At 43.7% G+C, this 425,991-nt stretch overlaps 15 protein-coding genes, 1 long non-coding RNA gene and 5 pseudogenes across 55 annotated transcripts; 12 read left to right on the forward strand and 9 right to left on the reverse strand.

The window, feature by feature from the left end:
• The first annotated feature begins 256 nt into the window (after positions 1-256).
• Positions 257-4,265, forward strand: LOC147998904 (disks large homolog 5-like). Its single transcript, XM_087595959.1, has 6 exons — positions 257-443; positions 1,478-1,637; positions 2,106-2,249; positions 2,883-2,958; positions 3,768-3,873; positions 3,997-4,265. The coding sequence occupies exons 1-5, from the start codon at positions 317-319 to the stop codon at positions 3,810-3,812; spliced, it is 552 nt and encodes a 183-aa protein (XP_087452085.1). The 5' UTR covers positions 257-316; the 3' UTR covers positions 3,813-3,873; positions 3,997-4,265.
• A 13,551-nt stretch (positions 4,266-17,816) lies between these two features.
• Positions 17,817-21,789, forward strand: LOC147998905 (uncharacterized). The gene is made up of 4 exons (XM_087596004.1): positions 17,817-17,973; positions 19,007-19,166; positions 19,631-21,396; positions 21,522-21,789. Exons 1-3 carry the CDS (start codon positions 17,847-17,849, stop codon positions 19,776-19,778), a joined length of 435 nt encoding a protein of 144 aa, XP_087452130.1. The 5' UTR covers positions 17,817-17,846; the 3' UTR covers positions 19,779-21,396; positions 21,522-21,789.
• A 27,087-nt stretch (positions 21,790-48,876) lies between these two features.
• On the reverse strand, positions 48,877-173,731 carry LOC147998906 (disks large homolog 5-like). 5 transcript variants are annotated; one of them, XM_087595891.1, is made up of 9 exons: positions 173,101-173,179; positions 166,354-166,435; positions 159,027-159,193; positions 157,162-157,329; positions 154,902-155,015; positions 133,231-133,390; positions 131,918-132,061; positions 131,123-131,285; positions 129,913-130,407 (listed from the first exon to the last, which is right to left on the reverse strand). In XM_087595891.1, the coding sequence occupies exons 6-9, from the start codon at positions 133,239-133,241 to the stop codon at positions 130,378-130,380; spliced, it is 348 nt and encodes a 115-aa protein (XP_087452017.1). In that variant the 5' UTR covers positions 133,242-133,390; positions 154,902-155,015; positions 157,162-157,329; positions 159,027-159,193; positions 166,354-166,435; positions 173,101-173,179; the 3' UTR covers positions 129,913-130,377. The 5 variants fall into 5 exon arrangements, with proteins under 5 accessions (XP_087452013.1, XP_087452015.1, XP_087452016.1 ...); XM_087595890.1 differs by lacking the exon at positions 166,354-166,435 and having other exon boundaries at positions 129,908-130,407; positions 159,027-159,139; positions 173,101-173,731; XM_087595887.1 differs by lacking the exons at positions 129,913-130,407; positions 131,123-131,285; positions 131,918-132,061; ... (4 more) ...; positions 166,354-166,435; positions 173,101-173,179 and adding exons at positions 48,877-49,383; positions 49,728-49,890; positions 50,521-50,664; ... (2 more) ...; positions 67,120-67,186; positions 68,412-68,629.
• LOC147998907 (U2 spliceosomal RNA) lies at positions 60,180-60,389 on the forward strand (annotated as a pseudogene).
• On the reverse strand, positions 73,438-95,537 carry LOC147998908 (uncharacterized). Its single transcript, XR_015644298.1, has 3 exons — positions 95,418-95,537; positions 80,425-80,513; positions 73,438-77,889 (listed from the first exon to the last, which is right to left on the reverse strand). It is a non-coding gene; the product is annotated as an uncharacterized LOC147998908 (long non-coding RNA).
• Positions 103,096-107,105, forward strand: LOC134483215 (uncharacterized). The gene is made up of 6 exons (XM_087595710.1): positions 103,096-103,288; positions 104,321-104,480; positions 104,949-105,092; positions 105,726-105,892; positions 106,611-106,716; positions 106,835-107,105. The coding sequence occupies exons 1-5, from the start codon at positions 103,162-103,164 to the stop codon at positions 106,673-106,675; spliced, it is 663 nt and encodes a 220-aa protein (XP_087451836.1). The 5' UTR covers positions 103,096-103,161; the 3' UTR covers positions 106,676-106,716; positions 106,835-107,105.
• Positions 118,173-119,297, reverse strand: LOC147998909 (DNA-directed RNA polymerase II subunit GRINL1A pseudogene; annotated as a pseudogene).
• LOC147998910 (disks large homolog 5-like) lies at positions 118,481-155,869 on the forward strand. 8 transcript variants are annotated; one of them, XM_087595679.1, is made up of 10 exons: positions 118,481-118,525; positions 139,401-139,559; positions 145,743-145,859; positions 148,695-148,795; positions 148,890-148,980; positions 152,361-152,520; positions 153,699-153,842; positions 154,474-154,640; positions 155,361-155,466; positions 155,584-155,869. In XM_087595679.1, exons 4-9 carry the CDS (start codon positions 148,757-148,759, stop codon positions 155,423-155,425), a joined length of 666 nt encoding a protein of 221 aa, XP_087451805.1. In that variant the 5' UTR covers positions 118,481-118,525; positions 139,401-139,559; positions 145,743-145,859; positions 148,695-148,756; the 3' UTR covers positions 155,426-155,466; positions 155,584-155,869. The 8 variants fall into 8 exon arrangements, with proteins under 8 accessions (XP_087451805.1, XP_087451809.1, XP_087451807.1 ...); XM_087595683.1 differs by lacking the exons at positions 148,695-148,795; positions 148,890-148,980; XM_087595678.1 differs by lacking the exons at positions 118,481-118,525; positions 139,401-139,559; positions 145,743-145,859 and adding an exon at positions 142,188-142,524.
• LOC147998911 (zinc finger CCCH-type antiviral protein 1 pseudogene) lies at positions 160,383-161,547 on the reverse strand (annotated as a pseudogene).
• A 6,215-nt stretch (positions 173,732-179,946) lies between the features above and the next one.
• On the forward strand, positions 179,947-184,686 carry LOC147998912 (uncharacterized). Its single transcript, XM_087595766.1, has 6 exons — positions 179,947-180,135; positions 181,173-181,332; positions 182,520-182,663; positions 183,296-183,462; positions 184,179-184,284; positions 184,408-184,686. Exons 1-5 carry the CDS (start codon positions 180,009-180,011, stop codon positions 184,241-184,243), a joined length of 663 nt encoding a protein of 220 aa, XP_087451892.1. The 5' UTR covers positions 179,947-180,008; the 3' UTR covers positions 184,244-184,284; positions 184,408-184,686.
• A 12,338-nt stretch (positions 184,687-197,024) lies between these two features.
• LOC147998913 (disks large homolog 5-like) lies at positions 197,025-330,045 on the forward strand. 5 transcript variants are annotated; one of them, XM_087595752.1, is made up of 6 exons: positions 197,025-197,217; positions 198,244-198,403; positions 327,883-328,026; positions 328,658-328,824; positions 329,545-329,650; positions 329,768-330,045. In XM_087595752.1, exons 1-5 carry the CDS (start codon positions 197,091-197,093, stop codon positions 329,607-329,609), a joined length of 663 nt encoding a protein of 220 aa, XP_087451878.1. In that variant the 5' UTR covers positions 197,025-197,090; the 3' UTR covers positions 329,610-329,650; positions 329,768-330,045. The 5 variants fall into 5 exon arrangements, 4 of the variants coding, with proteins under 4 accessions (XP_087451878.1, XP_087451877.1, XP_087451875.1 ...); XM_087595751.1 differs by lacking the exons at positions 197,025-197,217; positions 198,244-198,403 and adding exons at positions 282,329-282,485; positions 283,519-283,678; XM_087595749.1 differs by lacking the exons at positions 197,025-197,217; positions 198,244-198,403 and adding exons at positions 282,329-282,485; positions 326,543-326,702.
• LOC147998914 (disks large homolog 5-like) lies at positions 199,359-201,746 on the forward strand. The gene is made up of 4 exons (XM_087596050.1): positions 199,359-199,728; positions 200,359-200,525; positions 201,247-201,352; positions 201,470-201,746. The coding sequence occupies exons 1-3, from the start codon at positions 199,628-199,630 to the stop codon at positions 201,309-201,311; spliced, it is 333 nt and encodes a 110-aa protein (XP_087452176.1). The 5' UTR covers positions 199,359-199,627; the 3' UTR covers positions 201,312-201,352; positions 201,470-201,746.
• Positions 206,619-208,406, reverse strand: LOC147998915 (DNA-directed RNA polymerase II subunit GRINL1A pseudogene; annotated as a pseudogene). Its single transcript, XR_015643785.1, has one exon. The product of XR_015643785.1 is annotated as a DNA-directed RNA polymerase II subunit GRINL1A pseudogene (transcript).
• LOC134483566 (uncharacterized) lies at positions 207,845-245,621 on the forward strand. 2 transcript variants are annotated; one of them, XM_087595722.1, is made up of 6 exons: positions 207,845-207,889; positions 242,847-243,006; positions 243,472-243,615; positions 244,249-244,415; positions 245,127-245,232; positions 245,351-245,621. In XM_087595722.1, the coding sequence occupies exons 2-5, from the start codon at positions 242,996-242,998 to the stop codon at positions 245,189-245,191; spliced, it is 387 nt and encodes a 128-aa protein (XP_087451848.1). In that variant the 5' UTR covers positions 207,845-207,889; positions 242,847-242,995; the 3' UTR covers positions 245,192-245,232; positions 245,351-245,621. The 2 variants fall into 2 exon arrangements, with proteins under 2 accessions (XP_087451848.1, XP_087451847.1); XM_087595721.1 differs by lacking the exon at positions 207,845-207,889 and adding an exon at positions 241,624-241,819.
• LOC147998916 (disks large homolog 5-like) lies at positions 218,167-234,053 on the reverse strand. 10 transcript variants are annotated; one of them, XM_087595815.1, is made up of 10 exons: positions 233,857-234,053; positions 233,285-233,352; positions 232,563-232,629; positions 225,608-225,739; positions 225,018-225,077; positions 222,801-222,906; positions 221,574-221,733; positions 220,178-220,321; positions 219,385-219,547; positions 218,168-218,668 (listed from the first exon to the last, which is right to left on the reverse strand). In XM_087595815.1, exons 5-10 carry the CDS (start codon positions 225,027-225,029, stop codon positions 218,639-218,641), a joined length of 615 nt encoding a protein of 204 aa, XP_087451941.1. In that variant the 5' UTR covers positions 225,030-225,077; positions 225,608-225,739; positions 232,563-232,629; positions 233,285-233,352; positions 233,857-234,053; the 3' UTR covers positions 218,168-218,638. The 10 variants fall into 10 exon arrangements, with proteins under 10 accessions (XP_087451947.1, XP_087451941.1, XP_087451942.1 ...); XM_087595816.1 differs by lacking the exon at positions 233,285-233,352 and having other exon boundaries at positions 233,857-233,949; XM_087595819.1 differs by lacking the exons at positions 225,018-225,077; positions 225,608-225,739 and having other exon boundaries at positions 233,857-234,026.
• LOC147998917 (disks large homolog 5-like) lies at positions 253,866-258,590 on the reverse strand. Of its 2 annotated transcripts, none has more exons than XM_087595853.1 (5): positions 258,445-258,590; positions 257,220-257,379; positions 255,881-256,024; positions 255,086-255,248; positions 253,866-254,371 (listed from the first exon to the last, which is right to left on the reverse strand). In XM_087595853.1, exons 1-5 carry the CDS (start codon positions 258,524-258,526, stop codon positions 254,342-254,344), a joined length of 579 nt encoding a protein of 192 aa, XP_087451979.1. In that variant the 5' UTR covers positions 258,527-258,590; the 3' UTR covers positions 253,866-254,341. The 2 variants fall into 2 exon arrangements, with proteins under 2 accessions (XP_087451979.1, XP_087451978.1); XM_087595852.1 differs by having other exon boundaries at positions 258,412-258,539.
• LOC147998918 (disks large homolog 5-like) lies at positions 299,114-380,624 on the reverse strand. Of its 12 annotated transcripts, none has more exons than XR_015643811.1 (7): positions 352,595-353,219; positions 345,852-345,933; positions 334,346-334,512; positions 331,346-331,513; positions 329,086-329,199; positions 319,288-319,508; positions 316,959-317,027 (listed from the first exon to the last, which is right to left on the reverse strand). XR_015643811.1 is itself a non-coding variant. In XM_087595935.1 (5 exons), the coding sequence occupies exons 2-5, from the start codon at positions 302,096-302,098 to the stop codon at positions 299,577-299,579; spliced, it is 348 nt and encodes a 115-aa protein (XP_087452061.1). In that variant the 5' UTR covers positions 302,099-302,247; positions 352,595-353,228; the 3' UTR covers positions 299,114-299,576. The 12 variants fall into 12 exon arrangements, 2 of the variants coding, with proteins under 2 accessions (XP_087452061.1, XP_087452060.1); XR_015643817.1 differs by having other exon boundaries at positions 316,960-317,027; positions 334,346-334,458; positions 352,595-353,227; XR_015643809.1 differs by lacking the exons at positions 316,959-317,027; positions 319,288-319,508 and adding an exon at positions 308,728-309,266 and having other exon boundaries at positions 352,595-353,237.
• Positions 335,580-336,866, reverse strand: LOC134483242 (zinc finger CCCH-type antiviral protein 1-like; annotated as a pseudogene).
• Positions 336,230-364,071, forward strand: LOC147998919 (uncharacterized). Of its 2 annotated transcripts, none has more exons than XM_087595764.1 (6): positions 336,230-337,148; positions 360,557-360,716; positions 361,898-362,041; positions 362,674-362,840; positions 363,558-363,663; positions 363,787-364,071. In XM_087595764.1, the coding sequence occupies exons 2-5, from the start codon at positions 360,706-360,708 to the stop codon at positions 363,620-363,622; spliced, it is 387 nt and encodes a 128-aa protein (XP_087451890.1). In that variant the 5' UTR covers positions 336,230-337,148; positions 360,557-360,705; the 3' UTR covers positions 363,623-363,663; positions 363,787-364,071. The 2 variants fall into 2 exon arrangements, with proteins under 2 accessions (XP_087451890.1, XP_087451889.1); XM_087595763.1 differs by lacking the exon at positions 336,230-337,148 and adding an exon at positions 359,331-359,523.
• Positions 380,625-386,725: 6,101 nt separating the features above from the next.
• On the forward strand, positions 386,726-391,985 carry LOC134483567 (uncharacterized). The gene is made up of 6 exons (XM_087595737.1): positions 386,726-386,897; positions 387,914-388,073; positions 389,260-389,403; positions 390,036-390,202; positions 390,924-391,029; positions 391,153-391,985. The coding sequence occupies exons 1-5, from the start codon at positions 386,771-386,773 to the stop codon at positions 390,986-390,988; spliced, it is 663 nt and encodes a 220-aa protein (XP_087451863.1). The 5' UTR covers positions 386,726-386,770; the 3' UTR covers positions 390,989-391,029; positions 391,153-391,985.
• A 14,663-nt stretch (positions 391,986-406,648) lies between these two features.
• On the forward strand, positions 406,649-410,652 carry LOC147998920 (disks large homolog 5-like). The gene is made up of 6 exons (XM_087595963.1): positions 406,649-406,838; positions 407,872-408,031; positions 408,497-408,640; positions 409,273-409,442; positions 410,153-410,258; positions 410,382-410,652. The coding sequence occupies exons 1-5, from the start codon at positions 406,832-406,834 to the stop codon at positions 410,215-410,217; spliced, it is 546 nt and encodes a 181-aa protein (XP_087452089.1). The 5' UTR covers positions 406,649-406,831; the 3' UTR covers positions 410,218-410,258; positions 410,382-410,652.
• Positions 410,653-425,991: the final 15,339 nt, after the last annotated feature.

Below are 425,991 nucleotides of genomic sequence, written 5' to 3' on the forward strand. Positions count from 1 at the left end.
ACAGGAAACATTCATTTAGGTGCATAGGAATTACTAAGGTTTTTTATAATCAGGAAAATTTGGCTTTGGAAGCAGGAGATGCTCAGTGGCTCTGCCCCAGGAAATTCTCCTGGAAAGGGCACCTCAGCTTATGCTCAGTACAGGGAGAACATTAGCAGGGAGGCAAAGTCTGCTCCCCATGACATCTGCTGTCCCTTCTTGGACATTCTATTGTCTCCTAGAGAGTTCTGGCATCCTCTGTGATGTCACCAGTGTTGTAGTGACAACCAGTGCCCTAGTTTCTCTCAGTCCGAGTCTGGCGGTTACAAGCTAAGACATGTTTTTCTGTCTTCGCAAGCGTTTTGGGAGGGGGAACGTCGATTGTGGAGAGACTAGAGTGAAGGAGTCTGGCCTTTCGTCTCAAAGTAATGATGGACAAAGACAGCACTTCTGGGGAATGTGGAGTAAGTTCTGGGCAGTGTATTTTGAGCTTCCTGTCAGGGGGGCTGCAGGCTTAAGCTGACCTTTCTAGCAATGGGCCACAACAACTGGAGCATCTGAAAAGGAATTGAATTTCCACGAATATCACAATTCCTTAAAGTCAAGGATTTCAGAACTTTAGTTTCCCCATCCCCACTGGGAGGATATGGTAAGGCCAATGCTATTATACTGTGAACTTCTGGTCTTTACTTTTCAGTTCATTTGCTCTGTTACATTGATATAATAACACCATCAGTGGTCATGGAGGGTCCACCTTTTCTGAGTTTAGACAGGGCAGCAATGTATCTCACTATCATTGCTTCTTTAAATACAGTGGGTATCTGACAGTAGTAACAGGGAGAGATTGTGCTCCAGGCAATAACCTTATGTTCTTAGACCTTCTCTGATTTCTTCTAACTGGCAGGGTCATCGTTAGCTTTATATATTAGAGGTTGTATGTTACAAACATTTTTCTACAATACCAAAACTATTTGGAACGTTTAGACCAAGATTCAGCCTGTAACCTATTTGCACTTCTGGGGCATTTGGTATTTCACATAGGGACACTGATAAGTCTATTGAACATATCCTCCCTTGGAAATGCATTTTAAATCCAAAGTTGTTGCCTTAGAGTATCAGGGTAGGACATCTGAGTGTCTCCAATCACTCAAGTTTTGTGGATGGTGAATTTATCATCTGAGTTCTGAAGCCACAGGGGTGAGGGTCCTGAAACCAAGCTGTACCCTGTTCAGCTGACAATAATCCTGGAGAAGCCATCTCCATGGTACATGTAAGCACGTGATGTCCGGAATAGGGAACACCTGGTTGCTTACATCTCTTGGTCTCTATAGAGTAGTGGGAGAACTGAGATCCCCTGAGGAGGCCTCTTAAGCATAGACCAATCGCCTAGCAGTGACACTGGGTTCCTGGCTTGTTCTCCTGTTTAGGCCTCACTGAGGTCTATGAACACTCTATGCATTCTTCCCATGCAGGTTAACTTGTGTTCTTCTACCTACAGACGCTGGGAGAGAAACATCATCCCCTGGCACTGACCTAAGCAAGAATCAGGCCATGAAGGAAAAGGAGAGGCTGATTAAAGAGCTGCAGCTCATTACCGAGGAGAGAAATGACCTGAGAGATCGCCTGAGGTTTCTGACAGAGAGATCCATGAAGAACAGGTATGAATCGCTCCAAATGCTCTTGTTTCATTCCTGGGTCTGCAAGGTCACCTTTTTCTTATCCTGTTAAGGTTTTGGGTTCTAGAAAGCTGTGCCTCCCTAACCACCCTGTGCTAAACCTCACCTCCCATATAGTGGAGATTCAGAACCTGACCCTTCCTGAGGAGTGAGATTGAAAATGGACTCATCTGCTTCCATTTATTGAAAAGCAGAACTTGTGGTCTGAATGAAGAATTCGTGGATAAAGTCAGGGAGAGTGAGTGCCCAGTGTGCATTTGCAAAGCCCTTGACAGCTGGTGGCTTTGCAAGATTGTAATTGCAGTGAGTTTCTGGTGAGTCTCTGTACTTGCTAGGCAGGGGACTGAGTGCTGGAAGATCCAGGCAGCAGCCTGGGGTAATATAGGACCCACCCTGAGTTCATATATTCCTAAATGCCGATGTTCATTGTATTCTATCATTTGGGGCCAGGCCACACTTCAGGCCAAATCCATATTATGAAGACCTGGAGAGAATGGAGGAGGCGGTCATGTCAATTCTGCACAACTTAGAGATGGAGAACACTGAGGTCCATGAGAACAACCATAAGCTGAAGAAGGAGATTACCTTCTCTAGGTAAGTCCTGGTCAGAAAGGCTATCACTTGTGGAATGGCCATTTCTGACTTTCTTTGTTCTGGATTGGACGGTCTTCAGCTCTGGTTCTATCTCTTGTGCTGTTTACCCATCAGTGTTCCAGGGTCATTAGGACTCAGTTTTCAGTTCCATAAAAGACTGTTCCTCATCCCAGGATTGTCTAGGCATCTTCAGAAGGCTCTAGAGAGAACAGTACTGATTGAAGTCAGCAGAAGGTTATTAGGCTGACCTGGACCTATGGTGTCACACCAGGTTTTACAAAATTCAGTGCGTGGACCACATGGTTAGCATGACCTTCTCTTGGTTCTACTGACCTCCTTTGAGGGTGTTGGCCCACTACTAATTGATGTTGCCCCAATGCATTGGGCTTTCATGGATAGTTGTAGATCCATGTTCTTTCTCAGAGGTGTGGACACTAATTGGTGTCAGGCCAAGCAAACAATTTATTCTTCCCTGAATTAACTCTTTATGGTTTGTGCAGCAGCCTTATATGTATCAATATGCACGTTATTAAGTCTTCATGGGTATCTGGGACCTGGTAGAGTTAGTGGGACTTGGGAGTAGGAATGGGAGAAAGAGCCAGCATGATCTTACTATGCATACTGTATTTCCAGAAACCTGCTCAGCCAGCTCCTGATGGAGAACACATGTAGGAAGAAGTTGGTCCCTCTAAAGCAGGAGAGCAAGGAGGTACATCTTGATTGTGCACTGAACCAGAAATATTTGGTTGACTTCAACAAGAAAGATAAAGACCATCAACGGCCAGAACCAGCATTATCAGTTAGGGACGAGCAGATGTGTTAGCTTAACAATATCTGATAAAATTTGCCAATTTGATACATCTTTGCTTCTCTTACCACCTTTCTAATTTACACTCACAACCAGCCAACCACCTCATTTAATGGAATTGTTCATTGCTCTGCCTATGCACAAGTATTCTAGGAAGTTAACCACTTTTCAGAAACTGAATTATTGTGCAAGCATATTTTGCTGCTCTTTTTGAAGCTGCAGTCTAGAAATGGTGACAGATGAATAACATATCTCATTATTGAATATCCATGTGATAGATTGGATCCTATGTAGAGTTTTGAACAATTTCTTGGTTCTTGAACAATTGAAACTCTGTGGTCATGTGACCTCTTGTGTAGGAAGCACCTTTGGGATAAGAACCAAGTGGAAATGTCAAATTAGTACTTGCATTGGCTTTATCCTTGGTGACATATAGACATCTCCTTTCTTCCTGCAACCCGATGAGGTCTCTTCTTATTGCCCTGTTCTTGGTTTGCACTGGTATAAGTCTGGGTCCCAGATTGGCAGCCCACATTACTGTGTGGCTTGCTGGAGATTTTGCCCTGCCCACAGAGTTAGCAACAATGATATCAGTTAAAAGGTCCATGTCGACTGTCCAATAGAACTGAGGTGGTAGAAGGCAGCATTCTGACAGCTGGCTTGCATTTCCCCACCAAATCAGTGTCTGACAAACTGCCTTCCTCTCCCAGGTCTCAGAAAGTGCAAGAGAGCTGGAATTGGACACACCCCAGTAAGAGAGCTTCCTAAAGAATAAGTTGCTTTCTCAGGAGTCCCTGATGACCAACATCCTGAATGGTAACAACATTTTTTGGATGAGTATTCATCCTCTGCATTAATTTGTCATTTCTTAGAGACCCTAAATTTATATACCACTAAGCCATCCTGACTGATTGAGGTCTTACTCACTTTCTTCTTCAGAAAACAGCACCTGAGAGACAACTTGGGCGACTGCCTTTCATTATGTGTGCTAGAGGAGAAACAGCAATACGTCTGTGCTTCTAAATATTCGTTAAGAATATGCTTTTAGAAATATTTTTGTTATGATTTTAATTGAAGTTTTCTTTTTGTTGTTTCATATTTATATGTTCTTGTTACTATTTTTACTTTCAAATATTTTTAAATATTTTTATTCATTTTAATCCTGTTTTGTTGTAAAAATGTATTTGTTATGAATAAAAATTGAATTCTATCTCTTGACTCTTAAGATCATCTTTCTTACTCAAGGGTTCTGTCCCTTCCTGTGGACCTAGAACTGACAGCTACAGATGGATCTCTGCATGTTCCATGGAGCCTGGGCTAATAAGTGAATTCAAAGTCACCAAGGGGTACCCAGTGTGACAGTGTCTTTTGTGTGGATAACGTGGCTGTGTCTCTGTCACACACTTTATGATGTAATCACTGACACAATTTACCCAATTGTTAGGGTCCATGTAGTTTTCTGAGAGAGCAGCAGATGCTCTACCCTGTGAGTCATCACCACAGCTCCTGCAGGTGGCTTTTGTTATTCCACATGAGGTGCTGTATTAGGTGGACAGGATCACCTCCAATTAAATAGAGAGATCTCAGGAGATGTGTGTTCACAGGGAAATTACTGAGGCGTGCGTGCTCAACGTGTTAGGTCGTCAGGCATCCCTACAGGGCTCTGGTGTTCCCACTGCTCATTGTGGGTCAGGATCATCCTCCAGCATCACTTAGTTTTCATATTAGAGCAGATCTTTCACCTATTATCAGTGATGACCATATGTATTATGCACATCTGATAATATACAGAATAGAAACTAGCTTCCTGTAGGCCAGATTGGCATAATGAGTTTTTTGAAAATTATTTTAATCTAAGCACTTTAGGGAGGATCCTCAAGAGCATCCATAATGAATGTAGCCTGCAGCTGTGAACACAGGTTTCTTTAGGAGAGCAGGCCTGTGCAGGCCCAGAACCTAGGTGGGACAGTTCAAGCTACCCTTTTTCCATGGCCAATCTGGGATCATATTGAGAATGTATTTTTTCCAGGTGACTGATTTCCAATTTATGGAATTGATCTAACTTACTGAGAGTGGAGGTGAATCAGAGAGTTAAAGTACAGAAGGAATAATCCAGAATGTCCACAAAAGCTTGCTGTCACCCCAGGGCTTTAAAAGCTCAGCAGCTAGAGAAGCAATGTAGTATTTGGTTATTCTCATGCTTAGGTCTAGTCATTCATTATAAGCTGAACATGACACAAAAAGTGTCATCTGTGTCACAATAGAAACTAGTTGTAACTAGATTCACCACACACTATCACATCGCCACCGTATTTGAGGTTCTCAGTTACTATCTAAGACCCTGGAAGAGGCCTGGGTCTTGCTACACAAACTCATAATTTATGTCTTCATGACACTGTGTGCTTTGTTCTGTTGATGCTACCATTGGCATACAATACCTTGGATACTTTGTGCTGACATCTTTGACATGAGACAATACTTCATGTCATCCTAACCTGAATAAACTGTCCTTAGAGTACAGTGTGGTAGGAGGAGCCTTCTTTTCCTGTGAGATAGCAAAACATTTCCAGTCTTCAGTCAAGTCTGTCAGCCATTGTCCAGTACCTGTCTTGAGATGTCCACCTTTGCAGCTGAGAGTCTTCATCCAGGCTGCTCTGTAATTTTGTAGAAGATTAATAGGTTCCAGCCCTAGGATTTAATTCAATGTGACTGCACTTGCCGAACATGCTCAAAGCCCTGTGATCCACCCTAGCCCTCTGTGCTTTAGAGAAAGAAAATAAAGAACCACATTGCACGTGAAGTTTCTCCTCCAACAAAAGGAGAGCCTGCACAGGGCCTTTAAGTAACTCTAAGCCCCAGCTTCCCCACAGCTCCCTCCATCAATTCCATTATTGGTGTGTTTTCATTACTACTCACTTTCTTCTTTGTGTGGAAAGAATGTGCACCATGTCAGTAAAGTGTGTGTGTGTGTGTGTGTGTGTGTGTGTCTGTGTGTGTGTCTGTGTGTGTGTGTGTGTGTAGTCCCTAACGAAAACTGTCAAGGTACATGCAGACTCATGCTAGTGCTGTCCCATGGCACCTTGCAGGGAACACTGAAATGGTGGCCTGCTTTAATACAGCCTAAAACGTGCTATGCATTGTTTTCAGTAAGGGTTTCACGTCATCACCACTACAGAGAGCAGGAAAAGCTTCAGTAGTTATACGTTGCTCTTACCAAGATGAGGCCAAACCTGATCCCATAGACTGTCAGGTAGGATTTTATGGCAGGAAATTAATTTAGGGCTCAAATCAAATCAGGCAATTACAAACAAAGTGAAAAACACAAAGAGTCAAGGCAACCAAGACCTGTGGTTTGGGTTTTTTTGTTTTTTTGTTTGTTTGTTTGTTTGTTTTGTTGTTTGTTTCTTTTTTTGTATTTTTGTTGAAAAGATCCACCACATAGGCAACTCCTCCACAAACAAACTGCACACCATAGACAATACTTAAGTTGACATAATTAGAAATGGAAAGAGGGATCTAACAATAGAAAATGAACAAATTCAACAAACATTAGGTCTTATCTCAGAGGCCTTTACTCAAGAAAACTGAAAATCTATTTGATATTGGTATTTTCTAGACAGATAACAACTACGAACATAAACACAGATCTGGGAAGGTACATGGATAATTCTCAGAAGAAAATAGATACAGTCAGTATAGTTTGCCCCTCCAAAAATTAAAAAGTGAAATTTCAGGCCATATGGCTTTAATGCAGAATCCTATCAGACTTTTAATGAAGACCTAATAACAATAGTGCTTCAATTATTCCACTATATTGAAAGAGAAGGAACGATGTGAAACTCCTTCTCTGAGGCCATAATCAACCTGGTGTCTAAACCACACAAGGAACTCCCTACAGAGAGTATAAGCAAGCCAGGGTGCCAGGGGGGGGGTGCTCATGGTGGGAGGGACTAGCAGAGGTGCTGTGGCCTTGGTGTGCACAGGCTTAGGGCTGGGGCAGGGTGCGTGGTGAGTGTCTGTGGCCACTTGAGCTGGGTCCCAGTGGATGCCCAGGGAGGTCACAGGCCAGTTGTGCATCTTCTACCTGTCTGCAGGTCTTCTGGCACAGCCAAGCACAGCCTTCAACCTGGATGTCCACAAGGACAATGACATCAGGAAATCGGGGAATCCCCTGAGCCTCTCTGGCTTCTTTGGCCCTGCACTTGCAGTTGCAGCCAGAGGAAAGCAGCTGTGAGTTCCCCAACTCTTCCCAACCTCTCAGGTCTCCATGCTTTCCCACTCCAGAGAGGAGGAGGGCAGGGCGAGCTCTGCTGCTGCTTGTTCCATGCACCCAAAGCCTATCTTGTGGCTGGAGGTCACTGCTTGCCCCTGACCCTGCCCCTGACCATGAACTTGCCCCTCCCCCTACTCCTGACCCTGCCTCTGCCCTAGGCACCTAGGGGAAGTGAGGAGAGCCTAAGGGACAGACTCCAGGCCAGGACCCCCAGAGACTTGTGTCGCCCATTTCCTAGAAGTGTTATCCTCAATTCTCCACACTGGGTTTCCTTTGCAGGAAAATGGCAGGTGGAGGGCTTTGCTGAGCCTGGGATAGTGGTGGGACTTATGATTGAGGGAAGTCTTTCAGGAAGATGGAGGCCTTTCTCAAACTCTCTGAAATCAGGTACCTTCCCTGATTTGAGCGCCCTGGGGAAGTTGGGAAGCCACTTTCCCTGTCCTGTGTGACTTTCCCTGCATAGTGAGCTCTCCTGCAGGAGATGATTTCACATGCTTCTTTAAAAGCATCTGTTCCTCAGATCTAGCTCAGCTGTGAAAACAGACTTCTTCAAGTCAGGGTGAGAGCTGCCCCTCCCAGCTCAGAGCTACAACTCCATAGGATCCTCCAGTCACAATGCTGGGTGGGTCCCATGGACGAGTTAGAGCAAAGTGCCCCTTCTGAGAGTTGACTTCTGAGAAGAACAGTCCTGAGAGAACAAAGTGCATCCCAGGGGAGAAAAGAGGCCTGAATGATTTTAAATTGGAGAAAAACCCCATATCCACCATCTAACAACGTTAGGGTTTGTGCATGTGTGGACTTCAGAACCTTAAGGTCAGATTTTCTGATAACAGCTGCTAGGTGAAGCTGAAGTCTGCAGTGGGTGGGATTGTCCCAGGCAGGGAGGGAATCTGACTCTGCAGGCCTGGCCAGCTTCTTCATTCTCCTGAAACTAAATGTTGGTCAGCTGTAAATCTGAAGTGAGAGTTGGTTTTTGTCAACAAAAAGGATGACATTTCAAGTCTCACACACTATGTGAGACACATATTTACCCACGGGGGATTTGAACTCACTTCTATAGAAGTGACTGGGAGCCAACAGAGGGAAACATTCTCACCTTTAGCATTCTGTCTGTATCAGAGACGACAGGGACTGAATTCCTGGACAGACATGGCCAAGCAGACACACCGTGTAATGGGGGAAAACTGAGGTAAGAAATGTCCTGGGGACAGTGATTTCAGATTGTGCCTTTAGCCAGGAATATCTGTTGCCATTAAGGCAAGTGGCCTTGGGCCTCCTAACTTGTCACTACGTCAGGGTGTCTCTGCTCTCACACCTGCATCAGGATCTTCTTAGATGAAGGCCTCTCTTTAAAAAAAAAAAATAAAAGTGTATATAATGCAATGTTTCTCAAACTCTGGGCCATGACCACTCACAAAGATTGTATATCAGATACCTTGCATATTATGACTTATAAGAGTAGCAATATTACTTATGAAGTAGTAATGAAATAATTTCATGGTGGGAGTCATCACAGCATGAAGCGCTGTATTACAGGTGTGCAGCACTAGGAGTGTTGAGAACCAATGCCATAGAAGCTGACACATGGGAGCAGACCAGAAAATATTCCTCCATTCATATAACAATTAAAACCCTAAATGCACAGATCAAAGAAAGAATATTAAAAGGGGTAAGGTATAAATATGCAGTAACAAATGAATTCATACCTATCTGAATTACACCAGACTTCTCAACAGAGACTCCAAAAGCCAGGAAATCCTGAACAGATGTAATGCAGACCCAGGATCCTATACCCAGCATAATTCTCAATCATCATGAATGGAGAAACCAAGATATTTCATGAGAAATCCAAATTTAAACAATATTTTTCTCTAAGACACCATAACAGATGATAATAGGAGGAAACTCAAAGACAATGAGCTAAACTATACCCCCAAAAAGCAAGAAATTAATCACCTCGAAATAATTTCAAAAAGAAAAAAAGACAAGCACACAAACATAATTTCACCCACAATCAGAAAAAGAAGGGAAAGCAGCAATCATTGGTCTTTAATATCTAACCAGACCCTCTGTCACCAATCCCCCAGCTCCTAGGGACCACTTTTGCCAGCCAAAGTGTATACAAGGATGGGTCTATGGTTCTAGGTCACTGTGTAGAAGAGGATTGATTGACTTCCCTGGCATTAATGCAGTGGTAGGCCCTTGGCTCTTGTGAAACCTGTTGCCCACCAAATAGGGATCCTAGAGGTGTGAGGTGGGAATGGGTATGTGTGGCCAGGGAGCACTGTCACATAGGCAAAGCTGAGCAGAAATGGGAAGTGAGGCTTGATGAGGGGATACTGGAAAGAGGGCCACAGTTAAAATATAAGTAAATAAAATAACAAATTAATAAAATAGCCAAAAATAAAATAAATAGTAAAAAGGTAAAACAAAAATTAAACCAAAACAAAACAAAAGAATCCCCTGTAGTGTATTGGCCTAATTCTGCTTGTATTTTAATTCTAATTTGGAGAACTCAAGACTGGCTAACCCCCCAAAACTGACCCTGCTCCCAGTTAACTGTGATTATAAAGAAGCCAACAGCCAACAGCTGCACAGCAGAGAGATGGGGGAGGGGAGCTTTGAGGGCTTTGCTAGAGAGGATCATGAGGAGGGAAGAAGGAAGAAGAAGCTGCCAGAGAATAAAGGAAGAACTTGTGTGATGGAGAGGGGAGAGGAAGAGGACAGCAGCCATGGTTAAGGGAGAGGAGAGCCTGGTCCTGAGGGCTGTCCAAGGGGAACAAAGAGCAGCCAAGATGCTACACAGTCAGTAAGAGTTGAGAGCTATTGTTTGGAAAGTAGATCTGATACCATGGAGGGCAGCAGCTGCCCAGCTACTGTACTGACTAATGCATACTAAAAATAAATTTAACAAAATATAACCAGTAAGACAGCTCTCTAGAGGATCCTAAAAGGAATACTTTAGTTTAAGGGAAGGATAAAATACCAGAGAACACAGGAGATAAATTAACAAAAGTAGGACAGTTAATCAAAGAAGGTGGTGAAAACCAGAAAAATTAACAAAATGACAAAATTTAATACACAGGTTTAGATAACAATTACATATCACTAAACTCTGTATCTAGGATGGTGGGGCATGAATTCTGACATGGACTGAACTCAGAAAGGTGGGGTTGGGAGAAACATGTCTGGTTAAATAGTCCACCAGGTTCACATTGTGTCAATGTGATTTAATCTAAGGACAAAGAAGTGGAGCATCTCTCATGGCTTTCTTCTAACCCCTTGTAAGGATCACTTGGGTGTGGCCTCAGTACTTCATAATTCTTGCTAGGTCGGCGAAACTCAAGGAAGCTTGAGATTGTCATAGCACAGTATTAGGCTAGATATACTGAGTAGATGATACTAAGTTGTTCAGATGGTGATACCCATTTGCATGTGTTCTTAATGTGGACCTAAGGAAAGAGAGATCAAGGTCATTAGAATTGAAAATCATTCCCAGTCCTTTTCTACCATGCCAGACTGAAAGGCTGGTAGGGAGAAAGTGGTAAATAATAAAGAATTAATAGATGATGCTTTGAATGAAGGGTTGGTTTTTGTGCTGGTTTTAGAGAGGGTCTCAAGTATCACATGTTGCCCTCTCCCTGGCTGGCCCGGTTCACTTTGAACTCAGATAAACCTGCTTCCACATCCCAATAGATAGTCTTACAAGAGGGGCCTCTGAGATCTCTGAGGACAGCATTAGCCTTTGACAGTTGAGGTGTGTAACCCACAACTATAGTTTTCGCCACGTTTTTCCATGTCCACCAGCTATTTCAGATTGTTGCTGTTCTATGCCTGACAATCAAGGACACAGAAAAATAACCTGATACAGAGCAAGGACATGGTGATCACATCCTTTCCTGTTTTCTATGTTCTAGATGAGTTTCGTTAAAATTCCAATATTGCAGAAAGCTTTATATAGGACCCAACATATTAAGGGTCACTATGCACTGTTCTATCTAAAATGGCCTAATCAGAACTGACTACCAGCAACACTTCCTGCGAACTTCCTATGAGAAGCTTAAGTTTTTTGTGTTTTTCTCTTTTTCTTTTCTTTCTTTCTTTCTTTCTTTCTTTCTTTCTTTCTTTAGCTTCATAAGTTTAGAGGAATGTATTTTGGGCAACCGTTCTGCCCCTAATATCTTAGCTATGGATGTGATCAATCAGTGTTAGTGTATGCATTCAATAAAATGTCCATTTTTGACTAAGGTAGATGCTTCTGTGTTTTGTGGGGTGACCCACTGTCAATGTCTAGTGAATTGGGGGCCCTGGGTATGGTCGCATATCACCAGGACACAGGGGGCACAGAGCAAAGGCAGAAGAAACTGCACGCAGTTGTAAGATTTATTAGTCCTTATAATGCTAGGAATATGCAGTAATACAATTTTCATTTTGTCAAGATACCATAAGATCATTATTCCCAGGATACCAGGAACAATTGAGGGAAGACTAAACAAAGAAATACGAATAAACAAAAGCTTCTTCTCAAAATATTCATATAACAAATCACCTCTCTTATTATAATCAAAATATACTCATCATTACCAAGAGAGCGTTAGAACCGCTTCCACAGAAACGGGACACAGCAGAACATAGTTTAAGGCCAAGTGACAGAAACATTTTATTCTCCAGGGTGGCATTCCAGCTCTACTTGAATCTGTCACCAGGCCTTTCTTGACCCTGCCTGGGAGCTGCATCTCTATGTCTTAACAATTCCTTCTTTTTTCTTTTGTTTTAAAAGAAACACTATCCATGACATAGCTACATGTCCTTGTAGGGGTTTAGTCATGTAAAAATAAAGCAACATAATATACAATGTACATAAGATTATACCAAAACTAGCTCCTCCCAAGCTATGGAAAATCCTTTGAAGCCAAGCCTTGGGATCTAATCCTGTCAATTGATCAGCCAATAATTTAGCTATTTCCATAGGGGTAGTATCTTCTAGCTGTTTACCAAAAGACAGCATCGTATCGTATTTCATTGAGCATCATATTTCAAGGCATTAATTACTTTTGTAGCACTTTCATCACCTTCTAAATAGGCTTGAATTAACTTCCAATCATGTTCTGTATCATTATCCATATATTTATTAACACAAAAGTAGTAGGATTTCAATCATATCTTAAATCCTCATATTTTTCCAAAGATAACATCTTTCGACCCAACCATTCTACTGTTTGTTTTGAAATACCTACTTGATGTTGAAGTCTAATATCAATTTTAGTTTGCACTATCCATAACTCATGCGAATCTTTATGCCAGTCTTCAACAAAATGCTTTGTCTCAATAGGTGTTTTTAATGCTATGCTGGAAACCGCTGTAAAAGTAGAAACAGAAATAAGGCTAACTATAGTCGCAACAATGACTCCAAGAATTCTTTTACTTCTCTTCAGCAGAGTATTAAAAAAAAACAATAATGACATGATTAAGGGGCTCTTGAGACCAATGACATCCCAAATTAACAGGCATCAAGAGAAATATTTTTGCTGCATATAATAATAGAATCTTGATTCATACTAAACTGAACAGATGAATTAATACATGAATACAAATGACAGCTAATATAAGCAAATCCATTATTAAAATTAAATATACATATTAAAAATAAATATGGCATAGTGTTAAGCTTTTCTTTCTTAAACATCGTAAAATTATACTGAGAGGCAGATTGAGCAGTCCCAGAAAAGCTTCCATTAGCAAGCACACCTTCTTTTAATGCAGTGACAGTCTTCCACAAATGAGCTTGAAACTCAGTAGGATCTTCCACAGAGGCCAGTCGGTTATCAGCAATGCCTCCATCCCCACATTCCATCAGCAAACATCCATTAAGGCTTTCATTCTCCTCTCAGTTCATCCTGGTAACATTTGACAAATCACAAGTGGTAACATTCCATTCTGAACATGTATTAATGATTGGCCATAAGGACCCCAATTTATTCATTTATCTTCAATAATTTTTCCAAACATGCCAGGGCAATATTTCCAATTGCATGGGAGATATTTTAAGCCTGTATAAGTAAACCGAGCACAAATAGAATATACTGGCTGGCTAACAAATGTAATGTTATTCCAATTTTGGTTATAGACAAAGCTGTCAATCCTGGAGCTTGTAACAATTATTCCTGGTAATAGCCAATTTTAATAACCCATTTGTAGGCCTGGTCTCTTTCCTAAACACAAAGGCATCTTTAAACCAGCATAAGGAAAATTATACAGAGCTCCATCATATCTATTCAAAAAGTCAAATTATTCCGAAGAGATGATAAAATGCTTGGGGTGGTGTATAAAACCACATCTGTTTCCCCCCAATTAGCAGGTTCAAATAAAGGTGGACAAGGAATATAAGCCTGATAACTCGCATTGGCTGCAGCAGAAGAAACCGTGAGTAAAACACACACTGCTAACAATACGTGCTCAGCAGTAAAGGACTTTCCTGTAGGAGACAACATTTTTTCCTTTCAGTGCTTAATCGCTTCACGTGACCCCACACAGGTAATGGGGTTGTCACTGCACGGATCCTTATCCATTGTCATTTCTTGACACTAAGAGAAGCCAGGGCCTCAGTAATGGAGGACACCTCCTTCGTCTCGGGAGAATATCCATTAGGAGAAAATGTAGCTGGTTTAACTGGATTCCTTTGAGGGTAGGGTGCGGTTCTTATCATTCTGGGCTTGGATCCATCTCCCGGGTAACCAGAATTGTCTCCCATCCTGTAATGAGACAAAACCCTCTCCCCTGTATACAATGATGTCCCTTCCTGCCATTCAGCATCTCCGACAATTTTATCCATACTGTCTGTTCGATGCCTTCTGGGGGAAGTTCAACAAAGTGTCTATCGGCTCTTGATATAACTTCACTTTGTGGTAAATTAAGAAAATTAATAACATATAATGCTTGTGCCAATATAGCTCTGGGACTGGTCTGCAAACTCCATTCAGGCTGCATAAGGTCATCTCTTTTCCTCCTTTTTGATTTTATAATTTGTCATTTCAGGGTATGGTGAACCCTTTCAACAAAAGCTTGTCCTGGTGAATTGTGTTCTATATGAGTAATATGTACAATATGATATCGTTGATAAAATTGTTTAAATTGATAAGAAATATATGGTGGTCCATTATCAGTTTTAATTTTAGAGGACAGTCCCATAACAGCAGAAGTTTCCAATAGATGCTGTATAACATGAGCAGTGCGTACTCCTGGCAATGGTGTAGCCAATACAAATATTGAAAAATTATCTATGCTTACATGTATATATGAAAGGCAACCAAACTCAGAAATATGGGTTCCATCCATCTGCCACGATGTATTAGGTTGCATTCTTCTGGGATTAATTTCAGATGGAATACATTTTATAAGTGAAGGCTTACAAATACGAAAATTAGCAATAATTTGTTTGGCTTCAGAAGATGGAATCTTACATTTAATATGGAAATATCCAATATTGGCATAATTATTTCTGTTTTCTTCTGGGGTAGCAAATTCCACTAATTGATCTACCATATGATTGCCAAGTGTTAAAGATCCTGGCAATTTTGAATGTAATCTAATATGTGCAATGAATATTCTAGAGTTTCATAATAACAATAGTCCTTTAATATGTGAGAATAACATTTAATATAGGCTTAGATGTAGAAACAACAGCAGTCGCAATATTCTGTACTACTCCTACAACATAAGCTGACTCGGCTATAATATTTTTACATCATGAGTAAAATCCTGGAATACATTAATTACCGCTAATAATTCATTTTGTTGTACTGACCCAAAAGAAGATTCTTGTACCCAAAATATATCTTTGTTCCAATAAGCCATCTTGGTGTTAGAGCCATCTAAACACAGCAACAGCAGATGGTAATGGATCAACAGAAATTAGTGCATTTATCAAGTTCATGAAGTTTATAGTTGGGGAACTTGTTAAGATTAAGAAACCTCATAACATACAGAACATAACAGGGTATGTGACCAGCACCTCACAGTTCAATGTCAGGTTTTTTTGTTTTTTGTTTGTTTGTTGGCATCCATGATGTGGAGGCATATTACAGAACAATAGGAAAGAGCTGGTTGCTGTGTAACAAATTCGCTGCTGTTAAGGTAGCTATGGGGGCAAGACCTCAGCAGTAGCCCTTAAGATGGGAAGGAGATGATGTGTTTGATAACTGAAAGGAGCTGCCTCAGCTGTGTTTCTCTGCCTGCTCAGTGCCCATTCAACATCACTCTGTCCCTGAAGAGGAACTCAAGGTCTGCCCCCTGCTGCCTGTGAGCCAGGAAGAGGCACAGAAAGGCAAGGCCACAGCACTGGTTTCCAATCCCTCAGTAATGCTGGATTTCCAATAATGTACTTGTATACACAAATACAGTGTGGTAAGTTGCAATAGATACTAATCATTTCTCACATAGGGCAGCAGTTGATTGACTACAACTAATTCTATTAAAAAAAAGAAACCTGGCTCTTGTAGAAATATACAAAGAAATATCTAGGATGGTGGGGGATGAATTCTGCCCTGGACTGAACTCGTGGAAGTGGGGTTGGGAGAAAGATGCTGGTTAAATAGCCCACCAGGTTCACATTGTGTCAACTTGATTTAATCTAAGGACAAAGAAGTGGAGTATCTCTGATGGCTTTCTTCTAGTCCCTTTAAAGCATCACTGGGGTTTGAACTCAGAACTTCACACTTCTTGATGGGGCAACTACACTCAAGGAAGCTTAAGACTGTCATAGGCACAGTATTATGCTACATATACAGAGTAGATAATACTAAGATGTTCAGATAGTGATATCCATTTGTATGCACTCTTAATGTGTATGCAAGAAAATGGAGATCAAGTTCCTTAGAATAGAAAGATCAGTTCCACTTTTTTCCTAACATTCCAAACTGAACGACTGGTAGGGAGAGAATGGCAGATAATCGAGAATTCGTAGATGACGCTTTGAATGAAGTGTGGGTTTCTATGCTGGTTTTAGACAGGGTCTCAAGTATCACAAGTTACCTCTACCTGGCTGGCCAGGTTCTCTTTGAGCTCAGATAAACCTCCTTCCACTTTGCGATACATAGGCTTACAAGAGTGGCCTCCAAGGACTGTGAGGACAGCATTAGTCTTTGACAGTTGAGGTGTGTAACCCACAATTATAGTTTTAGCCACGATTTCCCATGTCTACCAGCTATTTCAGATTGTTGCTGTTCTATGCCTGACAATCAAGGATGCAGAAAAATGACCTGATTCAGAGCAAGGACATGGTGACCACATCCTTGCCTCTTCTGTATGTTCTGGATGAGGTTTGTTAAAATTCCAATATTGCAAAAAGCTTTCTAAAGGCCCATCACATTAAGGGTCACTATGCACTGTTCTATCTAAAATGGCCCAATCAGAACTGACTCCCATAAAACACTTCCTGCAATCTTCATATGAGAAGCTTGAGCTTTTTGTTTTGACTTTTTCTTTTCTCTTTCTTTCCTATTTTTGCTATATAAGTTGAGAGAAAGATAGTTAAGGCCATGAATTTGCCCACAAAATTTGAACTATGGATGTGATCAATCAGTGTTAATGTGTGCATTCTATAAAGTATTCATTATTTACTATGATAGGTGGTTTTGTGTTTGGTGGGTGGCCATTTCCCAGTGTACAGGTGCTGGGACCTTGCTCTATCCACTTAATGGATAAGCACCATTTAGCAGTTTATGTGCATCCCCTATATCTCTTGACTATTTTATTTTTCTGATAAAAGCACATGATGTATCTTACTCAGGCCTGTGATCAGTGCTCCTTTGGCGACATTGGTACAGAGAGGAGAACCCCACAAGCAGCATGAGGTTCCCTTCACTCGTGCTCCCAATATTGCACTTTCCTCTGCCAACTGGTCTCCACACTTTTCCTAGCACCATAAAGACTTCAACTCTTTCAACTAAGGAATTTTCTGGCAATTGTCGATTGCTAAGCACATGACTTCATGAGTGTTCCCCTAATACACGCCCATGTTGTAACCTACCATGCAGACTATTTCTTGATGTGATATAAAGCACATGTACATAATGAGACAGGAGAACTTTTGAGTGCATATTCAAGCTGGTGTGAAATCTCAGGAAGTTTTAATGGCTAACATTGGTGGATGAGGACAATTTGAGTTAGTGAGACATTTTGGGGCAAGATATGGAAGGAAATATTCATTTAGATGCATAGGAATTACTAAGGTTTTTTTATAATCAAGCCTAGAGGAAAATTTGGCTTTGGAAGCAGGAGATGCTCAGTGGCTCTGCCCCAGGAAAGTCTCCTGGAAAGGGCACCTCTGCTTATGCTCAGTACAGGGAGAACATTAGCAGGGAGGCAAAGTCTGCTCCCCATTACATCAGCTGTCCCTTCTAGGACATTCTATTGTCTCCTAGTGAGTTCTAGCATCCTCTGTGATGTCACCAGTGTTGTAGTGACAACCAGTGCCCTAGTTTCTCTCAGTCTGAGTCTGGCGGTTACAAGCTAAGACATGTTTTCCCGTCTTCGCAAGCTTTTTGGGAGGGGGAACGTCGATTCTGAAGAGACTAGAGTGAAGGAGTCTGGCCTTTCGTCTCAAAGTAATGATGGAGAAAGACAGCACTTCTGGGGAATGTGGAGTAAGTTCTGGGCAGTGTATTTTGAGCTTCCTGTCAAGGGGGCTGCAGGCTTAAGCTGACCTTTCTAGCAATGGGCCACAACAACTGGAGCATCTGAAAAGGAATTGAATTTCCATGAATATCACAATTCCTTAAAGTCAAGGATTTCAGAACTTTAGTTTCCCCATCCCCACTGGGAGGATATGGTAAGGCCAATGCTATTATACTGTGAACTTCTGGTCTTTACTTTTCAGTTCATTTGCTCTGTTACATTGATATAATAACACCATCAGTGTTCATGGAGGGTCCACCTTTTCTGAGTTTAGACAGGGCAGCAATGTATTTCACTATCATTGCTTCTTTAAATACAGTGGGTATCTGGCAGTAGTAACAGGGAGAGATTGTGCTCCAGGCAATAACCTTATGTTCTTAGACCTTCTCTAATTTCTTCTAACTGGCAGGGTCATCGTTTGCTTTATATATTAGAGGTTGTATGTTACAAAAATTTTTCTACAGTACCAAAACTATTTGGAACGTGTAGACCAAGATTCAGCCTGTAACCTATTCGCACTTCTGGGGCATTTGGTATTTCACATAGGGACACTGATAAGTCTGTTGAACATATCCTCCCTGGAAATGCGTTTTAAATCCAAAGTTGTTGGCTTAGAGTATCAGGGTAGGACATCTGAGTGTCTCCAATCACTCAAGTTTTGTGGATGGTGAATTTATCATCTGAGTTCTGAAGCCACAGGGGTGAGGGTCCTGAAACCAAGCTGTACCCTGTTCAGCTGATAATAATCCTGGAGAAGCCATCTCCATGGTACATGTAAGCACGTGATGTCCGGAATAGGGAACACCTGGCTGCTTACATCTCTTGGTCTCTATAGAGTAGTGGGAGAACTGAGATCCCCTGAGGAGGTCTCTTAAGCATAGAACAAGCGCCTAGCAGTGACACTGGGTTCCTGACTTGTTCTCCTGTTTAGGCCTCACTGAGGTCTATGAACACTCTATGCATTCTCCCCATGCAGGTTCACTTGTGTTCTTCTACCTACAGACTCTGGGAGAGAAACATCATCCCCTGGCACTGACCTAAGCAAGAATCAGGCCATGAAGGAAAAGGAGAGGCTGATTAAAGAGCTGCAGCTCATTACCGAGGAGAGAAATGACCTGAGAGATCGCCTGAGGTTTCTGACAGAGAGATCCATGAAGAACAGGTATGAATCGCTCCAAATGCTCTTGTTTCATTACTGGGTCTGCAAGGTCACGTTTTTCTTATCCTGTTAAGGTTTTGGGTTCTAGAAAGCTGTACCTCCCTAACCACCCTGTGCTAAACCTCACCTCCCATATAGTGGAGATTCAGAACCTGACCCTGAGGAGTGAGATTGAAAATGGACTCATCTGCTTCCATTTATTTAAAAGCAGAACTTGTGGTCTGAATGAAGAATTCAGGGATAAAGTCAGGGAGAGTGAGTTCCCAGTGTGCATTTGCAAAGCCCTTGACAGCTGGTGGCTTTGCAAGATTGTAATTGCAGTGAGTTTCTGGTGAGTCTCTGTACTTGCTAGGCAGGGGACTGAGTGCTGGAAGATCCAGGCAGCAGCCTGGGGTAATGTAGGACCCACCCTGAGTTCATATATTCCTAAATGCCGATGTTCATTGTATTCTATCCTTTGGGGACAGGCCACACTTCAGGCCAAATCCATATTATGAAGACCTGGAGAGAATGGAGGAGGCGGTCATGTCAATTCTGCACAACTTAGAGATGGAGAACACTGAGATCCATGAGAACAACCATAAGCTGAAGAAGGAGATTACCTTCTCTAGGTAAGTCCTGGTCAGAAAGGCTATCACTTGTGGAATGGCCATTTCTGACTTTCTTTGTTCTGGATTGGACGGTCTTCAGCTCTGGTTCTATCTCTTGTGCTGTTTACATATCAGTGTGCCAGGGTCATTAGGACTCAGTTTTCAGTTCCATAAAAGACTGTTCCTCATCCCAGGATTGTCTAGGCATCTTCAGAAGGCTCTAGAGAGAACAGTACTGATTGAAGTCAGCAGAAGGTTATTAGGCTGACCTGTACCTATGGTGTCACACCAGGTTTTACAAAATTCAGTGCGTGGACCACATGGTTAGCATGACCTTCTCTTGATTCTACTGACCTCCTTTGAGGGTTTTGGCCCAGTACTAATTGATGTTGCCCCCATGCATTGGGCTTTCATGGATAGTTGTAGATCCATGTTCTTTCTCAGAGGTGTGGACTCTAATTGGTGTCAGGCCAAGCAAACAATTTATTCTTCCCCGAATTAACTTTTTATGGTTTGTGCAGCAGCCTTATATGTATCAAGATGCACTTTATTAATTCTTCATGGGTATCTGGGACCTGATAGAGTTAGTCGGACTTGGGAGTAGGAATGGGAGAATGGGCCAGCATGATCTTACTATGCAGACTGTATTTCCAGAAACCTGCTCAGCCAGCTCCTGATGGAGAACACATGTAGGAAGAAGTTGGTCCCACTGAAGCAGGAGAACAAGGAGGTACATCTTGATTGTGCACTGAACCAGAAATATTTGGTTGACTTCAACAAGAAAGATAAAGACCATCAACGGCCAGAACCAGCATTATCAGTTAGGGACGAGCAGATGTGTTAGCTTAACAATATCTGATAAAATTTGCCAATTTGATACATCTTTGCTTCTCTTACCACCTTTCTAATTTACACTCACAACCAGCCAACCACCTCATGTAATGGAATTGTTCATTGCTCTGCCTATGCACAAGTATTCTAGGAAGTTAACCACTTTTCAGAAACTGAATTATTGTGCAAGCATATTTTGCTGCTCTTTTTGAAGCTGCAGTCTAGAAATGGTGACAGATGAATAACATATCCCATTATTGCATATCCATGTGATACATTGGATCCCATGTAGAGTTTTGAACAATTTCTTGGTTCTTTGACAAATGACACTCTGTGGTCATGTGACCTCTTGTGTAGGAAGCACCTTTGGGATAAGAACCAAGTGCAAATGTCAAATTAGTACTTGTCATTGGCTTTAACCTTGGTGACATATGGACATCTCCTTTCTTCCTGCAACCCGATGAGGTCTTTTCCCATTGCCCTGTTCTTGGTTTGCACTGGTATAAGTCTGGGTCCCATATTGTCAGCCCACATTACTGTGAGGCTCCCTGGAGATTTTGCCCTTCCCAAAGAGTTAGCAACAATGATATCAGTTAAAAGGTCCATGTCGACTGTCCAATAGAACTGAGGTGGTAGAAGGCAGCATTCTGACAGGTGGCTTGCATTTCCCCACCAAATCAGTGTCTGAAAAACTGCCTTCCTCCAGGTCTCAGAAAGTGCAAGAGAGCTGGAATTGGACACACAGCAGTAAGAGAGCTTCCTGAAGAATAAGTTGCTTTCTCAGGAGTCCCTGATGACCAACATCCTGAATGGTAACAACATTTTTTGGATGAGTATTCATCCTCTGAGTTAATTTGTCATTTCTTAGAAACGCTAAATTTATATACCATACTAAGCCATCCTGACTGATTGAGGTCTTACTCACTTTCTTCTTCAGAAAACAGCACTTGAGAGACAACTTGGGGGACCGCCTTTCATTATGTGTGCTAGAGGAGAAACAGCAATACGTCTGTGCTTCTAAATGTTCGTTAAGAATATGCTTTTACAAATATTTTTGTTATGATTTTAATTGAAGTTTTCTTTTTGTTGTTTCATATTTATATGTTCTTCTTACTATTTTTACTTTCAAATATTTTTAAATATTTTTATTCATTTTAATCCTGTTTTTTGTAAAAATGTATTTGTTATGAATAAAAATTGAATTCTATCTCTTGACTCTTAAGACCATCATTCTTATTCAAGGGTTCTGTCCCTTCCTGTGGACTTAGAACTGACAGCTACAGATGGATCTCTGCATGTTCCATGGATCCTGGGCTAATAAGTGAAATCAGAGTCACCAAGGAGTACCCAGTGTGATAGTGTCTTTTGTGTGGATAATGTGGCTGTGTCTCGGACACACACTTTGTGATGTAATCACTGACACACTTTACTCAATTGTTAGCGTCCATGTGGTTCTTCTGAGAGAGCAGCAGATGCTCTACCCTGTGAGTCGTCACCACAGCTCCTGCAGGTGGCTTTTGTTACTCCACAAGAGGTGCTGTGTTAGGTGGACAGGATCACCTCCAATTAAATAGAGAGATCTCAGGATATGTGTGTTCACAGGGAACTTACTGAGCCGTGCGTGCTCAACGTGTTAGGTTGTCAGGCATCCCTACAGGGCTCTGGTGTTCCCACTGCTCATTGTGGGTCAGGATCATCCTCCAGTATCACTTAGTTTTCATATTAGAGCAGATCTTTCACCATATATCAGTGATGACCATATGTATTATACACATCTGATAAAATACAGAATAGAAACTAGCTTCTTGTAGGCCAGATTGGCATTATCAGTTTTTTGATTGTTAGCAAGAAAATTATTTTAATCTAAGCAGTTTAGGAAGGAACCTCCAGAGCATCCATAGTGAATGTAGCTTGCAGCTGTGAACACAGGTTTCTTTTGGAGAGCAGGCCTGTGCAAGCCCAACCGAGGTGGGACAGTGCAAGCTATCCTTTTTCCATGGCCAATCTGGGATCGTATTGAGAATGTATTTTTTCCAGGTGACTGATTTCCAATTTGTGGAATTGGTCTAACTTGCTGAGAGTGGAGGTGACTCAGAGAGTTAAAGTACAGAAGGAATAATCCAGAATGTCCACAAAAGCTTGCTGTCACCCCAGGGCTTTTAAAAGCTCAGCAGCTAGAGAAGCAATGTAGTATTTGGTTATTCTCATGCTTAGGTCTAGTCATTCATTATAAGCTGAACATGACACAAAAAGTGTCATCTGTGTCACAATAGAAACTAGTTGTACTAGATTCACCCCACACTAGCACATCACTACCGTGTTTGAGGTTCTCAGTTACTATCTAAGAACCTGGAAGAGGCCTGGGTCTTGCTACACAAACTCATAATTTATGTCTTCATGACACTGTGTGCTTTGTTCTGTTAATGCTACCATTGGCATACAATACCTTGGATACTTTGTGCTGACATCTGTGACCTGAGACAATAGTTCATGTCATCCTAACCTGAATAAACTGTCCTTAGAGTACAGTGTGGTAGGAGGGGCCTTCTTTTCCTATGAGATAGCAAAACATTTCCAGGCTTCAGTCAAGTCTGACAGCCATTGTCCAGTACCTGTCTTGAGATGTCCACATTTTCAGCTAAGAGTCTTCATCCAGGCTGCTCTGTAATTCTGTAGAAGATTAATAGGGTTCCTGTCCTAGGATTTAATTCTGCATGACTGTACTTGCCGAACATGCTCAAAGCCCTGTGATCCACCCTAGCCCTCTGTGCTTTAGAGAAAGAAAATAAAGAGCCACTTTGCACTTGAAGTTTCTCCTCCAACAAAAGGAGAGCCTGCATAGGGCCTTTAAGTAACTCTAAGCCCCAGCTTCCCCACAGCTCCCTCCATCAATTCCATTATTGGTGTGTTTTCACTACTACTCACTTTCTTCCGTGTGCAAAGAATGTGCACCATGTCACATGTGTCACACACGTGTGTGTGTGTGTGTGTGTGTGTGTGTGTGTGTGTGTGTGTGTTTGGTCCCTAGTGAAAACTGTCGAGATACATGCAGACTCATGCTACTACTGTCCCATGGTACCTTGCAGGGAACCCTGAAATGGTGGCTACTTTAATACAGTCTAAACCGGGTGTGCATGGTTTCTGTAAGGTCACCACTACAGAGAGCAGGAAAAGCTTCAGTAGTCACATGGATGTGATCAATCAGTGTTAGTCATGCCCTTCCCGCATGGTAGACTGCAGGTTGTCTGTCCCCATCACTTTGCTCTCTTGTGCCCAAACAATGCCAAGGTCAGGGCCATTGAGCCGTGAGGCAGAGGCTCACCACCCTCAGTCCTGCCTACGACCCCTAAGACTGTCTCTTTCGGGTGTGTGCGTGCTGGACACTCATGGATCCTGAGATCTCCGCAGCTGAGGTGAAACAGTACCGGAGCCATTGAAATGTGGGCACACATTTGGTTTTGGAGCTGGGCCACTCTTTGACCTTTGGTGAGTGGAGAGACAACTGTTGGCTGAGCCTTTGTTGAACCGCATGGCCCCTGGCCACGTCAGCAGTCAGCAGTATCAAAGCTGAGCAACCAGTGTTTTATGTTCCATTTTGTCATCGCTGGTCAGTGTTCTGATGCCACAGCATATGGCTGGCCTCAATCTCCCCATGTGGCCACAATCCCTAATTGATATGGCCTCCACTTCCCAAGTGCCACTGGGATTTCTGTAGAACCCCTAAGGCAGCAGCAAGCAGGAGCTCCTGGCTATTCCCTCCCTGCTCTCTTGATCTGCAAGTCGTTCTGTGTACATATGTCTATTCCCTCATATACTCTTGATGCCATGATACCTTAATAAACACTTGATTCATGCCCTGATGGCCAGTTTTCAACTGCTACCTGACACCATCTATAATCGCCTGGGAAATGAGGGACTATGTGGATCAGACTGGCCTTTGAGCATGACTATGCGTCACTGTCTTCGTTGCTGTGGGAGATGCCAGACAGCCTCTTTTCTGATCCTAGAGTCCCTATACCCAGTCACTTGTCCCCTCTACAGCCAGACCCTACTTCTGCTCCTAGGCACTGTCTTGGACTTCCTTCCCTCAGGTGGCTTCTCTCCTTTGGTTGCTGCAGAAACCTGTTATGAGGAAAGGAACAGGGAGTTAAGAGTTCAAAGCCATCTTCCCATTGATGTTCTTTCTCAGAGGTCAGTGGGACACTTAAAGAGTTTTGTGTATACATTTTATTAAGCAAGGGACAATCATGCATCAGACACAGGAAACGAACAGCACATCTACCGGACCTCCTTCAACACCTGGGCATCTCTTCTGGCCTGTGCTTCTGTGTGCTGAAACCTGGGGACCAACTTCCTGTGGTGTTTCCCAGGATGACTATGCACATTACTACACTGGCGTAAATCCTCAAAACTCACAAACAGCAACGGGACCGCCACAGGAACGGTTCTCCATCAACAGATACCACAGACCAGCAAGCAGAAGCATGGGAGGGTGGTGCTGTGGTTCACACACTTCTCTTTCCTCACTAGGGCAGGTGACCCGCTGAAGAAAACAAGGAGGCAGGATGGAAGAGGAAAACTAAAACCCAGTCCTTGCATTAAACACCCAAGCACATTTAGACTAGAAGAGAGAAGTTTGCCAAGAATGAGGGCCACTTTGGACATCCATCATCAATAGCCCTGGCTGTCTAGGCCAGCATCAGATCCAGCAGTCTCCAGGCAGGTGTCAGCCAGGCCCTCAAGGGCACTAAGAGCATTAACCATGAAGAATAGAACAAGATCTCTGCCTCTTGCCTGCCTGACAGCCAAGCATGTGTATGCCCTGGCTATGCTCACGCTGGGACCCCTGCGAGATATTAAGATATAGAGACCTGATAGTTGATTAGGACCCTGTTCGAAAAGGAAGATACCGGATATTTCCCTCTGGCATCCATATGTGCATGCATGGTTGTACATGCTGGTAGAATCTCTCTCTCTCTCTCTCTCTCTCTCTCTCTCTCTCACACACACACACACACACACACACACACACACACATATTCAAAGTTTTGAAGCACAGCATAAGAATCTCTGGGACTCTAAGCCTGACCAGCCTCATCTGTGAGCCACAGCTTCTGTGTGAGAGCTCCTTTGTGTGAGAGGCATAGGGTGACTGAGGAAGGTTGCTGGTGTCCATCCCTGGCCTGCATGTGCATGCATACAGAGACATGGACACATGCACATGCTGAGTACCCCTCATCCAATCCTGAAATCTGAAAACACTGAATTTCAAATCCAGGCATTCTCCTAACCTACACCTTCCCTCAGGAATTGGAGATGAGGCCTTGCAAGAATCCTCAACCAGTGAGACTGGCCCAGACCTTCTGAGATCCATTCTGCCCCAGGAGAACACAGCAGGTGGTATCAGGACAACACAGAAACTCAAGACTCCAGCCTGATGCAGGGACTGCCTGCTGGGTTAGGAGAAGACTCAGCATCAGGTTCCTAAACAAAAACATCACCTCTGAACACACGGGGTCACTGTGGCTATGCCTTCAAGGCATCTTCAGCAGCAGCTTAAATGGACTAGGGATGATTATGGGAATCTGCCTGCAGGGTGATGTGGGAATCCTTTTGCTAAGGCTTGATCGATAGATGTTGCCACAGAAACCCTTGAACTCTTCTTGGAGTACAGTCCAGGCAGAGGCTGAACACAAAACATCCTGATTATGAACTGAGTTTAACAGATAATCCGGAACCTGAAGGCCACAGGCCCAAAGGTCTGCACTGCAGGGGTGACGCATCACTGCAGGGATGACCACACAGTGCAGGGGTTAGGTGTCACTGCAGGAATGACCACACACTGCAGGGGTGAGGAGTCACTGCAGGGATGACCACACACTGCAGGGGTGAGGAGTCACTGCAGGGATGACCACACAGTGCAGGGGTGAGGTGTCACTGCGGGGATGACCACACACTGCAGGGGTGAGGTGTCACTGCGGGGATGACCACACACTGCAGGGGTGAGGTGTCACTGCGGGGATGACCACACACTGCAGGGGTGAGGCATCACTCAGGGGATGACCACACACTTCAGGGGTGAGATGCCACTGCAGAGGTGACCACACACTGCAGGGGTGAGGTGTCACCGCAGGGATGACCACACAGTGCAGGGGTGAGGCATCACTGCGGGGATGACCACACACTGCAGGGTTGGGGCATCACTGCGGGGATGACCACACACTGCAGGGGTGAGGTGTCACTGCGGGGATGACCACACAGTGCAGGGTTGGGGCATCACTGCGGGGATGACCACACACTGCAGGGGTGAGGTGTCACTGCGGGGATGACCACACAGTGCAGGGGTGAGGTGTCACTGCGGGGATGACCACACAGTGCAGGGGTGGGGCATCACTGTGGGGATGACCACACACTGCAGGGGTGAGGTGTCACTGCGGGGATGACCACACAGTGCAGGGGTGAGGTGTCACTGCGGGGATGACCACACACTGCAGGGGTGAGACATCACTTCGGGGATGACCACACACTGCAGGGGCGAGGAGTCACTTCGGGGATGACCACACACTGCAGGGGTGAGGTGTCACTTCGGGGATGACCACACAGTGCAGGGGTGAGGTGTCACTGCGGGGATGACCACACAGTGCAGGGGTGAGGTGTCACTGCGGGGATGACCACACACTGCAGGGGTGAGGTGTCACTGTGGGGATGACCACACTGCAGGGGTGAGGTGTCCCTGCAGGGATGACCAGGAAGCTGACTGAGCTCCTCAGGGCTCTCCCTGTCCTGAATGTGCTTCCTTCTAGGTGAGCACTGCAGCTTTCAGGGTGCTGGAGGCCTGTGTGGGCAGCAGTAGAAACTGCTAGCCTTGTTATTCACAGCTGAAACTATCACACAGGACATTCCAGAAGTGACCACCACCAAAGTGGGGCCTTTCACAGCATTCTGGGTAGGATGGCAAAAGCCCCATGACAATTTCGCCTGCGAGCCATACCAAATGTCTGCTGTCAGTGCCTGTCTCTTAGGAGCCACCTGGATGATTCAGGGGATGGTCCTGAAGAAAAGGCTTGGCAAAATTGAGGTCTCCAAAGCAAGAGGAGCAGTGAGGAGGTGCAGGGGCCGTAGACCATGGAGACTGATATATGCTGATGCTAGATACCCAGACTCATCCCTGTGTCCAAGTCTGGATGTCACAGAGGCACCTGGCAAAGGTCCCAACAGTTTCCTTCAGGATTCAGCTGTCTCCCTACTTGCCCTCCACCTAACCCACTTCCTGTGGTTCTGGGAGTCAAGGACTTCATCACCTGTTTCGTTTTCTTGTCATATTTCAGGTACTGTGACTCGACCACTCTTCCTCCTGCAGGAGACACATCATTTGTCACAGAACAGGACTGATGCACCAGGAAGACCCATAGCATAACCAGGACGCTACAATGAAAACATGACTGGCCCTTCATGCTGAATGACAGGAAAAGCACCCGGCCTTCTCTTTGTTGCAGACTGGATTCCTCAGCCTTCCTGTTATGAACAGGGCACTAGTACCCTTCACAGGATACTTAGTGTTTATAAGACATTTATAGAATTCATCTTGTATATAGGCCATTGGGCTAGGAGCCAGCATCAAGGCATCAAGTAGGAGGAAATACAGAAACATTCTAGGAAGGGACAGCCAGGGGCCAGTGGGATGGCTCAGTGATTGAGGACCAGAGTTCAGTTTCCAGCACATGGATGTTCACAGTCATCTACAGAATCAGATCTAGGGGGTCCCATGACCTCCCCAGCTCCCAAGCAGCTACATGTGTGCGTCTTAGACACTTCTCACTCACCGTGAAACAACCTAAGCCACAAAACATCCCACACCTTCTTGGATGGGCCCATCCCTGGGGGAGTCTTGTGTGTTCTGGGCTTCAACTCTAGGAAGGCTTGGCCTTGTTTTATAGGATGTCTTATTCCTTATTTCAGCAGAGAGAAAAAAAATCCAGTCCTGGAACCCTAGAGGACACTGCCATGATGTCACTGCTGTGCTGGCATAGGCTTAGAGATATCTCCATGATCCATCCGAGTCACCTAGAGCTCAGGGAATGATGGAAAAGTACACGTGAGTCTACCCAGAGCTTGCAACCATAAGAAAGCTCGGAAAACACAGGACACTTGTGGTATTCTGATCCTGGGTCAATTCAAGCCTCTTGAGCCTGGAGCTAAGACAAACAGTTACACTGGCCTGAGTGCACAGGCCAGATCTCAGAGCCTGTTTGCCAACCACGGAACACTCTAGATCCCTCCTCTCAGCTGGACCTTGTTCCTCTACACATCTTCTGCCCAAGCTTCTCAAGAAATGAAGCTACCAGGTTAATAGGACAACAAACTGAAGGCAGCAAGAGCCTTCAGGTGCCCAGTGTCAGTGACGTCTTTCTTTCTTTCTCTCTTTCTTTCTCTCTTTCTTTCTTTCTCTCCCTCTTTCTCTCTCTCTCTCTTTCTTCCTTTCTTTCTCTCTTTCTTTCTCTCTCTCTCTCTCTCCCTCCCTCCCTCCCTCCTTCCCTCCCTCCCTCCCTTCCTTTCTTTCTTCCTTCCTTTCTTTCTTTCTCTTTCTCTGTTTTAATCTTGGAGACAGGGTTCCTTTGTGTAGCTGATCTGGAACTGGCTCTGTAGAGGAAGCTGGCCTAGAATTCACAGAGATCTGTCTGCCTCTGCCTCCAAAGTGTTAGGATCAAAGGTATGTGCCACCACCACTACTTATCCTTCTGTTTTAAAGGAAGAATGTAGCCCTACATGGCAGCGTGAGTTTAGTCCCAGGATGGACATTCTTTATCACCAGGTCTCAGGGTGGAACTGGATATGTGACCCCGTGCTATAGCACTGTCCAGAGTGGGCAATGCAGCTTCTGAAGAGGAATGCAGGCCTGGCCTCCAGACCTCCACCTTCAAGGCCTCTCTTGAGAGCCTGATGCCCTGGCAAAAGAGACTCCATCTCTCCAGAGGACCTGTGCAGTCAAATGACACCTCAGTGATGAAAAATATCAGTCCCCAAAGGCATGCCGCTAAGCAGAGATAGCCTCAGTCATGCACCTCTGCCCATCCCCAGTTCCTCATGTCAATAACTCAACATTTCATGAACTAGATGTCAATACTTGAGGCAGGAGGATCAGTAGTTTACTGGCCAGTCTGGGCTCTATGAGATGCTCTCCCTGAAATCAGAGCCAGCAGGAAATTCAGTTTGAAAGCTCTTTGTAGCCGAGCTCAACGACCTGGTTCAGAGCCTGGGACCCCGCACGGTAGGATAAAGTAACTCCCATGCTTTTTCCTCCACCTTCAACACTCATGATTTGGAATGCACACCCCTACAATGAGATCAATACACATGGAATAAAAAATTAAACAGAAACATTAATGAAGACAATGCAGACATTTTTTAAAAAGGATCCTGGGAACCCTCACTTTGCACTTTCCTTTCCTTTGTCTTGAGAACAGCACATGCACCAGTGACTGGAGACTTCCTGCAAGAGAGAGAGGAGAGATGCACTGTTCATTCAGCCGGGGAGCTGTGCAAAGACCAGAGCCACCCGCCTTTTTCAGACAGTGGGAGCTGGGCACAAGTGTGGGCTGCTCCTACTAGAGGCACCACAAGAAGAGGACCATCTTCCTCAAACCTTCCTGGAAGTCAGAGCACTGGCTATGGACTTCCCTCAATCCTCAGAGGACTCTCTTTCAGCGATGGCTCAGAGCCTCTTAGGACAGAGAGGGACCAGAGCTTCCCCCCAAAGCAAGATCCCTGTCTTATCTGACAGGTATGAGGGCTTAGGGATGGGACAGAGGATGTGACAAGGTTACATGTAGCACAGGGCTAGGTTAATAAGGAATCAAAGAGGAAAGAAACCTGGAAGATTCCTCATCTGTTCTTTTTTGCTCTGTTCGTAGGGATGAGGTGGCAGTGTGGGGTAGAGGACTAGGACACAGCACAGCCTTCTCTGCTCATGGTGAGCTTTCTAGGCTGCCTGGTCACTGTGACCAGCAACTTTTCAACTGTGCCACTCTACTACCAAGGCTGACACAACTGGTGCACCATGTAGCAATAGGACTTTACTGACTTAGCGACATTTGGAATCACACAATGATCATGTGTCACAGAAGAGTTTTTTTTTTTTTTTAAGAAAAGGATTTTTAAAAAACTATTTATTTTGTCCATATGAGTGAGTACGCTGTCCCTGTTTTCAGACACAACAGTAGAGGGTAGAAGATGAGATTAAAAATGATTATAAGACACAGTGTGGTTGCTGGGAATTGAACTCAGATCCTCTGGAAGAGCAGTCAGTGGTCTTAACCACTGAGCCATCCCTCCAGCCCCAGTATATTGTATTTTCAATGTTGTTTGTTTTTATTTCTTTTCTCACCTATGTCTGTATGGCGTTTCTGTGAGTACAGGTGCTCATGTGCTTGTGTAAAGGTCAGGGACAACCTGAGCACAGGTCCTCACCTTCTACCTCTCGTCCATGGCTGTGATTGCTAGGCTAGCCCTTCCCCCTAATCCTAGAGACTGTCCACTTTAGGCTCCTGTCTCCCTGTGGGAAGGGCTGGATGACAGACACTACTGCATCCAGGTTCATGTGGCTTCTAGGGACCTAAACTGTTGTTGGGCTTGTTCAGATGAAAATAAACACCATTTCACAGCCCTGGCTGGGCCAGGCAGCGCACGGGTCTTTGCTGCTCTTGCAGAAGACTTGAGTTCAGTCTCCAGCACCAGGGTCAGGTGGCTCACAACCACCTGAAACTCCAGGTCCAGGGACTTCCAAGCTCTTCTGGATAAAGCTACATGGCAAAAGCAGGGCTGGGAGCTGGAGGCTTCTGGTGTTGGCTTCTCCCTGCAGTAGGGGGCAAATCATGGGCATGTGAGGTAACATGGAACCCTGTAATTCTACAAAGTGCAGAAGCTCCTGATGTCCCTCATGGTGCCCTAGAGCCTGCTCACCACACATGGAGGCTTCAGTAACATGGCCTTGTCCTGACCTGTGTGCACTCTGCATCCTCACTCTCTACCCCCTGCTTTTCTGGGTTGGAAGTCTCAGGTGTAGGAGGCGCCAACCATAGGCCTCTTCACTTAGCATTTCAGCATTTTACCCACTTGACCTTCACCAGGCATCCTTTGCTCTACACAGTTACCTCAGCCTGTGACCCTCATCCTCCAGACTCTTGTGAAGCAAACACCCATGTGTGTGGAGCTCTCATAGTTAGCCAGGGCTAAAGGGGAAGGCAGCAAATCCTTCATGAACTCTAGAGCTCCTGAGGCCTAGGAAAATGTCTATACCGGTGCTAAACTCATGCTGACCTGTAAGACTACATTTTTCCTTTAAACAGAAGGATGTGTGGTGGTGGTGGTGGCACAGGCCTTTGATCCTAACACTTGGGAGGCAGAGGCAGACAGATTTCTGAATTCAGGGCAGCTTCTTCTACAGAGCTAATTCCAGGTCAGCTACACAAAAAACAACACTGTCTCCAAGAGTAAAACAAAAAGAGAAAGAAAGAAAGAAAGAAAGAAAGAAAGAAAGAAAGAAAGGAAGGAAGGAAGAAAGAAGTGAAAGGAAGGAAGGAAGGAAGGAAGGAAGGCAGGAAGGATTCATATTTTGTATACAATGAGATGCCTGCCTGTCTATACCTGAACCACCATGTTAACTATAACTCTTGTCACATCTGTATTAATTCAAATACTGAAGGCCAAATGGTTAAATCTTAATGACTATACAATTGGGGGGTGGTGCTGAAGAGATGGTTGGTTTAGTGGCTAAGAGCAGAAGACCAAGGTTCAGTTCCCAGTGTCCACATGGTGGCTCCTATTAACCTGTAATTGCAGTTCTAGGGAATCAGTCTGGACTTCACGGGCACCACACATACCACATGGTGCACAAGCATTTATTAGGTGAAACACTCAGGCACATAAAATAAGTAAATAAAATATATGTTTAACAGACACTGTGATTCAGGAAGTTCTTAGTGACTTTGGTTATCATTTCTCTCTCCCAGAGACCTGTCTTCCTCATGGCTCAGCCTCCCTGGCTTCTAGGACATTCCCTAGCTCTGTGGAGCATGAAGTACTCAACACCATAAGCCAAGCATTGCAGAGCAAACTGCACCTTCACTACTACACCTTCACCATGGCTGTGTCTAAAGGGAGAGACTTGGAATCCCACAGAGGCAAGGCCAAACCTGTTGGGCTATGTGAGCCCAGCCACTCAATAGTCAGATCTATTCCTGTCCTTGGCTATGGCATTAGGCTCTTAAGACAAATTAATCTGAAGGATATCAACAGCTATGCTGTTAGACCTCTCATTGCTCTGCCCGACCTCCAAGCTCCGTTTTATTGGCTCAAATTCACACCCGAACTCCTCTCCTGCCTCAGCCACCATCAGCTCTTCTACTCCTCTCCACCTGTGCTCTGAGTAATCCACACTAAGGTGGACGTTAACCTCTTGTGGACCTCCAGACATAGGCTTGTGATTACTCTTCATTGGCTGTTTTGTATGGGTAGGCAGGTTCTTCTAGTCTCATGCAGAACACTGCTCACACATTTTGGATCTTACAACACCCTCTTGATTGAGAATCCTGACTAATGACTGACTGAGCCTTCCATCCCTGAAGCCACCCTCTGTCTACCAGTCCAAGATGAGAATCCCCACCCTAACCCCAGGGTGTCCAGTTTCATCTCAGTAGCTAGACTCTGAACTGCCCAATATCTTTTGGATCTCTGCCTCTAATTCTCTGACAATTCGTTCCTATTTTATTTTTTTGGTTCTTTTTTTTTTTCCGGAGCTGGGGACCGAACCCAGGGCCTTGTGCTTCCTAGGCAAGCGCTCTACCACTGAGCTAAATCCCCAACCCCCCCCCCCGTCCTCTTTTCTTTAAAATAAAAACACATTTTGTTGTTTATTTTTTGAGACAGGGTTTCTCTGTTCGGCCCTGGCAGTTCTGATATGCTCTCTGTAGACCAGACTTGTCAGGAAACCAGATATCTCCCTGCCTTGGCCTCTTAAGCACTGGGATTACTGGATTTTGCCCGAAAGTTTAATTAAAAATCATTTAGTGGCAGTGCATGTTGGCACATGCCTTTAATTCAATCCATTGGGAGGTAGAGGCATTGTGAGTTCCAGGACAGCCAGGGCTATATATTAACACCTTGTCTCAAAGAAAACAAGCCAAAAATGAAACAAAAATGTTGCAATATGGTCTTAGGTATGTAACTGAGTCTGTTCTTGAACTCTGAATCCTCCCACTTTCACTCAGGTGCTAATCAGCAGGCTTCTGTCTTGACTTTCACTGAGCACTCAGGGCTGCCATGACTGTTACCTCTCCCAGTGTTAACTCCTGACTCTCTCATCAGCATCATCACAAAACTCCTGTCAAGAATTAAGGAAACCTGAATTCTAAGGAACTCCAGTATTTCCAAAGCTCACTCTAACACAGATGTATCCTATGCTGAAGTAAAATGGTGACAGCTGGAGGTCTTAATTCCAGGACTTGGGACAGAGGGGTTGAAGGATCTTGAATTCAAGGTTATTTTTATGTTACATTGTTGCTCAAAGCGAGTTGGGCTGCTACAAGATACCCTGTCTAAAACTATACCAAACACACCTAAAATGAGACAGAGGAGTTTGAGTGGGCACAGATGGGAAAGCTGTGCACTTTGTGGCTAAGCCACCTGCTGCCAGCACCAAAGTCCATGCACAACCCCGATTCTGAGCTGCGTCTGGGACCCTGCTCAGGAGAATGCAGCAAAGTAGCTCAGATCCAGGGCTTTTGGTCTAAGAGGAATTCAGGCAGTCACACTTTGGATGCCAGTTCTCCAGCTCAACTGCCTGTCAGCACAGGATCTGGTCTTAGTCATGGCTTGACACCCCTAAATTCCTCCCAGCTGTGCTCTGAACTCACCCTGTGCCCTGTTCTGATGAATCTGCCATTCTCCACGGGAGTAGCCTCAAGAAGTCCCTCTCATTTGAAGCGCCACTCAGAGTGCACTAAACACTGCTGGGGAGGGGCGTGGCCAGCAGAGCACCCACCCCTTTTAGTTGTAGAACATTTAGCTCTAGAGTGAGCACTGCTGTGCATTGTGGAACTTAAGCAGTATCCCAGTCTTGGCCTGGGAAGAGCCATTGACGCCCACACTTTCTGGGGCGACATTGTCTCCTGAGGATAGAGTCAGGCCAGGAGCAGCAACTGATGTTCACGAGAGACAAACTTTCTTCACCTCCTGCCCATGCTGGCCCTAGGATCTGGGCTTTTTTGGTGACATGAGTGCTGAGCCTCCCAGGTAGATGGGTTTTCAGGGGTCAGGTGGTGATTGTCACCAAAGATATCCATAAGGATAAGTCATACTGTACTAATTCCCATATTAAATCCCTTCTCACAAGTCACAGAGGCCATAGTGGGTCCTAAATGTGGAGTCAGGTTCCTGTGCACTTTTGAGGAGACTGGTCAGATGTTTAGGCTTCGTGATATTTTGTTGGCATTATTTTGGGGGGATTTTATTTTTACTGTTGGGGCCAAACCTGGGGCTGCCATGTGGAGGGAAAAGGCTTTGCCATAGCTGTAGATCATCCCTAATTATAAACTCCTGAATTCTCCCAATCCTGGAACTATCTAGGTCCCTCACATGATGCAACCTTTGGGGCATTCCTCACATAGAATCATGGGGTGGACTGCATCCCAAAGAGAGACAGTGGGAAATGTTCCCCAGTGTCTCCCTGTCACTGTGATGATAGGAGTGCTGACCAGTGGAATGCAGGCCCCATGTGAAAGCCTTTTGGTTTCTACTTGAGTGGAATCTTCACCATGCCTTTTTTTTTTTTTCTTGAAACACAGGTTGCCCTGGAACTTACAGTCTTCCATCACCCTGACTCAGTTTCCCATGACTGGGATCATAGGCTTAAATTACTATGCCCATTTTTCTTTTTTGTATTTATAAATCTGCTAAAAAGCCAGAAGGATCCAGAATGTAAAATGGTGCGGTCCAAGGCATTTCCAACAGGGGATTCTTGACCTAGGAGTATCCAGACCAGTGTTTATTGTGTGGCTACTTCATTCCCATAACAGCTTATATTTGACAAAGAATTCCAAGTTGTGATATCACTGGGCAGCAGGTGATATCCCACACAGCAGGACTGACTCAGGTTGTAATTAAGGCTGGAGAAACTTACTAGGACCCTGGTAATCCTACCATCCTGGGGCCTTTAGATAGCCTTAATCTGATCTTCCCCTCTGTGCTATTAATCAATTGCTCTTGAAGGTAGATTTGAATTTACAGTCACTGTGAGGCAGGAGAATTAGGACCCTACGGTCACTCTGGGCTCCATAGGAAGAGCCTGTTTCAATAGTAAAAGGGGTCACCTGTGAGTTCTTACTGTCTTCCCTGAGGCCTTACTGCTGGAGTTAGACTAGCTGTCTCACCAATTGAAGTAGAGGGCAGAATGCTGGTGCCTTCTATAGTGAGGACTAGTGACAGATGGTCTATGGAAATTCTAGAAAGGTCTACAAGTATTTATGTCCTGTGCATGGGAACTGCTGGCTTCCCTGTGTCCTTTGCCTTTATTTTGCAGTCCATGGGGCACCTGGAAATGTCCCCAAACCAGGCTGTACACAGGGCCTGTCCCGTGACTCTCACTTGCACTCAGAGCCTGCCTGATAGTCATAGGTCTGACAGAGTCCTGACACCTGCAGAGACCACTATAAGGGACCCTGCAATCCCCACACTGCCCATCAGTGTCTATAATGTCCCTATACGACACTGAGACGGTCTAAGCTCCTTCCAATATTTATGCTGCATCAGAATCTGACCATTGCTACTTTTGCTCCTCTCATACCCACACTAGAAGCCCTGTACCCACACTAGTCCCAGCTGGCCTGTTGCCTACTGACATCTCATGGACTCTGCCCCAATATTCCCTCTTTGCCTGGGTCCCTGCAACTGTGTCCAGTTCTGGCTGCTTCCCTGCCTCCCCACTTCCATTTTCCAAATGGCCACATTGACACATGGGTTTCTGGGTCTCCCACTCCTCGGATGCTGGGAACAGGTTCATTCTTTGCTGTTTGAATGGTTGTCCTAACACTGGAGGACCTTGCTTCAAGTAGTGGCAGTCAAACCTGGTGCTGATCGTGTCAGATCTGTCCAGGCTGTCTGTGTGACTGTGGAATGCGCCTCTGTTTTGGCTGAGTGTTATTTACCTCCCTCATGGCCATGTGATAACCAGACCATGAGCATGTTCATTGTTTGGAAAGAAGGGTGTGGAGGACATATGCTCCTCACCCTAGCATTAGTGGAAAAAAGACATAGGTAGATGCTGCATTCTAGACCATCCTGGGCTATAGAAACTCTGCCTCGAAGAATGCAGGTGGAGCAGGGCTGGGGTTCAGTTGGTTGCCTAGCAGCCTACCACATTGAGCAGGCACTGCTCAACCACCTGTACATACACATCTCCTGAGATCTCTCTCCTAAATGGGAGGTGATCGTGTCCACCTAGTACAGCACATGCCCTGGAAGGACAAAAGCTACCTACAGGAGCTGTGGTGATGACTCCCAGGTTAGAGCATCTGCTGCTCTCTCAGAAGAACCACATGGACCCTAACAATCATCTACAATGGGGAATGCTATTCCCTCTTTTGGATCATGAGGGAAATGCACTCAGGAGTGGCCCAGACATACATTTGAAAAAAAAAATCCATTGAGTTACATGATAAAAATAAATATAATCAGCAACAATAAAAAACACAGCATATGAATGATCAAGTGAAACAGCACCTATAAAAACCTATTTCCCAAAATGACGTTGATGGTCATTATCTTTGTGGTTTAATACTAATGCTGTATTGTAAGAAAACCTGAGGCACATGGTTCTCCATTAGGATTATTCTATATTCCTTTGTGAAAGTTGTCATTTTTTCTGCAGCACTACAGGCATGAGTGTGAGTTACTCAATATCTGGTGCACACAGTCAATAAGGAATGTGTGTTGTAGACTGATATAGACTAGGATGAGCAGAAGACATGACAGCATGGATACAGTATGTCAGTGATTACATCATAAAGTGTGTGTCCATAAAAAAAGTCACATTATCCACACAAAAGACACTATCACCCTGTGTACCCCTTGGTGGCTTTGAATTCCCTATTTACCCATGCTGCCTGGACCATGTAAAGATCCATATCCAGCTGTCAGTTCTAAGTCTACAGGAGTGGAAAGGACCCTTGAATAAGATGGTCTTAAGAGTCAAGAGTTACAAATCAATTTTTATTCATAAGGAATACAATTTACAAAAAACAGGCATAAAATGAACAACTAAAATGGTATAAAAAATGAAAAACAGTAACAAGAATATATAACTATGAAATAACAAAAAGAAAACTTCAATGAAAATCATAACCAAAAACATTTCTTAACAGCATTTTCTTAACGAACATTTAGAAACACAGTTGCAGTGCTTTTTCTCCTCTAGGACGTGAGATGTCCAGGTAGTCCCCTCAGTTGTCTCTCAAATGGTGTTGTCCGTATGAGAAAGGAGAAAGACCTCAATGAGATAGGCTGGCATATGGATACATAAATTTAGGGTCTCTATACATTGAGGAAATTATCTGAGAAGAAGAATATTCCCCCAAAAAGTCTTTGACTGTGAGGATTGTCGTCACAGGGAACTCCTGAGGAAGAAACTCACTCTTCAGGGGGCTGTCTTCCTGGGATCCGTCCTATGCCATGTCTCCTGCAGTTTCTGAGACCTGGGAGGAGAAGGCAGCTATTAAGACACTGATTTGGTGGGGACATGCATACCAGCTGTCAAGTTGCTGCCTTCTGTCCCCTCAGCTGCATTGGACAGACAGCACTGATCTTTTCACTGAAATCATTGCTGATATCTCTGCAGGCTGGGAACATCACCAGCAACCCTCACAGTACTGTGGGAGAACAAGCTGCTCCTCAGACTCTACCAGTGCAAACCAAGAATGGGGAAATGGGGAGAGACCTAATTGGGGTGCAGGAAGAAAGGAGAAGGCCACATGATACCCAGATCAAAGCCAATGACCAGGACTCATTTGCCATTTGCACTTGGTTCTTATCCCTACAAGGTGCTTCCAACCATAACATGACCCCTGTATGACCTTTGTCACAAGACCAAGAACTCGTTCAAAACTCTTCATAGCATCCAATCTGTGATAGGGAGATGCAGTCATATGATATGTTATTTCTCTGTCACCATTTCTGGACTGCAGTTTCAAAAAGGGCAGAGAAGTATAATTGCCAATAACTCAGTTTCTGAAGAGTGGTTAACATCCCAGAATACTTGTGCATACACAGAGCAATGAATAACTCTATCACATAAGGTGGGTGACTGACTGGGTGTGGGGAGATTAGAAAGGTGATAGGGGAAGCAAAGATGTATCCAATAGGCAAATGGTATCAGACATTGTTAATCTGACTCAGCTGCTTGTTCCTACCACATTTTGCTGGGTCTGGAGGTTGCTGGCCTTCTCCTGTTCTTCTTCATCATTCGGGTTCAACTCAAACAAATATCGCTGTAACTCCTTGCTCTCCTGCTTCAATGTGACCAACTTCTTCTTCATACATGCCTGGTCCATCAGGAGCCGGCTGTGCAGGTTGCTGGAAACACACTCTGCATAGTAAGCTCCTGAAGCCTCTTCCTACCATTCCAACTGCCAAATCCCACAAAGTCCACCAGGACCCAGATACCCATAAAGACTTCATAGAATACATCTCCATACATGTAAGGCTGCTGCACAAACAGCAAATGGCCAATCCAGGGAAGAATAAATTGTTTCTGTGACCCAAGCACCAATAAGAGTCCATGTCTGTCCAAAAGAACAAGGGATCTACAACTACCCATGAGAGCCCAATGCATCGGGACAGCATCAATTAGTAGGCAGCAAATAACCACAAGAGGACAGTATGACCAAGGGAGGTCATGCAAACCATGTGGTCCACACATTGAGCTTTGTTAAACCTGGTAAGACCCCAGAGCCGCAGGTTGGCCTAATAACACTCTGATGCCTGAATCAGTGTAGTTCTATCCAGAGCCTTGTAAAGATGCATAGACACTGTGGTGAGAAGTCACAGTCTCTTAAAGAACTGAAACTGAGTCCAAAAGACCCACAGCACAGTGATATTTAAACAGCAGAAGACATGGACCCAGAGCTGCAGGCTCTCCAGTCCAGAACAAAGAGAGGCAGCAATGGCCATTCCACAAGTGATGGGCCCTTCTGACCAGTACTTACCGATAGAAGTTAATCTCCTTCTTGAGCTCCTGAAATTTCTCACGATGTTCAATGTTCTTTGTGTCTAAATTGTGCAGTAATGACATGACCTCTTTCTCCTTTATCTTCAAGTTTTCATAAAATGGATTTGGCCTGAAGTAGGGGCTGGCCCCAGGAAGATAGAACCCAATGAACATCGAGGTTTAGGATTATATGAACTCAGGCTGTGTCCTGTACTACCCCAGTCCTGGAAGGACACTTTCTGAATTCTACATATTTGAATTCTTCAGCTTCAGAAACTTGGAATTGTGTGCCCAGGACAACAGAAGCTAAGCACCCAGATAAAGGGTTCCCTGGCTCACTTTTTTCAATCAGGAGGGCTGGATCTGCATTCAAACCTGTTATGCTGTCAAGAGCCTAGGCCACAGAGCTTACCAAACCACACACACACACACACACACACACACACACACACACACACACACACATCCAGAAACCTCTGATTTCATTTTTCCTGTTTTGACAAGTGGAATGCTACAAGCCGAATAACTAATATTCTAGAGGCAGACAGTACACATAATTCTGGAGATGAGACCAGATATTGCCACAAACTTATAATCTGCTCAAGGCATACAAATGTATAGACAAATGTGACCACACAGGCAAAGAACTGTACTGTTGAAAGTGGGGCTTCCAAAATAAAGTACTTACACCTCCATGAAACTATTATACAGGTAAATCCTGAGGTCAAAAAACAGACCCCTAAATTCCAAGGGTGGAGGGACACAGAAACATATAAAAGTTGTGCATATGCATGCAGACCTGTGCACACACAGACACACAAACTGGGACACACCCACAAGAAAAGAAAATTAAACAGACTCAGAGAATGAGAAAGAGAGACAAATATGGAAAGAGCACAATGAGAATCATTAGAAATGTATGCACCATTACTGTCTCAGTGTTTAAGGCACACAGACAAGAAGGAACAGGCCAGAGCCTCAGGCCTTCTAGTTAAGCATGGAGATGAACAATGTGGGACCTGTTACCTAAGGGTGCTGCCATGAGATGATAGCGTTCAGTCACATTCCTAGCAAGTACAAACACTGTCCACAAACTCACAGCACCTAGAACCTTGCAAAGCTGCCACTTGTCAAGGGCTTTCCAATTGTACACTGGGAACTCATGCTCCAGTGACTTTATCCCTGAATTCTTCACTCAGATCACAAGTTCAGATTTTCAACAGGCAGAATCAGAGAGTCCATGTCCAAACTCACTCCTCAGTAAGGGTCAGGTTCTGAATCTCCTCTCTATGGGAGATGAGGTTTAGAACAAGGTCCTTTGTTTGGAGCAATGCATACCTCTTGTTCATGGATCCACCTGTCACATAAAGGAGGCGATCAGTCAGCTCATTTCTCTCCTTGGTAGTTAGCTCCAGTTCTCTATTCAGCCTCTCCTCTTCCTCGTTGTCCTGCACCTTGTTTAGGATATTTTCAGGGGATGAGGTCTGTCTGCAGGCCTCTGTAGGTAGAAGAACACAAGTGAACCCGCATGGGGTGAATGCATAGAGCATACACAGACCACAGTGAGGTCTAAACAGGAGAACATGCTTGGAAGCCAGTGTCACTGCAAGAAGTTTGGTCTGTGTAAGAGGCATCCTAAGTGGATCACAGTCCCCCCACTACTATATAGAGACCAAGAGATGTAAGCAGCCAGGTGTTCCCTATACCCGCCCACACAGGCTTACAAGTACCAGAGACATGCCTTCTCCAGGATTATTATCAGGTACGCAGGCTACAACCTGGTTTCAGGACCCTCACCCCTCTGGTTTCAGAAGTCAGATCATCAATTCAGCATCCACAATGACTTGATTGATCAGGGAAACTCAGATATCCTACACTGTTACTCTAGTCCAATAACTTTGCATTAAAAAGTCATGTAGGGGGAGGACATGGTCAACAGACTTATTAATTACCCCTACTGAAATGACAAATGCCCCAGAAGTGCCAATAGGTTACAGGCTCTTTCTCTACCTGCTCCATATAGTTTGGCTAGTGTAGAAAAATATCTGCCACACAGAACCTCTAATATATGAAGGTAAGATTGGCCCCGTCAGCCAGAGGTAGTCAGAGGAGTTCTAAGAATATAAGGTCATGGCCAGGAGCACAGTTCTCTCCCTCTTACTACTGTCAGATAGTCACTGAATTGAAAGAAGCAATGAAAGTGAAGTACATTGATGCCCTGTTTAATTCAGAAAAGTTATACCCTCCATGACTCCTGGTGGTGTTATAATATCAATTTAACATACCAAATGCACTGTAAAAGTAAAGACTAGAAGTTCACCCAATAATAGCATAGGCATTGCCATATCCTCCATGTGGTTATGGAGAAACTAATGATGTGAAAACCTTGACTTTCAGGAATTGTGATAATCATGGAATTCAATATCTGTGGAGATGTTCCAGTGGTTGTGGCCCATTGCTATAAAGGCCATCTGAAGGCCCCCACACTCACCCCTGAGAGGAAGATCAACATACACTGCCCAGAACTTACTCCACATTCCCCATGTGTCCATCATTACCTTTAGGTTTCGTTTGCTTCACTCTAGACTCTTCTCTATCAACATCAACTCTCCCAAAGCACCTACAAAGACGGGAAAACATGTCTGTGGATATATCCTTTGGACACTAAGAGAAAAAGTAGGGAATTGGTTGTCATAACGATACTGGTGACATCACAGGGATTCCAAGGTCTCTCTAGGAGACAATAGAATGTCCACGAAGGGACGGCTGATGTCACGGAGAACAGACTTTGCCTCCTTGCTAATGTTCTCCCTGTACTGAGCAAAAGCTGATGGACCCTTTTCAGGGGACTTCCCTGTGGCATAGCCACTGAGCACCACATGCTTCCAAAGCCAAATTTGGCTCTAGGCTTGATTGGAAAAACCTAAGTCATTGCTATGTATCTAAATGAGTGCTTCCTCCCCAATCCCTGCACAGAAGTGTTTCATCCTACCTCAAATTCTCCTCAGTCAGCAATATTACCCATTAAAGATTACTGAGAAATCACACCAGTTCCTATAAGTAGCCAAAGAGGTCTCCTGTCTCATCATGTGCAGGTGCATGAAATCACACCCAGAAATAGCCTATAGGATAGGTGGCAATGTGGGTGTGTGTTATAGGTACAACCTGAAGCTTTGTGCTTAACATTTGACAGTTGCCACCAGATTCTTTAGGAGAAAGAATTGCATTCATTATGGTCCTGGCAACAATGTGGTGATCTGTTAGGAGAGGAAACTGAAATATTGGATCCACCAGTGAATGCACCCTCAGACTGAGTGTGGGGCTCTCCTCTTTGCACTTAAGTTACCAAAGCAGGATTGCTTACAGGCCTCTCTAAGCTATAACATGTGATTTCATCTGAAAAATAAAATAGTCAGCAGATGTGGGGGGGGGGGGATGCAGCCAAAGGAGTAGGAGAAGCCTAGAGACATAACTCAGTGGACAGAGTAAGAAACAAGCATCTTCACTCCTGTTTCATGGATCACCCCACAAAACACAAAAGCATGTATCGTACTAAAAAAAAAAGCCAGTTATTTTGTTGAATGCATACACTAATACTGTTTACAGTATTAGTAGCAAAGCTCAGATTTTGGGGGCAGATCCATGACTTGAACTATCTTCCTGACAACATATAAATCAATCAATCAATCAATAAATAAATAAATAAATAAGAAAAAAACCACAAAAATAAAAAACACAAAAAGCACAAGCCTCTCATGTGAAGTTACAGAAGAGTGATCCAGTGGTCACTTCTGACCAGGCCATTTTAGCTATGACAGTGCATAGTGACCCTTAATTTGATGGGTCCTATATAAAGCTTTGTGCAATATTGTCATTTTAACAAACCTCATCCAGAACATACATAACGACACAGGATATGATTGCCATGTCCTTGCTGTGTATCAAGTTATTTTTCTGTGTCCTGATTGTCAGGCATATTACACCACCAATCTGAGATGGCTGGTAGACTTGGAAGAAAGTGGATATGAAAGATCCCCGTTTGATATCAGTACAGCCATTTCTTAAGAATGAGAATCCTTTAAGCTGGCCCTCGCTTAGCCCCTAGACGTTAGACAATAGACCAGAAAGTACAGAAAGCACATTCCCACCCACTCTCTAGGAAGCTGCCCGACCATAAGAACAGAGGGTATAGAACATATTTACTGCAGGGCAATTACAAGACAGGAAACATCTCTGGGAAGCTGACTGATCACTATAGAAGTGAGATGTCCTTGGTACTGAATGCAGCTGTGCTATAGGCTGACATCGCTATAGCCTTGTCCTGGGAACCCCAGAACAGAAACACCTGCCAAGACAGATATCCTTGGTCCTTGTCCTGGGAACCCCAGGATAAGAAAACATATATCAAGTCAGACATCCTTCCTACTGAAATAGCTACATTGATGTGGTTACGGCCTTATCCCAGGACGAGAAACATCTGCCTAGTTATCCTTGGCACTGAAATAGCTGAGCTAATGAAACTGTGTGATCATAAATGACTGTTTAAGCTGTACATTTCTGTTGTTTGAGGCTCCTCACATCCCTCCTCGTGAGGACCGTGTCGAGCCCCAGTGCATTGGTATCCCAAAGTAAACCTCTTGTTTTTACATCAAGACTGAGTCCTGTGTGTTCATGGGGTGGTGATTGTCCTCAGGACTGGAGCGAGAGTCTCCTCTGTCTGAGGTTCTTTCAGATAAAGCTATAGTTGTGGGTTACACACCTCAATTCTCATTGGCTAATGCTGTCCTCACAGTCCTTGGAGGCCCCTTTGTAAGACTACCTGTTGGAAAGTAGAAGCAGCTTTATTTGAGCTCAAAGTGAACCTGACGAGCAACGTAGAGAACAAGATGGGGTAATTGAGAACCTGTCTAAAACCAGCACAGAAACCCACCCTTCATTCAAAGCATCATCTACCAATTCTTGAATTTTTACCATTCTCTGCCAACCAGTCTTTCATTCAGGAAAGGTAGAAAAAAAGTGGAAATGATCTTTTTATACTAAGGACCTTGATCTGTCTTTCCTTAGGTCCACGTTAAGAACAAATGAAATGGGTATCACCATCTGAACAACTTAGTATCACCTACTCAGCATTTCTAGCCTAATACTGTGCCTATGGCAATCTCAAGCTTCCCTGAGTGTTGCTGCCCCAGCAAGAAGAATAAAGAACTGAGGTCAAACCCCACTTAACCTTTCAAGGGGTTAGAAGAAAGCCATCAGAGATACTGATTAAATCTCTTGATTAGATTAAATCAAGATGATACAACGTGAATCTATTGGGATATTCAACCATACATCTTCCTCACAACCCCACCTATCTGAGTTCATTGCTTGGCAGAATTCATGCCCCACCATCCTAGATATTTCTTGATTCATTGCTGCCAAGGGCCAGGTTTCCTGAGTTTTGTTTTTTGTAGAATTGGGTGTAGTCAATCATAGTTGCCCTCTGTAAGAAATGACAAATATCTATAATAACTGACCACACTGGACTTGTGTATACAAGTACAGTGGTGGAAAATTCAGCATAACTGAGGAGTGGGAAATCACCACTGTGTCCTGGCCTTTCTCTGCCCATATCACAGCTCACAGGCGGCTGGGGCAAACCTTGAGTTCCTCTGTAGAAACAGAGTGATGTTGAATGGACACTGAGCAGGCAGAGCAACACAGCTGAGGCAACTCAATTCCAGCAACAAATGCATTATGTGTTTCCCATCTTAACAGCTCCTTTTGAGGACTTGTCCCCACACCTAGCTTAAACACAGCAATTTTCATACATGCCTGCCTGCTATTTCATATTGTTGCTGTAATACGCCTCCACATCATAGATTTCAAAAAAGAAAGAAAATAAACCTGACAGTGAGAAGGGTGATGCTTGTCAACATCTAGTGTGTTGGGGGCCCAGGTATGGTCACAAATAACCAGGACACAGGGGATGCAAAGCAAAGGCAGATGCAACTGCATGCAGCTGCAAGTTTATTAACCCTTATACAGGCATGAATATGGATTACCTCACTTTCCCTTTTGGCAAGATATAATAAGATCGTTATTCCCATGATATCAGGAACGACTGAGGCAAGACTAGGCAAAGAAGTGAGACTAAGCAAAGGCTTCTCCTTAAAATATCTGTATAGCAAGTCACCCCTCTTGCTAGTATCACAATCTACTTGTCATACCCCAGAGACCATGAGAGCTGCTTCCACAAAAAACGGACACAGTACAGCATAGTGTAAGGTAAAGTGAGAAAAACATTTTCTTCTCAAGGGCAGCGTTCCAGCCCCTGCTTGCATCTCTCAGCCGTCTTTCCTTGATCCTGTCTGGGAAGTGTATCTCAATGATTCCTCAATTTCTCTCTTTGTCCTTTTGTTTTAAAAGTAACACTTTCTATAACATAGCTAATTGTCCTTGAAGGGGTTTAATCATGCAAAAAGAAAGCAATATAATATATAATGTATGCAACCTTTAATGAGTGTATCTATTTTCTTAGGGGTATTATTCAGATACCTTCCCAGATCTGGATTTAACTTTGATAATTGTTATCTGTCTACAAAATCAACAATATCGAATGAATATTCCAGTTTTCTGGCGTAAAGTCCTCGGGAGTAAGAACTAATGATTTTGGAATTTGCTCGGTGTCTATTGTTATGTCCCTCATTTCATTTCTGATTTTTAATTCATGTATTGTCTCTCTTGTGCATTGTTAGTTTGAGGAAGGGGTTGTCTCTCTTGTGGATCTTCTCAAAAAAAAAAAGAGGAAGAAAAGAAAAAGACAGCTCTTGCATTCCTTGACTTTGTATTTTTCTCTTTGTTTCTAAAGGCTTGATTTCAACCCTGAGTTTATTGCCCTTCATCAGATCCTACCAGACTCTCTATGGGATGAGGCTTTGCCTCCTCTTGGTAACAGCAGCATGTAATAAATGAAGCTTCTGCTGATCTCTGTTGTGGTGTTGCACATCACAATCTCACCGAAAACCATGCATAGCCTGGTTTTAGGCTCTATTAAAGCAGCCCACTATTTCAGTGTTCCCTGCAAGGTGCCATGGAACGGTAGTAACATAATTCTGCATGCACATCGACAGGTTTCTCCACGGTCTTCTGGGTCATTTGATAATAATTTATAGTGAGTTCATGGATGAACACACACTCACACACACACACACACACACACACACACACACACACTTTACTGACATGGTGCATATTCTTTGCACACCAAAAATAAAGTGAGCGTTACTGAAAATGCACCAATAGTGCAATCGATGGAGGGAGCTGTGGGGAAGCTGGGGCTTAGAGTTACTTAAAAGACCGATGCAGATTCTCCTTCTATTGGAGGAGAAACTTGATAGACAATGTGGTTCTTTATTTTCTTTCTCTAGAGCACACAGGACTAGGGTGGCAGCTAGGGCTTTGAGCATGTTTGGCAAGTACTGTAGCACTGAATTAAATCCTAGGGCTGGAACCCTATTAATCGTCTACAACAATTACAGGGCAGGCTGGATGAAGACACTCAGCTGACAATGTGGACATCTCAAGACAGTCACTGGACAATGGCTGACACACTTGTCTGAAGACTGGAAATGTTTCTCGATCTTGGAGAGGAGAGAAGGACCCTCCAACTACACTGTCCGCTAAGGAAGTTTATTCAGGTGAGGGATGACAGGGACTGTTTTGTCTCACGTCACACATGTCAGTAGAAAATATCCTAGGTATTGGATGCCGCTGTTAGCATTAACAGAACAAAGCCCATAGTGTTGGGAAGATTAATAAATTATGAGTAGGATTAGAAAACCCCAAGCCGGATCCCGGCCCGCAGCAGCTCTCTGCTCCCAGACCCGGTGAGAGAGAGACCCAACCGCCTGGTCAGGTGGGCACTCCTGAGGCTGCAGAGCGGAAGAGACCACCAACACTGCTCACCCCTGCCCACATCCCTGGCCCAAGAGGAAACTGTATAAGGCCTCTGGGCTCCCGTGGGGGAGGGCCCAGGAGCGGCAGGACCCCTGCCGGAGACACCGCCGGAACCTGAAAGAAACAGACCGGATAAACAGTTCTCTGCACCCAAATCCCGTGGGAGGGAGAGCTAAACCTTCAGAGAGGCAGACAAGCCTGGGAAACCAGAAGTGACTGCTCCCTGCACACACATCTCGGACGCCAGAGGAAAAAGCCAAAGACCATCTGGAACCCTGGTGCACTGAAGCTCCCGAAAGGGGCGGCACAGGTCTTCCTGGTTGCTGCCGCTGCAGAGAGCCCCTGGGCAGCACCCCACGAGCGAACTTGAGCCTCGGGACCACAGGTAAGACCAAATTTTCTGCTGCAAGAAAGCTGCCTGGTGAACTCAAGACACAGGCCCACAGGAACAGCTGAAGACCTGTAGAGAGGAAAAACTACACGCCAGAAAGCAGAACACTCTGTCCCCATAACTGACTGAAAGAGAGGAAAACAGGTCTACAGCACTCCTGTCACACAGGCTTATAGGACAGTCTAGCCACTGTCAGAAATAGCAGAACAAAGTTACACTAGAGATAATCTGATGGCGAGAGGCAAGCGCAGGAACCCTATTTCCCAAAATGACGTTGATGGTCATTATCTTTCTGGTTTAATACTAATGCTGTATTGTAAGAAAAACTGAGGCACATGGTTCTCCATTAGGATTATTCTATATACCTTTGTGAAAGTTGTCATTTTTTCTGCAGCTCTACAGGCATGAGTGTGTGTTACTCAATATCTGGTGCACACAGTCAATAAGGAATGTGTGTTATAGACTGATATAGACTAGGATGAGCAGAATACATGATAGCATGGATACAGTATGTCAGTGATTACATCATAAAGTGTGTGTCCATAAAAAAAGTCACATTATCCACACAAAGACACTATCACCCTGTGTACCCCTTGGTGGCTTTGAATTCCCTATTTACCCATGCTGCCTGGACCATGCAAAGATCCATATCCAGTTGTCAGATCTAAGTCTACAGGAGTGCAAAGGACCCTTGAATAAGATGGTCTTAAGAGTCAAGAGTTACAAATCAATTTTTATTCATAAGGAATACAATTTACAAAAAACAGGCATAAAATGAACAACTAAAATGGTATAAAAATGAAAAACAGTAACAAGAATATATAACTATGAAATAACAAAAAGAAAACTTCAATGAAAATCATAACCAAAAACATTTCTTAACAGCATTTTCTTAATGAACATTTAGAAACACAGTTGTAGTGCTGTTTCTCCTCTAGGACAAGACGTCAAGGCTGTCTCCTCAGATGTCTCTCAAATGGTGTTGTCCGTATGAGAAAGGAGAAAGACCTCAACCAGACAGGCTGGCATACGGATACATAAATGTAGGGTCTCTAAACATTGAGGAAATTATCTGAGAAGAAGAATATTCACCCACAAAAAGTCTTTGACTGTGAGGATTGTCGTCACAGGGAACTCCTGAGAGAGAAACTCATTCCTCAGGGGGCTGTCTTCCTGGGATCCGTCCTATTCCATGTCTCCTGCAGTTCCTGAGACCTGGGAGAAGAAGGCAGCTATTAAGACACGGATATGGTGGGGACACGCATACCAGCTGTCAAGTTGCTGCCTTCAGTCATGTGATATGTTATTCCTCTGTCACCATTTCTGGACTGCAGTTTCAAAAAGGGCAGAGAAGTATAATTGCCCATAATTCAGTTTCTGAAAAGTGGTTAATATCCCAGAATACTTGTGCATAGACAGAGCAATGAATAACTCTATCACATGAGGAGGGTGACTGATTGGGTGTGGGGACATTAGAAAGATGATAGGGGAAGCAAAGATGTATCCAATAGGCAAATGGTATCAGACATTGTTAATCTGACTCAGCTGCTTGTTCCTACCACATTTTGCTGGGTCTGGAGGTTTCTGGTCTTCTCCTGTTCGTCTTCATCCTTCGGGTTCAACTCAAACAAATATCGCTGTAACTCCTTGCACTCCTGCTTCAATGTGACCAACTTCTTCTTCATACATGCCTGGTCCATCAGGAGCCGGCTGTGCAGGTTGCTGGAAACACACTCTGCATAGTAAGATCCTGTAGCCTCTTCCTCCCATTCCAACTGCCAAATCCCACAAACTCCACCAGGACCCAGATACCCATAAAGACTTCATAGAATACATCTCCATACATGTAAGGCTGCTCCACAAACAGCAAACGGCCAATCCAGGGAAGAATAAATTGTTTCTGTGACCCAAGCACCTAACAGTCCATGTCTCTCCAAAAGAACAAGGGATCTACAACTATCCATGAAAGCCCAATGCATCGGGGCAACATCAATTAGTAGGCAGTAAAAAACCGCAAGAGGACAGTAGAACCAAGGGAGGTCATGCTAACCATGTGGTCCACACATTGAGCTTTGTTAAACCTGATATGACCCCAGAGGCCCAGGTCGGCCTAATAACACTCTGATGCCTGAATCAGTATAGTTCTATCCAGAGCCTTCTAAAGATGCATAGACACTGTGCTGAGAAGTCACAGTCTCTTATGGAACTGAAACTGAGTCCAAAAGACCCACGGCACAGTGATATTTAAACAGCAGAAGACATGGACCCAGAGCTGCAGGCTCTCCAGTCCAGAACAAAGAGAGGCAGCAATGGATATTCCACAAGTGATGGGCCCTTCTGACCAGTACTTACCGATAGAAGTTAATCTCCTTCTTGAGCTCCTGAAATTTCTCACGATGTTCAATGTTCTTTGTGTCTAAGTTGTGCAGTAATGAAATGACCTCTTTCTCCTTTATCTTCAAGTTTTCATAAAATGGATTTGGCCTGAAGTAGGGGCTGGCCCCAGGAAGATAGAACCCAATGAACATCGAGGTTTAGGACTATATGAACTCAGTCTGTGTCCTGTACTACCCCAGCCCTGGAAGGACACTTTCTGAATTCTACATATTTGGATCTTCTTCAGCTTCAGAAACTTGGAATTGTGTGCCCAGGACAACAGAAGCTAAGCACCCAGATAAAGGGTTCCTTGGCTCACTTTTTTGAATCAGGAGGGCTGGATCTGCATTCAAACCTGTTATGCTGTCAAGAGCCTAGGCCACAGAGCTTACCCAACCACACACACACACACACACAAACACACACACACACACATCCAGAAACCTCTGATTTCATTTTTCCTGTTTTGACAAGTGGAATGCTACAAGCCGAATAACTAATATTCTAGAGGCAGACAGTACACATAATTCTGGAGATAAGACCAGATATTGCCACAAACTTATAATCTGCCCAAGGCATACAAGTGTATAGACAAATGTGACCACACAGGCAAAGAACTGTACTGTTGAAAGTGGGGCTTCCAAAATAAAGCACTTACACCTCCATGAAACTATTATACAGGTATATCCTGAGGTCAAAAAACAGACCCCTAAATTCCAAGGGACAGGGGACATAGAAACATATAAAAGTTGTACATATGCATGCAGACCTGTGAACACACAGACACACAAACTGGGACACACCCACAAGAAAAGAAAAGTAAACAGACTCAGAGAATGAGAAAGAGAGACAAATATGGAAAGAACACAATGAGAATCAGTAGAAATGTATGCACCATTACTGTCTCAGTGTTTAAGGCACACAGACAAGAAGGAACAGGCCTGAGCCTCAGGCCTTCTAGTTAAGCATGGAGATGAACAATGTGGGACCTGTTACCTAAGGGTGCTGCCATGAGATGATAGCGTTCAGTCACCTTCCTAGCAAGTACAAACACTGTCCACAAACTCACAGCACCTAGAACCTTGCAAACTGCCACCTGTCAAGGGCTTTCCAATTGTACACTGGGAACTCATGCTCCAGTGACGTTATCCCTGAATTCTTCACTCAGATCACAAGTTCAGATTTTCAACAGGTGGAATCAGAGAGTCCATTTCCAAACTCACTCCTCACTAAGGGTCAGGTTCTGAATCTCCTCTCTATGGGAGATGAGGTTTAGAACAAGGTCGTTTGTTTGGAGCAATGCATACCTCTTGCTCATGGATCCACCTGTCACATAAAGGAGGCGATCTGTCAGCTCATTTCTCTCCTTGGTAGTTAGCTCCAGTTCTCTATTCAGCCTCTCCTCTTCCTCGTTGGCCTGCACCTTGTTTAGGACATTTTCAGGGGATGAGGTCTGTCTGCAGGCCTCTGTAGGTAGAATAACACAAGTGAACCCACATGGGGCGAATGCATAGAGCATACACAGACCACAGTGAGGTCCAAACAGGAGAACATGCTTGGAAGCCAGTGTCACTGCAAGGAGTTTGGTCTATGTGTAAGAGGCATCCTAAGTGGATCACAGTTCCCCCACTACTATATAGAGACCAAGAGATGTAAGCAGCCAGGTGTTCCCTATGCCCGCCCACACAGGCTTACAAGTACCAGAGAGATGCCTTCTCCAGGATTATTATCAGGTACGCAGGCTACAACCTGGTTTCAGGACCCTCACCCCTCTGGTTTCAGAAGTCAGATCATCAATTCAGCATCCACAATGACTTGATTGATCAGGGATACTCAGATATCCTACACTGTTACTCTCGTCCAATAACTTTGCATTAAAAATTCATGTAGGGGGAGGACATGGTCAACAGACTTATTAATTCCCCCTACTGAAATGACAAATGCCCCAGAAGTGCCAGTAGGTTACAGGCTCTTTCTCTACCTGCCCCATATAGTTGGCTACTGTAGAAAAATATCTGCCACACAGAACCTCTAATGTATGAAGGTAAGATTGGCCCCGTCAGCCAGAGGTAGTCACAGGAGTTCTAAGAATATAAGGTCATGGCCAGGAGCACAATTCTCTCCCTCTTACTACTGTCAGATAGTCACTGAATTTAAAGAAGCAATGAAAGTGAAGTACATTGATGCCCTGTTTAATTCAGAAAAGTTATACCCTCCATGACTACTTATGGTGTTATTATATCAATTTAACATACTGAATGCACTGTAAAAGTAAAGACTAGAAGTTCACCCAATAATAGCATAGGCATTGCCATATCCTCCATGTGGTTATGGAGAAACTAATGATGTGAAAACCTTGACTTTCAGGAATTGTGATAATCATGGAATTCAATATCTGTGGAGATGTTCCAGTGGTTGTGGCCCATTGCTATAAAGGCCAGGTGAAGGCCCCCACACTCACTCCTGACAGGAAGCTCAACATACACTGCCCAGAACTTACTCCACATTCCCCATGTCCTGTGTCCATCATTACCTTTAGGTTTCGTTTGCTTCACTCTAGACTCTTCTCTATCAACATCAACTCTCCCAAAGCGCCTGAGAAGACGGGCAAACATGCCTGTGGATATATCCTTTGGACACTAAGAGAAAAAGTAGGGAATTGGTTGTCACAACGATACTGGTGACATCACAGGGATTCCAAGGTCTCTCTAGGAGACAATAGAATGTCCACGAAGGGACGGCTGATGTCATGGATAACAGACTTTACCTCCCTGCTAATGTTCTCCCTGTACTGAGCAAAAGCTGATGGACCCTTTTCAGGGGACTTCCCTGTGGCATAGCCACTGAGCACCACATGCTTCCAAAGCCAAATTTGGCTCTAGGCTTGATTGGAAAAACCTAAGTCATTGCTATGTATCTAAATGAGTGCTTCCTCCCCAATCCCTGCACAGAAATGTTTCATCCTACCTCAAATTCTCCTCAGTCAGCAATATTACCCATTAAAGATTACTGAGAAATCACACCAGTTCCTATAAGTAGCCAAAGAGGTCTCCTGTCTCATGATGTGCAGGTGCATGAAATCACACCCAGAAATAGCCTGTAGGGTAGGTTGCAATGTGGGTGTGTGTTATAGGTACAACCTGAAGCTTTGTGCTTAACATTTGACAGTTGCCACCAGATTCCTTAGGAGAAAGAATTGCATTCATTATGGTCCTGGCAACAATGTGGTGATCTGTTAGCAGAGGAAACTGAAATATTGGAGCCACCAGTGAATGCACCCTCAGGCTGAGTGTGGGGCTCTCCTCTTTGCACTTAAGTTACCAAAGTAGGATTGCTTACAGGCCTCTCTAAGCTATAACGTGTGATTTCATCTGAAAAATAAAATAGTCAGCAAATGTGGGGGGGGGGGAATGCAGCCAAAGGAGTAGGACAAGCCTAGAGATATAACTCAGTGGACAGAGTAAGAAACAAGCATCTTCACTCCTGTTTCATGGATCACCCTACAAAACACAAAAGCATCTATCCTACTAAAAAAAAAAAAACAGTTATTTTAATGAATGCATACACTAATACTGTTTACAGTATTAGTGGCAAAGCTCAGATTTTGGGGGCAGATCCATGACTTGAACTATCTTCCTGACAACATATAAAGCAATAAATAAATAAATAAATAAATAAATAATAAATAAATAAATAAGAAAAAAACACAAAAATAAAAAACACAAAAAGCACAAGCCTCTCATGTGAAGTTACAGAAGAGTGATCCAGTGGTCACTTCTGACCAGGCCATTTTAGCTATGACAGTGCATAGTGACCCTTAATTTGATGGGTCCTGTATAAAGCTTTGTGCAATATTGTCATTTTAACAAACCTCATCCAGAACATACATAACGACACAGGATATGATTGCCATGTCCTTGCTGTGTATCAAGTTATTTTTCTGTGTCCTTGATTGTCAGGCATATTACAGCAACAATCTGAGATGGCTGGTAGACTTGGAAGAAAGTGGATATGAAAGATCTCCGTTAGATATCAGTACAGCCATTTCTTAAGCATGAGAATCTTTTAAGCTGGCCCTCGTTTAGCCCCTAGACGTTAGTCAATAGACCAGAAAGTACAGAAAGCACATTCCCACCCACTCTCTAGGAAGCTGCCCGACCATAAGAACAGAGGGTATAGAACATATTTACTGCAGGGCAATTACAAGACAGGAAACATCTCTGGGAAGCTGACTGACCACTATAGAAGTGAGATATCCTTGGTACTGAATGCAGCTGTGCTATAGGCTGACATCGCTATAGCCTTGTCCTGGGAACTCCAGAAGGGAAACACCTGCCAAGACAGATATCCTTGGTCCTTGTCCTGGGAACCCCAGGATAAGAAAATATATATCAAGTCAGACGTCCTTCCTACTGAAATAGCTACATTGATGTGGTTACGGCCTTATCCCAGGACGAGAAACATCTGCCTAGGTATTCTTGGCACCGAAATAGCTGAGCTAATGAAACTGTGTGATCGTAAATGACTGTTTAAACTGTACATTTCTGTTGTTCGAGGCTCCTCACATCCCTCCTGCGTGTGGACCATGTCGAGCCCCAGTGCATTGGTATCCCAAAGTAAACCTCTTGTTTTTACATCAAGACTGAGTCCTGTGTGTTCATGGGGTGGTGATTGTCCTCAGGACTGGAGCGAGAGTCTCCTCTGTCTGAGGGTCTTTCAGATAAAGCTATAGTTGTGGGTTACACACCTCAATTCTCATTGGCTAATGCTGTCCTCACAGTCCTTGGAGGCCCCTTTGTAAGACTACCTGTTGGAAAGTAGAAGCAGCTTTATTTGAGCTCAAAGTGAACCTGACGAGCAGCGTAGAGAACAAGATGGGGTAATTGAGAACCTGTCTAAAACCAGCACAGAAACCCACCCTTCATTCAAAGCATCATCTACCAATTCTTGAATTTTTACCATTCTCTGCCAAACAGTCTTTCATTCAGGAAAGGTAGAAAAAAAACTGGAAATGATCTTTGTATTCTAAGGACCTTGATCTGTCTTTCCTTAGGTCCACGTTAAGAACAAATGAAATGGGTATCACCATCTGAACAACTTAGTATCACCTACTCAGCATTTCTAGCCTAATACTGTGCCTATGGCAATCTCAAGCTTCCCTGAGTGTTGCTGCCCCAGCAAGAAGAATAAAGAACTGAGGTCAAACCCCAGTGAACCTTTCATGGGTTAGAAGAAAGCCATCAGAGATACTGCACTACTTTGTCCTTAGATTAAATCAAGATGATACAACGTGAATCTATTGGGCTATTCAACTATACATCTTCCTCACAAACCCACCTATCTGAGTTCATTGCTTGGCAGAATTCATGCCCCACCATCCTAGATATTTCTTGATTCATTGCTGCCAAGGGCCAGGTTTCCTGAGTTTTGTTTTTTATAGAATTGGGTGTAGTCAATCATAGTTGCCCTCTGTAAGAAATGACAAATATCTATAATAACTGACCACACTGTACTTGTGTATACAAGTACAGTAGTGGAAAATTCAGCATAACTGAGGAGTGGGAAATCACCACTGTGTCCTGGCCTTTCTCTGCCCATATCACAGCTCACAGGCGGCTGGGGCAAACCTTGAGTTCCTCTGTAGAAACAGAGTGAGGTTGAATGGACACTGAGCAGGCAGAGCAACACAGCGGAGGCAACTCAATTCCAGCAACAAATGCATTATTTGTTTCCCATCTTAACAGCTCCTTTTGAGGACTTGTCCCCACACCTAGCTTAAACACAGCATTTTCATACATGCCCGCCTGCTATTTCATATTGTTGCTGTAATATGCCTCCACATCATAGATTTCAAAAAAATATATACCTAACACTGAGAAGGGTGATGCTTGTCAACAGCTAGTGCGTTGGGGGCCCAGGTACGGTCACAAATAACCAGGACACAGGGGATGCAGAGCAAAGGCAGATGCAACTGCATGCAGCTACAAGCTTATTAACCCTTATATAGGCATGAATATGCATTACCTCACATTCCCTTTTGGCAAGATATAATACGGTCGTTATTCCCATGATACCAGGAACGACTGAGGCAAGACTAGGCAAAGAAGTGAGACTAAGCAAAGGCTTCTCCTTAAAATATCTGTATAGCAAATCACCCCTCTTCCTAGTATCACAATCTACTTGTCATAACCCAGAGAGCATGAGAGCTGCTTCCACAAAAAACAGACACAGTACAGCATAGTGTAAGGTAAAGTGAGAAAAACATTTCCTTCTCAAGGGCAGCGTTCCAGCCCCTGCTTGCATCTCTCAGCCATCTTTCCTTGATCCTGTCTGGGAAGTGTATCTCAGTGACTCCACAATTTCTCTCTTTGTCCTTTTGTTTTAAAAGTAACACTTTCTATAACATAGCTAATTGTCCTTGAAGGGGTTTAATCATGCAAAAAGAAAACAATATAATATATAATGTATGCAACCTTTAATGACTGTATCTATTTTCTTAGGGGTATTATTCAGATACCTTCCCAGATCTGGATTTAACTTTGGTAATTGTTATCTGTCTACAAAATCAACAATATCGAATAAATATTCCAGTTTTCTGGCGTAAAGTCCTCGGGAGTAAGAACTAATGATTTTGGAATTTGCTCGGTGTCTATTGTTATGTCCCTCATTTCATTTCTGATTTTTAATTCATGTATTGTCTCTCTTGTGCATTGTTAGTTTGAGGAAGGGGTTGTCTCTCTTGTGGATCTTCTCAAAAAAAAAAAAAAGAGGAAGAAAAGAAAAAGACAGCTCTTGCTTTCCTTGACTTTGTATTTTTCTCTTTGTTTCTAAAGGCTTGATTTCAACCCTGAGTTTACTCCTTTCATCAGATCCTACCAGACTCTCTATGGGATGAGGCTTTGCCTCACTTGGTAACAGCAGCATGGAAAAAATGAAGCTTCTGCTGATCTCTGTTGTGGTGTTGCACATCACAATCTCACCGAAAACCATGCATAGCCTGGTTTTAGGCTCTATTAAAGCAGCCCAGTATTTCAGTGTTACCTGCAAGGTGCCATGGAACGGTAGTAACATAATTCTGCATGCACATCGACAGGTTTCTCCACGGTCTTCTGGGTCATTTGATAATAATTTATAGTGAGTTCATGGATGAACACACACACACACACACACACACACACACACACACACACTTTACTTACATGGTGCATATTCTTTGCACACCAAAAAGAAAGTGAGAATTACTGAAAATGCACCAATAGTGCAATCGATGCATTGAGCTGTGGGGAAGCTGGGGCTTAGAGTTACTTAAAAGACTGGATGCAGATTCTCCTTCTATTGGAGGAGAAACTTGATAGACAATGTGGTTCTTTATTTTCTTTCTCTAGAGCACACAGGACTAGGGTGGCAGCTAGGGCTTTGAGCATGTTTGGCAAGTACTGTAGCACTGAATTAAATCCTAGGGCTGGAACCCTATTAATCATCTACAACAATTACAGGGCAGGCTGGATGACGACACTCAGCTGACAATGTGGACATCTCAACACAGTCACTGGACAATGGCTGACACACTTGTCTGAAGACTGGAAATGTTTCTCGATCTTGGAGAGGAAAGAAGGACCCTCCAACTACACAGTCCTCTAAGGAAGTTTATTCAGGTGAGGGATGACAGGGACTGTTTTGTCTCATGTCACACATGTCAGTAGAAAATATCCTAGGTATTGGATGCCGCTGTTAGCATTAACAGAACAAAGCCCATAGTGTTGGGAAGGATAATAAATTATGAGTAGGATTAGAAAACACCAAGCCTCTTCCAGGTTCTAGGAGAGCAAAAAAAAAAAAAAAATACCACGAAATACAGCATTAATGTGATAGTTTGGTTAAATCTAGTTACTAGTTTCTATTGTGATACCTATTGTCAGTGCCTGTGCCAACAGTGTGTGAATATCAGGTGTAGGTTTGTGGGGTTGAAAGAAAACACTTACACGGGTCACCCCTTTTTAGCGAGTGCCACCAAGGCTTTACTGAGATCTCCTTATATACCAAAGGCAAAAGCCGTGGAAAATCAACAAGGCAGGTGAAAATCCCCAAACAGGAAAATAGGACAAGTCTGTGTGGTGAAAGTTCCAGCCCAATCAGGGGCATAAACAGCTTCTTAAAAACAAGAAGCAGGAAAGCTCAGTGGGGAGGAAGGGTGCCATGGAAAATCCCAGCCCCAAATCAGGGGCTAAGAGCAGCTGTCAAAGGTGTAAACAATTTCTTCCTATAGCAGGCTGAAAGGCTCAGTGAGGGGGGAGGGAAACACCAAGGTAGGGCCCAACAGGAGCCTTCAATGGTGGCTCTAATGTTTCACTTTCCTCTGCCAACTGGCCTCCACACTGTTTCTAGCACCATAATGATTTCAAGTCTTCCTCCTAAGGAATTTTGTGGCAACCGTTGAATGCTAAGCACAAGGCTTCATGAGTGTTCCCCTAACACACACCCACATTGCAACCTTCCATGCAGGCTATTTCTTGATGTGATTTCAAGCACCTGTACATAATAAGACAGGAGAACATTTTGAGTGCATATTCAAACTGGTATTATTTCTCAGGAATTTTTAATGGCTAATATTGGTGAAGAAGGATAATTTGAGTTAGGATGAGACATTTTTGGGCAGGATTTGGAAGGAAACATTCATTTAGATGCATAGGAATTACTAAGGTTTTTATAATCAAGCCTAGAGGAAAATTTGGCTTTGGAAGAAGGAGATGCTCAGTGGCTCTGCCCCGGGAAAGTCTCCTGGAAAGGCCACCACAGCTTATGCTCAGTACAGGGAGAACATTAGCAGGGAGGCAAAGTCTGCTCCCCATGACATCTGCTGTCCCTTCTTGGACATTCTATTGTCTCCTACAGAGTACTTGGCGTCCTCTGTCACCAATGTTGTAGTGACAACCAGTGCCCTAGTTTCTCTCAGTCCGAGTCTGGCAGATACATCCTAAGACATGTTTTCCAGTCTTAGAAGTGTTTTGGGAGGGGCGAATGTCAATTGTGGAGAGACTAGGGTGAAGGAGTCTGACCTTTCGTCTCACAGAAATGATGGACAAAGAAAGTGGTTCTGGGGAATGTGGAGTAAGTTCTGGGCAGTGTCTTTTGAGCTTTCTGTGGAGGTGGGGTGGGGGGAGGGATGGTGGGGGTCCTGCAAGCTTAAGCTGACCTTTCTAGCAATTGGCCACAACAACTGGAGCATCTGCAAAGGAATTGAATTTCCATGAATATCACAATTCCTGAAAGTCATGGATTTCAGAACATTAATTTTCCCATCCCCAAAGAAAGGATATGGTAAGGCCAATGCTACTATTCTGTGAACTTCTGGCCTTTACTTTTAAAGTTGATTTGTGGCTTGTTTTTTGTTTGTTTATTTATTTATTTAGTGGGTAATATTATTTATTGCCAAAGTCAAACATCTGGGTTACATCCTGGGACCCACATGACAGAAGGAGAGAAATGGCTCCTGAAAGTTGTTTGGTCATGTGCTGCACACACACATACACACACACACACACACACACACACATACACACACACACAGACAGACACTCATACTCATACTCTCACTCATACACACACAAACTTTAAAGCAATAGTAATTTTTCTTAATAGCTTCTCGGCCTTTTGGCTAAGATCAAGTGTAGTAATTTTTCTTAGAGTCTGATATAATTGGTTCTAATACAAAGACAGCCTGAGTGTAGTTACTATATAATTAAATAGTACTCATGCTCTCAGGCAAAGAGTTTAAAGTTTATAGGTACCTAATAAACTCGCACTGGGACATATAAAGAACATTTAAATGTTCAGCAGAAATACAAAGAACAACTAATTTAATTTGTTAAAAGTGAAAGCTTATACAATTCTGAAGGTTTTTATGCTGGTTTTATTATACATGTAACTATGAAAAGAAAACATACATACTTGATCAATGAAATGAGGAAGAGTGATTTAATGAACAGAAAAGTGGATGGTACTTCAAAATTTCCATGATTACATATTATCTATTTAATTCCCTCCACAATAGCAAGAAACGGACATTATTATTTATGCGACATTACAGATACATAAACCGAGAAAATATTGTTTGGCCTGATTTTCTGAGCTTTTTAAAGGTTTAGTTAATTGACAGAGCTGTGCTTTAAAATTAGGGTCCATATTCTTCTGTTTTAAATGTGTGACACTTTTCTCTTTTTTTCTCCATCTTTATTAAATTGGGTATTTCTTATTTACATTTCAATTGTTATTACCTTTCTGGGTTTCCAGGCAAACATCCCCCTAACCCCTCCCCCTCCCCTTCTCTATTGGTGTCCCCTCCCCATCCTCCTCCCATTACCACCCTCCCCCCAACAATCCCTTCACTGGGGGTTCACTCTTGGCAGGACCAAGGGCTTCCCTTTTATTTCTAGTGGGTGCTGCTCTCCCTGCTCCGTGGGAAGTGGATGGGGGGAAGGCCCGGGCCTGAGGTGAGTTGGAACTGGGGTAGAAAGGCATAGGGCCTCCTAGGTGAGAATGCCAAACCACCACTGCTGCTGCAGCCACCATGGAGAAGCCCTTGTTCCTGCTGCAGGGAGGAGAGTCTGGTGCCCACAAGATGGCTGAAGGGGAGCTGAGAGTGGACAGCTTCATCACCCGCCTGCTGGAGGTATGAGGATATCGTCCGGGAAAAATTGTGCAGATGACTGGAGCAGAAGTCCGAGGGCTGTGTATCACGTCTCGTGAAATCTTTCTTAGCCAGCCAACAGCTGTGAACACAGGTTTCTTTTGGAGAGCAGGCCTGTGCAGGCCCAGAACCTAGGTGGGACAGTTCAAGCTACCCTTTTTCCATGGCCAATCTCAGATCATATTCAGAAAGTATTTCTTGGGCTAAAGAGAAGGCTTAGTGGTTAAGAGCACTGACAGCTCTTCCAGAGGTCCTGAGTTCAAATCCCAGCAACCACATGGTGGCTCACAACCATCTGTAATGAGATAGGATGCCCTCTTCTGGTGTGTCTGAAGACAATCACGGTGTACTTGTATATAATAAATAAATAAATAAATAAATCTTTAAAAAAAAAGAGTATTTCTTCCAGGTGATGGATTTCCAATTTATGGAATTGAACTAACTTACTGATGGTGGAAGTGACACAGAGAGTTAAAGTACAGAAGGAATAATCCAGAATATCCACCAACAGTTGCTGTCACACCAGGACTTTTAAAAGCTCAGCTGCTAGAGAAGCAATGTAGTCTTTGGTTATTCTCAAGCTTAGGTCTTCTAGTCATTATAAGCTGACCATGACACAAAAAGAGTCATCTATATCAAAATAGAGAATAGTAACTAGATTCACACCACACTATCACATTACTACTGTATTTGAGGTTCTCAGTTAATATCCAAGAACCTGGAAGAGGCCAGGGCCTTGCTACACATACTCATAATTTATGTCCCCATTGTCAGCTGAGATTCTTCATGCAGCCTGGGGTCAAGGAGGTCATCCCACAAAGCACAAAACACCCATCTCAGGTAAATATGTATGGTTTATTGAATCCAAAACATCCATGAATTTCAGGACACAATTAAATGTTGAAACCTAAGGATAATAGATATAGAAGAGAATTAAGATTTCTAGTTCATAGATCCAGTAAACACATTCAACAAATCATAGCAGCAAACTTCCATAAGGTAAAGAAAGAAAAGGCCATAAAGGTACAACAAGCCTACAGGACATCAAACTAATTGTACCAGAAAAATTCCTCCATTCACATAATAATTAAAACGCTAAATGCACAGATCAAGAAAGAACATTAAAAGGGGTAAGGTATAAATATCTAGTAACAAATAAATTCAGACGTATCTGAATTACACCAGACTTCTCAACAGAGATTCTAAAAGTCAGAAAATCTTGGGCAGATGTAATGCAGACACAGGCTCCTATATCCAGCATAATCCTCAATCACCATAAAAGGAGGAACCAGGATATTTCATGACAAAACCAAATTTAAACAATTCTTTTCTGTAAGAAAGCACAACTGAGGCTAATAGGAGGAAAACTCCAAGACAATGAACTAAACTATACCCAAGAAAAACCAAGAAATTAATCTTCTCTCAATAATTTAAAAAAAGAGAAGCACACAAACATAATTTCACCTATAACCAGAAAAAGAAGAGAAAGCAGCAATCATTGGCTTTAATATCTGACCAGATCCTCTTTCCCTAATCCCCAAGCTCCCAGGGGCCAAACTGCCAGCCAATGTGTATGCAAGGATGCTCTATAGTTCAAGGTGAGGCCTGTTGCCCACCAAAGGCAGATCCTAGAGGTGTGAGGTGGGAATGGATATGTGTGGGTGGGGGAGCACTGTCACATAGGCAAAGCTGAGCAGAAATGGGATGTAAATTTGAAGAGGGGAGTCTGGAAAGCAGGACAACAGTTGAAATGTAAATAAATAAAATAACCGATTAATAATAATAGCCAAAAATAAAATAACAAGTAAAAAGGTAAATGAAAATTAAACCAAACCAACCAAACAAACAAACAAAAATCCCTGTAGTGTATTGGTCTAATTCTGCTTGTATTTTAATGCTAATTTGTGGAACTCAGGACTGGTTAACCCCAAATAACTGACCCTGATCCAGTTAACTGTGATTATAAAGAAGCCAACAGCCAACAGCTACACAGCAGAGAGATGGGGGAGGTGAGCTTTGAGGGCTTTGCTAGAGAAGATCATGAGGAGGGAAGAAGGAAGAAGAAGCTGCCATAGAATAAAGGAAGAACGTGTGATGGAGAGGAGAGAGGAAGAGGACAGCAGCCATGGTTAAGGGAGAGGAGATCCTGGTCCTGAGGGCTGTCCAAGTGGAACAAAGAGCAGCCAAGATGCTACACAGCCTGTAAGAGTTAGCGTTATTGTTTGGAAAGTAGATCTGATACCATGGAGGGCAGGCAGCTGCCCAGCTACTGTGCTGACTAATGCACACTAAAATAAATTTAACACAATATGTATAACCAGTAAGACAGCTCTCTAGAGGATCCTAAAAGGAATACTTTAGTTTGAAGGGAAGGACAAAATACCAGAGAACACTAAACTCAATATCTAGGGTGGTGGGGCATGAATTCTGCCATGGTCTGAACTCAGAAAGGTGGGGTGGGAGAAACATATCTGGTTAAATAGTCCACCCACATTGTGTCAATGTGATTTAATCTAAGGACAAAGAAGTGGAGCATCTCTCACGGCTTTCTTCTAACCCCTTGAAAGGATCACTGGGGTGTGGCCTCAGTACTTCATACTTCTTGCTAGGTCAGGGAAACTCAGGGAAGCTTGAGATTGTCATAGCACAGCATTAGGCTAGATATACTGAGTAGATGATACTAAGTTGTTCAGATGGTGATATCCATTTGCATGTGTTCTTAATGTGGACCTAAGGAAAGAGAGATCAAGGTCCTTAGAATAGAAGGAACATTCCCAGTCCTTTTCTACCATTCCAGACTGAAAGGCTGGTAGGGAGAAAGTGGTAAATAATAAAGAATTAATAGATGATGCTTTGAATGAAGGGTTGGTTTTTGTGCTGGTTTTAGACAGGGTCTCACGTATCCATGTTGCCCTCACCCTGGCTGGCCCGGTTCACTTTGAAGTCAGTGCTTCCATTTCCAATAGACAGTCTTACAAGAGGGGCCTCCGAGGTCTCTGAGGACAGCATTAGCCATTGACAGTTGAGGTGTGCAACCCACAACTATAGTTTTAGCCACTTTGTTCCATGTCTACCAGCTATTTCAGATTGTTGCTGTTCTATGCCTGACAATCAAGGACACAGAAAAATAACCTGATAGAGAGCAAGGACATGGTGATCACATCCTTGCCTCTGCTGTATGTTCTGGATGAGGTTTGTTAAAATTCCAATATTCCAAAAAGCTTTATATAGGGGCCATCACATTAAGGGTCACTATGCACTGTTTCATCTAAAATGGCCTAATCAGAACTGACCGCCAGACAACACTTCCTGCGAAGTTCCTATGAGAAGCTTAAGTTTTTTGTGTTTTTTCTTCTTCCTTCCTTTTTTTCTTTCTTTCCTTCTTTCTTTCTTTCTTTCTTTCTTTCTTTCTTTCTTTCTTTCTTTCTTTCTTTCTTTCTTCTTTCGCTTTATAGGTTTAGAGGAATGTATTTTGGGCCACGGATCTGCCCATAGTATCTTAGCTATGGATGTGATCAATCAGAGTTAGTGTGTGCATTCAATAAAATGTCCATTTTTGACTAAGGTAGATGCTTCTGTGTTTTGTGGGGTGACCCATTGTCAATGTGTAGTGAGTTGGGGCCCTGGGTATGGTCGCATACCCCCAGGACACAGGGGGTGCAGAGCAAAGGCAGAAGAAACTGCACGCAGTTGCAAGCTTTATTAATCCTTATTAAGCTAAGAATATGCATTACTACAATTTTCATTGTGTCAAGATACCATAAGATTATTATTCCCAGGATACCAGGAACAATGAGGGAAGATTAAACAAAGAAAGACGAATAAACGAAAGCTTCTCCTAAAGATATTCATATAACAAATAACCTCTCTTATTATAATCAAAATATACTCACCATTACCAAGAGAGCGTTAGAACCACTTCCACAGAAACGGGACACAGCAGAACATAATTTAAGGCCAAGTGAGAAAAACATTTTCTTTTCCAGGGCGGCATTCCAGACCCTACTTGAATCTGTCACCAGGCCTTTCTTGACCCTGCCTGGGAGCTGCATCTCTATGTCTTAACAATTCCTTCTTTTTTCTTTTGTTTTAAAGTAACACTTTACATAACATAGCTAAAGGTCCTTGTAGGGGTTTAGTCATGTAAAAATAAAGCAACATAATACATAATGTACATAAGATTATGGCAAAACTAGCTCCTCCCATGCTATGGAAAATCCTTTGAAGCCAAGCCTTGGGATCTAATCCTGTCAATTGATCAGCCAATAATTTCGCTATTTCCATAGGGGTAGTATCTTCTAGCTGTTTACCAAAAGACATTCGAACATCATATTTCAAGGCATTAATTACTTTTGAAGCACTTTCATTACCCTCTAAATAGGCTTGAATTAACTTCCAATCATGTTCTGTGTCATTATCCATATATTTACTAACACAAAATTGGTAGGATTTCATCATGATAAGCAATATAAACCCGATAACTGGCATTGGCTGCAGCAGAAGAAACCATGAGTAAAACACACATTGCTGAGAATAAGTGCTCAGCAGTAAAGGACTTTCCTGAAGGAGACAAAATTATTCCTTTCAGTGCTTAATCGCTTCACCTGACCCCACATAGGTAATAGGGTTGTCACTGCACGGATCCTTATCCATTGTTGTTTGTGGACACTAAGAGAAGCCAGGGCCTCAGTAATGGAGGACACCTCCTCATCTCCTGAGAACATCCATCAGGAGAAAATGTAGCTGGTTTAACTGGATTCCTTTGAGGGTAGGGAGCAGTTCTTATTATTCTGTGCTTGGATCCATCTCCCGGGTAACCAGAATAGTCTCCCATCCTGTAATGAGACAAAACCCTCTCCCCTACATACAATGATGTCCCTTCCTGTCATTCAGCATCCCGGGCAATTTTTATCCATACTGTCTGTTCCATGCCTTCTGGGGGGAAGTTCAACAAAGTGTCTATCTCCTCTTGATATAACTTCACCTTGTGGTAAATTAAGAAAATTAATAACGTATAATGCTTGTGCCATATAGCTCTGGGACTGCTCTGCAAACTCCATTCAGGTTGCATAAGGCCATCTCTTTTCCCCCGTTTTAATTTTATAATTTGTCATTTCAGGGTATGGTGAATTCTTTCAACAAAAGCTTGTCCTTGTGTATTGTGTTCTGTACCAGTAATATGTACAATATGATACCGTTGACAAAATTGTTTATATTGATAAGAAATATATGTTGGTCCATTATCAATTTTAATTTTAGAAGGCAGTCCCATAACAGCAGAAGTTTCCAATAGATGCTGTATAACATGAGCAGTGCGTACTCCTGGCAATGGTGTAGCCCACACAAATTTTGAAAAATTATCTATGCTTACATCTATGTGTGAAAGGCGACCAAACTCAGAAATATGGGTTTTATCGATCTGACACGATGTATTAAGTTGCATCCTTCTGGGATTAATTTGAGATGGAACACATTTTATACGTGAAGACTGACACATAGGACAATTAGCAATAATTTGTTTGGCTTGAGAATAGGGAAGCTTATATTTAATATGTAAATATCCTGTATTGGCATGATTATGACTGTGTTCTTCTGGGGTAGCAAATGCCACTAATTGATCTACCATATGATTGCCAAGTGTTAAAGATTCTGGAAATTTTGAATGTGATCTAGTATGTGTAATGAATATTCTAGAGTTTCATAATAACAATAGTCCTTTAATATGTGAGAATAACATTTAATATAGGCTTAGATGTAGAAACAACAGCAGTCGCAATATTCTGTACTACTCCTACAACATAAGCGGACTCAGCTATAATATTTTTACGTCATGAGTAAAATCCTGGAATACATTAATTACCGCTAATAATTCATTTTGTTGTACTGACCCAAAAGAAGATTCTTGTCCCCAAAATTAATCTTTGGTCCAATAAGCCATCTTGGTGTTAGAGCCATCTGTAAACACAGTAAAGGCTGATGGTAATGGATCAACAGAAATTAGTGTATTTATCAATTTTTTTTTTGTTTTTTAAAGCAATCCCACAATTTACTATGGGGAGGATGAAATTCAATATTTCCAGTGTAAGAAATCATGGCTAATTGAAAAACCTCAGACATCTGCATTAAATATTCCACTTTATCTTTGCTTAATGGGAAAACAATAGCAGCACAATCATATCCCCACAGAGTAACAGGTCTGTGTATGCCTTGCTGAATAATTAAAGAAATTTGTTCCTCATAATTTGTTAATGTTTGGTTAAAGTTTTATTTAATATATATCCATTCTAAAGGCAACTCATCCTGAGCGAAAGTGCCTGTAGGATATTCAAGAGTATTTAAACATATAATTTAATAACTCTATCTGGATCAATATGTGCCAACTATCCATCTTTCCATTTTCAGAAAAGATACCCTTGCATGCCTTCATATAAGCATTAATATCCCCAGCCTCCTTTATAAGTAATAACGCTCTCCTGTACTCTTCATTAGCATTTTCAAAAGCAAGCATTTGCAGCAGTTGTCCTCCAGCTTCCTCTCCTACCACTGTTCTTTCCAATATTAATTTTAATATACATAAAAACTTAATATATGGTTCATAGAAAGCTACTACCTTTTTCAACCAACCAGTATCATCCTTTATAATAAGTCGGTTGGGCCACACCTTGAATCGATGCTGGCCTAATTATAGGAAAAGAAAAAGCAGGTGAATTCGTCATTATCATCCTGTGAATCTAATGGTCAAATGCCATCCTCGGGAAAAGACTTAGAAAAACCTGCTTCAGGCAGTGGTGCAGAGGGCAAAACTTTTACTTTCGTTTTGTCTTAATGAAGCTGTAGCTTCTTGTTCTGTATCGTTATTACCCTGTCTGCATTCATGGCCTTGAACACAGTAAAAATTACAGCCCAAAGAGACCAGAAATTGGAATCTTTTTGCCCTGCCTGACAGCCTTTTTCTCCTTAACTTTCACTTTGACCCAGATATCAGAATCCCTGGAACCCTCATAAGGGAACCAAGGAGTGTACTCTTGCTGTCTCTAAACACTTTTCTAAACCAGACTGATAGACATGAATTCCCTGCACTCTTAAAGATGCTTAAGCATAGCGAGATGAAGAGAAGATTTATCTTGTCCCATTTCCTTGTAATAAAATGTACTTACCTTATCTGACTGTCCAGACTTACCTTCAGGGACCCTGTTCCAGTGCCATAGGTCGACGTCTAGGGTGTTGGGAGCCCTGCGTCCGGTCGCATTCCTTTCTGTGTTTCCTGATGCTCAGTGGCCATGCCACTCCAGCATGCTTTGAAATGAACCAGTCCGCAACCACCACCACCACCACCACCACCACCACCACCACCACCAGCACCACCACCACCACCACCACCAGCACCACCACTAATTTGGTTTTGTAAATAAAGTTTTATTGACATCGCTATACTCAGCATTTACATCCTGTTCAGTGCTGCTTCTGGCTGCAGCTGCAGGGCTTAGGAACCACAGAGCCCTTTAAGCTCCCAGAGCTGAGAGCATTGACCTTTTGCCTTGTTTGTGAAAGAGGTGACTGACCCCTGTGCTCGAGGTTGCCTTTCCGTGCCCCTTAACCCATAGCATAGGTCTCTGTGCCATCCTCTCCCTTTGCTATGGTGTGCACTTCCTGGTACATTTCCATTAGCTCTTGACATTTCCAGAGCATTTGGTCTTGCAAATTGAATTTGCATGGCACCAGGAATAGACCTGATGGCAGGGTGTGGGACACTCCCTATGGGGACCCTGCCCAGGGGCATAGGCTTACTTTTCCAGTCAACTCCCTGAACAGTGAGCCTTTGTGGGACAAGGTACTTCACGACATGACTTGACCTCTCTGCAGTGCACCCAATCCCTGCTTGGCTCAGATGTCCCCCAGAGAGGTTGTGTGAGTGTCCCCAGTAGAGGCAGCACTCTGTGTGGTGGCATTGACATGGCATCCAGGAAAGTCAAAACCAGAGGGACATGTCGGGCAGTTGGAAGCAGATGTCAGCGTCCATGGAGAGAAGGATGGACTAGACACTCCTACAGGGGGTGAGCTGAGAAGCACTTCCTTGGCTTTTTCACAGCCGTGTAGGCTGCATGCCATGCTGTGTACCCATGCTGTGCTGAAGCCCCAGACTTTGAGTCTCCCACAGCTGCTGTGTCCTGGGGCCATGGTAGGATTAAGCAGACTTCAGCAGGAGAAAGGTGAAAACCCTGGTTGCAGGGTGGGGATGGCACAGTCATAACACTCCTGCACATGAGGCCCCTGACTTAGAGCCGTATAGCAGCTGTGACAAGCCAGCTCTGGTGACACTCATCTGCAATCTCAGCCCATGGGGGGTAGAGGCAGTAGGATCAGTTGTTTAATTATCCTTGGCTACACGGCAAGTTCGAGGCTAGCCTGGGCAACATTGTCTATGAAAATAAGACAAAACTAGGTCTTGACTCTGAGCATCACTGCCTGTACCTGGCACGGTTGCCCCACCCCAGGTAAGAAACCCCTCTGTCCAGAGGCCATAACTGCAGGAGACTCGCTGTCCAAGTGTCTATACAGCGCCCTGCTTGACTGTTCTGTGCTGAGGCCCAACCACACTCTCCTCAACTGGAAGGACATGGGAGAGGCTGTTTCTGTGAGGTCCCGGGCCCTGAGACGGAAAAGAATAAACCCTGTCCTTGGGAAAGCCATGGAGACTAGGAAGCCACGGGATCTCTGCAAACACCAGGGCTGGCAGGGGACTCTCATCCTCTACAGCAGCTGCTCTCAATCTGTGGGTTCTACATCAGCGCTCCTGCACACCAGACATTTACACTACAGTTCCTCACAGTAACAAAGTGACACTCATGAAGTAGCTCTCCAATAAGTTTATGTTGGGATGACAATGACATGAGGAACTGAAATAAAGTGTCACAATTTTAGGAACGGTAAGAACCGCCATTCTATAGGAACCCAGGCATCTGCACTCGGTGTCTGGAAGTGTGGTAGGCTAGGCTTCACCCTCAGCGATGCCAGCATGTGGGCACCAAGCCTAGGTTCCACCCCAATGCTTCCTGGATATGTGCAGGCCTGGTTCCATCAAGAAGTAACAAAGGAACCCTTGGCAAAAAACACTGGGTACCAAACAGGTCAGGAAAAGACATCCCCTCTTCTGCAACTCCTCTCAGGACGGCTGGTCTTCCCAGGAGGCCCCGGCTATAACCAAACCTTGTCTCCCAGTGCTTGCCCATTGGTGTCTTGGCCATATTCAGATTTGAAGACTTTGAACAGAATAGCTTCCAGCAGATTTGCATCAATGAATCCAACAAGCAGTTGCAGTCGTACTTCACCCAGCACATCTTCAAGCTGGAGCAGGTGAGAGTGGACACCTATTCCCCAGCCCAGCCCAGCCATCACCCTGAATGTCAGCTGTGTCCCTCAGTATCAGCGGGATGGGGCCAGGGCACCCTAAGTTCCCCAGGACCTAAAGCTATGTCCTTGAACTCAGTGCCATGCTCAGCCCTTCCAGCCTCTTTCAACCCTTCTGGAAGCTCAACTGCTCCTGCAGCAAGGCAGCAGTGTGCACATTCTGTCACATCATTTTTGTGTGTCTACAGGAGGTCAGAGCCTGTCCCCTCTGTTCCATTATTTTGCTGTATTTGCCTTTCTGAGGAGGCAGCACCCACAGGTATGGGAGGCAGCCACATGCATATTCTGCAGCCATGTCTGATTCCTCTGAGGCTCAGTCCCACTTACACACCTACCCTCCAACCTCCCCACCCCGTGTCACCCCTGGGGCTCTGTAAACCTTCCTGCTTTCTGTCTTTATATAATTGGTGACACTGCTGCCCTCAGTGGTGTCATACAGTATTAGTTTGTTTTTGCACTGCCTAGAGGTCTGACTTAGGAGAATGGCTACCATTCTCATTCCTGTTCAAGGGTCAGAATCTGAATCCTATGTAAGGCTGAATAATATTCCAGCACATGGCTGGGCCATGTTGAATTCACACAGTCACCTATGGATTTTATGTTTTGGCTTGTAAACACACACGTATAAGACTCAAGTGACACCCAAGTGGAGAATTGCTGGAGTCCTCCATGGCTTTCTGAACCGTCTGAGAGACCATCCTGTCCACAGTGTATAGGGCACCATCTACTCATAGCTCACACAGCATGAGGAGATTAGTGAGGGTTAACCTGGCTTCTCTGTCTCCTACTTTCTGCCACACTAGCCCTAGCATCTTTCTGTATTGCAGTGAATGTTTAGAACCCAGGAGGATGGCAGCTTCCTTGCTCAAATATAGCAAGTTCCTCCTTGCCTGCTTTGAGACTGAGTCTCATGCAGCCCAGGCTGGCTTTGAACTCACCATTAGTTAAGATGGCCATGAACTCCTGGTTCTTGGGCGTCAGACGTCTCTGAGTGCTGGGTGACAGGTATGCACCACTCTTAAGTCCTGCCACTGGGACAAGAGTGAGCAGAGCCAGCTCTGAAGCACACACTTTGCTGGTGTCAGTGATGACTGACTTATGATCCTGTCTTCCTTGCCCATGGCCCTTCTCCTTGGTGCATGCCATCCTTCCTCCCTGTGACTCATGGGGACACCAAGCCTGAGGATGTCAGGAAGAAGTTTACTTACTTCACTGGGTTGGAGGCTGTTAGGTTCCTGCGTCAGTAGGTGAGATTCAAGCTAGAAGGTTTGTGGCATGAGAAACTGGAACAGAACTGGAATGGCAGGAACAATCGTCGCCTGGCTCTGAGAAGACCAGGTGGGCAGAAACTCATTGTTGGGCAGGTAGTGAGCTCAAGTCCAGGCTGGGCATTGCTCAGCGCATGTGAACAGGTGTGCTTACATGGACATGTGTTTCCCCCACATGGTCACCACTTATCCAGGCACGGTGAATACTCCAAGGAGCTTTTTATGTTTTAACATTGTGTGTGTTTGTGTGTCCATACATACATATACACACATACATTCGTACATATACACGAATACACATACCTGAAAACACATGCATATACATGACTATACACATTCATGCTCACACACACATATATACACACCTACATGCATACACACACACATACACACATATACACACATACACACATACATGCATACACTCATACACATATACATACACACATACACACATACAATACATATACACACATACAAATACACCTATACACACATATAGACAGACATATACACACATATACATATACACGTATACAAATACATGCATACACACATTCATATCCACACGTACATACAGACATATACATATATACTCACATACATGTAAGCACATGAGTGGAAGCCAGACGACAGCTTGGCCCTTGGTTCTCTCCTTTTTACCACGTGGGTCCTGGGGATTGAGTCAAGCTCATCAGACTTGACAGCAAGCCCCTTTAACTGTAGAGCCCTCTTGTTGGCTGCCAGTCACCTCTTTCCACAAATTCTATCCATGGTGGGATGTTTAGAGTTGTTATTCTCATGATTCCTTTAGCAATAGCGCAGACATCATTTACACTGCATTAGGAGTTATAATTCATGTAGATGTCAGGAGAGCTGGAGGCGTGGATCAAGAAGAGAGCCCACTTTCAATGTCATTATGTGGTATTGCCTTAGGCCCTTTTATACACTCCCCTGGCTTTGTCTGAGTATATGTTTGAGGGCTCTCTATGACTGTGCAAAGAAGTAAGAGCTAGGGCTGGGCCACAAAATAGGAAAGTACTTGTTCATCCAAAAACAAAAACAAAAAACAAACAAACAAACAAACAAACAAAAATAGCTTAGGGGTGAAATATTGGTGCTAGTGCTGAACTACACAGCCAGAAGGTATTTTTCTAAGTAAATAACACAATATTAGGGATGACAATATGATCAAATATCCTACAACTTAAGTTTGCAATGTTACCTACATTTTATAAATCAAGTCTGACCACCGTTTTGGTTGTTTCCAATCATGTCTGAGTGCATCATCACGGGAATCCCAAGGAAAATCAGAAATGGGTTCTTGAAGCTGTTGCACAGGGCCAGTATAGACCTAAATACCACAGAGGAAACCTTGATTCTTATCACAAGGGATCATTCTCCATCCCTCTTGTCACACAACTTATGACAAGACGTCACCTTTCCTAAACTTAGCCTTTTTCCCACGTGCTGCAGAAGGGAAGATCTGGTGTCAAGGGGTCTGGACTCAAACCACAGGAACACTGAATTCATTTAAATAGGTGTAGTTTATTAATGCAGGGAACCCTGAAATGGTGGCTACTTTAATACAGTCTAAACCGGGTGTGCATGGTTTCTGTAAGGTCACCACTACAGAGAGCGGGAAAAGCTTCAGTAGTCACATGGATGAGATCAATCAGTGTTAGTCATGCCCTTCCAGCATGGTAGACTGCAGGTTGTCTGTCCCCATCACTTTGCTCTCTTGTGCCCAAACAATGCCAAGGTCAGGGCCGTTGAGCCGTGAGGCAGAGGCTCACCACTGTCAGTGCTGCCTACGACCCCTAAGACTGTCTCTTTCGGGTGTGTGCGTGCTGGACACTCATGGATCCTGAGATCTCCGCAGCTGAGGTGAAACAGTACCGGAGTCATTGCAATGTGGGCACACATTTGGTTGTGGAGCTGGGCCACTCTTTGACTTTTGGTGAGTGGAGAGACAACTGTTGGCTGAGCCTTTGGTGAACCGGATGGCCCCTGGCCACGTCAGGAGTCAGCAGTATCAAAGCTGGCCAACCAGTGTTTTATGTTCCATTTTGTCATCGCTGTACAGTGTTCTGATGCCACAGCACATGGCTGGTCTCAATCTCCCCATGTGGCCACAATCCCGAATTGATATGGCCTCCACTTCCCAAGTGCCACTGGGATTTCTGTAGAACCCCTAAGGCAGCAGCAAGCAGGAGCTCCTGACTATTCCCTCCCTGCTCTCTGGATCTGCAAGTCGTTCTGTGTACATATGGCTATGTCCTCATATACTCTTGATGCCATGATACCTTAATAAACACTTGAATCATGCCCTGATGGCATGATGGCAGTTTTCAACTGCTACCTGACACCATCTATAATCGCCTGGGAAATGAGGGGCTGTGTGGATCAGACTGGCCTTTGAGCATGACTATGCGTGACTGTCTTCGTTGCTGTGGGAGATGCCAGGCAACCTCTTTTCTGATCCTAGAGTCCCTATACCCAGCCACTTGTCCCCTCTACAGCCAGACCCTACTTCTGCTCCTAGGCACTGTCTTGGACTTCCTTCCCTCAGGTGGCTTCTCTCCTTTGGTTGCTACAGAAACCTGTTATGAGGAAAGGAACAGGGAGTTAAGAGTTCAAAGCCATCTTCCCACTGATGTTCTTTCTCCGAGGTCAGTGGGACACTTAAAGAGTTTTGTGTATACATTTTATTAAGCAAGGGACAATCATGCATCAGACACAGGAAACTAACAGCACATCTACCGGACCTCCTTCAACACCTGGGCATCTCTTCTGGCCTGTGCTTCTGTGTGCTGAAACCTGGGGACCAACTTCCTGTGGTGTTTCCCAGGATGACTATGCACATTACTACACTGGCGTAAATCCTCAAAACTCACAAACAGCAACAGGACCGCCACAGGAACGGTTCTACATCAACAGATACCACAGACCAGCAAGCAGAAGCATGGGAGGGTGGTGCTGTGGTTCACACACTTCTCTTTCATCACTAGGGCAGGTGACCCGCTGAAGAAACAAGGAGGCAGCAGGATGGAAGAGGAAAACTAAAACCCAGTCCTTGCATTAAACACTCAAGCACATTTAGACTAGAAGAGAGAAGTTTGCCAAGAATGAGGGCCACTTTGGACATCCATCATCAATAGCCCTGGCTGTCTAGGCCAGCATCAGATCCAGCAGTCTCCAGGCAGGTGTCAGCCAGGCCCTCAAGGGCACTAAGAGCATTAACCATGAAAAATAGAACAAGATCTCTGCCTCTTGCCTGCCTGACAGCCAAGCATGTGTATGCCCTGGCTATGCTCACGCTGGGACCCCTGCTACATATTAAGATATAGAGACCTGATAGTTGATTAGGACCCTGTTCCAAAAGGAAGTCACCGGATATTTCCCTCTGGCATCCATATGTGCATGCATGGTTGTACAAGCTGGTAGAATCTCTCTCTCTCTCTCTCTCTCTCTCTCTCTCTCTCTCTCTCTCTCTCACACACACACACACACACACACACACACACACACACACACACACACATTCAAGTTTTGAAGCACAGCAGAAGAATCTCTGGGACTCTAAGCCTGACCAGCCTCATCTGTGAGCCACAGCTTCTGTGTGAGTGCTCCTTTGTGTGAGAGGCATAGGGTGACTGAGGAAGGTTGCTGGTGTCCATCCCTGGCCTGCATGTGCATGCATACAGAGACATGGACACATGCACATGCTGAGTTCCCCTCATCCAATTCTGAAATCTGAAAACACTGAATTTCAAATCCAGGCATTCTCCTAACCTACACCTTCCCTCAGGAATTGGAGATGAGGCCTTGCAAGAATCCTCAACCAGTGAGACTGGCCCAGACCTTCTGAGATCCATTCTGCCCCAGGAGAACACAGCAGGTGGTATCAGGACAACACAGAAACTCAAGACTCCAGCCTGATGCAGGGACCGCCTGCTGGGTTAGGAGAAGACTCAGCATCAGGTTCCTGAACGAAAACATCACCTCTGAACACACGGGGTCGCTGTGGTTATGCCTTCAAGGCATCTTCAGCAGCAGCTTAAATGGACTAGGGATGACTATGGGAATCTGCCTGCAGGGTGATGTGGGAATCCTTTTGCTAAGGCTTGATCACTAGATGTTGCCACAGAAACCCTTGAACTCTTCTTGGAGTACAGTCCAGGCAGAGGCTGATCACAAAACATTCTGATTATGAACGGAGTTTAACAGATAATCTGGAACCTGAAGGCCACAGGCCCAAAGGTCTGCACTGCAGGGGTGAGGCATCACTGCAGGGATGACCACACAGTGCAGGGGTGAGGTGTCACCGCAGGGATGACCACACACTGCAGGGGTGAGGCGTCACTCAGGGGATGACCACCCACTGTAGGGGTGAGGTGTCACTGCAGAGGTGACCACACACTGCAGGGGTGAGGTGTCACTGCGGGGATGACCACACACTGCAGTGGTGAGGTGTCACTGCGGGGATGACCACACTGCAGGGGTGAGGTGTCCCTGCAGGGATGACCAGGAAGCTGACTGAGCTCCTCAGGGCTCTCCCTGTCCTGAATGTGCTTCCCTTCTAGGTGAGCACTGCAGCTTTCAGGGAGCTGGAGGCCTGTGTGGGCAGCAGTAGAAACTGCTAGCCTTGTTATTCACAGCTGAAACTATCACACAGGACATTCCAGAAGTGAACGCCACCAAAGTGGGGCCTTTCACAGCATTCTGGGTAGGATGGCAAAAGCCCCATGACAATTTCGCCTGTGATCCATACCAAATGTCTGCTGTCAGTGCCTGTCTCTTGGGAGCCACTGGATGATTCAGGGGATGGTCCTGAAGAAAAGGCTTGGCAAAATTGAGGTCTCCAAAGCAAGAGGAGCAGTGAAGAGGTGCAGGGGCCGTAGACCATGGAGACTGACATAGGCTGATGCTAGATACCCAGACTCATCCCTGTGTCCAAGACTGGATGTCACAGAGGCACCTGGTAAAGGCCACAACAGTGTCCTCCAGGATTCCACTGTCTCCCTACTTGCCCTTCACCTCACCCACTTCCTGTGGTTCTGGGAGTCAAGGACTTCATCACCTTTTTCGTTTTCTTGTCATATTGCAGGTACTGTGACTCGACCACTCTTCCTCCTGCAGGAGACACATCGTGTGTCATAGGATACGACTGCTGCACCAGGAAGACCCATAGCATAACCAGGACCCTGCAGTGAAAAGCAGGACTGGCCCTTCATGCTGAATGACAGGAAAAGCACCCGGCCTTCTCTTTGTTGCAGACTGGATTCCTCAGCCTTCCTGTTATGAACAGGGCACTAGTACCCTTCACAGGATACTTAGTGTTTATAAGACATTTATAGAATTCATCTTGTATATAGGCCATTGGGCTAGGAGCCAGCATCAAGGCATCAAGTAGGAGGAAATACAGAAACATTCTAGGAAGGGAAAGCCAGGGGCCAGTGGAATGGCTCAGGGATTGAGGACCAGAGTTCAGATCCCAGCACATGGATGTTCACAGTCATCTGCAGAATCAGATCTAGGGGGTCCCATGACCTCCCCAGCTCCCAAGCAGCTACATGTGTGCGTCTTAGACACTTCTCACTCACCGTGAAACAACCTAAGCCACAAAACATCCCACACCTTCTTGGATGGGCCCATCCCTGGGGGAGTCTTGTGTGTTCTGGGCTTCAACTCTAGGAAGGCTTGGCCTTGTTTTATAGGATGTCTTATTCCTTATATCAGCAGAGAAAGAAAAAAAAAGATCCAGTCCTGGAACCCTAGAGGACACTGCCATGATGTCACTGCTGTGCTGGCATAGGCTTAGAGATCTCTCCATGATCCATCCGAGTCACCTAGAGCTCAGGGAATGATGGAAAAGTCCATGTGAGTTCGCCCAGAGCTTGCAACCATGAGAAAGCTTGGAAAACACAGGGCACATGTGGTGTTTGATCCTGGGTCAGTTCAACCCTCTTGAGCCTGCAGCTAAGACAAACAGTTACATGGGCATGAGTGCACAGGCCAGATCTCAGAACCTGTTTGCCAACCATGGAACACTCTGGATCCCTCCTCTCAGCTGGACCTTCTTCCTCTACACCTCATCCACCCAAGCTTCTCAAGAAATGAAGCTACCAAGTTAATACAACAACTAACTGAAGGCAACAAGAGACTTCAGCCGCCCTGTGGCAATGAGGTCAGTCCATAGGTCTCCTGTCCCTGCACCATCAGTACCTGTGAGACCCATGGCCACCTATTCCCTTCCGAGGTGAGAACAATTATACCCACAACCTTGCTTTCAACAAATCCTGCCTTGGCCATTGGTGGGACCCTCATGAGACTCAATCTGATGCAGGCCTCCTCAGACACTTTGGCTTCCTTTCTGGCTGCTGGAGCTTCGGCCCTCTGGCCTGGCCTAATGTAGGATCAGCAACATCCAACTCTGTCGGGCCTCAGCCATCCCACATTGGGGGCCCTGCTTCACTCCTAGGTGCATTCTTTTCCCACATCTCTCCAGTCTCTCCCTCATCCCTAATTCCCCTCTCAGGCCCAGCCCTTCAGTCTCTGATGGAGACTGTCCTGGAGGGACAGGAGCCCCTCCCCGGAGATATTCCCCTACCCCATGCTGCTGGTCTCTGACAACTCCTCCCTTGGGCTGACTCATCTCTACAGGCACAGCCTGCTACTCCCCTGCCCCTGCAACCCATTTCCTAGCTCTGCTTCACACAAACACTCTGAGATCTCTACACTGGCTTCCCATTCTATTTTGCTCCCTCTCTGTCCTCCAGAAGTTCTGCTGCTCTCTCTCACCACAGCAGGACCCACCAAGACACTGCTCCTGACCCCAGCAGCCACCAGCAGCCCAGGTCATGGGGCTACTAACAGCTTTGGCCCAGGACTCAGGGCTCCTTCCTTCTTCAGTATCGAGTCCAGGCTGAGACCATCTGGCCTGCTGCTGGGTCCTTGAAACCCTCAGTCTCACAGCCTCTGGGCACTCTGAGCCCTAGTCCTTATGGCTAACAAGTAGCTGCCCAGTCAAGCAACATGGGCCTCACTGGCTTCCTGGTGTGCCATGATGCTTTCCCTGCATGGCCGGGGATGACTGCATGCTAGGATTATGTCTGGAACTAGACCTGCAGGTAACACCTGATGGGTTGGCCAGGCTGTCCTCCTACTCCTGTTCTCAGGAGATTCTCCTGACTAAGCCTCCCAAGTGTTGGGATGAGAAGTATGTGCCACCATGCCAGCTAGGGGTCTTCAGGTGTGATGAAAGACTGGGATCTGTGGTCCTGGTTACTTCCAACAGTGGGGACACCAGTGTTCTGAGCATTCTGTCATCTAGGACTTATATTCCATGTACTTCACACGAACACTGTGAGACTTCTGCACTGGTTACCTGTTCTCTTTGAAACCTGTCTTCAGGTATCTGACAGTGGGAGTCTCCATGAAGTTTTTGTCACCCTGAGGATGTGGCTATATTAATAAGCTCAGGCAGCATGCAAACACAGCAGAGGTTACAAACAAGACTACCAGGCTGGGGCCACTAAGTCATAGAGTGCTCCTTTGGCATGGTGAGGGCCCAAGTTCTCTTGCAACCAACATCTGCTGGGGATGTAGCTCAGTGATTAGGCACTTGCCTAGCATATGTGAGGTCCTGGGCTCCATCCCTAGGACTAAACCCTCATCCCCTACCCTGAACGCACCAGGTCCAGGCATCACTGTCAATCCTGAGAGCTTGAGTTTGATCCTCAGGCCCTCTCTGATACAAAAAGAGAAAAAACTCCCTTGATTTGTGTTTGACCCCCACATGTGTCATGCCCGCCCCACTTCGAGTGTACAATTAAGGAAAGCATGAGTAAGTGGTTGAGAGGCACTCACTGCCCTTGCAGGAGACCCCAGTTTGCTTCTCAGCACAACCTGCATGTGACTCAGCAGGTCTCAGGGTGGAACTGGATATGTGACCCTGTGCTATAGCACTGTCCAGAGTGGGGACTGCAGCTTCTGAAGAGGAATGCAGGCCTGGCCTCCAGACCTCCACCTTCAAGTCCTGTCTGGAGAACCTGATGCCCTGGCCAAAGAGACTCCATCTCTCCAGAGGAGTACTGCACTCAAATGACACCTCAGTGATGAAAACTATCTGTCCCCAAAGGCATGCCACTGAGCAGAGATAGCCTCAGTCATGCACCTCTGCCCATCCCCAGTTCCTCATGTCAATAACTCAACCTTTCATGAAGTAGATGGCAATGCTTGAGGTAGGATGATCAGTAGTTTACTGGCCAGTCTGGGCTCTATGAGATGCTCTCCCTGAAATCAGAGCCAGCAAGAAATTCAGCATGAAAGCTCTTTGTAAAGAAGCTCAATGACCCAGTTCAGAGCCTGGGACCCCGCATGGTAGGATAAAGTGACTCCCATGCTTTTTCCTCTACCTTCAACACTCATGCTTTGGAATGCACACCCCTACAATGAGATCAATACACATGGAATAAAAAATTAAACAGAAACATTAATGAAGACAATACATACAATGTTTTAAAGGATCCCGGGAACCCTCACTTAGCACTTTCCTTTCCTTTGTCTTGGGAACAGCACCTGCACCAGAGACTGGAGACTTCCTGCAAGAGAGAGAGGAGAGATGCACTGTTCATTCAGCTAGAGAGCTGTGCAAAGACCAGAGCCACCCTCCTTTTTCTGACAGTGGGAGCTGGGCCCAAGTGTGGGCTGCTCCTACTAGAGGCACCACAAGAAGAGGACCACCTTCCTCAAACCTTCCTGGAAGTCAGAGCACTGGCTATGGACATCCCTCAATCCTCAGAGGACTCTCTTTCAGCGATGGCTCAGAGACTGTTAGGACAGAGAGGGACCAGAGCTTCCCCCCAAAGCAAGATCCCTGTCTCATCTGACAGGTATGAGAGCTTAGGGATGGGACAGAGGATGTGACAAGGTTACATGTAGCACAGGGCTAGGTTAGTAAGGCAATCAAAGAGGAAAGAATCCTGGAACATTCCTCATCTGTTCTTTTTGCTCTGTTCGTAGGGATGAGGGGCAGTGTGGGGTAGAGGACTAGGACACAGCACAGCCTTCTCTGCACATGGTGAGCTTTCTAGGCTGCCTGATCACTGTGACCAGCAACTTTTCAACTGTGCCATTCTACAACCAGGCTGACACAACTGGTGGACCATGTAGCAATAGGACTTTACTGACTTAGCGACATTTGGAATCACACAATGATCATGTGTCACAGAAGAGTTTTTTTTTTTTTTAAGAAAAGGATTTTAAAAAACTATTTATTTTGTCCATCTGAGTACGCTGTCCCTGTTTTCAGACACAACAGTAGAGGGTAGTATATGAGAGTAAAAATGGTTAAGAGACACAATGCGTGGTTGCTGGGGATTGAACTCAGATCCTCTGGAAGAGCAGTCAGTGGTCTTAACCACTGAGCCATCCCTCCAGCCCCAGTATATTGTATTTTCAATGTTGTTTGTTTTTATTTCCTTTTTCACGTATGTCTGTATGGCGTTTCTGTGAGTACAGGTGCTCATGTGCCTGTGTAAAGGTCAGGGACAACCTGAGCACAGGTCCTCACCTTCTACCTCTCCTCCATGGCTGTGTATGCTAGGCTAGCCCTTCCCCCTAATCCTAGAGACTGTCCACTTTAGGCTCCTATCTCCCTGTGGGAAGGGCTGGATGACAGACACTACTGCATCCAGGTTTATGTGGCTTCTAGGGACCTAAACTGTTGTTGGGCTTGTTCAGCATGAAAATAAACACCATTTCACAGCCCTGGCTGGGCCAGGCAGCGCACAGGTCTTTGCTGCTCTTGCAGAAGACTTGAGTTCAGTCTCCAGCACCAGGGTCAGGTGGCTCACAACCACCTGAGACTCCAGGTCCAGGGACTTCCAAGCTCTTTCTGGATAAGCCTACATGGCAAAAGCAGGGCTGGGAGCTGGAGGCTTCTGGTGTTGGCTTCTCCCTGCAGTAGGGGGCAAATCATGGGCATGTGAAACATGGAACCCTGTAATTCTACAAAGTGCAGAAGCTCCTGATTTCCCTCATGGTGCCCCAGAGCCTGCTCACCACTCATGGAGGCTTCAGGAACATGGCCTTTTCCTGACCTGTGTGCACTGTGCATCCTCACTCTCTACCCCCTGCTTTTTGGGGTTGGAAGTCTCAGGTGTAGGAGGCGCCTACCATAGGCCTCTTCTCTCAGCATTTCAGCATTTTACCCACTTGACCTTCACCAGGCATCCTTTGCTCTACACAGTTACCTCAGCCTGTGACCCTCATCCTCCAGACTCTTGTGAAGCAAACACCCATGGGTGTGCAGCTCTCATAGTTAGCCAGGCTAAAGGGGAAGGCAGCAAATCCTTCATGAACTCTACAGCTCCTGAGGCCTAGGAAAATGTCTATACCGGGGCTAAACTCATGCTGCCCTGTAAGACTACATTTTTCCTTTAAACAGAAGGATGTGTGGTGGTGGTGGCACAGGCCTTTGATCCTAACACTTGGGAGGCAGAGGCAGACAGATTTCTGAATTCTAGGCCAGCTTCCTCTACAGAGCTAATTCCAGGTCAGCTACACAAAAAACAACACTGTCTCCAAGAATAAAACAAAAAGAGAAAGAAATAAGAAAGAAAGAAAGAAAGAAAGAAAGAAAGGAAAAGGAAAGGAAAGAAAGAAAGAAAGAAAGAAAGAAAGAAAGAAAGAAAGAAAGGAGTGAAAGAAAGAAAGGAAGGAAGGAAGGATTCATATTTTGTATACAATGAGATGCCTGCCTGTCTATACCTGAACCACCATGTTAACTATAACTCTTGTCACATCTGTATTAATTCAAATACTGAAGGCCAAATGGTTAAATCTTAATGACCATACAATTGGGGGGTGGTGCTGAAGAGATGGTTGGTTTAGTGGCTAAGAGCAGAAGACCAAGGTTCAGTTCCCAGTGTCCACATGGTGGCTCCTATTAACCTGTAATTGCAATTCTAGGGAATCACTCTGGACTTCACGGGCACCAGACATACCACATGGTGCACAAGCATTTATTAGGTGAAACACTCAGGCCCATAAAAATAAGTAAATAAAATATATGGTTAACAGACACTGTGATTCAGGAAGTTCTTAGTGACTTTGGTTATCATTTCTCTCTCCCAGAGACCTGTCTTCCTCATGCTCAGCCTCCCTGGCTTCTAGGACATTTCCTAGCTCTGTGGAGCATGAAGTACTCAACACCATAAGCCAAGCGTTGCAAAGCCATCTGCACCTTCACTGCTACACCTTCTCCATGGCTGTGTCTAAAGGGAGACACTTGGAATCTCACAGATGCAAGGCCAAACCTGTTGGGCTATGTGAGCCCAGCCACCCAATAGTCAGATCTATTCCTGTCCTTGGCTATGGCATGAGGATCTTAAGACAAATTAATCTGAAGGATCTCAACAGCTATGCTGTTAGACCTCTCATTGCTCTGCCCAACCTACAAGCTCCTTTACTGGCTCAAATTCACACCTGAACTCCTCTCCTGCCTCAGCCACCATCAGCTCTTCTACTCCTCTCCAGCTGTGCTCTGAATAATCCACACTAAGGTGGACGTTAACCTCTTGTGGACCTCCAGACATATGCTTGTGATTACTCTTCATTGGCTGTTTTGTATAGGTAGGCAGGTTCTTCTAGTCTCATGCAGAACACTGCTCACACATTTTGGATCTTACAACACCCTCTTGATTGAGAATCCTGACTAATGACTGACTGAGCCTTCCATGCCTGAAGTCACCCTCTGTCTCCCAGTCCAAGATGAGAATCCCCACCCTAACCCCATGGTGTCCAGTTTCATCTCAGAAGCTAGACTCTGCACTGCCCATTACCTTTTGGTTCTCTGCCTCTAATTCTGTTAAATAGTTCCTCTCTTCTTTAAAACAAATTCATTTTGTTGTTTATTTTTTGAGACAGGGTTTCTCTGTTTGGCCCTGGCTATTCTGACATGCTCTCTGTAGATCAGACTTGTCAGGAAGCCAGATATCTGCCTGCCTCGGCCTCTTAAGCACTGTGATTACTGGATTGTGCCAGCATGTTTAATTAAAAATTAATTAGTGGCAGTGCATGTTGGCACATGCCTTTAATTCCATCCCTTGGGAGGTAGAGACATTGTGATTTCCAGGACAGCCAGGGCTATAAATTAACATCTTGTCTCAAAGAAAACAAGCCAAAAGTGAAACAAAAGTATTGCAATATTGTCTTAGGTATGTAACTGAGTCTGTTCTTGAACTCTGAATCCTCCCACTTTCACTCAGGTGCTAATCAGCAGGCTTCTGTCTTGACTTTCACTGAGCACTCAGGGCTGCCAGGACTGTTACCTCTCCCAGTGTAACTCCTGACTCTCTCATCAGCATCATCACAAAACTCCTGCTAAGAATTAAGGAAACCTGAATTCTAAGGAACAGTCGGAGCTCCAGTATTTCCAAAGCTCACTCTAATACAGATGGATCCTATGCTACAGTAAAATGGTCACAGCTGGAGGTCTTAATTCCAGGACTTGGGACAGAGGGGTTGGAGGATCTTGAACTCAAGGTTATTTTTATGTTACATTGTTGCTCAAAGCGAGTTGGGCTGCTACAAGATACCCTGTCTCAAAACTATACCAAACACACCTAAAATGAAACAGAGGAGTTTGAGTGGGCACAGATGGGAAAGCTCGGCACTTTATGGCTAAGCCACCTGCTGCCAGCACCAAAGTCCATGCACAGCCCCAATTCTGAGCTGTGTCTGGGACCCCACTTAGGAGCACGCACCAAAGTAGCTCAGATCCAGGGCTTTTGGTCTAAGAGGAATTCAGGCAGTCACACTTTGGATGCCAGTTCTCCAGCTCAAGTGCCTGTCAGCCTAGGATCTGGTCTTAGTCATGGCTTGGCATCCCTAAATTCCTCCCAGCTGTGCTCTGAACTCACCCTGTGCCCCGTTCTGCTGAATCTGCCATTCTCCATGGGAGTAGCCTCAAGAAGTCCCTCACATCTGAAGCACCACTCTGAGTGCACTAAATACTGCAGGGGAGGGGCGTGGCCAGCAGAGCACCCACCCCTTTCAGCTGTAGAACATTTAGCTCTAGAGTGAGCACTGCTGTGCATTGTGGAACTTAAGCAGTATTCCAGCCTTGGCCTGGGAAGAGCCGTTGACACCCACACTTTCTGGAGTGACATTGTCTCCTGAGGATAGAGTCAGATCAGGAGCAGCAACTGATGTTCACGAGAGACAAACTTTCTTCACCACCTGCCCATGCTGACATCTGGGCTTTTTGGGTGACATGAGTGCTGAGCCCCCCAGGTAGATGGGTTTTCAGGGGTCAGGTGGTTATTGTCACCAAAGGTATCCACAAGGATAAGTCATACTGTACTAATTCCCATATTAGATCCCTTCTCACGGGTCACAGAGGCCGTGCTGGGTCCTAAATGTGGACCCAGGTTCCTGCGCACTTTTGAGGAGACTGGTCAGTGCGCAGGCTTCAAGACATTTTGTTTGAATTATTTTGGGGGATTTTATTTTTACTGTTGGGGACAAACCTAGGGCTGCCATGTGCTGGGAAAAGGCTTTGCCACAGCTGTAGATCATCCCTAATCATAAACTCCTAAATTCTCCCAATCCTGGAACTTTCTAGGTCCTTCACATGATGCAACCTTTGGGGGATTCCTCACATAGAATCATGGGGTGGATTGCATCCCAAAGAGAGACAGTGGGAAATGTTCCCCAGTGTCTGCCTGTGGCTGTGGTGATGAGAGTGCTGACCAGTGGATGGCAAGGCCCATGTGAAACCCTTTTGTTTTCTACTTGAGTGGAATCTTCACCATGCCTTTTTTTTTTCTTGAAACACAGGTTGCCCTGGAACTTACAGTCTTCCATCACCCTGACTCAGTTTCCCATGACTGGGATCACTGGCTTAAATTATTATGCCCATCTTTCTTTTTTTGTATTTATAAATCTTCTAAAAGCCAGGAGGATCTAGAATTTAAAAATTTGCGGTCCAAGGCATTTCCAACAGGGGATTCTTGACCTAGGAGTATTCAGTCCAGTTTTTATTGTGTGGGCACTTCATTCCCATAACAGCTTATGCTTGACAAAGAGTTCCAAGGTGTGATGTCACTGGGCATCAGGCGGTGTCCCAAATAGCAGCACCGACTCAGGTTGTAATTTAGGCTGCAGAAACTTACTAGGACCCTGGTAATCCTAGCACCCTGGGGCCTTAGATGTCTTAGTCTGATCTAGCGATGAATCAACTGCTCTTGAGGGTGGATTGGAATTCTAGTCACTGTGAGGCAGGAGCATTAGGACCCTACGGCCACTCTGGGCTCCATAGGAAGATCCTGTTTCAATAGTAAAAGGTGTCACCTGCGACTTCTTACTGTCTTCCCTGAGGCCTTTCTGCTGGAGTTAGAATAGCTGTCTCACCAAGTTGAAGTAGAGGGCAGAATGTTGGTGCCTTCTATAATGAGGACTAGTGACAGATAGTCTATGGAAATTCTAGAAAGATCTACAGGTATTTATGTCCTGTGCTTGGGAATTGCTGGCTTCCCTGTGTCCTTTGCCTTTAATTTGCAGTCCATGGGGCACCTGGGAATGTCCCAAAACCAGGCTGCACACAGGGCTTGTCCCATGATTCTGACTTACACCAGTGCCTGCCTGATTGTCATAAGTCTCACAGAGCCACTGTATGCTCTCCTGACACCTGCAGAGAGCACTATATGGGACCCTACCATCCCCACACTGCCCATCAGGGTCTACAATGTCCCTATATGGCACTGAGATGGTCTAAGCTCCTTCCCGCCTATATGGTACATCAGAATCTGACCATTCCTAATTTCCTCCTCTCACACCCACACAAGAAGCCCTGTACCCACACTAGCCCCAGCTGGCCTGTTGCCTACTGACATCTCATGGACTCTGTCCCAATCCCCTGCCCTGCCCCGCCCCGCCCCGCCCCGCCCCAATGCCCTGCCCCGCCCCAATGCCCTGCCCTGCCCTGCCCTGCCCCACCCCAATGCCCTGCCCCAATGCCCTGCCCTGCCCCGCCCCAATGCTCTGCCCCGCCCCAATGCTCTGCCCCAATGCCCTGCTGTGCCCTGCCCCAAACCCCTGCCCTGCCCCAAACCACTGCCCAGTCCTGCCCTGCCCTCCCCCAATCCCCTGCCCTGCCCTGCCCTGCGCTGCCCTCACTCAGCTGACATTGTGGACATCTCTAGACAGTCACTGGACAATGGCTGACACACTTGTCTGAAGACTGGAAATGTTTCTCGATCTTGGAGAGGAAAGAAGGACCCTCCAACTACACTGTCCGCTAAGGAAGTTTATTCAGGTGAGGGATGACAGGGACTGTTTTGTCTCACGTCACACATGTCAGTAGAAAATATCCTAGGTATTGGATGCCGCTGTTAGCATTAACAGAACAAAGCACATAGTGTTGGGAAGATTAAAAAATTATGAGTAGGATTAGAAAACCCCAAGCCTCTTCCAGGTCCTAAGAGGGCAAAAAATACCACCAAACATAGCATTAATGTGATAGTTTGGTTAAATCTAGTTACTAGTTTCTATTGTGATACCTGTTGTCAGTGCCTGCGCCGACAGTGTGTGAATATTGGGTGTAGGTTTGTGGGGTTGAAAGAAAACACGTACACGGGTCACCCCTTTTTAGCCAGTGCCACCAAGGCTTTACTGAGATCTCCTTATATACCAGAGGCAAAAGCTGTGGAAAAACAACAAGGCAGGTGAAAATCCCCAACCAGGAAAATAGGACAAGTCTGTGTGGTGAAAATTCCAGCCCAATCAGGGGCATAAACAGCTTCTTAAAAATAAGAAGCAGGAAAGCTCAGTGGGGAGGAAGGGTGCCATGGAAAATCCCAGCCCCAAATCAGGGGCTAAGAGCAGCTGTCAAAGGTGTAAACAATTTCTTGCTATAGCAGGCTGAAAGGCTCAGCGAGGCTGGAGGGAAACACCAAGGTAGGGCCCAACAGGAGCCTTCACTGGTGGCTCTAATGTTTCACTTTCCTCTGCCAACTGGCCTCCACACTGTTTCTAGCACCATAATGATTTCAAGTCTTCCTCCTAAGGAATTTTGTGGCAACCGTTGAATGCTAAGCACAAGGCTTCATGAGTGTTCCCCTAACACACACCCATATTGCAACCTTCCATGCAGTCTATTTCTTGATGTGATTTCAAGCACCTGTACATAATAAGACAGGAGAACATTTTGAGTGCATATTCAAACTGGTATTATTTCTCAGGAATTTTTAATGGCTAATATTGGTGAAGGAGGATAATTTGAGTTAGGATGAGACATTTTTGGGCAGGATTTGGAAGGAAACATTCATTTAGATGCATAGGAATTACTAAGGTTTTTATAATCAAGCCTTGAGGAAAATTTGGCTTTGGAAGCAGGAGATGCTCAGTGGCTCTGCCCCGGGAAAGTCTCCTGGAAAGGACACCTCAGCTTATGCTCAGTACAGGGAGAACATTAGCAGGGAGGCAATGTCTGCTCCCCGTGACATCAGCTGTCCCTTCTATGACACTCTATTGTCTCCTAGAGAGTTCTGGCATCCTCTGTGATGTCACCAGTGTTGTAGTGACAACCAGTGCCCTAGTTTGTCTCAGCCCGAGTCTGGCAGATACATCCTAAGACATGTTTTCCAGTCTTAGAAGTGTTTTGGGAGGGGGGATGTCGATTGTGGAGAGACTAGGGTGAAGGAGTCTGACCTTTCATCTCAAAGAAATGATGGACAAAGAAAGTGGTTCTCAGGAATGTGGAGTAAGTTCTGGGCAGTGTCTTTTGAGCTTTCTGTGGAGGCAGGGGGAGGGATGGTGGGGGTCCTGCAAGCTTAAGTTGACCTTTCTAGCAATTGGCCACAACAACTGAAGCATCTGCAAAGGAATTGAATTTCCATGAATATCACAATTCCTGAAAGTCATGGATTTCAGAACATTAATTTTCCCATCCCCAAAGAAATGATATGGTAAGGCCAATGCTACTATTCTGTGAACTTCTGGCCTTTACTTTTAAAGTTGATTGGTGGCTTGTTTTTTGTTTGTTTATTTATTTATTTAGTTGGTAATATTATTTATTGCCAAAGTCAAACATCTGGGTTACATCCTGGGACCCACATGACAGAAGGAGAGAAATGGCTCCTGAAAGTTGTTTGGTCATGTGCTGCACACACACACACACACACACAGACACACACACTCACACACACACAGACACTCACACTCATACACACACAAACTTTTACGCAATAGTAATTTTTCTTAGAGTCTGTTATAATTGGTTCTAATACAAAGACAGCCTGAATGTAGTTACTATATAATTAAATAGTACTCATGCTCTCAGGCAAAGAGTTTAAAGTTTATAGGTACCTAATAAACTCGCATTGGGACATATAAAGAACATTTAAATGTTCAGCAGAAATACAAAGAACAACTAATTTAATTTGTTAAAGTGAAAGCTTATACAATTCTGAAGGTTTTTATGCTGGTTTTATTATACATGTAATTATGAAAAGAAAACATACATACTTGATCAATGAAATGAGGAAGATTGATTTAATGAACAGAAAAATGGATGGTACTTGAAAATTTCCATGATTACATATTAACTATTTAATTCCCCCCACAATAGCAAGAAACGAAGATTATTATTTATGTGACATTACAGATACATAAACCGAGAAAATATTGTTTGGCCTGATTTTCTGAGCTTCCTTAAAGATATAGTTAATTGACAGAGCTGTGCTTTAAAATTAGGGTCCATATTCTTCTGTTTTAAATGTGTGACACTTTTCTCTTTTTTCTCCATCTTTATTAAATGGGTATTTCTTATTTACATTTCAATTGTTATTACCTTTCTGGGTTTCCAGGGAAACATCCCCCTAACCCCCCCTCCCCTTCTCTATGGGTGTTCCCCTCCTCATCCTCCTCCCATTACCGCCCTCCCCCCAACAATCCCTTTCACTGGGGGTTCACTCTTGGCAGGACCAAGGGCTTCCCTTTTATTTCTAGTGGGTGCTTCTCTCCCTGCTCCGTGGGAAGTGGATGGGGGGAAGGCCCGGGCCTGAGGTGAGTTGGAACTGGGGTAGAAAGGCATAGGCTCTCCTAGGTGAGAATGTCAAACCACCACTGCTGCTAATTTGTAAAACCAAGACTGGTTAACCCCAAATAACTGACCCTGCTCCCAGTTAACTGTGATTATAAAGAAGCCAAAGCCAACAGCTGCACAGCAGAGAGATGGGGGAGGTGAGTTTCTGAGGGCTTTGCTAGAGAGGATCATGAGGAGGGAAGAAGGAGGAAGAAGCTACCAGAGAATAAAGGAAGAACGTGTGTGATGGAGAGGAGAGAGGAAGAGGACAGCAGCCATGGTTAAGGGAGAGGAGAGCCTGGTCCTGAGGGCTGTCCAAGGGGAACAAAGAGCAGCCAAGATGCTACACAGCCTGTAAGAGTTAGCGTTATTGTTTGGAAAGTAGATCTGGTACCATGGAGGGCAGGCAGCTGCACAGCTACTGTGCTGACTAATGCACACTAAAAATAAATTTAACAAAATATGAGTAACCAGTAAGACAGCTCTGTAGAGGATCCTAAAAGGAATACTTTAGTTTGAAGGGAAGGACAAAATACCAGAGAACACAGGGGATCAATTAATAAAACTTGGAAAGTTAATCAAAGAAGACTGTGAAAACCACAAAAATTAACAAAATGACAAAATTTAATACATAGGTTTAAATAATAATTACATATCACTAAACTCAATATCTAGGTTGGTGGGGCATGAATTCTGCCATGATCTGAACTCAGAAAGGTGGGGTTGGGAGAAACATGTCTGGTTAAATAGTCCACCCACATTGTGACAATGTGATTTAATCTAAGGACAAAGAAGTGGAGCATCTCTCATGGCTTTCTTCCAACCTCTTGAAAGGATCACTGGGGTTGGCCTCAGTACTTCATACTTCTTGCTAGGTCAGCGAAACTCAAGGAAGCTTGAGATTGTCATAGCACAGTGTTAGGCTAGATATACTGAGTAGATGATACTAAGTTGTTCAGATGGTGATACCCATTTGCATGTGTTCTTAATGTGGACCTAAGGAAAGAGAGATCAAGGTCCTTAGAATAGAAGGAACATTCCCAGTCCTTTTCTACCATTCCAGACTGAAAGGCTGGTAGGGAGAAAGTGGTAAATAATAAAGAATTAATAGATGATGCTTTGAATGAAGGGTTGGTTTTTGTGCTGGTTTTAGACAGGGTCTCACGTATCCATGTTGCCCTCTCCCTGGCTGGCCCGGTTCACTTTGAAGTCAGTGCTTCCATTTCCAATAGACAGTCTTACAAGAGGGGCCTCCGAGGTCTCTGAGGACAGCATTAGCCATTGACAGTTGAGGTGTGCAACCCACAACTATAGTTTTAGCCACTTTGTTCCATGTCTACCAGCTATTTCAGATTGTTGCTGTCTATGCCTGACAATCAAGGACACAGAAAAATAACCTGATAGAGAGCAAGGACATGGTGATCACATCCTTGCCTCTGCTGTATGTTCTGGATGAGGTTTGTTAAAATTCCAATATTGCAAAAAGCTTTATATAGGGCCCATCACATTAAGGGTCACTATGCACTGTTTCATCTAAAATGGCCTAATCAGAACTGACCGCCAGACAACACTTCCTGCGAAGTTCCTATGAGAAGCTTAAGTTTTTTGTGTTTTTTCTTCTTCCTTCCTTCCTTTCTTTCTTTCTTTCTTTCTTTCTTTCTTTCTTTCTTTCTTTCTTTCTTTCTTTCTTTCTTTATAGGTTTAGAGGAATGTATTTTGGGCCACGGATCTGCCCCTAGTACCTTAGCTATTGATGTGATCAATCAGTGTTAGTGTATGCATTCAATAAAATGTCCATTTTTGACTAAGGTAGATGCTTCTGTGTTTTGTGTGGTGACCCATTGTCAATGTCTAGTGAGTTGGGGCCCTGGGTATGGTCGCATACCCCCAGGACAGGGGGTGCAGAGCAAAGGCAGAAGAAACTACACGCAGTTGCAAGCTTTATCAATCCTTATTAAGCTAAGAATATGCATTACTACAATTTTCATTGTGTCAAGATACCATAAGATCATTATTCCCAGGATACCAGGAACAATGAGGGAAGATTAAACAAAGAAAGATGAATAAACAAAAGCTTCTTCTCAAAATATTCATATAACAAATCACCTCTCTAATTATAATCAAAATATACTCACCATTACCAAGAGAGCATTAGAACCACTTCCACAGAAACGGGACACAGCAGAACATAATTTAAGGCCAAGTGAGAAAAACATTTTCTTCTCCAGGGCGGCATTCCAGCCCCTACTTGAATCTGTCACCAGGCCTTTCTTGACCCTGCCTGGGAGCTGCATCTCTATGTCTTAACAATTCCTTCTTTTTTCTTTTGTTTTAAAGTAACACTTTACATAACATAGCTAAAGGTCCTTGTAGGACCTCATGTAAAAATAAAGCAACATAATACATAATGTACATAAGATTATGGCAAAACTAGCTCCTCCCATGCTATGGAAAATCCTTTGAAGCCAAGCCTTGGGATCTAATCCTGTCAATTGATCAGCCAATAATTTCGCTATTTCCATAGGGGTAGTATCTTCTAGCTGTTTACCAAAAGACATTCGAACATCATATTTCAAGGCATTAATTACTTTTGAAGCACTTCATTACCCTCTAAATAGGCTTGAATTAACTCCCAATCATGTTCTGTGTCATTTTCCATATATTTACTAACACAAAAGTAGTAGGATTTCATCATGATAAGCAATATAAGCCCGATAACTGGCATTGGCCGCAGCAGAAGAAACCATGAGTAAAACACACATTGCTAAGAATAAGTGCTCAGCAGTAAAGGACTTTCCTGAAGGGGACAAAATTATTCCTTTCAGTGCTTAATCGCTTCACCTGACCCCACAGGTAATAGGGTTGTCACTGCACAGATCCTTATCCATTGTTGTTTGTGGACACTAAGAGAAGCCAGGGCCTCAGTAATGGAGGACACCTCCTCATCTCCTGAGAACATCCATCAGGAGAAAATGTAACTGGTTTAACTGGATTCCTTTGAGGGTAGGGAGCAGTTCTTATTATTCTGTGCTTGGATCCATCTCCCGGGTAACCAGAATAGTCTCCCATCCTGTAATGAGACAAAACCCTCTCCCCTATATACAATGATGTCCCTTCCTGCCATTCAGCATCCCGGACAATTTTTATCCATACTGTCTGTTCCATGCCTTCTGGGGGGAAGTTCAACAAAGTGTCTATCGGCTATTGATATAACTTCACCTTGTGGTAAATTAAGAAAATTAATAACGTATAATGCTTGTGCCAATATAGCTCTGGGACTGGTCTGCAAACTCCATTCAGGTTGAATAAGGCCATCTCTTTTCCCCCTTTTTAATTTTATAATTTGTCATTTCAGGGTATGGTGAATTCTTTCAACAAAAGCTTGTCCTTGTGTATTGTGTTCTGTACCAGTAATATGTACAATATGATATCATTGACAAAATTGTTTATATTGATAAGAAATATATGTTGGTCCATTATCAATTTTAATTTTAGAAGGCGGTCCCATAACAGCAGACGTTTCCAATAGATGCTGTATAACATGAGCAGTGCGTACTCCTGGCAATGGTGTAGCCCACACAAATTTTGAAAAATTATCTATGCTTACATCTATATGTGAAAGGCGACCAAACTCAGAAATATGGGTTATATCGATCTGACACGATGTATTAAGTTGCATCCTTCTGGGATTAATTTGAGATGGAATACATTTTATACGTGAAGACTGACACATAGGACAATTAGCAATAATTTGTTTGGCTTGAGAATAGGGAAGCTTATATTTAATATGTAAATATCCTGTATTGGCATGATTATGACTGTGTTCTTCTAGGGTAGCAAATGCCACTAATTGATCTACCATATGATTGCCAAGTGTTAAAGATTCTGGAAATTTTGAATGTGATCTAGTATGTGTAATGAATATTCTAGAGTTTCATAATAACAATAGGCCTTTAATATGTGAGAATAACATTTAATATAGGCTTAGATGTAGAAACAATAGCAGTCTCAATATTCTGTACTACTCCTACAACATAAGCGGACTCAGCTATAATATTTTTACATCATGAGTAAAATCCTGGAATACATTAATTACCGCTAATAATTCATTTTGTTGTACTGACCCAAAAGAAGATTCTTGTCCCCAAAATTAATCTTTGGTCCAATAAGCCATCTTGGTCTTAGAGCCGTCTGTAAACACAGTAAAGGCTGATGGTAATGGATCAACAGAAATTAGTGTATTTATCAAAATTTTTTTTGTTTTTTAAAGCAATCCCACAATTTACTATGGGGAGGATGAAATTCAATATTTCCAGTGTAAGAAATCATGGCTAATTGAAAAACCTCAGACATCTGCATTAAATATTCCCCTTTATCTTTGCTTAATGGGAAAACAATAGCAGCACAATCATATCCCCACAGAGTAACAGGTCTTTGTATGCCTTGCTGAATGATTAAAGAAATTTGTTCCTCATAATTTGTTAATGTTTGGTTAAAGTTTTATTTAATATAAACCCATTCTAAAGGCAACTCATCCTGAGCGAAAGTGCCTGTAGGATATTCAAGAGTATTTAAACATAATTTAATAACTCTATCTGGATCAATACATGCCAAATATGCATCTTTCCATTTTCAGAAAAGATACCCTTGCATGCTTTCATATAAGCATTAATATCCCCAGCCTCCTTTATAGGTAATAATGCTCTCCTGTACTCTTCATTAGCATTTTCAAAAGCAAGCATTTGCAGCAGTTGTCCTCCAGCTTCCTCTCCTACCATTGTTCTTTCCAATGTTAATTTTAATATACATAAAAACTTAATACATTGTTCATAGAAAGCTACTACCTTTTTCAACCAACCAGTATCATCCTTTATAATAAGTCGGTTGGGCCACACCTTGAATCGATGCTAGCCTAAGTATAGGAAAAGAAAAAGCAGGTGAATTTGTCATCATCATCGTGTGAATCTAATGGTCAACATGCCATCCTCAGGAAACGACTTAGAAAAACCTGCTTCAGGCAGTGGTGCAGAGGGCAAAACTTTTACTTTCGTTTTGTCTTAATGAAGCTCTAGCTTCTTGTTCTGTGTTCGTTATTACCCTGTGTGCATTCATGGCCTTGAACACAGTAAAAATTAAAGCCCAAAGAGACCAGAAATTGGAATCTTTTTGCCCTGCCTGACAGCCTTTTTCACCTTAACTTTCACTTTGACCCAGATATCAGAATCCCTGGAACCCTCGTCAGGGAACCAAGGAGTGTACTCTTGCTGTCTCTAAACACTTTTCTAAACCAGACTGATAGACATGAATTCCCTGCACTCTTAAAGATGCTTAAGCATAGCAAGATGAAAAGAAGATTTATCTTGTCCCATTTCCTTGTAATAAAATGTACTTACCTTATCTGACTGTCCAGACTTACCTTCAGGGACCCTGTTCCAGTGCCAAAGGTCAACGTCTAGTGTGTTGGGAGCCCTTCGTCCGGTCGCATTCCTTTCTGTGTTTCCCGATGCTCAGTGGCCATGCCACTCCAGCATGCTTTGAAATGAACCAGTCCGCAACCACCACCACCACCACCACCACCACCACCACCACCACCACCAGCACCACCACCAATTTGGTTTTGTAAATAAAGTTTTATTGACATCGCCATCCTCAGCATTTACATCCTGTTCAGTGCTGCTTCTGGCTGCAGCTGCAGGGCTTAGGAGCCACAGAGCCCTTTAGGCTCCCAGAGCTGAGAGCATTGACCTTTTGCCTTGTTTGTGAAAGAGGTGACTGACCCCTGTGCTCGAGGTGGCCTTTCTGTGCCCCTTAACCCATAGCATAGGTCTCTGTGCCATCCTCTCCCTTTGCTATGGTGTGCACTTCCTGGTACATTTCCGTTAGCTCTTGACATTTCCAGAGCATTGGGTCTTGCAAATTGAATTTGCATGGCACCAGGAATAGACCTGATAGCAGGGTGTGGGACACTCCCTATGGGGACCCTGCCCAGGGGCATAAGCTTACTTTTCCAGTCAACTCACTGAACAGTGAGCCTTTGTGGGACAAGGTACTTCACGACATGACTTGACCTCTCTGCAGTGCACCCAATCCCTGCTTGGCTCAGATGTCCCCCAGAGAGGTTGTGTGAGTGTCCCCAGTAGAGGCAGCACTCTGTGTGGTGGCATTGACATGGCATCCAGGAAAGTCAAAACCAGAGAGACATGTCGGGCAGTTGGAAGCAGATGTCTGTGTCCATGGAGAGAAGGATGGACTAGACACTCCTGCAGGGGGTGAGCTGAGAAGCACTTCCTTGGCTTTTTCACAACCATACATCCTGCATGCCATGCTGTGTACCCATGCTGAGCTGAAGCCCCAGGCTTTGAGTCTCCCACAGCTGCTGTGTCCTGGGTCCAGGGTAGGATTAAGCAGACTTCAGCAGGAGAAAGGTGAAAACCCTGGTTGCGGGGTGGGGATAGCACAGTCATAACACACCTGCGCATGAGGCCCCTGACTTAGAGCCGTATAGCAGCTGTGACAAGCCAGCTCTGGTGACACTCATCTGCAATCTCAGCCCATGGTGGGTAGAGGCAGTAGGATCAGTTGTTTAATTATCCTTGGCTACACGGCAAGTTCGAGGCCAGCCTGGGCAACTTTGTCTATGAAAATAAGACAAAATGAGGTCTTGACTCTGAGCATCACAGTCTGTACCTGGCACAGTTGCCCCACCCAGGTAAGAAACCCCTCTGTCCAGAGGCCATAACTGCAGGAGACCCCTGGCCAAGTGTCTATACAGGGCCCTGTTTGACTGGACTGTGCTGAGGACCAACCACGCTCTCCTCAACAGGAAGGACATGGGAGAGGCTGTTTCTGTGAGGTCCCAGGCCCTGAGACGGCCAAGAATAAACCCTGTCCTTGGGAAAGCCATGGAGACTAGGAACCCAGGGGATCTCTGCAAACACCAGGGCTGGCAGAGGACTCTGATCCTCTACAGCAGCTGCTCTCAATCTGTGGGTTCTACATCAGCGCTCCTGCACACCAGACATTTACACTACAGTTCCTCACAGTAACAAAGTTACACTCATGAAGTAGCTCTCCAATAAGTTTATGTTGGGATGACAACGACATGAGGAACTGAAATAAAGAGTCACAGCATTAGGAAGGGTAAGAACCGCCATTCTATAGGAACCCAGGCATCTGCACTCGGTGTCTGGAAGTGTGATAGGCTAGGCTTCACCCTCAGCGATGCCAGCATGTGGGCACCAAGCCCAGGTTCCACCCCAATGCTTACTGGATATGTGCAGGCCTGGTTCCATCAAGAAGTAATAAAGGGACCCTTGGCAAAAAAACACTGGGTACCAAACAGGTCAGGAAAACACACCCCCTCTGCTGCAACTCCTCTCAGGACGGCTGGTCTTCCCAGGAGGCCCCGGCTATAACCAAACCTTGTCTCACAGTGCTTGCCCATTGGTGTCTTGGCCATACTCAGATTTGAGGACTTTGAACAGAATAGCTTCCAGCAGATTTGCATCAATGAATCCAACAAGTAGTTGCAGTCCTACTTCACCCAGCGCATCTTCAAGCTGAGGCAGGTGAGAGTGGACACCTATTCCCCAGCCCAGCCCAGCCATCACCATGTATGTGAGCTGTGTCCCTCAGTATCAGCAGGATGGGACCTGGGCACCATAGGTTCCCCAGGACCTAAAGCTATGTCCTTGAACTCAGTGCCATGCTCAGCCCTTCCAGCCTCTTTCAACCCTTCTGGAAGCTCAACTGCTCCTGCAGCAAGGCAGCAGTGTGCACATTCTGTCACGTCATTTGTGTGTGTCTACAGGAGGTCAGAGCCTGTCCCCTCTGGTCCTTTCTTTTGCTGTATTTGCCTTTCTGAGGAGGCAGCACCCACAGGTATGGGAGGCAGCCACAGGCATATTCTGCAGCCATGTCTGATTCCTCTGAGGCTCAGTCCCACTTACACACCTACCCTCCAACCTCCCAACCCCCTGTCACCCCTGGAGCTCTATAGACCTTCCTGCTTTCTGTTTTTATATAATTGGTGACACGGCAGCCCTCAGTGGTGTCATACAGTGTTAGTTTGTCTTTGCACTGCCTGGAGGTCTGACTTAGGAGAATGGCTACCATTCTCATTCCTGTTCAAGGGTCAGAATCTGAATCCTATGTAAGGCTGAATAATACTCCAGCACATGGCTGGACCATGTTGAATTTACACAGTCACCTATGGATTTTATATTTTGGCTTGTAAACACACATGTATAATACTCAAGTCACACCCAAGTGGAGAATTGCTGGAGGCCACCATTGCTTTCTGAACCGTCTGAGAGACCATCCTGTCCACAGTGTATAGGGCACCTTCTCCTCATTGCTCACACAGCATGAGGAGAATAGTGGGGGTTAACCTGGCTTCTCTGTCTCCTACTTTCTGCCACACTAGCCCTAGCATCTTTCTTTGAGACTGAGTCTCATGCAGCCCAGGCTGGCTTTGAACTCACCATTAGTTAAGATGGCCATGAACTCCTGGTTCTCATGCCTCAGACGTCTCTGAGTGCTGGGTGACAGGTATGCACCACTCTTAAGTCCTGCCACTGGGACAAGAATGAGCAGAGCCAGCTCTGAAGCACACACTTTGCTGGTGTCAGTGATGACTGACTTATGATCCTGTCTTCCTTGCCCATGGCCCTTCTCCTTGGTGCATGCCATCCTTCCTCCCTGTGACTCATGGGGACACCAAGCCTGAGGATGTCAGGAAGAAGTTTACTTACTTCACTGGGTTGGAGGCTGTTAGGTTCCTGCATCAGTAGGTGAGATTCAAGCTAGAAGGTTTGCGGCATGAGAAACTGGAACAGAACTGGAATGGCAGGAACAATCGTCGCCTGGCTCTGAGAAGACCAGGTGGGCAGAAACTCATCGTTGGGCAGGTAGTGAGCTCAAGACCAGGCTGGGCATTGCTCAGCGCATGTGAACAGGTGTGCTTACATGGACATGTGTTTCCCCCACATGGTCACCACTTATCCAGGCACGGTGAATACTCCAAGGAGCTTTTTATGTTTTAACATTGTGTGTGTTTGTGTGTCCATACATACATATACACACATACATTCGTACATATACACGAATACACGTACATGAAAACACATGCATATACATGACTATACATTCATGCTCACATACACATATATACACACCTACATGCATACACACATACACACACATACACACACATACACACATACATGCATACACACATACACATATACATACACACATACACACACATACAATACATATACACACATACAAATACACCTATACACACATATAGACAGACATATACACACATATACATATACACGTATACACATACATGCATACACACATTCATATCCACACGTACATACAGACATATACATATATACTCACATACATGTAAGCACAGGAGTGGAAGCCAGAGGACAGCTTGGCCCTTGTTTCTCTCCTTTTTACTACGTGGGTCCTGGGGATTGAGTCAAGCTCATCAGACTTGACAGCAAGCCCCTTTAACTGTAGAGCCCTCTTGTTGGCTGCCAGTCACCTCTTTCCACAAATTCTATCCATGGTGGAATGTTTACAGTTGTTATTCTCATGATTCCTTCAGCAATAGCGCAGACATCATTTACACTGCATTAGGAGTTATAATTCATGTAGATGTCAGGAGAGCTGGAGGCGTGGATCAAGAAGAGAGCCCACTTTCAATGTCATTATGTGGTATTGCCTTAGGCCCTTTTATACACTCCCCTGGCTTTGTCTGAGTATATGTTTGTGGGCTCTCTATGACTGTGCAAAGAAGTAAGAGCTAGGGCTGGGCCACAAAATAGGAAAGTACTTGTTCATCCAAAAACAAAAACAAAAAACAAACAAACAAACAAAAATAGCTCTAGGGTGAAATATTGGTGCTAGTGCTGAACTACACAGCCAGAAGGTATTTTTTTAAGTAAATAACACAATATTGGGGATGACAATATGATCAAATATCCTACAACATAAGTTTGCAATGTTACCTACATTTTATAAATCAAGTCTGACCACCGTTTTGGTTGTTTCCAATCATGTCTGAGTGCATCATCACGGGAATCCCAAGGAAAATCAGAAATGGGTTCTTGAAGCTGTTGCACAGGGCCAGTATAGACCTAAATACCACAGAGGAAACCTTGATTCTTATCTCAAGGGATCATTCACCATCCCTCTTGTCACATAACTTATGACAAGACGTCACCTTTCCTAAACTTAGCCTTTTTCCCAAGTGCTACAGAAGGGAAGATCTGGTGTCAAGGGATCTAGATTCAAACTACAGGAACACTGAATTCATTTAAATAGGTGTAGTTTATTAACGCACACACCAATACAGTTCAACCAGAGCAACAGCTCACAACTGTGTACTGGACATTGCTAGGCCCAGCTCATTGCAAAATCCACATGGGCTCATGCACAAGTGTTGGAAATGTTTCGGTCTATGGGCCCTGACTCAGGCCATTTTACACATAATTGTTCCTATTTTCCTTGAATCTATTGGGTCCTATGTGAAGAATACACTTGGGGAACTTGTTAAGATTAACAAACCTCATAACATACAGAACATAACAGGGTATGTGACCAGCACCACACAGTTCAACGTCAGAGTTTTTTGTTCTTTGTTAGTGTTTTTCTTGGCATCCATGATGTGGAGGCGTATTACAGAACAATAGGAAAGAGCTGGCTGCTGTGTAACAAATTCGCTGCTATTAAGGTAGGTACAGGGGCAAGACCTCAGCAGTAGCCCTTAAGATGGGAAGGAGATGATGTGTTTGATAACTGAAAGGAGCTGCCTCAGCTGTGTTTCTCTGCCTGCTCAGTGCCCATTCAACATCACTCTGTCCCTTCAGAGGAACTCAAGGTCTGTCCCCTGCTGCCTGTGAGCCAGGAAGAGGCACAGAAAGGCAAGGTCACAGCACTGGTTTCCAATCCCTCAGTAATGCTGGATTTCCAATAATGTACTTGTATACACAAATACACTGTGGTAAGTTGCAATAGATACTAATCATTTCTCACATAGGGCAGCAGTTGATTGACTACAACTAATTCTATTAAAAAAAAAGAAACCTGGCTCTTGTAGAAATATACAAAGAAATATATAGGATGGTGGAGGATGAATTCTGCCATGGACTGAACTCAGAAAAGAGGGGTTGGGAGAAAGATGCATGGTTAAATAGCCCACCAGGTTCACATTGTGTCAACTTGATTTAATCTAAGGACAAAGAAGTGGAGTATCTCTGATGGCTTTCTTCTAGTCCCTTTAAAGCATCACTGGGGTTTGAACTCAGAACTTCACACTTCTTGATGGGGCAACTACACTCAAGGAAGCTTAAGACTGTCATAGGCACAGTATTATGCTATATATACAGAGTAGATAATACTAAGATGTTCAGATGGTGATGTCCATTTGTATGCACTCTTAATGTGCACCTAAAAAAAGAGAGATCAAGGTCCTTAAAATAGAAAGATCAGTTCCAGTTGTTTTCTACCATTCCAAACAGAACGACTGGTAGGGAGAGAATGGTAAATAATCGAGAATTCGTAGATGATGCTTTGAATGAAGTGTGGATTTCTGTGCTCCTTTAAAACAGGGTCTCAAGTATCACATGTTGCCCTCTACCTGGCTGGCCAGGATCACTTTGAGCTCAGATAAACCTCCTTTCACTTTGTAATTAATAGGCTTAAAAGAGTGGCCTCCAAGGACTGTGCAGACAGCATTAGCCTTTCACAGTTGAGGTGTGTAACCCACAACTATAGTTTTAGCCATGTTTTTCCATGTCTACCAGCTATTTCCGATTGTTGCTGTTATATGCCTGACAATCAAGGATGCAGAAAAATAACCTGATACAGAGTAAGGACATGGTGATCACATGCTGATCACATGGTGCCTCTTCCGTACATTCTGGATGAGGTTTGTTAAAATTCCAATATTGCAAAAAGCTTTATATAGGGCCCATCACAGTAAGGGTCACTATGCACTGGTCCATCTAAAATGGCCTAATCAGAACTGACTCCCATATAACACTTCCTGCAATCCTCATATGAGAAGCTTGAGCTTTTAGTTTCGACTTTTTCTTTTCTCGTTCTTTCTTATTTTTTGCTATATAAGTTGAGACAAAGATAGTTAAGGCCATGAATTTGCCCCCAAAATTTGAACTACAGATGTGATCAATCAGTGTTAGTGGGTGCATTCTATAAAGTATTCATTTTTTACTATGATAGATGCTTTTGTGTTTGGTGGGGTGGCCATTTCCCAGTGTACAGGTGCTGGGACCTTGCTCTATACACTTAATGATGTTTATAGCCTCATTTTAGACGTTTCTGTGCCACCCTCTATATCTCTTGTGTATTTTATTTCTCTGATAAAAGCTCATGGTATATATTACTCAGGCCTGTGAGCAGTGCTCCTTTGGCGACATTGGTGCAAAGAGCAGCACCCCACAAGCAGCATGAGGTTCCCTTCACTGGTGTCTCCAATATTGCATTTTCCTCTGCCAACTGGTCTCCACACTTTTCCTAGCACCATAAAGACTTCAACTCTTTCTCCTAAGGAATTTTCTGGCAATTGTCGACTGCTAAGCACACGACTTCATGAGTGTTCCCCTAATACACACGCATGTTGTAACCTACCATGCAGACTATTTCTTGATGTGATATAAAGCACCTGTACATAATGAGACAGGAGAACTTTTGACTGCATATTCAAGCTGGTGTGAAATCTCAGGAAGTTTTAATGGCTTACATTGGTGAATGAGGATAATTTGAGTTAGGATGAGACATTTTTTGGGCAAGATTTGAAAGGAAACATTCATTTAGATGCATAGGAATTACTAAGGTTTTTTATAATCAAGCCTTGAGGAAAATTTGGCTTTGGAAGCAGGAGATGCTCAGTGGCTCTGCCCCAGGAAAGTCTCCTGGAAAGGGCACCTCTGCTTATGCTCAGTACAGGGAGAACATTAGCAGGGATGCAAAGTCTGCTCCCCATGACATCTGCTGTCCCTTCTTGGACATTCTATTGTCTCCTAGAGAGTTCTGGCATCCTCTGTGATGTCACCAGTGTTGTCGTGACAACCAGTGCCCTAGTTTCTCTCAGTCTGAGTCTGGCGGTTACAAGCTAAGACATGTTTTCCCATCTTCGCAAGCGTTTTGGGAGGGGGAACGTCGATTCTGGAGAGACTAGAGTGAAGGAGTCTGGCCTTTCGTCTCAAAGTAATGATGGAGAAAGACAGCACTTCTGGGGAATGTGGAGTAAGTTCTGGGCAGTGTATTTTGAGCTTCCTGCCAGGGTGGCTGAAGGCTTAAGCTGACCTTTCTAGCAATGGGCCACAGCAACTGGAGCATCTGAAAAGGAATTGAATATCCACGAATATCACAATTCCTTAAAGTCAGGATTTCAGAACTTTAGTTTCCCCATCCCCACTGGGAGGATATGGTAAGGCCAATGCTATTATACTGTGAACTTCTGGTCTTTACTTTTCAGTTCATTTGTTCTGTTACATTGATATAATAACACCATCAGTAGTCATGGAGGGTCCAAATTTTCTGAGTTTAGACAGGGCAGCAATGTATTTCACTATCATTGCTTCTTTAAATACAGTGGATATCTGACAGTAGTAACAGGGAGAGATTGTGCTCCAGGCAATAAACTTATGTTCTTAGACCTTCTCCGATTTCTTCTAACTGGCAGGGTCATCGTTTGCTTTATATATTAGAGGTTGTATGTTACAAAAATTTTTCTACAATACCAAAACTATTTGGAAAGTGTAGAACAAGATTCAGCCTGTAACCTATTCGCACTTCTGGGGCATTTGGTATTTCACATAGGGACACTGATAAGTCTGTTGAACATATCCTCCCTGGAAATGCGTTTTAAATCCAAAGTTGTTGGCTTAGAGTATCAGGGTCGGACATCTGAGTGTCTCCAATCACTCAAGTTTTGTGGATGGTGAATTTATCATCTGAGTTCTGAAGCCACAGGGGTGAGGGTCCTGAAACAAAGCTGTACCCTGTTCAGCTGATAATAATCCTGGAGAAGCCATCTCCGTGGTACATGTAAGCACGTGATGTCCGGCATAGGGAACACCTGGCTGCTTACATCTCTTGGTCTCTATAGAGTAGTGGGAGAACTGAGATCCACTGAGGAGGCCTCTTCAGCATAGACCAATCGCCTAGCAATGACACTGGGTTCCTGGCTTGTTCTCCTGTTTAGGCCTCACTGAGGTCTATGAACACTCTATGCATTCTCCCCATGCAGGTTCACTTGTGTTCTTCTACCTACAGACGTTGGGAGAGAAACATCATCCCCTGGCACTGACCTAAGCAAGAATCAGGCCATGAAGGAAAAGGAGAGGCTGATTAAAGAGCTGCAGCTCATTACCGAGGAGAGAAATGACCTGAGAGATCGCCTGAAGTTTCTAACCGAGAGATCCATGAAGAACAGGTATGAATCGCTCCAAATGCTCCTGTTTCATTCCTGGGTCTGCAAAGTCACCTTCTTCTTATCCTATTAAGGTTTTGGGTTCTAGAAAGCTGTGCCTCCCGAACCACCCTGTGCTAAACCTCACCTCCCATATAGTGGAGATTCAGAACCTGACCCTTCCTGAGGAGTGAGATTGAAAATGGACTCATCTGCTTCCATTTATTGAAAAGCAGAACTTGTGGTCTGAATAAAGAATTCAGGGATAAAGTCAGGGAGAGTGAGTTCCCAGTGTGCATTTGCAAAGCCCTTGACAGCTGGTGGCTTTGCAAGATTGTAATTGCAGTGAGTTTATGGTGAGTCTCTGTACTTGCTAGGCAGGGGACTGAGTGCTGGAAGATCCAGGCAGCAGCCTGGGGTAATATAGGACCCACCCTGAGTTCATATATTCCTAAATGCCGATGTTCATTGTATTCTATCATTTGGGGCCAGGCCACACTTCAGGCCAAATCCATATTATGAAGACCTGGAGAGAATGGAGGAGGCGGTCATATCAATTCTGCACAACTTAGAGATGGAGAACACTGAGGTCCATGAGAACAACCATAAGCTGAAGAAGGAGATGACCTTCTCTAGGTAAGTCCTGGTCAGAAAGGCTATCACTTGTGGAATGGCCATTTCTGACTTTCTTTGTTCTGGATTGGACGGTCTTCAGCTCTGGTTCTATCTCTTGTGCTATTTACCCATCAGTGTGCCAGGGTCATTAGGACTCAGTTTTCAGTTCCACAAAAGACTGTTACTCATCCCAGGATTGTCTAGGCATCTTCAGAAGGCTCTAGAGAGAACAGTACTGATTGAAGTCAGCAGAAGGTTATTAGGCTGACCTGGACCTATGGTGTCACACCAGGTTTTACAAAACTCAGTGCGTGGACCACATGGTTAGCATGACCTTCTCTTGGTTCTACTGACCTCCTTTGAGGGTCTTGGCCCACTACTAATTGATGTTGGCCCCATGCATTGGGCTTTCATGGATAGTTGTAGATCCATGTTCTTTCTCAGAGGTGTGGACACTAATTGGTGTCAGGCCAAGCAAACAATTTATTCTTCCCCGAATTAACTCTTTATGGTTTGTGCAGCAGCCTTATATGTATCAAGATGCATTTTATTAAGTCTTCCTGGGTATCTGGGACCTGGTAGAGTTAGTGGGACTTGGGAGTAGGAATGGGAGAAAGGGGCAGCATGATCTTAATATGCAGACTGTATTTCCAGAAACCTGCTCAGCCAGCTCCTGATGGAGAACACATGTAGGAAGAAGTTGTTCCCACTGAAGCAGGAGAGCAAGGAGGTACATCTTGATTGTGCACTGAACCAGAAATATTTGGTTGACTTCAACAAGAAAGATAAAGACCATCAACGGCCAGAACCAGCATTATCAGGTAGGGACGAGCAGATGTGTTAGATTAACAATATCTGATAAAATTTGCCAATTTGATACATCTTTGCTTCTCTTACCACCTTTCTAATTTACACTCACAACCAGCCAACCACCTCATGTAGTGGAATTGTTCATTGCTCTGCCTATGCACAAGTATTCTGGGAAGTTAACCACTTTTCAGAAACTGAATTATTGTGCAAGCATATTTTGCTGCTCTTTTTGAAGCTGCAGTCTAGAAATGGTGACAGATGAATAACATACCTCATTATTGCATATCCATGTGATACATTGGATCCTATGTAGAGTTTTGAACAATTTCTTGGTTCTTTGACAAATGACACTCTGTGGTCATGTGACCTCTTGTGTAGGAAGCACCTTTGGGATAAGAACCAAGTGCAAATGTCAAATTAGTACTTGTCATTGGCTTTATCCTTGTTGACATATGGACATCTCCTTTCTTCCTGCAACCCGATGAGGTCTCTTGCCATTGCCCTGTTCTTGGTTTGCACTGGTATAAGTCTGGTCCCATATTGGCAGCCCACATTACTGTGAGGCTCTCTGGAGATTTTGCCCTGCCCACAGAGTTAGCAAAAATGATATCACTTAAACTGTCCATGTCGACTGTCCAATAGAACTGAGGTGGTAGAAGGCAGCATTCTGACAGCTGGCTTGCATTTCCCCACCAAATCAGTGTCTGAAAAACTCCCTTCCTCTCCCAGGTCTCAGAAAGTGCAAGAGAGCTGGAATTGGACACACCCCAGTAAGAGAGCTTCCTGAAGAATAAGTTGCTTTCTCAGGAGTCCCTGATGACAAATATCCTGAATGGTAACAACATTTTTTGGATGAGTATTCTTCCTCAGAGTTAATTTGTCATTTCTTAGAGACCCTAAGTTTATATACCACTAAGCCAGCCTGACTGATTGAGGTCTTACTTTCTTCTCAGAAAACAGCACTTGAGAGACAACTTGGGGGACCGCCTTTCATTATGTGTGCTAGAGGAGAAACAGCAATATGTCTGTGCTTCTAAATGTTCGTTAAGAATATGCTTTTAGAAATATTTTTGTTATGATTTTAATTGAAGTTTTCTTTTTGTTGTTTCATATTTATATGTTCTTGTTACTATTTTTACTTTCAAATATTTTTAAATATTTTTATTCATTTTAATCCTGTTTTGTTGTAAAAATGTATTTGTTATGAATAAAAATTGAATTCTATCTCTTGACTCTTAAGACCATCATTCTTACACAAGGGTTCTGTCCCTTCCTGTGGACCTAGAACTGACAGCTACAGATGGATCTCTGCATGTTCCATGGAGCCTGGGCTAATAAGTGAATTCAAAGTCACCAAGGGGTACCCAGTGTGATAGTGTCTTTTGTGTGGAGAATGTGGCTGTGTCTCGGACACACAATTTGTGATATAATCACTGACACACTTTACCCAATTATTAGGGTCCATGTGGTTCTTCTGAGAGAGCAGCAGATGCTCTACCCTGTGAGTCATCACCACAGCTCCTGCAGGTGGCTTTTGTTATTCCACATGATGTGCTGTATTAGGTGGACAGGATCACCTCCAATTAAATAGAGAGATCTCAGGAGATGTGTATTCACAGGTAACTTGCTGAGCCGCGCGTGCTCAATGTGTTAGCTTGCCAGGCATCCCTACAGGGCTCTGGTGTTCCCACTGCTCAGTGTGGGTCAGGATCATCCTCCAGCATCACTTAGTGTCCCTATTAGAGCAGAACTTTCACCTAATATCAATGATGACTATATGTATTATACACATCTGATAAAATACAGAATAGAAACTAGCTTCTTGTAGGCCAAATTGGCATAATCAGTTTTTTGATTGCTAGCAAGAAAATTATTTTAATCTAAGCAGTTTAGGAAGGAACCTCCAGAGCATCCATAGTAAATGTACCCTGCAGCTGTGAACACACGTTTCTTTTGGAGAGCAGGCCTGTGCAATCCCAGAACCTAGGTGGGACAGTTCACGCTACCCTTTTTCCATGGCCAATCTGGGATCGTATTGAGAATGTATTTTTTCCAGGTGACTGATTTCCAATTTGTCGAATTGATCTAACCTGCTGAGAGTGGAGGTGACTCAGAGAGTTAAAGTACAGAAGGACCAATCCAGAATGTCCACAAAAGCTTGCTGTCACCCCAGGGCTTTTAAAAGCTTAGCAGCTAGAGAAGCAATGTAGTCTTTGCTTATTCTCAAGCTTAGGTATAGTCATTCATTATAAGCTGACCATGACACAAAAAGTGTCATCTGTGTCACAATAGAAACTAGTTGTAACTAGATTTACACCACACTATCACATCACTACCGCATTTGAGGTTCTCAGTTACTATCTAAGACCCTGGAAGAGGCCTGGGTCTTGCTACACAAACTCATGATTTATGTCTTCATGACACTGTGTGCTTTGTTCTGTTAATGCTACCATTGGCATACAATACCTTGGATACTTTGTGCTGACATCTGTCACATGAGACAATAGTTCATGTCATCCTAACCTGAATAAACTGTCCTTAGAGTACAGTGTTGTAGGAGGGGCCTTCTTTTCCTATGAGATAGCAAAACATTTCCAGCCTTCAGTCAAGTCTGTCAGCCATTGTCAGTGCCTGTCTTGAGATGTCCACCTTTTCAGCTGAGAGTCTTCATCCAGGCTGCTCTATAATTCTGTAGAAGATTAATAGGTTCCAGCCCTAGGATTTAATTCAGTGTGACTGCACTTGCCAAACATGCTCAAAGCCCTATGTTTCACCCTAGCCCTCTGTGCTTTAGAGAAAGAAAATAAAGAACCACATTGCACTTGAAGTTTCTCCTCCAACAAAAGGAGAGCCTGCACAGGGCCTTTAAGTAACTCTAAGCCCCAGCTTCCCCACAACTCCCTCCATCAATTCCATTATTGGTGTGTTTTCATTACTACTCACTTTCTTCTTTGTGTGCAAAGAATGTGCACCATGTCAGTAAAGTGTGTGTGTGTGTGTGTGTGTGTGTGTGTGTGTGTACTCCCTAGTGAAAACTGTCCAGGTGCATGCAGACTCATGCTACTACTGTCCCATAGCACCTTGCGGGGAACACTGAATTGGTGGGCTACTTTATGACAGCCTAAACCAGGCTATGCATGGTTTTCAGTAAGATTTTGATGTCATCACCACTACAGAGAGCAGAAACAGCTCAGCAGTTACATGTTGCTGTTAACAAGATGAGGCCAAACCTCATCCCATAGAATGTCAGGTACGACTTAATGGCAGGAAATTAACTCAGGGCTCAAATCAAATCATTCAATTACAAATAAAATGAAAAATACAAAGAGTCAAGAGAACCAAGTCCTGTGTGTTGGGTTTTTTGTTTGTTTTATTTTTTTTTGTTTCTTTTTTTGTATTTTTGTTCAGAAGATCCACCAGAGAGGCAACCCCTTCCTCAAACAAACTGCACACCAGAGACAATACCTAAATTGACACAACTAGAAATGAATGGGGGAATCTAACATGAGGCAATGAACAAATTCAACAACCATTAGGTCTTACCTCAGAGGCCTTTACTCCAGAAAACTGAAAATCTATTTGATATTGGTATTTTCTAGACAGATAACAATTACCAACATAAACACAGATCTGGGAAGGTACATGGATAATTCTCAGAAGAAAATAGGTACTGTCAGTATAGTTTGCCCCTCCCAAAATTAAAAAGCAAAATTTCTGGGCCATATGGCTTTAACGCAGAATGCTATCAGACTTTTAATGAAGACCTAATAACAATAGTGCTTCAATTATTCCACTATATTGGACGAGATGGAACATTGTTAGACTCCTTCTCTGAGGCCGTAATCAACCTGGTGTCTAAACCACACAAGGAGCTCCCTACAGAGAGTGTAAGCCAGCCAGGGGGCCAGGGTGAGTGCTCATGGTGGGAGGGACTAGCAGAGGTGCTGTGGCCTTGGTGTGCACAGGCTTAGGGCTGGGGCAGGGTGCGTGGTGAGTGTCTGTGGCCACTTGAGCTGGGTCCCAGTGGGTGCCCAGGGAGGTCACAGGCCAGTTGTGCATCTTCTACCTGTCTGCGGGGCTTCTGGCCCAGCCAAGCAGAGCCTTCATCCTGGACATCCACAAGGACAATGAAATCAGGAAATGGGGGGATCCCCTAAGCATCTCTGGCTTCTTTCGCCCTGCACTTGCAGTTGCAGCCAGAGGAAAAGCAGCTGTGAGTTCCCCAACTCTTCCCAACCACTCAGGTCTCCATGCCTTCCCACTCCAGAGAGGAGGAGGGCAGGGCGAGCTCTGCTGCTGCCTGTTCCATGGACCCAAAGCCTATCTTTTGGCTGGAGGTCACAGCTTGCCCCTGACCCTGCCCCTGACCATGAACTTACCCCTCCCCCTTCTCCTGACCCTGCCTCTGCCCTAGGCACCTAGGGGAAGTGAGGAGAGCCTAAGGGACAGATTCCAGGCCAGGACCCCCAGACGCTTGTGTCTCCCTTTTCCTAGAAGTGTTATCCTCAATTCTCCAGACTGGGTTTCATTTGCAGGGAACTGGCAGGTGGAGGGCTTTGCTGAGCCTGGGATAGTGGTGGGACTTATGATTGAGGGAAGTCTTTCAGGGAGATGGAGGCCTTTCTCAAACTCTCTGAAATCAGGTACCCTCCCTGGTTTGAGAGCCCTGGGAAAGTTGGGAAGCCACTTTTCCCTGTCCTGTGTGACTTTCCCTGCAGGGTGGGCTCTCCTGCAGGAGATACTTTCACATGCTTCTTTAAAAGCACCTGTTCCTCAGATCTAGCTCAGCTGCGAAAACAGGCTTCTTCAAGTCAGGGTGAGACCTGCCCCTCCCAGCTCAGAGCTACAACTCCATAGGATCCTCCAGTCACAATGCTGGGTGGGTACCAAGGAGGAGTTAGAGCAAAGTGCCCCTTCTGAGAGGTGACTTTGGAGAAGAACAGACCAGAGAGAACAGGGGGCATCCCAGGGGCGAAAAGAGGCCTGAATGATTTTAAATTGGAGAAAACCCCATATCCACCATCTGACAACGTTAGGGTTTGTGCATGTGTGGACTTCAGAACCTTAAGGTCAGATTTTCTGATAACAGCTGCTAGGTGAAGCTGAAGTCTGCTGTGGGTGGGATTGTCCCAGGCAGGGAGGGGATCTGACTCTGCAGGCCTGGCCAGCTTCTTCATTCTCCTGAAACTAAGTGTTGGTCAGCTGTAAATCTGAAGTGAGAGTTGGTTTTTGTCAACTCAAATGGATAACATTTCAAGTATCACACATTATGTGAGACACACATTTACCCACAGGGGATTTGAACTTACTTCTATAGAAGTGACTGGGAGCCAACAGAGGGAAAACATTCTTGCCTTTAGCATTCTGTCTGTATTAGAGACTACGGGGACTGGCTTCCTGGACAGACATGGCCAAGCAGACACACTGTATAATGGGGAAAACTGAGGTAAGAAATGTCCTGGGGACAGTGATTTCAGATTGTGCCTTTAGCCAGGAATCTCTGTTGCCATTAAGGCAAGTGGCCTTGGGCCTCCTAACTTGTCACTACGTCAGGGTGTCTCTGCTCTTACACCTGCATCAGGACCTTCTTAGATGAAGGCCTCACTTTAAAAAAATAAATAAATAAAAGTGTATATAATGCAATGTTTCTCAAACTCTGGGCCACGACCACTCACAAAGATTGTATATCAGATACCTTGCATATTATGACTTATAAGAGTAGCAATATTAGTTATGAAGTAGTACTGAAATAATTTTATGGTGGGAGTCATCACAGCATGAAGCGCTGTATTACAGGTGTGCAGCAGTAGAAGTGTTGAGAACCACTGCCATAGAATCTGACAGATGGGAGCAGACCAGAAAATATTCCTCCATTCACATAATAATTAAAACCCTAAATGCACAGATCAAAGAAAGAATATTAAAAGGGGTAAGGTATAAATATGCAGTAACAAATGAATTCAGACCTATCTGAATTACACCAGACTTCTCAACAGAGACTCCAAAAGCCAGGAAATCCTGGACAGATGTAATGCAGACCCAGGATCCTATACCCAGCATAATTCTCAATCATCATGAATGGAGAAACCAAGATATTTCATGACAAATCCAAATTTAAACAATATTTTTCTCTAAGACACCATAACAGATGATAATAGGAGGAAAACTCAAAGACAATGAGCTAAACTATACCCCCAAAAAGCAAGAAATTAATCACCTCGAAATAATCTCAAAAAGAAAAAAAGACAAGCACACAAACATAATTTCACCCACAATCAGAAAAAGAAGGGAAAGCAGCAATCATTGGTCTTTAATATTTAACTAGTCTGTCTGTCACCAATCCCCCAGCTCCTAGGGACCACTTTTGCCAGCCAAAGTGTATACAAGGATGGGTCTATGGTTCTAGGTCACTGTGTAGAAGAGGATTGATTGACTTCCCTGGCATTAATGCAGTGGTAGGCCCTTGGCTCTTGTGAAACCTGTTGCCCACCAAATAGGGATCCTAGAGGTGTGAGGTGGGAATGGATATGTGTGGTCGGGGAGCACTGTCACATAGGCAAAGCTGAGCAGAAATGGGAAGTACGGTTTGATGTGGGGATACTGGAAAGGGGGCCACAGTTGAAATATAAGTAAATAAAATAACAAATTAATAAAATAGCCAAAAATAAAATAAATAGTAAAAAGGTAAAAGAAAAATTAAACCAAAACAAAACAAAAGAATCCCCTGTAGTGTATTGGCCTAATTCTTGTATTTTAATTCTAATTTGGAGAACTCACTACTGGCTAACCCCCCAAAACTGACCCTGCTCCCGGTTAACTGTGATTATAAAGAAGCCAACAGCCAACAGCTGCACAGCAGAGATGGGGGAGGTGAGCTTTGAGGGCTTTGCTAGAGAGGATCATGAGGAGGGAAGAAGGAGGAAGAAGCTGCCAGAGAATAAAGGAAGAACGAGTGTGATGGAGAGGAGAGAGGAAGAGGACAGCAGCCATGGTTAAGGGAGAGGAGAGCCTGGTCCTGAGGGCTGTCCAAGGGGAACAAAGAGCAGCCAAGATGCTACAGTCAGTAAGAGTTGAGTGCTATTGTTTGGAAAGTAGATCTGATACCATGGAGGGCAGGCAGCTGCCCAGCTACTGTGCTGACTAATGCATACTAAAAATAAATTTAACAAAATATGTATAACCAGTAAGGCAGCTCTGTAGAGAATCCTAAAAGGAATACTTTAGTTTGAAGGGAAGGATAAAATACCACAGAACACAGGAGATAAATTAATAAAACTAGGAAAGTTAATCAAAGAAGACTGTGAAAACCACAAAAATTAACAAAATTACAAAATTTAATACATAGGTTTAAATAATAATTACATATCACTAAACTCAATATCTAGGGTGGTGTGGCATGAATTCTGCCATGGTGTGAACTCAGAAAGGTGGGGTTGGGAGAAAGATGTCTGGTTAAATAGTCCACCCACATTGTGTCAATGTGATTTAATCTAAGGACAAAGAAGTGGAGCATCTCTCATGGTTTTCTTCTAACCCCTTGAAAGGATCCCTGGGGTGTGACCTCAGTACTTCATACTTCTTGCTAGGTCAGCGAAACTCAAGGAAGCTTGAGATTGTCATAGCACAGTGTTAGGCTAGATATACTGAGTAGATGATACTAAGTTGTTCAGATGGTGATACCCGTTTGCATGCATTCTTAATGTGCACCTAAGGAAAGAGAGATCAAGGTCATTAGAATTGAAAATCATTCCCAGTTCTTTTCTACCATTCCAGACCGAAAGACTGGTAGGGAGAAAGTGGTAAATAATAAAGAATTAATAGATGATGCTTTGAATGAAGGGTTGGTTTTTATGCTGGTTTAAGAGAGGGTCTCAAGTATCCCATGTTGCCCTCTCCCTGGCTGGCCAGGTTCACCTTGAGCTCAGATAAACCTGCTTCCACTTTCCAATAGATAGGCTTATAAGAGGAGCCTCCGAGGACTCTGAGGACAGCATTAGCCATTGTTGAGGTGTGTAACCCACAACTATAATTTTAGTCAATTTTTTCCATGTCTACCAGCTATTTCAGATTGTTGCTGTTCTATGCCGGACAATCATGGACACAGAAAAATAACCTGATAGAGAGGAAGGACATGGTGATCACATCCTTTCCTGTTCTCTGTGTTCTGTATGAGTTTCATTAAAATTCCTATATTGCAGAAAGCTTTCTATAGGACCCAACATATTAAGTGTCACTATGCACTGTTCTATCTAAAATGGCCCAATCAGAACTGATCACCAGACAACACTTCCTGTGAAGTTCCTATGAGAAGCTAAAGTTTTTTGTGTTTTTTCTTTTTCTTTTCTCTTTCTTTCTTCGTTTCTTCCTTTCTTCCTTCCTTTCTTTCTTTCTCTCGCTTTATAAGTTTAGAGGAATGTACTTTGGGCCACAGTTTTGCCCATAATATCTTAGCTATGGATATGATCAATCAGTATTAGTGTATGCATTCAATAAAATGTACATTTTTGACTAAGGTAGATGCTTCTGTGTTTTGTGGGGTGACCCATTGTCAATGTGTAGTGAGTTGGGGCCCTGGGTATGGTCGCATACCCCCAGGACACAGGGGGTGCAGAGCAAAGGCATAAGAAACTGCACGCAGTTGCAAGCTTTATTAATCCTTATAAAGCTAGGAATATGAATAACTACTATTTTCATCTTGCCAAGATACCATAAGATCATTATTCCCAGGATAACAGGAACAACTGAGGGAAGATTAAACAAAGAAATACGAATAAACAAAAGCTTCTTCTCAAAATATTCATATAACAAATCACCTCTCTTATTATAATCAAAATATACTCACCATTACCAAGACAGCGTTAAAACCACTTGCACAGAAACAGGACACAGCAGAACATAGCTTAAGTCCAAGTGAGAGAAACATTTTCTTCTCTAGGGCGGCATTCCAGCCCCTACTTGCACCTGTCTCCAGGCCTTTCTTGACCCTGCCTGGGAGCTGCATCTCTATGTCTTAACAATTCCTTCTTTTTTCTTTTGTTTTAAAGTAACACTTTCCATAACATAGCCAAATGTCCTTGTAGGGGTTTAATCATGTAAAAATAAAGCAACATAATACATAATGTACATAAGATTATGGCAAAACTAGCTCCTCCCAAGCTATGGAAAATCCTTTGAAGCCAAGCCTTGGGATCTAATCCTGTCAATTGATCAGCCAATAATTTAGCTATTTCCATAGGGGTAGTATCTTCTAGCTGTTTACCAAAAGACATTCGCACATCATATTTCAAGGCATTACTTACTTTTGTAGCACTTTCATTACCTTCTATATAGGCTTGAATTCACTTCCAATCATGTTCTGTATCATTATCCATATATTTATTGACACAAAAGTAGTGGAATTTCAATCATATCTTAAATCCTCATATTTTTCAATAGATAACATCATTCGACCCAGCCATTCTACTGTTTGTTTTGAAGCATCTACTTGATGTGGAAGTCTAGTATCAATTTTAGTTTGCTCTATCCATAACTCATGTGAATCTTTAAGCCAGTCTTCAACAAAACGCTTTGTCTCAATAAGTGTTTTTAATGCTATGCTGGAAATCGCTGCCAAAGTAGCAACAGAAATAAGGCTTAAAATAGTCGCTACAATGACTCCAAGAATTCTTTTACTTCTCTTCAGCAGATTATTAAAAAAAAAAACAATAATCACATGATTAAGAGGCTCTTGAGACCAATGACGTCCCAAATTAACAGGCATCCATAGATATATTTTTGTTGCATATATTAATAGAATTTTGTTTCATGTTAAACTGAACAGATGAATTAATACATGAATACAAATGACAGTTAATATAAGGAAATCCATTATTAAAATTAAATCTACCTATTAAAAACAAATATGGCATAGGAATACAAGTAGTAACCTTTTCTTTCTTAAACATCATAAAATTATACTGAGAGGCAGATTGAGCAGTCCCAGAAAAGCTTTCATTAGCAAGCACAACTTCTTTTAATGCAGTGGCAGTCTTCCACAAATGAACTTGAAACGCAGTAGGATCTTCCACAGAGGCCAGTCGGTTATCAGCAATGCCTCCATCTCCACACTCCATCAGCAAGCATCCATTAAGGCGTTCATTCTCCTCTCAGTTCATCCTGGTAACATTTGACAAATCACAAGTGGTAACATTCCATTCTGAACATGTATTAATAATTGGCCATAAGGACCCCAATTTATTCATTTATCTTGAATAATTTTTCGAAATATGCCAGGGCAGTATTTCCAATTGCATGGGAGATATTTTAAGCCTACATAAGTAAACCAAGCACAAATAGGATATACTGGCTCGCTAACAAATGTAATGTTATTCCAATTTTGGTTATAGACCAAGCTGTCAATCCTGGAGCCTGTAACAATTATTCCTGGTAATCGCCAATTTTAATAACCCATTTGTAGGCCTGGTCTCTTTCCTAAACACAAAGGCATCTTTAATCCAGCATAAGGAAAATTATACAAAGCTCCATCACGTCTATTCAAAAGGTCAAATTATTCCAAAGAGATGATAAAATGCTTGGGGTGGTGTATAAAACCACATCTGTTTCCCCGCCAAGTAGCAGGTTCAAATAAAGGTGGACAAGGAATATAAGCCTGAAAACTCGCATTGGCCGCAACAGAAGAAACCGTGAGTAAAGCACACACTGCTAAGAATACGTGCTCAGCAGTAAAGGACTTCCTGTAGGAGACAACATAGTTTTCCTTTCAGTACTTAATTGCCTCACCTAGGTAATGGGGTTGTCACTGCATCGATCCTTCTCCGTTGTCGTAGGTCGACACTAAGAGAAGCCAGGGCCTCAGTAATGGAGGACACCTCCTTCATCTCCGGAGAACATCCATCAGGAGAAAATGTAGCTGGTTTAACTGGATTCCTCTGAGGGTAGGGAGCGGTTCTTATCATTCTGTGCTTGGATCTGTCTCCCGGGTAACCAGAATAGTCTCCCATCCTGTAAGGAGACAAAACCCTCTCCCCTACATACAGTAATGTCCCTTCCTGTCATTCAGCATCTCGGGCAATTTTTATCCATATTGTCTGTTCCATGCCTTCAGAGAGAAGTCCAATAAAGAGTCTATCTGCTCTGCATATAACTTCACCTTGTGGTAAATTAAGAAGATTAATAAAAAATAATGCTTATGCCAATATTACTCTGGGACTGGTATGCCAACTCCATTCAGGCTGTGTAAGGTCATCTCTTTTCCTCCTTTTTAATTTTATAATTTGTCATTTCAGGGTATGGTGAACTCTTTCAACAAAAGCTTGTCCTTGTGCATGGCGTTCTATGCCAGTAATATGTACAGTATGATATCATTGACAAAATGGTTTTTTTTTTTTGCTCTGATTGGTATTTTATTTCTCCTTTACAAGTTCCACATAATAGACAAAGGCTTTTTGATAACATTGTTATCTTTGCTGGAAATGATCATATAATCATTTTAAAAAGCACAAATGTGCACATACAGGACTGAGGTTTCTACAGCCTGTAAACACCTCTGTGGGTTTAACAAGGAAAAAAAGCAATATACTGACAATTCAACTGTAACTCTTAGAAAAACACCGGTTTCCTTACCAAGCACGAGTGTCCTGTACAGGGACCTATCATCCCAGATGGCAATGAGTTCAAGCCTAGGGCAGCCAGGAGCAGTTCCCCACACCAGCTCAGAAGACCCTCCCCACCCAGCACTTCTTCCAAGTGCTCCTTAACCTCATCACAGGTGACAGCAGTCGCCCCAAGAGAGGACAGAGCAGCAGACACAGTGGTGGTGGTTCCCGAGTGTTGTTTGCGGCATTTCACATCCAGCGTCTCAGGAATGTGTCCATGCAAGCATGCGTACCATTCTTTAGACTGCTCCCCTCATTTCTCGAGTGAGGGGACCAGGCCTTCCTAATTCACTTTAGGTGCCTGGGATAACAAAGTATTTCACCAGAAGGGGTGTAAGCAGTACTATCTGATAAGAATACGAAGAAGGAAAAAGCAGATATCTTAAAGAAAACGTGTGTTCTACTCACACTAAAATATCAGACCAATGCACAATATACTGCAAAACTGTAACACAATACGGCCAAACACAATGTTCAAATATTGAACTGTTCAAGCATGTGAAGATCATCTTCTGAAAGACAAACTGGGTTCTTATTTTGTAGCTACCTTTGTGTAACTTGAACTACTGTCCCTCAACAAGGTCTGACACTCTTGGTACTTGTTAGGAAGTTTGATGAGACAATGTAAGCTCAACAGTCAACTCCCGGGATCTCCCAGCGCTCATTTTCAGCATTCGTCCGAGGACTGGGCATCATCTTCATCCCTCACTTCTCGGTATCTCCCTGAAGACTCCCCTTCTGGATTGTAGCTCTGGATTGTAATATTCAGTCTCTCGGATAGTTTCTGTGCTGCGAGCTTTGCCCGCATCTCCTCATAAATCTGCTTCTGCACTTTCTGCAGAGCCAGCTACTCTTCTACGGAGAGCAGCTGTGCAGGCAGGTGGTGGAGCAGAAGAAGGCGAGCTGCTGTGACATCATCAAGATGCTGCCTACCCCTGTGTCGCTGCTCTTCTGAGGAAGCAGGAGACTGAGCCCTCTGACAATGACTTGGTGAGTCACTCTGTTGTGTGGGTAACACATTGGTCTTAAACTTATGAGGAGGGGGCACTGGGTTTCTAGCTCGCATTTCTAGCACTGTCATGTAATGAGGCTTCTTAGGAGTCTCACTCTGCAGTTCTGGAAAGTTCTCAGTGCTGGTGTTTTCTTCTGAGGGTTCAGTCTGGTCTGCAGTTGTGATCTTTTGCAATTTAGTGATAAACAGACTGTTGACGCTGCTGGAAATCTCTTCCGCTTGACTTGAATGCTGGGGGAGATGTTCATTAACTTCAGATGGGGGAGCCTGGGCTGTGATGCGGACAGATGGGCTGGTACTCACTGTGCAGCTAGTCTCCAAAGTCTCTTCATTGCCTTTGTGAGTGAGCTGTGTAGGTTCCTGTGTTTCTGAGGTTGTTTTAGATGATTCAATGTCTACTGACAAACATTCAGGAACTAATGATGAAGTATCAAGCATCAGGTCAGAATTCTGGGCCTTGTCTATGTCGGTATCAACTCTTGTGGATGCTTTATGCCTTAGCTTACAGTCAACACTGACGGGATGAAGTAGTTCCGTTCTCCCTCTGACCTCTTCACTTTCTGAAATGGCAGCTTTCAGTTTGGCAGTGGTGTCTGAGATCTTTTTACCTTTGTCGGGCAATTTGCAAATGAATTTTTCTTTGCCCAAAAGTCTCTCCTGGCGCCTCAACCTCTCCCACAGCTCCGCCAAACTCTGCCGCCCCACGTCCTCAGGAACTGGGGGCTCAAAGCCACGGGGCAGGGAGCACATTGTGCATGGGCTGAGGCTGGCCCCGCAGGCAGGGTTCCCCAGCAGGGCCCATGGAGGTCACAGGCTCCATGGAGGCAGCAACTCTGGAGCACCTGCAGGAGTCGCCATTTTCCCGGAAGAGCCGACAAAATTGTTTAAATTGATAAGAAATATATGTTGGTCCATAATCAGTTTTAATTTTAGAAGGTGGTCCCATAACAGCAGAAGTTTCCAATAGATGCTGTATAACATGAGTAGTGCATACTCCTGGCAATGGTGTAGCCCATACAAATATTGAAAAATTATCTATGCTTACATGTATATATGAAAGGCGACCAAACTCAGAAATATGGGTTCCATCCATCTGCCACGATGTATTAGGTTGCATTCTTCTGGGATTAATTTCAGATGCAATACATTTTATAAGTGAAGGCTTACAAATAAGACAATTAGCAGTAATTTGTTTGGCTTCAGAATAGGGAACCTTATATTTAATATGCAAATATCCTGTATTGGCATGATTATGACTGTTTTCTTCTGGGGTAGCAAATGCCACTAATTGATCTACCATATGATTGCCATGTGTTAAAGATGCTGGCAATCTTGAATGTGATCTAATATGTGTAAAAAATATTCTGGAGTTTCAGAATAACAATAGTCCTTTAATATGTGAGAATAACATTTAATATAGGCTTAGATGTAGAAACAACAGCAGTTGCAATATTCTGTACTACTCCTACAACATAAGCTGACTCGGCTATAATATTTTTACATCATGAGTAAAATCCGGCAATACATTACTTACTGCTAATACTTCATTTTGTTGTACTGACCCAAAAGAAGATTCTTGTCCCCAAAATTAATCTTTGGTCCAATAAGCCATCTGTCTTAGATCTTTGGTCTTGGAGCCATCTGTAAACACAGTAAGGGCAGATGGTAATGGGTCAACAGAAATTAGTGTATTTATCACATTTTTTTTTGTTTTCTTAAGCAATCCCAGAATTTACTATGGGGAAAATGAAATTCAGTATTTCTAGTGTAAGAAATCATGGCTAATTGAAAAACTTCAGACGTCTGCATTAAATATTCCACTTTATTTTTGCTTAATGAGAAAACAAAAGCAGCACAATCATATCCCCACAGTGTAACAGGTCTTTGTATGCCTTGCTGAATAATTAAAGAAATTTGTTCCTCATATGTTGTTAATGTTTTGTTAAAGTTAAATTTAATATATATCCATTCTAAAGGCAGCTCATCTTGAGCTAAAGTGCCTATAGGATATTCAAGAGTATTTCAATATATAATTTAATAACTCTATCTGGATCAATACGTGCCAAAAATGCATCTTTCCATTTTCAGAGAAGATATACTTACATGCCTTCATATAAGCATTAATATCCCCAGTCTCCTTTATAGGTAATTATGCTCTCCTATACTCTTTATTAGCATTTTCCAAAGCAAGCATTTTCAGCAGTTGTCCTCTAGCTTCCACTCCTACCACTGTTCTTTCCATTGTTAATTTTAGTATACATAAAAACTTAATATATGGTTCATAGAAAGTTACTGCCTTTTTCAACCAACCACTATCATCCTTTATAATAAGTTGGTTGGGCCACACCTTGAACCGATGATAGACATTGTCCCAGGATAGACATTCTTTATCAGCAGGTCTCAGGGTAGAACTGGATATGTGACCCTGTGCTATAGCACTGTCCAGAGTGGTAAATGCAGCTTCTGAAGAGGAATGCAGGCCTGGCCTCTAGACCTCCACCTTCCAGGCCTGTCTGGAGAGCCTGATGTCCTGGCAAAAGAGACTCCTTCTCTCCAGAGGAGCACTGCAGTCAAATGACATCTCAGTGATGAAAACTATCAGTCCCCAAAGGCATGCCACTGAGCAGAGATAGCCTCAGTCATGCACCTCGGGCCATCCCCTGTTCCTCATGTCAATAACTCAACCTTTCATGAACTAGATGGCAATGCTTGAGGCAGGATGAACAGTAGTTTACTGGCCAATCTGGTCTCTATGACACACTCTCCCTGAAATCGGAGCCAGTAGGAAATTCAGTATGAAAGCTCTTTGTAGCCAAGCTCAACAACCCGGTTCAGAGCCTGGGACCCCACACGGTAGGATAAAGTGACTCCCATGCTTTTTCCTCTACCTTCAATATTCATGCTTTGGAATGCACACCCCTACAATGAGATCAATACACATGGAATAAAAATTAAACATAAAAATTAATGAAGACAATGCAGACAAGGTTTAAAGGATCCTGGGAGTCCTCACTCTGCACTTCCCTTTCCTTTGCCTTGGGAACAGCACCTGCACCAGAGACTGGAGACTTCCTCCAAGAGAGAGAGGAGAGATGCACTGTTCATTCAGCTGGAGAGCTGTGCAAATACCAGAGCCACCCACCTTTTCCTGACAGTGGGAGCTGGGCCCAAGTGTGGGCTGCTCCTACTAGAGGCACCACAAGAAGAGGACCACCTTCCTCAAACCTTCCTGGAAGTCAGAGCACTGGCTATGGACTTCCCTCAATCCTCAGAGGACTCTCTTTCAGCGATGGCTCAGAGCCTCTTAGGACAGAGAGGGACCAGAGCTTCCCCCCAAAGCAAGATCCCTGTCTTATCTGACAGGTATGAGGGCTTAGGAATGGGACAGAAGATGTGACAAGGTTACATGTAGCACAGGGGCTAGGTTAATAAAGAAATCAAAGAGGAAACAAACCTGGACGATTCCTCATCTGTTCTTTATTGCTCTATTCATAGGGATGAGGTGGCAGTGTGGGGTAGAGGACTTGGACACAGCACAGCCTTCTCTGCTCATTGTTAGCTTTCTAGGCTGCCTGGTCACTGTGACCAGCATATTTTCAACTGTGCCATTCTACTACCAAGACTGACACAACTGGTGACCATGTAGCAATAGTACTGTACTGACTTAGGGACATTTGGAATCACACAATGATCATGTGTCACAGATGGGTTTCTTTTTTTAGAAAAGGATTAAAACAAAAACTATTTATTTTGTCCATATGAGTGAGTACACTGTCCCTGTTTTCAGACACAACAGTAGAGGGTAGAAGATGAGATTAGAAATGGTTATAAGACACAGTGTTGTTGCTGGGAATTGAACTCAGATCCCCTGGAAGAGCAGTGAGTGGTCTTAACCACTGAGCCATCCCTCCAGCCCCAGTATATTGTATTTTCAATATTGTTTGTTTTTATTTCTTTTCTCACCTATGACTGTATGGCGTTTCTGTGAGTACAGGTACTCATGTGCTTGTGTAAAGGTCAGGGACAACCTGAGCACAAGTCCTCACCTTCTACCTCTCATCCATGGCTGTGTATGCTAGGCTAGCCCTTCCCCCTAATCCTAGAGACTGTCCACTTTAGGCTCCTATCTCCCTGTGGGAAGTGCTGGATGACAGACACTACTGTATCCAGGTTTATGTGGCTTCTAGGGACCTAAACTGTTGTTGGGCTTGTTCAGATGAAAATAAACACCATTTCACAGCCCTGGATGGGCCAGGCAGCGCACGGGTCTTTGCTGCTCTTGCAGAAGACTTGAGTTCAGTCTCCAGCACCAGGGTCAGGTGGCTCACAACCACCTGAGACTCCAGGTCCAGGGACTTCCAAGCTGTTCTGGGTAAACCTACATGGCAAAAGCAGGGCTGGGAGCTGGAGGCTTCTGGTGTTGGCTTCTCCCTGCAGTAGGGGGCAAATCATGGGCATGTGAGGTAACATGGAACCCTGTAATTCTACAAAGTGCAGAAGCTCCTGATGTCCCTCATGGTGCCCCAGAGCCTGCTCACCAAACATGGAGGCTTCAGTAACATGGCCTTGTCCTGACCTGTGTGCACTCTGCATCCTCACTCTCTACCCCCTGCTTTTCGTGGTTGGAAGTCTCAGGTGTAGGAGGTGCCTACCATAGGCCTCTTCTCTCAGCATTTCAGCATTTTACATTTTATGTAGTTTGTGGTGTTCCTGTGCCATGATATGCACATGGAGAGCAGAGGACACAATGTGGACTCAGTTCTCTGCTTTCACCCATGATCAAACTGAGGCCATGAGGCTGGGTGGCAGAGCATCTACCTGCTGATCTGTACCCACTTGACCTTCACCAAGCATCCTTTGCTGTACACAGATATATCAGCCTGTGACCCTCATCATCCAGACTCTTATGAAGCAAACCCCAGAGGTGTGGAGCTCTCACAGTTAGCCAGGGCTAAAGGGGAAGGCAGCAAGCCCTTCAGGAACTCTAGAAAAATGTCTATACTGGGACTAAACTCGTGCTGCCATGTAGGGCTACATTTTTCCTTTAAAACAGAAGGATGTGTGATGGTGGTGGCACAGGCCTTTGATCCTAACACTTGGGAGGCAGAGGCAGACAGATCTCTGTGAATTCTAGGCCAGCTCCCTCTACAGAGCTAGTTCCAGGTCAGCTACACAAAAGAAACCCTGTTTCCAAGAGTAAAACAAAGAAAGATAAAGAAAGAAAGAAGGGAAGAAAGAAAGAAAGAATTTATATTTTGTATACAATGAGATGCCTGCCTGTCTATGCCTGAACCATCATGGTAACTATAACTCTTGTCACATCTTCATTAATTCAAATACTGAAGGCCAAATGGTTAAATCTTAATGACAATACAATGAGGTGGGGGTGCTGAAGAGATGGTTGGTTTAGTGGCTAAGAGCAGAAGACCAGGGTTCAGTTCCCAGTGCCCACATGGTGGCTCCTATTAGCCTGTAATTGCAGTTCAATGGAACGTTCTGGACTTCATGGGCACCAGACATACCACATGGTGCACAAGCATGTATTAGGTGAAACACTCAGGCCCATAAAAATAAGTAAATAAAATATATGGTTAACAGACACTGTGATTCAGGAAATTCTTAGTGACTTTCGTTATCATTTCTCTCTCCTGGAGACCTGTCCTAATCATGGCTCAGCCTCCCTGGCTTCTAGGACATTTCCTAGCTCTGTGGAGCATGAAGTACTCAACACCATAAGCCAAGCATTGCAAATTCACTGCTACACCTTCTCCATGGCTGTGTCTAAAGGGAGAGACTTGGAATCCCACAGATGCAAGGCCAAACCTGTTGGGCTATGTGAGCCCAGCCACCCAATAGTCAGATCTACTCCTGTCCTTGGCTATGGCATGAGGATCTTAAGACAAATTAATCTGAAGGATCTCAACAGCTATGCTGTTACACCTCTCATTGCTCTGCCCAACCTACAAGCTCCTTTACTGGCTCAAATTCACACCCGAACTCCTCTCCTGCCTCAGCCACCATCAGCTCTTCTACTCCTCTCCACCTGTGCTCTGAATAATCCACACTAAGGTGGACCATAACCTCTTGTGGACTCCCAGACGTATATTTGTGATTACTCTTCATTTGCTGTTTTGTATGGGTAGGCGGGTTCCTCTAGTCTCATGCAGAAGAACACTGCTCACACATTTTGGATCTTACAACACCCTCTTGATTGAGAATCCTGACTAATGACTGACTGAGCCTTCCATGCCTGAAGTCACCCTCTGTCTCCCAGTCCAAGATGAGAATCCCCACCCTAATCCCATTGTGTCCAGTTTCATCTCAGAAGCTAGGCTCTGCACTACCCAATATCATTTGTATCTTCGTCTCTAATTTTCTGTTAAATCGTTCCTCTCTTCTTTAAAACAAGTTCATTTTGTTGTTTATTTTTTGAGACAGGGTTTCTCTGTTTGGCCCTGGCTATTCTGACATACTCTCTGTAGATCAGACTTGTCAGGAAACCATATATCTGCCTGCCTCGGCCTCTTAAGCACTGGGATTACTGGATTGTGCCAGCATGTTTAATTAAAAATTAATTAGTGGCAGTGCATGTTGGCACATGCCTTTAATTCCATCCGTTGGGAGGTAGAGGCATTGTGAGTTCCAGGACAGCCAGGGCTATAAATTAACACCTTGTCTCAAAGAAAACAAGCCAAAAATGAAACAAAAATGTTGCAATATGGTCTTCAGTATGTAACTGAGTCTGTTCTTGAACTCTGAATCCTCCCACTTTCACTCAGGTGCTAATCAGCAGGCTTCTGTCTTGACTTTCACTGCGCACTCAGGGCTGCCAGGACTGTTACCTCTCCCAGTCTAACTCCTGACTCTCTCATCAGCATCATCACAAAACTCCTGCTAAGAATTAAGGAAACCTGAATTCTAAGGAAGAGTCGGAGCTCCAGTATTTCCAAAGCTCACTCTAATACAGATGGATCCTATGCTGCAGTAAAATGGTCACAGCTGGAGGTCTTAATTCCAGGACTTGGGACAGAGGGGTTGGAGGATCTTGAATTCAAGGTTATTTTTCTGTTACATTGTTGCTCAAAGCGAGTTGGGCTGCTACAAGATAACCTGTCTCAAAACTATACCAAACACACCTAAAATGAAACAGAGGAGTTTGAGTGGGCACAGATGGGAAAGCTCCGCACTTTATGGCTAAGCCACCTGCTGCCAGCACCAAAGTCCATGCACAGCCCCGATTCTGAGCTGCCTCTGGGACCCTGCTCAGGAGAATGCACCAAAGTAGCTCAGATCCAGGGCTTTTGGTCTAAGAGGAATTCAGGCAGTCACTCTTTGGATGCCAGTTCTCCAGCTCAACTGCCTGCCAGCCCAGGATCTGGTCTTAGTCATGGCTTGGCACCCCTAAATTCCTCCCAGCTGTGCTCTGAACTCACCCTGTGCCCCGTTCTGATGAATCTGCCATTCTCCATGGGAGTAGCCTCAAGAAGTCCCTCACATCTGAAGCACCACTCTGAGTGCACTAAATACTGCAGGGGAGGGGTGTGGCCAGCAGAGCACCCAACCCTTTCAGCTGTAGAACATTTAGAGTTCTAGAGTGAGCACTGCTGTGCATTGTGGAACTTAAGCAGTATCCCAGCCTTGGCCTGGGAAGAGCCACTGACACCCACACTTTCTGGGGTGACATTGTCTCCTGAGGATAGAGTCAGATCAGGAGCAGCAACTGATGTTCACCAGAGACAAACTTTCTTCACCACCTGCCCATGCTGGCCCTAGGATCTGGGCTTTTTGGCTGACATGAGTGCTGAGCCCCCCAGGTAGATGGGTTTTCAGGGGTCAGGTGGTTATTGTCACCAAAGGTATCCACAAGGATAAGTCATACTGTACTAATTCCCATATTAGATCCCTTCTCACGGGTCACAGAGGCCGTGCTGGGTCCTAATTGTGGACCCAGGTTCCTGCGCACTTTTGAGGAGACTGGTCAGGGAGCAGGCTTCATGACATTTTGTTTGAATTATTTTGGGGGATTTTATTTTTACTGTTGGGGACAAACCTAGGGCTGCCATGTGCTGGGAAAAGACTTTGCCACAGCTGTAGATCATCCCTAATTATAAACTCCTAAATTCTCCCAATCCTGGAACTTTCTAGGTCCCTCACATGATGTAACCTTTGGGGGATTCCTCACATAGAATCATGGGGTGGATTGCATCCCAAAGAGAGACAGTGGGAAATGTTCCCCAGTGTCTGCCTGTGGCTGTGGTGATGAGAGTGCTGACCAGTGGATGGCAGGGCCCATGTGAAACCCTTTTGGTTTCCACTTGAGTGGAATTTTCACCATGCTTTTTTTTTTTTCTTGAAACACAGGTTGCCCTGGAACTTACAGTCTTCCATCACTCTGACTCAGTTTCCCATGACTGGGCTCACGGGCTTAAATTACTATGCCCATCTTTGTTTTTTTTTTTGGTTTTTTTTTTTGTATTTATAAATCTTCTAAAAGCCAGAAGGATCTAGAATTTAAAATTTTGCGGTCCAAGGCATTTCCAACAGGGGATTCTTGACCTAGGAGTATCCAGACCAGTTTTTATTGTGTGGGTACTTCATTCCCAGAACAGCTTATGTTAGACAAAGAGTTCCAAGGTGTGATGTCAGTGGGCATCAGGCGGTGTACCAAAGAGCAGCACCAACTCAGGTTGTAATTTAGGCTGGAGAAACTTACTAGGACCCTGGTAATCCTAGCACCCTGGGGCCTCACATGTCCTTAATCAGATCTGGCTATGAATCAACTGCTCTTGAGGGTGGATTGGAATTCTAGTCACTGTGAGGCAAGAGCATTAGGATCCTACAGCCACTCTAGGCTCCATAGGAAGACCCTGTTTCAATAGTAAAAGGGGTCACCTGCGAGTTCTTACTGTCTTCCCTGAGGCCTTCCTACTGGAGTTAGAATAGCTGTCTCACCAAGTTGAAGTAGAGGGCAGAATGTTGGTGCCTTCTATAATGAGGACTAGTGACAGATAGTCTATGGAAATTCTAGAAAGGTCTACAGGTATTTATGTCCTGTGCATGGGAATTGCTGGCTTCCCTGTGTCCTTTGCCTTTACTTTGCAGTCCATGGGGCACCTGGGAATGTCCCAAAACCAGGCTGCACACAGGGCTTTTCCCATGATTCTCACTTGCACCCAGTGCCTGCCTGATTGTCATAAGTCTGACAGAGCCACTGTATGCTCTCCTGACACCTGCAGAGAGCAGTATATGGGACCCTACAATCCCCACACTGCCCATCAGTGTCTACAATGTCCCTATATGGCACTGAGATGGTCTAAGCTCCTTCCCGCCTATATGCTGCATCAGAATCTGACCATTCCTAATTTCCTCCTCTCACACCCACACTAGAAGCCCTGTACCCACACTAGCCCCAGCTGGCCTGTTGCCTACTGACATCTCATGGACTCTGTCCCAATCCCCTGCCCAGCCCTGACCTGCCCTGCCCCAGTCCCCTGCCCAGCCCTGCCCTGCCCTCACTCAGCTGACATTGTGGAAATCTCAAGACAGTCACTGGACAATGGCTGACACACTTGTCTGAAGACTGGAAATGTTTCTCGATCTTGGAGAGGAAAGAAGGACCCTCCAACTACACTGAACTCTAAGGAAGTTTATTCAGGTGAGGGATGACAGGGACTGTTTTGTCTCATGTCACACATGACAGTAGAAAATATCCTAGGTATTGGATGCCGCTGTTAGCATTAACAGAACAAAACACATAGTGTTGAGTAGGATAATAAATTATGAGTAGGATTAGAAAACCCCAAGCCTCTTCCAGGTCCTAAGAGGGCAAAAACTACCACCAAACATAGCATTAATGGGATAGGTTGGTTAAATCTAGTTACTAGATTCTAGTGTGATACCTATGACCCTTTTTGTGTCATGCTCAGCTTACAATGACTAGAGGACCTAAGCCTGAGAGTCACCAATGCCTCTCCCTTGCTTCTCCAGCTGCTGAGCATTGAAAAGCCCTAATGGGACAGCATCTGTTTGCAGACATACTGGATTATTCTTCTTCACTTTATCTCTCTGAGTCACCTCCACTCACAGTAAGTATGTTTAATTCCATAAATTGGAAATGAGGCACGTGGAACATATACTTTCTCAATACAATCACAGATTTCCATGTAAAAGGTGAAACTGAACTGTCCCACCTAAGTCCTGGGCTTGCACAGACCTGCTCTGGAAAAGAAACATGTGGTCACAGCTGCAGTCTGCATTCACTATGGATGGTCTTGAGGTCCTCCCTAAGCTGCATAGATTGAGATAATTATCTTGCTTTCTATCAAAAGAATTCATTATGCCAAGTTGGCCTGTAGAAGGATGCTAGTCTCTTCTGTATTTCAAGAGATGTGCTTAATGTATATAATCATCGATAGTAAGTGAAAGATCAGTTTGGAATTGAAACCGAGTGATGCTGGAGGGTGATCCTGAATGCACAATGAGCAGTGGAGGCACCAGAGCCCGGTGTGGATGCCTAGCAGGCTGCCACATTGAGCAGGCACTGCTCAACCACCTGTACATACACATCTCCTGAGATCTCTCTCCTTAATTGAAGGTGATCGTGTCCATCTAGTATAGCACATGCCCTGGACGGACAAAAGCTACCTACAGGAGCTGTGGTGATGAATCACAGGTTAGAGCATCTGCTGCTCTCTCAGAAGAACCACATGGTCCCTAACAATCATCTGCAATGGGGAATGCTATTCCCTCTTTTGGATCATGAGGGATATGCACTCAGGAGTGGCCCAGATACATTTGAAAAAAAAAAAGATCCATTGAGTTAAATGATAAAAATAAATATAATCAGCAACAATAAAAAACACAGCATATGAATGATCAAGTGAAACAGCACCTATAAAAACCTATTTCCCAAAATGACATTGATGGTCATTATCTTTGTGGTTTAATACTAATGCTGTATTGTAAGAAAAACTGAGGCACATGGTTCTCCATTAGGATTATTCTATATTCCTTTGTGAAAGTTGTCATTTTTCTGCAGCTCTACAGGCATGAGTGTGTGTTACTCAATATCTGGTGCACACAGTCAATAAGGAATGTGTGTTGTAGACTGATATAGACTAGGATGAGCAGAACACATGACAGCATGGATACAGTATGTCAGTGATTACATCATAAAGTGTGTGTCCATAAAAAAAGTCACATTATCCACACAAAAGACACTATCACCCTGTGTACCCCTTGGTGGCTTTGAATTCCCTATTTACCCATGCTCCCTGGACCATGCAAAGATCCATATCCAGCTGTCAGTTCTAAGTCTACAGGAGGGGAAAGGACCCTTGAATAAGATGGTCTTAAGAGTCAAGAGTTACAAATCAATTTTTATTCATAAGGAATACATTTAACAAAAAACAGGCATAAAATGAACAACTAAAATGGTATAAAAATGAAAAACAGTAACAAGAATATATAACTATGAAATAACAAAAAGAAAACTTCAATGAAAATCATAACCAAAAACATTTCTTAACAGCATTTTCTTAATGAACATTTAGAAACACAGTTGTAGTGCTGTTTCTCCTCTAGGACGTGAGATGTCAAGGTAGTCCCCTCAGTTGTCTCTCAAATGGTGTTGTCGGTATGAGAAAGGAGAAAGACCTCAAGGAGATAGGCTGGCATACGGATAAATAAATTTAGGGTCTCTATACATTGAGGAAATTATCTGAGAAGAAGAATATTCCCCCAAAAAGTCTTTGACTGTGAGGATTGTCGTCACAGGGAACTCTTGAGAGAGAAACTCATTCCTCAGGGGGCTGTCTTCCTGGGATCCATGCTATGCCATGTCTCCTGCAGTTCCTGAGACCTGGGAGGAGAAGGCAGCTATTAAGACACTGATTTGGTGGGGACATGCATACCAGCTGTCAAGTTGCTGCCTTCTGTCCCCTCAGCTGCATTGGACAGACAGCACTGATCTTTTCACTGAAATCATTGCTGATATCTCTGCAGGCTGAGGAACATCACCAGCAACCCTCACAGCACTGTGGGAGAACAAGCTGCTCCTCAGACTCTACCAGTGCAAACCAAGAATGGGGAAATGGGGAGAGACCTAATTGGGGTGCAGGAAGAAAGGAGATGGCCACATGATACCCAGATCAAAGCCAATGACCAGGACTCATTTGCCATTTGCACTTGGTTCTTATCCCTACAAGGTGCTTCCAACCATCACATGACCCCTGTATGACCTTTGTCACACGACCAAGAACTCGTTCAAAACTCTTCATAGCATCCAATCTGTGATAGGGAGATGCAGTCATGTGATATGTTATTCCTCTGTCACCATTTCTGGACTGCAGTTACAAAAAGGGCAGAGAAGTATAATTGCCAACAATTCAGTTTCTGAAGAGTGGTTAACATCCCAGAATACTTGTGCATAGACAGAGCAATGAATAACTCTATCACATGAGGTGGGTGACTGACTGGGTGTGGGGAGATTAGAAAGGTGATAGGGGAAGCAAAGATGTATCCAATAGGCAAATGGTATCAGACATTGTTAATCTGACTCAGCTGCTTGTTCCTACCACATTTTGCTGGGTCTGGAGGTTGCTGGTCTTCTCCTGTTCGTCTTCATCATTCGGGTTCAACTCAAACAAATATCGCTGTACCTCCTTGCTCTCCTGCTTCAATGTGACCAACTTCTTCTTCATACATGCCTGGTCCATCAGGAGCCGGCTGTGCAGGTTGCTGGAAACACACTCTGCATAGTAAGATCCTGAAGCCTCTTCCTCCCATTCCAACTGCCAAATCCCACAAACTCCACCAGGACCCAGATTCCCATAAAGACTTCATAGAATACATCTCCATACATGTAAGGCTGCTGCACAAACAGCAAACGGCCAATCCAGGGAAGAATAAATTGTTTCTGTGACCCAAGCACGAATAAGAGTCCATGTCTGTCCAAAAGAACAAGGGATCTACAACTACCCATGAGAGCCCAATGCATCGGGACAGCATCAATTAGTAGGCAGTAAACAACCACAAGAGGACAGTAGAACCAAGGGAGGTCATGCTAACCATGTGGTCCACACATTGAGCTTTGTTAAACCTGGTATGACCCCAGAGGCCCAGGTTGGCCTAATAACACTCTGATGCCTGAATCTGTGTAGTTCTATCCAGAGCCTTCTAAAGATGCATAGACACTGTGGTGATAACTGACAGTCTCTTATGGAACTGAAACTGAGTCCAAAAGACCCACGGCACAGTGATATTTAAACAGCAGAAGAGATGGGCCCAGAGCTGCAGACCCCCCGGTCCAGAACAAAGAGAGGCAGACATGGCCATTCCACAAGTGATGGGCCCTTCTGACCAGTACTTACCGATAGAAGTTAATCTCCTTCTTGAGCTCCTGAAATTTCTCACGATGTTCAATATTCTTTGTGTCTAAGTTGTGCAGTAATGACATGACCTCTTTCTCCTTTATCTTCAAGTTTTCATAAAATGGATTTGGCCTGAAGTAGGGGCTGGCCCCAGGAAGATAGAACCCAATGAACATCGAGGTTTAGGATTATATGAACTCAGGCTGTGTCCTGTACTACCCCAGCCCTGGAAGGACACTTTCTGAATTCTACATATTTGGATCTTCTTCAGCTTCAGAAACTTGGAATTGTGTGCCCAGGACAACAGAAGCTAAGCACCCAGATAAAGGGTTCCCTGGCTCACTTTTTTCAATCAGGAGGGCTGGATCTGCATTCAAACCTGTTATGCGGTCAAGAGCCTAGGCCACAGAGCTTACCCAACCACACACACACACACATACATCCAGAAACCTCTGATTTCATTTTTCCTGTTTTGACAAGTGGAATGCTACAAGCCGAATAACTAATATTCTAGAGGCAGACAGTACACATAATTCTGGAGATGAGACCAGATATTGCCACAAACTTATAATCTGCCCAAGGCATACAAATGTATAGACAAATGTGACCACACAGGCAAGGAACTGTGCTGTTGAAAGTGGGGCTTCCAAAATAACGCACTTACACCTCCATGAAACTATTATACAGGTAAATCCTGAGGTCAAAAAACAGACCCCTAAATTCCAAGTGTGCAGGGACATAGAAACATATAAAAGTTGTACATAGGCATGCAGACCTGTGCACACACAGACACACAAACTGGGACACACCCACAAGAAAAGAAAATTAAACAGACTCAGAGAATGAGAAAGAGAGACAAATATGGAAAGAGCACAATGAGAATCATTAGAAATGTATGCACCATTACTGTCTCAGTGTTTAAGGCACACAGACAAGAAGGAACAGGCCTGAGCCTCAGGCCTTCTAGTTAAGCATGGAGATGAACAATGTGGGACCTGTTACCTAAGGGTGCTGCCATGAGATGATAGCGTTCAGTCACCTTCCTAGCAAGTACAAACACTCTCCACAAACTCACAGCACCTAGAACCTTGCAAAGCTACCACCTGTCAAGGGCTATCAAATTGTACACTGGGAACTCATGCTCCAGTGACTTTATCCCTGAATTCTTCACTCAGATCACAAGTTCAGATTTTCAACAGGCGGAATCAGAGAGTCCATTTTCAATCTCACTCCTCAGTAAGGGTCAGGTTCTGAATCTCCTCTCTATGGGAGATGAGGTTTAGAACAAGGTCTTTGTTTGGAGCAATGCATACCTCTTACTCATGGATCCCCCTGTCACATAAAGGAGGCGATCTGTCAGCTCATTTCTCTCCTTGGTAGTTAGCTCCAGTTCTCTATTCAGCCTCTCCTCTTCCTCGTTGGCCTGCACCTTGTTTAGGACATTTTCAGGGGATGACGTCTGTCTGCAGGCCGCTGTAGGTAGAAGAACACAAGTGAACCCGCATGGGGCGAATGCATAGAGCATACACAGACCACAGTGAGGTCCAAACAGGAGAACATGCTTGGAAGCCAGTGTCACTGCAAGGAGTTTGGTCTATGTGTAAGAGGCATCCTAAGTGGATCACAGTTCCCCCACTACTATATAGAGACCAAGAGATGTAAGCAGCCAGGTGTTCCCCATGCCTGTCCACACAGGCTTACAAGTACCAGAGAGATGCCTTCTCCAGGATTATTATCAGGTAAGCAGGCTACAACCTGGTTTCAGGACCCTCACCCCTCTGGTTTCAGAAGTCAGATCATCAATTCAGCATCCACAATGACTTGATTGATCAGGGATACTCAGATATCCTACACTGTTACTCTAGTCCAATAACTTTGCATTAAAAAGTCATGTAGGGGGAGGACATGGTCAACAGACTTATTAATTCCCCCTACTGAAATGACAAATGCCCCAGAAGTGCCAATAGGTTACAGGCTCTTTCTCTACCTGCTCCATATAGTTTGGCTACTGTAGAAAAATATCTGCCACACAGAACCTCTATTATATGAAGGTAAGATTGGCCCCATCACCCGGAGGTATTCAGAGGAGTTCTAAGAATATAAGGTCATGCCAGGAGCACAGTTCTCTCCCTCTTACGACTGTCAGATATTCACTGAATTTAAAGAAGCAATGAAAGTGAAGTACATTGATGCCCTGTTTAATTCAGAAAAGTTATACCCTCCATGCCTCCTGATGGTGTTATTATATCAATTTAACATACCAAATGCACTGTAAAAGTAAAGACTAGAAGTTCACCCAATAATAGCATAGGCATTGCCATATCCTCCATGTGGTTATGGAGAAACTAATGATGTGAAAACCTTGACTTTCAGGAATTGTGATAATCATGGAATTCAATATCTGTGGAGATGTTCCAGTGGTTGTGGCCCATTACTAAGAAGGCCAGCAGAAGACCCCCACACACACCCCTGACAGGAAGCTCAACATACACTGCCCAGAACTTACTCCACATTCCCCATGTCCTGTGTCCATCATTACCTTTAGGTTTCGTTTGCTTCACTCTAGACTCTTCTCTATCAACATCAACTCTCCCAAAGTGCCTACAAAGACGGGCAAACATGTCTGTGGATATATCCTTTGGACACTAAGAGAAAAAGTAGGGAATTGGTTGTCACAACAATACTGGTGACATCACAGGGATTCCAAGAAGTCTCTAGGAGACAATAGAATGTCCACGAAGGGACGGCTGATGTCATGGATAACAGACTTTGCCTTCTTGCTAATGTTCTCCCTGTACTGAGCAAAAGCTGATGTGCCCTTTTCAGGGGACTTCCCTGTGGCATAGCCACTGAGCACCACATGATTCCAAAGCCAAATTTGGCTCTAGGCTTGATTGGAAAAACCTAAGTCATTGCTATGTATCTAAATGAGTGCTTCCTCCCCAATCCCTGCACAGAAATGTTTCATCCTACCTCAAATTCTCCTCAGTCAGCAATATTACCCATTAATGATTACTGAGAAATCACACCAGTTCCTATAAGTAGTCAAAGAGGTCTCCTGTCTCATCATGTGCAGGTGCATGAAATCAAACCCAGAAATAGCCTGTAGGGTAGGTTGTAATGTGGCTGTGTGTTATAGGTACAACCTGAAGCCTTGTGCTTAACATTTGACAGTTGCCACCAGATTCTTTAGGAGAAAGAATTGCATTCATTATGGTCCTGGCAACAATGTGGTGATCTGTTAGGAGAGGAAACTGAAATATTGGATCCACCAGTGAATGCACCCTCAGGCTGAGTGTGGGGCTCTCCTCTTTGCACTTAAGTTACCAAAGTAGGATTGCTTACAGGCCTCTCTAAGCTATAACGTGTGATTTCATCTGAAAAATAAAATAGTCAGCAGATGTGTGGGGGGGGATGCAGCCAAAGGAGTAGGACAAGCCTAGAGACATAACTCAGTGGACAGAGTAAGAAACAAGCATCTTCACTCCTGTTTCATGAATCACCCCACAAAACACAAAAGCATCTATCGTACTAAAAAAAAAAACCAGTTATTTTATTGAATGCATACACTAATACTGTTTACAGTGTTAGTAGCAAAGCTCAGATTTTGGGGGCAGATCCATGACTTGAACTATCTTCCGGAAAACATATAAAGCAATAAATAAATAAATAAATAAATAAATAAGAAAAAACAGAAAAATAAAAAAACACAAAAAGCACAAGCCTCTCATGTGAAGTTACAGAAGAGTGATCCAGTGGTCGCTTCTGACCAGGCCATTTTAGCTATGACAGTGCATAGTGACCCTTAATTTGATGGGTCTTATATAAAGCTTTGTGCAATATTGTCATTTTAACAAACCTCATCCAGAGCATACATAACGACACAGGATATGATTGCCATGTCCTTGCTGTGTATCAAGTTATTTTTCTGTGTCCTTGATTGTCAGGCATATTACAGCAACAATCTGAGATGGCTGGTAGACTTGGAAGAAAGTGGATATGAAAGATCCCCGTTTGATATCAGTACAGCCATTTCTTAAGAATGAGAATCCTTTAAGCTGGCCCTCACTTAGCCCCGTGACATTAGACAATAGACCAGAAAGTACAGAAAGCACATTCCCACCCACTCTCTAGGAAGCTGCCCGACCATAAGAACAGAGGGTATAGAACATATTTACTGCAGGGCAATTACAAGACAGGAAACATCTCTGGGAAGCTGACTGACCACTATAGAAGTAAGATGTCCTTGGTACTGAATGCAGCTGTGCTATAGGCTGACATCGCTATAACCTTGTCCTGGGAACTCCAGAAGAGAAACACCTGCCAAGACAGATATCCTTGATCCTTGTCCTGGGAACCCCAGGATAAGAAAACATATATCAAGTCAGACGTCCTTCCTACAGAAATAGCTACATTGATGTGGTTAAGGCCTTATCCCAGGAATTCCAGTATGAGAAACATCTGCCTAGTTATCCTTGGCACCGAAATAGCTGAGCTAATGAAACTGTGTGATCGTAAATGACTGTTTAAGCTGTACATTTCTGTTGTTCGAGGCTCCTCACATCCCTCCTGCGTGTGGACCGTGTCGAGCCCCAGTGCATTGGTATCCCAAAGTAAACCTCTTGTTTTTACATCAAGACTGAGTCCTGTGTGTTCATGGGGTGGTGATTGTCCTCAGGACTGGAGCGAGAGTCTCGTCTGTCTGAGGGTCTTTCAGATAAAGCTATAGTTGTGGGTTACACACCTCAGCTCTCATTGGCTAATGCTGTCCTCACAGTCCTTGGAGGCCCCTTTGTAAGACTACCTGTTGGAAAGTGGAAGCAGCTTTATTTGAGCTCAAAGTGAACCTGACGAGCAACGTAGAGAACAAGATGGGGTAATTGAGACCCTGTCTAAAACCAGCACTGAAACCCACCCTCCATTCAAAGCATCATCTACCAATTCTTGAATTTTTACCATTCTCTGCCAACCAGTCTTTCATTCAGGAAAGGTAGAAAAGAACTGGAAATGATCTTTGTATTCTAAGGACCTCGATCTGTCTTTCCTTAGGTCCACGTTAAGAACAAATGAAATGGGAATCACCATCTGAACAACTAATTATCACCTACTCAGCATTTCTAGCCTAATACTGTGCCTATGGCAATCTCAAGCTTCCCTGAGTGTTGCTGCCCCAGCAAGAAGAATGAAGAACTGAGGTCAAACCCCAGTGAACCTTTCAAGGGGTTAGAAGAAAGCCATCAGAGATACTGCACTTCTTTGTCCTTAGATTAAATCAAGATGATAAAACGTGAATCTATTGGGCTATTCAACCATACATCTTCCTCACAACCCCACCTATCTGAGTTCATTGCTTGGCAGAATTCATGCCCCACCATCCTAGATATTTCTTGATTCATTGCTGCCAAGGGCCAGGTTTCCTGAGTTTTGTTTTTTATAGAATTGGGTGTAGGCAATCATAGTTGCCCTCTGTAAGAAATGACAAATATCTATAATAACTGACCACACTGGACTTGTGTATACAAGTACAGTAGTGGAAAATTCAGCATAACTGAGGAGTGGGAAATCACCACTGTGTCCTGGCCTTTCTCTGCCCATATCACAGCTCACAGGCAGCTGGGGCAAACCTTGAGTTCCTCTGTAGAAACAGAGTGATGTTGAATGGACACTGAGCAGGCAGAGCAACACAGCTGAGGCAACTCAATTCCAGCAACAAATGCATTATTTGTTTCCCATCTTAACAGCTCCCTTTGAGGACTTGTCCCCACACCTAGCTTAAACACAGCAATTTTCATACATGCCCGCCTGCTATTTCATATTGTTGCTGTAATACGCCTCCACATCATAGATTCCAAAAAAGAAAGAAAATAAACCTGACACTGAGAAGGGTGATGCGTGTCAACATCTAGTGTGTTGGGGGCCCAGGTACGGTCACAAATAACCAGGACACAGGGGATGCAGAGCAAAGGCAGATGCAACTGCATGCAGCTGCAAGCTTATTAACCCTTATATAGGCATGAATATGCATTACCTCACTTTCCCTTTTGGCAAGATATAATAAGATCGTTATTCCCATGATACCAGGAACGACTGAGGCAAGACTAGGCAAAGAAGTGAGACTAAGCAAAGGCTTCTCCTTAAAATATCTGTATAGCAAATCACCCCTCTTCCTAGTATCACAATATACTTGTCATAACCCAGAGAGCATGAGAGCCGCTTCCACAAAAAACGGACACAGTACAGCATAGAGTAAGGTAAAGTGAGAAAAACATTTCCTTCTCAAGGGCAGCATTGCAGCCCCTGCTTGCATCTCTCAGCCGTCTTTCCTTGATCCTGTCTGGGAAGTGTCTCTCAGTGACTCCTCAATTTCACTCTTTGTCCTTTTGTTTTAAAAGTAACACTTTCTATAACATAGCTAAATGTCCTTGAAGGGGTTTAATCATGCAAAAAGAAAGCAATATAATATATAATGTATGCAACCTTTAATGAGTGTATCTATTTTCTTAGGGGTATTTTTCAGATACCTTCCCAGATCTGGATTTAAATTTGGTAATTGTTATCTGGAATATATATTGGTTATATATTCCAGTTTTCTGGCGTAAAGTCCTCGGGAGTAAGAACTAATGATTTTGGAATTTGCTCGGTGTCTATTGTTATGGCCCTCATTTCATTTCTGATTTTTAAGTCATGTATTGTCTCTCTTGTGCATTGTTAGTTTGAGGAAGGGGTTGTCTCTCTTGTGGATCTTCTCAAAAAAAAAAGAGGAAGAAAAGAAAAAGACAGCTCTTGCTTTCCTTGACTTTGTATTTTTCTCTTTGTTTCTAAAGGCTTGATTTCAACCCTGAGTTTATTGCCCTTCATCAGATCCTACCAGACTGTCTATGGGATGAGGCTTTGCCTCCTCTTGGTAACAGCAGCATGGAATAAATGAAGCTTCTGCTGATCTCTGTTGTGGTGTTGCACATCACAATCTCACCGAAAACCATGCATAGCCTGGTTTTAGGCTCTATTAAAGCAGCCAACTAATTCAGTGTTCCCTGCAAGGTGCCATGGAACAGTAGTAACATAATTCTGCATGCACATCGACAGGTTTCTCCACGGTCTTCTGGGTCATCTGATAATAATTTATAGTGAGTTCATGGATGAACACACACACAAACATACACACACACTTTAATGACATGGTGCATATTCTTTGCACACCAAAAATAAAGTGAGCGTTACTGAAAATGCACCAATAATGGAATCGATGGAGGGAGCTGTGGGGAAGCTGGGGCTTAGAGTTACTTAAAAGACCAGATGCAGATTCGCAGATTCTCCTTCTATTGGAGGAGAAACTTGATAGACAATGTGGTTCTTTATTTTCTTTCTCTAGAGCACACAGGACTAGGGTGGCAGCTAGGGCTTTGAGCATGTTTGGCAAGTACTGTAGCACTGAATTAAATCCTAGGGCTGGAACCCTATTAATCATCTACAACAATTACAGGGCAGGCTGGATGACGACACTCAGCTGACATTGTGGACATCTCAAGACAGTCACTGGACAATGGCTGACACACTTGTCTGGAGACTGGAAATGTTTCTCGATCTTGGAGAGGAAAGAAGGACCCTCCAACTACACTGTCCTCTAAGGAAGTTTATTCAGGTGAGGGATGACAGGGACTGTTTTGTCTCACGTCACACATGTCAGTAGAAAATATCCTAGGTATTGGATGCCGCTGTTAGCATTAACAGAACAAAGCCCATAGTGTTGGGAAGGATAATAAATTATGAGTAGGATTAGAAAACCCCAAGCCTCTTCCAGGTTCTAGGAGAGCAAAAAAAAAAAAAAATACCACGAAATACGGCATTAATGTGATAGTTTGGTTAAATCTAGTTACTAGTTTCTATTGTGATACCTATTGTCAGTGCCTGCGCCGACAGTGTGTGAATATCGGGTGTAGGTTTGTGGGGTTGAAAGAAAACACGTACACGGGTCACCCCTTTTTAGCGAGTGCCACCAAGGCTTTACTGAGATCTCCTTATATACCAGAGGCAAAAGCCGTGGAAAAACAACAAGGCAGGTGAAAATCCCCAACCAGGAAATTAGGACAAGTCTGTGAGGTGAAAGTTCCAGCCCAATCAGGGGCATAAACAGCTTCTTAAAAACAAGAAGCAAGAAAGCTCAGTGGGGAGGAAGGGTGCCATGGAAAATCCCAGCCCCAAATCAGGGGCTAAAAGCAGCTGTCAAAGGTGTAAACAATTTCTTGCTATAGCAGGCTGAAAGGCTCAGCGAGGGGGGAGGGAAACACCAAGGTAGAGCCCAACAGGAGCCTTCACTGGTGGCTCTAATGTTTCACTTTCCTCTGCCAACTGGCCTCCACACTGTTTCTAGGACCATAATGATTGCAAGTCTTCCTCCTAAGGAATTTTGTGGCAACCATTGAATGCTAAGCACAAGGCTTCATGGGTGTTCCCCTAACACACACCCATGTTGCAATCTTCCATGCAGGCTATTTCTTGATGTGATTTCAAGCACCTGTACATAATAAGACAGGAGAACATTTTGACTGCATATTCAAACTCGTATTATTTCTCAGGAATTTTTAATGGCTAATATTGGTGAAGAAGGATAATTTGAGTTAGGATGAGACATTTTTTGGGCAGGATTTGGAAGGAAACATTCATTTAGATGCATAGGAATTACTAAGGTTTTTATAATCAACCCTTGAGGAAAATTTGGCTTCGGAAGCAGGAGGTGCTCAGTGGCTCTGCCCCGGGAAAGTCTCCTGGAAAGGCCACCTCAGCTTATGCTCAGTACAGGGAGAACATTAGCAGGGAGGCAAAGTCTGCTCCCCACGACATCAGCTGTCCCTTCTTGGACATTCTATTGTCTCCTAGAGAGTTCTTGGCGTCCTCTGCTATGTCACCAATGTTGTAGTGACAACCAGTGCCCTAGATTGTCTCAGTCCGAGTCTGGCAGATACATCCTAAGACATATTTTCCAGTCTTAGAAGTGTTTTGGGAGGGGGGATGTCGATTGTGGAGAGACTAGGGTGAAGGAGTCTGACCTTTCATCTCAAAGAAATGATGGACATAGAAAGTGGTTCTGGGGAATGTGGAGTAAGTTCTGGGCAGTGTCTTTTGAGCATCTGTGGAGGCGGGGGGGAGGGATGGTTGGGGTCCTGCAAGCTTAAGCTGACCTTTCTAGCAATTGGCCATAACAACTGGAGCATCTGCAAAGGAATTGAATTTCCATGAATATCACAATTCCTGAAAGTCATGGATTTCAGAACATTAATTTTCCCATCCCCAAAGAAAGGATATGGTAAGGCCAATGCTACTATTCTGTGAACTTCTGGCCTTTACTTTTAAAGTGGATTGGTGGCTTGTTTTTTGTTTGTTTATTTATTTATTTAGTTGGTAATATTATTTATTGCCAAAGTCAAACATCTGGGTTACATCCTGGGACCCACATGACAGAAGGAGAGAAATGGCTCCTGAAAGTTGTTTGGTCATGTGCTGCACACACACACACACACACACACAGACACACACACACACACACACTCACACACACACACTCACACACACACAGACACTCACACTCATCACACACAAACTTTTACGCAATAGTAATTTTTCTTAGAGTCTGATATAATTGGTTCTAATACAAAGACAGCCTGAGTGTAGTTACTATATAATTAAATTGTACTCATGCTCTCAGGCAAAGAGTTTAAAGTTTATAGGTACCTAATAAACTCGCATTGGGACATATAAAGAACATTTAAATGTTCAGCAGAAATACAAAGAACAACTAATTTAATTTGTTAAAAGTGAAAGCTTATACAATTCTGAAGGTTTTTATGCTGGTTTTATTATACATGTAATTATGAAAAGAAAACATACATACTTGATCAATGAAATGAGGAAGATTGATTTAAAGAACAGAAAAATGGATGGTACTTCAAAATTTCCATGATTACATATTAACTATTTAATTCCCTCCACAATAGCAAGAAACGGACATTATTATTTATGCGACATTACAGATACATAAACCGAGAAAATATTGTTTGGCCTGATTTTCTGAGTTTTTTAAAGGTTTAGTTAATTGACAGAGCTGTGCTTTAAAATTAGGGTCCATATTCTTCTGTTTTAAATGTGTGACACTTTTCTCTTTTTTTCTCCATCTTTATTAAATGGGTATTTCTTATTTACATTTCAATTGTTATTACCTTTCTGGGTTTCCAGGCAAACATCCCCCTAACCCCCGCTCCCCTTCTCTATTGGTGTTCCCTCCCCATCCTCCTCCCATTACCGTCCTCCCCCCAACAATCCCTTTCACTGGGGGTTCACTCTTGGCAAGACCAAGGGCTTCCCTTTTATTTCTAGTGGGTGCTGCTCTCCCTGCTCCGTGGGAAGTGGATGGGGGGAAGGCCCGGGCCTGAGGTGAGTTGGAACTGGGGTAGAAAGGCATAGGGCCTCCTAGGTGAGAATGCCAAACCACCACTGCTGCTGCAGCCACCATGGAGAAGCCCTTGTTCCTGCTGCAGGGAGGAGAGTCTGGTGGCCACAAGATGGCTGAAGGGGAGCTGAGAGTGGACAGTTTCATCACCCGCCTGCTGGAGGTATGAGGATATCGTCCGGGAAAAATTGTGCAGATGACTGGAGCAGAAGTCCGAGGGCTGTGTATCACGTCTCGTGAAATCTTTCTTAGCCAGCCAACAGCTGTGAACACAGGTTTCTTTTGGAGAGCAGGCCTGTGCAGGCCCAGAACCTAGGTGGGACAGTTCAAGCTACCCTTTTTCCATGGCCAATCTCAGATCATATTCAGAAAGTATTTCTTGGGCTAAAGAGATGGCTTAGTGGTTAAGAGCACTGACAGCTCTTCCAGAGGTCCTGAGTTCAAATCCCAGCAACCACATGGTGGCTCACAACCATCTGTAATGAGATCTGATGCCCTCTTCTGGTGTGTCTGAAGACAGTCACGGTGTACTTGTATATAATAAATGAATAAATAAATCTTTAAAAAAAAAGAGTATTTCTTCCAGGTTTTGGATTTCCAATTTATGGAATTGAACTAACTTAGTGATGGTGGAAGTGACACAGAGAGTTAAAGTACAGAAGGAATAATCCAGAATGTCCACCAACAGTTGCTGTCACACCAGGGCTTTTAAAAGCTCAGTTGCTAGAGAAGCAATGTAGTCTTTGGTTATTCTCAAGCTTAGGTCTTCTAGTCATTATAAGCTGACCATGACACAAAAAGAGTCATCTATATCAAAATAGAGAATAGTAACTAGATTCACACCACACTATCACATTACTACTGTATTTGAGGTTCTCTTTTAATATCTAAGAACCCGGAAGAGGCCTGGGTCTTGCTACACATACTTATAATTTATGTCCCCACTGTCAGCTGAGATTCTTCATGCAGCCTGGGGTCAAGGAGGTCATCCCACAAAGCACAAAACACCCATCTCAGATAAACATGTATGGTTTATTGAATCCAAAACATCCAAGAATTTCAGGACACAATTAAATGTTGAAACCTAAGGATAATAGATAGAGAAGAGAATTAAGATTTCTAGTTCATAGATCCAGTAAACATCTTCAACAAATCATAGCAGCAAACTTCCATAAGGTAAAGAAAGAAAAGGCCATAAAGGTACAACAAGCCTACAGAACATCAAACTAATTGTACCAGAAAAATTCCTCCATTCACGTAATAATTAAAACGCTAAAAGCACAGATCAAGAAAGAACATTAAAAGGGGTAAGGTATAAATATCTAGTAACAAATAAATTCAGACGTATCTGAATTACACCAGACTTCTCAACAGAGATTCTAAAAGTCAGAAAATCTTGGGCAGATGTAATGCAGACACAGGCCCCTATATCCAGCATAATCCTCCATCACCATAAAAGGAAGAACCAGGATATTTCATGAGAAAACCAAATTTAAACAATTCTTTTCTGTAAGAAAGCACAACAGAGGCTAATAGGAGGAAAACTCCAAGACAATGAACTAAACTATAACCAAGAAAAACCAAGACATTAATCTTCTCTCAATAATTTATAAAAAGATAAGCACACAAACATAATTTCACCTATAACCAGAAAAAGAAGAGAAAGCAGCAATCGTTGGATTTAATATCTGACCAGATCTTCTTTCCCTAATCCCAAAGCTCCCAGGGGCCAAACTGCCAGCCAAAGTGTATGCAAGGATGCTCTATGGTTCAAGGTGAGGCCTATTGCCCCACCAAATGCAGATCCTAGAGGTGTGAGGTGGGGATGGATATGTGTGGGTGCAGGAGCACTGTCACATAGGCAAAGCTGAGCAGAAATGGGATGTAAGGTTTGATGAGGGGAGTGTGGAAAGCAGGACAACAGTTGAAACGTAAATAAATAAAATAACCGATTAATAAAAAATAGCGAAAAATAAAATTTCAAGTAAAAAGGTAAATGAAAATTAAACCAAACCAACCAAACAAACAAACAAAAACCCCTGTAGTGTATTGGCCTAATGCTGCTTGTATTTTAATGCTAATTTGTTGAACTCAACACTGGTTAACCCTGAAAAACTGACCCTGCTCCCAGTTAACTGTGATTATAAAGAAGCCAACAGCCAACAGCTGCACAGCAGAGAGATGGGGGAGGGGAGCTTTGAGGGCTTTGCTAGAGAGGATCATGAGGAGGGAAGAAGGAGGAAGAAGCTGCCAGAGAATAAAGGAAGAACATGTGTGATGGAGAGGAGAGAGGAAGAGGACAGCAGCCATGGTTAACGGAGAGGAGCGCCTGGTCCTGAGGGCTGTCCAAGGGGAACAAAGAGCAGCCAAGATGCTACACAGTCAGTAAGAGCAGCTCTCAGGCGAGCAGAGATCAGCAGAGACCCCAGACCAACAAGCTACGCAAGCATAACTCCATCCAAACTCCCTCTCAATATCCCGTGTCCTCCGTGGGCCTGGCCTCAGCGTGTGTCCTGTGTCAGCACATGTGTCTGTCTCAGCTGACATCACTCTGTCCATCAGCACGAGTCCAAGGAAACAGTGAGAAACTACACAGCCCACCAGAAGGGTTTTTGCTGTGGTTCTATGAAGTCCCAACAAATGCAGCTCAACTACAGAATGCAAGGCAGACCAATGCATGTGTGTTCTTAGTGCAGAACCCTTCATCACGTGTCCTTTCACATGTGTGCTTTAGCAGAACATCCTTTTACCTGCGTCTGCCTCAGTGAAACGTTCCTTCACACATCTGCCTTAGCCTTTCACCTGTGTCCACTTCAGAGAACCAATCCTTCAGGTGTAGAATTTCTCTAGATTAGCAAACCGCATACAGAACATTCAGAACAAAACAAGGTGTGTGGTCAGCATGTCCTTGAGCCAAGTCCCTTCTCCTCATCAGTGACAGCAGGCGTGTTACAGCAACAATATGAAATGGCTGGCAGGCATGGAACAAAATGGCAAAGGTATTCTGGGGGATGTCACACCATACCAGCCACCAGCTCAGCTGAATTTTTAAGTTTTGATGGTACAAGTGAATATACTTGACCTTCAAACGCTGAGAGAGCCCATCATAATATGAACTATATAATCTGGGCCAAGACCGCCTCTAGGGCAAAGGCCCTCAGCCTGGGGGTCGTGACCCACACAGGGTCTCCTATCAAATAGTTTACACTACAATAAAGATTCATTACAGTAGCAAATTTACAGTTGTGAAGTAGCGACAAAATAATTTGTAGTTGGGGGTCACCACAGCTTGAGGAACTGTTCTAAAGGGTTGAGGCCATAGGAAGGTTGAGAAACACTGCTCTAGGAATTTATGTTTTCTTTCTCTTTCATATTTTTCAGACAGAATCTCAAACTGTAGCTGAGGTTGGCTTGGCTTGGAACACGTGTGTAGTTCATGCTGGCATCAGACTTATGGCAATTCTCCTGCTTCAGCCTCCTACTCAGGAGCCTACCAGGGTGAGATCACAACCACGTAATGGGATTGCTGTTCTTGGTTGTCAACTTGAGTGTACCTGGAATTAACTAATGCCAAATGGCTTGACGCCCTGTGAGGGGGATCTCTCTCTCTCTCTCTCTCTCTCTCTCTCTCTCTCTCTCTCTCTCTCCCCCCTCTCTCTCTCTCCTTCCTTCTTTCTGTTTTCCTCTCTTCAACCCCCTCCTCTTGGTCCTCCTCCTCTTCTTTGGTTTTTTTGAGACAGGGTTTCCCTGTGTAGCTCTGGCTGTCCTAGAATTCATATTGTAGACCAGGCTGGCCTTGAACTCAGAGATCCACCTGCCTCTACCTCCTGGATGCTGAGGCTAAAGGCATTAGCACCATTGGATTTTTTTTTCTTAATTAAATTTTCTGAAGCAAGAAGACCTACTTGTAATCCAAATCTTGGAGATCAGAAGATAAATCTTTAATTCAGATCTTTTGAGATGGAAAGGCCCACCTCTAATCTGGACCACACCTTCTTTTTTCTTTTTATTTTTTTTTTTCATCTTTATTAACTTGAGTATTTCTTATTTACATTTCGATTGTTATTCCCCTTCCCGATTTCCAGGCCAAAATCCCTCAACCCTTTCCCCTCCCCTTCTATTTGGGTGATCCCCTCCTCATCCTTCCCCGATAAGCGCCCTCCCCCCAACAATCATGATCACTGGGGGTTCAGTCTTGGCAGGACCAAGGGTTTCCCTTTCCGCTGGTGTTCTTACTAGGCTATTCATTGCTACGTATGCAGTTGGAGTCCACCGTCAGTCCATGTATAGTCTTTGGGTAGTGGCTTAGTCCCTGGAAGCTCTGGTTGGTTGGAATTCTTGTTCATATGGGGTCTCAACCCCCTTCAAGCTCTTCCAGTCCTTTCTCTGATTACATCAACGGGGGCCCAGTTCTCAGTTCAGTGGTTTAATGATGGCATTCGGCTACGTATTTGCTGTATTCTGGCTGTGTCTCTCAGGAGAGATCTACATCCAGTTCCTGTCGGCTTGCACTTCTTTGCTTCATCCATCTTACCTAATATCTGTATAGGTATGGGCCACATGTGGGGCAGACTCTGAATGGATGTTCCTTCTGCCTCTGTTCTAAACTTTGCCTCCCTATTCCCTGCCAAGGGTATTCTTGTTCCCCTTTTAAAGAAGGAGTGAAGCATCTGCATTTTGGTCATCCTTCTTGATTTTCATGTGTTCTGTGCATCTAGGGTAATTCGAGCATTTGGGCTAATATCCACTTATCAATGAGTGCATACCATGTGTGTTTTCCTGTGATTGGGTTACCTCACACAGGATGATATTTTCTAGTTCCATCCATTTGCCTATGAATTTCATAAAGTCATTGTTTTTGATAGCTGATTAATATACATTGTGTAGACGTACCACATTTTCTGTATCCATTCCTCTCTTTAAGGGCATCTGGGTTCTTTCCAGCTTCTGGCTATTATAAATAAGGCTGCTATGAACATAGTGGAGCATGTGTCTTTGTTATATGTTGGGGCATCTTTTGGGTATAGGCCCAAGAGAGGTATAGCTGGATCCTCAGGTAGTTCAATGTCCAATTTTCTGAGGAATCTCCAGACTGATTTCCAGAATGGTTGTACCAGTCTGCAATTCCACCAACAATGGAGGAGTGTTCCTCTTTCTCTACATCCTCTCCAGCATTTGCTGTCACCTGAGTTTTTGATCTTAGCCATTCTGACTGGTGTGAGGTGAAATCTAAGGGTTGTTTTGATTTGCATTTCCCTTGTGACTAAAGATGTTGAGCATTTCTTTTGGTGTTTCTCAGCCATTCGGCATTCCTCAGCTGTGAATTCTTTGTTTAGCTCTGAGCCCCATTTTTTAAATAGGGTTATTTGTCTCCCTGCGGTCTAACTTCTTGAGTTCGGTGTATATTTTGGATATAAGCCCTCTATCTGTTGTAGGATTGATAAAGATCTTTACCCAATCCGTTGGTTGTTGTTTAGACCACACCTTCTGCTGGCAGCTCATATCAAGGACATGGAAGAAGGAAGTTTGCTTTATTAATTTGCCTACTTCTTCAGGATTCCTGCATGTACTGAAGAGCAGCTGAAATATCCAGCCTTATGGACAAAACCGTTGGGGTCCAGGAGTTGCCCCATAAACCACACAAACTCTGACCTCACTTAGAGAGGGATGGTTTTTTGAATGCCCACCCTAAGACTGATCATCAGAGACGTAGCTGAGAATTTGTCAGGCTAGGACCCTGGACATTTTTCTATGTCAGTTTATAAAGCCTAAAACTGTGAGCTCATAGGCAGGTGCTGGAAGGGCTGTCTGTTTGTCAGCCCTGACTCAAGCCATTTTAGACAACAAAGGTTCATACTGACTTTTTATCTGTTTAAAGATTTATTTATTTATATATAAGTACACTGTAGCTGTCTGCAGACACACCAGAAGAGGGCATCAGGTCTCATTACAGATGGTTGGGAGCCACCACGTGGTTGCTGGGATTTGAACTCAGGACCTCTGGAAGAGCAGTCAGTGCTCTTAACCATGGAGCCATCTCTGCAGCCCTCATATTGACCTTTAATTTTTTGGTCCTACATGAAGCTTATAATTATGAAATTTAAGATTAAGAAACCTGACAACATAAAGTATTTCCTTCCAGTATTTCGGGAATGGGTGGGTGGGGGAGCACCCTCGAGGAGGCTGGGGAAGGGGGTGGAATGCAGGGTTATTGTAGGGGAAACTGGAAAGGGGTTAACATTTGAAATCCAAATAAACAAAATAACCGATAAAAAAAAAACATACACAAGTTATGTGATCATTCCTGACCCTGCTGTGTTAAATTATTTTCAGACAACAATGATATGTGACATATTACAGCAAGAATATGAAGTATCTAGCCGGCATGGAACAAAATGGCTACAGCTATGCTAGGGGGATTGGCTTCAACAGGGGTAACTACTGCGTTTTAGACCTTCCATTCCTTGTTGAATTAGCTGTACCACAGCCTATAAGCCATTCTAATAAATTTTCTTTCTCTATATACAGAATCATTCTAGGAGGGATGATTGGTTATGCATTGTTAAATGCAATGCTGATCACGAAACCCCATCACTTCCACAGCAATATGCAAGTGTATGTAAGTTACTGAACAATTGAACAGAAATTAAAATTTACTGCATTTATTGCGTGTGTCAGCAGGCATAGGGAACACCTGGCTGCTTACATCTCTGGGTCTCTATAGAGTAGAGGGAGAACTGAGACCCACTGAGGAGGTCTCTTAAGCGAAGACCAAACTCCTTGCAGTGACACTGGATTCCAGGCTTGTTGTCCTCTTTAGGCCTCACTGTGGTCTATGTACACTCTATGCATTCTCCGCATGCAGGTTCACATGGACTGAATTCAGAAAGGTGGGGTTGGCAGAAAGATGCATGGTTAAATAGCCCACCAGGTTCACATTGTATCAGCTTGATTTAATCTAAGGACAAAGAAGTGGAGTTTCTCTGATGGCTTTCTTCTAAACCCTTGAAAGGATCACTGGGGTTTGACCTCAGTACTTCATACTTCTTGCTGGGTCAGCAAAACTCAAGGAAGCTTGAGATTGCCATAGGCACAGTATTATGCTGGATATACTGAGTAGATGATACTAAGATGTTCAGATGGTCATACCCATTTGCATGAGTTCTTAATGTGCACCTAAGGAAAGAGAGATCAAGGTCTTCAGAATAGGAAGATCATTTCCAGTTCTTTTCTACAATTCCAGTCTGAAAGACTGGTAGGGAGAGAATGGTAGATAATCAAGAATTCATAGATGATGCTTTGAAGGAAGTGTGGGTTTCTGTGCTGGTTTAGACAGGGTCTCAAGTATCCCATGTTGCCCTCTTCCTACCTGGCCAGGTTCACTTTGAGCTCAGATAAACCTGCTTCTACTTTCCAGTGGACAGTCTTACAAGAGGGGCCTCCAGGGACTGTGAGGACAGCATTAGCCTTTGACAGTTGAGGTGTGTAACCCACAACTATAGTTTTAGCCACGTTTTCCCATGTCTACCAGCTATTTCAGATTGTTGCTGTCTATGGCTGACAATCACGGACACAGAAAAATAACCTGATAGAGAGCAAGGACATGGTGATCACATCCTTTCCTGTTCTGTATGTTCTGGATGAGGCTTGTTAAAATTCCAATATTGCAGAAAGCTTTATATAGGACCCATCACATTAAGCATCACTGTGCACTGTTCTATCTAAAATGGCCTAATCAGAACTGACCACCAGATCACACTTCCTGCAATCCTCATATGAGAAGCTTGAGCTTTTTGTTTTGACTTTTTCTTTCTTTCTTATTTTTTGCTGTATAAGTTGAGAGGAAGATATTTGGGGCCATGGATCTGCCCCCAAAATCTGGGGTATGGATCTGATCAATCAGTGTTAGTGTGTGCACTCAATACAGTATCCATTTTTTACTGTGACAGATGCTTTTGTGTTTGTGGGGAAGCCCATGACCCAGAGCACAAGTGCTGGGTCCTTGCTCTATCCACGTAGTGATATGTATAGCCTCGTCCTACACCTTTATCTGCACCCCCTATATCTCTTGACTATTTTATTTTTCTGATAGAAGCTCAGCTTCTGATAGAAGGCCTGTCAGCAGTGCTCCTTTGGCGACATTGGCGCAGAGATGAGAACCCCACAAGCAGCATGAGGTTCCCTTCATTGGTGGGTCCAATATTGCACTTTCCTCTGCCAACTGGTCTCCACACTGTTCCTAGCACCGTAAAGACTTCAACTCTTTCAACTAAGGAATTTTCTGGCAATTGTCAATTGCTAAGCACATGACTTCATGAGTGTTCCCCTAACACACGCCCATGTTGTAACCTACCATGCAGACTATTTCTTGATGTGATATAAAGCACCCGTACATAATGAGACAAGAGAACTTTTGACTGCATATTCAAACTGGTGTGAAATCTCAGGAAGGTTTAATGGCTAACATTGGTGAATGAAGACAATTTGAGTTAGGATGAGACATTTTGGGGCAAGATATGGAAGGAACCATTCATTTAGATGCATAAGAATTACTAAGGTTTTATAATCAAGCCTTGAGGAAAATTTGGCTTTGGAAGCAGGAGATGCTCAGTGGCTCTGCCCCAGGAAAGTCTCCTGGAAAGGGCACCTCTGCTTATGCTCAGTACAGGGAGAACATTAGCAGGGAGGCAAAGTCTGCTCTCCATGACATCTGCTGTCCCTTCTTGGACATTCTATTGTCTCCTAGAGAGTTCTGGCATCCTCTGTGATGTCACCAGTGTTGTAGTGACAACCAGTGCCCTAGTTTCTCTCAGTCTGAGTCTGGCGGTTACAAGCTAAGACATGTTTTCCCGTCCTCGCAAGCATTTTGGGAAGGGGAACGTCGATTCTGGAGAGACTAAAGTGAAGGAGTCTAGCCTTTCGTCTCAAAGTAATGATGGACAAAGACAGCACTTCTGGGGAATGTTGAGTAAGTTCTGGGTAGTGTATTTTGAGCTTCCTGCCAGGGGGGCTGCAGGCTTAAGCTGACCTTTCTAGCAATGGGCCACAACAACTGGAGCATCTGAAAAGAAATTGAATTTCCATGAATATCACAATTCCTGAAAGTCAGGATTTCAGAACTTTACTTTCCCCATCCCCACTGGGAGGATATGGTAAGGCCAATGCTATTATTCTGTGAACTTCTGGTCCTTACTTTTACAGTGCATTTGTTATGTTACATTGTATAATAACACCATCAGGAGTCATGGAGGGTCAACCTTTTCTGAGTTTAGACAGGGCAGCAATGTACTTCACTATCATTGCTTCTTTAAATACAGTGGATATCTGACAGTAGGAACAGGGGGAGAATTGTGCTCCAGGCAATAACCTTATGTTCTTCGACCTCCTCTGATTTCTTCTAACTGGCAGGGTCATCGTTAGCTTTATATATTAGAGGTTGTGTGTTACAAACATGTTTCTAAAATACCAAAAGTATTTGGAACATGTGGACCAAGATTCATCCTGTAACCTATTGGAACTTCTCGGGCATTTGGTATTTCAAATAGGGGAACTGATAAGTCTGTTGAACATGTCCTCCATGGAAATGTGTTTTTAATCCAAAGTTGTTGGCCTAGAGTATCAGGGTAGGACATCTGAGTGTCTCCAATCACTCAAGTCTTGTGGATGGTGAATTTATCATCTGAGTTCGAACCCACAGGGGTGAGGGTCCTGAAACCAAGCTGTACCCTGTTCAGCTGATGATAATCCTGGAGAAGCCATCTCCGTGGTCCATGTAAGCACCTGATGTCCGGAATAGGGAACACCTGGATGCTTACATCTCTTGGTCTCTATAGAGTAGTGGGAGAACTGAGATCCACTGAGGAGGCCTCTTAAGCATAGACCAATCGCCTAGCAGTGACACTGGGTCCAGGCTTGTTCTCCTGTTTAGGCCTAACTGTGGTCTATGTACACTCTATGCATTCTCCCCATGCAGGTTCACTTGTGTTCTTCTACCTACAGACGCTGGGAGAGAAACATCATCCCCTGGCACTGAACTAAGCGAGAATCAGGCCAAGAAGGAAAAGGAGAAGCTGATTAAAGAGCTGCAGCTCATTACCGAGGAGAGAAATGACCTGAGAGATCGCCTGAGGTTTCTGACAGAGAGATCCATGAAGAACAGGTATGAATCGCTCCAAATGCTCTTGTTTCATTCCTGGGTCTGCAAGGTCACCTTCTTCTTATCCTATTAAGGTTTTGGGTTCTAGAAAGCTGTGCCTCCCTAACCACCCTGTGCTAAACCTCACCTCCCATATAGAGGAGATTCAGAACCTTGACCCTTCCTGAGGAGCAAGATGGAAAATGGACTCATCTGCTTAATTTATTGAAAAGCAGATCTTGTGGTCTGAATGAAGAATTCGGGGATAAAGTCAGGGAGAGTGAGTGTCTAGTGTGCATTTGCAAAGTCCTTGACAGATGGTGGCTTTGCAAGATTGTAATTGCAGTGAGTTTATGGTGAGTCTCTGTACTTGCTAGGCAGGGGACTGAGTGCTGGAAGATCCAGGCAGCAGCCCGAGGGGCCTGTTCCCAAACTGTTCATCTCAATGCTTGACGAGAAGGTCTCAGGCTCAGGCCTGTTTGTTATTGTCTGTGTGTCTTGCACTCTGAGACAGCAATGGTGCATGCATTTCTCCTGGTTCTCACAGTACTCTCTGTTTCCATATTTGTTTTTCTCTTTCTCTGATTCTGTTAACTTTTCTCTTTTTTTTGTGGGTGTGTCTCAGTCTGTGAGTCTGTGTGTGCATACATCCAAATGCATATGCACAACTTTTATATGTTTATATTTCCCTCCACACATGGAATATAGGGGTCTATGTCTTGGCCTGAGTATTTATCTGTAACACTTTCATGGTCATGTGAATGCTTTGTTCTGGGAGCCCCACTGTCAACAGTACAGTTCTTTGACTATGTGGCCACGTTTGTCTGTATATTTGTATTCCTTGTGCAGATTATAATTTTGTGTTGATATGTGGTCTCTTGTCAAAACAGGAGAAAAGAAATCACAGGTTTCTGGCTGTGTTGGGTGGGGGAGCATGGAGAGGTGTGGCCTAGGCTCTTGATAGCTCAACTGGCTTGACTGCAGATTTCCTCTTGATTGAACAAAGGGAGCCAGGGAAGCCTCCATCTGGATGCCAAGATTCTGGTGTCCTGGACGCAGAAAAACACGTTTCTGAAGCTGAAGAAGATCCAATATGTAGAATTCAGAAGGTGTCCTTCCAGGACTGGGGTAGTACAGGACCCACCCTGAGCTCATATATTCCTAAATGCTGATGTTCATTGTATTCTATCATTTGGGGCCAGGCCACACTTCAGGCCAAATCCATATTATGAAGACCTGGAGAGAATGGAGGAGGCGGTCATGTCAATTCTGCACAACTTAGAGATGGAGAACACTGAGATCCATGAGAACAGCCATAAGCTGAAGAAGGAGATTACCTTCTCTAGGTAAGTCCTGGTCAGAAAGCCTATCACCTGTGGAATGGCCATTTCTGACTTTCTTTGTTCTGGATTGGACGGTCTTCAGCTCTGGTTCTATCTCTTGTGCTGTTTACACATCAGTGTGCCAGGGTCATTAGGACTCAGTTTTCAGTTCCACAAAAGACTGTTACTCATCCCAGGATTGTCTAGGCATCTTCAGAAGGCTCTAGATAGAACAGCACTGATTGAAGTCAGCAGGTTATTAGGCTGACCTGGACCTATGGTGTCATACCAGGTTTTACAAAACTCAGTGTGTGGACCACATGGTTAGCATGACCTTCTCTTGGTTCTACTGACCTCCTTTGAGGGTGTTTGCCCACTACTAATTGATGTTGCCCCCATGCATTGGGCTTTCATGGATAGTTGTAGATCCATGTTCTTTTTGAGAGATGTGGACACTAATTGGTGCTCGGGCCAAACAAACAATTTATTCTTCCCGGAATTTACTCTTTGTGGTTTGTGCAGCAGCCTTATATGTATCGAAATGAATTCTGTTAAGTCTTCATGGGTATCTGGGTCCTGGTGGAGTTAGTGGCACTCGGGAGTGGGAATGGGAGAAAGGGGCAGCATGATCTTACTATGCAGACTGTATTTCCAGAAACCTGCTCAGCCAGCTCCTGATGGAGAACACATGTATGAAGAAGTTGGTCCCACTGAAGCAGGAGAGCAAGGAGGTACATCTTGATTGTGCACTGAACCAGAAAAATTTGGTTGACTTCAACAAGAAAGATAAAGACCAGCAACGTCCAGACCCAGCATCATCTGGTAGGGTTGAGCAGCTGTGTTAGCTTAAAAATATCTGATAAAGTTTGCCAATTTGAAACATCTTTGCTTTCTCCTATCACCTTTCTAATTTACACTCACAACCAGCCAACCACCTCATGTAATGGAATTGTTCATTGCTCTGCCTATGCACAAGTATTCTGGGAAGCCAACCACTTTTCAGAAACTGAATTATTGTGCAAGCATATTTTGCTGCTCTTTTTGAAGCTGCAGTATAGAAATGGTGACAGATTAATAACATACCTCATTATTGCATATCCACGTGATAGATTGGATGCTCTGTGGAGTTTTGAACAAGTTCTTGGTTCTTTGACAAATGACACTCTGTGGTCATGTGACTTCTTGTGTGGGAAGCACCTTTGCGGGATAAGAACAAAGTGCAAATGTCAAATTAGAACTTGTCATTGGTTTTAACCTTGGTGACATATGAACATCTACTTTCTTCCTGCAACCCAATGAGGTTCCTTCCATTGCCCTGTTCTTGGTTTGCACTGGTATAAGTCTGGGTCCCATATTGGCAGCCCATATTACTTTGAGGCTCTCTGGAGATTTTGCCCTTCCCAAAGAGTAGCAACAATGATATCAGTTAAAAGGTCCATGTTGACTGTCCAATAGAACTGAGATGGTAGAAGGCAGCCTTCCGACAGCTGCCTTGCATTTCACCACCAAATCAGTGTCTGAAAAACTGCCTTCCTCTCCCAGGTCTCAGAAAGTGCAAGAGAGCTGGAATTGGACACACACCAGTAAGAGAGCTTCCTGAAGAATAAGTTGCTTTCTCAGGAGTCCCTGATGACAAACATCCTGAATGGTAACAAATTTTTTGGATGAGTATTCTTCCTCAGAGTTAATTTGTCATTGCTTAGAGACCCTAAATTTATATAACACTAAGCCAGCCAAACTGATTGAGGTCTTACTTTCTTCTCAGAAAAAAGCACCTGAGAGACAACTTGGGGGACCGCCCTTCATTATGTGTGCAAGAGGAGAAACAGCAATACATCTGTGCTTCCAAATGTTCGTTAAGATTGTGGTGTTTAGAAATATTTTTGTTATGATTTTAATTGAAATTTTCTTTTTGTTGTTTCATATTTATATGTTCTTGTTACTGTTTTTATCTTTTCAAATATTTTTAAATATTTTAATTTATTTGTTTTAATCCTGTTTTGTTGTAAAAATGAATTCCTTATGAATAAAAATTGAATTCTATCTCTTGACTCTTAAGACCATCATTCTTATTCAAGGGTTCTGTCCCCTCCTGTGGACTTAGAACTGACAGGTGGAGATGGATCTCTGCATGTTCCATGGATCCTGGGCTAATAAGTGAATTCAAAGTCACCAAGGGGTACCCAGTGTGACAGTGTCTTTTGTGTGGAAAATGTGGCTGTTTCTCGGACACACACTTTATGAAGTAATCACTGACATGCTTTACCCAATTGTTAGGGTCCATGTGGTTCTTCTGAGAGAGTAGCAGATGCTCTATCCTGTGAGTCATCACCACAGCTCCTGCAGGTGCTTTTGTCCTTCCACATCATGTACTGTATTAGGTGGACAGGATCACCTCCAATTAAATAGAGAGATCTCAGGAGATGAGTATTCACAGGAAATTTACTGAGCTGTGCATGCTCAATGTGTTAGCTTGCCAGCCATCCCTACAGGGCTCTGGTGTTCCCACTCCTCATTGTGGGTCAGGATCATCCTCCAGTACCACTTAGTGTCCATATTAGAGCAGATCTTTCACCTATTATCAATGATGACCATATGTATTCTGCACATCTGACAAAATACAGAATAGAAATTAGCTTCCTGTTGGCCAGATTGGCATAATGAGTTTTTTGATTGTTAGCATGAAAATTATTTTAATCTAGGCAGTTTAGGGAAGAACCTCAAGGACACCCATAGTGAATGCAGCCTGCAGCTGTGAACACAGGTTTCTGTTGGAGAGCAGGCCTGTGCAGGCCCAGAACCTAGGTGGGACAGTTCAAGCTACCCTTTTTCCATGGCCAATCTGGGATCATATTGAGAATGTATTTTTTCCAGGTGACTGATTTCCAATTTATGGAATTGAACTAACTTACTGAGAGTGGAGGTGACTCAGAGAGTTAAAGTACACAAGGACCAATCCAGTATGTCCACAAAAGCTTGCTGTCACCCCAGGGCTTTTAAAAGCTCAGCAGCTAGAGAAGCAATGTAGTATTTGGTTATTCTCATGCTTAGGTCTAGTCATTCATTATAAGCTGACCATGACACAAAAAGAGTCATCTGTGTCACAATAGAAGCTAGTTGTAACTAGATTCACCCCCACACTATCACATCACTACCGTATTTGAGGTTCTCAGTTACTATCTAAGAACCTGGAAGAGGCCTGGGTCTTGCTACACAAACTCATAATTTATGTCTTCATGACACTGTGTGCTTTGTTCTGTTGATGCTACCTTTGGCATACAATACCTTGGATACTTTGTGCTGACATCTGTCACATGAGACAATAGTTCATGCCATGCCTAACCTGCATAAACTGTCCTTAGAGTACGGTGTAGTCAGAGGGTCCTTTTTTTTCTCTCTGAATTTTCAAAATATTTCCAGTCTTCAGACAAGTCTTCAGCCATTGTCCAGTGCCTGTCTTGAGATGTCCACCTTTTCAGCTGAGTGTCTTCATCCAGGCTGCTCTGTAATTCTGTAGAAGATTAATAGGGTTCCAGCCCTAGGATTTAATTCAGTGTGATTGTACTTTCCAAACATGCTCAAAGCCCTACATTCCACCATAGCCTGTGTGCTTTAGAGATAGAAAATAAAGAACCACATTGCACTTGAAATTTTTCCTCCAACAAAAGGAGAGCCTGCATAGGGCCTTTAAGTAACTCTAAGTCCCAGCTTCTGCATAACTCCCTCCATCAATTCCATTATTGGTGTATTTTCATTACTGCTCACTTTATTTTTGGTGTGCAAAGAATGTGTACCATGTCAGTAAAGTGTGTGTGTGTGTGTGTGAGAGAGAGAGAGAGAGAGAGAGTGAGAGAGAGAGAGAGAGAGAGAGAGAGAGAGAGAGAGAGAGTTTGTGTTTGTTTGTGTTTCTGTGCAGGTGTTTGTGTATGTTCATCCATGAACTCACTATCAATTTTCATAAAATGACTTAGAAGACTGTAATGAAAACTGTCGAGGTGCATGCAGACGTGTGTTACTAGTGTCCCACGGCACCTGGCAGGTAACACTGAAATGGTGGTCTACTATAATACAGCCTAAAAACAGGCTGTGGATGGTTTACACAGAGATTGTGACGTCATCACCACTAGAGAGAGCAGCAAAAGCTTCATTTATCACATGCTGCTGTTACCAAGATGAGGCAAAGCCTTATCCTACAGAGAGTCTGGTAGGATTTGATGGCAGGAAATAAACTTAGTACTAAAATCATTCAATTACAAACAAAGAGGATAATACAAAGAGTCATAAGATTATTCTCATAAGAAAATAGATAGTATTTAGACGATGCCACTACAAAAATTAAAAAATATATATGAGGGCCACTAGGCTTTAATGCAGCCTTTCTACCAGACGTTTAATGACGACCTAATAACAATAGTGCTTCAATTATTCCTCTGATTTGAAAGAGAAGGAACATTGCCAAACCCCTTCTCTGAGTTTCTCTTTTTACCTAGAATTCCTGAGTTTGTTGCTTCTTCCATTGTCACCCCATCAATAGAGCTGCAGGGCGAGTCTGTCCCGCCCCAGAGCTTATCCACCAGCTGGAACCTCAAGAGCATCCATAGTGAATGCAGCCTGCAGCTGTGAACACACGTTTCTTTTGGAGAGCAGGCCTGTGCAAGCCCAGGACCTAGGTGGGACAGTTCAAGCTGCCCTTTTTCCATGGCCAATCTGTGTTTGTATTGAGAAAGTATTTTTTTTCCAGTTGACTGATTTCCAACTTATGGAATGGAACTGACTTACTCAGAGTGGGGTTGACTTAGAGAGTTAAAGTACAGAAGGAATAATCCAGATGTCCACAAAAGCTTGCTGTCACACCAGGGCTTTTAAAAGCTCAGCAGCTAGAGAAGCAATGTAGTATTTGGTTATTCTCATGCTTAGGTCTAGTCATTTATTATAAGCTGACCATGACACAAAAAGAGTCATCTGTGTCACAATAGAAACTAGTTGTAACTAGACTTATACCACATTATCACATTATTACTATATTTGAGGTTCTCAGGTATGATCTTAGAAACTAGAAGAGGCCTGGTTCTTGCTACATATAGTCATATTCTATATCTTCACAGCACTGTGTGATTTGTTCTGTTAATGCTACCATTGGCATACAATACCTAGGATATTTTGTGCTCACATCTGTGACATGAGACAACAGTTCATGTCATCCCTTACCTGAATAAACTGTCCTTAGAGTACAGTGTAGTCGGAGGGGCCTTCTTTTCCTCTGAGATAGCAAAACATTTCCAGTCTTCATACAAGTCTGTCAGCCATTGTCCAGTGCCTGTCTTGAGATGTCCACATTGTCAGCTGAGAGTCTTCATCCAGCCTGCCCTGTAATTCTGTAGAACATTAATAGGGTTCCAGCCCTAGGAATTAATTCAGTGTTCTAGTACTTGCCAAATATGATCAAAAACTAGTTTCCACCCTAGCTCTGTGTGCTATACAGAAAGAAAATAAAGAACCCCATTGCACTTGAAGTTTAGCCTCCAACAGAAGGAGAGCCTGCACAGGGCCTTTAAATAACTCTAAGCCCCAGCTTCCCCACAACCCCGTCCATCGATTCCTTTATTGGTGTGTTTTCATTAATACTCACTTTCTTCTTTGTGTGGAAAGAATGTGCACCATGCCAGTAAAGTGTGTGTGTGCATTTGTGTTTGTGCATGTTCATCCATGAACTCACTATAAATTTTCATAAAATCACTTAGAAGTCCCTAGTGAAAACTGTCGAGGTGCAGGCAGACTCATGTTACTACTGTCTCATGGCACCTTGCAGGGAGCACTGAAATCGTGGGCTACTTTAATACAGTCTAAAACGAGGCTGTGCATGGTTTTCAGTGAAATTGTGACGTCGTCCCCACTACAGAGAGCAGCAAAAGCTTCATGTATCACATGCTGCTGTTACCAAGGTGAGGCAAAGCCTCATCCCATAGAGAGTCTGGTAGGATTTGATGGCAGGAAATAAACTCAGAACTAAAATCAATCAATTACAAACAAAGAGAATGATACAAAGAGCCAAGCAAAGCAAGAGCTGGCTTTTTTTTTTTTTTTTGAGAAGATCCACAAGACAGACAAACCACAGAGCCTATATCTAAAGTACCAAATCAGAAATGAAAAGGGGGATATAACAAAGGACACTGAGTGAATTCAACAATCATTAGGGCTTACTTCAGAGGCCTTTACTACAGAAAAGTGAAAAATCTATTTGATACTGGTGATTTTTCTAACAGATAACAAATACCAAGTTAAATACAGATCTGGGAAGGTAATGAATAATTCCCATAAGAAAATAGATACAGTCATTAAAGGCTGCCACTCCAAAAATTAAAAATAATAATAATCAGGGCCACATGGCTTTAATGCATCCTTTCTACCAGACTTTTAATGAAGACCCAATAACAATAGTGCTTCAATTATTCCACTGAATTGAAAGAGAAGGAACATTGCCAAACTCCTTCCCTGAGTTTCTACCTTTACCTAGAATTCCTGAGTCTGTTGCTTCTTCCATTGTCACCCCATCAATAGAACCATTTAAAATGGGATGTAATCGATGTCTGGAGCCTCATTCTTTCCCTTGACCTCCATGCGGTGTCCAGAAGGCATGCCTGTTCTCATGGACATGGACTCATCTCTTTTTGCTGCAGCAAGAAGAAAGCCAGCAGAGAGGGCAGGAGCTTACAAAGAATCAGTAGGATTTCTAGAAAAGAAGCCATCCAGATGTCCATTCTCAGAAAACCCCTGGCTTGCTCTCATGTGACTGGGTCCTCAGACACCAGCAGCCTTAGATGAGACCAAGGAAAGCTGTGCAGAGTCCTGGGTCCCCAGGTTCTTGACCTCCTGAGTGACAGCTGTAGACACGTCCTCCAGGGAATCCTTACAGCTGGTGACATCTGGACAAGGTGAACCAGATGCCAAAATGAGACATGGGAGAGAAATCCTAGGCTGTTTGGAAGGAATCAGTCTCTGCTATTGCTTCTGTCTCTGTGTGCCCTGCTGCTATGATGTTCATGAGGAGCTCTCATGCCAGTGGGTCTCCTCCTAATGTGTTTGTTGTTGCAGATGTCCTGGATGTTCTGGACCCCATCAGAACTCAGCCCGTGCTCAGTCACGGAGGTCAGCACCTTCCTGTCCATCAGGTCATGAGACCTGAGACAGTTGAGGTAACGGCAGTTGGCCTGGGTGAAGTGCTCACAGACTTGGACTCTCTTGCATGGCTGTGGCTTCAAGCAGATCTGTTTGTGGCTGTCTCCTTTGTAGTAACTTTTGCAGGAGAAAAGCATCCCCCTGTACCAGGAAGAAGGCCGGCTCCTCTTGGTTAAGCCCAGAAAGCTCATGATTCTTCAGGACCTGGAAGCTCTGTTCCTAAAAACTTGGTGTGGATATTTGCAGAGGTTTCTCTGGGATTTTGCATAATGACTCTGTCCCAGAAGTTTGAGCTTGCAGAGGCTTGGGCAATCTGTAGCATGGTCCCTGGATGCACTTGAGATTGAAGCCACAGGCTTCAGTAGTAGCCGCCACCTACAGCGTGATCCCTGCCTGATCTCCAGTCTCCAATAGGAATAAGCAGTCTTGCCCAGCAGCTCATAGAGCTCTGCCTCTGGAGCCTGCTCCTACTCTGCAGTTCCTTTAAGGTCATGCAGCCCCTGTGGGTCTACAGGATCTTGGTGATGAAACAGTCTGCCCCAGGATCCCCCATGGTGCACTATGGCTGCAGCTGCTCAGGCTTGTGAGCTGGACTCTGCTTCGTGGAGAAAGGAAACTGGAAAAGGGGATAACACATGAAATGGAAATGAAGAAAATAACCAGTAAAAATTAAAAGAATTAAAGTCATCATCTCAGGAGAATGAGTGGGAAGCCAGGTCCTTAAGCAGGCAGGTTCTCCACAACAATGCATGCTGGGTTCAAGACTGGACATGAGGTGCCCTGAGCTTGGGACTGCCAGGCTCCTACTGGGAAGAGAGCTTTCTTCTTCATTTCAGTAAGTCTCTCTAGTTTTCTTTTAAGGCTTTCATCTCATCATTGACTTTCCCAATGACCTTTTATGACAAGCCATTATGGTTAACAAGAATTAAGTAAGGGCTCATTGAGCTGTTGGTAGTTGGAGGTCTGGGGGAAGCCCTGGACAGAGAGATCTTGCCTGCCAGGGGTGGGATGTGCATGGTGGGAGGGACTAGTGGAGTGTCATTGGCCTCAGTATGCACAGGCTTGGGGCTGGTGCCTGGCTGCCTGGTGCGCCTCTGTGGCTACTTGGCCTGGGTCCCACCGCAGATGCCCATGGTGGTTGCTGGCCAGTTGTGCTTGCTCTCCCTGTCCTCGGGGCTTCTGGCGGGGCTGACCACAGCCTTGAACATGGACAACCATGGACAAAGTGGCCCGGGAATCGGAGGATCATGGGAGCATCTTCAACTTCCCCCTCCCCAAGCACTGGCAGTTGCAGCTGGAGGACAAGCCACTGTGAGTTTCCCCACATCCAGGCAGGTGTTCTGCACCACCAGGAGAGCAAGGGCAAGCACTGCTGCCACCAGTCCCACATGCCCAAGGCCTATTTGCTGACTGGCAGGGCTTCACTTTGCTCTGCCTGGCTCTGCTTTGCCTTGCTCTGCCCTGTGGGCTCTCACTTCTTTGGCCAAAGACTGTTGAGATCCCGGCTTGCCTCACCTTTCAATAGGCACCTCTGTGAAGTGAGGAGAACCAAAGGGACAGAAGGCTGGCCTGGCCCTGGAGACTTGTGTCTCCCCCTCCACCAAAGTGCTTTCCTCAGTTCTCCACTGTGGTTTTAATTTGCAGGGATCCCAGCAGGTGGCAGGCTTTGCTGAGCCTCCCCTGTGAGAAGGGGACAGTGGTGGGACTTATGGTTGTGGGAAGTCTTTTAGGGAGATGCAGGCTTTCTCAAACTCTCCGACCATCCATCCAGTGCCCTCCCTGGTTCCCATTCCCTGTGTTTGTTGCGAAGTCACTTTTCGCTGTCCTGTGTGACTTTCCCTGCAGACTGGGCTCTCCTGCAGGAGATACTCTCACATGCTTCTTTAAAAGCCCCTGTTCCTCAGATCTAGATCAGCTGTGAAAACAGGCTTCTCCATGCCAGGGTGAGAGCTACCCCTCCCAGCTCAGAGCTGCAACACCATAGGATCCTCAGGCCCCAGTGCTGGGTGGGTCCCATGGAAGAGTTAGAGGAAAGCTTCCCTTCTGAGAAATGACTTAACACAGAAGGTTCACAAGTGACAGTCAACCCCCAAGTATTTCTTCCAGGAGAAAGCACTCAGCTCTCCCCTTTAAACAGTTTAGGCTCCCACATGGCCCAGTTTTGTGATTGGGGAAGATTTTCTGGAGCTTAGTTGGCCAGTCAGAGTGGGGCTACATTCTTTTTTTTTTTTTCTTTATTAACTTGAGTATTTCTTATTTACATTTTGATTGTATGCTCTTTCCCGGTTTCCGGGCCAACATCCTCCTAACCCCTCCTCTTCTATATGGCTGTTCCCCTCCCCATCCTCCCTCCATTACCACCCTCCCCCTAACAATCACGTTCACTGGGGGTTCAGTCTTGGCAGGACCAAGGGCTTCCCCTTCCACTGGTGCTCTGACTAGGCTATTCATTGCTACGTATGCAGTTGGAGCCCAGGGTCAGTCTTTGGGTAGTGGCTTAGTCCCTGGAAGCTCTGGTTGGTTGGAATTGTTTTTCATATGCGGTCTTAACCCCCTTGAGCTCTTTCAGTCCTTTCTAAGATTCCTTCAACGGGGGTCCTATTCTCAGTTCAGTGGTTTGCTGCTGGCATTCGCCTCTGTATTTGCTGTATTCTGGCTGTGTCTCTCAGGAGCAATCTACATCCGGCTCCTGTCAGCCTGCACTTCTTTGCTTCATCCATCTTATCTAATTGGGTGGCTGTATATGTATGGGGCACCTGTGGGGCAGGCTCTGAATGGGTGTTCCTTCTGCCTCTGTTTTAATCTTTGCCTCTCTATTCCCTGCCAAGGGTATTCTTGTACCTCTTTTAAAGAAGGAGTGAAGCATCTGCATTTTGGTCATCCTTCTTGAGTTTCATGTGTTCTGTGCATCTAGGGTATTTCAAGCATTTGGGCTAATAGCCACTTATCAATGAATGCATACCATGTGTGTTTTTCTGTGATTGGGTTACCTCACTCTGGATGATATTTTCCAGTTCCATCCATTTGCCTATGAATTTCATAAAATCATTGTTTTTGATAGCCGAGTAATATTCCATTGTGTAGATGTACCACATTTTCTGTATCCATTCCTCTGTTGGGTTCTTTCCAGCTTCTGGCTATTATAAGTAAGGCTGCTATGAACATAGTGGAGCACGTGTCTTTTTTATATGTTGGGGCATCTTTTGGGTATATGCCCAAGAGAGGTATAGCTCAGTCCTCAGGTAGTTCAATATCCAATTTTCTGAGAAACCTCCAACTGATTTCCAGAATGGTTGTACCAGTCTGCCTCCCACCAACATTGGAGGAGTGTTCCTCTTTCTCCACATCCTGGCCAGCATTTGCTGTCACCTGAGTTCTTGATCTTAGCCATTCTCACTGGTGTGAGGTGAAATATCAGGGTTGTTTTAATTTGCATTTCCCTTATGACTAAAGATGTTGAACATTTCTTTCGGTGTTTCTCAGCCATTCGGCATTCCTCAGCTGTGAATTCTTTGTTTACCTCTGAACTCCATTTTTTAATAGGGTTATTTGACTCCCTGCGGTCTAACTTCTTGAGTTCTTTGTATATTTTGGATATAAGCCCTCTATCTGTTGTAGAATTGGTAAAGATCTTTTCCCAATCTGTTGGTGGGGCTACATTCTTAATCCATACTCATTCACACAACAGAACATCTTCCTCCCCACCCACGAGGCCTTGACTTGAACCCAGGTCCTTCCAGGATCAACAGACCTGAGAGAACAGATTGCAGCACAAGAGAGAAAAGAAGCCAGAATAGTTTAAACTGGAGAAAACCCCCATATAGGCCGTTTATCAACTTTAGGGGTTTGCATATTGTGGACTTCAGAATCTTACGGTCAGATTTTTCTGATTACACCTTATAGGTGAAGCTGAAGTCTACTGAGGGTGGGATCATCCCAGGCAGGGAGGGGATCTGACTCTGCAGACCTGGCCACCCTCTGCATTCTCCCAAAAATAATTTTTAGTCAGCTGTAAATCTGAAGTGAAATTTGTTTTTTGTCAACTCAAACGGTTGACATTTCAAGTCTCACACACCATGTGAGAGACACACATTTATCCACAGGGGATTTGAACTTACTTCTATAGAAATGACTGTGGGCCAACAGAGGGAAAGCATTCTTGCCTTTAGCATTCTGTCTGTATCAGAGACTACATGGACTGGCTTCCTGGACAGACATGTCCAAGCAGACAGACATTGTAATGAGGGAAAACTTAGGCAAGAAATGACCTGGGGACAGTGATTTCAGATTGTGCCTTTAGCCAGGAATCTCTGTTGTCATTAAGGCAAGCAGTCTTGGGCCTGCCAAAACTTGTCAGTATTTCAGGGCTCTTACAACTGCTCCAGGTACTTCTGAGGTGAAAGCCTTTCATTAAAAAAAAAAAGTTTATAGAGCAATATTTCTCCACCTGTGGGTGGCAACTGCTTCACAGAGATTGCATATCAGATACCTTGTACATTATGACTCATAAGAGTAGCAATATTATTTATGAAGTAGCAATGAAATAATTTTATGGAGGGGATCATCACAGTATGAAGAGCTGTATTAAAGGGTTGCAGCAGTAGGACTGTTGAGAACCACTGCCATAGAAGCTGACACATGGGAGCAGACTCCTCAGCTGAGTAGAGACCCACGACAAGGGATACTGTGTCCCACCCTAGAACCCAGAGGCAGAATCTACCCCAGGAGTCTGTGGGTCACCTTGTCTTAAATTCTCCCAGGGTCAAGAATAGCATTGATCATCTCAGCAGAGTCAGCTTGCACAGCCACATCAGGCCCATGGCTTCCCTTTACAGAGAAGGATGTGGGTCTGAGTGACAGCCCGTGAGACTGAGGGGACCCTGATACTCATTTGCTTTGAGCTGTGGTTTCTTCAGGTGTAAAATGGACGTGTTTCTGCTGAATTGGGTTGTTGTGGAGATTAACAGAACATACAACCTGCTCAGTGTCTGCCTGGCATGGACCCTGCTGGTTAAATGGAAGCTGTCGATGATGACGAGATTAAAAGTAGAATTTCTAGCCAGATAGTGTTAGTTGTGGGGCGCCATACAAGTGTTCTAAGTATTTTCTGATTCTAAGACCGCCTCACCTTACAACCTAAGGCTCTTGATTTAAATTTTAAAAAAAGAATAAATATAAAATACCAATATGAAAAAATCATAATGAGAAATGAGCTAATTCCTGCGAAGTCATTTAGCTTTACATTTTTCTGCTTCTATTTCCAAGGCATCTAGAGTAGCACTATCCGATATCCTAAAGCCTTCTCTTATGGTGCTACCCATTCATTCCTCTCTCCTTGAGGACTTCTCAGGTGACTTACCAGAATCAGATGGCTTTTAAGATTGTTCCCATCAGATGTGACCTCTTTGTCCATGGGCCTTGCCAAAAGCTGCAGGGCCAACCTGTTGTTTTACAATCCAAAATTCCAGACATTAATTTTACCAATGAAGTTTCAGGAGTCAGATGCTGAAGTCAAGTAAAGCTCCCAACTGTCTTTCCTGATTCATTGACCTCCCAGAAGAAGAGCAGTCCTGTTCCCTCTGAACACTTTCTTAAAAATCCTTTAACTCAAAAACTTTCCATTGGTTTAGTTATCTAGATTTCCTTTCACGTTGTGTCTTGATCTGCTGGACCTAAGTGCACTTTTTACCTTTGCCATAAATGTGTGTGGTAGGTGAGCCATACCGTAATTAAGTCCATGTTTACATGAATAAACAACTCTTGCTTTAAATGTCTGTGCCATGGCCCTGCTATACCACACACTACTTTTTCAGTAAATAATACATTCTTGGAGATCACAGTGTGATCAAATATTTTGTAACATGATTTAGTAACGTTCCCTCGATTTTATAAATCAATTTCTTTGACGAGGATTCTGGGTGTTGTCTGTCAGGTCTGAGTGCATCATCTTGGGAATCCCAAGGAACATCAAACTTGGGCTTTTGAAACTGTTGCATATGGCCAACCTGGAGCAAAAACCACCCAGGAATCTACTGATACTTGACACACATTAATTCACCTGCCTTTTTCATATAGTTTATGGCAAGAGGTCACCATTCTTGACCTTGTTCATTATAAAACGTGGTGCTAAATGTAAGAGTTGGGGTCAAGGAGATCACCTCACAAATCACAAAATACCCATCTCAGATAACCATGTATGGTTTATTGAATACAAAACATCCATGAATTTCAGGACAGAATTAAAAGTCCAAACCTAAGGATAATAGAATAGAAGAGAATTTAGATTTCCAGTTCACAGGTCCAGTAAGCATATTCAGTAAATCATAGCAGAAAACATCCATAAGGTAAAGGAAGAAAAGGCCATGAAGGTACAACAAGCCTACAGAACGTCAATTTAATCATACCAGAAACAATTCCTCCATTAACATAATAATTAAAACACTGAATGCACAGATCAAAGAAAGATCATTAGAAGGGGTAAGGTATAAATAATCAGTAACAAATAAGTTCAGACCTATCTGAATTACACCAGACTTCTCAACAGAGACTCCAAAAGCCAGAAAATCTTGGGCAGATGTAATGCGGACCAAGGATCCTATACCCAGCATAATTCTCAATCACCATAAATGGAGAAACCAAAATATTTCATGACAAAACCAAATTTAAACAATATTTTTCTCTAAGAAAGCACAACAGAGGATTGTAGTAGGGAAACTCCAAGACAATGAGCTAAACTATACCCAAGAAAAACCAAGAAATAAATCATCTCTCAATAATTTCATAAAATGAAGCACACAATCACCATTTCACCCATAACCAGAAAAAGAAGAGAAAGCAGCAACTATTGGTCTTTAATATCTAACCAGACCCTCTGTCACCAATCCCCCAGCTCCTAGGGAATAAACTGCCAGCCAAAGTATATACAGGGTCTATGGTTCTAGGTAACTGTGTAGAAGGGGACTGATTTAAGTGGCACCCATGTGGCGGGAGGCCATTGTCTACGCTGAGGCCTGTTGCCCACCAAAAGCAGATGCTGGAGTTGTGAGGTGGGAATGGATATGTGTAGGTGGGGGAACACTGTCATATAGGCAAAGCTGAGCAGAAATGGGATGTAAGATATGATGAGGGGAGTGTGGAAAGCAGGACAACAGTTGAAATGTAAATAAATAAAATAACCAATTAATAAAAAAATAGCCAAAAATAAAATAAAAAGTGAAAAGGTAAAAGAAAACTTACACCAAAACAAAACAAAAGAAATACTTGTAGTGGATTGGCCTAATTCTGCTTGTATTTTAATGCTAATATGTAGAACTCAAGACTGGTTAACCTCCAAAAACTGACCCTGCTCCCAGTTAACTGTGATTATAAAGAAGCCAACAGCCAACAGCTGCACAGCAGAGAGATGGGGGAGGTGAGCTTTGAGGGCTTTGCTAGAGAGGATCATGAGGAGGGAAGAAGGAGGAAGAAGCTGCCAGAGAATAAAGGAAGAACATGTGTGATGGAGAGGAGAGAGGAAGAGGACAGCAGCCATGGTTAAGGGAGAGGAGAGCCTGTTCCTGAGGGGTGTCCAAGTGCAACAAAGAGCAGCCAAGATGCTACACAGTCAGTAAGAGTTGAGCGTTATTGTTTGGAAAGTAGATCTGATACCATGGAGGGCAGGCAGCTGCCCAGCTACTGTGCTGATTAAGGCATATGATGAACAAATTTACAAAATATGTATAACCAGTAAGGAGCTCTATAGAGGATCCTAAAAGGAATACTTTAGTTTGAAGAAAAGGATAAAATACCAGAGCAAACAGGAAATAATTAAACAAAACTAGAACAGTCAATCAAAAGAAGCCAATAAAACCCACAAAAATTAACAAAATTAAATACATAGGTTTAAATAATATTTGCATGTCACTAAACTCAATTCCCCAGTGAACAGACATTATTTAGCCAGAAACAGGATCACCATCATGAGAGATGTAGAGGATATACTAGGGAAACAGACCTAAGACACAGGTCCCTATAGCAATTCTATGCAGTTTCTCTATCCAGCTGACAGAATAGATTTCAAACCAATCCTGTCCAGAAGATATAAGGACATTCATTTCATACTTTGCAATTACCAAAAGATACTACAATCTAAATATATACATATTAAACACAGCAGTCACAAATTTAAATATATAATTATCAGATAGATCTGAAATTACCCATTAGCTATAATAGTGGTTGTGATTGTTTTTAATAGTCTATTCTGACCACTTGGCAGATCACATGCAAATAAACAAAAGAGGAGGAGCAGAATTCAGTGACATCATCAGTCAAATGGACCTAACAAACTACACTGAACTATACATATATTTTCTATCAGCCTGTGGATCTGTCTCCAAAATTGACCACGGATTAGGACACAGAACAGCCCTCAGGAAAGATAAGAAAGCTGAAGTAGTGTCATGCATTCTATCTGAGCACAAAGGAATCAAACTGGTATCACACAATAGAAAGTGCAGTCAGTACACACTCTCGTGGAAGGTCAGCAACACAAACAACACACTACTGAAGGGGCCAAGGGAGAAACACATAAGGAAAAATTAAAATTCCTAGAAATGAGTGACAATGAAAACACAACCACCACAGATCTATGCGATACAACATAGTTTTAGGAATTATGTTGCAGTCAGCAAAGCCAGAGCAGTGGACCCATCTAATCCCTTTGTCATGCATCAGAAGTAGAGAATGTGTAGTGTGCCCTGTTGGGTTAATGCCTTGAATTGGCTCACCACATTCCCAATTTCCCTTTGCAATGATAACATATTTTTGGCATTACACATTGGATGTATGCAATTTGCCTTTTGATTTCATAGGGGAATAATTAAGGGACTTCCTGGAGGGTCGAAAAGCACTGTGGATAAACTGTGTAGAGACCGAAAGACTACAGGGGTTTTGGAAGCTGAGCTAATGTATTTTTATTATGATATGTTTAAGAACCTATGGGGAATTGGGAGTGGAATATGGTGATCTGAATGATAACGGCCCCCATAAACTCACATATATGAATGTTTGTTGCTGGTTAGTGGAAATATTCGGGAAGAATTATAAGATACGGATTTGTTGGAGGAGTGTATGGGATTGGGCTTTGAGGTTTCCAAATTCAACACCATCTATAGTTAACACTTTCTCTGTCTCCGACTTGCACATAAGATGTAAGCTCTCAGCCAGTTCTCTAGAAACATGGTGTCCTACCTGCTGCCGTGTACCCCAGCATAATATTCATAGACTCATGATCCTTGAAACTGTAAGGTGAAATAAACTCTTTCTTCTACAAGTTCCCTTGCTCATGGTGTCTCTTCACAGCATAGAAAAGAAACTAAGATCGGAAGGAACAGTTAAGTGAAAAATTTCTCAATAATATTCTGGAAAATAAAATTCAGACATTTACCAAAAGTGTCAGGTACCGTGATCAAGCTGGCTTGACTGCAGAGGTGCAAGAATGTTTCAACAAATACAAATGAATAAACAATTCACCACAGAAAACCAAGAACAGGAAACACACGATCACTGCAGTAGAGGCAGACAATCTCTTTGGCAAAATCCCACAGTGATTAATGCAAAAGTCCTGGAGAATCTGGGATATGGAGAAGACATACCTTAACATTATAAAGGCGATATGCAAGGCCAACAGCATCCTAACTGGAGGAAATCATAATGGATTTCCACTAAAATCAGGAATAAGTCACAGATGTTCATTCTTTTCATCTAATTCAACTAGTATGTGAAGTCTTATCCAAACAATATGACAATAGAGAGATGGAAAGGCATGTTAATATGAAAGAAAGCAGTCAGAGTATTCTCATTTGCCGGCGATATGATCCATATATAAAGACCACTACGAAACCACTAGCAAACTCCTATGGCTCATGGACACATTCACTAAAATCACAGTAAAATCAATAGAACTCCTGTATACCAACAATAAATATGACGAAAGAAGCCAAGAAAACAAACCCATTCAGAATAAAAATCTTGTAATATCTAAGGAAGTAACGACTTGTTAAAATGAAATCATTAGGAAAAATAAAAAAAAAACTGAAGAAACCAGAAAATGAAGAGGCCTCTCATTTTCATGTATCAGTATGATTTATATTATTATATCGAATCCTACCAGAGTCATCTACAGGTTTAAATCCATCCCATTATAATCCCAATACAGATCTTCATGGGAATGAAAAAAAAATCTCAGAACTCACATGAAAGCACAACTGAGCAGGGCAGTCAGACACTGCTAACTAATAAGACAGTAAAGCACTGCGGGAGGCATCACCTTTAATGATTTCACCTTCATTTTGGGGAATAGTAAAAAAGAAAAACCAGCATGTTAATATCATGAGAGCAGACACAGTGCCTAATGGAATAAAATTGAAGAGCCTGATATTGGCCTATGTTCTTATCAGCATTTGGGTTTTGAGAAAAAGGAAAACAAACAAACAAAACAAAAAAACTCACAACCACCCCTCCCACCACCACACACAAGTGCAGTTTTCAACCTGTGGGTTGCAACCCCTTCAGGGAACAGTCACATATGAGACATACTTTATACATGATATTTACATTACAATTTAAAACAGAAGCAACCTTACATTTATGACTGAGCAATGAAATAATTTGGTAGTTGGGGTTGGTTACCACAATGTGAAGAACTGTATTCCTTGAGTTGTTCTTGGTCATAGTATTTTTCTGCAGTAACAGAAATGTGACTGATATATAAACTGGTACCGAAGTGAGTGGAGATGTTTGTGAGGAAGCTCTTGATTTTTTGGAGGAGGGTGGGAGACTTTGGATTGGGAAAACTGTTGAATTATTTTAGGAGATCTTAACAGTTCTTTTAGTTTGCCACATGGGAGACATAAGTATTGTGAGTCTGTGCAAAATAGAGCCTCTCTGATGAGACTTCAAAGGATGGCAGGAACTCTATTGGTGACTGGCTTAGAAGCAATTGATATAATTTGGCAAACAATCTGTCTCTTTTCTGCCTGTTTACTAAGAAGTGACCTGAAGATAAATAAAAAGCTAATTGACTAATTGTTTTGAGCAAACTTCAAGGGGTAGATATCCGGTAACCTTCCTCATATAGTAGGAATGTGTGTTTGTATTTTCCATTGTTAATGTAGCCAGGACTTCAGTTAATCCTGCCACATTCAGGGTCTGGACGCATAGGAAACTGCAAGATCTCCCAGGATTTGGAAAATGTCCCAATTGTTGTAAGGTCCCCAAAACATGTTGTCCCCCCACACACATTGGGAAGCAACTTAAAGGAACATGACCCCCTCATTCTCAGGAGGAAGGGTGGGTGGGTGGTTATTTGTCTGCCGTGGGCTGTAGATGATTATTGTCTGTTAGGGGGTTGGTTGCAAGTTCTTACTGGCCATGGTCAGGGAGGAAACAGTAAAGCAGATTCGAATCAGGAATGTCTTTCTTCCTTTCTCTTTCTCTCCTCAATTCTCTGTCTAATGTTGTGGGAAATCAGGAGAAGGGACTAAAATGACAAAATCATAGATCACTGTATCTCTATTTATACTAGAAAGCAATACCAAGTCTCAAATATTTTAGGATGGCATGGATTTTTGAATGATGATAGAATTTAAAATTGTACTTGCATAAATGATTCAATTCATTTTAAAGATAGAAGTATATGCAACTTATTCACAATGTGGTGTAAAATTCTAATTTTATAAAATTACTACTGCACACTGACGTGGATAATTAAGGAATTCAAGCTAGTACTTTCCAACTATAAATAATCAGTCTTCCAGTCATGTTAGGTACTGCTTTAGTTAGGTACAGAAATAAGCTTTATTTAACTTCCTGTGTATGTTTTTAAAGTTAAGTAGGAAGTAAATCCCTTGGGAAAAAAAGCCACATTTGTCCACTGAGATAGACATTACATACAAAGGTGGTTCTCAAATCCTTTAGAGATCTGAAGAATCTGCCATTTCAGATGTCCTAATAGTTAAAGGCTTTTCACAGTGGGAGAGACCTCAACTCCTGGTAGTGTCCCCAATCTATTCTGAAAAAGATGATGGGCTCTAAAGAACCATTGGGTGAAATACTACCCACTTACCTCTACTGCTGCCAGAAAGCTGTCCAGACTGTGCAGAAGTTGATCATGGGGAAGTCTGTGTCCCAGTTTTTGGAAAAAAAAAAATAGGATAGTCCTTCAAGTGACCTGCTTCAAAGGATTGTTGTCAGAGCTCCTGGCCCAGTGAGTTGAAGGTGGATGCCACAGTGACACAGGAATATTTGCTGACTGACTCCCAGGGTAGCCAACAATTTCTGTCATTTCTTTAGATTTGGAAGCTGTTTGCTCTGAATTTCCTTTTATTCAGGCAACATTTCTCCTCCTCAGATCTTGGATGGGGTTGAAGATTAGATAGTTTAGTCTTAACCTTTTCTTGTTATGAGAATCAGAAAAACAAACTTGTTCACCATCGTGCAGAAATGTGACAGCCAGGAACCTGGACAGGAACAGGGTGGACATGGGAGGCTCAGAAAGCAGGGCTCTATGGACAGTCCACAGCAGTATCAAAACACCTGTGATAACCGCTCTGGCACCATAAGTCCTGAGAGAGGATGGGGATGCCAGGAGAGTGTGCGTGGTCTGCCCACTGCCTGGGACTTTTAAAAGCTTGTACCACCCCCGGGCACATAGAAGAGCTTGAGCAGAAAGTGGCCGATGCCCAGAAGCCGCTGCTGTGGTAGGAGGCAGTTATGGCGGTTGGAGGTGGGGGTAGAGGTGGAGGAGGGATGGGAGAAGACCGAGGAGTTTCCCCAAAAGACAAGAACAGACACCATCCTTACTACTCCAGAACCCACGCCAATCCCACCCCACCCCTAAAATGCCCAGTCCACTGCCAAACGTCCCCATGCCAAGCATTCACAGCTTCATCCCCACTGTGCTTATTTCTTATTTTTTTTTAACTTCTTATTTATTCTCTGTGAACCTCACATCCTGCAGCTCAACTCCATTCATCTGCCCTCCCCTCAGGTCTGCACTCCACCCTTGCATCCTGCTCTAAATCAGAGCAAAAATAATCTTCGTGTGGAAGCTGAATAAAGAAAAAGAAAAAGAAAATTTGTACGCAAAAAATGTGTCAAATTTTAAGGATGAAAGACATAAACGCTTAAATTGTTTGGAATTAATGAAAGTACATTTGGTCTCAGAAGACTTATTATGGTTAATAAATGCAAGTTATGATAGATAAGGGATACAAAGCTTAAAAAGTGATAGAAAATGATTTAGGTACAAAATTTTAGACTAATATAATTTAGATAATGAAGTACCTTCTCCAATTTTGGAAAATACGAATGGACAGAATATTGTGACAGTAATTCTTACCTGATGCATCTCATAAGTTTTCTTATTTTATCTAGCTTATTAATGTTAAATTAAAGGTATTTCTTGGAGTAAAAGGGGACCTCCCTTTGTACTAAGGTGTGTCAACTTTCAATTGTTAGTTCTGTACTGGCAGTGAGCCAGGTGCTGGCAGGATTTCTCTTGTCATTTCTATGTCCCATCATCAGCTTTGCTATTTTGTGGATGTTTGTCCTTCTCACCAGCTCAACACAAGCTAAGAGATGTATCAGGTGTTGTCTCACTGCCGACTGGATGTAATAAAGATCTGATGGCCAAGAGCTGCTTTAGGAAGTATGTGGGCAGAACTTCCGGGCATAGAGAGGGACATAGGCAGAGGCAAGCTGAAGCAGGAGATTCAGAATAGACATGGGCAGGAAGAGATATGGAACAGACTACAGCAGAGGGGTAAAGACCTAAGCAGCAGGTGGGTCTCAATGGTAGAAGAATAGGGTTAAATTTTAGAGAAGATGAGGGACTGCCCAGTGAAAGGCCTAAGATTCAAACTATGTTCGAATTCTCCATGTCCCATTTACACCTCAGGCAACTCTGTGAAAATAGTACACAATACAGTATTAACATGGCTTTGAGTCTGTGGTTTGGTTACTTTTGGTCACTGTTCCTCAAGACTGCAGGAGAAGGAACAACACACAGGGCAAACACATGAAAACCATGTGCAGCTTAGAGTGGAAAAGATCACTAAGAAGTTTAATGTCACAGCAAAGTCATGTGCTGAAGAGGAGGGTGACATAGTTAAGGAGATGAATGTTATTAACGATAAGCCTCCTGCCTCTGTGCTGGAGAGATGTGGAAGGTGTCCTCAAGGCAAGACTCTTACCAATTAAAGTTCCAACTTGGAAAAGGGAGCTCAATAGATTTCGTGCTCCTACAAAGCAAGTGCATAGGGAAGCTGCTGCAGTTGTCATCCAAGCAGGCTGCTGACAGTTCAGTGCACCTCATGTGGCACGGAATTTGGAGGAAAAAAGATTTTAAGATTCAGGATGACATGAACAGGACCAGGCGACTCTCGCATTTATGTTTTTATTATTTGAGGCTTGAATTAGAATGATACTCATAGTCTCATTTTTTTAGTTTTCTTTCATCACTTTATCTACATTTCCAATTTATCTCCCACTCCATGTTCCTCTACATGAGTCTCTCTTCTGTCCCCCACACCCTCTCCCTATGAGATTGCTCCTCCACCCGCCAATTCACTGCCACCTCAGAGGCCTAAGTTCCAATATCATGGTTCATGAAGCTTCCTCAGAAACAAGGTTCTCCCGTCCCAGTGATCCCAGATAAGCTGGTCCTCTGCTACATATCTACCTGGAGACATGGGCACACCCTGATTCTTTTATTAGTTACCTTAGTTAAGATGTCTCTTCACCTTAATTCCGGCTTAAATTCACTTTGCATCCCAATTGCTGTCCTTCCTCTTGTTACCTCTCTCCCACAGTTCCTCCCCAATGTCCTCACACCATCTCCTCTGAGAGAGTAGAGGAATATCCCTCAGAGTGTGCCTCCACCAAGACACATCAAGTTTTTGTAGGGCTGGTGCACCTTCTCCCACTGAGGCCAGGGAAGACACCTGAGTTAGGGTATCAGATTTCACAGACAGGCAAACCTTTGGGGATAGCCTCGGCTCCAGTTACTTACAACAGTGTATGTAATACTGTATTAAACTTAGTAAGGTTTATTTACCTTCACCTGCAACTCATCCTGAGAAACAGTGCTCTGGCCTGATGCTTTTGTTTTCAGCCCTATCTTCCTCTTTCTTCTGTGCTTACCACTGTAACACAGGAGAAGCTTCTAATATTAATGTTGCCAGATCTTTCCGGTCTTGGGGGATAATTCTATTCTGAGTTGTATATGGATTTAATATCTTCTTTACGTATGATGAATGTATACTTCAGGAAAGGACTGCTTCCTTGTTTCTATTAAGATCTAATATGACTAAAGGATTCTGATTAATATTCCAGAATCTTAGGCCACCAGGTTGGTATGTCATCACTCACTGAAGTGAGGTTAATTGTATAACACCTTTTGGCCACCCACTTTCAATGTCATTATGTGGTATTGCCTTAGGCTCTTTTCTACATTCCCCTGCCTTTGGCTGAGTATATGTTTGAGGTCTCTCTGTGACTGTGCAAAGAAGTAAGAGCTAGGGCTGGGCCACAAAATAAGAAAGTACTTGTTCATCCAAAAACAAAAACAAAAAACAAACAAACAACCAAAAAAAGCTCTAGGGTAAAATATCGGTGCTAGTGCTGAACTGAACAGCCAGACATAATTTTTTTTAAAGTAAATAACACTATCTTGGGGCTGATAATATGAATCAAATATCCTGCAACATAAGTTTGCAATGTTGCCTGCATTTTATAAATCAATCTGACCACCGTTTTGTTTCTTTCCAATCATGTCTGAGTGCATCATCACGGGAAACCCAAAGAAAATCAGAAATGGGTCCTTGAAGCTGATGCACAGGGCCAGTATAGACCTGAATATTACAGAGGACACCTTGATTCTTAACACAAGGGATCATTTCTCCATCCCTCTTGTCACATAATTTATGACAAGATGTCACCTTTCCTAACCTTAGCTTCTTTTCCTAAGTGCTGCTGAAGGGAAGATTTGGTGTCAAGAGGTCTGGACTCGGGGCTGGGGATTTAGCTCAGTGGTAGAGCGCTTACCTAGGAAGCACAAGGCCCTGGGTTCGGTCCCCAGCTCCGAAAAAAAAGAACCAAAAAAAAAAAAAAAAAAAAAAAAAGAGGTCTGGACTCAGACCACACCAACACTGAATTCATTTAAATAGGTGTAGTTTATTGAATGCACACCAATACAGTTCACCCAGAGCAACAGCTCACAACTGTGTACTGGACATTGCTATGGCCCAGCTCATTGCAAAATCCACATGGGCTAAAGCACAAGTGCTGGAAATGCTGCTGTCTATGGGCCCTGACTCGGGTCATTTTACACATAATTGTTCCTATTTTCCTTGAATCTAATGGGTCCTATGTGAAGCTCATAGTTGGGGAACTTGTTAAGATTAACAAACCTCATAACATACAGAACATAACAGGGTATGTGACCAGCACCACACAGTTCAACGTCAGAGTTTTTTGTTCTTTGTTAGTGTTTTTCTTGGCATCCATGATGTGGAGGCATATTACAGAACAATAGGAAAGAGCTGGCTGCAGTGTAACAAATTTGCTGCTATTAAGGTAGGTACGGGGGCAAGACCTCAGCAACAGCCCTTAAGATAGGAAGGAGATGATGTGTTTGATAACTGAAAGGAGCTGCCTCAACTGTGTTTCTCTGCCTGCTCAGTGCCCATTCACCATCACTCTGTCCCTGAAGAGGACCTCAAGGTCTGCCCCCTGCTGCCTGTGAGCCAGGAAGAGGCACCGAAAGGCAAGGCCACAGCGCTGGTTTCCAATTCCTCAGTAATGCTGGATTTCCAATAATGTACTTGTATACACAAATACAGTGTGGTAAGTTACAATATATACTAATCATTTCTTACATAGGGCAACAGTTGACTGACTACAACTAATTCTATTTAAAAGAGAAAGAAACCTGGCTCTTGTGGAAATATACAAAGAAATATCTACGATGCTGGGGAATGAATTCTGCCATGGACTGAACTCAGAATGGGGGGGGGGGGTTGGAAGAAAGATGCATGGTTAAATAGCCCACCAGGTTCACATTGTGTCAGCTTGATTTAATCTAAGGACAAAAAGTGGAGTATCTCTGATGGCTTTCTTTTAAACCCTTGAAAGGATCCCTGGGGACTGGCCTCAGTACTTCATACTTCTTGTTGGGGCAACAATGCTCAAGGAAGCTTGAGATTGTCATAGGCACAGTATTATGCTACATATACAGAGTAGATAATACTAAGATGTTCAGATGGTGATATCCATTTATATATACTCTTAATGTGGACCTAAGGAAAGAGAGATCAAGGTCCTTACAATAGAAAGATCAGTTCCATTTTTTTTCTACCATTCCAAACTGAACGACTGGTAGGGAGAGAATGGTAGATAATCGAGAATTGGTGGATGATGCTTTGAATGCAGGGTGGGTTTCTGTGCTGGTTTTAGACAGGGTCTCAAGTATCCCATGTTGCCCTCTCCCTGGCTGGCCAGGTTCACTTTGAGCGCAGATAAACCTCCTTCCACTTTCCAATAGATAGGCTTACAAGAGTGGCTTCCAAGGACTGTGAGGACAGCATTAGCCTTTGACAGTTGAGTTGTGTAACTACAACTATAGTTTTAGCCACGTTTTCCCATGTCTACCAGCTATTTCAGATTGTTGCTGTTCTATACCTGACAATCAAGGACACAGAAAAATAACCTGATAGAGAGCAAGGACACGGTGATCACATCCTTACCTCTTCTGTACGTTCTGGATGAGGTTTGTTAAAATTCCAATATTGCAAAAAGCTTTATATAGGGCCCATCACATCAAGGGTCACTGTGCACTGTTCTATCTAAAATGTCTAATCAGAACTGACCACCAGATAACACTTCCTGCAGTCCTCATATGAGAAGCTTGGGATTTTGTTTTGACTTTTTCTTTTCTCTGTCTTTCTTATTTTTTGCTATATAAGTTGAGAGAAAGATAGTTAGGGTCATGAATTTGCCCCCAAAATTTGAACTATGGATGTGATCAATCAATGTTAGTGTGTGCATTCTATAAAGTATTCATTTTACACTATGATAGATGCTTTTGTGTTTGGTTTGGTGGCCATTTCCCAGTGTACAGGTACTGGGACCTTGCTCTATCCACTTAATGATGTTTACAGCCTCATTTTAGACCTTTCTGTGCACCCCCTATATCTCTTGACTATTTTATTTTTCGGATAGAAGCTCATGGTATATCTTACTCAGGCCTGTGAGCAGTGCTCCTTTGGCGACATTGGTGCACAGAGGAGAACCCCACCCCCAGCATGAGGTTCCCTTCACTGGTGGCTCCAATATTGCACTTTCCTCTGCCAACTGGTCTCCACACTTTTCCTAGCACCATAAAGATTTCAACTCTTCTCCTAAGGAATATTCTGGCAATTGTCGATTGTTAAGCACATGACATCATGAGTGTTCCCCTAACACACACCCATGTTGTAACCTACCATGCAGACTATTTCTTGATGTGATATAAAGCACCTGTACATAATGAGACAGGAGAACTTTTGACTGCATATTCAAGCTGGTATGAAATCTCAGGAAGTTTTAATGGCTAACATTGGTGAATGAGGACAATTTGAGTTAGGATGAGACATTTTGGGGCAAGATATGGAAGGAAACATTCATTTAGATGCCTAGGAATTACTAAGGTTTTTTTATAATCAAGCCTTGAAGAAAATTTGGCTTTGGAAGCAGGAGATGCTCAGTGGCTCTGCCCCAGGAAAGTCTCCTGGAAAGGGCACCTCTGCTTATGCTCAGTACAGAGAGATTATTAATAGGGAGGCAAAGTCTGCTCCCCATGACATCTGCTGTCCCTTCTTGGACATTCTATTGTCTCCTAGAGAGTTCTGGCATCCTCTGTGATGTCACCAGACATCAGTGACAACCAGTGCCCTAGTTTCTCTCAGTCTGAGTCTGGCAGTTACAAGCTAAGACATGTTTTCCCGTCTTTGCAAGCGTTTTGGGAGGGGGAACGTCGATTGTGGACAGACTAGAGTGAAGGAATCTGGCCTTTCGTCTCAAAGTAATGATGGACAGAGACAGCACTTCTGGGGAATGTTTAGTAAGTTCTGGGCAGTATATTTTGAGCTCCCTGTCAGGGGGGCTGCAGGCTTAAGCTGACCTTTCTAGCAATGGGCCACAACAACTGGAGCATCTGAAAAGGAATTGAATTTTCATGAATATCACAATTCCTGAAAGTCAGGATTTCAGAACTTTAGTTTCCCCAACCCCACAGGGAGTATATGGTAAGGCCAATGCTATTATCCTGTGAATTTCTGGCCTTTACTTTTACAGTGAATTTGTTAGGTTACATTGATATAATAACACCATCAGGAGTCATGGAGGGTCCACCTTTTCTGAGTTTAGACAGGGCAGCAATGTATTTCACTATCATTGCTTCTTTAAATACAGTGGATATCTGACAGTAGTAACAGGGAGAGAATTGTTCTCCAGGCAATAACCTTATGTTCTTAGACCTTCTCTGATTTCTTCTAACTGGCAGGGTCATCATTAGCTTTATATATTAGAGGTTGTGTGTTACACACATTTTTCTAAAATACCAAAACTGTTTGGAACATGTGGACCAAGATTCAGCCTGTAACCTATTAGAACTTCTGGGGCATTTGTTATTTCATCATATAGGGGAATTGATAAGTTTGTTGAACATGTCCTCCCTGGAAATGTGTTTTAAATCCAAAGTTGTTGGCCTAGAGTATCAGGGTAGGACATCTGAGTGTCTCCAATCACTCAAGTTTTGTGGATGGTCAATTTATCATCTGAGTTCTGAAACCACAGGGGTGAGGGTCCTGAAATAAAGCTGTACCCTGTTCAGTTGATGATAATCCTGGAGAAGCCATCTCCGTAGTACATGTAAGCACCTGATGTCCGGCATAAGGAACACCTGGCTGCTTACATCTCTTGGTCTCTATAGAGTAGTGGGAGAACTGAGATCCACTGAGGACGCCTCTTAAGGATAGACCAATCGCCTAGCAGTGACACTGGGTTCCAGGCTTGTTCGCCTGTTTAGGCCTAACTGTGGTCTATGTACACTCTATGCATTCTCCCCATGCAGGTTCACTTGTGTTCTTCTACCTACAGACGCTGGGAGAGAAACATCTTCCCCTGAAACTGCCCCAAGTGAGAATCAGGCCAAGAAGGAAAAAGAGAGGCTGATTAAAGAGCTGCAGCTCATTACCGAGGAGAGAAATGACCTGAGAGATCGCCTGAGGTTTCTGACAGAGAGATCCAAAAACAACAGGTATGAATCGCTCCAAACGCTCTTGTTTCATTCCTGGGTCTGCAAGGTCACCTTCATCTTATCCTATTAAGGTTTTGGGTTCTAGAAAGCTGTGCCTCCCTAGCCACCCTGTGCTAAACCTCACCTCCCATATAGAGGAGATTCAGAACCTTGACCCTTCCTGAGGAGCGAGATGGAAAATGGACTCATCTGCTTCCATTTATTGAAAAGCAGAACTTGTGGTCTGAATGAAGAATTCGGGGATAAAGTCAGGGAGAGTGAGTTCCCAGTGTGCATTTGGAAAGCCCTTGACAGCTGGTGGCTGTGCAAGATTGTAATTGCAGTGAGTTTATGGTGAGTCTCTGTACTTGCTAGGCAGGGGACTGAGTGCTGGAAGATCCAGGCAGCAGCCTGAGGGGCCTGGTCCCAAACAGTTCATCTCAATGCTTGACTAGAAGTTGTCAGGCTCAGGCCTGTTTGTTATTGTCTGTGTGTCTGTGGGAGCCCCTCGGACACAGCAATGGTGCATGCATTTCTCCTGGTTCTCACAGTGCTCTCTGTTTCCATATTTGCTTTTCTCTTTCTCTGACTCTGTTTACATTTCTCTTTTTTTTGTGGGTGTGTCTCAGTCTGTGAGTCTGTGTGTGCATACATCCAAATGCATATGCACAACCGTTATATGTTTATATTTCCCTCCACACCTGGAATATAGGAGTCTATGTCTTGGCCTGAGTATTTACCTGTAACACTTTCATGGTGATGTGAATGCTTTGTTCTGGGAGCCCCACTGTCAACAGCACAGTTCTTTGCTTATGTGGCCACGTTTGCCTGTATATTTGTATTCGTTGTGCAGATTATAATTTTGGGTTGATATATGGTCTGTTATCAGGACAGGAAAAAGGAAATCACAGGATTCTGGGTGCGTTGGGGGTGGGGGAGCATGGGGAGGTGTGGCCTAGGCTCTTGATAGCTCAACTGGCTGGACTGCACATTTCCTCTTGATTGAATAAAGGGAGCCAGGGAACCCTCCATCTGGATGCCGAGATTCTGGTGTGCTGGACGCAGAAAAACATGTTTCTGAAGCTGAAGAAGGTCCAATATGTAGAATTCAGAAGGTGTCCTTCCAGGACTGGGGTAGTACAGGACCCACCCTGAGTTCATATCTTCCTAAATGCTGATGTTCATTGTATTCTATCATTTGGGTCCAGGCCACCCTTCAGGCCAAATCCATATTATGAAGACCTGGAGAGAATGGAGGAGGCGGTCATGTCAATTCTGCACAACTTAGAGATGGAGAACACTGAGATCCATGAGAACAACCATAAGCTGAAGAAGGAGATTACCTTCTCTAGGTAAGTCCTGGTCAGAAAGGCTGTCACCTGTGGAATGGCCATTTCTGATTTCTTTGTTCTGGATTGGACGGTCTTCTGCTCTGGTTCTATCTCTTGTGCTGTTTACACATCAGTGTGCCAGGGTCATCAGGACTCAGTTTTCAGTTCCATAAAAGACTGTTCCTCATCCCAGGATTGTCTAGGCATCTTCAGAAGGCTCTAGATAGAACAGCACTGATTGAAGTCAGCAGAACGTTATTAGGCTGACCTGGGCCTCTGGGGTCATACCAGGTTTTACAACACTCAGTGCGTAGACCACAGGGTTAGCATGACCTTCTCTTGTTTCTACTGACCTCTTTTGCGGGTGTTTGCCCACTACTAATTGATGTTGCCCCATGCATTGGGCTTTCATGGATGGATGTAGTTCCGTGTTCTTTTTGAGAGATGTGGACACTAATTGGTGCTCAGGCCAAGCAAACAATTTATTCTTCCCTGAATTAACTCTTTGTGGTTTGTGCAGCAGCCTTATATGTATCGAGATATATTTTATTAAGTCTTCATGGGTATCTGGGACCTGGTAGAGTTAGTGGGACTTCGTAGTAGGAATGGGAGAAAGGAGCAGCATGATCTTACTCTGCAGACTGTATTTCCAGAAACCTGCTCAGCCAGCTCCTGATGGAGAACACATGCAGGAAGAAGTTGGTCCCACGGAAGCAGGAGAGCAAGGAGGGACATCTTGAGTGTGCACTGAACCAGAAATATTTGGTTGACTTCAACAAGAAAGATAAAGACCAGCAATGTCCAGACCCAGCATCATCTGGTAGGGACGAGCAGCTGTGTTAGCTTAACAATATCTGATAAAATTTGCCAATTTGATACATCTTTGCTCTCTCCTACCACCTTTCTAATTTACACTCACAACCCGCCAACCACCTCATGTAATGGCATTGTTCATTGCTCTGCCTATGCACAAGTATTCTGGGAAGTCAACCACTTTTCAGAAACTGAATTATTTTGCAAGTATATTTTGCTGCTCTTTTTGAAGCTGCATTATAGAAATGGTGACAGATCAATAACATATCACATTATTGCACATGCACGTGATAGATTGGATGCTATGTGGAGTTTTGAACAAGTTCTTGGTTCTTGACAAATGACAAGTGGTCATGTGACTTCTTGTGTAGGAAGCACCTTTCCGGGATAAGAACCAAGTGCAAATGTCAAATTAGTACTTGTCATTGGCTTTAACCTTGGTGACATATGGACATCTCCTTTCTTCCTGCAACCCAATGAGGTCCCTTCCATTGCCCTGTTCTTGGTTTGCACTGGTATAAGTCTGGGTCCCATATTGGCAGCCCACATTACTGTGACAGTTGCTGGAGATTTTCCCTGCCCACAGAGTTAGCAACAATGATATCAGTTAAAAGGTCCATGTTGACTGTCCAATAGAACTGAGGTGGTAGAAGGCAGCATTCTGACAGCTGGCTTGCGTTTCACCACCAAATCAGTGTCTGAAAAACTGCCTTCCTCTCCCAGGTCTCAGAAAGTGCAAGAGAGCTGGAATTGGACACACACCAGTAAGAGAGCTTCCTGAAGAATAAGTTGCTTTCTCAGGAGTCCCTGATGACAAACATCCTGAACGGTAACAACATTTTTTGGATGAGTATTCTTCCTCAGAGTTAATTTGTCATTTCTTAGAGACCCTAAATTTATATAACACTAAGCCAGCCTGACTGATTGCGGTCTTACTCACTTTCTTCTTCAGAAAACACCACTTGAGAGACAACTTGGGGGACCACCTTTCATTATGTGTGCTAGAGGAGAAACAGCAATACATCTGTGCTTCTAAATGTTCGTTAAGTATATGCTGTTTAGAAATATTTTTGTTATGATTTTAATTGAAGTTTTCTTTTTGTTGTTTCATATTTATATGTTCTTGTTACTGTTTTTCACTTTCCAATATTTTTAAATATTTTTATTCATTCATTTTAATCTTGTTTTGTTGTAAAAATGTATTCATTATGAATAAATATTGATTTCTATCTCTTGACTCTTAAGAACATCATTCTTATTCAAGGGTTCTGTCCCCTCCTGAGGGCTTAGAACTGACAGCTAGAGATGGATCTCTGCATGTTCCATGGAGCCTGGGCTAATAAGTGAATTCAGAGTCACCAAGGGGTACTCAGTGTGACAGTGTCTTTTGTGTGGATAATGTGGCTTTTTCTCGGCACACACTTTATGATATAATCACTGACATGCTTTACCCAATTGTTAGGGTCCATGTGGTTCTTCTGAGAGAGCAGCAGATGCTCTACCCTGTGAGTCATCACCACAGCTCCTGCAGGTGGCTTCTGTTATTCCACATGAGGTCCTGTATTAGGTGGACAGGATCACCTCCAATTAAATAGAGAGATCTCAGGAGATGTGTGTTCACAGGGAACTTACTGAGCCGTGCGTGCTCAACGTGTTAGGTTGCCAGGCATCCGTACAGGGCTCTGGTGTTCCCACTCCTCATTGTGGGTCAGGATCATCCTCCAGCATCACTTAGTTTCCATATAAGAGCAGATCTTTCAACTGTTATCAATGATGACCATATGTATTGTGCACAACTGATAAAATACAGAAAAGAAGCTAGCTTCTTCTAGGCCAGCTTGGCATAATCAGTTTTTTGATTGTTAGCAAGAAAATTATTTTAATCTGAGCCATTTAGGGAGGAACCTCAAGAGCATCCATAGTGAATGTAGGCTGCAGCTGTGAACACAGGTTTCTTCTGGAGAGCAGGCCTGTGCAAGCCCAGAACCTAGGTGGGACAGTTCAAGCTACCCTTTTTCCATGGCCAATCTGAGATCGTATTGAGAATGTATTTTTCCCAGTGACTGATTTCCAATTTATGGAATTGAACTAACTTACTGAGAGTGGAGGTGACTCAGAGAGTTAAAGTACAGAAGGAATAATCCAGAATGTCCACAAAAGCTTGCTGTCACCCCAGGGCTTTTAAAAGCTCAGCAGCTAGAGAAGCAATGTAGAATTTGGTTAGTCTCATGCTTAGGTCTAGTCATTCATTATAAGCTGAACATAACACAAAAAGTGTCCTCTGTGTCATGATAGAAAGTAGTTGTAACTAGATTCACCCCACACTATCACATCACTACCGTATCACATCACTACCGTATTTGAGGTTCTCAGTTACTATCTAAGACCCTGGAAGAGGCCTGGGTCTTGCTACACAAACTCATGATTTATGTCTTAATCACACTGTGTGCTTTGTTCTGTTAATGCTACCATTGGCATACAACACCTTGGATACTTTGTACTGACATCTGTGACATGAGACAATAGTTCATGTCATGCCTAACCTAATAAACTGTCCTTAGAGTACAGTGTAGACAGAGGGGCCTTCTTTTCCTATGAGATAGCAAACCATTTCCAGTCTTCAGTCAAGACTGACAGCCATTGTCCAGTGCCTGCCTTGAGATGTCCACATTTTCACCTGAGAATCTTCATCCAGGCTGCTCTGTAATCGTGTAGAAGATTAATTGTGTTCCATCCCTAGGATTTAATTCAGTGTCCCTGTACTTACCCGACATGCTCAAAGCTGTAGGTCCTACCCTAACCCTGTGTTCCTTAGAGAGAAAGAAAATAAAGAACCACATTGCACTTGAAGTTTCTCCTCCAACAAAAGTTGAGCCTGCATAGGGCCTTTAAGTAACTCTAAGCCCCAGCTTCCCCACAACTCCCTCCATTGATTCCATTATTGATGTGTTTCATAACTGCTCACTTTATTTTTGGTGTGTAAAGAATGTGCACCATGTCAGTAAAGGCGGTGTGCGTTTGTGTGTGTGTGTGTGTGTGTGTGTGTGTGTGTGTGTGTGTGTAGTCCCTAGTGAAAACTGTCCAGGTGCAGGGACACTCATGTTACTACTGTCTCATGGCACGCAGGGAGCACTGAAATCGTGGGCTACTTTAATACAGCCTAAACCGCGCTGTGCATGGTTTGCAGTGAGATTGTGATGTCATCCCCACTAGAGAGAGCAGCATAAGCTTCATTTATTACATGCTGCTCTTACCAAGGTGAGGCAAAGCCTCATCTTATAGAGTGTGTGGTAGGATTTGATGGCAGGAAATTAATTCAAGGCTCAAATCAAATCAATCAATTACAAACAAGGAGAAAAATACAAAGAGTCAAGGGAACCACGAGCTGTTTGTAGGTTTTTTTGTTTCTTTGTTGGTTTGTTTGCTTGCTTTTTTTTTTGTTTCCTTTTTCTTTTTTTTTTCTTTTTTTGTTGAGAATATCCACCAGACACACAACCTGTTCCTGAAACAAACTGCACACCAGAGAGACAATACCAAAACTGACAAAATTAGAAATGAAAAGGGGGATATAACAATAGACAATGAACAAATTCAACAATCCTCCCTGGTTTGAGTGCCCTGGGGAAGTTGGGAAGCCACTTCTCCCTGTCCTGTGTGACTTTCCCTGCATAGTGAGCTCTCCACAGGAGATGCTTTCACATGCTTCTTTAAAAGCACCTGTTCCTCAGATCTAGCTCAGCTGTGAAAACAGGTTGGGGGGAGGGCGGCAATGGGGGAGGGTTGGGAGGGGAACACCCATAAGGAAGGGGAGGGGGGAGGGGGATGTTTGCCCAGAAACCAAAGAATTATTATTAAGTATTAAATAAATTTAAAAAAAAAAAGAAAAAATGTCCTGGGGACAGTGATTTCAGATTGTGCCTTCAGCCAGGAATCTCTGTTGCCATAAAGGCAAGCAGCCTGGGTCCTCCTAAACTTGTCACTACATCAGGGTGTCTCTGCTCTCACACCTGCATCAGGTCCTCCTCAGATGAAGGCTTCTCAAAAAAAAGTATATAAAGCAATGTTTCTCAACCTGTGGGGAGCTACCACTCACAAAGATTTATATCAGATACCTTGCACATTATAACTTATAAGAGTAGCAATATTAGTTATGAAGTAGCAATTGAATAATTTTGTGATGGGGGTCACCACAGCAAGAAGAGCTGCATTAAAGGGTTACATCATTAGGAGGGATTTGAACCACTGCCATAGAAGCTGACAGATGGGAACAGACTCCTCAGCTGAGTAGAGACCCACAGCAAGGGATACCGTGTCACACCCTAGAACCCAGAGATAGAATCTATCCCAGGAGTCTGTGGGTCACCTTGTCTTAAATTCTCCCAGGTTCAAGAATAGCATTGATCATCTCAGCAGAGTCAGCTTGCACAGCCCACATCAGGCCCATGGCTTCCCTGTACAGAGAAGGATGTGGGTCTGAGTGACAGTCAGTGAGACTGAGGGGACCCTGACACTCATTTGCTTTGAGCTGTGGTTTCTTCACCTGTAAAATGGGGGTGTTGTGGAGATTAACAGAACATACAACCTGCACAGTGTCTGCCTGGCATGGACCCTGCTGGTTAAATGGAAGCTGTCGATGGTGATGCATTTAAAAGTAGAATCTCTAGCCCGATAGTGTTAGATGCCGGGCGCCATACAGGTGTAAGCATTTTGTGATTCTAAGACAGCCTCACATTAAAACAGAAGACTCTGTTTTAATTTTTTTAAAAAAGAATCCAGTATAAATCACAACATGAAATGATCACAGTGAGGATTGAGCTAATTCCTGTGACGTCATTTAGTTTTTCATTCTCTGCTTCTATTTTCAAGGCATCTAGAGTAGCTCAGTACGCGATCCTAAGGCCTTCTATTATGGTGCTGCCCATTCATTCCTCTCTCCGTGAGGACTTCTCAGGTGACTTAAGAAAACCTGATTTCCCTTCAGATTGTCCCCAGCTGCTGTGATCTCTCTGTCCATGGCCCTTGCCAAAAGCTGCAGAGCCAATGTGTTGTTTTACAACACAAAATTCCAGACGTTAATTTTTACCAATGAAGTTTCAGGAGCCAGATACAGAAGTCAACTCCCAACTGTCCTTCCTAATTCACTGACCTCCCAGAAGAGCATTCTTCTTCCCTCTGCACACTTTCTAAAAATCCTTCAACTCAGAGATTTTCCATTGGTTTAGTCATCTTCATTTCCTTTCAAGTCCTTCCTTGACCATCTCTGAACCTAAGTGCAGTTTTAGCTTTGCAATAAAGGTGTGTGGTAGGCTAGCCTTACCAAAGTAAAGTCCATGTTTACATCAAACAAACAACCCTTGTGTTAAATGCCTGTGCCATGGCGATGCTATACCACACAATAGTTTATCAGTAAATAATACATTCTTGGAGATCACAGTGTGATCAAATATTTTGTAACATAATTAGTAATTTTCGGTCTATTATATAAATTAAGTTCTTTGATGAGGATTCTGTTGATATTTGTCATATCTGAGTGCATCATCATAGGAAACCCAAGGAACATCAAACCTGGGCTTTTGAAACGGTTGCACATGGCCAACTGGGAACCAAAACCACCCAGGAGACTACTGATACTTAACACACATAAAATTTTAACCTACCTATTTTCATATAGTTTATGTCAATATGTCACCATTCCTGACCATGTCTCATTATCCAACGTTCTACTAAATGGAAGAGTTGGAATCAAGGAGGTCACCAACAAAGCACAAAACACCCATCTCAGATAAACATGTATGGTTTATTGAATCCAAAACATCCATGAATTTCAGGACACAATTAAAAGTCCAAATCTAAGGATAATAAATATAGAACCGAATTAAGATTTCCAGTTCATAGGTCCAGTAAACATCTTCAACAAATCATAGCAGAAAACTTCCATAAGGTAAGGAAGAAAATGCCATAACTGTACAAGAGGCCTACAGAAGGCTAAATGAATTGTACCAGAAAAAACTCTGCCATTCACATAATAATTAAAACACTAAATACGCAGATCAAAGAAAGAACTTTAAAAGGGGTAAGGTATAAATAACCAGTAATAAATAATTCAGACCTATCTGAAATACACCAGACTTCTCAACAGAGACTCCAAAAGCCAGAAAAATTTGGGCAGATGGAATGCAGACCCAGGCTCCTATACCCAGCATAATTCTCAATCACCATAAATGGAGAAACCAAGATATTTCACAACAAAACCAAATTTAAACAATATTTTTCTTTAAGAGAGCACAACAGAGGAAAATACGAGGAAAACCCCAAGAAAATGAGCTAAACTATACACAAGAAAAACCAAGAAATTAATCAACTCAATAATTTCAAAAAAGGGAAGCGAACAAACATGATTTCACCTATAACCAGAAAAAGAGGAGAAAGCAGAAACCATTTGTCTTTAATATCTAACCAGATCCTCTGTCACCAGTCCCGCAGCTCCTAGGGACCAAACTGCCAGCCAAAGTATATGCAAGGATGGCTCTATGGTTCTAGGTAACTGTGTAGAAGAGGACTGACTTAAGTGGCATCATGTGGTGGGAGGCCATTGACTACCCTGAGGCCTGTTGCCCACCGAAAGGAGGTCCTAGAGGTGTGAGGTGGGAATGGATATGTGTGGGTTGGGGAGCACTGTCACATAGGCAAAGCTGAGCAGAAATGGGATGTAAGATATGATGAGGGGAGTGTGGAAAGTGGGACAACGTTTGAAATATACATAAATAAAATAACAAATGATTAAAAAATAGCCGAAAATAAAATAAAGTAAAGGGTAAAAGAAAAATTAAAACAAAACAAAGCAAAAGAAATTGATGTGGTGGATTGGCCTAATTCTGCTTGTATTTTAATGCTAATTTGTAGAACTCAAGACTGGTTAACCCCAAATAACTGACCCTGCTCCCAGTTAACTGTGATTATACAGAAGCCAACAGCCAACAGCTGCACCCCAGAGAGATGGGGGAGGTGAGCTTTGAGGGCTTTGCTAGAGAGGATCATGAGGAGGGAAGAAGGAGGAAGAAGCTGCCAGAGAATAAAGGAAGAACATGTGTGATGGAGAGGAGAGAGGAAGAGGACAGCAGCCATGGTTAAGGGAGAGGAGAGCCTGGTCCTGAGGGCTGTACAAGTGGAACAAAGAGAAGCCAAGATGCTACACAGTCAGTAAGAGCAGCTCTCAGGCGGGCAGAGATCAGCAGAGACCCCAGACCAACAAGCTACGCAAGCATAACTCCATCCAAACTCCCTCTCAATATCCCGTGTCCTCCATGGGTCTGGCCTCAGCCTGTGTTGTGCATCAGCACATGTGTCTGTCTCAGCTGACATCACTCTGCCCATCAGCCCGAGGCCAAGGAAACAGCGAGAAACCACAGCAGCCCACCAGAAGGGTTTTTGCTGTGGTTCTATGAAGTCCCAACAAATGCAGCTCAACTACAGAATGCAAGGCAGACCAATGCATGTGTGTCCTTAGTGCAGAACCCTTCATCACGTGTCTTTTCACATGCGTGCTTTAGCAGAACATCCTTTTACCTGCGTCTGCCTCTGTGAAATATTCCTTCACACATCTGCCTTAGCCTATCACCTGTGTCCACTTCAGGGAACCACTCCTTAAGGTGCAAATTTCTCAAGATTAGCAAACGGCATACAGAACATTCAGAACAAAACAAGGTGTGTGGTCAGCATGTCCTTGAGCCAACTCCCTTCTCCTCCTCAGTGACGGCAGGCGTGTTACAGCAACAATATGAAATGGCTGGCAGACATGGAACAAAATGGCAAAGGTATTCTGGGGGATGTCAGACCGTACCAGCCAGCAGCTCAACTGAATTTTTATGTTTTGATGTTACAAGTGAATATACTTGACCTTCAAACGCTGAGAGAGGCCATTGTAATATGAACTATATAAACTAGGCCAAGACCGCCTCTAGGGCAAAGGCCCTCAGCCTGGGGGTCGTGACCCACACAGGGTCTCCTATCTGATAGTTTACACTACAATAAAGATTCATTACAGTAGCAAATTTACAGTTGTGTAGTAGCGACAAAATAATTTTGTAGTTGGGGTCACCACAGCATGAGGAACTGTTCTAAAGGGTTGAGGCCATAGGAAGGTTGAGAAACACTGCTCTAGGAATTTATGTTTTCTTTCTCTTTCATATTTTTCAGACAGAATCTCAAACTGTAGCTGAGATTGGCTTGGCTTGGAACACGTGTGTAGTTCATGCTGGCATCAGACTTATGGCAATTCTCCTGCTTCAGCCTCCTACTCAGGAGCCTACCAGGGTGAGATCACAACCACGGGTAATGGGATTGCTGTTCTTGGTTGTCAACTTGAGTGTACCTGGAATTAACTAATGCCAAATGGCTTGACGCCCTGTGAGGGGGATCTCTCTCTCTCTCTCTCTCTCTCTCTCTCTCTCTCTCTCTCTCTCTCTCCTTCCTTCTTTCTATTTTCCTCTCTTCAACCCCCTCCTCTTGGTCCTCCTCCTCTTCTTTGTTTTTTTTGAGACAGGGTTTCCCTGTGTAGCTCTGGCTGTCCTGGAATTCATTTTGTAGACCAGGCTGGCCTTGAACTCAGAGATCCACCTGCCTCTACCTCCTGGATGCTGAGGCTAAAGGCATAAGCACCATTGGATTTTTTTTCTTAATTAAATTTTCTGAAGCAAGAAGACCTACTTGTAATCCAAATCTTGGAGATCAGAAGATAAATCTTTAATTCAGATCTTTTGAGATGGAAAGGCCCACCTCTAATCTGGACCACACCTTCTTTTTTCTTTTTATTTTTTTCATCTCTATTAACTTGAGTATTTCTTATTTACATTTCGATTGTTAATCCCCTTCCCGATTTCCAGGCCAACATCCCTCAACCCTTACCCCTCCCCTTTTTTTGTGTGTTCCCCTCCCGATCCTTCCCCCATTAGCGCCCTCCCCCCAACAATCATGTTCACTGGGGGTTCAGTCTTGGCAGGACCAAGGGTTTCCCCTTCTGCTGGTGATCTTACTAGGCTATGCATTGCTACGTATGCAGTTGGAGTCCAGGGCCAGTCCACGTATAGTCTTTGGGTAGTGGCTTAGTCCCTGGAAGCTCTGGTTGGTTGGAATTGTTGTTCATATGGGGTCTTAACCCCCTTCAAGCTCTTCCAGTCCTTTCTCTGATTACTTCAACGGGGGCCCCGTTCTCAGTTCAGTGGTTTAATGATGGCATTCAGCTACGTATTTGCCGTATTCTGGCTGTGTCTCTCAGGAGAGATCTACATCCAGTTCCTGTCGGCTTGCACTTCTTTGCTTCATCCATCTTATCTAATATCTGTATAGGTATGGACCACATGTGGGGCAGGCTCTGAATGGGTGTTCCTTCTGCCTCTGTTCTAAACTTTGCCTCCCTATTCCCTGCCAAGGGTATTCTTGTTCCCCTTTTAAAGAAGGAGTGAAGCATCTGCATTTTGGTCATCCTTCTTGAGTTTCATGTGTTCTGTGCATCTAGGGTAATTCGAGCATTTGGGCTAATATCCACTTATCAATGAGTGCATACCATGTGTGTTTTTCTGTGATTGGGTTAGCTCACTCAGGATGATATTTTCCAGTTCCATCCATTTGCCTATGAATTTCATAACGTCATTGGTTTTGATAGCTGAGTAATATTCCATTGTGTAGATGTACCACATTTTCTGTATCCATTCCTCTTTTGAAGGGCATCTGTGTTCTTACCAGCTTCTGGCTATTATAAATAAGGGTGCTATGAACATAGTGGAGCATGTGTCTTTGTTATATGTGGGGCATCTTTTGGATATATGCCCAAGAGAGGTATAGCTGGATCCTCAGGTAGTTCAATGTCCAATTTTCTGAGGAATCTCCAGACTGATTTCTAGAATGGTTGTACCAGTCTGCAATCCCACCAACAATGGAGGAGTTTTCCTCTTTCTCTACATCCTTGCCAGGATCTGCTGTCACCTGAGTTTTTGATCTTAGCCATTCTGACTGGTGTGAGGTGAAATCTCAGGGTTGTTTTGATTTGCATTTCCCTTGTGACTAAAGATGTTGAGCATTTCTTTCGGTGTTTCTCAGCCATTCGGCATTCCTCAGCTGTGAATTCTTTGTTTAGCTCTTAGCCCCATTTTTTAAATAGTGTTATTTGTCTCCCTGAGGTCTAACTTCTTGAGTTCTTTGTATATTTTGGATATAAGCCCTCTATCTGTTGTAGGATTGGTAAAGATCTTTACCCAATCCGTTGGTTTTTGTTTGGACCACACCTTCTGCTGGCTCATATCAAGGACATGGAAAAAGGAAGTTTGCTTTATTAATTTTCCTTCTTCTTCAGGATTCCTGCATGTACTGAAGACCAGCTGAAATATCCAGCCTTATGGACAAAACCGTTGAGGTCCTGGAGTTGCCCCATAAACCACACAAACTCTGACCTCACTTAGACAGGGATGGTTTATTGAATGCCCACCCTAAGACTGATCATCAGAGACGTAGCTGAGAATTTGTCACGCTAGGACCCTGGATATTTTTCTATGTCAGTTTATAAAGACTAAAATGTGAGCTCATAGGCAGGTGCTGGAAGGGCTGTCTGGTTGTCAGCCCTGACTCAAGCCATTTTAGACAACAAAGGTTCATACTGACTTTTTATCTGTTTAAAGATTTATTTATTTATATATAAGTATACTGTAGCTGTCTGCAGACACAGAAGAAGAGGGCATCAGGTCTCATTACAAATGGTTGTGAGCCACCACGTGGTTGCTGGGATTTGAACTCAGGACCTCCGGAAGAGCAGTCAGTGCTCTTAACCATGGAGCCATCTCTGCAGCCCTCATATTGACCTTTAATTTTATTGGTCCTACATGAAGCTTATAATTATGAAATTTAAGATTAAGAAACCTCACAACATAAAGAACTTCCTTCCAGTGGTTCGGGAATGGGTGGGTGGGGGAGCACCCTCGAGGAGGCTGGGGAAGGGGGTGGAATGTAGGGTTATTGTAGGGGAAACTGGAAAGGGGTTAACATTTGAAATATAAATAAACAAAATAACCAATAAAATAAACATACACAAGTTACGTGATCATTCCTGACCCTGCTCTGAGTTAAATTATTTTCAGACAACCATGACAGGCAGACATATTACAGCAAGAATATGAACTATCTGGCAGGCATGGAACAAAATGGCTACAGCTATGCTAGGGGGATTGGCTTCAACAGGGGCAACTACTGCGTTTTAGACCTTCCATTCCTTGTTGAATTAGCTGTACCACAGTCTATAAACCATTCTAATAAATTTTCTTTCTCTATATACAGTCATTCTAGGAGGGATGATTGGTTATGCATTGTTAAATGCAATACTGATCAGGAAACCCCATCACTTCCACAGCAATATGCAAGTGTAAGTAAGTTACTGAACAATTGAACAGAAATTAAAATTTACTGCATTTATTGGGTGTGTCAGAAGGCATAGGGAACACCTGGCTGCTTACATCTCTGGGTCTCTATAGAGTAGAGGGAGAACTGAGACCCACTGAGGAGGTCTCTTAAGCGAAGACCAAACTCCTTGCAGTGACACTGGATTCCAGGCTTGTTGTCCTGTTTAGGCCTCACTGTGGTCTATGTACACTCTATACATTCTCCGGATGCAGGTTCAGATGGACTGAACTCAGAAAGCTGGGGTTGGCAGAAAGATGTCTGGTTAAATAGCCCACCAGGTTCACATTGTATCAGCTTGATTTAATCTAAGGACAAAGAAGTGGAGTTTCTCTCATGGCTTTCTTCTAACCCCTTGAAAGGATCACTGGGGTTTGACCTCAGTACTTCATACTTCTTGCTGGGTCAGCAACACTCAGGGAAGCTTGAGATTGCCATAGGCACAGTATTAGGCTAGATATACTGAGTAGATGATACTAAGATGTTCAGATGGTCATACCCATTTGCATGAGTTCTTAATGTACACCTAAGGAAAGAGAGATCAAGGTCTTCAGAATAGGAAGATCATTTCCAGTTCTTTTCTACAATTCCAGTCTGAAAGACTGGTAGGGAGAGAATGGTAGATAATCAAGAATTCATAGATGATGCTTTGAAGGAAGTGTGGGTTTCTGTGCTGGTTTAGACAGGGTCTCAAGTATCCCATGTTGCCCTCTTCCTACCTGGCCAGGTTCACTTTGAGCTCAGATAAACCTGCTTCTACTTTCCAGTAGACAGTCTTACAAGAGTGGCCTCCAGGGACTGTGAGAACAGCATTAGCCTTTGACAGTTGAGGTGTGTAACCCACAACTATAGTTTTAGCCACTTTGTTCCATGTCTACCAGCTATTTCAGATTGTTGCTGTCTATGACTGACAATCACGGACACAGAAAAATAACCTGATAGAGAGCAAGGACATGGTGATCACATCCTTTCCTGTTCTGTATGTTCTGGATGAGGCTTGTTAAAATTCCAATATTGCAGAAAGCTGTATATAGGACCCATCACATTAAGCATCACTGTGCACTGTTCTATCTAAAATGGCCTAATCAGAACTGACCACCAGATCACACTTCCTTCAATCCTCATATGAGAAGCTTGAGCTTTTTGTTTTGACTTTTTTCTTTCTTTCTTATTTTTTGCTGTATAAGTTGAGAGGAAGATATTTGGGGCCATGGATCTGCCCCCAAAATTTGGGGTATGGATCTGATCAATCAGTGTTAGTGTGTGCACTCAATACAGTATCCATTTTTTACTGTGACAGATGCTTTTGTGTTTGTGGGGAAGCCCATGACCCAGAGCACAAGTGCTGGGTCCTTGCTCTATCCCCGTAGTGATGTGTATAGCCTCGTCCTACACCTTTATCTGCACCCCCTATATCTCTTGACTATTTTATTTTTCTGATAGAAGCTCAGCTTCTGATAGAAGGCCTGTCAGCAGTGCTCCTTTGGCAACATTGGCGCAGAGATGAGAACCCCACAAGCAGCATGAGGTTCCCTTCATTGGTGGCTCCAATATTGCACTTTTGTCTGCCAACTGGTCTCCATACTGTTCCTAGCACCATAAAGACTTCAACTCTTTCAACTAAGGAATTTTCTGGCAATTGTCAATTGCTAAGCACATGACTTCATGAGTGTTCCCCTAACACACACCCATGTTGTAACCTACCATGCAGACTATTTCTTGATGTGATATAAAGCACCTGTACAGAATGAGACAGGAGAACTTTTGACTGCATATTCAAGCTGGTATGAAATCTCAGGAAGTTTTAATGGCTAACATTGGTGAATGAGGACGATTTGAGTTAGGATGAGACATTTTGGGGCAAGATATGGAAGGAAACATTCATTTAGATGCATAGGAATTACTAAGGTTTTTATAATCAAGCCTTGAGGAAAATTTGGCTTTGGAAGCAGGAGATGCTCAGTGGCTCTGCCCCAGGAAAGTCTCCTGGAAAGGGCACCTCAGCTTATGCTCAGTACAGGGAGAACATTAGCAGGGAGGCAAAGTCTGCTCCCCATGACATCAGCTGTCCCTTCTTGGACATTCTATTGTCTCCTAGAGAGTTCTGGCATCCTCTGTGATGTCACCAGTGTTGTAGTGACAACCAGTGCCCTAGTTTCTCTCAGTCTGAGTCTGGCGGTTACACCCTAAGACATGTTTTCCCGTCTTCGCAACCGTTGTGGGAGGGGGAACATCGATTCTGGAGAGACTAAAGTGAAGGAGTCTAGCCTTTCGTCTCAAAGTAATGATGGACAAAGACAGCACATCTGGGGAATGTGGAGTAAGTTCTGGGCAGTGTATTTTGAGCTTCCTGCCAGGGTGGCTGCAGGCTTAAGCTGACCTTTCTAGCAATGGGTCACAGCAACTGGAGCATCTGAAAAGGAATTGAATTTCCACGAATATCACAATTCCTGAAAGTCAGGATTTCAGACCTTTAGTTTCCCCATCTCCACTGGGAGGCTATGGTAAGGCCAATGCTATTATACTGTGAACTTCTGGTCTTTACTTTTACAGTGCATTTGTTATGTTACATTGTATAATAACACCATCAGGAGTCATGGAGGGTCCACCTTTTCTGAGTTTAGACAGGGCAGCAATGTATTTCACTATCATTGCTTCTTTAAATACAGTGGATATCTGACAGTAGGAACAGGGGGAGAATTGTGCTCCAGGCAATAACCTTATGTTCTTAGACCTCCTCTGATTTCTTCTAACTGGAAGGGTCATCGTTAGCTTTATATATTAGAGGTTGTGTGTTACAAACATGTTTCTAAAATACCAAAACTGTTTGGAACATGTGGACCAAGATTCAGCCTGTAACCTACTGGAACTTCTCGGGCATTTGGTATTTCAAATAGGGGAACTGATAAGTCTGTTGACCATGTCCTCCATGGAAATGTGTTTTTATCCAAAGTTGTTGGCCTAGACTATCAGGGTAGGACATCTGAGTGTCTCCAATCACTCAAGTCTTGTGGGTGGTGAATTTATCATCTGAGTTCTGAAACCACAGGGGTGAGGAAACCAAGCTGTACCCTGTTCAGCTGATGATAATCCTGGAGTAGCCATCTCCGTAGTACATGTGAGCACGTGATGTCCGGCATAGGGAACACCTGGCTGCTTACATCTCTTGGTCTCTATAGAGTAGTGGGAGAACTGAGATCCACTGAGGAGGCCTCTTAAGCATAGACCAATCGCCTAGCAGTGACACTGGGTTCCAGGCTTGTTCTCCTGTTTAGGCCTCACTGTGGTCTATGTACACTCTATGCATTCTCCCCATGCAGGTTCACTTGTGTTCTTCTACCTACAGACGCTGGGAGAGAAACATCATCCCCTGGCACTGAACTAAGCGAGAATCAGGCCAAGACGGAAAAGGAGAGGCTGATTGAAGAGCTGCAGCTCATTACCGAGGAGAGAAATGACCTGAGAGATCGCCTGAGGTTTCTGACAGAGAGATCCATGAAGAACAGGTATGAATCTCTCCAAATGCTATTGTTTCATTCCTGGGTCTGCAAGGTCACCTTCATCTTATCCTATTAAGGTTTTGGGTTCTAGAAAGCTGTGCCTCCCTAACCACCCTGTGCTAAACCTCACCTCCCATATAGAGGAGATTCAGAACCTTGACCCTTCCTGAGGAGCGAGATGGAAAATGGACTCATCTGCTTCCATTTATTGAAAAGCAGATCTTGTGGTCTGAATGAAGAATTCGGGGATAAAGTCAGGGAGAGTGAGTGTCTAGTGTGCATTTGCAAAGCCCTTGACAGCTGGTGGCTTTGCAAGATTGTAATTGCAGTGAGTTTATGGTGAGTCTCTGTACTTGCTAGGCAGGGGACTGAGTGCTGGAAGATCCACGCAGCAGCCTGAGGGGCCTGGTACCAAACTGTTCATCTCAATGCTTGACTAGAAGGTCTCAGGCTCAGGCCTGTTTGTTATTGTCTGTGTGTCTTGCCCTCTGAGACAGCAATGGTGGATGCATTTCTCCTGGTTTTCACAGTACTCTCTGTTTCCATATTTCTCTTTCTCTTTCTCTGACTCTGTTTTTACATTTCTCTTTTTTTGTGTGGATATTTCCGTCTGTGAGTCTGTATGTGCATACATCCAAATGCATATGGACAACTTTTATATGTTTATATTTCCCTCCACACTTGGAATCTAGGGGTCTATGTCTTGGCCTGAGTATTTACCTGTAACACTTTCATGGTGATGTGAATGCTTTGTTCTGGGAGCCCCACTGTCAACAGAACAGTTCTTTGCCTATGTGGCCACGATTGTCTGTTTATTTGTATTCCTTGTGCAGATTATAATTTTGTGTTGATATAAGGTCCGTTATCAAAACAGGAGAAAAGTAATCACAGGTTTCTGTGTGTGTAGGGGTGGGGGAGCATGGAGAGGTGTGGCCTAGGCTCTCGATAGCTTAACTGGCTTGACTGCAGATTTCCTCTTGATTGAACAAAGGGAGCCAGGGAAGCCTCCATCTGGATGCCGAGATTCTGGTGTCCTGGACGCAGAAAAACACGTTTCTGAAGCTGAAGAAGATCCAATATGTAGAATTCAGAAGGTGTCCTTCCAGGACTTGGGTAGTACAGGACCCACCCTGAGTTCATATATTCCTAAATGCTGATGTTCATTGGATTCTATCATTTGGGGCCAGGCCACACTTCAGGCCAAATCCATATTATGAAGACCTGGAGAGAATGGAGGAGGCAGTCATGTCAATTCTGCACAACTTAGAGATGGAGAACACTGAGATCCATGAGAACAACCATAAGCTGAAGAAGGAGATTACCTTCTCTAGGTAAGTCCTGGTCAGAAAGGCTATCACCTGTGGAATGGCCATTTCTGACTTTCTTTGTTCTGGATTGGACGGTCTTCAGCTCTGGTTCTATCTCTTGTGCTGTTTACACATCAGTGTGCCAGGGTCATTAGGACTCAGTTTTCAGTTCCATAAAAGACTGTTACTCATCCCAGGATTGTCTAGGCATCTTCAGAAGGCTCTAGATAGAACAGCACTGATTGAAGTCAGCAGAAGGTTGTTAGGCTGACCTGGACCTATGGTGTCATACCAGGTTTTACAAAACTCAGTGTGTAGACCACATGGTTAGCATGACCTTCTCTTGGTCCTACTGACCTCCTTTGAGTGTATTGGCCCACTACTAATTGATGTTGCCCCCATGCATTGGGCTTTCATGGATAGTTGTAGATCCATGTTCTTTTTGAGAGATGTGGACACTAATTGGTGCTCGGGCCAAACAATTTATTCTTCCCGGAATTTATTCTTTGTGGTTTGTGCAGCAGCCTTATATGTATCGAAATGAATTCTATTAAGTCTTCATGGGTATCTGGGACCTGGTAGACTTAGTGGGACTTACGAGTAGGAATGGGAGAAAGGGGCAGCATGATCTTACTATGCAGACTGTATTTCCAGAAACCTGCTCAGCCAGCTCCTGATGGAGAACACATGTAGGAAGAAGTTGCTCCCACTGAAGCAGGAGAGCAAGGAGGGACATCTTGATTGTGCACTGAACCAGAAATATTTGGTTGACTTCAACAAGAAAGATAAAGACCAGCAACGTCCAGACCCAGCATCATCTGGTAGGGATGAGCAGCTGTGTTAGCTTAAAAATATCTGATAAAGTTTGCCAATTTGATACATCTTTGCTCTCTCCTACCACCTTTCTAATTTACACTCACAACCAGTCAACCTCCTCATGTAGTGGAATTGTTCATTGCTCTGCCTATGCACAAGTATTCTGGGAAGCCAACCACTTTTCAGAAACTGAATTATTTTGCAAGTATATTTGTCTGCTCTTTTTGAAGCTGCAGTATAGAAATGGTGACAGATTAATAACATACCTCATTATTGCATATCCACGTGATAGATTGGATGCTCTGTAGAGTTTTGAACAAGTTCTTGGTTCTTTGACAAATGACACTCTGTGGTCATGTGACTTCTTGTGTAGGAAGCACCTTTGCGGGATAAGAACAAAGTGCAAATGTCAAATTAGAACTTGTCATTGGTTTTAACCTTGGTGACATATGGACATCTCCTTTCTTCCTGCAACCCAATGAGGTTCCTTCCATTGCCCTGTCCTTGGTTTGCACTGGTATAAGTCTGGGTCCCATATTGGCAGCTCACATTACTTTGAGGCTCTCTGGAGATTTTGCCCTTCCCAAAGAGTTAGCAACCATGATATCAGTTAAAAGGTCCATGTTGACTGTCCAATAGAACTGAGGTGGTAGAAGGCAGCCTTCCGACATCTGCCTTGCATTTCACCACCAATTCAGTGTCTGAAAAACTGCCTTCCTCTCTCAGGTCTCAGAAAGTGCAAGAGAGCTGGAATTGGACACACCCCAGTAAGAGAGCTTCCTGAAGAATAAGTTGCTTTCTCAGGAGTCCCTGATGACAAACATCCTGAATGGTAACAAATTTTTTGGATGAGTATTCTTCCTCAGAGTTAATTTGTCATTGCTTAGAGACCATAAATTTATATATCACTAAGCCAGCCTGACTGATTGAGGTCTTACTTTCTTCTCAGAAAACAGCACCTGAGAGACAACTTGGGGGACAGCCTTTCATTATGTGTGCAAGAGGAGAAACAGCAATACATCTGTGCTTCTAAATGTTCCTTAAGAATGTGCTGTTTAGAAATATTTTTGTTATGATTTTAATTGAAATTTTCTTTTTGTTGTTTCATATTTATATGTTCTTGTTACTGTTTTTATCTTTTCACATACTTTTAAATATTTTAATTTATTTGTTTTAATCTTGTTTTGTTGTAAAAATGAATTCCTTATGAATAAATATTGAATTCTATCTCTTGACTCTTAAGACCATCATTCTTATTAAAGGGTTCTGTCCCCTCCTGTGGACTTAGAACTGACAGCTGGAGATGGATCTCTGCATGTTCCATGGATACTGGGCTAATAAGTGAATTCAAAGTCACCAAGGGGTACCCAGTGTGACAGTGTCTTTTGTGTGGATAATGTGGCTGTTTCTCAGACACACACTCTATGATGTAATCACTGACATGCTTTACTCAATTGTTAGGGTCCATGTGGTTCTTCTGAGAGAGCAGCAGATGCTCTATCCTGTGAGTCATCGCCACAGCTCCTGCAGGTGGCTTTTGTTATTCCACATCATGTACTGTATTAGGTGGACAGGATCACCTCCAATCAAATAGACAGATCTCAGGAGATGTGTGTTCACAGGGAACTTACTGAGCTGTGCGTGCTCAATGTGTTAGCTTGCCAGGCATCCCTACAGGGCTCTGGTGTTCCCACTGCTCATTGTGGGCAGGATCATCCTCCAGCACCACTTAGTGTCCATATTAGAGCAGATCTTTCACCTGTTATCAATGATGACCATATGTATTATGCACATCTGACAAAATACAGAATAGAAATTAGCTTCCTGTTGGCCAGATTGGCATAATGAGTGTTTTGATTGTTAGCATGAAAATTATTTTAATCCAAGCAGTTTAGGGAGGAACCTCAAGAGCATACATAGTGAATGCTGCCTATAGCTGTGAACACAGGTTTCTTTTTGAGAGCAGGCCTGTGCAGGCCCAGAACCTAGGTTGGGCAGTTCAAGCTACCCTTTTTCCATGGCCAATCTGGGATCGTATTGAGAATGTATTTTTTCCAGGTGACAGATTTCCAATTTATGGAATTGAATTAACTTACTGAGAGTGCAGGTGACTCAGAGAGTTAAAGTACAGAAGGAATAATCCAGAATGTCCACAAAAGCTTGCTGTCTCCCCAGGGCTTTTTAAAGCTCAGCAGCTAGGGAAGCAATGTAGTATTTGGTTATTCTCATGCTTAGGTCTAGTCATTCATTATAAGCTGCCCATGACACAAAAAGAGTCATCTGTGTCACAATAGAAACAAGTTGTAACTAGATTCACCCCCACACTATCACATCACTACTGTGTTTGAGGTTCTCAGTTACTAAGAACCTGGATGAGGCCTGGGTCTTTCTACACAAACTCATAATTTATGTCTTCATGACACTGTGTGCTTTGTTCTGTTGATGCTACCATTGGCATACAATACCTTGGATACTTTGTACTGACATCTGTGACCTGAGACAATAGTTCATGTCATCCTAACCTGAATAAACTGTCCTTAGAGTACAGTGTTGTAGGAGGGGCCTTCTTTTCCTGTGAGATAGCAAAACATTTCCAGTCTTCAGTCAAGTCTGTCAGCCATTGTCAGTGCCTGTCTTGAGATGTCCACCTTTTCAGCTATGAGTCTTCATCCAGGCTGCTCTGTAATTTTGTAGAAGATTAATAGGTTCCAGCCCTAGGATTTAATTCATTGTGACTGTACTTGCCAAACATGCTCAAAGCCCTATGTTTCACCCTAGCCCTCTGTGCTTTAGAGAAAGAAAATAAAGAACCACATTGCAGTTGAAGTTTCTCCTCCAACAAAAGGAGAGCCTGCATAGGGCCTTTAAGTACCTCTAAGCCCCAGCTTCCCCACAGCTCCCTCCATCAATTCCATGATTGGTGTGTTTTCATTACTGCTCACTTTCTTCCTTGTGTGCAAAGAATGTGCACCATGTCAGTAAAGTGTGTGTGTGTGTAGTCCCTAGTGAAAACTGTCGAGGTGCATGCAGACTCATGCTACTGCTGTCTCATGGCACCTTGCAGGGAGCACTGAAATCGTGGGCTACTTTAATACAACCTAAACCGGGTGTGCATGGTTTTCAGTAAGATTTTGACGTCATCACCGCTACAGAGAGCAGAAAAAGCTTCAGTAGTTACATGGATGTGATCAATCAGTGTTAGTGTGTGCATTCAATAAAATATCCATTTTTGACTAAGGTAGATGCTTCTGTGTTTTGTGGGGTGACCCACTGTCAATGTCTAGTGAATTGGGGGCCCTGGGTATGGTTGCATACCCCCAGGACACAGGGGGTGCAGAGCAAAGGCAGAAGCAACTGCACACAGTTGCAAGCTTTATTAATCCCTATGTAGCTGGGAATATGAATAACTACAATTTTCATTTTGTCAAGATACCATAAGATCATTATTCCCAGGATACCAGGAACAACTGAGGGAAGACTAAACAAAGAAATACGAATAAACAAAGGCTTCTTCTCAAAATATTCATATAACAAATCACCTATCTTATTATAATCAAAATATACTCACCATTACCGAGAGAGCGTTAGAACCACTTCCACAGAAACAGGACACAGAAGAAGATAGCTTAAGGCCAAGTGAGGAAAACATTTTCTTCTCCAGGGTGGAATTCCAGCCCCTACTTGTATCTGTCACCAGGCCTTTCTTGACCCTGCCTGGGAGCTGCATCTCTATGTCTTAACAATTCCTCCTTTTTTCTTTTGTTTTAAAAGAAACACTTTCCATAACATAGCAAAAGTCTTTGTAGGGGTTTAATCATGTAAAAATAAAGCAACATAATACATAATGTACATAAGATTATGGCAAAACTAGCTCCTCCCAAGCTATGGAAAATCCTTTGAAGCCAAGCCTTGGGATCTAATCCTGTCAACTGATCATCCAATAATTTAGCTATTTACATAGGGGTAGTATCTTCTAGCTGTTTACCAAAAGACATTCGAGCATCGTATTTCAAGGCATTAATTACTTTTGTAGCACTTTCATTACCTTCCAAATGGGCTTGAATTAACTTCCAATCATGTTCTGTATCATTATCCATATATTTATTAACACAAAAGTAGTAGGATTTCAATCATATCTTAAATCCTCATATTTTTCAATGAATAACTTCTTTCGACCCAACCATTCTACTGTTTGTTTTGAAACATCTACTTGATGTTGAAGTCTAGTATCAGTTTTAGTTTGCTCTATCCATAACTCATGTGAATCTTTATGCCAGTCTTCAACAAAATGCTTTGTCTCAATAGATGTTTTTAATGCTATGCTGGAAATGGCTGCCAAAGTAGCAACAGAAATAAGACTTAAAATAGTAGGTACAAACTCCAATAATTCTTTTACTGTTCCTCAGCAGATTATTAAAAAAATCAATAATCATATAATTAAGAGGATCTTGAGACCAATGATGTCTCAAATTAACAGGCATCCATACATATATTTTTTGCTGAATATCATAATAGAATATTGATTTATATTAAACTAAATAGATGAATTAATACATGAATACTAATGACAATTAGTACAAGCAAATCCATTAGCAAAATTAAATCTACCTATTAAAAAGAAATATGGCATAGGAATACAAGTAGTAACCTTTTCTTTCTTAAATGTTGTAAAATTATACTGAGAGGCAGATTGAGCAGTCCCAGAAAAGCTTCCATTAGCAAGCACAGCTTCTTTTAATGCAGTGACAGTCTTCCACAAATGAGCTTGAAACACAGTAGGATCTTCCACAGAGGCCAGTCGAACATCAGCAATGCCTCCATCTCCACACTCCATCAGCAAGCATCCATTAAGGCGTTCATTCTCCTCTCAGTTCATCCTGGTAACATTTGACAAATCACAAGTGGTAACATTCCATTCTGAACATGTATTAATAATTGGCCATAAGGACCCCAATTTATTCATTTATCTTGAATAATTTTTCGAAACATGCCAGGGCAGTATTTCCAATTGCATGGGAGATATTTTAAGCCTACATAAGTAAACCAAGCACAAATAGGATATACTGGCTCGCTAACAAATGTAATGTTATTCCAATTTTGGTTATAGACCAAGCTGTCAATCCTGGAGACTGTAACAATTTTTCCTGGTAATCGCCAATTTTAATAACCCATTTGTAGGCCTGGTCTATTTCCTAAACACAAAGGCATCTTTAATCCAGCATAAGGAAAATTATACAAAGCTCCATCACGTCTATTCAAAAGGTCAAATTATTCCAAAGAGATGACAAAATGCTTGGGGTGGTGTATAAAACCACATCTGTTTCCCCGCCAAGTAGCAGGTTCAAATAAAGGTGGACAAGGAATATAAGCCTGATAACTCGCATTGGCCACAACAGAAGAAACCGTGAGTAAAGCACACACTGCTAACAATATGTGCTCAGCAGTAAAGGACTTTCCTGTAGGAGACAACATAGTTTTCCTTTCAGTGCTTAATCGCCTCACCTAGGTAATGGGGTTGTCACTGCATCGATCCTTCTCCGTTGTCGTTTGGCGACACTGAGAGAAGCCAGGGCCTCAGTAATGGAGGACACCTCCTTCATCTCCGGAGAACATCCATCAGGAGAGAATGTAGCTGGTTTAACTGGATTCTTCTGAGGGTAGGGAGCGGTTCTTATCATTCTGTGCTTGGATCCGTCTCCTGGGTAACCAGAATTGTCCCCCATCCTGTAAGGAGACAAAATCCTCTCCCCTACATACAGTAAAGTCCCTTCCTGTCATTCAGCATCTCGGACAGTTTTTATCCATATTGTCTGTTCCATACCTTCAGGGAGAAGTCCAATAAAGTGTCTATCTGCTCTGCATATAACTTCACCTTGTGGTAAATTAAGAAGAGTAATAAAAAATAATGCTTATGCCAATATTACTCTGGGACTGGTATGCCAACTCCATTCAGGCTGTGTAAGGTCATCTCTTTTCCTCCTTTTTAATTTTATAATTTGTCATTTCAGGGTATGGTGAACTCTTTCAACAAAAGCTTGTCCTTGTGGATGGCATTCTATACCAGTAATATGTACAATATGATATCATTGACAAAATGGTTTTTTTTTTTTTGCTCTGATTGGTATTTTATTTCTCCTTTACAAGTTCCACATAATAGACAAAGGCTTTTTGATAACATTGTTATCTTTGCTGGAAATGATCATAAAATCATTTTAAAAAGCACAAATGTGCACATACAGGACTGAGGTTTCTGCAGCCTGTAAACACCTCTGTGGGTTTAACAAGGAAAAAAAGCAATATACTGACAATTCAACTGTAACTCTTAGAAAAACACCGGTTTCCTTACCAATCACGAGTGTCCTGTACAGGGACCTATCATCCCAGATGGCAATGAGTTCAAGCCTAGGGCAGCCAGGAGCAGCTCCCCATACCGGGTCAGAAGACCCTCCCCACCCAGCACTTCTTCCAAGTGCTCCTAAACCTCATCACAGGTGACAGCAGTCACCCCAAGAGAGGACAGAGCAGCAGACACAGTGGTGGTGGTTCCCAAGTGTTGTATGCGGCATTTCACATCCAGCGTCTCAGGAACGTGTCCATGCAAGCATGCTTACCATTCTTTAGACTGCTCCCCTCATTTCTTGAGTGAGGGGACCAGGCCTTCCTAATTCACTTTTGGTGCCTGGAATAACAAAATATTTCACCAGAAGGGGTGCAAGCAGTGCTATCTGATAAGAATACGAAGAAGGAAAAGCAGATATCTTAAAGAAAACGTGTGTTCTACTCACACTAAAATGTCAGACCAATGCATAATATACTGCAAAGCTGTAACACAATACGGCCAAACACAATGTTCAAATATTGAACTGTTCAAGCATGTGAAGATCATCTTCTGAAAGACAAACTGGGTTCTTATTTTGTAGCTACCTTTGTGTAACTTCAACTGCTGTCCCTCAACAAGGTCTGACACTGTCTTGGTACTTGTTTGGAAGTTGGATGAGACAATGTAAGCTCAACAGTCAACTCCCGGGATCTCCCAGCGCTCATTTTCAGCATTCATCCGAGGACTGGGCATCATCTTCATCCCTCACTTCTCGGTATCTCCCTGAAGACTCCCCTTCTGGATTGTAGCTCTGCATTGTAATATTCAGTCTCTCAGCTAGTTTCTGTGCTGCGAGCTTTGCCCGCATCTTCTCATAATTCTGCTTCTGCTCTTTCTGCAAAGCCAGTGACTCTTCTATGGAGAGCAGCTGTGCAGGCAGGGGGTGGAGCAGAAGAAGGTGAGCTGCTGTGACATCATCAAGATGCTGCCTAGCCCTGCATAGCTGCTCTTCTGAGGAAGCAGGAGACTGAGCCCTCTGACAATGACTTGGTGAGTCACTCTGTTGTGTGGGTAACACATTGGTCTTAAACTTATGAGGAGGGGGCACTGGGTTTCTAGCTCGCATTTCTATCACTGTCATGTAATGAGGCTTCTTAGGAGTCTCACTCTGTAGTTCTGGAAAGTTCTCAGTGCTGGTGTTTTCTTCTGAGGGTTCAGTCTGGTCTGCAGTTGTGATCTTTTGCAATTTAGTGATAAACAGACTGTCGACGCTGCTGGAAACCTCTTCCGCTTGACTTGAATGCTGGGGGAGTTGTTCATTAACTTAAGATGGGGGAGCCTGGGCTGTGATGCGGACAGACGGGCTGGTACTCACTGTGCAGCCAGTCTCCAAAGTCTCTTCATTGCCTTTGTGAGTGAGCTGTGTAGGTCCCTGAGTTTCTGAGGTTGTTTTAGATGATTCAATGTCTACTGACGAACATTCAGGAACTAATGATGAAGTATCAAGCATCAGGTCAGAATTCTGGGCCTTGTCTATGTCGGTATCAACTCTTGTGGTTGCTTTATGCCTTAGCTTACAGTCAACACTAACAGGATGAAGTAGTTCAGTTCTCCCTCTGACCTCTTCACTTTCTGAAATGGCAGCTTTCAGTTTGGCAGTGGTGTCTGAGATCTTTTTCCCTTGTCGGGCAATTTGCAATGAATTTTTCTTTGCGCAAAAGTCTCTCCTGGCGCCTCAACCTCTCCCGCAGCTCCGCCAAACTCTGCCGCCCCACGTCCTCAGGAACTGGGGGCTCGAAGCCTCAGGGCAGGGAGCACATTGTGCATGGGCTGAGGCTGGCCCCTCAGGCAGGGTTCCCCAGCAGGGCCCATGGTGGTCGCAGGCTTCGTGGGGGCCGCAACTCTGGAGCACGTGCAGGAGTCGCCATTTTCCTGGAAGAGCCGACAAAATTGTTTAAATTGATAAGAAATATATGTTGGTCCATAATCAGTTTTAATTTTAGAAGGCGGTCCCATAACAGCAGAAGTTTCCAATAGATGCTGTATAACATGAGCAGTGCGTACTCCTGGCAATGGTGTAGCCCATACAAATTTTGAAAAATTATCTATGCTTACAAGTATATATGAAAGGCGACCAAACTCAGAAATATGGGTTCCATCCATCTGCCACGATGTATTAGGTTGCATTCTTCTGGGATTAATTTCAGATGGAACACATTTTATAAGTGAAGGCTTACAAATACGACAATTAGCAATAATTTGTTTGGCTTCAGAATAGGGAACCTTATATTTAATATGCAAATATCCTGTATTGGCATGATTATGACTGTTTTCTTCTGGGGTAGCAAATGCCACTAATTGATCTACCATATGATTGCCATGTGTTAAAGATGCTGGCAATCTTGAATGTAATCTAATATGTGTAATAAATATTCTAGAGTTTCAGAATAACAATAGTCCTTTAATATGTGAGAATAACATTTAATATCGGCTTAGATGTAGAAACAACAGCAGTCGCAATATTCTGTACTACTACAACATAAGCTGACTCGGCTTTAATATTTTTACATCATGAGTAAAATCCTGCAATACATTAATTACTTCTAATATTTCATTTTGTTGAACTGACCCAAAAGAAGATTCTTGTCCCCAAAATTTATCTTTGGTCCAATAAGCCATCTGTCTTAGATGTTTGGTCTTAGAGCCATCTGTAAACACAGTAAGGGCAGATGGTAATGGATCAACAGAAATTAGTGTATTTATCACATTTTTTTTTGTTTTCTTAAGCAATCCCAGAATTTACTATGGGGAAAATGAAATTCAGTATTTCTAGTGTAAGAAATCATGGGTAATTGAAAAACTTCAGATGTCTGCATTAAATATTCCACTTTATTTTTGCTTAATGAGAAAACAAAAGCAGCACAATCATATCCCCACAGTGTAACAGGTCTTTGTATGCCTTGCTGAATAATTAAAGAAATTTGTTCCTCATATGTTGTTAATGTTTTGTTAAAGATAAATTTAATATGTATCCATTCTAAAGGCAACTCATCTTGAGCTAAAGTGCATATAGGATATTCAAGAGTATTTCAATGTATAAGTTAATAACTCTATCTGGATCAATACGTGCCAAATATGCATCTTTCCATTTTCAGAAAAGATATCCTCTTCCATGCCTTCATATAAGCATTAATATCCCCAGTTTCCTTTCTAGGTAATAATGCTCTCCTGTACTCTTCATTAGCATTTTCAAAAGCAAGCATTTTTCAGCAGTTGTCCTCTAGCTTCCTCTCCTACCACTGTTCTTTCCATTGTTAATTTTAGTATACATAAAAACTTAATATATGGTTCATAGAAAGTTACTGCCTTTTTCAACCAACTACTATCTTCCTTTATAATAAGTTGGTTGGGCCACACCTTGAACCGATGATAGACATTGTCCCAGGATAGACATTCTTTATCAGCAGGTCTCAGGGTAGGACTGGATATGTGACCCTGTGCTATAGCACTGTCCAGAGTGGTAAATGCAGCTTCTGAAGAGGAATGCAGGCCTGGCCTCTAGACCTCCATCTTCCAGGCCTGTCTGGAGAGCCTGATGCCCTGGCAAAAGAGACTCCTTCTCTCCAGAGGAGCACTGCAGTCAAATGACATCTCAGTGATGAAAACTACCAGTCCCCAAAGGCATGCCACTGAGCAGAGATAGCCTCAGTCATGCACCTCTGCCCATCCCCAGTTCCTCGTGTCAGTAACTCAACCCTTTCATGAACTAGATGGCAATACTTGAGGCAGGATGATCAGTAGTTTACTGGCCAATCTGGGCTCTATGAGATGCTCTCCCTGAAATCAGAGCCAGCAGGAAATTCAGTATGAAAGCTCTTTGTAGCCAAGCTCAACAACCCGGTTCAGAGCCTGGGACCCCACACGGTAGGATAAAGTGACTCCCATGGCTTTTTCCTCTACCTTCAACACTCATGCTTTGGAATGCACACCCCTACAATGAGATCAATACACATGGAATAAAAATTAAACAGAAAAATTAATGAAGACAATGCAGACAATGTTTTAAAGGATCCTGGGAGTCCTCACTCTGCACTTCCCTTTCCTTTGCCTTGGGAACAGCACCTGCACCAGAGGCTGAGACTTCCTGCAAGAGAGAGAGGAGAGATGCACTGTTCATTCCACTGGAGCTGTGCAAAGACCAGAGCCACCTGTCTTTTCCTGATAGTGGGAGCTGGGCCCAAGTGTGGGCTACTCCTACTAGAGGCACCACAAGAAGAGGACCACCTTCCTCAAACCTTCCAGCAGGGCTGGGAGCTGGAGGCTTCTGGTATTGGCTTCTCCCTGCAGTAGGGGGCAAATCATGGTCATGTGAGGTAACATGGAACCCTGTAATTCTACAAAGTGCAGAAGCTCCTGATGTCCCTCATGGTGCCCCAGAGCCTGCTCACCACACATGGAGGCTTCAGTAACATGGCCTTGTCCTGACCTGTGTGCACTCTGCATCCTCACTCTCTACCCCCTGCTTTTCGGCGTTGGAAGTCTCAGGTGTAGGAGGCGCCTACCATAGGCCTCTTCTCTCAGCATTTCAGCATTTTACATTTTATGTAGTTTGTGGTGTTCCTGTGCCATGATATGCACATGGAGAGCAGAGGACACAATGTGGACTCAGTTCTCTACTTTCACCAGATGATCAAACTGAGGCCATGAGGCTGGGTGGCAGAGCCTTTACCTGCTGAGCTGTGATACCCACTTGACCTTCACCAAGCATCCTTTGCTGTACACAGTTACATCAGCCTGTGACCCTCATCCTCCAGACTCTTATGAAGCAAACCCCATAGGTGTGGAGCTCTCATGTTAGCCAGGCCTAAAGGGGAAGGCAGCAAGCCCTTCAGGAACTCTAGAAAAATGTCTATACTGGGACTAAACTGGTGCTGCCATGTAGGGCTACATTTTTCCTTTAAAACAGGAGGATTTGTGGTGGTGGTGGTGTACACCTTTGATCCTAACACTTGGGAGGCAGAGGCAGACAGATCTCTGTGAATTCTAGGCCAGCTCCCTCTATAGAGCTAGTTCCAGGTCAGCTACACAAAAGAAACCCTGTTTCCATGAGTAAAACAAAGAAAGAGAAAGAAAGAAAGAAAGAAAGAAAGAAAGAAAGAAAGAAAGAAAGAAAGGATTTATATTTTGTATACAATGAGATGCCTGCATGTCTATACCTGAACCATCATGTTAACTATAACTCTTGTCACATCTGCATTAATTCAAATACTGAGGGCTAAATGGTTAAATATTAATGACAATACAATTGGGGGTGGTGCTGAAGAGATGGATGGTTTAGTGGCTAAGAGCAGAAGACCAGGGTTCAGTTCCCAGTGCCCACATGGTGGCTCGTATTAGCCTGTAATTGCAGTTCAGTGGAATCGTTCTGGACTTCATGGGCACCAGACATACCACATGGTGCACAAGCATTTATTAGGTGAAACACTCAGGCCCATAAAAATAAGTAAATAAAATATATGGTTAACAGACACTGTGATTCAGGAAGTTCTTAGTGACTTTGGTTATCATTTCTCTCTCACGGAGAAATGTCTTCCTCATGGCTCGGCCTCCCTGGCTTCTAGGACATTCCCTAGCTCTGTGGAGCATGAAGTACTCAACACCATAAGCCAAGCATTGCAAAGCCATCTGCACCTTCACTGCTACACCTTCACCATGGCTGTGTCTAAAGGGAGAGACTTGGAATCCCACAGATGCAAGGCCAAACCTGTTGGGCTATGTGAGCCCACCCACCCAATAGTCAGATCTACTCCTGTCCTTGGCTATGGCATGAGGCTCTTAAGACAAATTAATCTGAAGGATCTCAACAGCTATGCTGTTAGACCTCTCATTGCTCTGCCCGACCTACAAGCTCCTTTCCTGGCTGAAATTCACACCCGAACTCCTCTCCTGCCTCAGCCACCATCAGCTCTTCTACTCCTCTCCACCTGTGCTCTGAATAATCCACACTAAGGTGGACGTTAACCTCTTGTGGACCTCCAGACGTATGCTTGTGGTTACTCTTCATTGGCTGTTTTGTATGGGTAGGCGGGTTCTTCTAGTCTCATGCAGAACACTGCTCACACATTTTGGATCTTACAACACCCTCTTGATTGAGAATCCTGACTAATGACTGACTGACCTTCCATGCCTGAAGTCACCCTCTGTCTCCCAGTCCAAGATGAGAATCCCCACCCTAACCCCATGGTGTCCAGTTTCATCTCAGAAGCTAGACTCTGCACTACCCAATATCATTTGGATCTCGGCCACTAATTCTCTGTTAAATCGTTCCTCTCTTCTTTAAAACAAATTCATTTTGTTGTTTGTTTTTTGAGACAGGGTTTCTCTGTTTGGCCCTGGCTATTCTGACATGCTCTCTGTAGATCAGACTTGTCAGGAAGCCAGATATCTGCCTGCCTCGGCCTCTTAAGCACTGGGATTACTGGATTGTGCCAGCATGTTTAATTAAAAATTAATTAGTGGCAGTGCATGTTGGCACATGCCTTTAATTCCATCCGTTGGGAGGTAGAGGCATTGTGAGTTCCAGGACAGCCAGGGCTATAAATTAACACCTTGTCTCAAAGAAAACAAGCCAAAAATGAAACAAAAATGTTGCAATATGGTCTTCGGTATGTAACTGAGTCTGTTCTTGAACTCTGAATCCTCCCACTTTCACTCAGGTGCTAATCAGCAGGTTTCTGTCTTGACTTTCACTGAGCACTCAGGGCTGCCAGGACTGTTACCTCTCCCAGTGTAACTCCTGACTCTCTCATCAGCATCATCACAAAACTCCTGCTAAGAATTAAGGAAACCTGAATTCTAAGGAACAGTCGGAGCTCCAGTATTTCCAAAGCTCACTCTAATACAGATGGATCCTATGCTGCAGTAAAATGGTCACAGCTGGAGGTCTTAATTCCAGGACTTGGGACAGAGGGGTTGGAGGATCTTGAATTCAAGGTTATTTTTATGTTACAGTGTTGCTCAAAGCGAGTTGGGCTGCTACAAGATACCCTGTCTCAAAACTATACCAAACACACCTAAAATGAAACAGAGGAGTTTGAGTGGGCACAGATGGGAAAGCTCGGCACTTTATGGCTAAGCCACCTGCTGCCAGCACCAAAGTCCATGCACAGCCCCAATTCTGAGCTGTGTCTGGGACCCCACTTAGGAGCACGCACCAAAGTAGCTCAGATCCAGGGCTTTTGGTCTAAGAGGAATTCAGGCAGTCACACTTTGGATGCCAGTTCTCCAGCTCAACTGCCTGTCAGCCCAGGATCTGGTCTTAGTCATGGCTTGGCATCCCTAAATTCCTCCCAGCTGTGCTCTGAACTCACCCTGTGCCCCGTTCTGATGAATCTGCCATTCTCCATGGGAGTAGCCTCAAGAAGTCCCTCACATCTGAAGCACCACTCTGAGTGCACTAAATACTGCAGGGGAGGGGCGTGGCCAGCAGAGCACCCACCCCTTTCAGCTGTAGAACATTTAGCTCTAGAGTGAGCACTGCTGTGCATTGTGGATCTTAAGCAGTATTCCAGCCTTGGCCTGGGAAGAGCCGTTGACACCCACACTTTCTGGGGTGACATTGTCTCCTGAGGATAGAGTCAGGTGAGGAGCGGCAACTGATGTTCATGAGAGACAAACTTTCTTCACCACCTGCCCATGCTGGCCCTAGGATCTGGGCTTTTTGGGTGACATGAGTGTTGAGCCCCCCAGGTAGATGGGTTTTCAGGGGTCAGGTGGTTATTGTCACCAAAGGTATCCACAAGGATAAGTCATACTGTACTAATTCCCATATTAGATCCCTTTTCATGGGTCACAGAGGTCGTGCTGGGTCCTAAATGTGGACCCAGGTTCCTGGCACTTTTGAAGAGACTGGTCAGGGCGCAGGCTTCAGGACATTTTGTTTGAATTATTTTGGGGGATTTTATTTTTACTGTTGGGGGCAAACCTAGGGCTGCCATGTGCTGGGAAAAGGCTTTGCCACAGCTGTAGATCATCCCTAATTATAAACTCCTAAATTCTCCCAATCCTGGAACTTTCTAGGTCCCTCACATGATGCAACCTTTGGGGGATTCCTCACATAGAATCATGGGGTGGATTGCATCCCAAAGAGAGACAGTGGGAAATGTTCCCCAGTGTCTGCCTGTGGCTGTGGTGATGAGAGTGGATGTAGTGACCAGTGGATGGCAGGGCCCATGTGAAACCCTTTTGGTTTCCACTTGAGTGGAATCTTCACCATGCCTTTTTTTTTTTCTTGAAACACAGGTTGGCCTGGAACTTACAGTCTTCCATCACTCTGACTCAGTTTCCCATGACTGGGATCACAGGCTTAAATTACTATGCCCATCTTTCTTTTTTTGTATTTATAAATCTTCTAAAAGCCAGAAGGATATAGAATTTAAAATTTTGCGGTCCAAGGCATTTCCAACAGGGGATTCTTGACCTAGGAGTGTCCAGACCAGTGTTTATTGTGTGGCTACTTCATTCCCATAACAGCTTATTTTTGACAAAGAGTTCCAAGGTGTGATGTCACTGGGCATCAGGCGGGTGTCCCAAATAGCAGCACTGACTCAGGTTGTAATTTAGGCTGGAGAAACTTACTAGGACCCTGGTAATCCTAGCACCCTGGGGCCTCACATGTCCTTAGTCTGATCTAGTGATGAATCAACTGCTCTTGAGGGTGGATTGGAATTCTAGTCACTGTGAGGCAGGAGCATTAGTATCCTACAGCCACTCTGGGCTCCATAGGAAGACCCTGTTTCAATATAAAAGGGGTCACCTGCGAGTTCTTACTGTCTTCCCTGAGGCCTTCCTGCTGGAGTTAGAATAGCTGTCTCACCAAGTTGAAGTAGAGGGCAGAATGTTGGTGCCTTCTATAATGAGGACTAGTAACAGATAGTCTATGGAAATTCTAGAAAGTTCTACAGGTATTTATGTCCTGTGCATGGGAATTGCTGGCTTCCCTGTGTCCTTTGCCTTTAATTTGCAGTCCATGGGGCACCTGGGAATGTCCCCAAACCAGGCTGCACACAGGGCTTGTCCCATGATTCTCACTTGCACCCAGTGCCTGCCTGATTGTCATAAGTCTGACAGAGCCACTATATGCTCACCTGACACCTGCAGAGAGCACTATATGGGGCCCTACCATCCCCACACTGCCCATCAGTGTCTACAATGTCCCTATATGGCACTGAGATGATCTAAGCTGCTTCCGGCCTATGTGCTGCATCAGAATCTGACCATTCCTAATTTCCTCCTCTCACACCCACACTAGAAGCCCTGAACCCACACTAGCCCCAGCTGGCCTGTTGCCTACTGACATCTCATGGACTCTGCCCCAATCCCCTGCCCTGCCCTGCCCTGCCCTGCCCTGCTGTGCCCTGCCCCAAACCCCTGCCCTGCCCCAATGCCCTGCCCTGCCCTGCCCCAATCCCCTGCCCTGCCCTCACTCAGCTGACAATGTGGACATCTCACGACAGTCACTGGACAATGGCTGACACACTTGTCTGAAGACTGGAAATGTTTCTCGATCTTGGAGAGGAAAGAAGGACCCTCCAACTACACTGAACTCTAAGGAAGTTTATTCAGGTGAGGGATGACAGGGACTGTTTTGTCTCACGTCACACATGTCAGTAGAAAATATCCTAGGTATTGGATGGCGCTGTTAGCATTAACAGAACAAAGCACATAGTGTTGGGAAGATTAATAAATTATGAGTAGGATTAGAAAACCCCAAGCCTCTTCCAGGTCCTAAGAGAGCAAAAAATACCACCAAACATAGCATTAATGTGATAGGTTGGTTAAATCTAGTTACTAGATTCTAGTGTGATACCTATGACTTTTTGTGTCATGCTCAGCTTATAATGACTAGAGGACTTAAGCTTGAGAGTCACCAATGCCTCTCCCTTGCTTCTCTAGCTGCTGAGCATTGAAAAGCACTAATGAGACAGCATCTGTTTGCAGACATACTGGATAAGTCTTCTGCACTTTATCTCTCTGAGTCACCTCCACTCTCAGTAAGTCAGTTTAATTCCATAAATTGTAAATGAGTCACGTGGAAAATATACTTTCTCAATACGATCACAGATTTCCATGTAAAAGGTGAAACATGAACTATCCCACCTAAGTTCTGGGCTTGCACAGACCTGCTCTGCAAAAGAAACATGTGGTCACAGCTGCAGTCTGCATTCACTATGGATGCTCTTGAGGACCTCCCTAAACTGCATAGATTAAGATAATTATCTTGCTTTCTATCAAAAGAATTCATTATGCCAAGTTGGCCTGTAGAAGGAGGCTAGTCTCTTCTGTATTTTATCAGATGTGCATAATCTATATGATCATCGATAGTAAGTGAAAGCTCTGTTTGGAATTGAAACTGAGTGATGCTGGAGGATGATGCTGAATGCACAATGAGCAGTGGAGGCACCAGAGCCCGGTGTGGATGCCTAGCAGGCTACCACATTGAGCAGGCACCCCTCAACCACCTGTACATACAAATCTCCTGAGATCTCTCTCCTTAATGGGAGATGATGGCGTCCATCTAGTATAGCACATGCCCTGGAAGGACAAAAGCTACCTACAGGAGCTGTGGTGATGGCTCACAGGTTAGAGCATCTGCTGCTCTCTCAGAAGAACCACATGGACCCTAACAATCATCTACAATGGGGAATGCTATTCCCTCTTTTGGATCATGAGGGAAATGCACTCAGGATTGGCCCAGACATACATTTGAAAAAAAAAGATCCATTGAGTTACATGATAAAAATAAATATAATCAGCAACAATAAAAAACACAGCATATGAATGATCAAATGAAACAGCACCTATAAAAACCTATTTCCCAAAATGACGTTGATGGTCATTATCTTTGTGGTTTAATACTAATGCTGTATTGTAAGAAAAACCGAGGCACATGGTTCTCGATTAGGATTATTCTATATTCCTTTGTGAAAGTTGTCATTTTTTCTGCAGCTCTACAGGCATGAGTGTGTGTTACTCAATATCTGGGCAAACAGTCAATAAGGAATGGGTGTTGTAGACTGATATAGATTAGGATGAGCAGAACACATGACAGCATGGATACAGTATGTCAGTGATTACATCATAAAGTGTGTGTCCATAAAAAAAGTCACATTATCCACACAAAAGACACTATCACCCTGTGTACAGCTTGGTGGCTTTAAATTCCCTATTTACTCATGCTGCCTGGACCATGCAAAGATCCATATCCAGCTGTCAATTCTAAGTCTACAGGAGGGGAAAGGACCCTTGAATAAGATGGTCTTAAGAGTCAAGAGTTACAAATCAATTTTTATTCATAAGGAATACAATTTACAAAAAACAGGCATAAAATGAACAACTAAAATGGTATAAAAAATGAAAAACAGTAACAAGAATATATAAGTATGAAATAACAAAAAGAAAACTTCAATGAAAATCATAACCAAAAATATTTCTTAACAGCATTTTCTTAATGAACATTTAGAAACACAGTTGTAGTGCTGTTTCTCCTCTAGGGAGATGTCAAGGCAGTCCCCTCAGATGTCTCTCAAATGGTGTTGTCGGTATGAGAGAGGAGAAAGACCTCAATGAGACAGGCTGGCATACGGATACATAAATTTAGGGTCTCTATACAATGAGGAAATTAACTGAGAAGAAGAATATTCTCCCCAAAAAAGTCTTTGACTGTTGAGGATTGTCGTCAGCAGGGAACTCCTGACAGAGAAACTCACTCTTCAGGGGGCTGTCTTCTTGGGATCTGTCCTATTCCATGTCTCCTGCAGTTCCTGAGACCTGGGAGGAGAAGGCAGCTATTAAGACACTGATTTAGTGGGGACACGCATACCAGGTGTCAAGTTGCTGCCTTCTGTCCCTTCAGCTGCATTGGACTGACAGCACTGATCTTTTCACTGAAATCATTGCTGATATCTCTGCAGCCTGGGGAAAGTCACCAACAACCCTCACAGTACTGTGGGAGAACAAGCTGCTCCTCAAACTTCTACCAGTGAAAACCAAGAACGGGGAAAGGAGAAGAGACCTAACTGGGTTGCAGGAAGAAAGTAGAAGGCCACATGATACTGAGATCAAAGCCAAAGACCAGGACTCATTTGCCATTTGCACTTGGTTCTTATCCCTACAAGGTGCTTCCAACCATCACATGACCCCTGTATGACCTTTGTCACACGACCAAGAACTCGTTCAAAACTCTTCATAGCATCCAATCTATGACAGGGAGATGCAGTCATGTGATATGTTATTCCTCTGTCACCATTTCTGGACTGCAGTTTCAAAAAGGGCAGAGAAGTGTACTTGCCCATAATTCAGTTTCTGAAAAGTGGTTAACATCCCAGAATACTTGTGCATAGACAGAGCAATGAATAACTCTATCACATGGGGTGGGTGACTGATTGGGTGTGGGGAGATTAGAAAGATGATAGGGGAAGCAAAGATGTATCCAATAGGCAAATGGTATCAGACATTGTTAATCTGACTCAGCTGCTTGTTCCTACCACATTTTGCTGGGTCTGGAGGTTGCTGGTCTTCTCCTGTTCGTCTTCAGCATTCGGGTTCAACTCAAACAAATATCGCTCTAACTCCTTGCTCTCCTGCTTCAATGTGACCAACTTCTTCTTCATACATGCCTGGTCCATCAGGAGCCGGCTGTGCAGGTTGCTGGAAACACACTCTGCATAGTAAGATCCTGAAGCCTCTTCCTCCCATTCCAACTGCCAAATCCCACAAACTCCACCAGGACCCAGATACCCATAAAGACTTCATAGAATACATCTCCATACATGTAAGGCTGCTCCACAAACAGCAAACGGCCAATCCAGGGAAGAATAAATTGTTTCTGTGACCCAAGCACCTAACAGTCCATGTCTCTCCAAAAGAACAAGGAATCTACAACTATCCATGAAAGCCCAATGCATCTGGGCAACATCAATTAGTAGGCAGTAAACAACCACAAGAGGACAGTAGAACCAAGGGAGGTCATGCTAACCATGTGGTCCCCACATTGAGCTTTGTTAAACCTGGTATGACCCCAGAGGCCCAGGTCGGCCTAATAACACTCTGATGCCTGAATCAGTATAGTTCTATCCAGAGCCTTCTAAAGATGCATAGACACTGTGGTGAGAAGTCACAGTCTCTTATGGAACTGAAACTGAGTCCAAAAGACCCACGGCACAGTGATATTTAAACAGCAGAAGACATGGACCCAGAGCTGCAGGCTCTCCAGTCCAGAACAAAGAGAGGCAGCAATGGATATTCCACAAGTGATGGGCCCTTTTGACCAGTACTTACCGATAGAAGTTAATCTCCTTCTTGAGCTCCTGAAATTTCTCACGATGTTCAATGTTCTTTGTGTCTAAGTTGTGCAGTAATGACATGACCTCTTTCTCCTTTATCTTCAAGTTTTCATAAAATGGATTTGGCCTGAAGTAGGGGCTGGCCCCAGGAAGATAGAACCCAATGAACATCAAGGTTTAGGATTATATGAACTCAGGCTATGTCTTGTATTACCCCAGCCCTGGAAGGACACTTTCTGAATTCTACATATTTGGATCTTCTTCAGCTTCAGAAACTTGGAATTGTGTGCCCAGGACAACAGAAGCTAAGCACCCAGATAAAGGGTTCCCTGGCTCACTTTTTTCAATCAGGAGGGCTGGATCTGCATTCAAACCTGTTATGCTGTCAAGAGCCTAGGCCACAGAGCTTACCCAACCACACACACACACACACACACACACACACACACACACACACACATCCAGAAACCTCTGATTTCATTTTTCCTGTTTTGACAAGTGGAATGCTACAAGCCGAATAACTAATATTCTAGAGGCAGACAGTACACATAATTCTGGAGATGAGACCAGATATTGCCACAAACTTATAATCTGCCCAAGGCATACAAATGTATAGACAAATGTGACTACACAGGCAAAGAACTGTGCTGTTGAAAGTGGGGCTTCCAAAATAAAGCACTTACACCTCCATGAAACTATTATAAAGGTAAATCCTGAGGTCAAAAAACAGACCCCTAAATTCCAAAGGTGGAGGGATAGAGAAACATATAAAGGTTGTGCACATGCATGCAGAGCTGTGCACACACAGACACACAAGCTGGGGCACACCCACAAGAAAAGAAAAGTAAGGTCTCCAGCTCTGAAAAAAAGAACCAAAAAAAAAAGAAAAAGAAAAAGAAAAGAAAAGTAAACAGACTCAGAGAATGAGAGAGACAAATATGGAAAGAGCACAATGAGAATCAGTAGAAATGCATGCACCATTACTGTCTCAGAGTGTAAGGCACAGAGACAAGAAGGAGCAGGCCGGAGCCTCAGGCCTTCTACTTAAGCATTGATATGAACACTGTGGGACCTGTCACCTAAGGCTGCTGCCAGGAGATGATAGCGTTCAGTCACCTTCCTAGCAAGCACAAACACTCTCCACAAACTCACAGCACCCAGAACCTTGCAAAACTACCACCTGTCAAGGGCTTTCCAATTGTACACTGGGAACTCATGCTCCAGTGACTTTATCCCTGAAATCTTCACTCAGATTGCAAGTTCAGATTTTCAACAGGCAGAATCAGAGAGTCCATTTTCAATCTCACTCCTCAGTAAGGGTCAGGTTCTGAATCTCCTATCTATGGGAGATGAGGTTTAGAACAAGGTCGTTTGTTTGGAGCAATGCATACCTCTTGCTCATGGATCCACCTGTCACATAAAGGAGGCGATCTGTCAGCTCATTTCTCTCCTTGGTAGTTAGCTCCAGTTCTCTATTCAGCCTCTCCTCTTCCTCGTTGGCCTGCACCTTGTTTAGGACATTTTCAGGGGATGACGTCTGTCTGCAGGCCGCTGTAGGTAGAAGAACACAAGTGAACCCGCATGGGGTGAATGCATAGAGCATACACAGACCACAGTGAGGTCCAAACAGGAGAACATGCTTGGAAGCCAGTGTCACTGCAAGGAGTTTGATCTATGTGTAAGAGGCATCCTAAGTGGATCACAGTTCCCCCACTACTATATAGAGACCAAGAGATGTAAGCAGCCAGGTGTTCCCTATGCCCGCCCACACAGGCTTACAAGTACCAGAGAGATGCCTTCTCCAGGATTATTATCAGGTACGCAGGCTACAACCTGGTTTCAGGACCCTCACCCCTCTGGTTTCAGAAGTCAGATCATCAATTCAGCATCCACAATGAATTGATTGATCACGGATACTCAGATATCCTACACTGTTACTCTAGTCCAATAACTTTGCATTAAAAAGTCATGTAGGGGGAGGACATGGTCAACAGATTTATTAATTCCCCCTACTGAAATGACAAATGCCCCAGAAGTGCCAATAGGTTACAGGCTCTTTCTCTACCTGCTCCATATAGTTTGGCTACTGTAGAAAAATATCTGCCACACAGAACCTCTAATATATGAAGGTAAGATTGGCCCCGTCAGCCAGAGGTAGTCACAGGAGTTCTAAGAATATAAGGTCATGGCCAGGAGCACAATTCTCTCCCTCTTACTACTGTCAGATAGTCACTGAATTTAAAGAAGCAATGAAAGTGAAGTACACTGATGCCCTGTTTAATTCCGAAAAGTTATACCCTCCATGACTACTTATGGTGTTATTATATCAATTTAACATACCGAATGCACTGTAAAAGTAAAGACTAGAAGTTCACCCAATAATAGCATAGGCATTGCCATATCCTCCATGTGGTTATGGAGAAACTAATAATGTGAAAACCTTGACTTTCAGGAATTGTGATAATCATGGAATTCAATATCTGTGGAGATGTTCCAGTGGTTGTGGCCCATTGCTATAAAGGCCAGCTGAAGGCCCCCACACTCACCCCTGAGAGGAAGCTCAACATACACTGCCCAGAACTTACTCCACATTCCCCATGTCCTGTGTCCATCATTACCTTTAGGTTTCGTTTGCTTCACTCTAGACTCTTCTCTATCAACATCAACTCTCCCAAAGCGCCTACAAAGACGGGCAAACATGTCTGTGGATATATCCTTTGGACACTAAAAGAAAAAGTAGGGAATTGGTTGTCACAACGATACTGGTGACATCACAGGGATTCCAAGGTCTCTCTAGGAGACAATAGAATGTCCACGAAGGGACGGCTGATGTCACGGAGAACAGACTTTGCCTCCCTGCTAATGTTCTCCCTGTACTGAGCAAAAGCTTATGTGCCCTTTTCAGGGGACTTCCCTGTGGCATAGCCACTGAGCACCACATGCTTCCAAAGCCAAATTTGGCTCTAGGCTTGATTGGAAAAACCTAAGTCATTGCTATATATCTAAATGAGTGCTTCCTCCCCAATCCCTGCACAGAAATGTTTCATCCTACCTCAAATTCTCCTCAGTCAGCAATATTACCCATTAAAGATTACTGAGAAATCACACCAGTTACTATAAGTAGCCAAAGAGGTCTCCTGTCTCATCATGTGCAGGTGCATGAAATCACACCCAGAAATAGCCTGTAGGGTAGGTTGCGATGTGGGTGTGTATTATAGGTACAACCTGAAGCTTTGTGCTTAACATTTAACAGTTGCCACCGGATTCCTTAGGAGAAAGAATTGCATTCATTATGGTCCTGGCAACAATGTGGTGATCTGTTAGCAGAGGAAACTGAAATATTGGATCCACCAGTGAATGCACCCTCAGGCTGAGTGTGGGGCTCTCCTCTCTGCACCTAAGTTACAAAAGCAGTATTGCTTACAGGCCTCTCTAAGCTATAACGTCTGATTTCATCTGAAAAATAAAATAGTCAGCAATGTGTGTGTGTGGGGGGGGGGTACAGCCAAAGGAGTTGGACAAGCCTAGAGACATAACTCAGTGGACAGAGTAAGAAACAAGCATCTTCACTCCTGTTTCATGGATCACCCCACAAAACACAAACGCATCTATCCTACTAAAAAAAAAACAAGTTATTTTATTGAATGCATACACTAATACTGTTTACAGTATTGGTAGCAAAGCTCAGATTTTGGGGGCAGATCCATGACTTGAACTATCTTCCTGACAACATATAAAACAATAAATAAATAAATAAATAAATAAATAAATAAATAAGAAAAAACAGAAAAATAAAAAAACACAAAAAGCACAAGCCTTTCATGTGAAGTTACAGAAGAATGATCCAGTGGTCACTTCTGACCAGGCCATTTTAGCTATGACAGTGCATAGTGAACCTTAATTTGATGGGTCCTATATAAAGCTTTGTGCAATATTGTCATTTTAACCAACCTCATCTAGAACATACATAACAACACAGGATATGATCACAATGTCCTTGCTGTGTATCAAGTTATTTTTCTATGTCCTTGATTGTCAGGCATATTACAGCAACAATCTGAGATGACTGGTAGACTTGGAAGAAAGTGGATATGAAAGATCCCCGTTTGATATCAGTACAGCCATTTCTTACGAATGAGAATCTTTTAAGCTGGCCCTCGCTTAGCACCTACACATTAGACAATAGACCAGAAAGTACAGAAAGCACATTCCCACCCACTCTCTAGGAAGCTGCCGGACCATAAGAACAGAGGGTACAGAACATATTTACTGCAGGGCAATTAGAAGACAGGAAACATCTCTGGGAAGCTGACTGACCACTATAGAAGTGAGATATCCTTGGTACTGAATGCAGCTGTGCTATAGGCTGACATAGCTATAGCCTTGTCCTGGGAACTCCAGAAGAGAAACACCTGCCAAGACAGATATCCTTGGTCCTTGTCCTGGGAACCCCAGGATAAGAAAACATATATCAAGTCAGACGTCCTTCATACTGAAATAGCTGCATTGATGTGGTTACGGCCTTATCCCAGGAATTCCAGGACGAGAAACATCTGCCTAGTTATCCTTGGCACGAAATAGCTGAGCTAAGGAAACTGTGTAATCTTAACTGACATTTTAAGCTGTATATTTCTGTTGTTTGAGGTTCCTCACATCCCTCCTGCGTGAGGACCGTGTCGAGCCCCAGTGCATTGGTATCCCAAAGTAAACCTCTTGTTTTTACATCAAGACTGAGTCCTGTGTGTTCATGGGGTGGTGATTGTCCTCAGGACTGGAGCGAGAGTCTCCTCTGTCTGAGGGTCTTTCAGATAAAGCTATAGTTGTGGGTTACACACCTCAATTCTCATTGGCTAATGCTGTCCTCACAGTCCTTGGAGGCCCCTTTGTAAGACTACCTGTTGGAAAGTAGAAGCAGCTTTATTTGAGCTCAAAGTGAACCTGACGAGCAACGTAGAGAACAAGATGGGGTAATTGAGATCCTGTCTAAAACCAGCACTGAAACACACCCTTCATTCAAAGCATCATCTACCAATTCTTGAATTTTTACCATTCTCTGCCAACCAGTCTTTCATTCAGGAAAGGTAGAAAAGAACTGGAAATGATCTTTGTATTCTAAGGACCTCGATCTGTCTTTCCTTAGGTCCACGTTAAGAACAAATGAAATGGGTATCACCATCTGAATAACTTAATATTACCTACTCAGCATTTCTAGCCTAATACTGTGCCTATGGCAATCTCAAGCTTCCCTGAGTGTTGCTGCCCCAGCAAGAAGAATGAAGTTCTATGGTCAATCCCCAGTGAACCTTTCAAGGGGTTAGAAGAAAGCCATCAGAGATACTGCACTTCTTTGTCCTTCGATTAAATCAAGATGATACAACGTGAATCTAGTGTGCTATTCCACCACACATCTTCCTCACAACCCCACCTATCTGAGGTCATTGCTTGGCAGAATTCATGCCCCACCATCCGAGATATTTCTTGATTCATTGCTGCCAAGGGCCAGGTTTCCTGAGTTTTGTTTTTTATAGAATTGGGTGTAGTCAATCATAGTTGCCCTCTGTAAGAAATGACAAATATCTATAATAACTGAATATTCTGAAGGTTTTTATACTGGTTTTATTATACATATAACTGTGAAATGGAAAACATACATATTTCATCAATGAAATGAGTAAGATTGATTTAATGAAAAGAAAAATGGATGGTACTTCAAAACTTCCATGATTACATATTATCTATTTAATTCCCTCCACAATAGCAAGAAACGGACATTATTATTTACTTAAACCGAGAAAATATTAATTGTTTGGCCTGCTTTTCTGAGCTTCCTTAAGGTATAGTTAATTGACAGAGCTGTGGTTTAAAATTAGGGTCCATATTCTTCTGTTTTAAATGTGTGCCTTTTCTTTCTATTTTTTTCTCCATCTTTATTAAATTGGGTATATCTTATTTACATTTCAATTGTTATTACCTTTCTGGGTTTCCAGGCAAACATCCCCCTAACCCCTCCCCCTCCCCTTCTCTATTGGTGTCCCCTCCTCATCCTCCCACCATTACCACCCTCCCCCCCCAACAAGCCCCTTCACTGGGGGTTCACTCTTGGCAGGACCAAGGGCTTCCCTTTTATTTCTAGTGGGTGCTGCTCTCCCTGCTCCGTGGGAAGTGGATGGGGGGAAGGCCCGGGCCTGAGGTGAGTTGGAACTGGGGTAGAAAGGCATAGGGCCTCCTAGGTGAGAATGCCAAACCACCACTGCTGCTGCAGCCACCATGGAGAAGCCTTTGTTCCTGCTGCAGGGAGGAGAGTCTGGTGCCCACAAGATGGCTGAAGGGGAGCTGAGAGTGGACAGCTTCATCACCCGCCTGCTGGAGGTATGAGGATATCGTCCGGGAAAAATTGTGCAGATGACTGGAGCAGAAGTCCGAGGGCTGTGTATCACGTCTCGTGAAATCTTTCTTAGCCAGCCAACAGCTGTGAACACAGGTTTCTTTTGGAGAGCAGGCCTGTGCAGGCCCAGAACCTAGGTGGGACAGTTCAAGCTACCCTTTTTCCATGGCCAATCTCAGATCATATTCAGAAAGTATTTCTTGGGCTAAAGAGATGGCTTAGTGGTTAAGAGCACTGACAGCTCTTCCAGAGGTCCTAAGTTCAAATCCCAGCAACCACATGGTGGCTCACAACCATCTGTAATGAGATCTGATGCCCTCTTCTGGTGTGTCTGAAGACAGTCACGGTGTACTTGTATATGATAAATAAATAAATAAATCTTTAAAAAAAAGAGTATTTCTTCCAGGTGATGGATTTTCAATTTATGGAATTGAACTAACTTACTCATGGTGGAAGTGACACAGAGAGTTAAAGTACAGAAGGAATAATCCAGAATGTCCACCAAAAGTTGCTGTCACACCAGGGCTTTTAAAAGCTCAGCTGCTAGAGAAGCAATGTAGTCTTTGGTTATTCTCAAGCTTAGGTCTTCTAGTCATTATAAGCTGACCATGACACAAAAAGAGTCATCTATATCAAAATAGAGAAGAGTAACTAGATTCACACCACACTATCACATTACTACTGTATTTGAGGTTCTCAGTTAATATCTAAGAACCTGGAAGAGGCCTGGGTCTTGTTACACAAACTCATGATTTATGTCCCCATTGTCAGCTGAGATTCTTCATGCAGCCTGGGGTCAAGGAGGTCATCCCACAAAGCACAAAACACCCATCTCAGATAAACATGTATGGTTTACTGAATCCAAAACATCCATGAATTTCAGGACACAATTAAATGTTGAAACCTAAGGATAATAGATAGAGAAGAGAATTAAGATTTCTAGTTCATAGATCCAGTAAACACCTTCAACAAATCATAGCAGCAAACTTCCATAAGGTAAAGAAAGAAAAGGCAATAAAGGTACAACAAGCCTACAGAACATCAAACTAATTGTACCAGAAAAATTCCTCCATTCACATAATAATTAAAACGCTAAATGCACAGATCAAGAAAGAACATTAAAAGGGGTAAGGTATAAATATCTAGTAACAAATAAATTCAGATGTATCTGAATTACACCAGACTTCTCAACAGAGATTCTAAAAGTCAGAAAATCTTGGGCAGATGTACTGCAGACACAGGCTCCTATATCCAGCATAATCCTCAATCACCATAAAAGGAGGAACCAGGATATTTCATGACAAAACCAAATTTAAACAATTCTTTTCTGTAAGAAAGCACAACAGAGGCTAACAGGACGAAAACTCCAAGACAATGAACTAAACTATACCCAAGAAAAACCAAGAAATTAATCTTCTCTCAATAATTTAAAAAAAGAGAAGCACACAAACATAATTTCACCTATAACCAGAAAAAGAAGAGAATGCAGCAAACATTGGCTTTAATATCTGAACAGATCTTCTTTCCCTAATCCCCAAGCTCCCAGGGGCCAAACTGCCAGCCAAACTGTATGCAAGGATGCTCTATGGTTCAAGGTGAGGCCTGTAGCCCCACCAAAGGCAGATCCTAGAGGTGTGAGGTGGGGATGGATATGTGTGGGTGCAGGAGCACTGTCACATAGGCAAAGCTGAGCAGAAACGGGATGTAAGGTTTGATGAGGGGAGTCTGGAAAGCAGGACAACAGTTGAAATGTAAATAAATAAAATAACCGATTAATAAAAAATAGCCAAAAATAAAATAACAAGTAAAAAGGTAAATGAAAATTAAACCAAACCAACCAAACAAACAAACAAAAATCCCTGTAGTGGATTGGCCTAATTCTGCTTGTATTTTAATGCTAATTTGTGGAACTCAGGACTGGTTAACCCCAAATAACTGACCCTGTTCCCAGTTAACTGTGATTATAAAGAAGCCAACAGCCAACAGCTGCACAGCAGAGAGATGGGGGAGGGGAGCTTTGAGGGCTTTGCTAGAGAGGATCATGAGGAGGGAAGAAGGAAGAAGAAGCTGCCAGAGAATAAAGGAAGAACATGTGTGATGGAGAGAAGAGAGGAAGAGGACAGCAGCCATGGTTAAGGGAGAGGAGAGCCTGGTCCTGAGGGCTGTCCAAGTGGAACAAAAACAGTCAAGATGCTACACAGCCTGTAAGAGTTGAGCGTTATTGTTTGGAAAGTAGATCTGATACCATGGAGGGCAGGCAGCTGCCCAGCTACTGTGCTGACGAATGCATACTAAAAATAAATTTAACAAAATATGAGTAACCAGTAAGACAGCTCTGTAGAGGATCCTAAAAGGAATACTTTAGTTTGAAGGGAAGGACAAAATACCAGAGAACACAGGGGATAAATTAATAAAACTAGGAAAGTTAATCAAAGAAGACTGGGAAAACCACAAAAATTAACAAAATGACAAAATTTAATACATACGTTTAAATAATAATTACATATCACAAAACTCAATATCTAGGGTGGTGGGGCATGAATTCTGCCATGGTCTGAACTCAGAAAGGTGGGGTTGGGAGAAACATGTCTGGTTAAATAGTCCACCCACATTGTGTCAATGTGATTTAATCTAAGGACAAAGAAGTGGAGCATCTCTCATGGTTTTCTTCTAACCCCTTGAAAGGATCACTGGGGTGTGGCCTCAGTACTTCATACTTCTTGCTAGTTCAGCGAAACTCAAGGAAGCTTGAGATTGTCACAGCACAGTATTAGGCTAGATATACTGAGTAGATGATACTAAGTTGTTCAGATGGTGATATCCATTTGCATGTGTTCTTAATGTGGACCTAAGGAAAGAGAGATCAAGGTCCTTAGAATAGAAGGAACATTCCCAGTCCTTTTCTACCATTCCAGACTGAAAGGCTGGTAGGGAGAGGGTGGTAAATAATAAAGAATAAATAGATGATGCTTTGAATGAAGGGTTGGTTTTTGTGCTGGTTTTAGACAGGGTCTCAAGTATCCCATGTTGCCCTCTCCCTGGCTGGCCCGGTTCACTTTGAACTCAGATAAACCTGCTTCCACTTTCCAATAGATAGTCTTACAAGAGGGGCCTCCGAGGTCTCTGAGGACAGCATTAGCCTTTGACAGTTGAGGTGTGTAACCCACAACTATAGTTTTAGCCACTTTGTTCCATGTCTACCAGCTATTTCAGATTGTTGCTGTTCTATGCCTGACAATCAAGGACACATAAAAATAACCTGATAGAGAGCAAGGACATGGTGATCACATCCTTGCCTCTGCTGTATGTTCTGGATGAGGTTTGTTAAAATTCCAATATTGCAAAAAGCTTTATATAGGGCCCATCACATTAAGGGTAACTATGCACTGTTTCATCTAAAATGGCCTAATCAGAACTGACCGCCAGACAACACTTCCTGCGAAGTTCCTATGAGAAGCTTAAGTTTTTTGTGTTTTTTCTTCTTCCTTCCTTCCTTCTTTCTTTCTTTCTTTCTTTCTTTCTTTCTTTCTTTCTTTCTTTCTTTCTTTCTTTCTTTCTTTCTTTCGCTTCATAGGTTTAGAAGAATGTATTTTGGGCCACGGATCTGCCCCTAGTATCTTAGCTATGGATGTGATCAATCAGTGTTAGTGTGTGCATTCAATAAAATGTCCATTTTTGACTAAGGTAGATGCTTCTGTGTTTTGTGGGGTGACCCATTGTCAATGTGTAGTGAGTTGGGGCCCTGGGTATGGTCGCATACCCCCAGGACATAGGGGGTGCAGAGCAAAGGCATAAGAAACTGCACGCAGTTGTAAGCTTTATTAATCCTTATTAAGCTAAGAATATGCATTACTACAATTTTCATTGTGTCAAGATAACATAAGATCATTATTCCCAGGATACCAGGAACAATGAGGGAAGATTAAACAAAGAAAGACGAATAAACGAAAGCTTCTTCTAAAAATATTCATATAACAAATAACCTCTCTTATTATAATCAAAATATACTCACCATTACCAAGAGAGCGTTAGAACCACTTCCACAAAACGGGACACAGCAGAACATAATTTAAGGCCAAGTGAGAAAAACATTTTCTTCTCCAGGGCGGCATTCCAGCCCCTACTTGAATCTGGCACCAGGCCTTTCTTGACCCTGCCTGGGAGCTGCATCTCTATGTCTTAACAATTCCTTCTTTTTTCTATTGTTTTAAAGTAACACTTTACATAACATAGCTAAAGGTCCTTGTAGGGGTTTAGTCATGTAAAAATAAAGCAACATAATACATAATGTACATAAGATTATGGCAAAACTAGCTCCTCCCATGCTATGGAAAATCCTTTGAAGCCAAGCCTTGGGATCTAATCCTGTCAATTGATCAGCCAATAATTTCGCTATTCCATATCTTCTAGCTGTTTACCAAAAGACATTCGAACATCATATTTCAAGGCATTAATTACTTTTGAAGCACTTTCATTACCCTCTAAATAGGCTTGAATTAACTTCCAATCATGTTCTGTGTCATTATCCATATATTTACTAACAGAAAAGTAGTAGGATTTCATCATGATAAGCAATATAAGCCCGATAACTGGCATTGGCCGCAGCAGAAGAAACCATGAGTAAAACACACATTGCTAAGAATAAGTGCTCAGCCGTAAAGGACTTTCCTGAAGGAGACAAAATTATTCCTTTCAGTGCTTAATCGCTTCACCTGACCCCACATAGGTAATAGGGTTGTCACTACACGGATCCTTATCCATTGTTGTTTGTGGACACTAAGAGAAGCCAGGGCCTCAGTAATGGAGGACACCTCCTCATCTCCTGAGAACATCCATCAGGAGAAAATGTAGCTGGTTTAACTGGATTCCTTTGAGGGTAGGGAGCAGTTCTTATTATTCTGTGCTTGGATCCATCTCCCGGGTAACCAGAATAGTCTCCCATCCTGTAATGAGACAAAACCCTCTCCCCTATATACAATGATGTCCTTTCCTGCCATTCAGCATCCCGGGCAATTTTTATCCATACTGTCTTTTCCATGCCTTCTTGGGGGAAGTTCAACAAAGTGTCTATTGGCTCTTGATATAACTTCACCTTGTGGTAAATTAAGAAAATTAATAACGTATAATGCTTGTGCCAATATAGCCCTGGGACTGGTCTGCAAACTCCATTCAGGTTGCATAAGGCCATCTCTTTTCCCCCTTTTTAATTTTATAATTTGTCATTTCAGGGTATGGTGAATTCTTTCAACAAAAGCTTGGCCTTGTGTATTGTGTTCTGTACCAGTAATATGTACAATATGATATCGTTGACAAAATTGTTTATATTGATAAGAAATATATGTTTTCCATTATCAATTTTAATTTTAGAAGGCAGTCCCATAACAGCAAAAGTTTCCAATAGATGCTGTATAACATGAGCAGTGCGTACTCCTGGAAATGGTGTAGCCCACACAAATTTTGAAAAATTATCTATGCTTACATCTATATGTGAAAGGCGACCAAACTCAGAAATATGGGTTATATCGATCTGACACGATGTATTAAGTTGCATCCTTCTGGGATTAATTTGAGATGGAATACATTTTATACGTGAAGACTGACACATAGGCAATTAGCAATAATTTGTTTGGCTTGAGAATAGGGAATCTTATATTTAATATGTAAATATCCTGTATTGGCATGATTATGACTGTGTTCTTCTGGGGTAGCAAATGCCACTAATTGATCTACCATATGATTGCCAAGTGTTAAAGATTCTGGAAATTTTGAATGTGATCTAGTATATGTAATGAATATTCTAGAGTTTCATAATAACAATAGTCCTTTAATATGTGAGAATAACATTTAATATAGGCTTAGATGTAGAAACAACAGCAGTCGCAATATTCTGTACTACTCCTACAACATAAGCGGACTCAGCTATAATATTTTTACATCATGAGTAAAATCCTGGAATACATTAATTACCGCTAATAATTCATTTTGTTGTACTGACCCAAAAGAAGATTCTTGTCCCCAAAATTAATCTTTGGTCCAATAAGCCATCTTGGTCTTAGAGCCATCTGTAAACACAGTAAGGGCTGATGGTAATGGATCAACAGAAATTAGTGTATTTATCAAATTTTTTTTTGTTTTTTAAAGCAATCCCACAATTTACTATGGAGAGGATGAAATTCAACATTTCCAGTGTAAGAAATCATGGCTAATTGAAAAACCTCAGACATCTGCATTAAATATTCCCCTTTATCTTTGCTTAATGGGAAAACAATAGCAGCACAATCATATCCCCACAGAGTAACAGGTCTTTGTATGCCTTGCTGAATAATTAAAGAAATTTGTTCCTCATTAATTGTTAATGTTTGGTTAAAGTTTTATTTAATATAAACCCATTCTAAAGGCAACTCATCCTGAGCGAAAGTGCCTGTAGGATATTCAAGAGTATTTAAACATATAATTTAATAACTCTATCTGGATCAATACGTGCCAAATATGCATCTTTCCATTTTCAGAAAAGATACCCTTGCATGCCTTCATATAAGCATTAATATCCCCAGCCTCCTTTATAGGTAATAATGCTCTCCTGTACTCTTAATTAGCATTTTCAAAAGAAAGCATTTGCAGCAGTTGTCCTCCAGCTACCTCTCCTACCATTGTTCTTTCCAATGTTAATTTTAATATACATAAAAACTTAATATATGGTTCATAGAAAGCTACTACCTTTTTCAACCAACCAGTATCATCCTTTATAATAAGTCGGTTGGACCACACCTTGAATCGATGCTGGCCTAATTATAGGAAAAGAAAAAGCAGGTGAATTCGTCATTATCATCTTGTGAATCTAATGGTCAACATGCCATCCTCGGGAAAAGACTTAGAAAAACCTGCTTCAGGCAGTGGTGCAGAGGGCAAAACTTTTACTTTCGTTTTGTCTTAATGAAGCTCTAGCTTCTTGTTCTGTATTCGTTATTACCCTGTCTGCATTCATGGCCTTGAACACAGTAAAAATTACAGCCCAAAGAGACCAGAAATTGGAATCTTTTTGCCCTGCCTGACAGCCTTTTTCTCCTTAACTTTCACTTTGACCCAGATATCAGAATCCCTGGAACCCTCGTAAGGGAACCATGGAGTGTACTCTTGCTGTCTCTAAACACTTTTCTAAACCAGACTGATAGACATGAATTCCCTGCACTCTTAAAGATGCTTAAGCATAGCGAGATGAAGAGAAGATTTATCTTGTCCCATTTCCTTGTAATAAATTGTACTTACCTTATCTGACTGTCCAGACTTACCTTCAGGGACCCTGTTCCAGTGCCATAGGTCGACGTCTAGGGTGTTGGGAGCCCTGCGTCCGGTCGCATTCCTTTCTGTGTTTCCCGATGCTCAGTGGCCATGCCACTCCAGCATGCTTTGAAATGAACCAGTCCGCCGACACCACCACCACCATCACCACCACCACCACCACCACCACCACCACTACCACCAATTTGGTTTTGTAAATAAAGTTTTATTGACATCACCATACTCAGCATTTACATCCTGTTCAGTGCTGCTTCTGGCTGCAGCTGCAGGGCTTAGGAGCCACAGAGCCCTTTAGGCTCCCAGAGCTGAGAGCATTGACCTTTGCCTTGTTTGTGAAAGAGGTGACTGACCCCTGTGCTCAAGGTGGCCTTTCCGTGCCCTTTAACCCATAGCATAGGTCTCTGTGCCATCCTCTCCCTTTGCTGTGGTGTGCACTTCCTGGTACATTTCCGTTAGCTCTTGACATTTCCAGAGCATTGGGTCTTGCAAATTGAATTTGCATGGCACCAGGAATAGACCTGATGGCAGGGTGTAGGACACTCCCTATGGGGACCCTGCCCAGGGGCATAAGCTTACTTTTCCAGTCAACTCCCTGAACAGTGAGCCTTTGTGGGACAAGGTACTTCACGACATGACTTGACCTCTCTGCAGTGCACCCAATCCCTGCTTGGCTCAGATGTCCCCCAGAGAGGTTGTGTGAGTGTCCCCAGTAGAGGCAGCACTCTGTGTGGTGGCATTGACATGGCATCCAGGAAAGTCAAAACCAGAGGGACATGTCGGGCAGTTGGAAGCAGATGTCTGCGTCCATGGAGAGAAGGATGGGCTAGACACTCCTACAGGGGGTGAGCTGAGAAGCACTTCCTTGGCTTTTTCACAGCCGTGTAGGCTGCATGCCATGCTGTGTACCCATGCTGTGCTGAAGCCCCAGACTTTGAGTCTCCCACAGCTGCTGTGTCCTGGGGCCAGGGTAGGATTAAGCAGACTTCAGCAGGAGAAAGGTGAAAACCCTGGTTGCGGGGTTGGGATGGCACAGTCATAAAACTCCTGCACATGAGGCCCCTGACTTAGAGCCGTATAGCAGCTGTGACAAGCCAGCTCTGGTGACACTCATCTGCAATGCCAGGCCATGGGGGGTAGAGGCAGTAGGATCAGTTGTTTAATTATCCTTGGCTACACGGCAAGTTCGACGCCAGCCTGGGCAACTTTGTCTATGAAAATAAGACAAAACTAGGTCTTGACTCTAAGCATCACTGCCTGTACCTGGCACGGTTGCCCCACCCCAGGTAAGAAACCCCTCTGTCCAGAGGCCATAACTGCAGGAGACCCCTGGCCAAGTGTCTATACCGCGCCTTGTTTGACTGGACTGTGCTGAGGACCAACCACACTCTCAACAGGAAGGACATGGGAGAGGCTGTTTCTGTGAGGTCCCAGGCCCTGAGACGGCCAAGAATAAACCCTGTCCTTGGGAAAGCCATGGAGACTAGGAACCCACGGGATCTCTGCAAACACCAGGGCTGGCAGAGGACTCTGATCCTCTACAGCAGCTGCTCTCAATCTGTGGGTTCTACATCAGAGCTCCTGCACACCAGACATTTACACTACAGTTCCTCACAGTAACAAAGTTACACTCATGAAGTAGCTCTCCAATAAGTTTATGTTGGGACGACAACGACATGAGGAACTGAAATAAAGAGTCACAATTTTAGGAACGGTAAGAACCGCCATTATATAGGAACCCAGGCATCTGCACTCGGTGTCTGGAAGTGTGATAGGCTAGACTTCACCCTCAGCGATGCCAGCATGTGGGCACCAAGCCCAGGTTCCACCCCAATGCTTCCTGGATATGTGCAGGCCTGGTTCCATCAAGAAGTAATAAAGGGACCCTTGGCAAAAAAACAGTGGGTACCAAACAGGTCAGCAAAAGACATCCCCTCTTCTGCAACTCCTCTCAGGACGGCTAGTCTTCCCAGGAGGCCCCGGCTATATCAAAACCTTGTCTCACAGTGCTTGCCCATTGGTGTCTTGGCCATTTTCAGATTTGAGGACTTTGAACAAAATAGCTTCCAGCAGATTTGCATCAATGAATCCAACAAGTAGTTGCAGTCCTACTTCACCCAGCACATCTTCAAGCTGGAGCAGGTGAGAGTGGACACCTATTCCCCAGCCCAGCCCAGCCATCACCCTGAATGTCAGCTGTGTCCCTCAGTATCAGCAGGATGGGGCCTGGGCACCATAGGTTCCCCAGGACCTAAAGCTATGTCCTTGAACTCAGTGCCATGCTCAGCCCTTCCAGCCTCTTTCAACCCTTCTGGAAGCTCAACTGCTCCTCTAGCAAGGCAGCAGTGTGCACATTCTGTCACGTCATTTGTGTGTGTCTACAGGAGGTCAGAGCCTGTCCCCTCTGGTCCTTTCTTTTGCTGTATTTGCCTTTCTGAGGAGGCAGCACCCACAGGTATGGGAGGCAACCACATGCATATTCTGCAGCCATGTCTGATTCCTCTGAGGCTCAGTCCCACTTACACACCTACCCTCCAACCTCTACCCTCCATGTCACCCCTGGGGCTCTGTAAACCTTCCTGCTTTCTGTCTTTATATAACTGGTGACACTGCAGCCCTCAGTGGTGTCATACAGTGTTAGTTTGTCTTTGCACTGCCTGGAGGTCTGACTTAGGAGAATGGCTACCATTCTCATTCCTGTTCAAGGATCAGAATCTGAATCCTATGTAAGGCTGAATAATATTCCAGCACATGGCTGGGCCATGTTGAATTCACACAGTCACCTATGGATTTTATGTTTTGGCTTGTAAACACACACATATAAGACTCAAGTGACACCCAAGTGGAGAATTGCTGGAGTCCTCCATGGCTTTCTGAACTGTCTGAGAGACCATCCTGTCCACAGTGTATAGGGCACCATCTACTCATAGCTCACACAGCATGAGAAGATTAGTGAGGGTTAACCTGGCTTCTCTGTCTCCTACTTTCTGCCACACTAGCCCTAGCATCTTTCTGTATTGCAGTGAATGTTTAGAACCCAGGAGGATGGCAGCTTCCTTGCTCAAATATAGCAAGTTCCTCCTTGCCTGCTTTGAGACTGAGTCTCATGCAGCCCAGGCTGGCTTTGATCTCACCATTAGTTATGATGGCCATGAACTCCTGGTTCTCATGCCTCAGACGTCTCTGAGCGCTGGGTGACAGGTATGCACCACTCTTAAGTCCTGCCACTGGGACAAGAGTGAGCAGAGCCAGCTCTGAAGCACACACTTTGCTGGTGTCAGGGATGACTGACTTATGATCCTGTCTTCCTTGCCCATGGCCCTTCTCCTTGGTGCATGCCATCCTTCCTCCCTGTGACTCATGGGGGACACCAAGCCTGAGGATGTCAGGAAGAAGTTTACTTACTTCACTGGGTTGGAGGCTGTTAGGTTCCTGCGTCAATAGGTGCGATTCAAGCTAGAAGGTTTGTGGCATGAGAAACTGGAACAGAACTGGAATGGCAGGAACAATCGTCACCTGGCTCTGAGAAGACCAGGTGGGCAGAAACTCATCGTTGGGCAGGTAGTGAGCTCAAGACCAGGCTGGGCATTGCTCAGCGCATGTGAACAGGTGTGCTTACATGGACATGTGTTTCCCCCACATGGTCACCACTTATCCAGGCACGGTGAATACTCCAAGGAGCTTTTTATGTTTTAACATTGTGTGTGTTTGTGTGTCCATACATACATATACACACATACATTCGTACATAAACACGAATACACGTACCTGAAAACACATGCATATACATGACTATACACATTCATGCTCATGCACAGATATATACACACCTACATGCATACACACATACATACACACACATACACACATACACACATACATGCATACACACATACACATATACATACACACATACACACACATACAATACATATACACACATACAAATACACCTATACACACATATAGACAGACATATACACACATATACATATACACGTATACACATACACGCATACACACATTCATATCCACACGTACATACAGACATATACATATATACTCACATACATGTAAGCACATGAGTGGAAGCCAGAGGACAGCTTGTCCCTTGGTTCTCTCCTTTTTACCACGTGGGTCCTGGGGATTGAGTCAAGCTCATCAGACTTGACAGCAAGCCCCTTTAACTGTAGAGCCCTCTCATTGGCTGCCAGTTGCCTCTTTCCACAAATTCTATCCATGGTGGAATGTTTACAGTTGTTATTCTCATGATTCCTTCAGCAATAGCGCAGACATCATTTACACTGCATTAGGAGTTATAATTCATGTAGATGTCAGGAGAGCTGGAGGCGTGCATGAAGAAGAGAGCCCACTTTCAATGTCATTATGTGGTATTGCCTTAGGCCCTTTTATACACTCCCCTGGCTTTGTCTGAGTATATGTTTGAGGTCTCTCTATGACTGTGCAAAGAAGTAAGAGATAGGGCTGGGCCACAAAATAGGAAAGTACTTGTTCATCCAAAAACAAAAACAAAAAACAAACAAACAAACAAAAATAGCTCTAGGGTTAAATATTGGTGCTAGTACTGAACTACACAGCCAGAAGGTATTTTTCTAAGTAAATAACACAATATTGGGGATGACAATATGATCAAATATCCTACAACATAAGTTTGCAATGTTACCTACATTTTATAAATCAAGTCTGACCACCGTTTTGGTTGTTTCCAATCCTGTCTGAGTGCATCATCACGGGAATCCCAAGGAAAATCAGAAATGGGTTCTTGAAGCTGTTGCACAGGGCCAGTATAGACCTAAATACCACAGAGGAAACCTTGATTCTTATCACAAGGGATCATTCACCATCCCTCTTGTCACATAACTTATGACAAGAGGTCACCTTTCCTAAACTTAGCCTTTTTCCCGAGTGCTGCAGAAGGGAAGACCTGGTGTCAAGGGGTCTGGATTCAAACCACAGGACACTGAATTCATTTAAATAGGTGTAGTTTATTAATGCACACACCAATACAGTTCAACCAGAGCAACAGCTCACAACTGTGTACTGGACATTGCTAGGCCCCGCTCATTGCAAAATCCACATGGGCTGGTGCACAAGTGTTGGAAATGCTTCGGTCTGTGGGCCCTGACTCAGGCCATTTTACACATAATTGTTCCTATTTTCCTTGAATCTATTGGGTCCTATGTGAAGAATACACTTGGGGAACTTGTTAAGATTAACAAACCTCATAACATACAGAACATAACAGGGTATGTGACCAGCACCACACAGTTCAACGTCAGAGTTTTTTGTTCTTTGTTAGTGTTTTTCTTGGCATCCATGATGTGGAGGCGTATTACAGAGCAATAGGAAAGAGCTGGCTGCTGTGTAACAAATTCACTGCTATTAAGGTAGGTATGGGGGCAAGACCTCAGCAATAGCCCTTAAGATCGGAAGGAGATGATGTGTTTAATAACTGAAAGGAGCTGCCTCAGCTGTGTTTCTCTGCCTGCTCAGTGCCCATTCAACATCACTCTGTCCCTGAAGAGGAACTCAAGGTCTGCCCCCAGCTGCCTGTGAGCCAGGAAGAGGCACAGAAAGGCAAGGCCACAGCACTGGTTTCCAATCCCTCAGTAATGCTGGATTTCCAATAATGTACTTGTATACACAAATACACTGTGGTAAGTTGCAATAGATACTAATCATTTCTCACATAGGGCAGCAGTTGATTGCCTACAACTAATTCTATTAAAAAAAAAGAAACCTGGCTCTTGTAGAAATATATAAAGAAATATCTAGGATGGTGGGGGATGAATTCTGCCATGGACTGAACTCGTGGAAGTGGGGTTGGGAGAAAGATGCTGGTTAAATAGCCCACCAGGTTCACATTGTGTCAACTTGATTTAATCTAAGGACAAAGAAGTGGAGTATCTCTGATGGCTTTCTTCTAGTCCCTTTAAAGCATCACTGGGGTTTGAACTCAGAACTTCACACTTCTTGATGGGGCAACTACACTCAAGGAAGCTTAAGACTGTCATAGGCACAGTATTATGCTATATATACAGAGTAGATAATACTAAGATGTTCAGATGTTGATGTCCATTTGTATGCACTCTTAATGTGGACCTAAAAAAAGAGAGATCAAGGTCCTTAAAATAGAAAGATCAGTTCCAGTTGTTTTCTACCATTCCAAACAGAACGACTGGTAGGGAGAGAATGGTAAATAATCGAGAATTCGTAGATGATGCTTTGAATGAAGTGTGGATTTCTGTGCTGGTTTAAAACAGGGTCTCAAGTATCACATGTTGCCCTCTACCTGGCTGGCCAGGATCACCTTGAGCTCAGATAAACCTCCTTTCAGTTTGAAATAATTAGGCTTAAAAGAGTGGCCTCCAAGGACTGTGCACACAGCATTAGCCTTTCACAGTTGAGGTGTGTAACCCACAACTATAGTTTTAGCCATGTTTTTCCATGTCTACCAGCTATTTCAGATTGTTGCTGTTCTATGCCTGACAATCAAGGATGCAGAAAAATAACCTGATACAGAGTAAGGACATGGTGATCACATCTTTGCCTCTTCCGTACATACTGGATGAGGTTTGTTAAAATTCCAATATTGCAAAAAGCTTTATATAGGGCCCATCACATTAAGGGTCACTATGCACTGTTCTATCTAAAATGGCCTAATCAGAACTGACTCCCATATAACACTTCCTGCAATCCTCATATGAGAAGCTTGAGCTTTTAGTTTTGACTTTGTCTTTTCTCGTTCTTTCTTATTTTTTGCTATATAAGTTGAGACAAAGGTAGTTAAGGCCATGAATTTGCCCCCAAAATTTGAACTATGGATGTGATCAATCAGTGTTAGTGGGTGCATTCTATAAAGTATTCATTTTTTACTATTATAAATGTGTTTTACTATGATAAATGTGTTACTACTTTTGTGTTTGGTGTGGTGGCCATTTCCCAGTGTACAGGTGCTGGGACCTTGCTCTATCCACTTAATGATGTTTATAGCCTCATTTTAGACATTTCTGTGCACCCTCTATATCTCTTGTTTATTTTATTTTTCTGATAGAAGCTCATGGTACATCTTACTCAGGCCTGTGATCAGTGCTCCTTTAGCGACATTGGTGCAGAGAGCAGAACCCCACAAGCAGCATGAGGTTCCCTTCACTGGTGTCTCCAATATTGCATTTTCCTCTGCCAACTGGTCTCCACACTTTTCCTAGCACCTTAAAGACTTCAACTCTTTCTCCTAAGGAATTTTCTGGCAATTGTCGATTGCTAAGCACATGACTTCATGAGTGTTCCCCTAATACACACGCATGTTGTAACCTACCATGCAGACTATTTCTTGATGTGATATAAAGCACCTGTACATAATGAGACAGGAGAACTTTTGACTGCATATTCAGGCTGGTGTGAAATCTCAGGAAGGTTTAATGGCTAACATTGGTGAATGAGGACAATTTGAGTTAGGATGAGACATTTTTTGGGAAAGATTTGAAAGGAAACATTCATTTAGATGCATAAGAATTACTAAGGTTTTTATAATCAAGCCTTGAGGAAAATTTGGCTTTGGAAGCAGGAGATGCTCAGTGGCTCTGCCCCAGGAAAGTCTCCTGGAAAGGGCACCTCAGCTTATGCTCAGTACAGGGAGAACATTACCAGGGAGGCAAAGTCTGCTCCCCATGACATCAGCTGTCCCTTCTTGGACATTCTATTGTCTCCTAGAGAGTTCTGGAATCCTCTGTGATGTCACCAGTGTTGTAGTGACGACCAGTGCCCTAGTTTCTCTCAGTCTGAGTCTGGCAGTTACAAGCTAAGACATGTTTTCCCGTCTTCGCAAGCGTTTTGGGAGGGGGAACGTCGATTCTGGAGAGACTAGAGTGAAGGAGTCTGGCCTTTCGTCTCAAAGTAATGATGGACAAAGACAGCACTTCTGGGGAATGTGGAGTAAGTTCTGGGCAGTGTATTTTGAGCTTCCTGCCAGGGTGGCTGCAGGCTTACGCTGACCTTTCTAGCAATGGGCCACAACAACTGGAGCATCTGAAAAGGAATTGAATTTCCATGAATATCACAATTCCTGAAAGTCAGGATTTCATAACTTTAGTTTCCCCATCCCCACTGGGACGATATGGTAAGGCCAATGCTATTATGCTGTGGACTTCTGGTCTTTACTTTTCAGTTCATTTGTTATGTTACATTGATATAATAACCTCATCAGTAGTCATGGAGGGTCCACCTTTTCTGAGTTTAGACAGGGCAGCAATGTATTTCACTATCATTGCTTCTTTAAATACAGTGGGTATCTGACAGTAGTAACAGGGAGAGATTGTGCTCCAGGCAATAACCTTATGTTCTTAGACCTCTGATTTCTTCTAACTGGCAGGGTCATCGTTAGCTTTATATATTAGAGTGTGTGTTACAAACATGTTTCTAAAATACCAAAACTATTTGGATCGTGTAGACCAAGATTCAGCCTGTAACCTATTCGCACTTCTGGGGCATTTGGTATTTCACATAGGGACACTGATAAGTCTGTTGAACATATCCTCCCCGGAAATGCGTTTTAAATCCAAAGTTGTTGGCTTAGAGTATCAGGGTAGGGCATCTGAGTGTCTCCAATCACTCAAGTTTTCTGGATGGTGAATTTATCATCTGAGTTCTGAAGCCACAGGAGTGAGGGTCCTGAAACCAAGCTGTACCCTGTTCAGCTGATGATAATCCTGGAGAAGCCATCTCCGTGGTACATGTAAGCACGTGATGTCCGGCATAGGGAACACCTGGCTGCTTATGTCTCTTGGTATCTATAGAGTAGTGGGAGAACTGAGATCCACTGAGGAGGCATCTTAAGCATAGATCAATCGCCTAGCAGTGACACTGGGTTCCTGGCTTATTCTCCTGTTTAGGCCTCACTGAGGTCTATGAACACTCTATGCATTCTCCCCATGCAGGTTCACTTGTGTTCTTCTACCTACAGACGCTGGGAGAGAAACATCATCCCCTGGCACTGAACTAAGCGAGAATCAGGCCAAGAAGGAAAAGGAGAGGCTGATTAAAGAGCTGCAGCTCATTACCGAGGAGAGAAATGACCTGAGAGATCGCCTGAGGTTTCTGACAGAGAGATCCATGAAGAACAGGTATGAATCGCTCCAAATGCTCTTGTTTCATTCCTGGGTCTGTAAGGTCACCTTCTTATCCTATTAAGGTTTTGGGTTCTAGAAAGCTGTGCCTCCCTAACCACCCTGTGCTAAACCTCACCTCCCATATAATGGAGATTCAGAACCTGACCCTTCCTGAGGAGTGAGATTGAAAATGGACTCATCTGCTTCCATTTATTTTAAAGCAGAACTTGTGGTCTGAATGAAGAATTCAGGGATAAAGTCAGGGAGAGTGAGTTCCCAGTGTGCATTTGCAAAGCCCTTGACAGCTGGTGGCTTTGCAAGATTGTAATTGCAGTGAGTTTATGGTGAGTCTCTGTACTTGCTAGGCAGGTGACTGAGTGCTGGAAGATCCAGGCAGCAGCCTGGGGTAATTTAGGACCCACCCTGAGTTCATATTATCCTAAATGCCGATGTTCATTGTATTCTATCATTTGGGGCCAGGTCACACTTCAGGCCAAATCCATATTATGAAGACCTGGAGAGAATGGAGGAGGCGGTCATGTCAATTCTGCACAACTTAGAGATGGAGAACACTGAGGTCCATGAGAACAACCATAAGCTGAAGAAGGAGATTACCTTCTCTAGGTAAGTCCTGGTCAGAAAGGCTATCACTTGTGGAATGGCCATTTCTGACTTTCTTTGTTCTGGATTGGACGGTCTTCAGCTCTGGTTCTATCTCTTGTGCTATTTACCCATCAGTGTTCCAGGGTCATTAGGACTCAGTTTTCAGTTCCATAAAAGACTGTTCCTCATCCCAGGATTGTCGAGGCATCTTCAAAAGGCTCTAGAGAGAACAGCACTGATTGAAGTCAGCAGAAGTTTATTAGGCTGACCTGGACCTATGGTGTCACACCAGGTTTTACAACACTCAGTGCGTGGACCACATGGTTAGCATGACCTTCTCTTGGTTCTACTGACCTCTTTTGAGGGTGTTGGCCCAGTACTAATTCATGTTGCCCCCATGCATTGGGCTTTCATGGATAGTTGTGGATCCATGTTCTTTCTCAGAGGTGTGGACACTAATTGGTGTCAGGCCAAGCAAACAATTTATTATTCCCCGAATTAACTCTTTATGTTCTGTGCAGCAGCCTTATATGTATCAAGATGCATTTTATTAAGTCTTCATGGGTATCTGGGACCTGGTAGAGTTAGTGGGACTTGGGAGTAGGAATGGGAGAAAGGGCCAGCATGATCTTACTATGCAGACTGTATTTCCAGAAACCTGCTCAGCCAGCTCCTGATGGAGAACACATGTAGGAAGAAGTTGGTCCCACTGAAGCAGGAGAGCAAGGAGGTACATCTTGATTGTGCACTGAACCAGAAATATTTGGTTGACTTTAACAAGAAAGATAAAGACCATCAACGGACAGAACCAGCATTATCAGGTAGGGACCTGTTAGCTTAACAATATCTGATAAAATTTGCCAATTTGATACATCTTTGCTTCTCTTACCACCTTTCTAATTTACACTCACAACCAGCCAACCACCTCATGTAATGGAATTGTTCATTGCTCTGCCTATGCACAAGTATTCTGGGAAGTTAACCACTTTTCAGAAACTGAATTATTGTGCAAGCATATTTTGCTGCTCGTTTTGAAGCTGCAGTCTAGAAATGGTGACAGATGAATAACATATCATATTATTGCATATCCATGTGATACATTGGATCCTATGTAGAGTTTTGAACAAGTTCTTCGTTCTTTGACAAATGACACTCTGTGGTCATGTGATCTCTTGTGTAGGACGCACCTTTGGGATAAGAACCAAGTGCAAATGTCAAATTAGTACTTGTCATTGGCTTTATCCTTGGTGACATATGGACATCTCCTTTCTTCCTGCAACCTGATGAGGTCTCTTGCCATTGCCCTGTTCTTGTTTTGCACTGGTATAAGTCTGGGTCCCATATTGTCAGCCCACATTACTGTGAGGCTCTCTGGAGATTTTGCCCTGCCCACAGAGTTAGCAACAATGATATCACTTAAAATGTCCATGTCGACTGTCCAATAGAACTGAGGTGGTAGAAGGCAGCATTCTGACAGCTGGCTTGCATTTCCCCACCAAATCAGTGTCTGAAAAACTGCCTTCCTCTCCCAGGTCTCAGAAAGTGCAAGAGAGCTGGAATTGGACACACAGCAGTAAGAGAGCTTCCTGAAGAATAAGTTGCTTTCTCAGGAGTCCCTGATGACCAACATCCTGAATGGTAACAACATTTTTTGGATGAGTATTCATCCTCTGAGTTAATTTGTCATTTCTTAGAGACGCTAAATTTATATACCACTAAGCCAGCCTGACTGATTGAAGTCTTACTTTCTTCTCAGAAAACAGCACTTGAGAGACAACTTGGGGGACCGCCTTTCATTATGTGGGCTAGAGGAGAAACAGCAATACATCTGTGCTTCTAAATGTTCCTTAAGAATATGCTTTTAGAAATATTTTTGTTATGATTTTAATTGAAGTTTTCTTTTTGTTGTTTCATATTTATATGTTCTTGTTACTATTTTTACTTTCAAATATTTTTAAATATTTTTATTCATTTTAATCCTGTTTTGTTGTAAAAATGTATTTGTTATGAATAAAAATTGAATTCTATCTCTTGACTCTTAAGACCATCATTCTTACTCAAGGGTTCTGTCCCCTCCTGTGGACTTAGAACTGACAGCTACACATGGATCTCTGCATGTTCCATGGATCCTGGGCTAATAAGTGAATTCAAAGTCACCAAGGGGTACTCAGTGTGACAGTGTCTTTTGTGTGGAGAATGTGGCTGTTCCTCGGACACACACTTTATGATGTAATCACTGACACACTTTACCCAATTGTTAGGGTCCATGTGGTTCTTCTGAGAGAGCAGCAGGTGCTCTACCCTGTGAGTCATCACCACATCTCCTGCAGGTGGCTTTTGTTATTCCACATGAGGTGCTGTATTAGGTGGACAGGATCACCTATGATTAAATAGAGAGATCTCAGGAGATGTGTGTTCACAGGGAACTTACTGAGCTGTGCGTGCTCAACGTGTTAGGTTGCCGGGCATCCCTACAGGGCTCTGGTGTCCCCACTGCTCATTGTGGGTCAGGATCGTCCTCCAGCATCACTTAGTGTCCATATTAGAGCAGATCATTCACCTGTTATCAATGATGACCATATGTATTCTGCACATCTGATAAAATACAGAATAGAAACTAGCTTCTTGTAGGCCAGCTTGGCATAATCAGTTTTTTGATTGTTAGCAAGAAAATTATTGTAATCTAAGCAGTTTAGGAAGGAACCTCAAGAGCATCCATAGTGAATGCTGCCTATAGCTGTGAACACAGGTTTCTTTTGGAGAGCAAGCCTGTGCAAGCCCAACCGAGGTGGGACAGTTCAAGCTACCCTTTTTCCATGGCCAATCTGGGATCGTATTGAGAATGTATTTTTTCCAGGTGACTGATTTCCAATTTGTGGAATTCATCTAACTTGCTGAGAGTGCAGGTGACTCAGAGAGTTAAAGTACAGAAGAACCAATCCAGTATGTCCACAAAAGCTTGCTGTCACCCCAGGGCTTTTAGAAGCTCAGCAGCTAGAGAAGCAATGTAGTATTTGGTTATTCTCATGCTTAGGTCTAGTCATTCACTATAAGCTGACCATGACACAAAAAGTGTCATCTGTGTCAAAACTAGTTGTAACTAGATTTACACCACACTATCACATCACTACCGTATTTGAGGTTCTCAGTTACTATCTAAGAACCTGGAAGAGGCCTGGGTCTTGCTACACAAACTCATAATTTATGTCTTCATGACACTGTGTGCTTTGTTCTGTTGATGCTACCATTGGCATACAATACCTTGGATACTTTGTGCTGACATCTGTGACATGAGACAATAGTTCATGTCATCCTATCCTGAATAAAATGTCCTTAGAGTACAGTGTAGTGGGAGGGGCCTTCTTTTCCTGTGAGATAGCAAAACATTTCCAGTCTTCAGTCAAGTCTGACAGCCATTGTCCAGTACCTGTCTTGAGTTGTCCACATTTTCAGCTAAGAGTCTTCATCCAGGCTGCTCTATAATTCTGTAGAAGATTAATAGGGTTCCAGCCCTAGGATTTAATTCAGTGTGACTGCACTTGCCAAACATGCTCAAAGCCCTGAGATCCACCCTAGCCCTCTGTGCTTTAGAGAAAGAAAATAAAGAACCACATTGCAGTTGAAGTTTCTCATCCAACAAAAGGAGAGCCTGCATAGGGCCTTTAAGTAACTCTAAACCCCAGCTTCTGCCCACAACTCCCTCCATCAATTCCATGATTGGTGTGTTTTCACTACTACTCACTTTCTTCTGTGTGCAAAGAATGTGCACCATGTCAGTAAGTGTGTGTGTATGTGTGTGTTTGTGTGTGTGTGTGTGTGTGTGTGTGTGTGTGTGTAGTCCCTAGTGAAAACTGTCGAGATACATGCAGACTCATGCTACTACTGTCCCATGGCACCTTGCAGGGAACCCTGAAATGGTGGCTACTTTAATACAGTCTAAACCGGGTGTGCATGGTTTCTGTAAGGTCACCACTACAGAGAGCAGGAAAAGCTTCAGTAGTCACATGGATGTGATCAATCAGTGTTAGTCATGCCCTTCCAGCATGGTAGACTGCAGGTTGTCTGTCCCCAGCACTTTGCTCTCTTGTGCCCAAACAATGCCAAGGTCAGGGCCGTTGAGCCGTGAGGCAGAGGCTCACCACCCTCAGTGCTGCCTAAGACCCCTAAGACTGTCTCTTTTGGGTGTGTGCGTGCTGGACACTCATGGATCCTGAGATCTCCGCAGCTGAGGTGAAACAGTACCGGAGCCATTGCAATGTGGGCACACATTTGGTTTTGAAGCTGGGCCACTCTTTGACTTTTATTGAGTGGAGAGACAACTGTTGGCTGAGCCTTTGGTGAACCGGATGGCCCCTGGCCACGTCAGCAGTCAGCAGTATCAAAGCTGAGCAACCAGTGTTTTATGTTTCATTTTGTCATCGCTGGTCAGTGTTCTGATGCCACAGCACATGGCTGGTCTCAGTCTCCCCATGTGGCCACAATCCCTAATTGATATTGCCTCCACTTCCCAAGTGCCACTGGGATTTCTGTAGAACCCCTAAGGCAGCAGCAAGCAGGAGCTCCTGACTATTCCCTCCCTGCTCTCTGGATCTGCAAGTCGTTCTGTGTACATATGGCTATTCCCTCATATACTCTTGATGCCATGATACCTTAATAAACACTTGAATCATGCCCTGATGGCCAGTTTTTAACTGCTACCTGACACCATCTATAATCGCCTGGGAAATGAGGGACAGTCTGGATCAGACTGGCCTTTGAGCATGACTATGCGTGACTGTCTTCGTTGCTGTGGGAGATGCCAGGCAACCTCTTTTCTGATCCTAGAGTCCCTATACCCAGCCACTTGTCCCCTCTACAGCCATACCCTACTTCTGCTCCTAGGCACTGTCTTGGACTTCCTTCCCTCAGGTGGCTTCTCTCCTTTGGTTGCTACAGAAACCTGTTATGAGGAAAGGAACAGGGAGTTAAGAGTTCAAAGCCATCTTCCCACTGATGTTCTTTCTCAGAGGTCAGTGGGACACTTAAAGAGTTTTGTGTATACATTTTATTAAGCAAGGGACAATCATGCATCAGACACAGGAAACTAACAGCACATCTACTGGACCTCCTTCAACACCTGGGCATCTCTTATGGCCTGTGCTTCTGTGTGCTGAAACCTGGGGACCAACTTCCTGTGGGGTTTCTCAGGGTGACTATGCACATTACTACACTGGCGTAAATCCTCAAAACTCACAAACATCAACAGGACTGCCACAGGAACGGTTCTACATCAACAGATACCACAGATCAGCAAGCAGAAGCATGGGAGGGTGGTGCTGTGGCTCACACACTTCTCTTTCCTCACTAGGGCAGGTGACCCGCTGAAGAAAACAAGGGGGCAGCAGGATAGAACAGGAAAACTACAACCCAGTCCTTGCATTAAACACCCAAGCACATTTAGACTAGAAGAGAGAAGTTTGCCAAGAATGAGGGCCACTTTGGACATCCATCATCAATAGCCCTGGCTGTCTAGGCCAGCATCAGATCCAGCAGTCTCCAGGCAGCTTTCCGCCAGGCCCTCAAGGGTGCTAAGAGCATTAACCATGAAAAATAGAACAAGATCTCTGCCTCTTGCCTGACTGACAGCCAAGCATGTGTATGCCCTGGCTATGCTCATGCTGGGACCCCTTCTAGATATTAAGATATAGAGACCTGATAGTTGATTAGGACCCTGTTCGAAAAGGAAGACACCGGATATTTCCCTCTGGCATCCATATGTGCATGCATGGTTGTACAAGCTGGTAGAATCTCTCTCTCTCTCTCTCTCTCTCTCTCTCTCTCTCTCTCTCTCTCTCTCTCTCTCTCTCTGAAAGTTTTGAAGCACAGCAGAAGAATCTCTGGGACTCTAAGCCTGAGCAACCTCATCTGTGAGCCACAGCTTCTGTGTGAGAGCTCCTTTGTGTGAGAGGGGTAGGGTGACTGAGGAAGTTTGCTGGTGTCCATCCCTGGCCTGCATGTGCATGCATACAGAGACATGGACACATGCACATGCTGAGTACCCCTCATCCAATCCTGAAATCTGAAAACATTGAATTTCAAATCCAGGCATTCTCCTAACCTACACCTTCCCTCAGGAATTGGAGATGAGGCCTTGCAAGAATCCTCAACCAGTGAGACTGGCCCAGACCTTCTGAGATCCATTCTGCCCCAGGAGAACACAGCAGGTGGTATCAGGACAACACAGAAACTCAAGACTCCAGCCTGATGCAGGGACCGCCTGCTGGGTTAGAAGACTCAGCATCAGGTTCCTGAAGGAAAACATCACCTCTGAACACACAGGGTCGCTGTGGCTATGCCTTCAAGGCATCTTCAGCAGCAGCTTAAATGGACTAGGTATGACTATGGGAATCTGCCTGCAGGGTGATGTGAGAATCCTTTTGCTCAGGCTTGATCGCTAGATGTTGCCACAGAAAACCTTGAACTCTTCTTGGAGTACAGTCCAGGCAGAGCCTGAACACAAAACATTCTGATTATGAACTGAGTTTAACAGATAATCCGGATCCTGAAGGCCACAGGCCCAAAGGTCTGCACTGTAGGGGTGAGGCATCACTGCAGGGATGACCACACAGTGCAGGGGTGAGGAGTCACTGCAGGGATGACCACACATTGCAGGGGTGAGGAGTCACTGCAGGGATGACCACACAGTGCAGGGGTGAGGTGTCACTGCGGGGATGACCACACACTGCAGGGGTGAGGTGTCACTGCAGGGATGACCACACACTGCAGGGGTGAGGTATCACTGCAGGGATGACCACACACTGCAGGGGTGAGATGTCACTGTGGGGATGACCACACACTGCAGGGGTGAGATGTCACTGCGGGGATGACCACACACTGCAGGGGTGAGGTGTCACTGCGAGGATGACCACACAGTGCAGGGGTGAGGTGTCACTGCAGGGATGACCACACACTGCAGGGGTGAGGTGTCACTGCGGGGATGACCACACACTGCAGTGGTGAGGTGTCACTGCAGGGATGACCACACACTGCAGGGGTGAGGTGTCACTGCGGGGATGACCACACACTGCAGGGGTGAGGTGTCACTGCGGGGATGACCACACAATGCAGGGGTGAGGTGTCACTGCGGGGATGACCAGCAGTATCCCAGCCTTGGCCTGGGAATAGCCATTGACACCCACACTTTCTGGGGCAACATTGTCTCCTGAGGATAGAGTCAGGCCAGGAGCAGCAACTGATGTTCACGAGGGACAAACTTTCTTCACCTCCTGCCCATGCTGGCCCTAGGATCTGGGCTTTTTTGGTGACATGAGTGCTGAGCCTCCCAGGTAGATGGGTTTTCAGGGGTCAGGTGGTGATTGTCACCAAAGATATCCATAAGGATAAGTCATACTGTACTAATTCCCATATTAGATCCCTTCTCACAGGTCACAGAGGCCATAGTGGGTCCTAAATGTGGAGTCAGGTTCCTGTGCACTTTTGAGGAGACTGGTCAGACATTTAGGCTTCGTGATATTTTGTTGGCATTATTTTGGGGGGTATTTTATTTTTACTGTTGGGGCCAAACCTGGGGCTGCCATGTGGAGGGAAAAGCTTTGCCAAAGCTGTAGATCATCCCTAATAATAAACTCCTGAATTCTCCCAATCCTGGAACTATCTAGGTCCCTCACATGATGCAACCTTTGGGGCATTCCTCACATAGAATCATGGGGTGGACTGCATCCCAAAGCGAGACAGTGGGAAAAATTCCCCAGTGTCTCCCTGTGGCTGTGACGATGGGAGTGCTGACCAGTGGAATGCAGGCCCCATGTGAAAGCCTTTTGGTTTCTACTTGAGTGGAATCTTCACCATGCCTTTTTTTTTTTCTAGAAACACAGGTTGCCCTGGAACTTACAGTCTTCCATCACCCTGACTCAGTTTCCCATGACTGGGATCATAGGCTTAAATTACTATGCCCATTTTTCTTTTTTGTATTTATAAATCTGCTAAAAAGCCAGAAGGATCCAGAATGTAAAATGGTGCGGTCCAAGGCATTTCCAACAGGGGATTCTTGACCTAGGAGTATCCAGACCAGTGTTTATTGTGTGGCTACTTCATTCCCATAACAGCTTATATTTGACAAAGAATTCCAAGTTGTGATATCACTGGGCAGCAGGTGATATCCCATACAGCAGGACTGACTCAGGTTGTAATTAAGGCTGGAGAAACTTACTAGGACCCTGGTAATCCTACCACCCTGGGGCCTTTAGATAGCCTTAATCTGATCTTCCCCCCTGTGCTATTAATCAATTGCTCTTGAAGGTAGATTTGAATTTACAGTCACTGTGAGGCAGGAGAATTAGGACCCTACAGTCACTCTGGGCTCCATAGGAAGAGCCTGTTTCAATAGTAAAAGAGGTCACCTGTGAGTTCTTACTGTCTTCCCTGAGGCCTTACTGCTGGAGTTAGACTAGCTGTCTCACCAATTGAAGTAGAGGGCAGAATGCTGGTGCCTTCTATAGTGAGGACTAGTGACAGATGGTCTATGGAAATTCTAGAAAGGTCTACAAGTATTTATGTCCTGTGCATGGGAACTGCTGGCTTCCCTGTGTCCTTTGCCTTTATTTTGCAGTCCATGGGGCACCTGGAAATGTCCCCAAACCAGGCTGTACACAGGGCCTGTCCCGTGACTCTCACTTGCACTCAGAGCCTGCCTGATAGTCATAGGTCTGACAGAGTCCTGACACCTGCAGAGACCACTATAAGGGACCCTGCAATCCCCACACTGCCCATCAGTGTCTATAATGTCCCTATACGACACTGAGACGGTCTAAGCTCCTTCCAATCTTTATGCTGCATCAGAATCTGACCATGGCTACTTTTGCTCCTCTCATACCCACACTAGAAGCCCTGTACCCACACTAGTCCCAGCTGGCCTGTTGCCTACTGACATCTCATGGACTCTGCCCCAATATTCCCTCTTTGCCTGGGTCCCTGCAACTGTGTCCAGTTCTGCCTGCTTCCCTGCCTCCCCTCTTCCATTTTCCAAATGGCCACATTGACACATGGGTTTCTGAATCTCCCACTCCTCGGATGCTGGGAACAGGTTCATTCTTTGCTGTTTGAATGGTTGTCCTAACACTGGAGGACCTTGCTTCAAGTAGTGGCAGTCAAACCTGGTGCTGATCGTGTCAGATCTGTCCAGGCTGTCTGTGTGACTGTGGAATGCGCCTCTGTTTTGGCTGAGTGTTATTTACCTCCCTCATGGCCATGTGATAACCAGACCATGAGCATGTTCATTGTTAGGAAAGAAGGGTGTGGAGGACATATGCTCCTCACCCTAGCATTAGTGGAAAAAAGACATAGGTAGATGCTGCATTCTAGACCATCCTGGGCTATAGAAACTCTGCCTCGAAGAATGCAGGTGGAGCAGGGCTGGGGTTCAGTTGGTTGCCTAGCAGCCTACCACATTGAGCAGGCACTGCTCAACCACCTGTACATACACATCTCCTGAGATCTCTCTCCTAAATGGGAGGTGATCGTGTCCACCTAGTACAGCACATGCCCTGGAAGGACAAAAGCTACCTACAGGAGCTGTGGTGATGACTCCCAGGTTAGAGCATCTGCTGCTCTCTCAGAAGAGCCACATGGTCCCTAACAATCATCTACAATGGGGAATGCTATTCCCTCTTTTGGATCATGAGGGAAATGCACTCAGGAGTGGACCAGACATGCATTTGAAAAAAAAAGATCCATTGAGTTAAATGATAAAAATAAATATAATCAGCAACAATAAAAAACACAGCATATGAATGATCAAGTGAAACAGCACCTATAAAAACCTATTTCCCAAAATGACGTTGATGGTCATTATCTTTGTGGTTTAATACTAATGCTGTATTGTAAGAAAAACTGAGGCACATGGTTCTCGATTAGGATTATTCTATAATCCTTTGTGAAAGTTGTCATTTTTTCTGCAGCTCTACAGGCATGAGTGTGTGTTACTCAATATCTGGTGCACACAGTCAATAAGGAATGTGTGTTGTAGACTGATATAGACTAGGATGAGCAGAAGACAATACAGCATGGATACAGTATGTCAGTGATTACATCATACAGTGTGTGTCCATAAAAAAAGTCACATTATCCACACAAAAGACACTATCACCCTGTGTACACCTTGGTGGCTTTGAATTCCCTATTTACCCATGCTGCCTGGACCATGCAAAGATCCATATCTAGCTGTCAGTTCTAAGTCTACAGGAGGGGAAAGGACCCTTGAATAAGATGGTCTTAAGAGTCAAGAGTTACAAATCAATTTTTATTCATAAGGAATACAATTTACAAAAAACAGGCATAAAATGAACAACTAAAATGGTATAAAAAATGAAAAACAGTAACAAGAATATATAAGTATGAAATAACAAAAAGAAAACTTCAATGAAAATCATAACCAAAAACATTTCTTAACAGCATTTTCTTAATGAACATTTAGAAACACAGTTGTAGTGCTGTTTCTCCTCTAGGACAAGACGTCAAGGCAGTCCCCTCAGATGTCTCTCAAATGGTGTTGTCCGTATGAGAAAGGAGAAGGACCTCAACCAGACAGTCTGGCATACGGATACATAAATTTAGGGTCTCTATACATTAAGGAAATTATCTGAGAAGAAGAATATTCCCCCAAAAAGTCTTTGACTGTGAGGATTGTCGTCACAGGGAACTCCTGACAGAGAAACTCACTCTTCAGGGGGCTGTCTTCCTGGGATCCGTCCTATGCCATGTCTCCTGCAGTTTCTGAGACCTGGGAGGAGAAGGCAGCTATTAAGACACTGATTTGGTGGGGACATGCATACCAGCTGTCAAGTTGCTGCCTTCAGTCCCCTCAGCTGCATTGGACAGACAGCACTGATCTTTTCACTGAAATCATTGCTGATATCTCTGCAGGCTGGGAACATCACCAGCAACCCTCACAGTACTGTGGGAGAACAAGCTGCTCCTCAGACTCTACCAGTGCAAACCAAGAATGGGGAAATCGGGAGAGACCTAATTGGGGTGCAGGAAGAAAGGAGAAGGCCACATGATACCCAGATCAAAGCCAATGACCAGGACTCATTTGCCATTTGCACTTGGTTCTTATCCCTACAAGGTGCTTCCAACCATAACATGACCCCTGTATGACCTTTGTCACACGACCAAGAACTCGTTCAAAACTCTTCATAGCATCCAATCTGTGATAGGGAGATGCAGTCATATGATATGTTATTCCTCTGTCACCATTTCTGGATTGCAGTTTCAAAAAGGGCAGAGAAGTATAATTGCCAATAACTCAGTTTCTGAAGAGTGGTTAACATCCCAGAATACTTGTGCATACACAGAGCAATGAATAACTCTATCACATAAGGTGGGTGACTGACTGGGTGTGGGGAGATTAGAAAGGTGATAGGGGAAGCAAAGATGTATCCAATAGGCAAATGGTATCAGACATTGTTAATCTGACTCAGCTGCTTGTTCCTACCACATTTTGCTGGGTCTGGAGGTTGCTGGCCTTCTCCTGTTCATCTTCATCATTCGGGTTCAACTCAAACAAATATCGCTGTAACTCCTTGCTCTCCTGCTTCAATGTGACCAACTTCTTCTTCATACATGCCTGGTCCATCAGGAGCCGGCTGTGCAGGTTGCTGGAAACACACTCTGCATAGTAAGATCCTGAAGCCTCTTCCTCCCATTCCAACTGCCAAATCCCACAAAGTCCACCAGGACCCAGATACCCATAAAGACTTCATAGAATACATCTCCATACATGTAAGGCTGCTGCACAAACAGCAAATGGCCAATCCAGGGAAGAATAAATTGTTTCTGTGACCCAAGCACCAATAAGAGTCCATGTCTGTCCAAAAGAACAAGGGATCTACAACTACCCATGAGAGCCCAATGCATCGGGACAGCATCAATTAGTAGGCAGCAAATAAACACAAGAGGACAGTATGACCAAGGGAGGTCATGCAAACCATGTGGTCCACACATTGAGCTTTGTTAAACCTGGTAAGACCCCAGAGCCGCAGGTTGGCCTAATAACACTCTGATGCCTGAATCAGTGTAGTTCTATCCAGAGCCTTGTAAAGATGCATAGACACTGTGGTGAGAAGTCACAGTCTCTTAAAGAACTGAAACTGAGTCCAAAAGACCCACAGCACAGTGATATTTAAACAGCAGAAGAATTGGACCCAGAGCTGCAGGCTCTCCAGTCCAGAACAAAGAGAGGCAGCAATGGCCATTCCACAAGTGATGGGCCCTTCTGACCAGTACTTACCGATAGAAGTTAATCTCCTTCTTGAGCTCCTGAAATTTCTCACGATGTTCAATGTTCTTTGTGTCTAAGTTGTGCAGTAATGACATGACCTCTTTCTCCTTTATCTTCAAGTTTTCATAAAATGGATTTGGCCTGAAGTAGGGGCTGGCCCCAGGAAGATAGAACCCAATGAACATCGAGGTTTAGGATTATATGAACTCAGGCTGTGTCCTGTACTACCCCAGTCCTGGAAGGACACTTTCTGAATTCTACATATTTGAATTCTTCAGCTTCAGAAACTTGGAATTGTGTGCCCAGGACAACAGAAGCTAAGCACCCAGATAAAGGGTTCCCTGGCTCACTTTTTTCAATCAGGAGGGCTGGATCTGCATTCAAACCTGTTATGCTGTCAAGAGCCTAGGCCACAGAGCTTACCAAACCACACACACACACACACACACACACACACACACACACACACACACACATCCAGAAACCTCTGATTTCATTTTTCCTGTTTTGACAAGTGGAATGCTACAAGCCGAATAACTAATATTCTAGAGGCAGACAGTACACATAATTCTGGAGATGAGACCAGATATTGCCACAAACTTATAATCTGCTCAAGGCATACAAATGTATAGACAAATGTGACCACACAGGCAAAGAACTGTACTGTTGAAAGTGGGGCTTCCAAAATAAAGTACTTACACCTCCATGAAACTATTATACAGGTATATCCTGAGGTCAAAAAACAGACCCCTAAATTCCAAGGGTGGAGGGACACAGAAACATATAAAAGTTGTGCATATGCATGCAGACCTGTGCACACACAGACACACAAACTGGGACACACCCACAAGAAAAGAAAATTAAACAGACTCAGACAATGAGAAAGAGAGACAAATATGGAAAGAGCACAATGAGAATCATTAGAAATGTATGCACCATTACTGTCTCAGTGTTTAAGGCACACAGACAAGAAGGAACAGGCCAGAGCCTCAGGCCTTCTAGTTAAGCATGGAGATGAACAATGTGGGACCTGTTACCTAAGGGTGCTGCCATGAGATGATAGCGTTCAGTCACATTCCTAGCAAGTACAAACACTGTCCACAAACTCACAGCACCTAGAACCTTGCAAAGCTGCCACTTGTCAAGGGCTTTCCAATTGTACACTGGGAACTCATGCTCCAGTGACTTTATCCCTGAATTCTTCCTCAGATCACAAGTTCAGATTTTCAACAGGCAGAATCAGAGAGTCCATGTCCAAACTCACTCCTCAGTAAGGGTCAGGTTCTGAATCTCCTCTCTATGGGAGATGAGGTTTAGAACAAGGTCCTTTGTTTGGAGCAATGCATACCTCTTGTTCATGGATCCACCTGTCACATAAAGGAGGCGATCTGTCAGCTCATTTCTCTCCTTGGTAGTTAGCTCCAGTTCTCTATTCAGCCTCTCCTCTTCCTCGTTGTCCTGCACCTTGTTTAGGATATTTTCAGGGGATGACGTCTGTCTGCAGGCCGCTGTAGGTAGAAGAACACAAGTGAACCCGCATGGGGTGAATGCATAGAGCATACACAGACCACAGTGAGGTCTAAACAGGAGAACATGCTTGGAAGCCAGTGTCACTGCAAGAAGTTTGGTCTGTGTAAGAGGCATCCTAAATGGATCACAGTCCCCCCACTACTATATAGAGACCAAGAGATGTAAGCAGCCAGGTGTTCCCTATGCCCGCCCACACAGGCTTACAAGTACCAGAGAGATGCCTTCTCCAGGATTATTATCAGGTACGCAGGCTACAACCTGGTTTCAGGACCCTCACCCCTCTGGTTTCAGAAGTCAGATCATCAATTCAGCATCCACAATGACTTGATTGATCAGGGAAACTCAGATATCCTACACTGTTACTCTAGTCCAATAACTTTGCATTAAAAAGTCATGTACGGGGAGGACATGGTCAACAGACTTATTAATTCCCCCTACTGAAATGACAAATGCCCCAGAAGTGCCAATAGGTTACAGGCTCTTTCTCTACCTGCTCCATATAGTTTGGCTACTGTAGAAAAATATCTGCCACACAGAACCTCTAATATATGAAGGTAAGATTGGCCCCGTCAGCCAGAGGTAGTCAGAGGAGTTCTAAGAATATAAGGTCATGGCCAGGAGCACAGTTCTCTCCCTCTTACTACTGTCAGATAGTCACTGAATTGAAAGAAGCAATGAAAGTGAAGTACATTGATGCCCTGTTTAATTCAGAAAAGTTATACCCTCCATGACTCCTGGTGGTGTTATAATATCAATTTAACATACCGAATGCACTGTAAAAGTAAAGACTAGAAGTTCACCCAATAATAGCATAGGCATTGCCATATCCTCCATGTGGTTATGGAGAAACTAATGATGTGAAAACCTTGACTTTCAGGAATTGTGATAATCATGGAATTCAATATCTGTGGAGATGTTCCAGTGGTTGTGGCCCATTGCTATAAAGGCCAGCTGAAGGCCCCCACACTCACCCCTGAGAGGAAGCTCAACATACACTGCCCAGAACTTACTCCACATTCCCCATGTCCTGTGTCCATCATTACCGTTAGGTTTCGTTTGCTTCACTCTAGACTCTTCTCTATCAACATCAACTCTCCCAAAGCGCCTACAAAGATGGGCAAACATGTCTGTGGATATATCCTTTGGACACTAAGAGAAAAAGTAGGGAATTGGTTGTCACAACGATACTGGTGACATCACAGGGATTCCAAGGTCTCTCTAGGAGACAATAGAATGTCCACGAAGGGACGGCTGATGTCACAGAGAACAGACTTTGCCTCCTTGCTAATGTTCTCCCTGTACTGAGCAAAAGCTGATGGACCCTTTTCAGGGGACTTCCCTGTGGCATAGCCACTGAGCACCACATGCTTCCAAAGCCAAATTTGGCTCTAGGCTTGATTGGAAAAACCTAAGTCATTGCTATGTATCTAAATGAGTGCTTCCTCCCCAATCCCTGCACAGAAGTGTTTCATCCTACCTCAAATTCTCCTCAGTCAGCAATATTACCCATTAAAGATTACTGAGAAATCACACCAGTTCCTATAAGTAGCCAAAGAGGTCTCCTGTCTCATCATGTGCAGGTGCATGAAATCACACCCAGAAATAGCCTATAGGATAGGTGGCAATGTGGGTGTGTGTTATAGGTACAACCTGAAGCTTTGTGCTTAACATTTGACAGTTGCCACCAGATTCTTTAGGAGAAAGAATTGCATTCATTATGGTCCTGGCAACAATGTGGTGATCTGTTAGGAGAGGAAACTGAAATATTGGATCCACCAGTGAATGCACCCTCAGACTGAGTGTGGGGCTCTCCTCTTTGCACTTAAGTTACCAAAGCAGGATTGCTTACAGGCCTCTCTAAGCTATAACGTGTGATTTCATCTGAAAAATAAAATAGTCAGCAGATGTGGGGGGGGGGATGCAGCCAAAGGAGTAGGAGAAGCCTAGAGACATAACTCAGTGGACAGAGTAAGAAACAAGCATCTTCACTCCTGTTTCATGGATCACCCCACAAAACACAAAAGCATGTATCGTACTAAAAAAAAAAGGCAGTTATTTTATTGAATGCATACACTAATACTGTTTACAGTATTAGTAGCAAAGCTCAGATTTTGGGGGCAGATCCATGACTTGAACTATCTTCCTGACAACATATAAATCAATCAATCAATCAATAAATAAATAAATAAATAAATAAGAAAAAAACCCACAAAAATAAAAAACACAAAAAGCACAAGCCTCTCATGTGAAGTTACAGAAGAGTGATCCAGTGGTCACTTCTGACCAGGCCATTTTAGCTATGACAGTGCATAGTGACCCTTAATTTGATGGGTCCTATATAAAGCTTTGTGCAATATTGTCATTTTAACAAACCTCATCCAGAACATACATAACGACACAGGATATGATTGCCATGTCCTTGCTGTGTATCAAGTTATTTTTCTGTGTCCTGATTGTCAGGCATATTACACCACCAATCTGAGATGGCTGGTAGACTTGGAAGAAAGTGGATATGAAAGATCCCCGTTTGATATCAGTACAGCCATTTCTTAAGCATGAGAATCTTTTAAGCTGGCCCTCGCTTAGCCCCTAGACGTTAGACAATAGACCAGAAAGTACAGAAAGCACATTCCCACCCACTCTCTAGGAAGCTGCCCGACCATAAGAACAGAGGGTATAGAAAATATTTACTGCAGGGCAATTACAAGACAGGAAACATCTCTGGGAAGCTGACTGATCACTATAGAAGTGAGATGTCCTTGGTACTGAATGCAGCTGTGCTATAGGCTGACATCGCTATAGCCTTGTCCTGGGAACCCCAGAACAGAAACACCTGCCAAGACAGATATCCTTGGTCCTTGTCCTGGGAACCCCAGGATAAGAAAACATATATCAAGTCAGACATCCTTCCTACTGAAATAGCTACATTGATGTGGTTACGGCCTTATCCCAGGACGAGAAACATCTGCCTAGTTATCCTTGGCACTGAAATAGCTGAGCTAATGAAACTGTGTGATCATAAATGACTGTTTAAGCTGTACATTTCTGTTGTTTGAGGCTCCTCACATCCCTCCTCGTGAGGACCGTGTCGAGCCCCAGTGCATTGGTATCCCAAAGTAAACCTCTTGTTTTTACATCAAGACTGAGTCCTGTGTGTTCATGGGGTGGTGATTGTCCTCAGGACTGGAGCGAGAGTCTCCTCTGTCTGAGGGTCTTTCAGATAAAGCTATAGTTGTGGGTTACACACCTCAATTCTCATTGGCTAATGCTGTCCTCACAGTCCTTGGAGGCCCCTTTGTAAGACTACCTGTTGGAAAGTAGAAGCAGCTTTATTTGAGCTCAAAGTGAACCTGACGAGCAACGTAGAGAACAAGATGGGGTAATTGAGAACCTGTCTAAAACCAGCACAGAAACCCACCCTTCATTCAAAGCATCATCTACCAATTCTTGAATTTTTACCATTCTCTGCCAACCAGTCTTTCATTCAGGAAAGGTAGAAAAAAACTGGAAATGATCTTTGTATTCTAAGGACCTTGATCTGTCTTTCCTTAGGTCCACGTTAAGAACAAATGAAATGGGTATCACCATCTGAACAACTTAGTATCACCTACTCAGCATTTCTAGCCTAATACTGTGCCTATGGCAATCTCAAGCTTCCCTGAGTGTTGCTGCCCCAGCAAGAAGAATGAAGAACTGAGGTCAAACCCCACTTAACCTTTCAAGGGGTTAGAAGAAAGCCATCAGAGATACTGCACTTCTTTGTCCTTAGATTAAATCAAGATGATACAACGTGAATCTATTGGGATATTCAACCATACATCTTCCTCACAACCCCACCTATCTGAGTTCATTGCTTGGCAGAATTCATGCCCCACCATCCTAGATATTTCTTGATTCATTGCTGCCAAGGGCCAGGTTTCCTGAATTTTGTTTTTTGTAGAATTGGGTGTAGTCAATCATAGTTGCCCTCTGTAAGAAATGACAAATATCTATAATAACTGACCACACTGGACTTGTGTATACAAGTACAGTGGTGGAAAATTCAGCATAACTGAGGAGTGGGAAATCACCACTGTGTCCTGGCCTTTCTCTGCCCATATCACAGCTCACAGGCGGCTGGGGCAAACCTTGAGTTCCTCTGTAGAAACAGAGTGATGTTGAATGGACACTGAGCAGGCAGAGCAACACAGCTGAGGCAACTCAATTCCAGCAACAAATGCATTATGTGTTTCCCATCTTAACAGCTCCTTTTGAGGACTTGTCCCCACACCTAGCTTAAACACAGCAATTTTCATACATGCCTGCCTGCTATTTCATATTGTTGCTGTAATACGCCTCCACATCATAGATTTCAAAAAAGAAAGAAAATAAACCTGACAGTGAGAAGGGTGATGCTTGTCAACATCTAGTGTGTTGGGGGCCCAGGTATGGTCACAAATAACCAGGACACAGGGGATGCAAAGCAAAAGCAGATGCAACTGCATGCAGCTGCAAGTTTATTAACCCTTATACAGGCATGAATATGGATTACCTCACTTTCCCTTTTGGCAAGATATAATAAGATCGTTATTCCCATGATATCAGGAACGACTGAGGCAAGACTAGGCAAAGAAGTGAGACTAAGCAAAGGCTTCTCCTTAAAATATCTGTATAGCAAGTCACCCCTCTTGCTAGTATCACAATCTACTTGTCATACCCCAGAGACCATGAGAGCTGCTTCCACAAAAAACGGACACAGTACAGCATAGTGTAAGGTAAAGTGAGAAAAACATTTTCTTCTCAAGGGCAGCGTTCCAGCCCCTGCTTGCATCTCTCAGCCGTCTTTCCTTGATCCTGTCTGGGAAGTGTATCTCAATGATTCCTCAATTTCTCTCTTTGTCCTTTTGTTTTAAAAGTAACACTTTCTATAACATAGCTAATTGTCCTTGAAGGGGTTTAATCATGCAAAAAGAAAGCAATATAATATATAATGTATGCAACCTTTAATGAGTGTATCTATTTTCTTAGGGGAAATAATTCAGATACCTTCCCAGATCTGGATTTAACTTTGATAATTGTTATCTGTCTACAAAATCAACAATATCGAATGAATATTCCAGTTTTCTGGCGTAAAGTCCTCGGGAGTAAGAACTAATGATTTTGGAATTTGCTCGGTGTCTATTGTTATGTCCCTCATTTCATTTCTGATTTTTAATTCATGTATTGTCTCTCTTGTGCATTGTTAGTTTGAGGAAGGGGTTGTCTCTCTTGTGGATCTTCTCAAAAAAAAAAAAAAGAGGAAGAAAAGAAAAAGACAGCTCTTGCTTTCCTTGACTTTGTATTTTTCTCTTTGTTTCTAAAGGCTTGATTTCAACCCTGAGTTTACTCCTTTCATCAGATCCTACCAGACTCTCTATGGGATGAGGCTTTGCCTCACTTGGTAACAGCAGCATGGAAAAAATGAAGCTTCTGCTGATCTCTGTTGTGGTGTTGCACATCACAATCTCACCGAAAACCATGCATAGCCTGGTTTTAGGCTCTATTAAAGCAGCCCAGTATTTCAGTGTTACCTGCAAGGTGCCATGGAACGGTAGTAACATAATTCTGCATGCACATCGACAGGTTTCTCCACGGTCTTCTGGGTCATTTGATAATAATTTATAGTGAGTTCATGGATGAACACACACACACACAAACACACACACACACACTTTACTTACATGGTGCATATTCTTTGCAAACCAAAAATAAAGTGAGAATTACTGAAAATGCACCAATAGTGCAATCGATGGAGGGAGCTGTGGGGAAGCTGGGGCTTAGAGTTACTTAAAAGACCCGATGCAGATTCTCCTTCTATTGGAGGAGAAACTTGATAGACAATGTGGTTCTTTATTTTCTTTCTCTAGAGCACCCAGGACTAGGGTGGCAGTTAGGGCTTTGAGCATGTTTGGCAGGTACTGTAGCACTGAATTAAATCCTAGGGCTGGAACCCTATTAATCATCTACAACAATTACAGGGCAGGCTGGATGACGACACTCAGCTGACAATGTGGACATCTCAAGACAGTCACTGGACAATGGCTGACACACTTGTCTGGAGACTGGAAATGTTTCTCGATCTTGGAGAGGAAAGAAGGACCCTCCAACTACACAGTCCTCTAAGGAAGTTTATTCAGGTGAGGGATGACAGGGACTGTTTTGTCTCACGTCACACATGTCAGTAGAAAATATCCTAGGTATTGGATGGCGCTGTTAGCATTAACAGAACAAAGCCCATAGTGTTGGGAAGGATAATAAATTATGAGTAGGATTAGAAAACCACAAGCCTCTTCCAGGTTCTAGGAGAGCAAAAAAAAAAAAATACCACGAAATATGGCATTAATGTGATAGTTTGTTTAAATCTAGTTACTAGTTTCTATTGTGATACCTATTGTCAGTGCCTGCGCCGACAGTGTGTGAATATCAGGTGTAGGTTTGTGGGGTTGAAAGAAAACACTTACACGGGTCACCCCTTTTTAGCCAGTGCCACCAAGGCTTTACTGAGATCTCCTTATATACCAGAGGCAAAAGCCGTGGAAAATCAACAAGGCAGGTGAAAATCCCCAACCAGGAAAATAGGACAAGTCTGTGTGGTGAAAGTTCCAGCCCAATCAGGGGCATAAACAGTTTCATAAAAACAAGAAGCAGGAAAGCTCAGTGGGGAGGAAGGGTGCCATGGAAAATCCCAGCCCCAAATCAGGGGCTAAGAGCAGCTGTCAAAGGTGTAAACAATTTCTTCCTGTAGCAGGCTGAAAGGCTCAGGGAGGGGGGAGGGAAACACCAAGGTAGGGCCCAACAGGAGCCTTCAATGGTGGCTCTAATGTTTCACTTTCCTCTGCCAACTGGCCTGCACACTGTTTCTAGCACCATAATGATTTCAAGTCTTCCTCCTAAGGAATTTTGTGGCAACCGTTGAATGCTAAGCACAAGGCTTCATGAGTGTTCCCCTAACACACACCCATGTTGCAACCTTCCATGCAGGCTATTTCTTGATGTGATTTCAAGCACCTGTACATAATAAGACAGGAGAACATTTTGAGTGCATATAAAAACTGGTGAAAGAGCGTACCCCTAAACGGGGAACCACGTCTCTCGCTCCGATCGCAGGGTGGGGTGCCCCCAGGAATCACGAGGAGCCATTCTTGATGTAACAGCAAGAGGTAGCTTTATTAACGAGATCCCAGGTCTTAGCGGGATCCCGGGTCAACACGTATCTCACACAGGAGACAGAGGAATCGACCCCGAGCCTCCAGACTCGGGGGTTTATATAGGGGAGGTAAGGGGCGTTCACGCGGTTGCACATGATTGGTCAATTCAAATGGTGCACAGTTACTTTCGGCGCGAAATTACATCAGCAAGGAGTACGTGCTCTCCAGCAGCTCGGCAGGCAGGTAGGGTGACTCATCTCACTCAGGGGGGTGAAGGAAGGGGAGGGGGTAGCTACGGATGGTCAGTGTCCTTGGGGCTGATAGCTGGTTTGGCAAGTCCGATCTCTGGCTCTCCCTCAGGCACGTCCCGCCCTGCACATCTGGACTCTGACAATGAGCAACCTTTATGAAACTCTAGTTCTGCACATTCGGGCTCTGACAATGAGTAACCTTTATGAAACTCTAGTTCTACATTGGTATTATTTCTCAGGAATTTATAATGGCTAATATTGGTGAAGAAGGATAATTTGAGTTAGGATGAGACATTTTTGGGCAGGATTTGGAAGGAAACATTCATTTAGATGCATAGGAATTACTAAGGTTTTTATAATCAAGCCTTGAGGAAAATTTGGCTTTGGAAGCAGGAGATGCTCAGTGACTCTGCCCCAGGAAAGTCTCCTGGAAAGGGCACCTCAGCTTATGCTCAGTACAGGGAGAACATTAGCAGGGAGGCAAAGTCTGCTCCCCATGACATCTGCTGTCCCTTCTTGGACATTCTATTGTCTCCTAGAGAGTTCTGGCATCCTCTGCTATGTCACCAATGTTGTAGTGACAACCAGTGCCCTAGTTTCTCTCAGTCCGAGTCTGGCAGATACATCCTAAGACATGTTTTCCAGTCTTAGAAGTGTTTTGGGAGGGAGGATGTCGATTGTGGAGAGACTAGGGTGAAGGAGTCTGACCTTTCGTCTCAAGGAAATGATGGACAAAGAAAGTGGTTCTGGGAATGTGGAGTAAGTTCTGGGCAGTGTCTTTTGAGCTTTCTGTGGAGGTGGGGTGGGGGGAGGGATGGTGGGCGTCCTGCAAGCTTAAGCTGACCTTTCTAGCAATTGGCCACAACAACTGGAGCATCTGCAAAGGAATTGAATTTCAATGAATATCACAATTCCTGAAAGTCATGGATTTCAGAACATTAATTTTCCTATCCCCAAAGAAAGGATATGGTAAGGCCAATGCTACTATTCTGTGAACTTCTGGCCTTTACTTTTAAAGTTGATTTGTGGCTTGTTTTTGTTTGTTTATTTATTTATTTAGTGGGTAATATTATTTATTGCCAAAGTCAAACATCTGGGTTACATCCTGGGACCCACATGACAGAAGGAGAGAAATGGCTCCTGAAAGTTGTTTGGTCATGTACTGCACACACACACACACACACACACACACACACACACACACACACACACACTCACACACACACACACAGACACTCACACTCATACACACACAAACTTTTACGCAGTAGTAATTTTTCTTAGAGTCTGATATAATTGGTTCTAATACAAAGACAGCCTGAGTGTAGTTACTATATGATTAAATAGTACTCATGCTCTCAGGAACAGAGTTTAAAGTTTATAGGTACCTAATAAACTTGCATTGGGACATATAAAGAACATTTAAATGTTCAGCAGAAATACAAAGAACAACTAATTTAATTTGTTAAAAGTGAAAGCTTATACAATTCTGAAGGTTTTTATGCTGGTTTTATTATACATGTAACTATGAAAAGAAAACATACATACTTGATCAATGAAATGAGGAAGAGTGATTTAATGAACAGAAAAATGGATGGTACTTCAAAATTTCCATGATTACATATTATCTATTTAATTCCCTCCACAATAGCAAGAAACGGACATTATTATTTATGCGACATTACAGATACATAAACCGAGAAAATATTGTTTGGCCTGATTTTCTGAGCTTCCTTAAAGGTTTAGTTAATTGACAGAACTGTCCTTTAAAATTAGGGTCCATATTCTTCTGTTTTAAATGTGTGACACTTTTATCTTTTTTTCTCCATCTTTATTAAATTGGGTATTTCTTATTTATATTTCAATTGTTATTACCTTTCTGGGTTTCCAGGCAAACATCCCCCTTACCCCTCCCCCTCCCCTTCTCTATTGGTGTCCCCTCCCCATCCTCCTCCCATTACCACCCTCCCCCCAACAATCCCTTTCACTGGGGGTTCAGTCTTGGCAGGACCAAGGGCTTCCCTTTTATTTCTAGTGGGTGCTGCTCTCCCTGCTCCGTGGGAAGTGGATGGGGGAAGGCCCGGGCCTGAGCTGAGTTGGAACTGGGGTAGAAAGGCATAGGGCCTCCTAGGTGAGAATGCCAAACCACCACTGCTGCTGCAGCCACCATGGAGAAGCCCTTGTTCCTGCTGCAGGGAGGAGAGTCTGGTGCCCACAAGATGGCTGAAGGGGAGCTGAGAGTGGACAGCTTCATCACCCGCCTGCTGGAGGTATGAGGATATCGTCCGGGAAAAATTGTGCAGATGACTGAAGCAGAAGTCCAAGGGCTGTGTATCACGTCTCGTGAAATCTTTCTTAGCCAGCCAACAGCTGTGAACACAGGTTTCTTTTGTAGAGCAGGCCTGTGCAGGCCCAGAACCCAGGTGGGACAGTTCAAGCTACCCTTTTTCCATGGCCAATCTCAGATCATATTCAGAAAGTATTTCTTGGGCTAAAGAGATGGCTTAGTGGTTAAGAGCACTGACTGCTCTTCCAGAGGTCCTGAGTTCAAATCCCAGCAACCACATGATGGCTCACAACCATCTGTAATGAGATATGATGCCCTCTTCTGGTGTGTCTAAAGACAGTAACGGTGTACTTGTATATAATAAATAAATAAATAAATAAATAAATAAATCTTAAAAAAAAAGAGTATTTCTTCCAGGTGATGGATTTCCAATTTATGGAATTGAACTAACTTACTGATGGTGGAAGTGACACAGAGAGTTAAAGTACAGAAGGAATAATCCAGAATGTCCACCAACAGTTGCTGTCACACCAGGACTTTTAAAATCTCAGCTGCTAGAGAAGCAATGTAGTCTTTGGTTATTCTCAAGCTTAGGTCTTCTAGTCATTATAAGCTGACCATGACACAAAAAGAGTCATCTATATCAAAATAGAGAATAGTAACTAGATTCACCCCACACTATCACATCACTACTGTATTTGAGGTTCTCAGTTAATATCTAAGAACCTGGAAGAGGCCTGGGTCTTGCTACACATACTCATAATTTATGTCCCCATTGTCAACTGAGATTCTTCATGCAGCCTAGGGTCAAGGAGGTCATCCCACAAAGCACAAAACACCCATCTCAGATAAACATGTATGGTTTATTGAATCCAAAACATCCATGAATTTCAGGACACAATTAAATGTTGAAACCTAAGGATAATAGATAGAGAAGAGAATTAAGATTTCTAGTTCATAGATCCAGTAAACACCTTCAACAAATCATAGCAGCAAACTTCCATAAGGTAAAGAAAGAAAAGGCCATAAAGGTACAACAAGCCTACAGAACATCAAACTAATTGTACCAGAAAAATTCCTCCATTCACATAATAATTAAAACGCTAAATGCACAGATCAAGAAAGAACATTAAAAGGGGTAAGGTATAAATATCTAGTAACAAATAAATTCAGATGTATCTGAATTACACCAGACTTCTCAAGAGAGTTTCTAAAAGTCAGAAAATCTTGGGCAGATGTACTGCAGACACAGGCTCCTATATCCAGCATAATCCTCAATCACCATAAAAGGAGGAACCAGGATATTTCATGACAAAACCAAATTTAAACAATTCTTTTCTGTAAGAAAGCACAACAGAGGCTAACAGGACGAAAACTCCAAGACAATAAACTGAACTATACCCAAGAAAAACCAAGAAATTAATCTTCTCTCAATAATTTAAAAAAAGAGAAGCACACAAACATAATTTCACCTATAACCAGAAAAAGAAGAGAATGCAGCAATCATTGGCTTTAATATCTGAACAGATCTTCTTTCCCTAATCCCCAAGCTCCCAGGGGCCAAACTGCCAGCCAAAGTGTATGCAAGGATGCTCTATGGTTCAAGGTGAGGCCTGTAGCCCCACCAAAGGCAGATCCTAGAGGTGTGAGGTGGGAATGGATATGTGTGGGTGGGGGAGCACTGTCACATAGGCAAAGCTGAGCAGAAATGGGATGTAAATTTGATGAGGGGAGTGTGGAATGCAGGACAATAGTTGAAATGTAAATAAATAAAATAACCGATTAATAAAAAATAGCCAAAAATAAAATAACAAGTAAAAAGGTAAATGAAAATTAAACCAAACCAACCAAACAAACAAACAAAAATCCCTGAAGTGGATTGGCCTAATTCTGCTTGTATTTTAATGCTAATTTGTGGAACTCAGGACTGGTTAACCCCAAATAACTGACCCTGTTCCCAGTTAACTGTGATTATAAAGAAGCCAACAGCCAACAGCTGCACAGCAGAGAGATGGGGGAGGGGAGTTTCTGAGGGCTTTGCTAGAGAGGATCATGAGGAGGGAAGAAGGAAGAAGAAGCTGCCAAAGAATAAAGGAAGAACCTGTGTGATGGAGAGGAGAGAGGAAGAGGACAGCAGCCATGGTTAAGGGAGAGGAGAGCCTGGTCCTGAGGGCTGTCCAAGTGCAACAAAGAGCAGCCAAGATGCTACACAGTCAGTAAGAGTTGAGCGTTATTGTTTGGAAAGTAGATCTCGTACCATGGAGGGCAGGCAGCTGCACAGCTACTGTGCTTACTAATGCACACTAAAATAAATTTAACAAAATATGTATAACCAGTAAGACAGCTCTGTAGAGGATCCTAAAAGGAATACTTTAGTTTGAAGGGAAGGACAAAATACCAGAGAACACAGGGGATAAATCAATAAAACTAGGAAAGTTAATCAAAGAAGACTGTGAAAACCACAAAAATTAACAAAATGACAAAATTTAATGCATAGGTTTAAATAATAATTACATATCACTAAACTCAATATCTAGGGTGGTGGGGCATGAATTCTGCCATGGTCTGAACTCAGAAAGGTGGGGTTGGGAGAAACATGTCTGGTTAAATAGTCCACCCACATTGTGTCAATGTGATTTAATCTAAGGACAAAGAAGTGGAGCATCTCTCATGGCTTTCTTCTAACCCCTTGAAAGGATCACTGGGGTGTGGCCTCAGTACTTCATACTTCTTGCTAGGTCAGCGAAACTCAGGGAAGCTTGAGATTGTCATAGCACAGTGTTAGGCTAGATATACTGAGTAGATGATACTAAGTTGTTCAGATGGTGATACCCATTTGCATGTGTTCTTAATGTGGACCTAAGGAAAGAGAGATCAAGGTCCTTAGAATAGAAGGAACATTCCCAGTCCTTTTCTACCATTCCAGACTGAAAGGCTGGTAGGGAGAAAGTGGTAAATAATAAAGAATTAATAGATGATGCTTTGAATGAAGGGTTGGTTTTTGTGCTGGTTTTAGACAGGGTCTCACGTATCCCATGGTGCCCTCTCCCTGGCTGGCCCGGTTCACTTTGAAGTCAGTGCTTCCATTTCCAATAGACAGTCTTACAAGAGGGGCCTCCGAGGTCTCTGAGGACAGCATTAGCCATTGACAGTTGAGGTGTGCAACCCACAACTATAGTTTTAGCCACTTTGTTCCATGTCTACCAGCTATTTCAGATTGTTGCTGTTCTATGCCTGACAATCACGGACACAGAAAAATAACCTGATAGAGAGCAAGGACATGGTGATCACATCCTTGCCTCTGCTGTATGTTCTGGATGAGGTTTGTTAAAATTCCAATATTGCAAAAAGCTTTATATAGGGCCCATCACATTAAGGGTCACTATGCACTGTTTCATCTAAAATGGCCTAATCAGAACTGACCGCCAGACAACACTTCCTGCGAAGTTCCTATGAGAAGCTTAAGTTTTTTGTGTTTTTTCTTCTTCCTTCCTTCCTTCCTTTCTTTCTTTCTTTCTTTCTTTCTTTTTTTCTTTCTTTCTTTCTTTCCTTCTTTCTTTCTTTCTTTCTTTCCTTCTTTCTTTCTTTCTCTCTCTCTCTCTCTCTTTCTTTCTTTCTTTCTTTCTTCCTTTCTTTCTTTCTTTCTTTCTTTCTTTGCTTTATAGGTTTAGAGGAATGTATTTTGGGCCACGGACCTGCCCCTAGTATCTTAGCTATGGATGTGATCAATCAGTGTTAGTGTATGCATTCAATCAAATGTCCATTTTTGACTAAGGTAGATGCTTCTCTGTTTTGTGGGGTGACCCATTGTCAATGTGTAGTGAGTTGGGGCCCTGGGTATGGTCACATACCCCCAGGACACAGGGGGTACAGAGCAAAGGCATAAGAAACTGCATGCAGTTGCGAGCTTTATTAATCCTTATTAAGCTAAGAATATGCATTACTACAATTTTCATTGTGTCAAGATACCATAAGATCATTATTCCCAGGATACCAGGAACAATGAGGGAAGATTAAACAAAGAAAGACGAATAAATGAAAGCTTCTTCTAAAAATATTCATATAACAAATAACCTCTCTTATTATAATCAAAATATACTCACCATTACCAAGAGAGCGTTAGAACCACTTCCATAGAAACGGGACACAGCAGAACATATTTTAAGGCCAAGTGAGAAAAACATTTTCTTCTCCAGGGCGGCATTCCAGCCCCTACTTGAATCTGTCACCAGGCCTTTCTTGACCCTGCCTGGGAGCTGCATCTCTATGTCTTAACAATTCCTTCTTTTTTCTTTTGTTTTAAAGTAACACTTTACATAACATAGCTAATGGTCCTTATAGTGGTTTAGTCAGGTAAAAATAAAGCAACATAATACATAATGTACATAAGATTATGGCAAAACTAGCTCCTCTCGTGCTATGGAAAATCCTTTGAAGCCAAGCCTTGGGATCTAATCCTGTCAATTGATCAGCCAATAATTTCGCTATTTCCATAGGAGTAGTATCTTCTAGCTGTTTACCAAAAGACATTCGAACATCATATTTCAAGGCATTAATTACTTTTGAAGCACTTTCATTACCCTCTAAATAGGCTTGAATTAACTTCCAATCATGTTCTGTGTCATTATCCATATATTTACTAACAGAAAAGTAGTAGGATTTCATCATGATAAGCAATATAAGCCCGATAACTGGCATTGGCCGCAGCAGAAGAAACCATGAGTAAAACACACATTGCTAAGAATAAGTGCTCAGCAGTAAAGGACTTTCCTGAAGGGGACAAAATTATTCCTTTCAGCGCTTAATCGCTTCACCTGACCCCACATAGGTAATAGGGTTGTCACTGCACGGATCCTTATCCATTGTTGTTTGTGGACACTAAGAGAAGCCAGGGCCTCAGTAATGGAGGACACCTCCTCATCTCCTGAGAACATCCATCAGGAGAAAATGTAGCTGGTTTAACTGGATTCCTTTGAGGGTAGGGAGCAGTTCTTATTATTCTGTGCTTGGATCCATCTCCCGGGTAACCAGAATAGTCTCCCATCCTGTAATGAGACAAAACCCTCTCCCCTACATACAATGATGTCCCTTCCTGCCATTCAGCATCCCGGGCAATTTTTACCCATTCTGTCTGTTCCATGCCTTCTGGGGGGAAGTTCAACAAAGTGTCTATCGGCTCTTGATATAACTTCACCTTGTGGTAAATTAAGAAAATTAATAACGTATAATGCTTGTGCCAATATAGCTCTGGGACTGGTCTGCAAACTCCATTCAGGTTGCATAAGGCCATCTCTTTTCCCCCTTTTTAATTTTATAATTTGTCATTATATGGTGTGGTGAATTCTTTCAACAAAAGCTTGTCCTTGTATATTGTGTTCTGTACCAGTAATATGTACAATATGATATCGTTGACAAAATTGTTTATATTGATAAGAAATATATGTTGGTCCATTATCAATTTTAATTTTAGAAGGCAGTCCCATAACAGCAAAAGTTTCCAATAGATGCTGTATAACATGAGCAGTGCGTACTCCTGGCAATGGTGTAGCCCACACAAATTTTGAAAAATTATCTATGCTTACATCTATATGTGAAAGGTGACCAAACTCAGAAATATGGGTTATATCAATCTGACACGATGTATTAAGTTGCATCCTTCTGGGATTAATTTGAGATGGAACACATTTTATACATGAAGACTAACACGTAGGACAATTAGCAATAATTTGTTTGGCTTGAGAATAGGGAAGCTTATATTTAATATGTAAATATCCTGTATTGGCATGATTATGACTGTGTTCTTCTGGGGTAGCAAAGGCCACTAATTGATCTACCATATGATTGCCAAGTGTTAAAGATTCTGGAAATTTTGAATGTTATCTAGTATGTGTAATGAATATTCTAGAGTTTCATAATAACAATAGTCCTTTAATATGTGAGAATAACATTTAATATCGGCTTAGATGTAGAAACAACAGCAGTCGCAATATTCTGTACTACTCCTACAACATAAGCGGACTCAGCTATAATATTTTTACATCATGAGTAAAATCCTGGAATACATTAATTACCGCTAATAATTCATTTTGTTGTACTGACCCAAAAGAAGGTTCTTGTTCCCAAAATTAATCTTTGGTCCAATAAGCCATCTTGGTGTTAGAGCCATCTGTAAACACAGTAAAGGCTGATGGTAATGGATCAACAAAATTAGTGTATTTATCAAATTTTTTTTTGTTTTTTAAAGCAATCCCACAATTTACTATAGGGAGGATGAAATTCAACATTTCCAGTGTAAGAAATCATGGCTAATTGAAAAACCTCAGACATCTGCATTAAATATTCCCCTTTATCTTTGCTAAATGGGAAAACAATAGCAGCACAATCATATCCCCACAGAGTAACAGGTCTTTGTATGCCTTGCTGAATACTTAAAGAAATTTGTTCCTCATAATTTGTTAATGTATGGTTAAAGTTTTATTTAATATAAACCCATTCTAAAGGCAACTCATCCTGACTGAAAGTGCCTGTAGGATATTCAAGAGTATTTAAACATATAATTTAATAACTCTATCTGGATCAATACGTGCCAAATATGCATCTTTCCATTTTCAGAAAAGATACCCTTGCATGCCTTCATATAAGCATTAATATCCCCAGCCTCCTTTATAGGTAATAATGCTCTCCTGTACTCTTCATTAGCATTTTCAAAAGCAAGCATTTGCAGCAGTTGTCCTCCAGCTTCCTCTCCTACCATTGTTCTTTCCAATGTTAATTTTAATATACATAAAAACTTAATACATGGTTCATAGAAAGCTACTACCTTTTTCAACCAACCAGTATCATCCTTTATAATAAGTCGGTTGGGCCACACCTTGAATCGATGCTGGCCTAATTATAGGAAAAGAAAAAGCAGGTGAATTTGTCATCATCATCCTGTGAATCTAAAGGTCAACATGCTATCCTCGGGAAACGACTTAGAAAAACCTGCTTCAGGCAGTGGTGCAGAGTGCAAAACTTTTACTTTCGTTTTGTCTTAATGAAGCTCTAGCTTCTTGTTCTGTATTCGTTATTACCCTGTCTGCATTCATGGCCTTGAACACAGTAAAAATTACAGCCCAAAGAGACCAGAAATTGGAATCTTTTTGACCTGCCTAACAGCCTTTTTCACCTTAACTTTCACTTTGACCCAGATATCAGAATCCCTGGAACCCTCGTCAGGGAACCATGGAGTTTACTCTTGCTGTCTCTAAACACTTTTCTAAACCAGACTGATAGACATGAATTCCCTGCACTCTTAAAGATGCTTAAGCATAGCGAGATGAAGAGAAGATTTATCTTGTCCCATTTCCTTGTAATAAAATGTACTTACCTTATCTGACTGTCCAGACTTACCTTCAGGGACCCTGTTCCAGTGCCATAGGTCGACGTCTAGGGTGTTGGGAGCCCTGTGTCCGGTCGCATTCCTTTCTGTGTTTCCCGATGCTCAGTGGCCATGCCACTCCAGCATGCTTTGAAATGAACCAGTCCGCAACCACCACCACCACCACCACCACCACCACCACTACCACCACCACCACCAGCAGCAGCACCACCACCAATTTGGTTTTGTAAATAAAGTTTTATTGACATCGCCATACTCAGCATTTACATCCTGTTCAGTGCTGCTTCTGGCTGCAGCTGCAGGGCTTAGGAGCCACAGAGCCCTTTAGGCTCCCAGAGCTGAGAGCATTGACCTTTGCCTTGTTTGTGAAAGAGGTGACTGACCCCTGTGCTCGAGGTGGCCTTTCCGTGCCCTTTAACCCATAGCATAGGTCTCTGTGCCATCCTCTCCCTTTGCTGTGGTGTGCACTTCCTGGTACATTTCCGTTAGCTCTTGACATTTCCAGAGCATTGGGTCTTGCAAATTGAATTTGCATGGCACCAGGAATAGACCTGATAGTAGGGTGTGGGACACTCCCTATGGGGACCCTGCCCAGGGGCATAAGCTTACTTTTCCAGTCAACTCCCTGAACAGTGAGCCTTTGTGGGACAAGGTACTTCACGACATGACTTGACCTCTCTGCAGTGCACCCAATCCCTGCTTGGCTCAGATGTCCCCCAGAGAGGTTGTGTGAGTGTCCCCAGTAGAGGCAGCACTCTGTGTGGTGGCATTGACATGGCATCCAGGAAAGTCAAAACCAAAGAGGCATGTCGGGCAGTTGGAAGCAGATGTCTGCGTCCTTGGGGAGAAGGATGGACTAGACACTCCTGCAGGGGGTGAGCTGAGAAGCACTTCCTTGGCTTTTTCACAACCATACATCCTGCATGCCATGCTGTGTACCCATGCTGAGCTGAAGCCCCAGGCTTTGAGTCTCCCACAGCTGCTGTGTCCTGGGGCCAGAGTAGGATTAAGCAGACTTCAGCAGGAGAAAGGTGAAAACCCTGGTTGCGGGGTGGGGATGGCACAGTCATAACACACCTGCGCATGAGGCCCCTGACTTAGAGCCGTATAGCAGCTGTGACAAGCCAGCTCTGGTGACACTCATCTGCAATCTCAGCCCATGGGGGGTAGAGGCAGTAGGATCAGTTGTTTAATTATCCTTGGCTACACGGCAGGTTCGAGGCCAGCCTGGGCAACTTTGTCTATGAAAATAAGACAAAATGAGGTCTTGACTCTGAGCATCACAGTCTGTACCTGGCAGAGTTGCCCCACCCAGGTAAGAAACCCCTCTGTCCAGAGGCCATAACTGCAGGAGACCCCTGGCCAAGTGTCTATACAGCGCCCTGTTTGACTGGACTGTGCTGAGGACCAACCACGCTCTCCTCAACAGGAAGGACATGGGAGAGGCTGTTTCTGTGAGATTCCGGGCCCTGAGACGGCCAAGAATAAACCCTGTCCTTGGGAAAAGCCATGGAGACTGGGAACCTACGGGATCTCTGCAAACACCAGGGCTGGCAGAGGACTCTGATCCTCTACAGCAGCTGCTCTCAATCTGTGGGTTCTACATCAGCGCTCCTGCACACCAGACATTTACATTACAGTTCCTCACAGTAACAAAGTTACACTCATGAAGTAGCTCTCCAATAAGTTTATGTTGGGATGACAACGACATGAGGAACTGAAATAAAGAGTCACAGCATTAGGAAGGGTAAGAACCGCCATTCTATAGGAACCCAGGCATCTGCACTCGGTGTCTGGAAGTGTGATAGGCTAGACTTCACCCTCAGCGATGCCAGCATGTGGGCACCAAGCCTAGGTTCCACCCCAATGCTTACTGGATATGTGCAGGCCTGGTTCCATCAAGAAGTAATAAAGGAACCCTTGGCAAAAAAACACTGGGTACCAAACTGGTCAGGAAAACACACCCCCTCTGCTGCAACTCCTCTCAGGAGGGCTAGTCTTTCCAGGAGACCCCGGGTATAACCACACCTTGTCTCCCAGTGCTTGCCCATTGGTGTCTTGGCCATATTCAGATTTGAGGACTTTGAACAGAATAGCTTCCAGCAGATTTGCATCAATGAATCCAACAAGTAGTTGCAGTTCTACTTCATCCAGAGCACCTTCAAGCTGGAGCAGGTGAGAGTGGACACCTATTCCCCAGCCCAGCCCAGCCATCACCCTGAATGTCAGCTGTGTCCCTCAGTATCAGCAGGATGGGGCTTGGGCACCGTACGTTCCCCAGGACCTAAAGCTATGTCCTTGAACTCAGTGCCATGCTCAGCCCTTCCAGCCTCTTTCAACCCTTCTGGATGCTCAACTGCTCCTGCAGCAAGGCAGCAGTGTGCACATTCTGTCACGTCATTTGTGTGTGTGTCTACAGGAGGTCAGAGTCTGTTGCCTCTGTTCATTTCTTTTGCTGTATTTGCCTTTCTGAGGAGGCAGGACCCACAAGTATGGGAGGCAGCCACATGCATATTCTGCAGCCATGTCTGATTCCTCTGAGCCTCAGTCCCACTTACACACCTACCCTCCAACCTCCCCACTCCATGTCACCCCTGGGGCTCTGTAAACCTTCCTGCTTTCTGTCTTTATATAACTGGTGACACTCCAGCCCTCAGTCAGTGGTGTCATACAGTGTTAGTTTGTCTTTGCACTGCCTGGAGGTCTGACTTAGGAGAATGGCTACCATTCTCATTCCTGTTCAAGGGTCAGAATCTGAATCCTATGTAAGGCTGAATAATATTCCAGCACATGGCTGGGCCATGTTGAATTTACACAGTCACCTATGGATCTTATATTTTGGCTTGTAAACACACACATATAAGACTCAAGTGACACCCAAGTGGAGAATTGCTGGAGTCCTCCATGGCTTTCTGAACCGTCTGAGAGACCATCCTGTCCACAGTGTATAGGGCACCATCTACTCATAGCTCACACAGCATGAGAAGATTAGGGAGGGTTAACCTGGCTTCTCTGTCTCCTACTTTCTCCCACACTAGCCCTAGCATCTTTCTGTATTGCAGTGAATGTTTAGAACCCAGGAGGATTCCAGCTTCCTTGCTCAAATATAGCAAGTTCCTCCTTGCCTGCTTTGAGACTGAGTCTCATGCAGCCCAGGCTGTCTCTGATCTCACCATTAGTTAAAATGGCCATGAACTCCTGGTTCTCATGCCTCAGACGTCTCTGAGTGCTGGGTGACAGGTATGCACCACTCTTAAGTCCTGCCACTGGGACAAGAGTGAGCAGAGCCAGCTCTGAAGCACACACTTTGCTGGTGTCAGTGATGACTGACTTATGATCCTTTCCTCCTTGCCCATGGCCCTTCTCCTTGGTGCATGCCATCCTTCCTCCCTGTGACTCATGGGGGACACCAAGCCTGAGAATGTCAGGAAGAAGTTTACTTACTTCACTGGGTTGGAGGCTGTTAGGTTCCTGCGTCAGTAGGTGAGATTCAAGCTAGAAGGTTTGTGGCATGAGAAACGGGAACAGAACTGGCATGGCAGGAACAATTGTCACCTGGCTCTGAGAAAACCATGTGGGCAGAAACTCATCGTTGGGCAGGTAGTGAGCTCAAGACCAGGCTGGGCATTGCTCAGCGCATGTGAACAGGTATGTGTACATGGACATGTGTTTCCCCCACATGGTCACCACTTATCCAGGCACGGTGAATACTCCAAGGAGCTTTTTATGTTTTAACATTGTGTGTGTTTGTGTGTCCATACATACATATACACACATACATTCGTACATATACACGAATACACGTACATGAAAACACATGCATATACATGACTATACACATTCATGCTCACACACACATATATACACACCTACATGCATACACACATGCACACACACACATACACACACATACACACACATACACACATACACGCATACATGCATACACACATACACATATACATACACACATACACACACATACAATACATATACACACATACAAATACACCTATACACACATATAGACAGACATATACACACATATACATATACACGTTAACACATACATGCATACACACATTCATAACCACACGTGCATACAGACATATACATATATACTCACATACATGTAAGCACATGAGTGGAAGCCAGAGGACAGCTTGGCCCTTGTTTCTCTCCTTTTTACCACGTGGGTCCTGGGGATTGAGTCAAGCTCATCAGACTTGACAGCAAGCCCCTTTAACTGTAGAGCCCTCTCATTGGCTGCCAGTTGCCTCTTTCCACAAATTCTATCCATGGTGGGATGTTTAGAGTTGTTATTCTCATGATTCCTTCAGCAATAGCGCAGACATCATTTACACTGCATTAGGAGTTATAATTCATGTAGATGTCAGGAGAGCTGGAGGCGTGGATCAAGAAGAGAGCCCACTTTCAATGTCATTATGTGGTATTGCCTTAGGCCCTTTTATACACTCCCCTGACTTTGTCTGAGTATATGTTTTAGGTCTCTCTATGACTGTGCAAAGAAGTAAGAGCTAGGGCTGGGCCACAAAATAGGAAAGTACTTGTTCATCCAAAAACAAAAACAAAAAACAAACAAAGAAACAAACAAAAATAGCTCTAGGGTTAAATATTGGTGCTAGTACTGAACTACACAGCCAGAAGGTATTTTTCTAAGTAAATAACACAATATTGGGGATGACAATATGATCAAATATCCTACAACTTAAGTTTGCAATGTTACCTACATTTTATAAATCAAGTCTGACCACCGTTTTGGTTGTTTCCAATCATGTCTGAGTGCATCATCACGGGAATCCCAAGGAAAATCAGAAATGGGTTCTTGAAGCTGTTGCACAGGGCCAGTATAGACCTAAATACCACAGAGGAAACCTTGATTCTTATCTCAAGGGATCATTCACCATCCCTCTTGTCACATAACTTATGACAAGACGTCACCTTTCCTAAACTTAGCCTTTTTCCCGAGTGCTGCAGAAGGGAAGACCTGGTGTCAAGGGGTCTGGATTCACACCACAGGACACTGAATTCATTTAAATAGGTGTAGTTTATTAATGCACACACCAATACAGTTCAACCAGAGCAACAGCTCACAACTGTGTACTGGACATTGCTAGGGCCTGCTCATTGCAAGATCCACATGGGCTCATGCACAAGTGCTGGAAATGCTGCTGTCTATGGCCCTGTCTCAGGACATTTTACACATAATTGTTCCTATTTTCCTTGAATCTATTGGGTCCTATGTGAAGAATACACTTGGGGAACTTGTTAAGATTAACAAACCTCATAACATACAGAACATAACAGGGTATGTGACCAGCACCACACAGTTCAACGTCAGAGTTTTTTGTTCTTTGTTAGTGTTTTTCTTGGCATTCATGATGTGGAGGCGTATTACAGAACAATAGGAAAGAGCTGGCTGCTGTGTAACAAATTCGCTGCTATTAAGGTAGGTATGGGGGCAAGACCTCAGCAGTAGCCCTTAAGATGGGAAGGAGATGATGTGTTTGATAACTGAAAGGAGCTGCCTCAGCTGTGTTTCTCTGCTTGCTCAGTGCCCATTCAACATCACTCTGTCCCTGAAGAGGAACTCAAGGTCTGCCCCCTGCTGCCTGTGAGCCAGGAAGAGGCACAGAAAGGCAAGGCCACAGAACTGGTTTCCAATCCCTCAGTAGTGCTGGATTTCCAATAATGTACTTGTATACACAAATACACTGTGGTAAGTTGCAATAGATACTAATCATTTCTCACATAGGGCAGCACTTGATTGACTACAACTAATTCTATTAAAAAAAAGAAACCTGGCTCTTGTAGAAATATATAAAGAAATATCTAGGATGGTGGGGGATGAATTCTGCCCTGGACTGAACTCGTGGAAGTGGGGTTGGGAGAAAGATGCATGGTTAAATAGCCCACCAGGTTCACATTGTGTCAATTGATTTAATCTAAGGACAAAGAAGTGGAGTATCTCTGATCGCTTTCTTCTAGTCCCTTTAAAGCATCACTGGGGTTTGAACTCAGAACTTCACACTTCTTGATGGGGCAACTACACTCAAGGAAGCTTAAGATTTTCATAGGCACAGTATTATGCTATATATACAGAGTAGATAATACTAAGATGTTCAGATGGTGATGTCCATTTGTATGCACTCTTAATGTGGACCTAAAAAAAGAGAGATCAAGGTCCTTAAAATAGAAAGATCAGTTCCAGTTGTTTTCTACCATTCCAAACAGAACGACTGGTAGGGAGAGAATGGTAAATAATCGAGAATTCGTAGATGATGCTTTGAATGAAGTGTGGATTTCTGTGCTGGTTTAAAACAGGGTCTCAAGTATCACATGTTGCCCTCTACCTGGCTGGCCAGGATCACTTTGAGCCTTGATAAACCTCCTTTCACTTTGCAATGAATAGGCTTATAAGAGTGGCCTCCAAGGACTGTGCAGACAGCATTAGCCTTTCACAGTTGAGGTGTATAACCCACAACTATAGTTTTAGCCATGTTTTTCCATGTCTGTCAGCTATTTCAGATTGTTGCTGTTATATGCCTGACAATCAAGGATGCAGAAAAATAACCTGATACAGAGTAAGGACATGGTGACCACATGGTGATCACATGGTGCCTCTTCCGTACGTTCTGGATGAGGTTTGTTAAAATTCCAATATTGCAAAAAGCTTTATATAGGGCCCATCACATTAAGGGTCACTATGCACTGTTCTATCTAAAATGGCCTAATCAGAACTGACTCCCATATAACACTTCCTGCAATCCTCATATGAGAAGCTTGAGCTTTTAGTTTTGACTTTTTCTTTTCTCGTTCTTTCTTATTTTTTGCTATATAAGTTGAGACAAAGATAGTTAAGGCCATGAATTTGCCCCCAAAATTTGAACTACAGATGTGATCAATCAGTGTTAGTGGGTGCATTCTATAAAGTATTCATTTTTTACCATGATAGATGCTTTTGTGTTTGGTGGGGTGGCCATTTCCCAGTGTACAGGTGCTGGGACCTTGCTCTATCCACTTAATGATGTTTATAGCCTCATTTTAGACGTTTCTGTGCACCCTCTATATCTCTTGTGTATTTTATTTTTCTGATAGAAGCTCATGGTACATCTTACTCAGGCCTGTGAGCAGTGCTCCTTTGGTGACATTGGTGCAGAGAGGAGAACCCCACAAGCAGCATGAGGTTCCCGTCATTGGTGGCTCCAATATTGCACTTTCCTCTGCCAACAGGTCTCCACACATTTCCTAGCACCTTAAAGACTTGAACTCTTTCTCCTAAGGAATTTTCTGGCAATTGTCGATTGCTAAGCACATGACTTCATGAGTGTTCCCCTAACACACACGCATGTTGTAACCTACCATGCAGGCTATTTCTTGATGTGATATAAAGCACCTGTACATAATGAGACAGGAGAAATTTTGACTGCATATTCAAGCTGGTGTGAAATCTCAGGAAGTTTTAATGGCTAACATTGGTGAATGAGGACAATGTGAGTTAGGATGAGACATTTTTTGGGAAAGATTTGAAAGGAAACATTCATTTAGATGCATAGGAATTACTAAGGTTTTATAATCAAGCCTTGAGGAAAATTTGGCTTTGGAAGCAGGAGATGCTCAGTGGCTCTGCCCCAGGAAAGTCTCCTGGAAAGGGCACCTCTGCTTATGCTCAGTACAGGGAGAACATTAGCAGGAAGGCAAAGTCAGCTCCCCATGACATCAGTTGTCCCTTCTTGGACATTCTATTGTCTCCTAGAGAGTTCTGGCATCCTCTGTGATGTCACCAGTGTTGTAGTGACAACCAGTGCCCTAGTTTCTCTCAGTCTGAGTCTGGCGGTTACAAGCTAAGACATGTTTTCCCGTCTTCGCAAGCTTTTTGGGAGGGGGAACGTCGATTCTGGAGAGACTAGAGTGAAGGAGTCTGGCCTTTCGTCTCAAAGTAATGATGGACAAAGACAGCACTTCTGGGGAATGTGGAGTAAGTTCTGGGCAGTGTATTTTGAGTTTCCTGCCAGGGTGGCTGCAGGCTTAAGCTGACCTTTCTAGCAATGGGCCACAGCAACTGGAGCATCTGAAAAGGAATTGAATTTCCACGAATATCACAATTCCCTAAAGTCAAGGATTTCAGAACTTTAGTTTCCCCATCCCCACTGGGAGGATATGGTAAGGCCAATGCTATTATACTGTGAACTTCTGGTCTTTACTTTTCAGTTCATTTGCTCTGTTACATTGATATAATAACACCATCAGTGGTCATGGAGGGTCCACCTTTTCTGAGTTTAGACAGGGCAGCAATGTATTTCACTATCATTGCTTCTTTAAATACAGTGGGTATCTGACAGTAGTAACAGGGAGAGATTGTGCTTCAGGCAATAATCTTATGTTCTTAGACCTTCTCCGATTTCTTCTAACTGGCAGGGTCATCGTTTGCTTTATATATTAGAGGTTGTATGTTACAAAAATTTTTCTACAATACCAAAACTATTTGGAACGTGTAGACCAAGATTCAGCCTGTAACCTATTCGCACTTCTGGGGCATTTGGTATTTCACATAGGGACACTGATAAGTCTGTTGAACATATCCTCCCTGGAAATGCGTTTTAAATCCAAAGTTGTTGCTTTAGAGTATCAGGGTAGGACATCTGAGTGTCTCCAATCACTCAAGTTTTGTGGATGGTGAATTTATCATCTGAGTTCTGAAGCCACAGGGGTGAGGGTCCTGAAACCAAGCTGTACCCTGTTCAGCTGATAATAATCCTGGAGAAGCCATCTCCGTGGTACATGTAAGCATGTGATGTCCAGCATAGGGAACACCTGGCTGCTTACATCTTTTGGTCTCTATAGAGTAGTGCGAGAACTGAGATCCCCTGAGGAGGTCTCTTAAGCATAGACCAATCGCCTAGCAGTGACACTGGGTTCCAGGCTTGTTCTCCTGTTTAGGCCTCACTGTGATCTATGTACACTCTATGCATTCTCCCCATGCAGGTTCACTTGTGTTCTTCTACCTACAGACGCTGGGATAGAAACATCTTCCCATGGCACTGACCTAAGCAAGAATCAGGCCATGAAGGAAAAGGAGAGGCTGATTAAAGAGCTGCAGCTCATTACCGAGGAGAGAAATGACCTGAGAGATCGCCTGAGGTTTCTGACAGAGAGATCCATGAAGAACAGGTATGAATCACACCAAATGCTCTTGTTTCATTCCTGGGTCTGCAAGGTCACCTTTTTCTTATCCTGTTAAGGTTTTGGGTTCTAGAAAGCTGTGCCTCCCTAACCACCCTGTGCTATCCTCACCTCCCATATAGTGGAGATTCAGAACCTTACCCTTCCTCAGGAGTGAGATTGAAAATGGACTCATCTGCTTCCACTTATTTAAAAGCAGAACTTGTGGTCTGAATGAAGAATTCAGGGATAAAGTCAGGGAGAGTGAGTTCCCAGTGTGCATTTGCAAAGCCCTTGACAGCTGGTGGCTTTGCAAGATTGTAATTGCAGTGAGTTTCTGGTGAGTCTCTGTACTTGCTAGGCAGGGGACTGAGTGCTGGAAGATCCAGGCAGTAGCCTGGAGTAATATAGGACCCACCCTGAGTTCATATATTCCTAAATGCCGATGTTCATTGTATTCTATCATTTGGGGCCAGGCCACACTTCAGGCCAAATCCATATTATGAAGGCCTGGAGAGAATGGAGGAGGCGGTCATGTCAATTCTGCACAACTTAGAGATGGAGAACACTGAGGTCCATGAGAACAACCATAAGCTGAAGAAGGAGATTACCTTCTCTAGGTAAGTCCTGGTCAGAAAGGCTGTCACTTGTGGAATGGCCATTTCTGACTTTCTTTGTTCTGGATTGGACGGTCTTCATCTATGAGTCTATCTCTTGTGCTGTTTACACATCAGTGTGCCAGGGTCATTAGGACTCAGTTTTCAGTTCCATATGTCACCAAGGTTAAAGCCAATGACAAGTACTAATTTGACATTTGCACTTGGTTCTTATCCCAAAGGTGCTTCCTACACAAGAGGTCACATGACCACAGAGTGTCAATTGTTCAAGAACCAAGAAATTGTTCAAAACTCTACATAGGATCCAATCTATCACATGGATATGCAATTTTAGATATGTTATTCATCTGTCACCATTTCTAGACTGCAGCTTCAAAAAGAGCAGCAAAATATGCTTGCACAATAATTCAGTTTCTGAAAAGTGGTTAACTTCCCAGAATACTTGTGCATAGGCAGAGCAATGAACAATTCCATTACATGAGGTGGTTGGCTGGTTGTGAGTGTAAATTAGAAAGGTTACTAAAAGACTGTTACTCATCCCAGGATTGTCTAGGCATCTTCAGAAGGCTCTAGATAGAACAGTACTGATTGAAGTCAGCAGAAGGTTATTAGGCTGACCTGGACCTATGGTGTCACACCAGGTTTTATAAAATTCAGTGCGTGGACCACATGGTTAGCATGACCTTCTCTTGGTTCTACTGACCTCCTTTGAGGGTGTTGGCCCACTACTAATTGATGTTGGCCCCATGCATTGGGCTTTCATGGATAGTTGTAGATCCATGTTCTTTCTCAGAGGTGTGGACACTAATTGGTGTCTCTCTCTCTCTCTCTCTCTCTCTCTCTCTCTCTCTCTGTCTCTCTCTGTCTGTCTCTCTCTCTCTCTCACACTCTCTCTCTCTGTCTCTCTCTGTCTCTCTCTCTCTGTCTCTCTCTCTCTCTGTCTCTCTCTCTCTCTCTCTCTCTCTGTCTCTCTCTCTTTCTCTCTCTCAAAGTTTTGAAGCACAGCAGAAGAATCTCTGGGACTCTAAGCCTGAGCAACCTCATCTGTGAGCCACAGCTTCTGTGTGAGAGCTCCTTTGTGTGAGAGGCATAGGGTGACTGAGGAAGGTTGCTGGTGTCCATCCCTGGCCTGCATGTGCATGCATACAGACACATGGATACATGCACACGCTGAGTTCCCCTCATCCAATCCTGAAATCTGAAAACACTGAATTTCAAATCCAGGCGTTCTCCTAACCTACACCTTCCCTCAGGAATTGGAGATGAGGCCTTGCAGGAATCCTCAACCAGTGAGACTGGCCCAGACCTTCTGAGATCCATTCTGCCCCAGGAGAACACAGCAGGTGTTATCAGGACAACACAGAAACTCAAGACTCCAGCCTGATGCAGGGACCGCCTGCTGGGTTAGGAGAAGACTCAGCATCAGGTTCCTGAATGAAAACATCACCTCTGAACACACAGGGTCGCTGTGGCTATGCCTTCAAGGCATCTTCAGCAGCAGCTTAAATGGACTAGGTATGACTATGGGAATCTGCCTGCAGGGTGATGTGGGAATCCTGTTGCTAAGGCTTGATCGCTAGATGTTGCCACAGAAACCCTTGAACTCTTCTTGGAGTACAGTCCAGGCAGAGGCTGAACACAAAACATTCTGATTATGAACTGAGTTTAACAGATAATCCGGAACCTGAAGGCCACAGGTCCAAAGGTCTGCACTGCAGGGGTGAGGCATCACTGCAGGGATGACCACACAGTGCAGGGGTGAGGTGTCACTGCAGGAATGACCACACACTGCAGGGGTGAGGTGTCACTGCGCGGATGACCACACACTGCAGGGGTGAGGCATCACTGCAGGAATGACCACACACTGCAGGGGTGAGATGTCACTGCAGGGATGACCACACACTGCAGGGGTGAGGAGTCACTGCAGGGATGACCACACACTGCAGGGGTGAGGCGTCACTGCAGGGATGACCACACACTGCAGGGGTGAGGAGTCACTGCAGGGATGACCACACACTGCAGGGGTGAGGTGTCACTGCGCGGATGACCACACACTGCAGGGGTGAGGTGTCACTGCGCGGATGACCACACACTGCAGGGGTGAGGCATCACTGCAGGGATGACCACACACTGCAGGGGTGAGGAGTCACTGCGGGGATGACCACACACTGCAGGGGTGAGGTGTCACTGCAGGGATGACCACACACTGCAGGCGTGAGGAGTCACTGCGGGGATGACCACACACTGCAGGGGTGTGGTGTCATTGCGGGGATGACCACACACTGCAGGGGTGAGGTGTCACTGCGGGGATGACCACACTGCAGGGGTGAGGTGTCTCTGCAGGGATGACCAGGAAGTTGACTGAGCTCCTCAGGGCTCTCCCTGTCCTGAATGTGCTTCCCTTCTAGGTGAGCACTGCAGCTTTCAGGGTGCTGGAGCCCTGTGTGGGCAGCAGTAGAAACTGCTAGCCTTGTTATTCACAGCTGAAACTATCACACAGGGCATTCCAGAAGTGAACACCACCAAAGTGGGGCCTTTCACAGCATTCTGGGTAGGATGGCACAAAGCCCCATGACAATTTCGCCTGTGATCCATACCAAATGTCTGCTGTCACTGCCTGTCTCTTAGGAGCCACCTGGATGATCCAGGGGATGGTCCTGAAGAAAAGGCTTGGCAAAATTGAGGTCTCCAAAGCCAGAGGAGCAGTGAGGAGGTGCAGGGGCCGTAGACCATGGAGACTGATATATGCTGATGTTAGACTACCCAGACTCATCCCTGTGTCCAAGTCTGGATGTCACAGAGGCACCTGGCAAAGGTCCCAACAGTTTCCTTCAGGATTCAGCTGTCTCCCTACTTGCCCTCCACCTAACCCACTTCCTGTGGTTCTGGGAGTCAAGGACTTCATCACCTTTTTCGTTTTCTTGTCATATTGCAGGTACTGTGACTCGACCACTCTTCCTCCTGCAGGAGACACATCATTTGTCACAGAACAGGACTGCTGCACCAGGAAGACCCATAGCATAACCAGGACGCTACAATGAAAACATGACTGGCCCTTCATGCTGAATGACAGGAAAAGCACCCAGCCTTCTCTTTGTTGCAGACTGGATTCCTCAGCCTTCCTGTTATGAACAGGGCATTAGTACCCTTCACAGGATACTTAGTGTTTATAAGACATTTATAGAATTCATCTTGTATATAAGGCCATTGGGCTAGGAGCCAGCATCAAGGCATCAAGTAGGAGGAAATACAGAAACATTCTAGGAAGGGACAGCCAGGGGCCAGTGGGATGGCTCAGTGATTGAGGACCAGAGTTCAGTTTCCAGCACATGGATGTTCACAGTCATCTGCAGAATCAGATCTAGGGGGTCCCATGACCTCCGCAGCTCCCAAGCAGCTACATGTATGCGTCTTAGACACTTCCTACTCACCGTGAAACAACCTAAGCCACAAAACATCCCACACCTTCTTGGATGGGCCCATCCCTGGGGGAGTCTTGTGTGTTCTGGGCTTCAACTCTAGGAAGGCTTGGCCTTGTTTTATAGGATGTCTTATTCCTTGTATCAGCAGAGAGAGAAAAAAAAAAAGATCCAGTCCTGGAACCCTAGAGGACACTGCCATGATGTCACTGCTGTGCTGGCATAGGCTTAGAGATATCTCCATGATCCATCCGAGTCACCTAGAGCTCAGGGAATGATGGAAAAGTCCATGTGAGATCGCCCAGCGCTTGCAACCATGAGAAAGCTTGGAAAACACAGGGCACATGTGGTGTTTGATCCTGTGACAGTTCAACCCTCTTGAGCCTGCAGCTAAGACAAACAGTTACACTGGCCTGAGTGCACAGGCCAGATCTCAGAACCTGTTTGCCAACCATGGAACACTCTGGATCCCTCCTCACAGCTGGACCTTGATCTGCTACACCTCATCCACCCAAGCTTCTCAAGAAATGAAGCTACCAGGTTAATATAACAACTAACTGAAGGCAGCAAGAGCCTTCAGCCGCCCTGTGGCAGTAAGGTCAGTCCATAGGTCTCCTGTCCCTGCACCCTCAGTACCTGTGAGAGCCATGGCCACCTATTCCCTTCTGAGGTGAGAACAATTATACACACAACCTTGCTTTCAACAAATCCTGCCTTGGCCACTGGTGGGACCCTCATGAGATGCAGCAATCTGATGCAGACCTCCTCAGACACTTTGGCTTCCTTTCTGGCTGCTGGAGCTTGGGCCCTCTGGCCTGGCCTAATGTAGGATCAGCAACACACAACTCTGTTGGGCCCCAGCCATCCCACATTGGGGGCCCTGCTTCACTCCTAGGTGCATCCATTTCCCACATCTCTCCAGTCTCTCCCTCATCCCTAATTCCCCTAGCCTCTCAGGCCCAGCCCTTCAGTCTCTGATGGAGACTGTCCTGGAAGGACAGGAGCCACTCCCCTGAGATACTCTCCCACCCCATGCTGCTGGACTCATCTCTACAGGAACAGCCTGCTGCTCCCCTGCCCCTGCAACCCACTTCCTAGCTCTGCTTCACACAAACACTCTAAGATCTCTACACTGGATTCCTGTTCTATTTTGCTCCCTCTCTGTCCTCCAGAAGTTCTGCTGCTCTCTCTCACCACAGCAGGACCCACCAAGACACTGCTCCTGACCCCAGCAGCCATCAGCAGCCCAGGTCATGGGGCTACTAACAGCTTTGGCCCAGGACTCAGGGCTCCTTCCTTCTTCAGTATCGAGTCCAGGCTGAGACCATCTGGCCTGCTGCTGGGTCCTTGAAACCCTCAGTCTCACAGCCTCTGGGCACTCTGAGCCCTAGTCCTTATGGCTAACAAGTAGCTGCCCAGTCAAGCAACATGGGCCTCACTGGCTTCCTGGTGTGCCATGATGCTTTCCCTGCATGGCCGGGGATGACTGCATGCTAGGATTATGTCTGGAACTAGACCTGCAGGTAACACCTGATGGGTTGGCCAGGCTGTCCTCCTACTCCTGTTCTCAGGAGATTCTCCTGACTAAGCCTCCCAAGTGCTGGGATGAGAAGTATGTGCCACCATGCCAGCTAGGGGTCTTCAGGTGTGATGAAAGACTGGGATCTGTGGCCCTGGTTACTTCCAAGAGTGGGGACACCAGTGTTCTGAGCATTCTGTCATCTGGGACTTATATTCCATGTACTTCACACGAACACTCTGAGACTTCTGCACTGGTTACCTGTTCTCTTTGAAACCTGTCTTCAGGTATCTGACAGTGGGAGTCTCCATGAAGTTTTTGTCACCCTGAGGATGTGGCTATATTAATAAGCTCAGGCAGCATGCAAACACAGCAGAGGTTACAAACAAGACTACCAGGCTGGGGCCACTTAGTGATAGAGTGCTCCTTTGGCATGGTGAGGGCCCACGTTCTCTTGCAACCAACATCTGCTGGGGATGTAGCTCAGTGATTAGGCACTTGCCTAGCGTATGTGAGGTCCTGGGCTCCATCCCTAGGACTAAACCCTCATCCCCTACCCTGAACTCACCAGGTCCAGGCATCACTGTCAATCCTGAGGGCTTGAGTTTGATCCTTAGGCCCTCTCTGATACAAAAAGAGAAAAAAACTCCCTTGATTTGTGTTTGACCCCCACATGTGTCATGCCCGCCCCACTTCGAGTGTACAATTAAGGAAAGCATGAGTAAGTGGTTGAGAGGCACACACTGCCCTTGCAGGACACCCAGTTTGCTTCTCAGCACAAACTGCATGTGACTCAGCAGGTCTCAGGGTGGAACTGGATATGTGACCCTGTGCTATAGCACTGTCCAGAGTGGTAAATGCAGCTTCTGAAGAGGAATGCAGGCCTGGCCTCCAGACCTCCACCTTCAAGTCCTGTCTGGAGAGCCTGATGCCCTGGCAAAAGAGACTCCTTCTCTCCAGAGGAGCACTGCACTCAAATGACACCTCAGTGATGAAAACTATCTGTCCCCAAAGGCATGCCACTGAGCAGAGATAGCCTCAGTCATGCACCTCTGCCCATCCCCAGTTCCTCATGTCAATAACTCAACCTTTCATGAACTAGATGGTAATGCTTGAGGTAGGATGATCAGTAGTTTACTGGCCAGTCTGGGCTGTATGAGATGCTCTCCCTGAAATCAGAGTCAGCAAGAAATTCAGCATGAAAGCACTTTGTAAAGAAGCTCAATGACCCAGTTCAGAGCCTGGGACCCCGCACAGTAGGATAAAGTGACTCCCATGGCTTTTCCTCCACCTTCAACACTCATGCTTTGGCATGCACACCCCTACAAGGAGATCAATACACATGGAATAAAAAATTAAACAGAAACATTAATGAAGACAATGCAGATAATGTTTTAAAGGATCCCGGGAACCCTCACTTAGCACTTTCCTTTCCTTTGTCTTGGGAACAGCACCTGCACCAGAGACTGGAGACTTCCTGCAAGAGAGAGAGGAGAGATGCACTGTTCATTCAGCTAGAGAGCTGTGCAAAGACCAGAGCCACCCTCCTTTTTCTGACAGTGGGAGCTGGGCCCAAGTGTGGGCTGCTCCTACTAGAGGCACCACAAGAAGAGGACCCCCTTCCTCAAACCTTCCTGGAAGTCAGAGCACTGGCTATGGATGTCCCTCAGTCCTCAGAGGGCTTTCAGCGATGGCTCAGAGCCTGTTAGGACAGAGAGGGACCAGAGCTTCCCCCCAAAGCAAGATCCCTGTCTTATCTGACAGGTATGAGGGCTTAGGGATGGGACAGAGGATGTGACAAGGTTACATGTAGCACAGGGCTAGGTTAGTAAGGCAATCAAAGAGGAAAGAATCCTGGAACATTCCTCATCTGTTCTTTGTGCTATGTTCGTAGGGATGAGGGGCAGTGTGGGTAGAGGACTAGGACACAGCACAGCCTTCTCTGCACATGGTTAGCTTTCTAGGCTGCCTGGTCACTGTGACCAGCAAATTTTCAACTGTGCCATTCTACTACCAAGGCTGACACAACTGGTGCACCATGTAGCAATAGGACTTTACTGACTTAGCGACATTTGGAATCACACAATGATCATGTGTCACAGAAGAGTTTTTTTTTTTTTTAAGAAAAGGATTTTAAAAAACTAATTATTTTGTCCATCTGAGTACGCTGTCCCTGTTTTCAGACACAACAGTAAAGGGTAGTATATGAGAGTAGAAATGGTTATGAGACACAATGTGTGGTTGCTGGGGATTGAACTCAGATCCTCTGGAAGAGCAGTCAGTGGTCTTAACCACTGAGCCATCCCTCCAGCCCCAGTATACTGTATTTTCAATGTTGTTTGTTTTTATTTCCTTTTTCACGTATGTCTGTATGGCGTTTCTGTGAGTATAGGTGTGTGTGTGCCTGTTTAAAGGTCAGAGACAAACTGAGCACAGGTCCTCACCTACCTCTCATCCATGGCTGTGATTGCTAGGCTAGCCCTTCCCCCTAATCCTAGAGACTGTCCACTTTAGGTTCATATTTCCCAGTAGGAAGGGCAGGATGACAGACACTACTGCATCCAGGTTTACGTGGCTTCTAGGGACCTAAACTGTTGTTGGGCTTGTTCAGCATGAAAATAAATCCCATTTCACAGCCCTGGCTGGGCCAGGCAGCACACAGGTCTTTGCTGCTCTTGCAGAAGACTTGGGTTCAGTCTCCAGCACCCGGGTCAGGTGGCTCACAACCACCTGAGACTCCAGGTCCAGGTACTTCCAACCTCTTTCTGGATAAACCTACATGGCAAAAGCAGGGCTGGGAGCTGGAGGTTTCTGGTGTTGGCTTCTCCCTGCTGCAGTGGGCAAATCATGGGCATGTGAAACATATAACCCTGTAATTCTACAAAGTGCAGAAGCTCCTGAGGTCCCTCATGGTGCCCTAGAGCCTGTCCACCACTCATGGAGGCTTCGGGAACATGGCTTTTTCCTGACCTGTGTGCACTGTGCATCCTCACTCTCTACCCCTGCTTTTCGGGGTTGGAAGTCTCAGGTGTAGGAGGCGCCTACCATAGGCCTCTTCTCTCAGCATTTCAGCATTTTACCCACTTGACCTTCACCAAGCATCCTTTGCTCTACACAGTTACCTCAGCCTGTGACCCTCATCCTCCAGACTCTTGTGAAGCAAACACCCATGTGTGTGGAGCTCTCATAGTTAGCCAGGCTAAAGGGGAAGGCAGCAAATCCTTCATGAACTCTACAGCTCCTAAGGCCTAGGAAAATGTTTATACCGGGGCTAAACTCATGCTGACCTGTAAGACTACATTTTTCCTTTAAACAGAAGGATGTGTGGTGGTGTGGCACAGGCCTTTGATCCTAACACTTGGGAGGCAGAGGCAGACAGATTTCTGAATTCCAGGCCAGCTTCCTCTACAGAGCTAATTCCAGGTCAGCTACACAAAAAACAACACTGTCTCCAAGAGTAAATCAAAAAGAGAAAGAAAGAAAGAAAGAAAGAAAGAAAGAAAGAAAGAAAGAAAGAAAGAAAGATAGAAAGGAAGGAAGGAAGGAAGGATTCATATTTTGTATACAATGAGATGCCTGCCTGTCTATACCTGAACCACCATGTTAACTATAACTCTTGTCACATCTGTATTAATTCAAATACTGAAGGCCAAATGGTTAAATCTTAATGACTATACAATTGGGGGGTGGTGCTGAAGAGATGGTTGGTTTAGTGGCTAAGAGCAGAAGACCAAGGTTCAGTTCCCAGTGTCCACATGGTGGCTCCTATTAACCTGTAATTGCAATTCTAGGGAATCAGTCTGGACTTCACGGGCACCACACATACCACATGGTGCACAAGCATTTATTAGGTGAAGCACTCAGGCCCATAAAAATAAGTAAATAAAATATATGGTTAACAGACACTGTGATTCAGGAAGTTCTTAGTGACTTTGGTTATCATTTCTCTCTCCCAGAGACCTGTCTTCCTCATGCTCAGCCTCCCTGGCTTCTAGGACATTTCCTAGCTCTGTGGAGCATGAAGTACTCAACACCATAAGCCAAGCATTGCAAAGCCATCTGCACCTTCACTGCTACACCTTCTCCATGGCTGTGTCTAAAGGGAGAGACTTGGAATCCCACAGATGCAAGGACAAACCTGTTGGGCTATATGAGCCCAGCCACCCAATAGTCAGATCTACTCCTGTCCCTGGCTATGGCATGAGGCTCTTAAGACAAATTAATCTGAAGGATCTCAACAGCTATGCTGTTAGACCTCTCATTGCTCTGCCCAACCTACAAGCTCCTTTACTGGCTCAAATTCACACCCGAACTCCTCTCCTGCCTCAGCCACCATCAGCTCTTCTACTCCTCTCCACCTGTGCTCTGAAGAATCCACACTAAGGTGGACATTAACCTCTTGTGGACCTCCAGACGTATGCTTGTGATTACTCTTCATTGGCTGTTTTGTATAGGTAGGCGGGTTCTTCTACTCTCATGCAGAACACTGCTCACACATTTTGGAACTTACAACACCCTCTTGATTGAGAATCCTGACTAATGACTGACTGAACCTTCCATGCCTGAAGTCACCCTCTGTCTCCCAGTCCAAGATGAGAATCCCCACCCTAACCCCATAGTGTCCAGTTTCATCTCAGAAGCTAGGCTCTGTACTACCCAATATCATTTGGATCTTGGCCTCTAATTCTCTGTTAAATCGTTCCTCTCTTCTTTAAAACAAATTCATTTTGTTGTTTGTTTTTTGAGACAGGGTTTCTCTGTTTGGCCCTGGCTATTCTGACATGCTCTCTGTAGATCAGACTTGTCAGGAAGCCAGATATCTGCCTGCCTCGGCCTCTTAAGCACTGGGATTACTGGATTGTGCCAGCATGTTTAATTAAAAATTAATTAGTGGCAGTGCATGTTGGCACATGCCTTTAATTCCGTCCGTTGGGAGGCAGAGGCATTGTGAGTTCCAGGACAGCCAGGGCTATAAATTAACACCTTGTCTCAAAGAAAACAAGCCAAAAATGAAACAAAAAATGTTGCAATATGGTCTTAGGAATGTAACTGAGTCTGTTCTTGAACTCTGAATCCTCCCACTTTCACTCAGGTGCTAATCAGCAGGCTTCTGTCTTGACTTTCACTGAGCACTCAGGGCTGCCAGGACTGTTACCTCTCCCAGTGTAACTCCTGACTCTCTCATCAGCATCATCACAAAACTCCTACTAAGAATTAAGGAAACCTGAATTCTAAGGAACAGTCGGAGCTCCAGTATTTCCAAAGCTCACTCTAATACAGATGGATCCTATGCTGCAGTAAAATGGTCACAGCTGGAGGTCTTAATTCCAGGACTTGGGACAGAGGGGTTGGAGGATTTTGAATTCAAGGTTATTTTTATGTTACATTGTTGCTCAAAGCAAGTTGGGCTGCTACAAGATACCCTGTCTCAAAACTATACCAAACACACCTAAAATGAAACAGAGGAGTTTGAGTGGGCACAGATGGGAAAGCTGGGCACTTTATGGCTAAGCCACCTGCTGCCAGCACCAAAGTCCATGCACAGCCCCAATTCTGAGCTGTGTCTGGGACCCCACTTAGGAGCACGCACCAAAGTAGCTCAGATCCAGGGCTTTTGGTCTAAGAGGAATTCAGGCAGTCACACTTTGGATGCCAGTTCTCCAGCTCAACTGCCTGTCAGCCCAGGATCTGGTCTTAGTCATGGCTTGGCATCCCTAAATTCCTCCCAGCTGTGCTCTGAACTCACCCTGTGCCCCGTTCTGATGAATCTGCCATTCTCCATGGGAGTAGCCTCAAGAAGTCCCTCACATCTGAAGCACCACTCTGAGTGCACTAAATACTGCAGGGGAGGGGCGTGGCCAGCTGAGCACCCACCCCTTTCAGCTGTAGAACATTTAGCTCTAGAGTGAGCACTGCTGTGCATTGTGGAACTTAAGCAGTATCCCAGTCTTGGCCTGGGAAGAGCCATTGACACCCACACTTTCTGGGGTGACATTGTCTCCTGAGGATAGAGTCAGGTCAGGAGCAGCAACTGATGTTCACGAGAGACAAACTTTCTTCACCACCTGCCCATGCTGGCCCTAGGATCTGGGCTTTTTGGGTGACATGAGTGCTGAGCCCCCCAGGTAGATGGGTTTTCAGGGGTCAGGTGGTTATTGTCACCAAAGGTATCCACAAGGATAAGTCATACTGTACTAATTCCCATATTAGATCCCTTCTCACGGGTCACAGAGGCCGTGCTGGGTCCTAAATGTGGACCCAGGTTCCTGCGCACTTTTGAGGAGACTGGTCAGGGCGCAGGCTTCAGGACATTTTGTTTGAATTATTTTGGGGGATTTTATTTTTACTGTTGGGGACAAACCTAGGGCTGCCATGTGCTGGGAAAAGGCTTTGCCACAGCTGTAGATCATCCCTAATTATAAACTCCTAAATTCTCCCAATCCTGGAACTTTATAGGTCCCTCACATGATGCAACCTTTGGGGGATTCCTCACATAGAATCATGGGGTGGAATGCATCCCAAAGAGAGACAGTGGGAAATGTTCCCCAGTGTCTCCCTGTGGCTGTGGTGATGAGAGTGCTGACCAGTAGATGGCAGGGCCCATGTGAAACCCTTTTGTTTTCTACTTGAGTGGAATATTCACCATGCCTTTTTTTTTTTTCTTGAACCACAGGTTGCCCTGGAACTTACAGTCTTCCATCACTCTGACTCAGTTTCCCATGACTGGGATCACTGGCTTAAATTACTATGCCCATCTTTCTTTTTTTGTATTTATAAATCTTCTAAAAGCCAGAAGGATCTAGAATTTAAAATTTTGTGGTCCAAGGCATTTCCAACAGGGGATTCTTGACCTAGGAGTATCCAGACCAATTTTTATTGTGTGGGTCCTTCATTCCCATAACAGCTTATGCTTGACAAAGAGTTCCAAGGTGTGATGTCACTGGGGATCAGGCGGTGTCCCAAATAGCGGCACTGACTCAGGTTGTAATTTAGGCTGGAGAAACTTACTAGGACCCTGGTAATCCTAGCACCCTAGGGCCTTAGCTGTCCTTAATCAGATCTGGCTATGAATCAACTGCGCTTGAGGGTGGATTGGAATTCTAGTCACTGTGAGGCAGGAGCATTAGGACCCTACAGCCACTCTGGGCTCCATAGGAAGACCATGTTTCAATAGTAAAAGGGGTCACCTGCGAGTTCTTACTGTCTTCCCTGAGGCCTTCCTGCTGGAGTTAGAATAGCTGTCTCACCAAGTTGAAGTAGAGGGCAGAATGTTGGTGCCTTCTATAATGAGGACGAGTGACAGATAGTCTATGGAAATTCTAGTAAGATCTACAGGTATTTATGTCCTGTGCATGGGAATTGCTGGCTTCCCTGTGTCCTTTGCCTTTAATTTGCAGTCCATGGGGCACCTGGGAATGTCCCAAAACCAGGCTGCACACAGGGCTTGTCCCATGATTCTCACTTGCACCCAGTGCCTGCCTGATTGTCATAAGTCTAACAGAGCCACTGTATGCTCTCCTGACACCTGCAGAGAGCACTATATGGGACCCTACTATCCCGACATTGCCCATCAGTGTCTACAATGTCTCTATATGGCACTGAGATGGTCTAAGCTGCTTCCCGCCTATATGCTGCATCAGAATCTGACCATTCCTAATTTACTCCTCTCACACCCACACTAGAAGCCCTGTACCCACACTAGCCCCAGCTGGCCTGTTGCCTACTAACATCTCATGGACTCTGCCCCAATCCCCTGCCCTGCCCTGCCCTGCCCTGCCCTGCCCTGCCCTGCCCTGCTCCAATGCACTGCCCCAATGCCCTGCCCTGCCCCGCCCCAATGCCCTGCCCAATGCCCTGCCCTGCCCTGCCCCAATGCCCTGCTGTGCCCTGCCCCAAACCCCTGCCCTGCCCCAAACCCCTGCCCTGCCCCAATACCCTGCCCCAGTGCTCTGCCCTCCCCTGCCCTGCCACAATCCCCTGCCCTACCCTGCCCTGCCCCAATCCCTTGCCCTGCCCTGCCCTGCCCTCACTCAGCTGACATTGTGGACATCTCAAGAAAGTCAGTGGACAATGGCTGACACACTTGTCTGAAGACTGGAAATGTTTCTCGATCTTGGAGAGGAAAGAAGGACCCTCCACCTACACTTTCCTCTAAGGAAGTTTATTCAGGTGAGGGATGACAGGGACTGTTTTGTCTCATGTCACACATGTCAGTAGAAAATATCCTAGGTATTGGATGGCGCTGTTAGCATTAACAGAACAAAGCCCATAGTGTTGGGAAGGATAATACATTATGAGTAGGATTAGAAAACCCCAAGCCTCTTCCAGGTCCTAAGAGGGCAAAAAATAGCACCAAACATAGCATTAATGTGATAGGTTGGTTAAATCTAGTTACTAGGTTCTAGTGTGATACCTATGACCCTTTTTGTGTCATGGTCAGCTTATAATGACTAGAGGACCTAAGCTTGAGAGTCACCAATGCCTCTCCCTTGCTTCTCCAGCTGCTGAGCATTGAAAAGCCCTAATGAGACAGCATCTGTTTGCAGACATACTGGATTATTCTTCTTCACTTTATCGCTCTGAGTCACCTCCACTCTCAGTAAGTCAGTTTAATTCCATAAATTGGAAATGAGTCCCGTGGAACATATACTTTCTCAATACAATCACAGATTTCCATGTAAAAGGTGAAACATGAACTGTCCCACCTAAGCTCTGGGCTTGCACAGACGTGCTATGCAAAAGAAACATGTGGTCACAGCTGCAGTCTGCATTCACTATGGATGCTCTTGAGGTCCTCCCTGACCTGCATAGATTAAGATAATTATCTTGCTTTCTATCAAAAGAATTCATTATGCCAAGTTGGCCTGTAGAAGGAGGCTAGTCTCTTCAGTATTTTATCAGATGTGCTTAATGTATATAATCATCGATAGTAAGTGAAAGATCTGTTTGGAATTGAAACTGAGTGATGCTGGAGGATGATCCTGAATGCACAATGAGCAGTGGAGGCACCAGAGCCCGGTGTGGATGCCTAGCAGGCTGCCACATTGAGCAGGCACTGCTCAACCACCTGTACATACACATCTCCTGAGATCTCTCTCCTTAATGGGAGATGATGGCGTCCATCTAGTATAGCACATGCCCTGGAAGGACAAAAGCCACCTGCAGGAGATGTGGTGATGACACACAGGTTAGAGCATCTGCTGCTCTCTCAGAAGAACCACATGGTCCCTAACAATCATTTACAATGGGGAATGCTATTCCCTCTTTTGGATCATGAGGGAAATGCACTGAGGAGTGCATACATACATACATACATTTGAAAAAAAAAAGATCCATTGAGTTAAATGATAAAAATAAATATAATCAGCAACAATAAAAAACACAGCATATGAATGATCAAGTGAAACAGCACCTATAAAAACCTATTTCCCAAAATGACGTTAATGGTCATTATCTTTGTGGTTTAATACTAATGCTGTATTGTAAGAAAAACTGAGGAACATGGTTCTCAATTAGGATTATTCTATATTCCTTTGTGAAAGTTGTCATTTTACTGCAGCTCTACAGGCATGAGTGTGTGTTACTCAATATCTGGTGCACACAGTCAATAAGGAATGTGTGTTGTAGACTGATATAGACTAGGATGAGAAGAATACATGACAGCATGGATACAGTATGTCAGTGATTACATCATAAAGTGTGTGTCCATAAAAAAAGTCACATTATCCACACAAAAGACACTATCACCCTGTGTACCCCTTGGTGGCTTTGAATTCCCTATTTACCCATGCTGCCTGGTCCATGCAAAGATCCATATCCAGCTGTCAGTTCTAAGTCTACAGGAGGGGAAAGGACCCTTGAATAAGATGGTCTTAAGAGTCAAGAGTTTCAAATCAATTTTTATTCATAAGGAGTACAATTTACAAAAAACAGGAATAAAATGAATACCTAAAATGGTATAAAATGAAAAACAGTAACAAGAATATATAAGTATGAAATAACAAAAAGAAAACTTCAATGAAAATCATAACCAAAAACATTTCTTAACAGCATTTTCTTAATGAACATTTAGAAACACAGTTGTAGTGCTGTTTCTCCTCTAGGACGTGAGATGTCAAGGCAGTCCCCTCAGTTGTCTCTCAAATGGTGTTGTCGGTATGAGAGAGGAGAAAGACCTCAACCAGACAGGCTGGCATACGGATACATAAATGTAGGGTCTCTATACATTGAGGAAATTATCTGAGAAGAAGAATATTCACCCACAAAAAGTCTTTGACTGTGAGGATTGTCGTCACAGGGAACTCCTGAGAGAGAAACTCATTCTTCAGGGGGCTGTCTTCCTGGGATCCGTCCTATTCCATGTCTCCTGCAGTTCCTGAGACCTGGGAGAAGAAGGCAGCTATTAAGACACGGATGTGGTGGGGACACGCATACCAGCTGTCAAGTTGCTGCCTTCAGTCATGTGATATGTTATTCCTCTGTCACCATTTCTGGATTGCAGTTTCAAAAAGGGCAGAGAAGTATAATTGCCCATAATTCAGTTTCTGAAGAGTGGTTAACATCCCAGAATACTTGTGCATAGACAGAGCAATGAATAACTCTATCACATGAGGTGGGTGACTGACTGGGTGTGGGGAGATTAGAAAGGTGATAGGGGAAGCAAAGATGTATCCAATAGGCAAATGGTATCAGACATTGTTAATCTGACTCAGCTGCTTGTTCCTACCACATTTTGCTGGGTCTGGAGGTTGCTGGTCTTCTCCTGTTCGTCTTCATCATTCGGGTTCAACTCAAACAAATATCGCTGTAACTCCTTGCACTCCTGCTTCAATGTGACCAACTTCTTCTTCATACATGCCTGGTCCATCAGGAGCCGGCTGTGCAGGTTGCTGGAAACACACTCTGCATAGTAAGATCCTGAAGCCTCTTCCTCCCATTCCAACTGCCAAATCCCACAAACTCCACCAGGACCCAGATTCCCATAAAGACTTCGTAGAATACATCTCCATACATGTAAGGCTGCTGCACAAATAGCAAACGGCCAATCCAGGGAAGAATAAATTGTTTCTGTGACCCAAGCACCAATAAGAGTCCATGTCTCTCCAAAAGAACAAGGGATCTACAACTATCCATGAAAGCCCAATGCATCGGGGCAACATCAATTAGTAGGCAGTAAACAACCACAAGAGGACAGTAGAACCAAGGGAGGTCATGCTAACCATGTGGTCCACACATTCAGCTTTGTTAAACCTGGTATGACCCCAGAGGCCCAGGTCGGCCTAATAACACTCTGATGCCTGAATCAGTATAGATCTATCCAGAGCCTTCTAAAGATGCATAGACACTGTGGTGAGAAGTCACAGTCTCTTATGGAACTGAAACTGAGTCCAAAAGACCCACGGCACAGTGATATTTAAACAGCAGAAGACATGGACCCAGAGCTGCAGGCTCTCCAGTCCAGAACAAAGAGAGGCAGCAATGGATATTCCACAAGTGATGGGCCCTTCTGACCAGTACTTACCGATAGAAGTTAATCTCCTTCTTGAGCTCCTGAAATTTCTCACGATGTTCAATGTTCTTTGTGTCTAAGTTGTGCAGTAATGACATGACCTGTTTCTCCTTTATCTTCAAGTTTTCATAAAATGGATTTGGCCTGAAGTACGGGCTGGCCCCAGGAAGATAGAACCCAATGAACATCGAGGTTTAGGATTATATGAACTCAGGCTGCGTCCTGTACTACCCCAGCCCTGGAAGGACACTTTCTGAATTCTACATATTTGGATCTTCTTCAGCTTCAGAAACTTGGAATTGTGTGCCCAGGATAACAGAAGCTAAGCACCCAGATAAAGGGTTCCCTGGCTCACTTTTTTCAATCAGGAGGGCTGGATCTGCATTCAAACCTGTTATGCTGTCAAGAGCCTAGGCCATAGAGCTTACCCAACCACACACACACACACACACACACACACACACACACACACACACACACTTCCAGAAACCTCTGATTTCATTTTTCCTGTTTTGACAAGTGGAATGCTACAAGCCGAATAACTAATATTCTAGAGGCAGACAGTACACATAATTCTGGAGATGAGACCAGATATTGCCACAAACTTATAATCTGCCCAAGGCATACAAATGTATAGACAAATGTGACCACACAGGCAAAGAACTGTGCTGTTGAAAGTGGGGCTTCCAAAATAAAGCACTCACACCTCCATGAAACTATTATACAGGTAAATCCTGAGGTCAAAAAACAGACCCCTAAATTCCAAGGGTGGAGGGACACAGAAACATATAAAAGTTGTGCATATGCATGCAGACCTGTGCACACACAGACACACAAACTGGGACACACCCACAAGAAAAGGAAAGTAAACAGACTCAGAGAATGAGAAAGAGAGACAAATATGGAAAGAGCACAATGAGAATCAGTAGAAATGTATGCACCATTACTGTCTCGGAATTTAAGGCACAGAGACAAGAAGGAACAGGCCTGAGCCTCAGGACTTCTAGTTAAGCATTGATATGAACACTGTGGGACCTGTCACCTAAGGGTGCTGCCATGAGATGATAGCATTCAGTCACCTTCCTAGCAAGTACAAACACTCTCCATAAACTCACAGCACCTAGAACCTTGCAAAGCTACCACCTGTCAAGGGCTTTCCAATTGTACACTGGGAACTCATGCCCAAGTGACTTTATCCCTGAAATCTTCACTCAGATCACAAGTTCAGATTTTCAACAGGTGGAATCAGAGGGTCCATTTCCAAACTCACTCCTCAGTAAGGGTCAGGTTCTGCATCTCCTCTCTATGGGAGATGAGGTTTAGAACAAGGTCGTTTTCTTGGAGCAATGCATACCTCTTGCTCATGGATCCACCTGTCACATAAAGGAGGCGATCTGTCAGCTCATTTCTCTCCTTGGTAGTTAGCTCCAGTTCTCTATTCAGCCTCTCCTCTTCCTCATTGGCCTGCACCTTGTTTTGGACATTTTCAGGGGATGACGTCTGTCTGCAGGCCTCTGTAAGTAGAAGAATACAAGTGAACCCGCATGGGGCGAATGCATAGAGCATACACAGACCACAGTGTCGCCCAAACAGGAGAACATGCTTGGAAGCCAGTGTCACTGCAAGGAGTTTGGTCTATGTGTAAGAGGCATCTTAAGTGGATCACAGTTCCCCCACTACTATATACAGACCAAGAGATGTGAGCAGCCAGGTGTTCCCTATGCCCAACCACACAGGCTTACAAGTACCAGAAAGATGCCTTCTCCAGGATTATTATCAGGTACGCAGGCTACAACCTGGTTTCAGAAGTCAGATCATCAATTCAGCATCCACAATGACTTGATTGATCAGGGATACTCAGATATCCTACACTGTTACTCTAGTCCAATGACTTTGCATTAAAAAGTCATATAGGGGGAGGACATGGTCAACAGACTCATTAATTCCCCCTACAGAAATGACAAATGCCCCAGAAGTGCCAATAGGTTACAAGCTCTTTCTCTACCTGCTCCGTATAGTTGGCTACTGTAGAAAAATATCTGCCACACAGAACCTCTAATATATGAAGGTAAGATTGGCCCCGTCAGCCAGAGGTAGTCAAAGGAGTTCTAAGAATATAAGGTCATGGCCAGGAGCACAGTTCTCTCCCTCTTACTACTGTCAGATAGTCACTGAATTTAAAGAAGCAATGAAAGTGAAGTACATTGATGCCCTGTTTAATTCAGAAAAGTTATACACTCCATGACTACTTATGGTGTTATTATATCAATTTAACATACCGAATGCACTGTAAAAGTAAAGACTAGAAGTTCACCCAATAATAGCATAGGCACTGCCATATCCTCCATGTGGTTATGGAGAAACTAATGATGTGAAAACCTTGACTTTCAGGAATTGTGATAATCATGGAATTCAATATCTGTGGAGATGTTCCAGTGGTTGTGGCCCATTACTAAAAAGGCCAGCGGAAGACCCCCACACACAAACCTGACAGGAAGCTCAACATACACTGCCCAGAACTTACTCCACATTCCCCATGTCCTCTGTCCATCATTACCTTTAGGTTTCGTTTGCTTCACTCTAGACTCTTCTCTATCAACATCAGCTCTCCCAAAGCGCCTACAAAGACGGGCAAACATGTCTGTGGATATATCCTTTGGACACTAAGAGAAAAAGTATGGAATTGGTTGTCACAACGGTACTGGTGACATCACAGGGATTCCAAGGTCTCTCTAGGAGACAATAGAATGTCCACGAAGGGACGGCTGATGTCATGGAGAACAGACTTTGCCTCCCTGCTAATGTTCTCCCTGTACTGAGCAAAAGCTGATGGACCCTTTTCAGGGGACTTCCTTGTGGCATAGCCACTGAGCACCACATGCTTCCAAAGCCAAATTTGGCTCTAGGCTTGATTGGAAAAACCTAAGTCATTGCTATGTATCTAAATGAGTGCTTCCTCCCCAATCCCTGCACAGAAATGTTTCATCCTACCTCAAATTCTCCTCAGTCAGCAATATTACCCATTAAAGATTACTGAGAAATCACACCAGTTCCTATAAGTAGCCAAAGAGGTCTCCTGTCTCATCATGTGCAGGTGCATGAAATCACATGCAGAAATAGCCTGTAGGGTAGGTTGCGATGTGGGTGTGTGTTATAGGTACAACCTGAAGCTTTGTGCTTAACATTTGACAGTTGCCACCAGATTCCTTAGGAGAAAGAATTGCATTCATTATGGTCCTGGCAACAATGTGGTGATCTGTTAGCAGAGGAAACTGAAATATTGGATTCACCAGTGAATGCACCCTCAGGCTGAGTGTGGGGCTCTCCTCTTTGCACTTAAGTTACCAAAGCAGGATTGCTTACAGGCTTCTCTAAGCTATAATGTGTGATTTCATCTGAAAAATAAAATAGTCAGCAGATGTGTGTGTGTGTGGGGGGGAGGTGCAGCCAAAGGAGTAGGACAAGCTTAGAGACATAACTCAGTGGACAGAATAAGAAACAAGCATCTTCACTTCTGTTTCATGGATCACCCCACAAAACACAAAAGCATCTATCGTACTAAAAAAAAAAAACCAAATTATTTTATTGAATGCATACACTAAAGTATTAGTAGCAAAGCTCAAATTTTGGGGGCAGATCCATGACTTGAACTATCTTCCGGACAACATATAAAGCAATAAATAAATAAATAAATAAATAAGAAAAATACAGAAAAAATACAAAAACACAAAAAGCACGAGCCTCTCATGTGAAGTTACAGAAGAGTGATCCAGTGGTCACTTCTGACCAGGCCATTTTAGCTGTGACGGTGCATAGTGACCCTTAATTTGATGGGTCCTACATAAAGCTTTGTGCAATATTGTCATTTTAACAAACCTCATCCAGAATATACATAACGACACAGGATATGATCACAATGTCCTTGCTGTGTATCAAGTTATTTTTCTGTGTCCTTGATTGTCAGGCATATTACAGCAAAATCTGAGATGGCTGGTAGACTTGGAAGAAAGTGGATATGAAAGATCCCCATTTATATATCAGTACAGCCATTTCTTAAGAATGAGAATCTTTTAAGCTGGCCTTCGCTTAGACCCTTGACATTAGACAATAGAGCAGAAAGTACAGAAAGCACATTCCCACCCACTCTCTAGGAAGCTGCCTGACCATAAGAACAGAGGGTATAGAACATATTTACTGCAGGGCAATTACAAGACAGGAAACATCTCTGGGAAGCTGACTGACCACTATAGAAGTGAGATATCCTTGGTACTGAATGCAGCTGTGCTATAGGCTGACATCGCTATAGCCTTGTCCTGGGAACTCCAGAAGGGAAACACCTGCCAAGACAGATATCCTTGGTCCTTGTCCTGGGAACCCCAGGATAAGAAAACATATATCAAGTCAGACGTCCTTCATACTGAAATAGCTGCATTGATGTTGTTACGGCCTTATCCCAGGAATTCCAGGACGAGAAACATCTGCCTAGATATCCTTGGCACCGAAATAGCTGAGCTAATGAAACTGTGTAATCTTAACTGACTATTTAAGCTGTACATTTCTGTTGTTTGAGCCTCCTCACATCCCTCCTGCGTGAGGACTGTGTCAAGCCCCAGTGCATTGGTATCCCAAAGTAAACCTCTTGTTTTTACATCAAGACTGAGTCCTGTGTGTTCATGGGGTGGTGATTGTCCTCAGGACTGGAGCGAGAGTCTCCTCTGTCTGAGGGTCTTTCAGATAAAGCTATAGTTGTGGGTTACACACCTCAGCTCTCATTGGCTAATGCTGTCCTCACAGTCCTTGGAGGCCCCTTTGTAAGACTACCTGTTGGAAAGTGGAAGCAGCTTTATTTGAGCTCAAAGTGAACAGGACGAGCAACTTAGAGAACAAGATGGGGTAATTGAGACCCTGTCTAAAACCAGCACAGAAACCCACCCTTCAATCAAAGCATCATCTACCAATTCTTGAATTTTTACCATTCTCTGCCAACCAGTCTTTCATTCAGGAAAGGTAGAAAAGAACTGGAAATGATCTTTGTATTCTAAGGACCTCGATCTGTCTTTCCTTAGGTCAACGTTAAGAACAAATGAAATGGGTATCACCATCTGAATAACTTACTATTACCTACTCAGCATTTCTAGCCTAATACTGTGCCTATGGCAATCTCAAGCTTCCCCGAGTGTTGCTGCCCCAGCAAGAAGAATGAAGAACTGAGGTCAAACCCCAGTGAACCTTTCAAGGGGTTAGAAGAAAGCCATCAGAGATACTGAACTTCTTTGTCCTTAGATTAAATCAAGATGATACAACATGAATAGATTGTGCTATTCAACCTTACATCTTCCACACAACCCCACCTATCTGAGTTCATTGCTTGGCAGAATTCATGCCCCACCATCCTAGATATTTCTTGATTCATTGCTGCCAAGGGCCAGGTTTCCTGAGTTTTGTTTTTTATAGAATTGGGTGTAGTCAATCATAGTTGCCCTCTGTAAGAAATGACAAATATCTATAATAACTGACCACACTGTACTTGTGTATACAAGTACAGTAGTGGAAAATTCAGCATAACTGAGGAGTGGGAAATCACCACTGTGTCCTGGCCTTTCTCTGCCCATATCACAGCTCACAGGCAGCTGGGGCAAACCTTGAGTTCCTCTGTAGAAACAGAGTGAGGATGAATGGACACTGAGCAGGCAGAGCAACACAGCTGATGCAACTCAGTTCCAGCAACAAACACATTATTTGTTTCCCATCTTAACAGCTTGTTTTGAGGACTTGTCCCCACACCTAGCTTAAACACAGCAATTTTCATACATGCCAGCCTGCTATTTCATATTGTTGCTGTAATACGCCTCCACATCATAGATTTCAAAAAAGAAAGATAATAAACCTGACAGTGAGAAGGGTGATGCTTGTCAACATCTAGTGCGTTGGCGGCCCAGGTACGGTCACAAATAACCAGGACACAGGGGATGCAGAGCAAAGGCAGATGCAACTGCATGCAGCTGCAAGTTTATTAACCCTTATATAGGCATGAATATGAATTACCTCACTTTCCCTTTTGGCAAGATATAATAAGATCGTTATTCCCATGATACCAGGAACAACCGAGGCAAGACTAGGCAAAGAAGTAAGACTAAGCAAAGGCTTCTTCTTAAAATATCTGTATAGCAAATCACCCCTCTTCCTAGTATCACAATATCCTTGTCATAACCCAGAGAGCATGAGAGCTGCTTCCACAAAATAGGACATAGTACAACATAGTGTGAGGTAAAGTGAGGAAAACATTTCCTTCTCAAGGGCAGCGTTCCAGCCCCTGCTTGCATCTCTCAGCAGTCTTTCTTTGATCCTGTCTGGGAAGTGTATCTCAATGACTCCACAATTTCTTTCTTTGTTCTTTTGTTTTAAAAGTAACACTGTCTATAACACAGCTAAATGTCCTCGAAGGGGTTTAATCATGCAAAAAGAAAGCAATATAATATATAATATAGGCAACCTTTAATGAGTGTATCTATTTTCTTAGGTGTATTTTTCAGATATCTTCCCAGATCTGGATTTAACTTTGGTAATTGTTATCTGTCTAGAAAATCAGGAATATCAAATAAATATTTCTGTTTTCTGGCGTAAAGTCCTCGGGAGTAAGAACTAATGATTTTGGAATTTGCTCCGTGTCTGTTGTTATGTCCCTCATTTCATTTCTGATTTTTAATTCATGTATTGTCTCTCTTGTGCATTGTTAGTTTGAGGAAGGGGTTGTCTCTCTTGTGGATCATCTCAAAAAAAAAAAAAAGAGGAAGAAAAGACAGCTCTTGCTTTCCTTGACTTTGTATTTTTCTCTTTGTTTCTAAAGGCTTGATTTCAACCCTGAGTTTATTGCCCTTCATCAGATCCTACCAGACTCTCTATGGGATGAGGCTTTGCCTCACTTGGTAACAGCAGCATGGAATAAATGAAGCTTCTGCTGATCTCTGTTGTGGTGTTGCACATCACAATCTCACCGAAAACCATGCATAGCCTGGTTTTAGGCTCTATAAAAGCGGCCCACTATTTCAGTGTTCCCTGCAAGGTGCCATGGAACGGTAGTAACATAATTCTGCAGGCACATCGACAGGTTTCTCCACGGTCTTCTGGGTCATTTGATAATAATTTATAGTGAGTTCATGGATGAACACACACACACACACACACACACACACACACACTTTACTGACATGGTGCATATTCTTTGCACACCAAAAATAAAGTGAGCGTTACTGAAAATGCACCAGTAGGGCAATCCATGGAGGGAGCTGTGGGGAAGCTGGGGCTTAGAGTTACTTAAAAGACCGATGCAGATTCTCCTTCTATTGGAGGAGAAACTTGATAGACAATGTGGTTCTTTATTTTCTTTCTCTAGAGCACACAGGACTAGGGTGGCAGCTAGGGCTTTGAGCATGTTTGGCAAGTACTGTAGCACTGAATTAAATCCTAGGGCTGGAACCCTATTAATCATCTACAACAATTACAGGGCAGGCTGGATGACGACACTCAGCTGACAATGTGGACATCTCAGGACAGTCACTGGACAATGGCTGACACACTTGTCTGGAGACTGGAAATGTTTCTCGATCTTGGAGAGGAAAGAAGGACCCTCCAACTACACTGAACTCTAAGGAAGTTTATTCAGGTGAGGGATGACAGGGACTGTTTTGTCTCACGTCACACATGTCAGTAGAAAATATCCTAGGTATTGGATGGCGCTGTTAGCATTAACAGAACAAAGCCCATAGTGTTGGGAAGATTAATAAATTATGAGTAGGATTAGAAAACCCCAAGCCTCTTCCAGGTTCTAGGAGAGCAAAAAAAAAAAAAACCATGAAATACAGCATTAATGTGATAGTTTGGTTAAATCTAGTTACTAGTTTCTATTGTGATACCTATTGTCAGTGTCTGCGCCAACAGTGTGTGAATATCAGGTGTAGGTTTGTGGGGTTGAAAGAAAACACGTACACGGGTCACCCCTTTTTAGCCAGTGCCACCAAGGCTTTACTGAGATCTCCTTATATACCAGAGGCAAAAGCTGTGGAAAAACAACAAGGCAGGTGAAAATCCCCAACCAGGAAAATAGGACAAGTCTGTGTGGTGAAAGTTCCAGCCCAATCAGGGGCATAAACAGCTTCTTAAAAACAAGAAGCAGGAAAGCTCAGTGGGGAGGAAGGGTGCCATGGAAAATCCCAGCCCCAAATCAGGGGCTAAGAGCAGCTGTCAAAGGTGTAAACAATTTCTTGCTATAGCAGGCTGAAAGGCTCAGCGAGGGGGGAGGGAAACACCAAGGTAGGGCCCAACAGGAGTCTTCACTGGTGGCTCTAATGTTTCACTTTCCTCTGCCAACTGGCCTCCACACTGTTTCTAGGACCATAATGATTTCAAGTCTTCCTCATAAGGAATTTTGTGGCAACCGTTGAATGCTAAGCACAAGGCTTCATGAGTGTTCCCCTAACACACACCCATGTTGCAACCTTCCATGCAGGCTATTTCTTGATGTGATTTCAAGCACCTGTACATAATAAGACAGGAGAACATTTTGAGTGCATATTCAAACTGGTATTATTTCTCAGGAATTTTTAATGGCTAATATTGGTGAAGGAGGATAATTTGAGTTAGGATGAGACATTTTTGGGCAGGATTTGGAAGGAAACATTCATTTAGATGCATAGGAATTACTAAGGTTTTTATAATCAAGCCTTGAGGAAAATTTGGCTTTGGAAGCAGGAGGTGCTCAGTGGCACTGCCCCGGGAAAGTCTCCTGGAAATGACACCTCAGCTTATGCTCAGTACAGGGAGAACATTAGCAGGGAGGTAAAGTCTGCTCCCCATGACATCAGCTGTCCCTTCTTTGACATTCTATTGTCTCCTAGAGAGTTCTTGGCGTCCTCTGCTATGTCACCAATGTTGTAGTGACAACCAGTGCCCTAGTTTCTCTCAGTCCGAGTCTGGCAGATACACCCTAAGACATGTTTTCCAGTCTTAGAAGTGTTTTGGGAGGGGGGATGTCGATTGTGGAGAGACTAGGGTGAAGGAGTCTGACCTTTCGTCTCACAGAAATGATGGACAAAGAAAGTGGTTCTGCGAAATGTGGAGTAAGTTCTGGGCAGTGTCTTTTGAGCTTTCTGTGGAGGCGGGGGGGGGGAGGGATAGTGGGGGTCCTGCAAGCTTAAGCTGACCTTTCTAGCAATTGGCCACAACAACTGGAGCATCTGCAAAGGAATTGAAATTCCATGAATATCACAATTCCTGAAAGTTATGGATTTCAGAACATTAATTTTCCCATCCCCAAAGAAAGGATATGGTAAGGCCAATGCTACTCTTCTGTGAACTTCTGGCCTTTACTTTTAAAGTTGATTTGTGGCTTGTTTTTTGTTTGTTTATTTATTTATTTAGTGGGTAATATTATTTATTGCCAAAGTCAAACATCTGGGTTACATCCTGGGACCCATATGACAGAAGGAGAGAAATGGCTCCTGAAAGTTGTTTGGTCATGTGCTGCACACACACACACACACACTCACACACACAAACACACACAGACACACACACACACTCACACACACACACATTCACACACACTCACACACATACACACTCACATTCACACTCACACTCACATACACACAGACACACACATACACTCACACACACACACTCATACACACACATTCACATACACACACTCATACTCATACTCACACTCACACTCATACACACACAAACTTTAAAACAAAAGTAATTTTTCTTACAGTCTGATATAATTGGTTCTAATAAAAAGACAGCCTGAGTGTAGTTACTATGTAATTAAATAGTACTCATGCTCTCAGGCAAAGAGTTTAAAGTTTATAGGTACCTAATAAACTAGCATTGGGACATATGAAGAACATTTAAATGTTCAGCTGAAATACAACGAATAGCTAATTTAATTTGTTAAAAGTGAAAGCATACATAATTCTGAAGGTTTTTATACTAGTTTTATTATACATATAACTATGAAACAGAAAACATACATATTTGATCAATGAAATGAGGAAGATTGATTTAATGAACAGAAACATGGATGGTACTTCAAAATTTCCGTGATTACATATTATCTATTTTATTCCCTCCACAATAGCAAGAAACGGACATTATTATTTATGCAACATTACAAATACTTAAACCGAGAAAATATTAATTGTTTGGCCTGCTTTTCTGAGCTTCCTTAAAGATATAGTTAATTGACAGAGCTGTGGTTTAAAATTAGGGTACATATTATTCTGTTTTGAATGTGTGCCTTTTCTTTCTATTTTTTTCTCCATCTTTATTAAATTGGGTATTTCTTATTTACATTTCAATTGTTATTACCTTTCTGGGTTTCCAGGCAAACATCCCCCTAACCCCCCTCCCCTTCTCTATGGGTGTTCCCCTCCTCAATCCTCCTCCCATTACCACCCTCCCCCCAACAATCCCTTTCACTGGTGGTTCAGTCTTGGCAGGACCAAGGGCTTCCCTTTTATTTCTAGTGGGTGCTGCTCTCCCTGCTCCGTGGGAAGTGGATGGGGGGAAGGCCCGGGCCTGAGGTGAGTTGGAACTGGGGTAGAAAGGCATAGGGCCTCCTAGGTGAGAATGTCAAGCTGCTGCTGCAGCCACCATGGAGAAGCCCTTGTTCCTGTTGCAGGGAGGAGAGTCTGGTGCCCACAAGATGGCTGAAGGGGAGCTGAGAGCAGACAGCTTCATCACCCGCCTGCTGGACGTATGAGGATATCGTCCGGGAAAAATTGTGCAGATGACTGAAGCAGAAGTCCGAGGGCTGTGTATCACATCTCGTGAAATCTTTCTTAGCCAGCCAACAGCTGTGAACACAGGTTTCTTTTGGAGAGCAGGCCTGTGCAGGCCCAGAACCTAGGTGGGACAGTTCAAGCTACCCTTTTTCCATGGCCAATCTCAGATCATATTCAGAAAGTATTTCTTGGGCTAAAGAGATGGCTTAGTGGTTAAGAGTACTGACAGCTCTTCCAGAGTTCCTGAGTTCAAATCCCAGCAACCACATGGTGGCTCACAACCATCTGTAATGAGATATGATGCCCTCTTCTGGTGTGTCTGAAGACAGTCACGGTGTACTTGTATATAATAAATAAATAAATAAATAAATAAATAAATAAATAAATCTTTAAAAAATAGAGTATTTCTTCCAGGTGATGGATTTCCAATTTATGGAATTGAACTAACTTACTGATGGTGGAAGTGACACAGAGAGTTAAAGTACAGAAGGAATAATCCAGAATGTCCACCAACAGTTGCTGTCACACCAGGACTTTTAAAATCTCAGCTGCTAGAGAAGCAATGTAGTCTTTGGTCATTCTGAAGCTTAGGTCTTCTAGTCATTATACGCTGACCATGACACAAAAAGAGTCATCTATATCAAAATAGAGAAAGTAACTAGATTCACACCACACTATCACATTACTACTGTATTTGAGGTTCTCAGTTAATATCTAAGAACCTGGAAGAGGCCTGGGTCTTGCTACACATACTCATAATTTATGTCCCCATTGTCAGCTGAGAGTCTTCATACAGCCTGCTCTGTAATTTTGTAGAAGATTAATAGTGTTCTAGTGAGCACAATGTGATTAGGAAATCGGGGGATCCCAGGAGCCTCTCTGACTTCTAGCACTCCATGCACTGTCAGATGCAGTCAGAAGACAAGGGGCTGTCGGTTCCAGGACTCTCCACATCCCTGCTGGGGTGCCATGCCCAGCCTGGAGAGTGAGGGTCGGTCCTGCTGTCCCCAGTCCCTCATGCCCAGAGCCTATCCACTGGCTGGCTGGGCTTGGCTTTCCTGTGCCTGGCCCTCCTTTGCCCATCCCTGCCCTGCCTTGCCCTGCCCTGTTGACTCTCACTACTTAGGCCAAAGAATTTGAGATTTGGGCTCCCTGGCCCTGCACTCAGAGCCTCTGGGAAGCAAGGAGACCCAAAGGGACAGACCCCAGGCCTGGCCCTGGACTCCTGCATCTCCCCCTACCCAGAGGTGTATTCCACAGTTCTCCACTCCAAGTTTAGTTTCAGGGACCCCAGCAGGTGGCGTTCTTTGCTGAGCCTCACATGTGAGCCTGGGATAGTGGTGGGATGTAAAGTGCTGGAAGTCTTTCAGAAAATTCAGGCTTTTCTCAAACTCTCTGACCATCCAGTGCCCTCCCTGGTTCACCCACCCTGTGGAAGGTGGGAATCCACTTTTCGATGTCCTGTGTGACTTTCCCTGCAGACTGGGCTCTCCTGCAGGAGATGCTTTCACATGCTTCTTTAAAAGCACCTGTTCCTCAGACTTAGATCAGCTGTGAAAACAGGCTTCTTCAAGTCAGTGTGCGAGCTCCCCCTCCCAGCTCAGAGCTGCAACACCATAGGATCCTCCAGCCCCAGTGCTGGGTGAGTCCCCCAAAGGACTTAGAGCAAAGTGCCCCTTCTGAGAAGTGACCTTAGAACAGAAAGTCCAGAAGTGACAGTCAACCCCCAAGTGCTTCTTCCAGGAGAAAGCAACCAGCTGTCCCTTTGAAACAGTGATGGCTCCCACATGACCCAGTTCTGTGATTGGAGAAGATTTTCTGGTACTTTGTTGCCCAGTCACAGTGGGGATACATTCTTGATCCATGCTCATTCCTACAAGAAAAGGTCCTCCTCCCCACCCAGGCCTTGAGGTGAACCCAGGTACTTAAAGATCAACGGACCAGAGAGAACAGAATGCAGTCCAGGGGAGAGGAGAGGCCAGAATGATCTTAAAGCAGAGAAAAGCCCCATATCGGCCATCTAACAACTTTAGGGTTTGTGCATATTGTGTACTTCAGAACCTTAAGGTCACATTTTCTGATAACACTTTTAGGAGAAGCAGAAGTCTACTGTGGGTGGGATTGTCCCAGGCAGGTAGGGGATCTGACTCTGCAGGCCTGGCCACCCTCTGTGTTCTCCTGAAAATAATTGTTGGTCAGCTGTCAATCTGAAGTGAGAATTTTTTTTAAATTTATTTAATACTTAATAATAATTCTTTGGTTTCCGGGCAAACATCCCCTCCCCCCTCCCCTTCCTTATGGGTGTTCCCCTCCCAACCCTCCCCCCATTGCCAACCTCCCCCCAACAGTCTAGTTCACTGGGGGTTCAGTCTTAGCAGGACCCAGGGCTTCCCCTTCCACTGGTGCTCTTACTAGGATATTCATTGCTACCTATGAGGTCAGAGTCCAGGGTCAGTCCATGTATAGTCTTTAGGTAGTGGCTTAGTCCCTGGAAGCTCTGGTTGCTTGGCGTTGTTGTACATATGGGGTCTCGAGCCCCTTCAAGCTCTTCCAGTTCTTTCTCTGATTCCTTCAACGGGGGACCTATTCTCAGTTCAGTGGTTTGCTGCTGGCATTCGCCTCTGTATTTGTTGTATTCTGGCTGTGTCTCTCAGGAGCGATCTACATCCGGCTCCTGTCAGTCTGCACTTCTTTGCTTCATCCATCTTGTCTAATTGGGTGGCTGTATATGTATGGGCTACATGTGGGGCAGGCTCTGAATGGGTGTTCCTTCAGTCTCTGTTTTAATCTTTGCCTCTCTCTTCCCTGCCAAGGGTATTCTTGTTCCCCTTTTAGAGAAGGAGTGAAGCATTCACATTTTGATCATCCGTCTTGAGTTTCATTTGTTCTAGGCATCTAGGGTAATTCAAGCATTTGGGCTAATAGCCACTTATCAGTGAGTGCATACCATGTATGTCTTTCTGTGATTGGGTTACCTCACTCAGGATGATATTTTCCAGTTCCAGTGAGAATTGTTTTTTGTCAACTCAAACGGATGATATTTCAAGTCTCACACACTATGTGACTTTACACACAGGGGACTTGAACTTACTTCTAGAGAAGTGACTATGGGCCGTCAGAGGGAAACCATTCTTGACTTTAGCATTCTGTCTGTATAACAGTCTACAGGGACTGGCTTCCTGGACAGACATGTTCAAGCAGACTCACATTGTTATGGGGAAAACCTGAGGCAAGAAATGTCCTGGGGACAGTGATTTCAGATTGTGCCTTTAGCCGGGAATCTCTGTTGTCATTAAGGCCTGCTAAATCATGTAACTAGTTCAGGGCATCTCTGCTCTAACAACTGTTCCGGGTTCTCCTGAGAAGAAGGCCTTACTTTAAAAGTATTTCACAGAGCAATGTTTCTCAACCTGTGGGTCACGACCCCTTCCCAGCCCCTTTTTTTCTGATACTTTCCCTATCAGATATGTTGCATATTATGACTTACAAGAACAGCAATATTAGTTACAAAGTCGTAATGAAATACTTTTATGGTGGGGGTGACCACAGCATGAAGTGCTGTATTAAAGCGTTTCATCATTAGGAGTGATTTGAGCCACTGCCATAGAAGCTGACACATGGGAGCAGACTCCTCATGTGAGTAGAGACCCATGGCAAGGGATACCGTGTCACACCCTAGAACCCAGAGGCAGAATCTACCCCAGGAGTCTGTGGGTCACCTTGTCTTAAATTCTTCCAGGGTCAAGAATAGCATTGATCATCTCAGCAGAGTCAGCTTGCACAGCCATATCAGGCCCATGGCTTCCCTGTACAGAGAAGGATGTGGGTCTAAGTGACAGCCAGTGAGACTGAGGGGACCCTGAATCTCATTTGCTTTGAGCTGTGGTTTCTTCACCTGTAAAATGGACGTGTTTCTGCTGAATTGGGTTGTAGTGGAGATTAACAGAACATACAACCTGCTCAGTGTCTGCCTGGCATGGACACCTGCTGGTTAAATGGAAGTTGTTCATGGTGATGCATTTAAAAGAAGAATCTCTAGCCCCATAGTGTTAGATGCCGGGTTGTGGGGAGCGGGTGTGGCGGCAATCCCAAGATGGTGCCCGGGACAGCTGCCAAGTCTTATGACTAGCACCTGACTTCCTCATACAACCAAAAGTAAGCCACGCCCATCGTGAGAGCTGCGCAGGTGCACCATGACACAAGATCAGGCCATTTGGCGTGGACCTATGAACTGAGACTATGTAGACTGGACTGATGGGGCGTGGTTACTGGTTTTTTAGTAGGGAGTGTCCTTGGGGGTAGGAGACTGCTGCTTGCATGCAGAAAGAAAGGTTCCTGAATAAACTACTTTGAGAAGAACTTCGTGGTGTCTCTCCTATCTGCAGGACGGAGACGGAGACGACACCGGTGCCATACAGGTATTGTAAGCATTTTGTGACTCTACGACCACCTCAGATTAAACCCGAAGGCTCTTGTTTAAAATTAAAAAAAAAAAAGAATCAAGTATAAATTACTAATATGAAAAAATCATAATCAGAATTGAGGTAATTCCTGTGAAGACATTTAGTTTTTCATTATTTTCTCCTTGAGGACTTCTCAATTGTCTTTCCAAAATGTGATGGCCACACAAATGGTTCCCAGTGGGTGTGATCTCTCTGTCCATGGGCCTTCCCAAAAGCTGCAGAGCCAATGTGTTGTTTTACAACACAAAATTCCAGACATTAAGTTTACCAATGAAGTCTCAGGAATCAGATGCTGAAGTCAAGTAAAGCTCCCAACTGTCCTTCCTAATTCACTGACCTCTCAGAAGAAGAGCATTCCTGTTCCCTCTGCACACTTTCTTAAAAATCCTTCAATTCAAAGACTTTCCATTGCATTAGTCATCTTCATTTCCTTTCAAGATATGCCTTGATCTCCTCTGGACCTAAGTGCACGTTTTACCTTTGCAATGAAGGTGTGTAGTAGGTGAGTCATATGGTAATAAAGTCCATGTTTGCAGTAAACAAACAACTTTTTCTTTAAATGTCTGTGCCATGGCAATGCTATACCACACACTAGTTTTTCACTAAATAATACATTCATAGAGATCACCGTGTGATCTAATATTTTGTAACATAACTTAGTAATGTTCTCTCTATTATAGAAATCAAGTTCTCTCATGTGTATTCTGGTCTTTTTTCTGTCCTGTCTGAGTACATCATCATGGGAATCCCAAGGAACATCAAACCTGGGCTTTTGAAACTGTTGCATGTGGCCAACCGGGAACCAAAACCACCCAGGAGACTACTGATACTTGACACACATCAATTCCCCTCCCTATTTTCATATAGTTTATGGGAAGAGGTCACCATTGCTGACCAAGTCTCATTATCCAACGTGCTACTAAATAGAACAGTTGGGGTAAAGGAGGTCACCCACAAAGCACAACACACCCATCTCAGATAAACATGTATGGTTTATTGAATCCAAACATCAATGAATTTCAGGACACAATTAAATGTCGAAACCTAAGGATAATAGATAGAGAAGAGAATTAAGATGTCTAGTTCATAGGTCCAGTAAACACCTTCAACAAATCATAGCAGAAAACTTCCATAAGGTAAAGAAAGAAAAGACCATAAAGGTACAACAAGCTTACAGAACATCAAATTAATTATACCAGAAAGAATTCCTGCATTCACACAATAATTAAAACACTAAATGCACAGATCAAAGAAAGAACATTAATAGGTGTAAGGTATTGAAGAGTTAAATTTCAAAAAGTCAGTCACAAACAAAGTCCTGACATGCCTAAGAGATTTTGAGATAGGGTTCACTGACCCGGCTATCAGCCCCCAAGGACACTGGCCATCTGAAGCCACCCTTTCCCCTTCCTTCACTCCCTGAGGATTAGTCATCCCCCTGCTGAGTGAGATGAGTCACCCTACACACATTGCTGAGATGCTAGATTACACGTATTCTCTGCTGATGTAACTCCGCGACAAAAGTAACTGTGCACCATTTGAATCAGCCAATCATGTGTAACCACGCGAAATCCCCTGGCTTTCCCTATATAAACCCCTGCCTTTAGAGGCTCAAGGTCGGCTCCATGAGATACATGTCGGCCCGAGATCTCTTTAATAAAGCTACCTCTTGTTGTTACATCAAGATCGGCTACTCGTGTTTCCTGGAGCACGCCATCCCGAGACTGGAGCAAGAGTCTCCCCAAATTTGGGGTTCTTTCAGTATAAATATCCAGTAACAAAAAAATTCAGACGTATCTGAATTACACCAGACTTCACAACAGAGACTCTAAAGGTCAGAAAATCTTGGGCAGATGTAATGCAGACGCAGGCTCCTATATCCAGCATAATCCTCAACCACCATAAATGGAGAAACCAAGATATTTCTTGTCAAAACCAAATTTAATGAATCATTTTTTTTCCGGAGCGGAGGACCGAGCCAAGGGCCTTGAGCTTGCCAGGCAAGCGTTCTACCACTCAGCTAAATACCCAACCCTACAAAACCAAATATAAACAATACTTTTCTCTAAGAAAGCACAACAGAGGATAATAGGAGGAAAACTCCAAGACAATGAGCTAAACTATAACCAAGAAAAACCAAGAAATTAATCATCTCTCAATAATTTCAAAAAAGAGAAGCACACAAACATAATTTCACCTACAACCAGAAAAAGAAGAAAATGCAGCAATCATTGGCTTTAATATCTGATCAGATCGTCTTTCCCTAATCCCCAAGCTCCTAGGGGCCAAACTGCCAGCCAAAGTGTATGCAAGGATGCTCTATGGTTAAAGGTGAGGCCTATTGCCCCACCAAACACAGATCCTAGAGGAGTGAGGTGGGGATGGATATGTGTGGGTGCAGGAGCACTGTCACATAGGCAAAGCTGAGCAGAAATGGAATGTAAGGTATGATGAGGGGAGTGTGGAAAGTAGGACAATATTTGAAATGTAAATAAATAAAATAACCGATTAATAATAAATAGCCAAAAATAAAATAACAAGTAAAAAGGTAAATAAAAATTAAACCAAACCAACCAAACAAACAAACAAAAATCCCTGTAGTGTATTGGCCTAATGCTGCTTGTATTTTAATGCTAATTTGTAGAACTCAAGACTGGTTAACCCCAAATAACTGACCCTGCTCCCAGTTAACTGTGATTATAAAGAAGCCAACAGCCAACAGCAGCACAGCAGAGAGATGGGGGAGGTGAGCTTTGAGGGCTTTGCTAGAGAGGATCATGAGGAGGGAAGAAGGAAGAAGAAGCTGCCAGAGAATAAAGGAAGAACATGTGTGATGGAGAGGAGAGAGGAAGAGGACAGCAGCCATGGTTAAGGGAGAGGAGTGCCTGGTCCTGAGGGCTGTCCAAGGGGAACAAAGAGCAGCCAAGATGCTACACAGTAGTAAGAGCAGCTCTCAGGCGAGCAGAGATCAGCAGAGACCCCAGACCAATAAGCTACGCAAGCATAACTCCATCCAAACTCCCTCTCAATATCCGTGTCCTCCATGGGCCTGGCCTTAGCGTGTGTCCTGTGTCAGCACATGTGTCTGTCTCAGCTGACATCACTCTGCCCATCAGCCCGAGTCCAAGGAAACAGTGAGAAACTACACAGCCCACCAGAAGGGTTTTTGCTGTGGTTCTATGAAGTCCCAACAAATGCAGCTCAATTACAGAATGCAAGGCAGACCAATGCATGTGTGTCCTTAGTGCAGAACCCTTCATCACGTGTCCCTTCACATGCGTGCTTTAGCAGAACATCCTTTTACCTGTGTCTGCTTCAGTGAAACGTTCCTTCACACATCTGCCTTAGCCTTTCACCTGTGTCCACTTCAGGGAACCACTCCTTCAGGTGTAGAATTTCTCAAGATTAGCAAACCGCATACAGAACATTCAGAACAAAGCAAGGTGTGTGGTCAGCATGTCCTTGAGCCAAGTCCCTTCTCCTCGTCAGTGATGGCAGGCGTGTTACAGCAACAATATGAAATGGCTGGCAGACATGGAACAAAATGGCAAAGGCATTCTGGGGGATGTCAGACCATACCAGCCAGCAGGTCAACTGAATTTTTAAGTTTTGATGTTACAAGTGAATATACTTGACCTTCAAACACTGAGAGAGCCCATTATAATATGAACTATATGAACTAGGTCAAGACCACCTCTAGGGCAAAGGCCCTCAGCCTGGGGGTCGTGACCCACACAGGGTCTCCTATCAGATAGTTTACACTACAATAAAGATTCATTACAGTAGCAAATTTACAGTTGTGAAGTAGCGACAAAATAATTTTGTAGTTGGGGTCACCACAGCATGAGGAACTGTTCTAAAGGGTTGAGGCCATAGGAAGGTTGAGAAACACTGCTCTAGGAATTTATGTTTTCTTTCTCTTTCATATTTTTCAGACAGAATCTCAAATTGTAGCCAAGATTGGCTTGGCTTGGAACATGTGTGTAGTTCATGCTGGCATCAGACTTATGGCAATTCTCCTGCTTCAGCCTCCTACTCAGGAGCCTACCAGGGTGAGATCACAACCACGGGTAATGTGATTGCTGTTCTTGGCTGTCAACTTGAGTGTACCTGGAATTAACTAATGCCAAATGGCTTGATGCCCTGTGAGGGGGAGATCTCTCTCTCTCTCTCTCTCTCTCTCTCTCTCTCTCTCTCTCTCTGTCTCTCTCTCTCTTACTCTCTCTCCTTCCTTCTTTCTGTTTTCCTCTCTTCAACCCCCTCCTCTTGGTCCTCCTCCTCTTCTTTGTTTTTTTTTGAGACAGGGTTTCCCTGTGTAGCTCTGGCTGTCCTGGAATTCATTTTGTAGACCAGGCTGGCCTTGAACTCAGAGATCCACCTGCCTCTACCTCCTGGATGCTGAGGCTAAAGGCATAAGCACCATTGTATTTTTTTTCTTAATTAAATTTTCTGAAGCAAGAAGACCTACTTGTAATCCAAATCTTGGAGATCAGAAGATAAATCTTTAATTCAGATCTTTTGAGATGGAAAGGCCCACCTCTAATGTGGACCACACCTTCTTTTTTCTTTTTATTTTTTTCATCTTTATTAACTTGAGTATTTCTTATTTACATTTCGATTGTTATTCCCCTTCCCGATTTCCAGGCCAACATCCCTCAACCCTTTCCCCTCCCCTTCTATTTGTGTGTTCCCCTCCCCATCCTTCCCCCATTAGCGCCCTCCCTCCAACAATCATGTTCACTGGGGGTTCAGTCTTGGCAGGACCAAGGGTTTCCCCTTCCACTGGTGCTCTTACTAGGCTATTCATTGGTACGTATGAACTTGGAGTCCAGGGTCAGTCCATGTATAGTCTTTGGGTAGTGGCTTAGTCCCTGGAAGCTCTGGTTGGTTGGAATTGTTGTTCATATGGGGTCTTAACCCCCTTCAAGCTCTTCCAGTCCTTTCTCTGATTACTTCAACGGGGGCCCGGTTCTCAGATCAGTGGTTTAATGATGGCATTCAGCTACATATTTGCCGTATTCTGGCTGTGTCTCTCAGGAGAGATCTACATCCAGTTCCTGTCGGCTTGCACTTCTTTGCTTCATCCATCTTATCTAATATCTGTATAGGTATGGGCCACATGTGGGGCAGGCTCTGAATGGGTGTTCCTTCTGCCTCTGTTCTAAACTTTGCCTCCCTATTCCCTGCCAAGGGTATTCTTGTTCCCCTTTTAAAGAAGGAGTAAAGCATTCCATTTTGGTCATCCTTCTTGATTTTCATGTGTTCTGTGCATCTGGGGTAATTCAAGCATTTGTGCTAATATCCACTTATCAATGAGTGCATACCATGTGTGCTTTTCTGTGATTGGGTTACCTCACTCAGGATGATATTTTCCAGTTCCATCCATTTGCCTATGAATTTCATAAAGTCATTGTTTTTGATAGCTGAGTAATATTCCATTGTGTAGATGTACCACATTTTCTGTATCCATTCCTCTGTTGAAGGGCATCTGGGTTCTTTCCAGCTTCTAGCTATTATAAATAAGGCTGCTATGAACATAGTGGAGCATGTGTCTTTGTTATATGTTGGGGCATCTTTTGGTTATATGCCCAAGAGAGGTATAGCTGGATCCTCAGGTAGTTCAATGTCCAATTTTCTGAGGAATCTCCAGACTGATTTCCAGAATGGTTGTACCAGTCTGCAATCCCACCAACAATGGAGGAGTGTTCCTCTTTCTCCACATCCTTGCCAGCATTTGCTGTCACCTTAGTTTTTGATCTTAGCCATTCTGACTGGTGTGAGGTGAAATCTCAGGGTTGTTTTGATTTGCATTTCCCTTGTGTCTAAAGATGTTGAACATTTCTTTCGGTGTTTCTCAGCCATTTGGCATTCCTCAGCTGTGAATTCTTTGTTTAGCTCTGAGCCCCATTTTTTAAATAGTGTTATTTGTCTCCGTGAGGTCTAACTTCTTGAGTTCTTTGTATATTTTGGATATAAGCCCTCTATCTGTTGTAGGATTGGTAAAGATCTTTACCCAATCCATTGGTTGTTGTTTAGACCACACCTTCTGCTGGCTCATATCAAGGACATGGAAGAAGGAAGTTTGCTTTATTAATTCGCCTACTTCTTCAGGATTACTGCATGTACTGAAGACCAGCTTAAATATCCAGCCTTATGGACAAAACCGTTGGAGTCCAGGGGTTGCCCCATAAACCACACAAACTCTGACCTCACTTAGACAGGGATGGTTTATTGAATGCCCACCCTAAGACTGATCATCAGAGACATAGCTGAGAATTTGTCAGGCTACGACCCTGGACATTTTTCTATGTCAGTTTATAAAGACTAAAACTGTGAGGTCATAGGCAGGTGCTGGAAGGGCTGTCTGGTTGTCAGCCCTGACTCAAGCCATTTTAGACAACAAAGGTTCATACTGACTTTTTATCTGTTTAAAGATTTATTTATTTATATATAAGTACACTGTAGCTGTCTGCAGACACACCAGAAGAGGGCATCAGGTCTCATTACAGATGGTTGTGAGCCACCACGTGGTTGCTGGGATTTGAACTCAGGACCTCCGGAAGAGCAGTCAGTGCTCTTAACCATGGAGCCATCACTGCAGCCCTCATATTGACCTTTAATTTTATTGGTCCTACATGAAGCTTATAATTATGAAATTTAAGATTAAGAAACCTCACAACATAAAGAACTTCCTTCCAGTGGTTCCGGAATGGGTGGGTGGGGGAGCACCCTCGAGGAGGCTGGGGAAGGGGGTGGAATGCAGGGTTATTGTAGGGGAAACTGGAAAGGGGGTTAACATTTGAAATGCAAATAAACAAAATAACCAATAAAAAAAAACATACACAAGTTATGTGATCATTCCTGACCCTGCTCTGAGTTAAATTATTTTCAGACAATCATGACAGACAGACATAGTACAGCAAGAATATGAACTATCTGGCAGGCATGGAACAAAATGGCTACAGCTATGCTAGGGGGATTGGCTTCAACAGGGGCAACTACTGCAATTTGGACCTTCCATTCCTTGTTGAATTAGCTGTACCACAGCCTATACACCATTCTAATAAATTTTCTTTCTCTATATACAGTCATTCTAGGAGGGATGATTGGTTATGCATTGTTAAATGCAATGCTGATCATTAAACCCCATCACTTCCACAGCAATATGTAAGTTACTGAACAACTGAACAAAAATTAAAATTTACTGCATTTATTGCGTGTGTCAGCAGGCATAGGGAACACTTGGCTGCTTACATCTCTTGGTCTCTATAGAGTAGTGGGAGAACTGAGACCCACTGAGGAGGTCTCTTAAGCATAGACCAAACTCCTTGCAGTGACACTGGATTCCAGGCTTGTTGTCCTGTTTAGGCCTCATTGTGGTCTATGTACATACACTCTATGCATTCTCCCCATGCAGGTTCACATGGACTGAATTCAGAAAGGTGGGGATGGCAGAAAGATGCATGGTTAAATAGCCCACCAGGTTCACATTGTATCAGCTTGATTTAATCTAAGGACAAAGAAGTGGAGTTTCTCTGATGGCTTTCTTCTAAACCCTTGAAAGGATCACTGGGGTTTGACCTCAGTACTTCATACTTCTTGCTGGGTCAGCGAAACTCAAGGAAACTTGAGATTGCCATAGGCACAGTATTATGCTAGATATACTGAGTACGTGATACTAAGATGTTCAGATGGTCATACCCATTTGCATGAGTTCTTAATGTACACCTAAGGTAAGAGAGATCAAGGTCTTCAGAATAGGAAGATCATTTCCAGTTCTTTTCTACAGTTCCAGTCTGAAAGACTGGTAGGGAGAGAAGGGTAGATAATCGAGAATTGGTGGATGATGCTTTGAATGCAGGGTGGGTTTCTGTGCTGGTTTAGACAGGGTCTCAAGTATCCCATGTTGCCCTCTTCCTAGCTGGCCAGGTTCACTTTGAGCTCAGATAAACCTGCTTCTACTTTCCAGTAGACAGTCTTACAAGAGTGGCCTCCAGGGACTGTGAGGACAGCATTAGCCTTTGACAGTTGAGGTGTGTAACCCACAACTATAGTTTTGTTATAGCCACTTTGTTCCATGTCTACCAGCTATTTCAGATTGTTGCTGTCTATGCCTGACAATCACGGACACAGAAAAATAACCTGATAGAGAGCAAGGACATGGTGATCACATCCTTTCCTGTTCTGTATGTTCTGGATGAGGCTTGTTAAAATTCCAATATTGCAGAAAGCTTTATATAGGACCCATCACATTAAGCATCACTGTGCACTGTTCTATCTAAAATGGCCTAATCAGAACTGACCACCAGATCACACTTCCTGCAATCCTCATATGAGAAGCTTGAGCTTTTTGTTTTGACTTTTTTCTTTCTTTCTTATTTGTTGCTGTATAAGTTGAGAGGAAGATATTTGGGGCCATGGATCTGCCCCCAAAATCTGGGGTATGGATCTGATCAATCAGTGTTGGTGTGTGCACTCAATACAGTATCCATTTTTTTACTGTGACAGATACTTTTGTGTTTGTGGGGAAGCCCATGACCCAGAGCACAAGTGCTGGGTCCTTGCTGTATCCACGTAGTGATGTGTATAGCCTCGTCCTACACCTTTATCTGCACCCCCTATATCTCTTGACTATTTTATTTTTTTGATAGAAGCTCAGCTTCTGATAGAAGGCCTGTCAGCAGTGCTCCTTTGGCGACATTAGCGCAGAGATGAGAACCCCACAAGCAGCATGAGGTTCCCTTCATTGGTGGCTCCAATATTGCACTTTCCTCTGCCAACTGGTCTCCACACTGTTCCTAGCACCATAAAGACTTCAACTCTTTCAACTAAGGAATTTTCTGGCAATTGTCAATTGCTAAGCACATGACTTCATGAGTGTTCCCCTAACACACACGCATGTTGTAACCTACCATGCAGACTACTTCTTGATGTGATATAAAGCACCTGTACATAATGAGACAGGAGAACTTTTGACTGCATATTCAATCTGGTGTGAAATCTCCGGAAGTTTTAATGGCTAACATTGGTGAATGAGGACAATTTGAGTTAGGATGAGACATTTTGGGGCAAGATATGGAAGGAAACATTCATTTAGATGCATAAGAATTACTAAGGTTTTTATAATCAAGCCTTGAGGAAAATTTGGCTTTGGAAGCAGGAGATGCTCAGTGGCTCTGCCCCAGGAAAGTCTCCTGGAAAGGGCACCTCAGCTTATGCTCAGTACAGGGAGAACATTACCAGGGAGGCAAAGTCTGCTCCCCATGACATCAGCTGTCCCTTCTTGGACATTCTATTGTCTCCTAGAGAGTTCTGGCATCCTCTGTGATGTCACCAGTGTTGTAGTGATGACCAGTGCCCTAGTTTCTCTCAGTCTGAGTCTGGCGGTTACAAGCTAAGACATGTTTTCCCGTCTTCGCAAGCATTTTCGGAGGGGGAATGTCGATTCTGGAGAGACTAAAGTGAAGGAGTCTAGCCTTTCGTCTCAAAGTAATGATGGACAAAGACAGCACTTCTGGGGAATGTTGAGTAAGTTCTGGGCAGTGTATTTTGAGCTTCCTGCCAGGGGGGCTGCAGGCTTAAGCTGACCTTTCTAGCAATGGGCCACAACAACTGGAGCATCTGAAAAGGAATTGAATTTCCATGAATATCACAATTCCTGAAAGTCAGGATTTCAGAACTTTAGTTTCCCCATCCCCACTGGGAGGATATGGTAAGGCCAATGCTATTATTCTGTGAACTTCTGGTCTTTACTTTTACAGTGCATTTGTTATGTTACATTGTATAATAACACCATCAGGAGTCATGGAGGGTCCTCCTTTTCTGTGTTAGACAGGGCAGCAATGTACTTCACTATCATTGCTTCTTTAAATACAGTGGATATCTGACAGTAGGAACAGGGGGAGAATTGTGCTCCAGGCAATAACCTTATGTTCTTAGACCTCCTCTGATTTCTTCTAACTGGCAGGGTCATCGATAGCTTTATATATTAGAGGTTGTGTGTTACAAACATGATTCTAAAATACCAAAAGTATTTGGAACATGTGGACCAAGATTCATCCTGTAACCTATTGGAACTTCTCGGGCATTTGGTATTTCAAATAGGGGAACTGATAAGTCTGTTGACCATGTCCTCCATGGAAATGTGTTTTTAATCCAAAGTTGTTGGCCTAGAGTATCAGGGTAGGACATCTGAGTGTCTCCAATCACTCAAGTCTTGTGGGTGGTGAATTTATCATCTGAGTTCGAACCCACAGGGGTGAGGGTCCTGAAACCAAGCTGTACCCTGTTCAGCTGATGATAATCCTGGAGAAGCCATCTCCGTGGTCCATGTAAGCACCTGATGTCCGGAATAGGGAACACCTGGCTGCTTACATCTCTTGGTCTCGATAGAGTAGTGGGAGAACTGAGATCCACTGATGAGGCCTCTTAAGCATAGACCAATCGCCTAGCAGTGACACTGGGTTCCAGGCTTGTTCTCCTGTTTAGGCCTAACTGTGGTCTATGTACACTCTATGCATTCTCCCCATGCAGGTTCACTTGTGTTCTTCTACCTACAGACGCTGGGAGAGAAACATCATCCCCTGGCACTGAACTAAGCGAGAATCAGGCCAAGAAGGAAAAGGAGAAGCTGATTAAAGAGCTGCAGCTCATTACCGAGGAGAGAAATGACCTGAGAGATCGCCTGAGGTTTCTGACAGAGAGATCCATGAAGAACAGGTATGAATTGCTCCAAATGCTCTTGTTTCTTTCCTGGGTCTGCAAGGTCACCTTCTTCTTATCCTATTAAGGTTTTGGGTTCTAGAAAGCTGTGCCTCCCTAACCACCCTGTGCTAAACCTCACCTCCCATATAGAGGAGATTCAGAACCTTGACCCTTCCTGAGGAGCAAGATGGAAAATGGACTCATCTGCTTCAATTTATTGAAAAGCAGATCTTGTGGTCTGAATGAAGAATTCGGGGATAAAGTCAGGGAGAGTGAGTGTCTAGTGTGCATTTGCAAAGCCCTTGACAGCTGGTGGCTTTGCAAGATTGTAATTGCAGTGAGTTTATGGTGAGTCTCTGTACTTGCTAGGCAGGGGACTGAGTGCTGGAAGATCCAGGCAGCAGCCTGAGGGGCCTGTTCCCAAACTGTTCATCTCAATGCTTGACTAGAAGGTCTCAGGCTCAGGCCTGTTTGTTATTGTCTGTGTGTCTTGCACTCTGAGACAGCAATGGTGCATGCATTTCTCCTGGTTCTCACAGTGCTCTCTGTTTCCATATTTGTTTTTCTCTTTCTCTGATTCTGTTAACTTTTCTCTTTTTTTTGTGGGTGTGTCTCAGTCTGTGAGTCTGTGTGTGCATACATCCAAATGCATATGCACAACTTTTATATGTTTATACTTCCCTCCACACCTGGAATCTAGGGGTCTATGTCTTAGCCTGAGTATTTACCTGTAACACTTTCATGGTCATGTGAATGCTTTGTTCTGGGAGCCCCACTGTCAACAGCACAGTTCTTTGCCTATGTGGCCACGATTGTCTGTACATTTGTATTCCTTGTGCAGATTATAATTTTGTGTTGATATGTGGTCTCTTGTCAAAACAGGAGAAAAGAAATCACCGGTTTCTGGGTGTGTTGGGGTCGGGGAGCATGGAGAGGTGTGGCCTAGGCTCTTGATAGCTTAACTGGCTTGACTGCAGATTTCCTCTTGATTGAACAAAGGGAGCCAGGGAAGCCTCCATCTAGATGCTGAGATTCTGGTGTCCTGGACGCAGAAAAACACGTTTCTGAAGCTGAAGAATATCCAATATGTACAATTCAGAAGGTGTCCTTCCAGGACTGGGGTAGTACAGGACCCACCCTGTGCTCATATATTCCTAAATGCTGATGTTCATTGTATTCTATCATTTGGGGCCAGGCCACACTTCAGGCCAAATCCATATTATGAAGACCTGGAGAGAATGGAGGAGGCGGTCATGTCAATTCTGCACAACTTAGAGATGGAGAACACTGAGATCCATGAGAACAGCCATAAGCTGAAGAAGGAGATTACCTTCTCTAGGTAAGTCCTGGTCAGAAAGCCTATCACCTGTGGAATGGCCATTTCTGACTTTCTTTGTTCTGGATTGGACGGTCTTCAGCTCTGGTTCTATCTCTTGTGCTGTTTACACATCAGTGTGCCAGGGTCATTAGGACTCAGTTTTCAGTTCCACAAAAGACTGTTCCTCATCCCAGGATTGTCTAGGCATCTTCAGAAGGCTCTAGATAGAACAGCACTGATTGAAGTCAGCAGGTTATTAGGCTGACCTGGACCTATGGTGTCATACCAGGTTTTACAAAACTCAGTGTGTGGACCACATGGTTAGCATGACCTTCTCTTGGTTCTACTGACCTCCTTTGAGGGTGTTTGCCCACTACTAATTGATGTTGCCCCCATGCATTGGGCTTTCATGGATAGTTGTAGATCCATGTTCTTTTTGAGAGATGTGGACACTAATTGGTGCTCGGGCCAAACAAACAATTTATTCTTCCCGGAATTTACTCTTTGTGGTTTGTGCAGCAGCCTTATATGTATCGAAATGAATTCTATTAAGTCTTTATGGGTATCTGGGTCCTGGTGGAGTTAGTGGTACTTGGGAGTAGGAATGGGGGAAAGGGCCAGCATGATCTTACTATGCAGACTGTATTTCCAGAAACCTGCTCAGCCAGCTCCTGATGGAGAACACATGTAGGAAGAAGTTGGTCCCACTGAAGCAGGAGAGCAAGGAGGTACATCTTGATTGTGCACTGAACCAGAAATATTTGGTTGACTTCAACAAGAAAGATAAAGACCAGCAACGTCCAGACCCAGCATCATCTGGTAGGGTTGAGCAGCTGTGTTAGCTTAAAAATATCTGATAAAGTTTGCCAATTTGATACATCTTTGCTCTCTCCTACCACCTTTCTAATTTACACTCACAACCAGCCAACCACCTCATGTAATGGAATTGTTCATTGCTCTGCCTATGCACAAGTATTCTGGGAAGCCAACCACTTTTCAGAAACTGAATTATTTTGCAAGTATATTTGTCTGCTCTTTTTGAAGCTGCAGTATAGAAATGGTGACAGATTAATAACATACCTCATCATTGCATATCCACGTGATAGATTGGATGCTCTGTAGAGTTTTGAACAAGTTCTTGGTTCTTTGACAAATGACACTCTGTGGTCATGTGACTTCTTGTGTGGGAAGCACCTTTGCGGGATAAGAACAAAATGCAAATGTCAAATTAGAACTTGTCATTGGTTTTAACCTTGGTGACATATGGACATCTACTTTCTTCCTGCAACCCAATGAGGTTCCTTCCATTGCCCTGTTCTTGGTTTGCACTGGTATAATTCTGGGTCCCATATTGGCAGCCCATATTACTTTGAGGCTCTCTGGAGATTTTGCCCTTCCCAAAGAGTAGCAACAATGATATCAGTTAAAAGGTCCATGTTGACTGTCCAATAGAACTGAGATGGTAGAAGGCAGCCTTCCGACAGCTGCCTTGCATTTCACCACCAAATCAGTGTCTGAAAAACTGCCTTCCTCTCCCAGGTCTCAGAAAGTGCAAGAGAGCTGGAATTGGACACACAGCAGTAAGAGAGCTTCCTGAAGAATAAGTTGCTTTCTCAGGAGTCCCTGATGACAAACATCCTGAACGGTAACAAATTTTTTGGATGAGTATTCTTCCTCAGAGTTAATTTGTCATTGCTTAGAGACCCTAAATTTATATAACACTAAGCCAGCCTGACTGATTGAGGTCTTACTTTCTTCTCAGAAAACAGCACTTGAGAGACAACTTGGGGGACCTCCTTTCATTATGTGTGCAAGAGGAGAAACAGCAATACATCTGTGCTTCTAAATGTTCGTTAAGATTGTGCTGTTTAGAAATATTTTTGTTATGATTTTAATTGAAATTTTCTTTTTGTTGTTTCATATTTATATGTTCTTGTTACTGTTTTTATGTTTTCAAATATTTTTAAATATTTTAATTTATTTGTTTTAATCCTGTTTTGTTGTAAAAATGAATTCCTTATGAATAAAAATTGAATTCTATCTCTTGACTCTTAAGACCATCATTCTTATTCAAGGGTTCTGTCCCCTCCTGTGGACTTAGACCTGACAGGTGGAGATGGATCTCTCCATGTTCCATGGATCCTGGGCTAATAAGTGAATTCAAAGTCACCAAGGGGTACCCAGTGTGACAGTGTCTTTTGTGTGGAAAATGTGGCTGTTTCTCCGACACACACTTTATGAAGTAATCACTGACATGCTTTACCCAATTGTTAGGGTCCATGTGGTTCTTCTGAGAGAGTAGCAGATGCTCTATCCTGTGAGTCATCACCACAGCTCCTGCAGGTGCTTTTGTCCTTCCACATCATGTACTGTATTAGGTGGACAGGATCACCTCCAATCAAATAGAGAGATCTCAGGAGATGTGTATTCACAGGAAATTTACTGAGCTGTGCATGCTCAATGTGTTAGCTTGCCAGCCATCCCTACAGGGCTCTGGTGTTACCACTCCTCATTGTGGGTCAGGATCATCCTCCAGCACCACTTAGTGTCCATATTAGAGCAGATTTTTCACCTATTATCAATGATGACCATATGTATTCTGCACATCTGACAAAATACAGAATAGAAATTAGCTTCCTGTTGGCCAGATTGGCATAATGAGTTTTTTGATTGTTAGCATGAAAATTATTTTAATCTAGGCAGTTTAGGGAAGAACCTCAAGGACACCCATAGTGAATGCAGCCTGCAGCTGTGAACACAGGTTTCTGTTGGAGAGCAGGCCTGTGCAGGCCCAGAACCTAGGTGGGACAGTTCAAGCTACCCTTTTTCCATGGCCAATCTGGGATCATATTGAGAATGTATTTTTTCCAGGTGACTGATTTCCAATTTATGGAATTGAACTAACTTACTGAGAGTGGAGGTGACTCAGAGAGTTAAAGTACACAAGGACCAATCCAGTATGTCCACAAAAGCTTGCTGTCACCCCAGGGCTTTTAAAAGCTCAGCAGCTAGAGAAGCAATGTAGTATTTGGTTATTCTCATGCTTAGGTCTAGTCATTCATTATAAGCTGACCATGACACAAAAAGAGTCATCTGTGTCACAATAGAAGCTAGTTGTAACTAGATTCACCCCCACACTATCACATCACTACCGTATTTGAGGTTCTCAGTTACTATCTAAGAACCTGGAAGAGGCCTGGGTCTTGCTACACAAACTCATAATTTATGTCTTCATGACACTGTGTGCTTTGTTCTGTTGATGCTACCATTGGCATACAATACCTTGGATACTTTGTGCTGACATCTGTCACATGAGACAATAGTTCATGCCATGCCTAACCTGCATAAACTGTCCTTAGAGTACGGTGTAGTCAGAGGGTCCTTTTTTTTCTCTCTGAATTTTCAAAATATTTCCAGTCTTCAGACAAGTCTTCAGCCATTGTCCAGTGCCTGTCTTGAGATGTCCACCTTTTCAGCTGAGTGTCTTCATCCAGGCTGCTCTGTAATTCTGTAGAAGATTAATAGGGTTCCAGCCCTAGGATTTAATTCAGTGTGATTGTACTTTCCAAACATGCTCAAAGCCCTACATTCCACCATAGCCTGTGTGCTTTAGAGATAGAAAATAAAGAACCACATTGCACTTGAAATTTCTCCTCCAACAAAAGGAGAGCCTGCATAGGGCCTTTAAGTAACTCTAAGTCCCAGCTTCTGCATAACTCCCTTCATCGACTCCATTATTGGTGTATTTTCATTACTGCTCACTTTATTTTTGGTGTGCAAAGAATGTGTACCATGTCAGTAAAGTGTGTGTGTGTGTGTGTGTGAGAGAGAGAGAGAGAGTGAGAGAGAGAGAGAGAGAGAGAGAGAGAGAGAGAGAGAGTTTGTGTTTGTTTGTGTTTCTGTGCAGGTGTTTGTGTATGTTCATCCATGAACTCACTATCAATTTTCATAAAATGACTTAGAAGACTGTAATGAAAACTGTCGAGGTGCATGCAGACGTGTGTTACTAGTGTCCCACGGCACCTGGCAGGTAACACTGAAATGGTGGTCTACTATAATACAGCCTAAAAACAGGCTGTGGATGGTTTACACAGAGATTGTGACGTCATCACCACTAGAGAGAGCAGCAAAAGCTTCATTTATCACATGCTGCTGTTACCAAGATGAGGCAAAGCCTTATCCTACAGAGAGTCTGGTATGATTTGATGGCAGGAAATAAACTTAGTACTAAAATCATTCAATTACAAACGAAGAGGATAATACAAAGAGTCATAAGATTATTCTCATAAGAAAATAGATAGTATTTAGACGATGCCACTACAAAAATTAAAAAATATATATGAGGGCCACTAGGCTTTAATGCAGCCTTTCTACCAGACGTTTAATGACGACCTAATAACAATAGTGCTTCAATTATTCCTCTGATTTGAAAGAGAAGGAACATTGCCAAACCCCTTCTCTGAGTTTCTCTTTTTACCTAGAATACCTGAGTCTGTTGCTTCTTCCATTGTCACCCCATCAATAGAGCTGCAGGGCGAGTCTGTCCTGCCCCAGAGTCTTTCTGCCAGCTGACAGGGCTGGGTTTTGCTCTGCTTGCCCCTGCTCCTGCCCCCGCCCCTGCTCTTGCCCCTGCCCACACCCCCGCCTCACACCCGCACTCGACATCGCCTCCGACCAATCCCCCCTCCCAGTCCCACCACCGCCCTCGACTCAGACCCGTCCCAACCCCCGCCCCCAGCCTGCCCTCGCCCCTACCCTGCCCCCGCCCCACCCCCCCCACATCCATCCTCTCCTTCGCCCCCCCCCCCCCCCGCCTCCGCCCTCGCCACCGCTGCTTGCGTTGCTACCATTCCGTCTTCGACTCCCCTGTGGACCCCACCGCCACTGCTGCTACCTTCTCCCACTTCTTCAGCCCAAGACTTTTGAGATCCCGGCTTGCAGCGCTCTGCACTAGGAGGCTAATGGAGGTGAGGAGAGCCTAAGGGACAGACCCCAGGCCTGGCCCCAGAGACTTGTGTCTCCCCCTCCCTGGAAGTGCTTTCCCGCAGTTCTCCATTCTGGGTTCAGTTTGTGGGGACCCCAGCAGGTGGCAGGCTTTGCTGATCCTCAGGTGTTAGTCTGGGACAGTGGTGGGACTTATGGTTGAGGGAAGTCTTTCAGGCAAATGCAGGCTTTTCTCAAACTCTTGGACCATCTGGTGCCCTCCCTGGGGTCACAGGACCTGTGGACATTGGGAAGCCACTTTTCCCTGTCCTGTGTGACTTTCCCTGCAGAGTGAGCTCTCCTGCAGGAGATACTCTCACATGCTTCTTTAAAAGCACCTGCTCCTCAGATCCAGATCAGTTGTGAAAACAGGCTTCTCCTTGTCAGTGTGCCAGCTCCCCCTCCCAGCTCAGAGCTGCCACACCTAAGGAGCCTCCAGCCCCAGTACTGGTTGGGTCTCATGGAGGAGTTAGAGCAAAGTGCCCCTTCTGAGAAGTGACTCAGAACAGGAGGTTCCTACAACCCAATGAGGTCTCTTCCAGTTGCCCTGTTCTTGGTTTGCACTGGTATAATTCTGAGTCCCAGATTGGCAGCCCACATTGCTGTGAGGGTTGCTGGAGATTTTGCCCTGCCCACAGAACAGAAGATTCAGAAGAAAGGCCAGTTTGGCATAATGAATTCTTTTGATAGATGGCAACAAAATTATCTTAATCTAAGCAGTTTAGGGAGGAACCTCAAGAGCATCCATAGTGAATGCAGCCTGCAGCTGTGAACACACGTTTCTTTTGGAGAGCAGGCCTGTGCAAGCCCAGGACCTAGGTGGGACAGTTCAAGCTGCCCTTTTTCCATGGCCAATCTGTGTTTGTATTGAGAAAGTATTTTTTTTCCAGTTGACTGATTTCCAACTTATGGAATGGAACTGACTTACTCAGAGTGGGGTTGACTTAGAGAGTTAAAGTACAGAAGGAATAATCCAGATGTCCACAAAAGCTTGCTGTCACACCAGGGCTTTTAAAAGCTCAGCAGCTAGAGAAGCAATGTAGTATTTGGTTATTCTCATGCTTAGGTCTAGTCATTCATTATAAGCTGACCATGACACAAAAAGAGTCATCTGTGTCACAATAGAAACTAGTTGTAACTAGACTTATACCACATTATCACATTATTACTATATTTGAGGTTCTCAGGTATGATCTTAGAAACTAGAAGAGGCCTGGTTCTTGCTACATATAGTCATATTCTATATCTTCACAGCACTGTGTGATTTGTTCTGTTAATGCTACCATTGGCATACAATACCTAGGATATTTTGTGCTGACATCTGTGACATGAGACAATAGTTCATGTCATCCCTTACCTGAATAAACTGTCCTTAGAGTACAGTGTAGTCGGAGGGGCCTTCTTTTCCTCTGAGATAGCCAAACATTTCCAGTCTTCATACAAGTCTGTCAGCCATTGTCCAGTGCCTGTCTTGAGATGTCCACATTGTCAGCTGAGAGTCTTCATCCAGCCTGCCCTGTAATTCTGTAGAACATTAATAGGGTTCCAGCCCTAGGAATTAATTCAGTGTTCTAGTACTTGCCAAATATGCTCAAAAACTAGTTTCCACCCTAGCTCTGTGTGCTATACAGAAAGAAAATAAAGAACCCCATTGCACTTGAAGTTTAGCCTCCAACAGATGGAGAGCCTGCACAGGGCCTTTAAATAACTCTAAGCCCCAGCTTCCCCACAACCTCGTCCATCAATTCCTTTATTGGTGTGTTTTCATTAATACTCACTTTCTTCTTTGTGTGGAAAGAATGTGCACCATGTCAGTAAAGTGTGTGTGTGCGTTTGTGTTTGTGCATGTTCATCCATGAACTCACTATAAATTTTCATAAAATCACTCAGAAGTCCCTAGTGAAAACTGTCGAGGTGCAGGCAGACTCATGTTACTACTGTCTCATGGCACCTTGCAGGGAGCACTGAAATCGTGGGCTACTTTAATACAGTCTAAAACGAGGCTGTGCATGGTTTTCAGTGAAATTGTGACGTCGTCCCCACTACAGAGAGCAGCAAAAGCTTCATGTATCACATGCTGCTGTTACCAAGGTGAGGCAAAGCCTCATCCCATAGAGAGTCTGGTAGGATTTGATGGCAGGAAATAAACTCAGAACTAAAATCAATCAATTACAAACAAAGAGAATGATACAAAGAGCCAAGCAAAGTAAGAGCTGGCTTTTTTTTTTTTTTTTGAGAAGATCCACAAGACAGACAAACCACAGAGCCTATATCTAAAGTACCAAATCAGAAATGAAAAGGGGGATATAACAAAGGACACTGAGTGAATTCAACAATCATTAGGGCTTACTTCAGAGGCCTTTACTACAGAAAAGTGAAAAATCTATTTGATACTGGTGATTTTTCTAACAGATAACAAATACCAAGTTAAATACAGATCTGGGAAGGTAATGAATAATTCCCATAAGAAAATAGATACAGTCATTAAAGGCTGCCACTCCAAAAATTAAAAATAATAATAATCAGGGCCACATGGCTTTAATGCATCCTTTCTACCAGACTTTTAATGAAGACCCAATAACAATAGTGCTTCAATTATTCCACTGAATTGAAAGAGAAGGAACATTGCCAAACTCCTTCCCTGAGTTTCTCCTTTTACCTAGAATTCCTGAGTCTGTTGCTTCTTCCATTGTCACCCCATCAATAGAACCATTTAAAATGGGATGTAATCGATGTCTGGAGCCTCATTCTTTCCCTTGACCTCCATGCGGTGTCCAGAAGGCATGCCTGTTCTCATGGACATGGACTCATCTCTTTTTGCTGCAGCAAGAAGAAAGCCAGCAGAGGAGGCAGGAGCTTACAAAGAATCAGTAGGATTTCTAGAAAAGAAGCCATCCAGATGTCCATTCTCAGAAAACCCCTGGCTTGCTCTCATGTGACTGGGTCCTCAGACACCAGCAGCCTTAGATGAGACCAAGGAAAGCTGTGCAGAGTCCTGGGTCCCCAGGTTCTTGACCTCCTGAGTGACAGCTATAGACACATCCTCCAGGGAATCCTTACAGCTGGTGACATCTGGACAAAGTGAACCAGATGCCAAAATGAGACATGGGAGAGAAATCCTAGACTGTTTGGAAGGAATCAGTCTCTGCTTTTGCTTTTGTCTCTGTGTGCCCTGCTGCTATGATGTTCATGGGGAGCTCTCATGCCAGTGGGTCTCCTCCTAATGTGTTTGTTGTTGCAGATGTCCTGGATGTTCTGGACCCCATCAGAACTCAGCCCGTGCTCAGTCACGGAGGTCAGCACCTTCCTGTCCAACAGGTCATGAGACCTGAGACAATTGAGGTAACGGCAGTTGGCCTGGGTGAAGTGCTCACAGACTTGGACTCTCTTGCATGGCTGTGGCTTCAAGCAGATCTGTTTGTGGCTGTCTCCTTTGTAGTAACTTTTGCAGGAGAAAAGAATCCCCCTGTACCAGGAAGAAGGCCGGCTCCTCTTGGTTAAGCCCAGAAAGCTCATGATTCTTCAGGACCTGGAAGCTCTGTTCCTAAAAACTTGGTGTGGATATTTGCAGAGGTTTCTCTGGGATTTTGCATAATGACTCTGTCCCAGAAGTTTGAGCTTGCAGAGGCTTGGGCAATCTGTAGCATGGTCCCTGGATGCACTTGAGATTGAAGCCACAGGCTTCAGTAGTAGCCGCCACCTACAGCATGATCCCTGCCTGATCTCCAGTCTCCAATAGGAATAAGCAGTCTTGCCCAGCAGCTCATAGAGCTCTGCCTCTGGAGCCTGATCCTACTCTGCAGTTCCTTTAAGGTCATGCAGCCCCTGTGGGTCCACAGGATCTTGGTGATGAAACAGTCTGCCCCAGGATCCCCCATGGTGCACTATGGCTGCAGCTGCTCAGGCTTGTGAGCTGGACTCTGCTTTGTGGAGAAAGGAAACTGGAAAAGGGGATAACACATGAAATGGAAATGAAGAAAATAACCAGTAAAAATTAAAAGAATTAAAGTCATCATCTCAGGAGAATGAGTGGGAAGCCAGGTCCTTAAGCAGGCAGGTTCTCCACAACAATGCATGCTGGGTTCAAGACTGGACATGAGGTGCCCTGAGCTTGGGACTGCCAGGCTCCTACTGGGAAGAGAGCTTTCTTCTTCATTTCTGTAAGTCTCTCTAGTTTTCTTTTAAGGCTTTCATCTCATCATTGACTTTCCCAATGACCTTTTATGACAAGCCATTATGGTTAACAAGAATTAAGTAAAGGCTCATTGAGCTGGTGGTAGTTGGAGGTCTGGGGGAAGCCCTGGACAGAGAGATCTTGCCTACCAGGGGTGGGATGTGCATGGTGGGAGGGACTAGTGGAGTGTCATTGGCCTCAGTATGCACAGGCTTGGGGCTGGTGCCTGGCTGCCTGGTGCGCCTCTGTGGCTACTTGGCCTGGGTCCCACCGCAGATGCCCATGGTGGTTGCTGGCCAGTTGTGCTTGCTCTACCTGTCCTCGGGGCTTCTGGCGGGGCTGACCACAGCCTTGAACATGGACAACCGTGGACAAAGTGGGCCAGAAATCGGAGGATCATGGGAGCATCTTCAACTTCCCCCTCCCCAAGCACTGGCAGTTGCAGCTGGAGGACAAGCCACTGTGAGTTTCCCCACATCCAGGCAGGTGTTCTGCACCACCAGGAGAGCAAGGGCAAGCACTGCTGCCACCAGTCCCACATGCGCAAGGCCTATTTGCTGACTGGCAGGGCTTCACTTTGCTCTGCCTGGCTCTGCTTTGCCTTGCTCTGCCCTGTGGGCTCTCACTTCTTTGGCCAAAGACTGTTGAGATCCCGGCTTGCCTCACCTTTCTTTTTTTTTTTTTTTTTTTTTTTTTTTTTATTAACTTGAGTATTTCTTATATACATTTCGAGTGTTATTCCCTTTCCCGGTTTCCGGGCAAACATCCCCCTCCCCCCTCCCCTTCCTTATGGGTGTTCCCCTCCCAACCCTCCCCCCATTGCCGCCCTCCCCCCATAGACTAGTTCACTGGGGGTTCAGTCTTAGCAGGACCCAGGGCTTCCCCTTCCACTGGTGCTCTTACTAGGATATTCATTGCTACCTATGGGGTCAGAGTCCAGGGTCAGTCCATGTATAGTCTTTAGGTAGTGGCTTAGTCCCTGGAAGCTCTGGTTGCTTGGCATTGTTGTACTTTTGGGGTCTCGAGCCCCTTCAAGCTCTTCCAGTCCTTTCTCTGATTCCTTCAATAGGGGACCTATTCTCAGTTCAGTGGTTTGCTGCTGGCATTCGCCTCTGTATTTGCTGTATTCTGGCTGTGTCTCTCAGGAGCGATCTACATCCGGCTCCTGTCGGTCTGCACTTCTTTGCTTCATCCATCTTGTCTAATTGGGTGGCTGTATATGTATGGGCCACATGTGGGGCAGGCTCTGAATGGGTGTTCCTTCAGTCTCTGTTTTAATCTTTGCCTCTCCCTTCCCTGCCAAGGGTATTCTTTTTCCTCATTTAAAGAAGGAGTGAAGCATTCACATTTTGATCATCCGTCTTGGGTTTCGTTTGTTCTAGGGATCTAGGGTAATTCAAGCATTTGGGCTAATAGCCACTTATCAATGAGTGCATACCATGTATGTCTTTCTGTGATTGGGTTAGCTCACTCAGGATGATATTTTCCAGTTCCAACCATTTGCCTACGAATTTCATAAACTCGTTGTTTTTGATAGCTGAGTAATATTCCATTGTGTAGATGTACCACATTTTCTGTATCCATTCCTCTGTTGAAGGGCATCTGGGTTCTTTCCATTTTCTGGCTATTATAAATAAGGCTGCGATGAACATAGTGTAGCACGTGTCTCTTTTATATGTTGAGGCATCTTTTGGGTATATGCCCAAGAGAGGTATAGCTGGATCCTCAGGCAGTTCAATGTCCAATTTTCTGAGGAACCTCCAGACTGATTTCCAGAATGGTTTTACCAGTCTGCAATCCCACCAACAATGGAGGAGTGTTCCTCTTTCTCCACATCCTCGCCAGCATCTGCTGTCACCTGAGTTTTTGATCTTAGCCAATCGCACTGGTGTGAGGTGAAATCTCAGGGTTGTTTTGATTGGCATTTCCCTTATGACTAAAGATGTTGAACATTTCTTTAGGTGTTTCTCAGCCATTCGGCATTCCTCAGCTGTGAATTCTTTGTTTAGCTCTGAACCCCATTTTTTAATAGGGTTATTTGTTTCCCTGCGGTCTAACTTCTTGAGTTCTTTGTATATTTTGGATATAAGGCCTCTATCTGTTGTAGGATTGGTAAAGATCTTTTCCCAATCTGTTGGTTGCCATTTTGTCCTAACCACAGTGTCCTTTGCCTTACAGAAGCTTTGCAGTTTTATGAGATCCCATTTGTCGATTCTTGATCTTAGAGCATGAGCCATTGGTGTTTTGTTCAGGAAATTTTTTCCAGTGCCCATGTGTTCCAGATGCTTCCCTAGTTTTTCTTCTATTAGTTTGAGTGTGTCTGGTTTGATGTGGAGGTCCTTGATCCACTTGGACTTAAGCTTTGTACAGGGTGATAAGCATGGATCGATCTGCATTCTTCTACATGTTGCCCTCCAGTTGAACCAGCACCATTTGCTGAAAATGCTATCTTTTTTCCATTGGATGGTTTTGGCTCCTTTGTCAAAAATCAAGTGACCATAGGTGTGTGGGTTCATTTCTGGGTCTTCAATTCTATTCCGTTGGTCTATCTGTCTGTCTCTGTACCAATACCATGCAGTTTTTATCACTATTGCTCTGTAATACTGCTTGAGTTCAGGGATAGTGATTCCCCCTGAAGTTCTTTTATTGTTGAGGATAGCTTTAGCTATCCTGGGTTTTTTGTTATTCCAGATGAATTTGCAAATTGTTCTGTCTAACTCTTTGAAGAATTGGATTGGTATTTTGATGGGGATTGCATTGAATCTGTAGATCGCTTTTGGTAAAATGGCCATTTTTACTATATTAATCCTGCCAATCCATGAGCATGGGAGATCTTTCCATCTTCTGAGGTCTTCTTCAATTTCTTTCCTCAGTGTCTTGAAGTTCTTATTGTACAGATCTTTTACTTGCTTGGTTAAAGTCACACCGAGGTACTTTATATTATTTGGGTCTATTATGAAGGGTGTCGTTTCCCTAATTTCTTTCTCGGCTTGTTTCTCTTTTGTATAGAGGAAGGCAACTGATTTATTTGAGTTAATTTTATACCCAGCCACTTTGCTGAAGTTGTTTATCAGCTTTAGTAGTTCTCTGGTGGAACTTTTGGGATCACGTAAATATACTATCATGTCATCTGCAAATAGTGATATTTTGACCTCTTCTTTTCCGATCTGTATCCCTTTGATCTCCTTTTGTTGTCTGATTGCTCTGGCTAGAACTTCAAGAACTATATTGAATAAGTAGGGAGAGAGTGGGCAGCCTTGTCTAGTACCTGATTTTAGTGGGATTGCTTCAAGTTTCTCTCCATTTAGTTTAATGTTAGCAACTGGTTTGCTGTATATGGCTTTTACTATGTTTCGGTATGGGCCTTGAATTCCTATTCTTTCCAGGACTTTTATCATGAAGGGGTGTTGAATTTTGTCAAATGCTTTCTCAGCATCTAATGAAATGATCATGTGGTTCTGTTCTTTCAGTTTGTTTATATGATGGATCACGTTGATGGTTTTCCGTATATTAAACCATCCCTGCATGCCTGGGATGAAGCCTACTTGATCATGGTGGATGATTGTTTTGATGTGCTCTTGAATTCGGTTTGCCAGAATTTTATTGAGTATTTTTGCGTCGATATTCATAAGGGAAATTGGTCTGAAGTTCTCTTTCTTTGTTGTGTCTTTGTGTGGTTTAGGTATAAGAGTAATTGTGGCTTCGTAGAAGGAATTCGGTAGGGCTCCATCTGTTTCAATTTTGTGGAATAGTTTGGATAATATTGGTATGAGGTCTTCTATGAAGGTTTGATAGAATTCTGCACTAAACCCGTCTGGACCTGGGCTCTTTTTGGTTGGGAGACCTTTAATGACTGCTTCTATTTCCTTAGGAGTTATGGGGTTCTTTAACTGGTTTATCTGTTCCTGATTTAACCTCGATACCTGGTATCTGTCTAGGAAATTGTCCATTTCCTGAAGATTTTCAAATTTTGTTGAATATAGGTTTTTATAGTAAGATCTGATGATTTTTTGAATTTCCTCCGAATCTGTAGTTATGTCTCCCTTTTCATTTCTGATTTTGTTAATTTGGACACACTCTTTGTGTCCTCTCATTAGTCTGGCTAAGGGTTTATCTATCTTGTTGATTTTCTCAAAGAACCAACTTTTGGTTCTGTTGATTCTTTCTATGGTCCTTTTTGTTTCTACTTGGTTGATTTCAGCTCTGAGTTTGATTATTTCCTGCCTTCTACTCCTCCTGGGTGTATTTGCTTCTTTTTGTTCTAGAGCTTTTAGGTGTGCTGTCAAGCTGCTGACATATGCTCTTTCCTGTTTCTTTCTGCAGGCACTCAGCGCTATGAGTTTTCCTCTTAGCACAGCTTTCATTGTGTCCCATAAGTTTGAGTATGTTGTATCTTCATTTTCATTAAATTCTAAAAAGTTTTTAATTTCTTTCTTTATTTCTTCCTTGACCAGGTTATCATTGAGTAGAGCATTGTTCAATTTCCACGTATATGTGGGCATTCTTCCCTTATTGTTATTGAAGACCAGTTTTAGGCCGTGGTGGTCCGATAGCACGCATGGGATTATTTCTATCTTTCTGTACCTGTTGAGGCCCGTTTTTTGACCAATTATATGGTCAATTTTGGAGAAAGTACCATGAGGAGCTGAGAAGAAGGTATATCCTTTTGCTTTAGGATAGAATGTTCTATAAATATCCGTTAAGTCCATTTGGCTCATGACTTCTCTTAGTCTGTCGACATCACTGTTTAATTTCTGTTTCCATGATCTGTCCATTGATGAGAGTGGGGTGTTGAAATCTCCCACTATTATTGTGTGAGGTGCAATGTGTGTTTTGAGCTTTACCTTTCAATAGGCACCTCTGTGAAGTGAGGAGAACCAAAGGGACAGAAGGCTGACCTGGCCCTGGAGACTTGTGTCTCCCCCTCCACCAAAGTGCTTTCCTCAGTTCTCCACTCCGGTTTTAGTTTGCAGGGATCCCAGCAGGTGGCAGGCTTCGCTGAGCCTCCCCTGTGAGAAGGGGACAGTGGTGGGACTTATGGTTGTGGGAAGTCTTTCAGGGAGATGCAGGCTTTCTCAAACTCTCCGACCATCCATCCAGTGCCCTCCCTGGTTCCCATTCCCTGTGTTTGTTGCGAAGTCACTTTTCGCTGTCCTGTGTGACTTTCCCTGCAGACTGGGCTCTCCTGCAGGAGATACTCTCACATGCTTCTTTAAAAGCCCCTGTTCCTCAGATTTAGATCAGCTGTGAAAACAGGCTTCTCCATGCCAGGGTGAGAGCTACCCCTCCCAGCTCAGAGCTGCAACACCATAGGATCCTCAGGCCCCAGTGCTGGGTGGGTCCCATGGAAGAGTTAGAGGAAAGCTTCCCTTCTGAGAAGTGACTTAACACAGAAGGTTCACAAGTGACAGTCAACCCCCAAGTATTTCTTCCAGGAGAAAGCACTCAGCTCTCCCCTTTAAACAGTTTAGGCTCCCACATGGCCCAGTTTTGTGATTGGGGAAGATTTTCTGGAGCTTAGTTGGCCAGTCAAAGTGGGGCTACATTCTTTTTTTTTTTTTTCTTTATTAACTTGAGTATTTCTTATTTACATTTCGATTGTATTCTCTTTCCCGGTTTCCCTGGCCAACATCCTCCTAACCCCCCCTCTTCTATATGGCTGTCCCCCTCCCCATCCTCCCACCATTACCACCCTCCCCCCAACAATCACGTTCACTGGGGGTTCAGTCTTGGCAGGACCAAGGGCTTCCCCTTCCACTGGTGCTCTGACTAGGCTATTCATTGGTACGTATGCAGTTGGAGCCCAGGGTCAGTCTTTGGGTAGTGGCTTAGTCCCTGGAAGCTCTGGTTGGTTGGAATTGTTTTTCATATGCAGTCTTAACCCCCTTGAGCTCTTTCAGTCCTTTCTAAGATTCCTTCAACGGGGGTCCTATTCTCAGTTCAGTGGTTTGCTGCTGGCATTCGCCTCTGTATTTGCTGTATTCTGGCTGTGTCTCTCAGGAGCGATCTACATCCGGCTCCTGTCAGCCTGCACTTCTTTGCTTCATCCATCTTATCTAATTGGGTGGCTGTATATGTATGGGCCACATGTGGAGCAGGCTCTGAATGGGTGTTCCTTCTGCCTCTGTTTTAATCTTTGCCTCTCTATTCCCTGCCAAGGGTATTCTTGTTCCTCTTTTAAAGAAGGAGTGAAGCATTTGCTTTTTGGTCATCCTTCTTGATTTTCATGTGTTCTGTGCATCTAGGGTAATTCAAGCATTTGGGCTAATAGCCACTTATCAATGAATGCATACCATGTGTGTTTTTCTGTGATTGGGTTACCTCACTCTGGATGATATTTTCCAGTTCCATCCATTTGCCTATGAATTTCATAAAATCATTGTTTTTGATAGCCGAGTAATATTCCATTGTGTAGATGTACCACATTTTCTGTATCCATTCCTCTGTTGGGTTCTTTCCAGCTTCTGGCTATTATAAGTAAGGCTGCTATGAACATAGTGGAGCACGTGTCTTTTTTATATGTTGGGGCATCTTTTGGGTATATGCCCAAGAGAGGTATAGCTCAGTCCTCAGGTAGTTCAATATCCAATTTTCTGAGAAACCTCCAACTGATTTCCAGAATGGTTGTACCAGTCTGCCTCCCACCAACATTGGAGGAGTGTTCCTCTTTCTCCACATCCTGGCCAGCATTTGCTGTCACCTGAGTTCTTGATCTTAGCCATTCTCACTGGTGTGCGGTGAAATCTCAGGGTTGTTTTGATTTGCATTTCCCTTATGACTAAAGATGTTGAACATTTCTTTTGGTGTTTCTCAGCCATTCGGCATTCCTCAGCTGTGAATTCTTTGTTTACCTCTGAACTCCATTTTTTAATAGGGTTATTTGACTCCCTGCAGTCTAACTTCTTGAGTTCTTTGTATATTTTGGATATAAGCCCTCTATCTGTTGTAGAATTGGTAAAGATCTTTTCCCAATCTGTTGGTGGGGCTACATTCTTAATCCATACTCATTCACACAACAGAACATCTTCCTCCCCACCCACGAGGCCTTGACTTGAACCCAGGTCCTTCCAGGATCAACAGACCTGAGAGAACAGATTGCAGCACAAGAGAGAAAAGAAGCCAGAATAGTTTAAACTGGAGAAAACCCCCATATAGGCCGTTTACCAACTTTAGGGGTTTGCATATTGTGGACTTCAGAATCTTACGGTCAGATTTTTCTGATTACACCTTATAGGTGAAGCTGAAGTCTACTGAGGGTGGGATCATCCCAGGCAGGGAGGGGATCTGACTCTGCAGGCCTGGCCACCCTCTGCATTCTCCCAAAAATAATTTTTAGTCAGCTGTAAATCTGAAGTGAAATTTGTTTTTTGTCAACTCAAACGGTTGACATTTCAAGTCTCACACACCATGTGAGAGACACACATTTATCCACAGGGGATTTGAACTTACTTCTATAGAAATGACTGTGGGCCAACAGAGGGAAAGCATTCTTGCCTTTAGCATTCTGTCTGTATCAGAGACTACATGGACTGGCTTCCTGGACAGACATGTCCAAGCAGACAGACATTGTAATGAGGGAAAACTTAGGCAAGAAATGACCTGGGGACAGTGATTTCAGATTGTGCCTTTAGCCAGGAATCTCTGTTGTCATTAAGGCAAGCAGTCTTGGGCTTGCCAAAACTTGTCAGTATTTCAGGGCTCTTACAACTGCTCCAGGTACTTCTGAGGTGAAAGCCTTTCATTAAAAAAAAAGTTTATAGAGCAATATTTCTCCACCTGTGGGTGGCAACTGCTTCACAGAGATTGCATATCAGATACCTTGTACATTATGACTCATAAGAGTAGCAATATTATTTATGAAGTAGCAATGAAATAATTTTATGGAGGGGATCATCACAGTATGAAGAGCTGTATTAAAGTGTTGCAGCAGTAGGACTGTTGAGAACCACTGCCATAGAAGCTGACACATGGGAGCAGACTCCTCAGATGAGTAGAGACCCACGACAAGGGATACTGTGTCCCACCCTAGAACCCAGAGGCAGAATCTATCCCAGGAGTCTGTGGGCTCACCTTGTCTTAAATTCTCCCAGGGTCAAGAATAGCATTGATCATCTCAGCAGAGTCAGCTTGCACAGCCCACATCAGGCCCATGGCTTCCCTTTACAGAGAAGGATGTGGGTCTAAGTGACAGTCAGTGAGACTGAGGGGACCCTGATACTCATTTGCTTTGAGCTGTGGTTTCTTCACCTGTAAAATGGACGTGTTTCTGCTGAATTGGGTTGTAGTGGAGATTAACAGAACATACAACCTGCTCAGTGTCTGCCTGGCATGGACCCTGCTGGTTAAATGGAAGCTGTCGATGATGATGAAGTTAAAAGTAGAATTTCTAGCCAGATAGTGTTAGTTGTGGGGCGCCATACAAGTGTTCTAAGCATTTTCTGATTCTAAGACCGCCTCACCTTACAACCTAAGGCTCTTGATTTAAATTTTAAAAAAAGAATAAATATAAAATACCAATATGAAAAAATCATAATCAGAAATGAGCTAATTCCTGCGAAGTCATTTAGCTTTACATTTTCTGCTTCTATTTCCAAGGCATCTAGAGTAGCACTATCCGAGATCCTAAAGCCTTCTATTATGGTGCTACCCATTCATTCCTCTCTCCTTGAGGCCTTCTCAGGTGACTTACCAGAATCAGATGGCTTTTAAGATTGTTCCCATCAGGTGCGATCTCTTTGTCCATGGGCCTTGCCCAAAGCTGCAGGGCCAACCTGTTGTTTTACAATCCAAAATTCCAGACATTAATTTTACCAATGAAGTTTCAGGAGTCAGATGCTGAAGTCAAGTAAAGCTCCCAACTGTCTTTCCTGATTCACTGACCTCCCAGAAGAAGAGCAGTCCTGTTCCCTCTGAACACTTTCTTAAAAATCCTTTAACTCAAAAACTTTCCATTGGTTTAGTTATCTAGATTTCCTTTCACGTTGTGTCTTGATCTGCTGGACCTAAGTGCACTTTTTACCTTTGCCATAAATGTGTGTGGTAGGTGAGCCATATCGTAATTAAGTCCATGTTTACATGAATAAACAACTCTTGCTTTAAATGTCTGTGCCATGGCCCTGCTATACCACACACTACTTTTTCAGTAAATAATACATTCTTGGAGATCACAGTGTGATCAAATATTTTGTAACATGACTTAGTAACGTTCCCTCGATTTTATAAATCAATTTCTTTGACGAGGATTCTGGGTGTTGTCTGTCAGGTCTGAGTGCATCATCTTGGGAATCCCAAGGAACATCAAACTTGGGCTTTTGAAACTGTTGCATATGGCCAACCCGGAGCAAAAACCACCCAGGAATCTACTGATACTTGACACACATTAATTCACCTGCCTTTTTCATATAGTTTATGGCAAGAGGTCACCATTCTTGACCTTGTTTCATTATAAAACGTGGTGCTAAGTGTAACAGTTGGGGTCAAGGAGATCACCCCACAAATCACAAAATACCCATCTCAGATAACCATGTATGGTTTATTGAATACAAAACATCCATGAATTTCAGGACAGAATTAAAAGTCCAAACCTAAGGATAATAGAATAGAAGAGAATTTAGATTTCCAGTTCACAGGTCCAGTAAGCATATTCAGTAAATCATAGCAGAAAACATCCATAAGGTAAAGGAAGAAAAGGCCATGAAGGTACAACAAGCCTACAGAACGCCAATTTAATCATACCAGAAACAATTCCTCCATTAACATAATAATTAAAACACTGAATGCACAGATCAAAGAAAGATCATTAAAAGGGGTAAGGTACAAATAACCAGTAACAAATAAGTTCAGACTCATCTAAATTACACAAGACTTCTCAACAGAGACTCCAAAAGCCAGAAAATCTTGGGCAGATGTAATGCGGACCAAGGATCCTATACCCAGCATAATTCTCAATCACCATAAATGGAGAAACCAAAATATTTCATGACAAAACCAAATTTAAACAATATTTTTCTCTAAGAAAGCACAACAGAGGATTGTAGTAGGGAAACTCCAAGACAATGAGCTAAACTATACCCAAGAAAAACCAAGAAATAAATCATCTCTCAATAATTTCAAAAAATGAAGCACACAATCACCATTTCACCCATAACCAGAAAAAGAAGAGAAAGCAGCAACTATTGGTCTTTAATATCTAACCAGACCCTCTGTCACCAATCCCCCAGCTCCTAGGGAATAAACTGCCAGCCAAAGTATATACAGGGTCTATGGTTCTAGGTAACTGTGTAGAAGGGGACTGATTTAAGTGGCACCCATGTGGCGGGAGGCCATTGTCTACGCTGAGGCCTGTTGCCCAACAAAAGTAGATGCTGGAGTTGTGAGGTGGGAATGGATATGTGTAGGTGGGGGAACACTGTCATATAGGCAAAGCTGAGCAGAAATGGGATGTAAGATATGATGATGGGAGTGTGGAAAGCAGGACAACAGTTGAAATGTAAATAAATAAAATAACCAATTAATAAAAAAATAGCCAAAAATAAAATAAAAAGTGAAAAGGTAAAAGAAAACTTACACCAAAACAAAACAAAAGAAATCCTTGTAGTGGATTGGCCTAATTCTGCTTGTATTTTAATGCTAATATGTAGAACTCAAGACTGGTTAACCTCCAAAAACTGACCCTGCTCCCAGTTAACTGTGATTATAAAGAAGCCAACAGCCAACAGCTGCACAGCAGAGAGATGGGGGAGGTGAGCTTTGAGGGCTTTGCTAGAGAGGATCATGAGGAGGGAAGAAGGAGGAAGAAGCTGCCAGAGAATAAAGGAAGAACATGTGTGATGGAGAGGAGAGAGGAAGAGGACAGCAGCCATGGTTAAGGGAGAGGAGAGCCTGGTCCTGAGGGCTGTCCAAGTGCAACAAAGAGCAGCCAAGATGCTACACAGTCAGTAAGAGTTGAGCGTTATTGTTTGGAAAGTAGATCTGATACCATGGAGGGCAGGCAGCTGCACAGCTACTGTGCTGATTAAGGCATATGATGAATAAATTTACAAAATATGTATAACCAGTAAGGAGCTCTATAGAGGATCCTAAAAGGAATACTTTAGTTTGAAGAGAAGGATAAAATACCAGAGGAAACAGGAAATAATTTAACAAAACTAGAACAGTCAATCAAAAGAAGCCAATAAAACCCACAAAAATTAACAAAATTAAATACATAGGTTTAAATAATATTTGCACGTCACTAAACTCAATTCCCCAGTGAACAGACATTATTTAGCCAGAAACAGGATCACCATCATGAGATGTAGAGGATATACTAGGGAAACAGACCTAAGACACAGGTCCCTATCGCAATTCTATGCAGTTTCTCTATCCAGCTGACAGAATAGATTTCAAACCAATCCTGTCCAGAAGATGTAAGGACATTCATTTCATATTTTGCAATTACCAAAAGATACTACAATCTAAATATATACATATTAAACACAGCAGTCACAAATTTAAATATATAATTATCACATAGTTCTGAAATTACCCATTAGCTATAATAGTGGTTGTGATTGTTTTTAATAGTCTATTCTGACCACTTGGCAGATCACACGCAAATAAACAAAAGAGGAGGAGCAGAATTCAGTGACATCATCAGTCAAATGGACCTAACAAACTACACTGAACTATACATATATTTTCTATCAGCCTGTGGATCTGTCTCCAAAATTGACCACGGATTAGGACACAGAACAGCCCTCAGGAAAGATAAGAAAGGTGAAGTAGTGTCATGCATTCTATCTAAGCACAAAGGAATCAAACTGGTATCACACAATAGAAAGTGCAGTCAGGACACACTCTCGTGGAAGGTCAGCAACACAAACAACACACTACTGAAAGGGCCAAGGGAGAAACACATAAGGAAAAATTAAAATTCCTAGAAATGAGTGACAATGAAAACACAACCACCACAGATCTATGCGATACAACATAGTTTTAGGAATTATGTTGCAGTCAGCAAAGCCAGAGCAGTGGACCCATCTAATCCCTTTGTCATGCATCAGAAGTAGAGAATCTGGAGTGTGCCCTGTTGGGTTAATGCCTTGAACTGGCTCACCACATTCCCAATTTCCCTTTGCAATGATAACATATTTTTGGCATTACACATTGGATATATGCAATTTGCCTTTTGATTTCATAGGGGAATAATTAAGGGACTTCCTGGAGGGTCGAAAAGCACTGTGGATAAACTGTGTAGAGACTGAAAGACTACAGGGATTTTGGAAGCTGAGCTAATGTATTTTTATTATGATACGTTTAAGAATCTATGGGGAATTGGGAGTGGAATATGGTGATTTGAATGATAATGGCCCCCATAAACTCACATATATGAATGTTTGTTGCTGGTTAGTGGAAATATTCGGGAAGAATTATAAGATACGGATTTGTTGGAGGAGTGTATGGGATTGGGCTTTGAGGTTTCCAAATTCAACACCATCTATAGTTAACACTTTCTCTGTCTCCGACTTGCACATAAGATGTAAGCTCTCAGCCAGTTCTCTAGAAACATGGTGTCCTACCTGCTGCCGTGTACCCCAGCATAATATTCATAGACTCATGATCCTTGAAACTGTAACCTGAAATAAACTCTTTCTTCTACAAGTTCCCTTGCTCATGGTGTCTCTTCACAGCATAGAAAAGAAACTAAGATTGGAAGGAACAGTTAAGTGAAAAATTTCTCAATAATATCCTGGAAAATAAAATTCAGACATTTACCAAAAGTGTCAGGTACCGTGATCAAGCTGGCTTGACTGCAGAGGTGCAAGAATGTTTCAACAAATACAAATGAATAAACAATTCACCACAGAAAACCAAGAACAGGAAACACATGATCACTGCAGTAGAGGCAGACAATCTCTTTGGCAAAATCCCACAGTGATTAATGCAAAAGTCCTGGAGAATCTGGGATATGGAGAAGACATACCTTAACATTATAAAGGCAATATGCAAGGCCAACAGCATCCTAACTGGAGGAAATCATAATGGATTTCCACTAAAATCAGGAATAAGTCACAGATGTTCATTCTTTTCATCTAATTCAACTAGTATGTGAAGTCTTATCCAAACAATATGACAATAGAGAGATGGAAAGGCATGTTAATATGAAAGAAAGCAGTCAGAGCATTCTCATTTGCAGGCGATATGATCCATATATAAAGACCACTACGAAACCACTAGCAAACTCCTATGGCTCATGGATACATTCACTAAAATCACAGTAAAATCAATAGAACTCCTGTATACCAACAATAAATATGACGAAAGAAGCCAAGAAAACAAACCCATTCAGAATAAAAATCTTGTAATATCTAAGGAAGTAAAGACTTGTTAAAATGAAATCATTAGGAATAATAAAAAAAAAAAAACTGAAGAAACCAGAAAATGAAGAGGCCTCTCATTTTCATGTATCAGTATGATTTATATTATTATATCGAATCCTACCAGAGTCATCTACAGGTTTAAATCCATCCCATTATAATCCCAATACAGATCTTCATGGGAATGAAAAAAAAATCTCAGAACTCACATGAAAGCACAACTGAGCAGGGCAGTCAGACACTGCTAACTAATAAGACAGTAAAGCACTGCGGGAGGCATCACCTTTAATGATTTCACCTTCATTTTGGGGAATAGTAAAAAAGAAAAACCAGCATGTTAATATCATGAGAGCAGACACAGTGCCTAATGGAATAAAATTGAAGAGCCTGATATTGGCCTATGTTCTTATCAGCATTTGGGTTTTGACAAAAAGGAAAACAAACAAACAAAACAAAAAACTCCCAACCCCCCCTCCCACCACCACACACAAGTGCAGTTTTCAACCTGTGGGTTGCAAGCCCTTCAGGGAACAACCACATATGAGACATACTTTATACATGCTATTTACATTACAATTTAAAACAGAAGCAACCTTACATTTATGACTTAGCAATGAAATAATTTGGTAGTTGGGGTTGGTTACCACAATGTGAAGAACTGTATTCCTTGAGTTGTTCTTGGTCATAGTATTTTTCTGCAGTAACAGAAATGTGACTGATATATAAACTGGCACCGAAGTGAGTGGAGATGTTTGTGAGGAATCTCTTGATTTTTTGGAGGAGGGTGGTAGACTTTGGATTGGGAAAACTGTTGAATTATTTAAGGAGATCTTAACAGTTCTTTTAGTTTGCCACATGGGAGACATAAGTATTGTGAGTCTGTGCAAAATAGAGCCTCTCTGATGAAACTTCAAAGGATGGCAGGAACTCAATTGGTGACTGGCTTAGAAGCAATTGATATAATTTGGCAAACAATCTGTCTCTTTTCTGCCTGTTTACTAAGAAGTGACCTGAAGATAAGTAAAAAGCTAATTGACTAATTGTTTTGAGCAAACTTCAAGGGGTAGATATCCAGTGACCTTCCTCATATGGTAGGAATGTGTGTTTGTATTTTCAATTGTTAATGTAGCCAGGACTTCAGTCCCTCCACATTCAGGGTCTGGACGCATATGAAACTGCAAGATCTCCCAGGATTTGGAAAATATCCCAATTGTTGTAAGGTCCCCAAAACATGTTGTCACCCCACACACATTGGGAAGCAACTTAAAAAAACATGACCCCCTCGTTCTCAGGAGGAAGGGTGGGTGGGTGGTTATTTGACTGCCGTGGGCTGTAGATGATTATTGTCAGTTAGGGGGTTGGTTGCAAGTTCTTACTGGCCATGGTCAGGGAGGAAACAGTAAAGGAAATTCGAACCAGGGATGTCTTTCTTCCTTTCTCTTTCTCTCCTCAATTCTCTGTCTAATGTTGTGGGAAATCAGGAGAAGGGACTAAAATGACAAAATCATAGATCACTGTATCTCTATTTATACTAGAAAGCAATACAAAGTCTCAAATATTTTAGGATGGCATGGATTTTTGAATGATGATAGAATTTAAAATTGTACTTGCATAAATGATTCAATTCATTTTTAAGATATAAGTATATGCAACTTATTCACAATGTGGTGTAAAATTCTAATGTTATAAAATTACTACTGCACACTGCCGTGGATAATTAAGGAATTCAAGCTAGTACTTTCCAACTATAAATAATCAGTCTTCCAGTCATGTTAGGTACTGCTTTAGTTAGGTACAGAAATAAGCTTTATTTAACTTCCTGTGTATGTTTTTAAAGTTAAGTAGGAAGTAAATCCCTTGGGAAAAAAGCCACATTTGTCCACTGAGATAGACATTACATACAAAGGTGGTTCTCAAATCCTTTAGAGATCTGAAGAATCTGCCATTTCAGATGTCCTAATAGTTAAAGGCTTTTCACAGTGGGAGAGACCTCAACTCCTGGTAGTGTCCCCAATCTATTCTGAAAAAGATGATGGGCTCTAAAGAACCATTGGGTGAAATACTACCTACTTACCTCTACTGCTGCCAGAAAGCTGTCCAGACTGTGCAGAAGTTGATCATGGGGAAGTCTGTGTCCCAGTTTTTGGAAAAAAAAATAGGATAGTCCTTCAAGTGACCTGCTTCAAAGGATTGTTGTCAGAGCTCCTGGCCCAGTGAGTTGAAGGTGGATGCCACAGTGACACAGGAATATTTGCTGTCTGACTCCCAGGGTAGCCAACAATTTCTGTCATTTCTTAGGTTTGGAAGCTGTTTGCTCTGAATTTCCTTTTATTCAGGCAACATTTCTCCTCCTCAGATCTGGGATGGGGTTGAAGATTAGATAGTTTAGTCTTAACCTTTTCTTGTTATGAGAATCAGAAAAACAAACTTGTTCACCATCGTGCAGAAATGTGACAGCCAGGAACCTGGACAGGAACAGGGTGGACATGGGAGGCTCAGAAAGCAGGGCTCTATGGACAGTCCACAGCAGTATCAAAACTCCTGTGATAACCGCTCTGGCACCATAAGTCCTGAGAGAGGATGGGGATGCCAGGAGAGTGTTAGTGGTCTGCCCACTGCCTGGGACTTTTAAAAGCTTGTACCACCCCCGAGCACATAGAAGAGCTTGAGCAGAAAGAGGCCGATGCCCAGAAGCCTCTGCTGTGGTAGGAGGCAGTTATGGCGGTTGGAGGTGGGGGTAGAGGTGGAGGAGGGATGGGAGAAGACCGAGGAGTTTCCCCAAAAGACAAGAACAGACACCATCCTTACTACTCCAGAACCCACGCCAATCCCACCCCACCCCTAAAATGCCCAGTCCACTGCCAAACGTCCCCATGCCAAGCATTCACAGCTTCATCCCCACTGTGCTTATTTCTTATTTTTTTTAACTTCTTATTTATTCTCTGTGAACCTCACATCCTGCAGCTCAACTCCATTCATCTGCCCTCCCCTCAGGTCTGCACTCCACCCTTGCATCCTGCTCTAAATCAGAGCAAAAATAATCTTCGTGTGGAAGCGGAATAAAGAAAAAGAAAAAAAAATTGTACGCAAAAAATGTGTCAAATTTTAAGGATGAAAGACATAAACGCTTAAATTGTTTGGAATTAATGAAAGTACATTTGGTCTCAGAAGACTTATTATGGTTAATAAATGCAAGTTATGATAGATAAGGGATACAAAGCTTAAAAAGTGATAGAAAATGATTTAGGTACAAAATTTTAGACTAATATAATTTAGATAACGAAGTACCTTCTCCAATTTTGCAAAATACGAATGGACAGAATATTGTGACAGTAATTCTTACCTGATGCATCTCATAAGTTTTCTTATTTTATCTAGCTTATTAATGTTAAATTAAAGGTATTTCTTGGAGTAAAAGGGGAAATGCTGAGGTGACCTCCCTTTGTACTAAGGTGTGTCAACTTTCAATTGTTAGTTCTGTACTGGCAGTGAGCTAAGTGCTGGCAGGATTTCTCTTGTCATTTCTATGTCCCATCATCAGGTTTGCTATTTTGTGGATGTTTGTCCTTCTCACCAGCTCAACACAAGCTAAGAGATGTATCAGGTATTGTCTCACTGCCGATTGGATGTAATAAAGATCTGATGGCCATGAGCTGCGTCAGGAAGTATGTGGGCAGAACTTCCGGGCATAGAGAGGGACATAGGCAGAGGCAAGCTGAAGCAGGAGATTCAGAGTAGACATGGGCAGAAAGAGATATGGAACAGACCACGGCAGAGGGGTAAAGAGCTAAGCAGCAGGTGGGTCTCAATGGTAGAAGAATAGGGTTAAATTTTAGAGAAGATGAGGGACTGCCCAGTGAAAGGCCTAAGATTCAAACTTTGTTCGAATTCTCCATGTCCCATTTACATCTCAGGCAACTCTGTGAAAATAGTACACAATACAGTATTAACATGGCTTTGAGCCTGTGGTTTGGTTACTTTTGGTCACTGTTCCTCAAGACTGCAGGAGAAGGAACAACACACAGGGCAAACACATGAAAACCATGTGCAGCTTAGAGTGGAAAAGATCACTAAGAAGTTTAGTGTCACAGCAAAGTCATGTGCTGAAGAGGAGGGTGACATAGTTAAGGAGATGAATGTTATTAACGATAAGCCTCCTGCCTCTGTACTGTAGAGATGTGGAAGGTGTCCTCAAGGCCAGACTCTTACCAATTAAAATTCCAACTTGGAAAAGGGAGCTCAATAGATTTCGTGCTCCTACAAAGCAAGTGCATAGGGAAGCTGCTGCAGTTGTCATCCAAGCAGGCAGCTGACAGGTCAGTGCACCTCATGTGGCACGGAATTTGGAGGAAAAAAGATTTTAAGATTCAGGATGACATGAACAGGACCAGGCGACTCTCGCATTTATGTTTTTATTATTTGAGGCTTGAATTAGAATGATACTCATAGTCTCATGTTTTTTAGTTTTCTTTCATTATTTTATCTACATTTCCAATTTATCTCCCACTCCATGTTCCTCTACATGAGTCTCTCTTCTGTCCCCCACACCCTCTCCCTATGAGATTGCTCCTCCACCCACCAATTCACTCCCGCCTCAGAGGCCTAAGTTCCAATATCATGGTTCATGAAGCTTCCTCAGAAACAAGGTTCTCCCGTCCCAGTGATCCCAGATAAGCTGGTCCTCTGCTACATTTCTACCTGGAGACATGGGCACACCCTGATTCTTTTATTAGTTACCTTAGTTAAGGTGTCTCTTCACAGCAATAGAGCAGTGACTGATAGGCTTAAATTCACTTTGCATCCCAATTGCTGTCCTTTCTCTTGTTACTTCTCTCCCACAGTTCCTCCCCAATGTCCTCACACCATCTCCTCTGAGAGAGTAGAGGAATATCCCTCAGAGTGTGCCTCCACCAAGACACATCAAGTTTTTGTAGGGCTGGTGGACCTTCTCCCACTGAGGCCAGGGAAGACACCTGAGTTAGGGTATCAGATTTCACAGACAGGCAAACCTTTGGGGATAGCCTCGGCTCCACTTACTTACAACAGGGTATGTAATACTGTATTAAACTTAGTAAGGTTTATTTACCTTCACCTAGCAACTCATCCTGAGAAACAGTGCTCTGGCCTGATGCTTTTGTGTTCAGCCCTATCTTCCTCTTTCTTCTGTGCTTACCATTGTAACACAGGAGAAGCTTCTAATATTAATGTTGCCAGATCTTTCTGGTGTTGGGGGATAATTCTATTCTGAGTTGTATATGGATTTAATATCTTCTTTACGTATGATGAATATATACTTCAGGAAAGGACTGCTTCCTTGTTTCTATTAAGATCTAATATGACGAAAGGATTCTGATTAATATTCCAGAATCGTAGGCCACCAGGTTGGTATGTCATCACTCACTGAAGTGAGGTGAATTTTATAACACCTTTTGGCCACCCACTTTCAATGTCATTATGTGGTATTGCCTTAGGCTCTTTTCTACATTCCCCTGCCTTTGGCTGAGTATATGTTTGAGGTCTCTCTGTGACTGTGCAAAGAAGTAAGAGCTAGGGCTGGGCCACAAAATAAGAAAGTACTTGTTCATCCAAAAACAAAAACAAAAAACAAACAAACAACCAAAAAAAGTTCTAGGGTAAAATATCGGTGCTAGTGCTTAACTGAACTGCCAGAGGTAATTTTTTTTACACTATCTTGGGGCTGATAATATGAATCAAATATCCTGCAACATAAGTTTGCAATGTTGCCTGCATTTTATAAATCAAGTCTGACCACCGTTTTGGTTCTTTCCAATCATGTCTGAGTGCATCATCACGGGAACCCCAAAGAAAATCAGAAATGGGTCCTTGAAGCTGATGCACAGGGCCAGTATAGACCTAAATACCACAGAGGAAACCTTGATTCTTATCACAAGGGATCATTCACCATCCCTCTTGTCCCATAACTTATGACAAGACGTCACCTTTCCTAAACTTAGCCTTTTTCCCGAGTGCTGCAGAAGGTAAGACCTGATGTCAAGGGGTCTGGACTCAGACCACAGGAACACTGAATTCATTTAAATAGGTGTAGATTATTGAATGCACACGCCAATACAGTTCACCCAGAGCAACAGCTCACAACTGTGTACTGGATATTTCTAGGCCCAGCTCATTGCAAAATCCACATGGGCTAAAGCACAAGTGCTGGAAATGCTGCTGTCTATGGGCCCTGACTTGGGTCATTTTACACATAATTGTTCCTATTTTCCTTGAATCTAATGGGTCCTATGTGAAGCTCATAGTTGGGGAACTTGTTAAGATTAACAAACCTCGTAACATACAGAATATAACAGGGTATGTGACCAGCACCACACAGTTCAATGTCAGGTTTTTTTGTTTTTTGTTAGTTTGTTTGTTGGCATCCATGATGTGGAGGCGTATTACAGAACAATAGGAAAGAGCTGGCTGCTGTGTAACAAATTTGCTGCTATTAAGGTAGGTATGGGGGCAAGACCTCAGCAACAGCCCTTAAGATGGGAAGGAGATGATGTGTTTGATACCTGAAAGGAGCTGCCTCAGCTGTGTTTCTCTGCCTGCTCAGTGCACATTCACCAACACTCTGTCCCTAAAGAGGACCTCAAGGTCTGCCCCCTGCTGCCTGTGAGCCAGGACTAGGCACAGAAAGGCAAGGCCACAGCACTGGTTTCCAATTCCTCAGTAATGCTGGATTTCCAATAATGTACTTGTATACACAAATACAGAGTGGTAAGTTACAATATATACTAATCATTTCTTACATAGGGCAACAGTTGATTGACTACAACTAATTCTATTTTAAAAAAAGAAAAGAAACCTGGCTCTTGTGGAAATACACAAAGAAATATCTACGATGGTGGGCAATGAATTCTGCCATAGACTGAACTCAGAAAGGTGGGGTTGTGAGAAAGATGCATGGTTAAATAGCCCACCAGGTTCACATTTTGTCAACTTGATTTAATCTAATGACAAAGAAGTGGAGTATCTCTGATGGCTTCCTTCTAATCCCTTGAAAGGATCCCTAGGGATTGGCCTCAGTACATCACACTTCTTGATGGGGCAACAACACTCAAGGAAGCTTGAGATTGTCATAGGCACAGTATTATGCTACATATACAGAGTAGATAATACTACGATGTTCAGATGATGATATCCATTTGTATGCACTCTTAAGGTGAACCTAAGGAAAGAGATATCAAGGTCCTTAGAATGGAAAGATCAGTCCCAGTTTTTTTTTTTTTTTCTACCATTCCAAACTGAACGACTGGTAGGGAGAGAATGGTAGATAATCGAGAATTGGTGGATGATGCTTTGAATGCAGGGTGGGTTTCTGTGCTGGTTTTAGACAGGGTCTCAAGTATCCCATGTTGCCCTCTCCCTGGCTGGCCAGGTTCACTTTGAGCTCAGATAAACCTCCTTCCACTTTCCAATAGATAGGCTTACAAGAGTGGCTTCCAAGGACTGTGAGGACAGCATTAGCCTTTGACAGTTGAGGTGTGTAACCCACAACTATAGTTTTAACCACGTTTTCCCATGTCTACCAGCTATTTCAGAGTGTTGCTGTTCTATGCCTGACAAGCGGGGACACAGAAAAATAACCTGATAGAGAGCAAGGACATGGTGATCACATCCTTACCTCTTCTGTATGTTCTGGATGAGGTTTGTTAAAATTCCAATATTGCAAAAAGCTTTATATAGTGCCCATCACATCAAGGGTCACTGTGTACTGTTCTATCTAAAATGTCTAATCAGAACTGACTACCATATAACACTTCCTGCAGTCCTCATATGAGAAACTTGGGATTTTGTTTTGACTTTTTCTTTTCTCTGTCTCTCTTATTTTTTGCTATATAAGTTGAGAGAAAGATAGTTAGGGCCATGAATTTGCCCCCAAAATTTGAACTATGGATGTGATCAATCAATGTTAGTGTGTGCATTCTGTAAAGTATTCATTTTTCACTATGATAGATGCTTTTGTGTTTGGTGTGGTGGCCATTTCCCAGTGTACAGGTGCTGGGACCTTGCTCTATCCACTTAATGATGTTTTTAGCCTCATTTTAGACCTTTCTGTGCACCCCCTATATCTCTTGACTATTTTATTTTTCTGATAGAAGCTCATGGTATATCTTACTCAGGCCTGTGAGCAGTGCTCCTTTGGCGACATTGGTGCAGAGAGGAGAACCCCACCACCAGCATGAGGTTCCCTTCACTGGAGGCTCCAATATTGCACTTTCCTCTGCCAACTGGTCTCCACACTATTCCTAGCACCATAAAGACTTCAACTCTTTCTCCTAAGGAATATTCTGGCAATTGTCGATTGCTAAGCACATGACTTCATGAGTGTTCCCCTAACACACACCCATGTTGTAACCTACCATGCAGACTATTTCTTGATGTGATATAAAGCACCTGTACATAATGAGACAGGAGAACTTTTGACTGCATATTCAAGCTGGTGTGAAATCTCAGGAAGGTTTAATGGCTAACATTGGTGAATGAGGACAATTTGAGTTAGGATGAGACATTTTGGGGCAAGATATGGAAGGAAACATTCATTTAGATGCATAGGGATTACTAAGGGTTTTATAATCAAGCCTTGAGGAAAATTTGGCTTTGGAAGCAGGAGATGCTCAGTGGCTCTGCCCCAGGAAAGTCTCCTGGAAAGGGCACCTCTGCTTATGCTCAGTACAGGGAGAACATTAGCAGGGAGGCAAAGTCTGCTCCCCATGACATCTGCTGTCCCTTCTTGGACATTCTATTGTCTCCTAGAGAGTTCTGGCATCCTCTGTGATGTCACCAGTGTTGTAGTGACAACCAGTGCCCTAGTTTCTCTCATACTGAGTCTGGCGGTTACAAGCTAAGTCATGTTTTCCCGTCTTCGCAAGCGTTTTGGGAGGGGGAACGTTGATTGTGGACAGACTAGAGTGAAGGAATCTGGCCTTTCGTCTCAAAGTAATGATGGACAAAGACAGCACTTCTGGGGAATGTTTAGTAAGTTCTGGGCAGTATATTTTGAGCTCCCTGTCAGGGGGGCTGCAGGCTTAAGCTGACCTTTCTAGCAATGGGCCACAACAACTGGAGCATCGGAAAAGGAATTGAATTTTCATGAATATCACAATTCCTGAAAGTCAGGATTTCGGAAGTTTAGTTTCCCCAACCCCACAGAGAGTATATGGTAAGGCCAATGCTATTATCCTGTGAATTTCTGGCCTTTACTTTTACATTGAATTTGTTAGGTTACATTGATATAATAACACGATCAGGAGTCATGGAGGGTCCACCTTTTCTGAGTTTAGACAGGGCAGCAATGTATTTCACTCTCATTGCTTCTTTAAATACAGTGGGTATCTGACAGTAGTAACAGGGAGAGATTGTGCTCCAGGCAATAACCTTATGTTCTTAGACCTTCTCTGATTTCTTCTAACTGGCAGGGTCATCATTAGCTTTATATATTAGAGGTTGTGTGTTACACACATTTTTCTAAAATACCAAAACTGTTTGGAACATGTGGACCAAGATTCATCCTGTAACCTATTGGAATTTCTGGGGCATTTGTTATTTCATATAGGGGAATTGATAAGTCTGTTGAACATGTCCTCCCTGGAAATGTGTTTTAAATCCAAAGTTGTTGGCCTAGAGTATCAGGGTAGGACATCTGAGTGTCTCCAATCACTCAAGTTTTGTGGATGGTGAATTTATCATCTGAGTTCTGAAACCACAGGGGTGATGGTCCTGAAACCAAGCTGTACCCTGTTCAGTTGATGATAATCCTGGAGAAGACATCTCCGTAGTACATGTAAGCACCTGATGTCCGGCATAGGGCACACCTGGCTGCTTACATCTCTTGGTCTCTATAGAGTAGTGGGAGAACTGAGATCCACTGAGGACGCCTCTTAAGGATAGACCAATCGCCTAGCAGTGACACTGGGTTCCAGGCTTGTTCTCCTGTTTAGGCCTAACTGTGGTCTATGTACACTCTATGCATTCTCCCCATGCAGGTTCACTTGTGTTCTTCTACCTACAGATGCTGGGAGAGAAACATCTTCCCCTGAAACTGCCCCAAGTGAGAATCAGGCCAAGAAGGAAAAAGAGAGGCTGATTAAAGAGCTGCAGCTCATTACCGAGGAGAGAAATGACCTGAGAGATCGCCTGAGGTTTCTGACAGAGAGATCCATGAAGAACAGGTATGAATTGCTCCAAATGCTCTTGTTTCATTCCTGGGTCTGCAAGGTCAACTTCTTCTTATCCTATTAAGGTTTTGGGTTCTAGAAAGCTGTGCCTCCCTAACCACCCTGTGCTAAACCTCACCTCCCATATAGAGGAGATTCAGAACCTTGACCCTTCCTGAGGAGCAAGATGGAAAATGGACTCATCTGCTTCAATTTATTGAAAAGCAGATCTTGTGGTCTGAATGAAGAATTCGGGGATAAAGTCAGGGAGAGTGAGTGTCTAGTGTGCATTTGCAAAGCCCTTGACAGATGGTGGCTTTGCAAGATTGTAATTGCAGTGAGTTTACGGTGAGTCTCTGTACTTGCTAGGCAGGGGACTCAGTGCTGGAAGATCCAGGCAGCAGCCCGAGGGGCCTGTTCCCAAACTGTTCATCTCAATGCTTGACTAGAACGTCTCAGGCTCAGGCCTGTTTGTTATTGTCTGTGTGTCTTGCACTCTGAGACAGCAATGGTGCATGCATTTCTCCTGGTTCTCACAGTGCTCTCTGTTTCCATATTTGTTTTTCTCTTTCTCTGATTCTGTTAACTTTTCTCTTTTTTTTGTGGGTGTGTCTCAGTCTGTGAGTCTGTGTGTGCATACATCCAAATGCATATGCACAACCGTTATATGTTTATATTTCCCTCCACACCTGGAATATGGGAGTCTATGTCTTGGCCTGAGTATTTACCTGTAACACTTTCATGGTGATGCGAATGCTTTGTTCTGGGAGCCCCACTGTCAACAGCACAGTTCTTTGCTTATGTGGCCACGTTTGCCTGTATATTTGTATTCGTTGTGCAGATTATAATTTTGGGTTGATATATGGTCTGTTATCAGGACAGGAACAAGGAAATCACAGGATTCTGGGTGCGTTGGGGGTGGGGGAGCATGGGGAGGTGTGGCCTAGGCTCTTGATAGCTCAACTGGCTGGACTGCAGATTTCCTCTTGATTGAATAAAGGGAGCCAGGGAACCCTCCATCTGGATGCCGAGATTCTGGTGTGGTGGACACAGAAAAACATGTTTCTGAAGCTGAAGAAGGTCCAATATGTAGAATTCAGAAGGTGTCCTTCCAGGACTGGTGTAGTACAGGACCCACCCTGAGTTCATATCTTCCTAAATGCTGATGTTCATTGTATTCTATCATTTGGGGCCAGGCCACACTTCAGGCCAAATCCATATTATGAAGACCTGGAGAGAATGGAGGAGGCGGTCATGTCAATTCTGCACAACTTAGAGATGGAGAACACTGAGATCCATGAGAACAACCATAAGCTGAAGAAGGAGATTACCTTCTCTAGGTAAGTCCTGGTCAGAAAGGCTGTCACCTGTGGAATGGCCATTTCTGATTTCTTTGTTCTGGATTGGACGGTCTTCAGCTCTGGTTCTATCTCTTGTGCTGTTTACACATCAGTGTGCCAGGGTCATCAGGACTCAGTTTTCAGTTCCATAAAAGACTGTTACTCATCCCAGGATTGTCTAGGCATCTTCAGAAGGCTCTAGATAGAACAGCACTGATTGAAGTCAGCAGAACGTTATTAGGCTGACCTGGGCCTCTGTGGTCATACAAGGTTTTACAACACTCAGTGCGTGGACCACATGGTTAGCATGACCTTCTCTTGGTTCTACTGACCTCTTTTGCAGGTGTTTGCCAACTACTAATTGATGTTGCCCCATGCATTGGGCTTTCATGGATAGATGTAGATCCGTGTTCTTTTTGAGAGATGTGGACACTAATTGGTGCTCACGCCAAGCAAACAATTTATTCTTCCCTGAATTAACTCTTTGTGGTTTGTGCAGCAGCATTATATGTATCAAGATGCATTTTATTAAGTCTTCATGGGTATCTGGGACCTGGTAGAGTTAGTGGTACTTGGGAGTAGGAATGGGAGAAAGGGGCAGCATGATCTTACTATGCAGACTGTATTTCCAGAAACCTGCTCAGCCAGCTCCTGATGGAGAACACATGCAGGAAGAAGTTGGTCCCACGGAAGCAGGGGAGCAAGGAGGTACATCTTGAGTGTGCACTGAACCAGAAATATTTGGTTGACTTCAACAAGAAAGATAAAGACCAGCAACGTCCAGACCCAGCACCATCTGGTAGGGACAAGCAGCTGTGTTAGCTTAACAATATCTGATAAAGTTTGCCAATTTGATACATCTTTGCTCTCTCCTACCACCTTTCTAATTTACACTCACAACCAGCCAACCACCTCATGTAATGGAATTGTTCATTGCTCTGCCTATGCACAAGTATTCTGGGAAGTCAACCACTTTTCAGAAACTGAATTATTTTGCAAGTATATTTTGCTGCTCTTTTTGAAGCTGCATTATAGAAATGGTGACAGATCAATAACATATCACATTATTGCACATGCACGTGATAGATTGGATGCTATGTAGAGTTTTGAACAAGTTCTTGGTTCTTGACAAATGACAAGTGGTCATGTGACTTCTTGTGTAGGAAGCACCTTTGCGGGATAAGAACAAAATGCAAATGTCAAATTAGTACTTCTCATTGGCTTTAACCTTGGTGACATATGGACATCTCCTTTCTTCCTGCAACCCAATGAGGTCCCTTCCATTGCCCTGTTCTTGGTTTGCACTGGTATAAGTCTGGGTCCCATATTGGCAGCCCACATTACTGTGACGGTTGCTGGAGATTTTGCCCTGCCCACAGAGTTAGCAACAATGATATCAGTTAAAAGGTCCATGTCGACTGTCCAATAGAACTGAGGTGGTAGAAGGCAGCATTCTGACAGCTGGCTTGCGTTTCACCACCAAATCAGTGTCTGAAAAACTGCCTTCCTCTCCCAGGTCTCAGAAAGTGCAAGAGAGCTGGAATTGGACACACAGCAGTAAGAGAGCTTCCTGAAGAATAAGTTGCTTTCTCAGGAGTCCCTGATGACAAACATCCTGAACGGTAACAACATTTTTTGGATGAGTATTCTTCCTCAGAGTTAATTTGTCATTTCTTAGAGACCCTAAATTTATATAACACTAAGCCAGCCTGACTGATTGAGGTCTTACTCACTTTCTTCTTCAGAAAACACCACTTGAGAGACAACTTGGGGGACCACCTTTCATTATGTGTGCTAGAGGAGAAACAGCAATACATCTGTGCTTCTAAATGTTCGTTAAGAATATGCTGTTTAGAAATATTTTTGTTATGATTTTAATTGAAGTTTTCTTTTTGTTGTTTCATATTAATATGTTCTTGTTACTGTTTTTCACTTTCCAATATTTTTAAATATTTTTATTCATTCATTTTAATCCTGTTTTGTTGTAAAAATGTATTCATTATGAATAAATATTGATTTCTATCTCTTGACTCTTAAGACCATCATTCTTATTCAAGTGTTCTGTCCCCTCCTGAGGGCTTAGAACTGACAGCTAGAGATGGATCTCTGCATGTTCCATGGAGCCCGGGCTAATAAGTGAATTCAGAGTCACCAAGGGGTACTCAGTGTGACAGTGTCTTTTGTGTGGATAATGTGGCTTTTTCTCGGCACACACTTTATGATATAATCACTGACATGCTTTACCCAATTGTTAGGGTCCATGTGGTTCTTCTGAGAGAGCAGCAGATGCTCTACCCTGTGAGTCATCACCACAGCTCCTGCAGGTGGCTTCTGTTATTCCACATGAGGTCCTGTATTAGGTGGACAGGATCACCTCCAATTAAATAGAGAGATCTCAGGAGATGTGTGTTCACAGGGAACTTACTGAGCCATGCGTGCTCAACGTGTTAGGTTGCCAGGCATCCGTACAGGGCTCTGGTGTTCCCACTCCTCATTGTGGGTCAGGATCATCCTCCAGCATCACTTAGTTTCCATATAAGAGCAGATCTTTCAACTGTTATCAATGATGACCATATGTATTGTGCACAACTGATAAAATACAGAAAAGAAGCTAGCTTCTTCTAGGCCAGCTTGGCATAATCAGTTTTTTGATTGTTAGCAAGAAAATTATTTTAATCTGAGCCATTTAGGGAGGAACCTCAAGAGCATCTATAGTGAATGTAGCCTGCTGCTGTGAACACAGGTTTCTTCTGGAGAGCAGGCCTGTGCAAGCCCAGAACCTAGGTGGGACAGTTCAAGCTACCCTTTTTCCATGGCCAATCTGAGATCGTATTGAGAATGTATTTTTTCCAGTGACTGATTTCCAATTTATGGAATTGAACTAACTTACTGAGTGTGGAGGTGACTCAGAGAGTTAAAGTACAGAAGGAATAATCCAGAATGTCCACAAAAGCTTGCTGTCACCCCAGGGCTTTTAAAAGCTCAGCAGCTAGAGAAGCAATGTAGAATTTGGTTATTCTCATGCTTAGGTCTAGTCATTCATTATAAGCTGAACATAACACAAAAAGTGTCCTCTGTGTCATGATAGAAAGTAGTTGTAACTAGATTCACCCCACACTATCACATCACTACCGTATTTGAGGTTCTCAGTTACTATCTAAGAACCTGGAAGAGGCCTGGGTCTTGCTACACAAACTCATGATTTATGTCTTATTGACACTGTGTGCTTTGTTCTGTTAATGCTACCATTGGCATACAACACCTTGGATACTTTGTACTGACATCTGTGACATGAGACAATAGTTCATGTCATGCCTAACCTAATAAACTGTCCTTAGAGTACAGTGTAGACAGAGGGGCCTTCTTTTCCTATGAGATAGCAAACCATTTCCAGTCTTCAGTCAAGACTGACAGCCATTGTCCAGTGCCTGCCTTGAGATGTCCACATTTTCACCTGAGAATCTTCATCCAGGCTGCTCTGTAATCTTGTAGAAGATTAATTGTGTTCCATCCCTAGGATTTAATTCAGTGTCCCTGTACTTACCCGACATGCTCAAATCTGTAGGTCCTACCCTAACCCTGTGTTCCTTAGAGAGAAAGAAAATAAAGAACCACATTGTACTTGAAGTTTCTCCTCCAACAAAAGTTGAGCCTGCATAGGGCCTTTAAGTAACTCTAAGCCCCAGCTTCCCCACAACTCCCTCCATTGATTCCATTATTGATGTGTTTCATAACTGCTCACTTTATTTTTGGTGTGTAAAGAATGTGCACCATGTCAGTAAAGGCGGTGTGCGTTTGTGTGTGTGTGTGTGTGTGTGTGTGTGTGTGTGTGTGTGTGTGTAGTCCCTAGTGAAAACTGTCCAGGTGCAGGGAGACTCATGTTACTACTGTCTCATGGCACGCAGGGAGCACTGAAATCGTGGGCTACTTTAATACAGCCTCAACCGCGCTGTGCATGGTTTGCAGTGAGATTGTGATGTCATCCCCACTAGAGAGAGCAGCATAAGCTTCATTTATTACATGCTGCTCTTACCAAGGTGAGGCAAAGCCTCATCTTATAGAGTGTGTGGTAGGATTTGATGGCAGGAAATTAGTTCAAGGCTCAAATCAAATCAATCAATTACAAACAAGGAGAAAAATACAAAGAGTCAAGGGAACCACGAGCTGTTTGTAGGTTTTTTTGTTTCTTTGTTGGTTTGTTTGCTTGCTTTTTTTGTTTGTTTGTTTCCTTTTTCTTTTTGTTTTTTCTTTTTTTGTTGAGAATATCCACCAGACACACAACCTGTTCCTGAAACAAACTGCACACCAGAGAGACAATACCAAAACTGACAAAATTAGAAATGAAAAGGGGGATATAACAATAGACAATGAACAAATTCAACAATCCTCCCTGGTTTGAGTGCCCTGGGGAAGTTGGGAAGCCACTTTTCCCTGTCCTGTGTGACTTTCCCTGCATAGTGAGCTCTCCACAGGAGATGCTTTCACATGCTTCTTTAAAAGCACCTGTTCCTCAGATCTAGCTCAGCTGTGAAAACAGGTTGGGGGGAGGGAGGCAATGGGGGAGGGTTGGGAGGGGAACACCCATAAGGAAGGGGAGGGGGGAGGGGGATGTTTGCCCGGACACCAAAGAATTATTATTAAGTATTAAATAAATTTAAAAAAAAAAGAAAAAATGTCCTGGGGACAGTGATTTCAGATTGTGCCTTCAGCCAGGAATCTCTGTTGCCATTAAGGCAAGCAGCCTGGGTCCTCCTAAACTTGTCACTACATCAGGGTGTCTCTGCTCTCACACCTGCATCAGGTCCTCCTCAGATGAAGGCTTCTCAAAAAAAAGTATATAAAGCAATGTTTCTCAACCTGTGGGGAGCTACCACTCACAAAGATTTATATCAGATACCTTGCACATTATAACTTATAAGAGTAGCAATATTAGTTATGAAGTAGCAATGGAATAATTTTGTGATGGGGGTCACCACAGCAAGAAGAGCTGCATTAAAGGGTTACATCATTAGGAGGGATTTGAACCACTGCCATAGAAGCTGACAGATGGGAACAGACTCCTCAGATGAGTAGAGACCCATGCAAGTGATACTGTGTCCCACCCTAGAACCCAGAGATAGAATCTATCCCAGGAGTCTGTGGGTCACCTTGTCTTAAATTCTCCCAGGTTCAAGAATAGCATTGATCATCTCAGCAGAGTCAGCTTGCACAGCCACATCAGGCCCATGGCTTCCCTTTACAGAGAAGGATGTGGGTCTGAGTGACAGACAGTGAGACTGAGGGGACCCTGATACTCATTTGCTTTGAGCTGTGGTTTCTTCACCTGTAAAATGGGGGTGTTTCTGCTGAATTGGGTTGTTGTGGAGATTAACAGAACATACAACCTGCTCAGTGTCTGCCTGGCATGGACCCTGCTGGTTAAATGGAAGCTGTCGATGGTGACGAAGGTAAAAGTAGAATATCTAGCCCAGTAGTGTTAGATGCCGGGCGCCAGGCAGGGTTTGTAAGTAAGGATTTTGTGATGCTAAGACAGCCTAGTATTAAAACAGAAGGCTCTTATGTTAAATTTTTTAAAAATGAATCCAGTATAAACTACCAATATGAAATAATCATACTCAGAATTGAGCTAATTCCTGTGAAGTCATTTAGTTTTTCATTTTCTGCTTCTATTTTCAAGGCATCTAGAGTAGCACTATACGAAATCCTAAAGCCTTCTCTTATGGTGCTACCCATTCATTCCTCTCTCCTTGAGGACTTCTCAGGTGACTTAAGAAAACCTGATTTCGGGCTGGGGATTTAGCTCAGTGGTAGAGCGCTTGCCTAGGAAGCACAAGGCCCTGGGTTCGGTCCCCAGCTCCGAAAAAAAAGAACCAAAAAAAAAAAAAAAAAAAGAAAGAAAACCTGATTTCCTTACAGATTGTCCCGAGCTGGTGTGATCTCTCTGTCCATGGGCCTTGTCAAAAGCTGCAGAGCCAATGTGTTGTTTTACAACACAAAATTTCCAGACATCAATTTTACCAATGAAGTCTCAGGAGTCAGATGCTGAATTCAAGTAAAGCTCCCAATTGTCCTTCCTAATTCATTGTCCCCCCAGAAGAAGAGCGTTGTAGCTCCCTCTGCACACTTTCTTAAAAATCCTTCAACTCAAAGACTTTCCATTGCCCTAGTCATCTTCATTTCCTATCAAGTTGTGCCTTGATCTGCTCTAGACCTAAGTGCCCTTTAGCTTTGCAGTAAAGGTGTGAGGTAGGTGAGGTGAACAGTAATAAAGTCCATGTTCACAGTAAACAAAGAGCTCTTGCATTAAATGTCTGTGCCCTGGCGATGCTATACCACACAATAGTTTTTCATGAAATAATACATTCATGAAGATCAGAGTGTGATCAAATATTTTGTAACACAACTTAGTAATGTTCTCTCTATTACATAAGTCAAGTACTATCCTGTTTATTCTGGTCTTTTTCTGTCATGTCTGTGTGACTCACCATGGGAATCCCAAAGAATATAAATCCTGGGCTTTTGAAAATGTTGCATACAGCCAACCGGGGACCAAAACCACCCAGGAGACTACTGATACTTGACACACATAAAGTCACCTCCCTATTTTCATATAATTTATGGCAAGAAGTCACCATTGCTGACCATGTGTCATTATCCAACGTGCTACTAAATGGAAGAGTTGGGGTCAAGGAGGTCACCCACAAAGCACAAAACATCCATCTCAGATACATATGTATGCTTTATTGAATCCAAACATCCATGGATTTCAGGACACAATTAAAAGTCCAAACACAAGGATAAGAGACATAGAAGAGAATTGAGATTTCTAGTTCATAGGTCCAGTAAACATCTTCAACATATCATAGCAGAAAACTTCCATAAGGTAAAGAAATTAAAGGCCATAAAGGTACAGGAAGCCTACAGAACGCAAATTAATTTAACCAGAAAAATTTGCTCCATTCACATAATAATTAAAACACTAAATACACAGATAAAAGAAAGAATATTATACAGGGTAAGGTATAAATATCTACTAAGAAATGAATTCAGACCTATCTGAATTACACCAGACTGCTCAACGGAGACTGAAAGAGCCAAAAAATCCTGGACAGATGTAATGCAGACCCAGGTTCTTATTCCCAGCATAATTCGCAATCACCATGAATGGAGAAACCAAGATATTTTATGACAAATACAAATTTAAACTAAGAAAGCATAACCGAAGATAATAGGAGGAAAAATCCAAGACAATGAGCTAAACTATACCCAAGAAAAAACAAGAAATTAATCACCTCACAATAATTTCAAAAATAAGAAGAGAAGCACCCAAACATAATTTCACGTACAACCAGAAAAAGAAGAGACAGCAGCAACCATTGGTCATTAATATCTAACCAGACCCTCTGTCACCAATCCCCCAGTTCCTAGGGACAAAACTGCCAGCAAAAGTGTATACAAGGATGGGTCTATGGTTCTAGGTAACTGTGTAGAAGAGGACTGACTTAAGAGGCATCCATGTGGGGAGAGGCCATTGACTACACAGAGGCCTGTTGCCCCACCAAAAGGAGATCCTGGAGTTGTGAGGTGGGAATGGATATGTGTGGGTGGGGGAGCACTGTGATATGGGCAAAGCTGAGCAGAAATGGGATTTAAGATTTGATGAGGGGAGTCTGGAAAGCAGGAAAACATTTGAAATATAAATAAATAAAATAACCAATTAATAAAAAAAATAGCCTAAAATAAAGTAGAAAGTGAAAAGATAAAAGAAAACTTACACCAAAACAAAACTAAAGAAATCCCTGTAGTGTATTAGTCTAATTCTGCTTTTATTTAATGCTAATTTGTAGAACTCAAGACTGGTTAACCCCCAAACGCTGACCCTGCTCCCAGTTAACTGTGATCATAAAGAAGCCAACAGCCAACAGCTGCACAGCAGAGAGATGGGGGAGGTGAGCTTTGAGGGCTTTGCTAGAGAGGATCATGAGGAGGGAAGAAGGAAGAAGAAGCTGCCAGAGAATAAAGGAAGAACGTGTGTGATGGAGAGGAGAGAGGAAGAGGACAGCAGCCATGGTTAAGGGAGAGGAGAGCCTGGTCCTGAGGGCTGTCCAAGGGGAACAAAGAGCAGCCAAGATGCTACACAGTCAGTAAGAGTTGAGCGTTATTGTTTGGAAAGTAGATCTGATACCATGGAGGGCAGGCAGCTGCCCAGCTACTGTGCTGACTAATGCACACTAAAAATAAATTTAACACAATATGTATAACCAGTAAGACAGCTCTGTAGAGGATCCTAAAAGGAATACTTTAGCTTGAAGGGAAGCATAAACTATTAGAGAAAACAGGAAATGATTTAATAAAACTACAACAGTCAATCAAAAGAATCCAATAAAAACCACAAAAATTAACAAAATGACAACATTTAATACATAGGTTTAAATAATATTTGCACGTCACTAAACTCAATTCCCCAGTAAACACACATACATTTAGCAAGAAACATGATCACCATCATGATAGATATAGAGGATATACTAGGGAAACAGACCTAAGACACAGGTTCCTATGGCGATTCTATGCAATTTCTCTATCAATAAAAACCACCAAGCTCTAGAGGTAAATGTCTGTGTTAGTGCTGACCTACACCACCAGATGTACATTTTTTTAAGTAAATAACAAATCTTGGGGCTTACAATGTAATCAAATATCCTGAAACATGAGTTTGCAGTGTTCCCTACATTTTTTAAATGAAGCACTTTGACTACCATTTTGGTTGTTTCCAATCCTGACTGAGTGCATCATCACGGGAATCCCAAGGAAAATCAGAAATGGGTTCTTGAAGCTGTTGCACAGGGCCAGTATAGACCTAAGTGCCACAGAGGAAACCTTGATTCTTATCACAAGGGATCATTTCACCATCCCTCTTGTCACATAACTTATGGCAAGGTGTCACCTCTCCTGACCTTAGCTTCTTCTCCTAAATGCTGCCAAAGGGAAGATTTGGTGTCAAATCATTTGTCTGTGAGTTCCCCAACTTTTCCCATCACACCTTGGTTACTTGCCGAACCAGAGAGAACAAGGGCACTCTCTACCACAGCACTTCTTCATGCCCATAGCCTATCAGTCTGCTGGCAGGGACTTGAATTTTTTCTGCCTGACTCTGCCTGACCCTGACCCTGACCCTGACCCTGACCTGTCCCCAGCCCTGGCCCCGGCCCCGGCCCCTGACCCTGACTCTGACATCTCCTACTTCTTCAGCCCAAGACATTTGAGATCTGGAGTAGCCATTCCCTGCACCGGCCCTGCCATTAGAGTCTAAAGGCAGTGAGGACAGGCCCAGCTGACACTTATGTCTCCCCATCCCCAGATGTGTTTTGCACAGTTCTACACTCACTGCTTAGTTTGAGGGACCCCAGCAGGTGGCAGGCTTTGCTGAGCCTCAGGTGTGCCCCTGGGGCAGTAGGGGGACTTATGATTGAGGGAGGACACTCAGGGAGGTGCAGGCCTTTCTCAAACTCTCTGATCATCCATCCAATACCCTCCCTGGTTCTTGCCCAGTGGAAGTTGGGAAGCCACTTTTCGCTCTCCCGTGTGACTTTCCCTGCATTGTGAGCCCTCCTGCAGGAGATGCTTTCACATGCTTCTTTAAAAGCACCTGTTCCTCAGATCTAGATCAGCTGTGAAAACAGGCTTCTTCATGTCAGTGTGCTAGCTCCTCCTCCCAGCTCAGAGCTGCAACACCAGAGGATCCTCCAGCCCCAGTGCTGGGTGGGTCCCACAGAGGACTTAAGGCAAAGTGTTTCTTCTGAGAAGTGACTTAGAACAGAAGGTTCAGAAGTGACAGTCAACCCCCAAGTGCTTCTTCCAGGAGAAAGCAACCAGCTCTCCCTTTGAAACAGTGTTGGCTCCCACATGACCTAGTTCTGTCATTGGAGAAGATTTTCTGCAGCTTAATTGCCCAGTCAGAGTAGGACTACATCCTTGATCCATGCTCATTTCCACAACAAAAAGTCCTCCTCCACAACCCAGGCCTTGAGGTGAACCCAGGTCTTTCCAGGACCAACAGACCTGAGAGAACAGAGGGCAGCCCAGGGGAGAGAAGAGACCAGAATGATTTTAAGCTGGAGAAAACTCCCATACTAGCCATTTAACAACTTTTGTCCAGACCGTGGACTGCAGAATCTTAAGATAACATTTTTCTGATATCAGCTGATAAGTGAAGCTGCAGTCCAACCTGGGTGGGATCATCCCAGGCAGGGAGGGGATCTGACTCTGCAGGCCTGGCCACCCTCTGTGGTCTCCTGAAAATAATTATTGGTCAGCTGTTAATCTGAAGTGAGAGTAGGTTTTTGCTAACACAAACAGATGAGATTTCAAGTTTCACACACTATGTTAAAGACACACATTTACACTCGGGGATTTGAACTTACTTCTGTAGAAGTGACGGTAGGCCAACAGAGTGAAAGCATTCTTGCCTTTAGCATTCTGTCTGTATCAGAGACTACAGGGACTGGCTTCCTGGACAGATATGTCCAAGGAGACAGACATTGTAATGGGGGGGGGTTGAGGTAAGAAATATCCTGGGGACAGTGATTTCAGATTGTGCCTTTAGCCAGGAATGTCTGTGTCATTAAGGCAAGCAGCCTTGGGCCTGCTAAAACTTGTCACTACTACAGGGCATCTGGTCCAGGTCCTTCTGAGACGAAGGCCTCTCTTTATAAAAGAAAAAAAAAGTTTATTGAGTAATGTTGCTCAACCTGTGTGTCATGACCCCTTCTAGGAGAGTGTATGTCAGATACCTTGCATATCAGATACTTAGCATGCTATGACATATAAGAGTAGCAATATTAGTTATGAAGTAGCAATGGAATAATTTCCTGGTGGAAGCCATCACAGCATGAAGAGCTGTATTAAAGGGTTGTACCACTAGGAGTGTTTTGAGCCACTGCCATAGAAGCTGACAGATGGGAACAGACTCCTCAGATGAGTAGAGACCCATGGCAAGGGATACTGTGTCACACCCTAGAACCCAGAGATAGAATCTATCCCAGGAGTCTGTGGGTCACCTTGTCTTAAATTCTCCCAGGGTCAAGAATAGCATTGATCATCTCAGCAGAGTCAGCTTGCACAGCCCACATCAGGCCCATGGCTTCCCTTTACAGAGAAGGATGTGGGTCTGAGTGACAGACAGTGAGACTGAGGGGACCCTGGTACTCATTTGCTTTGAGCTGTGGTTTCTTCACCTGTAAAATGGACGTGTTTCTGCTGAATTGGGTTGTTGTGGAGATTAACAGAACATACAACCTGCTCAGCGTCTGCCTGGCATGGACACCTGCTGGTTAAATGGAAGCTGTCGATGGTGATGCATTTAAAAGTAGAATCTCTAGCCCGATACTGTTAGATGTAGGTGTTGTAAGCATTTTGTGATTCTAAGACAGCCTCGCATTAAAACAGAAGGCTCTTTTTTTAATTTTTTAAAAAATGAATCAGGTATAAAATGCCAATATGAAATAATCATACTCAGAATTGAGCTAATTCCTGTGAAGTCATTTAGTTTTTCATTTTCTGCTTCTATTTTCAAGGCATCTAGAGTAGAACTATCTGAGATCCTAAGGCCTTCTATTATGGTGCTACCCATTCATTCCTCTCTCCTTGAGGACTTCTCAGGTGACTTAAGAAAACCTGATTTCTTTTCAGATTGTCCCCAGCTGGTGTGATCTCTCTGTCCATGGCCCTTGCCAAAAGCTGCAGAGCCAATGTGTTGTTTTACAACACAAAATTCCAGACGTTAATTTTTACCAATGAAGTCGCAGGAGTCAGATACAGAAGTCAACTCCCAACTGTCCTTCCTAATTCACTGACCTCCCAGAAGAGCATTCCTGTTCCCTCTGCACACTTTCTAAAAATCCTTCAACTCAAAGACTTTCCATTGGTTTAGTTATCTTCATTTCCTTTCAAGTCCTTCCTTGACCATCTCTGAACCTAAGTGCAGTTTTAACTTTGCAATAAAGGTGTGTGGTAGGTTAGCCTTACCAAATTAGAGTCCATGTTTGCATCAAACAACCAACCCTCGTGTTAAATGTCTGTGCCATGGCGATGCTATACCACACAATAGTTTATCGGTAAATAATACATTCTTGGAGATCACAGTGTGATCAAATATTTTGTAACATAATTAGTAATTTTTGGTCTATTATATAAATTAAGTTCTTTGACAAGGATTCTGTTGATATCTGTCATATCTGAGTGCATCATCATAGGAAAACCAAGGAATATCAAACCTGGGCTTTTGAAACTGTTGCACATGGCCAACTGGGAACCAAAACCACCCAGGAGACTACTGATACTTGACACACATAAATTAACCTACCTATTTTCATATAGTTTATGTCAAGAGGTCACCATTCCTAACCATGTCTCATTATCCAACCTGCTACTAAATGGAAGAGTTGGCATCAAGGAGGTCACCCCACAAAACACAAAACACCCATCTCAGATAAACATGTATGGTTTATTGAATCCAAAACATCCATGAATTTCAGGACACAATTAAAAGTCCAAATCTAAGGATAATAGATATAGAACAGAATTAAGATTTCCAGTTCATAGGTCCAGTAAACATCTTCAATAAATTATAGCAGAAAACTTCCATAAGGTAAGGAAGAAAATGCCATAACTGTACAAGAGGCCTACAGAAGGCTAAATGAATTGTACCAGAAAAAACTCTGCCATTCACATAATAATTAAAACACTAAATACGCAGATCAAAGAAAGAACTTTAAAAGGGGTAGGGTATAAATAACCAGTAATAAATAAATTCAGACCTATCTGAATTACACCAGACTTCTCAACAGAGACTCCAAAAGCCAGAAAAATTTGGGCAGATGTATTGCAGACCCAGACTCCTATACCCAGCATAATTCTCAATCACCATAAATAGAGAAACCAAGATATTTCACAACAAAACCAAATTTAAACAATATTTTTCTTTAAGAGAGCACAACAGAGGATAATATGAGGAAAACCCCAAGAAAATGAGCTAAACTATACACAAGAAAAACCAAGAAATTAATCAACTCAATAATTTCAAAAAAGGGAAGCAAACAAACATGATTTCACCTATAACCAGAAAAAAGAGGAGAAAGCAGAAACCATTTGTCTTTAATATCTAACCAGATCCTCTGTCACCAGTCCCGCAGCTCCTAGGGACCAAACTGCCAGCCAAAGTATATACAAGGATGGCTCTATGGTTCTAGGTAACTGTGTAGAAGAGGACTGACTTAAGTGGCATCATGGGGTGGGAGGCCATTGACTACCCTGAGGCCTATTGCCCCACCAAAAGGAGATCCTAGAGGTGTGAGATGGGGATGGATATGTGTAGGTGGGGGAACACTGTCACATAGGCAAAGCTGAGCAGAAATGGGATGTAAGATTTGATGAGGGGAGTCAGGAAAGCGGGACAACATTTGAAATATACATAAATAAAAAAACTAATGATTAAAAAATAGCCAAAAATAAAATAAAGTAAAAGGTAAAAGAAAAATTAAAACAAAACAAAGCAAAAGAAATCCTTGTGGTGGAGTGGCCTAATTCTGCTTGTATTTTACTGCTAATTTGTAGAACTCAAGACTGGTTAATCCAAAAAAAACCTGACCCTGCTCCCAGTTAACTGTGTTTATAAAGAAGCCACCAGCCAACAGCTGCACAGCCAAGAGATGGGGGAGGGGAGCTTTGAGGGCTTTGCTAGAGAGGATCATGAGGAGGGAAGAAGGAAGAAGAAGCTGCCAGAGAATAAAGGAAGAACGTGTGTGATGGAGAGGAGAGAGGAAGAGGACAGCAGCCATGGTTAAGGGAGAGGAGCACCTGGTCCTGCGGGCTGTCCAAGGGGAACAAAGAGCAGCCAATATGCTACACAGTCAGTAAGAGTTGAGCGTTATTGTTTGGAAAGTAGATCTGATACCATGGAGGGCAGGCAGCTGCACAGCTACTGTGCTGACGAATGCACACTAAAAATAAATTTAACAAAATATGTATAACCAGTAAGACAGCTCTGTAGAGGATCCTAAAAGGAATACTTTAGTTTGAAGGGAAGCATAAAATACCAGAGGACACAGGAAATAATGTAACAAAACTATGACAGTCAATCAAAAGAGGCCAATAAAAACCACAAAAATTAACAAAATGACAAAATTTAATACATGTCACTAAACTCAATTCCCCAGTAAACAGACATACATTTAGCCAGAAACAGGATCACCATCATGAGAGATGTAGAGGATATACTAGGGAAACAGACCTAAGACACAGGTCCCTATAGCAATTCTATGCAGTTTCTCTATCTAGCTGACAGAATAGATTTCAAACCAATCCTGTCCACAACATGTAAGGACATTCACTTCATACTTTGCAATTATCAAAAGATACCACAACTCTAAATAAATACATATTAAACACAAGCTTCCTAATTTTAAAAGTACATACTATCAGATAGATATGAAACTACAGATTAGCTATAACAGTGGTTGTAATTGGTTTTAATAGTCCATTCTGACCAGTTGACAGATCACATGCAAATAAACAAAAGAGGATGAGCAGAATTCAGTGACATCATCAGTCAAATGGACCTAACAAACTACACAGAACTATACATATATTTTCTATCAGCCTGTGCTTCTGTCTCCAAAATTGACTACGGGTTAGGACACAGAACAACCCTCAGGAAAGATAAGAAGGTTGAAGTAGTGTCGTGCATTCTATCTGAGCACAAAGGAATCAAACTGATATCACACAATTGAAAGTACAGTCAGTGCACACACTCATGGAAAGTCAGCAACACAAACAACACACTACTGAAAGGGCCAAGGGAGAAATCCATAAGGAAAAATTAAAATTCCTAGAAACGAATGACAATAAAAACACAAGCACCACAAATCTCTGTGATACAACATAGTTTTAGGATTTATGTTGCAATCAGCAAAGCCACGGGAGTGGACCCATCTAATCCCTTTGTCATTCATCAGAAGTAGCAAATTTGGCGTGCGCTCTTTTTGGTTTATGCCGTGAATTTACTCACCACATTCCCAATTTCCCATTGCAATGATAACATTTACTTTTGGCATTACACATTGGATGTGTATAATTTGCCTTTTGATTTTGTAGGGGGAATAATTAAGGGACTGCCTGGAGTATCATAAAGCACTGTGGATAAACTGTACAGAGACCGAAAGACTACAGGAGTCTTGGAAGCTGAGCTAATGTATTTTTTTATTATGATATGTTTAAGAACCTATGAGGAATTGGGAGTGGAATATGGTGATCTGAATGATAATGGCCCCCATAAACTCATATATAGGAATGATTATTCCTGGTTTGTGGAAATGTTCGGTAAGAATTATAAGATATCGATTTGTTGGAGGAATGTTATGGGATTGGGCATTGAGGTTTCCAAATTCAATACCATTTATAGTTAACAGTCACTTTCTGTGTCCAACTTGCAGATAAGATGTAAGATCTCAGCCAGTTCTTTAGAAACATGGTGTCCTACCTGCTGCCATGTACCCCAGCATAATAATCAAAGACTCATGATCTTGAAACTGTAAGCTGCAATAAACTTTCTTCTATAAGTTCCCTTGCTCATGGTGTCTCTTTGCAACATAGAAAAGAAAATAAGATTGGAAGGAACATTTAAGTGAAAAATTTCTCAATAAAATACTGACAAATAAAATTCAGGAAAATACCAAAAGTATCAGGTACCATGATGACGCTGGCTTGATTCCAGAGGTACAAGAATGTTTCAACAAATACAAATGAATAAACAATTTACCACATAAAACCAAGAACAGGAAACACATGATCACTGCACTAGAGGCAGACAATTTCTTTAGCAAAATCACACAGCGATTCAAGAAAAAGTCCTGCAGAAGCTGAGATATGGAGAAGACATAACTTCACAATACAAAGGCAATATACAAGGCCAACAGCATCCTAACTGGAGAAAAATCTTAATGCATTTCCACTAAAATCAGGTATAAGTCACAGATGTTCAATGCTGAACTTCATGGGAATGAAAAAAAAATCTCAGAACTCACATGAAAGCACAACTGAGCAGGGCAGTCAGACACTGCTAACTAATAAGACAGTAAAGCACTGCGGGAGGCATCACCTTTAATGATTTCACCTTCATTTTGGGGAATAGTAAAAAAGAAAAACCAGCATGTTAATATCATGAGAGCAGACACAGTGCCTAATGGAATAAAATTGAAGAGCCTGATATTGGCCTATGTTCTTATCAGCATTTGGGTTTTGAGAAAAAGGAAAACAAACAAACAAAACAAAAAACTCACAACCCCCCCTCCCACCACCACACACAAGTGCAGTTTTCAACCTGTGGGTTGCAAGCCCTTCAGGGAACAACCACATATGAGACATACTTTATACATGCTATTTACATTACAATTCAAACAGTAGCCACCTTATATTTATGACTTAGCAATGAAATAATTTGGTAGTTGGGGTTGGTTACCACAATGTGAAGAACTGTATTCCTTGAGTTGTTCTTGGTCATAGTATTTTTCTGCAGTAACAGAAATGTGACTGATATATAAACTGGTACCGAAGTGAGTGGAGATGTTTGTGAGGAATCTCTTGATTTTTTGGAGGAGGGTGGGAGACTTTGGATTGGGAAAACTGTTGTATTATTTAAGGAGATCTTAACAGTTCTTTTAGTTTGCCACATGGGAGACATAAGTATTGTGAGTCTGTGCAAAATAGAGCCTCTCTGATGAAACTTCAAAGGATGGCAGGAACTCAATTGGTGACTGGCTTAGAAGCAATTGATATAATTTTGGCAAACAATCTGTCTCTTTTCTGCCTGGTTACTAAGAAGTGACCTGAAGATAAATAAAAAGCTAATTGACTAATTGTTTTGAGCAAACTTCAAGGGGTAGATATCCGGTGACCTTCCTCATATGGTAGGAATGTGTGTTTGTATTTTTCATTGTTAATGTAGCCAGGACTTCAGTTAATCCTGCCACATTCAGGGTCTGGACGCATAGGAAACTGCAAGATCTCCCAGGATTTGGAAAATGTCCCAATTGTTGAAAGGTCCCCAAAACATGTTGTCACCCCACACACATTGGGAAGCAACTTAAAGGAACATGACCCCCTCATTCTCAAGAGGAAGGGTGGGTGGGTGGTTATTTGTCTGCCGTGGGCTGTAGATGATTATTGTCAGTTAGGGGGTTGGTTGCAAGTTCTTACTGGCCATGGTCAGGGAGGAAACAGTAAAGCAGATTCGAATCAGGGATGTCTTTCTTCCTTTCTCTTTCTCTCCTCAATTCTCTGTCTAATGTTGTGGGAAATCAGGAGAAGGGACTAAAATGACAAAATCATAGATCACTGTATCTCTATTTATACTAGAAAGCAATACCAAGTCTCAAATATTTTAGGATGGCATGGATTTTTGAATGATGATAGAATTTAAAATTGTACTTGCATAAATGATTCAATTCATTTTTAAGATATAAGTATATGCAACTTATTCACAATGTGGTGTAAAATTCTAATTTTATAAAATTACTACTGCACACTGCCGTGGATAATTAAGGAATTCAAGCTAGTACTTTCCAACTATAAATAATCAGTTTTCCAGTCATGTTAGGTACTGCTTTAGTTAGGTACAGAAATAAGCTTTATTTAACTTCCTGTGTATGTTTTTAAAGTTAAGTAGGAAGTAAATCCCTTGGGGAAAAAAAGCCACATTTGTCCACTGAGATAGACATTATATACAAAGGTGGTTCTCAAATCCTTTAGAGATCTGAAGAATCTGCCATTTCAGATGTCCTAATAGTTAAAGGCTTTTCACAGTGGGAGAGACCTCAACTCCTGGTAGTGTCCCCAATCTATTCTGAAAAAGATGATGGGCTCTAAAGAACCATTGGGTGAAATACTACCCACTTACCTCTACTGCTGCCAGAAAGCTGTCCAGACTGTGCAGAAGTTGATCATGGGGAAGTCTGTGTCCCAGTTTTTGGAAAAAAAAAATAGGATAGTCCTTCAAGTGACCTGCTTCAAAGGATTGTTGTCAGAGCTCCTGGCCCAGTGAGTTGAAGGTGGATGCCACAGTGACACAGGAATATTTGCTGACTGACTCCCAGGGTAGCCAACAATTTCTGTCATTTCTTTAGATTTGGAAGCTGTTTGCTCTGAATTTCCTTTTATTCAGGCAACATTTCTCCTCCTCAGATCTTGGATGGGGTTGAAGATTAGATAGTTTAGTCTTAACCTTTTCTTGTTATGAGAATCAGAAAAACAAACTTGTTCACCATCGTGCAGAAATGTGACAGCCAGGAACCTGGACAGGAACAGGGTGGACATGGGAGGCTCAGAAAGCAGGGCTCTATGGACACTCCACAGCAGTATCAAAACTCCTGTGATAACCGCTCTGGCACCATAAGTCCTGAGAGAGGATGGGGATGCCAGGAGAGTGAGCGTGGTCTGCCCACTGCCTGGGACTTTTAAAAGCTTGTACCACCCCGAGCACATAGAAGAGCTTGAGCAGAAAGAGGCCGATGCCCAGAAGCCGCTGCTGTGGTAGGAGGCAGTTATGGCGGTTGGAGGTGGGGGTAGAGGTGGAGGAGGGATGGGAGAAGACCGAGGAGTTTCCCCAAAAGACAAGAACAGACATCATCCTTACTACTCCAGAACCCACGCCAATCCACCCCACCCCTAAAATGCCCAGTCCACTGCCAAACGTCCCCATGCCAAGTATTCACAGCTTCATCCCCACTGTGCTCATTTCTTATTTTTTTTAACTTCTTATTTATTCTCTGTGAACCTCACATCCTGCAGCTCAACTCCATTCATCTGCCCTCCCCTCAGGTCTGCACTCCACCCTTGCATCCTGCTCTAAATCAGAGCAAAAATAATCTTCGTGTAGAAGCTGAATAAAGAAAATTTGTACGCAAAAAATGTGTCAAATTTTAAGGATGAAAGACATAAACGCTTAAATTGTTTGGAATTAATGAAAGTACATTTGGTCTCAGAAGACTTATTATGGTTAATAAATGCAAGTTATGATAGATAAGGGATACAAAGCTTAAAAAGTGATAGAAAATGATTTAGGTACAAAATTTTAGACTAATATAATTTAGATAACGAAGTACCTTCTCCAATTTTGCAAAATACGAATGGACAGAATATTGTGACAGTAATTCTTACCTGATGCATCTCATAAGTTTTCTTATTTTATCTAGCTTATTAATGTTAAATTAAAGGTATTTCTTGGAGTAAAAGGGGAAATGCTGAGGTGACCTCCCTTTGTACTAAGGTGTGTCAACTTTCAATTGTTAGTTCTGTACTGGCAGTGAGCTAAGTGCTGGCAGGATTTCTCTTGTCATTTCTATGTCCCATCATCAGGTTTGCTATTTTGTGGATGTTTGTCCTTCTCCTCAGCTCAACACAAGCTAAGAGATGTATCAGGTGTTGTCTCACTGCCGATTGGATGTAATAAAGATCTGATGGCCAAGAGCTTCGTCAGGAAGTATGTGGGCAGAACTTCCGGGCATAGAGAGGGACATAGGCAGAGGCAAGCTGAAGCAGGAGATTCAGAGTAGACATGGGCAGGAAGAGATATGGAACAGACCACGGCAGAGGGGTAAAGAGCTAACCAGCAGGTGGGTCTCAATGGTAGAAGAATGGGGTTAATTTTTAGAGAAGATGAGGGACTGCCCAGTGAAAGGCCTAAGATTCAAACTATGTTCGAATTCTCCATGTCCCATTTACACCTCAGGCAACTCTGTGAAAATAGTACACAATACAGTATTAACATGGCTTTGAGCCTGTGGTTTGGTTACTTTTGGTCACTGTTCCTCAAGACTGCAGGAGAAGGAACAACACACAGGGCAAACACATGAAAACCATGTGCAGCTTAGAGTGGAAAAGATCACTAAGAAGTTTAATGTCACAGCAAATTCATGTGCTGAAGAGGAGGGTGACATAGTTAAGGAGATGAATGTTATTAACGATAAACCTCCTGCCTCTGTACTGTAGAGATGTGGAAGGTGTCCTCAAGGCAAGACTCTTACCAATTAAAGTTCCAACTTGGAAAAGGGAGCTCAATAGATTTCGTGCTCCTACAAAGCAAGTGCATAGGGAAGCTGCTGCAGTTGTCATCCAAGCAGGCAGCTGACAGTTCAGTGCACCTCATGTGGCACGGAATTTGGAGGAAAAAAGATTTTAAGATTCAGGATGACATGAACAGGACCAGGAGACTCTCGCATTTATGTTTTTATTATTTGAGGCTTGAATTAAATGATACTCATAGTCTGATGTTTTTTAGTTTTCTTTCATCACTTTATCTACATTTCCAATTTATCTCCCACTCCATGTTCCTCTACATGAGTCTCTCTTCTGTCCCCCACACCCTCTCCCTATGAGATTGCTCCTCCACCCACCAATTCACTCCCGCCTCAGAGGCCTAAGTTCCAATATCATGGTTCATGAAGCTTCCTCAGAAACAAGGTTCTCCCGTCCCAGTGATCCCAGATAAGCTAGTCCTCTGCTACATATCTACCTGGAGCCATGGGCACACACTGATTCTTTTATTAGTTACCTTAGTTAAGGTGTCTCTTCACCTTAATTCAGGCTTAAATTCACTTTGCATCCCAATTGCTGTCCTTTCTCTTGTTACTTCTCTCCCACAGTTCCTCCCCAATGTCCTCACACCATCTCCTCTGAGAGAGTAGAGGAATATCCCTCAGAGTGTGCCTCCACCAAGACACATCAAGTTTTTGTAGGGCTGGTGGACCTTCTCCCACTGAGGCCAGGGAAGACACCTGAGTTAGGGTATCAGATTTCACAGACAGGCAAACCTTTGGGGATAGCCTCGGCTCCAGTTACTTACAACAGTGTATGTAATACTGTATTAAACTTAGTAAGGTTTATTTACCTTCACCTAGCAACTCATCCTGAGAAACAGTGCTCTGGCCTGATGCTTTTGTTTTCAGCCCTATCTTCCTCTTTCTTCTGTGCTTACCACTGTAACACAGGAGAAGCTTCTAATATTAATGTTGCCAGATCTTTCCGGTCTTGGGGGATAATTCTATTCTGAGTTGTATATGGATTTAATATCTTCTTTACGTATGATGAATATATACTTCAGGAAAGGACTGCTTCCTTGTTTCTATTAAGATCTAATATGACGAAAGGATTCTGATTAATATTCCAGAATCGTAGGCCACCAGGTTGGTATGTCATCACTCACTGAAGTGAGGTTAATTGTATAACACCTTTTGGCCACCCACTTTCAATGTCATTATGTGGTATTGCCTTAGGCTCTTTTCTACATTCCCCTGCTTTTGGCTGAGTATATGTTTGAGGTCTCTCTGTGACTGTGCAAAGAAGTAAGAGCTAGGGCTGGGCCACAAAATAAGAAAGTACTTGTTCATCCAAAAACAAAAACAAAAAACAAACAAACAACCAAAAAAAGTTCTAGGGTAAAATATCGGTGCTAGTGCTGAACTGAACTGCCAGAGGTAATTTTTTTTAAAGTAAATAACACTATCTTGGGGCTGATAATATGAATCCAATATCCTGTAACATAAGTTTGCAATGTTGCCTGCAATTTATAAATCAAGTCTGACCACCATTTTGGTTCTTTCCAATCATGTCTGAGTGCATCATCATGGGAACCCCAAAGAAAATCAGAAATGGGTCCTTGAAGCTGATGCACAGGGCCAGTATAGACCTGAATATTACAGAGGACACCTTGACTCTTAACACAAGGGATCATTTCTCCATCCCTCTGGTCACATAATTTATGACAAGATGTCACCTTTCCTAACCTTAGCTTCTTTTCCTAAGTGCTGCTGACGGGAAGATTTGGTGTCAAGAGGTCTGGACTCAGACCACAGGAACACTGAATTCATTTAAATAGGTGTAGTTCATTGAATGCACACACCAATACAGTTCAACCAGAGCAACAGCTCACAACTGTGTACTGGACATTGCTAGGCCCAGCTCATTGCAAAATCCACATGGGCTAAAGCACAAGTGCTGGAAATGCTGCTGTCTATGGGCCCTGACTCGGGTCATTTTACACATAATTGTTCCTATTTTCCTTGAATCTAATGGGTACTATGTGAAGCTCATAGTTGGGGAACTTGTTAAGATTAACAAACCTCGTAACATACGGAACATAACAGGGTATGTGACCAGCACCACACAGTTCAATGTCAGGTTTTTTTGTTTTTTGTTAGTTTGTTTGTTGGCATCCATGATGTGGAGGCGTATTACAGAACAATAGGAAAGAGCTGGCTGCTGTGTAACAAATTTGCTGCTATTAAGGTAGGTACGGGAGCAAGACCTCAGCAACAGCCCTTAAGATGGGAAGGAGATGATGTGTTTGATACCTGAAAGGAGCTGCCTCAGCTGTGTTTCTCTGCCTGCTCAGTGCCCATTCACCATCACTCTGTCCCTGAAGAGGAAATCAAGGTCTGCCCCCTGCTGCCTGTGAGCCAGGACTAGGCACAGAAAGGCAAGGCCACAGCGCTGGTTTCCAATTCCTCAGTAATGCTGGATTTCCAATAATGTACTTGTATACACAAATACAGTGTGGTAAGTTACAATATATACTAATCATTTCTTACATAGGGCAACAGTTGACTGACTACAACTAATTCTATTTAAAAGAGAAAGAAACCTGGCTCTTGTGGAAATATACAAAGAAATATCTATGGTGGTGGGGAATGAATTCTGCCATGGACTGAACTCAGAAAAGAGGGGTTGGAAGAAAGATGCATGGTTAAATAGCCCACCAGGTTCACATTGTGTCAGCTTGATTTAATCTAAGGACAAAAAGTGGAGTATCTCTGATGGCTTTCTTTTAAACCCTTGAAAGGATCCCTGGGGACTGGCCTCAGTACTTCATACTTCTTGCTGGGGCAACAATGCTCAAGGAAGCTTGAGACTGTCATAGGCACAGTATTATGCTAGATATACAGAGTAGATAATACTAAGATGTTCAGATGGTGATATCCATTTATATATACTCTTAATGTGGACCTAAGAAAAGAGAGATCAAGGTCCTTACAATAGAAAGATCAGTTCCATTTTTTTCTACCATTCCAAACTGAACGACTGGTAGGGAGAGAATGGTAGATAATCGAGAATTGGTGGATGATGCTTTGAATGAAGTGTGGGTTTCTGGGCTGGTTTTAGACAGGATCTCAAGTATCCCATGTTGCCCTCTCCCTGGCTGGCCAGGTTCACTTTGAGCTCAGATAAACCTCCTTCCACTTTCCAATAGATAGGCTTACAAGAGTGGCTTCCAAGGACTGTGAGGACAGCATTAGCCTTTGACAGTTGAGGTGTGTAATCCACAACTATAGTTTTAGCCACGTTTTCCCATGTCTACCAGCTATTTCAGATTGTTGCTGTTCTATGCCTGACAATCAAGGACACAGAAAAATAACCTGATAGAGAGCAAGGACATGGTGATCACATCCTTACCTCTTCTGTACGTTCTGGATGAGGTTTGTTAAAATTCCAATATTGCAAAAAGCTTTATATAGGGACATCACATCAAGGGTCACTGTGCACTGTTCTATCTAAAATGTCTAATCAGAACTGACCACCAGATAACACTTCCTGCAGTCCTCATATGAGAAGCTTTGGATTTTGTTTTGACTTTTCCTTTTCTCTGTCTTTCTTATTTTTTGCTATATGGGTTGAGAGAAAGATAGTTAGGGCCATGAATTTGCCCCCAAAATTTGAACTATGGATGTGATCAATCAATGTTAGTGTGTGCATTCTATAAAGTATTCATTTTTCACTATGATAGATGCTTTTGTGTTTGGTGTGGTGGCCATTTTCCAGTGTACAGGTGCTGGGACCTTGCTCTATCCACTTAATGATGTTTATAGCCTCATTTTAGACCTTTCTGTGCACCCCCTATATCTCTTGACTATTTTATTTTTCTGATAGAAGCTCATGGTATATCTTACTCAGGCCTGTGAGCAGTGCTCCTTTGGCGACATTGGTGCAGAGAGGAGAACCCCACAAGCAGCATGAGGTTCCGTTCACTGGTGGCTCCAATATTGCACTTTCCTCTGCCAACTGGTCTCCACACTTTTCCTAGCACCATAAAGATTTCAACTCTTTCTCCTAAGGAATATTCTGGCAATTGTCGATTGTTAAGCACATGACTTCATGAGTGTTCCCCTAACACACACCCATGTTGTAACCTACATGCAGACTATTTCTTGATGTGATTTAAAGCACCCGTACATAATGAGACAGAAGAAATTTTGACTGCATATTCAAGCTGGTATGAAATCTCAGGAAGTTTTAATGGCTAACATTGGTGAATGAGGATAATTTGAGTTAGGATGAGACATTTTGGGGCAAGATATAGGAGGAAACATTCATTTAGATGCATAGGAATTACTAAGGTTTTTTTATAATCAAGCCTTGAAGAAAATTTGGCTTTGGAAGCAGGAGATGCTCAGTGACTCTGCCCCAGGAAAGTCTCTTGGAAAGGGCACCTCAGCTTATGCTCAGTACAGGGAGAACATTAGCAGGGAGGCAAAGTCTGCTCCCCATGACATCTGCTGTCCCTTCTTGGACATTCTATTGTCTCCTAGAGAGTTCTGGCATCCTCTGTGATGTCACCAGACATCAGTGACAACCAGTGCCCTAGTTTCTCTCAGTCTGAGTCTGGCAGTTACAAGCTAAGACATGTTTTCCCGTCTTCGCAAGTGTTTTGGGAGGGGGAATGTCGATTGTGGACAGACTAGAGTGAAGGAATCTGGCCTTTCGTCTCAAAGTAATGATGGACAAAGACAGCACTTCTGGGGAATGTTTAGTAAGTTCTGGGCAGTATATTTTGAGCTCCCTGTCAGGGGGGCTGGAGGCTTAAGCTGACCTTTCTAGCAATGGGCCACAACAACTGGAGCATCTGAAAAGGAATTGAATTTCCATGAATATCACAATTCCTGAAAGTCAAGGATTTCAGAACTTTAGATTCTCTATCCCCACTGGGAGGATATGGTTAGGCCAATGCTATTACACTGTGAACTTCTGGCCTTTACTTTTCAGTTCATTTGGTATGTTACATTGATATAAAAACACCATCAGGAGTCATGGAGGGTCCACCTTTTCTGAGTTTAGACAGGGCAGCAATGTACTTCACTATCATTGCTTCTTTAAATACAGTGGATATCTGACAGTAGGAACAGGGAGAAAATTGTGCTCCAGGCAATAACCTTATGTTCTTAGACCTTCTCTGATTTCTTCTAATTGCAGGGTCATCCTTAGCTTTATATATTAGAGGTTGTGTGTTACAAACATTTTTCTAAAATACCAAAACTATTTGGAATATGTGGACCAAGATTCAGCCTGTAACCCATTGGCACTTCAGGGGTTTGGTATTTCAAATAGGGGAATTGATAAGTCTGTTGACCATGTCCTCCCTGGAAATGCATTTAATCCAAAGATATTGGCCTAGAGTATCAGGGTAGGACATCTGAGTGTCTCCAGTCACTCAAGTCCTGTGGATGGTGAATTTATCATCTGAGTTCTGAAGCCACAGGGGTGAGGGTCCTGAAATAAAGCTGTACCCTGTTCAGTTAATGATAATCCTGGAGAAGCCATCTCCGTAGTACATGTAAGCACCTGATGTCCGGCATAAGGAACACCTGGCTGCTTACATCTCTTGGTCTCTATAGAGTAGTGGGAGAACTGAGATCCACTGAGGATAGACCAATCGCCTAGCAGTGACACTGGGTTCCAGGCTTGTTCTCCTGTTTAGGCCTAACTGTGGTCTATGTACACACTATGCATTCTCCCCATGCAGGTTCACTTGTGTTCTTCTACCTACAGACGCTGGGAGAGAAACATCTTCCCCTGAAACTGCCCCAAGCGAGAAGCAGGTCAAGAAGGAAAAGGAGAGGCTGATTAAAGAGCTGCAGCTCATTACCGAGGAGAGAAATGACCTGAGAGATCGCCTGAGGTTTCTGACAGAGAGATCCAAAAACAACAGGTATGAATCGCTCCAAACACTCTTGTTTCATTCCTGGGTCTGCAAGGTCACCTTCATCTTATCCTATTAAGGTTTTGGGTTCTAGAAAGCTGTGCATCCCTAACCACCCTGTGCTAAACCTCACCTCCCATATAGAGGAGATTCAGAACCTTGACCCTTCCTGAGGAGAGAGATGGACAATGGACTCATCTGCTTCCATTTATTGAAAAGCAGAACTTGTGGTCTGAATGAAGAATTCGGGGATAAAGTCAGGGAGAGTGAGTGTCTAGTGTGCATTTGCAAAGCCCTTGACAGCTGGTGGCTGTGCAAGATTGTAATTGCAGTGAGTTTATGGTGAGTCTCTGTACTTGCTAGGCAGGGACTGAGTGCTGGAAGATCCAGGCAGCAGCCTGAGGGGCCTGGTCCCAAACAGTTCATCTCAATGCTTGACTAGAAGTTGTCAGGCTCAGGCCTGTTTGTTATTGTCTGTGTGTCTGTGGGAGCCCCTCAGACACAGCAATGGTGCATGCATTTCTCCTGGTTCTCACAGTGCTCTCTGTTTCCATATTTGCTTTTCTCTTTCTCTGACTCTGTTTACATTTCTCTTTTTTTTGTGGGTGTGTCTCAGTCTGTGAGTCTGTGTGTGCATACATCCAAATGCATATGCACAACTGTTATATGTTTATATTTCCCTCCACACCTGGAATATAGGAGTCTATGTCTTGGCCTGAGTATTTACCTGTGACACTTTCATGGTGATGTGAATGCTTTGTTCTGGGAGCCCCACGGTCAACAGCACAGTTCTTTGCTTATGTGGCCACGTTTGCCTGTATATTTGTATTCGTTGTGCAGATTATAATTTTGGGTTGATATATGGTCTGTTATCAGGACAGGAAAAAGGAAATCACAGGATTCTGGGTGCGTTGGGGGTGGGGGAGCATGGAGAGGTGTGGCCTAGGCTCTTGATAGCTCAACTGGCTGGACTGCAGATTTCCTCTTGATTGAATAAAGGGAGCCAGGGAACCCTCCATCTGGATGCCGAGATTCTGGTGTGCTGGACGCAGAAAAACATGTTTCTGAAGCTGAAGAATGTCCAATATGTAGAATTCAGAAGGTGTCCTTCCAGGACTGGTGTAGTACAGGACCCACCCTGAGTTCATATCTTCCTAAATGCTGATGTTCATTGTATTCTATCATTTGGGGCCAGGCCACACTTCAGGCCAAATCCATATTATGAAGACCTGGAGAGAATGGAGGAGGTGGTCATGTCAATTCTGCACAACTTAGAGATGGAGAACACTGAGATCCATGAGAACAACCATAAGCTGAAGAAGGAGATTACCTTCTCTAGGTAAGTCCTGGTCAGAAAGGCTGTCACCTGTGGAATGGCCATTTCTGATTTCTTTGTTCTGGATTGGACGGTCTTCAGTTCTGGTTCTATCTCTTGTGCTGTTTACACATCAGTGTTCCAGGGTCATTAGGACTCAGTTTTCAGTTCCATAAAAGACTGTTACTCATCCCAGGACTGTCTAGGCATCTGCAGAAGGCTCTAGATAGAACAGCACTGATTGAAGTCAGCAGAACGTTATTAGTCTGACCTGGGCCTCTGGGGTCATACCAGGTTTTACAACACTCAGTGCGTGGACCACAGGGTTAGCATGACCTTCTCTTGGTTCTACTGACCTCTTTTGCGGGTGTTTGCCAACTACTAATTGATGTTGCCCCATGCATTGGGCTTTCATGGATAGTTGTAGATCCATGTTCTTTTTGAGAGATGTGGACACTAATTGGTGCTCGGGCCAAGCAAACAATTTATTCTTCCCTGAATTAACTCTTTGTGGTTTGTGCAGCAGCATTATGTGTATCGAGATGTATTTTATTAAGTCTTCATGGGTATCTGGGACCTGGTAGAGTTAGTGGGACTTGGGAGTAGGAATGGGAGAAAGGGGCAGCATGATCTTACTCTGCAGACTGTATTTCCAGAAACCTGCTCAGCCAGCTCCTGATGGAGAACACATGCAGGAAGAAGTTGGTCCCACTGAAGCAGGGGAGCAAGGAGGGACATCTTGAGTGTGCACTGAACCAGAAATATTTGGTTGACTTAAGCAAGAAAGATAAAGACCAGCAACGTCCAGACCCAGCATCATCTGGTAGGGACAAACAGCTGTGTTAGCTTAACAATATCTGATAAAATTTGCCAATTTGATACATCTTTGCTTCCTCCTACCTCCTTTCTAATTTACAATCACAACCAGCCAACCACCTCATGTAATGGAATTGTTCAATGCTCTGCCTATGCACAAATATTCTGGGAAGGTAAACACTTTTCAGAAATGGAATTATATTGCAAGTATATTTTGCTGCTCTTTTTGAAGCTGCAGTCTAGAAATGGTGACAGATGAATAACATACCTCATTATTGCATATCCATGTGATAGATTGGATCCTATGCAGAGCTTTGAACAAGTTCGTGGTTCTTTGCCAAATGACACTCTGTGTTAATGTGACTTCTTGTGTAGGAAGCATCTTTCCGGGATAAGAACCAAGTGCAAATGTCAAATTAGTACTTGTCATTGACTTTAACCTTGGTGACATATGGACATCTCCTTTCTTCCGGCAACCCAATGAGGTCTCTTCCCTGTGCCCTGTTCTTGGTTTGCACTGGTATAAGTCTGGGTCCCATATTGTCAGCCCACATTACAGTGAGGCTTGCCGGGGATTTTGCCCTACCTGCAGAGTTAGCAACAATGATATCAGTTAAAAGGTCCATGTCGACTGTCCAATAGAACTGAGGTGGTAGAAGGCAGCATTCTGACAGCTGGCTAGCATTTCCCCACCAAATCAGTGTCTTAAAACTGTGTTCCTCTCCCAGGTCTCAGAAAGTGCAAGAGAGCTGGAATTGGACACACCCCAGTAAGAGAGCTTCCTGAAGAATGAGTTGCTTTCTCAGGAGTCCCTGATGACAAACATCCTGAATGGTAACAATATTTTTTGGATGAATATTCTTCCTCAGAGTTAATTTGTCATTTCTTAGAGACCCTAAATTTATATAACACTAAGCCAGCCTGACTGATTGATGTCTTACTCACTTTCTTCTTCAGAAAACACAACTTGAGAGACAGCTTGGGGGACCGCCTTTCATTATGTGTGCTAGAGGAGAAACACCAATACGTCTGTGCTTCTACATGTTCGTTAAGAATATGCTTATGTTTAGAAATTTTTTTGTTATGATTTTAATTGAAGTTTTCTTTTTGTTGTTTCATATTTATGTGTTCTTGTTACTATTTTTCACTTTCAAATATTTTTAAATATTTTTATTCATTTTAATCCTGTTGTGTTGTAAATTATTTTGTTATTCCACATGAGGTGCTGTATTAGGTGGACAAGATCACCTATGATTAAATAGAGAGATCTCAGGAGATGTGTGTTCACAGGGAACTTACTGAGCTTGCCTGCTCAACGTGTTAGGTTGCCAGGCATCCCTTCAGAGCTCTGGTGTTCTGGACAGCTTCATCACCCGCCTGCTGGCGGTATGAGGACATCATCTGGGAGAAATTGTGCAGATGACTGAAGCAGAAGTCCGAGGGCTGTGTATCACGTCTCGTGAAATCGTTCTTAGCCAGCCAACAGCTGTGAACACAGGTTTCTTTTGGAGAGCAGGCCTGTGCAGGCCCAGAACCTAGGTGGGATAATTCAAGCTACCCTTTTTCCATGGCCAATCTCAGATCATATTCAGAAAGTATTTCTTGGGCTAAAGAGATGGCTTAGTGGTTAAGAGCACTGACAGCTCTTCCAGAGGTCCTGAGTTCAAATCCCAGCAACCACATGGTGGCTCACAACCATCTGTAATGAGATATGATGCCCTCTTCTGGTCTGTCTGAAGACAGTCACGGTGTACTTGTATACTATAAATAAATAAATAAATAAATCTTTAAAAAAAAAGAGTATTTCTTCCAGGTGATGGATTTCCAATTTATGGAATTGAACTAACTTACTGATGGTGGAAGTGACACAGAGAGTTAAAGTACAGAAGGAATAATCCAGAATGTCCACCAACAGTTGCTGTCACACCAGGGCTCTTAGAGAGCTCAGCTGTTAGAGAAGCAAGGTAGTCTTTAGTCATTCTCAAGCTTAGGTCTTCTAGTCATTATAAGGTGACCATGACACAAAAAGAGTCACCTATATCAAAATAGAGAATAGTAACTAGATTCACACCACACTATCACATTACTACTGTATTTGAGGTTCTCAGTTAATATCTAAGAACCTGGAAGAGGCCTGGGTCTTGCTACACATACTCATAATTTATGTCCCCATTGTCAGTTGAGATTCTTCATGCAGCCTGGGTCAAGGAGGTCATCCCACAAAGCACAAAACACCCATCTCAGATAAACATGTATGGTTTATTGAATGCAAAACATCCATGAATTTCAGGACACAATTAAATGTTGAAACCTAAGGATAATAAATAGAGAAGAGAATTAAGATTTCTAGTTCATAGGACCAGTAAACACCTTCAACAAATCATAGCAGCAAACTTCCATAAGGTAAAGAAAGAAAAGGCCATAAAGGTACAACAAGCCTACAGAACATCAAACTACTTGTACCAGAAAAATTCCTCCATTCACATAATAATTAAAACGCTAAATGCACAGATCAAGAAAGAACATTAAAAGGGGTAAGGTATAAATATCTAGTAACAAATAAATTCAGACATATCTGAATTACACCAGACTCCTCAACAGAGATTCTAAAAGTCAGAAAATCTTGGGCAGATGTAATGCAGACACAGGCTCCTATATCCAGCATAATCCTCAATCACCATAAAAGGAGGAACCAGGATATTTCATGACAAAACCAAATTTAAAGAATTCTTTTCTGTAGGAAAGCACAACAGAGGCTAATAGGAGGAAAACTCCAAGACAATGAACTAAACTATACCCAAGAAAAACCAAGAAATTAATCTTCTCTCAATAATTTAAAAAAAGAGAAGCACACAAACATAATTTCACCTATAACCAGAAAAAGAAGAGAATGCAGCAATCATTGGCTTTAATATCTGAACAGATCTTCTTTCCCTAATCCCTAAGCTCCCAGGGGCCAAACTGCCAGCCAAAGTGTATGCAAGGATGCTCTATGGTTCAGGTGAGGCTTGTTGCCCACCAAATGGAGATCCTAGAGGTGTGAGGTGGGAATGGATATGTGTGGGTGGGGAAGCACTGTCACATAGGCAAAGCTGAGCAGAAAAGGGATGTAAGGTTTGATGAGGGGAGTCTGGAAAGCAGGACAACAGTTGAAATGTAAATAAATAAAATAACCATTTAATAAAAAATAGCCAAAAATAAAATAACAAGTAAAAAGGTAAATGAAAATTAAACCAAACCAAACAAACAAACAAACAACACCCCTGTAGTGTATTGGCCTAATGCTGCTTGTATTTTAATGCTAATTTGTAGAACTCAAGACTGGTTAACCCCAAATAACTGACCCTGCTCCCAGTTAACTGTGATTATAATGAAGCCAACAGCCAACAGCTGCACAGCAGAGAGATGGGGGAGGTCAGCTTTGAGGGCTTTGCTAGAGAGGATCATGAGGAGGGAAGAAGGAAGAAGAAGCTGCCAGAGAATAAAGGAAGAACGTGTGTGATGGAGAGGAGGGAGGAAGAGGACAGCATCCATGGTTAAGGGGGAGGAGCGCCTGGTCCTGAGGGCTGTCCAAGGGGAACAAAGAGCAGCCAAGATACTACACAGTCAGTAAGAGTTAGCGTTATTGTTTGGAAAGTAGATCTGGTCCATGGAGGTCAGGCAGCTGCACAGCTACTGTGCTGACTAATGCACACTAAAAATAAATTTAACACAATATGAGTAACCAGTAAGACAGCTCTTTAGCGGATCCTAAAAGGAATACTTTAGTTTGAAGGGAAGGACAAAACACCAGAGAACACAGGGGATAAATTAATAAAACTAGGAAAGTTAATCAAAGAAGACTGTGAAAACCACAAAAATTAACAAAATGACAAAATTTAATACATAGGTTTAAATAATAATTACATATCACTAAACTCAATATCTAGGGTGGTGGGGCATGAATTCTGCCATGGTCTGAACTCAAAAAGGTGGGGTTGGGAGAAACATGTCTGGTTAAATAGTCCACCCACATTGTGTCAATGTGATTTAATCTAAGGACAAAGAAGTGGAGTTTCTCTCACGGCTTTCTTCTAACCCCTTGAAAGGATCACTGGGGTGTGGCCTCAGTACTTCATACTTCTTGCTAGGTCAGTGAAACTCAGGGAAGCTTGAGATTGTCATACAACAGTATTAGGCTAGATATACTGAGTAGATGATACTAAGTTGTTCAGATGGTGATATCCATTTGCATGTGTTCTTAATGTGGACCTAAGGAAAGAGAGATCAAGGTCCTTAGAATAGAAGGAACATTCCCAGTCCTTTTCTACCATTCCAGACTGAAAGGCTGGTAGGGAGAAAGTGGTAAATAATAAAGAATTAATAGATGATGCTTTGAATGAAGGGTTGGTTTTTGTGCTGGTTTAAGAGATGGTCTCAAGTATCCCATGTTGCCCTCTCCCTGGCTGGCCAGGTTCACTTTGAGCTCAGATAAACCTGCTTCCACTTTCCAATAGATAGTCTTACAAGAGGGGCCTCCGAGGACTGTGAGGACAGCATTAGGCATTGACAGTTGAGGTGTGCAACCCACAACTATAGTTTTAGCCACTTTGTTCCATGTCTACCAGCTATTTCAGATTGTTGCTGTTCTATGCCTGACAATCACGGACACAGAAAAATAACCTGATAGAGAGCAAGGACATGGTGATCACATCCTTGCCTCTGCTGTATGTTCTGGATGAGGTTTGTTAAAATTCCAATATTGCAAAAAGCTTTATATAGGGGCCATCACATTAAGGGTCACTATGCACTGTTTCATCTAAAATGGCCTAATCAGAACTGACCGCCAGACAACACTTCCTGCGAAGTTCCTATGAGAAGCTTAAGTTTTTTGTGTTTTTTCTTCTTCCTTCCTTCCTTCCTTCCTTTCTTTCTTTCTTTCTTTCTTTCTTTCTTTCTTTCTTTCTTTCTCTCTTTCTTTCTTTCTTTCTTTATAGGTTTAGAGGAATGTATTTTGGGCCACGGATCTGCCCCTAGTATCTTAGCTATGGATGCGATCAATCAGTGTTAGTGTATGCATTCAATAAAATGTCCATTTTTGACTAAGGTAGATGCTTCTGTGTTTTGTGGGGTGACCCATTGTCAATGTGTAGTGAGTTGGGGCCCTGGGTATGGTCGCATACCCCAGGACACAGGGGATGCAGAGCAAAGGCAGAAGAAACTGCACGCAGTTGCAAGCTTTATTAATCCTTATTAAGCTAAGAATATGCATTACTACAATTTTCATTGTGTCAAGATACCATAAGATCATTATTCCCAGGATACCAGGAACAATGAGGGAAGATTAAACAAAGAAAGACGAATAAACGAAAGCTTCTTCTAAAAATATTCATATAACAAATCACCTTTCTTATTATAATCAAAATATACTCACCATTACCAAGAGAGCGTTAGAACCACTTCCACAGAAATGGGACACAGCAGAACATAATTTAAGGCAAGTGAGAAAAACATTTTCTTCTCCAGGGCGGCATTCCAGCCCCTACTTGAATCTGTCACCAGGCCTTTCTTGACCCTGCCTGGGAGCTGCATCTCTATGTCTTAACAATTCCTTCTTTTTTCTTTTGTTTTAAAGTAACACTTTACATAACATAGCTAAAGGTCCTTGTAGGGGTTTAGTCATGTAAAAATAAAGCAACATAATACATAATGTACATAAGATTATGGCAAAACTACCTCCTCCCAAGCTATGGAAAATCCTTTGAAGCCAAGCCTTGGGATCTAATCCTGTCAATTGATCAGCCAATAATTTCGCTATTTCCATAGGGGTAGTATCTTCTAGCTGTTTACCAAAAGACATTCGAACATCATATTTCAAGGCATTAATTACTTTTGAAGCACTTTCATTACCCTCTAAATAGGCTTGAATTAACTTCCAATCATGTTCTGTGTCATTATCCATATATTTACTAACAGAAAAGTAGTAGGATTTCATCATGATAAGCAATATAAGCCCGATAACTGGCATTGGCCGCAGCAGAAGAAACCATGAGTAAAACACACATTGCTAAGAATAAGTGCTCAGCAGTACAGGACTTTCCTGAAGGGGACAAAATTATTCCTTTCAGTGCTTAATCGCTTCACCTTACCCCATATAGGTAATAGGGTTGTCACTACACGGATCCTTATCCATTGTTGTTTGTGGACACTAAGAGAAGCCAGGGCCTCAGTAATGGAGGACACCTCCTCATCTCCTGAGAACATCCATCAGGAGAAAATGTAGCTGGTTTAACTGGATTTGAGGGTAGGGAGCAGTTCTTATTATTCTGTGCTTGGATCCATCTCCCAGGTAACCAGAATAGTCTCCCATCCTGTAATGAGACAAAACCCTCTCCCCTATATACAATGATGTCCCTTCCTGCCATTCAGTATCCCGGGCAATTTTTATCCATACTGTCTGTTCCATGCCTTCTGGGGGGAAGTTCAACAAAGTGTCTATCGGCTCTTGATATAACTTCACCTTGTGGTAAATTAAGAAAATTAATAACGTATAATGCTTGTGCCAATATAGCTCTGGGACTGGTCTGCAAACTCCATTCAGGTTGCATAAGGCCATCTCTTTTCCCCCTTTGTAATTTTATAATTTGTCATTTCAGGGTATGGTGAATCCTTTCAACAAAAGCTTGTCCTTGTGTATTGTGTTCTGTACCAGTAATATGTACAATATGATATCGTTGACAAAATTGTTTATATTGATAAGAAATATATGTTGGTCCATTATCAATTTTAATTTTAGAGGGCAGTCCCATAACAGCAAAAGTTTCCAATAGATGCTGTATAACATGAGCAGTGCGTACTCCTGGCAATGGTGTAGCCCACACAAATTTTGAAAAATTATCTATGCTTACATCTATATGTGAAAGGCGACCAAACTCAGAAATATGGGTTCCATCCATCTGCCACGATGTATTAAGTTGCATTCTTCTGGGATTAATTTCAGATGGAACACATTTTATACGTGAAGACTGACACATAGGCAATTAGCAATAATTCGTTTGGCTTGAGAATAGGGAAGCTTATATTTAATATGTAAATATCCTGTATTGGCATGATTATGACTGTGTTCTTCTGGGGTAGCAAATGCCACTAATTGATCTACCATAGGATTGCCAAGTGTTAAAGATTCTGGAAATTTTGAATGTGATCTAGTATGTGTAATGAATATTCTAGAGTTTCATAATAACAATAGTCCTTTAATATGTGAGAATAACATTTAATGTAGGCTTAGATGTAGAAACAACAGCAGTCGCAATATTCTGTACTACTCCTACAACATAAGCAGACTCAGCTATAATATTTTTACATCATGAGTAAAATCCTGGAATACATTAATTACCGCTAATAATTCATTTTGTTGTACTGACCCAAAAGAAGATTCTTGTCCCCAAAATTAATCTTTGGTCCAATAAGCCATCTTGGTGTTAGAGCCATCTGTAAACACAGTAAAGGCTGATGGTAATGGATCAACAGAAATTAGTGTATTTATCAAATTTTTTTTTGTTTTTTAAAGCAATCCCACAATTTACTATGGGGAGGATGAAATTCAATATTTCCAGTGTAAGAAATCATGGCTAATTGAAAAACCTCAGACATCTGCATTAAATATTCCCCTTTATCTTTGCTTAATGGGAAAACAATAGCAGCACAATCATATCCCCACAGAGTAACAGGTCTTTGTATGCCTTGCTGAATAATTAAAGAAATTTGTTCCTCATTATTTGTTAATGTTTGGTTAAAGTTTTATTTAATATAAACCCATTCTAAAGGCAACTCATCCTGAGCGAAAGCGCCTGTATGATATTCAAGAGTATTTAAACATATAATTTAATAACTCTATCTGGATCAATACGTGCCAAATATGCATCTTTCCATTTTCAGAAAAGATACCCTTGCATGCCTTCATATAAGCATTAATATCCCCAGCCTCCTTTATAGGTAATAATGCTCTCCTGTACTCTTCATTAGCATTTTCAAAAGCAAGCATTTGCAGCAGTTGTCCTCCAGCTTCCTCTCCTACCATTGTTCTTTCCAATGTTAATTTTAATATACATAAAAACTTAATATATGGTTCATAGAAAGCTACTACCTTTTTCAACCAACCAGTATCATCCTTTATAATAAGTCGGTTGGGCCACACCTTGAATCGATGCTGGCCTAATTATAGGAAAAGAAAAGGCAGGTGAATTCGTCATTATCATCGTGTGAATCTAATGGTCAACATGCCATCCTCGGGAAAGGACTTAGAAAAACCTGCTTCAGGCAATGGTGCAGAGGGCAAAACTTTTACTTTCGTTTTGTCTTAATGAAGCTGTAGCTTCTTGTTCTCTATTCGTTATTACCCTGTCTGCATTCATGGCCTTGAACACAGTAAAAATTACAGCTCAAAGAGACCAGAAATTGGAATCTTTTTGCCCTGCCTGACAGCCTTTTTCACCTTAACTTTCACTTTGACCCAGATATCAGAATCCCTGGAACCCTCGTCAGGGAACCATGGAGTTTACTCTTGCTGTCTCTAAACACTTTTCTAAACCAGACTGATAGACATGAATTCCCTGCACTCTTAAAGATGCTTAAGCATAGCGAGATGAAGAGAAGATTTATCTTGTCCCATTTCCTTGTAATAAATTGTACTTACCTTATCTGACTGTCCAGACTTACCTTCAGGGACCCTGTTCCAGTGCCATAGGTCGACGTCTAGGGTGTTGGGAGCCCTGCGTCCGGTCGCATTCCTTTCTGTGTTTCCCGATGCTCAGTGGTCATGCCACTCCAGCATGCTTTGAAGTGAACCAGTCCGCCGACACCACCACCACCACCACCACCACTACCACAACCACCACCACCACCACTACTACCACCAATTTGGTTTTGTAAATAAAGTTTTATTGACATCGCCATACTCAGCATTTACATCCTGTTCAGTGCTGCTTCTGGCTGCAGCTGCAGGGCTTAGGAGCCACAGAGCCCTTTAGGCTCCCAGAGCTGAGAGCATTGACCTTTGCCTTGTTTGTGAAAGAGGTGACTGACCCCTGTGCTCGAGGTGGCCTTTCCGTGCCCTTTAACCCATAGCATAGGTCTCTGTGCCATCCTCTCCCTTTGCTGTGGTGTGCACTTCCTGGTACATTTCCGTTAGCTCTTGACATTTCCAGAGCATTGGGTCTTGCAAATTGAATTTGCATGGCACCAGGAATAGACCTGATAGCAGGGTGTGGGACACTCCCTATGGGGACCCTGCCCAGGGGCATAAGCTTACTTTTCCAGTCAACTCCCTGAACAGTGAGCCTTTGTGGGACAAGGTACTTCACGACATGACTTGACCTCTCTGCAGTGCACCCAATCCCTGCTTGGCTCAGATGTCCCCCAGAGAGGTTGTGTGAGTGTCCCCAGTAGAGGCAGCACTCTGTGTGGTGGCATTGACATGGCATCCAGGAAAGTCAAAACCAGAGGGACATGTTGGGCAGTTGGAAGCAGATGTCTGCGTCCATGGGGAGAAGGATGGACTAGACACTCCTACAGGGGGTGAGCTGAGAAGCACTTCCTTGGCTTTTTCACAACCATACATCCTGCATGTCATGCTGTGTACCCATGCTGAGCTGAAGCCCCAGGCTTTGAGTCTCCCACAGCTGCTGTGTCCTGGGTCCAGGGTAGGATGAAGCAGACTTCAGCAGGAGAAAGGTGAAAACCCTGGTTGCAGGGTGGGATGGCACAGTCATAACACTCCTGCACATGAGGCCCCTGACTTAGAGCCATATAGCACCTGTGACAAGCCAGCTCTGGTGACACTCATCTGCAATGCCAGGCCATGGGGGGTAGAGGCAGTAGGATCAGTTGTTTAATTATCCTTGGCTACACGGCAAGTTCGAGGCCAGCCTGGGCAACTTTGTCTATGAAAATAAGACAAAACAAGGTCTTGACTCTGAGCATCACTGCCTGTACCTGGCATGGTTGCCCCACCCCAGGTAAGAAACCCCTCTGTCCAGAGGCCATAACTGCAGGAGACCCCTGGCCAAGTGTCTATACAGCGCCCTGTTTGACTGGACTGTGCTGAGGACCAACCACGCTCTCCTCAACAGGAAGGACATGGGAGAGGCTGTTACTGTGAGATTCCGGGCCCTGAGAAGGCCAATAATAAACCCTGTCCTTGGGAAAGCCATGGAGACTAGGAACCCAGGGGATCTCTGCAAACACCAGGGCTGGCAGAGGACTCTGATCCTCTACAGCAGCTGCTCTCAATCTGTGGGTTCTACATCAGAGCTCCTGCACACCAGACATTTACATTACAGTTCCTCACAGTAACAAAGTTACACTCATGAAGTAGCTCTCCAATAAGTTTATGTTGGGATGACAACGACATGAGGAACTGAAATAAAGAGTCACAGTGTTAGGAACGGTAAGAACCGCCATTCTATAGGAACCCAGGCATCTGCACTCGGTGTCTGGAAGTGTGGTAGGCTAGACTTCACCCTCAACGATGCCAGCATGTGGGCACCAAGCCTAGGTTCCACCCCAATGCTTACTGGATATGTGCAGGCCTGGTTCCATCAAGAAGTAATAAAGGAACCCTTGGCAAAAAAACACTGGGTACCAAACTGGTCAGGAAAACACACCCCCTCTTCTGCAACTCCTCTCAGGAGGGCTAGTCTTTCCAGGAGGCCCCGGCTATAACCAAACCTTGTCTCCCAGTGCTTGCCCATTGGTGTCTTGGCCATATTCAGATTTGAGGACTTTGAACAGAATAGCTTCCAGCAGATTTGCATCAATGAATCCAACAAGCAGTTGCAGTCCTACTTCACCCAGCACACCTTCAAGCTGGAGCAGGTGAGAGTGGACACCTATTCGCCAGCCCAGCCCAGCCATCACCCTGAATGTGAGCTGTGTCCCTCAGTATCAGCGGGATGGGGCCTGGGCACCATAGGTTCCCCAGGACCTAAAGCTATGTCCTTGAACTCAGTGCCATGCTCAGCCCTTCCAGCCTCTTTCAACCCTTCTGGAAGCTCAACTGCTCCTGCAGCAAGGCAGCAGTGTGCACATTCTGTCACGTCATTTGTGTGTGTCTACAGGAGGTCAGAGCCTGTCTCCTCTGTTCCTTTCTTTTGCTGTATTTGCCTTTCTGAGGAGGCAGCACCCACAGGTATGGGAGGCAGCCACATGCATATTCTGCAGCCATGTCTGATTCCTCTGAGGCTCAGTCCCACTTACACACCTACCCTCCAACCTCCCCACTCCATGTCACCCCTGGGGCTCTGTAAACCTTCCTGCTTTCTGTCTTTATATAATTGGTGACACTGCAGCCCTCAGTGGTGTCATACAGTGTTAGTTTGTCTTTGCACTGCCTGGAGGTCTGACTTAGGAGAATGGCTACCATTCTCATTCCTGTTCAAGGGTCAGAATCTGAATCCTATGTAAGGCTGAATAATATTCCAGCACATGGCTGTGCCATGTTGAATTTACACAGTCACCTATGGATCTTATATTTTGACTTGTAAACACACACATATAAGACTCAAGTGACACCCAAGTGGGGAATTGCTGGAGTCCTCCATGGCTTTCTGAACTGTCTGAGAGACCGAGACCATCCTGTCCACAGTGTATAGGGCACCATCTACTCATAGCTCACACAGCATGAGAAGATTAGGGAGGGTTAACCTGGCTTCTCTGTCTCCTACTTTCTGCCACACTAGCCCTAGCATCTTTCTGTATTGCAGTGAATGTTTAGAACCCAGGAGGATTCCAGCTTCCTTGCTCAAATATAGCAAGTTCCTCCTTGCCTGCTTTGAGACTGAGTCTCATGCAGCCCAGGCTGGCTTTGATCTCACCATTAGTTAAGATGGCCATGAACTCCTGGTTCTCATGCCTCAGACGTCTCTGAGTGCTGGGTGACAGGTATGCACCACTCTCAAGTCCTGCCACTGGGACAAGAGTGAGCAGAGCCAGCTCTGAAGCACACACTTTGCTGGTGTCAGTGATGACTGACTTATGTTTCCTGTCTTCCTTGCCCATGGCCCTTCACCTTGGTGCATGCCATCCTTCCTCCCTGTGACTCATGGGGGACACCAAGCCTGAGGATGTCAGGAAGAAGTTTACTTACTTCACTGGGTTGGAGGCTGTTAGGTTCCTGCGTCAGTAGGTGAGATTCAAGCTAGAAGGTTTGTGGCATGAGAAACTGGAACAGAGCTGGAATGGCAGGAACAATCGTCGCCTGGCTCTGAGAAGACCAGGTGGGCAGAAACTCATCGTTGGGCAGGTAGTGAGCTCAAGACCAGGCTGGGCATTGCTCAGCGCATGTGAACAGGTGTGCTTACATGGACATGTGTTTCCCCCACATGGTCACCACTTATCCAGGCACGGTGAATACTCCAAGGAGCTTTTTATGTTTTAACATTGTGTGTGTTTGTGTGTCCATACATACATATACACATACATTCATACATATACACGAATACACGTACATGAAAACACATGCATATACATGACTATATACATTCATGCTCACACACACATATATACACACCTACATGCATACACACATACACACACACATACACACACATACACACATACACACATACATGCATACACACATACACATATACATACACACATACACACACATACAATACATATACACACATACAAATACACCTATACACACATATAGACAGACATATACATATACACGTATACACATACATGCATACACACATTCATATCCACACGTACATACAGACATATACATATATACTCACATACATGTAAGCACATGAGTGGAAGCCAGAGGACAGCTTGGCCCTTGGTTCTCTCCTTTTTACCACGTGGGTCCTGGGGATTGAGTCAAGCTCATCAGACTTGACAGCAAGCCCCTTTAACTGTAGAGCCCTCTCATTGGCTGCCAGTTGCCTCTTTCCACAAATTCTATCTATGGTGGGATGTTTAGAGTTGTTATTCTCATGATTCCTTCAGCAATAGCGCAGACATCATTTACACTGCATTAGGAGTTATAATTCATGTAGATGTCAGGAGAGCTGGAGGCGTGGATCAAGAAGAGAGCCCACTTTCAATGTCATTATGTGGTATTGCCTTAGGCCCTTTTATACACTCCCCTGGCTTTGTCTGAGTATATGTTTGAGGTCTCTCTATGACTGTGCAAAGAAGTAAGAGATAGGGCTGGGCCACAAAATAGGGAAGTACTTGTTCATCCAAAAACAAAAACAAAAAACAAGCAAACAAACAAACAAAAATAGATCTAGGGTTAAATATTTGTGCTAGTACTGAACTACACAGCCAGAAGGTATTTTTCTAAGTAAATAACACAATATTGGGGATGACAATATGATCAAATATCCTACAACATAAGTTTGCAATGTTACCTACATTTTATAAATCAAGTCTGACCACCGTTTTGGTTGTTTCCAATCCTGTCTGAGTGCATCATCATGGGAATCCCAAGGAAAATCAGAAATGGGTTCTTGAAGCTGTTGCACAGGGCCAGTATAGACAAAATACCACAGAGGAAACCTTGATTCTTATCTCAAGGGATCATTCACCATCCCTCTTGTCACTTAACTTATGACAAGACGTCACCTTTCCTAAACTTAGCCTTTTTCCCAAGTGCTGCAGAAGGGAAGACCTGGTGTCAAGGGGTCTGGATTCAAACCACAGGACACTGAATTCATTTAAATAGGTGTAGTTTATTAATGCACACACCAATACAGTTCAACCAGAGCAACAGCTCAGAACTGGGTACTGGACATTGCTAGGCCCCGCTCATTGCAAAATCCACATGGGCTCATGCACAAGTGCTAGAAATGCTTCGGTCTATGGGCCCTAACTCAGGCCATTTTACACATAATTTTTCCTATTTTCCTTGAATCTATTGGGTCCTATGTGAAGAATACACTTGGGGAACTTGTTAAGATTAACAAACCTCATAACATACAGAACATAACAGGGTATGTGACCAGCACCACACAGTTCAACGTCAGAGTTTTTTGTTCTTTGTTAGTGTTTTTCTTGGCATCCATGATGTGGAGGCGTATTACAGAACAATAGGAAAGAGCTGGCTGCTGTGTAACAAATTCACTGCTATTAAGGTAGGTATGGGGGCAAGACCTGAGCAGTAGCCCTTAAGATGGGAAGGAGATGATGTGTTTGGTAACTGAAAGGAGCTGCCTCAGCTGTGTTTCTCTGCCTGCTCAGTGCCCATTCAACATCACTCTGTCCCTGAAGAGGAACTCAAGGTCTGCCCCCTGCTGCCTGTGAGCCAGGAAGAGGCACAGAAAGGCAAGGCCACAGCACTGGTTTCCAATCCCTCAGTAATGCTGGATTTCCAATAATGTACTTGTATACACAAATACAGTGTGGTAAGTTGCAATAGATACTAATCATTTCTCACAGAGGGCAGCAGTTGATTGACTACAACTAATTTTATTAAAAAAAAGAAACCTGGCTCTTGTAGAAATATACAAAGAAATATCTAGGATGGTGGGGGATGAATTCTGCCATGGACTGAACTCGTGGAAGTGGGGTTGGGAGAAAGATGCATGGTTAAATAGCCCACCAGGTTCACATTGTGTCAACTTGATTTAATCTAAGGACAAAGAAGTGGAGTATCTCTGATGGCTTTCTTCTAGTCCCTTTAAAGCATCACTGGGGTTTGAACTCAGAACTTCACACTTCTTGATGGGGCAACTACACTCAAGGAAGCTTAAGATTTTCATAGACACAGTATTATGCTACATATACAGAGTAGATAATACTAAGATGTTCAGATGGTGATGTCCATTTGTATGCACTCTTAATGTGGACCTAAAAAAAGACAGATCAAGGTCCTTAAAATAGAAAGATCAGTTCCAGTTGTTTTCTACCATTCCAAACAGAACGATTGGTAGGGAGAGAATGGTAAATAATCGAGAATTCGTAGATGATGCTTTGAATGAAGTGTGGATTTCTGTGCTGGTTTAAAACAGGGTCTCAAGTATCACATGTTGCCCTCTACCTGGCTGGCCAGGATCACTTTGAGCTCAGATAAACCTCCTTTCACTTTGCAATAAATAGGCTTAAAAGAGTGGCCTCCACGGACTGTGCAGACAGCATTAGCCTTTCACAGTTGAGGTGTATAACTCACAACTATAGTTTTAGCCATGTTTTTCCATGTCTACCAGCTATTTCAGATTGTTGCTGTTATATGCCTGACAATCAAGGATGCAGAAAAATAACCTGATACAGATAAGGACATAGTGATCACATGGTGCCTCTTCCGTACGTTCTGGTTGAGGTTTGTTAAAATTCCAATATTGCAAAAAGCTTTATATAGGGCCCATCACATTAAGGGTCACTATGCATTGCTCTATCTAAAATGGCCTAATCGGAACTGACTCCCATATAACACTTCCTGCAATCCTCATATGAGAAGCTTGAGCTTTTAGTTTTAACTTTTTCTTTTCTCGTTCTTTCTTATTTTTTGCTATAAAAGTTGAGACAAAGATATTTAAGGCCATGAATTTGCCCCCAAAATTTGAACTACGGATGTGATCAATCAGTGTTAGTGGGTGCATTCTATAAAGTATTCATTTTTTACTATGATAGATGCTTTTGTGTTTGGTGTGGTGGCCATTTCCCAGTGTACAGGTACTGGGACCTTGCTCTATCCACTTAATGATGTTTATAGCCTCATTTTAGACGTTTCTGTGCCACCCTCTATATCTCTTGTGTATTTTATTTTTCTGATAAAACTCATGGTATATCTTACTCAGGCCTGTGAGCAGTGCTCCTTTGGCGACATTGGTGCAAAGAGCAGAACCCCACAAGCAGCATGAGGTTCCCTTCACTGGAGTCTCCAATATTGCATTTTCCTCTGCCAACTGGTCTCCACACTTTTCCTAGCACCATAAAGACTTCAACTCTTTCTCCTAAGGAATTTTCTGGCAATTGTCGATTGCTAAGCACATGACTTCATGAGTGTTCCCCTAACACACACGCATTTTGTAACCTACCATGCAGACTATTTCTTGATGTGATTTAAAGCACCTGTACATAATGAGACAGGAGAACTTTTGACTGCATATTCAAGCTGGTGTGAAATCTCAGGAAGTTTTAATGGCTAACATTGGTGAATGAGGACAATTTGAGTTGGGATGAGACATTTTGGGGCAAGATATGGAAGGAATCATTCATTTAGATGCATAGGAATTACTAAGGTTTTTTATAATCAAGCCTTGAGGAAAATTTGGCTTTGGAAGCAGGAGATGCTCAGTGGCTCTGCCCCAGGAAAGTCTCCTGGAAAGGGCATCTCAGCTTATGCTCAGTACAGGGAGAACATTAGCAGGAGGCAAAGTCTGCTCCCCATGACATCTGCTGTCCCTTCTTGGACATTCTATTGTCTCCTAGAGAGTTCTGGCATCCTCTGTGATGTCACCAGACATCAGTGACAACCAGTGCCCTAGTTTCTCTCAGTCTGAGTCTGGCGGTTACAAGCTAAGACATTTTTTCCCTTCTTCGCAAGCTTTTTGGGAGGGGGAACGTCGATTCTGGAGAGACTAGAGTGAAGGAGTCTGGCCTTTTGTCTCAAAGTAATGATGGACAAAGACAGCACTTCTGGGGAATGTGGAGTAAGTTCTGGGCAGTGTATTTTGAGCTTCCTGTCAGGGGGGCTGCAGGCTTAAGCTGACCTTTCTAGCAATGGGCCACAACAACTGGAGCATCTGAAAAGGAATTGAATTTCCATGAATATCACAATTCCTGAAAGTCAAGGATTTCAGACCTTTAGTTTCCCCATCCCCAATGGGAGGATATGGTAAGGCCAATGCTATTATACTGTGAACTTCTGGTCTTTACTTTTCAGTTCATTTGTTCTGTTACATTGATATAATAACACTATCAGTAGTCATGGAGGGTCCACCTTTTCTGAGTTTAGACAGGGCAGCAATGTATTTCACTATCATTGCTTCTTTAAATACAGTGGGTATCTGACAGTAGTAACAGGGAGAGATTGTGCTCCAGGCAATAACCTTATGTTCTTAGACCTTCTCTGATTTCTTCTAACTGTGAGGGTCATCGTTTGCTTTATATATTAGAGGTTATATGTTACAAAAATTTTTCTACAATACCAAAACTATTTTGAACGTGTAGACCAAGATTCAGCCTGTAACCTATTCACAGTTCTGGGGCATTTGGTATTTCACATAGGGACACTGATAAGTCTGTTGAACATATCCTCCCTGGAAATGCGTTTTAAATCCAAAGTTGTTGGCTTAGAGTATCAGAGTAGGACATCTGAGTGTCTCCAATCACTCAAGTTTTGTGGATGGTGAATTTATCATCTGAGTTCTGAAGCCACAGGGGTGAGGGTCCTGAAACCAACCTGTACCCTGTTCAGCTGATAATAATCCTGGAGAAGCCATCTCCATGATACATGTAAGCACGTGATGTCCGGCATAGGGAACACCTGGCTGCTAACGTCTCTTGGTCTCTATAGAGTAGTGGGAGAACTGAGATCCCCTGAGGAGGTCTCTTAAGCATAGACCAATCGCCTAGCAGTGACACTGGGTTCCTGGCTTGTTTTCCTGTTTAGGCCTCACTGAGGTCTACGAACACTCTATGCATTCTCCCCATGCAGGTTCACTTGTGTTGTTCTACCTACAGACGCTGGGAGAGAAACATCATCCCCTGACACTGACCTAAGCAAGAATCAGGCCATGAAGGAAAAGGAGAGGCTGATTAAAGAGCTGCAGCTCATTACGGAGGAGAGAAATGACCTGAGAGATCGCCTGAGGTTTCTGACAGAGAGATCCATGAAGAACAGGTATGAATCGCTCCAAACACTCTTGTTTCATTCCTGGGTCTGCAAGGTCACCTTCTTATCCTATTAAGGTTTTGGGTTCTAGAAAGCTGTGCCTCCCTAACCACCCTGTGCTAAACCTCACCTCCCGTATAGTGGAGATTCAGAACCTGACCCTTCCTGAGAAGTGAGATTGAAAATGGACTCATCTGCTTCCATTTATTTAAAAGCAGAACTTGTGGTCTGAATGAAGAATTCAGGGATAAAGTCAGGGAGAGTGAGTGCCCAGTGTGCATTTGCAAAGCCCTTGACAGCTGGTGGCTTTGCAAGATTGTAATTGCAGTGAGTTTATGGTGAGTCTCTGTACTTGCTAGGCAGGGGACTGAGTGCTGGAAGATCCAGGCAGCAGCCTGGGGTAATATAGGACCCACCCTGAGTTCGTGTATTCCTAAATGCCGATGTTCATTGTATTCTATCATTTCGGGCCAGGCCACACTTCAGGCCAAATCCATATTATGAAGACCTGGAGAGAATGGAGGAGGCGGTCATGTCAATTCTGCACAACTTAGAGATGGAGAACACTGAGGTCCATGAGAACAACCATAAGCTGAAGAAGGAGATTACCTTCTCTAGGTAAGTCCTGGTCAGAAAGGCTATCACTTGTGGAATGGCCATTTCTGACTTTCTTTGTTCTGGATTGGACGGTCTTCAGCTCTGGTTCTATCTCTTGTGCTATTTACCCATCAGTGTTCCAGGGTCATTAGGACTCAGTTTTCAGTTCCATAAAAGACTGTTCCTCATCCCAGGATTGTCTAGGCATCTTCAGAAGGCTCTTGAGACAACAGTACTGATTGAAGTCAGCAGAAGGTTATTAGGCTGCCCTGGACCTATGGTGTCACACCAGGTTTTACAAAACTCAGTGGGTGGACCACATGGTTAGCATGACCTTCTCTTGGTTCTACTGACCTCTTTTGAGGGTGTTGGCCCACTACTAATTGATGTTGCCCCCATGCATTGGGCTTTCATGGATAGTTGTAGATCCATGTTCTTTCTCAGAGGTGTGGACACTAATTGGTGTCAAGCCAAGCAAACAATTTATTCTTCCCCGAATTAACTCTTTATGGTTTGTGCAGCAGCCTTATATGTATCAAGATGCATTTTATTAAGTCTTCATGGGTATGTGGGACCTGGTAGAGTTAGTGGGACTTGGGAGTAGGAATGGGAGAAAGGGCCAGCATGATCTTACTATGCAGATGTATTTCCAGAAACCTGCTCAGCCAGCTCCTGGTGGAGAACACATGTAGGAAGAAGTTGGTCCCACCGAAGCAGGGGAGCAAGGGGGTACATCTTGATTGTGCACTGAACCAGAAATATTTGGTTGACTTCAACAAGAAAGATAAAGATAAAGATCAATGGCCAGAACCAGCATTATCAGGTAGGGACTGTTAGCTTAACAATATCTGATAAAATTTGCCAATTTGATACATCTTTGCTTCTCTTACCACCTTTCTAATTTACACTCACAACCAGCCAACCACCTCATGTAATGGAATTGTTCATTGCTCTGCCTATGCACAAGTATTCTGGGAATGTAACCACTTTTCAGAAACTGAATTATTGTGCAAGCATATTTTGCTGCTCTTTTTGAAGCTGCATTATAGAAATGGTGACAGATCAATAACATATCACATTATTGCATATCCATGTGATAGATTGGATCCTATGTAGAGTTTTGAACAATTTCTTGGTTCTTTGACAAATGACACTCTGTGGTCATGTGACCTCTTGTGTAGGAAGCACCTTTGGGATAAGAACCAAGTGCAAATGTCAAATTAGTACTTGTCATTGGCTTTAACCTTGGTGACATATGGACGTCTCCTTTCTTCCTGCAACCTGATGAGGTGTCTTGCCATTGCCCTGTTCTCGGTTTGCACTGGTATAAGTCTGGGTCCCATATTGGCAGCCCACATTACTGTGAGGCTCTCTGGAGATTTTGCCCTGCCCACAGAGTTAGCAACAATGATATCACTTAAAATGTCCATGTCGACTGTCCAATAGAACTGAGGTGGTAGAAGGCAGCATTCTGACAGCTGGCTTGCATTTCCCCACCAAATCAGTATCTGAAAAACTGCCTTCCTCTCCCAGGTCTCAGAAAGTGCAAGAGAGCTGGAATTGGACACACAGCAGTAAGAGAGCTTCCTGAAGAATAAGTTGCTTTCTCAGGAGTCCCTGATGACCAACATCCTGAATGGTAACAACATTTTTTGGATGAGTATTCATCCTCTGAGTTAATTTGTCATTTCTTAGAGACCCTAAATTTATATACCACTAAGCCAGCCTGACTGATTGAGGTCTTACTAACTTTCTTCTTCAGAAAACAGCACTTGAGAGACAACTTGGGGGACCGCCTTTCATTATGTGTGCTAGAGGAGAAACAGCAATACGTCTGTGCTTCTAAATGTTCGTTAAGAATATGCTTTTAGAAATATTTTTGTTATGATTTTAATTGAAGTTTTCTTTTTGTTGTTTCATATTTATATGTTCTTGTTACTATTTTTACTTTCAAATATTTTTAAATATTTTTATTCATTTTAATCCTGTTTTGTTGTAAAAATGTATTTGTTATGAATAAAAATTGAATTCTATCTCTTGACTCTTAAGACCATCATTCTTACTCAAGGGTTCTGAAACCTCCTGTGGACTTAGAACTGACAGCTACAGATGGATCTCTGCATGTTCCATGGATCCTGGGCTAATAAGTGAATTCAAAGTCACCAAGGGGTACTCAGTGTGACAGTGTCTTTTGTGTGGAGAATGTGGCTGTTCCTCGGACACACACTTTATGATGTAATCACTGACACACTTTACCCAATTGTTAGGGTCCATGTGGTTCTTCTGAGAGAGCAGCAGATGCTCTACCCTGTGAGTCATCACCACAGCTCCTGCAGGTGGCTTTTGTTATTCCACATGAGGTGCTGTATTAGGTGGACAGGATCACCTATGATTAAATAGAGAGATCTCAGGAGATGTGTGTTCACAGGGAACTTACTGAGCCGTGCGTTCTCAACGTGTTAGGTTGCCAGGCATCCCTACAGGGCTCTGGTGTTCCCACTGCTCATTGTGGGTCAGGATCATCCTGCAGCATCACTTAGTGTCCATATTAGAGCAGATCTTTCACCTGTTATCAATGATGACCATATGTATTCTGCACATCTGATAAAATACAGAATAGAAACTAGCTTCTTGTAGGCCAGCTTGGCATAATGAATTCTTTTGATTGTTAGCAAGAAACTTATCTTTATCTAAGCAGTTTAGGGAGGAACCTCAAGGGCATCCATAGTGAATGTAGCCTGCAGCTGTGAACACAGGTTTCTTTTGGAGAGAAGGCCTGTGCAAGCCCAACCTAGGTGGGACAGTTCAAGCTACCCTATTTCCATGGCCAAACTGGGATCGTATTGAGAATGTATTTTTTCCAGGTGACTGATTTCCAATTTGTGGAATTGATCTAACTTGCTGAGAGTGGAGGTGACTCAGAGAGTTAAAGTACAGAAGAACCAATCCAATATGTCCACAAAAGCTTGCTGTCACCCCAGGGCTTTTAAAAGCTCAGCAGCTAGAGAAGCAATGTAGTATTTGGTTACTCTCATGCTTAGGTCTAATCATTCATTATAAGCTGACCATGACACAAAAAGAGTCATCTGTGTCACAATAGAAACTAGTTGTAACTAGACTCACACCACACTATCACATCACTACCGTATTGAGGTTCTCAGTTACTATCTAAGAAACTGGAAGAGGCCTGGGTCTTGCTACACAAACTCATGATTTATGTCTTCATGACAATGTGTGCTTTGTCCTGTTAATGCTACCATTGGCATACAACACCTTGGATACTTTGTGCTGACATCTGTGACCTGAGACAATAGTTCATGTCATCCTATCCTGAATAAAATGTCCTTAGAGTACAGTGTAGTGGGAGGGGCCTTCTTTTCCTGTGAGATAGCAAAACATTTCCAGTCTTCAGTCAAGTCTGACAGCCATTGTCAGTGCCTGTCTTGAGATGTCCACATTTTCAGCTGAGAGTCTTCATCCAGGCAGCTCTGTAATTCTGTAGAAGATTAATAGGTTCCAACCCTAGGATTTAATTCTGCATGACTGTACTTGCCGAACATGCTCAAAGCCCTGTGTTCCACCCTAGCCCTCTGTGCTTTAGAGAAAGAAAATAAAGAACCACATTGCACTTGAAGTTTCTCCTCCAACAAAAGGAGAGCCTGCATAGGGCCTTTAAGTAACTCGAAACCCCAGCTTCCGCCCACAGCTCCCTCCATCAATTCCATGATTGGTGTGTTTTCACTACTACTCACTTTCCTCTGTGTGCAAAGAATGTGCACCATGTCAGTAAAGTGTGTGTGTGTGTGTGTGTGTGTGTGTGTGTGTGTGTGTGTGTGTGTAGTCCCTAGTGAAAACTGTCGAGATACATGCAGACTCATGCTACTACTGTCCCATGGCACCTTGCAGGGAACCCTGAAATGGTGGCTACTTTAATACAGTCTAAACCGTGTGTGCATGGTTTCTGTAAGGTCACCACTACAGAGAGCAGGAAAAGCTTCAGTAGTCACATGGATGTGATCAATCAGTGTTAGTCATGCCCTTCCAGCATGGTAGACTGCAGGTTGTCTGTCCCCATCACTTTGCTCTCTTGTGCCCAAACAATGCCAAGGTCAGGGCCGTTGAGCCGTGAGGCAGAGGCTCACCACCCTGAGTGCTGCCTAAGACCCCTAAGACTGTCTCTTTCGGGTGTGTGCGTGCTGGACACTCATGGATCCTGAGATCTCCGCAGCTGAGGTGAAACAGTACCAGAGGCATTGCAATGTGGGCACACATTTGGTTGTGGAGCTGGGCCACTCTTTGACTTTTGTTGAGTGGAGAGACAACTGTTGGCTGAGCCTTTGGTGAACCGGATGGCCCCTGGCCACGTCAGCAGTCAGCAGTATCAAAGGTGAGAAACCAGTGTTTTATGTTCCATTTTGTCATCGCTGGTCAGTGTTCTGATGCCACAGCACATGGCTGGTCTCAATCTCCCCATGTGGCCACAATCCCTAATTGATATGGCCTCCACTTCCGAAGTGCCACTGGGATTTCTGTAGAACCCCTAAGGCAGCAGCAAGCAGGAGCCCCTGACTATTCCCTCCCTGCTCTCTGGATCTGCAAGTCGTTCTGTGTACATATGGCTATTCCCTCATATACTCTTGATGCCATGATACCTTAATAAACACTTGAATCATGCCCTGATGGCCAGTTTTCAACTGCTACCTGACACCATCTATAATCGCCTGGGAAATGAGGGACAGTCTGGATCAGACTGGCCTTTGAGCATGACTATGCGTGACTGTCTTCGTTGCTGTGGGAGATGCCAGACAGCCTCTTTTCTGATCCTAGAGTCCCTATAGCCAGCCACTTGTCCCCTCTACAGCCAGACCCTACTTCTGTTCCTAGGCACTGTCTTGGACTTCCTTCTCTCAGGTGGCTTCTCTCCTTTGGTTGCTACAGAAACCTGTTATGAGGACAGGAACAGGGAGTTAAGAGTTCAAAGCCATCTTCCCACTGATGTTCTTTCTCAGAGGTCAGTGGGACACTTAAAGAGTTTTGTGTATACATTTTATTAAGCAAGGGACAATCATGCATCAGACACAGGAAACTAACAGCACATCTACCGGACCTCCTTCAACACCTGGGCATCTCTTCTGGCCTGTGCTTCTGTGTGCTGAAACCTGGGGACCAACTTCCTGTGGTGTTTCCCATGATGACTATGCACATTACTACACTGGCGTAAATCCTCAAAACTCACAAACAGCAACAGGACCGACCGCCACAGGAACGGTTCTCTATCAACAGATACCACAGACCAGCAAGCAGAAGCATGGGAGGGTGGTGCTGTGGTTCACACACTTCTCTTTCCTCACTAGGGCAGGTGACCCGCTGGAGAAAACAAGGAGGCAGCAGGATGGAAGAGGAAAACTACAACCCAGTCCTTGCATTAAACACCCAAGCACATTTAGACTAGAAGAGAGAAGTTTGCCAAGAATGAGGGCCACTTTGGACATCCATCATCAATAGCCCTGGCTGTCTAGGCCAGCATCAGATCCAGCAGTCTCCAGGCAGGTGTCAGCTAGGCCCTCAAGGGCACTAAGAGCATTAACCATGAAAAATAGAACAAGATCTCTGCCTCTTGCCTGACTGACAGCCAAGCATGTGTATGCCCTGGCAATGCTCACGCTGGGACCCCTGCGAGATATTAAGATATAGAGACCTGATAGTTGATTAGGACCCTGTTCAAAAAGGAAGACACCGGATATTTCCCTCAGGCATCCATATGTGCATGCATGGTTGTACAAACTGGTAGAATCTCTCTCTCTCTCTCTCTCTCTCTCTCTCTCTCTCTCTCTCTCTCACACACACACACACACACACACACACACACACACACACACACATTCAAAGTTTTGAAGCACAGCAGAAGAATCTCTGGGACTCTAAGCCTGACCAGCCTCATCTGTGAGTCACAGCTTCTGTGTGAGAGCTCCTTTGTGTGAGAGGCATAGGGTGACTGAGGAAGGTTGCTGGTGTCCATCCCTGGCCTGCATGTGCATGCATAGAGACATGGACACATGCACATGCTGAGTACCCCTCATCCAATCCTGAAATCTGAAAAAACTGAATTTCAAATCCAGGCATTCTCCTAACCTACACCTTCCCTCAGGAATTGGAGATGAGGCCTTGCAAGAATCCTCAACCAGTGAGACTGGCCCAGACCTTCTGAGATCCATTCTGCCCCAGGAGAACACAGCAAGTGGTATCAGGACAACACAGAAACTCAAGACTCCAGCCTGATGCAGGGACCACCTGCTGGGTTAGGAGAAGACTCAGCATCAGGTTCCTGAACGAAAACATCACCTCTGAACACACGGGGTCGCTGTGGCTATGCCTTCAAGGCATCTTCAGCAGCAGCTTAAATGGACTAGGGATGACTATGGGAATCTGCCTGCAGGGTGATGTGAGAATCCTTTTGCTAAGGCTTGATAGCTAGATGTTGCCACAGAAACCCTTGAACTCTTCTTGGAGTACAGTCCAGGCAGAGGCTGAACACAAAACATTCTGATTATGACCTGAGTTTAACAGATAATCCGGAACCTGAAGGCCACAGGCCCAAAGGTCTGCACTGCAGGGGTAAGGCATCACTGCAGGGATGACCACACAGTGCAGGGGTGAGGTGTCACTGCGGGGATGACCACACACTGCAGGGGTGAGGCATCACTGCAGGGATGACCACACACTGCAGGAGTGAGGAGTCACTGCAGGGATGACCACACAGTGCAGGGGTGAGGTGTCACTGCGGGGATGACCACACACTGCAGGGGTGAGGCATCACTGCAGGGATGACCACACACTGCAGGAGTGAGGAGTCACTGCAGGGATGACCACACACTGCAGGGGTGAGGCATCACTGCAGGGATGACCACACACTGCAGGAGTGAGGCATCACTGCAGGGATGACCACACACTGCAGGGGTGAGGCGTCACTGCAGGGATGACCACACACTGCAGGGATGAGGTGTCACTGCGGGGATGACCACACACTGCAGGGTTGAGTTGTCACTGCAGGGATGACCACACACTGCAGGGGTGAGGAGTCACTGCGGGGATGACCACACACTGCAGGGGTGAGGTGTCACTGCGGGGATGACCACACACTTCAGGGGTGAGGTGTCCCTGTGGGGATGACCACACACTGCAGGGGTGAGGTGTCACTGCGGGGATGACCACACACTGCAGGGGTGAGGCATCACTTCGGGGATGACCACACACTGCAGGGGTGAGGTGTCCCTGCAGGGATGACCAGGAAGCTGACTGAGCTCCTCAGGGCTCTCCCTGTCCTGAATGTGCTTCCCTTCTAGGTGAGCACGGCAGCTTTCAGGGTGCTGGAGGCCTGTGTGGGCAGCAGTAGAAACTGCTATCCTTGTTATTCACAGCTGAAACTATCACACAGGGCATTCCAGAAGTGAACACCACCAAAGTGGGGCCTTTCACAGCATTCTGGGTAGGATGGCACAAAGCCCCATGACAATTTCGCCTGTGATCCATACCAAATGTCTGCTGTCAGTGCCTGTCTGTTAGGAGCCACCTGGATGATCCAGGGGATGGTCCTGAAGAAAAGGCTTGGCAAAATAGAGGTCCCCAAAGCCAGAGGAGCAGTGAAGAGGTGCAGGGGCTGTAGACCATGGAGACTGACATATGCTGATGTTAGATACCCAGACTCATCCCTGTGTCCAAGTCTGGATGTCACAGAGGTACCTGGCAAAGGTCCCAACAGTGTCCTTCAGGATTCAGCTGTCTCCCTACTTGCCCTCCACATAACCCACTTCCTGTGGTTCTGGGAGTCAAGGACTTCATCACCTTTTTCGTTTTCTTGTCATATTGCAGGTACTGTGACTCGACCAGTCTTCCTCCTGCAGGAGACACATCGTTTGTCACAGAACAGGACTGCTGCACCAGGAAGACCCAGAGCATAACCAGGACCCTGCAGTGAAAAGCAGGACTGGCCCTTCATGCTGAATGACAGGAAAAGCACCCGGCCTTCTCTTTGTTGCAGACTGGATTCCTCAGCCTTCCTGTTATGAACAGGGCACTAGTACCCTTCACAGGATACTTAGTGTTTATAAGACATTTATAGAATTCATCTGGTATGTAGGCCATTGGGCTAGGAGCCAGCATCAAGGCATCAAGTAGGAGGAAATACAGAAACATTCTAGGAAGGGACAGCCAGGGGCCAGTGGGATGGCTCAGTGATTGAGGACCAGAGTTCAGATCCCAGCACATGGATGTTCACAGTCATCTGCAGAATCAGATCTAGGGGGTCCCATGACCTCCCCAGCTCCCAAGCAGCTACATGTGTGCGTCTTAGACACTTCTTACTCACCGTGAAACAACCTAAGCCACAAAACATCCCACACCTTCTTGGATGGGCCCATCCCTGGGGGAGTCTTGTGTGTTCTGGGCTTCAACTCTAGGAAAGCTTGGCGCTGTTTTCTAGGATGTCTTATTCCTTATATCAGCAGAGAAAGAAAAAAAAGATCCAGTCCTGGAACCCTAGAGGACACGGCCATGATGTCACTGCTGTGCTGGCATAGGCTTAGAGATATCTCCATGATCCATCCGAGTCACCTAGAGCTCAGGGAATGATGGAAGAGTCCATGTGAGTTCGCCCAGAGCTTGCAACCATGAGAAAGCTTGGAAAACACAGGGCACATGTGGTGTTTGATCCGAGGTCAGTTCAACCCTCTTGAGCCTGCAGCTAAGACAGACAGTTACACTGGCCTGAGTGCACAGGCCAGATCTCAGAACCTGTTTGCCAACCATGGAACACTCTGGATCCCTCCTCTCAGCTGGACCTTCTTCCTCTACACCTCATCCACCCAAGCTTCTCAAGAAATGAAGCTACCAGGTTAATACAACCACAAACTGAAGGCAACAAGAGCCTTCAGCCACCCTGTGGCAGTAAGGTCAGTCCATAGGTCTCCTGTCCCTGCACCATCAGTACCTGTGAGAGCCATGGCCACCTATTCCCTTCCGAGGTGAGAACAATTATACCCACAACCTTGCTTTCAACAAATCCTGCCTTGGCTATTGGTGGGACCCTCATGCGACTCAATCTGATGCAGGCCTCCTCAGACACTTTGGCTTCCTTTCTGGCTGCTGGAGCTTGGGCCCTCTGGCCTGGCCCAATGTAGGATCAGCAACATCCAACTCTGTCTGGCCTCAGCCATCCCACATTGGGGGCCCTGCTTCACTCCTAGGTGCATTCTTTTCCCACATCTCTCCAGTCTCTCCCTCATCCCTAATTCCCCTTGCCTCTCAGGCCCAGCCCTTCAGTCTCTAATGGAGACTGTCCTGGAAGGACAGGAGCCCCTCCCCTGCTGGGCTGTGACAACTCCGCCCTTGGGCTGACTCATCTCTACAGGCACAGCCTGCTGCTCCCCTGCCCCTGCAACCCACTTCCTAGCTCTGCTTCACACAAACACTCTGAGATCTCTATACTGGTTTCCCATTCTATTTTGCTCCCTCTCTGTCCTCCAGAAGTTCTGCTGCTCTCTCTCACCACAGTAGGACCCCACCAAGACACTGCTCCTGACCCCAGCAGCCACCAGCAGCCCAGGTCATGGGGCTACTAACAGCTTTGGCCCAGGACTCAGGGCTCCTTCCTTCTTCAGTATCGAGTCCAGGCTGAGACCATCTGGCCTGCTGCTGGGTCCTTGAAACCCTCAGTCTCACAGCCTCTGGGCACTCTGAGCCCTAGTCCTTATGGCTAATAAGTAGCTGCCCAGTCAAGCAACATGGACCTCACTGGCTTCCTGGTGTGCCATGATGCTTTCCCTGCATGGCCGGGGATGACTGCATGCTAGGATTATGTCTGGAACTAGACCTGCAGGTAACACCTGATGGGTTGGCCAGGCTGTCCTCCTACTCCTGTTCTCAGGAGATTCTCCTGACTAAGCCTCCCAAGTGCTGGGATGAGAAGTATGTGCCACCATGCCAGGTAGGGGTCTTCAGGTGTGATGAAAGACTGGGATCTGTGGTCCTGGTTACTTCCAACAGTGGGGACACCAGTGTTCTGAGCATTATGTCATCTAGGACTTATATTCCATGTACTTCACACGAACACTGGGAGACTTCTGCACTGGTTACCTGTTCTCTTTGAAACCTGTCTTCAGGTATCTGACAGTGGGAGTCTCCATGAAGTTTTTGTCACCCTGAGGATGTGGCTATATTAATAAGCTCAGGCAGCATGCAAACACAGCAGAGGTTACAAACAAGACTACCAGGCTGGGGCCACTAAGTGATAGAGTGCTCCTTTGGCATGGTGAGGGCCCAAGTTCTCTTGCAACCAACATCTGCTGGGGATGTAGCTCAGTGATTAGGCACTTGCCTAGCGTATGTGAGGTCCTGGGCTCCATCCCTAGGACTAAACCCTCATCCCTACCCTGAACGCACCAGGACCAGGTATCACTGTCAATCCTGAGGGCTTGAGTTTGATCCTCAGGCCCTCTCCGATACAAAAAGAGAAAAAACTCCCCTGATTTGTGTTTGACCCCCACATGTGTCATGCCCGCCCCACTTCGAGTGTACAATTAAGGAAAGCATGAGTAAGTGGTTGAGAGGAACTCACTGCCCTTGCAGGAGACCCCAGTTTGCTTCTCAGCACAAACTGCATGTGACTCAGCAGGTCTCAGGGTAGAACTGGATATGTGACCCTGTGCTAAAGCACTGTCCTGAGTGGGGACTGTAGCTTCTGAAGAGGAATGCAGGCCTGGCCTCCAGACCTCCACCTTCAAGTCCTGTCTTGATGCCCTGGCAAAAGAAACTCCTTCTCTCCAGAGGAGCACTGCACTCAAATGACACCTCAGTGATGAAAACTATCAGTCCCCAAAGGCATGCCACTGAGCAGAGATAGCTTCCCCCATGCACCTCTGCCCATCCCCAGTTTCTCATGTCAATAACTCAACCTTTCATGAAGTAGATGGCAATGCATGAGGTAGGATGATCAGTAGTTTACTGGCCAGTCTGGGCTCTATGAGATGCTCTCCCTGAAATCAGAGCCAGCAAGAAATTCAGCATGAAAGCTCTTTGTAAAGAAGCTCAATGACCCAGAGCAGAGCCTGGGACCCCGCACGGTAGGATAAAGTGACTCCCATGCATTTTCCTCCACCTTCAACACTCATGCTTTGGCATGCACACCCCTACAAGGAGATCAATACACATGGAATAAAAAATTAAACAGAAACATTAATGAAGACAATGCATACAATGTATTAAAGGATCCTGGGAACACTCACTTAGCACTTTCCTTTTCTTTGTCTTGGGAACAGCACCTGCACCAGAGACTGGAGACTTCCTGCAAGAGAGAGAGGAGAGATGCACTGTTCATTCAGCTGGAGAGCTGTGCAAAGACCAGAGCCACACGGCTTTTTCTGACAGTGGGAGCTGGGCCCAAGTGTGGGCTGCTCCTACTAGAGGAACCACAGGAAGAGGACCACCTTCCTCAAACCTTCCTGGAAGTCAGAGCAAGGGCTATGGACGTCCCTCAATCCTCAGATGATTCTCTTTCAGCAATGGCTCAGAGCCTGTTAGGACAGAGAGGGACCAGAGCTTCCCCCCAAAGCAAGATCCCTGTCTTATCTGACAGTTATGAGGGCTTAGGGATGGGACAGAGGATGTGACAAGGTTACATGTAGCACAGGGCTAGGTTAGTAAGGCAATCAAAGAGGAAAGAATCCTGGAACATTCCTCATCTGTTCTTTTTGCTCTGTTCGTAGGGATGAGGGGCAGTGTGGGGTAGAGGACTAGGACACAGGACAGCCTTCTCTGCACATGGTTAGCTTTCTAGGCTGCCTGGTCACTGTGACCAGCAACTTTTCAACTGTGCCACTCTACTACCAAGGCTGACACAACTGGTGCACCATGTAGCAATAGGACTTTATTGACTTAGCAACATTTGGAATCACACAATGAGCATGTGTCACAGAAGAGTTTTTTTTTTTAAGAAAAGGATTTTAAAAAACTATTTATTTTGTCCATCTGAGTACGCTGTCCCTGTTTTCAGACACAACAGTAAAGGGTAGTATATGAGAGTAGAAATGGTTATGAGACACAATGTGTGGTTGCTGGGGATTGAACTCAGATCCTCTGGAAGAGCAGTCAGTGGTCTTAACCACTGAGCCTTCCCTCCAGCCCCAGTATATTGCATTTTCAATGTTGTTTGTTTTTATTTCCTTTTTCACGTATGTATGTATAGCGTTTCTGTGAGTACAGGTGTGTGTGTGCCTGTGTAAAGGTCAGGGACAACCTGAGCACAGGTCCTCACCTTCTACCTCTCGTCCATGGCTGTGTATGCTAGGCTAGCCCTTCCCCCTAATCCTAGAGACTGTCCACTTTAGGCTCCTATCTCCCTGTGGGAAGTGCTGGATGACAGACACTACTGCATCCAGGTTTATGTGGCTTCTAGGGACCTTAACTGTTGTTGGGCTTGTTCAGATGAAAATAAACACCATTTCACAGCCCTGGCTGGCCAGGCAGCGCACAGGTCTTTGCTGTTCTTGCAGAAGACTTGAGTTCAGTCTCCAGCACCCGGGTCAGTTGGCTCACAACCACCTGAGACTCCAGGTCCAGGGACTTCCAAGCTCTTTCTGGATAAACCTACATGGCAAAAGCAGGGCTGGGAGCTGGAAGACTCTGGTGTTGGCTTCTCCCTGTAGCAGGGGGCAAAACGTGGGCATGTGAGGTAACATGGAACCCTGTTATTCTACAAAGTGCAGAAGCTCCTGATGTCCCTCATGGTGCCCCAGAGCCTGTCCACCACTCATGGAGGCTTCAGGAACATGGCCTTTTCCTGACCTGTGTGCACTCTGCATCCTCACTCTCTACCCCCTGCTTTTCTGGGTTGGAAGTCTCAGGTGTAGGAGGCGCCAACCATAGGCCTCTTCCCTTAGCATTTCAGCATTTTACCCACTTGACCTTCACCAGGCATCCTTTGCTCTACACAGTTACCTCAGCCTGTGACCCTCATCCTCCAGACTCTAATGAAGCAAACACCCATGTGTGTGGAGCTCTCATAGTTAGCCAGGGCTAAAGGGGAAGGCAGCACATCCTTCATGATCTCTAGACTCCTGAGGCCTAGGAAAATGTCTATACCGGTGCTAAACTCATGCTGACCTGTAAGACTACATTTTTCCTTTAAACAGAAGGATGTGTGGTGGTGGTGGCACAGGCCTTTGATCCTAACACTTGGGAGGCAGAGGCAGACAGATTTCTGAATTCTAGGCCAGCTTCCTCTACAGAGCTAATTCCAGGTCAGCTACACAAAAAACAACACTGTCTCCAAGAGTAAAACAAAAAGAGAAAGAAAGAAAGAAAGAAAGAAAGAAAGAAAGAAAGAAAGAAAGGAAGGAAGGAAGGAAGGAAGGAAGGAAGAAAGAAGTGAAAGAAAGAAAGGAAGGAAGGAAGGAAGGAAGGAAGGAAGGATTCATATTTTGTATACAATGAGATGCCTGCCTGTCTATACCTGAACCACCATGTTAACTATAACTCTTGTCACATCTGTATTAATTCAAATACTGAAGGCCAAATGGTTAAATCTTAATGACTATACAATTGGGGGGTGGTGCTGAAGAGATGGTTGGTTTAGTGGCTAAGAGCAGAAGACCAAGGTTCAGTTCCCAGTGTCCACATGGTGGCTCCTATTAACCTGTAATTGCAATTCTAGGGAATCAGTCTGGACTTCACGGGCACCACACATACCACATGGTGCACAAGCATTTATTAGGTGAAACACTCAGGCACATAAAATAAGTAAATAAAATATATGGTTAACAGACACTGTGATTCAGGAAGTTCTTAGTGACTTTGGTTATCATTTCTCTCTCCCAGAGACCTGTCTTCCTCATGGCTCAGCCTCCCTGGCTTCTAGGACATTCCCTAGCTCTGTGGAGCATGAAGTACTCAACACCATAAGCCAAGCATTGCAAAGCAAACTGCACCTTTACTACTACACCTTCACCATGGCTGTGTCTAAAGGGAGAGACTTGGAATCCCACAGAGGCAAGGCCAAACCTGTTGGGCTATTTGAGCCCAGCCACTCAATAGTCAGATCTATTCCTGTCCTTGGCTATGGCATGAGGCTCTTAAGACAAATTAATCTGAAGGATCTCAACAGCTATGCTGTTAGACCTCTCATTGCTCTGCCCGACCTCCAAGCTTCGTTTTACTGGCTCAAATTCACACCCGAACTCCTCTCCTGCCTCAGCCACCATCAGCTCTTCTACTCCTCTCCACCTGTGCTCTGAATAATCCACACTAAGGTGGACGTTAACCTCTCCATGGACCTCCAGACGTATGCTTGTGATTACTCTTCATTGGCTGTTTTGTATGGGTAGGCGGGTTCTTCTAGTCTCATGCAGAACACTGCTCACACATTTTGGATCTTACAACACCCTCTTGATTGAGAATCCTGACTAATGACTGACTGAGCCTTCCATCCCTGAAGCCACCCTCTGTCTACCAGTCCAAGATGAGAATCCCCACCCTAACCCCAGGGTGTCCAGTTTCATCTCAGAAGCTAGACTCCGAACTGCCCAATATCTTTTGGATCTCTGCCTCTAATTCTCTGACAAATCGTTCCTATTTTTTTTTTTCCGGAGCTGGGGACCGAACCCAGGGCCTTGGGCTTCCTAGGCAAGCGCTCTACCACTGAGCTAAATCCCCAAACCCCCCCACCCCGTCCTCTTTTCTTTAAAAAAAAAAACAAAACACATTTTGTTGTTTATTTTTTGAGACAGGGTTTCTCTGTTCGGCCCTGGCAGTTCTGATATGCTCTCTGTAGACCAGACTTGTCAGGAAACCAGATATCTCCCTGCCTCGGCCTCTTAACCACTGGGATTACTGGATTTTGCCCGAAAGTTTAATTAAAAATTATTTAGTGGCAGTGCATGTTGGCACATGCCTTTAATTCAATCCATTGGGAGGTAGAGGCATTGTGAGTTCCAGGACAGCTAGGGCTATAAATTAACACCTTGTCTCAAAGAAAACAAGCCAAAAATAAAACAAAAATGTTGCAATATGGTCTTAGGTATGTAACTGAGTCTGTTCTTGAACTCTGAATCCTCCCACTTTCACTCAGGTGCTAATCAGCAGGCTTCTGTCTTGACTTTCACTGCGCACTCAGGGCTACCAGGACTGTTACCTCTCCCAGTGTAACTCCTGACTCTCTCATCAGCATCATCACAAAACTCCTGCTAAGAATTAAGGAAACCTGAATTCTAAGGAACTCCAGTATTTCCAAAGCTCACTCTAACACAGATGGATCCTATGCTGAAGTAAAATGGTGACAGCTGGAGGTCTTAATTCCAGGACTTGGGACAGAGGGGTTGGAGGATCTTGAATTCAGGGTTGCTTTTACCTTACAGTGTTGGTTAAAGCAGGTTTGTGCTGCTACAAGATACCCTGTCTAAAACTATACCAAACACACCTAAAATGAAACAGAGGAGTTTGAGTGGGCACAGATGGGAAAGCTGGGCACTTTGTGGCTAAGCCACCTGCTGCCAGCACCAAAGTCCATGCACAACCCCGATTCTGAGCTGCGTCTGGGACCCTGCTCAGGAGAATGCAGCAAAGTAGCTCAGATCCAGGGCTTTTGGTCTAAGAGGAATTCAGGCAGTCACTCTTTGGATGCCAGTTCTCCAGCTCAACTGCCTGTCAGCACAGGATCTGGTCGTAGTCATGGCTTGACACCCCTAAATTCCTCCCAGCTATGCTCTGAACTCACCCTGTGCCCCGTTCTGATGAATCTGCCATTCTCCATGGGAGTAGCCTCAAGAAGTCCCTCTCATGTGAAGCTCCACTCAGAGTGCACTAAACACTGCTGGGGAGGGGCGTGGCCAACAGAGCACCCACCCCTTTTAGCTGTAGAACATTTAGCTCTAGAGTGAGCACTACTGTGCATTGTGGAACTTAAGCAGTATCCCAGTCTTGGCCTGGGAAGAGCCGTGGACACCCACACTTTCTGGAGCGACATTGTCTCCTGAGGATAGAGTCAGGCCAGGAGCAGCAACTGATGTTCACGAGAGACAAACTTTCTTCACCTCCTGCCCATGCTGGCCCTAGGATCTGGGCTTTTTTGGTGACATGAGTGCTGAGCCTCCCAGGTAGATGGGTTTTCAGGGGTCAGGTGGTGATTGTCACCAAAGATATCCATAAGGATAAGTCATACTGTACTAATTCCCATATTAGATCCCTTCTCACAGGTCACAGAGGCCATAGTGGGTCCTAAATGTGGAGTCAGGTTCCTGTGCACTTTTGAGGAGACTGGTCAGACGTTTAGGCTTCGTGATATTTTGTTGGCATTATTTTGGGGGGATTTTATTTTTACTGTTGGGGCCAAACCTGGGGCTGCCATGTGGAGGGAAAAGGCTTTGCCATAGCTGTAGATCATCCCTAATTATAAACTCATGAATTCTCCCAATCCTGGAACTATCTAGGTCCCTCACATGATGCAACCTTTGGGGCATTCCTCACATAGAATCGTGGGGTGGACTGCATCCCAAAGAGAGACAGTGGGAAATGTTCCCCAGTGTCTCCCTGTGGCTGTGACGATGGGAGTGCTGACCAGTGGATGGCAGGCCCCATGTGAAAGCCTTTTGGTTTCTACTTGAGTGGAATCTTCACCATGCCTTTTTTTTTTTCTTGAAACACAGGTTGCCCTGGAACTTACAGTCTTCCATCACCCTGACTCAGTTTCCCATGACTGGGATCATAGGCTTAAATTACTATGCCCATTTTTCTTTTTTGTATTTATAAATCTGCTAAAAAGCCAGAAGGATCAGGAATGTAAAATGCTGCGGTCCAAGGCATGTCCAACAGGGGATTCTTGACCTAGGAGTATCCAGACCAGTGTTTATTGTGTGGCTACTTCATTCCCATAACAGCTTATATTTGACAAAGAATTCCAAGTTGTGATATCACTGGGCAGCAGGCGATATCCCACACAGCAGGAATGACTCAGGTTGTAATTAAGGCTGGAGAAACTTACTAGGACCCTGGTAATCCTACCACCCTGGGGCCTTTAGACAGCCTTAATCTGATCTTCCCCCCTGTGCTATGAATCAATTGCTCTTGAAGGTAGATTTGAATTTACAGTCACTGTGAGGCAGGAGAATTAGGACCCTATGGTCACTCTGGGCTGCATAGGAAGAGCCTGTTTCAATAGTAAAAGAGGTCACCTGTGAGTTCTTACTGTCTTCCCTGAGGCCTTCCTGCTGGAGTTAGACTAGCTGTCTCACCAATTGAAGTAGAGGGCAGAATGCTGGTGCCTTCTATAGTGAGGACTAGTGACAGATAGTCTATGGAAATTCTAGAAAGGTCTACAAGTATTTATG

The sequence above is a fragment of the Rattus norvegicus genome, chromosome 19 (assembly GCF_021556685.1).
Source record: "Rattus norvegicus strain SHRSP/BbbUtx chromosome 19, alternate assembly SHRSP_T2T, whole genome shotgun sequence".
In the NCBI taxonomy this organism is placed as follows: domain Eukaryota; kingdom Metazoa; phylum Chordata; class Mammalia; order Rodentia; family Muridae; genus Rattus; species Rattus norvegicus.

Coding starts and splice junctions, on each gene's coding strand:
- LOC147998914 (XM_087596050.1), top strand. CDS start 199,628: ATGGAGGAGGCAGTCATGTCAATTCTGCACAACTTAGAGATGGAGAAC. Junction 199,729..200,358: donor AAGGAGATTACCTTCTCTAG/GTAAGTCCTGGT, acceptor CTGTATTTCCAG/AAACCTGCTCAGCCAGCTCC. Junction 200,526..201,246: donor TCCAGACCCAGCATCATCTG/GTAGGGATGAGC, acceptor TTCCTCTCTCAG/GTCTCAGAAAGTGCAAGAGA.
- LOC134483215 (XM_087595710.1), top strand. CDS start 103,162: ATGTTTTCCCATCTTCGCAAGCGTTTTGGGAGGGGGAACGTCGATTCT. Junction 104,481..104,948: donor GAGAGATCCATGAAGAACAG/GTATGAATCGCT, acceptor ATTTGGGGCCAG/GCCACACTTCAGGCCAAATC. Junction 105,093..105,725: donor AAGGAGATGACCTTCTCTAG/GTAAGTCCTGGT, acceptor CTGTATTTCCAG/AAACCTGCTCAGCCAGCTCC.
- LOC147998912 (XM_087595766.1), top strand. CDS start 180,009: ATGTTTTCCCGTCTTTGCAAGCGTTTTGGGAGGGGGAACGTCGATTGT. Junction 180,136..181,172: donor GCACTTCTGGGGAATGTTTA/GTAAGTTCTGGG, acceptor TTCTACCTACAG/ACGCTGGGAGAGAAACATCT. Junction 181,333..182,519: donor GAGAGATCCAAAAACAACAG/GTATGAATCGCT, acceptor ATTTGGGTCCAG/GCCACCCTTCAGGCCAAATC.
- LOC134483567 (XM_087595737.1), top strand. CDS start 386,771: ATGTTTTCCCGTCTTCGCAAGTGTTTTGGGAGGGGGAATGTCGATTGT. Junction 388,074..389,259: donor GAGAGATCCAAAAACAACAG/GTATGAATCGCT, acceptor ATTTGGGGCCAG/GCCACACTTCAGGCCAAATC. Junction 390,203..390,923: donor TCCAGACCCAGCATCATCTG/GTAGGGACAAAC, acceptor TTCCTCTCCCAG/GTCTCAGAAAGTGCAAGAGA.
- LOC147998910 (XM_087595679.1), top strand. CDS start 148,757: ATGGCTACAGCTATGCTAGGGGGATTGGCTTCAACAGGG. Junction 153,843..154,473: donor AAGGAGATTACCTTCTCTAG/GTAAGTCCTGGT, acceptor CTGTATTTCCAG/AAACCTGCTCAGCCAGCTCC. Junction 154,641..155,360: donor TCCAGACCCAGCATCATCTG/GTAGGGTTGAGC, acceptor TTCCTCTCCCAG/GTCTCAGAAAGTGCAAGAGA.
- LOC147998919 (XM_087595763.1), top strand. CDS start 359,397: ATGTTTTCCCGTCTTCGCAAGCGTTTTGGGAGGGGGAACGTTGATTGT. Junction 360,717..361,897: donor GAGAGATCCATGAAGAACAG/GTATGAATTGCT, acceptor ATTTGGGGCCAG/GCCACACTTCAGGCCAAATC. Junction 362,042..362,673: donor AAGGAGATTACCTTCTCTAG/GTAAGTCCTGGT, acceptor CTGTATTTCCAG/AAACCTGCTCAGCCAGCTCC.
- LOC147998918 (XM_087595934.1), bottom strand. CDS start 303,372: ATGTTTGCCCGTCTTTGTAGGCGCTTTGGGAGAGCTGATGTTGATAGA. Junction 302,248..303,290: donor GAAGCAAACGAAACCTAAAG/GTAATGATGGAC, acceptor TTCTACTTACAG/AGGCCTGCAGACAGACGTCA. Junction 300,114..300,745: donor AAGGAGATTAACTTCTATCG/GTAAGTACTGGT, acceptor GTGTGTTTCCAG/CAACCTGCACAGCCGGCTCC.
- LOC147998905 (XM_087596004.1), top strand. CDS start 17,847: ATGTTTTCCCGTCTTCGCAAGCTTTTTGGGAGGGGGAACGTCGATTCT. Junction 17,974..19,006: donor GCACTTCTGGGGAATGTGGA/GTAAGTTCTGGG, acceptor TTCTACCTACAG/ACTCTGGGAGAGAAACATCA. Junction 19,167..19,630: donor GAGAGATCCATGAAGAACAG/GTATGAATCGCT, acceptor CTTTGGGGACAG/GCCACACTTCAGGCCAAATC.
- LOC134483566 (XM_087595721.1), top strand. CDS start 241,693: ATGTTTTCCCGTCTTCGCAAGCGTTTTGGGAGGGGGAACGTCGATTCT. Junction 243,007..243,471: donor GAGAGATCCATGAAGAACAG/GTATGAATCGCT, acceptor ATTTGGGGCCAG/GTCACACTTCAGGCCAAATC. Junction 244,416..245,126: donor GACAGAACCAGCATTATCAG/GTAGGGACCTGT, acceptor TTCCTCTCCCAG/GTCTCAGAAAGTGCAAGAGA.
- LOC147998906 (XM_087595887.1), bottom strand. CDS start 53,159: ATGTTTGCCCGTCTTCTCAGGCGCTTTGGGAGAGTTGATGTTGATAGA. Junction 52,012..53,077: donor GAAGCAAACGAAACCTAAAG/GTAATGATGGAC, acceptor TTCTACCTACAG/AGGCCTGCAGACAGACCTCA. Junction 50,665..51,851: donor GGTGGATCCATGAGCAAGAG/GTATGCATTGCT, acceptor TCCTGGGGCCAG/CCCCTACTTCAGGCCAAATC.
- LOC147998916 (XM_087595815.1), bottom strand. Junction 221,734..222,800: donor GAAGCAAACGAAACCTAAAG/GTAATGATGGAC, acceptor TTCTACCTACAG/CGGCCTGCAGACAGACGTCA. Junction 219,548..220,177: donor AAGGAGATTAACTTCTATCG/GTAAGTACTGGT, acceptor GTGTGTTTCCAG/CAACCTGCACAGCCGGCTCC.
- LOC147998920 (XM_087595963.1), top strand. Junction 408,032..408,496: donor GAGAGATCCATGAAGAACAG/GTATGAATCGCT, acceptor ATTTCGGGCCAG/GCCACACTTCAGGCCAAATC. Junction 409,443..410,152: donor GCCAGAACCAGCATTATCAG/GTAGGGACTGTT, acceptor TTCCTCTCCCAG/GTCTCAGAAAGTGCAAGAGA.
- LOC147998904 (XM_087595959.1), top strand. CDS start 317: ATGTTTTTCTGTCTTCGCAAGCGTTTTGGGAGGGGGAACGTCGATTGT. Junction 1,638..2,105: donor GAGAGATCCATGAAGAACAG/GTATGAATCGCT, acceptor ATTTGGGGCCAG/GCCACACTTCAGGCCAAATC. Junction 2,250..2,882: donor AAGGAGATTACCTTCTCTAG/GTAAGTCCTGGT, acceptor CTGTATTTCCAG/AAACCTGCTCAGCCAGCTCC.
- LOC147998913 (XM_087595752.1), top strand. CDS start 197,091: ATGTTTTCCCGTCTTCGCAACCGTTGTGGGAGGGGGAACATCGATTCT. Junction 197,218..198,243: donor GCACATCTGGGGAATGTGGA/GTAAGTTCTGGG, acceptor TTCTACCTACAG/ACGCTGGGAGAGAAACATCA. Junction 328,027..328,657: donor AAGGAGATTACCTTCTCTAG/GTAAGTCCTGGT, acceptor CTGTATTTCCAG/AAACCTGCTCAGCCAGCTCC.
- LOC147998917 (XM_087595852.1), bottom strand. CDS start 258,526: ATGTTTGCCCATCTTTGTAGGCGCTTTGGGAGAGTTGATGTTGATAGA. Junction 256,025..257,219: donor GGTGGATCCATGAACAAGAG/GTATGCATTGCT, acceptor TCCTGGGGCCAG/CCCCTACTTCAGGCCAAATC. Junction 254,372..255,085: donor TCCAGACCCAGCAAAATGTG/GTAGGAACAAGC, acceptor TTCTCCTCCCAG/GTCTCAGAAACTGCAGGAGA.